The following is a 480849-nucleotide window of genomic DNA, read 5'->3' on the forward strand; positions in this document are numbered from 1 at the left end:
CTGATTAATTGTACAGAAAAATTAGGAAATTAAATTAAACTTGTTCTTGTGGAGTCCTCTCAACAGTGAGCTGAGGGAAGGAAATACTAACTAGCACTTCCATAGAAATTTCTAATGATGTAAAAAATGGGTGACTATGCAATAAATGAATAAATAAATTTTCTGATTTTCAGGAGAAAATAACACTGTAAAAAAAAAAAGAAATAACCCTGTATTTCTTATATATATTTTTTTTATATATGTACACAGTATCACTTGTTGGAACAGATTAATATTTTGTTTGTTTCGTGTTTTAAAGTCTATAAAGGAAATTGTTTTTCTTTGATTATTCTGACAAATGTATAGCATCCCATAATGCAATTAATGAAATAACTTCCTCCCATGAAGCCAAAGATATGCCATATGTCTTCTAATGCTGCATTCTCATGAATCTATTTCAACTTCTTCTCCTCTATTCCATTTGCTGTTCAGGTGGATATAAGTGAAGTACTCCCTTTTTTTTTTAAGCCCATTTTTTGCTGTTATCCTAACATGGCCTGTGCACATATCCTTCAAATTAAACTTTAGGGTTTGCAGTTACAACATGTGGTGATACAGGGGAAAGAATATACTCCTCACTAGCAAATACGGTTTTCTCAGCACTCAAAATTCAGCTGTGCACATGCTGTGAACTACCCAGGAAACATCATGCCCAGGACCTGGGAACATAACGAATAACACTCTTGCATCGCCTGCGTTATCAAGTAATAAAAGTCCCCTATGCATTATGAGTCTTTGGGCACAGTATGATGCTGAAGTCCTAGAAAATATAAGCCATTTTTCTTCTGTCACTGTCTAACCACCTGGGTATTATCTGAGTATTATGATGACCTAGCACATTCCAAGTCATAAAAATGGCTCTTGCCATACTGGCTATGTATCTGACAGAAGACTAGCAGCAGTTAAGAGAGAAAACAACCAAACAAACTAAAAGTACTAAATCCATGTCTCATTTTATAGACAAAGATGTTGAAAGATCAGTACAGTCTTTGAAAAATAGATCAGTGTGCACATGTGTTTTATGACCAAGCTTACAGCTAAACGCAATTTAGAAACTTATGAGTTCTAGTAATACTGATACGCGTCACTCAAAGGTGACTCTTTCAGGATGGAAAGGAAAACATTTAATTAGAATAATTAAAATCTCCTTGATTTATTTTTAAATTTCTAGGACAAAAGGAGGATTTGGTAGAAGGGCTCACATGTACTGTTTTAATTCTGCTCAAGGCTTTTCGTCAACATCAGAAGTATTACCATGTGTTCAGAGTAGAAGGCTTTATAATTGCGTCAAAACCTGGCTAGGTTCTAGTGCTGGTCGACTTAAAGTTATCGGTTAATTCTGTTCTAGTGTGGATTACGGTTATATGTTTATTTTTTCTTTTTTCTCTTATTTCTTTCCTCTTTCACATAAGAATACTTTCAAATTAAATGTTGAAAGTTCAAGCCAAAATAAGACAGAAATTAGTGTTTCCACTCTATGCGCCCTGTTTTAAATACTAAAAAGTTAGTGCTCAGAATTAAAAGATTCACAGGCCTTAAAAAACGGGCTGCTGAACAAGGCACTAGCAGGAGTGTATTGCTGGAATCTTGCCACTCGATGGCACTCTGTGTTCTACTGTTTGCTCGAGGCTCAGCGCTGCCGTCCACTCAGCTCCCGAAACTCCTCCAAGCCAGCAACAACGCGCAAGCCACTTTGAAGTGGTCAGCAAGATGTAAGGGCCGTGGGGAGAGGAGATGTGCTTGGGAGGGTAGGAAAGGGTTTCCTTTTCGCTCTTCCCCCCGCCCCCATGGGAAGAGTCAGGAGTTGTTACTGATTCATCCTGTGATATGGAACTACTCTGCCCCCACTCTGAGCCAAAGCAAAAGTATAAGTCTCCCTTCTTGAGATTCAATTTTTTTCTTTTGTTGTTGCTTGTGACTGATTGCTGCCAGCCAGAGAATGTGGGACTTGCACATGTTCTGCTGCCTCTTAGGTTTTACAGACTAGTTTAAGTGACTTTCCATCAGAGTACTACTAGAGCAAATGCTTAAGCATTAAAACAAACATGAAGACAGATCTCAAGCGTTTCTACTTCTGAAGGAATTTGAGCATCTATTTCCTAAATAAGAGTCCCTACAAACAAATATACACTTGGATTTGGCCTACTTCATTAACCCAGTCTCCTCTGGGTTGGGCAGGGAAACAGGAGGGGGAGGTGGGATGGAGGAGGATGGGGCACAATTGCACAGGATGGGACTAATAACTCCCAGGTGATATTTTTACTTTTTTTTTTTTTTACTTTTTTTTTCCATTTTATTAGCTTTCACACTGCAATCTCATATCCAGTAATTCAAGATAAGCCTTGAGCCCTTATTAAGGAATCATAACCTAGAGCTTTATAACTATTTTCTTTGGAACTGATACAATTTTTTTCCCTGGCTACCTCTGTTTTTCATGAATTACTATAAAGTTGTCAGTCAAGAAATATTGACTCTTCTGATGTTTTTCATTTTCCCAGGTCTTAGTTGAGTATACCATCAGATCAGAATATTGTGTGATATAAGTGGATGGGACTTGCCAGACGAAATATGTTTATGTTATTTTGCCTACAAAGCTTTTTAAGTTAGTGACCAAATTGCAGTTTTTCAGGCAAATTAGTTTTGTGGCCCTTCTCAATGGATCTCAGCTCTAAGTCCCATGAATGCTAATATGCAGGGCCATCTTGGAAGGATTTGTTTCCTCCTAATACAGTCAAGTTATGTGTTAGTAACTGCTGAAAGTGGTGCTCAAACACAAGTCATTAGATATAAGCTGTTTTATTGATCCTTTGGACAATATATATTTTTGTATCTAATTTATCAGCTGCATGGTTCTAGGCATTTATTTACGTGTGAAATTTCCTAAGAGTAAGATTTGTAGTAGACATGCAGACATTTTTTATTTGCAAAAACATGACTGGTAGATATTATAAAAATGATAAAAATTATAAATTTAAATAATCACTGTCATAAAGAACTCTGTTCTTTATGGCAGCTTGGATATGTTCATACGATCTTACAGGCGTGCACTAGCACAGCTTACTAAGTGTCTACCAGGACTATAATACTACTGAGGTATGGTAATTCACCCTGAATGCTCCTAAGACCACCCAACTTGCAAAATGTGACACATTAGCTCAATGTCCTGCTGCTGTATTTAACAGCAGGAGGTGACAAAGAGCACGTGTGCAATAGTTACTGGAGCTTAGAAGGTTAACTTGTCACTACCCCTGTGTCTGCAACTTGAACTGAAAGGCATTCAGTTGTGCACTTAGGTCTGAATCACAGAGAATTGTTTCATTCAATGGTTAAATGCAAGCCTTGAGACTCATGATAACTACACAAACTGGTTTATTTGGGCCAACAAAAGATTATGAAATCTGAAGTTAAACTTGAGGACAAGAGGGCAAGAAGAATGGTCATTTCTCATCTTGTCAGCATGCTAAGATGACAGTGATGACAGATGATTTCCAGACATCTTCTGTACCATGTTCTGGTACAACTTCACAAGAATACCTTTTCAATACTATCTCTTTTTAACTACAGCTGAGGGAATGTGTTCAAACATCACTTAAAATTCAGCTGAACCAGAGCTGTTCTGGAAAAACTTTGGTGTAGCACCATTCGTGCCTTGCCAGAGAAATGTAGTTCTAGAATTCTTCGTTGAAGAAACAATATCTGCATTTCATAGATCATTTAACAGCACTCACCTCTAACTTTTTAGATCCAATCTCAGAAGGATTTTAGAATTTAGAGTTTTAATAATCAGATAATACTGGGAGAAACAGTCATCTGAGAGCACTGTTGGTCTCAGATTATAAAACTCAGGAAACTAATCTTGGCACTGAGAGCAATGGAAGTTTCATATAGGCATGAAAGGAATAATTTCACTTTGGAAATTTAATTTCTGCTCAAAATGCTTTTCTTTTTCTTGATCTAGTGCACTTGATTTATAGCTTACTAGTTAGACAAAAAAAAAAAAAGTCTCATTGTGGTAGTTTTAAGTGTGTTTGGTTTTTTGTTGTTGTTTTTATTTTCTAATCCAGTACCTAACATGAATGGGAAAGTCTCAGGCTGTCACTGTGTAATGGATAATGTATAATAGGCATGTGCTCTGACACTTAAAGGGAGTAAGCCTGCAAAGATTTGAAAGATTATAGTTAGCCATTTAACAACAACAGATGACAGAAAACCCCCTTCAGTTTAGTTATAAATTTTATTTCCAGCTTGTCCCACTGAAAGACTAGGGGGAAATAAGCAATAAAAACTGTGTTTCTATCTTGCCCACCTAAGTAAGTACATGATGATCAAAGCTCTAGGAGGAGAGAAATGCAACTTCAGTTTAAAATTATTGTATCTTCAGTCATGAAGGTGTGTTGCCATAAGAGCCAACTTTCTTTTACATAGAGGAACTAATCTTTACCTGCTGATCCAGCAGAGATATTTGTCACCTGCATATTTTGAGATGATTCAATACATGATTAGAGTCTTGTGTCATGACAATATCAGGGCTAACCAAAATGCAAGTTAGTAATAATGTAGTTATGAGCTACACTGCATGTTACATAATGTCTTACTTTCAAAAAAAAAAAGTGTTCAGATTAACAGCAAAGTTATGGATTCAAGCAGTAAACAAACACGATTCTGTTACACCCTTTGGCAGCTGAGACAAAGTGATATCGTCAGCTCTGCCTTGCATGCCCCAAGTCACATGTTGTTTGTGACTCATTTAATTTCTACAACTGCCTCTATTGTTCTGCAGGGCACAACAGTATGAAGGGATGTCAACTGAGAAGCAAGAAACAACTATTGCATTGTTAGATGGAAAAAATAAATTTATAAGTTATTCATGCTTCTGTCTTTTATGATCTTTCTCTAAAGAGACTATGAGACTGTTCTTGGTAAGAAATACTTCTCTTTTTTCTCATGAAGATGGTAAATGAACCCTGTATTTTTTATTTTTGTTACAACTATTCCTATTTTAACTTGTTTTCAGTTAGTGGTTACTGCAGGTAAAGCAGTTCATAAGGAAAGAGAAAGGAAGTGCACGGTGATTGCATCTGAATAACAGCTTGTGTCTTCCCTTGAAAGCACTGCTAATACAATGCATTGCATTGCTAATGCAATGAAATAATCAATTGACTTTCATACGAAAGAGGAGTTTCTTGCCTAGTAGTTGTGGGACTGGAAAGGAAGAGTCTTATTACTGCTTTGCTTTCTACTAGGTGCTCTACAGTTTCGGCCAAAACCAAGAAGCTTGCAGAGGTGAGGCAGAAACTTGAGGAGAATTTGGTTCATAATTTAGAAAAGATATATTTTTCAAAATAATTTGCCAGAACAGTCTCAATTGCTTGCTTACTTGTTATTTATCATTTGCAGAAATACTGATTTTGGTTGAATGTAGATGGTTGTAGTTGACTGCCAAAACATGGTTAGGTTGTTGTTCAAACAAAAAATCTGCCTACTCAATATCTAAAGGAGAACAGTATCAGTATGTCAGTGTTAGCATATGAGAGATGCTTAGCTGTCATACCTTTTGCAATGGCGATTTTTTTTGCAATGGCTGTAGGTAAATGTTTTAAAAAGGGAAGTTGTAAAAATTGCCACTGAGTGATTAATAGTAATATTGCTCATAAAAGACTTACAGCAGACAGAATCTGCTTCTGGCAGCTGGTGTGTCAGGTATTGTCTAATATTTGCTCCATTTATCGTTATTTGTCAGGTGTCAGTAGGTGTCTTAGAAATGGTCTCTGTGTCCTGACACAGTGAGCAGTGACTGCAGAGTGTCATCTTTGCTTTCCATTACACACAGGACTGGAGGATGTAAGCTGTTCTATGGAAATACAGATAAGGAGCCACAGTAGCGCTGGGCATAAGGCTAAAGTCATCTTGGTTTAGTTCTTAAATCATGCTGTAACGTTTTAAGAGGGTATTTCAATACCTCAGCATACCTGTAGCCTGTCCCAGTAGGCTTGATTCTTTTTGTTAGTGCTTGTATAAATGATTTCTTTTCCTCCAATTTTCTTAAGTAATTTTCCAAGGTGTTTAATAACTTTAGATTAAAGTGGTTAATAGTTTTACTTCCACCTCATAACTTTCTGGTAGGTATGCATTTAAAGATGGAAAAAAATTGCTACCCAATTGGAACTTAGCAATTTTGAGTAAAACAACCATATCTTGCATGGCTGACACTTGAGAAGGGAGATGATTAAATGAAGGACGTACTAACATAAAGATGAAGTATAAAAATATTGTGTGTTGGAATATTCTGTTTTGCTAAGACCTGAAGATATCTGCACTACTAAATTGCACTCCAATATGCATGTTTGGCATATCCAATATAACTATTAATTTATATCCATGAATTGCTAATGAAAGTGATGTATGATAGATATTTGGCAGGATGTGTGTTATAAGGTTTACAACCAATAAAAAAACCAAGCAAATATCAACAGCTGAATCTTCTCAAAAATTATTGCTGAGCAGGCTTTTTGCATTGTTCTTCTGAAGAAGCTCCTTTCCTACTCCAGAGTTTCATTTTTGCTGTAGCTGTAAGGACACAGAATAGCTATCTTAAAATCTATTTGCCTTAAATCTTGCTGGCAAGGAAGCTGAACTCTAAGATTTTCATTAACTACTATTCTTCTAACTGTTTTTACTTTTTTAAAGATTTGAAAATATAGTGGTAGGTGGCAAGGTGTTAAATCTCAAAGGAAATGTCATATGTTTGATGATCTCTGTGGGATCACAGAGGTTATATCCTGATTAGACTGCAAGACCTTCTTGAGCAAGATCTTCGTGAGCAGACAGAATAGTGTCCTGTGATAAAACATGTATTCAAAGCAGTTTTTGAATACTGTGTTGTGACATTATATTTCTCTACTTCAGAATCCTGTCACGTAAACTCAGCTGTGTGGGATGATATGTTCCCACTTGGTTTCTGACATTTGAAAACAGTTGTGGAAAAACTACTGAAAATCAAGGCAGGACGTGGACATGTAAATACTATCTGGTAGGAACAACTCCCTTGGGAATGTGAAGAGCTGTAGAGAGTTATGTGAAAATAAATTTGGAATAAAAAGCAGGACAAGTACAATACAGCCAATAGATAAAGTCCAGATGTTCATTTGCAACACAACTCGCTGAGTAAGTTATAATTAGAATATGAAGGCAAAAAACATGATAAATAAATCTTATAATAGTCCTTGTCACTAAATAAAAAATATTTCCTTTCTAAACATCCACTTATGTTCTTCATCTTGCTTGTTTCATCTATTTTCTTGGACTTGCAAATTCTGAAGCTGCAAGATGTTATGTTACCATGGAGTCCACCATAGAGCACCTGAAGCTGTAGCTTTTAAAAGATAAATAGATAATAATTTTTTTGTGAACTTTTGTGACTCATTGAATTCTCAGGTCAATAAATGATAAAGAGGGTAGAGAGAGGTGAAGGGGGAGGTGGAGGAAGTTCCAGACCTAGCTCCCAGCCTGGTTTCTTCGAATATGAAAGCAATCTAAGCTTTCTTTCGGTTTTCTTTCTCTGGCTTTCTTTTTCTTTCACTAAGGATAGCTTAGTAAAAAACAGTTTGATGAAAAACAACAAGACAGCTTTTGAAAATATGATGGAATTTATGGATACAGCCTCCCTCATGTAGGGTGTGTACCTAGGAGCAATATGCAGTAGTACAGAACTGTATTTAGGTTGCAATTTGTAGCTAACAAACAGATGTTTGTTAATAAATCAAGTGGTAGATCTGGCTTTTTTCTTTTTTTTTTTTTTTAATCTTCTACAGTTGTATTAGCAATGTGATGGGGGCAGGGAGGGCACTGTGTGGAACATATCCCCTTCAATGAAACCCTAAGCATTCCATGTAGTATGGTTGTGAAGCAGTTCTGAAGGGCACAGGAATCTTGGAATCTTAGGAAAAGTTAGGGTGCAAGTAACTGCTGGATCTATCAGCTAAAGCTCCTTTTTAAAGAAAGACTAATTTTAAATGTAGATTTTTTTAACTTGTCTTGCAAGTCTTCAGATATGGAAAATCCAAACTGCTCTGGACCCTTACTTGGTGCTTAACTACTTTCATTATTTAGATAATTTTTTTTTATATATCCAATGTAATTGTTCTTGTTGTTACCACTGTCACTTTGATGTTTTGCTCTACTTGTCTGAGCATTGTTCAGTTTTCTCTATATCTCTCCTCACAGAGTACATCCAGTTTCTCATTAGCCACCTCTTCTCTAGCCTCAACAAGCTCCATTCCCTCAGCCACTGCTCACCAGTGCCAGGTGTAGGGGAATGACCCATTCCCTTTGTCCACTGCCAGTTCTCTCATTGCAGCCCACTGAGCACAGCAGAACCCTGTTCACTCGCTCTGTGGTGTCTGGGGGTGTTTTTTGACTGCCTGTTTACACGTCACCTCTTAAAGAAAGTCCACTCTGTATATTAAAAAGAAAAAAGAAAAAAAAAGGCAAAAAAGCTAAACCATTACAACCTCCAAACCAACCTAAAAGAACACCCAACAAAACATACCATCATCTGTTACACATTTTTCAGTCTTTGCATTGTCTGTATGTTGTGGGAATTTTTATATATTTTTTTTTTCTTATTGCTGCTTGAATTACAGTTAGAGTATGCTAGCAAATTATTTCTTCACTGTTTAAAATTAGTTTTAATGCATTAATTATACAGAATATAAAATCTTAAAGTCAGTTAGTCTTCTATAGCTTAATTCAGCTATTTCCCTCATTCCCTAAAATGACTGTGAAATGCATGTGTTTAAGTTTATATATATTTTAAAAATGCACTTGACCCAAAATTTATCACAATAAAAGCTAGAGGGATGACAACTTAAAGCAAATAAAGGTCATAACAGCTTGAAAATATTTGAAAAGCTTTATACAATGATGGTAAAACCTAGACTTCTAAACCAGGCAAAAAAGAGCATCAGTATATGAACAAAAGTAGGAAGATAATCCCAAAAAGAGAAGAGAAGAGAAGAGAAGAGAAGAGAAGAGAAGAGAAGAGAAGAGAAGAGAAGAGAAGAGAAGAGAAGAGAAGAGAAGAGAAGAGAAGAGAAGAGAAGAGAAGAGAAGAGAAGAGAAGAGAAGAGAAGAGAAGAGAAGAGAAGAGAAGAGAAGAGAAGAGAAGAGAAGAGAAGAGAAGAGAAGAGAAGAGAAGAGAAAAAAAAGAAAAGAAAAGAAAAGAAAAGAAAAGAAAAGAAAAGAAAAGAAAAGAAAAAGTAGGAAGAACGGTCTCTAAATATTGGTCTTAGTTCTGGTTTTGGCTACATTAATTTTCACAGAATCCAGGAGAGCAAAAAAATTTCCCCTTCTCAAAGGTCACTAAGAAAGATTTGAGACTGAATTCATGGGAAACAGGAAACTCAGGGAATGTTTCAATATTTTGATATCAGTCTATGAATACCAAAGTGAAAGTATTTATAATCTGTTTAGTTTTTCATGAGAAATGCAGAAGCTTCTGCAGTATCAAGAGTTATGAATATTTCCAGTGTTTTGAAGCAAGACAGCAAAGCTGTAGTCCATTCTTACCTCTGCCAGGTGGCCAAGGGTTTAGATTTATTCTATGAGATAATTATTAAATTTACCTGTGTCTCAGGGTTGTTTTGTTTGTTAGAGTTGTTTGGTTGGTTGTTTTTTGGGGGGGGTTCTTTTGTGACTGCAGGTGGATGGCTATTGCTCGTGGGGTTTGGTGGGAGTTTTTGGGTTTCTTTAAGAACAAGTACTCTGACACATAGCATGATGTCTGAAAACGTGGACCTGTTCAAATCAGTGATAGAGCCCTCACTATCACAGGGTCATGATTTTATCCAATAATTAGAGTTCTTCATCCTTACTTAAACTGCCTATAAGTTTATGAAAAACTGGAGCTTGATTTCTGGAGGATGGCCTCCCTTGAGTTTAATCTCAATCTGTCCATTTTTCCATAGAATTTCAGAACTCTCTTCTTCCTCCTGGCTGAGCTTTCACCTCAGCAGATGATTTGGACTACAATCTGTATTCTGCAGCATGATGTGTGGTTGAAAGCTTTGTCACTCTCCCCAGCTGCCTAGTGATGGTCAACAATCTGTATTGTGGTTGAATGCACTGCTTGAATTTGAGCATTTTGTTTAGCAGAGCCTTAAAGCTTCAAGGATGAGACTGCAGTGTCCTTGGAGAATTTGCTCCAGTGTTTCCTGAAGGAACAAGATGTTTTTACATTTCAGCTTGAACCTCCCAGACATCAATTTTTTGCTATGGCAGATCATTCTTACTGCTCTCAATTTCTCTTGCCTGTAAAAAATTCTTAATGCCTAACATTGATGAGGGAAAAATAAGAAGCTCAGATTCTCATACCTGTACAAACTAGATTTTTGTGAACTGGATTCTCCAATACTAAATGTTTTCATATCCAAACCCATAAACATTCTGACTTTTTTTTCCTTCTAATAATATTCTACTTTATGTAAAATGATTACATAATAATTTCATTTGTAGAAATTTTTTGTTCTTATCTGAGCCTGGCAGTTTTCAGTTGAGTTCTCATTCATATCTTAATGAATAAATGGCTTGAAAACGAACAAAAAAAAATGTCAATATGAAATTAGGAATTTCCCTATGTTTTTTCCTTTCTTACCTTATTTGTCAGCACATGCTCTTCAGTATAGGATAGTAAGGATGCTTTCCTGGATGTCACTTCAGCAGAGTTTTGAGAATGGTAATTGTCCTCCACAGTGCCATGAGAAGTGAAGCAGTTCTTGTCTTGAAATGTTAAGTTATATAATCCAAAGAAACTTTACCAGACAAACTGAGTGTTCTGAATATGTAAAGACATTTTCACTCTTCAGCGTTCTTTCTGATTCATTATTGCCCTGAGGTACTTTAGATATAGCAGTGCTTTCCTTATTTCTCTACCAGTCTGAAACCTAACAACCGTCCTCTGGCTTGGTAAGAAAGGAAAAATTCCAAGAAAAATGGTACCTAAAAGAACAAAACCTATCCTATTCATTTTAATAACTGTTGAACCATATTATATCTTTTAATTAAGTGTAAGGAAAGGTGGTCATAAGAAAGGAGGTTAAACTCTTTTAGAAAGGAATCTCATTAAAGTGTATTGGGTTGCTACCATTTCAGTGCCTGGTTTTCAGAAGAGATGAGATATAATTATTCTTGTTTACACTAAAACTAGGATACTAGCACAATTCCCTGGGTGCTTGTAAGAACTGATGCTGCCATTGAAATATCAGATATGATCCAAAGAGAGGAAGTGCTGCCCACGCACGGAGGGCAGGAGAGGTCAGATGTAACTATTCAGTCAATGAAAAAACAGGGGATCCTCACAAAAAGGGTATGAAAGTAACTTCATCCACAAGCTGTAAACAAACTTATCCTAGCAACAGAATGCATCAAGAGTTGTATTGACGTAAACACCATAATACTTGGGCTTAAGAGCTGTGTTCTTAGTAAAAGTTTAGAAAGCAGTTTGTTCAATGTGGTAAGCAGTACATTAGTGCAGTGAGGCATTTCCAGAAAAACTGCAGAAGGAAAAACATGTATTTTTATTGAACTTTCTAAGAAACTTATGGTAGCATTGACTAAACACCACACACCAAGTCAGTCATGAAGTCAACTGAAAAAATGCAGTTTTTGCTAGTCTTCTCTGAAGCAATTTATGAGACTTTTCCTCATTGCAGTCTTTTATTTCATATACAGCTGCAGAGAAGTATGGTTAAAAAAATAATTCTAAGCACTACAACCCCTTAATGGAGCAAATATGCACAGAGATATTATAACTATTTCTCAGTGCAATACTCTTTGATATATCCCAGTCTATTTGTAGCATTTTGGTCCATCTTGCATTTTTTTCATTATCTTCACTACAGTTATATGACTTTCTAAAATTATTATTTCGATGGGAAAAGTATATTTATGGTAAATATGTTGGCCTAGTCTCCCCAAATGTCATTACTAAGGCTGTATTTCAAAACCTCTGCAACCAAAATATTTTTTAAAGGTATTTATGTTATGGTACAGGATGGCATTTTTAAATGGACTGTCTCAAAAACACTTTTAGGTACACTTCTGCAATCTCTGAAGAGTTAGATAACTCTAAATTTAGATACACCAGGTGACTCTACAGAGGGCTGCCCCAGGTGCTCTTTTGAGAGCCCTTGTTGCAAGGAAATGTGAAGTATGCTCCTGCTGAATAATACCCTGAGAGGCAACAAGAGCTCTGCTGTTTTCATAATGATCAAAAGAACTGACTAGACACAGAAGCCTTTATATCACCAAAGTAAAAAGTGATAGACACTACACATTATCGATATCTTACTGAAATACAGAATCCATGTGAGCTCATGCCAGTTGTTCACATGATCTGCACTTTAGCATGGAAGAGTAAAGAAAAATTGTCTGAGATTTTGTGTACTAGAGATGCAGATTGAGCTTCTCTGACTGGAAGGGGTAAATGATAGAAAACACTTATGTGAGATGGTGTCTTCTTTGTGTTAAATGACATTGAGCCATGATTCTGCCCAGATTGGTTTCTGACAATCAATGTCTCTGTTTACAGCTTGCAGATGAAATTAAGTTTCCAACATCTAGAGTGCTTTGTGTCTTTCCCCAAAATATTAATGGGTTTTATGGTGTGCAGGTATTGCTAAACACTGGTCACAGCTCCACAACACAACATCGGTAAAGCCAACCACTGTTTGCAGAAAGACAGCATTTTATGGCATTTAATTTCCTTTATCAAAGGACACTTTCTACTTACAAAACTTTGCAGTTTAAGTGATTAAAGAGCAACTGTATAGAAGAATTTTATCCAATACTGAATATAACTATCAAATAGAAGAAGTGTAACTGCAAGTCTGACGAACTAACAGTAGCAAAGGGGGCTGCATGTAGTTTATTTATTTAAAAGACAATGTCTTGGCTGGCTGGCATCACTTTTCCATGAAGTAATCTGTAAAGTAGGTGAAAACAAGTAATTTAATACAAGCAAGCACAGGCCAGAAATTGAAACAGACATTCAACTGCATATTAGATCAATAAAAGAAGGTCTTAGTAAAGTCATCCTGTTAGGTCAGAATAATTAAGTTCTAAGGTCTACCAGGGTGCAATTAAATATAAAGAGCTGAATCACGGCATTTGGAGAAGTCTAGTACGTGACACATGGGTTTTGTTCTGTCAGTATGAAATGCAGTCTTACATGCTTCTAATTTTTTGCATCAAAATGAAAAAGGAAAACTTTTAAATAAATAGCTTGTATTCTTTTATGGGGTTTTTGGGTGAAGGTAAAAGCTTTCTAATTAATGTATCAAGCATATATTTAAAATTTAATTGAAGAGATCAATTAGTGTTACATTACTTTTAAATGTCTTATTATCAGGATGTTGTTCACACTTCTATTGACATAAATAATTCCTATCAAAATAATTATTTTGAATATTTTTACAAATTAAAAAAGTATACTTGTGCTTGGATAAAATCACTTCTGACAGCAACATGCCTCATTTCTGACTCCTGAATATTCTGAACTTGTACAGAAAAACTTGTGTAGATCACCTCTCAGCCAATGTACAATTAACCCTTCCCAGATTATTTATGATACTTTTTTTAACCTGTTCTTAAAGGCTTCCAAGAAATAAGAAGACTGAGAAGTCTCCCTGTTTACTGGTAGATCCAATGGTTAGGCATTGGAAAGCTTTTTCTCCTGCAATTTAAACTTCTTCCTTGTTATGGTGTCTTCTGTAAAGATGGGAAACATCTCTTGCTTTCGACATAGCTAAATATTATCATTCTTTTCCCTTGCTGCTTTTCCTTCACCTTCTGCCCTTTGAGTTGAGCAACTGTAAATTCTTTTCATTTCTCTGGAAACAAAATCTTCAGAATTCTACTTTAGATAAAGTTGTTATCTCCTATTCAGGTAATGCTGACATTTGAACATTCTAGAATGATGTTTATTCTTTTTGTTTGTCTTTTAAGTAACTCAGATTCTTGAGTGTGGCATCCCTGTTGGGACAGTTTCAAAAAAAGGTGTGGCAAGCACACAGACCACTTCATGTCTTATTGGTAAGGGCAGTTGCATGGAGTTGAGAAATGCACGTTGCTTTGGAAGGGAAAGGAGTTGAATTTTTCTTTCACACCCTGAATGGATGCTGGAATTTATTCAGAAGAAAGCTATGATTGTTTTCACCTCTTGTGAGTTAGCTAACAAGAAAGCTATAAAGTGACAGACAAGTGGAGTCACTGGAAGGATTGGCCAGCCTGATTGACTTTTACAATTAAACAGCTACCTGGACAGATGAGTGGAGGGCAGTGGGTACTATCTACCTCGACATCAACTCTCACATCATCCTCATAGGCAAACTCAGGAAGTGTGGGCTGGATGAGTGGACAGGGAAGTGGTTTGATAACTGGCTGAATAGCAGATCCCAGAGAGTCATTATCAGTGACACAAGATCTAGGAAGCCTGTCATGAGTAGTGTCCCCAAAGGTTCAATAGTGGGCCTAGTATTGTTTAACTTATTCATCAGTGACTTGCTCAGAAGGTACTCTACTCCTTCATCCAAGGTCACTGATGCATCAAAACTGGGAGGAGTGGCTGATACCCCAGGGTGCTATGCTTACCCTTCAGAAAGACCTTGACAGGTTGGAGAGGTGGACAGAGAGAACCTTCTGAAATTCAATAAAGGTGAATGAAGGGTTCTGCATCTGTGTATGTAATCCCAGACACCAGCACAGGCTGGGACTGACCTGCTGGAAAGCAGCTCTGCAGAGCTGGAAGTCCATGAGTCAGCTTTGTTTTGCTTTTTATCTGTAAATGAGAAAATAAGGGAAGTGCTGGATGATTTAATAAAGGCTGATAGGCTCACTTAGCCCAGGAATTGGGTCGTATGACCATTATTCTTACAGCTCCACTGAGGTGGTTGGTTGAATACTGGGACCCTTCACCCTTTCTCATATTCACTGCCATAACCTTGCCAGATATATCTCTCTTTCGTCCAAAGTATCAATTTGTGCTTATATTTATTATCTACTATATCAAGTGACCACACACACTCTCCAAGATTTTTTTTGCTCATACATCTTAATAATAATCACTATAAACATCACTGTTCTTTGTTGGAGAGCTCACAGGAAGCTATTTTTTGTGTTATTGGGTTAACATGCAGATCTTCTTCATTATGTCTGAGCTGCCACTCTACACGGGAAATTAGTGATAGCCAGTAGGTTGGGTGTGTATCTGCTTTTTATGTAACTCGTCATTCAGGATTATGATACTCTTACATTTTTATAATTTTTTTTAGGTAAGGTAATCATGCTTGACTTGGAGTTTCTCTTTCTCAGATTAAATGGTTAGAATCACTAATAAACCCAGACATGCTATTTTGCCACACATCTATAGACTAAATAATTAATTTCTTCATAAGGACCTCTAATGACTCTCCTTTTTGCATATATAAAGTGTATGCACACACACAAACACACATACATATTTATGTATACACTTTCCTTGTAAAGCATACTGCAGTTTTCATCCTCTCAAAGGTTTAGCATACAGGAAATATTTGAATCTGCATCACTCCATGTGTGTACTTGTACTTATTCCCTGTGTCTTAATTTAATCATCCAGAAGCTTGTGACAGTAAGTGTAGAGTGCTTTCCTTCTCTGCAGCAGCATTCTTTCAAAGGGAAGATTCCCTGGTGAATTCATTATTACACCGAAGTCCCACCCCCGTGAAACTGCTGTAGATACATAACAGGATTACTGCTCAAGAGTTTACTAGGATGCAAGTAAAATTGTTCCAGTCAGTCAGCAGCAAGCATCTTCGACTAAGGTAGGAGAATGCTTTTTTTTAAACACCTCATGAAAACATAAGGAAGTATTTATATTTATTTGCTGTACATGAAATTACTTTGCATTCTACATTATCAGTTCACTTCATATGAAAATGGTTTTTTTAACTTGTCGAATGTGACTCTATAAAAATAACTTGTAAGGTTAGTGCATTCACGGTCAGTCAAACAGTAGATGTGAAGATTGCTTTACTGTTAGGAGAGGATCTGTAGTTCAAATATATTTTAAAATACTAAAGGAGGGCTGCTGTACTTAATATATCATTAATGATTTTGACAGATGATATTTGGAGGATTTTTGTTGCTTAACATAATTTCCTTGTTTCTTGTAGTTCCACAGCCACAATGAAATGAAAATGCTAGTTTCAAAATATTAGCTGTTGTGTATTATATCTTTAAAAACAATACATATTTTGTCTCTGAACTGGAGTTTTGATAATAGTAGTTCTGATACTTACAGAAAGGATTCTATAGGAATCTTCTAACTTCATTAGCTAATGAATGTGTCAAATGCATTCATGTAATTTCTCAGGAAAGAAATTAGCTGGATCTAATAACCTAATGGCATAGAAGTACCTTCAAAATGCAGAGCTGCCTAATCGATGTGGTGACAAATGAAATGATCTGTGGTCTGCAAGGTTAGGAGTTAATTGAATGAAGAGACAGTATTGACAGTATTTTATTTTTTTTAACAGCTGCTCATATATTCCTAATGGAAAGCTTGGTTTTATTCTTCCTTAAAGTAATTGCACATTCATCCTTAATTGAAATTCCCGGGTTTTATCTAGCAAATTGCTTTTACACAGAGCAAGGGTCTTTGGCATTTATACTTTGGAGATTTAAGTTGTTGATGTGATATATAGAGCACCTACCTGTAACTATAAGTGGCTAAAAATCATTTTAACCTGCACTGAAAATTTTCCTCTACTCTCAGATTCTAAAAACTTGTGTGAGTGCTGGGAAATACCTCAATTTATGCAATATATTTCATGTTTTAGATACTGTTTGCTCTCCACGTTACTATATGAGGAAATATAACACATTTTTATTTTGTTGAAGAAGGTTTTCATTAATTCATTGATAGCTAGATTAAGAAGACTATTTAAGGAAACATAGATTCTTATTCTTATCCTTGTCCAAATTGTAGTAAGTCTCCTTAGTAAGATTCAGGCATCAGAAATGCCACAACAAGAAATGTTTAAATGTTTATCCAGGTCACAAAAAAAAAAAAAAAAAAAAAAAGGAAAGCCAGCTGCTTTTCCTGCTGCTTTTCCTGCACTTCCTATATATGCTCCATCTTCAGGGAACCCAGTGATCAGAACTAACTTCTTTTTTCTTACCACAAACTCTGCACACCTGCTTGTACTCAGTGAAAGCCTGTGTCTGCCTATTGTATCTGCCAATCTGGCAACGTGATGTATTTGAAGAAGTCCATGCTTTTTGCAGGAGGTTGGACTAGATGGCTTTTGGATGTTCTTTCCTACCCAAACTATTCTATGATTTTTATCCTTTCTTTGCTCATCCAGCAGCAGCTATCCTGAATGTCTCAGTTTTAACACCACCTAATACTGGGAAAAGGAGGGAAACAAAGATTGAGGAAAAAATGTGGTTTGGTTGTAGAAACATTAATGGAGTCATTAACTCATGTTTAAAATAAGACAGAATGAAATATAAAATTAAAACAAGCTGGATAGGAATTTGGTATGAGGTAACAACATCACACTATGCTTTACCAAAGGGGTGGTTGATGAACTGACAACACAGGCAATGTCATGATCAATAACACGTGCAAAGGTATGCCCAAACCCTGGGATATAACTTTTAATATGGAGATATCTGAAGATATCCAAGTTGTAGAAGCAGAGGATGTCTCAGTGATAACCATGTACCACAAAAATTACTGCCACTGAAGAACTTGGCAGCCCTGGTTTCACCCTTCAGACCTAGGACCTCTGGACTGACCTAAACTTTACATGCTGAGATTCACTGTGCAGGGGCACATGGACACCTGTCAAGTAGACTGCCAGGCAGATTGCTTTTGCTGCCTGTGGTTTGGGGAGTCAGTTATGCTAAGTCTAGAAAACAGCAGTTAATTCAGCATGTACTGAAAACTTGTTAAACTATAGATATGTGATCATTTTCTTCATCACTTAAAGTATTAAACAGGGAATGAAGTGTTGATAATGAACTAGAAACTGTTTCTCAAGTACCAAGTTCTTTTTAGGACATCTCTGTGGCACATGAATTTTCAGCATGTTCTGGTATTGCATGAACTTTAGACTTGATTCTACTATTGCAGGGTCCAACTCTTACCTCCAGGGCTCTTGAGTAGGGGCTTATTAAGTTTCAGCTATTTGGTTTCAGGGAGGTACTGTGCAATGCAGCAATATGAACACTATTCTCCACTGATACTAACCAGATACTACCAAAGCTATCCTGACCAAATAGTTCTTTTCTTTCTTGATTTATATGGAGTTTGGACATATTCAACACTAACAGGACTGTCTGCTAGCCTCAGTGGGCTTTAATCCATAATCATACTTTGGCTATTGCTGAAATATTTTTATTTTTACTACAGCATTTGGACCTCTGTTTCCCCCCACATATCTCACTTGTCCTCCAGTGCTTAACAAATGTGAACTGAGCAGGTCCCCTCCATTCCTTTAGCTTGGGAACAAAAACAGCTTAGAGAATGGTATCTCAGAACTGCAGAGTGAAATAAAGTCTGCATCCTTTGAAACTTGACAATGAACAACAATCTGTCCTTTTCTTCTCACATTTGAATGTCATCCCTGTTCAATATGTGAAAAGTTTCTATACTACTTGCTTTATCTTTTTCTTGTCTTGTTACCCACTGTCCCTCTCTGAAACAAAGCATAAAACATCCAGGCGCATGATTTGGACCTGGGATGGGTTTTCAGAGTAAGGAACAAAAAAGAGAAAGAAAATGGAGGAGGGGAAAAAAGTGTCTAAAACTTGCATCCACGAAGAGTTATTACATATAATTTATGTTAGAAAAGTACACAGAAAAGCAACTCGCTCTGGCCAAAGGGCAATCTGACTGTATGGTCAGAATACAAATTTCACATCTTAGAAACTTAGGAAATTACATATAGTTTATGTTAGAAAAGTACAAAGAAAAGCAACTCGCTCTGGCCAAAGGCAATCTGACTGTATGGTCAGAATACAAATTCCACATCTTAGAAACTTAGGAGGGATGCAAAACACAAACATATTTTGTGGGGAGAGAGGGAAGGAGAAATCCTGGAGAAGCCTGGCAAAGAAAGAACCTGCTTACTATTTTTCTTTACTGCAGAATGAACTGCTATCCTGTCCCTACTGCACAACTCTTACTGCACAAGTAGGATAAAATAACTTGACCAAAAATGCCTTCATGATGAAATCGCCTTCTGCAATCCCTTTTCTTGCATTTTCAATACTATGTAATAAGAATTAAAAACCAGAGGGCACTATGAAGTGAAGTTTGGAAGGGAGAAAAGAGAAGAATTTTTGGGACAGGGTTTTTTTTGGTTTGGGGTTTTGTTTGGCTTTTTGTTTTTTATGTGTAAGAGTTTTTGCTTTTTGGCTTTTTGTTTTTTGTTTAAATCCACAGTCCAGGAAAAAGCTGCTTCAGTCATGTTGTTAGAAGTTGAGAGTAATATTAATAGCAGAAACTTTAACACACTGTTACTAATGTTATGTTCCTAAGCACCTCAACCACTTTTTCTTTAGAGAAGCAGGTTTGAGCTCTTAAAATTCCTTCTTTCTGAAATAATTCCATGTTGACTGCGATAACATTGCCACAGAGGCAAGGCTTGGAGCATGATGGAGTGATATTTTTTTCTGCACTTCTCTCCCTACTGAGAGCTGGTGAAAAGAGGGAAACATATTTACAGGAATAGAGATTTTACTGATAACGTTGTGCAGACCCTTGAGGACAAACAGTAATCATAGAATATATTGACAGTATCTTCTTAATAACTCCCCTATATCTGCTCATACTGACCTGGCTAGTAGCTGGTAGCTAATAAGGCTGCTAATTTGCTGGGTCTGAGAAATGCACCTCTGAATGACAGGGGGAGTTCTCATGCTAATAGTTGGCTTTACAAATGCTTATTGCAGACCACTGGAATAAAATCCTTTTGTTGTACTGAATATTCTGATTTCAGTATATATTTACAAAATTACAGTATCATGCTTTCCCTTTCACTTTCCTAGGAGTCAATCATACAAAAATTAAGATACATAGTACAAAGAAGCCTTTTTGGAATGTCTCTTTGCTCTACCTTGTTTCTCCCATATTATTTCTCTTCTTCTCTTGATGTACCTTTAGGGAGAAAATAATACAATTGCAAATGTTAGAGACAAAATTACTTGTTAATATAGCAATTGATCTGGAAATATGATTCAGTATCTTATAGCAAGTGGATGTGCACAAGCTGCACCTAGTGATTTTGTCTCAGTCTGGGGTGATTTTCCCATGCCTAGTTGCCTCCTAAGCATTTGAAAGAGGTAGTCTTTGAAAGGCAATGGCTCTTCTCACCTCAGTGGAATCTGCCCTATAACCCCAAAAAGGCTAGTAGCTGTGTAGAAGAGCATGGAAGAGTAGCATAGCATATAGCCAAAGATCATTTTGGAGAATCCTCTTTTGAATTAGAAATTTGCAATAAAATAGAAGTGAGATGTTCCTGTGGTTGAACACTGCACATCAGGCCATAACAAGGAAGGAGGCAGCAGTAGAAAGAAAACAATTGAAACTTTACCAAGATTCCTCCTTCAGTAACTATTGTCTATATAGCAGGGACTTCTCCTCCCTCTGTTAATCTTTGTTCTGGCATAAGCTACCTTCATAGTGATTATTTAGAACCCACCACAATGAATATTTAGCTTTTAAGTAAATTTCTTTTGTGATAAAACCATTGATGTAATAAAAATACAGAACTATGAATTAAGAGTCTGTATGTGTTACTTGAGGTCTTGTAATTACAACCAAAAAAATTGTTCTTGGCTTGATATGGAAATATATTGTTTTCTATTGTGTATAGATTTATATCAACAAAAAATGAAATGAACAAGATTTCAATCCTGTGTTCTTAACAAAAACCTGTAAGGTAATACGGGACTTGCCACCTAAATTATTCATATGATTGTATATTATATAGATGTATAAAACAGGTGTCAAATGTAGAAAAAATGTGTGCTATTTAAAGCATATATAAAGATTTCTACTTTGTTTTGCAATATAAACATGAGCATAGAAAAGCATAAAGTTGTAAATTCAGATATGGATATATATACATAGTATATATATGTATGTATAAATATAAGTATATATACATAAATCTCCACTGATAGTTCTAGAATTAACTTCCGTGATTATATATATATATATATATATATGTATGTATGACAATTCTGTGTATTTATCAGAAATTGAGACTCATTCTTGAGTCTTTTGAAATGCAAAAATATCTTTGAAATGCAATGCTGTTCATGAACCACTTAAGAAAGGTGTACTTTTAAAATGATGGCTTGAGAGTGTATAACAATCTATATTGATCCATAAGAAGCAATGAGGTAGCTAGGTAATAATTCTTTTAATGTATTTGTAGTTTTACCATGGTTCTATTTACTTGAGATGGCTTGAGAGTGTATAACAGTCTATATTGATCCGTAAGAATCTAAGAATCCGTAAGAATGAGGTAGCTAGGTAATAATTCTTTTAATGTATTTGTAGTTTTACCATGGTTCTATTTACTTGACTTCCCTGTAGTAAAGTCCTGTCAAAAGGTTTCTAACTGGTTTAGCAATCAGTTTTACAAGTGGTCTGGATAATTCATCTACAGTATTAATTCAAGTTAGATTACATTTATGCTACTGAAAGTTATCTAGCTTTATTTGACCTTATGTTCACTTAGTTGAAAATGCTATTGAGACAGCAAAAATCACACAAGTGTAATTATGTATATCTTCCATGAAATTGGTGTAATGTAGGGCAATATTTTTTTACCCAGCTCTCTGATATTCAGAGTTTAAAAAGAGCCTTGTCTTTATATCAATAAAGTACTAAGACTATCCTGATCAGAAGGAACAAAAGTAATTTTTTTAGAGAGTTTCAGAGGCCATTTAGCATACAATAGATTAATAGAAGCCTAGATATAGGTCAGACAGGAATCTAGAATTTTATTATGCAGAGTTTTTCATAAATTAACACACTTGCCAGCACAGATTATTTGTTCATAAATTTAAATTAAGGTGACTTTGTGCCTGAAACTCACTTTCCTATTTTAATTTGAGCTTTTAAAAGGGAAGCCTTCACAAGTACCAATAATGCAAACATGGCATACACAATCTGCATTCTCTGTAACAGCTGTTCACAAGATCCTTGAATGTTATAGAGAATATAGCTATATATAAGAGTAAAATTTGGTTGTTTTATCCCTGTAATTTTCTGGATTTCATGTTGCTTTTCATATGGTTGCCAGTCATGTTGAGTTCTATCAAACACACATTTAATTGATTCAGTTTGATGGAGCTATAGCACAGCATGGGCTTACTCCTGGCAGTTCCCTACATTGACATGTCATTCTTCAAGTTTTCCCTCAAAGTTATTCTGCTGGCTCCCCTTGGTTCTTTGATCAAGCTGAGCAGGTGAGGCTTTGGACAGGTTGCTGTCAAAATGGTGAAGGCATTTCCACCTTTACCTAGGAAATGCTCTAAGTAGATTGTCAGCTCTTGTTGCTCCCATTTTTCCCCGGTATCTCTCACTTGCTGAGTGGGATTTGGTCACTCTACCCAGGCTACCAGTCACAGGCCAGAGACACATAAACTGTGATATGTAGTTGTAAACAGGGCTACTGATTAGCACTGATCTATGCCTCTGCAGTTCATTGGGCTGAGGAAGGACTATGGCTATCAATTTTTTTAAAATAAAGTCATAAAACCACAAGAATCCACAAATCATAGGTTGATTCCAGACTTTGTGAGTAGGACAACTGTATTATTTTAAACTAGGTCATCTAGACCATGTGCAAACATTGATCAAGATACTCTACTGATAAATAGTTATTTTATTAAATGCTATCTTATTCTAACAATCTGAGTCTTTGTCAAGGGTAGGAGAAGGATTGTGAGAAGAGTAATAAGAATTATTTTGATTCTTGAAATAAATGAGGAAGAAAACAATATACCGTTAAGATATTGCATCTCTTTGTTTGTTTGTTTGGTTGGTTGTTTTTTTCCTTGATGTCAAGACACAGATCTGTTATTTTGACACAAAAAAGAAGCATTTGCTTCCTTTCTTATCCAAGAGTTGTCAAATAAATCTCTGTCAGGTGAATCTAATGTTTGCAGAAAAGCAGTTCCTGTAAGAAGCATCCAATTAGCCTACTTATGTCACTTAGTACTCTGTGCTTTAGTGTTCTCTGACTATAGATTAGTTTCTGTGCTCTAATTTCTGCCATTAATATTCACCCACGATAATCTTGCTTTGCTATGCATTATTTATCAAGTTTTAAAAGTGTTATAGCAAGTTTAACTAGGTAACAGGCAAAAATTGTTGTCCAAAAAGTGTTTTTAACCTGAACAGTTCACACACTGAAGTGAAAAATGTTATTTAAAATGAGATAACTTTACAGATAGTGGAGATATGTTCTTTGTTCAGGGTTTTTCTGTCTGTACAACCATCTGTTTCTTCAAATGCTAAGAATGAAACTAAATTTCTATACAATTTATTTTTTTTAATATTTAAAAGCTGGAAATTTTAAAAAACCCTGTAAGTATACCAAAGGGAATGTCTCCTGCCAGAAGGGAATTCAAGCTACTAACTATAAAAGGGGCTCCTACAGCTACTTCCACAGTCTGTTGGGCAGAAGTGCTCTTGTAGATGCTTCTTTAAGAACTATTGTTTGCAGGGTAGAAAACTGGCTGCATGGCCATGGCCAGAGAGGGGAGGTGAAGGGTGCTAAGTCCATCTGGCAGCCAGTGACCAGTGGGGTTCTGGAAGGCTCAGTGTTGAGCCCAGCCCTGTTTAATAGCTTTGACAGGATTCTGGATGAGATGGTCAAGTGCACACGCAGTCAGATGACATCAATTTGGGTGAGAGTGTTGATCTGCTGGAGGGCAGGAAGGCTCTGCAGAGGGGTCTGGACAGGCTGGAGCTATGGGCCAAGGCCAGCTTTATGAGATTCAACAAGGCCAAGTGCTGGGTCCTGCCTATGGGTCACAACAAACCCATGCAGCACTATAGGCTGGAGGAAGAGTGGCTGGAAACCTGCCCAGCAGAAAAGGACCTGGGGATGCTGGTGACAGTGGCTGAACATGAGCCAGATGCGCCCAGGTGGCCAAGAAGGCCAATGGCATCCTGGCCTGTGTCAGCAACAGTGTGGCCAGCAGGACCAGGACCCTTCTACTCAGCACTGGGGAGGCTGCACTTCAAATCCTGTGTCCAGTTCTGGACCCCCTCATTTCAATAAATACATTGAGGTGCTGCAACATACCCAGAGGAGCTGGTGAAGGGTCTGGAACAGAAGTCCTGGGAGGAATGGCTAGGAAGCCATTTGCACTGGAGAAAAGGAGGCTCAGTGGTGATTTTATCTCTCTCTAAAATTACTTGAATGGAGGTTGTAGCAAGGTGTGGGTCAGTCCCTTCTCCCAGTTACCGGGCAATAGGACAAGAGGAAATGGCCTCATGTTGTATAAGGGGAGGTTTAGATTGGTTGCTGGGAAAAAATTCTTCACAGAAAGGGCTGTCCAGCATTGAAACAGGCTGCCCAAGGAACTGGTGGAGTCAGCAGCTCACAATATATTTAAAAGCCATGTAGAGATGATTTGGTGGTGGATTTGACAGGGTTGATGGTTGAACTCTATGATCTTAAGGAACTTTTACAAATCTATTAGTTACTCTATGGTATTTGCTAAATAGCATACACAGTTTTGATAAATGAAATTATTTTAATAACAAAATGAAATTTTAAAAGTTTGATTTTTAAGAAGGATATTTGGATTGGGTAGAAGAACAGAGTATGCAAAATGCCAAGGGGGATTACAAGGTTTTACAAGGGCATTGGATTAGGGAGACAATCCCTGAAAAGTGTGTTGAGAGTGTTTTGGTACGTTTAATCCGAGAGCTCAAGTAATAATAATCACGAAAAGGTAAGGAAATGACCATGGAACTTACACTGCTATCAATATAATGCAACTCTCCTGTGGAAACAGGGACAGCTGCCTTCTGAGAACAGGGCAGAAATCTGGGCCAGTCAGTTAAGTGAGAGTTTAAGATAAATACATTGCCGTTGTCAGGAATTTAAAATTTTTCATTAGTTCCTTCATGAATTTTTAAATTTTAAAAGTTACCTACTTGAGTATTCAACTAAAAGTAAACAAGATTACCACTGGAGCTGTTGCATCAGGTATCCATTATATATATCAAGTGAAGAGCAAGCTAGCTTTCTAAATATGTCAAAATTGTTATGTGGAAGAATAATTTGACTAAATACTTATTCGTATTTAAATGAGTGATATGGTTCTACATATGAATAAGTAGAGAAAAAATATGTAACCTGCATGTATTAAATACACATAAATATATATATATATATATATATAGAGAGAGAGAGAGAGAGAGAGAGAGAGAGAGAGAGGGAGAGGGAGAGGGAGAGACAGGAACTGTATAATTTTCTTTCTTAAAGAATAATCTAATCATTAGAACAGTAAAGTGGATACCTTTGGATACCTTTTCTGTTCTTTGTCTTATTTCAGGCAGAAGAATATTAAATATTTACAGCAGTTATAGCTGAAGTACCCATCAGTATCTATATTTTTTCATAAGTTACAGGGCTGGTGATTCCATTGATCAGGGACACTACTGAAGGTTTAACTTCAACACATATAATCTAAAAGTTCACATTTCCATCAAAAATGAAGGGGTCTGAGCTGATGGTACTGTGGGAAGCTGGACCCACAGTAGCACTCTTTTTATTGTATTTGCTTTGACTGGAAAAAAAATGTAGTTCAGAATATCTGACATTTGAGGAAAAATATGTGATTTGGAGAAAGTGAATAAAGTTTTCTGGTCATTAGTTAAACTTCAAACTCACATAGGAATATCTTGGAGCTGATGTAATGCATGAGTTGAGGGAAATTATAAATTGCTGGAGTATATTGTCATAGACTTATCCACATTTGTGGTTTAGGAATACATCTAATGTTGACTTTGTAAAGCCAGTTGGTTTCTCTGAGTCACTTTTAAGACACTTCATATTCATAGGACAGTGAATTTGATTTTTATTGATTCCTCTATTTTCTTCAGCAAATAAGTTATTTATTACAGATTATGTAATATGTTGCACCAAAACATCAGTTTAAAGTTATAAAATTAGAAACATTGAATTTTTATATATGTGGTAGTCAAGTACTCTCCAAATGAAGTAAAACATAAAGTTGTTATACAGTCACACCATGAAATCAGTTAAGGAATTAAAAGATTTGTGTTACTTCATTTATGAAGATGCAAATATATTTTGTGCAGTAACATTACTTATTCTTTTTCCTACTTCTCCAGTGAAACATCTGTTTTAATGTCATGTTTATGCTTCAGTTGATCAAAATTCAAAGTTTTAAAAGATTTAGGTATATAATCATGCATAAAAATAAAAACAAATCGGTGATGCCTGGAAATGAAAGGCTTTATGCTTCCTCAGTGACCTGCAGTGCATCCAGTGAACCATTAATTTTATAAGTATTAGCCTTAAATTATTTTTTAAAAAATATATCCTTTTAGTTCCTTTTTTATCTGTTTTGAACTAAAACATCAGAAAACACACTTTGTTTTCTCTGCAACGCAGCACATTAACTAATGTTAATACTAGAACTAAAATGGGAGGAGATTATCTGTGTCTGGACTAAATATATTTTACTTTTGAGGTATATCCATAATTCTTACCATAAACCCCAAGCCTGTACTAGTAGGTGACAGTGATGCATGTCTGGGATTATAAGGGACTAAACTGCTTTTTCTTGTCAGTTCCATAAGACTCATAGAGCAGGATGCTTCTGTCTCTGTTCATAACTGGTAACCTTGAAAACCTGAGATTTTAAGCTTTTTTTCATGGGACATCTAGATCACCCTGCAGTCCCAGTGATGAGAAGGTCTTATCTGGTTCAGCAATGGAGAGAATCCTTTGCTTCTCAAAGGATTGCATCTTCTTGTGCAATGTTCAGCAATGTTCTGGATGCAGAGGGGTAAGCAGCATAGGGAGATGGTAAGTGTTGCTTTCAATGCTGTTTCCAATTAGGTTTGATAAAGAATTGTATACAAAAGCAACAGTCAAAGGCAATGGGGAGCTGCTTTAGAAGAGAAGAACAGTTGCTGAAGTTAGGTTTATGTTCCAGGTGATTGGTATAATAAGCTTCAGGAAATAATCCAAGAGACAGCAGAGCATTTTAAACAATGTTCTCTGCATAATTTTTCTGTGTTTTTTTATGCGTGGGCTTCATCATTCTGTGGAACATCTGGCATGCTGCAATTCAGAATGTACCCATACCCATCCTAGGAGAGAAGCTGTGGCTGAACTAAGACATTTTTCACTAACACTTGATGTACACTGAAATAAGGAATGCACTTCTTACCCTATTAGTGCTTTTCTATTTGGATGGAACTTGGAAATAACTTGAAAATCCAAGGAAATATTTTTTAAAGATATTTTGCATCTTGTATTTTTAATTTCTCTCCTTCTAAATTCCCCTAAAAAAGCATGAAGCAAATTATACCAGAGTGATTTTATCTGTGTTTCCCAAAGCTTACAAGAACTACTGGTTGAGGACCTACATTCCCCTGCCTTGGTTTTGAAGATCTCTATTGTATACCCCTGGTGTACTGAAAGGTATTCCTGCCATGTACCTCTGCTGTGCTACAAACCATCAAATAGGACAGGACTAGAGGGATACAACAGGACAGTGGGGGTGATTTAATTAGCAATGAGCTGAAGGCATTTTATTGGACATTGTCTACTCAGTTAAGTCTTTTTGCTATGTTTTTTGATTGCATCCTCATGACATGTCCTCCAAATGAAGTGTTCGCAATCTGGTGTTTCTTTTTGCTGTTACAGGTCTAGGTCTCTGGTATTGCTGCACTTTGGGATACATCATAAGAGAACATGAACAGCCTCTGCAGTCACTGAAAATTTCAAGGTTCCTCTCACCATCCCATTAGTAATTTTTTCCATTAAAGCCCTCACACCACTCACACCATTTTCAATGGGGTAAAGAAATAATTTGAATTTAGAGACTGCAAATACACTGCTTGAGAAGATGTATTTGACAGCATACTACACTCTGGCATCAGCCCTCTGTACTAAAGCCCTGCTGGGGAATTTCCCATCAGTTTTGTCAGTATTTTGGGCAATTTATCTATCACTGGAGAAAAGACTGATGATATAAACCATTTCCTTTGGGAGGACTTTTTTTTTATGCTTTAGAGACCTTTTTCCTGAGCCCATAAGATAAACAGATGGGTAGACAGCTGCTGTGCCACATTGCTGGGTTAACCAGCAGCAAAAATTCAGGATAACAAAATGTTCTCTGGTGAAGGTCTGCACAGAGCTCACCTCAGAGCTGCAGAGCAATGTGAAATCTTCCCAAACAGTTTGGAAGCACACATTTCTCAGTGTATGAAAGATCACTCAATCTGATAGCAAAATAGCAAAACATTTGCCGACAGTGCAGTAGATATGTGGCTTAATTTCAAGTTGATAGTGCCGTCACACTACTTAGCAATACACAGTTCAGTTTTAGCAGAATGGACTACTTTTAACAGGGGAAAAAGAAGACATTAAAACTTCTGCAACATAAATAGTACTGTAAGTCCTTCTTGTTTAGGATAGCAGCAGGGAGTCTTCCAGGACAACACACTAAAGAAAAACAAGGAATTTATTAATTACTTCCCATCAGCAAGCAGAGGTTTAGCCAATTCCTGTAAAGCAGGGCTTCAGAAAATAGAACAGCTACTTTGAAAGACACATACCTTAACTATGTCCCTTCCCCCTTCTTTCCCTGAGTTTTTACTTTTGAGCATGATGTCATATGGTGTGGAATATCCCTTTGGCCAGTATGAGTCAGCTGTCTCCTCCCAGCATCTTGTAAGCCTCAGCTCTGCATGCTGAGGGAGGCAGAGTCAGGGGGGAAGGAAACCTCAGTGCTGTGTAAGCACTGTCCAGCCACTGCCAAAATATTGGTGTGTTGGTGTGTTTTTTATTCCCACTTTAGGAATCCAAGAAGTTGTGGCAACATGAAGTAATGCTGTTGATACAGCTTGGTGTCATGCTCAGGCTTTCTGGGGGTGCGCCCAATTCCACTGTCCACATCGCAGACAAAGATGTTAAACTGTGCCGGTTCCAACACCTACCCCTGAGGAACAGCACTTGTCACTGCTCTCTACCTGGACATCATGCTGCCAAATGCTGCTCTGAGTGCAACCATCCAGACAGTTCTTTTTCCACAGCATGGTCTGTCCATCAAATCCATAACTTTCCAGTTTACAGACAAGGATGTCGTGTGGAACAGTGTAAAATGCTTTGCACAAGTACAGGTAGATGTCAGTCACTCTTCCCCCATCCACTACTTCTATATCCATCATAGAAGGCCACCAAATTTTTCAGGCACAATTTTACTTTGGAGAAGCCATGTTTGCTATCACCCATCACATCTTTACTTTCTGTCTGCCTTTACAATAGTTACCTGGAGGATCTGATCCATGATCTTGGCAGGCATAGACATGAGACTGACTTGTAGTTCTCTGCTTGTGGATATCTTGCTGCTGAAATGTTGCAATTAAAACAAGCAGAGAAAATACAATTTAGAGAAGTTTTAGGACACACCTTCCATATATTATAAGAATTATTCCACAACCCCAGCTCATAAAATTTGTTTGCACTCTACCCAAAGAGCATACTGTTGTTTCAAGTTTGAATAGCTGAAACAAAAAGATGGTGTCAAGGAAGTGATCTGCTTGCTGATAAAGACAAAAGGCTGGGTAGGATGTACCATGTGGTAGGAAATTTTTACTATGAAGTGGGTCAGTTTGAGGAACTAGAAGAGCAGCAAAGTTTCTGTAGAAGGAAAAACAGTAAAGCAGATAAGGACAGATAAGAGCATTTTATGACTATTGCTTAGGTTCAGGCAAAGAACTTCTTAGAGCACAGAAAGAGAATGTGATTCTATATAAATCCTACAATCTAGCTGTTCTTTTTACCACTTTTATACCATGTGGAATCTTCTGTGGTATAATGTGGAAAAATAAATGAAAGGTATTAACTTAGCATAAGACCACTTACTTATAATAAAATCTATTGTATCAAAAGATAATAGCTAGCAGCTGACACATCTGGGCAAGTGAATAGTCATGTCCACTTTGAGCTCTATGGTACAGCTTCTTACATAGCAGGGAAGTCTTGGCTCTTAGTCAATATTTCTTTTTCAGAGTCAGCAGAAGCTATCTTCATATTTTCTTCCTTTGCCTAAATTGGTCATATCTGCCCAAACCTCAACCTGCAGTCTGTCTCACAGCAAAATCTTCTTAATGTGGGTGGACTGTGGGAATAATTTTATGGCTAGGTTCTTATTCTTGTTGAAATCAATGCTTTCGATTTGACAATAAATTATATCCTGGTTATGACCCCATCCTTTTAGCAGCTCTCTCAAGTCTATTTTGGTTCTGTTTCACTTCAGAATCTTACTGAGTCTGAATGTTGTTAGGCTCTGTGGAAATTTATCTGCAGTAAAAGTTACAAACTGCAGTGTCAGCATAATCCAAAGTCTAATATTTTCTTTTAGAGCAGGTATCCCTCATAGCCTAGTCTTGGCTGTAAATTAACATGTAATGAGGCAGGTGGCATCCAGTTACGACTTCCAAAGAGAAGAGACTACTCTTGTACATAGATCAATCCACTCTACAGGGATTGAAGAACTATTGGATGACAACTGGAGGCTGCACAAACATAAGAACCTACCAATTTCATCTGCTGTGGTCTTCCTGAACTTTCAAACACAGAATAAACCTATAAATTGATAATAGTGTGTGTGATATCTGAACAGAATAATCTGAGTTGCACATATCTGACTATTCGTGTCCTCATATAAATTTCAAGTAAATTAAATAAATTCACACTGGTTTTCCTGTGGGATGTAGTGGCAGAGCAGCACATGCAGAATCAGTTTAAATTTACCATTGATCTCAAGATAACTTCAAATGCCAACTGTGTCATTACAACACTGTTGAGTGAGACACATCATACAGGTGGGCAGGACCAGGTTCAACATGATTCTTTAGTATTTTGTTGTTTTTAAGTTTTTATTATATATTTTAGGTATCTTTCTATAGATTCCTGGATTCTGTCTTTCTTGAGATCCTCATCCTCCTTAATAAATTAGTGATGGCTTATTAATCATGGAATGGTTTGGGTTGGAAGGGACCTTAAAGACAATCTAGTTCCAAAGTTCTTGTCATGATCTTCCACTAGACCAGGTTACTCAATGCCCCATCCAACCTGGCTCTGAACTCTGTCAGGGATGGGATATCCACAACCCATCTGGACAACCTGTTCCATTGCCTCACCACCCTTACAGGTAACACCTTCCCTCCTTTTGCTGTTTTTATTTTAGAAGATTATTTTACCCTACAGTTTGATGGAAATAGAGATTTATTGTTTTTTTTCTCTAAATGCCCTTTTATTGAGGCTGCATTATAATTAAAACATTTTGCAACTGTCCCCTCATCTTATGCTTCCTTAGTTTTTGTAGATAATATTTTTAGAAAGCTACATTACTCATATATTTCTCAGATGGCAAAAATACGTACTTATCTCAACCCTTTTCTTGACATTTCCAGTCTCTTATGCAACTCCTGACTTTTTTCCTCTGAATTCTCTTAAATTTGCTAACAATCTTGTGACAACAATGCACCAAAGTAGTTTCCACTATTTTGGCTGTATGACTTTGAAGGGAAGGGTTATCAAGAATAAGCTATGCAGGAACCTGCTTAACATCCAGTGGGATGGGAGGTTTTTTTTTTTTATTGGTTTCCCCTTTTTCCATACTGACCACATGGGACTCTGACCAGTCAGACTGAAGTCTGTTTGAAGCATTTAGAAAATGCCTGTATCTTAGTCATACTGGCTGGCCACCCACAAGTCCTCAAAAAAAATTCTTTAAACTTCATCCACCGTTTTTATTGTCTTGAGTCCAACAAATGGAATGATCTGGATATTAGTCACAGATGTCTTGCTGCTTCATATTGAGTGTGGGCATTGTCCAGATGTTGTGTGTACATGAACCTTTTGGACTTCCACAGTCCAAAGAGGGAGGGGGACGAGACACACCGACACACATGTATATATAAAAGTTCACTTGTGAGTGAGCTCATCCTCCAGTATTTTTTGATGATGGGCTTTGGAATGATTTAGTGAGGCAGTTATATTTAGGTATATTTAACTTTTTGTGGGCATGCAGACAAATATTTGCTATAGCTCTATTTCACCTTTCACATACTATAGTATATTAAACCACAAAACCACACTGGCATAGTTAAAGGGTGGATATTTAACATTATGCTCTTCTTGGAACAGATATGTTTGAGGAGGGATTGGCAGGGGAGTTGGTTTTGTGTGTGTTTTTTTGGTTTACGTGTTTTGGGTTATTTCCTTGCGACTGTGCATGCCTGGTAGAAACTTTGTTTTAACATTGAAATCTTATCAATGGTGACACTGCAACTCAGGGGTTCAGTCACGCTGGAAAAATTACAAAGTATCATCCTAATATTATGGTGGCTCTGAAGATGGCAATGCATCAAGACATTTTCTCATTCAACATAGGCGCTTAATGCAAAAAAATATTAAAACATGCCATCTTATTTGCAAAAAGATTTGATGTGAATATTGTTCATATTGAATTTTTATGAACACTCAGTAAAAAAATCAAATTCTATAACAGTCACCTACATTACAGCTACAACTAATTAGTTAGTACTAATTGGTACCAATCTTAATATGTACCTGTAGTTGCCTCAGGTTTCTTCATTGAAAAAACAAGCATTGAACAAAGTATTTCCTCATTGGGTTGTTGTTGCATTAAAATTTGTGTCTGTGGCTCCTGTTTCTTGAGTTAAGTGTCATTGCCTAACAGGGAAATCCAAGAGAGAGGAAATGTTTATATTTAGTAAAAGAGACTTTATTAGCCTGCAATAAAGGCTGTAAAACTCTTGCATTCACCTCAGGAACAAGCACTGCTTGCAACAGCTCACTTTTTCTTTTGCATCGTTTAAAGCTTTCATTCTTGTGACACCTTCTTATGCCATTTCTGCTGCCGTCTTCTGGCACCCTCACTCTCCTCAAATAATTTCCTTGTCAGATTCTCAAGACCCTTAAAATACAGCATCATCTATTGATACCAACCAAGTGTTCTCTTAGAATCAGTCACAGACTCCTGCTGATCTCATCAAAACTTATTTTCTTTGCCAGGAAATTCATCAATCAATAAACTCAAATTCAGGAGGCAGAGATACAGAAATTTATTCCATACATTATGCTTATTTGCTATATATTGGTTTTGTGTAATAAAAAACCTAAGCCATGGAGGTAACTTTCTACTTACCTGGACTTACCTTAAATCTGGAATTAATTTGGCAGTGCATGCACTTTTATATTTCCACTAATAACTATTCTAAAACCCTTAGTGATTCAGGAACACAGTGCCTGCTGAAATTTCCAGTTAAATCATTAAAATATGTAAAACTTCTCTAAAATATCTTCAGTGTTGTAAAACTTAATGGGGAAAAGTTTCCTTTGAAATTACTTAGAAGTGAATCATTGCTAAAAGTATAGGAAGCTAAAGGTTTATTTTTCTTACCTCTCTAAAAGCTCCAATGATACAACAAGCTATGAAGCTAGACATGACACTGAATACTCTGCTATCACAGAGCTCTCTACATCTTATCTCCCAAACTTCTAATAGTACCTTACCCTCTAAACTGAATTGCATTCCTAACCTTGTATTTTGAACAATACTAAAGGCTTTGTGCAAATGTCTTGAAAGTACGTTTTAAGAGATGACACAAACAAATTATGTGTTAAAATGCATAATATGTATTTCACTTCCACTGTTCATTTGTATTTTTTTGAGTAAACTACTTTTTAAAAATCTGTAGCTTTGTTCTACTGAATGTTAACCAGTCACATCAACTGCATTATGTGAGAAACTGGCATATGATTACCATAAAAATTCATAATTTCATTGCCAATCTATGATTTATGTGACAGAATCATTCTACATTAAACATTATTTTGCCATGCACAAGAAATCTTATGAGAAGGATATTTATGAATTCAGAGTGTTAAAAAATGACTTTTTCTTCCAATAATAACAGGTAGTAGGGACGATGTATTCGTGTGTCATGTTTATGCTTCTGTTTGGAAATCTCCTGTTCCTCTATACAGTCCCTATTTCTATACTTTCTTTGGCATTAACAGTAATTTCTTCAGTAAAACAAAGCTGGCTGTGCTACACCAAACTAGGCCTTGACTCATAGCATGATTCATAGCAGAGGAATCTAAGTGTGTTATTGGGTATGCCCCAACACAGCTCAACATGCTCTATGGCATCTGTGGGGTTTGTTGGGTACTTACAGGACCCAGTCTTCAGGATGTGTGAGTTTTGCACGCTGTGTAGCCATATGCATTTTGGAGCTTAAAATAAATCCATAATTGAAAAGCATGGCTGGACTGGATGGGTGAAAATTATGATGAGGTGAAGTATGTCTGGTATGTCTTGCTGCTGATTATGATCTGACATGTTTAGACTTTGCTTGTCCTCTCTTTCTCCCACATAAGTTTGAAGAATAAAGTAACTGGTAGAAAATAGTGATTAGAAGAAACTAAAATCTCAAATTCATCTGATAGAGGATTGACCCTGTGCCCCATGCTCCACAATGTACTTCATAAATCTTTGGAGAGCCTACAAAAAGCAAATCTTGTCTCCTTACTCCCTCATCATTAATTAATCCTGAAAATTTGAGAAGTTTCCTTACTGTTCCCATAGCATCCCCTTGTTCCCTTGTTCTGTTTAGTCTTTGTACTGACTCAACTTCTGGCTTTTAGTCAGGCGGCAAAAGTCAAGTCACTGGAGGAGAATGAAGATCTCTGTCTATTCTGGATTCTCGTGGCCTGGGTGTGCACATTGCGCAGCAAGTAGATAACCCCCAGAGGATCCTTTAACAACCTCTCAGATAGGTAGGAGACCTTAAGGGTTTCTTTGAACTGGGTAAATGAAGCAAGTTGTGAAGTATTTAATTAACAAAGTTATTCCATGACAAAGTAGAGACTAAACCTGAATTACAAATACCGGTACCTGGGGAAAAAAAAAAAAAAAAAAAAAAAGGCGGGGGGAAAGAGCTCAAGGTGGGAAAGAAGCCTTTCAGGAATTGAAGATCTGCCCCAAAAATTATCATCTTTCAAAGGATGGTATTGGGACATCATTTAGTTATGTACATCAGGATTAATCTCCAAATCTTCCTGAAGTTTCTTATTATGAATAGGCTTTAAATGTGCTGATTGGAATTTGAACTATGCTGGAATGGGAAAATTTTATTGCAATGTGAGCAAAATCTCATGAACTGAGAAACTGGACCTGAACACTGAGCTTGTAACTCAGTTGTTCTCAAGATTTTTCATCTTGCAGACCAGCTCATTTTTCTAGTTCTCTCAAACCCCATGCGATATATGATTGCTTCCATCTGTTTATGAGGTTAAATTTCTGAACTGCAAGTGTGGAAGGAGAAATTCCAAGTTATGCATGCTGCTAGCTGGATAGGTCTGCTTAAAAGAGAAAAATCTTTTGGTAAAACTCTTTTTTTTAGTTGCATTCACAGTAAATCACTTACTATATTAATTTACTACTGTGACATAAATAAATTACAGTAAAAATCTACATTCCTCTTTCTATGTTTCAATATCTGTCAGGTCCTCAGAAATGCCAGTGGAATTGCACCTTTCTGAGCAGAGTTATCTAGGCATCACAGTCCTTTGTGACAGTTGTCATGAGGGTTTCTCTCTTAGTGAGAAATGTAACTTAAAGTCCTGATATTCACAAGTCTTAAAATTTGAGTTAATTGGGATGCTCACTTGTTAAAAGTATTAGTGTTACATATTTGGCAATTTTCTCTGAATTACCTAACCTAAAATATAACTCCCCCATTTATTACTATTATAGAAGAAGTTGAGATTTGGATTATAAAATTTGAATCAGCACAAATATAAATGTAAAGCATTATATATAAGTATTTAGCTATAAGACTGTTAATGAGGTGCTGAAATATTTCAAGTTGTACTTTGGTTGGAAATAATTTTTTTGCATCACTACAGCTCCTTTTCAGAAGGAACTTGTCTTCCTATGCATTCTTAAGTACTTTTTCTAGTTGATCTCCATTAAGAACCCTGCTTCAGTAACAGAACTCTGTGTCAGACTTGGCAATTTGCAGATCTTCCTTTTAGTCCTTTGGTATTAGGATTTTCTTACCTTGTTACCTGAAGTTCATCTAGGAAACATGTGAATGTGGGAAGTGTACCCAAGAAGGTAGTACTGACTGAAGTGAACAGGTCTTTATCTGCACCTTTTCAGGTTGATAAAATGCACAGTTTACTCTAACTGTTTTAATCATAAGGGCCACTATGTACCAGGAACACCTTCTCTCCAAAAAGAGAAGTTTTGTGAAAGGCTAGTTCTTTCTAACTGCAAGATGGGTAAAAAAATTTAAAATGGCTTTGATCTTTAGAAATCATATCTAATGGGATGTGTGGGTTACCCAGATATGCAGAACAGCATATTTCAGTGTTTCCATTTGTGCTCGGCTTTGAATCCTTAGATTGGTATAATACCTTTGTGCTAGCACCTGCTTTTAGGCGTCTTCTAGGTAATTATGACAGTCAGCATGGAGTCAGTACTTACTATCTTGAATTGTAAAGAAGAAAAAGAATTATCATGTCTCCTTAACACACAGAGGAAACCAAGTAACTGAGAATTTGCCGTAATATCTTCTTTAAAAGTAAGCTGGCACATAATAGAAAGGGTGAGTTCACTGAAAATAGTATGCCTATGAGCCTAGCCAAGAAAATTAAAGCATTGATCTTGGTCCGACAGACAAGAGTTCATGTCTACTATAAAAATAGTTTGTTTCTAATGCAAAATTTGATACAATAAAGACAGAAGAAATAACAAAAAAAAGCATTTTAGAAATCAGTGGATATGAAAGTGTTGGATATACCTTATCTTCATGTATATTTGTATGTCTATGTTACAAAACATACAAATAGAGGAAACAACTTGAAATGAAAACTCCATATAAAAGAGTACACATCCTTGACATATTTATCACTTTGAACACCTACAAGTTTTGTTTGAAAATTTTCTGTGATGTCTGGGAAGCATTCCAGATGCCTGCCTCTCTCAGAAAAGCTGGTTTTAGTCTCTCTTTTCCCCAGTATGCAAACTAATCTTACAATCTACTATGGCATAAAGGACGTGGAAGTTGGACTCATATTAAACACTGATAATTTTGTACTCTTCTTCTTTGAATTATCAGATGACAAAATAAGGTTATCCAAAATTCTTCTCTTGGTTGTGTATATCTCTTTTATCTTATGTTACGTTTCAATATCAGTTTTTCATGGGAGACAGAACAAAACAGCTCCTGTTTTTTACTTTGAATATGTCATCTGCTGAATCTCTTCAGGTCTGATTCTGACCAGTTTTAGGTGAGAAAAACTGCTGGAGTCCTCAGATCTTAACAGAGCATATATTCCTTTTTTTTTTTTTTTTACTTCCTTTCATTTTTACCTCACTTCTTTTTAAAGATAAATAGCTGGTATCTTTTTCCTTATATGTTACTACTCTTTGATATTCCCCACAAATGTTTGTTGTGTATAGTTTGCCACTCTTTGTCAGGTGTCTTTTCACTACCATCTTCGCTCAAGTGACTTGAAAAATATACTTTTTTCTTTTTTTACCCACTTTTATAACAGGATGCAGTTTCCCTGTTCCTTAGGCATTTATTAAAATCTAATTAATATATCAGGCAATGATATTTAAAAATTAGTTTTATAAGCAATGCTGAGTTGCACGGTATGCTGATGTTCATTTTGGATTGTTTTACCAGCATAATCTTTTGTTCCAAAACAAATTTCACAGTTATCTAATTAGTTCAGTGGGGAGGTTCCTTGAAACTTTAAAATTTGTTCATACAGAAACTCTAATTGGAGTTGCTTTTATAAAAGATGGAGTATTTCTCTTAAGTTTCCTTTACCCTCACTCTTATAATGAGAAAAAAAACTATACATAATGTTATTTACTCTGGTATGTTTTGCTTCTTTTGTCCTTTGCAATTTGAGATTGCTTCTCTCTGAGGAAAAAATCATTGTTACTCAAATATTGCACACACTCAAAGCCTACTGTTGCGCTTATCATGGTTTTGCTCAAGTTAAACATGTGGTCTTGAAAAAAGATGTGAAAACAGTCTTTATCATTGTCAGTTTTGCCACTTCTAGAAGGACTAGCAGCTGGGAAGCTTTGAACAATCATGGTAGTCAGACTAAGAAAAGTAGGGAATGTGAGAGAGAGGGAAAAAATGTCTTACTAAGCTAAATTTGGAGAAATGTTCTCTATTTTAGAATACCATGCAAGAACCAAATACTGCCAATGAAAATATCAAAAATGGAAAGAGGAAGAAAGCATAAACAAGGGATGAATAGAATATTTATTCTACAAAAAGGAAGTGGAAACCCTTCAAGATGAAAGCTGTATGTGATCTTGTTTTCTACTCAGAATCAGCAATGCAGTTTTAGTGAAAAAAATATAATTAGTTATAATTATAATGAATTCAATAAAATCTTTAATACTAATCTTTAAAGAAATATTAGCAAACCACTCTAATGTCTAATGAAGATCAAAAAGGCTAAGCTTCCACCTGCCCATGACAAAGCCAATAAAATCAACCAAAACCTTCCCTTGAGAAGGACTGTTGCATAACTCCCTTACTGAGGTGTACTGTTTTACCAGGTTACTAATATATCTACATTAGCAGGTTAACACAAATCCAAAGCATTTTTTGAGGCAAATCTCCTAGTCATTCCTATTTACTATGTTTTAATAGCAGGCTATAGGAGCATGTGGATGAAAGCAGACTGCATCACATGGAGCACACCTTATACATTCAGCCCAGGGCACCCTACTAGTTAAAGAAACACAGCCTCTGAAATGCATATAATGTAGATCTCACTTCCTCAGCTGTTTGTCTCTACAGGTTTGCTTTCATTGGACACTACTCGCCAGTGCAGACATAAGTACTATAGCCCAAGACCAGACTATATAGACCACAAGATCATGTGGACACTGGTACAGCAAGTGTTGCATGAAAGGCTCTGTGAATAACTGATAGTCTTGTCTTACAGGCAATTTTGGGAAAAAAAATGGAGGAAGTCTTGCCAGGACATAAAATTTTAAAGGAACAGAATCAAAGCATGTCTCTATAATTTTTTTCATGGTATTAGATTTTAAAAACAACTGATAAGGAAGCATTAGAAATGAAAACTATCAGAGTGAAACAAATTTCCATTCTAGAAAAGTGTGGATGAAAATTGTGGTCCTTGAGTTCTTTTTTCCTTTTTTTTTTTTCCTAATAGTCTCAATGCATTTTGGTGGCTTATTCTTTGTTTTTCAAAACCAAGTTGTTTAGGCCCAGCTCTTTCTTCAAACTCCTTTCTCTCTGAGCTCAGTTTCTCAGATTAGTGAGATATATTCAGAGTTGCATATATGTTGCCTTGTCTTTAAATTTTGGTTGGTTGCTGCCAGTTTAGGAATACTTGTCTTGGAGAGTAGAAGGAGAGTGAAAGATACTGGGAGTATTCTGTGTGAGCTCAAAGCCTTTTAGGCACTGGGAAACTAAGTGTAAGAGACAACACCATAAGAAATCTTCCTTAATTATTGCTGCAGTTCATGGAGAATGAAATATTGAACTAGCTAAATGGTGCACAGAAATATTAAACTTAACTCTTAGTCATCAGCAGTTGCACATCAGATATTTCATTTCATCTCATGGAGACATTACTTGCATTTTATTTTCCTTATATGTTCTGTGGTCAGATTAATGTAGAAACCACCAAATCCTCTGGTTTTAATTTAAATGTTGAAGGGTTTTAAGTTTTGTTGGGTTTTGTTGAGCTAAAAAGGAAAAAGCAAGAAATATATAGCTCAGCATAAGCTGAGATGTATAGAATGTGGTTGCACTAGTACATAACATATGGTTGTTATCTCTCAGTTCAATTGGTGCTTGTATTGCAGATATGTCTTTGCTCATATTTATAAAAGAAATGAGCACAGGCCCCTAATCCCTAACAAAATTATGTTACTGCACTTGCCCAATACAGTCCTATCCCATTCCTGGATGGAAACCACCTTTGAAAAACTTGCTGCAGCTTTGATGCCCTCCTTTTTCTCATCGCTGCATCCCTCTAATTACCATTGCAATTTTAACACTCACTGGAAATAGGGAAAAGAGAGGGAGAAGGAAGAAAAGCCAGATGGTTTTCTCCCAGCATTATCTAGCTCTCTGCTCTGTGGATCAGGTCTCTCCTATCATACAGGAGAAGAGACTGCAGGAAGTCTTCCCCTGGAAAGCATAATGAATTCCCTGGGGGGGGTGAACAATTTTACTTCCACTGCGGAAAGAGGCATGAGGAGTTACCTTCACTATGCATCTGCACAGAGTCAAGCCATCTCATTAGGGAGAGAGCAATAGGCAGACTTCTCAGTACCAGCCCAGATGTTGGAATGACCAAACATATTCCTGCCACTGCAACCTCATCCACAGCTCATTATACAGTGTGCAATTTGCCTAATGAAATAAAGAAGCTCATCTCCTCTCTGAGTTCCAGCAGACGCAAGATTTATTGTATTCTATTTTCTTAAAGATCAATTAGGAAAAAAAGTTTGTTCATAAAAATGTTAACTGTTTTTTATTTTTAATAAGTTAGGAAGCAGACAAAATAGATACTCCACTAAAGTGTTAAAATATTATCAATTTCAGCTTTTACTTCTGTCTCTCCAAGGTCAAAATAGAAACAGGCATAATATTGTTAGAAATGTTGGGTTTTCTTGAATTTGGATATTCTGTACCAAGCCAGTCATAAGAAAACATGACATAAGAATGATGATCAGGCCCAATATTCTGTGTCTTACAGTGGCAAAGAGCAAATTTTAGTAGTGGCAAGTCATGAAAGATTATAAAAACAAGACCACCACACCTGGAGGATTTCTCTGCTAGGTCTTGTCTTCAGTGCCCCAGTTTCCTCAAAAGTTTAGATGAGAAACTCAAGCCAGTGTTTGTATCTTTGATATGTCTATGTAGATTCAGGAAAGGTTGTCCTCACTGAGCTGTCTTAACCAATGAACCACAAACTCGGACCTTCCTTAATTCATCAGAATTCTAGATAAAATACAGTAAAATTCAAGACCAGCATGCAATCTCATATATGCTTTTTGTATAAACATTTAAGTTATGTTTAATTTGATATCTTTGCGACCTACAGACTTTTAACATCTGTGATATTATTAAAGTATTGATGACATTTTAGTATATTGGTAAAATAATCTAGTAAAATATTAGTTACATATTAAGTACTTATATTAAGATTATTAAATTTTTACTAATTTTACATCTGTAATATTCGTAAAGTGTTATGCTATGGAGTTTTGTCCCACAAAGTCTGATTTTTTATGGTTACTATCTACATCATTAGAATGTTTAAAGACAAACTTTCTTCTAATGATCATGCAAACTGCTTTAAGTCAGCATAGCTGAGGTTAATGATACTAAATTGAATGATACCAGGAAGGAATCTGTCTGAAATAAGCCATAATTCCCTATTGTTTGGCAAGTCTGAATTTATTTTGACTAACTCGTGGTTTCTAAAAGAAAACAGTGATAATTATATTTGTCTCCCAAGTATTTTCTCAAGAAACAGACAAACAGCCTTTCTTGTTTTGTTTTAAGAACAAACACATTACCACTATAAGTATTTTCTGATTGACTCTGAAGATGAAACAGGTTAGTAATGGAATGAAAAGTGATACAGAAAGGGTAAATTTTTAGGGTATTTTGCAAAAGAGAATAAAGGCAGAGTTTGTGCAAATGTTATAGATTCTGTAGAAATGTTAAACACAGTGTGCATGTCCAAACACAAAAAACAGAGCCCTGTGTTTCACCAACTACAAATTTATATGTTATTACAGCGAGAAAGAATGATACGCTCCTGAGAGTTATTGAATGCTCTTATGCATCCAGCCACACAAAGATTAGGAAGTGGATCAACAGCTTTTATATTCTTATATATTCTTTATTCTTTATATTATTTTATATTCTTATATTTTAGATAGGTGGAAAAATATAAAAGAATTGATAGTAAATATAAATACAGAGATACCACAAAGCAAGTATCAGTAGAGGGAGAGAGGAAACAGCCTCAAGTACCTCCTGGGGAGGTTTAGATTGAATATTAGGGAAAATTTCATATCTGAAAGGTACATCAACCATTGGAACTGGCCACTCAGGGAAGTGGTGGAATCACCATTCCTGGAGCAGTTCAAAAGGTACATGGATATGGCACTTGGGGATATGGTTTAGTGAGGAAACACCATTGTGCTGGATTAATGGTAGAAATTGATAATATTAAAGGACTTTTCCAGCCTAAAGATTCTAAGGTTCTAGGTCTGAAAATTCAGTTATGCTGAGCATAATATGGCCATTGAGAGACTGGCATTGCACAGGTCTGAAAGCAATTAGGAATGATGAATCCCAACAGCTCGCTCAAGTCTGAAACAACAGGACCAGATCCTCAATGACTTTAAATTGAAGTATCTCCCCTGAGTTTAGTGGAACTATTTTGATCCTATCACAAGAACATTAATAGCAATAAAATGTGACTTTTCGTGTAAATTTACTTCAACATCCTTCCAAGAATATTCATATATATGAGATTTAAGGAAAGAATTGTCTTCACTGAGAGATGAAGAATGTTGAAGAACCTGGCTGCTTATTATCTACTCATACCCAATATTTAATGGCACCATCCTTAATATTTACCATATGCAAGCAAGTATTCTGTTTTATCAGTGCTAGTCAATTCTATGGAAATAAAATGTACCACTTGCACCCATGAAACCATTTTAATTCATCTTGTAACCACAATACTTTTGTACAGTACTTGAAAACGGAGAGCAGTTAATGTATCTTCATATTTTTGCTTGAAATTTGTGCTTTTTAAAAGAAAACCTGTCTCCATAGGAGCTTGATTTAAAAACTAATAATTGCTTGAAAGATATCCCCAAAATAGAAGACACAGTCTTCACAACAGGAAATGTAAAATATAGTTAAGTAATACACAACTTTCTGAGGTTTTTGCCAAGTTGTGACAGATATACTGATCAATTACTGAGAGCTAGAAGCCATGCCAAAATCTGGATAGCATATTCCAGAGAGGCTAAAACTACTTATTCTTTGATGAGCTCTTGAAACTGTGCTTTATCTTTAGTTTATATCACTGTGTAACACTATCAAACAAATAGCTTTACAATGTCTTGCTGAACTTTAGTGTTAGTTGTCTGGAAACATGAAACTGTAGATTGTGACAGGTTTTATTTCCATGGGACCTGCAGTAATTGTAATTTTACAGGTTTTGTTATCAATTTGCCAATGTAAGAAAAGGTGTGTACATCAACCAGCATGTCCACTAACAGGTACACTTGAGACCTAATTTGAGGAAAGTTTGAACATTTAATTGCTTCTACCTTTGGTGTTTCTAAAATGTTTCGCTCTACTAAAAGAGAGTAGACTGAAACTATTTCATATGCATATTAGTGAAGAAAAGGTTTTTTAAATACTGACACAGAAATTTCTACCAATATTTGAAACTTGAGAATTTGTTTGGAGAAATGGCTAAAAATCCATGTTAGGGAAAATGTAACCAACCCTGAAAGACACACTTCAAATAGCCTACTATATTATAAACAAAATCCTTCTTTTGGTTATTCAAACCTGAATGTTAATGATCAAAAGTCCCAAAACAGGAAATGGAACGAACACTTCTAAATATAGGTAATCTGCCTGAGTGTTATCATCTACTAATTTGGGAAGTCACTGCATTCTTTTAATCCATGTTAATCTTCATTTGGCATATTATTTTGGTGCTTGGGCCTACTTTAGCAGCAACCTCAGATTTGAGAGTTTATTTTCTGTGGAAAAGTTAGAATCTTTGAATAAAAACCAAAAGGGCCTTAAGTTTCTTTTTACCTTTTAAGGGCTTAATAATTATTTTCATTAATACATCACTGAGAACAAGAAGGTCTATAAATACACACAAGACTAAGGGCTTCTTTTAAAAACTATTTTAATATTTTTGTCTAAATTAATAAGTCCTTGACAATTAGAATTGAATATTCCAAATTCCAGAAATGTAATTAGCAAATTCCAAATGAATAGTGTATTTACAAGGGGTATTTATTTTATTTGGTATGGTTTTTATTTTAAAAAAATCATTTCTCACAGTCATACACACAGATATTATTCCTTCTCCTAGTGATTTGGATGAGGATTTTTTCAAGCAGTTCCAGTTGTATCCTCTTCATAAAGTCTTGACAGTGAAGAATTGTGCATATATATATAGTTTTAATATATTCAAATTAATTTCATTTTGTGGAAATGGTCACTTGAAAATTTATTTCAACTGGGAAATGGCAAAGAACCTTCTTCAGACTTCCTTGTGCAGCACATTTATACTGCAATTCAATGCATTGGGATCTGTCAAAGATATAGGAAACATGGTCATGTCCCTGAGCAGGGCAGGTACATGAAATCTGTGTTCCTCCCATCCCTGATTCCCAGCCATTCTGTTCTACCAGTCTGTGTGCGCCTGCTGGATGCTTCTCTTTCCCTCCACTTGCTCCCTCTTGTGTTTTATAATGATTTCATCAAATCCAAAACATCTTCATAAAATGTCTTGGCAAGAACAAAATCGTATACTTGATACCTATGAAATGTGAAATATGGACTACCTTATGAAATCAGCTAATTCCACTGTGAAAGAAAAGCAAACATGGCAAGTTTCTAAATAGTTTTTAAAATGGAGCTGTTAGTCTCTGTTTTGAAGTACTTTTGGCAATTCCACATGTATTTAAACAAAATAGGGTTGGGGTTTTTTCCTATACTTCAGTTTTTAGGGGAATATATCATGTTTAAATATGCTCTTTAAGAAGAAAGAAAGATGTTAGTGAAAGCTTTCATGTTTTTCTGTAAGGCATATGGCAACCTCTAATTCTTAAGACAAATAAGAGAAAGATCGCAGGTGTTCTTTTTTTTTTTTCTTATTTAGCACATTACTTTCTCAGCAGGATTGCTTTTTAAGCACGAAAACAGATTAGGTCTGTCCACAAACCTTGATGATACTGTTTCACAGAAGTTACTTGAATTTTGCATTCAGGAATCCATAGCTATATTATGTTAATAATTTCTTAAAAACCAACTGCTAGATTTAGATAAATTCTCATTGTTTTACGTAAGGATTTGACTGAGTAAGAACTAAATTATGGAAGAGCCTACCACCATGTGTAGTTTGAGGTCTAGAAACGATCATCAGATCTTCAGACAAATAAAGAGTGTATGAAAATATCCACATCTGCATTATATTAATGTCTGTGTACTGCTACAACAGAAATTGCTTGACTACTTTGAATTCTTCTTAGTTTTTAATTGTTTTGGTAGTTCACTTTATATAGGATCATGGAAATAGCATATTATTAGTTTTTCTTTCCACAATATGTCAATTACGGAGTGTACTCAGCTTACACTAGTATGACAAAAATGTTTTATGTTTGTGAATAAATAATATTATATATGTGTGATTTTTTTCAACATTGCTCTTATTTATAAATAAAATGTAATCATAATAAGAGTAGAATGTTACAATTCTTCAACTAACATTAGCTAAAAAACAGTTGGAGTTATTTGAATACCTGATTTATATAGCCTAGCTTTGAGACATATGGTTTTCTGAGTTACAGCTGTGCTAAGAAAAAAGACCACCTTTGTGTTTGACTTAAGCTTAGAAATTGCAAAGAGATAAATTCTATCATTTTAGTATAGTCAGTCTGACCCCAATGGACATGCTATTAACTGGCCTTATTAGTGAATTTCCTTATTTCTCATAAGTACTCCATTCCTCTACTAATTTTTTCCATTCTGTTTATTGTTCAAGATCAAACAGAATTATCAAGATTTCCAACTTCAATGTTCTGTTTTCACGTTCTTTCTATTCTACCATTGTAAAGTTCTATTAAAGCAGCTTTTGAATAAGTATTAAAACTCTGGTTATTCCCCTGCTTTCTTCAGATGTGATAGCAGGAAAAGATATTTAGGAGACAGTCTGCCCTCAGTTTTCTTAGACAGGAAATGCACAGACAGTGTCTATTATGGTCTTTCCTATTTTTCAACTATTCATCAAGCACTAGAATAATTGAAATAAGTTTTCTTTTTGAAACTGTTTCACATAGCAGATCATGTTTATATAATCTCATATCTTTAAAATATGTCCCAACTTATAAGTTTTTCAATGTCTTATTCCTTGTGACTGGCTTCTGCAATAAAAGAGAGAACTCCTTATTTGATTGAAACCAAAGGTTTATAATGGAATATTAAGCGACGTTTAGCTAAAGAAAAATAATTCTTAAAAAAAATTAAAATTCTGTCTTGAAATATTTGTTTACCTTTTTGGTAAACAAATGTGTTTCAAATTTTCATAACTTTTTTTTGCGATTATAAAGTCAAATAGTTTTAGTAAATTTTAACTGCAAGGAAACTAAAGGCTTTTTGTTTTATTTTTATTCCCATAAACATAAATTTTAAAATTGTGCAATTTGTGCAATTGCATAATTGCAAATAAAATGTGCCCCTTCACAGCTTGTAACTTATTCACTAAATTCCAAACTGAAATCTTGCAGGGAAATAGTATAAATCACACTTCACAGTGGAGTAAAAGTTATGGATTCAGAACTAAGAGTAGCCAAATGTAGTTAAAAATAATCCTGAAAAGTTATTTACCTCTGGGGCCGTGCTTCTGGCTGTTCTGAGTTTACCAGCACATGTGCTGTTTCCTTTTATGGGCTTCAAAGACCTCCGCCTTTGAAGATGCAGAGGTTAGGCTGGGAAGTCATTCCACTTAAGGCTGTCTACCTCCACTATCCATGTACATGAAAGCTACTGGGAAAGATTTCAAACCCACTTCCATTTGGGCCTGCATAACTTTGCAACTAACTTTTAAAGCTAATACTGTAATTTTAAGGCTGAAAACTGCAGATATAAAATTACACGTGTGACAACGAAGACCACATTCGGCAAATTTAGCAGATTTTAGCACAAAGTTCCACATGCTCAGGAACTAAAGCTTGACAAATTAGCTCCAGATATGGCCATATTAGTGGGAGCTGGAGACAGCCCTACAGGGCTGGCTTTTCTTTGACTTAAGAAGTGCCCTTGGAAAGATTTAATTGAGCTAATGAAGGCATTATATAAACAGTTAAAAGCAGTTGTTGGAGACTGGTAGAAACTCATGTATCAGCAGTTAGTAATTTAGAAGGTCTTCTATCTCCTTTCAGAATAAATATCCTGTCCCAGTTGTGGCAGGCCTGCTGAATGCAGCCTTTCTGGTCAGTAAATGTCCAGACATTATTTTGTGTACAAAAACATCTGCAATGTGTTACCTCTGTAGCTCCCTCTCAATGCCAGACAAAGGCAAAGTTTTCAATTAATAGCCTGATCAATAACCATAAAATAGTTTACTCAGACCAATAATTAATAAAGAAAGTCTACACCAGCTGAAGGGGTCATCAGAGAGTAAGTGATGTATGACTGACCCACCTGGTAAGATGAATAAACTTAGCAACAGCACTACTTTCTGTCTTAAGTGTAAAAAAATTTAAAATTGTATATGTTGATTACTGTTATGAGTCATACTTACTTAAATAAAATAAATACTAAGTTATTTCACCTAAATATGAAACCAGTGGCCAAAGATGGGGGTTTGTATGTGTTTATTAGTAGAATTTGTTATGTGAAGAGCTAATATTTATTACTAATAAACATACTAATTAAAGCCATACTAGTAATTTCCATTAGCTTACCCTCAAACTTCCACAGAGCTGTCCGTCTGGTTTTAATCAAAACCAAATGGTAATCCAAGTTCTCAGGCTGGAACAGCTAAGAGGAAGTCGTTCAGAGAAGGCAGAAGAAAGCAGAAAAGATAAACAGACGATATTCACTAAATTTGTATAGAGCAAAGGATGTAGATGCTGTGGGTTACTCTGAAGACATGATTCAGGCACCCTGTCAAACTGGAACGAAGTAGTTACAAGTGGTTTATGTCAGCAAAATACTAATATGATCAAGATGGAGTCTGTCCTTTTGCTTTTGCAGAGCTGGATTTGTGTGACTCTGGAGGATTCTCAAAAGAGGTAAAGCAACATATTCCACTGCCTGCAACATGACTGGGTTTAAACGTAGCATTTGTTTTCTAGGATCCAGCTTACTCTCTTGAGTAGGAATGCAATTTTAGCATTATTCTTTATATGGAATCTGCCTAACTGTGTATATTTGTTTGACAGAATAGTACTAAACCTTTTTTCACTGTGATGTGTTAAGTTTACACCATGTTTCTCACTACCTGACGTCAAAGACCAGGTGTTTCAGAAATGTTCTCGTGTTGTTCTGGATAACTACCTTTGCATGAGCATTAGAGAAGCATGAAGCATTTTTTTAAAAGAAAATCCCAGGAAGGAGAGGTTTAAATACACTTTCACATTATGTAGCTGTAGTACAGATTTTTTCCTTTGGCAGAAATAGCCCAGCAGAGTATAAAGCTGACTGCCTTGAAACGCTCGGTCTTGACGTTTTCTTTTCCCTCCATTTCTACGCTCTCTCCCTGGCGCAGGCAGGCAGGCTCGCTGTCTCTCTCCCTCTCTCTCTCTCTCTCAAAGGCAGGAAATACTTTTCAGGCAATCTGGGCCTGGTTGTTGAGGCCCCCTTTCACAAAACATCAGTCTGAATTTAGTAGACAGAAGTCACTGGGAAAAGCTTGACAGGCTCGTGCTTAGCTAAGGCTCCCTCCAGCTGCAGAGGGTGTTTTTGTTAGAATCACACATTGAGCAAAACTGCTTAGAATAGAGCAATGATCTCAGTAGCGAAATCTGAACTTTTATGCTAGCAGGAGCTGGCTGGGACTGGGCTCTTTTGTTTGTTTGTTTGCTTCTTCGCTTTGTTGTTTGGGCTTTTTTTCTTCTTCTAATGGCCAAAGATTCTAGGGAGGTCATGTCTGAATTCCTGATTCTCTTCATCTAGGTAAGGCTGTCTTGGAATCTCTCTGTACTTTCAACTATCAATTTTTTTTATTTTTTTAAAAAAGAAAAAAGAAAAAATAAAAGGAAAAAAAATAAAAGAAGGTAAGAAAAACCTCAGGAAAGAAACAAACAGTATCAAGCACTGGAGTGTTCTGCGTTCAGGATCTCTGCGCTAGAAATAAAGGTAAAAAATTTATAATCTTTAAAAATGTACATTTAGTTGTAAACTGTGATAAATCTGTTTATCAAAATATGCCAGAACTATAAAAAAAATTTCTGTGTGTTTTTATTCGTTTTTAAAAATATGCTTAAAATCCTGAACTTTATTTGCATTCATATATAAATAGACCTGTATGGTATTACTTGTATATTTTTTAATGTACATTAAATAGGAAAGTTAGGTGTGAGTGATTTTTTTTGGGATTTTTCACCTCATTTAACAACCATTTAGGGCTATGGTTTTTTCTCTCTTCCCACCTTCCCTTCTCTCTACTCCAGCAGTAATGATGATGAGGAGTGTATTAGGTTGATATATCAGTTATGTCTCACTGGGCTAGGTCTCCAGCCTTTTCTCAGTCCTAGATGAAATTTGTAATAGAAGTGACAATACAGTCTTAAAGGAGTATACTCTAAATCTGAAATTCCAAGGTTTATTTGTTGGCTTTAACTAAATTAGGTTATTTTTAGTAATGCATTATTAGATACAGAAATTGCTGTGTACTGTGCTAACATTTAGAAGAGGTAAAGTAAGATTCAGTAAATGTCAGCTGACTATAATTTTTGGAAGGATGCATGTATTTACTCTTTTTTTTCTTAACCTAGTAAATATGTAACTAATAAAAATAATAAGAATCTGCTATTAAGGAGTTTAGGGAGTAAATCAGTATAGTATCCTTCACTGATATGTGAATCTATTTATATTTTATGTAAAGTTGTGATTTAATTATTAATTTTTTCTGGATATGAGAAGCATTTTTTATGTCAATCTATATAGTATTCTTTGTCTGCCTGAAAAGTACAAGTAATCTGAAAATTTCTTTCTTTCTTTCTTTCTTTCTTTCTTTCTTTCTCTCTTTCTCTCTTTCTCCCTTTCTTCCTTTCTTTCTTTCTCTCTTTCATGCTTCATTAAGTCTCCACGTAGTAATTGGCTAGATTGGTAACTAAAGAGAAGTCATCTGTTCATGTATTTCAAGAATCTTTTAACTTTGCTTTTACTATTCTTCAAAATTATTGTTCTGAAAGGACATGAAGGATATTCCAAAATGGGAAATATCTCCTCTGCAACAGACTGAGAATTGTACACTTTACTGCCATTTGTAGGAAGAATATTGCTCAGAGTGGTCAGAATTGGCTCTGAGTTGTGAAGGGAATGCATCTGAACTGGACAGGGAGCTACCAATAGGGAGTAAATTGTTCCTGAGTATATTCTGGGATGAATTTTAATACCATATTTGCTTATGGACAAGTCTTCTCCAGTGAGATGTTCTGGTCTGGGAGAGCTGCGATGTGTAAGTGGTGGGACTGGGAAGTTGAGAGGAATTTGACTGAATTTTTTTGTCATCCTTGTGAAATTTCTGTTGGAACATTAACGTCTCAAAGGATTTGGCTTTAGTGGCTTTTACTGCACTCTGTTCCCATGCTTGCTGCTGCAAGTATAAGTGCACGTATTTAGTATTAGTAAGTACTGCAGCTAAACAGAAGAAAAATTTCCCTATTAAGCAGTTATCTTCTGCAGCACCACTTCTGGGGCTTGAAGTATACAATGACCTCATCTGACCTCACTTGCAGATGAAAATACTTGACACCTGAGGCAGTTGAACTACAGGGGGGACAACAGAAGAGAATCCAGAAAGTATTTTCTCATTAAACTCTGTAGTTTCTTGTAGACCATAAGAAAATATAACACTGATAAATGCCTGTGTTTTCTATTTAGAAGGTTTAAATGAAAGTCCTGGAGACAAATCACTATTCAACTTCTGGTTCTACTTAGTCTAATTTTTCTGTTATGTTTACCTTGTTTTGGACTTTTAAGATACATTTGTTCAAGTAAAAGGATTACAGTCTAAAAACCTCAGAAAATTATTTTATAGATATATATAGCAATAATGAAAATGGAAAATGAGCATCTAGAGTTTTTGACCTTGCTGTGTTCCTTCAGAAATGTTGAAGTTCTTTATGTAAAACAAGAAAGTAGCCCAAGTAGTTGGATCAAATGACTCTCTTGAAGGAAGTAATGAATTTATGTCTGCAGCCTTGAGAAAAATTAACACAAATGGTTACATCCATGTAATAGGAATTATTCAAATAGCTTTCCTTCACATAAATTTATGTGCCTGAAAACTACGTTTCTTCTGAACTCGTACCTGTTGACCTTCATGTCAAATTCCATACTCAGAGCACTGGGAAAAAAAAGTTTGTAAATTTAGGCCTAATTCACGAAGACCTCTGTAACACAAAGCAATCCTTCCTAAAAGAAAATTAAAAGTAAAGACAACAGCTTGGTTATGCAGTTTTTACACAGGCAAGGTTTAGAGTAATTCTGTTAAAGTGCTGGGCTTAAAATCAATTAAAAATTTTTTTCTTAGGTGATGGAGCAGTCTAAGGATTTCACTTTTCGCTTTTTCATTAAATCTCAAAAGTTACTTAATTTTATTTTTCTTGATTGTCAGAAGTATTGAGCCACATTTTCTATAATACTTTTCTGTTATTCTTAACATGAATTTTGTTGCTGGAATGTATCTTCTTTGTTATAAACCTTCCCTGAGGACAGCAGTAACAGAAGGAGGAAGAGAATTTAAAAATGTTTTCCTCTTTTCTCAAAAAGAAGCTATATTTTTTGAGTATTCTCCTTTTTTATTTTATTCATCTGGTTCCATTTATTCTATTATTTTTTGTTTGGAGGAAAAAAACAGAGTATGGGGAGGTTGTTGGTCTTCTGTTCTTTTTACAAAATAAAAAACAAAAAGACAAAACCAGAGTAACATAAGGGCCAGAACAATTGAAATAGCATATCTAGAAATGTCAGATCTTGATTTCCTTCCTATTTGGAGAGAGCCTCTGGAGGTCTCTGATCCAACATGTTATTCAGTGGGCTCAACTAGAGCCAGTTGCTCAGGTTCTTGTCCACTAGGACTTTAAAAAGTGGGCTCAAAGAAGATGATCACTGTGAATTCTTAAGACTGGCTGGGCACACAGGTGTATTTTTAATAGATGTGTGTATGCATATGTATATATATATATGTATTCATATTCATACATGGATATATGCATAAATTATACCTCAACCCAAACTTATCTAGAATTTTTACATGTAAATGCTATGTATATCCTATGTGAACATTATTTCATTGTAATAACTACTGATATTGAACTTCACTATGTTTTATATTATATTTTTAGTATAGATATTTGTTGATGCTTTCAGGTATTAGTTACTTAAGAGCAGTCTGTTGGTGGATAATTTCAAATCCACAATTACCATAGATCCTTGTTTCCCTTTAATGAGAAAAATCACTTATGTTGAGATTGGTAATGCCCAGAGTTTTATCTTTGGTGTATTTTACATCAGCCACATCCCAAATACAAAGTTTTCTTAGGCTATGTGTATCATTAAAACCAATTTCACTCATACTATGTACTCTTTACTTCTAGCCTTCACTTTCATCTAGGCTCTTCTTTTTCTTACAGTGATTTCGGATACTTCCTGATGGTTATTTCATTGTACCCCATGTCAAAAACTATTAGCTTTAGATGAAATGCCCTTGAACTTTAAGAAATTTATAATCAATTTTCTTACCTCTGTATTTCGATTCCCAGCCTCTTGCTCACACTTTAGCAGTTGTAGAGTTTCTGGGTAGATAGGTTTTACTGGTGAGAGTTTCACAATAGGATTAAAACACTACAAATAGTCTTTAATGCTAGAACAAATAAATGTTCCAAGTTGAACATCGTGGTACTTGTGGAAAATTCACCTTGTGATAAAAAAAAAATGGGATAAGACAGAGCTGGTGGTGAGCTTGAAATAAACACCATTAGACTAAGAAGTGAGGAAAATCTGGGCTATGGTACTTGTGGAAAATTCACCTTGTGATTAAAAAAATTGGGATAAGCCAGAGCCGGTGGTGAGCTTGAAATAAACACCATTAGACTAAGAAGTGAGGAAAATCTGGGCTAGAATGGAGGATTGTTGCAACGTGTTGTTCTGCTAAAGAAGCTAAGAGAAGATGGAAGGGGCAAGAGGAACCAGTGGCAAATACTCCAGACCAAAGCAATGGGTGTTACATTATTAAAGCTGTTTAATTGCACCTTAATGAGGAGCTTTCATAACTGTAATATTTTATTACTAGCATCTTTGATAAGACTATCACAAAATATGAACCTTTTTTGACCTGCTCGTGAATTTTCACATAAATGACACAGACATGTAAAGGGCGGGGAGAACTTTGGAGTCACTTTTTCAGTCTGGAGCACTTAATAATCCAATTCTTAGCAGTCCTGAGATGCTCAACACACTAGAAGTTGTACTGTTAATCTTTACAGATTTTTTTTGTCTGCTAAATTGAGATATTCCTTTTCATTTTTCTTGAATTGTTTATTGTCAGTTAATTCTGTTTTATCAGAGAAAGTTGATAGCTTTCAATAATGACTAAAATGAGAAGCTTTTTCTGAAAGGATAGTTTCAAAGAGTTGAATCCTCCACAGCAAAACCTGGGCTTTGAGGATTACATACACAGAAACAGTTTTACACTCTAATACCATCAAATGCCTATATGCAGATGTCACTGACAGCTTCCAAATATTGAGTCACTGTCAGCTTAATTTGGTATACCATACTGGATATAAAGATTTTTTTAAAAACCTTTGGTATGTTGTGAGAGAATTGGTAGCTAGTAAAGGAAATGGATCTGAATTAGTTTTAAAATCAAGGGAAAATCTCCATGTGAGCTCACAAGTCATCTGTTTTATTTTTCCTGTAGTTATGTACTCAGAAACAGCAATTTCCAGGGCTGAGCATATCTTTCCAGGCAGGCTACAGATGCTGAGTAGAAGAATATCATAATAAAACCAGGAGACCAGCTGATGAGTTTGCAATTGAGGCACTATGGAAAATACTGTGGAGAATGTCTATTGACTGTAGCAGATATATTCACATTATGCCTATGAGAGTCAGAAAGGGGATATAGAGGTGAGATACGCATACTATGTAAAAGTCCTTTGACAGACAGATTTCCTGAATTCCAAAATGGGAATAATATAATGAAAAATAGTCAATTTCAGGGTTAGGTTTGAATGCAGACCTTTTTCCTCCCAGTTTCACCAACCTGGAGGATAAATTAAATTTTTACTTTCCCTTCCTTGGAGGAAGTGGATTTAATTAGGCCCTCCAGTGCATTTACAAAGCACTCAGTGTACATTATATGTTATTTCTCTCTCTAGTTTCAAAGAAATAGAGAAACAGCTGACATTTTGAATAATTTTTGCTTTTCACATCTTTAGCTACATTCCAGAAATTTTTGCTCAGTTTGGTCTCAGTACTTTTTCACAGGTGCAAAAAAAAGTGATTCTGAATGATTCTGCTAATGGTTCATTCCCACCAAAAAGCACAGTCACCTCAGAAGTCATTCTCCATAGAATCTACGTGATAAAATATTTGTCCTTCTCAATGGGAGAAAATAATTTTCAGCTCTTTATGTACAAAGTATAGGCAAAATAATGTCAAAAATATTTTTTAGTCATGTCTACACCAGGAATGAAAACAGGCACCCCTGCTATTCAGTAAGGAGGCTGGTTGCCAGAAGCCATTGTCTATAGTGCCTCATACTAGAGAGGTTTCATAGCTCATGGCTATAATGAACACCAGTAACTTTTTTTTTTTTTTTTTAAATAGAAACACCATATTAGAACCTTAAATCTAAAAGGCAACAGGAATACAATCTGGTTAATTTATATTGTTTTCAAAAAGACCTCCTGTAGCTAAAAGATTAGTTTTTCACTTGAGTGGGCTAGAAAATTAAATGTCTTCTGTTTGGGGGAAGGGGGGACATATTTGTGGAAAAACATTTCCTTAATTCAGACCAAAAATAATAGCCACAGTTTTCTGGGTTTCCATGTCCCATGGGATGACCTTTTCTCATTTAATGTCTTTTCAAGATGCTTCCAGTTCAACCAGGGAGTGAAAGGAGGTGTAAGAAATCTATAAATTATGTTATCTTTTCTATTTTCTGGGAATAGAGAGCCAAAATTATTTGGGGGGAGGATTGGAAGAGCAATGAATTTTCCACATAAACCTCCTATGTAAAAAGAAGACTTAAAACCCTTACACCTTAGATTACTTTTATTGTGAAGAAACAAGTAATTTATATTATTGAATCAGGACAGTGTCTGTAATAACCTTCACAGTACTAAGTTTTGAAGACCAGCAGACTCACAGATCCAAATTGATAGATGGGTCTAATTTTCTTCTTAAAAACCCTGTGCTAGAAACATTTTTTGGCTTAAAACCTTTTTACTTTTTAGTGGGCAGTTATAAATTTGATGGATGTTTTCACTTTGGAATGATACTGCTAAAAAGACTTTAATGCTGATTATTACTAAACTGCCATTAACAAAATTGCAGTGAAGTGATACCATTGTGCTATAAGTACTTGAGAAAATAATATTTCACTGTTTTATTGACTATTCAAAATAGGACAGAAACTTAAAGTTGGATATTTTAAATGCTGTGTCTAATTGGTTTTAATTTGATAATTAAATTGGGTGTAAACTATATAGATCTATAGTAAGCCTGGAAAACTGTGGATCAGTTTGGATCCAGTCATTTCCTCTTTCTCATCCTTGAGGAAGAGCTTTGACTAATCTGAGGCTCAGCACTGGAAATGAACCAAATACAAATACAACCAAGCCAAAACCCACTGTAATCACATGTTGGCTACAAGTAAAAGCTCTTCATTGTATGATGATGAGCACTGGTAATGCAGATGCTTTATGAGGAAGAGAAAATAAAATAACTCCATAATGGTTTATGTTTTAAAGCTATACATTAAGAAATACTGACAATGTTTGGGCTTGTATCTTAGGAGCCAATAATATTTTCACAAAACAAGCAAGACTTTTGAAGTCTCTGAATGAATAACTTGCCAACTTAACTTTACATTTTGGGGTGTCTAATGTATTGAGGTCTTATAACACTGCTGGACAGTATCAGTTTTTGTAACATGTTAAATATCATCCAAAGGAAGAATGTTTACAAACTTAAGTGTGTTAGACATTTCTAATGACAGTAAACTGTAATAAGCATATATGACATATGTCAGAATCTGTGAAGAAGAAAAGAAAATAGTTTGCTAAATGTATTATGAATTTGGTACCTGAAGGAAAGAGGAAATCCTTATCAAGTCATAAAAATTATTTCAGGTACATAGCTTGATTAATTTCTTGTGTTGTATTTCTTATATCAGAAATAACAAACAAAAAACAAACAGAAAAAACCCAAACATTTTGCAATATGATTTATATTTATTATATATTATACCTTCTATTTACTTACATAGAGAAGAAAAAATATTCTTTGGTCTATTTTAATATTTCTGCTTTCTATTTCTGCTTTGCATTTCTGCAAATTCCTGCTGTATGAGACACAATGAATAAATGTTCTCCTTTTTCATGATACCATTGGTTTTTATATGGCTCTAAATTCTTTCTTTCCCAGACAGGAAACATTCATGCATTTCATGGCTCTTCAGACAGAAGCTATACCATACTTTTAATCCTTTCTGTTGTTTTTTGCTGTATGTGTTCCTACTCTATTTCTGGTTTTGAGATGGAATTACCATTATTACATGCAGTTTTTAGTTCATTGCATAACAATAATTTAGAAAATATTTTTTATGATTCCACTGGATGCTCAGCCTCTCTTTTGCCTATTGTGCTGCATATCTTTTGATTTTAACTGAGTTTGAAATTCAGTTCCAGATTAACAGCTGCAGTGACTTAGTTTTGGGGTTTTTTTCCAGATAGGTAAATGATATAATAGAGACTTTTAATATTATTTTATAATTAGAAGTATTTTTTGATCACTGGATCCCATTTTATTTAGTACAAAGAGTTTCTTATGCAGTTTAGTCTCCTAATTCTCCATTTCAATTTGGTGAAATCAGCAAATTTTATCATTTTACTTCTTTTCTTGTTCTGAATAATCTAAAAACCACAGTTTTTAATACCTGACTTCACAAAACTATTAATAATCTCCCTCTGTATATAAAAATAAATAAATCAGTCATTTATGCTCACTTCTGGTTTTATATTTAGTTTCTGGTTTTTATTAATTTATGTTTTCATTATTAATTAGAATTTTAGCCAGTTAACTGCATATGGAAATCAGATTTGCAAGTATGCAGTTCACAACCAAGTAGTCTTTTTTTTAGTTTGATTTTAAACCAGCTTTTGTTTCATCCAGTCATTGCTCACAGCAACCTAAGGGTAAGTGTGCAGAGAGCTTCCCCATTTCTGCCACCTTCTCACTCTGTGGAGACACCACTCATGAGGGCTAGCAGGGAGAGGGGGATTTGAGGGCCAGAAATCCCTCAGCTTTGTCTTCCTCTTAATGATCAGAGAAAGGAAGATTAAAAAAATCTCTTATCCAAGAAAGGCTGTACTTCCCCTGTACCCCTACTCCAGTCCCTGCTCAGGATCCCTTCCTGCTCTGTGGCTCTCTCTCAAGTAAAGCTCATCTCTGACGCCGAAGGCATTTGTCATTAGCTTGGAAGGATGTCCCTTTTGCAGTTGCCCAGAGTTGCCCTCTCTACATGTGTCTCCCTTTAGTGCAAAGAGTTAACCTTTCAGAGTTACAAGTTCAGTAATATTTCATTTGAGTATTGTTATGCAATTCTAATATTTGGTTCCCAATCACTTTATGTTCTTGGAATCTCTCCTAACAGATGCTTCAATAGGAGTCAGTTCCTCAAACTTGTCAGGGAGGTGTCAGCAGTTGGGTGCTGTTTGATCCATAGCTGGGCAGCAATTTTAAAATCCTCTGTGGTAGGGTATGCTGGAAGGAATGTTTGTATGTTGGACTTAGTACTGTTTGCCTCTATTTCTGTCCACTGATTCATGGTTGGAAACCAACAGTAAGATCTCATCAAAGAAAAGGACGAGTATCCTGGGAAAGGACAATATTGGGATGTGCTTGCAACACCTATATTTAATAGTCTGTGTTCACATTTATAAGTACAACACATGCATAGCCATGCAAACCTGACCATTAAAAGTTATATAAAACATTTAAATTGTTTTATTATTTCATTCTGAAGACATACTTGTCTTATGAGTACTATGCTATTTCTGATTTTTAGAATAAAGTAGTAAATATTTTTAAATAATTATAAGTTCAAACCAGCTTTAGCATTTGATTTTACATATTAAAGAAACCAGAAAAAATTGCATCTGCTATTCACTAGATTAATACCCCACAAAAACCAATCCTTATACTTCTACTCTATGACAGCAGGGTTTAGCATGTTCTATAACCCTGCACTGCAAATGTTTCTTATATAGAAACTGCAGACAAGGTAAGTCTCCACTTCAGTGAAATCCAAAAGGTGGTCTATGTCCATGAAATAAGAAAATGAAGGATTGCATTTTAAAAGCAGGAAATCTTTTAAAATAAATAGCTGAGTGAGGACCTAGAGGCTTATGTTTTATCTCAAATTATTTGTAAACAACATTCTGTGTCAGAGATTGGTATGGAGTTACTGAAAGAGCTGTATGCAAGCCAGACCAGGAGATGTGAGATGAGTTTATAGGAAACAGACCCTATTCACTTAGACTTCCTTAAACAAAGTTTACTGACTGAGGTCACAGACCAATGAAGATAAAATAATGATAACAAAATAAATATTTCTGCTTGATCTCCATTGCTTACGTACTCCTGCTATGTAAAAAATGTAATGAAACAGTCTTTCATCTTTGTTTAAGTTCATAAGCTAATGCTTTGCCTGTTTTGTTTTTTGTTTGTTCTTTTTTTTTTTAATAAAAGATTTGCATCCCATGTAAAACATTAGAAAAATTAAATTACACTGGCATGATGGTGGGGTTGTACTGCCTCAGTTGCCCTCTCAGAAACTTTCCTGCCACAGACTCTGTAAGCTGTCCTGTGTTCTCTGTAACTTCCTTCCTTCCAAAGCTTTTCTATTTATGGCAAAGTGGCAGTCGAATACGGTGCAATGAATTGTCAGAATGGAGGAATCGGTGGAGACAACAGAGATGTCCCACCTGGGTCAGTGGCAGTGCTTGCTTTGGCCATACAGAGATGCCACCAAGTGTGCTGCACAGCAGTGCCTTACTTAGGCCTGCTTTTGCCATAATCCTTCCCTCCTAATGGCTTGGGGTTCACTGCCTCAGCTTGTGTGGTGGCTGCTGGTGCTGCATGGCCCCTTGTTTCTCTCCTTATGTCTTTCTTCCACTCTGGGAAAAACAGGGACTCTCTCCCATGTCCTGGAAGTCTAAGGGGCAAGATGTAGGACCAGAGAGCCTGGTTGTGTGCTTCTGCCCTTGCATTCTTGTAACTGAGATGTTTACGTGTCCTGTCCTAAGCCCCAGAAGGGAAGCTGCTCCAACAGGTCTGCACAACCACAGTTCCAGATATTCAAGTGTCCGTTCGTCCCTTTCCATTCTCCCTCTAGCTCCAAGACTCAGTTCTTCTCAATGCAGCTTTCACAGGTGTCAGTCCTAGTATTGGGTCTGTGTAAGGATAGTTCTTGTGAAGTGTCATTTTTCCTTGAGGAGGGAAGCAAGAGAAGGTAAAACATATCTTGAAAAATGTGTAGCACAGAGAAATCCTAAAGGAATTTCATGAGAAAAATGAAATTCTCTCTCTGTATTTTGAAAGCCTGCTGCAAGCATTTTAATATTCATTTTTATGAAAGAAAAAATCACAGGCATCTTAACTGAAGGAAAATGTCAGTCTAATTATAAGCGAGCCTACCAGTTCATCATAATTTTCTGCTTTATGAGATGTAAAGTCACTCAGTTCTGTGAGACTAGACACGAAGTTTCCAAAAAGTAAACCAATCTAAGGGTTTGTCCTACTTTTCATTAACACTATATTTTACAATGAGATAGGGAGTAAATTATTACAAAATCCATCTAAATTAACATCTAGTTTTGTAAACAATGTGAAGCATCAGAGGGTTCTTGAATGGGCTTCTGCTGCAGTATGATGACCCACTGCTCAGATTCACTTTCTATAAGTCAAGAATCACATAATAGGTCAATGTTTTAAATAATCCTTAATTTAAACTCGGGATCAAGAAATTTTGCCCAGAAGTTTTATCCTTTGTATTTTTGTTTCAAACTTTTGCTCTTCAGAAAGTTAATAGTACTAAGCAATACCAAACAGTGCTGTTGAAAAGTAAAGCAAAATATGTCTTGAATTATAGCAACAGGCAAGTGGACAGTCTCATATTGATAGATGTTTTGATCAGAAGAAAAGATTTTCACTCTGCAAAACATTTCAACAGACTGATAATGGTTCATCTGACAGTCTTAAAATTATGCAGAAATCAGATATAAAGGTTTCTAGGTGTGACATGGCAAGAATAGAAAGTGAGAAAGGGGGATGCTTCTTCCCTTGGGCAAAAGTAGAAATGGACTTGAGAGGGGCATTCTCAGATGGTAAAAGATGCTGCATGTCAAGTAACAGCAGAAAAGCGGTGATCAAGGCAAGAATGCTTTCTTCTGCAAAGTGGCAGTGCTCTTGGTTCTCTGGCAGAGAATCTCTTCCAGAGGTCTGGAGCAATGAACCCTCCAAGTCACAGCTTATGTGCTCACATGTGTGTGAAAGGAAATAAATTGTCCTGAACAAATAGGTAGAAAAAAAAGACATTTTCTTGTCAGCTCTTAAGTGTCGAGCAATTAGAGCAGGAAAATAATTTCTGAGCTGAATTGTTTAACACAGTCTTTGAGTGAAGAGGGAGCACAAGAAAAGTAAGCTGTCACCAAGCTCTGAGCTCCTTCATGAGCCATGGGAATGAGCAGATTTCAGGAAGTGCTGGTGAAGCTGCCTGGGGAGGTGACATATGTATTGTAGATTTTCATATTAAGTGCTAACACACACTTATTTGTTAGAGAACAATAAAAGTGCCCATGCCATATATTTATTTGTCATGCATTTCAAGCAAAGTGTTTTAGATTTCTCTGTTTAATATTTTCTTCTGCAGTCTATGAGGCAGGCAAATCTAGTGATAATGCAAGTAAAACAGAAAGGTTCCTAAAGTAAAATTTGGTTTTCATCCCCCATAAAATATAACTCACCACATCCAAAAAATGAAAAAAACAGTAACAGATCTGTTCTCCCACTTTTGTAAATCCATGTAGCAGCAGCAAGATTAACACACTCCCATTAACTCTTTGAGAGCCTGCCTTCTGTGCATTGATTAGGTAGGTGGATGCATGTATGCCATTAGGAAGTTGCATTTTTTAGTTTTGAACTCTTAACTTCTACTATTTCTACTGATTGTTGCCAGAAATCTCCCTATATGTCTGTAGCAACCATGTTTAATTTTCTCTAAAGTAGATGAGGGTAGTGTTCTAGTAGGGGAAGAAAGGGAAGCTGCAAATGCTTTCCCAAACTTTGCTCATGAAGGACAGTAGAAATCACTGACCACTTTCTAGTAAGCATGCCTCTTTTCAAAGATCAAAACAAAACACTGTGGTAGCTGTAAAATTATTTTAATTCAAGGCCTTTAGTGTCCGTCAGCAAAAGGTGCAGCAGAAGTTAAAAGCATTATCACTATTGATTGTTCACTCTGGTGATTTTGGACCACACACACTTAGAAATAAAGATGAAATCAGAATGAGAATGTGCTACAATTTACACAACAATTTGACTTTAGATTTTAATATTTAGGGTTCATCACATATTTTGTCAGGAAATAAGAGAGAATTATAAAATTGTGCTAACTTTTTACTACTAAAATTTGTCTCTGAAAGCAGATAATTTTTTTGGCCTGGTTCTGTGTGTTATTTTTCCATTTTGCTCAGCCTCCCACACACTAATGACATGTGCATGGAATTTCATATACTCTATGAATATATGTTCTTTTTAAGCAGAGTCTCCACAGAGGTGGAAAATGTGAATGTGAAATGAAGCTTGCCATTCCTAAAAGAAGGTTAAAAATCTAGGACTGTGTACAAGCCTATCCTGAAAGTCAGTTTGTCAAGGCATAATTTATGGAGGTTCAGTTGCCCAGGCATAATTCTGCATTTCTTTCAAGATAAATACTTTTATATTTTCAGGCATGTGATTTGTCAAGGCAGCTTTGTGGCCTGGTGGGCAATCAGAATTTGCCTTAGTGGACTGAAATGACCCAGAACAAACTCACTACTTAATCTTCTTTATTGCTGAAATCAATAACCAGATCCATGCTAAGTGCTGACAGTTCTTGTGTAGGGAGTGAAAAGCAAAAGTGTCTGCTCCTTGAACTTGTAACATTTATGAGCCAGAAGTTTTGTTTTCTTCTTTGACAATGAATTTGTTAATTTTGTTTTATAATTCATATATTGATATGAGATCTTTTCTTTGTGCTAATACACACATGCCATGACACAATATTAATGTATTATCTCAAATGCCATCATACAGAATTCCTAATGCACCAGTCAGTGAAAATTCCCACATAGAAACCCAAGCAGGGATAGTGGCCTCTGGCAGAGCCAGGCAGTCCAGGTGAGTAGCAAAGCTACAGCCAACCACACTGGCTCACAGTCTTCCCTTCTGGAGAGACCTGTTCCAAATAACAGTTTTCTCCATGCCTTACACTAGAATATCATGAATATATTCAGCAGGGGGTGTGGCAGGGTTCAGGTTTTATAATGTGTTTGAATAAAGAAGAACACCAAAAGCTTAAAGTGGTTTCCCAAGTGTTGTATTTTAGAGGGTAGGGCTACATGACCTTTAAAGCCCCCTTCAAACTCAAGTTTATCTTGATGATTCTATGATTTTATATTTTTTTATTACTACACAACAACTGATTTACTAAGTTTCATGTAACACTTGTACTTACAACTTGGACTGAAGAGAATTAATAGTAACAATAAAAATAAGAGCCACTGAATGGGCCAAAGATACTCAGAAGATAAGTAGTTTATACATTTGGTGAATTTGGAAAAACCCTCCATTTTTCTCTGCCTCTTTGGTAAACAGCCAGAATTCTACACTCCACAGGTATCTGTGGATGAGGAAGAAATAAAATTACAAAGCAACTATAAGTCATAATGTAATTTATACCCATTGAAATTATTATCTTATGAGAGACACAGTTAAGAGGAGCTTGTAAAATTTTGGCTCTGGAGCTACTTGCTTGTCCATGTGTCTGTTTATACCATTCGTGTTTACTTGATATTGGAAAGTAATCAGAAAAAAATGTTATACTGAATTATGAGTGCCGTCAAGTTTTGTATGAAAAGTATTAAAACTTTAAACAAAACAGTCTTTTAAATTCCTGTCCTTCTGGTCCCACAGTCTTATCTTGTTTTACACTTTTGTTTAAACTGTTCCTTCCCTTCTCCTTTTTTTTATTTGGAGTTGATTCAATAACACAGCCTTTTTTTATTTCTTGCAGATGTTAAAATGATGAAACCTTCCCTCCCTCAGGAGCAGTACACAGCAGCCATGGCATCTCCTCTGGTCCTCTGTGGAAGGTACATTGCAGCTTGCTGCTGAACTGTTATGACATGTCTCTAGCAATCAGAAAGAAAAGCTGGGAAGAGCATGTGACCCAGTGGATGGGATTGGCTTTGGAGCCTGTGGAATATAATACAGCATGTCGTCACGGACTTGTAGCTGATAACTTGCAGACAAGTATGGAAAAAGATGAGGTTATGAGCATGGACCGGAAAGAAAAATGTGCTTCATTTCCAGAGTGCTGCTATACTGGAGAGGTGACTGGCTTCCCTGAAAAGCAGCTGGGAAATGTTTCAAAAGAGGTGGATGAAAATGATAACCATGAGGATGAGGAACATTTTCTGGAGGCGAGCACAGAAACTCTAGTCCATGTGTCTGATGACAATGACGACTACTCTGCATTCAGCCTGGATAGTGTTAATTACCATATCACTGCTGTAGGAAGTGAACCCAAAGATGAAGGGCACAGCTTAAATGGAGCAGGCTCCTTGACACAGATGGTACCAATAATAGAGGGTAACAAGGCAGCTGAATCATCTGGAATCAGTGGAGATATAAGTGAGGAACCTGGCTGTGACACAGTTCCTAAAGAGGAGAAGAAAGAAGATGTTTGTGGCAGTACTGGCCAAAGCCTGGAGCTTTGTAATCATGAAGTCTTAAATGAAGTAGTAGATGTAGAGAAGGAAAATTGTATCAATTCTCCAAATGTGAAAGAAGTTATTATGTCTGGGAAGCAGCTGCTTCATACTGCTGTAATTGCACAACAGCACCGGAAATCTGATGCTTTCAAAGACGGGCTTGGAAAGTCTGAGTGCAATGTGGTAGAGAGTGGGATTTCTTCTGAATCATACACCAGCAGTGATGGGCAGCTCTGCTCAGCAGTGCAACCCAGCAATGGCCTTATGCAATCTCCTCCCTGCTCTTGCATCCCAACAGTGGAAAATGGTCTGGATAAAAGTGGTTTCACAGAACCTCAAGTGGCCCCTGAAAACAGATGCCTTTCAAATGTCAGTTCAGCAGAAGACATTCAGTGTTTACATGTAAGGAATCATTTGGCCACACACGAATATTCAGACAACCAAGTGAAACTGCGCAAAAGAAAGGTAGGATGCTTGTAGACTGTAGAGCGTTTTTCAAATATTTTCCCCCAGATTCTGATGATGGTGATACTGCACCTAATTAACTGGAGATAAAAAGTAATTGTTTCATTAATTTATCAGGCTCAAACAGTTTCAGGACAAATATGTCTATACAACAACTAAATTTTAGGAGCTTTTTTTAAGGTCTGAAAATGGCTGAGCTATGAATTTGGATGGTACCATATATTCACTTTACATATGTTATTTAATATATTTTTTATATGCTGTTCAAGGATAAATGAGTACATGTCTTCTTTTTTTTTTTTTCTGCTTCTATCATTATTTGATTCCTCTTAGGAAAACTTACTCTGTCCAGGGGTTTGGAAGCCTTATTGAAAAAGAAAGTACAAGGGAAAAGTGCAACATGATTTTAAAAGAGAGAAAGAGTGGAAATACTTTGCAGTAGTTCTTTGGTCTTTAACTCAGCCCCATGAGCATATGTTCTTGCAAAAACAAGTATTGCTGACTCTGAAACAATATTTTGTAATTTTGAAGCAACCAGAGGGTTTCACTGTCTTCACTGAGTAAGGAAGGCTATCATTACAAAATTTTAATGGAGAGATTCCTTGGAAATAAAACTCCCATTGGCTTTAATGGAAGGAGATGTGCTGATTGTAGCACTATGGAATTTATCTAAAAGTCTGGCTTCCCCAGTTATGCTGCTTATTCTAGCTAATAACCAATTTGTAATTGTTTACTTCTCTCTGCCTTTTTTTATTTGACATCATCCAGCTTCTTTTGTCTGGGTTTTTTTTTCTTTTACATCTGGTTTCTTTTAATTGTGTGGGTTTCATCTGTCAGCTGCAGTGCCTCAGTAGCTGTTTCACTGAAGCTCAAATTCACATATCTGAAGTACTTTATGCCCACACAGCATCCTGAGCTGCTGGCTGTTGCTTCCTTGTGTAGACTCTTTGGTAATAGTAACATTACGTTAACATGGTAAGAAGATGTAAGCAAGTTTTGCCAATGGTTTCAGAAGCCCTCAAAAACAGTATTTTCTCGATAGTTTATGCAATCACAGTTAATGCAGTAACTGCTCAAATATCTCACCATAAGAATATCTCAGAGTTGCAAACAAGAAACAAAAATATGACTACCAGTACCAGAAATGCTAATGAAAATGGTTCAAGTTTAAAAACCAGAAAATAACCAAATTGACATTGTAGTTGAGAACTAATTGACTATTATAATAATTTCTCAGCTGCTTTACTTTGGCATCAAATTTTCTTTTTAAGTATAGCTGTTGATATTGATGTGTACATTTCATATATCAGCAAGATGAAGCATGCTACAGTTTTTAATAGCTCTGATTTGATGCTAGTTTCCATGTATCTCCTTGGATCTTGTTTTAGGGTCACATACTCATCTTTTAAATGTGCACTCATGAGAATAATATTTAAGAATGTATGTATGATTTGTGTTTGTGCCATTAAATATTTTAAAAGACAAATTATAAAAATTCCACAGAGACAATAGTGAGAAAAACTAAGGAAGGAGATGAGCATAAAAAGGAGCAAACAAAGTGTTTTTTCAAGGAAGTTTGAGCTGCAACAACTGCAAAATTGTGTGTAATGTAAATGGGGGTGGAGTCTGTAAATCTCAAGGAGTCCCCATTCTAATTTGGTTGAAGAAATCTTTGCCAACCACTGTAACATGAATGGCAAAAGGGAAAAGATATGATCTGCTATTGTTTGTGGTGCTATTTATCTCTAAGTTCACAGGACACTTCTACAAGCAACATTCTGTCATAAGGGATTTTCTCACTTATATTTACCCATGCGCTATTTTACAAAAGCCTGTCTGTGTTGGTAATAGTGTGCAATGAAAAATGTGCCTATGTTTACAAACTTCCCCTGAAAGCCACTTTTGTAATTTTAAGAAAACATTAGAAAAACTGCAGACTTGAAACTGAATCCATCCATAAAAGACAAGTATTTGCTTTGCAGTGACAGGAAGACTTAAGGGATTGGGAATGGTATATAAAACCTTTTCTCTCAAGGTCAGTAGTTCAAGCAGTGCAGTTAAGGTCTAAAACACACCACTGTCTGATTAATGCTCAGTGTCAATTATAGTTGCACACAATCATGTGCCCATAAAGGTCAGAATATGGGAAAAGGCACATGGAAATGAATTGCTACAGGTATCTGGGCACCCAAATCTTCAGGCAGCACCTTGGGTGATCATAGAAAGGTCCTGATCTTCAGGCATTTTCATGACAGTTAAAACTTAGTACCTTTGAGTAGACTTCTGCTCTTGCTGGTACTAAAGGCTTTTTCAAATCTGTTCCTTGTTAACATATTTTAAACTGTTTTTAATTGTGGCAATAGAGCATGACCTTCCCTCTTATCTTTAGATCAGCTGTCTTCAAACCACAGCTGAGGTGAGAGACAGTGTGGATCTGACATGCTTGCTCTGCAGATGGATGCAGGTTCGAGGGCTTAAGGGCTTAAAGTTTAGCATCTTTGACCAGCACTAACTCCATTGCAGTAAATTGCTTTAGTCATGATGGATGTACTGACACTGAAGATGCTTTTTGCAAACATGTCCAGCTGTTGCAGCATTCTTTGCTCCCTCAAGTCAACAGAGTTCAAATGTTCAAAGCACAGCACCCTCTTTGCCTTCGCTTTCTCAGAAAGACTTCCTAAGGCTCGGAAATAGGAAGGACCTGAATTTAATTGTGAGAAGTTAATGATATTAGGTCTAATTGAAAGATACAAAATAATCAAGCTTTCCTGTTGTTCCTGATTTGATAATCAATTCAGTTCATCCACAACATGAAAATTATCCTTATTAATGATTCTGAGTAGCAGAAACATAAACAGATTAACTGTATGTGAATAAACCAGCTAGACCCTTCTGTGTGCTTTCCTGGGTTAAATAAATTTAGGTTTTAAAGTAGTTACTTCACAGAATTGTACATTAAGTAATATTTGGAACTAAAGAGCAAGCTGTAGTGCTTGGGGTATCAAAACAGCTCACACGTATGTTCATATGTATGCAAAACCAACAGAGCTTTTAGCAAACAGTTTTATACAAAACTAGAAGAACACCAACTATTAAGAGAATACCCACAAAAGGAGACTATTTAAATATTATGCACTGATTTGTAAATGTAAGAAAATGGCCATTATCTTATACAGAATCTGTCAAATTTTTGTGTGTGCTCCATTTTAAGTTTTGTCCAATTCCTCATCTCATCAAGCTTAGGCAAAGACAGGAAAATCCCTGCTGGGGCATATTGAGAAAGTTCACAAATGCAGCAGAGCTCTAAAAAAATAATTTCAGTTCTTTTTCAACACAAAAAAGAACTGCTTTATTTAGCACCAGCATAAAAAGGTGGGTTGAGACATATAGTTTCCCAGTAAGTTCTCCCCACTCACTTCCAAAGCACAATTACAGCTGTGCTGTTGCAGCCAGTGATAACATTTTGTAAATGCAATTTTTAAAATAAGGCTCAGACAGCTGTTTTAAATGATGGATCAGTAAAGGAGTAGAAAATCAACATTGTAAAGTCTGACTCTAAATAGTTTGAATAAAAATCCATGAAGTTTTAAAAAAAGTGAAATGTTAACAAACTCTACTTACAAAACAAATCTTGGCTTGTTCTGTATATTTCATTTTTCTTCCACCATCCCCTCTTAGATTTTGTTCCTAAAGATAATTCAACATAAATAGGAAGAAAACAGCTACAGAAACAACTGTATACTGTTCATTTCTCTCCTATAGGACAGTGTAGTTCCTCACGGGAGTCTTCTTAGAAGCTTTCCAGTTTCAAATAGGTTATGTAATCTTAAAGTCATTCTTGCAAGGCCAGAGAATAAAAGAGTCAGGGCTATTCCTAATGCTCATTATTATTGTTGCAACTTTAATCCAGATTTCTGGATCAAATTCTGTGTGATTTTCAAGGGATGCTTAAGGACACAGCCAATGTCAGCATAACAACAGCTGCAAGAGTCAATAAGACAAAAATTAATTAAAGAGTAAGATTAATAGGAGACTGGCAGAAAATATCAGAAGAGACCTGGGTAGAAGGTTATGGAATGATGCATATCTTTGAAACAGTGTCATTTCCCAACAGGAAAGCTGTGAGTTTTTAAAACATGGTTTTACATTTCCTGTACTGTTGCAATATATTTTATTTCTTTATTTCAACAATTATAATTATACTAATGTGAGAAAGCAAAAAAATTATTCACTTGAATTCAGACTTTTCCATCCATATTTGCCTCTTGATTATTATGCACGTCCCTGAGATGTGAAGGCTGACTCTCTTCCATTACAATAGAATTACGTTTTGTTTCACAATGTTAAGACTATGATTTTTGGGGCAAGTTAGGAAGTTAGGCTCTTCCAGGAGCTTCTATTTGCATCACCATAAACTAATTTCATAGGAAACTTATGGAGCTGTGCTTGCTAGCTCATACTGAGGTAGGCGGGAGATGTAGTAGGAAAGCTTCACTAAAAAGCCATAAGAGTTACCTGTTTTACTGACATTGTTTCTTTGCAACTCTCTGTGCCATCTATTCTCATTGCATGATCCTTTTCAACTGGGCACTTAAAAGCAATATGATTTTATTGTGAGTAATAATATAAAATATGAGGTAGGTATTTTTCTTATTTTATTGCTGCTTGTATTTCCAGCCCTATTACCAGTATGTCTCTCCAAAGTCTTAATCTCCCTTTCCCTCAATTCTGTCTCTTTTGAATTGTGATAATTTAATGACTTGGGTTTTTTTACTTTTTTTTTAAATTTAGTTTTAAAGATTCTTACACTGGTTTTGTTATTTCTGTTTTATAGAAGGTGGTTTCAGGGATCCAGCCTGTACTATTGCTACATAAGCAGTAGGATGTAGTCTTGTTAAGGTTGCACAGCAACAATAGTTCAGACAGATCAACAGAGGAAAAAAAACATAGAAGATATAAAGCAAGAATACAAACAACAGAAATGTGTAGGAAATATTAATTAAAAAAGGAAATATGCTTTTTGTTGTGTTCTGATTTTGCAACTGGGAATTAAATTTACCTTTTTCTGAGATGCGGTCTGCAAATGTGTCAGTCAGAGTTAGATGACAGCTTTAAGAGTTGGTGATTTTCCAAGTCAATTATCTTTAATTATTCCTGTGCAAAATATGATAAATAAATGCAGTCATTTCTCACAGTTTGTTTTCCCATTGAGTATTTTTAAAGATAGTCATCTCGCAAATACTTTAGTGGAGGAATCCAACAACCAGGGAAGAAAACTGTCCTTTAAAATCATAATGATCATTAGAGGTTCTGAAAGTGTAGACCGTCATGAAGGTTATTTGTATGGTTGTTAGAAGACTGAGGTTTCTGTGCTTCATTATGGTCATGGAAGACCAACTCCCAGCTGCTTAGATCTAGGTATTGAAAAAGAATTAGTGGATTTCAGGGGAACTACAGTGTTCTTAGAGTGTGCTTAACCACCTTGCTGAACTTGGGTGTTATAATACTTTGTAATTTTAGAGACAACAAAAGCTAGTTACTATAAAGCTAATATCATAGTAAAACTCCCTTCAAATCATGTGGTTCTCTAACTATATTTCTTGTACGATTCAGACCTGCACTTATCCCAGTGTAGTTTCATTTTCATATACAGAGATAGATAATATAATCCTGGCATCTAGGACATTTTTTTTCTTAGTTTTGTAAAGGACAATGGCAAGTGCAAATATTGGAAATGTGATTATCTCTTTTAAAATACGATCTTTCAGACATTGAAATCTATTTTATCAGGTGTGGAATTTAGATTTGGTTTTGTTCCACTTCTGAATCTTATATAATTTTCAAACTTTATATAGGTTTTTTAAAAGATTCTCAAACTTTCTAAAGGTTTTAGAGAAGACCATGAATCTGTTCATCCAAATTCATAATGTGAATGTGAGAACCATCAAAAATTGGTGAGAGATCTTAAGCCACAACAGTTTTTTGAAAGGTTGCCTCCCACCCACAACTCAGAGCTACAGTCTGTAGTATTAGTACAGTGGGCAATTATTACTGAAATACACAGTTGCTTCACCACAAGGAATTTGCTGCATTTGCACATTGCTATTAAATGGTCATGGTTTTGAAGGCATTGGGAAGAATCTGGCAAGAGATATAAGTGAAGCAAAACAAATAGTAAGATTTCTTTGAAAAAAAATGAAATATTCTTGGCTGTCATGAATATTTGTTTCTCTTTTCTACAGTGAAAACTTGCTTTCTAAATTTACCATTTAATAATGAAAATGTGGTTCAAAAATATAAATGGACTGAAACAGTTGGATTTACATTTTTTTTAATTGTATGTATTTTCTATGGTAATTAGTAGAAAGTGGTCATAAAGCACTCCTATTATTGTGGTAACCATGAATGACCATGAATTTTCTCTATTACTTTCACAAAAATATGTATCATAAATATTATCTCCATCTGGGAAGCTAAAGAATGCTTTCCGACAGACTTCCTTTATGTTTGGACTGAAGTATGATGTATTTCAAACAATGTGAAAAGTATTTAAAACAAGTTCAGAACAGGATGGGATGATTGCCAGGCCAATACAGTACAACCTTTATGCAAATTTTACTTTGGCACATTTTTGTGACAGTGTTCAGCAATAAATTTTCAAGGAAGTGTTGTCTAGACTGCAAACCAAGAGACTGTTGCACATCAAATTATGCTTGGAGCTGAGCTACCTAAAATGGTAATGAAAGTATTTGTATTTATAAGCAGTTTGTAGTCACACACTACTGCTTCACCAAAATCATTTACATGCTTGTAGGAACCAGTCTAGAGAGCTTTAGTTTCATGCAGTGTGTACTCAGAGATTTCTAGTTTTGACAAGTTCTGCAGTACTGATTGAAAGAAAACTTCTAAAACATTTTTTTGGTTTATTTTTTAAATGAATTTTTTAAAAGTCCTTACTGGCCAATTATTTACTGTCTGCACTCTATAAATAGTCAGTGGTAGGTCATGTTAAATCGGCCAATGACCAATTGCTAAAATGACTTCAGATTTTTAATTAACATCAAACTTTTGAGGGAAGCGGTTTTGGAAGGAATAAATAGTACATAAAACCTTTAACAAATGAGAAGTGAAGTTAAGACACTTGGACAAAACACCCTGGATTGAATGACATCACTGTCCACAACACACTTTTCTGTTGGTTCAATAAAAAAAAAAATTTAAAAAGGAATTTGCTTCCTAGAGCTCTTCCTCTCACACTTTCACATAATGCTCACTTTGAATTAACCTTCAAGTGAGAACAGAGAGATCTAAGAGGTACAGCTCAGACACAGCTTCCATCCAAAAACAGTACTTACAGCAGTAATTAGAAAAGACAGTACTAGAGCACTACTGCCTATATTAAAGAGCCTTTGATGCCATAGCAGTGGCAGAACAGCTTTTTTAAGCACAACTGTTTACTACCGACAAGACCTGTGCTAGAAGTAAAAGGTTTTTTGTGTTGCTGTGTCAAAAAAGGAGACAGGGAAGAACAGCTTATCCTGGCCAGCTCTGAGAGCTGAGGCTTTACAACAGTGTAGTCTTTGCCACTGCTATCAAGGAGTACTTGACCATGCAAATTTGGTGGTGGGTTAGTCCACAGGCATCTGACCAATTCCCATGCAATAGTTAAGAGCGAACAAAGAGAACCTCTCTTGTGAGCTGAACTGCAGCAAGGTGGAAGCTATCTGCAAAGCTTATTAGGGGATTTTTTTTCTTGGTGTTTTATTTTTGGTTGGGTTTTTTTGTTGGGGTTGTTTTGGATAGTTTGGATAGTTGTTTTGTTGTTTGTTTTTTCTTCATCACACCATAATGGTACCTATGATTAAAACACCTAAAATGTGTTGTCCACTCTTAATTCCTTTTACTGCTGTCTCTCAAAGGTGCCATAAGAGGTTTGTAAAGACAAGGAGGCTTATGCCACAGAAAATACACATGGGGTATTGAATATGGTTTTACAAAATGAAACAATACTACTTCTGCTGCCAAAAGCTATTCCAAGCTCCAGTGGATATAGCCAAAAATGGTTATGAATTCAAATTCAGAGGGATATTCTTCCTCCTTTGAAAAAAATCTAGGCAGCAATGTATGTGTGAGCATCTGTGTGCGCTGAGGTAAATGTATGGCAAATGTATACCAGATCCTCGCTGCTTTTCATAACTGTCACAGCTGATGTCTAAAGCTTTTACAACAATGGGGATAAGAACTTGGTTTATGCACACAACATTAATGAGGAATTGGCTCACTGTAACATGAAGATATCCTTCCATACTACAGCAATAACTGTCATGTCTGAAGTTTGGCACTGTCTTTGCACTCTCACCTTATCTAAGGCTTAGAAGAGCAAACACAATATGTATTTATGTTAAACAGAAGTCTGTTTATCCTTTTCTCTAAGTTGCCGCCTTCCTATTTTTTTCACACAGAACATCCAATTAAACAGAGGATTCTATTTGAATATCCTGAATATTTTGATAATGTATTATCTCATCTACCCAACAGAAAATATCTTTAAGGAGCTGATTATAATCTTGCACTATGTATTTTAATCTCTTGGATGTTATCCTCAACCTTCTTAAAAAAAAAAAGGTGGTTTGCATGCGCTACTAATCATTGATAAGTGATTCATGGCTGTTTGATATGAAAGCATGAAAAAATTCAGCAGTGTTAAAGCTCATGGCTTGTGTTGCATGTAATTTAGCTTCAAAATATTTTAAAAGCTGACACGTTCGTTACACTGAAAATGAAAAAGCAGAGCCAGAAGCCAAACTTTGGTAATCTAAATCAAACTACTTTCCTACACCCAGATTTCCTGAAAAACACTTTTCTTCTGATAAATGCCAAATTGTATTTATCTTACACAGAGTTAATAGTGATTCTGTGTGCATATTACACCTCAATACATTTGTTCCAGCATGTTAAACTCACCTCTTTACAAATGCTCTGCTGCTTGGTAGATGATGACAAGACCATCAAGTGGTAAATGAGCACTATACTGTTTTGGCTTTTTATAGGAAGCAAAAATGCCAGAGAGTAAATAAAAGAAGTGATTGTCTCTCAAGACCTGTCTTTTCCCACTATCTTAGAGGAGAGATAAGACTAGAAAATAAAGATATGAAAAACAATTGATTTCTTATGTAAAGTGAGAATTCAACTCTTAATTACACAAAGATTTCTCAGCTCATGAAAACAACTCCCAGAGAACCACTTTGTTCCCAGGTCTTTTTCAATATTTCTAGTATCAAAGATAATTTGGGAAGTTCTTCTATATTAATACCTTGTAGCACCTTGATTAATATTCTTGTGCATAAGTCTTCTTTAGCACTCATAATTTATCACATTTCACAAACATTTTATTAAGCTTTTAGAAATATTGTGTTTTCATTTTTACTGCAGCTTCTTTACTAAGATATGTTTTAAATTGATGGATTGTGCTTTTGCAGACGGAAGCCCATGAATAGTTATGACAACAGAGAAACCAGCTTTAATCACATTCAGAAGAAATACATATATTCCTGAAATTTCCTGTCTTGTGAAGCCTTAGATTAGAATGTCCATAATTTTTTTTTCTCTAGCTCATCCATACTCTCCATCAGATACAAAAAAAAAAATTCCTTTTTCATCCAGAGTCTTCTAGTCAGGCTGTTAAGAACATTGATTCTTCCCTCTGCTCTTGTCTTTTCACAAATGCTTTGTTGTTTGGGGTTTTTTTTTCCCCCACTTAATGTACAAACCTGAGTGAAATATTGAGAATTTTAACCATTTTGGAGCTTATGTGCATATAAAGGAAAGATTACTTGGTGACATGAAAATAATGTGTATTTTATTCCTTGCAAGTGTCATCATGTGACAGGGTTTGATTTCAAAGCCACAGCCAAGCAGAGCTCTGTAGTCACATGCAGGGGTTAGGAAGGAAATATGAAGTTGTTGGTGAAACAGGTGAGTGACTTCCATGACTCTGTTCCACTTTGGTATGAGGGGAGAGTGGTCCCAAACACTTTCAAATGCTAGTTCTGTATTAGTAGTAGTACTCCAGCATTCATTCAGTTGCCTAAAATGTGTACTCAACCCTAAATATTATGTGGTTTTTTCGCAGCTTCTTTAGTGGGTGGAGTCTGCAGTGACTTTGTCCCTAATTCTGGTCTCTCAGTCCTTTCCATTACACTTAGGAAGACAAACTCTCCTGTTCAACAGCATTGCCTCGTGAAGCATCATAATGACAGTTTAAATGTCACCACTGTTAGTCACTGATGATTGTCTTAGGGTTTAAATAGAAATTTCTTACTTTTTAGCCACTCTGTTCAGAGGGAATGTTTACTAGCAGCAACGTATAATTGTGGAGCTTTGATCTTTGCTTTGAAATGTCTTTTTGAGTGTAAAGAAAATACATCTATGCTGAGAACAACATTAAAAGCTATTTCTGGAGTTAGACCAGGATTCTGAAGGTGAAAGGACACTTCTCCAGCTCTCTCAACAAGTCCTTGGGAAAGTTAAAAATAAGTCTTGCTGAAAAAAAATTGGCACTTGTTATTTGAGAAAATTTCTTTATTCCAGGAACTGCCTCATGTAGCAGAAATTTATTTACCATCTGTGTAGACTTGAAAAATTTTCCATCTACCAGATACACAACTGAAATAGCAACAGATTTTCCGTCCCAATGGTTTCCACCGACCTCTGTTTTTAGGGAGTGTTGTAAAAACTTATGAAATTTTGGTGCTCTCAGAAGAGCAGTTAATAGACCATCTGTGAAACTCTGAGCTCTGATTGTGACCTCTAACAACGTCACCTTACTGTTGTTAAAGCTTGTCACTTGGGGGACATGACCTCATAGACTTAATAGCTGAAAATTTATTAGATTTTTAAATTATAGTTCCATTATTGATTAATATTACAGCACTGACTTTTTAAAAAATAGTCATTTGAGACATTTATTTACTTTGAGTACAGATGTACTTCCTTAATTTCACAGCTCTGCAACTGCAGGGGGAGAAAAGATAGTTAGAAAAGAATAAAATATGTCACCACCAAAAATATCCCCACTGATTCTTGAAGTAACTCTAGTTCTTTAAAATATGAAGCAACCTGTCTGTAAATCTGAATATTACTTCTGAGTATTCATATGAGTACACCGGCTGGAAACCAATGCAAACAATTCATGGGAGACAGAAAAAGAGAAAAGAGTTCAGGAACAGATGTCAGAGAACACAAGCTTAACTTCTGTTTGTTGCTTCTGCATTGATTTCTTTCTTTCATGTATTTAGTGGATACATTTTACTTTTGTTTTTAATGCATATCAAGAATCCTCAAGAACTATGGGGGCTAATTTTTAGTTGATGCTTAGATGGATTTTTTTATCCCATCTACCAAAATAATATTTGTGTGATTAGAAAGCTTGGTGTTCAAGGCAGTTGTCAAAAGTTTCCTCTCAATTCAAAGACCTGATTTGCTGAAAAAATGAAAAATCCCTATCTACCATTCTTATTACAATTGAAGGGCTCTTCTGCCTTATCTATTTTTACCTTTTTTACCTGCCACTCTGTTCAGGGTGTTTGACTGAAGATGCTTAATCTGAAACAGGCCTATCAAAGATGCTTTTTCTTTCATAATTCTGAGCCGCTGAACTAGCAACATTTTACAATATGTGACCTTTTTTCTTTTTTTTTTTTTTTTTTACCTTCTTACTAAATCCTTTAATCTGGTAATTCAAATCTGTATTTCCAACTTATTCTGTCTAATTCTATCTATTTTGGATGTCTGTATAACTTCTCTATTCGACTGCGTGTGGTAAGGTAAGATACTGTTGTTTCATCAAAAGTGTATAATTGTGAAAATGAACCGGTCTAAGTTTTAAGCCATTCTATATTCTTTCCTGCTGCTGCTAAACCACCTACAATCCGAAAAAGAGGAAATTACAACTTATATTATCAACATTCAACTGAATGTTGTTCAACAACCTGAACTTTAAACTGTGAGTTGCAGTTCTCAGGGAAACCAAGGTTTTAGTTAGGTTTGTGCCAGTGGGTTAAGGTACATATGCACTGTCATGTTTTAGTTTGAGCCAGGAGCGTTCTTTTGAAGGGACTTTGCTGAGTGACATGATATAAATCATGAGAGATGAGTGATATCAGATGGTGAGATTAAGTGCACGCTCTCTGATTTGAGAGCTGCAGGGCAGATTTTATACCTCTAATGTATTGACTCACAAAGAAAAAATGTGTCTTGGAATTATCAATAGTCAGTGATTTTTTTTCAGATATTAGGAAAACAAAAGTACCCGGAGTGTAGCAGATTCATATCTGCACAGTGCAAGAAGTATGAACTGAAAGACATAGTCATAGGATTTTATATTCCCATCACTTACATTGTGAAAATGTCAGACTCTGTCCTCCACACTGAACAAACTGGTTGCAAGATAACATAATTGTTATGACTTTAAGAACAATGAAAGAAAAAATCTTCTGAAAACAGATTTTTAAAATAGATCAGCTTCCTTTTAGGTGAATTTGATAAATATTCCCTGCTAGAAGAATATACAGTTCTATCTATAGAATAGAGATTTAGCCCCTAAACAAACTATGCAGTCTCTTGAGACTTTTATAGGTTTTGTTTTATCTTTCTGAAATATATCAGATGCAATGTAAAACTAGTAAGGAATATTTTCCTCTTGTATTTGTGCTTTCTAGTTCTCTCACTAATTCCCAGTGGTCTTGTGGTAATGTGTTCATTCTGTTGGCCAGCTGTTCAGCTCTCCATGAATGCATCCTCCTGATGTGCATTTCCCAGCATTTTACAAGAAAATGTCCTTTTTCACTTCAGTATAAAACTTTTTTGAAAGCAAAACTATGTACCATTGGGAATGTAGACAGGGAATCTAATATAAACATAAACTCAGTGAGGAGTGAAGAAATATATATTACACAGTATAAGCACTAAAGTGCTTTTAATGTGTGTTCGAAATAGAAGTAGCGAGAAGACTGTCTTTTGTACTAGGGTTTGCCTTGTGTGGTTTTTGTTGGGGTTTGTTAGGTAGGGTTTTTTTATTTGTTTTTCTGGTTTTGGTGGGGTTTTTTTGTCTCTGGCACAATTACCTTTATTTTGCTCATACTGCCTATAGTAGAAAGGAACTCTTTGGTTCCTTTCTCTAGGCCCTTGGTAGTAGGACCCAACAGTAAAGTAAATAATATCCCCACCATTGCCATTGATATTAACTTCAATCTTCGCTTAAGACAGGGTTGTGAGCATCAAAGGTAAAGTTTGTCTGTACAGGGGGAATAGAAAGTGTACAAGCATACTGAAACAGAATTAAGGGATTTCTTCCCTCTTGGAAAACATTAAAGACCAAGAGTTAAGAGGGAAAATAGGGATGGTTTTCTCCCTGGCACTGTTGCTAATTCTTCAAGACAAAAGAGACATTTATCAGCTAGTACTCTGGAAATCACTGTACTTTCTGTCATTCCAAGAAAGTTGGGGCTGGATTGTGTGGGGCTGTGCTAATCAAAAATGCAAAGGATATGTTTGTACACAATGTATTTGACGAATCTTTATTTGTTTACTGTGGGGAAGCCTAACATTTCATTCATTGGTATACAGCTCTTGGATTCAATTTGAAATTTAATTCTGTACAGACAAAGAAAAAACTGTTATGTGTAGGACTCTGTAATAGTATAGCGTAGCTTTAGTGGGTATTTTGAACTTTGGCCATTTGTCTAATTTGAATTACTCCTTCTTATTTTACATCAGCTGGGATTTACACCCAGGCCACAGTTTCAGCAGGCAAAGTGTGGAGTGTAACTTAACTTGGTAATGCATGAGGGGTCTCTGTGTCAGGAGGAATCTATGGCATCTACTTGATAACATTGTTGTTCATTCTCTGCTTGAGTGATTCCCATTACTCCATGGCAAATAGTAAAATTTGTCTTTCCTACCATGACCAAAGCATAAAACTTTGTCTTTCTCTGTGAGTCCCCATGTTATATGCACACATATTATGTGGTTTTTTGATGATTTTTGGCAGTGTGTGCAACAGTTGTTCTGTGATTTTATCACTTCACATGTTCTGTAGGGAACTAAGATAAGTGGTCATTTGTTCTAGTTTTTTCTATTCTGTATAAATGATATCCACTCTGTATTGTTTGTGTTTTAAAAGGCAGTATAAGAATTGCAATAAATAATCTTTTTAAAAGGTTTTTTTTAAAAAACAGTATATAATATTTATCACACAATCTCCAGTAAACACCCTGAAATTTTTTATTTGTTATTTAGTGAATAGAATGAAAATTTAGTAGTCTGGGAGAAGAGTTCCTGATAGCAATATCAGCACAAGCATGAATGAAACAAACCAGAGAAATTACATTTTCTCAGTCAAAGATAGAGCTGGTGTTAGGACTTGGCAGTTCCTTGAATAGGCTTTAAGAACATAGCATTCAGGCAAAATAATTATTTTATTATTATGCATATTTTAAGCAGTCAGTAGAATAATATTAAATATGTAACTTATAAAAGGAATATCTCAGTTGAAATAATGTAATGTACAGAAACTATCACAAAGACATTAGAAAGGTAGTTTGGATGTGTTCTGTAGTTTTTTTTTAGTTTCAGCCTATTGACTGGCCTTTTGTAGCCAGAAACTTTGGTCCTGAACCTTGGTCAAGGCAATCACAAGCACAAGTTTAGGCTGGCAGAGGATGGAATGAGACCAGCCCTGAGGAAAAGGACTTAGGAGTGCTGGTGGGTAAGAAGCCAGCAATGAGCCAGCAATGAGCACTTTCAGGCTAGAAAGCCAACTGTGTCCTGGGCTGCATCAAAAGAAGTGTGGCCATCAGGTCAAGGGAGGAGATTGTCGCCCTCTACTCCACTCCCATGAGATATCCACCTGGAGTGCTGCATCCAGTTCTGGATGCAACATAAGTACTCCCCAGCTTAAGATGGACATGGACCCACTGGAGCATGTCCAGAGGAAGCTAAGAAAATTCTCAGAGGTCTGAAACACCTGCTGTGAAGACAGGCTGAGAGGGCTGGGACTGTTCAGCCTGGAGAAGAGAAGGCACTGTGGAGACCCTGTAGCACCCTTCCAGTGCTTGAAGGGGATGTGCAGGGAAGATGGAGGGAGAGAACATGTAGTGATTGTGCAAGGGGAGTGGATTTAAATTGAAAGAGTGTAGGTTTAGATTGGACATTAGGAAGAAATTCTTTAATATAAGGGTGATGAGGTACTGGAGGAGGTTGCCCAGAGAGGCTGTGGACTCCCTATCCCTGGAGGTGTTCAAGGTCAGGTTGAATATGGCTTTGAGCAGCTTATTCTAGTGGAAGGTGTCCCTACCCATGGCAAGGGAGTTGGAACTAGATGATTCTCTAAGCTCCCTTCCAACCCAAAGTATTTGATGATGCTATGATATGATCTTTTAGGAGTGCTATGATTACTTCTACTTTTGCCAGATATTTAAAGAGAGTTGTCTTGGCAATTGCTGGAGCCTTCCACATTTCCTTTAAGAGAGAGTCAGAAAATATGACTCCTAGACAGTGATTAAGATATTTCAGATAGGTTGTATACCTAATGTCAAATGAATCACCTCACCCAGGACAGAGCATGGCTACTCGCCACAGCAGCACAAAAACTGTGTGCATTGGTGAGGAGGATATGGACAAAAAATTACAAATCTGAAATGATGCCCATTTGTTGTCTACTACTGCACCTTGACCATTCACATCAACATAAGTCATACAGAAGAATTCTATTCTTTGTCACTTGCTAGATTCATTGGGTATGACAATTGCTCTACAATCTGTTTATAAACAGTGAAAAAGTTTTGCGACTATGACAACATATATTGATAGAAGAACAGAGAAAAAATTATTAAGGAAAATATCTATAGCTTTAACAAGTAAAAGTTTCATGATTATGACAATATATATTGATAAAAGGACATAGAAAATTTACTAAGACTGATCTTAGCATTTTATTCAAATGAGCTGCCTCATGTAAGCCAGAGTTCCTACAATTAGGCATTCTTTGCTAATGGAATTTACTAACCAGATAGATAATGCTTGTTCCTTAAAAGAAAAACTCAAAAGATTTGATAATTAGCTCTCAGAGGACTCCACTGGTTATTTTACAGCTGTGGAAAAAACAGTAGAGACCTATTTATTGACCTAGCTATCTGATAAATCAGAAAGAGATCAGTGTCATGGAATCTTTTTGAACAGACCACCTCCTGACACTGGGAAAGATGCAGATGAGGTCAAAACCTTCAGCTTCCTGTCTCAGAAAGGAAAAGGAGAAAAAAAAATCTCATAAACATAGAGCTAAACAGAGTTGCTTTGGAAACCTCTAGAAATAAAGGGAGCAGGGGAAAACATGAAAAAAACAAACTTCTCTTGTTAAATGGACCAAGAAAATACATGTATTCAATAAATACAAAAAAATCCTTCTGATTTCTATCTTTTTTTTTCAATTTGATTACACTGTCAGAACTGAGCCTGAAACACAAAAAGCAGTAATGAAACATCCCCAGCAGTCAAAATCATAGCAAACACAGTCATTACCCCACTGAACAGAGCATTAAATGCACTTTCAAATGTTACCACTCCATGGGTAGATCAGAGAAACAGGGTTCAAAACAGAGCGGTAGTCTGCATTGTTACTTAGGTCAAGTTCTTCTTTAGCCTTGGGAAAATACTTATCTTGCCTGCCATTTTCATATCTTTAAAACAGAATTAATATATTCCCTTGACATGTGTAATATGAGTTCAGCTGTATAAAAGATGAAAAGAAATGTTGTAATAAGAACTTTGCAATCACCTGAGATACATACCTGAAAGTTCCCCAGGAGCCTTAACATCTTTTAGAGCTGCAATATAACTCCTGCTTGTTGCAATTCCTTCTATTCCGTATTAAACCTCATGGTTTGTTCCCCAAGAGTTCACATCTCCTGTTTTGACAGTATCTGTGCTTTAAAATCAGAGTAAATTTAGCAGTTCCATGTAAAATATCTTACAGGTGTGCCCTAACTTATTTACATGTGCTTTCTGTCTCTCTCAGGTCTTCATAGAGTAATTTGAGGAAACTGCATTTTCCAATGCCATTTTCTGTTATTCTGTGTATAAGCAGTTCCTTTCAGCTCTCTATATGTCTTTCTTCTTTTCAGGAATAATATAAATACTCAGCCTCTTTTGAGTTTGTATCAATATAACAATTCAATTTAATTGCACATTTAGAGATATTTATTTTCTTAAGCATAAGCATCTGCAGAGCAACTGTGCCCTGGACATGAGAAAAATAAAGTCATAGAATGAAAAGACTTCTCCGGTTTGCCCTGGATAGCAAACATAGCAGAAGGATTCAAAACAGATTGGTGGAATCCTAATTTTGTTGCTAGCAAAATGTGGGTTATTTCACAGGGTTATTTCATCATCTATTTCTAAAAAATAGATTTTTTCAACAGTCATCAAGTTGACTAAGCCTGATAATAAAATCTATTATCTCATATTTTAAACAAAGAGCCAAATGGTATTTTGCTCCTGTTAATAAACTCACTGACTTAGTGAAACAGCCATATTGTCATTTGTGTCTCATATTGTCATGAGTCAGAGGAAGCAGGATTTAACTAAAATGATGATGGAAATGCAGTTCAAATTTTACTGGAAATTCTGTAACAATTTTGCTTTTTTCTTTCTCCCCTATGCAGAAGGATGTGTTTGATAGTAGTGACATTCATTTAGACATTAACTTTCTGTCCAGGAAGAAATACTTTTAGATTACAATGTCCTCCTCTTCAAATTGACCAATCGCTATTCCAGCACCACTCACCATCAGACGCTTTGAATGCACTTGAAGTCCAAAGTGTTCTCAGTGCAGCTCTTCCTTGGGGAGGGCAGCTGGTGGTGGCCTAGAAATTCACTCCAGCTGGTCTCAGGGCTAGTTCTGGCCTGAGTCAGGTCCTTTCTCCAGACATCTATTTCTGCTATGTGCTTCTGACACTGTAGTTTCACTCTTTTGGCCTCACTAGTGAATCAGTAGCCAGAGTTTTCATGTGTTTCCTTCTTCCCCTGAGCTGATTTTGTCATGGTGTGTTAAGTCAGTAAAGGTTGGTTTATACCAAGATAAATATCAAGCCAAATAACCTGATATTAAATATATATATAACAGTGTAGGGTTGGTAATTCTTTCATTCCTCTGGGATAATGCAGTCATACCTCATGAGATAATGCTTGATTAAATTCAGAGAAAAAAAATACTGGAGAATACTTAAACACTCTCAAGCTGGTTATCTCAAGTTCTCTAATAGAAACATTTTGATTGTATGAGGACATATGCTAATCTGTGCCAGCTGTTCTGTAGTTAACTATTCTGAAAGTCTCGTTCTCCATTCTCAAGCAATTTTTTTTTTCTGCAGACATATTTCATGCAAAAGCTATGCTGACCTTTAAAGATGTTTTATGTTTTTGTCACAAAATATGGTGACAATACTTATTTCTTTTAACATTAAGAAACCTCACATATAAAATGGTTCTTTAAAAGTGTAGCAAATGTTTAGTTATTTCTAGCTTTGTGAAAGGTAAATAACCATAATGGCTCTGTTGTTATTTTATGTAGGAGAATATAAGGGAAGTATTAAGATAATAATGTTAGTGTTTCATCATCTAGAAAAGAAGTATTATTTTTAAAGAAGTTAGTGAAGCTTCAGTCAAGAATGTATCCATTTCTTTAATTCCTCACCGCATTTACTGGCGATGATGGCTATTGTTTACCTCATGGATATATGCAGAAATAATAGGTATAGAAAAAGTATTACTCTGCTGACTTAAGCAATTTTGAAAGATCCAACCAGTAGATATTCTTTTCACAAAAATGTACAGTGTTGCTTTTGACCTTTTAAATACAGAGTATGAGATATATGTATATATATATACATATATGTTTGAAAAAAACATCTTTTTAAGAAATATCTTATTAGCAAGGGTCAATATGTTGCACTGGGAGTCTTCTAATATTCATTTCTCTGAGGTGCAAATAGTAAGATCAGTCAGTTTTTAACCCAGAAAAGTAAGGGATTGATTCAAAAATTAAGAGGGGCATTTCAGCTTATTATCAACAAAACATTCTTTTATGACAAAGGAAAATAAAGCTAAAAAAGATATAACTATTTCCATTTAGGGCATATTTTAAACAAATGTGTATACTCCATTCTATGGTAGCTTTATAACTTGTGGTGAGACATGCTATTGTTACTGCATCATGTCTTTTCAGTACATGGAAGCAGACAGTGATATACCCTAGGCTGTCTATTGCATAGCTTCAAAAGGCTATGAGTCACCTGGAAAAACCCAGCTCAAATAAAACTGCAAACTTCATTTTTGTTTTGCTTTTAAAAAAAGTTTAATAATTAAAATGGCATGTGCTTGTGCATGTTAAGATACTGAAAAACAGAATGATCAGGATTTATTTAGTCAGGTGAGTTCATTGTAGTAGGAGATGTTAAAGATTTTTTTCTACTGGCCTGAAGCATGGATGAATTACACTATGAACCAGCTAGAATTTATGAAAATGCTTGAAAAAAAATGTATTTTTTTAATTTACTTGTCTTGAGTTGAACTGTTGATATGGCTTTCATACCTTTAAGACATGGCAATCACATCATGCTGAGTTTTCCATCAGATACAACCAAATCCAGAAGAATAAACTTCCCCTGCAACATATTCAACCTAACAATCTTATTGGATACCTACTCAAAACAGTAATGTTCACTATTTTTAAAATATGGCTCCCTATTTGATGTTCATATCTGAACATTTTAACACTTCATTAGTCACAGGAAATGTCAGGCAACTTGTGAATAATAACGGAAAGCCCAAAATTATGTATGTTATATTATTTTTTTTAATTTCCTGTCTTGAATGTTACTACCTATTAGGCCTTATAAAATTGTGTTTAAACTGTTTTGGAGAAGAGTTTGGAATTGAATCCAAGTTTGTTGAACATTAGTTAAAATATGTGATTTAATCCTGGCCCCAGATATGTTTGCCTTTTTTATTCTATCACCTCTTTGTGATAACTCTTGAACTCAAACCTCCTATTTACATGATAAAGACACACTCAGAAATAACATTGACTTCTGAATCTATTTTCCCATCTTTTATGTGTCCGTATAAGAAATGTTTGTTTATATGTGTGTGTATCTCCTGCAGCTCTGTGGGCATATTTACAATATAAATATGTTGGGTGTTAGTCAAAACTAGAACTTGCAAGCAACCTCACCTCCCATTCAAATGGGATGGCTCCCTAGCTCCTAATCACAGCCTGTTGCTTCCTCTGTGGACAGACACGCTGACACAGAGTGATTGACTGAACCCAGTTTGAGCAGCATGTCCTTCCTGAGCTGCAGGCACTTCTGCTGCTCTATTCCTGGGAGTCAGCAGCTGTGAAAGGAAGCTGTCAGTCATCAGCTCACCAAAACAGAGAGATGTGCAAGCATGTAGAGGTGCTGTAGGCTGAGCTGGGAGGCAAGAACTCACCCTCCAGCTGGGTCCAGAGCAGGGCACAAGGCTTTTCCTTCCTCCAGGCTGTCAGAGCTGAGCACTAATGCCATTACCTGCTGCAGCCTGGATAAAAATGTCAGAGATGAGAAGAAAAAGGAAAAGGCTGTGGTCAGGACCGAGTCTCAGCAGGACTAAAGTCCAGGTAGGGCATCGCTAGTTAACTTCTCCCTGGGGGTAAGGGCTCAGGTTTCAGCTCAGGCTGTCATTTACTGCAGTTACTCCTCATTTCTCCCTTGATTGACACTGTTAACACAGCCTATGTTTTTCAGATGAAGGTTAAGAGCTTATGTATGATACACAATAATTTGTCACATCAATATAATTTACGTGTTTTTTTTTCCTTTAATATCTTTTCCTCAACTCATTACATCCATGTAAGACATTTTGAGATTTTATAGTAAGAAAATCTGAGTTTTCCTTTAATACTGATGCATACAATTTGGAGTCATATGTTTTGGTTACTGCTGATAGAGAAAGTGAAAATAATCAAACAATCCTTGTATATGTCACATAATACTGATCATGTCTGTTGGGAAAAAATATAACAAGGTGATAACCCCATGGAATGCTCTTGGTGCTGAATTTTCACTTTAGTTGCAATAAATTATGGGTGCTTTTAAAAAGACTATAACATTCTATTTGGTTTTGAAGGTATTTTTCTTATCTTCCAAATAAGATTATTTGTCATATAATGTAGTACAATTAATTTGCTGGAAGGAATGACTCCAGGGTATGACTGGCAAGTCTACCCTCTGTGTGAAGGCCATAAGCAAAAGCAGAAATACCTATCCAACAGCAGTACAAGCACTAAGTGGAATAAAGAGGTAAATCACTGAGCAAAATGCTTAGCTGCATTCAGTTACAGTAGTTTCTACCCAATCTGATTTCACCAGTAATTTCTGTAGATAGTAATTAGCTTCTATCCAGCAATAGAAAAATTAATTGCAACCCTAGTATCTGGTTGTAAGGGTCCTCAGGAGGAGTCTACTGAAGCAGGAATAAATTTGAGATCAGACCAGGTTTCTCTGAACTTTATCCAGTTGGATCTTGAAAGCCTCCAAGGACGCAGCCTGCAGAACTTCTCTCCAAGGAAAGTTTGGCTATACCAGATTAAATCCTGGCAATCTATCATTCATCTCACCTGCTTGTTGCTACCTGCATGTCTCAGTCAGCTGCCAGCAGTTTTGACCTCACAAATGCTGTGAGGTGAAATGGCTTCAACTGCCATTTATTTGCTGTCACAACAGAAAAATGCCCTGAGAATAGTGTGCTTTTCCATTCCTAGAGATGTGCTTTTTACATTAGCTTCACCTGCAGTGAAGGCAGAGGGTTTTGCAAGTAGCTCTTTAGGAGGAGAGCCCAAGGAGGACTAAAGAATTTATGTGAGAATGGCCAGAGATGGAAGAATGTCCCTGCACTTGTATTGTGGAGAGAAAAGAATGCACCTGAATATGAAGATTGAAGGAAAACAATATCATTTCCATAGAGAAGAAATGTTTGTTCTGCATTTCCATGCAGAACAAAACTTGATAAAAACAAGAATTAATAAGTTCAAGCTATAGAAAGATTGTGATTCCATGTTAGAATTAAGTTTTTAGTACTAAGAAAGGTAACATTGGAATAAGACCTTTTTTACTTGGGGCAGTTTGGTGGTTTGTAAGTAAAGCTGGATAATTATACATCAAGTCTCAGTGACAAGACTATCGAGTATAAATTATACATCATTGAGAGACAGATGACATGACATTGCAAGATCACTTCCACTTGTATATTTTATGATTCTATGACTTTCTGTTGTTAGCTCCTGAAGAGAGTATATGTAATGTGTAATATTTTTTATTGTGTAATATTTCAAGCCATTAGTGTTGGTAATTTCAGATTAAAAGTCACTAGTCTTGAGAAGCTGAACTTAATGCTGAAAAACAGTGAATATTAAAAATTATGCTACAAAATGTATTGATTTAAACATCTATGAAAAGCTTAAGCAGCAATTATGTGGCGCAACTTTGAGCCTCCTAAGGATTTAGGATAGAAATGAAAATAAGTATTTACAGTGAATGACAGAAACATATAAGCCTCACACTTTTAGGGGAGAATGAATTCAAGGATTCAAAAAGGTAGTGGCAGATGAATGAGGCTTTCAGACTGACTTTGTCTTTTGGTTCTGTGTTACGTGGGTTCTGTCCTTTGATGTGAATGGAGAGTGAACCCTAAAGGCTCCTAAAGGCTGTAGTCTACAGGCCAGCATGTGTGTCTGTGTCTGAGCAAGCCCTCAATGCTGGGCACTGTGCACAGATCAGTCCCCTTAAGTAACATTTAATAGCTAGAATAATTCCAGTGTGCATAAATATATTTCAAAGGCATACATGAAATAGCTGAATATATTATAAAGAAAGGCGGAATTCTTTGTCTGAACCACAAACTTCTCCAAAATTCCAGTCAACCACTTACCACATGGTCAAACACTTAGCTTTGATGAATTTCAGAAACAATATACAGCAGACAGAGGGGTATCTGGGGTAAACAAGGGAGTTTTGGTATTTTTTTATTAAATTTGGGCCATTATCACCTCTTCAGAATCATCTCTGCAGAGATGGTGCAGTAATTGTTGCAGAATTTTAGAAAAGCTTGCGTGACAGCAGCACCTTGGTTATTTATTTCAGGAAACATCTTACTTGTAAGATATGGTGTGTGACATATAAAGGGTGATTCAGCTTCCTTTGATTCTGTATTTTTCTCAAAACCTCTAATTACCATTCATTACTATTTGCTAAGAATTCAAAGTGTGAGAGCAAATGTGCTTTTCAATGGTTTGGGGTTTTTGGTTTGTTTGTTTGTTTGGTTTTTTTTTGGAGCTATCTAGACTCTTATTAAATGTGGCTGAAAAGGAATAACAATTTCCTTGATCAACATTTCCACTCCCAACATGTTCGATCCCAATCCCAGTTTTTTGGGGGCTTGTTTTGCTTGTGACTAAGCTTCCATGTCGTTAAACTAAGAAGTCTGATATGAACATCTAATTTTGTAATCCTTTTGTTAAAACCCTTTTATTGAGGCAAGTTCTGAACATTCAAGTTTATTGGGCATTAACCCAAACCTGAACATCTTATTCACAAACAAAAATGTTACCCCTATTCAAGACTGAGTTTTGCTACCACTTTCTTCTGTAGCTAATTACAGCTCTCATAAATATCAGTGTGCAGTGAGTTGTGATACAAAAGTAACCTTAGTTTAAATCTCACCGTGCAGAAGTAATTTAGTAAGAAGGTAATTGTCACTGGGACAATCCAATTTTCACATGGGAAAACATGAGCTCTTTCCCAAGAAAACAAAGCACTGAAACTTCTTCCTCTGAAAATAAAAGATTAGCAAGGGTTTTTCTCATGCTATCATGTTCTCTTACAAGCTTCTGACATAAAAAAAATATTTCTGGAATTTCTTCAACTTCTTAGGCTGGCAAAGCTAAAGAATAAATGGGTGAATTAAGAGACAGAGGACAGCAATTTGCTGCTGCTTTTTCTCAATACACCTCTCTTTCAGACCCTCAGCAAGTTATTAACATACACACTTCGTAAGTCCTTTGTTTTCTTATATTGAAAAAAAACATTTGAGAAGATTACAAGTCCTTACAATATCTGTAAATTAGCTTAACCACTCCAGCAAAAAACAAGGTTACAGTTAAGTGATCACTTTGCATTTCACAATTTAATTACAAGCTTTTTGCAAGAAAAAATAAAATTCAGTACAGCTTTTTGTCCTGCCTTTTTTAGTCTTTCTTGGCCAGCACTGACATTTGTGGGGTTGCACAGAAGATCCTGATAGGCACTGTGCCTTTCCCAGGGACTGTGTTCAGCTGGACCTCCAATGGCTTTCTGGAACTTTCTGGAAACCACCACTGGTACAAGAAAAATGGAGTGATAGCCTGGGAAAATAGATGAGAGTACAGGAGTTTGCTAGAACTAGGAATCTGGGGAAAATTAAACTAACCATGCAACCATGACCTGTATCAGATAATGATTTAGATATCTATTTTTTAAAACTGAATTTGGAGTACAGCTATAAACAGAACAAAGCACAAAGTTGCTAAGGACTTGTTTTCTGATCATCTCTGATTTTTGACATAATAAACTGTTATTAATATCATGTAAGGTGAAAATATAATTTTAGTCATTGTCTACTGTAAGATTTTATAGAGGATTTACTATACAATAGCAAACATCCACTAGAGTTTGTCTGGCAACAAGAAAGTGGATTGATTTTCAGTGCCTTCATAGCAAGAATTTACAACTCTGTAATCTCATACACCTAGGGTGCTTATAACGTAAGAATATGAAACTCTGAATATTTTGATAAGAACGCAGAATAATATCTTGCTTACCTGAATGTTGCCTTTGCCTAATATTTGGTATCTCAGAGAATCAGCTGAATAGCCTGAAGTAGCTTATGGGATTCAAGAGACCTCACTCACTTCTGTATCTGAGGTTTGTGGGTTTGTGGTTTGTTTTCCCTGTTGTTTCCTCATTCATCTTAGTTCTAGTGATGCATTTACTTTATGGATAAAGAGGTTTTTTTTCTCAGATTCTTGCCTTTTCCTTCAATATCCTGTATGTATACTCAGGTTTGTGTCACCATCCCTGGAGATATTTAAAGGATGTGTAAATGTGGTACTTAAGGACATGCTTTAGCTGTGGATATGAAGGCGTTGGGTTTATAATTGGACTTAATAATCTTAATAATCTTTTCCAACCAAAATGATTCCCTGATTCTAACTAAACCAATTGTGTCATTCAAGTCATATGCAAGGGTAAGTAGTATTCTGACAATCTGTTAATGGTGGTTTTGTTGCAGAAAACATTCTGCCTCTGAAAGAAACAGTGCTATTTTGAAGTTCACTGTTTCTAAACAAATTCACTTATTAGAGAAGAGTTTAAATTCTCAGCGACTCTATTTGTTATGAAATGTCTGCACAAGAAAAACAGGACTGTGCTATAATTTCTGCAAGTTTGTAACAACCTTTATCATAAATTGCTACATTTGCCACAATAAGAAGTTCTTTAAACAATTCTCCCAGGTCTGTTGCATGAATTTATAAAAATCTTCAGTTAGTGCATTGTTTCTTGATGAAATTAACCAGATGTAGCACCAAAATATTTAAAAATATTTCCAAACAGCTCTGCATGGAAACGACTCTTTGTCTATGCAGGAGTGCAGGAAAGTTTTGCAGCACAACAAAGAACTAAACAAAGCAACCACCCCAAATTATGTTATACATTTTATCCACCTTGACAATGGCATCATAATCTCATCTGACATGTGTCAAAGACCCCGCATCTCGTCTCAAAGACTCACCTCTTTTAGCCTCCCTTCTTAATTTAACTCTTAATTTAATACATTTAGGCATTTTAACCATCTAAGACAATAATTTCTGCTTCTCACCTGGAAGAAGGGGGAGAGTGCTTTATAGGTTTTGATTTTTGTGGTGCTCTGATACTTTTCCCAATGAACAAAAGTAGGTCCCTTCTGCAGTAGAGCACATTAACTGGTGGCACATTTACAGTCAGTCTTATGCACCTGGTTTGATACTTTTTGTTCCTTGATCCTGTGTGTCCTTTCAGACACGAGATTGCTTCAGCTCCATGAGATTCAACCTGTCTATATCCTCTAGCTTTCCATACAAGAACTTATCCCCTCCTTATTCTTTTTACCACCAACTGTGCGGTGTCATTTTTTATTTTTTGCCTCTTTACAGAGGTGTTCATAATCTAGTCATGCTTCAGGGTACAGGGAATAAATGATTCCTTGTTGAATGCACTATATCTCAGCTTTCCTTGATTCCTTTTTCTTCTAATGGCCTCCTCCAGACATGAGATGTATTGGAAAATGTTTATGTCTACCACAGAAGCCTAGTGAATTTCTCATGTAAAATGCTGTACTGAGCAAGAATACCAAAACCAGAAGGATAAATGCAGACTTTTTTGCTTCTACTTAGATAACTAATTAACTTATATAAGCACTGGGTAGATTTCAGTACCTTGCAGGCTATGACAAAGTCTTCCTACATTTTGCCATTTAAGATATAAAAATTCTCAGTCAACTCCTAAGAATGAGCCAACCAATCTCTCTGGTTAAGTAACCAGCTTAACCTATTCCTCTTGTATGAAGAAATTTGTATGATTTCTATAAGACACAGAAAAGTGAATAAAGGTAATTTTCTGTAATGTGTTAACTGGACTTGAAACACTCAGTGGTGAATCTTCCTCTTCACCTCACCCTCACACATGAATAATATTGGATCCTATTGTTAAGGTATGATTAGCAGGGGCATTGTGTTATATATTTTAATAGGCTGTTTTTGCATTTATTTATGTCACAATCATATGAAAGGAAAGATATCTAAAAAGACTGAGTTGACAGTGTAACCTGTATTCTCAAAACTCTTCATTTACTAGGGTAGCATGAAAACCATTGAGGACAACAACTCCTATTTCTCACCTATTTAGAATGTGCAGAGATTTGTTTTAATTCTCATGTCTGTGTTAGGCCTGATTCAAAGTCCATTGCAATTGTGGGAAGAGCTGCAATCGTTTCAAGAGGCTGCTGAGTACTACTCTTGCTCTGTCTTCAGGTATTGCAGGGTAGAGTGTCAGTAATAGACTTTACATAGATACCAAGCATTTCCTGGATTCTATGTTTTCACTGGTGAACTGGAGGATAAAGGCTTTGTATTCGTTCTTCTTCCCCCGCTCCCTTTGCGCTGCATTTGGTGCAGTGCAAAACAGAAACTATTTGGTTTGTTTTCCATTTTTCAGCAATTACATTAAACAAATATTTAGTGTTTGAAATGCGCTAATTTACAAAGTCATATCAAGAGTAAATATGCAAAGCCATTCACTTATTGGTGTGTTTGTAACACCTGCCAACAAAGGTATCAAAGCTAAGTTTCATGTCACTGGTGCTGATTTAATTGCTGATTAATAGAATGGTCTCTGTTTTTTCTCTTTTCAGTACTTGATTTATAGTATGATAGAAAAGAAACAAGATCACTGAAGTATTTTCTTGCTCATTTTTGCACAAAATTTCTAGATCTGAGGTACTTTTTCAATAATAAAAAAATGTAACAGCAGTTATCTTTGATTCACATTCACATCACATTTCTATTTAATTACAGTATTTCTCCAGTCTAATAATTAGTGTTTAGATTAGTGTTAAAATATTCTCCACAAAGCAGCTCACAGTAAACAGAAATAGGGTCCAATAAAGGTAAAGATATGCTTTCTTGCTTACTTTGTAAGTCATAATCATTAAAGTATAGTCATAGAATAATTACAATGATAATTTAGAAAATATCAAGAACAAAGCTCAAAAGTAACTGAATTTGTTTATGCTGGAAAGAGCGTGATTAATTACATTATGCTTACTGATACTTTTTTCCACCCAGTGAACAGAAATTACATTCATATTTTGCTCTGGGTCTCTATGGAATTTGATTTTGGCAAATTTCTGTTGTTGTAATTCTGGTATGATGCTAAGTCAGGAATGCCTGCTGGGTGATGGATGTCATCAGACTGGCTACTGTAATCAAGTGTAACTCCAAAGACAGAGAGTGGGATCTCATACATCATTTATATTTTATTAAATTGAAGTGAAATTATAAGATAATTACCTTCTATATTGGACAAGATGTACCATTTTGTATTGGTTAACTTTACATTTGTTTTTGCTTCTCTTGGTTACTGGAGCTAATGCCACCACTTATTTACATTAATATTGTGGGAAAGTTGTCATAATTCTAGTGCAGTAATGGCAGTCTGAGAAGTCTGTGTTTCCCATTAATAGCTGCCTGTGGTAATAGAGCATCAGCTAGAAAGTGATCCTGATTGACTTAGTTTAATACAGAACTGCTCTGTTTCAAGAATAACCACTTCAGGAGTGACTGCTACACCATCCCTGCTGAGTTAACACAGCTGTGCAACAATGATTCCTCAGATTGTTTTGCACCAAGGTTTTTGAGTGATTTTCCATTTCATCAATAGTGAGTTGCTAAATTTCATTATTAAAACAACATCTCTGCTAGACAGTTTACTCAGCTGACATGAAACATGGAAAACTAGAATGCTAAAAGATCCCTAAAATTAGTAAATAGTCTATGGGTTGAGTATGTGTTTAGGCAAAAAAACAGCTGTGGAAAGGAAATTACTACAAAGGAAAGCTTTTGTTTGGATTAAATTGGCTTTGAATGTGAAAGATGTCAACTTTTTGCAATGGAAATCAGGTTAAGTTCAGGAGACAGTTTCTGTCAAGAGCAAATGAGTTTGAAAGACCTTAGAAAAAGCTAGACAAATTGAGATGCTGCACCTGACTTCTAGTGCTGAAATCTCTCTATAACTTACCAGTTAGGTATATTTGGATTTTTTGTTGTCTGTAATTTTTCAGCGCATTTTATTCTTTTTCCAAGTGTGTTCTACAGGAGGAGACATATTTTTTGCTTAGAAGTAGAAAAGGCATTAGTTTTGTTGAGACAACATATTATTCAGCAATTGGTAATATGGTTGTGTTTTTTACATTTTTCTGAGCATACAGTAGTGAAAATCAAGATTAGAGCCTTACATAGAATTCAAGGTCCTCTGAAAACTTCACTTCTACAAGCATAACTTATTTGTGTGTTTAACAGAAGTGAAAAAGCACGTGTATACTAGTGCTGTTGAAAACTTTATATTTGGAAAAAATGATCAGTGATCCAAAGTTCTTGTAAGGAAAATGAGAAGAGAAGCTTTTTGAGAAGAAAAGCTATTCTCTCAACAGCAAGTGTGAATGTGCAGATGAATAGCTGCAGGAATATACGAGTATGTCTCCTCCCCTGTGCCGTGTATACCAGTGTAGGCCTACATTATTGGTTCCATTCTCAGTCTGTTCTATCTATTAGTTCAAATATTTTTTATAATAGTAATCTTACTATGATTTTTCTGGTGTCTAGGCTTGTATCTCATGTCAAAAAGAAACAGAATGCTTTACCATGGGTTTTAATGTTTTCTGCCTGCAATCCCTCCATAATGAATAGAACTACAATCATAGAATCATAGAGTGGTTTGTGTTGGAAGGAATCTTTAAGATCCTCTAGTTCCAAATCCTCTGTCATGGGCAGATATATGTTACAGTATAGCATAAAATTGAGAGAAAGATAAAATTCTTAGGTATTTTTCGAAGTTTGTGAACTCTACAATCCAATGTAGAAGGATGAAAATTACAACTTATTTGCATATCTGCTAGTAAAAAATCTTCAGCTAATTTCAAAACTTCATATTTTTTGCATTCTTCATTTGTTTCTTCCCATGACAAAGTTTATAGTATTAAATCGGTGATATATAATAAAATTCTCTTTTTTCAAAAAGGACTTTTTTAGCAAGGAAAGACAAGAATGAGTAATTTAATGCCATCTGAAATATATAGCATTAATATAAGATTTTAACTCAGTCTAGCTGGCTGCAGATCAAGAATACCAGGCAAAACTCGGCCAACTCTTTCCATAAATGATCTCTTTCTTTTGTGGGTACTCCAGCTTGCCTTGTCAATTGTGTAAAAATCTTTCCTCCAAAACCCAAGTTTTCCTTTTCAAAGCAATTATGAACATCTTGACACAAGAGTGTCAGGAAGGAGGCGGTGCCCTGATGGCCCTAGCAGGGGAATGTTTAGAGTCTCTCCCCTCCTTAACCACAGAGGTCTGCACTGGCACTGGGAGGGTCTGCTCAGTCTGAAATCAGCAGATGCTTTCAAAGGGAGAGCCTCCAGGGGAGGGGGGAGTCATTCAGTCCCCCTGAGAGTAATAAGGGAGAGCATAAACTTACATTTTGTATACCAATTTTTTCTGTACAAAATTTTTGCTATGAAAATTAAAATAGGTTTTGCACTTAACTGTTTTCAAAAGGTGTCCTTTGCTTCAGTTCTAGTCAGCCAAAAGAGGTATGTGGGAAAAGGGACTGCAGTAGGGACTGTGTATGTGATGTAAAAAGGGGCTAGAGGGGAAAGGCAAAAACACACTTAGAGAAATACAGGGTTTAAAACAGCAAGGAAGTGAAATACATCCAGTTCCATTTTTCCATGCCTGGATAAAACAGAATGGATATATTAAATCCAAATTTAGGGTCATACCCTTTAATTGGCTTCTTCTGTTTGAGATGATTAAAGTAATTGTAATGTTTAGCTAGTACAGGGCTGAAATTTTTGAAACCATAAATAAAAAGGAGGGGGTAAGTTATTTTCTAGAGATACTCTGATTAATGCTGCCTTCATACAGGGTTTTTTGTTTATTGAGTGTTCAAAATAAAAATTATAACATAAGTAGAGAATGTTATATTCAGAAATTGCCAGGTCTTCTCATACATTGCACAAGGCAACTTGGTAGTAAAAAGACACACAAGCACTTGAAGACATGGGAGTACATAGTGGGAAAATGTAGTGTTATTCTTGTCAATAATGATATGTGCTCCAAATTCACAAAAACAACTAAAAAACTGGCTAAATCTCATTTGCAGGCATGTTCTCAAAAATGTTTTCATTCTATTAACATTGTTTGCTGATGATAGCAACAGGACTTGTAGACTGTTTTCCTTGTAAAAACATTTGGGGTTTTATAATTTAGGCAATAATTCAAATAATTCAAGCATCCTTCATTTTAAGAAGAGTTACAATGTTTTCTTTTCTAAACATATGGATATATTCAAATTTAATTAGTTTCTTTATCACACCAGTGAGGATACAGATTAAAAGAAATATTGTTTTTTCCAGTTCATGACCTAAACTATTTCCTCCTTGTGTGGAGACATCTTAAAAATAAAATCTCCAGACAAGTAACATATCAAGTTTGACCTACTATTTATATTTGTTTCGCATGCCTAAATTGCCCTGTGTAAATGCTTAAAGGCAGAAATTAAGGGCTATAAAGGCTTTCTTTGACCAGATACCTAATGCCCAAGTTTTGACTTCATGATGCTAAAGGTAGGATTTCTGTATAATTCTATAAATCTAATTTATATTTTTGCATTCTAATTTGGAAGGTACGTAGCTTCCAGTGGGAAATAATGTGAAAAAACTGGAAGCAAAGAAAATACTGTGTTTTCAAAAGAAAACAAATTAATTGCTAATACCTTGCTGGCTATAGATCGTATCATACACAATAATAAAATCTCAGAATATACACAAAAGGGAGATACAGAAAAGATAGGAAGGTTATAAAACTCTTGGAAATTCATTGGAGACTATCAAGGCTAAAACTGTCTAAACATAAATTAATCTTATAATAATATTTTTTCTAAGTATTGTGATGAATTTCCAAGTCAGGATTATCCTTTTTTATTTTATGTGTTAATTGTTTTGTATCATGCTTAGACTTGCATATGTACAAATTGATAGTGCCCAGCAAAAGAGGTGTTTAGTAAGTTGTAAAAGCAGAAACTATAGTAAAAATGTTAAATTTGTTGTGTTGATGTGAACATTAGCCAGAACCACAAATTAGGACTTCTAAACAGAATAGTTAAATTCCATTATGATATTATTGTTTTCTGAGAGCAGTGCTTGTGTTGATGTGAACATTAGCCAGAATCACAAAGTTAGGACTTCTAAACAGAATAGTAAAATTCCATTATGATATTATTGTTTTCTGAGAGCAGTGTTTCCCTGCAAAGCCAGCACATAATGTCAAGCCTGAGTATCACTTTGAGCAACATTTTGCCACCTCTTCATTTCAGCAGATTCTTCTCCAGCATTCCCAATCTGCTGGGGGAAAATTCCAGATTTTTTTTTTTTTTTGGTGGTCTTTGAGTGAAATACCTCATATGTCTCTAGCCTGAGAAAAAAACAAAACCAAAACCAATCACAAAACCAACAAACTTACAACTCCCACCCAGCCAGTCCTCACCACTTCCTTTGTTGTGGTGTGGCAATGAATTTCTGTTTTTTAAATCCAGTGTCAATATTAGGTTGAATAGCCTTTACAGTGGTGTATTTCCAAGCAAAAACAATAAAAACACAGTGAGGGGACTGTGTAGGAAGCTAGTTTAGTAACAGCACTGGCATCCTCTGGATGTGTAAACTCATGACGGTCTTGGAGAACATGGCCCCTGTCACAAGGGAGATCACATCTACTGTGTTAGCAGACACTGAGCTGCTCCACTGGGCTTTCTGTACACATGCAGATTAGATGAAATAACTGTTCTGACATTTGTAAACCTCAGGTATCAATTTAACATCAGTTAAAATGAAGATCCATGCAGTGACAATAAATAATTTGGGACACTGTTTTTTCAGTTTGGAAGAAAGTGAAACTTAACCCATTTTGGTGATTTCTAAGGTATTTTGAGGTGATATTCTCTCATCATCACTCTAAACTCAGTTCAAAGTCATCAGAGGATCCTGCAAATTCAGCAACTTTTTTAGAAGCCCTTCGCATTGTACATTGTAACTCTGCTATGAACTGACACATTTGTATTTCTGCTTTTCTAAGATTTGGTTTACTAACCATCACATCTGTCTTCACCTAAAGATCAGGTAGACTGTGGTTTATATGACTATTTTATCTATACATCTCCTTTAATTCTAGCAGGAATCATCTAATTCATGTTTTGCAGTGCCTTTGAAGCAGTCTATGAAAATCCTACTAATGGAATCCTACCAAGAGAAGTCTCTGTATAGCCTGAAAAACTATACTCTCTATACTTTAGTGATTATAAAATAAGAGGCTAATTTGGACACTTATATTGCCTACTTCTTGGCCACAATGATGCAATTGTAACATCTTTGCATCCATTTCTTGAGAAGGACTTTTTAAAAATATTATTTCAAGTGAGTTATTTTCTAAATTCAAATTATGAAAATCCATACAGGAGCTAGTAGAGGTTTTCACAGTCCTGAATTCTGAGGCAGGCTAGTTATCTAACTTCTGTGTTAAGTCTCTATATAAAAGGGAAAGGGAGGAACTTCTTGAGAGCATTATTTAGTCCGTCTGATTGAAGATCTTGCTTTGAGTTGCACTTTTGAGGATCTGCTCTGCCTCCTTTTTCTACAGAGTGTAGGAAATTTACCAACATAAACTAGGTGTTTGGGGCTGTGATGTGAGTACCCCCTCATCCATCTCTCTTTCCTGTCAGAGGATGTATGATGCTGTGTTCACTATTACCCTGCTGTACCTCATGTGTATCCAGAATTTCCAACCAAGAAAGAAATCTCTGCTACAAATCAACAGAACATAGTTACACTACTGAGCTTCACAAAGAAAAGAAGTTGGGCTTATCCTCAGCTGGAAAATGGCCTCTTCAAACTTGTCTCCTGTTCCCATCACAGATAAATCTTCATCATTTGTACTTGTACAATCAAGTTAATTAATTTGGGATGAATATTTTGAGGAGTGTTTAGAATCCGTAGCTGTTTGGAAAGTATGTGTATCCAGGTGATGATGCATTTATTCCAAAAAGTTGTGCTGTTAAAAAAATGAATTGCTATAATGGATTTATATTAAATATTAATATAAAATATTTTTCCAGCAGTATATCAATAAGGTGGTAAGCTGGTTACAAAAAGCAGTATTTTTTAAATTATTTCTGCTTATTATTTAGTGTGCTTTCCTGGTAAATTAAGAAACAAATCATTCATCATTTAAAATTATTCTTTCCCACTAGTACCATTTCAGATTTGTGTATTTTCTGTTCAATAGGAAATAACAGAAGACCGGGATCGTTCACGACTGGATTCAATGGTGCTGTTAATTATGAAACTGGACCAGCTTGACCAAGATATTGAAAATGCTCTCAGTGCAGGCTCCTCTCCATCCAGCACCCCAACATACAAACGGAGGCATATACCTGTAATCAGTTTTTATTACTATTATTCTAAAGAGAATCATTTTTGGTTCACCTTTTTGTTTCAGTCGTCACATTTTTCAGTTCCTTAGTTTAGAACTAAAGCTCTTTTTGTGAAGAATTTGACTTGGGTTTTTTTGTGTATGTACATGTTTTGAAGGCAATAATATTGCCACCTATTATTTCCTTTTGGCATCTTCTCATAAATGAGAGCTTCAGAAATCCCAGATAAAACAAAGATAGCTCAAGATTCAGAAAATGTCTGGTTGTCTAATTATCGCCTACTGTAAAATGGAGAGTCAGCACAGGCTCAGGGTTGCACCAGTCTCAGAACATGAGTATGTGTCATTTGACATTACATGGAACTGAAAGTAAGTCTGAGCTACAGGTCTTGAGGTCTTGTTTTCCTGCTAGGGGAAGGCAAAAAGTCCTTAGTCATTCAAAGTAAGATTCTGAGCACAACTTGAGTTATTTAATGTAGGGGTTTTTTTTTTCACTTAAAAGGATCATTCTTTGCTGAGAGTAATTCAAAAGGGGATGGATAGCTCAAAACATGACTGATACATTCCCTTTTTTTCTGTAAAATGTTTACACACGTAATTCTGATGAACTTGAAATGGCTGATCCACGGTATTTTTGTGCAGGCTTGTTGTTAATTTCACCCACATGTGCAGCAGCTGTTTTTCAATTCAAGAAACCTGAGAAACACTGCCCCAAGATCTCTAGACTAGCATTTGTATAATTTATTTTTTTTTTTTGGCAAGTGATATTTTCTTTTAAATAACGAGTTTTTCCTTTGAAAGCCAGGCTTCATTATTGCTAAGTGAGTGGTCTGTAGGTGAGAAAAGCTGTATTTCACTGTGTTTGATAACTGAAAATTACATAATGTGTCATTTTTTGAGGAAATCACATAATTTCACTTTCCATCATTAAACATTTTCCCACTGAATATCAATGTTCTCACACTATCTCCTTAAACATACTGATGACACAGGAAACCTGAAATACAGTGTTGACATCTGTTCTCTATCTCACCAACCCATGCCAGCACTTTAGCTAATTTCTTACAGCAATAAAGGTAGTGATGAGTATGAATATGTGTATGAGTAACCCTGCCTGATAATCAGAAGTGGTACCTGTTCCCATGCTGCAAAACAACTCTGCTGAAAGACAGCTTGCATCAAACATAGAACATATGCTATCTATGGAGAGTGATTTCCTAGGATTTTTTGAACCTTGGATTGTTGTGGACCAGAAGATCAAAAGTTCTGGTTTTCAAGATATATAGATATTGAGTTCAGTCTCATATTTATTTTATAGTAAGAAATCATTTGAATATGATGTAAAAAATTGAGTAATGCCACAGAGATCATTGTTCTGAACCGTGGAAGCATAGCTCTGCTAATAGAAACTTTTGAGAGCAGCTGTAGCCAAACTGAGTGCCACAGAGGCTACTCCATGGCTCTGCTGCATTTCCCAGTGCTTCACATTGCAGATGACTCACTGGCAGGAAATATCTGACTCAAATACATGGTCCTACCTAGAGTCCAGCTTTGTCCCTAGTTTCTAACCCTTTTCAGAAACCACACGCTCATGTACCTGGCATACAGGCACCTGTCTAAATGGCAGCTTTGGCTTGGCAGACCACAGACTTAACTGGAATTAACGAATCAAAGGATGTTGTATCTTTTCAGATCAGGAGCAGAACCCCTGAGAAGACTCTGCCCCGTATTTCACCTATTCTAGGAACCCGGCATAAGGAAACTGAGGCTTTGTCTGCATGGAGTTTTCCGAGATTAAGAGTTCAGGAGATTTTTTTTGTATCCTGTGTAGCTGTATTCATGGAGGCTGCACCTCATGTAATAATCCTGACAGTATATGGCTGGTTCTACACATAGCCAGTGTCACAATTTATCTGCAAACAGTATTATCTCTTGCTGGCATAAGGAAACCGAGGCTTTGTCTGCATGGAGTTTTCTGAGATTAAGAGTTCAGGAGATTTTTTTGTATCCTGTGTAGCTGTATTCATGGAGGCTGCACCTCATGTAATAATCCTGACAGTATATGGCTGGTTCTACACATAGCCAGTGTCACAATTTATCTGCAAACAGTATTATCTCTTGCCCTCACCCTATGCAGTAAATCAAGCATGTGCTAAATTTTTACTTCCTCAACAATAAAACATACTGTATATCTTTTTATTCTCAGAAAGAGGAATGTAATCAGTGTCATTAAAAGTAAGGGAATTTTAACCAGAAATGGTATTTGGCTGATGAGTGTCTGGTGATTCAAAAAAAACTGAGGAGCTGTACCTCTGAATTGTATAAACTGCTGGAGGGTGAAGTCATTTCATCTGCGTAATGGCTTACAGATGTTCACTAGCTTGCAGTGCTGCAGAGACAGAAGGTGGGAGCACACAGGAAATACTGAATATCAGAGAAAAATGTCAAACTTCCGCATCCCTTAACTGATTTTTCTTACCTTGCATTCTACCATTTAGCTTTGATGTTAGAAGTGATTTATAACAGAACAGCAGCTAATGCAAATCACCACATTGAAAAGACAGCAAGCATATGTATTTAAGTGAGCTTGCCTAAATATTTCCATTATTTAGCAGAAATATTATTTTATTTCACATGCACATTTACTAAAGAGACTTGCAAAATTTTTCTACAGGATGTTGAATCTGGTTCTGAAAGTGGAATGGATGTTGCTTCAGTAAATCACTCACAGACCAACTTGTCTTCTAATATCTGTGCTCCTGACCTAGCATCTCCCTCTTCAGTAGCCAGCTCTGGAGCTAAACCAAAGGCTGGGGTGAGTACAAAGGTTATATTTTTTTTAAACTTCTCTCATGATTCCAGATTGGAAGTGAAATAAAAAAAAAATTATACTATTCCTTACTTGGATTGTACAACAGAATGTGTCTGACACTGAGAAAAAAAATGAAAGTGGTCTTAAAGGGCCATTTTAGTGGCAAACAATACAAGTCTCACATTTAAAAGCACACTATTAACAGCTGAAGATTACAATAAGCTGTGGTTTTACATGAGAAAATAATTTAAGGGAGTTATGCTATTTAGGAAGGTAAGTTTTTCTGAAGTGGTATCACTCAGAACGCTTCCTAAATCTCATGAAGGATGCTGCCAGAGATTTATGCTATCCAAACCCAGTCATCCTGGTCCTCTTGAAGGTACCTACTACCCTACTGATCTTAGAGTGTCATTCTAAGGCAAAATTTGGCCAGTGCTTCCAGATGCTTCCTTAGGACCAGAGGGGAACCTCTGAGCCAGCAATTTGTCTGCCGTTCCCAGTGCTTGCTAGGTGGTGAGGAAAGGCTGGCCTGAGAGCTCAAATATGGCAAGGATCCTCCTTCTATATTCATTCATAGCTACACTGAACTATGAGAACCATGGCTCTTTCCTTTGCTGTTTTCTATCCTTTGAAGAATTCTTCTTCATCAGTGGGTGCAGAAATGCTCAGATGTCCTAGAAACTCCTGGTATACTGTTTCCACTGCCTCAAAAAGCACAGAAATCTAGACTTCTAAGTTTTGCCTATGCTGAAAAGTCTTAGCATAACTCCTACTCCATCTGTTCACTTATTGAAATGTTTCTGGTTACCAGACCAGCAGAAAATCTAGGATAAAATATTAAAATAAAAAGTGTAGTTAGCATAAATATATGTTTAGAACAAGTCTATAAAAAGTAAAATAGAAGCCACCTGCCACTTGCACTACAATAATAGCAAGTTAATTAATGCCTTTGATTGTGGCTTAACAGAAGTTCTAATAAACATTTACATTTGGGATTGTTCACTTGTACAAAAATAAATTCACTTGTAATTTATCATCAGTGCATAACTATAGCAAATAGAGAGCTCTGCACTCTGTCACTGCATACATAGCAGCACAAATTCTCAAATAAGTACATATGTTATTCTGGAAGGTGATATCCCATTTTACCAGACCCTGAGAAGCGCACAGAAACATTTTCACTTTTTAAGGTATTAAATGTCCCTTCTAAATTTTGGTTTCTCTGCTAGTATTTGAGGAACTCTAGACACCCGGCTTTGCAGAAGTGTAGGTCACTTCCTGGGAGTTAGATATTATGTGTTAATTCAGTTTCAGTAAGTATTTTTCTGACTTTTACTGTGATTAATATATCATGCTGAACATATATGCAAATATTATTTTATTACATAATTTTATAATTTTTTATAAGTGAAGATACATTTTCTCCGAACACAACTGTATTCTAAAGTTTTGCAGTCCCAACTCCTCCTACCCTGTAGCAATCCATGTAGTGATCTCTGAAGATCCACAATGTGATGCTCTGTCTATAAAGGAAACTGTAGTTTTTGGGGTTTGGGGAACTTTTTTGTTGTATTTTTGTTTTGCTAATTTTGATTTGGATTTTGTTTGGGGATTATCTTGTCAGACTAGCTATAGGAATAAAATGATTCTGCACTTGAAAATCAGTGAGCTACTTTTTAACAGTGGTAGTGGACTCTTCCAAAGATTTTACTCCCTTTTTGGAGTTTGTAACTGCTGATCTCCAAGGATTCCAGATGGTTAGTCTCCAAGGACAACGTCTTTTGTTGTGTTTATTAATAGTATGTAAACAGGAGTGCAAGGGTGATTAGTTATATTATGGAATGATTTGTGGTATTTTTAAACAAACTATAGCAAACAGTTGACTGCATCAAAGTCAGACTGTAAAGTTAAACACCACATCATATGCAGACCTGGGTAGTGGGAATACCAAGGCAGGGCAGGGAGACATGAATTTGGATCTAGTTCCTGATAAACCTGTAAAAGATATTAACTACACAGGATATAGCTCATAGATAGAAAATTTGTGTATAGAAAATTTGTATACAGACAAACCATGTTCATTCATGTTCATTCAGCATTCTACAGATTTAAACCAAGCAATTTCAAAAAATGTGACAATGTGTTGGGATATCCATAAGCATAATTTGGTTTGATAGTTCTAGTGGAAATTATTCACTCCTTGGTTTATGGAATGCAGGATATTTTAAATTTTCATGAGAATGTTTTATAAAATGTTAAACAAGAATTGCATTTAAAATACATAGAATATTCTATGCAAATAAATAATAAATATTATTTTAAATAAAATTAAGGTTATGTGTATGTATTTTCATGCACAAGTTGTTTAACATTTCACAATGGTTTACTTCTGGATAGTCAAACCTATTCTTGTCAGTGTGACTGCCTGTGTACAGTCCATATCCATAAGTGTAAGCACACACCTGCATGCTCACACACACAGAGAGCTCCTTACTGAATACAGGCATGAGAAGGAAAAACAGGATTCTCCACAGAGCCGTGTGGAAAGACTTCTCTATTATTCTGCAGGGTGCAACATGAAGGCCTTTGATATGCAGATGTACTTGGTATTTTGGGCTTATGAGAAGCATACAGCTGAATACTGAATAACCTCCATCCTAAATTTAGGATGCCACTGTTGTATCTCATGGTCAGGGTGAAATAGCATCAGGAGACCAATGGGGTGTTTGAGCCACAAATTGTACATGTTTGGAAAGCTGCTTATATGGACAATCCTTGTTAAAATAAGAATTCATGTGACTAATAGATACATTTCCTACATAATTTAGGATGGGATAGTAAGAAATGGTTCTGGCATCCTTATGTTACTTACGTTTACAGAGTAAAAAAATTCATGGTGCTAAAATTAGCACATCTTTATGTTCCATGGATTTATTAATCAATCTCCAAAACAAAGAAAGATTTTTTTTCTCTTAATATTGAGGATATACACTTAGCTAGCACTAATCACATGAGAGTTGAAATCAGGCTAAAAAAATAAGAAATCAACAGTCTTTTGCCCCAGTGGCCATGTGAAACACTGGAAAAAGAGAGTGTCTTGTCTGGATTTGGAGAGAAAGGAATGTAAATATTCTACATGCCATTGCCTTTTACAGACCAATGTTATACATTAGGACAATTAAAATATTCTTAACAATAAAGAAGAGAAATTATTTATTTTTAAATGTGGTTTTATTATTATAGAAACAATATGGGACTACAGTACTTAAAATATGTTTTAATGACTAAAGGCAAGTTACCATATCCTTCTCCAATGCCCAGTTAAAAGCTAATCAGTTAAGGAAAACTTGCAGCAATTATAATTGTCCTTTTTTTTTTTTTTTTTGCTTCCTCTGTACAAAAAATTGGCTAAACGACAACAGCAACTAAGGCCTGAAAGTTGTGAAGTTGTGGCCAAAATTTTGTCCTTGAACATCTGCTCTGCAAAGCCTGTTTATTTTCTGTTCAGGTGAAAAAAAACGAGCCGTGATTATTTTCTACTCCTTGTCTTGGCAGTCTTATCCCTCCTGCTTCAACAGTGTCCAAGTTAGCCTTAATCACACTGTACAAAGGTAATCAGGCATCTATTATCACCAGAATAGCTGGTACCTAGGAACAGATTGTTTTTCAGATTAGCTATAATGACTCATTTGAGATGCATTCAATTCTCAAAGTGATTTAAGACATCAGTTATGCCTGCAAGTATAAAATTACCTAGTCTGGCTGAGCACTGGAATGGGCTTCAGGCATAGCTGCTGGTATCCCTGAAGCCTTGGATGAGCTCAGCAGTCCACTTTCACAAATCTTGTTACTGGACTGGGACAAAAACTTGTATCATCTAGATGACAGATTTGCAAACTTTTAATTTATATATACTAAAATAATTTAACCAAATGTACTTTTGATTCATAATCATGTTTTTTAAAATTTGAGCCTTTTAAAGAAAACCAAATCACTTTATGAAAAATAATTTTGAGATTTGTAGATTAAGAAAGAGTTCAAGTTTCTTGCTACTTAACTACACTTATTTTTAATTATGAAAGAAGATAAAATTTATTGTAAGTACAAGGAAACCTTGATTTAAAATTAAATAGTAATGACACAGAATCATCAAATTATTCCAAGGGTTTGAAATGTTTACATTTCCTACTTCATTAGGTTGTATGGTAAATTCAGCAAACTATGAGGTATTCAAATATATACAGAATATGTCAGTGCATTTGTGCTGACAAATCTTTAGCAGTCAGTCAAGAAATTTGAAGTTGGTAGATTTTGATCGCTGAATGATACTTTTATGTTATATTTGCTTATTTATCAAAGCCCTCATATAATTTCTAAATTTTGCTGCCATTATAGCATTCCTTGAATTCTTATTTTACTCATTCAACTGAAAGTTAATCTGGTAAACATCAGGAAGAAAGATCCTTATTATGTAACATTAATTCAAATACTGTTTCTTTAAAACTTGATTATTTTTATGAACACAAGATGAGAAAATTCTTCTCAGGACCTGATGAGGTTGATTAATTTAGTATTGTCTTTTGTATCTATGTTTAAAATAAGGTGTTTTAGAAAACAAGGTAAGGGAATTACTTATGAAATTAACATTTTATACAATCACAATTTCATTTGAATTCTAACAACTTGTTATTTTACCCTACAAAAAGTAAAATACCATGAAGTTACGTTTGCCAATCATGTATAAGAAAACAGCAGGATTATACTGTATTTGTTATACAAACTTCTCAAAAATTTTCTTTGACTCAGTCTTGTTCCCCAAAGGAATCTGTATTCTGTTTTCTCTTCCTGTGTTAGTCCTAAGTGTACTTATTTTATCTCAAATCAAATGACAGGGTTTTTTGTGCTGTGGAGGCTTTCAAGTACTGTAAATCTTAAAGGTCAGCCCTTTTTTGGGGGGTGGGTTTTTTGTTGTTGTTGGTTGTTTGTTTGGGGTCTTTTTGGTTTTTTGCCATGACACAGCTACTCCTACAATTTGAAGCAAAATCACTGAATCCATTTATGACACCTTTGACAGGTGTCACTTTTGCTTTGGTCAGGGATAGTCTCTCTCTCTGTCTCTCCCACTTTTTCTCTCCCTCAATATTGAATCCTGAGCGGCCAGTGTAAATTCACAATGCAATGAGGGTTTGCAGTTTTATAGGTCCAGCATGACCTAGAAAATCCATGCATTAGGCTATCTGCTCCTGATTCCAAGTTCAATTCCAATAACATATTGGTTATATAAATAAATACCCAGCTTCTGAAGTGCTAAGCACGAAGACTTCTGAGACTTTCCAAGATGTCAAGTTGTACGTTTACATTCCTGTCTCTTCTTGCAACTTGTTTATAGCAACTATGCTTATATACTGGGGGTTTTTCTCATGTTTTCTGCCTTTTGTAGAGTTGCGGACACTGTCTTCAACACTGTCTCCATCTGGTTGTTTTTGATAATAATTTTTTTATAAACTGAAGAAAAAGTTTATGACTTCTTCAGCTGTAACATCACTAATTGTGCTGTTAGAAATGTAAAGTACATTTTTCCACTGTCTGCTGCCACCTGGTGTCTTGCTTTTTAGATGAGGTGCACTGCACAGGGGACAACAAACACTTGGACATAGGCAGATAAGTTTTTGCAGAATTAGGGCATTATGCCACAGTTAAAAGGTTTAATGATCAAAATTAACCGTAGTCTATTTTTAGTTTATACTTAGAAATTACATATTGCAACTTTGATAACAAAATGCTTTGACTGAAGAGAAAAACTCTAAGTGAAAATTTCTAGGTCACTTATTGACTTAGAAGTTGTTCCCAAAGCAATGTTTTTATTGGAAAAGTAAATAAATATGCAGACTTCAATTTGCAAGTTGGGAAAAATGACTTTTTTATCTACTACACATGGATAAAATAACCTGTTTAGTTATTTGCACCTCTTTCCAGCAAATAGATGCTTTTCATGATGACATACAGATAGCTCTCCTGGCAGCCTTGTCTCCTTCCAGTGCTTTGTGGATATGCCTAAACTGTCTCATCTAATGGAATCTTCCAGGTGAAAATTATGAGCAAACCACTTCTTCGAAAAGCTATTTCCAACCATTAGGTTAAAGGGTTAATTAAATATTAGAGTGATGGTAACAGTGGAACATTGATGTTCCCTTGGTTTAAGACAAAGAGCCTAAAGAACTTTCAAAGCACAGAAAACAGCAAATTTTAGTTGGGCCTGCATTAACACTATGTTGAATACTTTGTTTTATCACACACAGTCTAATTTTGCAGACCAGCATTGTTGTGGACAGGGATTCAGCCTCCTGTATTAGATATAAACCTGAGAAGGAAGAAAGCAAAACTATGTTGTATATAAACTTAGGGGAATTTGCACTTAAAAAAAATTGAAGATTATTCTTCATCAATAAACCTTCTCCTCTTGTGAAATCAACAGGAGAAGGTTCAGTTTCTCTAGACATGGTAGGTTTGATAGAATGTCAGGATGTAAACTTTTTTTTTAAACAGCTCTCATATGAAGCTGGTCAAGCCTAAATTTTAGAGAGTTTGCTGAGCTTTACTTTCCATGACAATACATTCTGAATACCAGACACTACATGAAATGTTCCCATTTGTTGTCCAATTTTAATGCCTGATAAGTTTAGTTCAAGTCTGTCTTCTGTGCTCTTCCATATGGATTGAGTTGAATCCCGACCAAGTTTCCCTTTTTTCCCTGAAGTTGCTTAAATGTGTTTAACTGTATGTCAGTATGAAATTTTAACTCTTTTTCAGCACCCGCCAAGAAAAGCATACATGACATTTATATCACCAGGATTTTTTTTTTAAATACTTTGTAAATTTTCGCTGTCGGTATGTAATCTATATAGTGCATTTATGCATTGAAGAATTTCAATTCTGAGATGGAGTATGTCATTCTTGTTGCATGCATGTGGAAAGATAGGCAAAATTCTTAAATAATTTTCAATTAGAAGGCTGTGAGTGCAAAATTGTTGCAATTTATGTAAATTGCTTCTTAATGTCAGTGGCATTAAGAATTTATTTCTCTGAAGAAAAAAAAAATCCACTAAGCACTGAAAAGTTTTATTAGTAATTTGTTGTTGCTGTTTAAATTGCTGTAATGCAGAGGTGTATACTTCTGTATGGAATTGCATTATTAATGATCACCACAGAAGATGGTGATTGGAAAAGTGAGGTACACAGCAAGTAATCACTACTTCTTAAAAACAAGGGACAATCTTTTTCAAGGATTAAATCTGTGAATATTACTGATATTTTGGAATTTAAAAGTAAATTAATCTCAAAACGTTCTTAGGCATTTTTCTGGAAAAAGGTTTATAACCCATCAAAACAACAGATGGTGCACATTATCAGCACAGGCTTCACATGACTGTCAGTCATGAGATGAAGTCCAAATGCAGGATTTGCATTTTACTCAAGAATCACAGTATGTCATTGGGATTTCCATGTTTTTGTACGCGCCCTCTAGTCTTTGCAGGTCTGGGGAGAGGAAAGTAGCCTGGATGGATCAACACAGCCACAGACATGCTCTGAATCACTGACAGCTGTACATGGAAGCCCTTACTGGGCTTTTTCTCTTACATGGAAGCTGTTTCTCTTGCACTGAGTTTTATCTCAACATAAGTTCTCCTAGTGACATATGCCTTCTCTCTTCCATGCCTGATAGAGCCTTTCACAGCAAGTAATAAATGCCAAACATTTCTGGGAAACTGTTGAAAAGAAGGAATCTGAAATTTCCTGTTAAAATTGTACAGAGTTATATTGCATCAGGTATTGCATGTGTACATCTCACTTTTTTTAGAATTCTACCTCTTTGAAAGGAAACAAGTGGAGGATATGATGGGGGATTAATTATAACATATACAGACTAGCATAAGGATTTTAATGATGTAATTCCTTAAATCAGCATTGAAGATCTATGGCAAAATGAGAAAAAAAAATGTTCTGTGTGAAAGCCTTTCATAAACACTGTAGAAAAAGAAGTATGCATACATTTGTGACTGTTTTCATCCTGCTCAGTGATAACTCAAGATACCTTAAAAATCACCTGGAGTAGGCTTTCAGAAAGGGTCAGTAGATACCTTTGCTGGACAGTATGAAGGGATGGAAAGCAAGAGAATGTGGAGACTTGTTGCAGAAAGCTAGGTTACAAATTTAGTGGGAACTGGGGATAAAGAGCTTTAAAGCTATGAAAAAATGAACTTTTTGCCAGTAGACCAGTGACAAAAACCTGCAACTTTATGCAACCCAACAGTGTTGCATAGGACCTTCAGCTGGGACAAACTTGCTAGAAGCTGAATTGTTTGTTACCTCATAATTTGCCAAGGACACCTTTACTTCTAATTTTGAGTTGCTCTATGAAGAAATCTATTGTATATCTATTAGACTCATTACATCTGTGAGTACTTATTACATCTCCAAGGACTCAGATCACTGGAGAGAAGTAGTCAAACTAAACAGCACAGATTTAAGACCGTCTTGTGACTGAGAGCCTTTACCTTATCCCTTGGCAATTCAGGAGAACAGAAAGATCAGGAGAACAGAAGATGTTTTGAAGATGGAAAAAACAGTGTCATTTCAAGAGTTCCTTTGTAAGGCAATGCTTAGGTTCAGTGGCGCAGTTGCTTTCTGTCTCCTCTGTTTGACTCGAGGAGGGGGTTCAAACCACCCAGCTGTCCCATGCAGTACTGCCATGTAAAGTAGCTTAGATACACAATGACAGCAGGCAATCATAGCTGAGCTGCCAAAAAATTACTGAGAAACCTACTGCTTTGAGTATCTGCTGTGCTAATCTCCAAAGTGATAACTTATTAGTGACCATTTAAACTAATATTAAAAAAGTTGTCTCGACAAGATAGGAATTGTTCTATTTATTATAAAGTACTGTTACTGTAAAAGTGTTTTTAAATAATCCTCTATTATTCATTTCCAAAAGTTTGGTGCTTGATGGGATTTTGGCCTATGTTGAGATGTTATGAAATTTAAATCCCTTTTGGCATAGTTGTATATATAAAAACAGGAAAGATCAGAATTATTTTAAAATTATTATTTACTTTAACTTAACTATGCTCCTGAATCATTAAAATGTCTTTTTTCCTGTTTCTTCTTTTGGTTTGTTTTTTTTTTTCTTTTTTTGGTTTCTTCTTTCTTCTTCTTTCTCCTTCTTTCTTCTTCTTTCTTCTTCCTTCTTTCTTCTTCCTTTATTCTCTGACTTCTATTATTTTTTATGTATTCCTTCTGTTTTCTTCACATTTTCCACCTTTATGATTTTTACTCTGGTTCTGCATCTTGCCTAAAGTCACTATAGCTACTTACACCAAATTGTATCCACCCTGCTCCAAAGTACAGTTTGCCTCCTGCATATTCCATGGCTGTCTTTCACCTGATCACTCCCAGTAAGATCTGGAATGGTTGTGCAGCCACAGTCTTGCTAATTTCTGTAAGCATCTGAATTTCTTCTCCTCTAATATACAGCTGGACAACAAGTCTACCTGTGAATTGAACAAGGTAGAATATTGACACTTAGAGCAAAGATGAGTATTTGATGTTTTCCCAGCCATGGACTGAATACCAGTGCCCCTGGGGGACAAGTACATCACTAATAATTGTTTACACTGTCAGTCTTGCTAGTATTGAATTCAGACTCCATAAATTCACGTCTCTGCTTGCAGTTGTGGTTATTTTAAGTGTGATTTGGGGGGAGGAGAGGGGGAGGGGAAAAATGTGTATTTAGCTGAAGAGAGAATATGCAAAACCTCAAGAAAGAAAAGCTGTATTAAAGGGGAAAGAAACAATGTAATATGTAAATATGTCTTTTGTGAGAATTTCCTGTGTTTTATCTAAGAAAGAATTTCAGGCTTCAGTCCAAGACAAATAAAGGAACACAGAATGAAGGAATGAAGACAGAATTTGAGTAAGAAAAACAGTGACAACAGTTTAATCTTTCTGCCAGTAGATGGAGAGCACAGAAAAGTAGAAGCACTCACATAAAGGAAGAAGGAAAAAACCTTGCATCAGCTTCTTTAAGGGAGTGATAGATGAAAGAAGAAAAAAGCAAGAAGCAGGGTGGGGAGAGGGAACAGACTGTAAATGAGAAGAAAACTGGGGGGAAAAAATGGATTCTGAAAAGTAAAGAGGAAATGACAATTCCTAAAGTGTCAGCTCAGCTTGGTCAAATCAGCTTGTTGGCAGCGAATAAATAATTAGCTTCTTTTATGCCTTGTACACAGTATTCTTTACTTCTGGAACATGGTTTGAAAACGTGGCATGAATAGTTTGCATTACTGAAATTGAATAAATCCAAGTCAGCCTTTTCAAGTACTTTTCCAGACACAGACATGCTGTGAGTGACATCATGGAAAACCTTTTCTTTTTGTCCTTTGCATATACCTCTCTTATAAGGAATTTTCTTCCTCCTGAGCTCTCCTTCTTCCTGTCTCTCATTCACTATCTTCCATGTATTACTTCTTGTTTGCTTGCTTTCTCTTTTTCTTTTCCTTTTCTTGTCTTTCCTTTTTTCTTTTTTCTTTTTTTTTTTTTTTTTTTTGGACTTCAAAGCTAGGGTGGAAGCAAGGAATTTGGTTAGCTCTCTGTTTAATAGTTGAAAGAGCTTGGTTTGGGGTTTTTTAATGCACAAAATTCCTCTCAGTGAGACATGCCACACATTCTGATCTCTCCCCTTCAGGCAGTTACACACTATTAAATATGGGGTTGGAAATGACACGTGTCTGGAAATACAGAAATTAAACAACCTTCCACTTTCTGCACTGCACTATACAATGAAGGTGTTGTAAATTGTTAATTGAATGGCATGGGCTTCTAGTTAGTGGGGCTTTCTATAAATAGAAACTGTACATTCCAGTGTGTTGCCACTTTTTTATTTTCTTCAAACTAACTGAAGAACCTTTCTATGTTACACAGAGATTAGTAAAGTTTTATTTTGTAAAATACATATTTTGTACTCTGAACCTCTTTACCTTCTCTTACCAAGATGTCTTTATGACATTTTTGTACTATTTTTATTTTAAGAGAAGTAAAATCCAGACAACCTATAATGGTACCTGATATTCCCTGTATCCTACCACCCAATAAAGGATGAAATATGATTACAGTATTTTAAATAATACTTCCCATATTACGTAGAAAATAACAGTAAAATATTGCCATGAAGAATACAGAAAGGAAAGCAGGGTACTGCTTGAGATGGAAAGATGGGACATCCTTTGACCACCCAAAGTTCTTCTGAAGTTTTGGATTCCCACGCTGAGAAGACACTATTGTCTGTATGTGAATGGCACTGGACTGGGAAGCTTATTCTCCCATAGCAGTTTAATAGGTGACAGAAAACTGCACATGGGAGACATCTAGTGAGAAATTATAAACCTTTGAGTCTAAAGACTGCAATGTGAGAGTGAAGTAGGGTTTAATTTCATAGAAGGGAGTGGAGTAGATGATGGAATTAATCACTCAGGAGTGCCTGAACCTGCACTTTCTTTACAAATGCACTTTCTTCACAAAGCCATCACTCTTAGTCCAGCAGCATAATTTTAAGCGCAGTGCTATAGCCCTAGGAGTGTGAGCACAGTTTACTGGTATCAATCAGAAAATGCAAGATTATGTGGGATTAAATATACTGTTCCTTTGAAATGTGATGTGTTTCAAAACACCTCAAAAGATTGACTGAGGTAGGTGTCCTTGGAAGACTGAACTTACATATAGCAAAAATTTAAATTTAAAATATTTAACATTTTTCTGCAATTAAATTCAACAATTCAGTATCTGATTGGAGAATCCACAGGGTGATAGATTTAAGGCAGATAGAAAAACACATCATAGAAAGTGATAGAGCCAATTTCATATCCAGCTTTCAAACCATTCAAACAGAACTGTGTTGGCTCATTGCAGAGATTTGTTACACAGTCACATGCAATTTGTCTAATTCTAGTTTTGCTGCTTTGCCAATAAAAAAGCAATTCAAGAAAGATCTAGTTTTGCTGTTGCCAGCACTGAGTGATGTTTCAACTTGCTTAGGGATTTCAGGGTTTTTTAAAACCTCTATTCTTAGGAAAGGGAAAAAAAAAAATCCTTAACAGGTTTCTCACATAGTTTAGCACATCCTGTGGATAATGTCTTGGAAATACAGAAATTACAGGGAAAAAAATCAGAGCATATAAATTCCATGTAAGGAAAGGACAGACCCTTTTTTTTATCTAATTCAAAGAACCTATCTACCTAGAAGCCATTCTGCACTTCAGGAAGACATGTGATTGTCAAACATTGTGAAAATATTGCCAAGAAATAAAGGAATTTGGGGATTTATATGTTCTCTTCCTTGCACTTTTAAAAGGAAGATTTTATAATTTCTTCCAAGAGGCTAAGTTCTGCCTTGAAAGCATAACAAAATTTTCAGAAGTCTAGTTAACTTTATGCTAAAAATTTCTCTTCTGTAAGCAACATAAATGTTTGAGAGTCAATGGGATTAGGCTTGTAAGTACTTTCAAAAGTATGTTGCTCTTTTGCTCTTTTTCTTTTTATGTCCCAAAGGTATTTGCACTTTTCTGAAGTAGTTGTTCCCTTCATCCATCTGAACATAACACACAGTACTGAATTCAAAACATCATTTTTTTAGTCATGGGCTGAATTTTGTGCATACATAGAATGCAGGTAGTTTTTCCAAAGTGCTATCACAGAGAATCTCAGATATTTTTCCCCAGTCCCCCATGATATTTATACCTTTATTTTATATATTTATGCAGAATATTCGGGGTTTTTTTTCCTTTTTTTACCTTTTTTTTCCTGATTGTTCCTTTGACACACCTATTGGAAAATGTTTAGCTGATAGATGAGATTATTTGCCAAAGGAATTTTGAAGACCAAGAACTTCTGAAGAGCAGGACCTTGAGTCACTGAGACAGAACCGATATGTCTTGTAACCTTATTCAGAATTTCACAATCCTTGCTAAACTGCAAGATAAGGGCCAAAGGCAACAAACCAGCAGGAGCCAACTCAGAATGTGCCAAAGTTCATAGAACAGTTGCTTCAGGCTAAAGTTTGTTGACCCTTAATCACTGGGGGTCATCAGTGGTTCTGCTGCAGGGCCCTGCAGAACGTGAGCCCCATCAGATCTCCGCTGCTCCTGCCCTGGCTGCCGGTGGGGCGGAGAGAAAGCCGGGACACGCGAATTCCACGGCAGCGCTTCCTCCGTGCCTGCCCCCAAGAATGCTTTTCTGGGTTACCATCCTTCCCTAACACACGTGTCTTCTAATTCTAAACTTCCTTAATCTCTTGCAAATGGTGTAGGTGGGGTTAATCACAACACAGGCTAAAGATTCCTTCCAGTTAGCATACCTTGTATGCTTTAGTACTGTGTTTTGTCATTGACTGATATTAATGTAAGCACATAGGTACACAGTTTAAGTTTTGAATCATTTTTTGTTCAGTCACAGTGATAACATTGTTGAGAAATGCCCTTTTCCTGTTAAGCCTCCTTTGACTTTTAGTATTACCTTCAATAACTGCATTACACCAAGTATGTTGCATTGCTGCATAATCCTGTGAAAGACTGTAGAGAAACAACCGGCATTTCACACTCCAGTGTTGCAACAAATTCAGCATGCAAGTATGCACTGACGAAAAACATGATTTGGTCTTGTGGTCTGTAATAAGATACCCAGTAGTAGCTACTAAAGAGTAAATGTAACAATGATGCTATTCATGATATAGTAAAATCTTTAATGCTTATTTTTATGAGCTGTACTATATATTTGGAGAGTTCACAATTTTTTTACAAATGTAATCTTTATGACAGTGATAGAGCTTTAGAAGATATCTCATTACTGAAAGATAAAGGCATTTCAATATGATCCATGAAGAACATAAATTGCATTAAAAAAGTTCTTCAAAAGCTCCAGAATTGTCAGTGATTCTCATAATCCTTTTATATATGACAGCAAAAAAAAGAGAAAGAGGCATAAGGGCATATTGACCCCTGGAGCAGCAGTGGGCTGAAGGGGCTGAATATTTTGGAAATGATGATCATCTTTAGAAGGAAAGTGGAAATGGGGAAATGAGAAGGATAACAGCAGTTCATGTTCCACTAAAAATTAAAAGATTAAACAGTTAATGAAGAAAAAATACCACAATATTCTAGATCAAAAAATATTCAATGTTTTGTAATGTTCAGGATTATGAGAGCCTAGATGCTTCAGAAAAATACTCATAGAGTAAGATTCACAATTGTGAGAAAACCCAAAACACAGGAAGCTGGAATCCTTCACACTTTTCCTCATGAGGGTCATGCCCACATATGTCAGCAAAGCTTTCTCATTGACTGTTCCAAATGCTTTCAGTACTGTACTCTTTCCTGGGATATCCAAAAATGTTTGATATCAGTCAAGATCCCAGTGTTCCCAGAATAATTGGAATGTTATTTATATGACACAAATTATCATTTTCCTTGTACTCCCACATCAGTGTGAATGAGGCTTGTTGCTTTATGCTGGTTACATTCCTCCTGGTGTATGGGTAGTTCTTCTGCCCTCTCTGTACAGGATCTTGCACAATGAGGTTGTGGTCCCAGTCTGTGGCTTTTGAGTGCTTCAGTAATACAAATAATGTTGTCACTACTTAAAATACATTTGTGAAGTGTAATCATGTCTGATCTCGATGAGAACTAAAGCAAAAATACAACAGGCTACCAATATCACCATTATTCTCATTTTTTCAATTGCTGCAAGTATGGTGTTTAATTTCAGTAACAGTCCTATTTCAAGAAGATTTCAGTCTAAAGACCAAGGTAAGGCAGCTCACACTAGGAGACAGACCAAAAAAATCACAGAATTGTTAATGAGTGCAACATTTTAAAAAACAGTCTCTCATTATCTTGTCTTCAAACAACAGTGGGCTAATGGCAGCATTTGACATGGGAAGGAACACTTATAAATATTCGGGGAAATAATTGCTGGATGCAATGAATGACTGTATTTGACAAAATAAGCCAGTGAACAAGGCATCTATGAGCATGTTTTTGATCCAGGAAAAAAGGCATACTGTGAGAAAGAAACAAATAAGCATGGTCACAGGCTTTGTCAGAGTTCAGATCAGAAGCAGGGAATAAAACAAAAGCAGTGAAGGTACAGATTGGACTGTGTTAGGTGAAATATGAAGGTGATATGAAGGTGATGATTGTTAATTTTCATCTGAAATTGCTGGGTGTTGACTATCTCTACAAATGAGAATCAGAACAGTTTTAGACAGCAGATACAATGAATAACTTATATTTAATGTTATGGAAATGGCATAAATATATATAAAAGCATCATTTGAGAAACACATGTAATATTAGCTATGATGGGAAAGTGTTTATGAAGAATTAGGTTAAAAGTTTAAATGCAAGTCTTTTTATTGATGGATTGAGGAATTTATTAAAAAAAGTCTGCACTTAATTTTTCCTAGTTTTAAGGGGTTTTTTTAAAGATTCCCTCTCCAGCAATTAAAGAGTGGATTTTTTTCCTTTATCTATATGAATAAATTATACCTTTATCTTATTCCATGTCACTGTCATCTTCTAGCAGACGGCCTTTAAGATTTACTTGGAAAAAACCACAAATTTGCATTTTGTGGTGTCTGGTGATCTTACAGTACTATTAGCAAATTATATCCCAAAAATGTTATCAATATCACCTTTCAAAATGAGAAATTGGCTCATTTCTTCCCACTGGTAAGTCACCTTCCTGTGTGAATCCACATGGAATATGCAACTTCCATAAAATGCATGGGAAATTCTTTCTTAATTCCTGTTGAAGTCTGTGTGGTTATCTGAAGTTCCCACAGAAGATGTATGAGCTACTAATACTAATCTCTCCTTAATGTTTTCACTGAATTCTAATAGCTAGAATCAAAGTGGTAATCACACAGTTACTGTGTTTTTGTCCCATGGGTTGTGTTATGTGCATGTACAAAATTCCCACTCTTGCAAGCATCGGTGCAGGTCAGCTATAATGTCCAGCACTGGGAGCTCTGGTGTTTACCAAGCCCTTCATTTCCACCTCTTCAACGAACATCTGCTCTGTCAGTTTCTAGATACTCTGGAATTGAGTATCTCATCTAAATAAGATTTTCCCAAGTAGTGCTGCTGTCCTTCCACTAAAAGGCAGTACCTGAGGAAAATTTTCCCAGTTCTGACTGTCACTCTCCCAAGTCTTGGCTTGGGAGAGTGACATCATCCATCAGCTGTTCATTAAAACCATACTGATCCCCGTGTGCTAGAGGGCTGTGTTCCTCACCTGCAGGAGGAATTATTCCAAATGAGGGAGACATTTCTTTGTAGGATTCCTGCTTCACTGCTTATTTCATTTTGGACTAAAGTTATTTTTAAAGATTTTGGTAATTTAATTTATAGGTAATAGACAAGTTGTTAGCACCGAAGTTTGTATAACACATAGAAAATAATTCCATGTAATAAGATCTTAAATTACTTTGAGAAAATTACTTTCAAGTAGAATAATAGAATCATTAGGGTTGATGATCTAAGATTCAACCATGAATCTAACACTGCAAGTTCCCCCACTAAACCATGTACCCAAACACTACATCTATATGTTTTTGAACACCTACAAGAGTGATAGCTCCACCATTTCCCTGAGCATCCTGTTCAAATGCTTGGCCACACTTTCAGTGTGGATTTTTTTTCCTTTTCTTCAATCTAAACCTTCCTTTGTGCAACTTGAGGCCATTTCTTCCCATCCCATTGTTTGTTATTTGGGAGAAGAGGCTGATCCCCACCTTGCTACAGTCTCCCTTCAGGTAGTTTTGGTATCACAAGCTGTACAATGTTACTAGGTATTTTAAAAATAGGTTCAAGATTTCTTTTAACCTGGTTCTTCTAACTAAGCACTACAAAGGCCAGTTGTTTTATTACTCCTTTCTATAACTGGCAGTAGGAAATGTACTTTGTCTTGTTGGATTTGTGACTTAGGTGACAGAAGTCTTTCTGAGAATGAGGTGGCTCAACACTGCTTCCTTCTCACATGAGGTACAACATGACACAGGCATGTCATGACCCTTCTTTGATGGGGTACATTCAGTTGGTTCCCAGGCACCAAAATTGGTTCTCAAACTTTATTTCAGTAGCTGGTTGTAAAACTGACAGGGCAAATAAAGCATCTGATGAAAGTGAGATTGAATTGACCAAAGAAACATCAATTTCTTTAGCATTTGAAGTCAGAAAATATATGGGAAGGTAGTCTTCAGTGATCTAGGAAAGGATTCAGTGCTTGCCAAAGTCAAGGAAGACTTCTCACTGATTTCTCTTAACTTTAATTAACAAAATTACTGTGGTAGATCTGTGTTCAGGGTTTTACATGGGATCATGATCAGTGATAACTCCTGGAAAAGTTCATTTATCCACCAGTAATTCAAATTAAATAAATACTCAGATATGGAATTTAGGTTAATTTTGTCACTTCAGAAGTAAATGCTTTTATAGTATATCATATCTTTCATTCCTGGCAAGCACTTGGGAATCAGCCCAAAGTATAGCAAGTGGTTTGATAACTGTGTGTAGGAATGTGGAAAAGATATCTAAGAGTGACTGGCTTTTAAGTCTTGCCAGCAAAGGCATAAGAAGATTGAGTCATTTGCTACAGAATGCAATTGAAAGTTCAACCTTGTATTACATTAATGGCAAAAGAACAGTTAATTGTTACACCATACACAAGAGAAAGTTGCAGATTGGAGTAATCTCAAGTCTTGAAAACAAATTAGGTTATTTCCTAGGGAACAAGATTGGATCCACCTTTCCATGTCTTTGGAAAGATGTGTCATGATTTCAGAAGTCTCTCTTGTTCCAACACTTCCCATCCACAGTACTTTCTTTCTTAGGTTATGAAAAGATTGAGATTTGTTAATGACTCAGTATGTCAGCAATTTCCTTGCTTTAGATTTTCAGGAAAATAAGAACTAAAATAAAAGCTCACACTTTATTTCGTGACCTCTAGACATTGGAACAGAATGAATATCCCCAGCTAGTCAGGGGTTTCCAAAGGACAAAAGGCAAGCTGTACCGTTGTCTGAAGTATTCATCATAAATAAAATAAGATACAGACCAGAGAAGCCCAGGGATGGTACGAAGACTCTTCTGTTTAGCATGCAATCACATTATTAAACAAATCTACAAGAGGACTCGCTAGATACAACCAGGTGAAATACTGATTTATTTTTCTTTCCCTTCATCATAATGTTCTACCAAAAACATTTCTACCTTTTTTCTATCTGGATTATTTAAATTAATTTAACAAATTAAATAAATTAACTTTTGACCTGCAACCTGAACCTCTCCTGAAGACTACTTCTTTAATGCATGGTAGACATTTTTCTATAAGACATAGAGATCAGAATAGCTGCTCTCTTCTACTTTGTTTCGTGCAATTTTTGTGAGAGGGAAAGAAAAAAAGAAGAAGAGAAGAGAAGAGAAGAGAAGAGAAGAGAAGAGAAGAGAAGAGAAGAGAAGAGAAGAGAAGAGAAGAGAAGAGAAGAGAAGAGAAGAGAAGAACAGCTAATTACAATGTTGAAATCCTCTAAATTTTACAATACATGGGTATGTTAACTTGAAAAAGAAATAGGAATAACAGGAAGTGATAATTCTCAGCACTTTCAATACTTTTTAATCAGTGATGGTCTGAACAGTATCTAACTGCTTTCAGAACTTTTTTATTTTGTAATGGAAGCCGGAAATCTGTAGCTGCAGCAGCTTTTCTATAGCTTCATATGAGAGAAGAGAGCTGTTGAAGACAGAGGCTATTCTGAAGAGCCCCTCTAGTAATGAAATACTAAATCAATCTTTTGTGACATATTTTCCTAAGTCTCAACTTCCTAATAACTTAACTATGGAATTTTCAGTATAGGAGAAGAAGAAATACCAGGAAACGTGCTGCAAGGTATTTATTTGCCAGCATTGTTTCTATGTATATAGGAACAAGTTTCTGGTTTCTCCAGAACTAGATGCTCCTAGTGCCAGGATTTCAGGACTGCTTTGTTAGGAATATTCAGGTTTCATAACACTCATACCAATCATGACAGCAAGTGTTAAAATACATGTATTTTGTGTGGTGTTTACTAAGCTGAAAGTTTGGATTGTTTAGTCCTGTTCAAATGTAGCTTTGAGGTTATGTACACTTGTAAATACTGTCACATTCTCACAAACATAAATTGACCAGACTGCTTAGAAACCCACGGAAATTTCTTATTACTGCTCATGGCAACATCATCTTCTTCTGCTGCCATTATTTGTTTTCTTGATGTCTGTGGAAAATACTGTGAGACAATTTGTCACATCTGCAACAACTGTAAGGGTATACTTTGAGCCACCCTCTTTTTCCTGCTTGGATTTCAGGCTTGAATTTATGCATTTCTTTGATGTCTTCACAAGAAATTCTTATACTTTGTAGGACTCAGTGCACATAGCAGGAGATATATCAGCTTCTAATAGCTCCCAGTCCTTTGCATTTTGGGGAACTCCCTGAAATATAATTTATTCCAGTTTTCATAGAATTTTATTTTTTCCTCAGGCTGAGTGCAGAACTGATTTTCTGTGTTCAGTGATATTTGGCATTATCTTCTCAGCCATTTTTTCCTGCATCTAAAAGGGTCATCCAGATTCCATTAGGAACTCAGAACAAATTTATTCTGCCACATTCTAAAAACTCTAAGAGGCAAGCAGTTTTGAACTAGATACCTTAGCTAAAGATGTCAGTTTTAACGGCTTGGCAATTTTAAATTATGTTAGTCCAAACTGCTTTCAACCCATTTCACTGTCTGTTCTTCCAGCTCATAATTCCAGCTTTCAAATGAGGCTATTTTGGGAGACACTGTAGAAAATCTTCTGAAAGTTAAGGTACATTATCTGCTCTCTTCTTGTCCATATTGCCAGTGATTACATCTTGAAAGATAAATCAGGTTGGTCAAGGATGATTTGTTCTTAGTAAATTGTTGATTGCTCCCAATTGCCTTCCTGCGACTCACGTCTTTGGTAACGGATTCCAAGGTCTGCTCCGTGCTCTTTCCCTGGTCTAAGATGGGCTTACAAGGTTAGAGTCATTGTTTCTTCGCCTCCTTTGAATAGAGGTGTAAGTTTTTCTCAGCCATCAGGAACACCCCAGAGCTGTCATGGTTTTCCACTGATGTAAGTTTTCCTGCAATCACATCAGCCATCTCTTTCAGTATGCCTGGGTAGATTTCCTTAAGTCTCACAGGTTAGAATACATTCAGTTTCTCTAAATAGTCCCTAACCTTTTGGGTTCTCACATCGGATGTTCCGCTCTTTTCCAAATCATGTCGAGGTTGTGAGTTTAGGGAGTAGAATTTGACAATGAAAAGTGATCAGAGTGGTGCAAATTTTGACTAAAATAGTCATTTGACAAAACAATGGAGAAATAGGCATTAAAAAGGCAGACTGAAAAATCTTGATCTAATTTATCTGTGGGTTAGCTTATCACAGCTACCACTACATTACTTAAAAAACAGGCAAATATAAATAAAACTTTCATTTTAGACTGCTGTTTTGTGGTGCAAATTTGGACTAAAATAGAAGTACAAAACAATGGAGAAATAGGCATTAAAAAGGCAGACTGAAAAATCTTGATCTAATTTATCTGTGGGTTAGCTTATCACAGCTACCACTACATTACTTAAAAAACAGGCAAATATAAATAAAACTTTCATTTTAGACTGCTGTTTTGAGAGACACAGCAAGTTTTGCAGCTTGCTGCATGCACAGCTCATTTCTTCATGTAGTGACTTCAGGTTGTTTAGTTTGAAGGTCTAAAGTACATGAGTGGCCAAGAGTATTGCATTCTCCCATTCTTCGCAATGAAAAACAAGGACTCGTGCAAGAATTGCTACAGTGTTGTTGTTTTGTTTGTTTGTTGGACAGTTTATTTTCACTGTCATGTTTCTACTTACTTTGCTGACAAGACACAAGAATAAAATTGGTTTTTTAAAGAGATACCTACCCTTCCTGCAGCCATCCGGTAATTTAAATTTATATTTTACAAACTAAGGATTAAGATGGGTGGATAAAAACTTTTGTATTTCTCTTACTCATATAAATCTTTCCACAAAATCTTGCTTATATGAAATACAGCTATTTTGTCATAAATCTGCTCCACCAGTCAGCAGCCTAAGTGCTTTTAAAAAAGCACCTTTTCTTTTTGTGTGATGAAATGGAATTTGTAGCCTTTTAGAGTTTTTTTTGCACTATTGTAGTGGTCAGGATTTTTAAATGTGTGTGAGAAATTGGTTCTAGAAGAGTTGAGTGTGAACATAAGGTTCAGTCAAGAGTGTATTGGCAGAAAATGCTTCATACTTGTAATAGTCCCTCTTAACTAAAATACAGAATAATTCAAACTCTCCTCAGGGAACTGGTATTGGTATGAACAGCAAAAGTATACTTGGACTCTTGTGCGCTGTTTCCCTCTGGAAAGTTTTGAAAGCTTAGAAACTGTGAACTACACTTTTGTAATATGCCACATAAAGTTTGGGAAAGTTGGAAAAACTTAGGAGGAAGCTGCACTAGTTAGGCATGATCCTGAGGAAACACAGGAAATGCTCAGCACTTCACAGAATTGGACCCTCTTAGTACTCTCAGGATCTGCAGTGCATCTGTCTGCACGCCTGAGTGAGATTTTCATGGGAATAGCGTGGGAACACAGACATTGATGAGATACTTCTTTGCTCAGAAACCAAAAATAAAATTCAGAACAAAATAAATAAAGCAATCTTGAAAGAAGAACAATTTTAGAACTTTTGGAAAAGAAAGGAGTTTAAAAGGCTCACTCCATATTAAATGCAGCAATTAGTAAGTTTTGATAGCAACCCTGCATTTTAAGAGTAGATTTTTGTTACCTTTTATGCCTGTCCATATGTGCCTACACAGAACTGTATCTTTAAAAAGGAAATCGACACAACTCAGACAGGAAGATTATGAGCCAGGCTGCCCAAACTTGAGGCTTCACTTACGAAAGCTCTGTATTGTGCTCTGTATCAATAACAATTTCTTTTTTCTCATGAATTAGAAATGTATCACGTATAAAAAACAAAAATGTTTGGAATTTATGTTAGATAAATGAAGACAGTATTGAAGCATCTCCAATTCCTAAGTATCTCATGAAAGAGTTTACAAAATAAGGATTTTTCAGAAAAAGCATACCTTCACCAGCTCTAGTTGGCCATTCTTTAAATACAATATTATTATACCTGTTAAATAAAATAAAAATTTCAATATCATTTTTATACATCACAATGGTATATTGAGCTGTGCCTACTCTAACTCTCACTGATTCTAAAAATCAAAGTCTTATAGACAGTTGAATTAAAATATGGAACTTCCTACATTTTAATATCAGAATGCAACCTACTGAAATACATAGCATGTTAGATCATTTAGAAGCTAAAAGCTTAGTAACTGTAAGAAAAAGGTGTATGTGTTCAAAATAAATTAACTTTTTTATGTGTTAATCTTGTAAAATACTACACTTTTATACATGAGGTATAGAAAAGTCTACCATGATAACCAGAATATTTGAAAGATTGTTTTTAGGCACTTCAAAGACCTCAAACATTTCTTTTAATGGCAAAGCATTATTTTTCACATTTTAAATATAAGAAAAATTAGATGTTTGTAAGATTTTTAAGAGGCAAAAATTATTATCAGACTACTATTGATGTATTAGGGACACACCACAACTATCTCCAGAAGTCTTGCTCTAAGAAAAGGAATAACTACTCTGCCATTTACCCATGCAGTAAGCTCATCCTGACTTTAACCTGCAGCACACATAGCTGATTATTAACATGTTGAATGGAACCCAGAATCCCCGGCAGAGAGTTGCAAAGCTCCTCCTTCCTCCCAGGTTTTTAAAATATGTCAGCAGCATGAGCAAAACTTCCCAGATGTATTTCTCTTGGTTTCTGTGTTTCTATGGCAGCTTAGCTGATGGTTCCTGAGAATAAAATGGAATTACTGCAGAGATGGAAGACATGTGGCTTGTGTGTTGTCTGTGCTGGTGTCTTTCCGTGTAGGTATGTACCAGGAGAGGTTAGTTCAGGCATTACTCAGTTAAACAAGGTGTTAAAAGTCCCTGAAGACCTGTAACAGGAGTTGATCATATCACAGACGTGGAGTACTGATCTTACAGTAGTACTTCCAGCTGAGGAAATTATATGGCAGATGAAACATATCTTTCCTGATTTATTAACTGTACCAGACGAACCAGGTATTGGGGAATTTGAGCAGAGGAAATTTGATACTCAGTTTTAACAGAGTTTTGATATAAAAATAGAAATGGATATAATTGGATTTTTTTTCCTAAAGAAAGGAAAGGGGATTAGGTTTTTAGCATACACCAGCTGTGCTGATGAATCTTTTGTCATCCAAAGATGATTTTCAAGGGCTTGGGGTATTTTTTAGAGGTTACATTTTTATATATGGATCAAAAAAACTATTTTTAATCCCTTCCACACGCTCTTTTTGAAGTCAAAGCACCCATTTCTTTTCAGGAAAAGAAAGCTTTCATGTTTACAGGAATTTGGGGGTTTTTATCTGTCTTTGGGTTCTTTTCATAAATTTCTACTTTACATCCAAAAACTGTGGTTTTGATTTACTGATTCTGTCCCCCACAACCTTGACAAATATTTAAATGTTAACAGACTAGGTATGCAAAGAGCAAAAGAACTCACATCATTTAATCTCATTTTCTCTTAAATGACCTAGAATTATACTGACTTGGTAAGATTACAGTATTGGTTTTTGGTTATTTTTTAAGTTCATGCTTGTTACATGTGCGTGTTGGAGCATGAACAAGCTGAGATTCCAAGAATATGGAGTATTACAGGTAGAATGTTGTAATTTTTGTTCCACTCCTTTTTACCTCCACCTCTTGCCCAAGATACAACCATTGTCGTCTTGTGTGCTTCTAGTTCTTGTCATTTTTCTTTTCACTGTAAAATAAAATAGGGTGGTTTATGTTAATCTATGTTTCTCTATCTTTTAGTAAACCAAAAAGAGACATGATATATATCACATTGATCAGGGTTGGTGATAACTTGCTGAAAAACATTAGTTTGACACTTACTCTCTTATGCTCAACCCTGCTACCTTGCAAAGTTAGATGTATTTTTTTCCCTCAATCAAACACTCCCTTGATGCTCCCAAACCCATCACTGTTTCTGTCAGCAGGCTCCTCCTCTCCTCTCTCCATCACCCCATGATTAGCATCACACCTTCAGCACATCTGAGCAAAGTACTGTGAGGCTCTGCAGAAAGTAAAAGTTTCATCATGGTAGAAGAAATGTAACTTTTGTAGTAATTTATTCTTTTATGCCTGAAATAAAGCTCAAGATTAAGAGCCTCCTGAAGAATCTGCTTTAGATCCTTTCCCAGCTGGTCTAACAAAAGTAATATCACAGTGACTGAATACTCATGAGAGTGTAAGCATCAAGATTCATTCCAAAACATACATACCATGTTTTAAAAACTAGCTTCTTGGGATGTGCTTTTTAAGTTTATTTATTTAGAGAATTCCAAGCAGTTGTAATAGTCTGCTGTAGCTAAAAATGGGAAGAGGCTCTGCAGCTGGGATTATCTGCAGAGATTCAAGAGCTCAAACTCACACAGGATGAATCTTAGTAAATCTCAATAGATGCTGCTCTCTCAGTAGGTGTCTGCTGCTACAATGCTCTACAACTGATTTTCTTTTGCAGAATTTCAAGCTGAACACAGTGAGGTCTCTACATTATGTATGAAGTACCAGTACTTCATACATAATGTTCCAGAAACTATTGCAGGATTATGGCCACTACCGTCAGTGATATCTAAATCCAGAAGAAAGATATTAGTGGAATACAAAAAATGTAGGTGGCAATCGACCACTGAATTTGGGCTGAGTGTCAGAAAGATTATTAGAATCAGAGTGCTCACTTACATAGCTGATGATTTCTACAGCTAAGCTTTTTTCAATTAGCTCATGAAGATGCAGCATCAGTGTTATGATATATTCTGGCACTGGCAGCCAAGGGGTCAATTTCCTCATTTTCATATCTGCACCCTTCAAAATTAGTAAAAGTGACTTGCTTTTCTCAGGATGAAGGGCAAAAGACTCCCTTGTTTCATTGACATGGTTAAGGAAAGACAGGAATTGCAGGATTTTAAATTCCATTTTATTCTGCAAGTAGGTGTTCACAGTTGATTTGTAACTTGGATTCATCATGTAACAGATTTTAACTTCTATCATCACGATACTATGAATATTTTGTTTACATGAAACATGTTCTGTGGTTGTAAGTATTATATATAGGGGGATGAGTAGAAACTGAAATCACATGGGATTCCCATCAGCCACATAGGAGCATTCCTCAGACTCCAGGGCTTTAAGACAAAATCACATTTGTAGACATTACATGATGTTGAAGCTAATGTGAAACATGAGACTCTAAATATCTTTTACTGTTGTCTTATAGAGCTGCATGCCTTCTGGTTCAGTTTTGCCAGTGTTGCAGGGTTTATTGATATGTTTGTTATTGTAAAAGGTTTTATAAGATAAATATTAGCCAAAAAGTTACTTGTAAGCTTGGGAAAAAGCTCTCTGTGTAAATGAATCTTAATAGAACAGCTGGTGATTGATGAAAAGCATGAACACTCTTGGGGCTGCTCCAGTTCTAGACATAGTGTGTCACATCTCAGCTTTGGTGTTAATGTTCAAGTTATGGGTTTTTTTAGGGAAGAGATACATATGCTTGGGGGAATGGAAGGAAGAGCAGATTTTTGTTATTACTGAAAGCTATATAACTGTTCCTTAACATTGAATTAAAATTTAACTAATCCCATTTTCAGGTATTATATGTCCATCCCAGAGAAATCGAATTCCTTATTTCATGAACTCCTGTGACGTTAAAACTTTGCTTTTATTTCAAGTTGAGTCCTTATATATAAAGAGGTTGAGGTCTAGCAATTGCTAATTTGAAAAAAAAAATGTTTCTTGCAAAATGTGTGGCAGTAACTCTTGGGCTATTCAGGAATCCCCAGATGCTGCTGTGAAATCTTTAATATCTCTATAAAGAAAGAAATTACTACTTTATTATGGCCAAAATCTACTTAATGGTCTGGACAGCTGCAGACAGGCTTTTGCCTTATCTGTCATATGAACCAGCTTCATGTGGTCCTGGCAGATTTCAGAGCATGGGGAGCTTACCCTGATCTATGGGAAGCCTGTGATAACACCAGACAGAGCACAAGGCAGCTATCCTGCATCCTGGTTCTGTGCTTCCATTCCAACTAGTCACACTCTGCCAGCTGAATGACACAGACAGGGGAAATTACCAGACCACCCTAAATGAAGGCTTTTGGCAATTGCCTCATGGAAGGAGAGCTGCCAACCACCCAGCACTAACTAGAAGAGGTCTCTGTGCATGACCTGAATGGCATAAAGAGGCTTGAGCAAACTGAAATATCCAGTCAGAAAACAAAGTATAGAGAGACTGGAGGACAGCACATGCAGGCAAGCATACAGCTTTGAACTTCCACTAAATGTAAATTCACAGTGTTGTCATAAATTTAGCAAGACACATTAATTTCTGTGACATTAATTTCTTTTTAAAAATGAGATTATTTATGCAGCTTTATTGCTGGGTGGACTTTAATTGCCTTCCGCTCTACTCTTCAGTAAAATTAAAGACCACAAAGAAAAAACTTGCTAAATTCCCCTTCTAAAGCTAGTCTGTCCTGAAAGTTGATGGTTTTATTTTTTCTCTTTCCTCATCCAGATGGGAAAAAAAAACCCTTAGACTTAAAAACTGCCAGTTTAATAAAATGTTTTGTAAATAAGCCTGAATGATAAACTAATCCTTACTGGTTTTTTTTTTCTTATATTACTGCTAATATTTTTTTTCAATGCAAATACCAAAATGTTATGCACTTTAAATTAATTAGAATTTTTGAAAGGTTTTCAATGTGTTTGCTCTCTTAATCTCATTCATTAGCATGAAAGGATTTCATTTCAAAATATCAGAATTTACCAGTAGAGATACTTACTCAAGTGTTTTAGTGTAATGGGAATATATTACTTAGAAAAATTCTGCTTATGGACTGCAGTATTTCCCAATTCCAAACCATCTGATGATCATGGACTTTTTTCTTTTGTGAAACAACCCAGTTAATTTTTAATTACTACTTATCAAAATTTTTAAAATTGGCACATACCTTCTAAATAAAATAAAATTAACAGTCTATTAGTCCAGATTATTCAGAACATACTCTGATTTATGATAAACAGAATAGTGCTTAAAATTTGTTTTCTGTCTGAACATTTTTGACATCAGTTTTAGAATACAAACTACATCTTGTTTACTGAAATAGAATTCTCTGTCTGGGGAATAGACAGATCAAGAGCAGTCCTGCCAAGAAGGACTTAGGGGTGTTGGTGGGTGAGAGGCTGGACATGACCCAGCCATGGGCACTCACAGCCCAGAGAGCCAAACGTGTCCTGGGCTGCATCCAGAGCAGCGTGGGCAGCAGGGCCAGGGAGGGGATTCTGTCCCTCTTCTCTGGTGAGACCCCACCTGCAGCAATTTGTCCAGCCCTGTGGTCCCCAACACATGGACATGGACCTGCTGGAGCCCAGATTAAGGCCATGATGATGGTGAGAGGGCTGGTTGAGGAAAGGCTGGGGTTGGTCAGCATGGAGAAGAGAAGGCCTCATTGTGGCTTTAAGTACCTAAATGGGGGCTTATAAGAACGATTAGGAAAGATAAGGAAACAAAGATACAGCTTATAAGGAAGAGGGCACAATTTTTGGCAGGGCAATGGTGTTGAAAAGAGGGTGGATTTAAATTAGATATAAGGAATAACTTTTTTAGAATGAGGATGGTGAAATACTGAAGGACGTTTCCCAGACAGGTGATAGATGCCCCATCCCTGGAAACATGCATGGTCAGGTTAGACTGTGTTCTGAGCAACCTGATCTAGTTCAAGATGTCCTTGCTCATTGCAGAGGGGTAACCTCTAAATGTCCCTGCTAGCTCAAACTATTCTATCATTCTACAGTCTTTAACATACACTTTACCGTCAGATTTGCACACACAGTATATTTTCAGTGACACAGTTGCAATACAGCAAGGATGCACACAGAAATTTCACATAACATTTCAAGTAAGATTTTCCTAATTTAAAAATCCCATCATCTAATTTGGAAGAAAAAGTTGAATATATTTCAGCAGTGGTCTAGTTTTTTCCTCTTTTTCTCTCCTTTTTTGTTTGCTTTTCTTTCTTGGTGTTGCTAAGAACACATATTATTAGAAACAAAGAAAGGAGTCTGAGTTTTGGAGATGTTTGTTGAAATCTTTGAAGGATATGTGTCTGGTTTTTTCTAAAACACATGTGATCTGATCATACAGAAATTGTTAGTCCAGCTCTTCGGTTCTGCAAGGAGAGTGAGAAATAATGTGAAGTTACAGTGAACCCATCTGGTCAAGCAGGAAAATCCGGTTTAATTGCTCTATTGCCAGAAATGTTAAATCACTTCCTGGGAATGCAATTCATTTGGAACATATGGAACTCATTGGAAGGTCTCCAGTGAATTCAAAACTGTACTGAAGATGAGAGCATTTCTCATAAGTAACAATCATGTTTTCCCACTGGGCAGCATGTAAGCAGCATGTGTAGCTGTATTAACAAAAAACTAAACAATAGGAGGACTGTCTGAGATCTTGTTCAGCAAGATTTACTCATTATTTACTTTATTTTAAATTTTCAAGAGATGCTATGTCCATTTTGGCTGCTTTCTTTCAGCATTTAAGCAGCAAAAGAATGTCCTGATTAAACTTTTAGCTCATTTTAGATCTTAATTCAGAAGCACTGCACTCTAGAAAACAGATATTTGAAAGCAATCTACCTCACTCTGCCTTTCAATTTTCTGGAACTTAAAGTGCTTCTTCATTCTACTAAACAGAAATAGAAATTTTGTGACTTCCACATCTGCCCTGAGGCTTGATTGTTTTATGTATTTCCTGCAATTAAACCCTAGCAATCTTTAAGACTGCCATTTAACAAATTCACTAAAATGTATATTTCATTGTACATCAACAGGTTTTAAAGATCATCAGTTATAAATACTGTATATTTCCAGGAAATAAATTGATGTGACCAATGGCATTATTAACAATATCTAAATCTGATATGCCAATATGAACAAAAATCTACAAGTTGATGTGAATGATGATGACAGCATTTTAGGAGAAATTCATTCAGTCTAAAGGCACTGCCAGTGACTCATGGTGCAATAGTAAACATGACCAAAGTCCATTCAAGTCTATCATAAAGCCAGCAGAAAATCATCTTCTCTATTTGTCATTATCATATCCCCATGGAGTCCTGAAACTGCTTCCTCTGAGCTGTTCCTCTTGGCTTTGCATTTCAGCCTCCCAGAGGCTGTCCACATCAAATTGTTATCTCTTTCCCATGACACTGCTTGTGATTTCAGTGCAGACACTCTTGGATGCCACATCTTCAGCCACTTCAGTGTTCTCTAAGCTCTTCTTAGAGGAAGCCATCATACCTTTTCTAGCTAACAAAACTCAACATTAAAGTGTGATGATAACCTGTTCCCATCTTTCCTTCTTTTATCCCAACCCTCCCATTTGATTCACACTAATGTTCTCTCTTTCTTTCTTGTGCCATTAAGGGGTCTTTTTTTCCTGTATGTTTCTTTCTCACCTTCTCCTTTTACAAAGTTCTGTCTTTACAAATGTCCTTCTTGGATTAGTGTGAATAGTGAATCTGAGCTTTTCTTTCTTATTTGCTTAATTATCTTAGCCAATGCAACCACTTAAGTGTGGGAAAGAGGATTTTTAAAATCATATCAACTTTTTATAAAAATTCATGTATTATACACTTTTTCTTTTTTTGAAACTAAGACCTTGATTCACTCTGTGATTTTATTGTTTCTTTGGCATGTTAATTTTTCTTAGTCTAGTTTCTTCAGGCTTTGTGGCATTACTGATCCTTCTTCTGAACAAATATGTTTGTAGAATGCAGGGAAAATGCTTTTCCAGCAAGAAACTATTTTTGGTTTGAATAATATTAGTCTGGTTGTGTAATATTTTTGAATGTCAAAATCAACCAACACACATTTAGCCAGACAGAGTACAGGTGAAACAGAAAGAATCACAAAAGGCATATATTAATGTATAACATCTAAGACATGTTCTAGTACAAATTTTGTTGAAATTTGGCCCAGAAAGTTCTATGAAGCACTATTGTATACAATAGGACAAATCAAATGAAATTAAAATTGCAAAGTCTGTTTTGAGAAATTCTGTAGTAAGACTGAAGCTGGTTGCTTTATTTCTGTCCATCTCTCTCCTTTTTCTTTTTCTTTGAATCTGCAGCAGGAATATCTGCTGAATAAAGGCTAGGCTAACATAAGTGAGAAGGAGGCAAAATTGATACCTTAACTCATGAGGCAGCTCTGCATACACTGTATTCCCAATCAATTTCTCATCCAGCCTTTCTTACCTGTATCCTATATGCACATTTTAAAATTCTTTTCCTATTTTTGACATATAAACTTCACTTTACTGTTCATTCAATCTATAACCTCATTTTTTTAGGGAAAATACACTCAGAAAGTTCTTCTATATTAGTCTGAAAGAAAAGTATAATATTAAACATTGCAAAAAAAAGAAGTTCATATAATTTTCCAAGTCCAGAAACAATTACAGCCAATATAAAAACAATTCTATATACTTGTCTCTGAAAATTTACACAAAAAGTAAGAAACTGGTATGTTATAGAACAGCACATATTTGAGCCTACATAAGAGAGATTTGGCATTTCTGTCTAATCTTCAGCCACACAGATTTCGTTTTCCTCCCTCAAATTTATGAAGTAATTTCCCAGTGGAATTTTGTGATTGTGTGTTCTTAGGATGATTACTTCAAAATGTAATCATAATATCTTATTAACTCCATCTCCTCCCTTCTCTCCTAGCTCTTTCTAGTGGTAATTACTTTCTCAATAGATTGTAAGACACTCAAATGGGAACTGTATGTTTCTCTCCAGAGTGCTTAACACGGTGAGACTGCAGTTTTTTCCAGATCTTGTAGACACTCACAAAATTTACCTCAAGATTTCATAATGTTCCCCTAATATTACTGGTATCCCCTAAATACTCCCTAATATTTTTTTTAATAGTGGTAATTTTTTTTTTCTTCCAGGCTATGCCAGTTATTTCAGAGAAGGAGAAGGCTGGTGAGTAAATATTTGCTCATTTTGTCATTTCCATGTTTGGAAATGTTGGTATTTGGAATACCCTGTTACTTAACTAAGTGATAAAAGACAGGCTTCAGCTGTGGGCTTTCAAACATATAGGATTCCAGATTTCACCAATGTCTATATAAAGGGAATCTGTTGTTCCCTGAATAGCATAATTTCTTTTTCTAAAATGCAGTCCAGTTTTCTGAGTTATATTAATAAGGATGTTTGAAACTGTCCTACAAAGTTGAATTACAGCTGCTCCTTACATATCAGTATTCCTGTAGTTACTAATTTGTTATTTGGTGTTAACATGTATTATGATTTATTAGATGTCTCAATTAACAAACATGGATGCAAGTGGGTTTTCTCAAGTCAGTTGAATTTTGACTTTTGATTTGGTGTAAGCTTTATTGTCTATCTTTATATATGGCAAGAAATTTCTGTTACCTGCAGTATTTCACTGGCGATCACAACATTTGTTTTGGCTAAGTACTTCTAGAATATTGAAAATTTGTTTTTCTGTTCTTTTCTGTTATATGTGTCCTCTGGACACTATATGTGCTTTGGTATTGCTATGTGAAATCTTTTACTGATTTCCTGCTAGACACTGTCAAATTCTTGTAATAAACACTAGGGAACTCAGCACTATCACTCTTGAGAATCACTGTTGGTTGCTTGTCTTTTATTTTAATTGATAATTTGCTACTGTACTTTGAATATAGCTTGAAAAATACCTCAAAATATCCAAATGCCACATGGCATTCAGATTTATGTCTGATTTTTATTGGTGATGTTTTCTTGCATGACATTGGTGATGTCTCCTTATCAGGGGAGAGGAACAGGTTAAAAAAATATTTCAGAAAATGCCCACAGTAACAGTCAGTACTGTAAAAGCTGTGGACCTGTCTGCTCAGGATGTTGCTGCTTTAGCTGTTGATGTTCAGAAATAATTCCCAAACTCTGACCCATATTTAATAAGATTTTTCTTTATAGATTTCATAGGCAGCGTTATTTGGTGTTTCTTTTCCTGAGGTTGTAAATTATGTCAAAACATGCAAACTGATTATAACTGGCCATAACATTTGTAACTATTTTCAAATAAAAGTCAAAGATCTATGCTTAATTTTTTGGTGTCAAAACTACCTATCATGTCAGTGTTGGTAATGATATAAAGTGAATGCATTTTGCCGTACACTTCATAACCTGTACATATGCGTGTAAGCCTCTCTCTCTTTTCCTTCTTTCCGGTCAGACTCCTGTACTGTGTTTTTCTGTGGACAGTATTATATTCAATATTACAAATATTAAGTGTAACTTCATGCCACATGATGCCAGTTTGCTGACATTTCCATGCACATGAGCACAAGCTAAACTGAGAAGGAATATATGGTTGCCTTTTAATCAGTTTTGGCTTTCATTAAACCCTACATCTCAGGAGATACTGAGGTTGTGATGGGTTATTTTGCAATATTGAGAATGCATGAGGAAGAGGATTATTAAGATCAGGCCTAATCACTTGGTTCTAGGGGCAGGAAGTGTTATTTTAGTTAAATGCAATTGGATCTTGATTCAGACAGTCAGATCCCATGTTTTGCAAGGGTAACTTGCCAGTATTTGATCATTGCTGCTTTCACTTCACCAGAATGCCATTACCTATAGTCATGAATGACAAAAATATACCTAAAGTGTGAAAGCCTTCAAAATAATATATTTTCTTGTCTGCTGTAAGAGAACAAAAGAAATACTAATTTTGATATTTATTTGGAAATAACAACAATCTAAAGCTGTCTAGTTTATATTATCATAAGCAAACTAAAACATATCACAAAACATTACAGAGCAAAAAGAATTTGTTTATTTTATTGCTGGCAAAGTTAATAACTGTGCTGGTAAAGAGACTGAATGGCATTGTATTACAACTGGATAGAAATGCACTCAAAATTTCTAGTGAAACATCTTTTCTCATTTTGAGAATTGGAACTAATATTCTCTTCTAAGTCCCTCTTTTCTAGTTGCTACTATTTGATTCCATCTGGGACTGGAATAAGAAATACAAGAAAGTAGAAAGGTTGTTATTACAATGTTTCTAGTTTAGAAATTTTATATGTACAGACATAAAACCCTGTCTTAACAAGACTTTATATTCTGTTGACTCCAGATACCTTGATATTTTCAAATGTTTTTCTTATAGGCAACCAAACATTTAGATCCTTAAATGGACTAAGCTGCCTAAGCAGCTTAGATTTCACACATTACTGTGTATGTTTATAGCATTTTTTAATCCTTTAAATGAAATATTTTTTTCAATTTTATATATTTTCCAACAAGCAGTAAATTTTGACATCAAACACAAACTCCATAAGATGGAGTATTTATCAAAAAACCCAAAACGCTCACATACCATTTTTAGATTTGGAGCAAAGCCAAATATCTGAAAACATTGTTGCTTTTGTCAATTAATAACTCAAGAGTTGCATAACAATTTTTTTTTATAGTGGAAAGCGCCATAAAACATGTAATTGCAAAGTGCCTTTGGCAAAAATCTATAAGTGATCAGCATATTGAGCAGAATATTGTTCATGCCTAAACACGTACCCGATTGCTTCCACTTGTGTGAATTAGGGCATTGCAAACGATGTACTGTGGCATCAGCTATTTCTGAGTAATGCATTTTTAAGAAGTCTCAATATTGTTGACATTTCTGGAAATGTTGCAAAAATAAATCTTTCAAAATAATATTTTGAGGTAGAAGTTAAGATCAAGCAGTATGCACAGTCAGAGAAAATGGTGGCTCAAGCCAAGAGATGACTCAGGACTAGTAATGTTGGCACCTACATTAAGAATGCAAGCCAGAAACAAGACTCAAAACACTATTTTTTCAGATTAATTTGTTTTTCTTTTGAGTAAATTACATCTTAGCATTCCTTTGCTCACCTTGCTGACTGTTGTGATTTATATTCTCCAATTCTGTACAAAAACTGTGAAGATATTAGAAGGATGGAGAATTTAGCACACCTGTCAATAATGTGCCTGGGTTTGTAGTGTTGACTCCCTTTAGGGTCTAAAAATAATCAGCATCTGAACCTTTGGTTCACATGGCTGCATATCAGAATCTGTTTTACTGATGTGATTCACATATGAGACTTCATGAATGGTATCAGTTAACTCTCCTCTATCTGTAGAGTCGAGACAGGTCCTGACACACATACCAAAATTCAGTACAATGAATCCACTGTGAGCTTCCTAATTCAGTGCTGACTTCTGTTTCTGGAGCAGTGTTCCCAAAACAAAGGTGAAATGACTTTAAGCCAATATTAGAATTATTGCCTAAGTCTCTTTGTGTACCTGCTTCATGCTTTCCCAATTTATCCTCAAATATTTGTAGGGAATAGTGAACTCTGTTTGTGGCTTAGAAACATTGCTACAACAGAGCCAGTGGGAGAGGCAGAGCAAATATGCACATCTGGTCACAGACTAGCACAGCTTATTTCTCTTGAGGTGATGGAACTGTGCTGTCAATAAACAGGGCAGAAGGTTTAGTCTAGCCCTAAACAAATTTTAAGTAAATATTAACACCTTTGGTCCATAATGTTCAGCATTATAATAAAGTTCTTTTAAGTGAGAATAGCAATTGAACAGGCTTTTGAGTTTTCATGACTCTATCAAAATATTCCCTTGTGCTTTGAAAATATACTGTGGAAAAAGTGCATAGCCTTTTTGGGTAAATCTCAGTATTCTCTCTGACTAGTAGGTTAGAGAAATCTACTTCAGCACAAATAAAAGTGTCAGACCGTAATACAAAGTACAACAGATTTGACAGTCCATTTCTTATCTGTGTTTTGGTGATCAGCAAAACAAGAGGATACAACATGAAGCACAGTAAAAAGCAGCAGCATCAGTGGATCTCTTGCCGGCATACAGTTCTTGAAAGTTCCCCAGTGTCAGTATTAAAATATTGGCCTAACAGTGAACAACTCTTTTTTTTCCTGCATATATTCTAGATTTCTGCCAGACACTATTTAATGAAGTACAGGTTCTATTCTCCTTTGGTGTTAATTTTCCTGATTGTCTTTGGATTCAGAAGGAAGACAAATACAGAGATTATTAAAGAGACCTTAATGGCAGGGTTTTTCCTCTCACAGGCTCTTATTGCCAGTGTCAGGCAGCAGAGGACACTTGGTGCTCAGCCCCATGGTGAGATGAGCTGCAGAACAGGAGGTGAGGGAGTGATGACAAGGTGGGTCAGCTGCCTGTGAGAATTCACAGCAGGAGGACCTGGAAAATCCAGCACGACGGGTTCACTGCCCTGTAACAAGGCGCATAAAAGACCAAATGCTTGGCTCATTAGGTAGAGGTCTTTTCATTCCATTTAATTTAACTTCAGCTCTAATCAAAAGGGAAAAAAAAATAAAATCTTCACTAGATTTTACAAACTTATTCTACATCCAGAGAAAGCAATTCTTTCTCTGAGCAGTATTCACTAGATGCTCTGTTTTCATAAAGTCATTAAGAGCTCATGCATATATAAACTGTTTTGAACCTAGAGCAAACATTACAAAATTCAATTTGGCTACAAGATATCAATTTCCACATAAACTGGAGAGAAATACAAGGTAATTGGCACAGTTACTAGTTTTCTGGCTGCCTTACAATAACTCTAGCCAGTATTGTAAAATAAACTAGGTAAAATGAATTATTAATTGTTCCATTTAGCAAGTGTTTTATCTGGTTTTAGAAGAACAGTCTTACTAGAGTTTTTGTGAGACCTTAGTATGAAGTACAAGCTTCTAGTTAGGTACTTCTTTTTTATTGTAAATGTTGCAACAGTTATAAAATTTGGTATTTGTTTCCTAAATAACAATGCCGGGGAGCACTCATACTTCAACCTGTCATACTGAAAAACAGTTATAGAAGCTCTGCTAGAAAATGCATGGATGGTTGCCAAACACTAATAGATGTTAATAGATATATTTTTATTCTATTGCTATTAATTTTATTACTAGAAAAAATGATTATGCCAATAGATACTGAAAGCTGACCTTTTCTGCTAAGATTCCTAATAATTTTTGGTTGTTTGGTTTTCTTTATTTTTTTCTAAATGCAGTAAAATAGCTGATGTCAGGATTTTTGGTATTTGATTTTTAGTGGCTTATTAACCACACACTAGTGTAGTTGTTCTTCTGAATAGATTACTTCACTTTTAAAAGTCATACCATATTCACTGGCATGTGGGCATAAACATACAAACTTTAAAATCCACACAGCAGTGTGTGAAGCCAAAGGTGCTGTTGCAATTTTCTTTAAGTTTTGGAGGAACCAGGAGGTCCTAGGACTGCAGCTTTTGTACAAAAACCCCTTTTAAACCATGCTAAATGCACTAGGAGCAGGATGATGCCTAAAATACCTCATGGTTGCTTCTGGTATATTACTTTTGCTAGTCTTAAAGAGTGCAGGCTAGGGCCGGGTAGTGTGAATGTGCTCTGAGGGGAGCCAGTGATAAGAAGGCTGTGCACCATTGGAGAAGGACACAAAAGTTCAGGTACCAGCCTAGACAGGAAAACAGATGCTTTATGGAAGGCAAAAACTATTTCCATTAAAAAGCTTTATAATGATTAAGTATCTGGGAACTAGCAGAACCTGTTGTGCACAGAATTCCTCAGTAACCTTCTATTTTCTTTCCCCACCTGCTTTGTGGAGAAAGTATGAGCCATTAGTATGGACCTGCTTTTACATTGTTTGGAAGAGCTTCTTAAATCAAAATATACTGTTGTTATCTTCAAAGGAGTTTAATTTTTTCATATCTTTAATATAATCTCATTTACTTATATCTTTAAATGCTTAGAGAAAGAAGCTTAACTGTATTATTTCAGGCTAGTAACAGGGCTAGGCCATTATTTTTACATTGTATTATACATACATATACTTTATCGGACACTTTTACTTATAATATCTTTCTAGGCTCCTCGATGATTTCATTAATTGTGAAAACAACTTTAAATATTTATTTGATAAATATTCAAATGTCCTTTTTCATTTTAGAGGAGAAAAGCTGTGCCCAAGTTCCTTGTATTCCTGTGGTGAGCAATCAAATATTGATTTCTCTGCCAGTTTAATGTCTTTTCTTAAGTAATGAAATTACCTTATTCAAATCAAGATAGTTCCCTGATAGGAATAAAACTTCATATAATACCAGCTGAGTGATTACTGCTCCCAGCCATCATGCTAAACCTTTCAATCCAATGTGTTTCTAAGGCAACATGTGCTTCCCTATTTAATACAAGTTGCTTTTATCACAGAAATTATGTGATTATAAAAACAACACAATAATTAGCATCGAATTATTTTAAAGATATTTGATATTAATAATATTTCATCACAGACTGATATATTGTAAGAACATATAAGAGACTTTATCACCTCTTAATGAAGTACAGTTAAAAAAAGAATAACTCTCTTTGGAGGTTCTTTCTCCAAATTTCTGTTCAAGCAGGCCAGCTCTGAGTTCAGACAAGATGGCTCAAGTCCAGTCCAGTTTTGAACACTTCCAAGAACAGAGCCTGTGCAATCTCTGTAGGCTACGTGCTCCACTGTTGTCTTGTCTCCACAGGGGAGACATTTTCCTGATGTCCAGCCTGGTCCTTTCTGGTTTCAGTTTATGCCTCTTGTTTCCTCTGCTGTCATCCTCACATGCACAATATGAAGAGCCCAGCTCCATCTGCTTGTTGCCTGCTGTGAAGTCCTGGGAAGCTGCTGGTAGGACCGCAAAGCCATCTCTGCAGGATGAACAGTCCTACAGCCTCGGCTCAGCCTTGGCCGAGTGATTCAGACCCTGTCCCACACGGTGCCTCTCCCCTGCACATCCCTTTTGTCAATGCCCTTCTTGTGCTGGGAGCATCCTGAAACTGGACTCACTGTCACAGGTGTGGTCTCACAAGCACTGCATAGAAAGAGATAATCCCTTCCCTCCATCTACAGGCCATGCTTTTATTGATCCATCCCAGGCTGCTGCTAGCTCATTTTACTGCCAGGGCACACTGCTGGCTCATGCACAGCTCACGGTCTGCCAACACCCCAGGGCCTTTTCCATAGAGCCGCTCTCCAGCCAGTTTTTATCATTTATTTATCCACCCTTTCAGACTGTAAAATACCAACCTACGAACAAAAATATTGTGGAAATTGTGCTCTTTGTTTTCAAAACAGAAAAGAGAGCAGGAAACCCAGGAATTTGTTTCTTTCAGTCAATTCAATTTTGTATTACATTATAAGTAATCATAATATGTCCAGATTATAGAACATCACCAAACAGACTGTGAACTGGTATTCAGTATATTCTGGTTACTGTCATATAATTAATTTTAATCAAGTAGCTTCTCAGTATAAAGTTAGGTATCAGTTACATAGTGACTGGGTAGCATTTATATTACCTAGGCCACATTGTAGTCTCCTTTTGAACTGGACATGAGAAACATTCTAAAAGAGGTAGTCCCTGACCAAAAATAGCTATTATATCAAACATAATCAAGTTGCTCTTTCCTCCCTTTTTTGGCTATAACAAGTATAACAGAGAATGGTGATAACCAATTAATCAAGTTATTTCTAGGCTAATTTTCTTCAGACTGAATTCATGGCAAAGACGTGTTGATTCAAATGAAATATAAACTAGTTCACTTGGTCCTAATTGATACTGACATGCAGTCATTAGGTCATGGTTTCTAAAGTAATGATGTGACTGTTGATTTGGAAATCAGGTGATGGTTTTTCTTTTTCAGCGTCCAGAAATAGAGGCAGCTTCTGAAAAGCTGAGGTGCCTACAGCTAAATTTTAAATTTAATTTTGACTAAATTTTAATAGTTATTTAGATACCTGAAGATGAAAAACAAGCTCTCTTTGACACCTGCTAATTTTGCACCAATTCTTTGTCAAGGTTACTTCTGGGCAGTAAAGTCTGCATGTGGCACAAAATTATGATGATACCTAGTCATCTCTGAAAAATGTAAGATGCTCTTCTTTGCTTCTTTGGGTTCCTAGACAACATCCAAAATATTTGGAATATATTATACTCCTGTGTTCATATTTGAAAATCGGGCTTGAACTGCTGAATTTTTTCAGAGTTGTTGAAGATGAACCAACAAAAAAGTTGAACAATTTTAAACCATGTTTAATATGAAGAGCTTAGAGACTTAAAATTAAGTGTAACAAGATAACCTCTTTTTGTGTCTGTAAAAACAGAAGGGTAAGAAATTGTTTCAGTTCCAAACCGCTGGAACAGGAGCTTGTTTTTTGTTGCTTATATGCTTGAGGTACTTACATGCTCACTTTATTAGAATAAGAAGTTGCTATTAAAAAATTCTTAGGGAAAAGAAAGAGATCTTAGATTTTTAATGAGAAGACATGATTATTTATCTGTGATTCTGTGACATGATTATTTACATTTCTCAAAGGACATGCTGAAAATGCAGGTTTTCAGAGAGAGACACCCAAAAGCACACTTTGGACAAGGCACACCTGGAGGTAAAGTGTCTTCCTGATGCAGAACTATCCTTGGCAGGACAATGATAGGTCTGGATGTAACTGCAGTGTCACAGGTGGCTTAGACCCTAGAAAAGAGGTTTCTTTTTAACTTGATGGAAATGTCAACCTGTGCTCTTGTCTTCTGATATAGCAAGTCATATTTGAGAGAATGTTGGCTTCTGCCCTTAGTGTGTTCAGCCTGAGCAGCTAGACCTTTTATTATCTATAAAATGAAAGATACCAACTACACTGACAAAAAGTGGTTTTCCTCATCCTGAAGATTTTAAATACCTTGTGATATCTAGTCATCAAGTTTAACCATTTTCTCAAAATCTTCTCTCCAAACACTCTTGTATAATTAGATTGCTTTTGCACATATCAGGAAATGGCAATTGAATCCAATGCTGATTCTGTAATATGTGATAGATGCCCATGGTCATTAAAATACACTCGTGTACTATTCTTATATGCAAAGTCACTCACTTGCCTCATGCTTTATTAACTCTGTCAATCTACTTCTATTTTAATTTTGACTGTTAGTGAATTTCCCCTTCATGACATTTTAGGAAAGAATCAGATAACTACTTGAAATGATTGCTTAATTTGTAAGTATTACAAATCAAGAAGTAATGGAAAAAAGTTTCTTGATAGACAAAACTGCCAAATGGTCTCTAAACTATAAATCTGCAAGGAGTTATTCCTGCAGATGATCATTCTAGTCACATGAGTTTGGACTAAGCTTGGAAGTACAGATTTGTAATATTCCAGTCTAAAATTATTTCTCTGAAAGTTTCTCTATGTGAATATTCTCTTTAATTAATTTGGTAGGTCATTAATTTCAATCCCAGTCTATTCTGGATTGAGTTGCACCTCCTGCTGTATGTTGGCCTAAAAGAAAGAAAATATTTGGTAACCAATTTCAGAGTTCTAGCCAGGTATATCATATCTGAATAGCTGTCTATGAGCAGAATTGAAAGGTAAAGAGAAAAGTAACCATGAATTTTAATACGTATCAAAACACAGGCTTGAAATTAGAGAAGAGTGGTTGAAATATCTGTTAAAAGGCAAAGAAAATCATTAAATAAACCATAACATCCTCTAGGCAGGTGTCTAATTTACAGTGTTATCCTGGGATGTGTTTTTATATTGCAAGGAAAAAAAAGAAAGACTGAGACTTCAGTCAAGAATTCATCTGTCATTTGGTTAACATAGAATACTGAATCCATCAATACACCAGAAATATTTTTCTCATGTAGTTACAATGGGAGGCTCTCAAAACAGGAATGAAACTACAGAATGCTCAGAGAATGCCAAGGCTTTGTTTTGGTGGTATAGCTCACACTAAGCCTTTGAATGAGATAACATTTTTTGTGTCAGCTCAAGTGTCCTTCAGCAAGTGTCTGCTCCACATTTGTAACCCATATACCTGGTCTGGTACAACTTTAGCATGTGTATCAGGTTAATTAATTTTATCAGGAATAAATTCATCATTGTCAGTGAATTTGTGACAGGAAAATGAAAGCTATATATTTTTCCTAAAGTTTCTTTCCCCATTTTAGAAGATCTCAGACTAGTGATTTTTTATACAGAATGTCCTTAGGACTTAAGTCTGGCCCTGTGTTTTGAACCATGGATCCAACCTAGCATTCATAGGAAAATGCCTTTTAGCAGACATTCAATGAGCTGTTGCAGTATCAGACAATAACAATAGATGATGTAGAAGACACTGCTCCTGGCAAGCTAATTAGAGTAGGATTTTCTTCTAGCTAGGAAGTAGTATTGGCTTTTTCAGTCACAGATTTAACATCTGCTGTTCCTTTCAACAGTTAGTTTTTGCACCTCATCTTTTTTTTGTCTCCCACTACCACAGCTGTCCAAGTTTTACAACTGTGTTTGGATAAACATTTGACTTTTATGTGCAATTCCTTTTCTATTCCTGTAAAAGAATGAGTGGACATCAAATAGAGGTGGCAGATTCAAAACAAACAGGGGGAGACAATCAGGAACTGAACTGTGGAGCTCCTCACCTCAGAAGACTAAAGATGCTAAAGTTATACACAGCTTTAGAAAAAAACTAAACAAACTAGTAACAGAGAAATTAATAAATATAACACTTTCTTCAATAAAATTAATAGAAGTTCTTACCAATGACTTTTGCAGGACTCATCCAAATCATAACCCTCTATACACCAAATCAAAACTTGCCTAAAATGCCAAATTGGAAAAGCAATACATTCTCTGAATATTGAATTTGATTTTAATGGATCAAAGCTGGTATTTTGTAGTAAAAGTCTACTGAATATTCAGTCCTAATATGTACACCAAATATATTTTATAGCATGGGTGTTGTTTTTGTTTTGTAAGAGGCATATTTTCCCCCCAGAAAATGGTACAAATTATCCATCATTAAATTAAGAATCCTATATCATTTATACAGCAACAGCAAAAGATGTCTAGATGTTAGGAAACTTTCTATCAAAACCTAGAGGGATCTTAAAATTTGCAGAAAACCAACTGATGATCAGAATAAAGTAAATCAATGCAATTCTTCAGCTTAGTAAATAGCAAAGAGAAAAATATGAGTGCATCTCATAAGACTATAAAAACACAAACATAACCAAAGAACACACTAAAAACTGTAAAGATATATATATATATATTACAGTTGTCATCAAAACTTGGCATCATTTTGTCTTTGATGAGGAAATGGACATTGGAAAACTAACCAAGAAAGTTTCCAGTCTAAGAAGTTGCTACATGTATTAACTTTTGCAACACATTTCAAAGGCATTTCCAGAGAGGCAATGTATGCCACATTAGACAAACTAAGACAAATAAGAAACAGATGTCATTTCATAAAGCAAATCTAGATAAAAATCTTCAGCAAAGAAAATTGTATTTATTTCTATTAAAAGAGAGAGATAAGAAATAAGCCATGTTTTGGGTTTTTTTCCTCAAAATAATCATTATAGCTTATGTAAGTTAAGCTAACTCTACTGATCATAGAAAAAATTCCACATCTGGAAAATCTTTGTTTCATCTGTGTTGGGGTTTCATGCTTTTTGGTGCTTTGTTCACCAGTTCCCATGACTCTAACTTAAACCTCTCCCTTAGGACCATTCCAATTCCAATGGAAGAGCATTCCAATTCACCTAAAGATATAATGATCATTTCATTTCCTGAGATATATTATTTAAGCTTCCTTACCTGTTTCTCTAAACAAAAATAAAGCAACTTGGAAAAAAAATAAAAGACAATGTATCTTTGTAGCATGCTGCAGTATGGACAATTATTTTAATAGATTGCAGTGATATCAAAAATTGTAATTGTCAAAGATAACAGAGAAGTACATTTTTTGTTATTGTAGAATTCTAGCTGATTTTAGCAAATAGAAGTAAGATTAGAAACACTCCAGCACCAAAATTCTCTATTTGCCATGAACCATTCACAAGCAGCACTGCTTAAAATCTGGATTAAGTATCGGCCAAATGCACACAGTGCAGACAACCAGAAAATAACTGCCTCCTGTATTCCCTTCTGGTTCTTTCCTATATAGTGCTATGCAATTGCTTATGAGTTCTCTTTGCTTCTCTACTTAGAAATCCAGGAGATAGATTTAGAAATATAATTATGACAGAAAAAAAGTAGCACAACCAAATACTTCCAAAATTGGGATTTTTTTCTCTCTTAAATGAGCTGTGGGCTGAGTCACAGATGTTTGTTTCATTGTCAGAAGAAGGTATGGGCTAAATAACAAAATAATTAGAAGGGCACACATCCAGTCACCAAGGTTTAAAGGGCACCTGTTTCATGAACACAGTCACAGAGCAGCATCTGAAAAAATAAACAAGAGAAGGACGCAAGTACATGAACAGAGTTGTTTCAGTTCTTTAGTTATTGTTCTTCCTGCTTGCGTTTTGGCTCATGTCACCCAGTAGTTTTCTAGAAAAGACATAATGCTTGGAAGATAAGAAGATTCAGGGAGTGTTTGAAACCAGCAATGGTAGGAGATTCACACTTACTCTCCTTGAGTGGTCTTGATTGAAAAGGTCAAAGAGGTTAATTCATTCTGACATCCTTTGTTTACCACAGACTTCTCCAGGTTTAGTCCTTTCTTAGAGGATTCAAATAAAAATGTATGAGCAAATCCTCCTCTCAGTGGAAAGGTCTTTACCTCTTGTAATGCATGGAAAATACACCTCAGTGACATTCTAGCATAAGAACTTGAACCACAGCTTTCACCTACCTCTTCTCTCCACTTTCCCTCCTGACAAACTGCCTTCAAGGTTTTTATGTTTGAACTTCTGCTGCAAAGGAGATTTAGGAAATTAAATTTCTTTTGTTTATAGACAACTGAATCTGATAACTGCACTTTTGCCTTTTAATTGTTTACCTATCATGCAACAGTTACTAGTTCAGGAGGGGAAAAAAGAAAAAACAGTGAAAATTAGCTATACTGCTGCTGCTCTGTTACAAGTACTTGGAAAATGGGGCACGAATTATTTTCAGCTGCTAGCCTAAATGTCAGGGCAAAATAATCCCAGGCATAACTGTAAAGAAAGGTGTGGCTGACAGTGAGCTGGTGGGCATTAGCAGCTGTCCCAGATTATGCTCTGTGTAGAGCAGCTTTTTGTACCACAGCTGGCTGCTCCAACACTCCCTCTCCTCTGGGACAAACCTGTGCAATGAGCAGAGTCATGCTCAGCTGTGCTTAGCCCTTGCTACTCATCTATCACTCCCAAACCATGCTGAGCTATTAGAAGGGGTAAGTGGAAGTCACTGTAGCCATAATTATACCTTGCATGCAAATTGTTGTCTGCATGAATGCTCACTCTATCAGCAACCTAACAACAAACTGGTGAAACTTGAGAAAGCCTTACATGTGTGTGACGGAGAATAAAGAAGCTGGGGTACAGGGCTCCACATTAATTCAGTAGAAAACCACCCCACTTTTAACATCCTGACCCTATCAGCACTGAGTAAGCACTGCCTTACCAATGTCCTCACACAGCAGGAGTCAGGATGGAATTGGCTTTTATTCCTAATGGGCCTTTGAACAGCAGATCTCACTGATAAGAAGCAGATTTCACTGATTCAGTGAAGTGACTGTCAAGTGAACTCAAAAGCATATTACTTTCCTGAGCCTACAGCAATTAGACGCTCACCCATTCACAGAACAGTCCTTAAAGAAACATGAAAAGTGTGCTGTGTTCTCTGGTTTATGCTATAAATAGTAAAAATTCTGGAGCAAGTTACCTTGATCAAGAAAAAGTTAATTCATACTCCCAGACATTAGAAATATCTCTATGTTAACACAGAGACCATCAGCTGACCCTATAAAACTGTAACTGAAGGATAAAATAACTTCAGAGGAGCACTTAACACAAAACTGACATTTAAAAGCTGCCAAAATTTAAATTAAGGTTTATTCCTGAAGAGCATCCAAGTAGATTATTGTAAGAAAATCAAAGAGGCATATTTCTGTTCTTCAATGACATTAGAAAATAGGTATACCATTATGACTAAACTGTCATAATTTCTGTAATATCTGATTATCTGATTTTGAAAATGCAATATGGTATTTTTTCCTTCCTAGTAGTGTGTGTCCTTTCAGGGTTAGATGTGAAAGGACACACACGAGTCTGTACCTTAGAGTGCTTCTTGTTGAGAGCAATATTAATTCATGAAGGAATGTGCTAAACCTTGTAGGTCACTAATTCATTTTTATTGAGACGTGGTTACATTTCCTATGCACCCTTCTAATTTATTCTGGACATTTTGGGACTTTCTGGATTTAATACCCAAATGAATTTCACAAAAACATAGGGACTTTGTTCCCACTTTCAACAATCAGGATTGAGCTGGGCTCCTGTCTACTGGCCCTTCGACTCTATGCTCCTCTCCAAGCCATTCTGTCTTCACTGCCTTACCCCAAACATCTCCTGGTGGATTTTCCCAAGGAAAGTCTGTGCTGTTTCCAACCTCCAGTTCCAAAGCTGACCCCAACAAGCTTGTCAGACCTCTGACTGTGAATTCACATCTTCATTCTAAGGGATAGTTAATTTTTCTAGGATAGCTAAAGTTTTTAAGTGAACAAACCAGTTTTTCACAGTGTGTCCAGTATTTTTTAATAATATTATTTTTAGTTAGCTTACACAGAAACAAGAATAACAAACCCAGCATTCTTTTTCTTGAATCACTTTCCTTATTTTGTGATATATACTCCTGGCTTAACTCCAGTCATTTTGAATAGCTTAGGATCTTACTGTAGGTCATGTTGTGTCACTTGAATAGGGGAGTCTTTCCAGCTCATTTTTCAAAGCATTTTCATATTCACAAGCACAATCATCAGAAAGAAATGACTCAGTCTATGATAAACTGTCAAACTAAGTCTGTCTCTACTATCTACTGCTAAAGTTTTCTTGACACCTATTCAAAAATTCATTTCATTCATATTTTCTCTTTGATAATTTTCCATTCCTTCAAGCCTTTTCCTCACAGCTAGGAAAGAAATCTAGCTCCCCTGGGGCTATTTGTCATACACTCTCCACCCAGCAAGAGCTGACCAGAAAGCATATTTAGAGTCTGAACCAGAGCCTGGGATGAAACTTCCTCATTCAGTAGCACCTACAAAGGCTCACAAGCAGATTCCTCTATTAGCATATATAGCAGCCAATAGAGTCTACTGATTCTCATAAAGTGGATGTCTTGTCTCCTTTGTCTACCTTTCCTGTAGGCATTTTTTCATTATTCTTTTAGAGTGTTCATTCAATATGCAACGAGGTGAGCACACTTAATTATCTCCTATTTCATGTAGAATAGCTCACCAGCTGGAGAACATGGAGCTCTTCAAGGGGAGTTGAATACTTTTCTTCACATTCTTGTAGTGTCTGTACTTCATTTTTCATCTCTTGGTGTTACAGCAATCAGCTGTAGTGTGTTCAGTCACCTCTAGGAAGTCTATCTACCTGAAATGTTGAGCTAGGCACATGAATCCCTAAAAGTTGTCTTAATTGTCTAGCTACATATCTGCATGTAGATTTGTGTTCAAATGCATGCTGTCAGTTTTTAAATGGAATTTATAGTCTGGCTTAGACTTCAAGCAGTAATTCCTGGGTTTCATTATGCATGAATCTGCTATGTTTGCAAAATATGTATATATTCCTCTTCATGTATTCAGTGGGCCAGACTGTGATTCACCTTAGCACAAATAGATTGAAAGTTGTAACTGCCTGAAAGAGAGCTTTGTTTTGAAGGTGAGTCACAGTGTTGCATCCCCAACTTTTATTCACTGCCTTCTAAGTTCAGGAATTCAACCATTTGCTGTAAACTGAATCATTGAAATTATTCATATTAGGTTTATTTTTTACCCTATGTTGTTTTAATAAGCTGATTTTCAGCAAGCTGTGCAAACATTTGCCCCAGTACCATATGAGAGGACAGTTTGGTGCAATAAGAGACACAGGCAAAAAGACTTGGAAGAATGAAATATTTCTTGTAGCAGCCTCTGCTGCCCTTATTTCTTGGGAAATAAGTGTCTTAAAGAGGCTGCACAAGACTTAGAGAATTTGGTGTAGAAAATGTGTTTAAATACTAAAATATGCAATTCTAACTGACCAAGAATTAGGACTATGTGGCTGCCTAGCCATTCAGATGATACTACAACAGCCTCTCTTATTTAATAGAAACTTTGGAGTTTCTTCAGAAATTTGAGGCTGTTAAAGACTGTCTTTTGCAGAATAAACATCTCCCCTTCTACCATCCCTTCTACAGTGCTTGCTGTGCTGGCCTCTATGCTGCACAGACATCCTCACCCGGACTCTGGGTACATGTGACTTGCCTCTGTTCCACTGCCTTTTGTGACTGTCCAACCTGTAATTGTGCCCATTGTATTGGTCCCCTAATCTGTTCCAGCTGAACTGATTTTTCTGTCAATCCTTTAGCATTTTGAAAGGTATATCACACATTCACAATCAAACTATGTCTTACATAGACTGTTGATATATTACCATGCTCTTGTCCTTCCTTTTCTTGCTAAGGGCTACCATTCCTAACAGAGGTCCCCACCATTAACATCTTTTATTACCTTTCAGGGACATAAAGATCATATAACCTTGGTGCAGAGAGTGCTCTGCTGGGAACTGTAAAAGCAGTGTGTGTTTACAGTAACACTAGACACTGAATTTCAGAATAAGTCAGCATTTTTTGCCCAACAGGAATCCAGCACATTGGTTCTCAGGCAAAGAGGAGCAGAGTGGACTGAGGTCAGCATGTGCTTGCTGTTAATGCACAGTTCACTTCTTTGTTTCCAATTTCAGCCCCACACTTGCATGGCATTTTTTGAGTTTCCTTGCTTGGTAGATGTTAGGAGCTGGTCTCCCCTTATTTTTCTGAGTGTTCCTTTCATGGGGCCATGATTGATAAAAATAATATAGTATTTGCAAAGGTTTGCATGACCTTTTTCTAGTTCCACAGATTCATTCATGTCTTTACAAACCATGCACAGCCATGTGATGAAGTCCATTTTTTCCATAAAAGGGTATGGAAACATCTAACTTTCAACAGATTATGAAGTTTTGCAACTAGCATGAAGTTAGATCTGACAAGTGAGCAAGGCATTTACAGAAGAAATTACAATGTTTTAAAAAATTGATACAATCTAAACTTCCTTGGTCAAATAGAAAAGATTTCTTTTGGATATATTTACATTTACATTGTAATGCCTCTTAGAGAGAAAAACTGTATCTACTCACGATCAAAATATGCAGTGGATTTTGGTGAGCTATACATGTTTAATACATCACAAGTAACTATGACACCTTGTTTTGGTTGATCATCAGTAGTACTTTACTGAAAGCATTGTACAAAATGCATGGGCACAGATGGACAATGTACATATGAAGGTCTTCTATTGAAATTAGAGTAAAAAAACTTTTTCTGCAGTCTTCTCATTCCAAGGTATGGCAAGCCTTAAAAATGGCATAATTCCTCTAGATGAAGACTAGTAAAAGGTGTTTAAACTTTGAAGGCCAAAATATAAAATCTAATTTATCTTTGATCTAAAATAATTTTTAATACCTGTTGATATTTTAAATACATCCTCATCTGTTGAGGATGTATTTAAAAATTTTCTTGAAATGTATTTTAAATGATATGTTATTATTAATCCTAGGTGCTAGAATTTATTGTTTAGTAATTTGGTTGTCCAGATGCTGAAATTTTACAGTTCTTACATAGAGGATGAGGTTTTTAGCAAATAACTAGGTTGATTAGGTTGAAATGAGGTTAATTAGTAGCTGAATCTAGTCCTATTAATTGAAATTCAGAGCCGTCATGACTTGATAGGAACAAAGCTTTTCAAAGTTTGGTATTGAAGGTCTTATATTAAAACCTGGGTCTTAGTTGCCCCTTTGGTTTTTCTTATGTATTTTGATATACAGTTTAGATTTAAGTCTTGAACTTTTGAAATATATTTGGTTTATTCCTGACTTTTATAGACAGTTATCCAAGCTCAAATTTTTTTATCAGTACACTGACAGCTGCTCCCTTCAAATTTCAAACAGTCTCTAATCAGTCTTTTATGAAAAGTACATCAAGAGTAGAAGGGCATACTTGTTTGTTGTACAGGAGTACATTTTCTCCCATAATTTGTTGTGGAAGTTTTTATTGAATGTAAAGAAATATTTAGTGCTTCCATACGCAATCTTTCCAGTATTTGACAAAAGGATACTAAGTTTGGATTGAAAAAATTTAGCAACATCTAAGTTTTGACATCTAAACATGCCATCATTTTGCTGCATCTTCTGAAGAACTTTAATGTTTCTCTTTATTTTGGTTCCTTATGCATAAAGTGTTGTAGAACACCAATAACATTAAAAAAAAATCTCCTGGGTATCTTTCAAACATCTCATAAAGACACACATATTCTATATGCCTTTGGAAAGTTACCAGCAAACAGGGCTATGTTTTAATTAAACCTTCAGTTATGAGTGAAGTTTTGCTATGACAAATTTTATGTTTGAATAGCTGGTCCTTTTTCACAGGGAAGGGGGAGAAGTTTTTCAGGGAACTACAGAACTTTCTGAGCAAAGCAAACCTACTTTCAGAAGATGTTCTTTCTAAAGAAGTTATGTACTGTGGTACTGATATAGGCTTTCCCTAACATTATATTCTGCTCATTTGTCATATTTAATTTTTTTTCATTTTGATCTTTCTAACTCCTATGTTTAATTATATACTACCTTGGACTTCCACCACAGCTGATACATTTGTCATTCTGTTTTACATTTGCACAGGGTTTTTTCCTCTGTGCACACTTTTTTTTTTGTCTGTACATAATCTCCACAGATTAATTAGCCTTAGTTTGGAGGAAAACCATACAGAGACGATACCTTCCCTAATACCAAGTCAGTGTTTTGAAACCTTGTGCCACTTTAAAACATGTCCACTCTTTCCTTGATTCTCTCATGCTTTAAATACTCGCTCGCTATCATTACTCTTCCCCTGCATTATTAGCTGTCATTTGGCTGAGCAGAATATGTTTTCATCTTTTCTTGTAAATCAAACTCTCCAGCCCCTTAATAATTTTTGTTGTTATCTGAATTAATTCAAATCTTGTTTATGTCTTTGTGGTATTTGAGAGATTAAAACTACATGCTGAGTTTGAGAAGCAATTAATTTGTGCCAAACAGAGTATGTCTGGTTGTTCTTTATGGAAATACTGAGAAAGTAAATAATAGTTATTTTTTATAATATAGATGCATTAAAAGATTATTCACCTACAACTTTTTTTAATAAATATGCCTTTAAAATACTAGCTTAACCTATCAATCTCAGGTATAAGCCTTGTTTTCTTGTCTGTTTTCCTCCTCAACTTCTTTGGAAGTGTTTTATTCCCTTCTTCCAAATACCACATTTTTTCAAGGAATTTCTACATCATCTACTCATAAATATGAAGTAACTTCTATATTTTACCAGGTCTTTCATTGCTTCCCTCCCCCTTTCTGCTATGAAGCACTTAAAGAAACACTTGTACTTACTTAATTCTAGTGCACATCAAGATTTGTAAGTAGTTTTTCCATGTATGTGTTGCAGCTGCTATTTTAAATCTATTTTTTCAAGGCCTGATTTGGATTCTTTCAGAGCCATTAATATCTTTCATTGAACCTCAGTAGAAGACTGATATTTCTTATTTTATTTAAGAACTTCATAAATTCATTATTATAATGATGTCTCTAAAAACTTTAAGTTTACAGAAGGTAAATAGAATTTTAGGTTCTCCTATGTAACTCACCTCATCAACTAGATATCTTTTTGACAAGAAATTACAAAAGTATGTTCAGATTGAAGAAGAGCAGAGCAGATAATTTTCATCATATGGGATGCCACCGTCTATGTCTATTTTCAAAATTACTTGACAATAGAAAAACATTAGGTCAGATATAGCAAAATACAGATCAGGCTGCCAGCCCTACAAACACAAGGTTCACATTTCACCTTGCTTTTGAGGCTGTGAAGTGTACAGTTTACTAAACATATACTAACAAAATTACCTACTAAAATAATTTAGGGGAATTTGCCAGCCAGTAACTAGTCTCAGGATATAAAAGACAGACTAAATACTGCTGTGTCCTGTCAACCTCCTTTTCTCCAAACCATCTATTTTTCCCCAAGCTCACTATTTTTCCACAGCCAGTCTTCAAATACAAGTGTCATAACCTGAATTCTAAGTGAAGAGTTTCCACATGCTGCAGTGGGACTCCAGAAGGCAGATATGTCATGGCTGAAAAGAGATGCCAGCAGGAACAGCAAATTTCATGCAGAAGCAATTTTCAATGATTAGTTGTGAAATAAATTAAGCAAAGATATGGAGGAATCCAGTTCCTAGAATAGCAAACCAGTGTCTTATTAAAACCTCATTTAATAGTGTTGCTGACTTCATGGAGTAAATATGAAATGTTAACATCTAATAACAACTTTAGCTAGAGTTTTAGATTTCCTTTGTAAGTTTTTACAGTATGCTGTGTACATTCAGTATTCACAGGACCTACAGAAAACAGAATGTATGTTTCAGTTGAGATGATGATTACTTTAATATTCCAGATAATTATATTTAACATAGTCCCTATAAAACTTCAACTTGCATCTGTGATATATTAAACTTAGAAAAGGTAAAGCAAAATATTCGATTCTTTATCTTTTAAAGGTTAGGCATTAGAACTTGTAGTCAGCAAGATTTCAGTTCAAATAACAAACCCCAGAAGAAAGATATCCTACAAAATTGCATGAAACACTTGGAAAAATCATGGATTTGCTTTTTGATTTATTTTTTTTTTTTAGAAAAAGACAAAGAAGTCATGCCACAAAGAACTCCAGGACAAAGAGTTAAAGCATGACAGATACCTCAAACAGAAAGCGAAAGTCTGAGGAAGTTAAGCACCTTCAAAAATAAATCCCCAATTTAACTACATAAATGAACATTTGCACGAAAAGCAACACAAGGAGAAGTTACCATTAACAAACTGTCCAGCAGTGCCTTAACTAGTGAAATGTTGAAATGTATTGAAGACTTTGTCCAATAACTATTCAAAAATAGGTATTGTTACTCCCTATTCACTTTAGATTCAGATCCTACTTTCTAGATCATTGTTCCCAATGAAAAATCCATTTTTTCTGCTGTTTTCTCTACCAATGAGGCCACAAACAAGCATTTCAGGGATGGTTATTACATCCTACTTGTCTTCACAGTAACAAACCTCCTGCAGAGATTGTGTTTCACAGTGCTGCAGTGGTAGCAGCAGGGATGAGAAGGCAGGAAGACAGCTCTGCCTTTTTGCATCACTTAATAAAACACACATTACACAGGGCAGAGATAATTGAAGATGACTTACATGAGACCCCTAAATCTTCTCAGGAATAAGCATTTTCCATCTGTCCCTGCAAGCACTGGGACTTTCTCTTTGATTTAAAATTTCTTGCCGCTCTTTGATCTCTCTGCTCAGAACGATTTCTGTACTCTGAATTATCTCCATGCTCACCCTCTGACTTCGATGAGTCCAGCTCACATAACACTCCTCACCCTCCCCTTCTGCTCCCTGTTCTGTACACAGACACCAGTCTGCCACCATTAGATCATATAGTACTCATTGAACCAAATCTGCTCTATTCACAATCACTGTTCATGTTGGTCACTGCAGACAAGCTTAAAGGCTTTATTTCTTCAATATCTTATTGTGCTATTTTGTATGAGATGTCTGAAGAGGAAGATTTGTAATTGAAGGAACTTACCATCTTAGTATGACCAGGAGGGATAGAGACAGTGGAAAAGAGAAAAAACAGAAGAGAGGGAAGGAAAATTTGCAATTATGAAAGAAGACGGTAGAGAAGATTTTGAATAGGAAGTAACAATAGTGAGATGGGGTTATTTTGGAAGTGATGGGCTGTTTGTTTTGCTTTGGGGTTTGGGGATTTTTTTTTTGTGGATTCTGCACTTTTCTATTACTGCAATTTCACATACAGCCTAATTTGCGTTTCTACTGGAAAGAAAGAAGTACCCTCTGCCATGCCTTTATTCTGTGAAATTGTACTCCTCCTGCTCTAATTCCAGTGATGGGACCAGTGAAGTTGTAATGTATTAATCAGTTATCAAAAAGCTATGTATGGGCATTTTGCCTGTCAGGTCACTCAAGGAAGGAGAAACAATGCTGTTTAATACTCTTCTGCTGTGGTGAAGCATAACACATTGCTAATGCTAAAAGCTAATCTCAGTTCACAGCTTACTGCCATCAACTATTTTATAACCAAGACAGTTCTGTTGCTCAAGTTTAGATATTTGGAAGTGTTTGGACAGTCCCACAGATTAATACTCCCATAAACTTCTCTAAGCAGGTGCCTCACATATGGCTAAACAGAATGAAGCTTTAACACTTCCTTTCTCATTTGAATTTTAAACTATGCCACCAGCACTAATGTGTCTTTTTTTTTCTTCAATATGCAGTATTTCAGAAAACATTTGGTTGCAGGGGCAGAACTTGTGGGTTGCTTTTTTTTTTAATAATGTAAGAATAGTTTATAATCAGTTACATTAAAATCAGGTTAAAATGGAAATGTGAAAATGAAACTGGAAGCACATATTTCTTTCATGTTATTCAGTTAATTATTATTTTGTATTTATGGCTGTGATTAGGAATGCTTTCTGCGTTCCTGTGTTGGTTTATTTATTATTCTTGGAGCACACAGTGATAGTGAGACAGCAGTTCAGAAACAGCCAGATAAGCTTGCACTTTGAAGTGCACAGAACTCTAATTAAGCTGTGGGGCTGTTTACAAAGCAGGGCCATAATCACACCATGAAGACTGTTAATATTTATTTGAGATCACATTTAATTTGAGACTCATGGATGTACATTAGAAGACTACAGTACTCAGTTTATATAAACCCATTAGTACTCACAACAAAAGTTAATTAAGGTAGATATTTTGACAAAAGCTACTCAGTCTTCCACCAGAAGAAAGTTTCAAGGTTAATACATCAAAAAGTTCATGAAAACAACAACAGCTGTAGTTTCCATCACGAAATGGTGCTGGGGTGAGTGGATTTTGAGCATTTTCTTTCTTAAAATTATACACCCTTGTTCAAAAATAGAGGTCTGGACCACGGCATGAGGTTAAAAAGCATGTACATCTTGCAAAAGCAGTGTCACCATTCCTGTCCATCCTAGTACCCAATGCATTTTGTCTGGTCTTTGGTATTATGTTTGCAGAGCAGAGTATGGATAGAACCACAAAAGAACAAAAAACAGATAGGTTTGGCAAGTGTAGGTCCTTCAGCTGGAAGTGCTGAGCAAGGGTAAGGTTATAGGGAATTAGCCTCTGCCTCCTGCCCTTGGCTGATTTGAGAATTATGTGTTCAAGAACGACAAGCAGCACTTTACAAGTAGATTCAGCCTTGAAAGGAAGATTGGAGAGGCACAGCTTTCCTTATGCTAACAACAGGTTTCTAAAAATATTTCCAAAACAAGAAGTGGGACAAGTCAGTGGTTGCAGTCCCAAGGCAGGCCAGACCTGGGGGACAGGAAAGGAACTGCCCTGGGAGAGTCAAGGGTGGAGCTGCTCTGAGCTGGTGGGAGGGCTGGCAGGGCAGGGAAGGTAGGGTCTGGTCCCTCTAAATATTTGCTTCTGGAAATAACACAAAGACTCTTCCTGAGCATGCATGCTGCTCCTCATGCATGAACCCCCCTAGCACCAGCTGCTGCAGTCCCCTCTTGTCAGCAACAGAGCCCTCTCCTTCAGATTCCCCTCATATTATTTTTGATTCAGCACCCATCTTTGTTGGCCAATCCCTTTTTCAAGAATTTACTTTTTTGGCTGGTTTTTTTTTTGTCTCATCCATTAAACAGAAAACGCTAAATAAAATGAAATTATTCTGGAAGACAGCTGGAATATTGACTGCACTATGACTGTGGTCAACACCAAAATTATTCAAATACAAAATTATTCAAATACAAAAACCTGTTTCTGATTGTGGTCATTCTTAAAGTTTCCAAGCACAGTGAAGCCAAAAGATAGAGCTGCATCATAAATTTTACCCAGACACTGGTTGGTGGTTTAGGACTTTGCTTATTTTTGTATGCATTTTGCTGTAACATCTGTATCCGGCTAATTGAATTGTAGATGTAAGACATGGAAGGGTGCCTTTTCCCAGTTACAGAAAGGGTATTTGTTTTCAGGAGATTTTCCAGTACAATGTCAAATACAGCAGCAAAACATTTTCCATTTTCTTTAAAAATACATTCCTTGCCAACCCGTAAATCTCAACATCAAAACCTTTTGCCCTTAATGTCATTTGCAGTGTTCCAGTTTGCTGTTTGGTTTAAGAACCAATTAATCTAGTACACTCATGTTGATCAACATCAGAGATTCACCTGGTGAGGTCTGTACCATGTGTACTTGGTACCAGTGGCCCCCTCTCTCCGTTCAGACTGTAAGCATCAGTTTACCAGAGAAATGGAGGAAGTTCTTCCACACAAACAATCTGCAAGTAACTGCAGGCCTGTGATTCAGGCAAATGTCTCCATGAAAACAGCTACACCTTCAAGGGGAGCAGGAACAAGCCTGAGCTGAAATGGAAAATATCTCCACATAAGCAGACATTGTTCGGGCAGTAGGAGCTGGGAATGTGGGAGGAGCTTGCCTGAGATTCAGAGCAGGGCTCTCAACAAGAATAATGGCATAGTGGTGGTGGCAGCTCGGCAGCTTTCCCCTGAGAACATGGGTGTTTTCCAGCACAGAACTCCTTGTCACTGTCCCCCTGGTCCTGCTGCCACCAGCTGCCTGTACACTGGGCTCGTGGATGCGTTTTCAGCATCATGTGGGTATTGAGCGGTGCAGAACAAAACTGAGTGTAAAGGAGCATTCTTTAAATGATGCAAGAATGGAGATTGAAGCACAGCTCTGCCCTGATACCATCTTTTAACATGATTTAAAAAGTCCTTTAAAATCATGTGCTTTCATATTGCATGGCAAATTCTTATCTCATTTTGTGAATGTATTGGATGTCATGAATCTCAGATTTCCTTTGCTGATCCATATGTGTTTGCTTTTAACTGTATTCCCCCTTATATCTCTGCCTATATTTTTCTAAAATTAATGTCCTTTATTTTCTATCCATATTTTTTGCCTATCTATATCTAATTATTTACCTGACCACGGCCCATTAAAAATTTTCTGACATTTAATTCTTTATACAATCTTACTTAGATTTCCTATTTATTTGTGTTGTAGCATCACACAAGCAAACACTTTTAGCAGTATTTCTCTGCTTCTTTACAGTTTATTCCTCCTTTGCCCTTTGCCATTTTCCAGACCATTTTGTTGAACAGGTTGTAAGAACCGTTTTAAATATTTTAAATATATTTATGTCAACATGTGTAATATAACTCACAGTAACTCTCAAAGAATCAAACCCTAATTAGAAATACATGTATGTTGCTGATTTTATTTTTAAATTCTTTAAAGTTGTTTTAGCTTCTAAAATTAATAATAGTCTGCATGTTTTTATTGACATTGTAGCGTGGACTAGGCACATGATTTTGAAAAGGTTCCCTCAACACCATTCGATGGTTCACATCTCCAAGCAGTCTTGGAGCATGTGAATTGGTAGGGTTTCAAATGAAACTAAGCCAAAAGATGCCTGGTAGTCTGCCAGTGATCTCCAACCCAGTCATGAAACCCCAAGGATTCATTCAGGTCACAAGATGCAGGCAGACATGGTTCAAAGTATCTCTATCTTGAGATGTGTCTAAACTTTGGTACCATTTATTTTGCTGTATAAATCCATTCTTTCTCAGCCAAGTTGCTGGTAACATAGACATGGCCAATGGTAGTTAAAACCATGTTGAGACTGTCTTCACCCTTGTTGCCTTCTAAAATAGAGAAATTCAGCTCCTGATTAAGTTATCGCTTACTGCATCTTCATTTAAAAATGAATATGCTCTTCTGAGCTGTTCACTAATAGCAACAACAGCAGATCTCATCTGAACAGAGTGTACGTGTTTCAAAACAGATACATTGGGCTCTGGTCATTGTGTCAGCATAGGTAAGCCTATGTCAGGATTGCCTGTGCAAGCATTGCACTTGCTCTACCAGGAATTTTTGTAAGAATAATAATTAAGAAAAAAACCAAAACACAAACAAACAAAACCAAAAAAAAAAAAAACAACCAAGAAAAAAAGGAACAAGAAACAAAAAACCACAACTATGCAAGAGTGTGTTATCATATTGAATTTCTCTGGAGAGTTGGCTGCTTCTTTCTCCATCCAGCCTCAGAAAGAAGGAGGCGTGTAATGAGGAAAGCAACTCCTTTAAAAAACTATAGAGATCACTCACTGCTGTTTTGTTCAAAGACACACACAGGACATTAGTGTTTGCAGATGCTCTATAAAGATAAAAGACTAAGGCCTAGATGGGAAGAAATTATGATCTGCATTAAATAGATGGTGAGCCAGTTATTCTCTCAGTTACACTATTGCAAATCCCGTAAATTTAATTTCATTGTCAAAATGAGATAATGATTTCTTTTAAAGGAAATGATGACTAGTGAAAATGAAGGGAACTGAGAAGACACCAGAAAAAAAATTACAACAAATAATAAAGCGTGAAATAAATTATGTAATGTTATGAAAAGGAAAACTATTTTGTTTTAGGAAGAAATTTAAAGGGAATGAAAATCCCTTTGTTAAGGGTTAAAACTCTCAATTCTGTAATTTGGTCCCTCTATGCCAACCTTGCAAGAAGTTAATCAATCAATCAATTCTAACAATAATACTTCTATAGAAAATAATGGTATCTGATATTAATAGCTGTAGTTGCTGTAAAAAAAAATAAATTAAGGACTACCTGTAGAATGAACATGAAGACAACTTTATTTGACAGGTTTTGCTTTCCCATATAATGGAGGGGATTAGGTTTTTAAACTGGTATCTCTCATCTCTTCACACATTACCATATAGTATTTAAAAGGGAAAGAGAGTCTCAGGCACTCGTTTATTCCTCCCTTTCTCCCTCAGGGAAGCCACAGGACACAGTAATCAATTAAAAAGGTCAAAATATGCAAGGTCAAATGGCTTCATTTACTGTGACTATTAATCTCAGTTACATTCATAAATATTTTTTCATATGGGAACTTATCTTTCCACTCAGCAAAGACATGGGGACTTACTTCCCACTCCTTTTTTATTATCTCCCCTCTTCCTCTCATTATTTATTTCCTTTCATTAGTGTATTGTCACGAAGTACTGAATATAGGAAACTCAGAATCAGGCCCAATTCTCTGTCTTAACTAGGGTAAAATGCAAAAAAAATATGGTAGCAAAATAAAATGCCTGATCTCTAGATATTTAAAATTACTTTATCTCCCTTCTCTTTCTTACCTTTTTCATGTCGAAACGTGAAAGATTACCTGAAATATCAGCTAAGCAGGGAAATATTATCGTAATAAATGAGCATGCAAGTATGTGCCTGGTAAGTTATTTGATTAAACAGGAAGCTAGAATCCTATAGATATCCACAAATAAAGCCCCAAATCTAAATGACTGTATCGTTAGCTCATTTGTAAACTGTTCCAGATGTAAGATTTTGGCAGCTTTCCAGTAGGCTGGCTGCAGTCTGAGCTTTCCTGCATCCGCAGTGAGAACTGCAATGCCTGACTCTTCAAGGAAAAGCTCCACAAGGCTGATGACAAATTATATAAAGTAACAACCTGCCTGCCTGGCAAAGAGAAATCCAAACAGATCCCCGGGCAGAGAATGCCCTTTTTCCTGGGGCTAAGCTACAGCCGTTTGACCTGGATGTGTGATCGATCTGCATTATGCATCACCCGGTGAAAGCCCCTCTGAGGAGATCATTTAGTGATCATATCAGGGACTCCACTGCTAGAGCTTTGGATGTTATCTGGAAAAACACGAGAGACAGACGACTGGCAGGTGAGAATGACATTACATAAATATATTTTAAAATTCATAAGGGATCAAAATCTATAGCAGTAATTAGTGGTATCATTTGCATATGTGTCAATGTAGCCTCTGAGTATCTCTCCAGCCTTTTGTTTGTGTGTCATGTTACATCTGTGCTGTGCTAGGGTGGAACTGTGTGTGCTCCTCTAACTAGATGAGACAAACTTCGGTTAAAAGCAGAACAGCAGTGAATTTTGGTTCGTTATTATGGCACAAATTCCTCAGACTAAAGTGTGCTAAAGCATTTTATTTTGCTTCAGGTCAGACCTTGTGCTTCACTGCTGTGATGTGCTTCAGTGAGTTGCGTTACGGAGCGTTTTGTAGCCAAGGAGTGTGTCAGTTGGAATATCTGGGCTGTGCACTAAGCAATTACTGGTATTTCCTCTGGCAGGGATTTCAGTGCTGTGAGCTCCAAGTGAGTATCAGGTATGCCAGAACTAAGCTTCTGAGATATAAATTACCAGCCATCTATGTAGTTTCAGCCCACATTTTTATTTTGACTTGCAAATATTCAAAAACTGGGTGCAGAACATAGTAGAGGGCTGGAGAAGAAGATAATTTAACTCACTTTTTTTTTCTCTTCTATTATTGTCTGTTACCTGAATGCTTCTCAATTACCCTGCTGGGGTTTTTACTTTTATTTTGCAGCATTTAGAGGTTTCAAAAAAGGCAGCAGAAATGTACAATGGGTGTGACTGCCAGAGGGATTGTTTTGGTTTGTTTGTATACTTACAGTGGGGGTGGTTTATTCCAGGGGGAAGGAAGGAGGGAGGAGAAATGTGAATAATGATAAGATCGGATGAGATGACCAAGAGGCAGACTTTATGGCTTACTTATGTAAACTGAACTTTTACATCACTCTCCTGCGTTTACGTTTTGGAGAAATAAGAGTAGCTAAGTGCATAACAGACATTTGGTTGAGTACTGATTCCAAAACTGATTACATTGGGTAATCAGGCAGTGAGTGGCCATTGCCTATAAAGAAACACGTGGACAAAATCTGCTCTGAATTAGACCTACTCATAAAAACCTTGCTCTGCCCACGTGTATAAGTGACTGGATTAATTCTGTGCCTATTCCCATAGACTGCAAAGGAGAGTGAGTTTCCTAGGCAGAGGAATCCAGCTTTGCACTGTTTTACAGTAAAAGCTCATGGTCACAGGAGATGGGGGCATCATACTTACTTTAGTGCTCTGTAGGTGGTCACAAATATGACAGTGTCATAAAAGCACCAGACATTAACCTCTCTTCACAGCAAACAGAACTGGGCAGACAGTCCACTTCATCTCTCAAAAGAGTGTTATAAAACGGGGATTCTTTGGTAGCCTTAACCACTGCAGGACATGGGGCAGCAGTCACAACACAGGTCCTGATGATCAGGACAATGCTGATACTCCACTGCAAGAAGCACTGAGAGGAAAGAAATTCTGAGTGAAAAGGCATGGATGTTACACAGATCTATAAAAGGGAAGCCAGTGGGGCCAAGTCAGCCTTTGTTTAAACGGCATGTTGCCTGGTCAGCTGGATACTTGTTTACCCTGAGATTCATTGCCATTTTACCTGCTGGAGATGTTTATATGAATGCTTTGAAGTAAGCTTTTTAATTTATCATTAAGTTCAGAATGGCATTTGCATCAACAGACTCCAAGAACCTCTGGCCTGTGTCCACATACAACAACTGCTACCAACTGTCTTCTATAAAACTGTTTCCCTCTCATCAGCTGACATAGGAAAGCATTTAATGATATGTAATTTATACCTTCAGAATGTGACCTACATATGAAAGTATGCAGATTTTATCAGGATACAAAGAGAACTTGATAAATGTATATATTTAACCTTGCATATGATTATCAAATATTTGGAGGCTAAACAACTGCTAATTATATTTCTGGAGACTCCATCACATTCCTAGAATCGGGGAGTGAATGTGAACCCTTTAGCCCCTTTAGCTGCACTGATAAGGGTCGGCATGTTTTTATTCCACTTGGCAGCTGGTTATGAGCCATCACAGTTTTTATCAATACAAGGCTTAGATGTTAGAGGACCCTTAAAAACTGTGACAGTTCCATTTTCCAGGCTGTGCTGGTGATGTAGACTTGTCAGACCACTAGTATATTTGGGCTGCTGTCAGTCAGAAAATCTAAAAAGTAGTTGGAGTACATATTAGGTTGTATTCCAGAAAAGACCTCATGATTAACAGAGATTCAGGGAGACAAACAAAACAGCAAGTTGTGTTGCTGTTCTGTTTGTTCTCTGGGATATCAGCAGTTTAAACTGCTGACTACCTGAAAACGGTCATGAAGGGTCATGACACTGAAAGAAGAAATCCTCCTAGATCAGCAATTTGTGTTATCAGGACACGCCTTTAGAAAAGCACATTCTTTGCAAAAGAAAGAAGAAAATCTGAAATATGCATTCTTCATGACATATTCAAGACAAAGTAAATGTTTTGCCTTCAAAAACGCCTTCTAGCCTGCACACAGAAATAGCATGTCATGAAATGTAATTTGATATAATCATCAAACAGGGAGTACTATCTACTTCCTAAGTAGAAAATATATCATGGAAAACGTTTTTTTTCCATTAGATAAGAATGTTTGGAGAAGAGAAGACTTTGAGAAGGCCTTGTAGCAGCCTTCCAGTATATAAAAGGGGCTTACAAGAAAGCTGGAGAGGAACTTTTCACAAGGGCATACTGGGAAAGGACAAGGGGTAACGGACTTAAACTGAAAGACAGTAGGTTTACACTAGATGTTAGGAAGAAATTCTGTACTATAAGGGTAGTGAGGCACTGGCACAGGTTGCTCCCTGTCCCTGGAGGTGCTTGAGACAGGGCTGGATGCAGCTTTGAGCAGCCTGGTCTAGTGGAAGTTGTCCCTGCCCATGGCAGGGTGTTGGAAGATCTTTAAGACCCTTTCCAACTTAAACCACTCTGTCATTCTAGGATTCTGTGATCATGTAGTCTTACTAAAAGAAAGTGAGCAATCGTCCTGTACAAAAGGTATCCGAAATGTTTGAGATGCTGTTAAAATTTCATGGAGTAAATTGACTATAGCTAAAAACACTTTGATTTTGAGTGGGTGCAGTAAAGGAATGCAAATGAATGCAGCCTACCTTCTCAGGTCACCTCTGTGTGCTCTCCTGTACTGGGCACTGTAGAGCAGCATCCTGATGCTGCTTTCAAACCCCGGCACCAGGCCTGAGTTACTGCCTGTGCTGTCTCATCACGTGGCAGAGCAGCCTGTGATTCAGCCTGCTGGGATGGAGCACACTCATGTTGCAAATATTATACCATGTTATGATACATTGTTACTGTTCTATAAATTTGGTATAGCATATAAATATGGTATATATTTATAAAATATCTATCCTGAGGAGCAGTGAGCTGCAGATTGTCACAGTCACATCATAGCAGCACAGATCATGGTTTTCCACTCTGTCTTTTCTCCTCTTTCTTGATTTACGTAGAAAAATGACATCTAGACACATGTATATAGTCATATCTGGTGATCTTAAAATGTGGAAAATTATTCACTAGGTAAATCATTAAATATTTTCAATTTCTGGGACATCTAAAATGCCCACTAGAGGTGAGAAGAAATTTGGGGTAACAGATAATAGGGTGAACAGCAAAAAATAAGGACTAAGGAGAGAAGAAGACTTAAGTTGACAGAGCTTCTAAATAGGCAATGGTAATGGTAACTTTTCTTTTTACTGCATTCACAAGAAATAGATTTGGAGTTTCCAGTTAATTCCCCTTACAAATGTCAGTCCACATCCTCAGCTGAGAAGGAAAGAACATTCTGGCTTCTTCAGTGGGCAGACCTCCCAAAGAGACCAGGATTTCATGCACAAGGGCAGCAGCACAGAATGAGCTTTCACAGAAGAGGAAGCATAATTCTCAGCTCTCAGATGCACACACCCTCAAAACATTTTAGACAGATTACTCCTAGTGTCTTCACTGTTTTCTGAATTTACATCACCCAATGTAGTATTTATCTGCATTGTACTAAGAGCCATTATGTGCACCATACAACGTAACTAAAGATCTGGTGTCTACATTTTCACCAGCATTTTTTAAAATGCATGAGTACAACTACTAATCTGCCTCTCTTTTAAATTAAGGATCTTTTTTATGGTGCAAGAGTTACATTGTTTTCTGAAATTCTGGTATTATAGCAAATAAAATAAAGTGTAGGTAGTCTGAGGTTGGTGAATTACCGATAGTTTTGCTGCAGTAGCTTAGCTATTGAAAGTCTGAGGTAAAAAATTTGTTACTTGGTATTTTAAAAAGAAACTTTCAGCCATTCTAGTTGAAATTATATTATTTATTTACCTACTTACCATTTCTTGTATTCAATTGTCTTTTTTATTCTAATTTAAAGTTCACTAAAATTTCTCAATATTGTATTTACCCCAGGAGTGTATTTAATTTATACCTTTTAGCCTACTTAAGTGGGCTTTTGCCACCATTGTTTTTCTTGGCTTTCTTTTCTGTTTATTGCCAAAGAAATGCAAAATTGCTCAATTTCCAAGATCTGTTACAGACCAATTCTCATTATGCCTATTTTTCTTGTACTTGAATCATCCAGAAAGATTCTGTATGTCCTTGTAAGCTATTGCTAAAGATATAACCAAAGAGAGAACTCTGGGGTTGGTGTAAAAGTAATTCCATCAAACAATTCATTTCCATTTAGATTACTTTTAGAAGACTATCAGTCAACTTTCATCTAGTTTTCATGGTTTCAGTACAGGCTGGGTTATTTTTGAGTCTCCTAATGAAAAGTTTTCTGCAAGACCCTTTGGGTAGACCTTTTATTCTTTACTTTATGATGGTTAGCTAAAATTATACCATTATTTAATTTTTCTTTCTACTGGCCATTATCAATTTGCAGGACTTGTCAAGGAACACTGTGTGCATTTGCTGCATACTCTCTGTTCTTGTTGATGCCTAATTTGTTCTCCATTATCAACATCCCTGTATTTCCAGTGGATTTATAATTGCTGTTTTCTCTTGTACTTTCCTCTTAGCTCTGATGCCTTAAAACATAGTCATGTACAGATTGTGAAGTCTGTGAGTATATATATCTAATAAGTCTTAAACATTTCCCAGATATTGCTTATACTTCAAAGCATGTCTGTAGCTGTCTATAGCAAGTAAAGGAAGGAAAGAAAGGAATTTTTATCCTTTGAAATTTTTTTAAGCCCCAAGTTAAGTGAAGAATTTTGCACTATATTTCAACTGTCCTCAAAATTTATGCTCATGAAGAAGAGAAATTACTTCTAGAAGTGTTTGCTTTGTTCTGAGTTTGGAGAAAGATTTACAGTGTGCGTAGGTGAAATAAGGTCTTAGAAAATGGATATGTTGCAGAACCCAAGACCACTTGATATACAGCTTCAGATATATCACTCTTTGTCTCTATCAGCATTTTTAGGAAATTACTGACCCCCAATCTGGAGACAATCTCCTACAGGTTTGGTACTTTACTCAGGCTATTATATAAATACTAAACATAGCCACCTACCAAGATGTACAGCATAATCAGTTATTGGTTTGATACACATTTGTAAATAGAGCATAATTTCTGGAAAAGAAGCAGGAAAGCAGTAAATAACAATTATCGGATAACTAAAGGAGCTGTATCTATAATAAAGCAAGTGTAGCACATCCAGTGCAAAACACATGAATAATTTATTTTGGTTGAATGGTTAAATATCATTACCATGTACAGTTCCCTCCCTTTGAGAGTGCTCATAAGCTTTGCTGTTATTGACATAATTACTAAAAAAGCTTATAGTGTAAGCGTGATTTTTGAGAAAGCATCAGTTTCATTCTTGTAGTTTATTATTCTTCACGTCTTTCAAATTCAGATATCAAATGCAACCAGAAGTAATACATTTCATTAATAGCACATGCTTGTCTAATTTTTGAAAATATTGCCACACTAAATTCCAACAAGATATCTGGAGTATTGTATGCCTTTTTTAGCACTAAAAACTGGTGTTTTTATCATTGAATGACCGCAATTCATTTAAGGCAAAGTCCTTCAGTCAAAATACTCTCTCAAAATGGCATTGGGAATTAAATGCATCATTAGGTTCTTATTCCATATTCTGTTTCTTAATTTCTTACTCTCTATATGAAAATGTAGAGAAGTGCCAAAAAGGTTGTAGGTGCCTGTAATGTGAAGCTGGTGTTTATTTTCAACTACTGGAATGTCTTTTTTCCAACCCTCTCACGCTTCTAATTTGAAGTCTAATATCAAAGATGTTTGAAGCTTTCAAAAAGAAGAGAACATGTGCATACTCTGTCACCTTGTCTATTTGTAATAGACATTTTCATACAACTGAGCTAAATTGCACTGTTGGGAGGCTGGACAATTGGAAAGTTTTACATATGACTTTCCCATTTTCCTCCATTAGTGAAATTTTAAACATTTATCTCATGGAGCTCCACCATTTCTGTAATCAGGCAACAACAATGGCACTGCTTAGTCCAAGTTTACAATAAGAAGAACACAGTATACTAGCATATTGTAAAAGTGGTTGCTACAAAATCCTCATGCATTCAGACTACAACAGCTGGAGAGGATTATGGAAATACACCCTTTTTTCAGTGTTCTGGTTTTTTCTGCAGTCATTGTAGCCAATTCTAGGACTGCAGCAAGCCCATGTCCTGTCCTGCCTGAGATTTTAGGGATGTGCAGAAGAATCCAGTCCCCAGACACTTCAGCAATTAGGAATTTTTAGAAATAACTTCACTGTTTTCCTGGGGACTCCAAAATTATTCTTTAGCATGGGTCAAGGCGGAAGGGGGCACACCCAGAGCTGTCCACAAATCATGTCCAAGAGGAACTGAGCAATTGTATAACTCTGCACATGGAGAATGAGCACCCAAATGAGAAAATGTCACTGTTCCATCAGGCAGCTCTGACAGGAGTGGAAGGAAAAATGCAATACACCTGGCAGCCACCTGTTAGGAAATCAGCCTCATCATTTATATTTTTCAGCATGCAGGCTTAAATGTGGTACACGTTGTCAAATGGGGATTAAAAATGAGTGAGAAAGATGAAAATTATGGTCTGCTCTCTCCAGGCCCAGTTTTGTAATTCATCATTGTGGAAATTGCTAAACTCTAGTCTTAAATACTGGATAGCACAGATAAGTAGCATTGTGTCTCTGCTAGAAGTCTGTGCTAATGACAGACAACTAGGAGGCCTCATCTTCTCCTGCTCTTTGAACACTCATCTGCACTTACCAAAAGCAGAGGCTCACAATCCCCAGACCCAGCTCCCCAGACTGTGTATTCTTTCAGCACTGAGCAGCCTTTTGCACATCTAAAAGACCACTATATATTTGAAACATTCCTAAAAACTGCTGAAAGTGCTGAACTGCTTTGTATCTGATTGTTTGGAAGGAGTCTTGCTCACAAAATATTTCAACTGCTACAGTTCTGCTAACATCTGGATATCTTCCTTACGTCAGAGGTGGATGATGAGATCCAGATGCTATGACTTACTGATGTTTTCATTAACTTCTTAGCAGTTTTGTCTTTGTTTTGTTTACCAACTGAAACTTCTTAACTCCAACTCACATATGTGAGTGTTGCTGGGGAGAGGGGGGGAAAGAGCTGGAAAGGAGGGGGCAGCCAGAGAAATTAAATTAATTTTTGGCCCAGATCCAAAAGAACTGATTTCTCTTGTTACAATACTCTGTTCCAGGATATGCAGTCTGTGGGAAGGTCAGCCCCAGATGATAAGAAGCATTTCACCAAGCTGCTATTTTCAGTAAAAATGAGCTATATGATTTTCTAATTATGTTCTAATTTAAAAGTAAACATGTTAAGCTATGAAGACAACAGGAAATGAGGATGTAAGATAATATTAATGGCAACCCTGTGAACTTTGCATTTACAGACATGCTTAAACCTAATTGCCATATAGAGAATATTTATTACTCTGAGGGAATGCCACTATTGGAGCAGACACAGGAGGGAGCCTACTTATATTGTAGGCTACACATTAGGAAATCACTGAATAATTCTTTGGCAACAAATGGAGTAAAAAAAAAAACAAACCAAAAACCCCCAAACATATCCAATGAGCTGTATAATATTTATGTGGCAACAAATGCCTTATATTTGCTAATTATACAAATTATTATCCTGTACATACTATAGAATTGCTTTTACAAGTATTTAAACCATTTCCAAATACTAGTTTCTTCAGCTTTTTATCACTGCAAATAGAGCTAGGGCTGGCAGAACAGCTTTCCATTCAATCTACATCCTATTAAGAGGTTGAAGGGAATTTTCAAAAACTGACTAAACTTGCATTTGCATTTTATGTAGCCATGCACTTAAATTTTTTGAAGGGGTTGAAACGGAGAGAAACATCACAGCACATTGATTGCCTGACTGATCAATACACTTATTAATGAATGTTGCAGCACTGTGAAAGAAATTGAGATCAAGAAAATCCTGTTTTGAAGAGATTATAATCTGTCACACAATCACTGTCAGTGCTCAATAGGAGGCAGTAACATCAGAATCTGTAGAAAGATGTATCATGTACCCAAAAAAAAAATGCAGCAGCCACTCAGACCAGCACAGGCAAAGAACTTATCAATCCACTGATCTTCCTCCTGCACTGCCATGTTCACCAGCTTGCAGGAATATGGAAAAACAAAAAATGGGCCAAATTGTCCCAGTGCAGGAAGCATCTCCCTGTACAGTTTGCTCAGTGATACCAGAATTTCCAAACTCTTAGAAAGTCAGTTATCAGTACAGTTTATTTTTGAGTTATGGTTGTGTTTGTCTGAGGGTGCACATATCTGTGTTAATCTTATACAAAGGCAGCTAATAAATATAATAGTTGAAAAATATTTAGATTCTACTTCCAAGTGGTAAATTAAAGGTATAAAAAAAAAAAAAGAATGAAAAAAAGAAATGTATAACAGCTAGCCAGTCAGTCGGTTAGTTGGGCAGCAGCAAAAAATACAATAGCAAAAGTAGGTAATAAGATCTGAGAAGCTATTTTCAAAGCAATATCTTAAAAAGTTGTGATCAGATGTGCAAAGATGTAGGATTTTTTTACTTTATCCTACTTGACACCCATGTCTCTTGTGATTTGACTTCAAATGCATCTTTAATTTCTCACTTTCTCTTATGTTCTTATGTGAAAATAGAATGGAGCCCATCCATTACTGTAGCTTTTGGATTATACTGTATTAGAAAGTAGAGTGGTTTATGTTTTGCAGTTTCTCACAAATAGGGATGAGAGTTTGGCACATTTTTCTGAACGACCTGAACTAATAGAAACTGATTGCTGGAATGGCATAAGAAAAAAGGAAAACTGTATTCTGCTTTTCTCTTCTTTAAATCTTGAGGTCTCTCTTGTGTACCAATACAATTTCATTTGGCAGAGAGAGAGATAAGACAGAACCAATACAAGGCTGTTCAGCTTTAGATAATCTTTTTGTTGATGCTCCAAAATGCTCTTAGTCTCTATCAGTATTCAGTTCAAATTTCACAGCATTCTTTCAGATACTTGATGATGAAGTTCTGTTTTGGCAGCCATCCTGCAGTAGCAAAGTATATGCCATGTGAGCTGAAGGAACAACTGGCCTGCCCTGATAAACCATGGGCAAGAAGAGTTTGGTTTGGTCACTGCCAGCCACTGCCAGCAGAAAATCTCAAGGCTTTAAGCTGATACTGGTCCATAAGACTGAGGAAAATAGTTATTTGTCTTGTCTCATGTAGAGTTCATATATTATTGAATGTTCAATATGGTCTTTTTTCTTTTACTCTGTTCATTAATCTGATAGTCTTCCAGGTCACTATCTGTGAAATATATAAAGGAAGGCATGAACTCAAAAGGCAAAGTAAGCAGTTAGTTCACTTCCATCCAAGAGTCTCATATAACATCTCGTGCTTTGCAATATCATTTGTCCATCTTTGCAGTCAGTATTCAGAGCTGAGGGACAGAGACATGACTGTGAAGTGTTCCCACAAGGCTGGTGCAAAAGAAGCCTGACCTCAATCTTGTATTTTCTCTCCATACCTGCTACTTGTCAAGACATCTCTATTTTTCCCTCAGTGAGGTACAGAGCTGCTTTGTGTGTTGTGCTTACCTTGATATACTAGCTCTTACCATGCCTACTTCTCTTCATCCCAAACACATCCATTTAAAGATGATAAATTAAACCTTCATGCATGTGGTATTCATCTGCCATGATGTTACTTCTGATCAGTAGTTAATCAAATATTCCTAGTTTTTGAACCCCACACAGAGAAAAAAAGCATAATAACATTTTTCAATGCAGATGAAAACAACATTACTGAGTAACCCGATTGAGAGAGGGTTTACTTTACCTCCAATTAGTTTGTTAAGAGTGCTTAATAATTTGGAGGAGATATAAATTTGAGTGATCTTGCTATAAGGTAGTTCAGATCAAACAGAAAGTTTGGTAGGTTTCAAAAAGCTAAGAAACCTTAGATAATAATTTTGAGGACAGTTGCTGAAGTCAAGAAGAGCACTGATTTTGTTTCCTTCTGCTTTTAATTGATGGCACAGTGAATGTGCACAATTTCATGTAATGGATCTGAAGAAAAAAACTCTCGTTTTTTTCCTAACATGAGAAGATGATGCCTAAAAATGTCTCATTGTGCAGAACCAAGGCAAACAGGATTGCAATCAGACATTTATGTTAATGAATTTGTTTGTTTTTCTACTGCAAGAATTTGCTGACATATCCACAATCCCAACTTCTAATACAGAAGTGCTGACCATATTCTTCTGTGCACCACACATTTTAGAAGCCTGAGAACCTAATGAGGATTACAGTATTGATAAAATCCTGACATTCAATATTTTAGCCAGAATTAGAGTGGGTTTGTTCACAGTTGCATCAACAACGAAAAGGAATATGATGTTTCCATATCATTTTTTCAATTCAATATTTGTACATACAGTGCACACCTGCACACACACACACACACACACACATATATATATATGCTTCTTGTGCTTCTTGCTATGTTGATTAGTCTTCTGGATTCCTACAATAAGTGAATCAGATAGGAAGAATGCTTAAGCAAAAAAAAAATCTCATATTCAGAATTTCTCTAAATTTCTCTAATAAAGTTCTCTAATAAGACTGTTCCTTGGCTTTAAATCTAATGCTGGAGTCAATCCAGAATTCCTGGCGAGATGTTTACTAGTTGACGCCAGTTCATCATTTTTTTTGTGTCTCAAATCATATGGAATAGCCACAGTTCCTTTTCTGAGGCAAAAAAGAATACTATGACCTGCAGCTCTAATCTTCTACCTCATACATACCACAAAATCTCACACAGTAACTTGCAAATTTGAGAATTCTATATGGTTCATTTTAATTTTTAAGTTCAGATATCTATTTTCTGAATTTTAATACTCTAGTAGTAACTTATATAATTTGATTTTGAGTCTTTTGTTCACTGGAAGATGAAATTATCCGTAGTCTGTTAGGACCCTCAAACAAGCATTCAGATACTTCCAAGCAGGAAAGAAAATTACTGCACAAATATTTATCACTGACATCAGCACAAGTATTGTGGAAACACAGATTCCTTGGCTTATTTCCCAGCCATGGCAGCTTTTAATATGACTTGGAGCCACTTTTCAGTTTGGGTCTGTCCTTTGAAATTACTTGATAAAATCTGTTCCATTTCTTATGGGCATATGTTGTCATCTATAGGCTTTAAGGGTTTGGCCTGCAACCTGACATAGTAAGATGTCAGATTACATATGTTCACTTCATATAATTTCAAAATAAACCTCCTTCTGTACCCCTTAGAAATGTGGTGGTGCAGTGAAGTATATGCACATCTATGTTCCATGGAATGCTAGCCTTACTGAAGCTGACTGGTGTATATCTGTGTTATAATCCTCTGGAGATTTTTTTCTTCAACTGAATATGCAGAACAGTTAAAACTCAGTGAAAGTGTAAAAAATGAGATATTAGGTTAGAGATTAAACATCTGAATTTGTTGATGAAATATTAGATATAAATGTAGATATTGCTAATGAATTTAACTTGGGAAATTTCTTATGTATTTTGTAATAGGCTATTGTGTGTGAAGCAATAAAATATGATGATCTCAAATTGGAATACTTTCTCATTACAGAAAATTTGAATAGTTTTTGACTTACTAGAGTAAGGAATTTTGCTGATGTGAAAGCAACAATAACTTCACTGAGGAAAGAATGTAGTCCAACAGAATATCCGTGTATTGAAGATAGGTATTTTGATGAGATTTCAAAGACCAATAAAAAGATAGTCCACATTTCTCAATCTTTCCAACTACCATGAGAAGCAGAAATTATTTAGCTAACCTAAGTAGAAACGCTTGTAACATGTACTCTTACACTTTACTGCCATTGCAACATTTATGGGTGACTATAAAACCTAGTTCCTTTCCCAGTATCCCACTATCTGAATTCCTATATTGTTCAATCATCCATCAGATCTTTGTGTTTAAGAACAGAAATAATGACAACCTCCTTTATTTTTTTTTTCCTCAGACTGCAGAAAACAAAAATGATTGCTAAGAAGCTTGTCTTACTCCTTTCACAAGTTCATCTTCTTCTTCCATGTTTTATTAGTACTATTTATAATACTTCTTTCGCTCATAAGACATCTTATATTGTAATGTCATTGGGGTTAGCATCCTCACACAGCCTGCTTGAAAGCTGAAACCAGTAGTTTCTGATCCCTGAGAGCCCACCACTGCTTTTAATAAGATCTACTGAAGCTGTTAGGAATTAAAGGTCATTACGGCTTTGTGTATATTTGGGCTATTTGGCAAAATTAGCTTGCCTTGGTGGCCTGATGGGTAATGATGAGCACATCTGGTTCCATTTCTTCAGAGCTACCACAGCAAGATGTAATTTCAAACATGAGGTTTCAGTATTTACCACCTGGGGAAATCCTCCCAGGGATTTAACTCTTCTCTGCCCACTTTAAGATCATTTACTCTGGTTCTTCCTTTGTCTTCAGTGCATTAAACCATTTCATTCCCTCCATTTCAGTTTTCTGCCGGGGGCCAGTTCACAATATGAAGTAGAAGATTGTTTGTGACAAGGACAGACAACACCATATGTTCATGCAATGCCTGGAACAGGTGCTGGGCCACTCTAACTTATACATCTCTCCATAGTGCTGTAGATGAAATTTTGCTTTAGCACAGAGGGTTCACAGCAATGAGTAAACCTGACTTTTTTTCTGAGAAGGCTCACATACTGTATAATGTGTTGCAAGAAAGAGATCAGAATTAGACCTCCAGGAAAATTTATCTTTAATAAGTAGGAGTATTTAAGAAATTATTTAATTAAAAACATTAAAAACTATGTATTTCAAAGGCAGTTCAGTTAAAATGTTAAGTTCAGTACCACAAAAGGCATAGCAAACCACCCCCCAGATGACTATAGTACAGTTTCTTTGAGCTAGAAATACATGCAATTATCTTTATTACAAAAATGGTATCATATTTGAAATATTACTAAAATCAACTGCTCTGTACATCTTATAACTTTTCTCTCTATCTTTTTTGTTTGTTTGTTTTTTGGTTGTTTGTTTTTTTGTTTGTTTGGGGGGTTTTGGGGGTTTTTTTGGGGGATTTTTTAAAAATTTATTTTGGTGGTCATAACTCATTAAATTGAAACCACATGAGTGGAAATGAGGAGCAGTACAGATGTTCAGCTACACACCGTTACTAAAATCAACTGCTCTGTACATCTTATAACTTTTCTCTCTATCTTTTTTGTTTGTTTGTTTTTTGGTTGTTTGTTTTTTTGTTTGTTTGGGGGGTTTTGGGGGTTTTTTTGGGGGATTTTTTAAAAATTTATTTTGGTGGTCATAACTCATTAAATTGAAAGCACATGAGTGGAAATGAGGAGCAGTACAGATGTTTAGCTACACACCGGAGTACACCAGAACTTCCATTGATATTTTCCTGTATTCTTAAAGTAGATGAGGTTAGATTACACACCTGCCTGTTTTACCATTAATGCTTGCTAGAAAGCATAAGAAATAATAATATATTATTCAGAAGTATAAGAGGAGTTTATAAAAACCAGGAATAGTTCAATGGGACCAAAATCAATTTATAGTTATAATTTATATTAATTTATAGTTGTTAATTTTAATTAATTTATGGTTGTTCATTAAAAGCAGACTGCATTTTATACCCAGCAAGTGTTGCCTTTTTATTTTGTTTCAATTATTTGCATCTTTCTAAATCATCATGAGAGCTGGAGAGTGGAAACCTCTTCTCCTGTATATCTAGCAACATAACTAAAGTCTCTACATGGATTTGTTCTCTGTTTCTTCCTATTTGCGTGAAAGCTGGAATACAATTAAATTAAGGCAAGACCAAAACAGGCACTTGATCTTGAAGCAGACAGCAAGTAGGGTCATCATCACTCTTATGGGTAAACCCATAAAACTGGACTTGACTTAATTGCCATCAGACATCTGGCTGCTCCTGGAATGTGGCAAAAACATGATGCTTTCAGCAGAAAGGTGCCCCAGCATAGCTTTTTGAAGAAAGCTAGAACAGAAGACTGATAACTCATTAAAAAGAAAAAGGAAATGGAAATAAAATTCTTGTACTGAGACTGAATCTTATCTGCCTAACTGAGACTTGCTCTCCCATTTGCTTAACAATTTTCAAAAAAATTCTCATGAAACATCTGTAACCTGTCCAAGAAACTAGTCTCAGAGGAATTTGTGTCATCATCCTCAAAACACTTCTTGTACTTATGACTAACACAAATAAATCAGTATACCAGAACTAATTTATAATGAGAAAAAAATCACGTCCCCTGATGTTTAATTTGTTTACTAGATGAAATCATTCTACTAAAAAGCCTAATACATTACATAAAAGTACTTATTTTATGGGTACAGAATAATTAGTACTTGGAACTGCTGAACGGGGGTAAGCAGGAAACAAACTTTGCCTTTTCCTTATCAAGACACCAATTTCAACAGTATTTGAATTTTCTTCACCGTTAAGGGATTTTTAATACACTCCACAGCTTAACTGAGGTTGGGAACATCATATTATCCAATAAGTTGTGCTGAATATTGGAGGGAAGTCCTACTCCAAAATATTTTTCCTTTTCCCACACACTCAATCTGAAGCATGCTATGTGCCATAATGTGGATGAATAGGTATTCTTGTCAAAGAGAGCATTGTTTATTTTAATAGAGTTACAACAAGTACTCAATAACAAAGTGATAGTAACACTAGAAGAGACCCAAAATACACGAGCAAGCCTTCCTTTTCTCCTGTCCAGAAGCAATACAGAAAGTCCCTTCATGTTGGAAGCCCCACATGTAGTTCCACTGCCATTCCAGTACTCCACATATGTACACAGAAAGAACACTTCCAACTTGAAACGCAATTTTCCAAGGAAAGGCAAAGAGGAAAAATCTGCATATTCAGCAGTTCTGACATTTTAAAGCTAATGTAAGCCCACCCTTTGCAGAAGAGTGTTCCTTGCAAATTCAATTCTGTTTAGCAGGACCTCCTTTCTTAATGCTCTCCCTACAACATGCATATGTAATGACATTACCCCATAAAAATTCCCCTGGCTCAGTCTGCTCCCAGTGTAGGTGTGCAGGATATGAGTACAGCCACGGCTCCAGAGAGCTCATCTTCTCACATGAGGGCAGAGGAAATTTTGTAGTGCATATCTATAGCTCTGTTCTTCAGTTACTGTCTGTTACACAAATTAATTCAAAAGCATTTTTGTGTACATAATGGTAAAAGGATTCAAACTTTATTCTCACTCACATTTGAGCTCTTGTAACAGTGCTTAATACCCCGCTTCTTTGAAGTCCCTTTAAACTCAACAGACTGATAGAAATAGCAGTGAAACTCCATGCAGTTTTAGAAACCATCCTTCTCTCTGCTCAAGGTGAGGGTGAGCAGTGCAGCAGTGGCTGGAACTACAGCTTTTTAGGCAGAGTAACTCCTTTTAAGAAGAGAATAAAACTGCTGAATCTTTACAGCCAGTCACAGACATGCCCAGCTGGTAGAGACTGTGCCTCAGCCTTATCTTATTCTTCCCCCTGTGGGGACAGACTAATGAAATTCTGATCTCTTGGCCTAGAAGCAGGCAAGCATGAAGGTGGGTTTTCTGCTTTTTTCCCCACAAACTCAGGGTGAGCTGATGGGTTTACCACTGAATTTCTTGCATGCAAATGAATGCATCCACACTTCACTGGGTATGAGAACTTAAAGATAGGAATAGCCTTGCATAAAAAAAATACAGTGGGGTTCAAAATCAAATTTTATTGTTAAAATATATAATTCCACTATGTAGCAACAAAATGGACTTCCAGGAGAATCAGTTTGCTATTTGTACCTTAATTTTAACTCAAAGCACATTGTAAATATTACTGTAGTGTTAAATAATTTGTAGTAAATTAGAATGTCACTACAGGTAAAAAAAAAAAAGAAAAAAAAAAAAAACCAAAAACATAAAAACCTCTGCTGAGACATACCTATTACGAAGTTTTATTAATTAAGGGTGAAAGGAGAAATTCAATAGCAAATCTCAAAATGACATGCATAACACAAGACACAAATGAAAATCATTCAGTATTGACATTCACTGGAGGAAAATGAAAGGAGCTTACTATTTAACTTACTACTTTCTGTAAAACCTTGTGAAACAGCAATAAAACCAAGAATCTAAATAACCCATCTATTTCAGGAACAGCTAGTAAACTAAACAAACAGCAACATGGATGAATCTTGTTTTATCTGTCTTTGGCATGACTCTTCACAGTTTCTTAGCAGCTGCTACATTAAAGAGCACTCCTGAGAGAATGACCTTTGAGGCTCTGCAAGTGTCTTTAAAATTCTGAACTTTAAAATTGGCAGACTGTCTTCAAAAAATATTTTGTATGTATGTCAGGACTGTCATGTATTTGTGACACTGTGTGTGGTCTTATAGGTCTCATTAAATCCTGTGACTAAGTAGCTAATTACATGCAATATACTATACTGATAAGTGTAATTAATAGGAGTAAATGGGACCCCCTTGACTTATGCAAATAAGGCATCATTAGTTTATTCAGCCATCTGTTCTGATTTGAGTAGGCATTTCCCAGTATGCCAGAAATTACATTCACTTTAGTTTTCCTCAAAAATTATTATTAATTATTCTGACTCATTCTGAAGAAAGATTTTTTTCTTCTCCCACCTAAGTTCATTCCTTACAGATAAGCAAAGATCAGCTCATCTGACAGGGAATTACCTCTGTCCTCACCATTCACACCCTTAAAATATCATCAAGAAATCACAGCAGCTGTTTGCAGAGATATCGCACTTAAGGCGGTAAGTGACACGAGTGCTTCATAGCTCTGTATTTACAAGATATCAAAGTGGTTTCTTAGAGAGTAGTGCAATTTCCCTTCTGCTCTGGTTGCATAAAATCAGTGAACCCAATAAACTAGAAAAGCCTCATTAATGGAATCAACTGTCCTTTGTAAGTGAGCAGCAGAAGCCAGCAGATCAAAGGTGCCCCACTTCCTCCAGTAGTGCCTGCACATCTGTTTTTGTTAGATCAAATATGTGGCTAAGCCTTCTGGTTGACAACAACAAAGCTTTTTGCTATTACTGTTTTTCCAATATATGCTGACTTCAGTTTTCAGCCCATCTTTTTCTATAAATACTTAAGTGTTTTAACATGAAGTTATGGGTCTGATTGATATAAGCTTTGTCTAAGTTTAGCTACAGAGTTAGAAGAGATGTGATGCCCCTCATCTGGCTCATGTAAATAAAAAGATTAGACTGCACTTTACTGGAGTTACGTTTTCTTCAAAATAACACCAAATGCATCTTATACATACTTTTTGCATCTATATCCAGCTACAAACAAGCTCAGGACTGGATCTGCTATTCTATCTGTAGGTGTGCTCTTGTTTTTGAAAAAGAGATAGAAATCATAAAGAATGGTATAACCTCTGTATAGTTTGAGAAAAAACAAAATAAAATTATCATTTTTTAATAACATATTTAGATGGGACCAAATTTGAAGAGTTGAGTATTAGTACATAAAAATCAAATTAGTTTCCTTTCCTGTTTAAATACTAAATTTCAAAATATAATTTTTTTAACAGCAATCTCTAAGAATTGTTTTCTTTTCTACTTTTTATCAAATAACAAAACCTTAACACTAGCAAATTAAAACACTGCCTACTCAACACCGTTCTGACTCTCTTTTGTATATTTTTCTACAAAAGATTTTGCAGTAGGTCATGTTTATTGAATACCACCTATATCCCATTAGCACAAACTACCCAGTTGTATTAGACAGGTAATTGGAAAATGTACTAGAAGCTACTTTGTGAACAAGTGTTTTCATTCTGAAAGTGATCATGGATATATATGTGGCTAGCAACCCACTGAAATTATAAAACCCTAATCTGATTGTGATGAACTGTAATTATAATGAACAGAGGGACAAAAAAAAAAAAGTGAGGGAAAGGCTAATCTATTAATGTCCTTGACAAAATTTTCTCTGAGAAGACAGTAAGAGGAGTCCTTTGAATTGTTCCCTCTCCTTCCATCTGGCATGCAGAGCTGAGGAAGTTGATCAAAGAAAACAAAAAATGCCCCATATTTTTGTTTGGTACTGCACATGTGTGATTAAAGGCAGTGCTCAGTGCCTCGTGCTGGTGTGACCCAATGCCCGTTGGAATGCAGCTGACTCCCTCCTGCTTTGGTAGATAGCTGAAACAGTATTTACAAGATGAAGAATACTGCAAACCCCTGAGTTAATCCAGCCTCCAGTCCAGCACTTCACAATCAGGGTGATTGCATTACAGAAAAAGAAAAAGAAAAAGAAAAAGAAAAAGAAAAAGAAAAAGAAAAAGAAAAAGAAAAAGAAAAAGAAAAAGAAAAAGAAAAAGAAAAAGAAATCCAAACTTTCCTGTTTATCTGTTTAGAATGCGGGAGTAATCTGAACAATTTGGAAAAAAAAAAAAAAAACAACAAATCTTGTCTAAAATATGTCAAGAAACCCTTCTCTCTCCTCAGGAAGGAAAACAGATAATTTTAATTCTAGTGTTTCTATTTGTAACCTAACATATTTCTTCAGCAAAAGGAGACAAGCAGTGACTTTAAATAGGTCTGCTTGTTTCCTCTTGTTCATATCACTCCCCCAAGTGCTCTCCACCCTATCCTTTTTTGAGTGATATCCTTATTCATTCTTATTTATGAAGGTTAGGTTATCCAATTCACTTACGAAGTCAACAAGGCAAGTTAACCAGGGCTTTGGACCAATAGCAAATGTTACATTTCATATACCCTAAGTAAAAACTAGAATAGAATAAACCTTTATAAAAGGCTTCAAGGAAAATGGATGTATGAAAAATGGTCTTTCGTATGCTTATTTTCTTTCCTTTATTTCCTTTTTATTTGTTTGCTTTATATATTTCCTTTGTTCACAGATGACTTGTATTTGTTTAAAATTACACAGTGGTTTGATTCTTACCAACTTTAGATAGCAGAGCAAATATGTTTATATAAAGCTGAATTATCCTTTCCAAAGATGGAAATTATAGCCAAAGATTATCCTAATGGAAAACTGACCTCTTACCAGATTTATTCTTCACACTATGAACCCAGTATGGAAGATAACAAGCATGCAATTCTAAATTTTCTAACTGCACATCATTTTGCATGCTAGTCTCATAGTGAGTCCAGCAGGGTCTGGGCTGTGTGAATCTGCATGTAGAATTTAGAGCAGAGTCATAGAAATATGTTGAATTGGAAGGGACTTATCAGGATCATTGAGTCCAACTCCTGGCCCTGCATAGGACATTCCAAGAATCATATTGTGTGTCTGAAAGTGTTTTCCAAACACTTCTTGAACTCTGCCAGTCTTGGTGCTGTGACCACTTCCCTGGGCAGCCTCTTCTAGTGCCCAAACACCCTCTGGTTGAAGAACTTTTTCTTGATATCTACCCTAAATCTCCCAGAACTCAGTTTCATGCTGTTCCCTCAAGTTCTGTCACTGTTCATGAGTGAAGAGACTGGTACCTGCCCCTCCACTTCTCCTCAAGAGGAAGTTGCAGACCTCAGTGAGGTCTCCCCTCAATCTCTTCTTCTCCAGGCTGAACAGACCAAGTTCTTCAGCTGCTCCTCATGCAGCTTCCCCTCAAGGCCTTTCACCATCCTTATGGCCCCCCTTTTACATTCTCTGAGAGCTTAATGCCTTTTTTATATTGTGACACCCAAAACTGCCCCCAGTACTCGAGGTAAGGCTGACCCAGCTCAAAGCAGAGCAGGAGAATCCCCTCCCTTGTCTGGCTGGTGATACTGTGCCTGATGCACCCCAGGACAGGTTCGCCCTTCTGGATCCCAGGGCACTGCTGACTTATATTTATTGTGCCAGGACTCCCAGGTCCCTTTCTGCAGCTCTCCTCTCCAGCTTCTCATTCTTCAGTCTATATTCAATCCAGGTTTGCCACAGTTGCAGAATCCAGTACTTGCCCCTGTTAAACTTCATATGGTTGGTGATTGTCCGTCTCTATGACTTGTCAAGATGTCTCTGCAGGGCCTCTCTGACCTCGAGGGAGTCAACAGAGCTGTTCCCACTTTAGTGTCATCAGCACAATTACATAATATTCTTAGTATTCCTTCAAGTTTTGTGTCCAAGTAATTTATGAAGATTTTGAAGAGCACAGGGCTAAGGATGGAGCCCTGCTGAACCCCACTAGTGACCAGATGCAGCCTGATTATCACTCCATTCCCTAAAACTCTTTGTGCCTGACAGCCTTGAGCCAGTTGCTCACCCATCACATGATATGTTTATTCAACTGAGTGCCAAACATTTTGTCCAAAAGGATCCTGTGAGAGACAGTATCAAAAGCCTTATTGAAGTCCAAAAAAGTTAAATCTGTCTTTTCTATGTCATCTAGGTGGGTTATCCTGTTGTAGAAGGAAGGTTCAACAAGCAGGACTTTCATCTTGTGAAGCTGTACTGGCTGTGACCAATGACTGTCTTGTCCTCCAGGGTTTTTTTAATACTTCCCAGAATAATCTTTTCCATGACTTTTCCAGGTACTGAGGTGAGAGTGACAGGTCTGTGGTTTTCCGAGTCCTTCTTCATGTTCTTATTTAAAATTGGGATGATATTTTTCATTTTTCAGTCTCCCAAGACGACTAAAAAACATCAAGAGAGGCTCTGGGACAACATCAGTGGACTCATTGAGCATTCTCAGATGAATCCCATAAGACCCCACAGATTTCTAGGGATCCAGCTGGAGAAGCAGATCCTACACAAGTTCAGGGTCTGGGATTTGATCATTCTTGCAGCAATGGTCTTCCAGCTCAGGGCACTGAGACCCCCTTGGTCCATCATCTGTGTTGAAGACGGAGGCAAAAAATGCATTAAACACTTCTGCCTTTCCTTGTCCCTGTTTAAGAGATGACCATCCTTATCCTGTAACCAAACAATGTTATTTCTACCTGGCTTTTGCCATTATTATATTTGAAAAAAACCTGTTTTTATTGTCACCCACACTTCTGGCTAGCTTCAACTCCAGTCAAGCTTTGGTCACATGAATTTTCTCCCTACAGCAGCAAGCAGCATCTCTTATTCTTCCCATGTCAGCTGACCCTGTTTTTGCTGGGCTTACACCTTTATTTTTCTTATTTCCAAGAGAACATCCCTACTGGGCCAAGCCGGCCTTCTGCCTTGTCTTCTTGACTTGAGAAATTTGGGAATTGCCTGCTCCTGTGCCTTGGGAGGAGTTTAAAAAGTAAAAAGCACTGAAGGTTGTGTCTTGCAAGCACAAAGCTTAACCTACAAAAATATTGAGCATGGTCTACATGTATCAAACTGCTCACAAACAATGGTTTTAATTTGTCAGCAGAATTAGACCAGAACCTAAAAGTATAAATCAGTAAACTAATTATCGATGTGTTGAAAGTACACATTTAACAATCTGAATTATCCAGTAAAGAGTATTTATTTTCAGCTGTATCATGAGTGTTAATTCAAATCCATAACATTTCTGTAATCCACTTTTTTATTTCAGAACTGACCATTCTTATTTATACCTAAGTGATGGTGCTAATGAATGGTTATCCTTATAGCAGACTAACAAATAGCAAGATATTGTTTTTATGAGGCTTTTTATGTAATTGTTTCCTACTCAGTTTAGGCTAATCCCCATAACAGATTAACAAACTGTCCTGGATAACAATGTAGTAACATTTGAGAAAGAAAACAAAGATTTTTGGTGTAGCATTAGGGTATTTCTAGAAAGTAGCTTGTGTTCCAGTAGTGGTTCTCAGGACACAACTCTCAGTTCTCTCTTAGAGATTTTCTTTTTTCTTAGGATCTTAAGAGAACAGACTCCCAGTCTTCAGTCTTCTCCAAGAAATATTATCCCAAAGTAGTCTAGTTCAAGATTTATTTTTTATCTGTCAGTGTGGTTTATCTGAAACCCATTCTCAGCAAGGGAATCCCCATATGTCATCTTCTACTTCCACAAATGTGCCAGTCTAGATATTGCCTGGCAGCACTGATTTTAGGTGCCAAAAATTTCCAGTCTTTCTCTAATGAAACATTTAATTTTAAACCCTGTTGCATTGAAGGAAGCGGGAGTTTTGCCAGGATTTCATCCTATCTGCTTTCTGAGGCTACACATGAAAATGTGCTACAACATGTGGCATTCCCAGCACAGCATCGGGTAGACTGTATCCTGCAGAACGACATCTTTTGTAAACAAGATTTAGAAATCTTGGAGGGAATTTCCTGCTGCTGGTCAGATTGTTTTGAACACCATTGACCTTGCTGCAGATTTCTATTCTAAGAGCAGCTATTCATCTGTGTCCCATCCAATTGCTTTGATGACAGTAACTGCTGGGGAGGTGGATAAGGAAATCTAGAGACACTCGTTCCAGTTGTGAGGCCTGCTGATAACCCGGCCAGACTGTGCTCTGGCTGGTCTGTACCAATTTAAACAGTTTGGAAGGAAATAACTTCACTGAGGAAGGAAGCGAGGGAATGCGGGAAGCAAACCAAAAAAATTCCAAGTACATTGCTAACCTACACCACATCATTTGCCATCATACTACCAACGTTCCGCATCAAAACACAGGGCAACCATGCTTCAGAGTGCACCAAAAGTATATTTCTAAAACGTACTGGCACTCAAGGCATTTTCAGATGCTCTTCAGATTGCTAAGCAGATAAATCTGCACCACTGTTCCTATTTTGCAAAGAAAGTTACACTCCTTAACAAGAAAAAAATATTTCATACTCTTCAAATTGTAATGACTCATTCATGGATTTTTTTTTCCGAACACAAGGATATCAAGGCGCAAAAGCCAAACCACAGGAAGAAAAACTGATTTACTTAGCTTCATATCTTCTAAGTCAAAAACTCTTCTAGCTTCTTTATCTCTCTTCTATAACAATGTACTTGTGTAAGAATCATGTTTTAGTGGACTTAATTTCTGGATAGTATTCTTTTCTTTGGTCTCTTTTGATGGTATGACTTCACAATCATAAATTAATTTTCATGTTTCAAATAATTCAGAGGTCTCACCAGCTGAAGCCTCTCCAAGAGCAGTACCTAATCAGATCACAGAAATTAAAAGTAAAAAAGAGACAGTCAAAAATTGTGTTGATCATACCGCATGAAGAGTATCTACTTAGCAGGGGTGGTTTCTCTAGACAGTCTCAATATTTAATGGGAAATCTTTCCATTTTCTCTCTGTTTTACTATATAATAAAGAGCAGATGTAGTCTGAAACAGCCTGAAATTATTAGAAACATTAAACAATTTCCATAGTCTACATAATGAGGATCAAAGATTTAGTAAATATTCAATATCATCATTTGATATTGAAACCAATATTGAATCAAGTGTTTTACGTAATTTTCAGTACTTTAGATTTTTATGGGAAAAATAAAATTGGTGACCTATTAATAGCTCTAAAAGAACAGAATGGAGACTCAAGGTATCAGTCTATGTAGTTATCTAGAAGTGGAGTTTCGATTCATATAAACTAAACTTCAATTTAATGTGTTTTATTTTATGTTTAGTGCATTCCTGAATGTAAATTAGTTCTTCAGGTTCTCGACTTCAACAAAATTGTGTGTCTTCAAATGGCTGTGGTTTTTACTGGTAAAACTTGCAATGTCTTCAGAAACCCTCCACCAGGAGTTATGTAATGACATCCCAGCTTTAATATCATATGTAAGATGTGGCTGAAAGACTCACTGAAATAACTGATCATATTTCCACTGACCTACAATTTAAGAGAGTGGCAAAATTATGTTCTAAGTTCGCACACTTATGCAACTTTGGCTGAAACAGAACAAGAAGTTTTACAGAACTGTTTATGATCCTAATTGATGCTCATTTCTGAAATAAAAAGTAAATAATACAAACAAAACAGCTTATATATAACTTGAAACTTATAGGGTACATAATGCAAAAGGTAGGTAAACAGAAATTATATTAGGTATTCATCCTGAAATTAAGTACAGAAGGATAAAGATAAAATATTACTTACAAGATGCAGGAGAATATTCCTTTATTCAAAAGAAGGTATGCAGAATTTATAATCTGGACTTCTTATTCTTCTCTCACATATAAGCATATTAGAGAAGTACAAAACAAATTCAAGATACAAACAAGAACGTGACTCAGAGGACAGCAAGGGTGATGGAGTGATAAAGAACAGCACAAAAGCAAACAGCCTGTTCCATTGTCATCTCAATATTTGAGGAAAGAGTCAAACATTGGGGATATATAATGTTTTCCAGTTTTCATTAGGAGAATAAGAACCAAGTTCAAACCTATATAACAGTTGTTCCAGTTGTTAAACTGGGACAGTTCTGAAGAGTTCCTTGTGGATGCAATACAGATTTCCCTCTTAGGTCTGCAGAATAACCAGTTTCTAGAGTGACTGAGATTTCTGTGGCCATGGACCACATGTTTTAAAAGTGCTTGACTTCTCCCTATACAAGTTAGTGGAGCCTAGACATGAGGGCATGATTTTGGTCTGCATTTTCTAGAAGGTTTAGCTACACAGTCAGTTTAAGATGTCTGACTAATAACTGGGTTTTGGCTTTCTTTCTCACAGACAGCTACACCATCCTATGGCAGACATAAGAGATGATTAGTGTATGATTTTTTCTAAAATTACTGTTTAGAGAATTTGATTTTCCACCAGTTTTCATGCATTTTTCTGAATGGAAGCTGAGCCTGATCTTGTCATTGTTGTGTGTTTAGCTGTCTTTGTATTGGCTGAGGTTAATTTAATCTAATATTAGAAGAAATAAGTAACAGTACACTCCTTGAATGTAACTGCATCAAGCAGGTCCCCACCACACTCTTCAGCATGCCTAATCCTCCCTGCATCATCGTGGGATTTACAAGATATAATTTCCCCCCCCCTCCATAAACCCTTATACTAAGAGCAAATAGCTTTCTAGACATCTTTTTTCAAGGAACCCTTTGTATATCCCCTATGGTAAGGCTACTGAAAGTTTAACCTGTTTTGAAATATCTTATACTGTTAGAATGCTGCACAATCAGGACAGAAAAAACCCCAAAAGACACTTTCCCCCACTCGGCACTTTCCTCTGTGATGTTTCCACCCCAATATAAAGCTCTCTGTTAGGCTTACACAACAATCAGCTATCACCTTGCCTTGTTTCTGTGTTTCATCACTCAGTGTCCCTCTGGTCTTGCTGACACTCCTGACACACCTTCCTTGCAGTCACTTGCATGTCAGTCAGCAGCTGCCTTCTCACACGTCCCAGCCCTGATGATCTGCTTGTGAAGTACTAGCAGATAGTGTTGTGGATGAAATTCAGTAATATAATCAATCAAAGGTTGATCATACATTGCCCTGCTGTAAATGTTAATGTTGTCAGGTGCTGAGCTGAAGTAGGAAGCCGAGTTAGCTCAAAATAAGGGTTATTGGGCCTGGGGTTGAGTTTTCTTCATTTGTTTGTTTGCTCTCAGGTTAGGGTTAGTTTTTAGCCATGGTAATTCCTGATCCGAGTCTTTGTGTGGTTTTGTGATCTTTTGTGGAGAAACAAAGGAAGGAATAGGAGTGCATAGGTGGGGATGGAAAGAAAGGAAGGAGGCAACATTTTAATTCTAGCTCTCTTTCATACCAGCTTTAAATTACTTTGAAACCACAACCAACTTCACAGAGATAAAAAAAAAGTCCAGGACACCAGCGCCACTGATGAAATGTTACAACATTTGTCAGAAGTGAAACTAAATAATCATTCCCATCCCTGGTCTCACCACTACCCAAAGATCACTATCGACATTTGTTACCAGGAGTCAGGATCACCTGTACCCCATGTTATCCTCTTCATTCTTCAGGTTATCCATATATATGCATTACTTAAAACAACAATTACACAGGATAAAATCTATGCTACAAGAAGATCCACAGTTACCCTGCCTTACAGCTACAATATTTAAAGTAGATGTTGGTAGTCCTGTTGCAAATATCTTTGATTTTGTGATGTAATGCAATGTATGTGACCTGCCATGAGCCCCTGCTATATGAGCCTAGGGTTGGGAGGTTTTTGTATGACTTTTCTTATAGCGCTCTAAATCAAATAAAAAAACCAAATAATTATTTTTCTTTTGAGATTATTCATAAGCTATTTTTAAGATAATTTTCCAGGCAAAAAAGGTAATAATATAAGTAGATAGAAAATAAGATATCCATCATTGCAATCCCCACCCCCAAAAGTGGTCATTAATCAGTTTTATGCTACACAAGCATGTTGTCCTTGCATTAGAGAAAACATTACCGAAGTTTCTCCAATGTGCACCAAAGAGTACAAGTCCCTTCAATTTTAATAAACATGCACAAATGCACTTGATATGCCAAGACAGGAGGCCTGGAGTATTTGAGACAAGGCGGCAGCACCACGCAACAATAGTGCAGTTTGTATTGCTGGCAGCACTGGCATACCACTGGCCAGAACTTCAAAAGTGTCCAAAAGACCAAAGAAACTGCTGCAAACAGAGAGCAACTTTAAATGCCGATGGCGTGCTTTGAAGTGATTATTAACAATGCATCCCATAGCCCGAGGCATGCACAATGTCTGTACACCAGGCTGCTGAATGGAACAGGATTTGTTTATCAGCCCCTCCACCAAGACCACAGAGGCTCCCTCTGAAACAATTTATTCTCCTCATCTCCTGCAGCTGAATGTACTCACAGGCATTTTCTCTGGGACAGATTCAGCTCAGAAGTGATTTGGTCAGTGGAAGTGGTAGTAAGTCCTACCCGGAAAAAGCCGTAAGCCATACTCCATACCAGAGAAAAAAAGGTGCAAAGACAATATAATGTGCTTGTGTTTGTGTTCCACTCCTGGCAACACTGATTTGACTTTTTGTGGCCAAATGGAACTTCTGTGCAACTGCTGGCTCCCTGGATGTGTTAGGTGGGCACAGAGGTATCAGGAGAAATCATCTGACCTGTCACAAAGGGAGTAGCAAGGGACTTCCACTAATTACTGTTAAGACTGATGCAAACCATTTTCTTTTTGTAGGCTTCTGGGTTTTTGCTAAACTTTGGCTGTTCTACTGCTGTCATGCAAGCTCAAATTGTGCCTCCATCATTTGTCTGTATGGGTTGTCTGTCTTTTCCTGGGACCCGGACAAAAGGCTTTCTGGGCATGAATGGCTGCTTTGTTTCCCTGCTATGAAGAGACCTTAGGCAAATGTAGTCAAACTCTGGCCAGGTTTGTAGCCATGGTTGAATACTTTGAAGTTAGGATAGAATTTTTCCTCATGTCTTCTGTTCTCTGTGAAGAAATTACTTCATAGCTACTCTTCACTGTGTGGCTAGGAAATAATAGTCAGGCATGAAATAAGAAAATGACTATAAAGAGGATGACTTAGGATCTCATTCAAAGTGAATATATCCTTTAAAGTTCAGTGAAGCAAATAATGAAACTAAGAAACATGATTTATTGCAGAAGCTGAAGTATAAGACTCATTAATGACAATGTCTGGGTTTTTATGTCTGTCAAATATGTATTCATAACCCTATTGCCCTATGCATAGGTACTGTATCAAGATATTTTTGGCTAAAAGACAAAGGCCACTATGAAGACACAGAGCTGCACTGCATATTTCAGGAAAAGAGGAATTGGTTGCATTTAGCTTCCAGTGTCCTTTATTCTTTAAGACTCTTTTAGCTGCCTAAAAGCAGAACCAAGATTTTTTTATTAGAAGACCAACTTTTGCCCATTTATTGAAACATATTTCCAAGACAGGTCAATAATGAATGTCTAAACTCCTTTTTATTTTCCTTTAATAGGAGAAGTTTAATTAAACAAATATCCTGTTTTAATATGTGCTGCTACATTGAGGTCTGAGCACCTGAAAAAGTTAGCTAAAATAAAATGTCAGCATTTGGTTTTGTTCACTGGTTACTAGCTAACAATCAGGAGTATAAATTGATTTCAGCTGCACGCTCTGGCTAGAAATGAAGCTCTGACTCAGAGGGCTAGAAAAGATATTACAATCCAAATTTCTCAACTAAATTTCTTCCAAGTAGGGGAATGTCAACAAGGGGGAATTCATCCTGTATCCATTGAAGTATTTTGTTCTACTCTCAAATAACTGCTAACTCTTTCTAAACAGTGGCATAGGCCATTGTGAAGCCTTACTCCCCACACCACTCTTCTCATGTCTTGCCTAAATTCATCCCCCACCATGTTTTTCAGGGTTTCCCACAATCTTGCAGACTACTATGGGTTTTAACCATCAAAGCAAAGCAGCAGGGGGATGGATTTTGAATAAAACAAAATAACAGTTTGGGGATAAATGTCTGGTTTGTGCTAAAACAGAAAGGCTTCCTTCACTTTGAATCAGAAAATTATTTGTGTGTACCATAGGCATTTCTAACCATGCTTGTGAAAGTTTCATATGAGGCATGAATCACAAGAACGAAACAGAAAAGAAGGCAGTGGTGACATTAATCCCAAGTGCTGTTAATCAGTCACCCAGCAATTATGGCATTTATCTAAGATAATTAGGACACATGTATGACTTCTTGCACTGTACTGTGTGGTTATAGCAGCAGCACAGCTCACACTTCTGCACCACTTCCCACCTGCTGCCCAACTTCACTGCACTCCTAACCTTCCAAGGCAAGCACAGATGGGTGTCGAGTTTCCAGAGCCAACAAGCTGCAAGTTTCATCCTCACATGAGCTATGCAGTCCCCAGTGGGATCACCCAAGCTCGCTGGTGTGGACTGAAAGGTGTGGGTCCCAGTCCTGTCAGGTGACAGAGAGTGAGCAAACTGACACAGTCAGGTCACATTCTTCTTAATGCAGAGCGGCATAGGTGGGCACTGCTCGGCTGAACTCCTACTACGCACCTCCATTAAAAAAAAAAAATTATCAAATATGTCTCCTGAGATGTGGAGGTCTGAAACACAGCTAGGTATTCTTTTTCTTATGACCTGTGACTGGGGGCTACAGGGAATCTGCAGCAGCTGCAGATATTGTATTTGATTTGTCTGGTTGGGACCATGTGTAAGGAGCATGTACTTCCTCTGCCCTCCAGTGCCCACAGCAGTGTGCTCTAGTATGGATGCAATCAATACCTGGCATGATAATATTAATACCACTCACTAACCAATAAAAATCCATGTGGGACTGACTTGACTTTCCTATTGTATGTTGAGGCTGACAATTTTTCCTTTGAAAATGAGTATCAGGCAAGTGGCAAGTAACAAACTCTAGATTCAATTTGCATCTTGAAAACAAAAAATGTACTATCTACTTCTGAGCTAAGCTTGATCATCTACTCACCCTTTTCAAAATCTGTTTAAAGAAAGTCTCATCCCAAATTTAGCGCCTAACAAAGACCCTGTTCCTTTGAGTGGCATACTTTTATTCATGGCTCAAGTGTGGCTCTAACTCTGCTAAATGATTAACCACCACAGGGCTTAACCATATGAACATAAGTGTGTGGAGCCCTTCAAAGGCCTTCCAAGTTGTCTTCATCCTCGGGACAAACCCTCAAGGGCCAAGTCACCAAAAGATGTTTTTGTCTTTCCTTCCCCACCCTTTGCCTTTTTTTCCAGTTCTAAGCAACCATAAAATATGTGCTACACACTTCTGTGATGCAGGGAGAATAATAAGTTGCCCTGGGCCAAGTCACGTACAGAAGCAATAGAAGAGTATTTTCACTGAGCAGGAAGCTATTTAAAATTACTTATGTTTAAGCACACTTTTAAGAATCTTTCTTTTGACCAAATCAAAACAAACCTCCAAACACAGATGTTCACTAAGTATCCAAACATGAATAAAAAATATTCAGAGAAAATTGTGGGAAAGAACTCAGAACCTAAATCTGAAAGTCCTTACACAGATTTTATTCAGTCAGAACTTGCTCTTAATTAATTGAAGCTAAACAATGAGTAAAGCTTTCAGAATTTAACCATCTCCTTACATAATTGCATTTTTTTCTTAATTAGGCTTTTTAATGTGATACTTCCATACAGCATTGCACCAGCAAACTCGCAGACTATAAACTGTCTCCTAAAAGCCATGAAATTGAAACCAAGAGCTTTTGACTAACTTGAAATTTGCTGCTGCAAGGGATAAACATGCCAGATCCTAGTATATGGGTCACTTGTTTTGCCAGACCATTCAGAGTATGAACAGATTTGTACTTCTTATCCTGAAGAGGGCAGAGAATAAGTATTTTCACCATTTTACAACTTTTCGTGTTTTACAAATAAATGCATGGTAATCAAAAACTGGAATATGGAATTAATTATATTTAGATCGTAACAGTGAATTTGGTCTTTCTTAACATCCGTGCTGTCATTTCCCATCCTAACACTTCAGTATGCACATTGCAACATCTACCTACTGCTAGAGCAGGCACGAGTTGGCAGAAGAGTATGGATCAGTAAATTGAATTACTGCCAAAGCACATCAAAACAGGGTAAAAGACTATTTGCGGGGCATTTTGAACAAACTTGCAGGGCATTTTGAACAAACTTGTATAGCCACTGCCTCTGCTTTTCTTCTCCTGTCAACAAATGGAGGAATTCAAATACCAAAGCTCTCAGTAAATTACACAACTGATTTAAAAAAATCTAATAACTATGGTTTTAACTCTTTGTGCATCACAATAACACACAGTTTTATCTTTGCAAAAGGAAATTTTCTTAGGATCATGAACCAACAATATCATTTCTTACTCATGTAATATGAAAGCATATCACATAACTACATGGTCTGGAAAGTATGAATCTGAATCAAATAATGACTAGTCTAAAATTCTCCATAGCCCAATTACAATAGCTAATTTTGTTTATTATTTCCCATTTTCCTTAACAATTGATTGTGTTGAGCATTAAGATTGCACTGTATAAAAGCCTTTTTCAGTCAGACCTTAAGAAAGCAAGATAGGAAAAGTTATGGAAGAATCTGGTTGATGTAATGAAAGAATATTTTGTGTAAAAAAAATTGATGAAATTTGAGTTTGTTAAGCATACTTTTGTAGAAGCTTGGTTTGTTTTGTTTTTTCGTTGGGGTTTGGTTGGGGGTTTTTTTTGTGCTTTGTTTGAGTGAATTAGTCCTTTATTGCCTATCATGCACAGGGCAGCTGTTCAGATTAATAGTTTTGAGGCTGGGTTATTCAGATATGCAGGGGTTTTGTTTTCAAGTGCAGTGTTTCTGCGCCTTAGTTTTTGAATGTGTAACATGTGATCTTTGTTAAAACCCTGCTGTGGAATGCTGACACACACACAGGATTATTTTCCCTGCCAGGGGTTCATATAGATTTATATGAAACCTGAAAAAAATGCAGACTCAACTTTTATTTTCCATTCTGAAAGAAATACAGCTGTCATGTTGGTGACAAATAGCTTTTAATTTTAAACTTTTGGATGAAAGGTATCTTTCCTGACCACACTGTGGCAGGATAAAACTCACTGCATCCTATGAGTTACAAACCACGTGAGGTATCTGTATGTAACTGAATATAACATTTTGCCAAAAGCTTCAGACAAGAGCTATTCTTAAGGTCAGCTTTCCTAAAACTAGCCCATGGGCACTGCTTCCTCCTGTAGTGGGGATCTTCTGCTCTTCCAAACCTATCTGACATTTCCATCTATGAGTACAAAGCAAAAAGGAATAAAAATGAAGGTTTACACAAAGACTGGGAGTAAGGCATAGCTGTCTTAGTCAGAAGTGAGTAAAAGCAAATGTTTTCTTCGCAAGAAAACTCCAGGCTAAGATCCTGTCAGTGGGAACATTTCACAGGATAAATATTCAAGAAAGGAATTACTTTCTCAAACCTTGGGTTGATTGCAGGGCCAGTCAGCAAGCCTTGCAGAAAATGGTCTCAGTGGCAGGGTCTGAACTAACTGACACGATTCCTGTAGTAATCCCCTAAAATCTTGCCCTTGCTGGAGGGTGTGCACCTGTAGAGTGCCAGATTTCCTTCTTTGTTTCTTCTTTTAAAACCCCCACCCATTCAATTTGCTGAGACAATGCAGTGGCAAGACAGCCACAATACAGCACTGGGTGGGGAAGAGAAAACCATGTGTGAGCCATCTGCAGGGCACTGGGCCCCCCAGCATCTGCTACCCACATCCCAAGGTTATATGGCCAGATCATCTCCTGAGTCCATGAACGAGATGGAAGGAGGAAGGGAGTGCAGCTGCTGCTGCTGCTGCTGCTGCTGCTGCTGCTGCTGCTGCTGCTGCTGCTGCTGCTGCTGGGCTTCCTCTAGCTGGGAGGCTGGATGAAATAATTCTACCCTTCTCACCACAGGGAAATATGGTTTCTGTAGCTTTTGTTGTTTTCTGTTTTGTGGTGTAAACCCTACTCTGATGTGGTGTTAGGGTAACCACACAGGCAGTGTCCCTGGCTGTGTGGTTCTCGGGGGCCCACAGCCAGAGGAGGCATCTGGGCATCAGCCCCGTGACTCTGCACAGAAGAATCCCTTGCTGGGGTCCTCTTACCCCCAGCAAATCTCTCAGTACTGCTATAAGGAATATTTTTTTATCTGCCTGTCTGTCTACCCTCACCTGTACTTAAGACTCTGTTGTCACTGAAGGAAATCAAAGAGATTTCCTGGCACAGAAAGTCAGTCATTATAAATAAAAGCGTTTTCTTTTATGATGCTGGCACTTTGCCGCTTCACAGCAGCTGAGATCTGTGCCTACTATTCAAGACAGATATAAATGTTTACACAGCCTATTCCCAAGCTAAAATTTTAAAATATAAAATACAAGTAAAATATAAAATTATTCTGAATATATTAATATATTATTCAGCCTGAGTCTGAGAAAAGAATTGGAGGGTATTTGTCTTGTGTTGACTGGAGATATTTCTCTGTAGCAGTTGTGAATACTATTTTTGCTATGTGGAGTTAGGGAATTTTCCTGCACAATAGATAACTTTAATTAATGAAAATGAAATTTAATTCCATTGCCACATCAGGGAGACCATCCAAGCACAAGACACAGTGAAATGAAAACAGTTTCTTTGGTATTTTTAGAAGTGCATTTGCCCCCATCCAATGCAATTTCTTGTTCAAAATCAAAGCTTAATTTCTACAATATAATGCAAATTAATACATTTCTATAAATCATCATAGTAGTTTCCCTACCTCAGAAAAAAACTACAGTGGGAAAATAATCTACCAAAAATTGTTCCAATCTTCTGTGAGACTAATAAATAAGTAAATCTGAATGACTGAATATGGTAAACAAAGCATATCTAATAGCCCTTTAAAAGCTTTCCAACTGTCTAAATGCCATCTGCCTGAAATTTTATTTTACTCATAAAGTATTCTGTCCATAATGTAATAGGAGCTTCAAATCATTATACTTTTTGAGTAATCCTTTTTTTTATTAGTTCTAGGAACTGAGTAGAATATCTTTAATGAGAGGAAAATATTGCTCTGAACTTAGTCCATCCCTGGCTATATATTTCTAGGTAAAATGTCAAAGGAAAGGAGTTTGAGCTTTAACCTATCTAAACTTATCTGCAAAATATACTCAGATGTAGTTTGAAAGACAGAGACAAATAGTGTGTTTAACCTTAGGAGGTGCTTGGGTTTTCCCTAATCTCGACCTGCCACATAGCTGAAAGTGGAAGCCTTTGAAATGTTTTTACAAAAATATTTACTTTTTTTAAAAAATTAGGAATGGAGAAGATTAACAAGGTTTTCCTCTCCCTTTCTTTTTAACCTTGCAAACAGTTTAGTCATGAACCTCCGCAGGCTAGCATGTTCTGTTGTGTTTATCTGATAGTGACAAAACAAACTTCAAATATCTCAAGGGCTCAGTTTAATCTGTTGAGCACAGAACAGCCTTTTATCTAAAGATGTCTAATTAATAGACCAGTCATTCAGCAATGAGCCCTGCATCATGTTAGCTTCGTTAGGAACTTCTTCATTACAATTGTGCATTAAAAAAAGAGAAGGGAAGTCTACAAAATGAGTCAAAACTGCAGAATTTGACATCCTGGAATTATGTACTGCTTAAAGTCTGAATGCTAAGTACACTGTGCATCTGCTTCCCTTGCTGATATATTGACTACCCCATGAGCTATTGGTGTTGAGTATTTGGGTTCCCATACTGGGAGAAGAAGCCAGCACCCCAACTCAGCAGTCTGAACCATACAAAACTCTCCTTGATCCCAGTGCTGCTTTTCAAGATACTCGGCCTAGATTTGTTGCCAAGTCAAGTGAGGACAAGAAGAATGAAACCCTCAGGCCTGAAAAGGGCAGTTACCTTGGTAAGGAATAAACTGGAGGGAGTATGCAGGAATTGTACAAATGGGCAAAGGAGGAGGAGTCCCAACACTGGGGCACAACCTAGTAAGGACTGTAGGACTGCTTTTTTATACAAGAAATATCTACAGCTTACTGATTCTTTGTTGTGAGCATTTTTCCAGCAAAAAGTCAGTTTGTATTTATTGTGTCCAATCATTAGTAAAATCTAAAAGTGCCTGAACTAAAAAATAAAAGAAAATGTGGACTGAGAAAAGAAGAAAAATATCTATTTTTCTTTAAAAGAAGAAAAATCTATTGACAGCAAAATAAAACAGAAATTTGGCACCACATTCAGTGCATCTTCATAGCAATAACCACACCACAAATTAAGGACACATTGAATATTTTTGGCTATTTCAGTTCTTTTTCATAGCCCCGTTGACATTTCCATAAGCCTCTTGGCAGCAGAGTCAATTTTTCTGCATTCCAGTTTGCCCCATTTTAAAAGTGCATTTTCCTTTTTCTAATCATCCATAATCTCCCATAACCCTCATCATTACATCAATCTCCCAGCCAGCATGAGGAGCTGATGACAAGGCACAATGCCTGACATCTCCATGCTATTCCTAGATGCAAAAAACATCTTGTGTCCCAGCCAAAACAACAAATACTAAAATGACTGATTGAGAAATAATTAAGCAAATAGAGGATTTGATACCTGAGTAGATGGTAGAGCTTCAAAAGTGTGGAGGAAAGCTTGAAATTTCTAAACAACCTCAGTTTATTTTATTTAACATTATTTTCTTTCTGTTTTAACTGCTATTGAGCCATGATGATACAGTTCTTTGTGAACCAAAGAAAATACTGTATTTGAGGCTTTCTTTCTCACAGAAAAACCTCATTTTCTGTTCAGTGATGAACACACAGGTGTCGTGTGAAACGATTCACTTGGAAGCACCATTAAGTTGGCCCACATTTCTCAAAGGACCCTTGACCTGAGGACTCCCTGCTCCAGCAGCTTGAGAGGAATGCATTTTCTAGTGCTGTTTCCTAGCATTCACTTTGTTGATGTGGCTGTTGAGCTATGTGGAGGACAACTTGAACTGCAAGTCAGCCACGAATACACTTGTCTTAAACATGTTAACCCATTCCCACAGTCATGACAAAAACCCAAGCCAGCTGCTAATACATATTAAGTGAAGACAGGTGGTTGAGTTTTATGTTCAATTTATTTACTAGTTTATTATGTGGCTTAAAAATCTGAGAATAAATATTTTAAGGTTTTGTATCAATTACATATATTTAATTACCAAATAACATCCCTTTCCAACAATAACAGTAATCATTAAATATTTTCAAGATTTTTCTACATTCTACTTTTACAAAATATACTTAAATGTAACTAGTTAATCTGGACAGATACAGAAATAAACATTATTGTCCAATAGGTGATATCAGTAACAGTAGCAGTAAGCTTTAATCAACATTATTTGGGCATTATTCACTTTTATTGAAATATTTCTTAGGAAGTAACACAGCCAATATTGCTCCTAAAGAAACCGTGAAGAAGCTGTTGTTTGTTTTTCTAAAAAATATAAACTAAAGCTGCATTTTTATTTTCAAAGGAGTAGCATTGAATTGTTTTGACTAAGTAGGGGCCTCCTCTCTGTACTTGTGATTTTAACTGCTCTGCTTTTTAATTCTGTTTTGCAACATTAGATAATAAGTAACATTCATGAAGAGCTCAAGATCCTCCACTGTCTTTAAAACATGGAGAGTTCCACCAGCATATTGCTCTCGTCCCCATTGTGACCAATTAAATGGGAGGATACAACAGTGGGAACATATAGAGGTTTACTTGAGTGGTTTCATCCATGCCTTGGGCAGAGCCCATTTGGCAGCACCTCCTCCTGCACCAGGAGAAAGTTGCAAAGCTTTATTGTCAACCACATGCCAATAAACAAAGAAAATTCTAGTGGCTGCTTCTATTCATGGCTGGCTGTGGAGGAACAGGTAGCTCAGCATTTTCAAACCACCCTGAAAATGAAGCTATCTGCTGGATCTGAGCTGTAGAATGGGTTGTGCTTGTGTGCACCACACACATAATGCTACCCACTGCTTCACACCCTAACAACAGGGTTTTCAGTGGGATTTATCTTCTGTGCTAACTTGGCTTGTCTTATTGTACCACAATTTGCCCCATTTCCATTCTGTAGAAACTGGAAGATAGTATTTTAAGGTCAGATAACCAAAATTATTTGATTCTTCTTTGTTGTGGAGTTAAAATAAATCCCTCAGTTAAAATTCTCTTTCTGCTATGTGTATATGAATTATGTCCAAAAATATGGGTCTAGCCCTGCAAGCCATTATTCACAAGTTAATTCCTTAACTTTATGGAATTACTCATGCTTCTTTTGCAGAATGCAGTCCTACTATCACTAAGAAAATATAGCAAATTAAATAAAAAATATTAAAAGACTGCTTTTTGCCAAAAACAAAGAGTTTGTATTTGTAAAAGTAACATTTATTATAGTTTTCACAAGAAACATTAAAATTTTAGCTAAAGCAAGCAGTGGTTTTACTTTCTTATTGAGTATCTTTTGGGAAAAAAATCTTGGGGTCCTGAAAAATTCCATTAGTGTCTTGTATTAAAAGTGTTAAAACCTGAATTAAAGAACATAATTCAGATGGAGTTCTGGTGACTGTGCCAAAGATTACATCGTTGGCTGCTGACTGCATCCAGATTTTTAGAGCAGGTGTGTTGACTCATTCTCTGAGAAGCTGAGGAGAAATGCTGGCTTTACTCCAACCCCTTAAAACAGAGCTAACCCAGCTCCATCGCTGCTTTGGGACAAACCATTGCTGTCAGACAGCACAATCTTCATGGAAATGCAAAATATGGTTTTAACATGATATTCCAGAGAGATTAGCAATTCTCTGTATGAAATCTGGAGGATGATTTACATCCCCAGTTTAGTCACTCCACTGCTAACAGCTCTTGTGTATTGGGAGGTTTATTGTTATTGCAAAAGCAGCAGCCCCTCAGATGGCCATTTTTCCTGAGAAAGTTGCTGAATGCTTGGCCTGTGACTCTTAGCTGGTTTTGAAAAACACATGCCTTTTCCAACACATTTTGAACATTGTTGCCATTTCTATTGGAGGTTGTCCGTGCTGACTTTGGTATTTAACATGGCCTCTGTTACCCGGTGTGTTGTCAAAATCACCACATTTGTCATCTTGCTGGCAGTTCCCTGCTTACCTTTTCTTACCCAAATAATCTGTGTTACAGGACACAGAGATAGTAAGGATTTTATTTTACAAGTTATTTTTGTTTAATAAAAAGATGTCTTTTAGCAATCTGAGGAGAATATTCGTATGCTGAAAAAAAGACTTCCGAGATAATATCTGCCTCCTGTCCCCTTCCCTCCTTCTTTGCAATGTTTAGAAGAGCCCGTAGACCTTACAAAAATAACTCAAAGCAAACAGTAATCAAGAAAAAGCTGTCTTTGCAGAAAGCTTTCCCTACATCTAGCTCCCATGCGATTAAATTCAACTGCTATTACTGTCACTGCCTTAATTATTTCTAAAATTAGCAGTTGTATCTACCCAAAGTGATAATGCTTGGGATATCCAGTGTCATTACAATTAAAGCCCCAAGAGCTCAACAAGTGCATCCAATTGCACAGAGAAGTATGGTGGAAATCAGAGAGCCATTCTCTGGATGAGCTGAAGTTCATGGTGTATCTTTCTACCCATTTAGGAAAAAAAAAACAGGTAATGACGTAACAAAACCCTATATTACAATGTTGCTCACATTTGTCTATAGGCAACAAAAGCATGCACTTGCAGAGTCTGTTGGCACATGGCAGAATAAAATTGGGCAAGTTATCAACAGCTCTCTCACCTTCACTGACAATCATAGCTGACACTTTTGTTGCCAGCACCACAACCTCCACGGGAGGCTGGCTTTGCTCTCTAGTTTCATTGCAAATATGGAGCACTTCTATGAAAGTCGGGAGAATGATGGCAGTCAGAAAACTAAATTTACTTCAAACATGAGAATTTGTTCTAGCAGCCTCATGGTAGCGACAGATTAGGACTAGGTTTTCTGGGCAGATTTACACAGCCTTCACAGATCTGACAGGTGAAGAAACAAGACTTTGTGCAGAATTTGCAAGCATTCATCTTTCACCCTTAATCTGATTATAAAAAATAAAAGCACCTGGAAGTACATCACTATTGTCCACAGTCATTCATTTTGAGAGTTTTGAATTGCATAGTGGAAACTGCCCTTTGAAATATATTTTTAACTGCTGAATATATATGTGAGTCTTTTATTCAAGGCATCAACTTGCTCAAGCAATGCTTTGCAACAATGTTTTGTATTTGTTGTGAAGACTAGTAATTTAAAAAAAAAAAAACAAAAACAAACAAAAAATGTTTAGTAGGCTGATTCTACATTAGGCTCACCTTATATGCTTGCTCTGAGTCTCCGCTCCTTTGCTCTCTTTTGCTTCCACAATTCATTTTCCAAACTCAACAGGGATATTTGAAATGGGAAATCAAGACATGAGAGAAGATGCCTGGTGTGGTTACTGCATGGCAACCCACATTCCAGCTCACAGCTAATTACAGGCAATGCTGACATCTGAGAGCTGGGGAAAACTGGGATGTTAAATCTGCTTCTTTGTACAGCAAAATCTTTTCCACAAAGTATTATTTTACTCCATGGAGCCAAGGGCAGTCTGCAACACCAATGCTAGCAGAAAGTTAACATTGTGTTAAAAGGGGATGGTAAAAGAGAACATAGCTTTAATAACTTAAAGCATAGAGATAGACCATGGACCAAAACATTAATCATAAGCATTCCTCTATTGACCTCCCGAAGGGCCAGACTCCTCTAGCTAGGCTTATTAATCCCCATGAGAATAATAATATCCCATTTCAACAGTGAGAACAGAACACTTGTCTTGGTTTTAGTTGACGGATGGCTTAACTATTTTTGCCTTTTTTTTTTTTTTTTCCTTTTTTTTTTTTTTAAGACAAATAACATCCCTCTCCTTTTTTGAGATCAGACAGCATAGTTACAGACAGAGTCTGAGAATATCTGGTGTATGGGATCATTGGTGATGTACTGAGTACTCCCTCTCATTGATATCAAGTTTTTTTTCACTGAGCAGTTTATTTTCTTGATGCTATTTCCAACATATGGAAAGCTCATTGTCTGGTACAACAGAGCCAATACTTCTCTCTCCTTGTGTTGTATCCAAAAGTGATCTAAACATGGTGAAATAATAACCCCACATTTAATAATATTGTAAGGCTATCAGCCAGCTGCAGCAGATTTTCCAGAGGGTATATTGACGTCTTGCATATGTGGTTGCAAATATACCATTTTCTCTAAATTACATGCATTCATGACCAAAGCTTGTCATAGAAAATACTCATAGCCTACTTATTTCTGCTACTATTTAAAAGGAGTGAGTTCCTGAGTTTTCTGGAAATGTGGGAGAATCAGATTCTGCTTCCTCTAAAGCACTTAACTGATATATCAGCAAGGAATGGACTGATACAACTCTTCAATAAGTCATTTTCTGTTCACTTTTTCCAGCTGTCTCTTTTATAAGATAAGAGAGCTGAGGAAAAAGGATACATGCTGAAGCATTTCCCATCTGAAATTTATATTTAAACAGTCTCCCTGTTGCTTTTCCAGGATCATTATTACCAAGAAATAATTTTGTTTGTTAATTCATCTATTCTTGTTAGAAAATCCTGTTTGCCCTTACAAAAACACAAGAACTGAGCATAAGCTACAGAATAATGTTAAGATCAAGCTTTCCTATTAGCAAGTGTATTCAGTTCATTGTTTATGAGATGTGACAAACAACATAAGTTAGATCCTCTCCCAAGCCAGTGGGACATAATAAGGAGTTGATAATATTCCTTATTTCTGGACGTTTTTAGGATTATTACAGTTATTAGTAAGCCCATATGCACTCTGCTGTAGCCTTCAGAAGCTCACATCCCTGTGATCCAGGAACAAAAAAAAGAGATTTCTTCTCTTTCCCTGACCTATTACCATTCAGTTTCTAACCTATGGCCATCTTTTGGTCTGTGGCAAGGGTTTAATGAATGTGTTCTTTATCTAAAAAATCTCACTTTTAATCTAAATTGTTTTAGATAGGCAATAGACAATTCAGGGGTTGAACCCAGCATGTTGCCCTGAATAGAAGAATAATACTGGCATGTATTTTATGTACTCTGCTTTCTCATACTTTTTTATGTATATGTCCTATCCTGTTACATCCAGTTGGAGAACAGATATATTTGCATCAGTTTTCAAGCATCAACTCTGCCCTATCCCCAATAGAGACTCTTCATTTTCTTTCTCCCCATGCAGAAGGCAGTATTTTAAAAAACATTTAGCTAGGTGCCATGAGATGACTTCATGGAAATCGCGTGGCTTCACTATAACCCTGAGCACATACACAGTGAGGGAGAAAGGCATTCCTCTTGCTATCCAAGCTTTGGGAGGGTGGAGAGTGGAGGCTGGAGGTACAAATCCAAGGTCCAGGATCAGTAAATCTGTCTGCTGTGCAGTATCCCTCCCTCCTTTCTACGCAAGCCTTCTGGCTGAAGTAGTGCCCAGAGCTCTCAGCCAGTTCTGTGGTGAGAGGACCCTGGGCAAAATATCAGGCTCCTGCAAGGGCTCTGGGGGAATTGCAGGCTGTCAACAAAGTTTCCTTGGAAAACAAAGCAGAGTATGAATAAGCCACTTCCCTTCTGACAACAGAGAGGTCCAGAAACAGAGAAGATTTTTCTAGCAATTAGGCTGGGAGAAGACTCTATGCAAGCTTGACAGCAAACATGGCTGGGAAGCAGTGCCTGGAGGGGGCCACTTGAGTCTGGAGCAAATCAAAAGCCAGGTTCTTCAGTCCGTGCTAGATCATGAGAGCAAAAGACCCAGAGCCTGTAGTTCCCTGCACAATTCAAAGTTATTATTAGTTCCTTTGTCTACTCAGTGCATGTGTCCATCCCCAGAAAATGCTGTGCATGCCATGCATGTGCCTGCTGCCATGGATGACCCTCACACAGTCTCTACAGGCAATGAATTGTGAAATGAATTGTGAAAGCCTTTTCCTCTGTTTGTGCTGCAGGAAATGCTTTCAGTCTGCTTCCTCATGTCCTTTAGGCTGTCATCTAAAATTCTCTCTGTTGTTTCCAGCATTTTGTTACCCTTTCTTGCACCCTACAGAGTTTCTGCAGTATTATTTTTACTCTGTTTTGGTGCTGCAGCAAACAGCTAATTTCATCTGTTACCACAGGGTGCTTGATGCTTTTTTGCACAAGCTCAGCTTTGATAAAAACCAATTATTTGCACTTTCATAAAAATTTTTGCAATACCTTTTGCAAGTCTTCACTCACTTATACACATAAGAACATCCCAACCAAATGCTGTAACATTAAATGAAGTAAAAGTGGAAATCTTGGAAGTCGTACAGAAAAGTCAAGTAATACACTGACTCCTTGAACAAAATAACAGCTGCAAAAAGGGAATGACACAGACTTTAAATGTTATCATTGCAAAACCATGAAGAAATTATAATTTAATTATGTTCAATTATCTTTCATTAGAAGAAAAAAAATGTGCTACACAGCATTTCAAATGTAACTGCCTCAGTAAGGCTTTCATTTTTTTTTGTGGAAGTGTCAAGATGTCAATTACACATTCATAGGACTACGATGAAGAACTGATTTATCTATGCTTAATCATTCAAGATAATATACTATACTGTGTGTGCAAAGGAGATAAAATCAGCCAAAACATATGAAATATTTTGCTGTCCTACTCTTGCAAAATGGAGCAATTCATGTTTTCCTAATACTTGATATCACTGAAGTTGTTACTAAAAAATCTACTTTTGCAGCCTGTGCTCTTCCCAGTTGACATGGGTGACTAGTGTATAACAGGAAGGTTTCCAACACTTTAAAGACTTCTTCACCCATGCCTCAAATGAAGTTCTTTCTGTTCAGTTGTCTTCCTGAGAAATATAATCAAGGTAAATTTGAACACCTCAGACAATCCTTATTTTATTTCAAATCCAGTCCTTGGCACCAGAGTCTGCATATAGGTATTTGAAAGAGATGCAGCTCATTATATAACTAGTTTGGTTTTGAGTTTGAGAAAACTTTGTTCTAGGAATCTGAGTTATGGATATTAAGTTTAAACTAAACGAACATACAAATCTTTTGGAGATTTAGCCATTGCTGAGTGCCAGAAAATATGAAAGTGATCTATCTTAGAGTACTTTGTGTTCCTAACAGGGAGTTCTGGGGACTCACTTTCTTATTGCATAATATTGAACACTAGTAACCAAACATCTGTTAGCAGAGAATGGAAGCTGCAGATAACTGTGGTTTTTAAAGACCAAGAAATAGATATCCTTGGATACTTAAAATTACTTTGGTAAGCTGGTACAGAATAACTACACTGGCAAGGTTCTGCCTTGCATCAAGGATTCCAAATAACACAGCATAAACACTAAGGTTATCCCTAGATAAGAAAACTATAAATGTTATTGATAAGGTAAAAAAACCCCAAACCAGGTGAGATGCACACTTGAATACATACCTTGCACCAGATACTAGTCCATACATCAAAATCGTTCTGTATTTTCTCCTTCTATAAAACAACACAGAACTTGAATTTTTCATGACATCCTATATAAAACCATTCTATTTAATGGCACCTTCATTACACTGACTTGCATTAGAAACTATGTGCAGTGGAAGTGTCAGAAGCAGACTGAGCACAAAAACTTCAAGCAATTTTGGGTCTAGAACTGGAACCAGTGGCATTTTCCTTCTTGCTACAGAGGTCCAAAAGTGAGGCACAAGCCAATTCTGGAGTGTATGGGACACTGTGAGTGGTACTTAAGAGTAAAGTTCAGAAAAGGGCAAAAGACTGGCAGACTTTGTTCACAATTTTCTCAGCCAGTTCAGAATGTAGCTGTGGAAAATGCCCATATATTCTTGTGTGCTTCAGTTTGTCTAACTATAGAGTGAAAAGTCCTGCATTAAAGTTATTTTGAGACTAAAACATTGCTTGCAGCGTGCTTTGTAAACCTCTGCTGAAAGTTTCACAGTAGTGCAAATGTGTGCTTTTTTCATTTAGTATTGTAGGCACCACCATGCAGGAATAGCACAGATAGACATGCATGTTTTCATCATCTTTTGCCTTTAAGTTCCTAATGTACAATCAAACACAGAACTCCCTTTTCTGAGCTAAAATTTTAACTGTAAACAAAAAAAAAAAAGTTTTTTTAAAATTTTCCCTAGGGCAGTTGTAAAATACTTAGGTAGGCAATAGCATTTAGGCTGCTAATGATCTCTAAGAAATTACTGTCATTAATTATAAATTAGTGTTTTTCTGTAACATATAATCAGCAATCAGAAACTGCTAGGAAAAACAGTGATGACGTGAAATCAGTCACCATAATGTGTTTTGACAAGTCTCCTAATTAAGAAAATAATTACCCAAACCACTAAATATGTAGGGAAAAATATATCTTGCAAGTCTGGCAAAAGATGAGCGTGTTCCTTCTAATTTTCATCATTTTTGTCTATGAAATGGAAGAATCTTCTGCAATATCTGGAACTGGAACTAAACCTCCAAAGGGAGGTTATCCAAGATTGTTATTTCTAGTGCCAAAAGAAAACAGATAGTTGGCAGTCAAAGCACACCCGCCTATAAAGTACATTTTGGTCAAAAGTAGGCAATTCCATTTTGACTCCAAGGCTCACATCCCATCCTTAGCTCATCACAGATGGGCGCCTCATCGGTCACAGCTGTCTGAAACACCCAGATAGCTCAGGCCCAACGGGGAGTGAGGAGATTGCATTGGTTTTCGGTCAGTATGAGCTTGCTGGGTTTTGATATCTCTTTTCTACCTTCATATAACACTGACCTGATTCCTAGCATTGTTCAGGATTTTCCCATTTTAAATCTCTAGTGGGAGATAATCCCTAACTTTCACTATGGAGTCAATCACCAGGCAAGGGAAACCAGGTAGATTAGGATTTTTGTGTCACTCTTTTACATCTTCCTTCTTCCTTTTCCCATGTGATTTTCTGTAGAAGTCATTCCTCACATTCTTCACATCTTGGCATAAAAAATAAAAATCAAAGTTGTATCAGATTTGGTTAATCCTGTCCTTGAATTTTCTGAGGGATCAGGAATCAGCACAATAGATGTCAGTGTCATCTAATAAAATAGAATTCAGTACTAACTTGGAGCTGCAGCTCTTCCAACTGCAGATGCTATCAGTCATCCATATCTACCTTTAGCATATTTCTGAAGATCTTTCACACGCACAGATGTGATATTTCATCAGGTCTGGCTCTTCTTGTTTCCTCCTGGCAGCACTCAGCCATAAATGCACACAGCAGCCCTCTCACGTGAAGTGTCTCTCTGATATCCCATTCTGAGCATCTTTATATGTTTGTAAGGAAAAAACACAGCCACAAAAACAAAATAGAAGAAAGTAACAAACCAGAAGGCAATAAAAACAAGTAGCATCAAACAAACAAAAAAGAAACCAACCTGGGGTCAAACCCTAATCAGGAAAAAATAAAGCCAGCTGTGGCAAGGTTCTCCCTAAGAGTACAAAAAGATTCCCATCCATCAGCTTGTCATTAAGCAGAACTCAATCCCGGAGGAGTTTAGAAATGGAAAATTATTGGGCAAAAAAAAGCTATTTCTAAGAAGATTAAATTTTTGTACCCAAATGTTAAGTAAAAACTTTCCACCTAAGGCAAGTATTGACAGTGGGTTGAACACATGCAAGACTCAGGAAATGGGATGCACGTTCCTCTGATATGGATGGCCTCTGGCAGTGCTGTGGATATCCTGCTTGTTTTTGTTGAGAGGGTCATAGCAGTACACACATATTTTTTACACATTTTCCTGCTGGTTTTATAGAGGGCAAGAAGACAGTTGTAATCACAGTTTGTCATTTGGCCGACTTACATTTTAGATATTTTCATATTGGCTATATATAGGTGTTGACAGGTTACAAATTTGCACAATTTAAAGATTGAGACTGCCTACTATATTGTCATTTCCATTCCACCTGAAATGCAGGACCATCACTTGTGCTCAATTCCCAGCAACTTACCTGGAATCTTGTTAAAAATACTGTTCATTCCACTTTCTTTGTGAGTTCACCCATAGTTGAGTGGCTAACATTGTCAGGAAATTAAAGTGAACACAAACTGGACCTAATGAAACCTCTTAGTGAGGCTCAAAATAGTTCTTTTGTTTTTCTTCAATATTCACGCATCTCTGACTTGCTGATTATCTCCCAAAAGCAGAAGTTCCAAATTTACTTCTGAGAAGACTTTTCCTGACCCACCTAAAGCAGAAGATACAGGAAATTATATAAGAAATGTCCATGTATCTGTCACCCTGTTTCCCAGGCTGGAAAATGAGAAGAAATTTTGAGAAAATTGAGTTGTTTCTCTGAAGAGTTTTTTCTCGGTCTCATGCATGAAAATGATACTCTAAATAGCTTTGTGTATGAGCTTTGCAGTTAATGTTACAAAGGAGTACTTTGACATTTTTATGGTCTGTTTTAATTAAATGAAGCAAAATCTGCTCTTCTGAGTGATTCATTTATCCTATCAACCTTTCTATTTTTGTAAGATTAAATCAGGAAGTTCGCATTAAGCTTCCTTTCCTGGAATTCCAGTTGAACGTTATTACCCTTTGTTTAGACTGTATCACTTACTCAGCTGATAAGAGTAGACTATTCCACTGGAGAGACAGAGATTCAGCAATTTACATCCCTTAAAGAGCATTCTGTATTTTACAGTAAATGACTATACTACATGTCTCAGGAAGCTACTGAAAATTACAGCATTTTTTAAATCTGCAGACATGAAACTGTATACTAATTCAATGATACGTCTCAGCAAAGCACACATAATATTTTTTGTCCCTGACATTAGGAGGGATGTTACAGCTTTGCATCGTTTAGTTCTCATTGCAATCCCTCAGTTTGATTATGAACTCCAGGACAATACAAAAGAACACTGGTGAAATACTAGATTCTAAGGGGATAAAAATTTGCATTGGGACACACATAAATTCTGAAGTAATTTTTCATGGTTTAAACTTTGAAGTTGCCATTTGAAATCTTAAAATCAAGGTGCCTTCCTAAAGGAGGCATTTTAAAATGCCAGAGATTCAACTTGAAGCAAGGAACCTAAGCAAGACTTGTGGTTCAGGTTGCTACAATAATCTTTAAAAATCTATGATCAGTGGTGTAAAAATATATACACACTTTAATTCTGGACTGTTTTATAATTTTAATACACATTGTTTTCTGAAATTATGCTGCCTACATTCTTTGACTATTATGTTTGTTTTACTCTGTAGTAACCTGAATTCTAATATTTATGTGAAAAGTGCCTAGATTTACAATGTGTTTAAGTATTCTTAGTTTTTTGTGGAGATGGTTTTTGGTTGGGTGGTTTTGGAGTTCATTGGTTTTGTTTGTTTGTTTGTGTTGCTTTGGGTTTGTACTGTTGGGGTTTTTTGCCTAGGACAAAGTCTAGCTTTGCAAACAAAGAAAAACACATTTGTTCTTAAACACCTGAATTTCTTGTTGCGTTTGCACCACAAGCAGATAACAATTCTAATGCAGTCTAGCTGAATCCCAAATTCTTATTTCCCAGTATTCCCTTTGGTGGCTGTATACAATTTGCCTTTCAGCATGAATTAAAGTCTGCATCTCTCCACAGCCTGACATATTTACTGACGCTCATAAATGAGAGCATTAATCTATACCCTTAATGCAGAGTGCAGATTTTCCAAAACATCTAAACTAGAGGCAAGCACAGTGTGATGAGCATTCCTAAATTGTTAGAAATTATATATATATATATATATATAAAACTATATACATATTTATACAATAGACACAGAAAGACAGAAAATAGATATTTATATATTTTTATGCATTTTATGTTCTTGCATTTATAAAATATGAAGTAAAATTAAATCTGAAGGAAAAAATATTTCTAATCTTCCCCAAATCTATCACTATCTAGTTCCCTTGCACATTAGGCAAAATCTCCAAAAATTAAAGCAAATAATAAAAACTTATAAAATGGGGTTGTTTGCTTAGGTCAAATAATTCATATTCATATTAACTAAGAGGGGGATAAACCTGAAAGGGTTCATAAAATAACTTAGTGTCTAACCCTAATTATTGCAAACAAAGATCAAAAGAAAAGCTTATCAGAAGTGGAGACAGTTTATTTCCATCTTGGAACAAAGGACAAAAGACACAGTGTCTTGTCCTTCCTTTGAGGTTTCTCTGTCAGCTCCTTTCCACTCCCTTTCCTGATAGGTTGAAATATCTTGATGGCTGTTCTGTTGATTAAAACACAATAATCAATTCTGGGGAACGTGTCAGCTACTTATTTTTATAACAGGAACAATGGAAATAGCATCACATTGTTAATAGAGGTAAAAGTGATTAAAAATACCCTTTTGAGTTTTCCTTTCTAGTTCCTATTGTCACAATGCACTGGAATTGATCCAGAACAAACTATGACTGTAGACACACACATTTTTACAGGAATCAGAGAACTTTGATTCATCTTTAGTCTATGAAGGAATGCTTGTTTTTTAAAGCTGCTGCTGTATAAACCAAGAATAACTAGTTTGCTTTTTTAATGTATATTTTTTTTTCTGATTATTATTTCAAATCAATAGCAAAGAAGAGGCATTTGTCTCTAAATTAGTCTTAGAGAGCATATTTATTTCTTTACAGTATATGTATACACAGTTGTAGCAGGTTGACCACTGTCACTTTTTCCTCCTCACCAAAAATTCAGTTAAGGAAAACTCAGAACAGTCTATGTCAAACTGCTACAAAGAAAAATGACTAAGAGCCTTTATTTGCCAAAACTGCAAATTGCAGAGCTGCATTCTGTGGCATCACATGGAGTTTGCATAGTACCTGGTACTCAAAATGATATTTAGTAATTAAGTAGAGAATGAAAAGGACATCATGCTCATCAATAACATCTTTAAAAGATATATTAAACTCATGCATAAACTTCATAATATTTGTCTGGCTTAAAAAGTTAGCATAAATTTCTCCAAAATTTTTAACAGGCACAGAAAATTTTGTTCCCTGTCCAACAGAGAAATGCTATTGAGTACACCAATATAAATATACCTACTCTGTTTTTATTTCCTTATTAAAAAAATGAATCCATGTGTTGAAATTGAGGATATCATATCCTGAATAATCTTCTTGATATAAAGATGGCTAAGAAAAAGATCATTCAAATAGGTGAACTCTATTTCAGAGTTACAAAGATCAGATAAGCAGTGCTTGATGCACTCTGTTGAGACAAACCACTCATTCAGTGCCAAGTATTATTAAAAATTCATTTTCTTAGCTGACACATGGACTTTTCATGCAGAGAGATCATTATGAAAAGCCTTGCTGTTCTGATAATCTGTACTTCGATTTCTGGCATTATCAGTCAGATCAGAAATAGTGGGTACAAGTGGCCAGAGGATAAAGCATCAGCTTTTCATTCTTGAGGAGATATGCTTAATGGAATGAGTTTAAGAGTTTCAGATGAAGTGTGGCTGAGAACACAGAAATAGAGTGTTAAAGATCCTGGAAATCCATCATCAAAAAACTAAGCACATGATTGTGCAAGCATTTATGCACTCCAATTTCAATATACCCTTCAAACAAAATAGAATTGCATATATGAATTTGTATAAATGATGTTTAAATTCCTTTCCATTCTGAAATAAACAAAGTCCTTTCTAACCTAGGAAGGAGATCTTGTAAGCAGACAAATACTATTGTATGTCAAACAGAGCATTACAACTGTCTGGACTTTCCATAATGCTCTGCAATACATTATGGAGAAGCTATAAAGTGTTAGGTAGCTCTCATGCTAGCTGTACTCAGTGTAGTCTGATGATGTTTGTCCTAACATAACTAATTACTTTATAGAGCAATTCTAGCACAAATTCATCAGGATACTTGAAGGCCATTCTCCTTCCTCCTTCATTTAGTACCTTTGTTCATATCCAAGGGTTCTGAGCACTGGATATCAACTGGCTCCATGGAAGCATTAAATCAATTGCTAGATTTGTGTTACTACTATTGCAGATATGGTTTACTTTGTCACAATTCACTCAGTCTAGCAGTGATCTCATCTCTCAGTCTTCCAATATTTACATTTTGAATTCTAGATTCTCACTTCCTTCTAGGGAATCTAGAAACTCACCTCTCAATTCCTCCTTTTGATCTGTATGTTTTTCCCTCATTGGGGATCAGTATCCAACAGCCGTAGATCTAATGTTCTGCCTGCTCATTACCTAGGTTGGCCAAAAGAAGAGAAGATAAGGAAAATATCTAAGGAAGGCACTTCTGCCCCTTGCAACTGCTGTTAGTAGAAGCTATCTATAAAGGGGGAAAAAAGACAATGGAAATGGAAAGGAAATGGAAAAAAGGAAATGGAAAAAAGGAAATGGAAAGGAATTTCCAAAAGGAAATGGGAAAAAAGAGGTAGAGAAGCTCTTAGGCAGTAGGTGAACTAAATATCCAGCATGTGTTCTACAGACATGAAGACGAAAAATTCTAAGGCAATGCAGGAAGTTACTTTGCCCTTTCTAAACAGATGGAGCACTCAAGAATCCTAGGTTAGCTAAAAGGTTACTTTGGTGGGCAGTAACTCACCACCTCAGAAGCAAATCTAAGGATGAACTGCCTCTGTTTTCATTCTGTATGCTAGCCAGAAAGTTTGTCTCATGGCTCAAATCTCATCATGAAATCGGCTAACTTTGTGAAGTGCAAGAGAAATAGCAAAAGAGATAAGCTACCTGTCTAACATAAAGGTGAACACCAGTTGGGGGATTTGGTTCATTTTTTGCCAGCAAAAGAGATAAGCTACTGAGCATTTCAGATACCTGTCTAACATAAAGGTGAACACCAGTTGGGGGATTTGGTTCATTTTTTGCAAATTTGAAATCACATAATCTTCTTGTCTTTGATATAAAACCACATTCAAAACAGTAAATTATTTTGGGACATTGGGCTCATATAAGGCTCATAATTTTTTGACAAGTGGGATTCTTGCACTCTCGGCCAGGTGACATGTGGCTTTTATTTCCAAATATTTTCCAAAGACTTCAGTTCATTGATCAGCTCAAAAATTCTATATTCTAACCTGTGTAGCATCTAAATTTTCAGGATATTTTAAAATTATTTTTCTTAGTGGTAACACTGGTTTACATTAAGGAGCTAAGAGGCAACCTTAGTTTCTTAGGTCTTAGGTTATTAAGTTTGTAAAGTCAACATGACATGAATGACAGATTGCAAAAATATACTGATAAATCAGATGGAAAGTTCTGCCTATACACCTTTTGAGTCATTGTTTATACTTCCTAACTAAAAATCAAAGGCCAGGAGCAGTGTTAATCTTGAGATCTGTGGTTAGAAAAATAAAGATTCCTCAGCAAAGAAAATTGAGACTATTTCTGTACTCCAGTGCTGCTCATGAGAAATATAATTCTACTGAGTGATGTAAAAGCTCTTGTTTCAAAGGAGGGAAAGTTCTGGTTTGAGCATGAAAGGTTCAGGATGTCCTATCACTCTTAATCACTTGCACCATTGATCCTAGCACAGCTATGTCCCTGGCTGCCTTGAACTCTCTGAAGCTGTGATCAAACAAAAAAGCAGGTTAGCTCAATGAATTTTTTCCCCCATTTTACTTTTCTCAAAATGGATCCTTATCATTTTCAAGTACTAGACCAGAAATTATCCAAACCCTTGTTACTGCATCCTATAAATAATGTTGTTCATAGTTTTAACTTCATTTTCCATGAAGAAATAATCAGGTTCTATATCTACTTCAGGCTTATTATTTTCTACCGCCCATCACATGTATTAATGAATCTTCAGTAAAATCAATGTAAACCCAAGACCCAGAAAATCCAATGGCAAAAACTTCTTTGAAACATCAGAGTATTTGTTCCATGTATATAAATTTTCAGATGCCCAGAGAGGGCATCATATTACTGGTGTGGCTGGCCACATGGTGGTCATGGAAAATGAAAGGGGTTCTTCAGAACACATTTGCTGCTATACTAAAGATGTCATACAGAAATGTGAAACATTTGATTTGGAATGGAGTAAGATAAGCTTTGCCTGCTATCAATTTCTTGTGTCTAACAGTAATTCAGTAATTCTGATAGATGCATAGCTCTTGCAAATTACTGAGCAGCCACAGGCTTTAAAAAAGATGAGCTACAAGAGGAAAGAATCTGTTTCATAGCATGTTTGCTTTAAAATAATAGAAAGCAAATACAGGGATTACTTTGTTTCTCTAGTGACAGAACTGTTGTAAAATTTAATATAACAGCATGGCAACCTCAGTTTATCAGGTGTACTGGGCAAAGAGATTTAAGTCAAAGCATTCTTCAATCACTGCTATCTGTATTTACATTTTGAAGTTGAATAAAAAAGAAAAAAAAAGACATTTCTGAATATGATAGAACCCTGATTTTTTTACTTTAACAAAAATAATGTTTTTTCATATATTCCCAGTCATAAGAAATAGGAGTTTGGGGGTTTTTAATTCAGAAAGTAGGTATTCAAAAACTGCTCTGGGCTAAGATTAGATGTAAGAGATTTACCTCTCTTAAGAATTAACTAATTTACCATATGTCTTTGTAAATTGATATGAAGACAAAGTAAAAGCTCAAAAACAAGGAGAGCAAAAAAGGTAGCTCTTCATAATGTGACAGTGTTGAAATATGAAAGCATACTAACCACTTTCCATGTTTCTTTTTCTTGTGGTCATGTAACAGAATATGAGACTTTGTTTTTAAAACACGAAAACTCCTATTAACGTGTCAGTCACTTCTATGCATTGTATCATGTTCACAAATAACATCATGCAATACTTTCACTCTCAAACCTACTGGCATAAAAAGAGAAATGTAGCAAAAGAAGGAGGAAGCATTTTTCAGCTAAACTGACCATCCATTTAGAATTCATAACCCGAAATTTTAAGGTGATGAATGAGCACCCCAACAACTCTGTTACTCCTCCTAATCCTCGTCAGGTCTTGAATCTGTTGACGAAGTCCAAACAGCCACTTCTTTCTGCCTGATCCCCTCCCCTTGCTATTGCTGGCACTCATTCAAGTCAGGATCACATTTATCTGAGCAATATACACCTAATAAATCTTCTCCAACTCAGTTTGTTCTTGCTGGCGAGACAGCTAGCTTCCCCCTCCACTTCTCTTGTCTTTCCTCAGACATCATTATGGGTGTTGACACTCTAGCAAGTTACTTAAGGTGCTCTTAAATAACTGTCTGCATGTACACATCTCCCAGTAAAAGGCAAGGTAATTGCTGCTATAAGCCAGGTCTCAGTTACAATAAACAAGAGCATGGGCATGGACAACAAAAGAAGCAGCCAAACTAGCAATCTGCAAGAGAACTTTTATTAGACATAAATAAAAAAAAATTCATCCAGTACTTTTCACAGTACTTCTCAAACACTTTGCAAAAAAGGCATGTACTATTCTCCCTAATTTATCTAAGGAAAAATGAAATCTGAGAAGGGGAACAGATAGACCAATGCTGCCTGATAAGTTAAAACAAGGCTGCAGATAGGTATTTTAGGTCTCAGTCTACTGTGCTGTCAAGAACAGGACCAAGGATTATGAATCTGTTATGACTTACACCAGACCTAACTTTGGCCACTGAGCTTACTAACATGTGTTTTCCTTCTTCCCTGTCTCTGTAGCTTCACATGATGTTAACAATAGCTACTCTCCATGCTGTAGTACCAAGCTTAGTACCTCCCCTGATGAATGCTGATGTGAAATCAGCCATCACAATGTATGTGTTCCAGTTGCCATAGTTATCATGCTTTACAGAGTCATGGGTTCAAAATTATTTCCTGAGTCCTGGAGATTTCCCCAAGGCTAAAACAGCAACAGTCTCTCACATAAGGGGTCAACTGGTCCAGGTGGGTGCATTTCCTCCAGAGGAAATAAGTTTAATGAATATAGAGTTCATTTAGGTAAAAAGCCTTGAATCTCACAAGATGGAAGATGGAAGTAAGAAAAAATTTGCTTTTGAAAAGAAATTTTTCATTGTTCATAATTTTTTTACTCAATATAATTTAAAATACCTGCAATTAACCCAAAACCCCCCCCAAAAAAAAAAAAATAAACAAAACCAAAAAAAACACCCCAAAACCTTTATTTCCTTTCCCTTTATCCTTTTAACTCCAGCTGGGTGCTGCATGGCTGACACAGTCCCAGTGTCTTATGCTGCAAAGTCTAGCATCTCATGTAAAATAATAACACAGCTGCTTCATAAACCAATTTTTGATCACTGTTTTGACATGTTCAAGACATCAGTCTTTCAATTTTCATCTACTTTAATGGGCAACTTACATCTTGTTTAATGAAAGGTTACTGTTGTCTCTTTGTAAAAGCTGACCTTTTTTCTCCATCTGACTGGAGGTCATGTGTGAACAGAGAATGAGGTTTACAGAAATGCATCTTAACATTAGAATGCCTTGGAAACAGGTGGTTTTAAAGGTGGAAGGTAAAAGCTATTTGCTTTAAAAGAGTGAAGAGCAGGTTGATTCAGTAATGCTATAGCTGCTGTCACAAGAACACAGTGAAAACGAGAGCATTGTTCTGAAAAAAAAAATTTGCCAAGCAACACAAAAATTACCTTTATTTCTTGCCACCATTTTAAACCATCATCAAGTGGCTCATCTTTTGATCATTTTGTAGTACATATTTTGAGTACAAACATCTTTTGTGCCATCTTCCTCTCACACTTAATTGCACACTGTCATTTGTAAGCACAGAGGAAGAGAACTGGGGTGAGACTTGGGCACCAATGTCGCCTTTTAAATGACCCACAAAGAAAGGAGAGGGCTCAGAGATGACTTCTGGTACCACTCTGCTGCCACACAGCCACCAAGGCAATTACCACCACTACACCTAGGGAAGGTGCCTTGGCCAAGACAAACCTTCATTACAGCTTTCTCTAATGCAGTGTAACAATCCGCCCCCCTCAACATGCATATCCATTAGGTCTCACTTACACAACCATTTTTACCACATACATGCAGAGGTTTTAATCCTGATAATTTCAGGTTAAGATTCCTTTTTGTGAAGCAGTGATCAATCATGGATGCTGTTTTCATCAGTAATAATACAGTTATTCTGAATTTTTTCTAAATACAAGGAAGAAGGACTTCTATGTGTCACAAGCCATACACTTACTCGGGATCATCTCTGAGCTCTCACCATAGATTGGAAATTCTAACTATGCTTCTCTAAACACTTCTTCTAGATAAGGTTCAGTTTACGTACTTTTCCTAATTTCTTGAACATTAAGTTCAGTTAGTTATTTTTGCAAAGGTGAATCATCTTTTTAAGGTAAAAATATAGCTTTTAATTGAAGGGAGGGTTGACCAATTAACAGCAGAAAATTCTGCAGTCTTTAAAAATAAACCTTCACCTGTGACAGCTTCTTAACCACCATATGGGAAGGATACCCTACATGTCCACCAATTTCTATAAACCAATGGTATTCCATGTAAGCTAAAGAGCTTATACTCTCTGCTTAAAATGGAATTAAAATACTCTCCTATTTTATTTTTCCATATTTATGTTTTCTCATATTGTATCTTTGTCAATTTAATTATATTTTTGTTGCTTATTCTTTTGTGCCTTTAGAGAATAGAGTCTTTCTTAAATACACTGTGAACTTAGTTATTTCACTTCCAGACTGAACTGTTGAACTCATAGTGTTTCGTGACATTCGAAACTAGGCAAAAGCACAGAGCTCTTACCTCTTGTTTTAAAGTAGCTGCTTATATGGACCATAAAGAATATGACAAGGTTCATTTTCTTTATTGCTTTTTTGCTGTTTTAAAAAGGGGGGGAAACGCCCAACTGAATTTTGCCTGGGATCAGCTACAAGGGTCTAATATATGAAACAACCTGATAACATTTCTAATAGTGTTCATCTTTTTAGGAAGATTTCTAGAGCAGAGATAAATTACACGCTGTAGAGCAGCATCTCTGTTTGTGCAATATAGTGAATTTACTATATATTTTGTGAAAAAAGTATTTTTGGTAGATGCTTTCTTTCATTTTGTGATCCTCAAGTAGTGAAACCATGTCTTTCCCTCTCTGGAAGCAAGGCACTGTTAGTGTCACTTATCTCTGCAAAGTGATAGTGCAAACACTCTTTGTCAAGAGGCCTGAACAATTACAGATTTCTTAAAGTAATTACTTTCAGTAAAGTCAAGTGCTGGAAAATTCAGACTTAATTATTTCACCGACAGTGGTTGGAACATGAAAGTGCTTTGGACTGTGGAAATGCTACATACAGATATACCCCAACTGAGAAGGAATCCAAGCTCAGAACCAGAGGCCTGGAAACTCAGTTTGAAACTGCTCCATAATCTATCATGCTGTTGCTAAGAGGATATTAATACTAGCATTTAGAATTGCAGTCATGTGTCTGACAATCCTGTGTTTGTACCAGCAGGTCAGTTGACTAATTGTGAATTGGAACTTCTCTGTGTACTGCACTATTTAGAAGAAAAAGGATGACAGGGGTACAGTTAACCATTAAGGCATTTGGGCCTGGGAGGGAAAGCAGAGGACAATCAAGTCCTTATTATTAGATGCCTTCCTGCAAATCACTCCCTTATGCAGTTACAACAGAAGGAGAATTCACCTTTTAAACTGAGTAATTGTGCCTGTCGGGCAGCCCTTTACAATTACTTTACCATCCAGCAAGAGCTCATTGATTGCATTAAGGATAACAGTACTCCACAGAAACAATCCTCTTAGGCAGGCTACTTCCAAAATCCCGTGTCTGTCAGGCAGCTGCCTGCTCTTTGAATAGCCAAAGAGATAAAGAAATAAAAATATTAAAGGCCAAAGCTCTCCTGATTTCACAATACTCTTTAAAGCCGGATGAGTGATTAGGGTGTTTGTAGCCTGTTAAACACCCATGCCTCAGGTGGAATGCTCCTCTGAGCACGTTTTACAGCAAATGTGAGACTGGTGCCTTACTTCAGCTCCAAAAATACGCCTGCTTAAGCAGCTCTATAGAATTCCAAGTTAAAATGCAAGCCCCAGTGACTGTGTGTCTTCAGCAGTTGATAACAAACTACAATCAAAGCCTTTCTCTTTTAGGTTACCAGCGAGGATCTAATCCAGGTCAGTGATAATCCTCCAGCATCTATTTAGCAATGATCCCCACAGACAGACTGCTCCATCACAGAAGTCACTGCTTCTGACATGGCTGCAGAGACTGAATGAGGATGGAGATTCTTCCTTTACTGTGGAAGCTAATTAGATTTGCACGTAGAACAGGAGTGCTGAACTAAAGCACAAGCATAGTGTTTCATTGTCAGCATCATCATTAAATAGCATTCATTTGCTATTTAACAGAGTGGTGGAGGGGAGAATGATAACCCTTGATTTAATTACTGAGAGTTTCCCATCTTCTGTGTCTGGGACACATTTATCAAGCATTCACTGATCCTGTCACTCACCCCTCTCAGAATGCTGAAATGAAACTGATTTCAAATTCTTGATTTGCAGCTATCACACAACCCTCCCAATTTGGATTTTACTTCACTACTGTACAGGTCTCCTCTCATTTTTAGATTTTTTTTTTAGTTCCTTTTCACAATGCCAAGTTGCCCCAACCTTTCCCATTTTTTCTGTGAAGTCCATTCTGTCCTCCTTCAAAAGCTTTCTGTGGGTCCTATACAAAAGCTTCCTATACAAAATGAAGGCTTGGTCCAGGAAGCAGCCTAGGCAGCCTGTGTTTACAGGAACAAACCCTGATTTTTACAGAGGGTATTAACTTGACACTTGGTGGTCTCCTGGTTCCAGCATTATTATTGTGATAGAAATGCATTTGGGCCAGCACGTTTCCCTACATGTTCTTGGTAAATATTTTTTTTTATTCCCCCTCCCCCAACCCCACCTTTTGAGGATATTTGTTGGAGAAATTTCTTCACTGGTTTTTTTTTTTTTTCTCTTTTTCCTAGAATTCAGACTGAGAATCACACACAATATGCAACCAGTATATTTCATCTCATCAGGACTACTCTGACACTTACTAATCTACCAACTGCATAAAATGAAAGACAATACATACAGAAAGCCAATTAGATTGGGATTACTTCGGCTGTTCAACAGCTGGGGCACAGCATATGTCTGTGTTCCCCATGGTAGAGTTAGGAATTAACATTTTACGTGCCTGACCTATCTAATAAACACATATCCTGACCTTACAAGAAACATTCAAAAATGAAGGTAAAAGTGGCTATGCCAAAAAATTGCATGAGCCAGGTTAGATATGAAGAGATAATTGATTAAGCAGGTAACATATGTAAAGTTAAACTCAAAGATATAGTGCATTTCCATCCTTTTCTGGGCTATTAAAGTAAATTAATGATCTAGAGCTGTGTAGGGGTTTCCAGAAACAACACTATAATGGCCAATTGGCCACAGTTTGCAGCCTCTAGAAGGGGGAGATGTTTATTCTTCAGGAAATTGCCAGCTCAAGCATCTCACTATGTATACTTTATATCTGTATGCATAGTGCAGAAATGACAACTGAACATTAGAATAACACCAGTGAGGACAAAATATGATGTTGGTTTGGAAAGAAAATTAATCATAATCTTTGACAGGATCCAGATATTTTCAAATTTCCACAATACTTTCTTCCATGCTCATAGTTTGGCAACTGCTCAAAAGTACCTGTTTTGTGCGTTTTACAGTCCTGAATGTGTCAACCAAGCAACAAGCATTCAAAAACTTTTGCAAATACAAAGGGGGAATAAGTGGAAGGCAGCAACACAGAGCTATGAAGCCAGGCTTACTTCACTACCTCCAAGATTTGCCTATCACTGTTCTGATAGGTCCCATACAAAGGGGGAATAAGAGGAAGGCAGCAACTGCCAGACACAGAGCTATGAAGCCAGGCTTACTTCACTACCTCCAAGATTTGCCTATCACTGTTCTGATAGGTCCCCACAGGAAAAATGCTTGTTTTCCATCCAGGTTCAGACTGAGACTTTGATGGTGCTCAAGAATTCTAAAATTTCACAGCACCCTTCAGCATGCTGCCTGGAGAGGGAGGGACTGGCGTGCCCTGGTCACCCTGCATGGCTTGCTTCTGGCTGAAGGCTGAGCATCCCCCATGCCTTGGGCTGCTCAGGCCATTCCAAACCTCTCCAGTCTGTAACACCAATGAGCCATGATGCCTTTTCAGTCAACTCTCTTCTCTGTGTTTCCTGGGAAAAGTACTGAGAGCTTTCCTGACTGCTTTTTATAAACCTGGCCACCGCAAGAGCTGACAGCCATTAAAAACCAAAGGAACAAAAGGCACAGAAGCCTTTATGTCGTCTTTGAGCGCATTACCTCTGGTTTGTGTCATTCCCCTGGACTCCCCAGACGTGCAGTGGAGGGACAGGGTAGAGAGGGGCGTGTGTGCGTGTGCGTGTGCAGGGCTGCGTGTGCAGGGGGGCAGGCAGGGACGCAGCCAGCCGGCCCCGCAGGCGGTCCCGCGGAGCCCCCGCGGCCGGCGGAGACCATGATCCTCACACGTAAGCTCGGGGGTCCCCTCCCGGCTCCTTTCGGGGGTGGCGGCTCTGTGGCGGGGGGCGCAGCTCGGAGCATCGCCGGGAAGTGCCGCGGGGCAGCGCGGGGGGCAGAGGGGGCCGGGATCCCGCTCGTGTTATCCGCAGCAGCCGGGGAGGCAGCGCTGGCGGGGCAGCGGCTGCCCCGTCCCGCGGCTCCTGGCCGCCCGCCCGGCCGTGTGCGCGGTGGGAAGCGTCGTCGGGGCGGCGGCAGCCCCAGGTGAGACGGGAGCGCTGCGGGAGCCCGGCATTGCTGCTGTGTCCGGGAGGCGCCCGCGGGGGCTGTGCTCGGAAGCGCGGCCGAAAGGGTTAACAGCGCAGGAGCTGAGGCGCGGGGGTACCGCGGGCGCGGAGCGCCGCTCGGGATGCGGCCGCTCCCTGGAGATCACCGTGGCGCATCTTTCTTTCTCGGTGGTTTGGTTTTGGTTGGGGGGCGTGTGTGCGTGTGCGTGTGCGTGTGCGTGTTCGTGTGCGTGTGCAGGGCTGCGTGTGCGGTGTGTCCCGGTGTGTCCCCGCTCCCTGGCGCTCCGGGGCAGTGACAGGCACGGCTGCCCGCTGCCGGGTGCCCGCGCTCGGGGGTCTCTCGGGGCCGGCGGGGCGGGGCGGGGCGGAGCGGGACCGTCATGCCAGCGCTGCCCGCCGGGATCCCGCTCGTGTTATCCGCAGCAGCCGGGGAGGCAGCGCTGGCGGGGCAGCGGCTGCCCCGTCCCGCGGCTCCTGGCCGCCCGCCCGGCCGTGTGCGCGGTGGGAAGCGTCGTCGGGGCGGCGGCAGCCCCAGGTGAGACGGGAGCGCTGCGGGAGCCCGGCATTGCTGCTGTGTCCGGGAGGCGCCCGCGGCGGCTGTGCTCGGAAGCGCGGCCGAAAGGGTTAACAGCGCAGGAGCTGAGGCGCGGGGGTACCGCGGGCGCGGAGCGCCGCTCGGGATGCGGCCGCTCCCTGGAGATCACCGTGGCGCATCTTTCTTTCTCGGTGGTTTGGTTTTGGTTGGGGGTTTTTTTTGTGGGTTTTTTTCCTTTTTTTTTTTTTTTTTTCCCCCCCCATAATTTTCGTCTCTTTCTGTTTTGGGTGGCTTTTTTTTTCTTTTCTTTTTTCGGGAGTCCTTGCGAGACGGGAACCGTCGAGTTCCTTTTGAAGTTTTCCGTAATTAGCCCGATGGCCTCCAGGAGCCCGGTGGCTCCCCCCGTGCGGCGGTGGCCGGCCCCTGATGTCACCCCCGGCCGCTTTGATCCCGGTGGAGGAGCAGCACCTCCTGCCAGACGGGTTCACCCCTACCCCCCTCTTCCTTTTTCCCTTCCCGAGGAAAACAGAAAGCCGATGCCGTTTTCCAGTCGGTCAGTTTTACGTTCCGTGTCACCCTCCCTTTCTTTGCAAGCCACAGCGATGACTTAGTTCCACCGAAACTGTGAAGTTGTTGAGCGGTGTGTTGCCATTAACCTAATGAGCTCTGTTGCCAGTCAACGCGCTTACTATTGGTACAGCAGGTTTCTTTCGGGTTTTTTGTGCCCTCATATTCTCTTTGGGAAACTTTGAAGAAATAATTACATTTAAACAATGTATTTAGCTAAGTCAGAAAGTTCTGCCTGATATGTCGTAGTACTTAACACACCTGATTTGAAAGACTGAGGAATGCAATTTTATCTTAGCCATCAATTATTTTCTTTTTTTAACAGGGGTAAGTGTGATCTGTTTGAATTGCCCTGCCCTGATCAAGAAATTCCTGACAGCAGTTCAGTAACAATTCTCTGAGTCAGGTTATGTTTTAAGCCTATTTGTAGTGAACTTAAGGAAGATAATAGGCAGATTTCTTATGAGCCTCTGAGTATGAATCTGTCAACAGCTCAGTGCCAGACTGATTCAGCATCTGTCTGGCAAGCAGGCCATTGCTGGCTGACAGCACATGGAGTTGGTATTAGGTGTGTCTGTTGATTCCACAGCTGTAGCCTGCTATCATATATCTATCAGGCATTATTACTGCTGTCTTCTAGGCATCCTGCTCTGCATCTCCAGTAGAAGCAACAAAAACAAAAAGGCTGAGATGGCCGGGAAGTGGGATGGATGTCCCTTAGATTAATGGGTTTGGGTTGCTACTTCAGTTTGCTGATGGGATCATAATTAGGACTGAGATTCTTTGATTATGGAATGCAGTATATGTAAAAGAATATGTAGATATTATTTTGACAAGATTCTTTTCACCTACAAGTTCATAGAAATCAGAGCATTAGGAGCTATGAGGCCTCTAGGACTTCTTGATCCCATCTTCTTTTAAAATGCTTGGGTTGTTAATTGATACTTTTTTGATCAAAAGGAAGTGCCATTACATTGTTTTAAACACCATAAGGCTTAAACTTCCTACATTGCATAAAATGTTATTTCTGAGTGGTGGTTAACAGCAACATATCTGGTGGTTTTATTTGGTTTTATTTCTCAGTAGTGTAGATTCAGTCTAGGATTTTTAATTCTTGAGTTTGGGTCTTCCCAGCCACTTGTGCAGCTGCCCTTGCTGGGCCAGAGAGGAAGACTGATGCTACTCATGGAAACTTACAAATGCCCGGTGTATTTTGCCTCTGGCGGGGTGTAGAAAAAAGGTACTGTAGTTGTACACATTCACTGATGTTGAATGTTTATATTGAGATTCCTAGAAAAAGGAGATGAGGTGGCTTGGTTTTACTTTTCTGGTTCTTCTGATTCATTACATTGTAGGCAGTGGTTTGTTTGAGGCATGTGAATTTATGAGTTCCACAAATATTTAGAGATGCAGTTTGCACTATAAAGTTGGTTTTTTTCCTAGGCAAAATACCACAGTATGTTATGTTTGGGCTTCTTGAGAGATTTAGACTTCTCCAATTCTCCTCTGATGGGAGTTTTGCTACTGGCTTGAGCATAAACACAATGCACCCTCGGCTGGTTAAAAGGAGACAGAGGAAGAGAACTCATGTGCTTAACAGGATGGTCCTGTACAGTAAACAAGCACTTTTCATGCTTAACTATCCTTCCTAGCAACAGGAAGAAGGAAATGAGGCTATGCAAAAGGACCCTGACACATTTCAGACAATGCCAGACCCACCCTAGTATTCATACAGTATAGCTACAAGACTTGGGGAAATAAAAATAACTTCAGATGTTTCCCCTTCCTTCCTGTGCATGTTATAGAAATACAGCAATCAAATGATACGCAGTTCACAGAAAATTTGCTGGTTTGATCTCCACTAAATAAGGAGATGATGCCCTGTATAATTTATATTCTTTGCATATCATATTGTTCTGCTTGCAGTTTGAATCTTGGTCTTTCGAGGTAAATTAATTACAAAATTCTGTATTCTCTACAATAATGTAGTAAGTGTAGATGTACAGTAATTTTGGAAATTTCAGCAATTTCAGGCATATTTCTTGCTTATAGCTAAGCAATCAGTAATTCTGCATGGTGTCAAGATTGTCTTGCATGTTTTTTGATTTCCAAAGTTTTTTGCAAAGTTTTTTTTTTTATTTTCTCATCTACTTTCTTCTGTTCAAAGGAAAAAAATTCTGCCTTCAATGGTGAGCAATTCTCATGAAAGGGGCACAGGACTTGGCTGTGACTGGAACTTTCTGGTTCTTTTTACTGGACACTTACTTGGCCAATCTTGCTGACAGTGCTACCCTATCCCACTCAGCACATCTTTGAAATCAGTAGATCTGCTGGTACAGTGTACCATTGGCAGAACTGGCAGAACCAAAAGAGAGTTGAGAATGACGTAGCCAGCTAGCTGTAATTCACTGAGATTCATATCTGACAGTTACAGGTAATAAATACTATGGACCATTCTGAACTACTTTAGTCTGACGAGCATTTTTATTCTTAGGATGAATATTCTTTCAAATATTGTTGCGTATTTGTTTCCCTTGGGAAGGACTGTGGTAGGTGAGACAGGATCAGGAAAAAAATTATCTGATCTCTCCTTATAAAGACAAAATAGAATGGCTCACTTGTTTCTTGTGGGGCATTTTTTTAAAGTCTAAAGGATGCAGAGTTCCACAGATCTGGGTTTAAATATATTTATTTTATAGTTGTCTAAATTTTTCTATTCAAATGCAGTAGTCTGTACTAAGAATGATTCCTGAGGAGATGCATGAAAGACATTTGCTGAAGCCAGTGGTGGACACAGTTTGACCTTCCCAGACCTGTTCTTACTGAAGTTTCAGGATTATCAACAATACATGCCTCTCCGCCCTCCTCCCCCATCACATTTTTGCATTTTGGGGATGTTTTCTCTGTGACCTTGTGGACCCATAGAATTGGATGTTCTGCTGGCCACCCTTCCCTCTGTTCACCATGAGTTGTAAAAACAGATTTCCTGTGCACATAAGATACAAGAAACTTTCCACTGTCAAGCTTCATTATCTACTTTAACTTTACTTCTTGCATCCATACAAAATGTGACCATTAGATCTTGTACTGAGAGAAACATTGTCAAGTATGCAGTATCACAGACAATACTGTAACTGTCTCTAATATCTAAAACCAGGACACTCATAGTAATATTTGCTTTGTCAAAATCCATGTTTACATCTTTAATTCTGCATCAGGGAAGAAGGATTTGTCTGTGATGCAATTAGCTTTCTGCTGGGCTGTTCACTGCCACTGGTATTTTGTATCTACTATTGTGTCATTCCCACAGGATGATACAGTATAGCTTGGGACTGGATCATCAATGAGGTTGCCTGTAAATGGTTATGATGTAAGGGTAGTCATTCTTCCCTGCAGTTCTTCCTACATGCATGGATAGTTTTGATGTTAAAGCTTAACAAGCTCAAAGAAGTAACTGTCTAGAAAATCTGTTTTCTTTTGTAGGAACCATTCAGCCAGTTCACATCAATTGTCATTGCTATTTCCTAGATATGAGCAGGTAGCCCACATTTTGTGCCTTTTTTAGATGAAGTACCAGTCATTCTGGGCCTGCTCACCTTTGCCTCCCTGTGGAGCTGAATGAGCCTTTGAGCTGAGCTTTGCACACCAGGCTTGCAGACAGGGAGGGGGCAATTGGTGCTTTAGTGCTGGGCTTGGGACTAGCAACAGTTAATGTTTGCCCTTCAGTATGCTCTCAAAGGTCATGCTGACCAAGTAATTTCTGAGAGAAGAGAAGGTTAAAGTCATCTTCTATTTCCCACTCTTTGGAGGAGGATTTGGTTCTCACTCTGGAATCTGTCAACATGACCTCCATCAGAGGATTTGACTAACTGCTTTCTCTGCCCCAAATAATCCTCCTCCAAGACCACCCTGTGTTAAGCAGGCCAGATAAATAACCCACGTGCCCAATTATTTCTTGAGGGCTTTTTAAGTCACTTGACATCTTGTTCCTCTTCAGCTGTGAACCTTCTTAAAAACAAGATGGGAGAAGACCATCTTTAACATGTAAAAAGAGTTGTTATATGACAGGAAAACTACCACATCAAGCTATAGTTATCTGATTAATCAAAGTTAGTTTTTATCTTCAGATCACATTGGTTTTTAAATTTCTTTCTGAATTCTCCTGTATATGCTCAAAATGCAAAAAAACCCCAAACCTCCAAAACATCAACAAAACAAAACCCTATTTAGGAATAACTTGATAACTTGCAGTGTAAACCAGGAGTTGTGATGATTCTTTTGTGTCCTAGAACAGATGTTGTCAACGTCTTCAACAAGTTAGGAAGCAATGCAGTTAACCTTGGGCAGCTAGAAGCATATGTAATGCTGTGAAAATAAGCAGTGATTGCAGTCTGTTAGAGTGTATAAGGAAAGGGCTTGGCAGACACATGGCGAATATCCTTTATTTCAGTAGCCTTTTCTTAGATCCTGAAATGATGTTGGTTTGGTGCTTCTCAAAGCTAATCAGTTGTGCTTGGTCCTCCTGACAGAGAGAAGCATCTCTTGCCAGCCAGGGCAGGCTCTGGAGGTGGTGGTTGTGCCCTCTCTGACCTCCTGCCATTCGGGCACTGTCTTTTCTTGTGCTCTGATGAAAACCTGGCTTTCTCCCCATGCTAAAAATAGTGAAACTGACCCCATTTATTCCTGCAAAGGTTTTGTTGGGTTTTAGAGACCCACGGATCCACACTGGGAAAATGCTAGTTAAGTCCTCTGAAATTTATGGAGGCTCCCATTGATTTTAACAAGTGTTGGCTCAATCAACAAATGTTTTTTCTCTTTTTATGTTTTGAGCTGAAAAAGTTCTGAAGTGATTTTGCTATGCTGAAGTCTATGAAAAAGAGGTTCAAATAAATAAATAATTAGATTTTGGTCCACAAAAGCAGTATTGTGCTTGCTGTGCTTGCTGTGCAAGAGTATTACTGAGCAATTAAAAGTACTATATTCTGTAATTTGGTATAGTTGGGAGGGAGGGAAAGTACATACAGCCAACATACACCTCTGTAGATATTTTGGAAAGCAGCCAGGTTTTTTTTAAATTTAATTTTTTTTTTTATTTAGATTTCATCAATAAGGAAATAAACAAACTTAAATCCTATCAGTGGAAGTAAGCCATTTGCTTTTTTCAAAAGTTCTGCTGACCAAAAAAAAGGGGGTGTTCAAACTTCCTGCTTTTTTTTTTCAGAGAAAACATCAATATATGATCTTAAACATCTGTTTCCTTACTTCTTCATCTGTTCCCACACAAATTCCAAACATACTCTGTTTCTTCTCCCAGTGTCCTGTGGTTTATACATAACATCAACTGCATAGTTACTGTCTTGCTTCAAGGCTCTGTAACTTGAAAAAGCCAGTCAGTCCCATGTTTAACCCAAAGCCAGCAGGAGACAACACAAAGAGAGTATTTTTTTAGTCGTCATCATATAGTTGTGGAATATCTGAGTAACATTTATCATGGTTTCTAGGGGTTTTATGACTAGGAAGCAGTATATGTGCTTGGTGTCATATATGGTTTGCCTTAAGTATTTGTGAGTCCCCCTCTCCCCATCCCTCTGAAAGTTTATAATAAGGGGTATTTTCTTAAAATTGCACATACATCCATACTGGCTCAGATTGATTGCTGAGGCAGGCAGCAGTAAGTGGAGGTCACAGCATGTATCCTTTGACTGTAGAAGGTAAATTGAAGCACAGTGAAATAGAGGAGCACATCAAAAAAGGCAGCTGCAAATGCAAAATGTAACTTGCACTTTAAAGGTGAAAGGAGAAAAGTTACTCTCTTGGGAAGGTTGTTAGCTTTCACTTCAAAACCAGCAAGCTCATAATCAGTTCAAAAGCTGTGCTTTATATTCTCTTGATCTCACTGGTTCTTCTAGAAATGCATCCTTCATGGACTGAATGTGTCAGACTGTTGTTATTCTACAACAGTTGTATATGATTAGATTGTTTTCCTAGAAGTAGAAGAAATTCCAAATGTGTTAGAAATTTGGCAAGAGCTTTTAATAATATTTTCAGAATGCTGTAAATTTTAGTGGTTGAACATTTATTGACAAACTTCCCAAGTTTGTGTTTGAGTGCATTATCCTTATAAAATGCTATTCTTCACTAATTGTATTTTTGCTTTCTTTAGCCCTTGCTATGTGCTGCTTTCTTGAAAGGTGTGGAGCACTAAGTTAATGATACTGCCTAAGGAATATTAAACTATATAAGTTTGAGAAAAAACAGACTTATGAGAAGGAATTTAATTATTTTCAAGCAACAGTCGCATATCTTCAAAGTGAAAACCATCTGAGGCCCTGGACACATAACAGGCTTACTCTTAGGAAGTCAGTCATACTGTCCCAACTTTAAAGGGCTGCAGGCATATGATATTACACAGAGCTGATTTATCATTTTCAGTGCCTGGACTGCTCATTTGTAGACAGCTGCCACAGTGCAGTTATTTCCCCGGTTTGTCTCAGATTTCACATCTGTGTTCATGTATCTATAGACTGAGTGGTTGGATAGTGTGATCAGGTCTAATGTTGGGACCACAATTCACATGTCAGGGATGCAATTCAAGCACTAGGAAAAATGATTGCGTGTACTTGGACAGTGGAATTCTATCCAAAGAAGAGTATTTCTCACATATAGCACAGCTGGTCTTAAAAAAAATGGTCCTGAATGATCTCAAATTTCTTAATAGCTCAGGACAGTGTTTTTGAGTTGAACAAAAATTTTGCAAAGCACCAGAAGTTTCAGAGGGACGTAATGTGTAGGGAGAGGTAATTTCTGATATAGACAGAAAAAGAGCATGCCAGCCATTTGCAGCCATTAAACTGGACCATCAGTCCTGGATGGGAAATAATTCTTTGTGCTTTCTGTGCTCCATGTGCTCCTCTGTGCCTTAGCAAACATGCAGACAGTTTATGGAGTTCTAGACATTAAAGTAAGGAGATAGTGTGTTCATCTCCAGCTTTCATGAAGATCTGGAATCATTCTCTGCACTGTATGGGTGAGCCTCTCCTGCAAGCTAATTCAGGATGATGGTTTTGTATTCAATTTCTACAAGTTGGTTTTGGTTTTTTTTTCCTCTTCTGAAAGAAAAGTTAACTAGAATTTCTTACTTACTTACAACTAGAATTACTTACTTAAAAATTAAGACCAAGATGCACTTAAGAAGCTCAAAAAAACCCCAGTTGTTATGTGTGACATTGAAGTGAACCTTCAGAAGTGAAGCCCATTTTTTTTCTTAAATTTGATTTTGACAGTGCTGTTTTTGCCAGTCTCACAACAGATTTTTACAAGCTGGTCTCTTAACAGAGCCAAAAGGTGAGATGAGTAGAACTGATGTGTGGAGGTGCTAATATGATTGTAAAGGTGCCTGAGTTGAGGCAAGAGGAAACCATCTGCTTGGAAAAACTGTTCATAAGATGTTTAGCACTTAGGTGAAAATTGAGTCAGTGCCTCACTGTGCAAAGATACATCTGCTTTGCACCTTGTCCTGAAGACCCTGAAAGAGCAAGTGTTTAAATTGCGTGTTATTTCATGGAAGCGAAAAAGAAGAATGAAAGTAAATGTCTTAACTGGACTGCTGTGATGGTTTTTTCTGAAAGAATGTTATTGCAGCATCACTGTGTGGTTTTTCTTTTCTATGGAAGAGAAGGTGTCATTAAACAAAAGACTATAGACATCTTACAGTTCTCCCTTCTGCAACTGCAGTTTCTAACAAAGTGTTAATTGAGATATTTTTACTCTGAAGCTCTAAACTTGCAAATTTACAAGGCCAGGAACCAAGATTAACCAAAGTTTAACAAAAAAGGAAGTTAGACTTTCCCATTTTCATTTACTACTCTGGGGAAGAATTGAGTTCTCCTAATCCCTCTGGAAGTGGGTAAATAAGGACTAATCATTCCTAGTCATACACAAAAGGAACTCCTACCCTTGATTTTAGCATGGAGGACTGCTTTGTAAAACAGACTAACAAATAAAGCTGTTTCCAATAAAAATTTCCTGTTTCCTCTTTAACACATTTGCCTGTTGTTTGCTTACACAACACCAAGAATAAAGACTTCATTGTACTTTTTGGGATTTTGGGCGATTTGGGTGGGGGTTTTTTTAATTTGTTTTGGTTTACTTTCTGAGAGGTTTTTTGGGGTTTTTTTAACTTTTTTTTTTTTTTTGGTATCAGGACATTTAGAAATAATAGCACAATGTCTTTCTTGCCAGCAGTTTTTCGTACAAGAACCTCCTGCTGCTGGGGGAGGGCACAGGATGCACGTCTGAAAAGCTGCACATACATTTCTTGCTTGGAATGTATACTGAATGGTAGTTTATTGTAAAGGTTTTAGCTGGCAAGGATGTTTGATTCAGAAAGGAAGTGGCACTGCAGGGATGGAGTGGGAAGGAGAGAGTGAGACCAGTCCTTTGCCTGCAGCAGCTTATCAGTTCAGCTGCCAGGTCTTCATCAGAAATTGCTTTGCAAATTGTGGCTGAAGTAGGACTTTCCTAAAATAGGTTGGAAAGCAGTGTAGAGTTCCTCTGCAAGTTTCCTCTCCTCCCTGTGGCTATTAGCTGGCCCCAGCCAAGCAAATGCTGTGCTTGACAGTGAGTTCCTAGCTCAGATAATTATCTCCAACCTGTGTCCCCTGGGATACTGAACAAAGGCTATTGAATGCTCTGTCCCTTCTAAATGTTTTTAGAAGTAACTGGAAAGTCTGATTTTGGAGACCTGTTCTTCTTTCTTGTGTCTCTTATTATCTTGATTGCCATTGATCAGTATGACAAGGACTTGCACATAAATATTCTCATGTCCACTTGGATATGAAACTGGCAGCTAGCAACCCAAGAGTTCCAGGGCTAATGCTGCTGAGCTGGACGCTGGAATTTGGAAACTGTGGGAATGAGCTTCTTCCTGTAGGGTAGTTTAAATGATTTGGCCAGAACCTCAGGTTTAATCAGTGTGTATTATTCTCAAACACAGATTCCAGTTAAGCTGTGGTAATGAACTTTTTACCTAGACAAGCTCTCAGCTGTTTAAATTTGTTTCTCTTATTGTGAGGAAGCTTGTTCAGTGTACTCAGCTTTCTGTGCAGCTTATTAAGTGTACCTTGGGCTAGATTCTCCCTCTCACTATATTTTGATCTGCCTGAATTTCACACACATACACAATTTGGTTCATACTCTGGCTCATCAGTAGCCAACAAGGCTGATATAGGAAAGCTGGGATAAAAAGTTGCCTTTCCCTTTGCCCGGTCACACCACATAGGAGTACAGTCTACTGTCTATTCTACAGGTAGAATCCTGGGTTTGGCCAACCTGAGTTGAACAAAAGGAGCTACTCTTGCAGGTCCCACCTCCACTCTGTCACCAGTACCCACCATGTCTCTCCCATACTGTGTGTGGGTGGAGATGAGATGGAGAGAGCCCTGCCCTCGGGGCACTCCCTGTCCCTTATTCAGGATGCTACTGCAAACCCTTCACCCTTCCAAGGGCTTGCAACAGGACTTGCAACCCTTTGCTCTTCCAGGACATGCAGCAAGACTTGGCAACTTGCCCTATGAAAATGGGGCAGCTATGGCTTGTAAACACTTAGCACTGTCTGGTACCCAACCCTAGGCATTTACATAGCCTAATCGATGGACAGGTGTTTTATTGTTCTCTGCAATTCTTGTGGACAGATAGGAAAAACTCAGGTGTTTCATTGCCTAAATGTCTTGGGGGATTCACAAAGGTATTTTGAAAGTATATATGCTCTGAAAATCCCAAAAGCATGTGACAACTGGGTGCCCATAAAATGTAACTTGGACATCCCTGACACATTTGCAGAAAAGATATGCAAAGCCTCTGTAGAGAATGGTGAAAAAAGTCCAGTGAATGCATATTCATAATTTTCTAGCTCTAGAAAGGTCATACACCTGGGGTGCTCAGCAAAGGACCTGTGAACAAATATTTAAACACATTGAAGAGTGCCTGTAGTAGTAAGGAATCTGACACTTTTTTCAACTGCACTGCAAGCATCTCCCTGCATTTTTTGCCAAATGCTTGTTATCTAGGATAATTCTTTTCTTGGATTTCAATCAAGCAAAATTCTCATTCAATCCAGACACTTCTGCAGAATGTGGCCTATAAGATACTGCATTTTATTTTAAGTAGTCTTAAAAATTAGTTGCAGATTTTTTGCTTTCCTACTTTAATTGCTTCTGAAATATTAATCTATCATCTTGTTTGTTCTTGATTTAGCCATAAAAGTTTCAAATATATGTTTTTTCTTCTTTATTGAATTTCCCACACATTTCCTTAGCATACTGAAATTGAAATACTACTTTAAGCAAAACTTTGTAATAGTTTGCAATTGGAATTGAAGAATGCCTTTCTTAATCAGTAGCTAAGTCAATATGTCTGTACGTGCTTGTTCTCATGTGGTGCCATAACCCAAAGGTGAAGCAAACACAAGTTGCACAAATGCCTGCTTGTCCTGACTTCAACAGGAGTGGATTTTTAGATGTTTATTTATCTGGAATGTTGTGTTCTGGCTCACCTTAACCCCTTGGTTTGGATATGTGTCTTAGCAAAGTAGTCTGGCAAAGCACAAATATTTTAACACTGTTGTAGCAATTTGGAACATGAGAGTAGGGTTGCCATCGTTTTGGAGACGATAAGACGCCTGCCATTTAATCCAATTTTGTGTACCTATATCTCACTGGGAATATTTCTTAGCGTGACGAAATCTTGTGATATTTTACTTGTGTTGTGTTTGGCTTTTCAGTGCCCTGTATGCAGTAACCTGTATTTGGAGCAATTCTGAGCAGGCCCCTTTGTGCATGGTTTCTGCAGCAGGTAGCCATAGTATCCTCTCCAAGTAGGTGGCAAAATTGTGTACTGAGTTGTGCATAATGAAGCCTTTGTTTCCTGGTCCATCAGGAACAGTGAATATAATGAAAGCCAGACAAACTTTAATGCTTTCTGATTTCTCTTTGTTTGTTTGACCAGTTCTAAGCAGGGAGCTAAATTCCCAGTAACACTTTATTGAATTTTTTGAAGAACATAATTAGCCCAATCCATTTCTTCAACACTTGGAGAATACCCTAGGTACCTTTTCTATTTTTTCTAGTTTGAGCTAATAGGATAACATATTCTTTCTCTCTACTTGTATTAAGTAGCAGATGAATTTATATGTGATTTATTCACAGACTAATACTCCTTTCTTTCTATGTAACATATATCTTGTGTGAATAATTTCATTCTGTGGCATGCTGTTTTGGGCAGTGTGAGGGAAACCTTCCTGTAATACACCAAGTAACTCACAAATACCTTGTAGACTTCCAGTGACACTAGGTTCTTGTTGGGTCGTAAATATGTGCTTGAATAAGCTGCAGTACAGTGTGTCAGTTGTTCTTGGACTTGAGTCTGTCGGTACTATCTACAAGGTGTTAAAGTGCACAGTAATGCGAGCTCTGCAAGGAATTTCTGTCAAGACAAAGTAGTTGTGCCAAGAGGACCATCAGATTTGCTGAACAAACACTGCTCATGTTGATTGCAGATTGTTTTTTCTAGTGTTAAATACTGTACAGGATAATCCATAACTGCTGCAGTTTGCATTAGTGCCTGTTTCTCTTACTGTTGAAATGATGAGCTGTTGATAGAGACCAGCTGAGCATTAGTGACTTTCCAGAATCTAAGATATGTTTGATAGTGAGAAGAAAAGCAAACTGGAATAAGCAAATGTGTCTCTCAGTTCAAAGTTTCCTGAAACTTTGTGCTTATTTTGCAGTGGGGATAGCAGAAGTGGTGAAGAGGAAGTTTTTTCTCTGCAGATCACTAATCAGGGGGTGATTTGTTTCTGTCCTCTTTCAGAAATCGAGGCCAAGGAAGCTTGTGACTGGCTGCGGGCTGCTGGGTTCCCACAGTATGCACAGCTTTATGAAGGTAGGCACCTGAACTCAATCCTCTTCCAGCAACTTTTGGACGATAAGATGTAATATTCACCAGGAAATGATATTCAGTGGCACCACTGAAGTTCCAGTCCTTAAGATGACTTCTAGGGACTGGGCTGCTCTCTGCCACCCACCACACACATAGATGTACCAAACCCAATGAGACTCTGAACCATGCAGGAGTTGTTTCAAGTTTCTGTTTTAGTCTGAATCTTCTAAACATCATCATAGAACAAATGTAAACGTTAGTGCTGCAGTGTGCTCCCTCTGGTTAAAACAGAAAGGAGCATAGTCAGCCACTGCTACAAGCCCAGTCTTGGAAAAATACAAAAAGCTGTGTGCAGCTCCACTGGCCAGCTCTCCTAATGGAACAGTAGTAGGAAATTCTGCATATGCATGGGTATGTCTGTATGTCTCATGATTCCCAAGTCCTGTGTGTTTATTTGCAATGGTTTGGGTTCAAATTAGACACAGGCTTACTATGAAGGGAAAGAGAACATAGAAGCTGTGGTTGTGCAGATGCTCCTCAGAGGAGTGGCTGCCTCCTGCAGTCACTTGTCCTTCTCTGGGGTGCATTTGTGTGTCTGCTTTTACAAGGTTTTGCTCAATGAGAACTGTTTTCTTCATTGCCTCTCCAGTCTACTAGAAACCTGCAGGTTTGCATACAGTTCTTTCACTCTGATGAAGAGTAGCATATAGAAGTTTGTTTTAAAGTGTGGCATGCTTTTTATATATCTATATTATTGTTCAGAATTTGCCCCCACACCACTTAAAATTACTTTCATTGCTGTGAAATTATTATGCACTCTTTACTGCCTTTTCATTTTTATGAAGCAAACTCCAGCTGCTGCTTGTAAGAACGAGCATAGAAAGTTCATTATTACAGTGAATAACTGCTGAAAATTACAGCAAATGCTGAGCTGACCTTCTTGAAAAATGATCTTGTTTAGCTTTGATTTGCAGCTGCATTTGCAATATGAGATGATAATAGCACTTTCAAAAGCTGCACTTGGCAAAACTTTTCTTTGCCTGTTCAGAAATTAAATTTCCTTTTATTTTTTTCTTTTTTCTTTCCTTTTTTTTTTCTGTGCTAAAGGAGATGCCAAGATTTTCTTGGGATATGGAGCTGGAAGTGTAGTTGAGTCTTTGTTACAACTGACACAAAACTCTCAGCTGAATATGTGGTCTTGTGGATTTCTTATAATACTGAGACATAAATCCCATAATAAATTACTTGCATTCAGAAAATGGGTCCCGTGTAGGACCATTGCCCTACCTAGAGATTCTAAACTTACATGAAATTTCTATTGCAACAGCATGTCCTGCCTAACATCAAAAGTACCACAGAGGTGAGAGAGAGGCAGTGGCAGCAAGGCCAGTCATACCCATTGAAAGAACAGCTGTCCTTACTGAAAAACAATATACCATTGTCCTTTGCAAGCCCCCCTGGCAGCAGCGACAACAAAGCCAGCAATAGCATAGATTAAGCATTAAAAAAAGGGTCTTATGCAGACTATCAGCTTCTTTCAAGTCACTTCTCTCACTTAAGTTCTCACACATTCTCTTGTGGACATCTTAAGATAGGACTTTCCGAGTGGAAAAACTTACATCAGCACTGCTGAAAAATGCGGGTTGGACGTGTTCACCCTCTTTACTTGCACTTTCTACTTAAAACAGTGAAGGGGAGGCCTGTGAATCAGTGGGCTATAGTACAAGAGTTCTGAGAAGTTGCCTATATGGAGTGTTCCCAGGCAGCATACATTTAATATGGGAGATTAATCAGTGAACCTTTGCCATATGCTTTGCTAAAACTGCATTTTTCTGTAGAAAATACAGAATTTCTAGCATTTTGCAGAATATGTCATAATTTGTATTCCTGAGGCAGTTGTGGAAGCTGTGGATACCCTGTCCCTGAAAGCGTTCAAGGCAAGGTTGGATGGATCTTAGAAAAACCTGATCTAGTGGAAGGTGTCCCTCTCCATAGCAGGGAGCTTGGAACTAGATGAACTTTAAGGTCCTTCCAATCCAAACCATTCTATGATGCTATGAAAATGAGGACATAGAATTAATTTCTGTTGTTATAGAAAATGAATTAATTTAATAAAATTCATAGAGTTCATTTTATGTTAGTATAGAAAATACCTTTCTATAAATTAATATCAGTCTTAATTCTTTTCCTCATTTCAGTTCATTCTTCCCAGTCTATAGAAATTTTAAAATTCATAGACAATTACTTGGATCAGGAAAATTGTGTCCAACTGCAGCAGTCTGCTCATAGAATGACCTTGTATTTCTGTGTGCCCTGAAGAACCAGCAGCTTTGGGTGGGAGTTTTAGCTGTGCAAGGAATGCCAGATCAGGACCTGTATGACAGTCAGGAATCTGTGGAGTACAGTAAATGATATATATGTGTTTGCTGCTTCAGAGCTGTAGTAAATTTTCAGCTCTCAGCCGAGATTGTTTCCTCCCCCTCACTCCCAGTTGTTTACCTAAATAATCTGCTAAGGAAAGGAGGCAGTTTGGTCTCCACGCAGCTTGGCTGGCTTTCATTTCAAGCCATATCTCATTAATGAAACAATGTCAAACTTAAATAGCTTGATTAACAGCTAAGGAGATTCAAGGCTTTTTTTTTTCCTTTTTTCACAGAGTTTTGGCATTTACTGGCCTTTTTTCTTTAATGCGAGGTATTAGTATTTTGATGGAGATTGCATATTTATTTTAAATAAAACTAGCGTGAATTAGTTTACACTTCTGATGTTTGATAGGGAAGCTTGAATTTGCCTTTTCCATCTCCCATTGTTCATCTCTGCTTTAATAATTTTTTCTCTGTTCTGTGTATGAACTCTCAGTTATCAAGGCTGCATGTCAAAAATTTGTAGATGAAAAGGAAGCACCTCTGGCATTTGAGGTGATAGCACGTGTTTACCTAAGCGCCAGTCACTGGCATCTTGATGAGCTCAGCTGCAGGTAGCTGGTTGTTTGAAATAATGCATCACTGGGAGTAAGTCTCACTTTGATTTTTGATCTGTTTCTTTTCCTGCAGATCTCCTTTTTCCAATTGACATTGCTCTAGTCAAGAGAGAGCATGACTTTCTGGACAGAGATGCTATTGAGGCGTTATGCAGGTAGGTGAATAAAAATCACACTGCATTTTGAAACAAATCCCTTCCTATGTAATAGAAAGTACCTGGAAAAAGCACCCAAAAAAAGCACACAAAAGTATTTGGTTTTCATTAAAATACTTTATTGGGTTAAGTAATGTTTGGGGATCTTATTTAAAAGAAAGTTGGGAGGAGAGTGGCAGGAATCTTTGTGAAGGGGATTTCAGAGGCATATTTTTTTCTTGTACCTCTTTGTTTGCTTTCTTTCCTAATTCCCAAGTTAGGCATGTGAAAGCAGAACTGTGCTGGCTATAGCCATCAGCACGTACAACTGCAGCACCAATTCCCACACAGGAACTGGGTTTTGGAAGCAGTATCAGCAAAGCAATGCTGGTGCACTCCATCACTCTCCTTTCTTACCTTGGTGGACAGCTGTGTATACAAACACAATGCTGGGTGTATAAACAAAGTGCTCTATATGCAAACCCTCATGCTGGCCTCAGTGCATTGCCCTGTAACCTGGGTATGGCTGGAAGGGATAATGTAGGGGAATCTATTAGTTTATCACTACTCCAAAGACGGGTCTGCCCTCAGCCACATGCTCACATTAACTCATCTTTGTTGTTTTGTGGGCTCCTTCCACAAACCAGTTCAACTGGACTGGCTCTCCCCACAGAAAGGTCTTGATAGTCCTTTTCCGGGTTAGTAAATTAAATCAATCAAAAACCATAATGAAGTTCACAGTTGATGTGAAGAATGGGACAGGACCCCACAGCCAGCTGTAGGAGGAGACGGGATAGGTAGAGAAAAAGAGGGAGCAAGACTTGCTGGCATGTGGCAGGGTGTTTTTTACAGAGCTACAACCTCAGCATCACCAGTTTGGTCATAAAAGCAGTCGCATGTCCCATCTGGCATCATCTAACATTAATCCATCCATCATTTACCTCCTCTAGTGCGAGTCCACAATCTTAAATGGCAAAAGAAAAAAGCTTTAACTTCTCATATCTCCTATTACCTATAAATAAGTGCAGCTTTATGGCTCTGCCCTTCCGTATGGCAGCTTTCCAAACTGCCTACAAAATGAATGCTTTTGGATACTACATGCACGGTGTGTGGAACTCTAAATGTCAGTAATTCTAATGAATTACAAAACCCTTTTAAGAACAGCTTTAAGTTTATAGTGTTCTCATGCCATCGCTGCCATACTTGGAAGGGAAAGAGAGGGACTGGAATTTAAAGTTCTTCAGAAATATTTACAGGATTTTCAAACCAAGAAAACAGATTTGTTGTCCAGTCATTAGGAGGGGAAGAATCTCATTAATGTTAAATTCATGCAAGATGTGCCTTACTCAAATGTGGAACACCTATTCCATCGGTATTTAAATATGATGCGTTGGTCTGCTTATTTGTGTGCTCTGGAACTTGTGAAGTCATTGAACAGAAAGTACAGCAATGCAAATAAATGCTGATTCTCTGAAGCATGGTCTTCCCTCGCCAGGAAAACAGAATACAGTCAGGCCAGCAGATTTTGCTTTTGGTGCTCTCCTCCAAGAATACTTTTTAACCTGGGATTAATTAATTGTGCAGGGGAAAAAACATATTGGATTGTTTCTCACTGATGAAAATAGTAACATGCACTTTGTATCGCTACGAGACAAAGATTTTAAAGGTTGAACTGTATCATTCTGAAGCCTGTGGCTTATGCATCAGATTTATCTTTTACAAAATAACTTTAAAACTGACACTGAAGTATATCCAGAATCATTCAGATCCCACCTCAAAATAAAATTGAAGTAATTCAGTTAGCCATCTCAGATGTCTCACTTTGGCCTTTTACCGTGTGTGTTAACCAAAAGCAGTACATTGTCACAACATTTCCACCTTTCAATTTTTTTTTCCACACCTCTGTGTTTAATTTTTCAAAGCTCATTAAAAACTGTGGAGAAGCAGAGAGTTTGGAATGCTGCCTTCCTGCCTGCAGTCTGAGTTTATTTTGACTCATGCCACAGTGTGTAAACAGTAAAGGGGTTTACTCAGTAAAGGCTTTGAGCAGTTTCACAACCCTAAGTCTATCGCTGTTTCTTGATTGAAAATCAGAATACTTTGGGAGTTATTTGCACTTTCAGCACAGAGCTAAGTGAACATTGTACACAGTGGATGGTAACAAAATAGTAAGAGGTCTGTGCTGAGAATCTGCTTTTCTGTGTAACAGCCAGTATTTCCCAGAAGTTCTAATTACCTTGTTGTGATAACTTATGTGAAAGAATTGTTTTAAAAAGACTGTAAAAATGGTGGGGCAGGGATTTCTTTTTTAAGTTTGAAGCATTTTAAATGATAGCTTACATCTGAACAGTATTGTTAACTATTATTTAATAATCTTGCTAATGTAAGCAGGAAAATTAAGTGAACTTTAACCCACCCCATTATGTTTTTAAAGGAAAATTTTCAAGTGAAAAGTGGGTTGAGACTTGAACTACAGAGATAGCATATGACACTCAGTAAGAGATGGTTAAGAATTGCCATTTAGTGATCTTACCATGAAATGTAGGATTAAAAATGTAAGAGTGATGACCGTATTTTAATTTTCTTGGATGCTTTCTTTAGTGACTGTGCAAACCAGTGCTGGCCTTGGTTTCATAAAACTTCATGATTAATGACTGTGAATTTATCTCCAGTGGATAACTGGATGCATCATGTGCTGATGAAACCAAGTACTGAAACATGCTTATCCTAGAGGTTGTTGCTAAGTACAAAATACATAGCAAGCAACGATGGAAATCCTTTTAAATCTCCTTATGCATGGCTAGGAATCTGTTTCACTATATATGCAAGAGGTTTATTAAATCCTTTATCATCAGGACTTCTCATCCAAGAAAGTGGTTGTAATGTATTCACTGTTTGTATCATTTGGTCTGTGGAGAGCTGGCCTCCACATGCAGACGAAGCCCAGGAGCCAGAGTAGAGGCAGTCCACTGTGACAAGAAGGCTCTTGTATGACAGTTAGTTACACGTATAATGGAACTGGACTTTGCTGTGTCAGTGGAATTATGAATTTAAGTCCATCAAGAGAATATTTTAAACTTTAAAGCTAGAACACACAGTTCCTCAAATTCAAAATTGTAATTTAAAATACTTAAATCCAATATTCTGCTTTGCTGATACTTTATTTGGGTGCATGGGGTGAGAACTTCTGTTAATGAGAACATAATTAATTACCTGGTGTTATACCAAACATAGAATGACTAGTACCTAGTTTAAAAAACACTTCACGTCATAAACCCACATAGTGAGTTTTTCATAGTGAGTGTCTTGTTCAGGCTGCCTCTCTTAAAAGAAGTTCAGGCTAAACTAGTTTGGCCATTTCTGAGAAGACTACTAAAAATGCTTCATTTGCTTATTTCTGGGAGAAGCTCCAGTGCCCCATGCTTTGGGTGCAGCAGGTTCAGGCTGCATAATGGCCACTCAGGGCTGATATGGGCTGACTTGGGGTCTGGGACGGAGAGGCAGGTCCTGCTGCCTTGATCACCCTCAAGAGGAAGGGATTTGCAGAGTTGGGGTGAAAGAGAATGAGAACCGAGGTAGGAGTCCATGAGAGTGAGGAAAAGTCATGTCTTGGAGACAGAATGCTCCATGGGAGTAAGATAACATCTGGATGTGAAGATGTATAGAGAGGGCTGACTCAAAGTCATTTCTCTAAATGATGGGAAAGAATATTATCTAGTCATCCAGACAGTCTTCTAGAGAGTGGCCAGGGTAGGAGACATAGTCAGAATGGAGCCTGAGCCAGCCAGGCTGTAACTGCTGTCTGCAGCAATCCTGCCCCGTCCCTCTGTCTCCCATCTGGTCTTCAGGAAGGTGTCACTGAGACAGGTTTGGGCAGAAAAAGACAGACCTAAAGAATGAGGAGGTCTGCTGACTGTCAGTAAGTAAACTTATACCTGGGAGTGGAGTTAACAAAGGGGAAGGTCCAGACCCAGAAGAGAAAACTGTGGTTTATTAACTGGCATCAATTTGATGAGATCTGTAGAAAATGGATATGTGCTTATAGACTTAAAAAGTATTGCAAAGCGTATGTGAAGGTTAATGACAGTTGTATAGGTAAATCTCATCCTGACAAACCAAACTGTCAGCTTAGATTTTAAGACACACTAATGTGTTTGGAAGGCAATTTTGCATATTGTACTGTATTTTCAGTGGTATGTAGTTCGAGGACCTTGGCACTCCTGAATTTGAGCAGAAGTTGAAGCAGGATGTGTGATGTATGTAATGGAAGTTGCAAACCTGATGCAATTGTTGCAGACCATTTAAATTTTAAAAGGGAAACTGGTTTTGAGATGCATCCATGTCAAATATGTAACAGAGACTTTATTTGCCTCACTGCTATTGAATTTAACCTCACTCATTGGGGGTTGCCTTATCTTGCCTTTATACTAATTTTTGTGAGCCAGGAATTTTTTTTAAATACCCTCTGTGAAAATAAAGGTCTTTGCTCTGCCCTTTTCCACCTATTTCAGGGGTTTTAGTTGAGTAGGAGAGAAGTCTGGGGATGTAATCTTTGTGAAATCAGAGATTGTCTTTATTAGTGGTCAGACAGGCTGGAGCTAGATAAAGCCTGATCCAGGGATTCAGTGGTAACTTCTCTCTGCATAAGTCAAAGGTTGCAACACTGTGAAATTTGTAAATTATTACACAATATAGAACTGAAACCAGTCTAATATTTCTTGGTCTTGAGGTCCAGGACTTTGAGAGGAGAATGTGTTTATAGAAGAGAGGGAGGCAGCTTTCTGATTCTTGTGTGGCCTCTTAAAAAAAAACCAAACAGTTTTGTGTCTAGCATGTAGATGGGACATTCACCCTTCACCCGCACCATAAATACAATTCTTCTGAAATCACTGGACTTGTGCATGTACCCACCAGCTGCAGCCTGCAGGACTGAGCCTTTTGCCTTCCAAATTCAGAGCAAAGATGAAATCTGGATAAAAAAGAGAGATCTGGATAACTTCTCTAACCTGCCACTGCCCTGCTATTTGACCCATGGCAATTCTTCCTGTTTCTCTTCTTCTCTGCTGTGTTGTGGCTGGGTCTAATTATAGATCAAACTGCCTTTTCTTTTTTGCTTCATGACCTGCAGCGAAAGCATCAGTAGCAGCTTTCCCATTTTCTTTGATGGCTTCAGGATCAAGCCCTGTGTAAATACCATCTGCAGCCAATCCTGTGCATAAAAGGCAAGGGAAAAGAGAAGAAACTTGTAATTCTCCCTCTGCACATATTTTCTACATCCAAGTACAAGTTTCATGAATCTGAGAAAATTCATTTGAAGCAATAGACATGTCAGCATTTCTTTTCTTTTTTAGTTTTTCAAAACTGCAGATACAGGCTCTTCTTTGCCTTTTGCTCAAATGAATTTGTATGTGAAAATTACACAACTTCCTTTGGAATGAATTAGGCTTTTTAAAGCTCAGCTTTGCTTCTGTTGAATTTGGGCTGTGGTCCAGTTTAATGAAAGGGGCAGCCCTACTCTTTTGCCTCCTCCCTGCACACACTACTCTTCATGCAGCTCAGGGTACTGACCCAGAGGAAATTCAACTCCAAGAAATATTGAAATATTGGTTTTCAGCTCAGTTAGTCTTCTCATCCTACCCACAGTACAGCCTCATGAGCAGAAGTATTGACACAGGACTAAACTATCACTTCCATGAAGCTGCTGCTTCAGTTTTTCTCCGTTCTGCATTGTGCCCAGCCTGTTTCTTCTCTTTGCCTTGCCATAGCACTGGCAGTTCTCTAACCACACTTTACCAGTACAGATTTTAGTTGAACCACATCCTTGGAACAGTTCTTGGGAAGGCAAGGATGTGGAGAAGAGCAGGAGACCATGGCAGCCTGCACTTAGCTGAGCCTAACCTGCCTTGGAGCTGTGTCACAAATAGCACCGGATTTTGATGTGTTTTAAGTTGCCTGTGCTCAGTCCTGCACTCTGAGTGACTGCGGAAGAGAGGAGAAGAAAGATAATTTTTTTGGTTGTTTTAGGGATACCTAGGAGATAACCACATTAGCTCACTGAGGAATAGAGGAATGCTCATATGTATTCATATAGTACTTCAAGATATGTGTTCAGACTGCTGTCACATTTTACAAAGAAGCTGCTGCAGCAATTTATTTTTGTTTAAATTTTAGTCCTTCCAAAAAATATTTTTATATATGAAAGAAACTTTCAGTTTAGGAAGCAAAAATTGGGTCTGTATTCTGGTTGAGTTTTTTTTTTTAAACTGACAAGTGGTCTTGTCTCAGGACTGTATTGAAAGTAATCATTGTTCAAAAGCAAAATAGACATCTAGTAAGTGGAAAATAAATTTTCATCTGGGAAGTTTCAGCTTATAAAGTACAATTTTAAAGCAGCCTGCTTTTTTAATATAGTCCCATGTTGACAGTGTCAAACTGGAAGACTTTTCTGTTATTTTTAGTCTGTCAAGGTTGAGTGTTTCAGATGTCTGCTATTTAGAACAAATGTAATGATTACAATTTGTAGGATGTGATGTACTTCTCAATTTAGTCCAAGTTTCCATTACCTTCTCTTTACTTTGGTTCAGGTAATTGTGGCAAATGATTGTCCTTCTGTCCCTCTGAAGTTAGAGTACAGCCAAATGTAATGAGTTAATAGTTAAGTAAATTAGGGCTCTAATTGAAACTCTGCTTGTGGCTATTTGTATGCAGAGCAGTTTGGGGACAGCCTTCACAAAAGCTTTGAACTGGAATAGCCTGTGTCAAAACACTGGAGTATTCTCTTAATATGGTTTTCTTTGCTCTTTGCAGGCGCTTAAATACTTTAAACAAATGTGCAGTGATGAAACTAGAAATTAGTCCCCACAGGAAAAGGGTAAGTTCATTTAATTCTTCTGTTACAGCACTATGTGTTAATAAAACTGAAAAAAAAAAAAAAAACCAGACCAAAATCGTATAGCAGATTGTTTAGCTTTGGTTTAGGATTACACCTGAGTAGAATCTAGTAAGGACACAAAAATGGAAATGGAAAAAAATGGAAATGGAAAGTAATTTTTTTCTAGTAATGGAAAAAAAAAAACAAAAACAAAAAAAACACCTACCAAAACTGCTTACGTCTCTTTTTATGTTCTCACTGAGTGAAGAGTGCAAGGCTTGGCAATGGGTAAAGGTTGTCTAGCAAACTTTTCCCTGGGATGCAGCTTCCAGTGTGAAAGGCACTGGACTTCTCTGCCAGTGAGGTTGTAGATGTTGATGCCTATTGCCTGCACTCAGGCAGGTATTTATAGAGTAGGCTTGATGGCCACAGTGAACTGACCTTTATGTTAGACCATCATCTTGGATGTCATCTTCAGTTTTGGTTCTCTGCCATCATTTTAGAGTTGTACTATTTTATTATGATGTAGACAGGATCAGACTGTGTAGACTGTGCTTGGCCTGCAAAGGAGAGGATTAGGCACATTGCTTCCTTTCCAATATATTTTCTGAATACACCAGCTACCTTTTCAGAAAGTTTACATGTTTCCAGGGAGCTCAGCAGGAATTAAGTGTTTCCTGAATCTTCAAGATTCCTGTGGAGAAGGGTGAGAAATAAGAGAGCATCTACTGTAATTTCAGTAAGGTAGTGCCGACTTGCTAATAAGGTACCACTCAGTAGCTGTCTTAAAACTATGTGTGTGTCCTAGGAGGGATCAGTAATTGATACCGTCCCCTGGGATATGACAACTGCAGATAAAGATGACTGAGTTAAGGCAATACAATGCTGCCCTACCCCTAACAAGAATGCATACAAATGCTCTGAGGTTGTTTACCAGGAATTAATCCCCTCTTTCCCTATCTGTTTGAGGTATGTTGGAAGGAGCATCCAAGCTCTCCAGAAGATAACACTCTGAGGCAGCATATGTAGGAACTCCTTAAAAGTAGGGGCAGACAGCTGGATTGCCATTTATGACCACCAGAAGATTTCTCATCCTTTTTCCTGAGCCCTGTTAACAGTGTTAGTGTTAGAGGTTAGACCAGACCTGATTTCAGCTCCAAACCTCAGATCTTCCAGAGTCTGGGTGTTAGCTTTTGTTTCAGTCCTTCCTGAGTTTCATTCACCACCCTTGTTCTGGCAGATGGACTTGGGGCCTTCCTTTCGTTATTGATGTCAATAAAATCAATACTCAGCTTTTAAAGCTTTTTAACACGAGGGAAGAATTGTGCTGACAGAAACACGTTTCTTTATATTTCCACTGACTTCTTTGCAAATTAAAATTACTTCTCCTTTTTTTCTTCCAATCAATCTCATTCACCCCCAAACCATCATTATTATCCACTGGCAGTTTCAGATCACTTTTTTCCTGCTGAAAACTTTAATAAGCAAGCCAGAATTCTTGCATTTTCATCTGAGTCGTGGACAAAAGTAGTTTGCAGTAGTTAGGAGGCAAAGAAAATTATGCTTGCTCTGTGTCTCATATGTATGTGGTCATAAGAAATAAATACAGTATTTCACTTATTTTCCTGAGCTGATGAAATGTCCTATAAAAAGAAAAAAGTAAAAGTAGGAGATAATCAGGATTTGAAGTATACATACATAAACTACTTGAAATATGAATAATTTACTTGTTTTTCAAAGAATGAATGTTTGTAGTCTTGGCACACAAATAGTTACAGTTTGGGGCATGCATATGTGTTTGTTTTTAAATTAAAGCAAGTTAAACAAATGAAGTGAAATTCATGGAGCTGGGTGGCAATTAGTGTTTCTTACTCTAAACACCAAAGATTATTTTGTGGTTTCATGGTGTCATATTAAAATATCTTCATTGGTTTTATTCCTCCAACATGAAACTTTCCATATATTTGGAAGACCAAATAGGTCAGGATCATTCCCTTTCAGTATTTAGATGAAAAGATTGTAGGCGTAATTGATGTATGTGTAATTGTACTCTAAGCATTACTCATACATCAAACATGTTATTTACAATTTACTTACGTGCTACACTGTCAGTGAGCTCTTGCTGCTCACTATCTACGAGTGTTAAAGTTTGCCTGAAGCTAGACTGAAGTAGAGAATTCACAGAACATTCTTAAAATGTTAGCTGCTAGCCTGTGGGAGGAAGAGTGGACCAGGTAGGAGCCTGGAGCCATCACACTCTAGCAGTGCAGGAGCTCTTTTGCTGTCTCATTAGTCACAATGAGGAGGCTGTTCAGAGTTCCCAAATGGGTAAGGAATTAAGCCACTAAAATTCAGAATGTATGAGAAACATCTCGTAATTGCAAAGAGGAGTATAAACATATAGCCACTATCAACAAAGTGTAGCTTTGGAGAGAGTCCAGAGGGACCCCAACCCCTGACTGACTCCAGTTTAAAATGTTATGCATGCCAGGAATTTCCATTGATGTGAGGGCTATCCACTGTGACCAATTAATTAAGTCTATGGATACAGGGTTTTTTAAAATAGAACAATTTGAAGTAGATTGTGTTGTTTGTTTCTTTTTATGAAGGATATATCTTTAGCATTTAAAAACAGTTTAAATATATTGCCTGTACCATGTTATCTTTTCCCATGACAGGCTTTATGGCCTAATCTTCCTCTCTCTCCTTGAAGTAAAAGACTGTTTTCACTTTAAATTCAGTGAGAACAAGGTCATGCTTAAAAGAGTTTAGTGGACATTGTATTAAAATGCAACCGCCTTTGCTGTTTGAGCAGTTTGCAAGCAATACTTTCAGCGTTCTTCTTTGCAGAGTGAAGATTCAGATGAAGATGAACCTTGTGCAATAAGTGGCAAATGGACTTTTCAGAGGGACAGCAAGAGGTGGTCGAGGCTTGAAGAGTTTGATGTCTTCCCTCCAAAACCGGACTTGAATATCCCGTCCCCAGAAGCTCCTCACCTGACGAACGCAGCAAGCCGGGAGAGTGTGCTCACAGACCTCAGTGAACGCCAGGAGGTGGCTTCTATTCTGAGCATCAGCAGCACCAGCAGCCACCAGCCAACCCTGCAGAGCGAGGCATCTACCACCAGGACAAACTCGGTAGTGAGCGTCTGTTCATCGAGCAATTTTGTAGCCAACGATGACTCATTCAGCAGCCTGCCCTCGCCCAGGGAACTGAATAGCTTCAGCTTCAACACAAAAGCCAACGAGAAGAATGCCAAGTCCAAAACAAAGAGCCTGCTGAAGAGAATGGAGAGTCTTAAAATCAAGAGTTCTCACCATGGCAAGAGCAAAGCTCCTTCAAAGCTTGGCCTAATTATTAGCGGGCCAATCCTGCAGGAGGGCATGGATGAAGATAAACTGAAACAACTTAACTGCGTGGAGATTTCCACCCTCAACGGCAATCACATCAACTTCCCTATGGTACGAAAGAGGAGCGTCTCCAATTCCACGCAGACCAGCAGCAGCAGTAGTCAGTCTGAGACGAGCAGTGCTGTCAGCACACCCAGTCCTGTCACACGAACACGCAGCCTCAGTGCCTACAACAAAAGGGTGGGCATGTACCTGGAAGGCTTTGACCCCTTCAATCAGTCAACGTTCAGCGATGTGATTGAGCAGAACTTCAAGAACCGGGGCAGTTTTGCAGAAGACACCGTGTTTTTTATTCCTGAGGATCATAAGCCTGGCACTTTTCCCAAAGCGCTCTCCAATGGCAACTTCTCCCCTACAGAAAGCAACACTTCTGTGAACTGGAGGACGGGGAGTTTCCATGGACATGGCCACCTCACCCTCCAGAGGGAGAACAGTGGCGACAGCTCCAAAGAGCTAGGCATGGGAAAAAGGCGCAACTCCTCCAGTTCAATGAGCAGCCGCCTGAGTATTTACGACAATGTGCCAGGTTCAATCCTGTATTCCAGTACAAGTGATCTGGCCGACCTCGAAAATGAAGACATATTCCCAGAACTAGACGACATCCTATACCACGTCAAAGGGATGCAGAGGATAGTGAACCAGTGGTCAGAGAAGTTCTCAGATGAAGGGGATTCTGACTCAGCACTCGACTCCATCTCCCCATGTCCTTCCTCGCCAAAGCAGATTCACCTTGATGTAGATAATGATCGAAGAACACCAAGTGACCTCGACAGCACAGGGAATTCACTGAATGAAACGGAAGACCCCACAGGGATCCAGGACAGGAGAGACTCTGGGGTTGGTGCATCACTGACACGTTCCAGCAGGTGAGATCACAAGCGTAAGGATTTGGGGTGCCATGGGGAGGTCCCCTTCAGCCCGAGCAGCTCTATAGTAGCTGCACCACACTTACTTAAGATTTAGTAGAAGCTGTGGCTGTTCAAGCACACATGTGCTGTTCCATTGTTTCCTAAAACCGTTATGGGCAAGAGAAATGTTTGGGCAAGACTTTGTGGTTCCTACAATTCATAGCTGTATGTTTGTAGGTTCAGCCTGAGTTGTCATTGAAAAAGCAATGTTAACACAGTTTTGGGGCATAATAATTCTTCAAACTAAAATGGTGCATAGGAGGGGAGGGCCATCAAGTAGGATTAAACACTTTTTAAGTTGGCTAGGAGAACCAAGAGTAAGTATGTTCTGGTTTGTGTCAGTGTGTAATAAAAGCCTTGACTTTTAGACTGTTTCAAAAAATTGCATTTTTCAGTAGCAGGCTGTTTCTAATAGCATACTAGGGCACTAAATCTGTGGGGAAAATGAGGCTTGATTACTTTCTTTTGATGACTGTAGCACAGTGGGGGACTGGGGGAGTTCCAGTGGCCTCCAGATTCTGCTGGGAGTTTTACCATGACTGTGTTTTGTATTGTGAGTAGTACAAGGATTTTAATTCTTTCTAGCTGTGTTTCCAGATTTCTTTTAAAAGTAATGCAAATCATTTACTCATCTACAGCTGCTTTTATAAATAATACCTATAGAAGCACAGAGTTCCTATTTGATATGTCTTAAAAATTCATGCCATTTTTTCTTAGTGGAGTTTTTTGATTCCCGCTGCCCTAATACTGAAAGGACTTTGGGAGAAGGGTGTTGGAGCCCTTGGAGAATATATGCTAGGGCAAGGTTGTGTAGCTAGCACTGAGCTGTGGGTCAGCTCAGAGTGCACATTCCCATGTGAAGCACCTGCCCATGCTGCATCACACCAGGAGAGGCAGAGACGCCGCTGGCTGATGCCTGTGAAATCTCAGAAGAATGCAGCCGCCAAGGGCAGGGATGTCAGCACTACATTTGCGTTAATTCCTGCACGTGTCTTGCGGAGACATTTCAGTAACCTGCCCATTCTCTGTCTCCCATCTTCTCCACAGACACAAGCTAAGGTGGCACAGCTTCCAGAGTTCCCACCGGCCCAGCCTCAGCTCGGCTTCACTGCAGATCAGCTGCCAGTCCGTGGCACAGATGAACCTGCTGCAGAAGTACTCTCTCCTGAAGCTGACTGCTCTCCTGGAGAAGTACACACCTTCCAACAAGCATGGTTTCAGCTGGTAAGGACACAGTGCTGTGTATAGATAGCCCGACTGTGCAAGCATGACAGTTGTGCCTGTCCCAGGCAACGTTTGGAAAGATGTAATGCATCCGTCCAATCCCTCTTTTTCCATATTTGAACTTCTTCCTCCAGCCTGTGCTGACAGTGATTTACGGCTTCCTAACATGGGGCTAAAATCACCAACCCTTTACGTAAGTGTAATTGTATTAGGCTTCAGAGATGTGTTTATGGGGACATGTGAGAGAACCAAAGCAATGAAGTACAGACCAGCTTTCAGAAGAGGAAGATGTTCAGTATCTATAGCAAAAGAAGGACCACTTCTTTATTGAGGCAGTTAGCAAGCAGTGGCACAAATTGCAACCAATATTAATAGGCTCACTTTTCTTCAGTTATTCTTAAATATTTGCATTATTTCCTTTACCTAATTATGTAATTAAACAATGTAAATTCCTCTTAATTCTAGTATCTAGTGGTAATAGCCAAAATTTTGTTTTCCCTTTTTAAGGCACTATAAATCAATTAGCAATGTAGAAAGGTTGGGAGAACCATGGAGTTTTTTGTAGGCAGCAATTTCTGGTGTGGCCAGGTGTTTGTAACCCAGTTGAATATTTTTTTTGTCAAAAAGAATGAAATAGAAAGCTCTTTTATTATTGTATCTGCAGTACAGCCTGTGTAACCTTCAGGATGCAAAGGACGCAAATAAAATTTTTCTTGTCCCTACCACAGGCCAGCCTCCTCCCTTCCCCAAGAGTCATAGAGAGTATTTAGCTTCAGCATCAAAGTACCTCCTGTTCAAAGGCTGTTATTATGTCAGTCTTTCTAAATACAGAAGTTGTTTGTTCTGAAAGACAGAAATAAGTATTGACCAGTTATCCCTGCATGCTTCAGATTCTCAGTGGAGATCGCAATGTGTTTTTTCACATTCCATTGGCATGTTTTTTGACAAAGCAAGTATTATTCATACATGTATCAATAATGCCCTAAACTTAACTATATGGCAATACAAATTGGTTCTGTTTTACTGTGTAACAGATTAGTCAGCTGTAAATCCAATGCACTGTTTTTATAGCTGTACTGCAAGTTGAAATGTTAAATGACTCCCTGTTTTCAGTGCTACTGTGTCGTATTAGTTGTTACACTGGACATTAGCTTTCTTCCCTGTTTAGGAAAATGACCTCAATATTTTCACATTTTAGTGCCCTTTTTTCCCCTTTATAAAACCAATACTCTGGGGAACACAGGGGTAAATCATTCCTTTGTGTTTAGCAACTTTTCCCTTGGAGTCATAAGCAGATGGAAAGGCCTCTCAATGAAACTGGAGTGGGAGGTGGGGGTAACAAAAGTCACTGGCTGACAAGGAGGGGGGTCCCTCAAAGGGGTTGTTTATAGAGCTGAAGTTTTTAGCTGACAAACTCAAATGTATTACATCAGTTTCCTGCTGTTCTGCACACTGGTGGGTGGTGGACCCAGTTTGAGGACTTTGCAGAACAAGTAGTTGACATACAAAAGCTCATTGTTCACATGCCCATCTTTCCTGAAACCTAAAGAAGCAGTGTTATAAGGGGTCACTGACCGCAAGATTTATTTTGACTCTTTTGCAATTCAATCTGGCCCCTGCAGTTTTACCCTGTAGCTTTCGTCCTCCTAATATTGATGGAGTAGCACCACATTAATACTTAGAGGCAGCATACTGCCCCAAATGTCAAGCCTTTCTCTTAGAGAAACTCTTGTTTTCTTTCCTCTCACCCTTTCCAGCCCTGAGTGGATTAACTAATTTATCCTGTCACTATTGTTCATGTTACAAAAGTGTTTCACTTATTTTCACTTAATTTCCAAATTACTGGAAATACAGAAGATAAATAATCAACAGAGGTTTAATTTAATGTGTCATTCCCTTTGCTTCTTAAATAGGGCAGTACCAAAGTTTATGAAAAGAATAAAGGTGCCAGACTACAAAGACCGAAATGTGTTTGGAGTACCACTGCAAGTGAATGTGCAGCGCACGGGGCAGCCTCTTCCCCAGAGCATCCAGCAAGCCATGCGGTACCTCCGCAACCACTGTCTGGATCAGGTGTGTTTGGTTATTCTCCTGTTTCACATGCATGCACCCCCCAAAGCCCAGCTTTCCACTAATTTCTATTGTTCCTGGGTCAGACTGAAAAAAGTAGACTCAACTCAGGACAAAATAGATAATGCGTGGAAAGCTTTCCACAAAATTAGAGCCCATATGTAAGAAGCTAAAGAGCATGCTTACATTTCAGATTTTCTAGATTCCTTATAAATGTGTTTACTTTTATACGTGTATTTAGGTTGGACTGTTTAGGAAATCTGGAGTGAAATCAAGAATTCAGGCTTTGCGTCAGATGAATGAGAGTTCCACAGACAGTGTCAACTACGAAGGCCAGTCTGCCTATGATGTAGCAGACATGTTAAAGCAGTTCTTCCGTGATCTCCCTGAGCCTCTTATGACCAACAAACTCTCTGAGACCTTCTTACAAATATACCAGTGTAAGTAGTGAGATTCTACAGCAGATAACAAGTGGTCATTTGTGTAGCAAGGGTGGAACTTTGTGACGCTGCTGTGCTGGGCCCTACACGTATTTCTTATGTTGGTCTTTGCCTTTCTCCAGTAACCATTCCAGTTCAGGCTGCCTCTAACGAATGGACTTTTTTGTATTGTAGTTTTATAACAATTTATAATACAAGTTCGTTTTAATTTCACCTTTCTAACTCAGGAACAAATATAAATCCTTCATCACTTGCTCTAAATTCTCTTCTTTTGTTTGAGCATACTTGGTATTATGGTTTGGAAATAAGCCACATCTAATGTGGCTAAGTAGACGAGCAGAGCAAACAGACTTTGGGGTTTTAAGGGGATTGGCACAGCTACCAAAAATTTTTATTTTCTTATAGTTCATTTTCTGCTATCCTTCACTCAGCTGTTTAAAAACAACCTCTAAGTGGTAAGCTTTTCTGTTACTGACTTGTAACTACTTTACAGATAAGTACTATAAAGTTTTCAGAGTAAATCACATAAAAAATTATTTTATCAATGCTTGTGAAAAGAAATAAATACAGAAAGGTTACAGGAATTTCCATCAGTGCTCCATAGGTGGAGATGATGTTTTAAAGTATCATACAGACCATTTTTTCAGTGCAAGCATTTTTGTGTGTGTGTTTGGATTCCCAAACAGGTTTAGGGAGAAAATTAATCAGACTCTCCACTTCCATGCATATTAAACAGCAGCTCTGTGGGTTTAGAGCCAAAAAAGTTTGACAGAGCATTGCAGAGTTTCTGTTCCTTTCCTTTTGCAGGTGGTAGGTCTGAGGAATTCCCAGAGGTGGTCGGGAAGTATTATCTTTGTGTAAAGCAAAGAGCCTTAAAACAGCTGTAAATTTGGCTTCCCTGCAAAGGGAAAAAATTTCCCTTTGCTTTGGTGCTATGCACCAGGCTGCACACTGGAATGCACGTGGCTTAAATGTGCTTTGAGCTGATTGAGAGGAGAGCATGGAAAACAGTAGATTTTTGCTTAAAGCTGCTTTCTAAACTCACCTGCTAGTCTTACAAAGTTGCTGAAGCCTAAAGCAAATGCCAATGAAGTATCTGGGTAGCACCATGTGTATTATGAGACATGCAGTGAGGGTCGTAGGCTGCTAATGATGATACAAATGCTCGAGGACTCAGACTCTGATGTTGTCTTCAGAGGTGGCTTATTGGAAATCCCTTTATAAGAAGCAGATCTGGTCTGGGTTATTTCATTTTTTGTTCCTTTCAAGTTTGGAGGAGAAAGCTTTATATAAAGACACATCAAACCTTTCCAATGGCTGTTTGTTGTTCGTAACCAAGGAGCTGTTTAATGGTATGGGGCTTCACAGCGTGGACTTTCTTTTTCCACCGCATGACTTTGAATGATCTGCTCAATAAAGTAACTCTCTCTGGTCGGTAAAGCACTTCCTGGATGTTTTATGACATCACTGTTGAAAAGGTTTGCTAGCTAATTTATTTAATTTACCTATTCTAAAATGCATTCATGTTTTAAATTTTTTTGCAAGCCAGAGAACTTCTAAATTGGCTGGACTATGTTTGTTCATTCCTTGCCTGAATCCAGGCTTCTGTCCTTTTAGTGCATCTGCGGGAGCATGTAGCTGCTGAAGCTAAATCTAAAATTAACTCTGGCCTAGGCACTGCTTCTTGCTTGCATTTCTTGTGAGGCAGGAAATAGCTGAGGGTAGTTAAACCAGTGGGTTAAAAAACATTCCTTCATGTTTCCTACAAATGGTATGCATCCTGAAGGAAATCACTTCAAACTCGAGTCAAATATTTGAAGCTGGAGTTTGCTTTGGGATGTATTCATGCTGTGTGTGTGGAAAATCAATGGGCTGATGAGAGAATTACTAATATTATGCAGATGTGCCAAAGGATCAGCGTCTCCAGGCTATCAAGGCTGCCATTATGCTTTTACCTGATGAGAACAGGGAGGTCCTCCAGATTCTTCTCTATTTCCTGAGTGATGTCACAGCTGCAGTAAAGGAAAACCAGATGACACCAACAAACCTGGCTGTCTGCTTAGCACCTTCCCTCTTCCACTTGAACACTCTCAAAAGAGAGAATTCTTCCCCAAGGTACGTTTTTGGGAGCAGGGCTCGCTGCTGCTGGTCCCATAGCACAGCTGGCAGTGATGTGCAGCAGGCACAGTCTGGGATTGATCCTGCCAGCTGTGAGCACCTCAGAGAGCACTGGCTGCAGAATGGTTATGGGATCTTACCTTTTGTTGGAGATTTGTTAAAATATAAACAAGCTCATAAGAAGGAAAAAATATGTGAGTGGGGGGTGGGGGGGGTGGTTTCCAAAGAAAAGGCCTAGAAGGAGTAGCAGAAGAAGTTGGCAACACCATGCCAATGTTTGGTACCGGGCAGCACTGCTCTAAATCACCAGCAGATGTGGGAATCGTTCTGTTTTCTTCCCAAACATGTCTCTTGCTCTGCAACAAATAACTGGATTTGTGTATGTGTGTGCTCTTTTCCCCGTGAAGGGTGATGCAGAGGAAACCAAGCCTGGGCAAACCCGATCAAAAGGACCTAAATGAAAATCTGGCTGCAACCCAAGGGCTAGCTCATATGATTGCTGAGTGCAAGAAACTCTTTCAGGTAAGACACCTGTTTACAAAGCTGATGGGTGGAATATTGATTGAGGTGTCTTAGACCTGCTGTATAATGAAAAGCTAAGAACGTCTCTTTATTTTAGTGACATTTAACAGATGACAAATAGCTTTTTAAAAACCTTTGCTTCCTGATCTCTGGGCATACATGAATTACAAGTGGTGCCAGAAGGGAAGAGAGTTCTTTTGTTGGCACTGGTGCTCTCAAGTCAGGAGGCAGTTGTGGGGTTTGGCACATTTTTGCTGCATCTAAGCTGCATTTGGAATACATTTTCAAATTTTTATTGTGCAGCCATGAGGGTCTGTGGACCTCAGCTCTAATTACAAAGCAAGAAGCTATTTCCAGGAATTTCAGTGCTCATTTTATACTTAAATTCCTGAGAGTTGGCAAGACAGGCCACAAAAGCATCCTGGAACGTAACACTGTCAAACCATAGGTTGAAGGATCTGTTGGAATTAAAGCATGCTCCCTCTAGGGCCTGTGATGGAGAACCAGACAAGTAGAGTCCTGGTTTTCCTCACTGTCATCAAATCTTTTCAGAGCCCTCAACTGAAGGCGTGCCTGTCTCTTTTCTTGCAGCTGACAATGTTCCCTTCTTCCTTCAGTTTACAGGATAAACTGTGCTGTGGGAATGTATCTGGTTGTGTAGTAAAGGGGGATACTCCACAGAATAAAATAAGACACCTCATAAAAGAGAGACTAATTTGAGTTAAATCAAAGTCACAAAATTAATTTTGGCATTTCTTCATACTGGGTGCTAGACATAGACAAAACTAACATACACACATCCCTGTGGCTATTGAGCTGCTAGACTAATGCAGTGATCTGGGGAGAGAGCTGCAAGAGGATGATTCCACCCTTGTAACCTGACACATACACATGCCATCATAGACAAAACTAACATACACACGTCCCTGTGGCTATTGAGCTGCTAGACTAATGCAGTGATCTGGGGAGAGAGCTGCAAGAGGATGATTCCACCCTTGTCACCCCTCAGATACCAGAAGAAATGAGCAGGGGTCGGAACTCGTACACGGAGCAGGACCTGCGTCCCCTCAGCCTGGAGGAGCTCCGGGGCAGCAGCAGCAACACTGAGCCCTCTGACTACCACTGCTACCTCCAGGACTGCGTGGATGACTTGCTCAAGGAGATGAAGGAGAAGTTTAAAGGCTGGGTCAGCTGCTCCACATCAGAACAAGCAGACCTGGCATACAAGAAGGTATCCACCCTGCCACTCACACCACAGCTCTGGGGTTTAGCTCACTTGTGACATTACAGAAGGCTCAGTACACATCTTTACTTTGCAGATAGATACTAGGGAAAAAGTCTTGATCTTGTGATGCAGTTGCACACCATATAGAAACACCATGTCTTTCAGCAGTAGTTTGCCAACATGCACTGATTTGTTTTCTTCTGTTTATCCAGCCCAGGAATGTTCACCGTATTGAATTTACACGCCTTCACTCACACAGGCAAAGCCTTAACAAGCTGAGTCACTATACAGAGAGTAGGAAAGAAATTTTTCATTCCTGATCTTGTACAGCTCAGAACTAACAGATGGAGAAGTGTTTCAATAAGATTCTTAAAAAAATAAACTTGAAAAAGAAAGTATAAGGGAGAGTAAAATTAAGGACTCTGCTACTTTTCCCCAGGTGTGTGAAGGTCCCCCACTCCGATTATGGAAAACTACCATTGAAATCTCAGCTACACCAGAGGATGTTTTAAATCGTTTACTTAAAGAGCAGCATCTTTGGGATGAAGATCTTATAGAGTCCAAAGTAATTGAGCCTTTGGATAGCCAGACAGATATATACCAGTATGTCCAGAACAGCATGGCACCTCAGCCAGCCAGGGACTTCGTAGTCTTAAGGTAAGACATTCATATGCAATGATGTTTATATCCTACACAAATGGCAACCTTGCTTATTTCTTTATCATATCAGCTATATTGGTAAAAATTTATTCGTGTCTCATTTAAATTCTTATTAAATGTTTGACTTACTGTTTGTCAAATAAAAGATTTTTTGTTTTCTGCTTTTTTCTTAGGACATGGAGAACAAACTTCCCCAAGGGAGCCTGTGTGCTTCTAGCAACCTCAGTGGACCACGAGCGGGCTCCTGTGGCAGGTGTTAGAGTCAATGTGCTCCTGTCGAGGTATCTGATTGAGCCCTGCGGGTCAGGAAAATCCAAACTTACCTACATGTGCAGAATTGATTTAAGGTAGGAAATTCCATTTTGTCCTTTGGACGTGGTAACTTCTCTTGTATAGCTTCAGTGTGGTCAGTGGAAAACTTGGATGGTTCAACAGATGTTAGCTTGGCCAGTAGTACACCCTTCCAAAGGCAAGCACACAGGTCTCTCAGATGTCACAGAAAGTCGGCTTCAGTGCACCTCTGGCAGCAGTAGTTTGTTGCATTAGAAGCCTGAAGGATGTGCTCCACCATCCCTATCAATATACAACCCCACCTTTCCTCTAATAGTCATATTGGATGCAAGGACATGTTAATTTTAATGCTAAGCTAGTAAAGAAGACCAGGTTGTCACAAAACTTTCCATCACTTTTCCTTACTGCGGCTAACTTGCAGTTGAGGAAATCTATATGCTAGTGGGGTTGAGCTGCCCAGTAAACAGTACTAAGGAGATTTCCTAGTCAGGGATTTAACCAGCTACATACAGATTTGATTGTGACTAAGAAAATACGTACAAAATCACTAGTACCTTCCTCATCATTACTTTTTCCTCCACACAACAGGGGCCACATGCCAGACTGGTACTGCAAGTCTTTCGGACACTTGTGTGCATCAGAAGTTGTTAAGATACGAGACTCTTTCAGTCAGCAGAGTCCTGAGAGCAAGGAACTAAAATCCAGGTGACTACTGAAGAGGAACAGCCATGCGCTCCCCACCTCAGCAACACAGACATTACCCAAAACTGAGACTTGCACGCTGCAGACCAGACCTGTGTTCCACCTGCAAGTCGTGTCATGGAGGGATGGCAGCGTGAGAACTTGACTGTGAGCATTACTATAGGACTGTGGCCATACCATACACTTTAAAGCTGCTTCCTGTCTGTGTAAGGTCTATAGTGTAGGCCTCGACTGGAATACATAGGAGAACTGTGCAAAAAATAAAAATCTTTTAAAAAAATATCCTATTAGATGGTAATTGCTTCTGAGAAGCAAATTTCTTTAAATGCAAAATATATTATGAAATATGGTGAAGGCTCATCATTCCCATGTGAAATACTTAGCTTTATGTACATACTCATGTCATTTTATTTGTAGTGCATTGAGGGACTGGTGTATCCACTGGAATAGTTGGTACTCTTCAATGTGTTCTCACTGAGATAAGCAGAGAAAGGTTTGCACAGAGATTAAAGTGTGAATGAGTGTGTTAATGGTTGAAAGGATAGAAGAAGTTGAATTTGAAATGTGTCTGGTACACTGATAGGCAACCAGAATGGATTTTAGTATGTTGGATACAGTTCAACCTAGAATGGGACTCCCCTGTGGACCAGGAGTAGCCATCCTTCGAATGTGCTAGTTCTGCCTTTTGCTCAGCTCTAAACTTGTTGAAAACCCTAAGCAGATGTTACAAGAGGCTTGCTTCAGCTACTGTCCACTCCTTATCCAGATGATCTTTTAGGAGTGATGAGCGATTCTATAGCAAATTTAAGTAAATACACTTTTGAGCAACGTAGCAGCTTAGAAATGAAATATCTGCAATGGTGAGGAGAGCCAATAACATCAGTTGTTATAAAACAAAAATGTCCATTAATTTTATTTCTACCTGCGTTATCTATAGGTGTTTTAATGAGCTTTTATATATTTTATTGTATTCTAATGGCTCAAGAGGAAAAAAGTCAACACTGGAGTTGTGGTGCCAGGAGGTGGCAGGACTCCTGCAGTAGCAGCTGGGGTGACTTGGCTAGGGAAAGTCACACAAACTCCTTCTCTTACTCACCCCCACCTTTGCCTGTTTTCCTGAAAGCTGCATGTTACCATGAACAGAACCTGCATGTGAGCAGTTTGGAGGTTACATTTGGAGGCAGAAAGGAGGGTGCAGTTTTGTCTTCAGTTTTGTTGTGTTTTAAACCCTTTGGGATATTCGCCCCTTCTTGAGAATCAACTTACATGAACTGTAGGAAGTCCTGAGGTCCTCTGGAAAGATGTCTTTCTGTAGGTTTTACTGTAAAGGTAAAGATTTGCTTCCAAGGTGCAGTATTAAGTGATAAATGTATTTTGTGGCTAGGGTATGAATGAGTTGCAAGATGGAATCTTGACTGAGACTTTTTTTACCATTGTCAGTATTATTTTAAGCTTTTTTGATGAAGATTTTTTTTATAAATGGCAAATAATGTAGTACTTCCTGTAACAATGTTCCTCGTGAGTAGGAAAACCTTGTATATTCTTCTACATCAAACACTTTTGAATTTGTAAAATTGTATGTTGTACATACCATTCTATTGTAAACATGTATACTTGCCCACAGTGTACTGTCAAACATAGATTAAGCATGATAAAGATTATTTAAAATATACCTGTATTTATACCTCAGATATTCTTTTTGGGTTTTTGTACCTCAAGTATGTTTTCTATTGTAAATGTGCTTTACATGAGTATGATCTACGCGAGAGAAAGGAAAATGTTTAACTTGCTATAGATGTCTGTACAGAATATACTCAATAAGTGCACTATTAAATGTTTAAAATTGGATATTCATAATGAGTTTTATTTTATTTTGCATTCTTCTTTCCACTCTCATACCAAGAGGAGGAGGTGTTTTTCTTACTTCTGGTTCTTTACCTACTACAGCCAACAGCTGAGCCACCCCTGCCCTCTCACAGGCTGATATTTATAGTGTTGTTAAAGGCAGGTACCAAAGTTTTCTTTCTTTCTTCAAAGTTTTTGGAAGACAGGACATCACAATGACAGATAGCTGGACAGAAACATTCCCTAGTCAATTGCTTCATACTTTTATAATGGTGAGAAGAAACCTGTGGTTTGCCGAGGTCTTGTAGAAAGGTGTGCTTGATTTTAACAGGATGGAAAGCAGCAGTATGCAATGCTGGAAAATAATTAATTGCTTTCCTATTCTCTAAAGAGAGAATGAGGGCAGGATGAGTTGTGGAGTCATAGGTTTGCTTCAAAAAATGCAAGTGTAAAAGTAATTGGAGAAAGTTAAAGCACATACAGCAATAAAATGAATCCAAAGAGGAGGCCAGGAAGATATACAAACAACTGACTAAGGTGAAAAACCAAGCCAAAGACAGCTGTTAATTCAAGCAACTTTTCAAAGTTTTTAAAGTCTTAGCCAACAGAAATATAACCTGAGAGTTTTGATTTGTGAGGCTTGTCTGATACAGCAGCTGTGGAAGGCCTGCTGCCTTTCAGTTACCAGCATCATCCTATTCTTTCTCTGCCTGAGCATCCCAAAGTCCTGATCGCTATCACTTCCCACTTCATTCCCCTGGGAGCACTGAGGGATGCTGCCAAAAGCAAACCTCTTGTTGCCATGGTATTATTTCTCACATACCAAAGAGTTTTAGAGAACCTTTCTGATAAAGGACTGTCAGTTTGGAGCCTTTTTCCCCCCAAAGTCAATACTTAAACAACTGAACATTAAAAAAACAAAAACAAAAAAAAAACCAAAAACAAAAACAAAACAAGAAAACCAGATTTGTTCACAGTTTTGGGCCCTTGGTACAAGCAGAGTTAGAACTAATTTCTTTTCTTGTTTGGCTCTTTAAGCACATTTAAGTCATGACACTCCTCTGGCAACTTAAAGATTTACACTGCATTTTGTGTAAAATGCATTAGTTTAAAATGCATTTAGTTTATTTCCAAATTAGCATTTTCCTAAACATTTCTACAATATGAGTTAATTTTTAATCTTCTAAGTAGTCTCAGCCTCCTGAATGTCTGTGTTCTTGGCACCTTCACTTGCAGGTGTCCCATGTTGTTGCAGAACAACAGAATTCAATCTTCCATGTCTGTGGTTTTTTTGTCAGCTGTCACTCAGGGCAGCACTGGCTCCTCTTGGGACATTTTCCTGCTTTAAGCAGTAGTTGCCACAGGAAGGGCAGGCTGGGCCCCTGTTCCATTCTGTGCAGGTGCTGCTGTGAATAACTGAGTACATCACATCCCTGGTGTAACACAGGTGCAGTCTGCCCTGTGCTTCGGTAATGCTGACTTTCAGTACTTCTTTCTGACAAATTCATACAGAAAAAGTCATGTCTCACTGTCGTTCCTCAAGTAATGCCCTCCACAATTAGATATTTCTGAAGCTGTAAATAAGCAGTGGCCTTCACCTTAAAGGCCAGAGATGTCACTAACACACATGCCCAGTCTGGGAAAGGGAGACTGAAATGAGGCAAAGCAGTACCTCTGCAGTCTGGTACAAGACCTTGAAAAGAGCAGGACCTGGTATCCACAGTAGGCTATGCCAGGAGAAAGTATGAAAACAATATCCATTACTTGGGCTACATTATAAAAGGTGGATATTTTTACTTAAGGTACATGAAAATTAACTGTTATACACAAATCTGCTAAGTGCTGGAAGCAGTGCCCTACAATCATAAGGAATGAAAACATGATACTGTTTTAACAATGCATTAAGAAATACTAATTCCTTCATCTCTGTTATACCATAACTTCTCTATACCACCCTTCACTGCATCTCTGAAATCTTTAATCTATTTCTCATCTGTCAAGCCAGAATGTTTTATATCTCTGGCAAGAAAGGTATCCAATTCTAAACCAATTATTTCATAATACCAGAGATTAGGGTGAAGATCTGATGCTAATGTGCAGTGCTTGCACCCATGTGCCTTTTGCATTGAGCACTTCCTAAGCTCTTGAGACTTGCTGAATTTCTTCTCTCCTGCACCATCCTACTGTATTTTCCTGTATATTCTGAGGTGTCCAGATTACTTGCAAGAAATGAACTTGCAAGCTGAATCCAGAGACAGTAAAATGGAGTGAAGTACAGGAAAGAATTCAAAGAAGAAAAAATTCCATCAAAAGAGATTAAGGCACTAAAGGGGCACATTTATAAAGAGAGATTCAAGACACAGTCTGGCCACTAGACAAGAGGGATGTAGTAAATGTCTACTAGCACTAGAAGGTCATAAAACCCAGAAGAAGCGTTCAAACTAGCTGAGTGGGTGTACAAGATGGTATAAAAATTTGTTAATGGAAAATGTGAGGCGGAAGGGAAGGAAAAGGCATTTTCCACACAGCAAGAGGTCTTTGAGACTCTGGGACAATCTCTCCCTGAGAAGCAGCAAGAGCATAAGTAATGTAAAACCGTGCATGCTCAAACCCTGGAATCATTGCTTCCTAGCTTCCACAAAGCATCACAAAGACATAACAAAGGTCCTGTCTTCATTATTTGACATGATTACAGGACTGACAGCCTACCAGTTTTGACCTTTAAGCACTGTCAGATAGCACTGCCTTGCTGAACAAGAAAAAATCTGGTGTCAAAAATAAAATACCTCAATTATTTTGGAAGTTGCTAGTAATGAAAAATAACTAATAATAGTTCTTTCTCTAAGAATTACATTTGAGATTGTGGAGTGCAATTTGCTTAGATTTTATTGAAGTGGACTTTCACTTAAATTAGAAGTTGCTATGCATCCCACCATGGGCCAAGAGCATGAAGATCAGCATGGGGAGGTTACCACACACCTGGGAGACCTCTTCGATTTTCTAAGTTTTACTCAAAGTCCAGAAAGATCCATAAGTGGTTAGCATGATTTCCTCAACATAGAGAGAATCAAATCCATTATTCCGTAGGCTTGGGGGATTTTCCTTACTACAGGAACAAAAAGACCTACAGCAGGTGTGTTGTGCATGTTTTTCCAGGTACCAGTGTTCTACTAGTCACTTCATTAGCTCAAGCAATAAAAGGGTGATGTGGTGGGTCTGAATATCACAGTTGCTCCCAACTCACACAGACATTTCTTAAGGCTTTATAACACTAAAAATGGAAAAGCCCCTTAGGAACAGAATTCTCAGTGAAGGAAAGAATGCTACTATTCAAAAATAAAATATTCAAAAGGTAAAGTGTTAAAAGGACTGGTACAGTTATGTATGCTTTCCAGGGAAGGAAATTAAACAGCTTTTTCCATTATATGATGACATAAGCATGTTATAAGCTGGTAGAGGGGGTGATAATAGCCAAGATGGCTCTGATTTGAGGGAGCTTATACCTTTGTTTATTGGAGACATAGAAAGATGGTTAGCAAATGAACAGGGAATTTCAAGAAAGGGTGGCATCAATTAGAACACTTGAGTGTCACTTGAGAGAACTGTCATTTTTTGAAATAAGCCAGCTAGCAGCAGAAGAAGATTGTATTCATAAAACAGCCCAGACTAAGATGGTGTGCAAGGTGTGCATAATAGAGGAATGGTTCTTCTGAAGTTTTGGCCTAACACTTCAACATGCTTAGTGACAGCAGCCTGACAGGTCTATTCAAAACAAGCAGGTCATCTGGTAAGTATTTGCCTTTTTTTTCAAAAACAACTAAAAGAAAATAAATTTCAGTCAAGGCACTGTTATGAGCTGGTTCAACATGTCATCTTCAGCTAGGCTATAATTCAAGTTCATAAAAAACACTGATAGTATGGTTAGTGAAGTTTTTAATAGGCTACTTTTAAACCCAAATCTCTAGGGAAAGTTGTACAATAGAGTGCATTCTAAGTAGCCCATTTAAACATATGAAAAGGAATGCAAAGATACTAAAATATTTGTTTTAACTCAATCATATAACCCCTAGCAGTCTGTACTCTTTTCATTTCTCTCTCTCAACAGAATGTCTGAAGAACACACATGGGCTTTTTTGCTTCTTATTGAAGTCTTTGTCACCCTCATAATTTATCAATGAGAGCTTCCAAAGCATAAAAGGAGTAATAAATCATACAATAATACAGGCAATAATCCATACTGAATTTGAATATCTCACCTCACTGGTACCTCACCTATAGCCTACGAAGCCAGAACAACATTAAAGTCGGTACTTAAGTAAAAGGAAGAAAAGGGTAAAACTTTGCTGCCTACCAACAATTTCATTCAACAGCTAACAATGAAAACTGATTCAAGATACATAGAAAAGAAGCTTTGAAAGCCTTCTAGACCTTTTTAAAAAGAGAAGGAAATTCATTAAGGCAATCTGTCTGGAGAATGGCACCTGCCCTCCCTCTACTTAGGTGCTTTTACTCCACTACCTAAGACTGGGAGAAGTACATACAAATTACTGAAACTGAAAAACTCTGGTGGTGCCTCCTGTCATTCTCAGCAGCGGTGAAGCACCAGCGTCCCAGTGAGGGGAAAAGCAGATGAGGATGATTCATGTCTTCCACGGTGAGAACTGATGGTAATTCTCTTCCCCTAAGGGCGTCCCTGTGCTACTCATTGATTCAAAGTATGCATAGAGCCACAGAATCCATTTGGGCAGAAAAGACCTCTATGACGTTTGAGTCCAACCATTAATTCAGCACTGCCAAGCCCTCCATTAAACAGTGTGCCCCAAGTGCCCCATCTACACATCTTTTAAGTAACTCTGGGCATCATGACTCCACCACTTCCCTGGCAGCCAGGGAAGCCAATGCTTGACAACCCTTTCCACAAAAACACTTTTCCTAATATCCAATCTAACTCTCCCCTGGAGCAACTTGAGCACATTTCCTCTCATTCTGTCACTTTTTCCCTAGAAGAAAAGACTGGCCCTCACCTCACTACAGCCTCCTTTCAGGCAGAGAGCAATAAGGTCCCTTCTGAGCTTCCTTTTGTCCAGGTTCACCACCACAACTCCCTCACCACTCCTCAGAAGACCTGTGCTACAGACCCTTCACCAGCTCTGTTGCCCTTCTCTGGACACACTCCAGCACCCCAATGACTTTCTTGCAGTGACAAGCCCAAAACTGAAAACAGGATTTGAGGTGCAGCTCCACCAGTGCCAAGTACAGGGGTGTGTAGCATAGAAACACATACTCCTCATAATGCAGGGCAAGTATTCAATAAAGTAGAAACATTTGCATGGTGTCACAACTGCTCATGAATTCCAGAACTGTAATGGTACCCACAGCAGCATTAACACTGCACAGTGCTTGGTCTGCAAGCTCCCTTATTTGGCTTTGGAGACCTCTGAAAACACACTGAATTGCATTTGAGGTCTTTTAAGAATGACCTTGAGCAAGTAGAAAATAAGATTTGCTAGCTAACACCTGAACCACAGTCCAAAAGAAATTATATTCACATTCCCTGTCTCCACTCGTTCAACCTAAATGATTATGTATCAAACTATCACATACCTTTCTAGGTAAAGCACTGGCTTTGTCACGTCAGTTGTGAACAAGATCAGGCAAAGTAGCTACTGAACTAGGTTCAATTAACAGACATAAGGGACTGAGGAAGGAGGGGAAGCTCTGTCCCAAGCATCCTACTGGCAAAATTGTTGACGGAATGAACGACACGTCAAGAGCAGTGATAGAGTTCTGAGGCCCTGCTGCTGAGGAGCACAGAGATTTAAGCAGGCTGGTCATGGCTAACACACTAACACACTTTAGGCATATATTTGATAAAAACCTATCTGCAATTAGCAGACCCTGGAAAGCTTTAAGTATCTAAAGTTTTAGTCTTGCATAGAATGATATACCCAGTTTACTGCTAGAAAAGAGGGTAGAGACACTGATTCAAAATCTCACCAAGTGGTCTGAGGAAAGAAGGCAAAACAAGCTGGTTTTTGGCACCATACACTCTATAATTAAAGTAATTCTTTTCATAATTTGGAATTTCATAATTTGAAAATCAACATTTGGAATTCACTATTAGATTTTTGCAGAGCTTTGAGAAAAATATAAGTATCAAATTTCCTGTTATTTTTAATTTCTGCACTAGGCACTTGGACTTACTTCTGGATGTATTTTTCACAAGAGCCTACAGGAGGTTTCTTGTGCTGGTGTGCAAACAGCCTTGCAATGGTCACTATCAAAGAGAGCATTTGTTTAAATTGATCAGCAGCACAATCTGGGACATAACATGATATTTACTATGCTTTTTTTATAATGCACCACGTAAAAAGTCAAGCTTATCATACTGTTTGATTTTAATTCCCTGAAAACCACCACAAATTTTTACTGTTTAAATGTTCCCTCTTACTGATGTAGAGATTTTCTCTGAAGCTTTATACAATTTTTTAAAGCTTCTTTCCTTTGCCTCCTCTTCCTATCCTGCTAAATGGCTAAAACAGTTTCCAGAGCCAGCCACTCCATGTAGTGGTTTGCTGGTTTGCGATGACAGAGTTGCTGCCAAATTTTATAAAGAATGTTCCCTGGGGCACAGAGGGGAGGGAGGTATTCTTCATGGCCTCTGTTTTCTTCCCATATTGTTTAACAAACAAGCAAAGTCGCTCTGACCCCTATTTAGACATATCCCTTTCAGGCAGCCACACAAATGAGCTAGGAAGGAAGTGCCGTCACAGCCCTTAGAAAAGATAGAGAGAAATAAAGGCAAACATTGTTTGCCTTTATTGTGTGTCTAAACAAACAAGCTTGCTCTGCTGCCCTTCTCCTGCCTAATTTTCTTGCAGAAACTAGTCCCTGAAGTAGTAGTTGGGGCATGAGCATTTTCCATATTGTGTAGGACTTGGTTACCCACCCACCATGTTCCACTGCCCTGCCAGATTTTGTCCCAGCCTCAGAGACGAATGAATAATCCAAAAAACCTTTGGTATAAATAGGAACTCAGCCCAGGCTCTTTGAATGACTTAAATCTGTCCCTCAGTCAGCTTTCCTACATGAACTTCATGTCCTCTGTGCCTTGCCTTCCCTAGTTAGACTTCCCCAGAACATCAAGAGGAAAAAAAAAATGTTTATTTTGCTTTAGTAATCATAAATTAAAAGTGCAAGTTTTGCAAAAAACTGAAACAAAAATATCTAAAGGCCAAACTGAGAACAAACCTTCCTTTGAGCTGCTTCTTGTCTATACACAACTCCAGAGGATTTCTAAATCAAATTACTTTTGGTAGACAAAAGATGAAACAGATGTGCTATCAACTACATTTTTAGATGGGGAGCTACAGTGTAAAGGATTTTGAACTAGAGATGCAAATAGAATATTTGAACCTTAATGTTGCATGCTAATGACAGGAACAAGTTTTGACATATCAGAGCTGATAAACCTAATTTAAAAAATGCTTAGATAAATTCAAGGGTAAAAGAAAAAAAGCAAATACTGTTATTTAAAAGATTACATGTATGATTTTTTAAGTATTTCCACATTTCCCTGGTAACATACCTTCATAGTAGTAACCTTAAGGTGGTTACAGAATCTGAAGCCAGCTCTGGATAACAAAGACAAGTCTTGCTGCAGGATCATGACACAGCACAAACATTGCATCACCCCCACACTCTCTGGACTGCTGCAGGTGATCTCTGCTCTGTAGAGCTCTTTTCAACACAGCAAACCTTGGGGCTGCTTTTGCCCAGACATCAGCTTTCACCAGACTGAAAGACAAGAAATCCATTTCCAAACAAAATGCTGGGCTGATAGCAAGATTGAAGTCTTATTTGCAGCCTACTGTCCTGCTAAAACAGACTCCTAGATTCTGTTTAAAATTTGCTGGAGAAGTTCATAGGGCAGCAAACCCCAACATTTGTGAAGGATTTGCCAAGAGTATTGCTTTGCCCTTGCTCCCAGCTCTTTGTCAATAGCACCACGCAGAGCAGACAGAAAACAGAGCTGTGTCTGCTCGACATCACGCGCGGACTGCGATCTGTGTGCATTTGTGCCTGAGGAGCTGCTTATCACTGTGATGAATGGCACTGCATTTAGCTAGCCCCTTAAAGAGATAAAATGCTGTAAGTTTTTTTTATCAGTTGTGCCCAGATTTGTACCATTAAACGAAAAATTGGATTAATATTTTTAAACAAATCCGATTAATGTTGTGTACCCATTATCATGCTCCAGGGGATCATAAACTGGGATAAGAATATATACATATAGTTTGCAGTTGTTTCAAGCCATGAAACAGAGAAAAGCCACGGAGATGCCCTTTGTAAGGATACATTTCCTAGGGAGCTGCTGAAAAACAGATTTCTTTCTCTACCTTGATTATTAATCAAGCATACTGTATGGGATTTAAGGATGCACATTTCACAAAAGCACCAACAACTCCCAAATGCTTCCAAATCACAGAGAAAATATTCTGGTTGCTCTCTGTTGAACACTGCAGAAGTCGAGGCTGAGAAACAACAGCTTCTGAGATCATTCACTGCTGTTGCAGTCCTCTTTTCTCTATAGACACTTTCTGTTCTGCAAACCTTCTGTTAAATCCTGCAAGCTCTCTTTTACCACCAGTTCTACACTGCTTGTGTGATTTGTCTGCCTGTGACATCCTCTCCATCCTTCCAGACCCAGCACTGCAGTCAGGTTAGGCTGAGATCCTGGTATCTCGTCTCCTTCTCCCTTTGATCTGATTCATCTGATCTGATTCTCTCCTGGTCTGATTCAAAACCTCTCACAGGCGTATGCACAGCTCAGACTAGGTGCTTAGACTGCACTGTGCTTAGCAATGCTCCAAGGGCCTGTCACTACCCTCTTGGGGAGCTCAAGTTCTGAACAACCTGCCTTTCTCCTAAACTGCATGCGTTTACATAAGAGGAGGGATTGTCTAGAAGCTTCCCTGGCTGGGATAAGAGGAGAACTTGATCAGACTTTGATCTGTTTTAAGATATTTGACTATTTTTGTCCAAGAGTAAGAAATCTTTAACTTCTCACGTGTCCTATACCATAACCTACCTGCTCATGGTGAACCAAGACACAGTCTGGCATTGAACTGGCTGAACATGCTCTTCTGCCAGCCTGGAAATGAAGCCATTAAAAATTGTGGCTAAAGCTGGTGTTTTCAGGGAAGACAGCTGCCTCACTCAGCATTGCTTCTGGTGGCAAGTAGTGCACCCAGTCACTTTTCATCAGGACAGAGACCAAACTGTGAGAGCACAGCCTCTCTCTGGAGCATTTGTCCAAGTGTTTGAGATTCATACACAGACACTTCCCAAGGAGGAACCAGCCACTATTCAACACAGTATTTCTAGGCCTAGTAAAACTTAATTTGGCTTTCATTCATCTCTTTTGTTGTCATATTTCCTGTGATGCATCTGTGATGGGTGGAAAAGTAACAACATTCTTTCTTGTTAAACATGAATAAGCCTGGGCCTACTGCTCCATGGATGGCACTCTCCATTGTGGCAACTCTTTCCAGTGTTTTGGGAGTCACCTATCCATTTCTTCAAGGTCATGCAGTGACCTCAGAAGAAAGGTGACCATACTGATCTCCTCATCAGGCTTTTTAAACAGGTACATGTAACATTCTTCTCCTACTGCCTTTAAAATGAGGGAAGAAACACGAGAGAGAACATTTCATGCCAGCAGCTTTCCTCTGGGCAAACACTCTCCAAGAGCCAACATCAAGTACATTTCAATTTTTCCTTCCAAAACCTCACTCACTGCAATATTTTTAACTTTCTTTATTCAGACTGATATCTACACATCCCAATTCCACAATTTGCTTCACTGCCCTGCTCCCTTCTGATGTGGGAAACTTACCTGCAGGTGGGGCAGATGCCTGGCTCCACCTAAAAGCACATCTACCACTACCAGGTCCTTCCTCCTGCTACCCAGCAGCACAGGCAGTGGGGGTGGCTATTGTGGGCAACTTTACTTAGATTTAACTTCTGAAAATATTTGTTATTTAGCACCAGACACATGCAATGACAAAGAAGCACAGCTCTTGTTTCATCTTCTGCTTTCCCTGCAGACAAACTCTGCCTCAAGACACCAATTGTCCCCTAGCTGTGTGCTCTGGGATTGCTGGGACATTCACATTTAGAATAGTGAGGGACAAAGCTTTTTCTTTAGAGGTATCTCAGACTTTCCCTTGGTCATTATCACCCATCACTGCTCTACAGAGTATAAGAAATATGCCGCCTCTGAGAGCCCAGTGCAATACCTATAAATTAGCCCCAGCCCAGATAAACCCACTGAGCCAGCTCAGGGATATTTATAGCTGATCATAGCTTCCTCAGGGAGTTACAGTCTCCAAGTCAGTGCAGTTGTTCAAAAAAAAAAAAAATCTGAGAAAAGCTGCTTCTTTCTTGGTCTCCTCAAGTATAGTAAGCTCCTTTCACTACAGAACTGTCAGTATAGAATTCACTCTCAAATGCCACCAACTGGCTGAAATAACTTCTGTGTGTGGTTACAATGCCATATCCAGAAACCCCGATCTTCACTAACTACACAGCCACTTTTTATCATTTACATGATAAAAATTTGGTGGTATTAACAACTTGTGTTGGCATGCCTTCCCAATTGTTGGGGCTTTACGTAAATATAGAATTTGGCCTAGAGATTTGTTTTAGAGCCTTTTTATATCTGATTATGGCTCCAGGCTGATCATTATCTGTACAGACACTGTAATTAAGGATCAGTAATTCTGTCCAGTGGCCAATAGTCCCCACAGTGAGAGGCACATGATGGGTTTTCAGCTGCTCAACATCTCAGAGCTTCACTGGAAGTCAGCTATTAGAAAGCTGTGCTGCACAAGGACAGAGCACCAGCCTCAAAGGAAAGCAGCCAGCAAGCGCTTCCATTCCAGCATCTCAGCAGGAGAAAGCACTGTCCTGAAGACCTCCATAGGAAACCGTTTAACTTGGGTATCTGCACAGCCACACATGGAAAGCCAGAGCTCCCACGTGTCTGACTGAGGGCAGGCACTGGGAGCCAGCACTTCCCTCACGCCTCCACCTCAAACAAACATGCAGCCACACTCGTTCCTTGGGAACGAGCTGGATACACACAGAAAAACAAAGGAGGGTTCTTACATTGCTGAAGTACGTGTCATAGAAATAGAAAATAAATAAAACATCACAAATAAAAACATTTTTCTGTAGTGATTCCACAGAGGTGAGAATTTCAACAGCAAAATAAAAATTGGCTGCAGCAGATCCCAAGTTTTATTCCCACACTTCACAGCCAAGGTTTCTGCCAACTGGGAGGAAAACACAGCTGAGCTAGAAATCATGGATGTTTGTGAATAGCAGGAAGAGAACACAGTGTAATAGCAGCACTGATTCCAGCACCAAAGACATCAGTCTTGAGCAGACATGCAATTTTAACAGAATCAGCTAATGTTGTTGGGTTTTGGTTCTTGTAGGTTTGTTAGGCAGATGGGAAGGAAGGAAGGAAGGAGACTTAAATTAGAAGTATGCAAGAGCTGAACAACTTAGTTAAATATCTGAAGGGTGGAGGGAATGGTAACACTAAGCTGTAGCCTCCAGCTCATCTGAAAGTGCATTTCCTAAGACACAGATGACATTCAGGTCCTAAACCACCCAATTTACCATGCCAGGGAAAAGTATGTCCTTTTGGCTTGCAGCCAAGCTATTCAGAGGCTCACAGCTTAGTGGAAGGATGGCAGAAGGCAAATCCAGTGACCTCCAAAGCATAGCTTATGTTGGACATATGACTTTAAAAATTGTTAGCATAGGTCTGCTATTAATAAGAGTACCTGACTATGTTTCTTGGCAAACACTGATACACACCTTCCAAATCACATGTTTCTAGAGAAAGTCTTTCCATGTCTGATCCAATGCAGAAACATACCCTTTACTTCAATACCGCAGGCAATATGAGAAAATGTAAACATTCTTTTTCAAGTCCCTGAAGTGACACTATGCTGCTGCTTGTGTTGGAGCTTGAAAGTACACTGTGAAGATATGAGCTGATTTTATTTTCATCCTCCAAGCAGGGAAACTGAGCTGAATGAGGATGCCTGAAGAGGGTTGCTGAAGGATAGCACAGAGACATTGGACAGCTGGTTCCCAGTTCATCCTGCAAAGCCTTGCTGCTGCTTCTTCCAGGTGGTGACCCAGGGACCTCCTGGTTCCCAGGCCATGCTGCTGCTGGCTGCTCTGCCTGCTCCAACACTGGCAGGAGGAACATGGACTGGTGTTGGTTTTCTTCTAACCACCTCAGGCACAATGGATTCACTCCATCTTTTGTTATGTAAAGTAAGATACAGCTCTGGGTATTTCAGAGGGAAAAAGAGTAAACCAGGAAGTCTGAAGGATTTTTGTAGCTGCCATTGAATGTGCCCATTCTGCGTGTCTTTTAAAATTGCACAAACAGACCCAAAAAAGATTCAGTTCTCTCTCTGTTGTACCATAACCAATACTTAAGCCACAAAGAAGAGCGATGCAGTAATAAACATAATAAACTAGTTGTTAGATTTTGGGGTGTAACTGTGTTAAAATACATCATAATTCCTCTGCCAGATTATTTCAGAAACATTCCCATGACATTAATGGCTTAATGGCTGGGTGAATGGAATAACTGCACTGCAGTGAAATGAGACAGTCCAGCACATGAGAGCAGTAACTTGTAAAATATCACACAGATGACAGGACACTTCTGTCAGCATAGAAAATGCAGGCTGAACAATAGAATTCCACACTGGGAGTTTCTGAACTCCCAGATCACACAACCCAGCAGCCACAGACCCAAAGCAAAACCAAGTGTCTCTCTGGGCAGCCTGGAGAGGCAGCCCTGCTCCCCTGCTGTCCCTGTGCACATTGCTTACCAATTCCTCCAGGGAGGGCTTCATCTTACATGAGCACAATTAGTCTTTAACTCTTTCCCTGGTGGACAAGGGCTGTAAATTGAATTGGTGTCAGAAAATTGCTGCTCTCTTTTAACAGATATTGTATTGGCCCCTCAGATCACTGTTTCCAAAGGTATCCTGCCAGTCTTTATGTGGCTGAGGTGCAGAAGGACCTTTGCAGCTCTCAGAGTAATGATTTTACAGAGGCTCAGGGATTAACAGTTCTGCTTTACACAACTACCTGGGACACAGCACACAGCCTCAGGAGCCACAGCCCATGTGAGTGCAGCCTGTTCAGAGCAGGTGTGTATGTGAAGCACTGAAAGCTGCAGCTGGGACACAGATACACACAAGAGACGGGCTCTTTGTTTTTATCAAGCTGGATTGAAGACTCTTGCCTTCTCTCTTGTACTTTAAGTGGCAGCATCTGGCTCACTTTGTCCACTTGGCAAATGTCTTGCTCTGCACCATCACTTTTCTGACCTTTCCTTTCTATGTTTTTTGGGTGCTGTCCTGCCACAGCCGCTCCAGTCTGGCCAGGCCTGGCAAAAGAAGAGGTTGGTAACCTTCAATTGCCATTAGGACCAGCAACGTGGGGCCAAGGCTACCATTAGCAGAGCTGTGTCTGGTTTCCCTTTTCAAATCCATATGGGCACACTCCTCTCAGTGTCTATCTTGTCTTCTCTTTTCCTGCACAGATGTTCCTGTACTCTTCCTGCACTCTGAAGACCTTTCCCAAGGGCCTTGTCATGCCTTACACTGGGAAAGGTGTCATCTCCTTTTAGTGCGATGGCAGTTCAAATGCTTGATGCTTTGGGGCTTTCTTGAAAGTTTTTGGATTCTGCTGTCTTGGGCATTCGCCTCTTGAAAGGTTAAAATCCTGCTACTGCTGGCTCAGGACCATCATGAAATAACCAAGCAGAGTCTCCATAGTCAAGGAGAATTCTCCTTCTCTTCCTTCCTTCTCCCCTGTTTCCTTGGAGCAGTGTCAGGGTTGGATTTTGTGGGAGCTTTCTTGACTGCTGTTAAATGGAAAATGTAAAGTAAATTTAAAAAATAGAGGCACAATTAAAATTAAAAAGCCATCCATTTGGTCTTATTCTTTCAAAATACCTCTATTTGGAATTCACAAAAAATGTGACTATTTTTATAGCAGCTTGGCATCAGCTTTTTGTTCTCAAATTTCTTCTGCAGAGTCTATTTAACCAAAGAAATAGATTGACTGACACCTAGTGGAAATGTGAAGATTTTCTTCATCTTATTTAGTTAAGTGAAACACTTCAGACAGTATTCAATTGACCTTGCACATATTACCATTGCTGTAGAAAACAATATTATTACTGGATCACCTGTATTCTATCTCTATTTCATTAGTGTATTCAAATATTCAAGAGAAGCACAGCCAGGACAATCAACAGGGATTTATTTAAAATATATTCACAATCTTTGGTTAATGAAAGAACCTGGCCAAGTACATCCCCTCCTAACATTGAGAATATCAGTAACACATAGCTCTGGAAGCCCATAAAGTACTAATAAATAAACATTAAATTTATTCTCAAAACTAACAGTGTTCTGGAGTTGTTGTTTGTACTAAAACAGAATCATTGATTCCTTTATTAATAATTTATATGTAAATATTTAGAAAGTGAAAAGTACATTTTTATTTCAGATGACCTTAGAAAAATTCACTACATGTTATCATTAATCTGACTAATAACAAAAATATGAAGACAATTTTGCTTTCTCATTAGGATTCATAGATGTTTTAGACTCTTGTCTCAGTGGTCACCGAATGGTCAGCATCTGTGATTTTGCAAGGCCAGACAAATGCTAAACCCACCTGAGCTGACTGCAGATCTCCACAGACCGAGGCAGGTACTGTCCCACACGTGCTGTGAGAGATGGCATTGGTGCAATGCTGTGCTTTGCCAGCCTTGCTGAGAAATCACAACGTCCAGCTGGTGAAGAATTAAACAGAAGGGGTTTTCTTACAGGCAAAAATCTCAAAATATAGTTTCCTGGTTGCAAGAGGCTTTTGCATTCACTTCCTTAAGACAGCACTTCTGTTCTCCCGTGCCTCTTTTTGTACTTTTCCAGTGTATGCTATCTAAACAGTCAGATCCATATTCCATGTTCTTCTGCCTTGCTCCTCTATCTCAAATGAGTGGCATGTAGGTCCTGAAAGATAATCTGACATTTTTGGGGTTTTTTTTAATATGAAGTTATATAATAAGTAGCTTTAAATAAAATTTGGTACTACCAGCAGTGCCATTCATGCCCAAATCCCACAGATCTGAATTTTAGGTTTGATAATGATTACACAACTTGATCTGAAGTGACCTTAATATACATCTAGGTCCTGAGAAGTTATTTATAAGCTGAATCTGTTTAAGGCACTGTTACCCAAAAGCTAATTTTCCTATATATATCCCAAACTAATTATCCCATAAAAGCTTCTGCAGCCCAACCATATGGTGATCAGGTCTTACTTTTAATTTTTTCTATTTCTCAATTAAAAAATATGTTAAGAAACTTCTTATGGTCCTTTGATTAGACTCTTGGCTGGTTTACATGAGAAAAACACTGCCTTATATTTCATGTTCACATTTCTTCTTCATTTCCTTTAGTAATTTTTTTAACTTCTTCATTTAACATTTCTTTCTTAACTGTGGTATTCTCCAGCACTGTTATGAATATTCCTACCTATTGGGGCTCTCTCTTTCCTCCATTTCTGAATCCTTCTGACTTATTTGTTCAAACATTTGCACTTGTTCTGAGGGTAAGCAGGCACAAAAATGCAGGAAACCACTATGACAGTGATAGCAATGATCAGAAAATGCATTTCACATTATTCTGCACACAACCAACCAATCCAGGAACAATCCAGCTTTGTCACACACAATCTGTAGGGATCAAACCAGCTGAAAGGTAGCCCCAGATCATGTCCTGGTATCTCCTTGATTACATTACTCCCCTTGTATTTAAGAAAGAGCACGAGTCTGTATGTATTAGAGGCCAAATGCAGGAGACCACTATGATACTGATAGCAATGATCTCGGCCTTGGCAGAAAATGCATTTCACATTATTCTGCACACAACCAACCAATCCAGGAACAATCCAGCTTTGGCACACACAAACTGTAGGGATCAAGCCAGCTGAAAGGTAGCCCCAGATCATGTCCTGGTATCTCCTTGATTACATTACTCCCCTTGTATTTAAGAAAGAGCACGAGTCTGTATGTATTAGAGGCTGCAGTGATGATTTTCACTGTCAGCTCGATGTAACCAAGACAGCCCTCAGTGAATTGACACCTCAGAGAAGCCACCCTGCCAAATATCCCCTGACAAAGATGCAGCTCAGATATGGACCACAATGGTGTATGAACATCACTGTCATTCCAAGTCCTCCTCAGGGTGGGAGGGACTGGAAGTGTCACCCAAGAGTGACATTTCCACAGTGATGTAAAGCGAGTGAAGTGTAGAATGTTGGGAATGTGCACTCATCTCTCCCTTCTCTTGATGCTCCTTCCATTCCATGGTTTCACATAGGTGTCTTATAGCCTGTTACACACTGGGAACAACCCTTCTGACCCATGTACATGAAAATATAATTTTTCCTTACTTTGGCTTCATTGCTAGTGTTCCATTTTCATGTCACCATTCCTGAAATCTCCATATTTATTATCACCAAATGGCTATCGCTGCACATGACTTTTTGTTTATTTGAAAGTTCAATTTCAGAATGCCAAAACTATTTATGCATTTGCTGCATTAAATCTGTTTCTTGTATTTATCCACTTGAGCAAGGGTATTTGATACTCTGCCTCCAGTTAGCTCTCCTTTAGGCTTCTCTGCTCTCAACAAGCCAGAGCCTAATATGTTACCACAGAGACACGATCCAGCGCAGATTGAGGGGCTGCTGTGTTAACCTGCTCGGAGACACCAATGGTTGGTTTATTTCATAGCTATGTCAATTACAAATTCGGTTCACAGTCAAAAGGCTGCTTTGCACACATCACTTACATCTCCTGTAAGGTCTTTGTGAGAACTGAAAGGCAAAGCTGCACCTGGGGACACACTGGAGTGCGTACAGCAGACATGCACTCTGGGTGGCAAAGCTCCCATTTGGGAGGTTGACCCAAACACCAGCACAATCAGTGCTTGTAACTCAGAGCAAATTCAGGTACAGAGTCACTGGTTTTTGACAGGTAAGTTTTAAAAGCTTCCTTTCTCTTCAGAATTTGGTCTCTCCAGATGAGAGATGAGAGATTTTTATTTCCATGGCAAATAAAAATAAGCATTCAAAGTTTTAGGGCTTTGAACACCCAGCCCAAGGAGCAGGTGAACATGTCTCCCCAGTCTGCCCTTCATGCACAGATTTTTAATTTTTTTTAACTTTTATTTCCTTGTGAATCTCAGGTAGAGGCAGCAGAGAGATAAAGTGTTGGGTGTGCCTGTGGCTCACTCTTCTAGGGACTATGGAAACACCCCTGTGAAACTGTGGCCAAACATTTGTTCCATTATTAAATGGACAGCTCTACTTTATATTTAAACATAAATTAAAACTCCCAGGGATCTTTGTTTCTCCTCTGACCCACAGAAAGGAAAATCCCAGTGTAAACAGGGATTTCTGAGAACAACCAAAGAAAGGACCGCGAAAGTCAATGGAATACTTTTAATCAGATTTTGAGGTAATTTTTTCCTAAATGAGGTCAGATTTCATAAGTTTGAGCAACTTTTTGTCATGCTCTTTAATGTGATTCTCCTAGCACCTTCCCTTTCTTTCCTACTACCTCCATCCAATCACACTCTGGCTGGCAGCTCAGTTGTACTCATGGCTTAGTCCTTTCTTCCTCACTGTCAAATTGTTTGCTTTCCTCCCTGAAAGTGCACCAAGAGCTACTTACCATTGTATTATAATGTAACTAAAGCATTTAACATATGCAGGGGGAAAAAAATGCATTAAAATAATTATATATATAATATGTGTATAAAGAGATACATTTGTATCTGCTCATTATTTAAACCTATGACTCAGGAGTTAGACAAGTATTTTTAATGGTCCAGTGGTCCATGTTAGAACGCCAGTCTTTGTGAAGTGGAGAGGTCCAGATCCCAAAAAGCAGTGAGCACTCTTGATGGTTATTGATGTTGATAGTTGCTGCTAGTGCTCAGTACAGGCAATGACCTTCATCAGGCTACATCATGGAATAAAACACGAATTTAAACCAGCCTGGAAATGCTGTGTGCAACTTGGTCTCTGTTAAATTTTTCATTGTCTCATCTCTTGCATTCTCTTGGACACGCTGGAATACAGCTTTGGCCAGTGAGCCATAAAACATTCTGCTTTCCCCTTTTTAAGTAGAGAGGTTTAACCCTGTCTGGAGTATCTGTCCTTTCTCTGCTCTACAGCATTTTGTCTGCCCAAATAGCCAATTCCTCCTTTCACAAGAAAGATGCAGAAGAGAGAAACAGAGAAGAACATGATGCTGCCTCACCAAAATGCCTCTCACAAATGACTTATTTTTATCCTGTGCAAGAAGAGCATCACCCTGCAATCTGATTGTGCACACACAGAGACTTCTTTGTTATCACATGTGTAAGAGGAGGTATCTTCAGCTATGTATTTTATCTATTTTACTATTTTATGAAACTGTCACAAGAAATACTTCATTCAGAAAAAAAGAATTTGAGATGCTGTACAAAAAGCAACAACAAAGTGAAAATTTTACACAAGTCAACATACTTTGTCACAACTGAAGAGGGCAACCTAATACCATCTCACTGTTCCTGTATCCAATGTCCCATCCATAAACCCCTCATCAAAGCAGAGCCAACAAGGCTAAAGGGATGGAGAATTTATATCCAGAAATCTTTTCAAAGCTAGGAGTGTCACACATAATATCTTACTTTTCTTTTTCCTTCTTCCACATTTTTATTTCCACTTAGATATGATCATAATTGCTGAATCACCCTTACTAGGGTTTTTTTTTAGTAGTGGTAGTGGTGGTTTTGGCAGGGGGTTGGTTGCTTGCTTTTTTAAAACACAGGTCAATTTGTATTCTTTTAAGACAACTTATCTCTGTTGAGCACTTGGAGAAGAACCAGGTGCAGGTACTGAATTGCCACAAAAGCAACAGAGCTGTCTGCTGTCCTCAAGCACCCCAAGCTCTAGGAATTTAAGTAGCTATGTAGAGATAGCTTAAATGGTTCAAAGGCAGAGATTCTCTGCTCCACAACAAACCACTGTGGATTCCTGTCCTGCATTGTGTCCATGTGTCTAACGTAATGAGAAAACAGCACTAACACAGTCTTCTCAAATTTAACATTCATTAAGAGCTTTCCAAGAACTGGTTTCCAGGTGCTATATATTTATTAGCTAATGTGAAGACACACATTCTGTAGAAAATTATATTTTAACCAAGTAGGATTTATTTCTGTTGAATACTAAGGAACAGATTCCATGTATGGACACAGAATCGGCTCCAGAGCAGTACCTAAGCATGGTTTTGACCAGCAGACTGGAAGATAAAATTATGGCTGCCAGAATTCATATACTCTAAGAATTAGAAATGCTGAACTCACAAAAGAGAGAAGCACTTGCATATATTTAACACTGACACACTTCATTTTCCTGAAGTACTGAAGCAGTCCCAAATCCTGTAAAAGTGCTGAGCAAGAAAATGGGTAGTGCAGCAGATTTAACACACTGTCCATACTAATACAGCCCAACAGTGCTATGGATGCAGCCTGATGGAGACATGACACCACAGAGGATGCAGGGTCACAGCTATTATTTCTACTCAGAACCTACCCAAGCAGTTCATTAGCAAGATTTTGCTGGTGGAACATACAGCTCTTCACTGAGCATTTTGAACTGTGCTCCTAAGTAACCTGTATAAAAACAAGTACCAGAAAAGTCTGCTGAAATATTTTCGGCTTTCATTTCTCAACTGTGATTTTAGAATTTCTACACAACGAGCTTGGAAGAAAGTAAATTAGTCACTGTTAGTACCAGAAAAATGACACATGTTTTTAATAGAAACATTTATCAATGATTACAACTGTATTAGTCCTGGAAAAAGAAATCTGTTCAATGTATTTTTTATTGCAGTTGTGGTGCCAAGCAATAGGATGAGAGGAATGGGCAGAAACGAATACACAGAAGTTTCACCTGAATTAATTTAGTAAGATACCAGGGCATCCTTCTCATGTCATCAAAACTTCTCCATGTGCCACTTAGTGCTACACAAGTACCTTAGAAGCAATCCAAGCCCACTAAACCCAGAAACAAGTTTTTTATCAGCAGAATTGAGACAAGATTATTGCCCAATTATCAGACAAGCAACGTAAAAACACATTTGCCTTCTACCTTTTAACAGTCAGATATTTCAGTCTTGACATTGCCAAAAGTTTAAGCATTCAAAGACAGCTAGGTTTTATTTATTATTCATTTATTTACTGCACTTTTTAATGGCAGATCCACTTTTCTGACCACATTAATTTTGTCTGTAAGCTACTAAAATCTGGGATCGCATGGATTCTGCTGGAAATTACCTTTTGCTTAACATGTGACTCCTCAAAACAGAAACCACTCAAGAGAGACCTTCACCATGCTCTGAGTGAGGTGATCTGGTTTATGAGATGATGAAGCTGTTACTGATCTGGGCAGGCTCCATCAATAGATGGGAGACTGCCTGCAAGAATAAAGGTTTGATGTGCAGACTTCACAGTCACAACCTCAGCTGACTGACCCCATTCCATAAAAATTATGTTACATGGTGATGATACAACTCAGAGGACAATATTTGGGGACGGGAAAAAAAAGCTGCTTACCAAACCTCCCCTCTCCTTCTCCCAGGAATTTATAAAAATACAATCCAAACCCAGCATAAACTCAAAACATGAGAAAATTCAATACAGAAATAAGCATTTGTGAAAAGCATCCCTGGGCAAGAACCTCAAACCAAATAATGCATGGAAAATCTATAAACACAAAAGTGGTTCAAAGTACTTCAGCAGCTTTGAGAGGACAACTGTTATTCAAACAGATAGAGAAGAAATAGTAACTGGAGCCTGACACAGATTCAGCCTCTGGCAAGGATGAAAAGTCTGTATTCTAAGAGAATGGACATCTTTCCTTTCTCAGGTTACCCCAAATTTCATCAGTCTACTTAACTACGCACTGAACATGCCACAGTCAAACTGTAGAAGTTCATATAACAAAATTGTGATGTTCTTTCTCCCAAATAACTAAACTCGTCTGTCAGTTAAGATTAATAATACTTGATAATTTTTTTAATATGTGTTTAATGAAGTTTCTCTATGCTGGCATTTAGGGATGAAGTTTCAGAATTGGATATAGCATGATAATAATCTACCTCTTTCTTAAATGCAGCCCAAATTCCAGGAGTGCTGGCATACTTTATCTGGAATCAATTCACTTCTTCTCCACAATTCTCAAGCTCATCCAGAAATTCCCAACAAAAGAGGCAGGCCTTCCCTGCCTGACACAACCACGTTGCAAATGAGGTGTGGAGCTCAGCACAATCCATGCTGGCTCTGCAATATGGGCACTTTGGCACTAAATCTGGAGCCTGAGGATGCAGCAGATGCAGCCAATATCCACTGGCATACTTTATCTGGAAGCAATTCACTTCTTCTCCACAATTCTCAAGCTCATCCAGAAATTCCCAACAAAAGAGGCAGGCCTCCCCTGCCTGACACAACCACGTTGCAAATGAGGTGTGGAGCTCAGCACAATCCATGCTGGCTCTGCAATATGGGCACTTTGGCACTAAATCTGGAGCCTGAGGATGCAGCAGATGCAGCCCCCTCAGCCAGAAGCAGCTGGACCCAGTGAGGCAGGCAATATGGCCCATTTTCTGAAGTGTGGCTCATTCACAGCAACTGAAAGCCACAGCCCCAGGCTGTATTGAAAGTAACATTTAAATTAGAATGGAATGGTATTTCAGAAGCCTGAAATGTATGGTTCTTTAGCCACACTTTTATTTCAAAGGCCTGGGGGGAGTGCAAGCAGTACAGACCCAGGAAGGATAAAGTGTAAGGATCTGAAGCAATGAGGAAGACAAAAATGATCACTTGAGGACATTGCTCCAGTAAATAAATCTGTAATACATGTGGCAATTAACAGCTGGGAAGCTACATCAAAAAATACTCAGCACCATCGAGGTTTTCTACTGAACAATCCCAAATCCACCTGCTCAGACAGCATAGATTGGAAAAGCTTGGCATTTTACTCCTATTGCCTTGTATTCAAAGCTACTTGCTCAATAATAGGGCAGACATCTTAATTATACAGCTCTTTAAAACTGCTGTAACAAAAGGGGTTTTGGGGGTTTCTTTGGGGGGGGAGAAGGGAATGGGGAAATCTGTCCAGCTCCATTAAAGGTCACAAAATCACACTAGCTGAAGATGTGCCCTGCACTGCAACCACTGACTATGAATTAAGCCCAGAAATTGAGTAACTCTGTGCTAATGAGGCAATTAGCCTCTTCTAGCCCTGCTTCTGTTGGCAGTTCCACTACTGATCTTCTGAAGCCTGGTGCTTTTTATTCCCAGCACTATAAACTGCTACAACCTACTACAGATGGATAGTGATGGTATGTCTTGGAGAGAACAGGAAAGTTGTGTAAACCATCATCACTTAGGTCTCAAAAGGTTCACGTAAATTTCACAAGACAAGAATTTGTAATTTATGTGCAAACTGGGCTTATCCCCTTCCTGTCTACATTATTTAACACTGTTAATATATATTCTCATGTCTGTGAACAAGAAAAGTAAATACAACAGCTGACCAGATATGCATTGCATTTTTATTAATCTTAGCTTCCCAGGCTTATCAAAAAGATATATGTATTTCAAGGATTTGATATTTTAGAACTTTACATAATACTCACACTCTCACAAATCCCTCTGATTTTTACATACACATAGCCAATGAAAAACTACAGCAAAGGAAATGAAGATAAAGTATTTGTGAGAGCTAACACATAAAACTCCACCTACACCTGAGAAACAAATAAAATTATTTTTAAAACAAAAGTAAAAAATACTGTCCTCAATCTGTGCTGTCATTTGCTGCCAAATACAAACATCAAATGACAGTATATGCAGAGCTAGTTTGGTACAGAGTTTTTTGCCCATTAATAACTCCACTCCCAGCTAAGGAGCACTGGAACCATGCTTGCTCCCAGTTCTGCAGCATGCACTCTACCAGTGTACGGTCAAGTACAATTTTAGACATAGTGTCTATGTCTCATTATAGGAGTTCAAGAACAGGGAGCAACGTGACAAACTTCTGGCATCTGAAGAACAAAGACTAGACTTTCTACTGAGAGGATATTTCTAATAAAAGATGCCCTGATCCTTGTTTTATAAAAAGGTTTATTTCTCAATAGAAAAGTATATTTTAAAACACAATTATTTGCTAAAAGCAATATAAAACTCTACAGTTTTAACTTCATAAAAGTTTAACAAAACATAAATATTGTCTACCACTTACATTCCTATATACAGACCTTGCATTAGCTAGTTAAATAGTTAAGAGATAATAACTCAAAAATGAATGAGCACACAACTACGAGATTCAAATTCCATGTCACACTGCACAATCACAGTAACACAAGGAAGAGCTTAAAATCCTCAGTCACTGGATTCTGCTTTGTTCCCTTTAGAGCTGTGTTCCTCTTCTCTCTGCAATAATGCACCAGTTTCCATGGTCATAGCAGGAAGAAAGTATCTGAAGCTCAGGCACATTCTCTTCTACCAGAGAACTCAGCTCTCCTTCCCGAAAAACATGGTAATAACGCATGAAGGCCTTTGTATCCAACATGGCATCAGTTTGGTCCCCAACAGACACTGCTGAATCCAAAGCTGAGTCAGTGGAGTCAGTTGTTGAAGTTCTTTTGAAAAACTTGCTGGCATCAGACTTACCAGCACCATCTTTACTACAATCACAGATGCAGTCCCTGTCTTCCACTGGGCCGTTTATAAATGAAGCTTTGTCCCCCTTGCTCTGAGCTACACTTTGGTGTCCTCCATTTAAACTTAAATCCTTCAGTGCATCTGTGGCTGGCGACCACTGTGGTTTTTTGAGAGACAGGCTTTCCACAAACACATCATCATCATCATCTAAACCCTGTTCGTTTAACAGTGCCCCATGGTGACCTAAATCCAAACTGCAGTGTCGTGAATGCTGAATGGGTACGGCGCTGTTGGCCCACACTCCTTCGTGTTTCAGGTGCTTCATTCTGTCACTTTGCTTTCTCAGGGCTGATTCATCAAGGGATCTGGAGAAAAACCATGAGCGGAAAGATCTTCCTAGAGCACTGTAAAATCTGTTTTCTTCCTCAGAAATTTTCATGCAGCAGGCTGTGGGTAAGCAATGGTCCATATTGTGGGGATGTTTAGAATCAGTTTCTGGCTGCAGATTGTTTTGGTAGCTGCACTCAGAGATGACAAGCTGTGCAGGATGTATGTCTTGGCCTTTTGCAGTATGGACAAACTCACCCTTATCTCCAGATTGATTTGATTCTGAAAAATGGCGTGAGCACAAGGCCTTGTTCCATGGAACAAATACATCTTGTTTCTCAAAGCGACGATTCTTTTGTTCCATAGCCCAAACATAAATCATTATTTGGCCTCCAGGTGTTAATATCCTTGCCATTTCCTTTATTGCTTTGATTCTCCTTTGTTTAGTTGAGAAATGATGTATCACTGTGAAAAAAGAAAGGTATTATGTACTGAATATTAGTAAAGACAAAGCATTTCCATCTTCAGCCTGTTTTACATGTTCAATCATTTCAGTTGCCTCATTCCAGATTATCACTTGCTGCAAGTCAGCAACAGTGCTGAATTTATAGGTACCACAATGGAGGTTCACTTCAGACTGCTCTCTTTTATGATTATGTTCAATAGATTAATAAAGGAAAATCTGGAAGAAGAAAACCAATCTCATCCCAAAAGAAGGATTCAAGAAAAGTCAGGCATATAAGCTGAAGGTTTCTGTTCCTCTGCCTAACCCATAACACATTATAACACGGCAATTTTCCCCTTAAATGCCTAGCCTTTAGGTAAGTTAGAGAGTATCAAGATGACTTTTCAAACTTATCTTATTGGAAGTAGAAAATCTTTTCACCATGTAACAAATATAGCAAAATGTAATATCAGTAAAAAGATAGTTTGAACTTTTACATCAGCATACTCGCAAAAGATCCAGTGAGAAAATTCAGACCAATATTCACCATTTCTTTAATTTTTGTCAAATTAATTTTTTTTTGTAAAAAATAATGTCTATATTGCATGTCTCAGCATTTTATATTTTTTTACATTACGTAATTTAAAATAAAATTTTGATCACAATATTTTGATTTTCTTTCCAGGACAATTTCCACATTTTCAAATTTCACTCCAATGGGAAGTGACACTACATTTCAAGATTTCTGCATTATTTCTATCTTCCTATTCACCTGGAGTATGAATGAGCCAATTTTACCAGTCAGAGAATAGCTAAGAGAACTGTTTTCTGTCTAAACTCTCAGAGACAATAACTTGTACTGAGCTTGGACACATTGGTCATGTTGTTCTGTATGTCATCAGTACTAGATGTGATTCAGTGATGTAAAGAGGACTGATTCCATGATTTGTTTTAAGTGGACTTGGAGCCAGCCACTTCTACATGAAAAACATTCAATCTACCCACGGAACAGCAGGTAATAGAGTATGCTCTTACCTGAAGACATTTTTCTATAAATTCAGAAAAATGTGATTATATGTGCTGCTAGACAGTAGCCAATTGTAGTTGTAGAAAGAGTGTTAGTTCAACACTGCAGTTATGAAAAGTCCATCCAACTATCCCTGTCTTCATTCGAAACAATGATTGAATTACCAAGGGAGAAAAAATGTAGCTTTATTATCACAAGCCAAGAAAAGCATTCTTGGCAGTTAATATTAACAAGACTCTCACAAGCTGCCGAGAATACAAAATAGACAACTCTGAGAAGAGTTTCCCATCTATGTAGTAGTGTTTGTTTCCAGTGTTTGTTTTGTACTCCTGACTCCAAGGAATCTTTTCTCAAACTTTGGGGAAAAAGAATTATTTTTTTTTGTCAGAGAATAGGGAGAAGGGAACTGATATTTTCCCATACTTGAGTTAGGCCATACATCACCACAGAACCTCCTGCAAAATTTTATCAAAACTGACAGAGACAGCATACACATACAAGCTTAATTTACCAGAAAGAAATTATGATCAACCAACAGAATCTGTGCAAATTCTTTAATGGGTTAAATATTCCTTCTAGTTAGAAGAACCACCATCACTCTGGTGGTTCTGCAGAAAAATCAATCCTGTAAACATGATTATACCAACAAATCCAAGAAGAGTGCTTGACTAAGTACATAAATACTTGTTTTTCTCTGTAATAGGATGAAAACCACTTTATTTAGAATTAGATGGACACAGGCATACCATTTCTCTATTCAAGAGAGATTAAAATCCATTATTGTTAAATGTACTGAAATAGCATGTGAACTTTTAAACTTGTCAGGCTTACAATTCATACAAACACTAGATAGGTATGCTATCCTTCCAAGTCAGCTGATCTGATAAGCACTGAAATGATGCCATGAGACCTAAAATGTGGGTAGGGCTCACTGGTTAACTAGCCAACATGAAAGCAAAGTAATATGATTACTGCTTCTGTATTAGTCACCCTTTACTTCCACTTGTTTATGTGAAAGATACATTTTAAAATAAATTTCTGTCACATTTCAAGTAGTTTGTTGATTGCTGTCAATAATAATTATCATGCTTTGTACTTCAGCTGATGAATTCAAAAACCCTGAAAGAAGCTCAATCAGGACTAGAGCTAAAGACCTAGACTGTAACTGGGTACTCTTTTTTTATCTACACTTTGCAAATTATATTTCTCAAATTACAAGTAGTGCTTTCTAGAAGAGAGGTCAGAAGAGTTAAGATGCAGAGATGCTCTGGTCATTTTAGACAACAAGCACTTGTATGAATCTGAGTTGTTATGACTAAGAGAAATGCGAATTCATAACACATAACAGTTAACGCGAGTTCCAAAGTCAGCTATAAAGTTTTCATTTCAATGCATTTGCTGATCAAAACAGATGCTGTGTAGAAACCAAGAGTTTGTCTTGAGCATCTCATCTCTTTAAGCTTTGAGCAGCCATGTTTAGATTAGTTTTCACTTGTTTACAATGAATGCTGGAAGGAAATCTTTTCCCTACCACATATAAACAAACAAGTGATATGCATATTTCCTTTGTCAACAATGCCTCTTGAGTAATGGGAGTTTTGTTTTTGCATGTTGACTAAATTAATTTAAGTTAAATCTCCTGTAATTCTAAGGAACTGTTTCAAAACAATTAACTGAAATGAAGCCACATGGAAAGAAAAGAACCCCCAGAAATTCTCATTTGCTGGGGCCAGAATGTAGGTATGTTGGCTTACCTCCAATTGAAATGACTGCATTGAAGCACTGATCCCTAAAGGGAAGGTTAAGGTTGTCACACACCAGAACTTCATCACCTTTCTTCTTTGCAATTTCTACCAGTCCTTCACAGTAATCACAGCCCAGATTATACACTTGACTGTTGACACTGAGATACTTTCCAGTTCCACAACCTAAAGAAAAGGATGCTAGGTCAGAAGTCATATATTCCAAACATTTGCTCTCCCTCCCAAAGCAGTGAAAATAATATCTGGGCTCTCCTAATACTAAATTTTCCTAGCAAACAAAAAGAGGCTTTGTGCCGACTCGCCTAACTGCTGCAGGGCTCATTTGGATTGTTGAAATTGTATATTCACACTATTAGGATTGTAACAGTACCAACATCACTAACAAAAATACTCATTACACAGCCCTGTATAATAGCAGGTTATCTGTATTTCTGTGGGGAACAAGGATAAGTGCAGGTGGGAGGAGGAAAGAATGGTCCTCTGTATTGTACATCTTGGAGAATAAAAACCCAACCACTCTGCTTCATACTGAGTCTTTTTATAGCCTGGTATCCTGTTACCAACAATGAGCATAAATGGGCACCCAGGAGAGGGTAAGAAAAGGATAAGCACTAAGGCCCCTTTCCCCAGTGCCATTCCAGCTGCCAACTGCTTTCTGTCCAGAGGATTTCCTGAAGCCAGTGTGTTGTGTCTTTTTGGTGATCTGTAACAGATCTCTTTCCTTTGCTTAACCCCATGCAGTACTTCTCCAGTGCATCCTATTTCTCTCCAAGAAGTCCTAAACCATCAGTGCCACTGACACAAATCAGAGTGGAAAATTTTGACTTTAGATACAGACTCGAAAATAACCATAAATCATAGAAGCTCTTTCCATATTGCAGGCACATCCTCTTTTTGACTTTGTGCCAATGCATTATAACCCATGTATAATGTAATGAACTGTTCCAGAATGTCTTCCACCCCGAAGTCTGTCTTCTCAAGGACTGTGCTGTAGAGAATTGAAATCTTTCAGAGGATCCCTCAAAGTCCTCTGTATTGTACATCTTGGGGAATAAAAACCCAACCACGCTGCTTCATACCGAGTCTTTTTATAGCCTGGTATCCTGTTACCAACAATGAGCATAAATGGGCACCCAGGAGAGGGCAAGAAAGGATAAGCACTAAGGCCCCTTTCCCCAGTGCCATTCCAGCTGCCAACTGCTTTCTGTCCAGAGGATTTCCTGAAGCCAGTGTGTTGTGTCTTTTTGGTGATCTGTAACAGATCTCTTTCCTTTGCTTAACCCCATGCAGTACTTCTCCAGTGCATCCTATTTCTCTCCAAGAAGTCCTAAACCATCAGTGCCACTGACACAAATCAGAGTGGAAAATTTTGACTTTAGATACAGACTCGAAAATAACCATAAATCATAGAAGCTCTTTCCATATTGCAGGCACATCCTCTTTTTGACTTTGTGCCAATGCATTATAACCCATGTATAATGTAATGAACTGTTCCAGAATGTCTTCCACCCCGAAGTCTGTCTTCTCAAGGACTGTGCTGTAGAGAATTGAAATCTTTCAGAGGATCCCTCAATGCCTTATGCATAACAAGCACTTTTCAAAATTATACTGGGAACCATTCACTGCAGCTCTGGGTCACTAGCAAGGAATAATTTCTGCAAGTTGACAGCCAAGCAACGGGGTAGCAGCTTGGCAAAGAGAATCATCTCAGTACTGGTAATTCAATTTAAAGGCCTGGAGTTATCTTTAGAAACATCACTGCTTCTTGTAGCACTGCTGCTCTTGGTGATGTTAATGTGCACCATTATCTAGAGAGACAGCACAGGAACTATTGCAGAACAGAACAACACTTCAGTGGTGAAAAAAAGCATATTTCTCAGCTAAAAGCAAGCACTATTCTTTCAAGTAACACTTGAAAAAAATGGAAAATACTAATATTGCTAATGCAGTTCAAGGAATATATCCAATACTACATTAAGCTCTGTATGTTAGAAAACTACAAATTTAAAGATTTGTATAAATTATTATTCAGTACTGTATTTGCAGAGGAACACATTTATCCAACCATCATGAATTTGGAAGACTCAGTTGCTTAACACACGGCTTTTGGTGAGGTCCTTTTTAATCACTCTGAGTCTTTGGAAGTATAAGGTCCTCTCTAGAATGAAGCTAAATAGCATCAGTAATCCCAGTATTCTAAAAATCTACATTTGTCAGAGATTCACTTTTAAATGAGCCATCAGGAAGATTAATCCCTTGAAGCTAACAATGGTCAAGCTATTTTCATGTGTTTTGAGCACTGAAAAATACTAAGGCAAATGGAGAAAATTATATTTTAATAAAAGGGAGTATTAAACTGAAAAGAAAATTGCCCATTAAGGATCTCATTTTGAAAATTTTAGTGCCACTAGACACTAGTGTCACTTTAGTGCAACTCCTCCTTGAATACGTGCCTAAAGTAAACACAACAGTCAGATTCCTGTACATCTTATTAAACATCATAGAAGAAGATAGCTTGTGTGCTTTAGTGGGAGTATTCTTATTGGCAGCTGTAAGGACTGATTTTCTCTCCAGATGAGAGTGCAACAGGGTGACCTTAAGCTTTCAGCAATCACTGCTGATAAAGCCTCAAAAAACTTCAGCTAAGATGCAAGTGACTTCTATTGAGTTGGCAATGATTTTGGCTGAAAAGTATCAATCTAGCTCTCAGCTGAGTGCCTGTAGGCCATTGGATATTTCCTGACATTGGTGACAATGGTGCAGACATATAAAAATAGCTACCTGCTCAAAATAAGATCAATCAAATATTTTTGGTGTAATGCTCAACAGCAGCAGGAGAACTACATATTATCTTCTGATTATGGCCTACAGCACATTCAAATAATGTTTTTGTCTTATAGGATAAAGCAGATGCACAATTTATTGTGGACATTTGTTAAACCTTTGTTAAACCTTGTGCACATTTGTTAAAATAAAAGTATTTTATTAGTTTAAACAGTATGGAAAACACAATGGTGCAAACGAGCATTTGTTTTGCAATGTGCTGTACAGGACTGAAGTCATAATGCAACCAAAGGAAACATGGAAGCCCCCAGAAAGTCTGCAGAAACAACAGAAAATCCAGGTATAAATACTACATGTAGGGAAGACAATGTCATAACAGGAAAACACCTAAATATGCTGTCCATATTCAGGATCACAGGAAGATTGTCAGATTTTTTTAATGTTTTTAACAGCAATCACATCAGAAGATTTCTCTTAATAAAAAGCCTTGCTAGGAGGAGTTTTAGAACAAATGAAAACCAATAAATTGCAGCCTGGTGTTACATAAACCAAGTGATCTAAAGAAATTGAAATATTAAATAATTGGGCTATTAACATAATTTTTTCAAAAGGGCTCCAGGGGAATGAAAGACCATTAAGCCAGTGGGGAAATGGATAGCTTAAGTATTAGCTCAACAAAAATAAGGGAAAACATTTATTTACTGTCCACATGATACACTGCCAAAGAATGAAAAGAAGTGGTATATGGTATCTAGCATTGGGACTTAAAAACAATTTTAAAACAGATTTAAATAATTTAAAAAACCAGTTGATCTGAAAGTTAAATATGATTAACAGGTAAACTAGCAAAGCTTATAAACAATCTTTTATGCCACCTCAGAGAATGGCTTACCTATATCAACAACGAGACTGCCAGGCTTTTGTTCCAGCAGAAAGTTCCGAACACGAGGCCATGCTTTGGTCTGCAGATCACTGAAGTAGGCAGCTGTATTTTCATACACACTGTGCACGTGCTGCTTTTCTAGCTGGGTAGCCTCATGTTCCATCCTGAAAACATAATGAAGATTATGTATAACAAAACACAAACTGATGCAGTATGGATTTTATATTTTATAGGCATGCATAATTCAGGACCTTGTATGCTTATATTCATAAATTACATCCATCTACCAGCCATACTTATAAAATAGTCTTTACTCAAAGGATCTGATTTTATTTCATGAAAGTTGAGAAAAAATGTGAATGTATCACCTCCCCTGTGAAGCATTATGTAACTGCACACGCCTATGCAAAAATAGGCACATTACCAATATAGTAAAAGCTTATCTGGTGCAAAAGAGAGCCTGTATTCAGTGGAAGTGCAGAATGGTTACAGAATCATAGAATCATTTAGCTTTGAAAGACCTTTACGATGATCAGTCCAACCAGTGGTGAACAGGATTTTAAGAACCAACTTTCTTGTTGTTGCTAATGTGAATATGCAAACTGCTAATATGTTACTTGAAATATAGCCTGGTCCCTGAAACCCAAGCCCCTAAATCATGCATAAGTGATTTGTGGTTTATCAGCCCTCTAGAAGTGATTAGTTTGCTAAAATTTTTCAGCAACAAAACCTCAATTTCCCTACTTGCACTCCACTATCTTCATGTTTTAGCAAAGTATTTTAGTTTAGTGATTCAAGAAATGGTATCTTAAAGTTTAAGTATTACCCCTGAGCTCATGAAGATACCAAGTGGATGCAGACACTGAATCCCTTCACAGAGAATCTTACATTGTCCTTAATGTATCCTCTCATCCAAGGACCAGCAAGGTGAGGTTTGAGTATCTGATGAAGGCTGATGAGATTGCATTCCGAAGTGTTAAGGTGTCCTTCAAACTAATTGAAACCGCCTGTTTACATAGGAAATATTTCTCTCCATTATTAAAACAAAACTTATTCAATTGTCAAAGACCTCCACAGAGATTAAAGCCTGCTTCCAAACATCAAACAGACTAAGCAATGTATTACCAAGATAAAATTATAAAAGTTACTCCTTTGACTGCATTTGAAAAGGTCAGAAGCAAAGACTTTAATTTACTTTCCTTGATTTTCAAATATACACCTAGGAACCATAATAAAAATTTATTCTTCCTGTCACTTTTAGTATTGAAATATATTAGTATAAGAGAAAATATGAGAATATGTGAGAAATTATGATATCTATGAGAAAAAACATTTTTATTATTTTTTAAATATATGTGTAATAAATAACGTGAGCTGGCACAGCAGCTGTTCTACAGACAGAACCTGTCCTACACCTGTCCTACAAATACAATCTTTTTAGTTAAAAAAAAATGGGAGTTAATCCCAGTGACAGAAAAAAACAACATACTTCAAGTGTGTGTGAATGTTTACAGAATAGTATGTAAGGCTTGATCCATTTCACTGGTACTGTGTAAAAGGTGGGGACAAATTGTTAGCACTTTTCACAGTCTATTCTGACTGTAGTATATATGAACATCTCTCTTCAAAACATTTATGTTCAATATTTTCACAATCCTTAATTTATCTTTTTTCTACAGTCCACAATTTTCTTTTATCCTGCATTAGCTCACCTTTTACTAGGTGAATACAGACATATACATAAAAAATTAAATTCAGAAACAGTATAGTACATTGCTACTAGGCACATTTTCAGTTTCATTAAAGAGTGAAAAGCTGTAACAGACTGAACAAAAGAGGCAACATAGACCTGAAATTATATTACATGTGCCAGAAGTTGCTCAATCAAACTTTTCTAATAATCCATTTCAAGTTATGTTGCCACGTAGAACGGGTTAGTGGCAGTAATTTCAAGTAAGTATTCCTTAGAGTCAAAAGCCCAAACCTTTGTTTTTATTTGACCCTTAAATAAAATAAATTAGGTGTTTCATGTCTCCAGCTGTCTTTTTTCTCTGCCTCAAAACATACTCTGTTTGGTTGCTCAACTGCCTAGGAGTGCTCTATTTATAACTAGTAATTCCAAAGACTAACAATAATTTCTCTTATTTTTCTGCCTGATAAGCTCCTTGCTTTAATTTATATTTCATGTTTAGTTACTATGTGGTTCAGTGTATCCAAGTGCTTTCTTTCATCTTTCCACTTGAAGCTCTTTGTTCAACCTTTGCAGTTCTTAAAAAGAACTGAAAAGGCAGAATGTTTCCAACCATTCATACTGAATTCCTAACGCTGTCTTTTTTTTCTCTATTTTCCTAAAATGTCTACACTGAATTTCAATGCAGACTGAGATCTGGCTTCGTTTGCTATTGAATCCAAGACCATTAAGTTCTTCCTTTAACTTTCTCATTCACTGGAACTGGTACTGAGTCTTCAACTACACAGGATGTGCTGGAGACTTCCATGTCTTACAACACACCATTAGAGGTTATTATTTTTAGATATTCTTAATAAACATTGTCAAGACAATAATTTGGTTATAACAGAATAATGGTAGTATACTAAAAGCCAAATTATTTCATGCACCATTTTGTAACAATTTCCATTCCTGCTGATTGTTTATATTTGGCAAGCAATCAAGGCACATGATGAAATCCAACTTGCCAATTTGACTTTCCCATCAAGATCCATAATACTATCAGGTTCTACTTTGCAGCACAGCAGGAAATGTCCCGACAATTAACCTCTTCATTTCAATGTTTACAAAACACAAGGAACCTGAGGAGTCTGTCCAGACCCGCAGCTGTACCACTTTCACACAAGTATACTGTCACCAAAAAGCCACAGAAACTTAGACCCATGTAACTTTACCAGCCAAACTCAATGCTCCTATTTCTCTTTCTAAACAAAAACAACCATTACAACTCCTTTGCTTTGAAAGTAACAGTCAGTGCCTCTGTTGGACGTGAATTGTAGAAAATGTTCATTTCAACTAACTTCTGGATATAACTTCCTGGATAATTGGAAAGTCTGTTTTGTAAAGTAGGTAACGAAAATCTGCCCAGAAATCCCACTGCTTCAGCATCTGCTCCAGCTCTCATTTAAGCTTCCCAGACTGATAAGACCAGTGAAGAGAAGCAGAAGGTGGTAATTATGGATACTTTTCCCATGCTTCATTCTTCTTCTCTGGTACTTATGCCCCTGCTAAAAGGCTCATGCAGGGGCTTGGAGCAGAGATGGGAGTGTGCAGTAAATTGGCACTGAGCTGTTCAGTCACTCTGAGCTGTTCAGTCACTGCAGCAAGTCTTGCCAAGTCCCCGAGATGTGAATGCAGCTCAACAAACATCCACCAACTGCAAACAAGCAGCGTGGATAAAAACTGAAGAGCAGGATTCTCTTCCCTTTCAGTGCTTCCTGGGCATCCTCCTGGTGATTTGTTCATGAGACTACAGGCCCTTGTTGCAGCTGGTCTATTAAATGAGGAAACTGGATGAAAACTACATCATACTGGATGATGTATTTTCGATTCTGCTGAATTTGCAGGGAAATGGATCACCAGTCCATCACATATAACTGCAGTACATTAACAAATTGTTCAGAAGTAAATAGGTTGTAGTCCATTGACTTTTTCTTACACTGCTCTTTTCCCTCTTTGTCAAAAAAACCCTAAAACCAACCAGCCGAACAAGCAAAAAACTCCCTAAAATATTACACCTTCCAAGAAGGTGCAAGGAATTGTACAAACACGAGATATATTTTCATAGCTATATATCTCACTAAGAGTCCTCTGACTCTAAGGTAATCTAATTTCTTCCCATTCCATTAACATTCTGCAACCTTTTAGATAATTAACTTTTCAAGGATACTGCTTTCATAAAAGTCATATTGCTTGGATATTTTTTATTGCTGCTGAAGTAAGAAATACATTTCAGCAGGTGACCTTGAAATGAAAACAACCAAAATCAACAACCCTATTTCCAACACTTTTAAAAAAAATAATGTTTGGGTTTTTTGGGGTTTTTTTGGGAGGGGGAGTGTGTTTGAATATTTGTTGTTGGTTTTGAAAGCATTTCATTTACAGTGTTGACTAATGGTATTAAATACCTCATCCTCAAGTGACAAAATATTTGCTGGCTCCCAGATGCCTGGGGTGTCCTGAAACTGAAGCACAGGAGGTAGTGTTCAGTCCAAAAACACTGCCTCTACCACAGTATACCAAAAGCTCTTCACAATTACCTACAGTTCTGAATGACTTGCAGACCTCCTCACCTACCTCAAGTTATCTCCTCCCAGTCACCTACAATTTTCATCTTCCACGTTCTTTTCATTTATTACAACTTCCTCCATCTCCTTTAGCATGTGCTATGTCAGCATGACTATTTAACTCGATACAATACTGTATAATACTGTGAAGTCTTGACCTGGCTCTAGTACAGCTCCTCCTTGCCTTTCTATCCAGGCCAAGCACAGTACCCAGCATAGGTCACAAAGCTTTTGTCAATGGCCTCTTGGAACCACGCTGTCATTTTCCTGCATTGCTCTGATTTGTCTTGAAATCAATTGCTCTTGATTAATTTGTGCCACAGGCCTTCCTCGTCTTCTCTCTTGCAACTGCCTATTTTCTCTAACCCTTTGATGAGCAGCATGGATTCACTCAATTCAGGGCAAGATTTCAGCCTATTAATGAGGGCCTCTCTCTCAGATACACTTGTTTTCACATGCTGACGGGAATTCGCAATATCATTTTGGGTAAGAAGAGCTGCTTCAAAGATCTAGGAAATTCAGCACAGTTGTGTCTCTCTTTGTTGCCACAGCAACATAAATCTTGATTACACATGCAATAACCCTATTAATCACTTAAATGGAACAGGGCTAGCCCACAAGGGCTACCTCTACATCCTCAATACCCTGCTCTCCAGCAATAACATATGCACTTGTAGCTGTTACTAACACCTAAGTAAAAGGTGGGGCAGTCCAATTTGTATCTCTCCCTTCACCTCCAGAACAGGGAGAATCACCTCTTCAGTGAGAAATGTTTCCAGTTTACTTCCAAAACTTATCAGTCTTTTCATTCAAATATCAGTCCTAGTGGACTATAAACCACAGTATTCTTCTCATGTAAAGACAAAAATCCAATTAATCTCCAACAGCAAAACACCATTGCAGCCCTTCTGAAAAACAAACCTTAGATTTCTTTATGAGAACTTTGCTCACCCTTGGATTGAATTTATAAATTCAATAGCAGCGACTTCCATTTTGACTGATGGTGATTTCTCATTTCAATAATGCAGACAACAAACTGGTCTATGCCAACATACCAAGTGGCTTCCAGATACCAATCATTAAGCAAAGCAGCTATATTAGTAAACAAAGATAATGGAACAAATAATAGGAATTCTGTCATGAACAGTTAAACTAGCTGCAACGAAAGTTTAGCAAGAGGATACAATAGAGCATCATTTGCTTACATAAGGCTAACAGCTCCAGTAATTAATTTCAACCACGCATGAACCATTATAATCCCATGAAAATGCACAGCCTGAAACCAGAGCAAGGGGAGCTCCATGCAGCATTACTAAAACCTTTTTGAGCTGAAATCCTGATTCAAAATCCTTCCTCCACTACAGTTTGGGAAATTCTGAAACAAAAAATAAAGAGCTGGGACACATTTGACAAGAACCACTATAAGCTGAAACACTAACTGTGAAATGAGCATTTTAAAGTAATTTCATTGATTGAAATGAAGTCACCATCATTGTATTTTTTCTTACTAAAATACATAGAACTTTGTCCCAGTAAAACATTAAAAGGACTGAGACTGCTCTTACAAGACAAAATAAGCTTATAATTGGACAAAATAAGCTTATAGTTCAAGCTCTAGCAACTCAAAATGACAGCCATTCACTGTCACACTCATTTTGTTAGCTTTGATTTCCATTTCAGACAAAACCTAGTACTATTCAACTACACATTCTTGGATCAGTTAATCATTTAATATTCCCCTTGCTGTTTCGCATTTAGGGTCATAGTCTATGTACCTGAAACATTGCACTGTAAACATATTTATTTTCACTAAGTACATAAACTGCATTCTGTAGATAGGTAACATTCTGCTAAATGAAAATGCACAAACATGGACCCTTGGCCATCAAAAAACCCTGAGAGGAGGAGCATACTCACGCAGAAGCTTCACAGCCCTTTACGTGTCTGTTCATCTTTACTCTCCCATCAAAACTCACAAATCACCTCCCAGTACAGAGTCCCTTCCTAGTGAAGTCCCACACTGTCAAAAACCCATGATGCTGGATGTGCACTGATGTGGGTATTCAGATCTTGCACAGAAACACTTTGTACAGGCATCAGAGAAGTGGGGACTAGGAAAAAATTGGCCTACTAAGCAGGAAGGAAAGTCTAATAAAGTAGTGCTGAGAAAAGCAAAGTATTTAGGTTTTTCTTCTTCACTATTCATATTAATTGCCACCAGGAGTCAATGCAACAGTGACAAAGGGATAAGAACTTAGGGAGAGAATAGGTTGGGGCTTTTAATTTCAGGGTTTTTTAAACTAGCCTAATAAACAGTACGTAGGGAACTGACTGCACTGGTCTCAGGTTAGACAGCCTCCAAGCCACAAGAAATTAGTTTTGAGAAACTGAGGGCAACATGTACAACCCCTGGTCTCATCATATTCTAGTAAAAAAAACCTAGGGACAGTTGTTTTAGTTTTTAGAAATTACAGTAGAATGGTATAGATTTTAGAAATTACAGTAGAATGGTACAGTCAATACCATTTTGAAAAAGATATTTAGAGTGTAGTTGTCAAAATTCATTATCATACTGGAAGAATACTCTGAACAAACCTGTCCAGAGTGCTATCATACAGAGTGCTTTGGACACTCCTCAACAATTTCTTTGTATGATATTTGCAGACAGACCAAATCATCAGGGTCCAAATGAACTGGATTATGGTATCAGAATTCAAATGTTTAAACAGATCAAAACAGACAAAAGCAAAGCATTACTTCTTGATAGGAATAACCAACTGCACAAAGATTGAAGGAGGCAGGATGGGATGACTGACAGCAGCTCTGCAGAAGTGGATCTGAGCCATATAACAGTTCACAGATTTAACATCATACATGCTATGTTGTTATGGTGGTTTTAGCAATATACTGTTACCAAAAAAATAAGAAAAGAAAAAAAAAACCAGGATCAGTGCACAGAAATAGGGCAAGTTACATAAAATTTTCCTTCTCCTACATTCAGCACTGCTGGCATATCAGGTTAAGCATTACATTCAACTTCAAGCAAGATTAAAATAGGAGAGAACAATTATGAGATACTGTATATATCTGGGAGATCAGAAATCATGTAAATCCTGGGAAAAGAAAATTGCTTCAAAGTGTTGGCCCACAATGAGAGAGGACCATCTCATAAAAGAAGGGCTGTTGCAAAGTAGAGGGAAATACCTGTTTACCAAAACTGAAGACAAAAGACAGTAGCTTAAGCTACAACAGGGAAGATGCGCATAGGGCACTTTAAACAAAAGAAGATGAACAGAAAAGCACTGGAAATGACTGTGGACTGGGTAGGACATGGAGCCTCCACCAATGGGATTTTAAAAATCTAAGTCAGTTAAGCATCTGTCTGGAAATACTCTGTACCCTGCATTACTATATCAAAGCCCCCGACCATGCCAATCTACCCATAAGCTTTAAATGCAGCTATTTTTTCTCCTTGGTCACTGTATGTCTCAAACATTTGTATACAATTATCATGTCTCCTCATCTTCCAGCAGTTAAGCAAGCATTAAATATTTAGTACTTTCCATCTTCCCTGATGAATCAATCAAGGTGGTCTTTTACAAGTACTGCTGTCATCCTAAGTATCCTCTCCATATGGCTTGATTCTTTAGGCCAAGGGATATTCACAGGAATGTTTTATTCCTGAATGTCATTCTACAGTTCTCGAAATACAGTTTTTTAAATCTCTTCTGTTTCCTCACACTCTGGGTTTGCATTTAGAGTACTATTTTCAGTTGGATTAGTTTTCATTTATGTAGTATAATTCTCCTATGTTTTCAGTCAGAGCTCATCACTGTTGGTGCTTACATGTTACTTGCTGTAATACACAAAACCTCCCCATTTAAAATTATTTACAAACTGACTTAAGACATTCAATTACTTGAAAACATATCTTTTGCTGAAATCTCAGAGACAGAAAGATAAGTAGCACATTATCAAGTAGGATCTAAAATGGAGGCAGCCAATGGTTATCTTTGATCTCGAGATAAAAAATGTTGTAGAATCAATTACAGTCATTACAGAACTATTAAGTGGTTTCTCTTGATACATTTTATAAACTACTCTTGATTATCATGTTTATTACAAGTGAACATATAATTTCCTATCTTAAAATATTAATATACAAATGCATTCAGTATATTTGCCAAATACAGTTTAAAAAGAAGAGATCTTGTGGTAGACAGTACAAGGTACTAAGTTACCTCAGTAGATGACCACTTGAATGAAATCAAAGCCACTATAACATATTTTTTATCCTACAAAACTAAAAAATCTGACTGATACTTTTTTTTTTTTTGTAAGTTTTAGTTATAGCCAGTCATGTATTTATATTTATTTCTCAAAAAGAAAAGGTGTCTCATATGTCTTTGAGGCTAGTGTTCCAAAGTGTCTTAAGTACTCTCTAATAGTAACTGGGTGTTTATGCAGCTGACAAAGGCTCCTGAAGATACATCAGTAATCCTATCAGGGCTCAGATTTAGACCCACACACAGAGAAACTTCATTACATTGTTACTGAAAGGTTGAGGCATAACCCTGTGTGAAATGTCTGTCCCTGACAGCTTCTTCCAGTGTAACTGCAGTAGACTGAGCAGTGTGAAGGCCTAGTGGTGCTGTAGTCAAAATCCCTAGAAAAGATCCTTTGTTTTCATAAGCTACCAGACCTTCACTCAAAGATTATTTCATTTTAAATGCATTAAAGTATGAGCGATACCTTTTTACGTAACTTGATATTTCTAAGCCCTCTATTTTAAAGACGAGAAAGGCCTTTGAGAAACACATTTTTCCCTCATCAGCATGGAAAGAAAAGGCTTCCTGGGGGAGCTGAAATTTCACATAAACACTACTGAAGCTCTCTATTTGGAAAATATTTTAATCCTGTGGCCTTTTTAGGTATATTTTTTTTTTCTTAAAATCAGGAAATTATTGTATGACAAGGGAAAGAAGTTGATACCTACAAACATCAATATTTGGAGCATCAAAAGAAATATTAGTTTAGAAGAAATTTATTTGAAATAATTTCTCTGAAATTATTACATATTGATATGAATGTAAAGCTTTCTTCAAAATGGAATACTTTTCAACAGCAAAATACAAACCAAGTTATTTAGTGCTTTTTGTTCAACTGTGTTCCACCTAAACTTTTCTGACAAAAAAGAAATCAGCCAGGATTCTGTGTCACATGAGTTCAAGTCAGTTACATAAAGCCTGGCTATGACACAAATATGTATCTTATTTTTCAACAGTTACACTGTTTTTCTCGCAGTCATTCACTTGATACTCCGATGTCCATTTATGAAGGTAAATACAAAAATTTTTAAGTACCGGTGTCTTCACTCTTCATTTTTTTTCATTTAAAAATTATTTCATAAGCATATAGCGGTCTGAAGTAGTTTGCCAATCTCTTCGATCTTCATAAATTTAAGAGACATGTGGCCCTCAAGCCATGGTTTTCTGTCACACAGGAGTATTCTGTTGCTATTACGACCTATGACCTGGCCGTGTAGATCCTGGTTCTGCAAACATGTGGGCATCTGCTTAACTTTATGCTTATAAAGCACCTTACCGACCTCAGGCAGCCCACTGATAATAACTAAAAGCAGGAATTTGCAAATCATATTTTTCAAGACCGAGCTTTACACTGTTTCTACTGTCCCATATTCCGATTCATCCATCCAGAATGGATGGCAGAATACCTGCAAATCTGGGAGTTTGCATGGGAACTGTTTATCCCTTGATGTAGGGCTGATTTCAAACTGTTCAAAGACATGGTCTATAAATAGCATATATTACTGAAATAAATATATTTATGTACTAGACTGAAAACAAATTACTAAAATTAAGCCAACCCTCTGGGGTCCATCAAGGGGCAGGAAAAACTCCTGAAAGGACCAGTTCTATTGCTCATGGAGAGGCTGCTGAGTGTTTTTCCTTATCTCTTTCTCGAGTTTCACGCACAAAATCATCAACTCCAGCAGCACGCTTCACCTGAGCAACTGTATCAGCAAGGAATGTTATCCTGTGCACTACGTCAACACAGCAGGGCTGCTGAATTCTGCCAGAAATTCTTTGCAAAAGAAAAGGCACGGGTGAGCTGACTCCATGAGCTCTGGCTGCTCCCACTGATGCTCAGCGGGAATGAAAATCCCTTTACAAACATTCATTAAGCAGCGAACACTCTGCAATGCTGAGAGCTCTATGTGGAGGCAATACCTCAGTATTTAGAATCCTCTAGGAAAAGAAGAAAATAATCATGAACTGTTATGGCTTAGGATTGCTCCAGGTCATTGCTTAGGACCGTCTGCCAACACACAGCGCGTACTTAATTTTTAACTAATCAGGCTACCACGGAGAAACTTACTATTGCGGCGGTAAATTCCCCCCATATGGTAAAAACTCCCCTCCCCAAGTGCTACACCAAATTCAGCTCCAGCATCCACGCTAGTTCCCAGCTCTGCAAACCGCGGCTCCGTTCCATTAAAATATCACACGGGGGGAGCGAGGACACCGCACGTGTGTAAAAAAAATTAGTTCAGTCCCCAAATCCTTCCCTCTCGGGCTGGGTCAGCGCCAGAGGGGCGACTCCCGGCTCTGCGGGCAGCGTTTTCAAGACGATCACCTCAATCTGCAGAAATGTACCGCGACGCTTTTTTTTTTTTTTTTTTTTTTCCTTCACGGCTGCTGCGAGGCTGGGGTGGGGTTTCTGCGCCCTCCCCAGCGCTGGGTTATCTCTCGGCCCCGGGGCCAGCCCGGGGCGGAGCGGGCTGCCCCGCATCCCCCGCGCCCCGCTCCCGCGCTCACCTGCTCCCGCGGCGCGGCGGCGGCTCCATGCCCGGCGGGGCGGGGAGCCCTCCCCGCACCTCTCCGCCGGGGCCACCCCCGCTCGGCGCCTCCTGATCCCTCACTTCCCCGCAAGCGGGAGGAGGCGGGGTAAGGCAAAAAGGGGGCCGGGTTATCAATTCCCTGTTAACTCTTCTCCTTGCGGTCTTGTCTCGTCCCTTGGGCGTCTTCCGCGAGGAGGGTGGTGCTGATGGAGACGACGGTGGCGGAGGGATGCTCCGTCAAGGAAGCGGGGTTTGCAGCAGGGTCCCCGAGCTCCTCTAAACCGAGGGTGATGGGAGCCGTGCTGTCTGCTGGAAGGAAGATTAGCCCTTGCTCATTTAAAGGTTAAGCGCAACGCTAACCTTTGTGACTAGGTCCTGTCTGCAAGTCTTCCCATCCCGTGGCTCTTGAGAGTGAATAATTTTCTTTCCCCTACTCCCGCACTGATTCCTATTAAAGCAGTCTAAAAATGGCAGATTGTTTCTATACTTTCATATACTTACAGGTGTTTATTGCACAAGTACAAAAAAACCCCAGCTACGCACCAATACAATTAGCACTATAAACATGTGCTAAAGAGATACGTCCCAAGAACTTATAAATTATGTATAAGAGATTACAGATAAAGAAGAATGCAATGAAACAATACTAGCCAGTATGACAGGCAGGGAACTCAGCACAACATTGCACAAAGTACTGAATGTATTGAACTATTTCCTGTTACAGGTAGTCTTGCTCAAATCAGTTTCAAGACCCGAAGACAGGATTATGAGGAACATGACTGTGTATTGATGGGATTTTCAGGACTGACAAAATTGCTCAAGAACATGCATTCCCTTTACTTTGACAATCCTACCTGAATGAAAAGATTCGGGGGAAGAATGTAAGAACAAGATGAGAATAAGCATACTGAAAACACATAAACCTAATATTTTATTAAATGTACCAAAATCATGGAGTAATGATGAAACTCTTGGTCTCCGTTATGAAGGAATTCAACTGCTAGATAATAACTAGCCTTTTTAAAGCCTTCAAAAAGCTTTGACTAATTAGTAAGACATGAATGTCCTTTGCAAACATTGTGTTGACTTTTCCTTGTTATGGCATACTTCATGTATGTTCTGCTAATTTAATTCCATAATGTAGTGTCGACTAAATTGGTGCAGACGAATCATGGTCTGCCATTCCCAGACTCTTTCAGATACCTGTTGTGGAAGATGATGCCATATATGCCTCATTCTTCCTTCAGGTAAAATTCCTCAAGTGTGAATACCACCTTATGTTATTTGTTAACATAAATATTTACTTATTTTAAAAGCTTTTCTGTTTGAAAGAACTGCTTCAAAGTCATCCTTCTAAGAAAACTATTCTGATGTAGACTTATAAAACTCTACTGTGGGGAATTCACACAGCATTTTCCCTTACCACCTAATCTTTCCTGGATGTTCCTTAAACAATTATGTATCAGTCCTATAGAGTCTCTCCAGACTTCCTGCTTCTGATGCATTTAAAATAGATATTAGTCATGTAGCTTAATACACTTCAGGGGAAAAAAACCCCTTATTTTTATTAAGGTTTCATTAAGGTTAACCCAACCCCCACATTTATTAAGGACTCATCATGGTCTCATCACACAAATTTAGGCAGAATGAAAATAGAATACCTTTTCCTTTGGAGTACCATGCACCTACAATTACATAATAAACTGCAGTCTGTAGCATGCCCTCCTCCCTAAACAATTAAAAGACCTCATTAAAACCTTTTTTTTTCTATATTAAAAAGGACTTAGGTCATTAAATTAAGTGACCAAACATTGGGAAAGCAAGAAGGCTTAATTCAGCATGAAACCGTAATTCAGACCTCTTGTGCTTGTGCGTTGCAGCCCTGTACTTAATTATGAGTTTGTCTGCAGAATACCAGGCTCCATTTGGAACATTTGAAATTATGTAGTGGCAAGCATGTAAGACTGGCTAATTATGTTGCCTCTTGTATTCCCATTCATTTATTCCTTTACTTTCTAGCATCTCTTTTGTGCTCATCCCTTATCATCTTTCATCTGGAGACTGTTCTCTCCCTGGTCTGTCTGAAACCTTTACCCTTAGATTACCTTTTGCAGTCAATCAGGTAAAGGTTTTTACCATAGGGTTACAGCAACTGTTAATTATTCCTTCAAAGGTTATGTGTGATTTTTCTCCAAATGTGTGGGGGAAAAAAAAGGAATAAAAACAAAGCAAGGGAAAAAAGAGAAGGAAACCCAAGGAAATAAAAGTTTCCAGGTTGAAGCAGTAGGGAAAGAAGGAATTGAGGTCAGTCCTCATGATATCACAGAGCTTCCTTATTACAAAGGACAGCTCTCAAAATACAAGCTTTACAGAGAGACAGTTGTACTTGAAAGCAAAAGGAGGCATTAAGTTGCCTGGTGCCTTGGAGGGGAAGGATCATGCTGTATTTATAAATAAGGCTGCAGTGTCTCAGTAGACATTCTGAAAACTGATGGGGTTTTTTTAACTTGTGACAAAAACTCTGTGTCTGCTTCTGTTGGAAGAAGGCCTCCTCAGTCTGACTTTGTTTCCTCTCTACAATAAATAGTACAAAGAATAAACACCTTTGAGAAGCTTATTTTCCATGCAGATGCTTAAGAGGTAGTCATGAAATAATGACTTCCACCCTTGGTTGGTGAATTTGGTCCTCACATAGAATTATAATGTTACTGTCAAACTGTAATGTTGTTTTAAAAAGTTTTCCACCAGAACTAACAGATGGAAGCAGTGCTGTTTGTGACAGTACTACAGTTAACTAAAAGCAGTAGCTCCACTTCATGGAATATTTTAGACCTGAAAAGGCTGAAGAAATAATATTCTTTAGCAGCAGCTATTTGATTTTTTTTTCCCTGGAACATGAAAATCCAAAGCAAATTTGAGCTAGAAAAAACATGTTATTTCTCAAATGAAATAGGGTCTCTAAAGGCTTAAGTTTCCCAGTGAAATTGAGTATAAGCATATTTTGTTTGCCTGGCAATCTCAGGATCATAAAAGTCAAATTTTCAAAAGAAGTTGCTAAAAATCATCGTTACTGTCCTGAGTGCTTCAGTCTTAGGAACTTTCTGACCCTTTCCCATACATGGTCTTTTCAATCACTGGCAATACAAACTTGATTTCTTAAATAAAATTCATATCCTCTGCTTCTCATTTGCTTCCAGGAGTTTCAATAATAAAAAAATTCTCAACATTTTGATTAATAGTGTGTGCTGAGCCATGCTGCAGGGTATAATGGATTTACTCTGAGTGGGATAAGAAAGCAAAACAAATTTACTCAGAAAGTAAGTCATTACAGTCCAGTAAAATTAAACACTCATGGCTTCAGGAACATAACTGTGGCTTCAGGAACATAACTGTGCAGATATTTTTTCCCATAGGTTTACTATGCAGTCAGGCTTGTATCATGGGAGATCTTTAATGTGTGACCTTCACAGCCTACCATGCAGAGCTGCTGTGGGGATTAACTAGTTAAGATTTGTAAAGTGCTTTGAAGATTATAAGGCATTAAGTTGCACAAGAGCTAAGCACTATTATTTAATACTTAAGTACAACCAAGCTTTACAGGACAACTCCTGTTCACCTCACTGGAAAGAGTCTTTGTTATTTCTTGGTGGTTTCAGTACAATTGGTGCAAGAGGTAAAGCAAAGAGAACTGAACACGAAAGAGGGAAATTCCTTTCTTTTTTCACTATCAGAGACTAAAGTGAGATACAACTGTAGCGGTATTGCATAAAAATTAGTTGAAAAATAATTATGAGGAAATGCAATTATAGAAATCCACATAAAATGCAGTGCTCCTTAATGTGCCAGTACTGTCCTTTTTACTACGTCCTATCTTGCCCAAGTAGATCCACAGACTATTCTCCAGGAAGTAGAACTCCAATTTCCAGACCAAATTTATCTAATTTATCTAATTTGGTCTAAAAATCTGAAAAAGCTGCCAAGTGACAGTAGGGATGGGTAAAATCTGCACATTTGTAAGTTGTATTTCATACATATTTTAGCTTATTTAAGTCAAAATTTTGGAAGAAATATGAACACAGACTGTTGTCTTTATTAATCACCTTGTTCTGATACAATTGCTTTGTTGGGTTTTATTTTGATATAAACCTTCCTCTTTCTTGTTTTGTAATGTCAGTTTTCAGCAGCAGGAAGTCAGTGGGGTTTTTGTGGTAGCAAAGGGACAAAGTATTTGCTAATAAAATTACAGTGTAAAACATGACAATGTGGCATAATTTGGCACTTAAGTAAGCTGGAGATAGAGGAGCACAAGTGTTTCAGGTTTGCTGACAGGCACAAACTATGGAGGTTAAGGCAGCATACTGTTGGACCCTGAGCTGCATCCCAGCATCCTGAAGTCATGAAGACCTTATTTGGCATGCAAAGTAGGAGGGTTGAGTTTATTTACCTTGCAAGGACTAATTATGATTCAATGGAAGTGTTTTTTCATGACAAAGCACTTAGAACTTGCCTTTCTTGCCTCTGCAAAAGTGCTGCAGACATTTCACAAGGACAGACTGTTCAAGTATATACATTTCCTCTCTGTGGCTAAAAATAAAGATCACTTTTCTATAGTGTTTTGACATTTTGATCTCAATTGAAGCATGTAATAAAAATTAAATTCACTGACTCTCTCCAGTATGACCTGAAATTCATCTTTAGAGATAAGTAAAGGTAAAAGAGGGAAAACAGAAAGTGAAGAGTGTACTTGCACAACAGAGATTCTTGTCCATTCCTGAGTCAAGGAAGCTACAGGCCCCTAATGTTTCTACTTCTCTTCAGAAATCATAGACTTTGCTTCCTCTATTAAGTTAATAACAATCACTGTGTCACAGAAAATCAAATTACTTATCCAAAAACACAAATGAAGACCATGAATAAGCCAGAGTTCATTTTAGCTTTCTAGACATTGACCCTGTCCCAGACTGCTTTAGCTATTCAATCTAGAAACAGCTTAAGACAGACTAGAAGAGTGTGGTGCACATTGTTCAGAGAAACAATTTGTGTGTGGTGCCAAATGTGACTTGCACACTCTGTCACCAGGCTTTTGACCAGGAGATGTGGGAAGCTGGAGGTAGTAGTCTTCCTTCAGATTCAGCTCTTTAAGCTCAAAAGTGTTCTTGCAGAGATTCTTTGTTCTCAACATGTTCTAGAGCTTTTCCAAGCCTGTATCTGAGGCTCTACTCACCTCCACAGTTGCTCTCCCACTAGTGTCACAGCAAAAGCAAAAAAAGCAACTCAGGTTTTCCTTTGTCTTTTCAGGAGCCCTTTTCTTTGATTTTCTTACTGCCTTCTCTTTTGTTTAAAGAATCTCAAATCATACAATGACAGCTACTTGTTATTCATTTTAGATTCATTATGGGTTACTTATGGTGTTGCTCACACCAACAATAAACTACTTCACCTGCATTAATATTCTTAGTGCTTATTTCGGCAGAAGTGAAATTGTGTTTCTGAAAGGGCAGACATTTACCAGGTGCATTACAAATCTAGTTAGAATTCGAAAAAAGTTGGCTCTTCTGATACCTGAGTTACTGAACTTGAAAGATACAACTGCTAGTAATTTCTCATACCGTGCAGATTGTCACACATAGTTTGGAAATGGGTGAATGTGATTCAGTTCTCATGTGATTTTGGTGTATTAAACAAGAAACACAAACACTGTAAAAACAGAACCATCAACAAATGTTTTCAAATATTGCTAAAGCAGTTATTCTATTGTACCAGATAAAAAGAAATACAAGGAGTGAGCATCCAATCAGTCCCTCCATGGAATGGTCACACCCCATTAACAGGCAGTGCCTGTGTGTCCTGCTGGCAGTGACCACATGGGCAGTACTGAAGGATGGCATGTCCACAGTCTCCTCATGTTGACAGCAGACCAAGATCCATCACAGCAAGACCATGTGCATCTTTCTTACCTTTTCCTTTCTTCAGCTGGAAGATGAGCTTAGAATAGGACTTGAAATATTGTCTTTTGCTGAACTAGGTACCTGAGCTACTGGGAATATGTCAGCTCTCTGGTACCCTAAGCTCCAAGCAGAAACTGTTTTTCTGGGGCTGTAGAGTCCTCTGACTTTTCTCCACAGTACCTGAAGCTCCTATTTTTCCTATGCATACCCAATCCTGTAACTCTCAGGACCAAATAGCTCAATAGCTCATCTTGACCCAAAGCACAGAGCTCTGGTTTCTTGTCCATCAGCCCATTTCATGGGGGGAGGAGGAGGTGGCAGGAAGATTAGTCTGATTTAATTCTTCTGATCACCAAGAAGCAGAAAACACATGTGATATGCTCCAGTAAGACCTTCTTGTCTAACCTGAACTATGAAAATTCTCACTTTAGCTGCATATGTGTAAGAGTGAGAATTTCTATCCTAAGTAGAGAAAAATACTTTGTCTTGGCAAGAAAAGCTGTTAACATCAAAGAGTCTGAATTTCAGTTCTCAGTGTTTCTAAACTTATTCCCATGGTATTCCTCTTGCATACTCAATCCAGTGAAATGCTGAAAACATTTCTTCTATTCTTTTGTATTTAAAAATAGATTGATGGAAAGGAATTATTTTGGAAGCACTTCTTAGAGATGGTTTATAGATCTATTATATTCCAGGACCTTTGACTTTGCCATTTTTATGCTACAGTAATAAAGTGAAGTGCCTTATGCCTCATTGCAAACTGATTTTCTCTCCCTTCTCTTTTAGTTTAATTCAGCTTTATTAAAAAGTATTTTGAAAAAAAACCAAAAACCCAAAAATGAAGAGAACATTACTAAAAATAAATCCAAGCAAAGAACATGTGTCAAAGAGTTGCAGAGACCTCTCAGTCCAGAAGAAGAGACTTCGTAAAAAAATTTTCCTTTTTTTTTAACACCATAAAAATTAACTCAATATTAAGTAGGAGCTTAAGATCTGGGAAGAACTCCTATTATAGTTATGGGTCTCCACACAGGGGAATGGGATGAGCAAATCTCTATCCATGTTTATCATAGTCTCACCAAAAACTTCTACCTCTGTCACTTCATTCCAGAATTTATATTTCTGCACCCTCCTATGAGCAAGAGGAAACTCAGATTCAGAAATGCAAGTGAAAGTGGGTGCTGGAGAACAATGATGTGACATTCTGGAGACCACACCTCAAAGATCTTTCTCAAAGGCCATCTCTAACTTCAGATAATAAGTTGTTCATAAAAGGAGGTCTCCAGCCAGTGCTGTGACAGATATCTGATCAAAAGATCAGCAAGTCTCCACAATTTGGCCTTGTGGGGATGAAGAAAAGACTGAATATGATGTACTACCCACAATCTATTCTCCTAAATCCATGTGCCCCCTCCCCAGGCTAGAGAATTGCAGGTGTGCAAGTGCTGTGAAAGCAACCCTAGGCTATGCTCTGGATAGAAATTAAGTCAATTATTAGGTCCTGTGAATCTTACTCTCTTTCCATATCTAAAATGTTTTAATAACTTTGCTTTTCCTTCTCCAGAAAGGAGAAAAATCTTGAGGAAAATCCTGATAAGGCTGCTGAACTGCTAGTCCAGTCTGTTGCAGTTCCAGGCAGAAAAGAACACTGCCCCACTTGGAAATTTCTCATCCTTGTTCCAGGCATTAGCTCCCTCAGCTTTACTTCCCAAGAAGACCCATGCTGAGGAGGGGGATTCACTGCACTCACAGGGGCAGTAAACACTGAGTTGCTATCCTGGTTGTTTATTATGGAACTATTTCCATTTTGAAGGGAGAATTTTGCCTGTAATTTCCAGTTAGGTCTTTAACAGAGGCTTTTACTCAATTGTAAAAAAGCTTTTTATCCCTTTTTATAACCAACTGTCTTTCTGAATTTCACTTTTCATCTTGAAAATATATCTTCTTCAGTTCACTAAAGCTGAAGAGTAGGTGAACTTTTCTTGTGCTTCTGAAGGATTCTAATACCAGCAAGAACACCCAAAATACACAACAGAACTTGAGCAGACTTTGACATGGTTATCCATTTTAGACTCACCCATAGAGCTTACTTTCCAAGAACATTCAGATTTCTCCTTTGGAAGCATAGTGTTGTCACCAGCAGGGAGAAATGAACATGTTCCTCTATTGATCTTACTTGGAGCACTTAGGTCTCAAGAGAACGACCAGTGGCAGGAAAAGCACCTGGCATAAGGAGTAAAAAGATGTGGTTGAAATGCAGTACTCCCAAAATCTTCAAATAGAAAAGCTGTGCAAAATGTTCTTGAGCACAAGTTGACTTTAGGCTGGCATCTCTGTATTTTGACAGGAATTGCAATGAAGACCTGAAGGGAAATGTCTGGTAAGGGCCAGGATGCTGAATGTTATTGCATTCAGAGGGACAGGGAGCAGGGAACTTCTTTACCTTCTCTGGATATGCTTGCACAGCAAGCTGTTTGGCTTCTACCAGTTTAGCCACTGCCAATCACACTTGTCACATAGTTGTGCACTAGTTCTGCATCCACAGTAAAGATTTTAGAGCTTGCTAACTACATATCTGCATTTGCACAACATATACAATTCCCACTAAATCAGACAAATGGATGCTGCTGAGCCATCTGTTTGAAAGTATGTTTAGTTATATAATCTAAGTTACAAGTACTTCCTCACAGATGAAGATATCTCAGTTTAGATGGCTACAGAGAGGGGACTGTGCATCTGAAATATCCCCATGAGACCAGAAAATACAATGTAAAACTGTAAAAAACCCAGTGCTTTTCTGCAGAAGTGTGGAAGCCTGGCAGGATTCCTTGGGTCATCACAAATGGCACTGAAATCTAGACTTAGACCACTGAACTGAACCTTACTGTCTTCATTTGAGTGAATATCTACATATTCCTTAGGTTAATATGAGACCTGTTTAGACTGGAGTTCAGAAATAGGTCAGATGGCAAAATATAGGGATGTTAGGATTTATGGGTCTTAACTTTAGAAAAAAGTGTTATTTTTGGTTGATTCAGAGTAAGAATCACAAGACCACACTCTGTTCCCAAATTTGCACTTGCTACAAATGTGAAGTGCCCCTTGAGATTCTTGTGCTGCTTTCATAAACACTTACAATCAGACCAACTAGAAATTTGACTGGTTTTCCTTGGTACTATATAGATATGAACTTGAAATATTTTTGGAAACATACAATTTGTTGGAGTTAAATACTATTTTGCAGTATTAGTAGTTGTTGTTCTACTTGCATTACTCCACAGTTTGGTTTATATTATATCTATTTGTAGATCATATTTTAATAATAGAAACAAACATTTATCAGAAATTTTCAATGCTCTTCTCCAAGAGTCATGATATTTTCCCTAGTTTCTGTTTGGTATTGTTACAAATGGGATGTTTTTGCTTTGTACATGTGTCACATTTGTTCACTTAACTGTATTTTTCTGTTCTACATAGACTCTCAACCCATACTCATCATCTAAGCATCTGAATCACTCCTCAAGCATATGAGTAGTACAAGAGGTCCAGATCAGTCAGTAATCCCAAGATTCTGCCTTGTCTCTTTAGCTCAGCTCTCACATTTCAACCTCTTATCTGAGCCTGGAGATCAGTTCAGTGGACACCCTAGCCCAAAAGGCCCACTACCCCAGGATGCAGGAGCTGAATTCTGCATTCTGGCAGAAAGCTAGGTTGTGTCACACCAGTTGAACATATCCTCACCACTCTGAAACCTTTCCACGAGTATTGATCACCTTATTCAGGAGCCTTGTGAGAAGGATGATGGAGGAAGATCTCGTGCTCTGATGGAGGAATATAAACAAACCCTTTCAGAGCCCGTGCTGGTGTGCATTCAGGACATACAGCTGTTAAGACCAAAGGATCACTTAAGGCTGATGCAAACTTTACGTTCTGTTCTGCACAGGCCTTACTCAAAAAGGACTGGCTGGCTGGTCCAAGTTCAGGCAGCAGGTATTTCTGAACTGATTGCACACAGGGAAAAGGAAACCTATTTCTGTGTTACACCTCAAGCCCCCACAAGTTTATTATTATTACTTTTACTGCTGAGAATTTACAGGGCTCTAAAGAAAAAAATATATATATTTCAGAAATGGTTATCTATTTGTCTGCTCTGAGGAGGAGAGGTGGCAAGTTTTGAAAGACTTTGCCTCAATCAGAGAAGAACTGTTGGTCTGAAACACAAACCACTTGCTGGTCAGCAGCAGACATATCCTTCACGTAACATTCTCCACTCTTAGTGACCATTATCATGATAGGAGTTCCCTGATCTCCAGAGAGCAGACTGTACATTCCTAGCCCAAGGCTGCCACTAGCACATTGAAAGATAAGGAGAGACAGGGGTAAGATTCTCACCTACAGTGAGGCCCTTCTAATGAACACTGTAGCCTATATGATGTCTTCATAAAGCAAGCCACATCTAGCAGGCTGATTCTTGCTGCCAGAAGGGTTACTCAGTGCATGCCAGTGTTCTGCTGCTTCACTGATTGCCCTTGTTTCCTCAAAGGAGATATAAGTGCACAGGCTCACAGCTGGTTGCCTTTCCTTTCAGAGATAACAAGACTCCATGGAGAAGGAGACAACATCAAAAATCACAAGATCATCAGCCAAGGGGATGAGAACTGCCAGTCCTGTGACAACCACAGTATCTTCTTTGAGAACTACGGTGCAGTACCTGATACCTCCATTTACCTGCAGCTTCCTCTTACACAAGCAGCCCCTTCTTAGCCTTCAATGACCTAGCCCCTTCAAGAGATGCCTTCAATGACCATCAAGGCAAGAACTATAAATATATATTACAGAACTGGGCACATTCCTTTCTACTTAGGTGCATACTTGTGGACATTGAAAGATAAGGAGAGACAGGGATTTTCACCTGCACTGAGGCCCTTCTAATGAACACTGTAGCCTATATGATGTCTTCATAAAGCAAGCCACATCTAGCAGGCTGATTCTTGCTGCCAGAAGGGTTACTCAGTGCATGCCAGTGTTCTGCTGCTTCACTGATTGCCCTTGTTTCCTCAAAGGAGATATAAGTGCACAGGCTCACAGCTGGTTGCCTTTCCTTTCAGAGATAACAAGACTCCATGGAGAAGGAGACAACATCAAAAATCACAAGATCATCAGCCAAGGGGATGAGAACTGCCAGTCCTGTGACAACCACAGTATCTTCTTTGAGAACTACGGTGCAGTACCTGATACCTCCATTTACCTGCAGCTTCCTCTTACACAAGCAGCCCCTTCTTAGCCTTCAATGACCTAGCCCCTTCAAGAGATGCCTTCAATGACCATCAAGGCAAGAACTATAAATATATATTACAGAACTGGGCACATTCCTTTCTACTTAGGTGCATACTTGTGATTATCATGACAACTTATAAAATAAGGAGCAATTCTTTACCATCTGGAATAAGATAAACAATTAGCTTAGATTTCTTTGAATATTTGATATTTTGTATGAAGTCTGGCAGAGAACATTTGAAATATAAATGTTTACATTACCCATATCAGCTACTGCTTCTCTCTTTTAAGCAAGAAAGATTTATTTGTAAATAGTTTAATTTTTCTTTATCTCAGGTCTTTCAAAGTTACAACACTTCTATATTAGAAAACTCTATTCCTAGGATTTCTAATTTAAGTATTATTAAGACAATATAAGACAGCAGCAGGCATATTCTTCATGTAACATTCTCCACTCTTAGTGACCATTATCATGATAGGAGTTCCCTGATCTCCAGAGAGCAGACAATTATTAAGTATTATTAAGACTCTTTGGGGTTTCCTCCAGTTTACAGAAATTCTCAAACCAAATGCTTAAAGAGATACTCTTTTTAGCAACACTGAAGCTTTTCAGTTTATTACTTCCTACTCCAGGAATCTCAGAGAAGTTATTTTAGCAAATTAAATCCCATAAGAACACATTAAAAAAAAAATTATTTGCCATCTTGGTTTAAGTTTTTAAAGACTACTGTATCTCTCTGTTACCTTCCATTGTCACTATTAAGAAAATACTAACAGAATCTTTCCTTAGCAGCTTCCTTGCCAATATTTTGCTATTGTACAAAAACAGAACTTCATAGGTCCCTGTTTGATTTCTCAAATTAAAAAAGAAAAAGAAAAAGAAAATGAAGGAAAAAAAATATATTTCTGATGGATTAATATCTGGTAACTTGGTACCTAAAACTCCCTGTCTGACCAGGTGTATTTACCTGCCTAACAGTCCATACTCCCACATGGGCAGCAGGGAGAGAGAGACAAGCAGCTGCACAAGGCAGTTTGTCACACTCTTAAAAAGATGGGACGATCTGCCTTCCAGTGGTCCCTCATACTGTCTGCCAAAAAGCCAATTCAGCAATTTAAATCGGAGCACATGTTTAGTGTGCTTCAATAATGTGCTCAGATGACTCTGGTCAAGTAACAAAGCTATGAGATTTGAATAAAAAAGACAATTAAGTGCAAGGTAACTGTTTTATATTTTTTCCAAAACCAGAAAGATAGCAAAGAGCAGATGCAGGGTCAGATTTCACTATCACCACTCACATTTAGTAGTGCTTCCTAGTTAAATAAGCTGTTACTGTCTACTAATCCAAATATGTCTAAAGAAATTTAGCAAAATCAGGCTAAGAGTAAACATAAATTATTGACATAGTCTGTATTTGGATGATTAAAGGGAGATACCAAATTATTCAAGTACCAAATTTAGACTCTTCATCAGTGAGAGTAGGCTACATAATACATCTGATGATCTGGACACAAGTCCCAAGTCTCCCCTGCTGTGTATAATGCTATATATCTGCCCAATTACAAGCCTGAAGAAGTGCTTCAGCTAGTTCAGATAATTAAAATTTAAATCTAATGTTCACATGAATTTTTAACATGCCATGAAAACCCAGGGTTCATAAATAATTTACAGTAACACATGAAGGCATTCTTGGCCATCTCCGACCAATTTGTCCCTCAGATCAACAAAGGTCTTTCAGAACTTTGATAAGCTAATAGAAGCTTTTTAAAAATATGTCTCTTTATAGATCCTGAAGAACTGGTTCTGCTCTATAAGAAACATTTGCATAGGCTTACCAGCAAAGAAAGGGGAAGTGCTACATATGTACTTATTAGAAAGGATCATCTCAAAAAAGAAAATATAACATCCATAAAGGCTAGACAGACATAGTTGTTTTCCTTGGCTATAAGAAGTATACTTCTGCCTGACCTAAAGAAGTGACTTTGATTATAGTTGATGTGGCAAGTTTGGTCTATTCTTTTATTGGAATATTCATTTGTATCACCTTTGGAAGAAGGGGCAGGCAGCTTGGAAGGACTTCAAGGATGTTGTGATGTTATGAAGGGAAAAAATAGAAGGGCCAAAGCTCAGCTAGAACTTTGCCTACTGCCAAAAAAGACAACAAAATTTTTTTCTGTGAATCAGAAACACAAGGAGGGCTAAGGAGACTCTTCAGCCTTTACTAGATGCAGAGGGAAACATAGTGACAAAGGATGAGAAAATGGCTGATGTACACAATGTCCTCTTTGCTTCAGTAGAACCAGATGCCCTCGGCGTACCCAGCCCCCAGAGCTAGAAACAGGGAAAGGAAGCACAATGAAGTCCCCACAATCCATAATCCAAAGGGATTATGACTCAACAACCTGCTACACCACTTAGATCCACACAAGCTCATGGGGACAGATGGGATCCACCCAAAGATACTGAGGGAGCTGGTGGAAGTACTCATCAGGACACCTTCCATAATTAACCAGCAGCCCTGGCTAACTGAGAGGCCCAATTTTCTGGAATTTAGCAAACGGGACACCCATCTACAAGATGGTTCAGAAGAAGCTTGGCACCAGGGAAGGCAATGAAACAGATCATATTGATTGGCTGAAAGCTGTCCAGAGGAAAAGGACCCCGGGGTTGACAGCAGCTGAACATGAGCCAGCGTGCCCAGGCGGCCAAGAAAGCCAAAGACAGCCTGGCCAGTGTCAGCAGTAGTGTGGCCAGCAGGACCAGGGCAGGGATTGTCCCCTGTGCTCAGCACTGGGGAGGGCAAACCCCGAGTGCTGGAAGGACACTGCAGGAAGGACAATGTCCTTCCTCACTGCAGGAAGGACATTGAGGGGCTGCAGCCTTCCAGAGAAGGGCAAGAGAGGTGGTGAAGGCTCTGGAGCATAAATCTTACTGTGAGTGGCTGAGGAAGCTGTGAGTATTCAGCCTAGAGAAAAGGAGGTTCAAGGGGAACCTTATCCCTCTCTACAAGCACTCGAGAGGAGGTTGTGGCAAGGTCAGGGCTGGTCCCTTGTCCCAGGTAACAAGTGAAAAGACAAGGCCTCAAGTTGCTCCAGCAGAGGTTAAGATTGAATATTACGAAAAATCTCCTCACTGAAAGAGTGGTCAAGCATTCAAACAGGCTGCCCAGGGAACTGAGGGAATCACCAGCCCTGGAAATGGCCAGAAGATGTGTGGATGTGACATTTGGGGATATGGTTTAATTGTAAACATAATAGTGTTGGGTTAATGGCTGGACCCAATCATGGAAGTCTTTACCAACCTTAGTGATTCTGTGGTTCTATAAAAGAAAAGAAGAACAGAAACATGTTGAAATACAACATTCTTTGGTCATTAGTGTTCAAAGGAGTTTAGCCAGAAAGATGACCCCTTACAAAGCAATCTACAGATATGTGAGTAATTTCACTGTAGACAGCTACATTCACTAAGCATGAAGCATCAGTGACAGAAAGAAACAAAAGATTGTGAGTTTTCTCATTGAGTTTAGTCAGAAAGATGACCCCTTACAAAGCAATCAGATATGTGAGTAATTTCACTGCAGACAGCTACGTTCACTAAGCATGAAGCATCAGTGACAGAAAGAAACAAAAGATTGTGAGTTTTCTCATCTTTCAGCAAAATTTTTGAACAGAGAAGCAACCTGTTGTAGATAAAAATAAAAATCCCTATTTTTAAGATCTGAGATAATAGTTCTCTTAATAGCTTTCTCTCCCTTTGGTGGGTTCATGGGGACAACCTCTTGTTCTACAGCCTCAGGCTGCTTTTTTCAACCTTGCTTTCTACCACAAATGTGTGAGGTTGCATTTTCAGAAATGGCCTTTTTTCTTGGGATCCAAGTCTGCCTGTTGCTGTTTTTAAGTCTGACATCAGTATCTAACCGTTCTGTTCACCATCTTGAGCAGAATTGCAATATAGAAGGCTTAATTTACTTATCAAGGAGACCAAACTTATAGGTAGCCCATATTCAGTATCTGAGCTACCTCACTTAAATTCCAGTCTAGGAAACTTTGCATTGAACCTCAGGGAGACTCTAGACCTAGGCTCAAGTTCTCTCTGTCAGAGAAGAGCATTGAAAGACAACTTTATTGAATCCCTGAATACAAGGCTAATAGCATTAATAGCTATTAGCTATTAATAGCTATTAATAATAATAGCATTAAGCTTTTCCAGATAATTCTCTGTAGATAAAGAGCCAAATACTTCAGATTTAGAAATCTAACTCCTAGGAAAAGGTAGAATTTTTTTTCCTAAAGCCACAAATCCCATTATTCACATTTTCCAGAAGCTAGCTGAGGACAAGAGCCATGTGCTGTCTTCCATGAATGCCATCCTTATGTGGTTAAATTTCACCACATGGATGAGCTTTGGCAGACACGGAACTGTTAGTGCCATGAGACAGACAAATGTCTGAAAGAGCAGAGCTTTCAGTGGTGAGCACTGTATCTGTCTCAAGGAAGAAACCCATCTGCATTCCAATGTTCCCTTGTAAGGGACATTTCTTTCCGTCTTCACACTTCCGTGCCAGAGTATTGGTCAATTTTTCTATCTTATCTCCTACTTAAACTGCTTCTTAAAGCTCACATTAGCATCTTAGTGAAAAATTAATCATTTTATAATTGATATCCACCAATTAGTGTTCTACACTTCAGTTTCATTTTATTATTTCTGTAAAGTTATCTGAAAGAGTTAACAAGGCTTAAATACTTTAAATAAAATCAGAGCCATTAATTATCTGCCTTTTTTATGATAGAAATTATGCATCCAATTTCAATGGAGAATTATCTGGAAGTGTATCTGAGTCACTCTCCACAATGTTATCAAAGTTAGTAACAGCCTTACGGGGACAGTCCAGGGAATAAGAAATACTAATTATATTGTCTGGTTCTGACTGGCTCCATAGTACTTTACAAAAATAAAAAGCTATTGTATGTAGCCTACTTAAATCTAACACAAGAGAGCCTCATGAAGAGAAATTTAGAAAAATTCTAATGTGGGCTTTGCCATTTGAAAGATCTTGGAGACTAATTCAAACAAGAACAATCTTTTAAGAATGCCTGTTTGATTGTTTTTTTTCAAGTTCTTATGATTGATATGGCATGCAGGAGAGTAATAGAATTGTAACAACTGTGATGAAGCTTTCTTAAATAGAAACTGACATTTCTGACAAATGGGTTTTTTCTCCTTCTTCATGTCCAATCGATTTGAACATAAAAATGTAATTCACTGCAGAACACATGAAAGTTCCTTAGACCTTTATCTGAGACTAGTCTGAAACTAATGGGCTATTGGGATTTTTTTTTTCTTAAACAAAAAAATAAATTATATCTTGTACGTCATCTGCTATTCAATCCAAAATTTTCTTAGCCCAGTCTCAATTAAAGCAGGCAAAATTCCTAATATGCCTAATTTTCCTTGCTAGCCTACCTGCTGCACACACAGCAGTTTCCACAGGAGAGAAGTTTTTCTTTTTCACAGGGAGGAAGCTTTTAATTGCAATATGCTATGGTTTGCATGTCAACAATGAGTGGGACAGCCCTTTTGTGATGCCCAAAAACTTCTCAGTAAGAATTGTGACAATTACTAATTAGTGAAGCAGCTGTTTCTGAATCTGAGGAAAGGGTCTCAACAGGTTATACTCAAAAAATCCTCTGGAATGGAGACAGAGTAAGGAGGTAAAAAAGGTTATAGAAATAGGAGATGATGAGGAAGCTGTAGCTAATTCATGGAAAAAATGAACTTTACAGGGAAATATGTCTCAATTTCTAAAATCATAGCTCAGGTATGAGGTAAATGTTTTTGTTTATGGGAGATAAGGATCTTCTGGAGTCCTGCTAGTGATGGAGACTACACAGCCATTTATAAACACACAATAAAGAACCAGATTTACATATTATATTCAATTATTATATGAAAATAGGAAATCTCAGTAGTCTGTATCATCTTGTTGTCTGTATCATTAAGTTCTTGATAATTCTCCAAATGTTTTTTACAATATTTCATCCAATCCTCTGTGCAGTATTTTAAGATATCCTAGGGTTCTTCCTCATTGGACATTGTCTAGGAATTTCTAATGGGTTCATATAGAAGTTTTTATAACATATACCCTAGGGATTTATTGAAAGTCCTGAAAAAGACTTTGGCAGTGCTCAAGCTAAGCAGCAAGGCAAATACATAATAGCCACATACCACAAAGCCTCGCTGCTCAGCTGGTACTTTCTCCAGAATACATAAGTAAATCAATGACAATTGTGTCTGAAGGTTATCTCATGCCATTAAATATCAGTGGGTAAATGAAATGGTCTCCCACACAACCTCTACACAGAAGCCAACTTGGCTTTCTCAGACAATATACTGTGCTTAAAAAGAACAAATATATTAATTCTAAAATATTTCAGCTACAAAAACCTCTACCTTCCATCCTCATCCACAACCAATATAACCAGAAAGCCTTTTCCCTCATTGCTGTAGAATTCTTGTCTCCTTAAGAGTCTTTTAACTTTTTAGCTACAGGGTAGCTTCAGGAGTTCAGGACACAGGACAGATGTGCATGAGTAACAGTCAAGCCCAGATACGTCACAGAGTCACATGGAGATCATGGGTTTTTATTTCCCAGAACACTGACTGGGGCCACAGTGCTGTCTCAAGCCCGTTCCAAACATTAAGACATCACTGTTAAGCTAAAAAGCAAAGTGCCCCAAAAAAATTGTCATCTCCTTTCCCTCAAGGAAACTTTCTTCTTGTCCCTCTCTGAGCTCCAGGTTTGTCACTAGTGAATGCTCTGTTGGGGGGTCTACAAGGGCTAGCCCTGAACTCCAGACAATACTCCTGGCTGAGCTTATTCAGACGTCTGTGTCCCTGTGCTGCACCTCCCAGTATGCCTGACTTTGAGAAGATGTTTGACCAGCAAGAAGCCAGCTAGCACCCAGCTGGGCTCACTGTTCAGGCTCTGCTCCAGCTCAGAGCATCTGTCTACCCCAGATGAGCTGTCTCTCAAAGAGAACAGCTGTACTCCCACGACTGCCATCTCGACTAAAGCACCTGCACAGACACACTGCAAGCCAAACTAGCAGTGAATAACAGTGACAACTGCAACACAGCATTTCATCTCAGATCCCTATTGTCACATGTTTCTGACATATACATCCCTAAAAAGAACTGGCCTGAGGCTACATTATGGGATTTAAGTCCCATTTCTGGTTGTGTCTGTACTCACTATACAGAAATAATAGAGTCTCATGGCTTTTCTCAAATATGTGTATGTCACAAAATGTCTGTTTCCTCCCACAGATCTAAGAGCAACTTCCCAGTCAAAGTGAAGGAATACATAAATAGAAATTAAATATTGTATTGGGCTGCAGAGCACCTTCACTGAATGAGTGGGCAGGAGGCAGCAGATTCTTTCCTATTGCTTCTCCAAGATGTCACACTACACTGCTGATTAATGTACTGCAGACCTGCAGTATGGGCACAAGGCCACATGTAATGACCAGAAGAAAATACTATTTCAACATCAAAATACATCAGGAAATATTTTGCTGATTTTTGTATTTGAAAGAATTAAGGATCTGTAGAATTAAGCTTTGAAAGCCTAGATTTATGCTTTGCTCCTCTTCAACCACCCTGAAGTCATAGCTATCAACGCCAGAGAAATAACTATCAACTTTATAGGACTGAAAGGTTTCAAAATAATGAACTTAGCTGTGTTGAAGTTAAGCTGCTTATGTGCATGAAGATTTTCATATGGGTACATTTTGCAGAATCCAATTTTTTGAGGCATCCTAGTGAATAAGCATGTCCTGATAAAATCCTTTTAAGCAGCTGTGTGAATGGATGCTAACATGATTGGAAGACAATTCCTCCGTGACTCATTTTCAGCCTTCTGCAAAACAGAAATGCTGTTACAAGAAGGTAGTGGAAAAGAGTAATTAGACCTTGAACTGCAGGTGATGTGAAACATTTGGATATCTTTCTAGAGGATGCATCATGATCACTGCTACCTTCCTGGGGGAAAGGTGATTCTCGCAAAATAATTATAACTACAACAATGTTAGAGTTAATGTTTCTTACATTGCTGTGATTCTCCCACATGAGTTTTGAAAATATCCAGTATTCAACTCAGTTACAGAAATTTCCCTTTGGATGGCAATCTATATGAGATTTCAAGAGAAGAGAGGGTTTTTGAAGTCTGTAATTACAGACATGAAACATATTTTGCCACACAGCCCTTCCTTAGCTGTGTTGCTTAATTTCAAGGCTCAATGCTGCTATTATCAACTAAATTGCATACTGTATCCGTAATAAAACCAAATAGATTCTTCTGGAATGGAGATACTTAAGCACATTAAAATTATCTAGAGTCTTTGCTCTCATTAAACCACAATGGCTCCCTTAGGTGCCCAAGTAATGAGAAGAAATAAGGCCTAATGTCTGATATTCCTGTGAGTTAATCCTGCTTATCCAGCACCTGTATCCCTACCTATCCCACTGTAAACCTGAGAGAACTGCACTGAGAAAAGTGGGACAGATATATGTGTGTGGTTTTTTTGAGACTGACAGGCATTTTACCTTTGTTATAATACCTAATAATGTAATGCACAATTTACAAATATGTTTTGTGCTGTAGACAAATAAGTGTTGCTGTTTCTGACCTGCTGCCCAGAGTTCCATGACAAAAAAAAATTTCAAAAGAGCTAGCCACTGCTCACTAGTTTTGATATACTGCAACTGACAGCACATTGTCTTCAGTTCCTCTAAACTTAGTCACTTTTTTTTGTTTATGTATGTAAGGAACTTCAATAATTATCATAACTCCTTGAAACCCTCATAGCTTCTCTATATTTATTTTTTAAACATTAAAATTTTGGTGATACCCCTAAATACAAAAATCAAGTAGAACCCAGAGTAAAGTACAATTTTTGCTTAAAGCTTAAAGAATTAGTTCATTTTCAATCGACTTCCAAGGAGACGTTAGAGAAATTTAATGAAAAAAATATTCCAAAATGCTGCAACAATTAGCAGAAAATTCCAATATAAATCAAGGGATTGCTCATTGCTATTGTAGCTCCTTGGCTGACATAAAAGTAATGGTTCTATAATCAGGCTGGAATTTGGGGATCAGGAATTTCCCTACACTTGCCAGGTTTACAAAACTTCTCTGTTTCAGCTTACATTTGGATCAAAGTAGTCTCAGGTTGTGCAAGTCTTACACTGGGGTCAGCAATATTTCTAAATGTGTCTTGAATAACAACACTGGAAATTGTATCAAATTTAAATAAGAACTGTATATTTTTGTTTGCTTGGAAGCTTGCCATTATCTGGCAAAAGCAAACTGCTTCTTCAGTGCACGTGTCCAGCACTGCATGAGGCAAAATAAACAGCTTTCTGTGGAAGCCAAAGACAAGCTGATTTATCTCTTAAATTTTCTACTTGCACTGTGAAAAGAATACATTCTTTTATTTGGACACATGATGATCAGTACAAGATTGAAGATCAGCAGGAGAGTCTTTAAATGCATTAATATGATAAAAAATTATTCATTACTTTTATTGCTACCTAAAACAATAGCCATCCTAATATACTAACAGGTATATATTATCTACCATCCTCTTGCTTAATATGCAATTTTTATGTTAGGCAGATGTAAAAAATAAGCCATGATAATTAATATTATTTCATTCTAGCTGAGGAAGCCTTGATTCACTGTTTAAAGCATTGTAGCTAATGATATTTATTTTCTTCTGAAAGACCAAGATCCAAGTAGCTCTTTATTAATTTAAATATATTGGATAATATATATAACTTTTGTATATATATATATAATTTTTGAACAAAATTATGTCAACTGGAAATTTAAATTCAGACATGTCAAAGAAGTGAAATTTAGCAGATCCTAATGAAATAATCCCTTCTACAAGGATTTGTTACTGTTCTAGTGACAACTTCATCTTATCAAAAATTACCATTCCCATTGCAAAACTACTCTCATACTCCACAGCATATGACTCAGGTACTACTAATAAACTTTCTTCAGATATTCAAGTTTCTATACATTTTCTGATTTTTATTAGCATTTTACACCTTTACAGGAAAAGACAATTTCTTCTCTTTTTTGTAAATTATAATTCTCTCCTCCACTCTAATTATCAATATTAGAGTGGAGGAGAGAATTTTCCTCTTATAGCTCCTAGCACCCACAACTTTTTTTAGATTCTGGGCTTGTTCTTCCACCTAATTGCCATGGCAGTATTTTAGTGGGTGCTACATTCCTAGGGAAATTCTGCCTTTTAAATATTTCATTTTCAGTTATTAATGAATTATATCCTGCCTCTATTGAAGTAAAATGTAAACTTCTTACAGTTTCAAAGGCAACAGATTTTAGCCCAACACAGAGGACAAGGTAAGTAATTCTCTCAAGTATAACTAGAGAACAGAAACATAATCTCCAATAATAACGAGAGACCACTTGGACTCGAAGTGAGTTTGGTCTTATTAATCTGCTTGTATTTTGAATACATAATTCAATGTATTCAAATTTATAATTTTGAATATTAAACCAAAATAAATTAGAGAGCACTTGGACTCGAAGTGAGTTTTGTCTTATTAATCTGCTTGTAAATATGAATTTATAATTTTGAATATTAAACCAAAATAAATAATAGTAGTTCTGAATGGTCAAACTTTTTTTTTTGGTTCTACAGTAGCCTGTAAGAAGTGAATGAGAAAAAGAGTGGGAAGAATCTAAAGATTACTATGAATATAACACCCAAAAGCAAAGGGAAGGCCAAATAAATCCAATATTTAGATGCTTGAAAGTGACTTCAAATGGAAGATGGAATTATGCCCTATTAGGTTTATTTAACATTAGGAAAATGTTCTAAAATGTACTAAAAAACTCAGGGAAAATTATCTTTGGTATTACACCTACAAACATGAACCATATGGTCCATAAGAACCGTAACATTTGCAAAAATAATGAAGATACAACATGGAAAGGACATGAAAAATGGAGTGGAGGAGGTTTAGTTAATATCTGTTTAAGACCAGAACATCATGAGTATTTTGTTACAGTACTACAGGTCCTGGGCTTTCGTTCAAGTGTGAGAGTTGATGATAGCTGAGCGAGCCAAGAGACTGCACTGGCAACCTGGGATTGGACTGTTTCTGAAAGAGCACATTTTGTAGCACCACTTACCATGTGATCTCCTTTTCTCAACTTAAAAGCCTCCCATCTAAATAAGGACAAGCTCAATTTCAAAAAAAATCCTTTGCAAGCTGCTCTGAAGTTCACCACTAACTGATGCTCTAATATAATAGTTTCATGTAAGCCGTTTCATGTAAGCTTAGCCATTTCTGTCACCTCTCTTCAGGTAGAACAAGGACAATAGGAGCTGATTTATCCCTAAGTTTCACAGTGGGAATACTCCACAAGTTGAAATTAAGGAAACTGGTTTTAGTTTGATAGGAAATGTAAAGGGTGTTAGACTCTTTATTAATCCTAAAAACCTTGTGGGCTTCCAACTCTCGTATAAGTGGTCACACAACATGTACATTCAAGAGCAAGACAGCATCCAAGCAATGCTTGTGAGCAGGCTCTGTAACATCTGACACAGCAACACTCAGGCTGGGTGCCTGAGGCAAAATAATTCATCTGTCTGGGCCCAAAAACAGTTATGCACACACCACAAAGAAATGCTGGAGAGCACTCACATTGCATTTCCTGTAGGCTGTAGTCCACCTACGTAACTGGATCTCACACACACATCCCCAGCCCCTGGGTCATACAGGAGGTCATTCAGGACAGTCCTATGGCCGGTTCATCCAGCAGACCAAAGAGCATCACTGCAGCACCTCTTCTACCTATCAAACTCCCTCTCTTCTATCAACTGTCAATTTAGCTGCTGTGGCAATCTTTGTCTGGAACTGGTAATTTCCAGGCTAAGAGCCTTATCTGGAATAAGGTATTGTAAGATATCTGGAATAAGGTATTGTAAGGTAACAAGAACCATAAATTAATTCTTCTTCATGTAGGAATAGCCACCATGATTACACTAGTTCAAAAATCAGAAGTTGAAAACTCACAAGTCTATTACAAATATAAATTGAATGCTTTCTTATTTATTTTAATGTGTTTGAAACACAAGATTTATTTTAATGTGTTTGAAACACCTTAGAACAGAAGCTTAAAAAACGACATTGCAATTAATATTGAAAATTGCCACATTATTTGTGAAAATTTCAACAATTGTAAGAATGAAAATGTAATTACTATATTCAGACTTCAAGACTTTGAAGTTAAAATAGGTATTTTAGACTATACATTAAATATAGATACAACTGTACTTTCCTATTTTTAATAAAAAATATTACACCTTACCGTGAATTTGGCTTTCTTTAATTTAGCGTTCTGTCAGATAGTTTTCAATCTTTCTGGATGTGTGGACCATTACAAGTTTTCAACTGAAGCTCAAAGACCTTTAAAAATATTTTATGGTACAGTGTTCGGAGACCACAAGTAATCTGATCACACCCCTTTGGACACCACAGGCTAAGCTGTTTTACCTACATCTCTAACAAGCCTTATTACTTCTCTAACAAGCCCTGTTATGTTTCACAAAATATCATACTTCATAAAGCACCCACTTCATTGCACAAGTTAATCACCCACACTGATAAAAATCTGATTCTACATCTGATTACAGGTTTGCTTGGTTTTTATTCCCAGATGCTGGGGTTTGTAGTGTAATTTTTTTAGATTGAAAGAGAATATTACTACCTGATGATATTTTCCTGGAACTTATGTACCATAGTCAAGTCACCTCTCAGTTATAATCTTTAATTATGCCATTATAAGACATTTTCTCTAATGTTCAAATAACTGTTGCAGTTCTTCTCTGAGGCCTCACTATTTTTTTCTCTGCAAATACTGTAATTCCACTGTCAGTTTAAAATCATTTTAGCAGTCAGGTAGATTTTACTGACTTAACTTACGTGAACTTTCTCAGGTACTGCATGAGTCACTGATTGCAAAACTCTCCTGAACTGTGTCAAAACTGTTCAATATCAGAGTTGACTATGTGCTGACCATTGCAATCCATTTGCCTATTTACCCATCCTCCCAAATCAGAAGATTTTCAGTTCAGACCAATCCCTACGATTATGAATCCCACCTCCACCCAGAAAAGCTCAAACTATTTCATGAGTGATTTCTGTCTCAAATATTCATTTTCCACGAGTTCTCCACAACTCTGAAACCTTGAGCTTGAATACATGAAGATTTAGTTTCACAGCTAGACTGAAGAGAAATGCTTCTGTAGTGCTACACTTGGCACCACCATCAGAGATACAGCTTCTTGTGTTTCTTACGTTGCTCTGCTGCTATTTCCACTCTGAGGTGTCAGTATGGTTTTGTGTATAGACTTTAACAGCATCAGTAAATGTTTAGTGTCCCAAAACCCTTTGGTTGCCATGTCTCATATGGTGAAATTAATGCCACATATTAATTGTGGACTTGTTTTGAATTTGTCCCTGTAACATTTCATTGGTCTCCCTTGTATTTTAAGATCATGAAAAACAGTTTTGGCAGTCTGTCATTTGACATATGTATCAGCATAGTTAGCAGATGGCTTAACCTAGATGAGCCTGCTGCAGCATTATTTTTATGCTGATTACCTAACAGCACCCTTAGACTTTACTGTTCAGGATTTTGTTCTGCCAGCAACAGACAATGCAGCAGCAGTTTGTTTATTATCAGTAATGCAGAGAGGTAAATCCTTTTAAAGGCAATCTTCTGGCTACGGAGCATTAGATTTTAGTCTGATCTAGAATGTTGGCATTACTTGCTTGGAGGGCATTACCTTCCAAAATTAACTTATTGTCTCCTGGCAACCAAAGTGCTCTTGTTAGAATGCCAAAAAGCATTCTGCAGTGACCCAGCAAAGGAGGTGATACTAATATTGTTTATTCCCATCTTGAACTAAGGCCAGTGGAAATACTGTAACTACTTCTGTATTTTTTTTTTCTTGCAAAGGAAATTGCTAAAAGTGTTACACAGTTTCTACTGTATTGTAACACAGAGGATTGTAACTTCCTCTGGCTCTGTGTCAAATGATATAATGTGTCTACTTGTATATATTCCTAACTGTACTAATCCTGCCAACACTTGCTACAACTCAGGATGAGCCTTGCTGTTACCCCACTTCCTTCAAACTGCCATTCAGTGTATGTCCAAGTTTCCTCATGTTGTCATCCCCCTACTGACCAGAACCTCCAATACATTGGTAACAGAGCACAATCAATCTCCAGGAGACCTACAAGGCCAGATAAAATTATGATGATGGCAGGCAGATGATCCCAGGAGACAAGGAGAAGGGCAGAAAGTGGAAATTATCCTCACTGATTCTCCTGACAACGTTTTGGAACGTGTCTCGATTTTTCGTTGGTCATTTTTGATAACTCTCTGTGTTGTGTTTTCTGAACCAGAAACAGCTGCAGTATTAAATGGGCAAATGCTGTTGAAGCCTTTCTGCTGCTCTATAAAGCCTTAGAGAACAAATCAAACTGATGAATATGTCAGTAGTGTTTACTTATAATTTCATTTCATTGCCAAGAATAAGACTTGCAGCTTTTTAATAATCTCATAGTCCTGCATCTTGAATATCTTTCTTCTGCTGTCTAAAAGAGGGGAATTGAAAAATTTTTTCTGCAACAAAAACTTAAAACATTGGTACACTTACACACATGCACAAAATGCACAAAACTGTAAGAAGTTAATAAATGGACAAAAGCCCGAACAAGCAGTTACCCAATTTTCTGAGATCAGCTTGTTGAGCTCATACCCTAAGGCTATGCCATAGATCACAAGGTGCTATGGATCAGAATAAAATTTTCAGTATCAATATTAAACTCCTCTCTGTTTATATCTCATGTATAAAAATAGCTGTAGCTTCCAGGGCTGACTTAATAGCTCTGTCAAAGGACCGTTCACACTTTCCAACAATCCTATTAATATAGAAGACATTAAGTTCTATTGCTAAGTAACTGGATGTACATCAGCTGAAAACATAATGCCTCGGTGCTAGAGAAGATAAACATCAAAATACATATCAGAGTGTGGTAGAACTAAGTACATGATTTAACAAGTATTTTTCATAGTGGAAAATTTACTAAAAGGCATAGAAGGATATTTGTATAATTTGACACGAGTTCACTATCAAAATCCAATCTCTATTGCTGAACTTCCTTTTCCTTTTCAGTAAACAAATGAATGGACAAAACATATGCACATCCTGAGGACCTCTGAAAGAAAAATTCTTTTTAGGGGGTCTACATACTGGCTATAAACTTTAGCATATCCAAAAATATTAGTTTGCAATGTAAGTAGGAAATTGTAGTCTTGCTAACCTTGATGAATTTCTTGGGAATCCAATTTGGAGCACTAACAACAGCATCAAGGATAATTTTCAAGGATCAGTTTGCACACAGAAAATTTGAAGCTTTAATATTATAGTTCCTTTAACAGAATTGACAAGAACAATCAAGGTACAGACTGTTACTTGGTTTGTATATCATATGAGGATTACCCAAATTCCAAGTAAGACACTCCCTCCATATTACACAAAGACATTATTCAGATCTGAGTGAGGCTGCACATCCACAGAAGCAGGGTCAGAAATATGCACAGGCTTATATTCTAATTGTGAGGTTATAAGCAGGAGCAGGAGGAAGCAGTCAGCTGTTAGGGTAGTGTGAGATGCCAAAATGGCCTTTTCCTATCGCTTCTGAGGGCTCACCAACCACACCATGCTGACTTAGAATAGTCCAAAAAAGATTATTGAGAGAGCCATTGCTGAGTCCAGTTTAAAATACGACTTACTTCTTGAGGCATTGTTCACATGACTATGCTGCAAGAGATATTTTCTGCTACACTGCTACCGGAGGTTGCTTTCCTCCACCAGGACCCTAGCCAGCATTCCAGGGAACATTGCCACCAGGCAGCATTGGGGATGCAGTGCAATACCTGAGCAGGCAGGCAGGACAGGATGTGTTCACAGGGGAGCCACCTCTGAGCCCACCCAGGCCAGGAGCTCAGCAGCCGTGCCTGTGTTCCAGTGACACAACACAAGGTGCACTCAGACACAGCCTGAGGACCTGCAAAATACAGCACAGAAACAGAATGTGATTTATTTCCATAACAGTCTTCCCACTAAGGCAGCACTAAGTTAGACAAGCTCATAAATAACTGCTTGTCTTTTCTACGTGTCAGGTTCCCCAAATCCAATTCTGTATGCAAAACCGCCATTCAGGAACAGATTAATCCAAATCTTTGGAAAGCCACATGAAGACTTTAAAAAGACAAGCTACTCTAATATTTTATTAGTAGTTCAAAGCGAATCTGGAGAGATGGACACTACAACCATCCCTTACCTGCAGTTGCCAAGGTAACAGCTGCTTTAGGATTAATGCTCAAAAGATAGTTTGTCTTTCATCACAAACACTACAAACACTACATGTATTCATCAGCTGGCTACTCACCAGCCTTTTCTTTACTGGTGCTCTTCCCAGGATATTTATTCTATTAGCTTTCCAAGAGCAATAGCCCCAAATCAGGAGGGATTTTTTAAATTGCATGTTTATACATTATTTATTTACTTTTCAGCAGGCATATGATTATTGCCAACTCACCTCTCAATTACTTCATCCACAGTGGTTCATTTGTCTTCCAAGACAAATAATATTATCTCTCTAATTTAATTCTGTGAAAATACATTGCTTATCTTTATCTTGAGAGACTGTAATGAACTACTCCTGTATTTCCAAAACATCTACCTCTTTCTTTTTTTTTTCCTATATCGTACAGACCTAAAGGAGAGCAATAGGTCTTCTCTTAAGCAGGAAAGATCTCCCTAAGAAAGAATTTCTCTCACTGAGAAATTTTACTTGCCCTTAGCATTTTTCAAACATCTCATAGGGCTATCCTAATCCTAAAGACTGAACAGAGATTTAGAGGAAATTGTAAACAATGTAAAATGTATACAATTTTTGTATAAATATTAAAAGGACACTTCTGGTTCACAGATTTGGTGTGCATAATAGAAAATCATTCCTCAGACACATTGGCAGTTAGTGTGAACTCTGCTGATAAAACAAAAGCAGCCTCTAGGAACTCCAGTTCATTTGTTACAGACATCCAAAAGCTTAGTATTTTTCTTCTCTTTATTTCTCTCCTGTAAGGATCCTCTGTTAATCTTGGACATCAATGTCATTTTGTGCCTTAAAAATTGACTGTGCTATTCAATGATGAAATCCAGCAGCCTTGTGACCTCGCTTCTTGTTACACTGCCTCAAAACAACTCATTAGAGCTGCTCTGTATACAATATCATCCACTATCAGTCCCAAAGTAAGGGAACACCATTTTTTTTCTAAGAATACAGAGAGGAGAAATAAATTACTTCTGTAAGCCAGAACAAAAGGTGATAAAGGAGTATTTTTGACAAGAAAATTCCAATCATGGTGAAATATCAGCTTAGGACATGTGGCATTTTTTTCCTCATCTAGGTGAGTTTCACAAAGTAATTGCTCCTTTCAACACCCAACTGAGAAAAGTAAATGTTCAGGAGATTCTAGCATTAAGTCTTCTTGTCACTGCACTTGGACCATCCTGTGTAAGCTGAAATCCTGTATTCGCCTGGCAGTTACTGGCTCTCTACTTCAGAGTTAAAAAAACATTTGACTAATGTCAGGGTTCCAGTTTAAAATCTTCCACTGAATGTTTGAAAATATCTCATGTAAACCCATTAAATAATCACAACAAAATACAGAGCACAAATCAGTGCTCTCAACATTTGGGTTTTTTTTTTCTGTTTTCCTTCTCTTTACTCAAGAAAACAAAAGCTGAACCTGGAAGAATACTTTTTTTTTTTAAATCTAATTGCTCAATGAGTTCTAATAGTTGAAGAGAACTCATTTCACTTTCCTCCTACTTGGGCTTCACAACTGACATGACTTCATGTAAAATAAGGCAACAGTTACAATGCCCCTAACATGCATAAAATTAATCTTTTATATTTTACCTTATTAATGTGATATTTGAAACATGAACTTGTAAGGATGATACTTATTTGTGAGAATACAAATGCCTTGTTTGTAAGACAACATTGAGTAAGCCTTAGTGACATACAGACACAATTTTGAAAATCATGTCAGATTCTTATGAATTATAGCTGAGGATATAACACCAATACCTCTAATCCTTATAGCTATTTGTCTAATTAATTATCTCCTCTTTTAATTTGATCTTAGAGAAAAAAAAAAGTGAGGAAGCTGGATGGATTTCAGACTATGAGACAAAAAGCAGAAAACATTTTATAAAGGTAAACCTGCTTGGGAAGCCAACTTTCACAGCCTAGTTCACCATTCTGTGGTAACTCTTGCATGTAGACTACCTTGGAGTACACAGACAAGAGGCTACCTCATGCAATGGCGTTTTTAATGACTTATTCTCTAGGCTAAGATTTCAGTTATTTACTCTCAGTGTTAATATTGCTCCAACAGGAACTCAGCCTGTGAATACATCTAAGCTAGCCTGCTGTGCTATGTGCAAGCTTCTATTTCTGGGTACTGATTTTAGCAAGAAACAAATAATTTATTACCTTGTAAATCATTATATGAGGACTTTCCATTTTCAAGACAACCTTCATTGTTAAACAGATATTCAGATACTGCAGTTATGAGTTTTGCATAAACCTCTAGCTAAATAATATTTCATTTCTTTTATGCTAGCTTATCATGAAGAAAAAATTCTTCTTCAATTCCTTTATTAGTAATAACATCCCTATGCTCCCAGCTGTTTTATCTGGAGCACTGAGGAGAAAAAAGGATCCAAATCCTCCTCATCAAATTGACATGACTTCTGAATATGCCTCTGGGTGACACATTAAACAAGACAAGGACAAGATATATGGTATCATTCTTCACAGGACATTCCTCATTAAGTAAGTTGAATACATCAAGTACCCAGATGAGCTACATTGCACAAGACAGTGCCCTTTAAAACTGGAAAATAGGTTCCTAGCCATAAATTCAGCCTTCACCGTATTAGCTGGCTGTCTCTGAATAGGGCTAAATCTGGAAGTTTATTCCTATCTGTTACTACTGCTCTAACTTGAACAAGCTGCAATTATCACAGAAAAGCAGTTATGATGACAGAGGGCATGGTCACAAATTACTGAGAGCAAAAAAGGGGGTAGAGGGGAGGAATTCATAGCTCCAAAATCACATATTGCCACATCACCTAGAAGCTGAGCTTTCTCATCAATCCCAGCCTGTCTGTAGTGCCAGATATTTACCTTGTGTCCTTCAAGTAATTACATATTCTCCTTACAGGGGAAAAAAAAAAATCAGGGGTGGGGTAAAAAAAATTATTGCTTTAAAAAACAACCATGATACTAGCTACCAAAAAAAGAGAGCTCAAAATGAGTTCTCCCAACAAGGTATGATTCCTGGGCAGGCGGTACGTCAAAGGGGACTTAAGAGATGTGAGTAAAGATTGGAAAGGAAGAAAGGACGAAAACCCTCCTAAGACTTAGAGAATTATAGCATATCAGGAGGTAAAAAACCCAAGATCATGAAAAAAAAGCAGAAAAAATAAGCCCACTAACTATGAAGAAATTCAGTCCTATGTGATTACCCTGATTAGAGTAGGGATGATGTGTCCATCACAGAGCATCTGAGTTCCAGGGTTTTCCCAGCCTGGCAACAGGTTCTTCAGTTTAAGTCCCTGCTCAATTGCAACCTCTCTGTGTCCACTCTATGGGGACATTAAGTGAGTAAAATCAACAACATGAGAGCTTACTTACCTACCTAGAAAAATGATAAAGAAGGCTGTTGGAAGATTTGCAATTTTTAGATAATGTGAGCATGCTTTAAGCTGAGCTAACAATGTGCTTGGTGTAGCCCAGCTGGAGACTTTTAAACAATACTGAGAGCATCTTCATGTAGAGTACTTACAGAAGGGACACAGCTACAGAATCAACAGCTTGTGACACTAAGGACACAAAATGGCATATTCAACAGTATTTGATTAACTGTTATTTACAGACAATGATTTTACCATTATTGCTTATTATTATCATTACCTTTGAATTAATTTATATTTGCTTCCTTTTTCTAATCTTTATGTACACTGTATTGTCCATCCTAAATTGAATTTCCCATCACAGTGCCTATGATTTTAGATATTTCCTGTAACTAAAGAAGAAACAGAGCACACAGGATGAACCTCTAACAACCCTACATTTGTCTGCTCCTTTTGCAGGAAGAACAACATTTTTGCCTTTGCCTAAATGACAGCTCCTAAACCACTAGATGCAGCCTTAAAGAGCAGAGAGTGATTCCATATATCAAGAATGATGTGAATCCCCTAAAGGATTCTGTGCTTGGAGTTTGCAGGTCACTGGTGATGGAAGGGATAAACAGAAGTGACATTAGACACCCACACATTTCTACCAAGTTACTATCCAATATATGATCAGAAGATTCAGACTGTAAAATAGTAATTTGATGTTATTAAAATCCTAGCCCACAAGAGCAAAGTGAATTTTATAAGCTTAATAATATCTTGCTACTGCCATTTTTAATTTCATAGTAATAGCAGCCTCTCATGTGATACATGAACATTAGCTGATATTAATGGCCTTTGAAATGTCCTTGCTGATACTGCTAACAGTCTTGTAGGCTATTGTTCCCCAATAGCTTAGATTACCAGAGAAGCCAAAGGCCCCAGTTAAGATCAAGAGCCCCTTTGTTCTAGACACTGAGCAAACATATCCTGTTCTGAAGAATGTAGAAGCTGAAAAATGAGAGATGCTCAATGAGGGTTGAAACAAGAAAGGTATAATACAATGTTTACAAATCATTGCTGATATGTTAAAAGGTTGCAAAATATTAATATCTGCTCCTTTAGCTGCCATCATTCAGTAAAGCAGAAACATTTGAAAACCAAACTTGTTTCTTGTCCTATGTAATACTGGTTCATTTGGTTTTCTTCAATTTGATTGAAAAATATAAACAGTTTAATGTCATTTTTGCTTTGGCATAATGCTATTCTGTCTAAAGCATGACAGCATAAAAAATATTTTCTTTAAGATATTTTTATCAAAAATAAAGAGTTCTCTGGAAAGATGTTTATATCCATAAAAGTGCAATGAACCTGTACTGACTACGTTTTGACAATGGTGAAAGGTAAGACATGTTTTGCTGAAAAAAAATTGCTGAATCAGGATCTTAATTGCATTATGCTAAGAAATTAACTAATTAATCCACAAATGCCAGCTAGTTCCATATACTTTTTTCTTTCCATTAGTGCAAACAAGGTGACCCCTCCAGATTGTCTAAATCATAGCAGACAGTTTTCTTGTGGGATGAGGTGACAAATCTGATCAATGAACTACTCCAGGTTTGAATACTTTAGGTTGTTTTATTTGTAGGGCTATTTTTTACTTTGGTCAGCTCACCTGTATTACATAAAATAAGTGTTATGATAAATTATATTCTTCAACAGATTTATGAATCTGTATTATATACAATATACTGATAGCAGTACATAAACACTTCCTCAGTAATGACTCCTAATGGCTTCAAGACTAAGAATTTACTTCCATAATAGATTTCCAGTTTCTGTATTATCACTTTCACATTTTTAGGTACTCAAAAGGTGAAATACAGCTTTTAATAATGCTTAATGAATAAGCAATTCCTCTAAGGAGGGTAGTGCAATTTCTAAACTATCTTTATTCACTGCAATAAGCTAGAAATTTCCAATTTCTTCTTGATTACTAAACCTGCAATTATTTTAAAATAATAAGATTTTTAAGGTTTCATAATTAAAATAATTAACATGTTGTGCATTTATTTATGTGTGTTGTAATAATAACTGGAAAATAATGTTTTAATTAATAATAATTAATTGCATATTATTAATTGATAAAATAACAAAATGCAGTGGTCTTACCACTATATTAATTTCCTCTGAGTGAAAACAATGAGGTTCCTTTACATGGTATGGTGGTGGTCTGACTGGAGGTGTTGAGCAGCTGCCCCAGCAGGGCTCTGGAGGACGCTCTGGCAGCTGGACTGTCGTGTCCATTATGGTCACTGCTGGCTCCAGCCTTGCATAGGCCAAGGCCACCCAGTCCCAAAGCCACGGCACAGTGGGTCAGATGTCACACCACCAGCAGTCAGAGCAGGGTTGGTGGAGGGCAAAGGAATTATTATCCACCAGCTGAAGAATAACCATTGCTGGGCCATTAATATCTGAATGCAAGGTCACTGCATGGTCCTGAGTGATGAGCTGGCAGTTGTTCTTGTGCCACAGGATACTCCTTTTTACATATCCATCTATTCCCAGAAATGGGCCAGTTGATGCCAAGAAACCTTGTTACACCTCTCAACTCAATCCATGGCACAAGCAGCTTTGTTCCAGTAAATTTGCTGCCAGAATCATCACAGTGGAGCTGGTTAAGCAGTTTACCATCAGGGTACACCCTGTGTGGGCTCTCAAACATCAGAGCCTTCTGGCTAAATCATATGCCTAAATGTACCAAGATCAAGACACATTTCCAACCCAGTGTTCCTGCAAGGGGGCTTCAGACAGGGTAGTGTTCCCATTTTTTCCCCTGCCCTCAGCAGTCATGGCAAGTGCATACAGAACAGGAGCTCCTTGTCCAAGTGCTTCCACAGCAATCTTCCCAGGACACAGGTGGGCACGTCCACAGCCCAGCACCCAACACAGGAGTGCTTCCTCAGCAGCCACAGCTCCTATGGTGAAGGTGGCATCCAACACCACAGCTGGGCTTTTCCAGAGCTCTCGTTACCATCCTGCACTGCAGCCCTGAGCTCTATCTCAGGCTGCTGCTCTTCCACCACAGAGCAGGGGGATGTCACTATGCCATTACATTAAAGAGACCCTTGACTCTTCCCTGCCATAAAGGCCAACTGGCCTCTCTTACTTAGGTCACACACCCTACAAAAATGTAGAAAATGGACAAAGAAGAAAAAAGCAAAGCAACAGAAAGAGAAAACAAGGACAGCAGTCAACATGCTGGAAGTTATGGCTGCTTTTGAGAGGGATCATGAGAGGCTGGAGAAGGGATCTGGCAGGACATCATGGAGCTCAACAAAGAGAAATGGAAAGTTCCTCACCTGCAGAGGAGTATCTCACAGAGTTGTAAACAACAAGTGAGCCTTGGGTACGCGCCAGAGAAGTTCCTCACCTGCAGAGTATCTCACAGAGTTGTAAACAACAAGTGAGCCTTGGGTACGCGCCAGAGAGCTGAGAATAACCAAGCTGAGCCAGGCCTCTCTGAGCCAAGAAAGGCTTGGATGTAACTTCACTAACCCTGCACAAACACTCTCTGAGCCAAGAAAGGCTTCAGCCTAAGGCTACGAATCAACACAGCAGGGAACAGGGCACTGCTAAGTCAAGACTGGCTTGGATGTAACTTCACTAACCCTGCACAAACATATTTGGCACTGTGGCCATGTAAGGACTAACCAAACAGCTGGTCACAAATGCAAGTATAGGTATAGGAAATGCTGAGCTAAAATAAATTTAACATTTCCAATTGAAGGCCATCAATAAAATTCAGGAAAACAGTGCAATAACAGTGCCATTAAGACCTCTGTGACATGAGCACAGAGAAATGGTTTCATGGAATTGTCACTGCTGGAAAACAGCTGCAGGGTGAGGACATGATGACCAACAATCAACCAGCTGCCTTACTAAAATAAATTTAACATTTCCAATTGAAATGTTAAATAAATTTAACATTTCCAATTGAAAATAAATTTAACATTTCCATCAATAAAATTCAGGAAAACAGTGCAATAACAGTGCCATTAAGACCTCTGTGACATGAGCACAGAGAAATGGTTTCATGGAATTGTCACTGCTGGAAAACAGCTGCAGGGTGAGGACATGATGACCAACAATCAACCAGCTGTCTTTAGGTTGAACTGACTCAACAGAAGCAGTTAATAATCTCTCTGAGAGATTACAGAAGTATACACTGAGAAGTACAGAAGGTCACAGCACCTTGAAGGTATAAAAAGACAAAAACCACCAAGGTAGGATCAACAGGAGAGGATCAGTGTTGAAAATCCCAGCACCTAATAATCAATGCTTACTCTGATAAGCAGCCACCTAGGGCCTCTCAACATACCAGGAGCCAGGACTGTGGCCCCAGAATGCCAAGGAGGGATATCGAGAACTTAATGGATTGGGACAATTCAGGAATTTGCTACCATAACACTGTGCTGCTCATGGATCAAAGACTAATGCTGCTAATGTCTACTATAGCCATGCACTGCCATTTTCATATTTATTCCATAAATAGTTACGCTTATTCAATGTCACCACCAAAGTTATCTCACAGTTCTCTCATTTGCTCTCCCTTAAGTACTGTATAGTTAAATATTGCTAAGACATAACCAGATCTTCTACTGCCATGCTTGAGTTCTCATGCTGACACATTACAGTCTACATAAGCTGTTAAAAATCACCACATGTATAGCACACAGTCACAGCAGTCTCTTTCCTTGCTGGGTGTCACTGCTGCATGTTCCTGCTCTTTCCCAGTATCAAAGGAGTATGCAGTGGGTGAAAGAGTCTGGGCATTGGTGCATGTAATGATGGTTTTGGCTCTGCTGTGCAGACCATAGATAGCTGCTAGAAGATTCAGCCATTCTAGATAGAGCCAATTATGAGGCAGATCATCAGTACCATGCATATATGGGCCCTGAAAGGCACATTAAGGACTAGGTACATTTGAAGGAACACCAGGTAAGTGCTCTCATAGAAAAACTAGAGATGTTCACATGACTAATACCTTTGGAGAGCTGGGAAACTGGACCTTAAAATGACTGAAAAGGCTATATCCTTATGGAACAGGGTAGCTGCACATCTCATTTACCAGAAATAAATTCTATTCCAATAAGTTTCCATCAAAGGAAATAGTCATGAAAATTATTTTGCTAAAAAGAAGTTCTATTTTCATCTTGTTACTATTTCATGAAGGCCAGTCATCCTTTGTTTTCATGGATCTCCTTGTCCAGCATTCCCATTTTAGTGTCAGTTAATTCCATTTATTATACTGCCAGTTATCTCAGACATCTGCATTTCCCCACAGTGTGCAGTGTGTGCCAATGCTGATGAAAAGGAAGCACATGTGTGGAGGAAGAAGCAAACGAATCATTAAATGTCTGGGACTGCTAATGAGACTAACAAAAAGCAGAGTTTATTTAGGCAGCTGAGTGGAGCACACTTCTCTAAAACCATTTGCTTTGGATCCAACCTTTGCTAGGAGCCATTAGAAGTAATTGTCACCCAATAGCTCAATTGTAATCCAGATACTGAAAGGCACAGAATTCAGGTGAGCTATTTCCAAAGTGCAGGGATCCCAATCATGCAAAATGCTGCCACACTGGTCTAACTGGCTCTGGTGGTTTGATCCTGGCTGGATGCCAGGTGCCCACCAAAACTGCTCTGTCTATTCCATCCTCAGCTGGAGGATGGAATAGTGGAGAGAAAATATAATCAAAAGCCTGTGCCTTGACATAAGGACAGGGAAAGATCACTCATCAGTTACCACCATGGATCAAAAACCCTCCACTTGGGGAAATTACTTGAATTTATTACCCATCAAAATCAGAGATGCACAATGAAAGGTAAAACAAAAGCTGAAAAAAAACCCCCTTCATCTGACCTCCCACTCCTTCCTGGAAACCCTCCACTTGGGGAAATTACTTGCATTTATTACCCATCAAAACCAGAGATGCACAATGAAAGGTAAAACAAAGGCTGAAAAAACCCCCCTTCATCTGACCTCCCACTCCTTCCTGGGCTTAACTTTACTCCTAATTCTCTACCTCCTCCCTCTCAGCTGCACAGGGAGATGGGGAATGGGATTATGGTCAGTTCATCACACATTTCTGCCACTGCTTCCTCCTCAGAGAGAGGAGTCCTCCCCCTGCTCCAGTGTGGGGTCCTTCCTGGGGGAGCAGTCCTCCATGAACTTCTCCAGTGTGAATCCTTCCCCTGGGCTTCACAAACTGCTCCAGCATGGGTCCCTTTTCACAGGGCACAATACTTTAAGAAGGTGTGGGGCTCCTCCATGGGCTGTGGGTGAATCTCTGCACCCCTGTGCCCTCCACAAGCCACAGGGGCACAGCTGCTTCACCACGGCCTTCACCACAGGCTGCAGGGGATCACAGCTCTGGCACCTGGAGCAGATCATTCTCCTTCTTCATTGATCTTGGTGTCTGCAGGACTTATCTCACATATTCTCATTCCTTGCTTCTCTGGCCAGAATTACTTCTCTGCAATAATTTTATTTCCCTTCTTAAGTATGTTATCGCAGGGGCATTACTGCCATCACTGGTGGGCTCAGCCTTGGCCAGTGGTGGATCCATCCTGGAGCCCACTGCCATTGGCTCTGCCACACATGGGGAAACTTCTAGCAGCTTCTCACAAAAGCCACCCCTGTAGCCCTGCCCTGCCAGCAAAACCTGGCCCTGCAAACCCAATACACTGGCCCTTTTGGATCATCCCTGAAAAGAAAGAGGATAAGCAGCAGAAATGTGTTTTAAGGTCTAAGCTGACTGATAGAAGAGAGTAAGACATGAAAAATGTGAAAATTTTAATGGGATTCTAGCTTGTGGATCTATCATTCCTTGGGTCCTTTCACTGGATTTTACATGAGCCTTAATGACCATTTTGTTATTTCATTTTTCATGTGAAATACAATTTTCTCTGAAAATGACTGGTACTTCTATTTGTACTGGGGTGACAGAAACTCTATATTCTGCACTGGAAAAGACTGCTCATTTCTGAGAAAGTCCTATTAAACTGATAGACACTAACAGTTGCCAACAGCTCACACCTCCAAGCTCTCATTGCCTTACTATTTCATGGAGTCTTGCTTGCTATTTCATAAATATGGAATAGCTGCTTGTTTCTAGATTTGATTTAAGAATTTTACATGGGTCTCAGGAGGATGGAATGTTAACATAAAACAACCAGGAATTTTTCTTGGGAAAAATTGTCCCATACCAGCATAAGTGACTTGTGTCATTTCAAAGAAATACTGCTTCAGAAATTAAAGGAATTATTCACATTTTCATTCTGAGTTACATTTTAAAACATTCTAGATTTATCTCACTTCACAATAGCAAAATTTTGCAATGTTTCTGTAACACATACATTTCCATTTTCCATAATAAAGAAAATTAAATTCTACCTAGCACCACAAACAAACTTCACTTAATTCTTTATCTCCTTTTTGTTTTTTTTTCTTTTTTAAACAGTCTTAGTGGACTACCAGTTACAGAAAGAGGGAATTGAGGATGAGATTTAATAACAAGCAGATTCTTTTAATCTTTTTCACTTGAATAACTCAAATATCTTGTAAGTCCTCATTTAGGGATAATTTCCAGACACAACTGTAGAATAAAAAAAAAATGGGCAGTACTGTAGTATCCAGGCAATAATATGGACTCAAGAAGCACAAATTAAGTTCCATTTCTGTGGCAGACTATATTGTGACTGTGTGAATGCTATTTGCATTTCTCAGTACCTAATGTAGTACAAACACTAGGACGAAGAAAATATATTACCCATGGTAAGAAACTGAGGAAAAATCCATACAGAAGCTGATAGCTGTGTGGCATATACCTATCACTAACACATTTAAAAGCTTCCTTTGCAAATGAAATTTATTATTTATTATTTATTGTGCTTTGAGCACAATCAAAATAATAAATCAAATTGTCAACAATTAATTAATTAAATTATAATTTATTAGATTTAATGTGCTACCCTAACAATTGTTACTAAACCTTACTATAGAAAGTAAATGTACTCATTATCTGCATACAGGCAGCAATAAACTATAGATCCACACAAGTCTGAATAATTAACATCATATAAAAACTAAGTTTGTGACATTTAAACTGTAGAATGATAAAAGACAAATTGCCAATGAAGTGACAAAGTTAGTTTCAATTAATCTAAAATTACCTAATATTAGTCTTTCTTTTCTGACAAAATTCATTTTTGTGAACTGACATGAACGGAACTGCACTGCTCCTGTAGCAATGGAACCTGACAAATTCAGCCCTACTTCCTCCTCCTGTTTATGCAATCCCTTGTTCACAGACTCCTTGAGCTCTGAAAAGGTGTGGATTGACTATAGTATCCTGTGTCTAAGGGAAAAACACATCCTCAGGCTCCAAACCCTGGGTGCATTTGGGTTCTGTCATAAAAGCTACTTCTCATTTCCACAAATTAGTATTCTGACACCAGAAATATATTACAAAAATACATACAAATTTAGAATAACTTTATTCAAGATAATGACACAGAAGTATGAAAGGGGGCTTCTGTCACTGAATGCAGACGACAACTAAGTACAAGTGATTGAAAAGGTGGTCTCTGGGTAAGTAGTTCTGTAGCTGTTTTAAGCCTGAGGAAACTGGTCTATCCTGCAGCTTGCAGGAACACCAGTGAACACCTAGCAATACAGGATTTTGGGTTCATTTAAACAGCATATATGAATAAATATGTGAAGGGAATGAGCGGAGCTGAAGAAAATAATGCATTATTCATGCAGCTAACAACACTTACTCATGCCTAGTATAAATTGAAACCTAAAAGTGCAAATCTAGGACACTGAGATTTTCAATCAGTGCTGAGTTATATTTAAATTCAATCTAAGCCAAAAATTCTGAGTTCATTTCATGTTTCAATTCAGCACAATAGCAGTTCACACTTTCTCTCACTGGCTACATTTTGGGAAACATAAATTATGAATGTAGCAGTTTTTGCAAGTGAATGGTAATAATTGCTAGGTGGATTTCAATTGAGATACAGTGGACATGAAATTAAGTTAAACGCATTGCACTGGTGATTAGTTTAATTCCATTTGACAGCTCCTGAAGAAAAATATTTAAATCACAAAAAAAATCCCTGAGAAATGAGCAAGTTTTGCAAGTGAGAAAAAAGAAGCTTGATTTTGCAATTCCATTTTCTTCAACGAAACACTCATATAACACCATTTCTTATATGTCCTGTTAACTCAAAACTGTGAACTCAAAACTGATTTTTAGAATATGATACCTGTTTGGTTTTTTTCAATTCATGTTGTTCTAATCTCTCAGCAATTCTTATTTTCAAAATATGGAAATCACGCTGAACTCCTACACTAAGCCACTGAAAAAGCTAATTGGCATTTGCCAAGTGGAGAAATCTTTTTTTCTATTTTGCAAAATCAGGCCTCTGTAATGACACTTTTCCCAAAGACACCTAAAAACTTTATCCCCTGACTTTGCTTAGTCTAAGTTACGTAAGGAGTATATGGCTGAGGGAAAAAAAAAAAAAAAAAAGAACAGCCATAGCTAATGTCCTGAAAGAAGAGTTTAATTCAATGGGAGAATCTTGATCCACAAATTAAGAAAAGTCATAGCAGCTTCACCTGACTAAGCCTACTTCCTTCTATCCCTGTTAGATTCCCTTATCTGAATGCTGAGACGTGAAGGCAGAGCCTCACAATGGCACAGCCCAGTTCTGGAGCCTGATGGCACAACTACAGATTAATTTGCACTGAAGGCGAGTTCAGCCACTTCCTCTCCTCTCACAAGCCTGTGAAACAACAGGACCATGCAAATAAGAAATCTGAAACAGCAATGCTTTTTCTTACTCTAAATGCAGCACTGTTTGCAGTCAACCTCACAGGCCTTTGCTTTCTAGCATTCCTGCCAGCGTATGAGTGCATAGCACAGCAAAGCACACACCCAGCAACTTCAAAAGCAGCATTTTAGCACAACATTGTACCTGGACTAACTGGTAGCTGTCACACAAACTGATGCTACTTCTGTAAAAAAAGGGAGAATATGAATCCACTGTGTGGGTTTTCCACATGGTTTGCTTTTTCCACTGAACAAGACAATTACGTTTCATATAACTGCCATTAGGAAAATTAACTTGATGATGAAAAATCTGCAGACACAAAGTAACTGTTATCAGACTGGAAATTCTTTTTCTTTTGAGGTTTTCCAGTCCTTAGAGAGGAAAGCAGCTGTAGCTGAGAAGTTACTTTAATTTACTTCTACACTGTCCTTCAGAGGACTGAACAAGAACTCTGAAAGAACGTAAATGAGACCAGTTCTGCTTGGGCTGGAAAGGATTAAAACCCTGCTCCAGAGGACTTTGCACAGTTTGTCTCCCAGGAACAGTGTTAGGCAAAAGGTCTTGGTCAGTTAATGTATTATGGTTTCAGAAGAGAGATCTGGCAAGAGCCAGATTTAAACACCTTATAATGGATTAGTCACTCACAGTGTGAGCGATGTAACAGGCAACTCTGGATTTCTGTTGTACAGAAAACAACTACACCACTGAGACCCATTTCTGAGCCTATTTCAGATCTGAAAGGATGTGGTGAAAATACCATGCCAGGTTTTGCTTTTTAAACAACAAATTCAGACTGGCCAAAGTCTATTTGCAAGAGCAAATAGAATACTAGCTGATCCAACGTTTAAGGCTTTACAGCTTCCTCGCCTCCAAAGAGAAGCACACGCTGTGGTAATATGATTACAGAATTTCCAGCAGCTAGCACAGCCTTCAGGCAGGCACATTATTGGCAGCAGCTGCTCAAACAAGTACTCACCTCACTGTGCTCACAATATCCCAGCAATTGAAGGAGTGAGAAAATATGTCAATGAAATCAGCCTCCTCTGAAAGCTTGCAGAGTGTGCTTCCATAGCAATCCAACCACTTGATGAACAATTACAGTTGCCAATTTGGCAAACTCTTTTCAAGGTTATTTAAATCTATCAAGGTTATTTCATCACTGGAAAGAAAGGTTTTAACAGTCTGGATATAACCAAGTTAGTGCCTAAGTCACTAACCTTCCCAAGTACTAGGCATTTCACCAAATTGCCATCCAACATAAAACAGGAGAAGATTACAACTGTAAAAGGCTAAGAGAAGGCTTTTGTAACAATTAATCTGACACAATTTCACTATGCATATATATGTAAGTCCACTGTACCTAGAGTCCAGTAAAACAGAAGAGAACAAAGACTACCAAAGCAGAGGCTCAGCAGCTTCTCTCAGGGATTTTTCTCAAAAGCCATTTTTCTTCCTGCCTTAGAAAACATTTCTACTTGGTGGCCAGCTGTCCTAGCATGTAAAAAATTACAAATGTAAAGCAGCTCATGATTATATAGATAATTTACACAATAAAACTTAAATGTACTTCAGTGGATAGAATTTCCAGTAGTAATATCAAAACTCATTTGAGAGAGCACCAACCAAAAAAAAAAAAAGTAGAGTTCATAAAAATGAATCAAATGAATCAAATTACCTGAAAGACCAGAGTCAAGTTATTAAGAAAACAAATGGATTGCCACAGATTTTCAAAACAAAATGAAAATGAAAAAACGCTATGAAAATACTCATTATGAATACACAGATTATTACACGTTAGTGAAATCTGGACACACAGCACATTCGGTTGCTATTTCATCAGCTAAGCCTCATTTAAAACACTTGACTTCTAGTCTGTGCTTAATACATCCCTGCACAAGAGGGAAAATATTAAATCAACATTTGTGCTTATTGTGGCATAGGTGTCTACGACAGCCATATGGTAGAAAACAAATACATGAAAACTCTCATATTCTTGTGTGTTTCCATATTCATACTTTGCAATCACAATGCATGTATAGTTATATAATTTCTTGATCTTGATTTCCTATTCCACCCATGTAAGTATAATGAGATATTCCAGTATTATCTGAAATCCTCATCTCAGTTTTGATCTAGATTCCTTACTAAAATGACTTTAGAGCAGAAAAAAGCTGTTTATCAGGGACTTTTAAATACCATTGTCCTCTGAGATCTACACAAGGTGCCAGTACAGTGCTGATACAGTTTCAAGTAAGTCATCATTGCTGTTCTTTAATATCATCTGAAGGTCTGGACCTTACATCAGTTGTCAAAGTCCAGTAGATGTAAACTCCTATTTCTTCATTGTTCATGGCTCTTACATGTGCCAGCTGCTGTGACTCCACTGGACCAGCACAAGAAGGTTTCATGCAGAACATTCACATAGGCCGTTCCTCGAGCAGCTCAGCCCTACACAGGTGCAAGAATAATGAGCACAGCAGAAGAAACTCAGTGATTTCCTTTAGAGTTTTGGTGGCCTGAAAGCTCCATAGATAGAGATGTCAGATCATTTGGAAAACTCAAGCCAGTCCTGAAGGTATTTTTGAAGCAAAAAATGAAATTTCAAACTATGACTGGATAAAAAAACTGAAAGGGGAAATAAATTGAGAAATCCTCCCTCTTTTCATCTTTTTCCAAGTGTCCCACATAGGCAATTGGATTTGTTCAGTCAAATTTTAAACTGAAAATTTTATCAGATCTTCTGAGTCTCCACCATTTCTAATTATAATTAAAACAAAAACATTGTTCAAAAAGCAATATTGTAAAGAAACTGAAAATTAAATAAGTCAAGAAAACAACTCAGCAAAACCATCCTTTTTCAGAAAAAGCCTTTGGTTCTTATGAATGAATATTATCTGATGATAAGGCATTTGCCACAGAATTCTATTTGATGGGAAACTTCTATAGCACTGTTTTGCCGTTTCAGATGAAAATCTGGAATGATGGGAGTGCAAAGAGAAAATCTTTTAAGATGCCATGTAAGATACCATGGGAATCCATTTATTATTTACTGCCAAGTGATGATATCCTAGGTGTTGATTTTACTTAGACATTTATATCTAAAGTTCTCTGTTTGTCTAGAAGAAGAACTAGCTGTCAGTGCTGTATGCTGGCTAGATATGCTGAGTGCATGATCCACAGTCTTCTGCTTCAGCAAATTACTGTATTAAATTTTCCTGGCGAGAGTTTACTCTGTATGAAAAATGGATGCATTTGATGCACTTCCAAATTGTTAAGTGACATGTTCTTTATGATTCTTTAAAAGATTTCAAAGGACAAAGATACAGTGTGGAACTTCAGGTCAAAAAACTAGTAGATTTTTCACTAGGATGTCTTTGTTGAATAAAACAATTTACCATAGGTTATTTCACAGCCTGAACACACAATTGTTTTGTCAGATAAAGACATAGGGTTGGCCTTTGTGGCCTGGAGGAAAGGAAAAGCTATGATTCCTCTGTTGGCAACATACAACAGTTAATGAATCCTCAGTACACTGGCATTTTTTCATTAAATACTGTGCAAGTATTTTCAAAGTAAAATCCCATTGGCTATATTTCACTCAGAGTCTCTTTGGGGGCTCTTGTTGCTCTTTCAGTGTAACAGCAATAAAAAGATCAGTGGAGACATGCTGATGGAAATAATGTAAAAATGCCCACAAGACATGCCTGTACTTCACTAGACTGAGGTGTGTTATTTTCTCATAATATAAGAAAAGATAAATTATAACTTGAAACACTAGTTGCAAGTTTTGATATTTACATTTAATTTAATCAGAATTTGAATGCATGTAAACATGAATATGCTAACTCATTCTGACATTGTCTATAATAAGGAAACTGCACAGTAGCAGCTTTAACAATCTTTGTCAATGTAATTGTTGAAGCTGAAGCTGAAAGGCCAACCTTGAAAATTGTATGCAGGCTAATCAGGTAAATAGGTCAGAACAAAACATTTTAGCAGCCTAATCTTCATTTACTCATACAATCATAGACTCATTTAGGATGGAAAAGACCCCTAAGATCATGGAGTTAATCATGTTTACTCATGAGTTAATCACGTTTACTCTTCTGTAGTACATGGACATGCAAAATAACTACAGCCTAATACTGGATTCTGAGCTCTTACAGAACATGTTTTCCCATAGTTTCTCCTGTATGGATGGTAGATGGATGAGCAATGATGAAAGCAGTGTTTGGAATATCTGTTATTGACAACTGGCAAAAAAAGGTTATTAACAAAGAGAAATTTCCAAATGCATACAGATGATTGAGCGATGATTAGATTGACTACAAAGCTGTACAAACTGCAACACACGTACAGAAAATAATTTTGGGAACTCAAAGTGACAGCTTTCTTCTTTGGATTTTTGAAAACAAGAACTAGCAATTAGTCTGACATCTAATCAGTTACAAAGTTCCTCTAGAAATAGAACTGATCAGCACTTTAAATTTCCACTTCATAGGAAACAAAGGCATTTCAAAATCTGACCTCATTTTAATTCAGAATAAATGCAAGTACTCTCAATATTTCCTTCAAAATAAAATTAAAATGCTGTGTTAAAACTGGTTTTTTATGCTTATAATTATTATTTTTATCTCATTCTATTATAGGTACATGCTGTATATATGTTATTGGATGTTGTCAATGCACAGCATTATTTATACTATCAATGGGTTTTGGGCCTCCCTGAAATAAAATTTACAATTTCCTGGAGATGGACAGGCTCAGCAGTAATTTGAGGAACAAGATGCTCAGCATAAGTGTATAAAAATTTTACAGACTTGAGAAATATTCATCCTTCAGTTCATACAGTTCACAGGCTAGCAGTTTAGTAATTTTGCTATAAACTAGATTGGTTTTTATTTGTGCTGCAATGAGACAGTGTGGTACTTTGATGCAAAATGTATTGTTTTCCTTTCACTCCCTAGTGGCATAATGAAGAAAACAAGCTTTTGATCTTTCTGAATATTCCCTAGACACATTTTGCTCTGAATATCCTTGTCTTCAAAAAAGTATTTGTTACTTTATTAAATGCTCTTTATTAATCAGTCCTTGCACTCACAGATTAAGAAAAGACTAGAGATACTTCTCACAGGTGAAATGCATGCATAATGGATAATCACAGGCAGAGGTGCACACAGACCTAATTTATGTTATCAAATGATGCAAGTTCTCAGTTCTTCCCAAGATTCATACTGCATGCATCTGAGTTCTGCTTATGCTCTCACTTGGAACAAAATGCCCAGTTCCCCTAAAACTGTTAAGGACTGTCTGACTATCCATGAGCCACTCTGGCAGTCTCACTTGGACAGAGGCCACTTCACACACCCCACACTCACAGAGTCAGACCAGGTTTCCGTAGCAGAGCTTTCAGTAATTTAATCATGGTGTAATAACAGAATAACAGCTGGAGCTGCTGCCTCTGGGAAGGGACCCCGAGCAAAGGAACCCCTGGGCTTTTGTACCCCCACAGTCAAAGTGCAGGGAAGTCTGGGGTCTTCCACTGAGTCCTGAGCTCCTGCCTTGTCCCTGAGTGTCCAGTCCCCTGGCTGACACCACAGGTCCCTGTGCCCTTTGCTGTGCAAAGGCTGGCTCCAGTTCACAGCCTCTTGTCTGGGGCTCTCATCACCACAGCTGAATTCAGAGCTGGCACTGCAGCTGCTCACAGAGATACCAGTACTGAGTATTCCTCAACAAAACAAAGCTTAGGTGAAGGCCAGAAGCAATTTTTTCTGAGAACTTCAACCTAAATTTCCTATGGACAAAGTATCACTAGGGCTGGTGCCTTCCTCCTTATCCATTCCCCCAGTGCCATTTCAATAGACCCACTCCCAGCCGAAGAGTACTCTCAAACATGTTTAGATCACCCTTGGTGGTGGCCCCTGGTTGTCAGGTGCCCACCAAAGCTGCTGTGTCTCTGCTATGACAACAAGCTTGAGTGTCAAGATAAGGGCAGAGAGAGATCACTCAGCAATTATTGTGACAGGCAAAATAGACTGAACTTGGGAAAATTACTTTAATTTATAACCAATCAAATCAGAGCAGGGTAATGAGAGGGAAAAAACAGGTCTTAAAATATCTTCTCCTCCACGCCTCTCTTCTTCCTTGGCTCAATTTGACTCCTGAATTCTCTACCTCCACCTCCAAGAAGCACAAGGAGAGGGGGAATGTGGACTGTGGCCAGTTCATCACACATTGTCTCTGCCACTCCTTCCCCGGCAGGAGCAGGATTCCCCACATTCTTCCCCTGCTCCAGTGTGGGATCCTTCCCACTGCAGACAGTGCTCTGTAAACTTCTCCAATGCAGTGGAGTTCTCCAGCACACTGTGTCCTTCCCACAGGCTGAAGGGAAATCTCTGCTCCAATGCCTGGGGCAGAGACCCTGGTGCTGCAGGGCTGTTTCTTCACATATTCTGACTCTTTTTTCTTTGGCTGCCATTACACAGGTGTTTTCCACCCTTTCTTAAAATGTCATTCCAGAGGTGCTACCACTGTCGCTGATGGGCTCAGCCTTGGCCAGCCTTGGCCAGCAGCTTGGAGCCTTGGTCCAGCAGCTTGGAGCCTTGGGTCCAGCTTGGAGCCTGCAGTCACTGCCTCTGTCAGACATGTGGGAAGCTTCTGGCAGCTTCTCACAGCAGCCACCCCTGCAGGCCCCCCACTACCACAACCTTGCCACCCAAACCCAATACACCCACATGAGCACATTCCATGTATGCAGTACATCATCCTGTGAGCATCTTACAGAAATGCCACTAGCAGCTCTGCGACAACCCTCACCTGACTGCAGACATTCTCAGCACAACTTGAAATTTCCATCCCCAGAGGGACCAGATGCATTCAGCGCATATTCAGTACATGTTCTACATAGATGCAGACAGTCCTGTCTCATGGAAATCACCATTAACAACATACTCCACAACTTGGAAGGCCATGGGGCTTCTTCCAGAGATATTAACCTTCACTCACCTGTCATCATGTTATTTATTCAAAACCTGAGTTTCCTCCTCTGATATGAACAGTTTGATTTTATGGGTGCAGTTGAAATGAGCAATGCTCTGATCTGGAATATCAAGAGTAAACAGTAGCTACTAGAAGGCTGCAGTCCCTGCTGGAAAATAGGGCATTGTTCACAATGGCAATTCTAACATCAACAGACAGAAGTGAGTCTTGTATAGAAAAATACAGGTAGGTTGTGTTAAACATCATAAAAATAATGGGGTTTTTACCCATTAAGAAGTAGACAGAAAAACATGAACAAAATTCTAGGAAGGTAACACCAAAATGCAGCTATTAAAGCATTAAGACACTAATTTCAAGCTAAGAGAAATCCTGCTTTGTTTCTGCTGCCCCCAGCTGCTCATTCCTGTCTGCATCTTTGTAATATACACTGGCTTTGTTATATAACCTGGCTTCAAAAACACAATTTGAGAGGGTGGGTAATTGTACACAAGTGCAAGAAGTTTTGAAAGTTTGATTTCCCACCAATCATCCTGGAATACTGTGATCTCACAGGATTACCACATGAAACTACTTTTATTTATTTTAAATTTTGACTGCGATTCTTGAAATCCTAAGAAATTAATTTATTTTCTTGTGATTAAAGAAATAACTGTGTTTTGGTTCTTTGGGGTATTTTTAATTATTTGTCAATAAATTGGGGAATCACCCTTAAGATACATTATTTCATGCTTTTTCTGACAGAGATAACCTACATGGACCTGAATTTTGCTTCAAAATATGATAAGAGCTGATACTGTTTCATGCATAAGCTTTTAATTTTCTTGCTTTTGCACACTGGCCCATAATATAGAATTTTGTCTCACAGCATAGTTTAATGAATTAGAGCCTATACCTAAATGAACTATAAGAATGCTCTAAGAGATGACTTTCAACATTTCATTAGTGCAAAAGTAGTTCTGCATCATCTTTAACAAATCGTTTGCTGATTACAATTTTCAGTATGTTCTGTAAAACAACTCACACAGGGCATAAACAGTAAAGCTATACATTAAAAAACACGAAATCTTTTATGGATAATTTCAAATAGAATATGAGGAGCAACTCTGTTTTTCTAGTTATGTCCAAATGTTATATATATATATATGCTCCTCAGCTGGTTCAGTTCTATATAAGTGTGCAAAAAATAGAAGGATAATGCAGACATTTGAACTGAAGCTATATTTGCAATACCAGAACTGGAAAAATTATATGACTCTGTTCCAATTACAACACAGCCATTATTCACAGCCATAGCACATTCATTCACTATAAATGAATATTCACTTGGCTGTGAGCAGCCAAGTGCCTAACCAGGCAAAAGTAAATGAAACTCAAAAGGTTTTTTTCTCTTATGGTGTCCCTTGGCACAGCTTTCAGAAAGGACTGCATAAATATAATTGTATATTTATTCCCAACAGTGCTAGCATTAATAGGCCTTTGTATAAATACCTTAGAAAAAAACTTCATGGAAATCAATAATGAGGTGTATCAGGCAATGTGTTCAGCAACAAAAGGAATGGCTCCTGTTATAATCAGAAATTGGTTTTAATTGAAACAGGAAATAATCATGCCCCAATAACATCAGTGTTCCTGTCACAAACATCTAGACTCTATTTTCATGGAAGACCAATACAATCTACAATAAACAAATGTTTTTGCTTTATCACATTCTATTTCCTGTTGGATATATTCAATTTGTTGTCTAGGTTAAACTCACTGTGATCTGATCCAACATGTAATTCCAAATAACCGTCAAGATAAAGAGCTATCTACTGCCAAATTAGTTTGAGGACAACACAAATAGTGGGTAAACAAATCAACATAATGAGTAATAAAATCTCATCTTTAATATGAAATGTGTTTGCAGAAAGACAGAGTTTCCTGGGAATGTTTTTGCAGTCGTCCTAAGCTAGCAAGGAAAACCTTTACTGAAAGACCTCATGACCATTCACATTAATTTTAATCAATGCTAAAAAGTTGCTATTGATGTTTCTTGTTTTTATGATTCTGAAGGAAAACGATCAGGACACTGCATATCCTTTGAATAGGCACATAAAGATGAGCCACCCACAGTAATTTTTGCATCCTAAAAATGGCCTGCAGCACTGAATTGTTTCAGACATTGAAGCTCTAAAATACTGGCTGGATCCCAAAGCAATTCAAGTGCCAAAAGACCAAGTGGAATTATTTTCAGTTCATTATTAAACTCACAAAGCATTTACAATATTTCTACCTTTTGACTGCTAACACAGAGCTTCAATCTGTGGAAGTCCTAATGTTATCTCACCATTTCTGAAAAACAGTATAAGTGCATGAGCAATGCAATGTGATTAGAAAGGCTTTCTCCTGTCTGCAGGCACAGAATTAATTCAAATACTTATCCCACAAGGTATCCCACGAGGCTTACAAGACATGACCAACACCACAGAGTGTCCCAAGCGGATGGCAGCTTCTGAAAGTGAACAAACGTTTCTGACAGGGAGCAAAATTCCTGTGAAGAGCTGCAAGGTTCCTTTGCCAAAATGTTCCTTTGCCTTTAACCTTGAACTAGAACATCATATTGTTAAAAACCAAAAAAATTCCCATGTAAGGAATATATAGGAAATACATAGGGTCATATACAGGGAAGAGAAATGTCCTTTTGCCTCCAGTTATTACATAATTAACCAGCTGCTAAAATTACCATTATCTCAGTTCTGCTGAATACTAGTATTTATTTCACACTCTCTTAAACAGAATTGTGATACTATCCTGAATGTAAAAACAGAAGAGCAGCATAAGGTACATACATAGGGTAAAATCCCAAATATAAAAGGGAAATTTTTATTACAAAACTTTAGCAGATAGAGCAATCAAGTAAACCACTATTATAGCAGAACAGATAGTCAAGGTGACAGTGCACAGCTGAGAGGGGGCCAGCGTCTGTACCTGGATCAGCCACTAGAAAAATAATTTGTAAAGCTACAGCCTCAGACTGACAAAGACTAAAAAGCAAACAAACAACAAAGATTGGTCACTGAAAGGAAGAAGAGAAAACAAAACCAGAAAAAACAGGATTATAAAGTGACAAAGCTATCAGAAAGACTCGAGTAAAAGTAACTCTTGTGAGTCTAGAATTACTGACTTACTGCCGATACTGACACTGTCAATACTACAAGACATTGAAAGACTATCACAGAACGGACACGGAACTGCTCTTTGTCTGAGGGAGGGGATGCCTCTGCTCCCGTGAAGCCTGTTCGAGGCTCTGAAGCCAGGACAGGGCAGTGCGGGCACTCTGGATTCTGCTCGCAGCCGCAGCTTCCTCCAGCACCGCGCCGCGGGAGAAAGGCAGCGCTGCTTGCCCGCGCTCCTGGCACTTGATTGCCTCTTCTTGCTTCCTCCTGAAGAGCTTCTTCCACAGCTTTTTCAACAACAACAACAAAGATTACATTTCTCCAAAATATATGGATTCAAAACATGCTCCTTAGCAATGCCTGCCTTCCATATAACCACAGCCTCTGTTATATGCACCATGTGAAAACTATGTAAGAAGTCTCACAGCTGTCAGAAGCACTCAGTATGAGTGCAAAAGATCAAATCTTTTATCCTCAGATCTAACAGGCTACCACATCAAGAATGTGATACACTTCCTTTGGAGTGCAATAAATCAACTCCCACCCCAATTCCACCTTGAACTCTCCTACTCATATGCTAAGAAAATTTTTAACTCCTCCTGTCTGTGTCACACTGAAAAGGATGCCAGAGAGAACATGTCAGCAGAAATAGAAAATGGTACTTCCATTAAACAAGAAATTCAATTATTTATCCAATATCCTTTACCTCTGCTTTAGTTAGCTTCCAGAAACAGCAGTAAAGAAGAGTAACCTCAGTCTTACAGTAAGCTCCTTCAAGAATATATATATTTATGTTGTATATATATAACAACTTGTATTACAAGAGAGTAATGGAGTCCTGGATGCTTGTAACATAAGGCATGTCTGGGATGGACAATACAATTGCGAGATTTGAGACAGACATTGAGACCAAGAAATTTGAGAAAGCTAAAACATTTAATGCAATAAAGGAGCAGATAGCCTAAGGTTGCTAATAAAAACCTGGCAGTTAATCATTATGGTATCTAATAACTCATATTTGTGTAATCTCTGTCCTAGCCCAACAAACCTTTACTTAAAAAAGCAGTACCTTAAATTGGGTTTGATAACAAGCATTAGAGTCACAAAGCTCACACATATACTGTGGTTAAATAAAAGTGCATCTTTGCATTAAACCACAGATGTCCTGAAAAACATTTTAAAGGGCAATTAAGGCCTAAAATGTTTATAAGTGACATTGTGCTGCAACGAGGACAGTGCCCAGCAAAATCAAACTCAATCTACAAATAATGGGAGATCCTGACAGAATGCTCGATAGTGATTTTGCAATACTTTCACCAGAAAGGTTCAAAGCATGTTGACCTTCAAAACATCCTTTCAATCTTCTGTGTTTGCTCTGGAGTTTAGAGAGATTGAGCCATCTCGGTAAATTGAAGGGGAGAGGTCTCTGTTACAGCTGAGATAACCCTCTAAGGTCTCACTGGTATTGTTTTGCTCTGAGCTGGATTTCTTGTTACTGTCTAAACAGGTACTCACTGGGAGTCTTGTTATACAGACAAATGCAATTTTATATTTAGACATCATTAAAAGGGACAGTTTCCAGTAAGGAACTTTTTGCAAATGAAATATCACTAGCCCTGATATATACTATTCTCACAATTACAGTCATGAGAACTGAAGATTCAGGAGATTCAGCATATTCATTAGCTATTATTTCTTAATTTAAAGCTACTAATTAAACACATAGCCTATCTCCTTTTGGTACAAATACATAAAACTCACAAAATTAAGCATTTTGCTGTTCAAATGAACAAAATCATTATAAAACTAAACAGAAAATATTAATAAAAAAAACTTATTAGATCTGTATTAATGTGGCAATTGTCAGACAAGACCATTGATGTTAAAAGAGTCTCAGTGTTTTTCGGACAAATTATACCTATTTCCTGGCCGACTCCATAAAACCTGGCTCTGAAGCACCTGGCTTCGCCCAGCGCGGAGCAGCACCGCGGGCAGCCCCAGCCCAGCGCCAGCGGGTGGCAGCAGCGACCCAGCGACCGCGGCAGACGCGCTCCTGCTGCTCATCACCGATCAGCACCTTCAACAAGGCTCACTCAAACCTTCCTCCTACCATTTGCTTTTGTTTCGTTTTGTTTTCGGGTCCCACGGGAAATGCATAATATGCATGAGAGTGCAGGTGGATTAACTGGAAGTTTTCGTAATTTTTTTCTTTGACTGAGAAAACTAACCTTGAAACAGTCAGGCACAACCATAAAGTGCCAGTACTTTGGGTGCCACTGAAAAGAACAGCTTTTCAATTACATGGCAACATCTTCTGAGACAAGGGACGCAGCTCCACAAAAAAGCTTTTAGGTCACTTCTTATTCTGCAAACAAAATACAGGAGCCAGGACTTCTCCACAGGATATGTGGTGGGAGGGCAAGCTTCATCTGAGAGGGAAGCTGGAGCCCGCCACATACAGATTTGTCAGGAGATTCAGCAGATTCATTAGCTATTCTTTCTTAAATTAAAGCCACCAATTAAATATATAGCCTATCTCCTTTTGGTACAGATACATAAAACTCATAAAATTAAGCATTTTGTTGTTCAAATTCCACTAAGTATCTATATACATATATATTTACTTTCAACTTAGACTAATTTTGAAACAGGAAATGTGTGTCATCTGTATACATTTCTAAATATTTGTAATCCTTTAATCACTATCAAACTAAACTACTTTACCAGAAACTTCTTTTGCACTGCGAACCTGTCTTGGCCCTTCTTATAAACACCTGAACTTCTGAATCTAAAACTGATTAATTTTTGATATATGATTAAAGCTATTTCCTTATGCACACATTTCAGACTAATTGCAACAAACTAAAAAAAAAAATTGTGTGATTATATAAAAAATTTAATTGTACTTATTTATTTGAATGTATGCTGAAACCACAGCCAAGACCCCTACTAACAAGCCTGGCAAAACAAAAAAAGCCCAAACACCAAGTTTCTTCACTCACAACTGGGTATATTTACTCCTCCTCCGTCTCAGCTATTGATCCTCCTCTCAAACACTCTTTTGACTCACTCCCTTAATTCTTAACCAAACCTTCCCAGTCAAAAGACGCTTCAGATACTCCAGAAAGGACCCCTCAAAACAGAAACGGGGCTCACTCACAAGTATAAAAGCCACAGCCCTCTACTATTCACTAGATTCAGGCTTTTGACTTTAAACATAGGTAAGGTCCTTAATTCCAGTGGTGAAACATGGTGGGACACAGGAGAACATAAAGATTAGATACTAGATTGTTACAAGACAGGGCAGGAATTCGAGACCTAGGTGAATGCAGTGAGACACAACATATGTAACAAGGATAGAATGTGGTCAGAATGTTCCTGGGCCTTATGGCACTCATCATTTGGAGGAACAGCCTGAGAAGAAAGAGAGGCTCACCTTGTTTGGCTATGATTTGGACACTGTGTGTTTGGAGACAAGTGAAGAAATACTCACCCATCCACCTGACTGCTGTGCATGTCCTGTTCACCAGGAGGCCATGCTGGAATTGCACTCTCTCCCCACAAATCCTGTCATCAGGGGTTGCAAAAAACCTAGAGATTTGTGGCATAAGGAAAGCTACTGCTGGCAAAGTGGGGTCTCCTGTGGGAGATCTGCCTCCCTCACCTTCTCAGCTACTAGTTCTGTAGAGATGTTAAATGAGCTTCAGTCTCTAAATCCGTCTGCAGGCCTCTCTTTGCCTCCTCCATCTCTACTCCACCGAGCTGTTGGAGTTACACTGTCCTTCTGTCCCGCTGCTTGGTGCTCATTGACGGCCAGCTTATCCTCCAACACCATGAACAACCTGAACAGAGATTGCTAAACAGAGATGATTTATTCTCTTCAAAGGAGTTAGTTTCCCACAGGGTTTCTTTCCATGATCATCTTTAGCTGAGTGAGGATGACTCACCATAACAATCATATTGTTGACTCTTGGTGCTGCTCAGCAGATGAATCAAATGCTTCCTGCTTGTAGAGGTGGTCAGCCCTTCTCTGCTGCCTGCAGTAAAGTTGTTTTGCTCAGCCCTAGTGGTAATGTTACCTGGCTGGTGGAAGTTCCTAGGGAGAAGGAGCTATTCCACTGCAGCACCAGCTATGAATGAAAACCCTTCAATTGCCCTCCTTTTCCTGAGCCCCAGGTAAAGCTCAGGCTCGTGCTCTTGCTGCTGAGCTGGCAAGGGCTGATTGCACAGGGAGCAATCAGAGGCAGCAGCTATGAGACACTGGAATCTCAGCTTGAGGCATCGAGCTCTCTCTCCTCCAGTGGGAGGATGCATTCAGGCTGACTTGGACTCTGGCCTGATTCTTATGACTTTGCTAAATAATCACATTAAGCTGGGAAACACAGAATGCCATGGGCAGTGGCTACAGAAGAACTGTCAGACACCAGACTGAGACTTGTGTTTTCTCAGTGATAAGGAAAGAAAAATAACAGTCACAGAAAAGTGAATGGAAGAAGTATTTTGTCCAAGAGTGAGACCAAAACTGTGATGAAGCACCAGAGGATTTCAAGTGCTCATGACCAGCAGACAGAGCTGTAGGTTCTTTCTCCTCCATGCCAACTCACTGAACCTGGAATTGCTGGTGGAGAACTCATCCACAAACTTCCAAGAGAACCTATGCAGAGATGGAGGGCATGCAATGAGAGGGAGACCCAGGTTGTACAGAACATTTCAGTGGATAAAAACTTCTCTAAAAGAGGAAACTGAAGCCATGATTATTAATGACAATAATCACTGACGCAGCTTTTCACTTTGAAAAGAAATAAAGGGCTGATAGTTTCATCAGGTTCACTAGAGCAATTAAATGAGAATTTTTTATTTTTGAAGATGGACTTTTATATTGTGTAGTGGAAAGTGTATACACATTTATATAACATTGTTATAATTATTAAAATAACTTTGAATTTGTAAATATTTAATTGTTAATTGCTATGAAAAGTATAATTAATTTCATGTTGTAACAGCTTAATCTGGCACTAATTAAATTATTTGTTTCCATTGTTTTTCAACCACATACACAACAAGGACCCATTCTCTGCAATTTCACAAATTTCACCAAATCTTTTGTAGACTATTTCTCCAAATCACAAGCTTGTTTAACATCCACTGTTAATCATGCTATGATTTCACATTCTAGTTATTTAATTGACATGAGACTGCCAAATGTTTCTGATATCACACATTAATGGTTCTGACTTGTGAACAGAGTACCACCACTGGAAACAAAACCTGAGATTCATTTGTCTATTATACTCTGAAAAGAAATTGTTCTATCTTCTCTGTTCTTGTTGCCATAGTTATAATCTGCTCACAATTCTACAGATTTTTTGTTAACTAAGATAAACCATAAATATGTGTTAAACTGGAAACAATTCAACTATTTACATTAGAAATGTAATCCACTTGATTTGATCCTTTAGCTGCAGTACCAAGTCTGCACAGGGACTTACAGGTCTACAAATATTAAACAGATAGGAAATGGATAAAAACACTAACAACTGAAAGAGGAGGGGGAAAAGAATCAGAAATTCATGACTGAGTTTCTCTAAATGTAGGTGTGATGAAAAGGATTTGGCTGAAAGTCAATCACATCTTTCACCCTCCAGTTTTTGATATGCAAAGAAACAAAAATGGAAATGCAATGAAATGGACACTGCTGGTCCAAATATTCTGATCTTAAGCCATCCAGAGGTGTTGGTGACCATAATTTCACTATTCCTCCACAAACACCTGAAAGGTGTGACAATAAATTCAAAACTAAAGTTTGAATTCATTGTAATCAAAAGAAGTAAAAATTGCTCCTGTTTGGGTGAAGTGCAGCCTTTTTTTTTTTCCCTCAGCAAAGCAGAGAACTGGTAAAAAGTATTTTTAAATACTACTTTCTAGTTCTTATAGTTCTGGCTTCTAAGGCTAAAAACATAACTTCAAAAATGTTAATCCACAAATCCCTGTACATGCTGGTACTGGCAGATGCATTATCTTCTCAAGAACAAACTATCAAGAATGTGGGAAAAAAGGACACAGCTGTATAATTATATGATATTTAAGGATACACAGAAAATCCCCACCTTGACCTTTCCTACCTCTCTTGTCACAAGTCTAGTAATGACAAGCCCTACAGCAAGTGGAGACTAGATTTTCAAACCCACATGAACTGGGCCACTGCTCATTTCCCATATTCATCCAGTCATTTTGTGCCATATTTCCTAGCATTTGCACATCATAAGATGGGGACAGGAGGATATAGAGGAGGTGAAAGAAAAGAGGTAAATAACTAATTATTAAGCTTCCTTTTTACTGGGGCGCAATTTCAATGACTGAGTGTCAAGCAAAGATTTACTGCATTTCTTTGCCTAGTTTGATGACAGCTTGTTATAGCTCCTGGGAAACCTTTCTTCAAAGAAAATAGTTTTAAAATATGTATATTTAAGAAGAAGAGCACCTCTTCATAAGATCTAACATTACTTAAATTTCTATTGCTTTTTATTTGTGGTGTGTAGGATTTTGCTTAAGTCAACAAAAAGCCTCAAGCAAACCTCTGTCATTAACAAGAAATATTCTTATTCCCACAACTAGCACTTCTGTCTTCTCTTTATAAAGGGCTTTCCTTCTCAGAGTCTCTAAAAAATTTCATGGATGCCAATACTTTTTTTCAGGGCACAGACACTAAACAAAGGAGAGCCCAGTCTCTTTATTTTGACTTCTGTCCAAACAAATGTCTGTAAATGACAAAGATATGGCAATCAAAAAGCAGAAAGTTTGTTATCCTTTCCTGTGCCACAAGAGAGCATCACAGAAGTCTCTTCATCATGAACTTGCACACTTATTTTGATTTTTTTTCTGATTATTTCTAATTATTTAAATAGATACCAAATATAATTTACTGTATTTTAACGAATTTTCTTGTTATAACTATATAATCCATTCTTGAAAGAATATCTGCTAAACTCTGATAAACAGATGATTATAACTATGACAATACGAGAGGATGTGGCACTTTCCTAAGAGGTTTGGCAGTCCAAAAAATTTTTTGTCAGTCTTGAGTGGTCCTCACAATGCCTGGCATAATACAGGCTCATAAAATCCATTTGACCTCTTCCCTATGACAAGCATCACAAAAGATGGATGGTTTGGGATCCATCTTGTTTGTAATACATTGTCCAGTAGTATCAGATAAAGCAATGTGTGACCTTAAAGCAAGAGTCATGTTTCACTTTTGCACTGCAGGAGAACATTTAACCTTTCAATACTATTGCATATAAATGACTGCATAATGGTGGGTCACTGCTAGCAAGCAGTGTTGCTAATATGTTAACCTCCAGATTCTAAAGACAGCATTGGACTGACAGTCCACAGAAAACTACATCTGTCTCTCAAATAACTTCTCCCAGGTCTATCAGAGAACTCAACTCCTGGGCACCAAGAGTTTATTTCTCTCCTAAGCATTCTGCCACGGTAACAGACATTCTCTGTCACATCCAGAAAGCAGCCTGAACCTTGAGCAGACTTAGGAACTGGGCATGGAATCAGTGCTGGAAACTGCTAGACAGCAATGAGGTTTGGAGACTGCACAGAAAGACATCCATCACTAGAAATGTTCTACTAAAGACACATTTATATCCCTCTGTAGGGGTTCTGGTGACCCTGGGCAGAGCTCTCCTGATGGTGCTGTGGGGATGCTCCACTGGTGCTGATTCCCCTTTCCCACACAAGTTTTATGCTGAGCCACAACTGTTGCCTCCCACACGAGCTGTGGGTTGTGCCTGTGCCTGGCCACCATGGACAGACCCTGACAGGCAGGCTGCCTCTCTGGCCTGCTCTCAGCCCTGCCTCATCTCTATGGGCTTGCCTGGTGATTGCAGGGCAGCCTGGGTGCCTGACCAGCCCTGCCACCATGCCCAGACACCACAGTCCTGCTCCCTGGCCATCCAGGCACTTCCCTCTGCTGGGCTGTGCTCCCCTCCCCTATGCTTACACACACCAGCCTGGTTGCTCCCATCTGAGGAACATCCACCCCAAGCCATGGGACAGGGGGTGAGCAACAGCAATAAAGCACAGTCAAAGCAGCACTGTTAAGGTTATCACCATTTTCAGTCACCATCTCATTCTGTGGAAAATAAAGTATCCCGCATTTTGAGATGGAATGGAAGCTCTCAGAGATTTGTTTTTGACCAGGTCAGTACCAGGAGACTCTTCAAGGATCATAGAAGGGCTTGGGACCTTAAAGATAATCTAGTCCCAACTCCTGCCCATGGGCAAGAATGCCATCCACTAAATCAGTCCAGCCTGGCCCTAAACACCTCCAGGGATGTGACATCCACAACTTCTCTGGGCAACCTGCTGCAGTGCCTCATCCCCCTCACCATAAAGAATTTTTTCCTAACATCTAATCTGAATATTTTACCTTCTAGTTTAAAACTGTTCTCCCTTGCCCTGTCACTGTGTCCATACAAAAAGTCACTCTCCCTTCTTTTAGGAAGTCCCTTTTAAGTAGCAGAAGGCTGCAATGAAGTCTCCCAGGAGCCCTCTCTTCTCCAAGGTGTCATTCTTTTTTCTCTGAGACCCCATGTGCCTGGGGAGAATCAACACATCCAGCTTCTTTGAGAAATGTTTTGAGGACTATAAGGGCTCAAAGAGGCTCAGAGGAGAAGGCAAACCATAAGATATTTTATTCTTATCAAGTAACAGTCAGAACCAGGTATCCAGCCTGAGAATGCCCAGAAGGTGCAGCTCTTTCAGAGAGTTACACTGGGAGTCTTGGAAATCAGTTACATAAATCGCCTGTGTGGAAGATACTGTCCAATGAACAGAGGAGGTTCACTGGCACAGAGCAAAGCTTTTGGCAGAATACAGTGTACCTGGTCATGCTGCAACAAGAACATGCATATTTTCTTTGATCAGGCCATTTTTTTGAAATAATACAACCTATTTTCTGAGCTATTCTCTTGAAGTTTAAAAGTAGCTAAAACCACAGGTGAAGTGAAACCATGGCCCTGATTTTCTACTTAAATCTTTTCAATTGCAACTTGATGTGATTTTTCAAATTTGAATTATTATTAAAGACTCAAAAGTTTTCAGGAAAATTACTTTCTCTTCTGCATGTAGCGAGGATCTGCTTAAACTCTAGTAGGAGAATTAAGCTTTCAGTTAATATTTACTCTTAGACTGATTCTTAAACTAAAAAGTGCATTATTAGCTATGTTAATATATAGAGATATCTAAACACGCATTAGTCATGAGATGAGCAAGCTAGAAGATGTACATTTGGAATAAAAATATCTATAAAACATCTCAGCATCTCAAAAGAAAATTACACAGTTTTAAGAAGAGCTTACTTTAGATAAAGCAGAACATGAAGTAGAAAAAGAAAATTACACAGTTTTAAGAAGAGCTTACTTTAGATAAAGCAGAACATGAAGTAGAAAAAGAAAATTACACAGTTTTAAGAAGAGCTTACTTTAGATAAAGCAGAACATGAAGTAGAAAAAGAAAATTACACAGTTTTAAGAAGAGCTTACTTTAGATAAAGCAGAACATGAAGTAGATGTTATCAACATCTTTACAAAACATTCAAGTTTTCCTTAGCATTGAAAGTTTGATACTTTGAAGCAAGAATTTCACAAATTTTATTCATGGTAAGACTCTGCATGGATGAGAAGCCAGACAAGAAGCTGAAATAACAAAATTTAAAGTGGAGCCATAGTCCTGGTTAAGTTTTGAAGAAATTCTTTGAAAGTCCACTAAATATACTATCATGAGATTATTATATCCTTCAGTTAAAAGCCCTAAAATACTATCTTCTATGCCAAAAAATAGGCTATAAGGCATAATTTTTCAAAGACCCTAAACTAACATTGGCATGGTGTCTCCAAACATGCTTTCTAATCTTTTTACCACTTTTGTTTTATAAAATGTACAACTTCCTATTAAAAACTTATAACAGGTAACAACTAAAGCCTATTTGTATCCTCTAAAAAATGAAAAAGAAAATACGTCAAAAGTTAAAATAATATATATAAAACAAATTAAGTTTGAGAGCTTGACAGCAACTGTGCATCTTGAAAACCAAACATTTTTTATGCATTAGGTGACTATGATCCCTTTTCTTGTCTATTAAGATTTATCTGTTGTCTCAAGCAACCACAAAGAACTGAAGGAGTAACAAATGGTGCTATTAATAAACAGTGGTCCATACAGATAGAGTGTATAGATCTTTCTGTATTTTTTCCCCTCTCTCACTTTATTCTCCAATTCTATTAGCAAGTCAACTTTTGCACTTGGTGTGTGGAAAAGATTATATGCATAAACCAATTAGAGGATTGGAAGCGCTTTGCTCCTATAAGCTAGAAAACTAGTTTACTCCTGGTGAATGAGCTAATTGAGTACTAGCAAGCTGGCAAGCTTTTTATATAGCACCACAGACAACTAGAACAGTCAGGCAGAGAATCTAATCTATTACATAAGCATTACACAAGGACATTAACTGGCTCTTTCCTGCAGCAATGCCAAATTTAATTCTGATATGCTCTGGGTTTCATTATATCACATCCCGTGTTTGCAGTTAATACACAAAATGTAACTGGCACAGGTTACGTTTAGGAGCTTATGCCAAAGGAAGCGTATTTCTGAAGAAACTGTCAAGGTACTAAAAGCTAACATTGTAGCTCCAGTGCACTTTGCTTGAGATCAAAAAAACTACTATGAATACAGGACTTCCTCCATTATATCTTTATCAGAACAATTATTTACCTGAACATTTCAAAAAGCAATAAATACTGTTCTAGAAATTGATGAGCCTCAAAAGATCAAGCAATCTAGTTCAGAATGGAGCTTACTGTCTGAGATCAGCTGATGTACCAAGCCCACACTTAGCTCCTGCCCGAAGTGAATCCTTCTGTGATACGTCACTAATATATTAACAAGTAGCTCTTGTACAGATGTACCCCCTTAACCTCTGCTAAATCCTGCTTATCCCTGGAGCATGTCCCTGCTGGCAAGATTGAGCAGCTGGACAAATTATGGCTCTCTCCATTTAAATGGAAAGGTTTTCAAAGAAATAATCAAACAGTAAGGCAAACTGCACTTAGTGGGGATGTTTTTTATGAAATCTATGGGATAAAATCTAAATCTATCAATGCCAAAGGCTCAGCTCCCTTGACAAAAAGCAATAGAAGTGGACATGGCAGATCAACAGATTCAAAGGTAGATTAAGAGGGGAGAGGAGAGGAAGCAGCCTCTGAAAGTGGGTATGATATCAATGGAACACATATATTTTCCATCGTCTTCACTTTCACTTTGCAAGGTCCTGGTTCCTTAGGAACTGTACATAAATTGTGTACTCATGCTTTAAGCATGACAAAAAATACAGCAGCAGGGCTCTGCATTTGCCTTTCTTCCTTTCTGTCATATATGTTTTTAATCCAAGTTTTTTACCGATCAGACTCCTAAAGAAAAATTGAATACATTAATTATGAAGAATGCATTGTCCAGGGTGAACATCGCAGATCATTAAAGTGAGGAAACAGTTCCTGTATTCATTCTAACTGAACCTCTAATCTTGAACGTCTGATCTTTCTTTGTCAGAAATCAGATTAGATAACGATCTAAGACACACAAGACATCCAAGCAAAAGGAAATGGGAGAAAAATCAGGCAAGCCAGAGCTCTAATCTAGCTAGAAGAGCCCTAGAATTTAAACAGCAATAGAAGCACAACAGTCTTAAAAGCATGAAAGATCAAAGAAAGAGCACTGCAGTGAGTCACAAGCAGTGAGCATAGACATACTGTCAAGGCCAGACTCAGCAATAGGCATCAGTCCAATTCCTTAAAGACTGACACCAATTTGGCCAAAGGCAGCAACAATGAAATGGCCACATGTTAGCTAACCTCTCTTTAGACAGATTATCATGCTGAATAAGCATATGTGATCCTAGGGATTACAACTAGTTTAGACCAACAAAAGACAAAGGAATCTCCTGATGTATTTAATGGGGCTGTGAATGACAGGACATCTACTCCACAAGTCTTACACCTGATTACATAAAATTATGCAATAAAATATAAGTTCTATGCCATACCACAGACTGGTTTTTGAGATTTCACACATCAAAATAAAGGTGCAAATAATTTTAAAACAGGCCTATACCGTCTAATCCTCCACCATGAATATGGGATATGAAAAAATATATTAACAGAAACAATACAACATATGGGGCTAAAACATAAGCAATTATTAGAAAAATCCCAGATAATCTAGTACATGAGGGATAGCTAGGACCATGGTTCTCAAAGTCCCTCCATCAAAAAATCTTGCAAGGATGCTCAGATGCAAGAGGAAAAGTATTGCAGAATGTCTAGAATCAGTATCTTCCCAAACCAGTACAAAAACAAAGGATCCAGAAAGGACACTGTAGCATGTAATAAAGAAAAGAAATAAAAGAATAAAAAACCCAACCCCAAGAGTATTACAGTGATAGGTAATGGTTCTGTCCACTGTACCAGAAACGTCTTCAAAAAACAGGGTACACTGCAGTCTGCTTACGTAAGCATCCCACATAAGCTACTTTTCAGAAAAATGTCTTAAAATGTACATTGAATTTTCTTTCAGCCATGAGGAGTGATCAGCAAGAACTAACTATGCCTCTTGGGAAAACACAAACTAGATGTCAGAGCAAAATTGATTGTAGAACTGTGAGATCAGAATCTTTCCATGGGAAAATAAAATCACCAAGACAAAGCAGATAATAAAACTGCCAACTCTATCTATTAAAGTTTGAAATTACAAATCTGGATGTTCTACAGCTACAACATGCTATCCCAAGAGATTCATATATACTGTTCTTTGCCTGAATGCTGAACATTCAAAATGCTAAGCACAATTACAAGGAGAGAACCAGTGGCGATAACTCTGAAAAGGAGCATATTTCCAAAATTCCTCTTAGGTTTGCAGAGGAAGAATTAAAGAAACACCTTTTGTCCTGTCATCACAAAACAATGATTCCCTCTTCTCTTCCTCTTTCCCTTTCTGGTAGAGTGAAAACAGAAATTAGCCACACAAAACAGATACACTAACTTTCCTAAGTGATAATTTAAATTAGGGATTTGCAAGCATGGTAGTAGTCACAACAACAAATTTTAAATTCAGGATGGTATTGAATCAAAGGTAGATAGCCTTTCAGAAACAAAAAGCAATGCTTGCACATTATGCCAGCTGAGAACTTATTAAAAAATAGTCCTCCAATGCAATTGCAGAATTTCAGCTGATTTTTTACAGTACAAACTTGTATTATAATCTCCTAGTGTGAGAGCATCCAGCAGCATTCCTAAACATCAGTCTTTGAAACACAGCAGCTCTGAGCACAAGGAGAAAAAGGAGCTAAACCTGCCTTGCACATGTTTTGGGCACTTCCTGGTAGGCACTGACTTTCATATAGGGATTGACCTTAAACTACCAGCTACTGTTCCATATTCAAAATATCTCACAACATGAGATAAAAAATTTTCTTAACAGATGAGCTTTCATCTCCCAGCAGTTTATTGTATCAAATAACTTCATCATGGTGATAAACTCCCCACTTCTGTGCCTGCAGTCACTTTGCAAAAGATGGAATTGAACTGTTCATGAAAACATGAAATATATTATTTTAGTACTTTAAGAAGAGCAGATGGAATACTGAGCGAAATTGTAAACTACTGCAAAAGAAAGAAGGACAAAGATAATAATCAGAATAGGAGGAAAAAAAATCTGAACCTGTTCTGAAAATACATGGGCCAATTCTAAACTTCAAGGAGGGACCTAAAAGCTAAAACCAGTAAGAAAAAATTTGGAGGCTTGGTGGTTTTTCTCTCATAAGAGCAAGCGAAATGAATTCTTTTTACCATTTTCACAAACAAGCTATAGCAATAATTAAAATCTCATTTTCTCTATCTGGCCAGCACAGCTAATTTTCATGATAATTTTTTAATTGCCTCGGTAATCAGGCCATTCAACACTGTTGACAATGTGGTGTTGACTTGAAACTCATTTTTTCTAGCCTTCAATCACAAGAGCAAAAAGCTTCTGACAGTTGTCTCCAATTTTTCTCTTAGAGCTTTGATTTTACATACACCACATCCAATCACACAACTTCTCTAAGTATATTTAAAACAGGATTATTTATAAAGCCTCATAATTTCATTCTGTTTGATTGCCTTTCCACCTAGATTCCTGTCTGATTGACCCACACCTAAAAAGAGAAGAAATAATTATGTTCAAGAGAAAGATTAAAAAAACCCCAAATGTTTGAGTAGCAGGAATAACTTTGTCCTCCTTGATTAGCAAGCAAATGAAAATTAGGTATCAGACTATGCATTGTTTTGAGGCATCTTCTGACAGATTTCTAACTTCTCTCCTTCTCTGCCATGGTTAGTTTGGTAGGTAATATCTCACTTGCCCACACAAACCCACTGGTATGTCCCACAGATCCACTTCTGGTAAGGTGATATCCAACTGAATGGAATAAGGGAGTCGGCCTCACACATTCCTGTTGGTCTATCCACAGTCTTGAAAAGCCAAAATGGAACTAAAATAATCTTGAAGGACGAAGTTTTAAGCAATATTGCCAAATCTTTGCAAGGCCACTGATTTTGCATCACTCTTCAGGGTTTCACTTATGAAATAAATACAGGCACTAACTGGGAATGTTAGACTTCTTTTTAATCAAGTCAATTGCAATGTAGCATTGCTGTAATACGAGACTATGAAAACAGGAAAAATATCTGGTTTTGAATTAATTACAAACACAATATTTTGTGTACACGCCTCCCAAACACCCCTCTTAGTCCCTGAAGCCTCACTGCCTGCAGTGCTCTAGAGGATTTCTACATGCTCCTTTTCCATGCCTCCTCCCATTCACTGGCCACAAGACAAATTCCAGTTTGATCTCCATAAGATAACTGAGAGACATTTTAGAAAATCCAGGATCTAGAGATTTCATCACTTAAGTGTCTCTAAAATAAAATGAATAGGACAGCTTTCCTATCAAATCTATAACCTGGGCTCTGCAATCACAGGCAAACAATATAGCAGCAATTTATACCCATGGAAAGATGATGGAGAAAATCATTCTGGGAACTATTTCCAAACATATGAAGGGAATAAAGGAGGTTGGGAGCAATCAGTATACATTTGTAGAAGAGAAATCATGCTTTAACCATCTGATAACCTTCTATAAGGCGAGCAGCCTGTTGGATGAGGGAGAGAGCAGCTAAAGCTGTTTACCTCAACTTGAGTTAAAGCAGACCCTATAACATCCTCAAAGACAAGCTGACAAATTAAATGCTAGATAACTACACAGCTTGAAAATTAACTGAATGGCCAGGCTTGGTGGGTGGTGATCAGCAGCACAAAGTCCAGTTGGAGGCAAGTCACAAGTGGTGTAATCCAGGGATCATTACTGGGGTTAATACTGTTTAACAGCTTCACTAATGACCTGCAATGATGTGACAGAGCGCACCTCAGCAAGTTCACAGATGATGCAAAACTGGGAAGAGCAGCTGAAACACCACATAGTTGTGGTACCCTGTGGGACCTTGACAAGCCGGAGAGCTGGTTCAAAAGGAACCTCATGAATTTTAATAAGGAGAATTGCAAAGTCCTGAAGAGAACTGTGGAGAATAAACACAGGCACCATATACACCAGGGACTAACCTGCTGGAAGGAAGCTCTACAGAGAAGGCCATTGGGGTCCTGGTGGACAAGCTGATCACAAACCAGCAGTGCACTTTCAAAGAAAAGAAGGCCAACATCATCCTGGGTAATATAAAGTGCAATGACCATAGGTCAAAGGAAGTGATCTTCCCCTTCCACTCAGCACTTGTGTGACCATAGTTTGGAGCACTGCTCGACCAGGACTGGACTGCCCAGTACAAGAGAGACATGGACTTAACGGAGTGAGCCTGGCACAGAGGTGATAAAGGGACTGAAGCATCTGTTGTATGAGGAGAGACTGAGAATCTTCAGCCTGGAGAAGAGAAAGCTCAGGCACATCAGTGGATGCCTGAAGGACTGGGGAAGTGTATAGCTCAGAGCTTCATCCATACTCATCACAGGGTGAGTTGGGCTACATGACCTTTAAAGGTCCCTTCTAAGCCAAATTACTTTATCATTCAATAAATACTTGATGCAAGGAAAGAATGAGTGAGACAGACCTTCCAGTAGTGCCCAGCAATAGCTCAGGTGGCAATGGGCACAATGGAAACACAGGCAAGTCCTTGTGAACACAAGACAACACTTCTTTACTGGTGAGCGTGCCAAACACCGGCAGAGGCTCTGGAATCTCCACTTGTGGAAGAATTAAAATTTGACAGCCGTGGTCGTGGGCACCTGGTTCTAGCTGACACTGCTTGAGCATGGGGGTTAGTCTAGATGATTCTGACCTTCCTATCTGACATACAGTTATGAATGAATAAGTGAAGCTGAAGAGTCAAGGATATCCTAAAAGCAGAATTTGTTCTTCAGATGTGTTCAGATAAACTCCAGGGTTATTGTCCCTGCTGATATTCAAAGGAGAGTGGTAAGGATGTGCTTTAAGAGTTCTATTACTGAGTGGATGATTATGTAAGTTGTATACTGTACTACTGCATTTTTAATAGGGAACATACTGTCAACACCATCTTTTCAGGCAGCAGACTATAATCCCCAGGCAAGATAAAATCTGCTGTTTCCACCAAGTTTCTGCAGGCACTGTGGAGCAAGCTGACTTGGAAACTGCTGCCTAGCGCCTAGAGGAAGATAATTCTTACAGCTTGCTTCACAGGTCTGGTAGAAGTCAGCTGAAACTTGGGAGGAGCCAGAAGCTGATGATTTGCTGATTGGTGTTACCATGTTTTTTTATGCTTAATGCCGTGTCAGCAAGGCAGCAGGTTTTAAAACTCATACCCAACTTCTCTTCCATTCCTTTGAGAACTATAGGTTTGATACTGTGGGTTCTGGCAAGATTGAAAAAAACCCCAGGAAAATGCTTGATATTTTAACTCCAAAATGTTATCTCTGCATAATCTAGAACATGAATTTTAAAAAAGGCCAGCTGTTGGATGTTATGCAACTCTTACCCAATAGTTCACTGAATATAAGGAATTTTGCACCTAGTAAGGGAATATAAACTGAGACTTACCCATAGAAGCAGGCTTCACAGCAGAGCAGCTGTGAATACCCTATATTATCATGTATAATTTAATCAAACAAATAATTGCTGCCAGAATGTTGAAATACTTGTTAGATCACTCATCATCTGCTGTTTTATCACCAATGGTATAAAAATTAGCCAACAACCATCATTACTTGTGGATGTTTAGGAGGAGGTTAATTTCAATCAATCAAGAGGGATTTAATAATAAAAATATTTAAAGATGTGAAGGAATCCTGATGCTTCAAAAATTCTAAAATGATGTGCATGGGAAAGGTAAGAGATTGTACATACAAATTATGAGGTACTATCTTTGCACATAAAAATTGAGCTGAAAAGCTAAAGATTATGTAAATTAATTAGGAAAGCTGTAGATTCCTCTCCCATTTGCTTTGTTTGCAGATTTTATAGTGCCTTGATGTTACAGCAATAAAGCAGGATGACTGTGCTTAGCCTTTTTACCTTTTCTTGCAAGGATAAATCTTTTTTAACCATCTCTGCACAAGGCAGAACGGCACAGCAAAGTATCAACATAAGAGCTGGATGATTTAATACAAACTGTGTCATCTGGCAGGAACTTCCAGTATCTGAAGCTGTACTTTTCACTTTTTGACATGGCAGAGAACATACTGCCCTGTTCTCAAAAACTCATTTAACTTCTTTATGGAATGCCAATATCAGAACAAGCTGCTAACCACAGTTTTAAAACCACATAATTTACAAAGTGATGTAACATGAATTCCACCTGACTTCAGATTCACAATATACAGGAAAACTTCTTATATTGTCTGCTTTTAAGGTAATAAAGTATTTTTAGGTTACAACAGTTCTCTACATACACAACACATCCTAGAAGAAACAGTATAAAACTTATATGCACCAAGTTCTGTGACATGCTACTCCATGCTCTGTAATACATTACCTACTAAAAAACAGGCTTTAGTGGCAAAATACCTGTTGTAAAATGGTGACAGAGAGAGGCTGACAAGAAACACAGAGTGAGAGACAGAATTGTTTCACAACTAATTTCACAGGAAAACATGCAAAGACATCAACAAAGTAACACTGATTGTAATTTCACTAATTCACTAATACCACAATGTATCACAGCATCACTAATTTGACATCACAATATCACTATTAGTTTTCCCAGAGAAGTTGTAGATGTCCCATCAAAGTGTTCAAGACCAGATTGGATGTGGCTCTGAGCAACCTGGTCTAGTGCGGAGTGTCCCTGCTCATGGCAGGGAGGTTGGAAATAGATAATATCTAAGGTCCCTTCCAGCTCAAACCATTCTATGATTCTGTGATTGTAATTCCCCCTTGATTTTTATTCCCAAGTTCATTCATGCTTTACCACCACAACTCAAAAGAGGTGGTAGTAAAAAAACATATGAGGAGGAAATCAACAGCTCCTAAAAACACATGGCTGGGTGCTAGGGAAGGGGCACAGTGGCATAAGCCAAGCAGTGGCAGCTCAACAAGTTTTAAAGTACTCTGTTTGGAAAAATCATGTGATGATTTTGGATTCTGATTTTTTTTTTATCCTTAACTTCGTTTCAAACTAATTTCTTTAGAGCATCATTAAGAAAGTTTGCTCAGTGGGTGATTTCACAATCATAAAACCTCTTGCCTTTCACACATAGGTAAGATAAGATGCTGTCATTGAGTAATCCTTCACCATATGTAACTGCCACTGCACTTACTGCTCTTTGAAATGTGCAAAGGAATGTTTATTACTTGAGTAAAAACAGTTCAGCAGAACTAGGCACCACTGAGAAGATGAGACATTTAATTATTATTGATGTTTTGGATAAAACATGAATTCACCTGCTGAGTGCTGTACCACTAACTAAAAGGTATGTCTACCACACAGGGAAGTGATAGGAGCTGAGAGCATTACAGCCCACGCAGCCACTGTACTTTACCTGTTCTGGGCTCAAAAAAGGTAAGTTACAACACCCAAAGGCCTCTCTATACGTACTAAAGGCTATTTTTGGCAGGGTCAATTAAACTTCACGAGCATCTTTGCTGTCAGAGCTGAAGCACTTCAGATCATGATCTGTTTTATTTCAAGATAATTTAACTTCTACATACTACATTGCCTTCTGGGATGTTATAAAGCAGATAATAATAACAGTCACACACCCTCAGCCTATGCACAGCACTTAGTGAAAATGCCAGCAGTTGGTTACTATAGATACACAAAGCAAACCATTTCAACATCTGAAAAGCCCTCAAGCCACAGCCCAGTGCAGTAAGGCTGTAACACGTGTTGTCTACAAGAGATACGATAGTGGCAGGAGTAAAATGGTGAAAATCACACTCTGCATTAGCACAGGATAATCCAACATAAACATGACCTCACTGCAGACACACTGCATTCCATTCCTTCAAAGTCTGATGGATGTTAGTGTTGCATGAACACTAATCACTTATCACAACTATACACATGCCCAACATTCCTTCCCTTTCCTCTGCTGGTGATTGAGTCAAACTAAGGCAAACTACTGGAACTGAATGTTACAGGATGACAGCACTACCTTGGGTTATTTCTTTGCAAGGGAGCTCTACATCCTTGGCTGCTATACAGTGGAGTGCTAGAACAGTGCCCTGTCAGGACTCTGTTACACAGTGTGGTTTTTACATCATGTCCACTTTGTATCACACAAGGAAGGATTTCACAGACATTATCACAAAGTACAAAGCTAATTTTACAGCTCTTAGATTTTCATACTCTATTTCTTTAAGCTATTCTTCTAATGAGGGAAGCATGCATCGTAGAAACTATGCCAAGAAAATTCTCCTTAGGAAGAGCTTGAAGTAATTTATGGTGTGTGCAAACTGTGCTGGATGTTTCTTATGCCCAGGCAAGATAGCTATATTTAAAGAATGTGATAACTGCTTAACTTTGCAAGTATCAGTGTAGACCAACCTTGACTGGAAGACAAAGACATTCCAGATTTGTAATATTTACCTACCTCTCTAAGTATGAGCCTAATCAGTAAACCCAGACTTGAACATTTTAAGTTTAAAAATGGGGGTGTGGGGCAAAATTTCACTGCTAAGTCAGCAGGTATCACATTTAAACAGGATATGCAAATAAAGGCTATTGGTATTCCTTACTAATTGTTACATTTCTAAATGACTTCAGGATTTTACTGTAAAATACATGAATAGTGAATTATCTCAGGTTGAAATGTAATATAAACAGGAGTATAACAGAGTATTTTCTAATTCAAAATTCCTAAACTACACAGTAACTCCTTATTTTTCTTTCATCCTTTTCTCTCTGGAGTTTTATAAAGCCTCTTCAGAAATAGTTTTGTGATTGTGTTTATTCTGTCTGTTGAAGAAACTGTCCATTCATTAACAGCTGGGTTTGTTGAGGTAACACCGACAACATGACATTTGAGACTAGAGAATAACTGCAAGTTTGAACCTCACTGTGAAAGAAATGTGGTTGCAGACACAGGAAGTATGAATAGGACAGACAAACGATTAATAATTAAGTAGGATAATAAAATTATCCTAAGTGACCCAGACCATTTAGGAGTCAGTAAAATGCATGGTATTTATGATACAGATATCACTCTCAATGAAATTAGCTGATCATTTTTGATTAACCAGACACAGCATCAATGAAATACTACAATAATGTACAGACAGTTCTTAGAATTTATATTAAAAAGTTTTGCCAGATAAAATATATAGGTGTTACACTACTAATCTGTAAATAATTCTTAAAATTGATATTAAAACGTTATGCCAGTGCTATGCCTGCCACAGTGTTCTAAGTGTCTTCTGTAATAAGCAAGGAAATTCATAGTTTAATTTAATAGTGTAGCATGCCCTGAGGAGAGAAAAAGTATTTTCAATAAAAGAAAACATCTGCAAAGACACTTATTTATAGAGGCATGTGATAAACAGACTCATGTGCTCATTAAGTTAAAAAAATCCGAACATTCTTTCCTGATGAATTAACAAAGCTACCATGTATCATAATAAACCTGTATTTCAAGATTTCTTATTTATGTATTTGCTTGGCCTGGCTTTCCTTTTATGTATCAACCTTCTCAGTGCTGTAACACAATTCACTATTCTGGCTCAAAAAGCAGTCAGACATGTTCTAAATTTGCAGCACAAGTAAACTAAACTTTGTTAACAAGTAAACTTTTCTTACATCTAGCACTTTTAAATCAAAGATTACAAAGGTTATTGTGAGGATAATCTAGGTTGTCAAAACATGGAGGATCAACAAATTGATTATATTTTTTGTTTGTTTGTTTTATTTTATTCTTGTTTTGCAAGTATCATGGCTGAGATCCAGTTCTCCTACTTTGAAAGCTATTCTGAGTCAACAATACAGTAGACATTTTAGAGAAGCTACAACAAACTAAAAATATGAATTCTTATTAATGCACTTCATACCTTATGGAAAGGTTCTGTTTCAAAATGTTTTTCACCAGAAGTTATTTCAGAAAATTACTTGCAAAACCAGAGTAACTAATGAAATATCCTTTTTCCTCTGGTTTTTTTGGACATTGGATATGCTGTCACAAGGCAACTGGCTAAGCAGCAACAATCAGGGTCATACATGTTTGCAGATATAGCATTATATAGAGTGATAGGCAGCAAAAAAAAATAGAAGTATTCAATAAAAATTAAGGTAGAAAATTCTTAGTCAAAATAAAAGGAAAAAATTTCTCATATGTTTGGATTTCTGCTAAGGGAGAGTTTCTCAAGGAACATGTCAGAACCCAGGACACCCCTTTGGGTGCCCTGGATGACATGTGCCCCTGGCAGGGGGCTGGGGAGTCCTGGCAGAAAGCCAAAGACACTTGGAATTTTGATCTTAACCTATGGAGAAATTATCAACCTTGTATGAAGAATCACAACTCACAAAAGTTTAAGTAGAGTGATAATGAAGGAGTCCTGACAGAAAGCCAAAGACACTTGGGATTTTGATCTTAACCTATGGAGCAAATTACCAACCTTGTATGAAGAATCACAACTCACAAAAGTTTAAGTAGAGTGATAATGAATTAATCACAGGGTGAAAAGTGGAATTTTGGGGATTTTACTATAGGGCTCTAGGAGGCAAGATGGAGGGATTTGGGCATTGTCCTGTCCTTCTTCCTTCTTCTTCCTAGCCTCCATCTTCTTGGTGATGGTAGCACATTTGGATTGGTTTAGAATAGAAGTAGACAGTCTAACATAGGTAATAGGTATTGGAAAATAATGATAAATAAACTACATGTAATTCATAGTATAAAATGTAGACACCAGCCCAGGGGCGGGCAGTGTGCCCTTGACAGACCTGCAAGACAGAACTCTGCAGGTCTGAAAACGAATGTTTTAGATAAGAGACAATAAACAACCTTGTGAACCACAGCCAAAGAATTCTGACTCTTTCTTCGGCCATCGGGCTGGGAAAAAAGGACTCTCGGGGTCATCCTGACAGCAGGAAACCCGAGAGGAACAGAATTGCAACTCTCATCCTAGGATGTTTACAGCTCAAAAGCCGTAACAAAGAGTACAGCCCTGTATGGCAGAGAGGGGAACTGCAGGGCCCAAAGACCCATTTTGTCTTCCATGACTGTACAGCACAGAGCTCCTGGGTGTGAGCTCCTGCTCATCTCCAGGTTTAACAAAGAACTGGAATCATGTGTTACAGAACCCCTAGGTCGCCAGACACATTCCTCCCTCAGCCCCACCAGATCCTTGGTGAATGCAGATCACTCAACAGGAAAGTAAGGCAAGCTTGGTGGGGCAAATATGATCTTCCACAAGACCACCTGACATAGCTGGTGGAGAAAAAAGGACAACTTTAGGGTACACCATTATTTGTTCCGGTCTGAAAGGATGAATAAAGATTTGAACAAATGGATCTCAGTTTATTTTACTTATTTTTAAAAACTGCACAATTTGAAAGAAAAATGTGATTCCCCTATGGCAAAGGAGAGCTAATGAGGTAATTAATGTGGCAAAGAATGACACAGAGAAACAGAGCTGCTACTGGTAATATTAGAGATTCTTGTGAAAGACAAACAAAGAAATTATGTGGAAATGATTAAAGATGTTAAAAAAAATAAACACTTTCAAACAACCATCATGGAATTCAAATGTCGTGAGACATAAAAAATTATTACTGTTTCCAAGAAAATATCAAGAGAAATAATTTCCTTGGTAATTCCATTCCAGATGAAAGAGTGATATATTAACACTGAAGAATTGTACAATAACTGAGCCCTGAAACCACTCAGTAAATCATTTAACAGAGTCTGGCAAATACTATCAGGAAATGCTTAAAAAAAGTCCCTCCTCTTCAAGATTCAAATCACTGCATATGAATCTGAGGTACTAAAAAATTCTTTGTGTTACCTTTATTTATTATAAAGGAGAGCTATTACAAATTTGAGTTAGTTTCAAGTTCCCAAAACTTTTTCAAGATCTATAATTTATATATCGTAATCTTCTTGTTTTCTTATTCATTTTTCCCAAAGTTAAACAGTTGATCACATAGCCAGCTTCAGGAGCTGGCATATAAATGTAAGGTGCAGCAGGAAGTGACATAAGTAGTTCATTAGGTAATCTCTGATCCTCTACTCTACCAGGGTCAGATATTTCTACTAGAATATCTCAGAAACCAGAATTCTTAAGGTGAGACTGAGATTCTTGTCCCAACAACTTCACTAAGTCTAATGAGTTCTTAGTAGAGATGTCCATTTCAATGTCAAGAATCTCATGTAAAGGTGCATTTTTTTGTCTCTCAAATCTTTGCACTGCATTATCAGCCAGGCATTGTGTTTTACTTCTTGTCCTAACAAGTCATGCTGCTGACATACAGCAGTTTGATCAGTCACAAAGGGCAGGGGGGGAACCTCAAGTACGTCATAAATTATTTAGTAAATATATCTTGCGGTGAAAGGTACATACAGAATGCAAGATAAATACACATCTTAAAGGAACAATAAAAATAAGTGTAACTTGTCAACAGTTTGCAATATGTACTGTTTACAAGTATAATCCAGCCCTAGCTGGATCTTCAAAGATTGAGGTCATTGTCACAAGTACAATTCCAGAAATTTCTTTTGCACTACTCCTGCAAGCTGTGTAATGGAAATATTCTTCATGGTAAATCTTACTGTTATTGCTCTGCAATGGCAGCATTCTTCAATGTTGCCCTTACCAGTGCTAACACCATTTGATATCCTCTAGTTTTGAAAACATTTAGTACTAAAGAGTGCTGTATGAGAAACACCAAATAGCACCACAACCAGAAAGGACAACTGTCAAACATGTCACGCTGTTGCTCTTATATACTCACCTTACAATGTGAATTCTGATTTATTTATATTCTGTCGTTGTAAATTAGTTTTCTCTAATCAATATGAAAAGTTTTCTTTTTCCACAGAGCTTTGCTCAGACAGCCATTGGTCCACTACTGACATTATTCCACTGAAAGCACATTATCGTTGAATAAACATGAGCTGCCAGAAATCATGGATTTGCACAGAGGCTTTGGGAAATCTGTGAACAGGCTTTATTGTATGTAAGACAGACTGCACAAAGAAACGCCACTCAACGAGCCAAAACTTAGGATCTTAAAAGTCTCTACATTAAGCTAGCAAATGCTTTTTGAGAATCTAGATATCTAGGCTTTCTTAATATGAAAACCTTATTTGAGGAATAGTTTGGCTATGATAACTATTTCATTCGGTGAAAAAAATGTTTGTTTTTTAAAGGTTAGGTAATGATTAAAAAGAGTTCTTTCTACAAGCACAGAATACATCTTCATATTATTTAAACAGACAGTAAACCAAAAATGTTACTTTCCTTTCTGAAACCAGGTGAGATGTCCTGGAAGGTTCCTGTGAAACACTAGAGAATACCACAACATCTTCATTTGTCTTTTTATTCTCTTCTAGTTCACTGAAATGCTCCTGCATACAAATCTCCAATTTGCCACTATGCTTTTCTTTCATATACATTTTCAGCTTGTACATCTCTCTGCAACTAAGTCAGCTGGTTGTAAGTACATTAGTAAGTAATGTGACAGCAATGGACTCAGTTGCATTTTATAAGCCCCTGGAAAGCTGTGGAGTTTTCATGACCTAACACTCATCACAAACCCACACTTCTTTTGGCATTACTTTTCTAACCAAAACTTGTTGGATAGGAGTCCAACTGGCAGAGTGAATTCAAATTGCAAACATCACCCTGAAATTTGTGCTGGTAGTTTGCATGTAATATGTGCTGGAATAGACAGTATTTGTGTGGTGAAAACAGTTTACTCATTTGGCACAAAACGATGTGATAATGCCATTCATCAGGAAAACATACAGATGGCAATTGGATTGTTCATATTCTATATTCTCTCTCTCAAGTAAAGTTGTCTTGTTTGGTTTTTGTGATGATTCATCTGATGCTGCCTGGTGGGCAATCTAGTGCTAAAAGCCCTGGGGGACAGAGAACACAGACTGGCAGGCATTACAGGAGTTCTCAGATGTCCAAATTCACACTTCCAGTAAAAGCTAATACATTTCTAAATGCATTCTTGTCTATTCTAACTTCCTTTTCTGAGATCTCTCTGACATCTTTCATCCTGTTGTCATATGGAAACATTTTCTGCTTCTGCTGGAACATCAGTTCATAAATCTCTTTCAAAAGAAGCATAATTCTGAAGACATTTCTTGAATTCACTGCATCTACTCTCTTGCTTTGTGTATGTTCAGTATGTGATCAAGAAAATCTGTAAGACTGACTGACAGACTGACAAATTCTACCTAATTAGTACTCACCAGATTTAGCCAGTCATCTTCAGCCCTTCAAGCAATGCTCTGCCAGTATAAAGTCTTCCTTTCCTCCTTTTAAATACCTGAAGATTTGCCTGCATCTGAGAGAATCATTCATTATTATGTCTCCCAACAAATCTAAACATAAATCAAACCTGAAGTGGAAAACTGATACAATATAAACGGCACAAAAACTAATAATGATATAAAAAAAAGAGGGTATGTGCAAGCAAAATAAGATTATGGGAAATAATTTGCATTCTGAATGCTATCTTGAGGGAAAAAGGACTTTTGAGGATTATTTTTTCGTGAAACAAAAACAGTAACAAAATTATTTTAATACACTGCCATACAACTAGATAATACACCTACCAGCCACACCCACCAACACACACTACATTTTTTCAATGTCATATACATAAATACTTTTGCTATGGTTATGCCAGAAAACAAGCTACAAAAATGGCTCGCCCATTACAGAACAGGGGATCTACAAGAATAAAATTCAATTCCTGGAAGTCCCTGTTTCAACCACACCATCCCCTTTATCAAGCTACAAAAATGGCTCACCCATTACAGAACAGGGGATCTACAAGAAAGGCAGCAATAAAATTCAATTCCTGGAAGTCCCTGTTTCAACCACACCATCCCCTTTAAGAATTCCCTGTAGTAAAAAAAGATAATACATGTTTTTATTCTCTTTTTTAAAAGAAGCTCTAATATAGGACCAAACACTGCTGAGTTTTGAAGTGCTTTCAGATTTATGCTTGCCCAAATGTGAACAGAAGTTACCCTATAAGTTTTAGAAATACTTGGCTAGACACCAGCCACTGTACTTACATAAGGCCATATAATCACCTGACACTTGTAGCTGCCTCACTGATTTTCCAAGAATTTTAATCCTCTTTTCCTGAAACTATCCCTTTAGTGAAAAAATATGTTTATTCTATTTCTTATATGCTTGCTTTGCAGACAAACCTTTTCATTTATCAAATAGGACAACAATATTTTCCACTTTCAAACATGACAAATCAAGAGATTTCTTTGTACAGCAAAGTACAAAGTGTGTCTTGTCATATACAAGGGCCCATTCCTCAACTGTACACTCCCAAGCTGCTTCTACACATTTAAAAACCTTCCTACAGAATAATGCAACTTCCCAGCTCTTCCCTCGTGCCAAGCAGCCAGACCATGGTGCCAGCAAGCAACACACACACAGTGGGCATGCAGCAGTTAGGGCACTGTGCAAAGAGCAGACCAGAGATAGCTGCTTGATGCTTGCAGGCAGATGTAGCCTGAACTTCCTATTACCAGAGGTTTTGGTTTTACAGACTATTTAAACATATAACTAACCTATTCATTTTGCTTCAGTGTCTATTTTCTGTTCGATATAAAATGTGATGAATAAAGTTCCTCATCCCATTAAGCCAACAGAAGTTGTAACTGCAGACTTCAAAGAAACAAAGATCTGACTCTCTATTGTTTAAAATGTTTCTGACTAGTGACTATAAAACTGGAGCTATTCATTAACAATGATTTTGATGGTGTCTGGATTTTTTGAATGTGTAATTTATTTTTACATCCTGTGTAATAATTAAAGGTTCTAAAGTGACAACAGAATATACTAAGAAGTGTGTGAACCACAAAATGCAGGAAGTCAGAACAATACTTCAGGGACTTACCTTCACTTTAAAAAGCATTATTGCACGCTTTTCTTACAACAGAATAACAGACAGATTGAGATTTGACTGCTGGAGGTCTTTGGTCCACCTTCTGATCGAAGGAGACTGAACTAGAGCAAGTTCTTCAGGCTTAATCTACTCAGGATTTTAGTATTTCCAAGGATAAAGACTTCACAAGCTCTCTGGGCAACGTGTTCCAAAGCTTGACCACCACCATGGTTAAAAATATTATTCCTATTTTTCATTTCAGTTTGTGCTCATTGCCTCTTGTTCCGTTAATCCTTGGCAGTGGCGTCATCTTGTATGTATACTGGTGGAATATTTGGAAATGTCCACCATTGCAAAACCACCAGCACAACTCCACTTCTGCTGTACAAAAGGTCACTCAAAACATCATTCACTGTCAACAACTAGTTTGTCAAGGCAAATTTAAATTCCCACCAAACTCCCACACAAGCACTTCCTACTATTACTCTTGGAAGCGCTTTTTTCCCTAAAAACATCCCTCATAACACTTCTATACTGTCTGAGGTTCCAGAAACCAGAAAGGGCTTGTCATACAAAAGGGGTAGAGGGTGGATAATGAAATAAGCTGTGCCTAGAAAGTCAGAGAAAATTCTCAGAGAACAGTATTACTTCTGTGGCTGCATGATACATAAAGTAGGAGGAAAAGGAGGAGAGCATGAAATCAGTGGCTAGAAAGAGCCATTCTGTGATTTCCAACACTTTCCTCCCTCAGCATCAGCGAAGCAGCAAAAAGAAGGTACTGCAGGCTACACAATGCTGCAGCTCTGGCACAGAGAGAACAGAAAGTGACTGCTCCAAGCAGCCACTGGCATCTGCTTCTCTTGTCCACACCTAAAGACAGATCTCTGTGGAAATTTTTCTAGCACAAAATGAACTGGTAGTTTGTGGCCATGCCAGGCATTTACTTCCCTAGCACTTGTGCAGATACACTGGTTACGGCAAAAGGAAAAGGCAGAAAACCGTGCACATGGACTTTAGTGCACTTTGTCCTGTTCTGCTCTGACCCAACACAACTGGAGGCCACCAGAGGATGTGTTAAGGAAACTTTCCTGTCTGACCATGCAGAAGCCACTCCTTCAGTTACTCTCACACCACCTAAGCTGGCACTGAGGTCCCTTTGCAGCCACACATGCCACTCTCACACAGTCACACCAGGTTTCCCTATTGGTTCATTGGTTCAACTCCAGGTTTTCCATAGCAGTCTCAGACGTCTGGATCCCTCAATAATTTTACTCATGGTGCAACAACAGAACAACAGCTCGAGCTGTTGTTGCCGAGAAGGGGCTCCAAACAAAGAACAACCTGGGATTTTATACTCTCACAGGAAGACCTGGAGGTCCTGAGCTCCTGCCATGTCTCTGAGTGTCCAGTCCCCTGGCTGGCACCACAGGTCCCTGTGCCCTTTGCTGTGCAAAGGTTGGTTCCAGTTCATGGCCTCTTCTCTGGGGCTCTCACCACCAGAGCTGAACCCAGAGCTGGCACTGCAGCTGCTCACGGAGCTACCAGCACTGAGTGAATTCCATTTCTCAAGAGCCAGAACATGTCAGCCAGGAGTCAGTAGCCTAAAAGCATGTACAAGGGCAGGAATACTTCTCTGTGGGAACATAAGTGAGTCCACATTCCTTCCCAACACCTAAAACATCCACCATCTCTAATATGATCAAAGCTTTGGTGGCCCAGAACTCAGATGCCTCCTGGGAGGATTATGCAGATAAAGATTGGGAACTGTCCTGTGGGACTCATGAAATTCAAAATCTAATGACAAACCAAAATAAAGTAAATATAAAGGTGCAGTTATTTAGTAAAATTCCTACCTAACTGAAACAGTTATGCATAATAGAATGAAAACAGTTTAAAAAATAATCTGTTGCTCCCTGTTTCTAAAAAATTCTTTATTCTTTTGGCTGTGTTCAATAACTGAAAACTTCAATGCAAAATGCAGTTCTTAAAGCTTTACGGCCAAATTTTTCATGCTAAATAATTACTTGAAAGGTTGGCAGAAATATCTATTTTTGCCTTTTATTTTCACTTTCCTAAAAGTGCAGTTGTTTTGCATTCAAGTGTATGATGCTTCTAGGATGTATTATGTATGACAGAAATTATTAAAAATTGTTTATAATGTTAGACCATTACTTTTGTGCAAATAGAGCTGACTAGTTTCTTGCTTGAAAGATTTTTTGACAAATAATGAAGTTGTTAACTGCCAATTTTCTAGTGGGAAAACTAAACATCATTTCAAAGTAGTTTTTTTTTTCCCTCTATCTCATCTGAAACATTGTTCCCAACTAGTTTATTAAACACTGAATAAATATATCTCCCACTCAGCACATTTACGAAGTCAAGCAGGAATTTAAAATTCCTTTCTTCTAAGGGCCAAGCCTGCAGGAAAACATCTGCCTGGGGATAATGTGAATCTTCTTCATCATGAGAAACACGTTCTGGCCAGAGATTTGAGCTTGTAAAGCACAACAGGCACAGCAAACCCTTCTAAAATTCCCGGATGGTACCATTCTACAACACTGAGAGTTGAATTTACATGAAATAAAGCATATTAAGTCCATTGTTCCTAAAGAAATAAAAGTAATTCCAAATTTTTAATAATCTAAAATGTGTATTTGTTTGTCTGCGTCTTGACTGAGTGGGCAAAAATTAAAAAAATACCTTTTGTTTTATCTGAAATGAAAGAAAAACAGAAATTTGATGCTACCTTAGAATAATCTCATTCAGCACTAACACCTTTCATGATAACAGTGGAACTTTTAATAATCATAATGATTTTGCTTCCCAATTTTTAATCACCTTTGAGCATCTTCACAGACTTTTTTTGCTAAGGCCTGATCCTAACTAACTGCAGGAGCCAAGCAGTGGAACTACAAGATGGTATCTCCTCTACAGGAGAAATAGCAGTGGAGTTGTGGAGCATTTAAAGCAGGAACACAGGCGAGCACAGTAATGGTACTAACCATTACATACCATATACATTTACTAATCTAATGGTATTAACACTGGTTGCTTTGGAGGGAAGCTTATGTACTTCACAAAAGTTCGGAAGATCCTCATGACCTTCTTTCCTTTTCTATAACCTCTCAGATGCAGTGGTGATCCTGCCCAGAAGACCACTGTGCACCCAGGAGCAGTGACCCCCACGGCAGGGAAGCAGAGCAGCTGCCCCAGCCCCGTGCTGCATGTCCAGCCTGGCCCTCAAGCCCGCGGTGGGCAGCACGTGCCCTTGGCTGCAGGACAAACCAACCAGCAGCTCCCACTTGGTACCAGTGACTCCACCTGCACAGCCTCCCCTGATCTAAAAGTGCAGCACGCAGTTTTTAGTTGAACAACCCTTCTGCTACACAATACAAATTATTAATCAATCAATCAAGCTGTTGACTCACAGGAAATTTCTGGAATGCAGAAAAGCACACTGCACCACTTTTACAACAGAAGTCCAAACAGGGGTAAAAGTAGTATTTTTTTTTTTTTTAGATTTAAAGCACTTATTACTCTCTTCATTTAAAATTTCTCTTTTTTTTCCAGATAATGCTTACAGAAGCTAATGAAAATGCAGTTTTAAAAATATATATTTAGATATGTAATATGTAAATATTTTGTTCACAGGTACATATATATTTTTTCATTTATATATTTTATTTTAATAGACTAATAATACAAGAATTGTAGGAATAAGATATGCAGTAGAAGCAATAGTGGAAGAGAAGGTACAATCCAGTATTCTGAAAATTAAAATTAAAAGAAAAATCAAGTAACTCAAACTTCTAAGACAACAACCTTGTACAAGTCCTTACTTCAAAACAACAATCAATTTAATTATAGGTATTGTTATTTCTTATGTAAATCACCTTAAAATTCTAATTTCAAAGTGAGAGTTCTTAATATAGTCATTCCATGGAAAAACTGCTATTTGCAGTAGGAATTGATAAAGGCATTACATCTTTCTATGGAGATCTACAGAAAGGAGGTCATCACTGCAAAATAAAGCAGTACCAAGTCTGAAGACTTGTTTCAAATTTACTGATGAACATTATCACTCACATGCTTCTGTCTGGGCCAGGAAAGGAAGGATCAGAGGTTGCTTACAGTTAACACTGTGCTCCCAAAAAGGCTGTGGACACAGGGAAATCTGAGCTATGGTACAATCTGAACACAACCTATATTTTTCTTTAAGTGATGCCAGAAAGTAGGAAAGCAGCAACATCCATGACTTGTCAACTTTACACCACTGGCAAAGAGGTGATTTCAAGGAAAAGAAGGACATCTCAGTCCCATTAGTATAAACACACTCAGTCCCATTATGTAAATATTCATGTAGGATGTCTTACAAAAATATACCTTCAGTTTTGCTTCTTCCTTCCCAACAATTACTTATTCTACCCAAACTTCCCTCTACAAATACCTGGTATTTTTCTTAAAATGTAAATCTTTTACAATGAGAAAGACTTCTGGATAAAAAAGGCTATAGGCTGACGCCTTCTTTGCTTCTCATTCTTGACAGACAAGCCCTGCTATGATGCAATTTATCAGCAAGTGGCTTATTCAGAAGCCTTTCGTTCTGATGTATTACTGTTTACTTTACCAGAACAGTTCACCTAGCTACTATGTCTAAGATATGACTCAGCCCTACAATCATTATAACATACTTTTAAGCCTGAAATCAATTACTGACCTAACTATTAATTTTGTTAATGGTGCTGCAGAACTAAAAAATTCTGAGAGACTGTTACCCCCCAGGAATTAGTCCTGTAAACACCAGTTTTCTGCTAACCATTTTTATTAAGGTGATCCAGGTACCAAGAAAAAGAACCTCTGAGAATACTTTTTTAATGAATCACAGAATCATGCAAGTTGGAAAAGATCCCTGAGATCATCAAGCCAAATCTCTCTGACTGATCACCACCTTGTCAACTATATCACGGCACTAAGTGTCCCATCCAGTCATTTGTTGAACACTTCCACAGATGGTGATTTCACTGCCTTCCTCAGCAGTCCATTCCAATGTTTAAAAACAATAAAGAAAAACACGTTGCAGCTTCTATTTCTACAATTAATAGTAAGTATTTACATCTAGTCTACATAGTTAAATTTTGGCTTAATTTTATGTCCAGGAATCGAGGTGTTAAATCAGTACCAGCAGGAGGATGAAATATTACAGGAACCATGAAAATTGACAGAGTGAGCCATTCATCAAATCTCCACAGTTGAGAGCCCCAGGACACAAACCAAGTACTTTCTAACAAGAAGGCTCTACAGTATGTCACAAAGAAAAATGATGGCAACAGCTTGTCAGGCTTGCAGCTCTCCAGTGAAGGGCAAGCATGAACTGGGAGAAGGCAGGGCTCTCAGGTGATCTACCAACACTAGCACAGCCAAACACAAAAGTCAAACAGGTCCAGCACATCAGCAAACCCATGAAAAACAGTAGGATAAGCTGTTCACCAAAAAAAGAATGTAATTTTTTTTGACTAGAGGTAGAAATATGAAGATAAATAAAATAAATTATGTGATTTTAAAAATACTTTCATAGGCATGGGTTTATCACAGTCTTTCAGCCCTTGTGAAACCTTTTCTGGGCAATCAGAAATTGAGGGATGCAAATCATTAAAAAGATGCCTAAAATGCAATGGTTATATATAGTATGACAAAGACAGAACACATCACATAAAATCCTTTTGGGATGGGCTACTTACTACAGAACCTCCTGTGAATAACTGTGGTCAGCCTAGACTCAGTATGACTGAAACTTGTTACAACTGCATGGACAAATTATGTTCAACATACATTTGAGTTTAAAAAAAGTTGCACTGCATTTTCAGGAATGGAAAAAAATTAAATTAAGTCTTCTTCTGTCTCTAGATAGAGTATTTGTGGACAACAGCCAAAGACCAGATACTCAATTATTTTCTTCTATAAACATGGTGAAAGAGACATATAGATGGGAAAAAGACTGAAACACAATCATCACATTGTGTTTCAGTCTTTTTCCCATCTATATGTCAAATCACATTCTTTACATAAGTGGGAAAAAGACTGAGAGACATATAGGTGGGAAAAAGACTGAAAAATCACATTCTTTACATAATCATGCTGAAATGAAGAATCTGAGTGCTCACTTCTCTCCTGTATGATCCCATGCTCCACTGAAAAACATTGGTCTAGTGGAGAGTAATGGTCTCCCAGCTGAACCCTGTTATTTGGTGCCTCTGGCAGAATCAAAATAAAGGTGTACATTTCCTGTAGCACCTTTGTAGGAGAGGTTGAAAAGATGTGGCTGTGATATCCCAGCCTACAGCACACAACAGGCTGCTGAGTGATGCTACTAATGTTCAAGAAGCAAACAGGACATGGGTTACAGCAGTAGGTACAAGCCAAAGTAGAAAAAGAATACTGAAAAGTCAGAATAAACTGTAACATATATTTGCTACTAAAAGCTAAACTATTGCCAATAAGGTGATTTAATTAGATGTCTTCTGCCACTGTGATTAAAGTAAATGCTTTTTGTTCAGCTCATGTTCTTTACAGAACATTATTTTTAGTAAAGAGTACTAGTCACAGAGTTTTGAAGAAAAATCATGCATTTCCTGTTCTCTTTGATACAAAATATTTGCCCAGTGCTCTAAAACCTCTGAAGGAAGGCACCAATCAGACAAGGAAATGGTGGATATACATGCAAAACTCCATGGAACTCTATGAATGAGAAGTATCTACAACATAAGGAGCAGTTGCTCCTCTGATCCCGAAGAGCTAACCTAAGATGAATAAGTAAACATGAATTTTGTAACTTTAACAACTCCTTCCGAATTTTAAAAGATTGCTAACTATTTTATCATTACCTAGATTTATTTAGACTCAGCAATTTATCTAATACTAGCAGCAGTCCAATCCAGTAATAACAAATGAAGGGCTTTTCCCTCCAGGTACCACTGTAAGTAGGCTGCCAAGTATTTTCTGATTTCTACATGCCTTTCTTAAAATGCATTTTAATTGACTGAATCTCTGAATTTAATTGTGCATTTATTACTGACCACCCAAAAATGAAAGGTTTTTTCCAAGAGGCTAGATATCAAGCATAATAAGCTTTTTTCCTTCCTTCTACTTTGGATGAAGATTTGATTTTACAATACAGGCATACTTTTAATACAAATATAATGCAATAACTGTAATTGACTGTAACTGTAACTTTTTTACTTGTATAAGAATAAAGAGCAATAATTATTAAAAATTCAAAGAGACTGCTCCTATTTGGCAAACTATATTCAACACCACATGTATCTCAATATTATTTATCTCAGAGGTTGATCATACAGAGATGCAAAACATTCAACTTTATATTAGAGAATATATATATATTATCAGGGAATAGATTAGAAAATATTAGAGAATATATAAACAGATACCAACATAAATTGTTCTTTAAATACCAAGTTAGAATATAGAACACATGTCCAAAATCATTAGCTTTTCTTTTGCTATAGATTATTTTTAAAACAATCAGCCTGTACTTTTTCTGTAGAGTGAATACATAAAAACTCAGAAAAAATGGTGAGATATTCAACATGACTGTTAGCCAACAACTTTCAGCTCAAGGAAAACATACTGATAAACATTAAAAATGCTGACTTATTTGCTTTTTGCACACTTCATTAATAAGCAAGTTTAATTTAAAAAAAGCCTTCTTTAATTGAAGCCTTTTCAGTACTTCCTTTGCTATTATATTGGTTTCTGTTCATCATTCAGTTACAATTCTGCACTAAGAGCTTCTGCACTTTATCTCTTTAAATTTAGTACTTCACACTGTAAGTGCATTGCTCTTTGAACAATTACAATTTATATTAATAGGAGCACATTTTCCAGTGAATATTTACCTATTTTATAAATCTGTAGATTACATGCATCTCTTCTACCAAGCAACATGGCTGAAGAAAAGAGTCTGATCAGTCCAAGGTTTCTCTTCCTGAAGGAAAGACAAATATGATTCATGTCATATGTGGAGCTAAGTTACTTTTTAAACCTGGAATAATTTAAAATAAGACCTTCTTGATCACATTTTTAAGTTTGTTGCCTTGCACATGTAGAAGTATTCAGCTGTACTTTAGAATCCACAACCACATATTATCACATATGGAAAAAGAAAAACTACAATGAACATGAAAACAGGGAAATGAGAGACTCCACTTATTAGTGTTCCCAGGATAGTAAATTCCACTGTTTCAAAGTATAATTACCAGACTTACCAAACCCCAGAAATGCAGCAGCATTATTGCAGTTCCTTAGAAACTTAAGTCAGGCCACAACACAGATAACACAGTGTGCTTAAATTTCACAGCTTAAGAGTTCTCCTAACTGTAGGATCCAAATACCATTCTGTTAAAAAAAAAAAAAAAAAAGGGAATGAGGAGCAGGGCTTGCAGTATTCTGTTAAATCACAGCCAGGATAACAGAAGGAAATGAGAAAACAAGCGTCTCCTATACAGCAATGCATTGTTTGGGTTTCCCCATTAAACACAAAAGATGCAAATCAACACAGGGCAGAAATGTGATCCTACCCAGCAAGAGACAGGGCTATTGAAAACAAAGATAATCCTGCCCTGTTCCTGTTAAAAGTCATGCCACAATGAAGCAAAGAATTACGTTGTCTGTAGGAACAGAAATGATGTGCAAGAATTATCCTTGTATCAATAATCTAACAGAGAGATTGTTAAATAAAAGGTTATTCCACCTCTCTGCCTTTCATGTTCAAAGCAAGGAACTACAACAAACTAAGAATTTCAGGATGTGAATCTGTGCCTGGCGTGGCCTGCACACACTGACACAATATCATCCTTGAACTTTTCAGCCAAGGACTGCAAATGGCTGAATGTGAAGTAAGTGCCTAAACTGCTCTAGTGGCTGCACACTGACTGTGCACAACAGTAAAACCCGAGACACTCTAAGGATACAGATTACAATCAAGGAAGAGCCTTGTGAATTTAGGCACTCCTGGGTTAGCAGCAGCTGCGTGAGCTGCAATCTCATTTTTTGACTTAGGAACCTGAATTCTCCATAAACCTTGCCTTAGGTATTTAAGTCCCTTATTGGATCAAGCCGATAAACTCTCTCTCTGTCTTTACCTAAGTATTTCAGATCCTATTATGTTTTGCCTCCCTTTTTATTTTTAATGACATCTTTATCTTTCTAACATGTAGTTAACTATTCATCTTATGTGCGGTCACTTTTTCTCATAGTAGTGCATACATAATTACCCTATAACTAAATAACACTATTGGGCTGGTTTCTTTCAAAAGTACTGAGAACTGATAGCTCAAATTTTCTCAAAGGGAATTAAGATCCCTTGGAAAATTCACACTGCAGAGCTGTACAGTAATGCTAGAGACCGTGGTAGCAGTCTTGCTTTGTTCAGCTCAAATTAACTTTTGAGACCAAGCTGCAAATGCAGCTTTGTGGTCACTCATAACTAAAAATTATTCAGAGCCAACTTTTGCCTACCACTGTGTTGCACAAACAAGAGTTAGTGTTTGTTTAACTGCAGTGATGCTGAGCATTTTTCCATTTAAAAAACTCTCTGCTGGAACTATCTCACTAAAGCCCCAAAAGTCTACTAAGCAACACAGAACAAACTGAAACAAAACAAAACCAAGTTGGTTTTGAGCATCATTTCTTAGCCAGGGCTGAAGTGACTCAAACATCAAGCATCAATTTTAATGACTTTTAACTACTTTAGGAAAAAATAAATACCATAAAGCTGAGGCAAAATATTTTTATTCATGGATGAAAAAGTAAAAAAGCTTTTCTAAACAGATCTGATTTTAGAAGTTGGAAATTACTGCAGATTCTCAAGAAAAACTTGATTTTCTCTAATATGTATATATCATTACTAATTTTGCATTTCGTGTTTTTATGTGAGGAAGGCTGGAAGCCAGAACTGCAAGGTCCTGGTTGCTGATTCAGTAGGAATTTGGAAGTTTTTTAACTGCAGCTACAGACACATGGCAGAAGGCTATTGCTATGGAGCCAGGAGCTGACCTTTGACAAGAAATGGATTTCCCAAAATCAGTTTCCTCTGTTCCATAACAGGGATTTTACCAGATCAGAGGCATGTGGGGACTAGTCCCGCGGTAGAGCTATTCTGGAAACATACAGAAACTACCAGTGCTACCTTCATGCATATTTGGAAAATGTTTCTCATAAAAACTTACCCATATTTTGTCAAATTATCTGAATAAATAATCTTCTACAAAGCACTGCCTTCCTGATTGATGGGTAAGGGTAACTTTTTTTTTTCCTTTTAATTTGAGAAAATGTTTCACTGGAAAATTTCAACTAACAGTAACAGAAACTGCAAATTAATTTCACATATGCTACATTGGTCACCAACTGGCATGGTAAATAAGTAACAATTTATAATGTGAAGCAATCTGAAGCTGTTCCCCAGCAGTTAACACATGGAAGGCACGACCATGTATGAACATATGAACCATCAGCAGGTTGTCATGTTGCACACTTTTCTTCTGAAACAATTACAAAAAATATTATTAGAGAGATGTCAAATGTCTCAGAGAAGTATTTGGCATGGCCATTTTCACAGGACTGTTTATAATGGGGTTTTGCCGGTTTATTGTGTATGGATTTTTAAAAAATATTCAAATGGTATTCAACAAAAATTTTACCAGTAGTAATAAGCTTATTTCCCATCAGAGGATTCAACTTCAGCTCAACTGGTCTTTTCCCACTTAGAGCAATCACCAAAGGTATAAACATGGCCTGTTCTGTCCTTCACTGGATCCACCTGAAGTGGAACATGCCCAGTTCAGCTAAACCAGTGAGAATGGCAGAACAGCCATTTAGGAGTGAAAATCAAAAGGCAATGGTTTAAATAATCACAGTCTCTGGGAAGTCCCCAGTGCCATGTATGGTTTGCAGAGGCAGGGCAGCAGCCACGAGCACTTCCCCTCTGGAGCGCTACTAGAGGAAGCTCAAGGTGGCTAAACTTGGATTTTGCTGCTTTCTCTCCCTACCCAATTTTGGCAGCCATGGAGGTAGTGGCTAACGTGCCTCTCTATGGCTCCACAAGGTGGGTATGGATATTTTGCTGCACTGACAGCAGCTACTTTCTCTGTCAGTCCTGCCAATGTGTTGGGTATTCTAACCTGAGCATAGGGTTAGGATGTTTCATTCCTGCTGTCTTTCAAAGGAAGTTGTTCCCTCTCCTTCTCACACTTCTCCAAAGTCTTCTTCCCTAAGTGAGTTTGCATTTTTTCCAAGGACATGGGGGATATTTCAACTGTGGTCCTCGTGACTTTGCAACCGTTTCTTCTGAGATGAGAGACACTGAAACATTCACTGTGTAACAATGACTGAGCCTAAGGGGTGGACTCCATAGCTGAAAAGTTTAGGTTGCAGTTTGTCAATTATTCTTCTGTTTACTAACTTGTTTCCTACTGATTAACTGTTTTCTGTTCTTCAGACTGAATCCAGTCCCTTGCTATAACAGCTTAGCATGCCAGGTAATCCCTGTCCTGACATAAACAAGTACTGTTTGACAGTGAGTAAATCCTCCCACTCTTTCTCAGAAACCATCCCATAATGTCACTTCAGATTCTCAGAAGTATTCTCCTAAACTAAATTTCTTTTAGCCATTTACTTCATAATTTTTCTCATGTGTCACTTGCTCTCTGTTCTCATAAATCACTTACATAGGGCAATCATGTCCCCTCTCTAGCATCATTTTGGCAAGACAGTGGGGGAGCAAGCATTTCTCCAATTCTTGTTGTATGGTAAATCTGTTCCAAATTATCCTTTCCTTCCTTCAGTTAGTTATACTTCCTCTTTTTTTTACAAATAGCCTGACCAGACCTGTCTGTTGTGTGACTCTGTTCACCAGAGTCACGTATAGCACAATGAGTAATTCCTTATCTTAACAGGGAAAAAAAAAAGTCTAGGCTTATATCCTTTTTTTTTTTAATAACTTCCTGTTCTTTCTCATCTTCTATCACTTCCCACTAATAAACTCTCAGGATCTAGCAACATTTTTTCTTAATAGATGTACATGGTTTGACACTTGCATGACTACAATTCTTCCATTTCTACTACCCCAGCAGTCACGCAGGTCAGTTTCTTTCTGTCTGACATTTTTCTCCTCAGTTTATTGAAATCACTTTCTTACTTGCTGCCAAACCAAAAGATCAATTTCCTGTCTTTTTGTGCCAGGGTCACTGATGAAAATATCAAGTAAAATTAGTACTAAGGCTGATCCTCAGAAAATGCATATGAAGTGTGTTTCCAGTCAGGAAGCTCTTCCTATTTCATGATCCATTTAAACAGGCTTTTAACAGGATCTTTCAGACCTGACAACTTTTTTAGCAATTCCATCTTACTCTGTTTTAGTCAAAATTCTCCATGTGGCTCATTATATCACCTGCTTTACTCGAGTCCAAAGAGATGAGAGCCTGAACACTGTGTCTCCATTACAAGAACAAAAGCAGAGTTAGGTTGACTTTCATCTATGTTCGGTAACTTCAAGGGTTATGAATGATGGTATTCATGTTACTTTCACCTCTCTCATTAGTTTTTCACTCGAAAATGTGTTCTACATCCCTAATGTACTATTGAGGTACCTTAATTGTCTGTACTCGGTGAATGCCTTTTTCTTCCTTCTTGTAAGCAATACTGTGCTTGCTGATCTACAGCCAGTGTCCCAGATTTTTGTCCCAGATCATCTGACGGTCATGGCTGTCAGTTCTGTCACATTTGGAAACTTAGTCAGCTCAGCCTCCCCTAGCTGAAATTTTATCCCTTTAGATAAAATCTGCTCTAAACTTTCATTCCTTTTATACCCTCTACCTTTAAGCCCTGAGGTCAACCTTTGTCATTTGCATTTTAAAGACAAGTATTGCTGCCATCATCATCATCATCATCATCAAAGTGAGAGACATCTCATACAGACAAATCTTAGAAGTGTCACTGGATCTACTGAAAACAAGTAGTCTCTGGTTAACACTCAAACAGTTGTTTTTGGAGATGAGAAGAGACTTCTTAGCACCACAGACAAACTAGCATTCTGGTAACTGGGAAAGAGGAATGGGGACCAGCATCTCCTGGGTTCTGGGTGTCACTGCCCCAAATCCAAAATCACCCAGCAGGAGCGAGCTCCTCAGGGCTCTCTTGACAAAGTGGGCAGACATCTCCAAAACTGTAACTGAACTGAAAATGAGGACATAGAACCAGAGAATCATTTTGGTTGGAAAAGACTTTTGAGATCAAGTCCAACTGTTAACCCAGCACTGCCAAGGCTACCACTAAACCACATCCCTAACTGGCACATCTACCTGTGGTTTAGACCCCTCCATAGATGGTGAGTCCACCACTGCTCAGTTCCAATGCTTGACCACCTTTTCCTTAAGGAAAGTTTTCCCTTTGTCCAATTTATACCTCCCTTTGGGCCACTTGAGGCCATTTTCTCATTCTATTGCTTGTTTCTTGGAGAAGAGATCGACCCCTAACCCCAGAGCATTGATCAAAATATGAAACCAAACCTGTCCCAGCACTAAGCCCTGGGGAACACCACTAGGGACTGGCTGCCAAGTGGATGTCACTCCGTTCACCCCATCCTCTGGGCCTGGCCATGCAGACAGCTTTTCAGCCAGGAACAGTGCACCTGTCCAAGCCATGAGCAGCCAGCTCTCCAGGAGAAGGCTGTGGGAAACAGTGTCAAAGGCTTCACTAAAGTCTAGGCAGACCACATCCACAGTCTTTCCCTTATCCACCAGCAACTGCCATACTATTACGCTATGAAGAAAAATTCAGATTTCATGCTGAACTGAAGGGAAATCCCAATGAGCACTTGACTGTTCGTTAATTAGCAGTTTATTTAGACAGCTAAAAACTGGTTTCGTGCAGCAGAAGCCACTGCATTTAACACATTTCATAAAAATGCTAGAATTCTTGCCTTTGCCAAAAGAAAGAATCTAAAATAAATCTTGTTCATTTTAAATTCTTACCTTTTTGACAAGATTAGTCTCTGGGATGAACTCTAGTACCCTCAGCTGCTCCTTGTAGGACTTATGCTCCAGACCCTTCACCAGCTCTGCTGCCCTGCTCTGGACTTGTGCCAGCCCCTCAATGTCCTTCTTGCAGTGAGGGGCCCAGAACTGGACACAGCACTCCAGGTGTGGCCTCACCAGTGCTGAGCACAGGCGGACAATCACTGTCCTGGTCCTGCTGGCCACACTACTGCTGACAGTCTAGCCCTGTTCAGCTCACCATAACTAACTTTTGAAACCAAGCTGCAAATGCACCTTTGTAGCCACTCATTAACTAAAAAAAAATATTCAAAACCAACTTTTTTCCACTACTGCATTGCACAAACAAGGACTAGTGTCTGTTTTACCGCAGCAATGCTGAGGATTTTTCCATTTAAAAATCTCTCTGCCAGAACTACCTCACTAGAGCCCCAAAATTCTACTTAACAGCAATAAAAACCTGAAACACAACAAATCATAGTTGGTTCTGAGCATTATTTCTTAACCAGGGCTGAAAGAACTCAAACATTATCAGCTAAGGTTTTCAAAAGCCATTCAAGAATTTCAAATACGGCTTGATATTTCCTTTGTTGGTTTTTTTCCCCTAGAAGAAATTATATTTAAGTGTTTCTTGGGAGAACAAAGAGTTTTCAGGAATGAAATTATGATTTTCTTAAGTATGACTCTTATTTGCCTAATCCAATCTTTCTCCGATTAATTTTATTTTGCCTTTGCTACACATATCTTTGCAAAAAGTTACAATAGCTGGGCAACTAGCATCTAGCAGGTCCACTGCCTGTCCCCTAATCTGGGTTGGTCTTGCTTTACTTTGTTTATACTGCTGTTGATTTCTGAAGACCTTGAATCAGAACCATTGTGCTTAATTTACCTAAAGTGGGGTCAAATACGACTTAAACCACTGTTTTATTGTCATCTCATATCTAATTGGGTTGCACACACTACTCATACAAGGAATTGCTTGGAAAAACATCCAACCAATACCTTAAAAAGCATAAGAAGGGAATTACTTCAACCTCACTGTACTGGAGGCACAGTGCTTTGCAGGTACCCTTCTGAATGAGAACCACCAATTTCCACAACCAGCAGAACAATACTGCTCTACAGCAGGAAGGGAAAGGACAGCCCCTGAAGGCTTTTTAGAATGGCCCACATGAACTGCACAATGGCAAGGCTTTGTTGTTTTAAAATATCATTTATCTGACCCTACAAGTGGAGGGGGGGGAAGGATTTTTGAGTGTGCTATTTTAACGGAGTGGTGGTGGAGCTGTGTGTTATCTAATCTTGAAAATGTCATTTTTTCCTCTCTTACATAACTATCACATCCTGATGGTAACACAGTAAAAAACTTGAAATTTGACCTTTTTTTTTCTTGTTTAGTTAAATATGCTAAAGGTGGAATAATACACCAAAACCAAAGCTTAAAGAATCAACTGTAGTTCAAAGATATAAGACTGTCAACACTGGGTAATATCACAGTCTAACTGGGCCCAGCATCATTTCCAAAAGGGATAAAAAATAAAATCTAGAGAATAAGGACAAGGTGAATATATAGCTTTCTTGTAAATAGTCTCCCAGATACCAGACATTTCTACAACTGGTGAGAGCAATTAAAAATGTCAGGCTGCCTACCCATCTATTCATCCATCCTACTTCAAATCCCTTGCTTCACTGTTTCAGTTTTGAAGAGAAAGTTCGATAGGAAAAAACCTCAATTCTTCTGCTCCAAGAGACTAATGCTGGTAAAGACATGAGTATTTTGTGCCTGTACACGGGAAATTATGTAAAATAGCTGATTGCATTGATTGCAGTCATGATTGCTTGAATCACTAATGTATGAACTTTTATAGGAATCACTGGAAGTGGAAATGGTGGAAACATGTTTTCATGTTTTTCTACTGTTTTAAATCGCTCCATCAGAGGACAGCCTTACTATCCTAATTCCAATCCCACAAGCCCTTGGGGTTTGTCCTCTTTTATTTTTCTTCCATATTTCCATGTGTAATCTAATCTGAAATACAAAATAAACTACTGTTTAACAGTACTTCTTTCAGAGTTTTACTTTTGTCCAAATTGGCCAAGTGAAGTACTTTGTGAGAAGTCAACTCATGCTTGACATGACCACACCAGAATCCGTAACCCATTAAAACCACTCACACTAATTCAAAGCAATTCACAACTTCCCACCACAACTCAAGTTCACACTACAGATATCTATCTTACTTTGATCCTTAGACTGTAATTTCCTTACTCAATTTTTTAATTAATTACTGTAAGAGACCATCTTTCTTATCAATGTTTAAAATACACCCATGGCTCCCTCATGCTTCAATTACCATAACATCTTTTTTCTTTGACTTTAGGAACTGGAAAGCCACTGTAGAGGCAAAGGATGAAGCTTAGAATAGTTGAGGTCAGACAAAACACCTGGATGTAAATCCAGATGTGTCTGCTTATTTCCAATCATGCCATCTTAGCCTACAGCTCTCTTAATAACTTTTAGCATCACCTTCCAGCTTGCCATACGTGGAATATAGCTGGAGATAAATATAGTTTGCTCCCTTCCTAAGGCCATATTAATTTTCCTGATGTGCAAGCTTTGCTTGGAAGGTTTTAAAGGTACTGCTATATTTATCTGAAACGTCTGGATTTATGACAGCCTTCTAACGTTAAAAAAAAAAAGGCACTGCAACAATTATAAATACTTATGCAATAGGCTTCCAGCTTCCACCGGAGGCTGGCATGCACCTGGACAGCCTAAGCGTTTCCCCCTGTGAGCGCTTTCGGCGGTGCGGGTCAGGCGCTGCCCGCCTCGGCTGCCCGCGGGCGGGGAGCGCGGCTCGCTGCCGCCGGGCTGTGCCGGCACGGCGGGCGCGTCCCCCGTCCTGCGAGGCTGGGAGCGCTCGGCGAGAGCGGGGGGGAAACCAGCCCTGAGGACAAAGAGCTTTTCCTTAACCTTGTAACTTTTATCTTATCGTGTCCTCCATTAAAACACTAACAAAGAAGGAAGAGGGGCCAGCCCAAGCAGCCCAAGACGAGCGCGAGTAAGCAGGCGCAGGGAGGGCGGCGGGCACCCACCGGGTGATGCCTCCGGGACCACAGACCCCGTTCCCCGCTGCAGAACCCTCTCCCCGCCCCGGCGGCTCTGTCCCTCTATCCCTGCCTCCCCCGCAGCCCTGCTAACGCCCGACCCTCACCACGGCAGCCGCTCCCAGGAGTCACCCCGCAGGGCTGTCCCTCTTGCCCTGCCAGCCACCCCCGGCCCGGCCGGGGCGCTCCCCCCTCCCCGCGGCCGGGCGGGCTCAGGGGGTTCCGGGGCGCCGCCGCCCCTGGGCACGGGCGTTCCCGGACGGGCCCGCCCCGTCCCCCCCACGTGACCCCGCGCCGTTGGCGGCGCGCGCGTGGAGCGGTGTTTTGTAACCTCCCCCCGCCTCCTCCCGCCCCCCGCCCGCGCCGAGCCCGGAGCCCGTCCCGGCGTCCGGAGCGGGAGCGCCACACCCCCTTCGCCGCAGCCGCGCAGCCGATGGCAGCGTCCTCTCCCGCCGCCACCGTGGGCTCGGAGCTGCCGCCGGAGCCGGGCGGCAGCGGGGGCCCTGGCGAGGGGGCGGACGAAGAGCGGGAGCTGCTGCTGGCGCGGCTGGTGCCCGCGAGCCGCCTGAAGGAAGCGGTGGGCGCGTCCCTGGCGTCGCTGTGCCTCGGCCCCTTCGGCGGAGCCCAGCGCCTCGGGACCCTCGTGGACTGCCTGGTGCTGAACTACCGCCTGCGGCAGGGCCCGGGCCGGGAGCGCGGGGCCGAGGGGCCGCTGCGCTGCTGCGGCTGCGGGAGGTTCCTGGGCGAGCCGGTGACCGTCCCGTGCGGGCACACCTATTGCCGCCGCTGCCTCCGCAGGGAGCTGCGGGCCCGCTGCCGCCGCTGCCGGGACTGGCTGCTGCCGGCGGGGGGCACCAGCACGGCCGCGGCCCCGCTGCGCACCAGCGTTGTCCTCAACCGGCTGGCGGAGAAGTGGTTCCCGGGCGAGTGCGAGAGGGCGAGGGCCGGGACTCGGCTGGAGGAGCTGCTGGCCCAGGGCCGCTTCCGAGAGGCGCTGGGCGCCGCCAACCAGGCTCTGCGAGCAGGTAAGGCTGAGGGGAGCGCTCCCTTCCTCCGCCCGTGCCGCCCGCCACAGCCGCGCGGTCTCCGCCGCTGCCGCCCGTGTCCCGGCGGGAGCGGGACGGGCTGGCAGCCCGGGGCGGCAGGCTCGGGGGGCTGGGGGTGTGGTGGAGTGGGTGGACGTGCTCTTTTCCCCGAGTGCGGGGCCGTCAGCGATCGACGCGGGCCGGTGAAGAGCGTCCGAAGTTTTCTCGAGTTTGAAGGGATTTGCGGAACCTCTCCATTGGGAGGGCGGAGTGGAGGGGACGTGCGGCTGCCCGGCCCTGGGCTGAGCGCCCAGCCTGCTGGTGGGGTACACCTGCTCCGCTCACTCCAGAGGTGCGGGGGAGCGTCCCGCGTGGGCTCCGTCGTGTCTCCCCCCGCACGCTTCTGCTGGACTTGTTTACAGAGGAGTCCGTGGGCTCTGCTTCGTTTTGTGTTGGGTAATCGCTGTGCGCGGGCAAAGAGAAATTCCGCTGGTGTATTTAACCTTGTTTCCTGAGAGAGAGACCTATTTTCAGTCTTAAGTGTCACCAAGACAATTCCCAGCAGGCCGGGCTGAGTTGCATAAGCAGACAGGCACGGAGGGGGACAGGTTGTGTAATGGCAGTGACATCATAGGTGGGTGTGGTTGGAGTTTTATATAGTGTTGAAGAGGGTCCAAAGAGGGGAGGTAGAGGCACGCTTTTGGGCTGTCCGATAGCCAGTGTCTGGCTGGTACCACGGACTCTTAAGATACGCTCAAATTTTCAAAGTTTACTCTTTGTAGAGAGAGAGTCACATTTTTGTGATCGATACACCTAGAAGGATCCAGTGAGAGATTCCTTCATTGTTTTAATATGACAATGGATTTTAACACCTGGTGACCTGGGAGGTTCTGTTAAGAATTTTACCAGGATTTTTATTCTGTTCAGTAATTTAGAAATTAATATTTTAAAGTGTATTACGTTTATACAGTTGTCTGCAGTGGAGGAAAAAAACCAAAAGCTTGCATAAGTCTAATCCTTCCAATCTGTTCTGGGGAGATACATTGGGTCTAGTTCCAGAATAAACTGTTCTCAGTGTAGGTGGGATTAAGTCGGAGATCTGTTTTATATGCTTTTCGGCAACCTAATTTTAAGGGGTTCAGTTTTGGCTATCGATTCTACTTCATTTGCCAGGGTCTTTCCAAAGTGTAGGATACAGGATGGATTTTAAATCTTGAAACTGTAAGATGCAGACTTCTCCCTGAAGTGCAGCTTTGACTCATACAGGTCACAAAGAAATCTCAGTAGTTTTCAGGGTAAAATTGAATCCAGTACCAATCACATATGTAAACAGGGCTCCTGTTTCATGTTTTAAGACTGTTTTGAAAGAATAAAAGAGTAAAATAATTACACAGTTTTTGTTAATGTTTCTTTTATGGATTTAGGAATATTGTTTAGATTTTTTGTGGGGAAAGAATTTAGATTATTCTTTATGTGAATCTAAATTTTCCATTTTGGTTTCGAAATGTGTTTAAAATTTGAGTATGTTACCAGCTATGATGCTTATTCAAAATTTTATTATTCAGTATATGTGCTAGAATTAAGTGCTAGAAGCTCAGTTTAAGGTCCATTGTGCAGTTATTTCCTGTGTCTCCAATCCTGAGAATTATCAATATTCTGGAAAAGATACTGAAGAACTTTGGGAGTCAGAGTGCAGACGTACATTAAATGTGAATTTAGAACTGCAGATTCACAACTACAAATTGAAGATGATTCCAGGCCAGTAGATTAATAGCTGCTGGTATACTTACCATCTTCCTTCAGACCATGAATTTTGAGGACACTTAGAGATGGAAAAGATGTAGCATAGGAAATGTGTTAATGTTTAAAATCATTCATGTTCCGTTTCAGCATTTCCTTACTGCTGCTTCGTCTCTTTCTTTTTAATGCACATAGTTAAAGAGTTGTGATAAACATAAATCTGATGTCCTGTATAAGGCATTGATGCTAAACCTCTACTCAGATGGCATCTTTTCATAACATTCTTCTGTTTCTGAAACATCTGAAAGAGTCGTATTTGCCATTGTGCAAAAGTGACTTAAAAAAACCATAAGGAATGTTAACATTCATATAGTTAGGATATTCCTTGCAGGAGTTGAAATGAAATAGCTTAGTTAAAGGAGATCTCTTGAATTAAAATACAAGTGCAGCTTGCCTTTGATCAAGTGTCCTGAAACACACCACTAATGGGTTGAAATTGGTCTGACTCTCATTCTTCCTTCTGGAGTGGACATCAGGAGATCTGTTGAGCAATCAGTCTCCTGTTTAAGCAGAACAAATAGTGTGATCAGAGCAATTTGCTTAGGGTTTTGTACAGCTGGATCATGAAAACCTACAGGCTGACAATTCCACAGCCTCTCTGGTGACCTGCTCAAAGGTTAATTATCCTCATAGTGAAAAATCTTTTCCTTATTTCAATTCTTAACTGCCATTGTTTTTGGTTTATAACCATTGTCTCTTTGGTTTTTTTCACTGCATACTTCAGTAGAGTCTTCCAGGTAACTCACTTTTGGATTCTGAAAAGCTGTTGTGCTCTCCCAATTCTTTCAGGAATTACTCTCTGCTAAATAAGCCCAGTTCTTTTGGATCTTTCTTAAGGGTTGTGTGTTTCAGCTCTGATTATTAGGGTGGCCCTGTAGTACTGTGTTAATAAATACTGTGTCCTAAAGTAGTGTTTTTGATGTGCATGTATTTTATTTTGAAGAATTTGGCATATTAAGAACCATATAGAAAGCATGTAAAATCAGATCAAAGGTGGTCCATTTATTGGTATGTTTATACTTAGAGTAAGAGCAGATGCTTTGGAAGTTATGTCAAACTCAGGAATGCATATAGAATGTGTTGTGTGTGTGCACCTTTGTATACGTTCCTATTAATGTAATAATAACGATTGATACATACAGCTCTATGCTGCAAATACTTGGTGTATTTTTTTGTTAAAATCATTTGTCTTTGGGATGCCAGAAGTGAGAGATTTATGTATTTGCAATATATTTGGTCACTGAAATTGAACATTCAAGAAATAGTTATGTTTCTGCTATCTTTGAGCCAGAGTCATAATTAGCTTGCATTCTCTCTTTAGCTGAAAAACATTAAAATGTATGCTGAAACATTGCACAATTGTTTTTTCATGGTAACAAAGCCTAGAAATTAAATTGTGGTTTAAAAATTTGAAATATAAATTTAGATAAAAACAGAGAATTGTTTAGGTTGGAAAAAACCTCTCAGATTATTAAGTCCAACCTCTAGTCCAGCCCTGCTGAGTCTATCACTAGACCATGTCCCTAGGTGCCATATCTACATATCTTTTAAGTCCCACCAGGGATGGCGTCTCCACCACTGCTGTGGGGAGTCTGTTCCCATGCTTGACAACCCTTTCAGTGAAAAAATATTCCCTGATATCCATACCAAATCTCCCTTCACACCATTTCCTCTCATTGTGTTGCATTTTACCTGGGAGAAGAGACAGCCAACCCCCCCAAAACTGTCTACAGCCTCCTTTCAGGTAGTTGTGAAGAGTGATAAGGTCCCACCTGAGACTTCTTTTCTCCAGGCTAAACTCAACCTTTTTTCATCAGCTTGTGCTCCAGACCCTTTACCAGCTCTGTTGCCCTTCCCTGGACTTGGTCCAGCACCTCAATGTCCTTCTTGTAGTGCGGGGCCCAGAACTGGACACAGGATTGAAGGTGTGTCCTCACCAGTGCTGATACAAGGGGACAATCACTGTCCTGATCCTGCTGGCCACACTAACCCTTATACAGGCCAGGCTGTCTTTGGCTTTCTTTGCCACCTGGGCACACACTGGCTTGTATTCAGCTGCTGTCAAACAGCATTCCTGAAGAATCGTGTTTCCTGGGCTGTTGGGGTCTGCTCTGGCTAGCTATAGACCCTTGCCCACATGATACTTCATAGACAAAGGTAAAAGATTGAGAAGCAATCTCCTCCACGTGGGAAACGTTGTCCTTTATTCCAAGACACACATCATGGGACAAACCCATGGGAGAAAAGAGGGCATTCTGTGGCAGCAGGGAGCTTTTATACCCCCCGGATGGGGACAGAGGGAGAGCTCCACAGCCAGTGGGACACCAGTGGGGAGTGGCGAGGGGAGGGGTAACCCAGGGGAGAGACCACCACAGGGTGCCGGGATAGGTGAGGGAAAGACCATGTGATGGGAGAAAGGGGTAACAAACCACACGATGTAACATAAGCTATTCAGTGCAATATAAAACTATTCTGTGCAAATTCCCAATCACCCAGTGCAAGAGAACAACTAAACTGGTGCACCACAACACATTCCCAGGTCTTTTGCCACTGAGCAGCTTTTCAGCCACTTTTAGCCCAGCCTGTGGCACTGCCAGGGGTTGTTGTGACCAAAGTGCAGGACCCTGCACTTGGCCTTGCTGAACCTCATACCAATAGCCTTGGCCCATTGATTGAGTCTGTCCAGATCCCCCTGCAGAGGCTTTCTGCCCTCCAGCAGGTCAACACTCCCTCCCACCCATCTTGTGTCATTTGTGAACTTCAGTTCACTTGATCCCCTTGTCTAAATGAAGATACTGAAAGGACTGGCCCCAATTCTACGCCTTGAGGAACGCTACTAGTGAATTCATCTTGTGAATATTCAGACCCAGTTTGTCATATTTATTGATCATTCAATGACTGTTTGTATGTTCATCAGTAGAGTTGGGATCTCGGCTAAACTTTGTTTTGTACTAGTTCGGTTGGAATCATGCTTTTCTCTTGGGGAAAAAAAAAAAGTGGGTAAAATGCCCACCTACTGCAGACTTGAACTCACATTTTAATTTTTGAACTAGCCCTCATTTTCCCCCTAGGAAAAAAGGCTCGGAGTTCCTCAGGTCATGTTCTGCACTTGAAAGTGTGAAATAGATGAGTTTCCTCTGATTCTGTGCAAATAGGCAGCTTATCAGAGAACAAAGACCTGCACTTACTGCTGCCTCTGAACAAAGGAGTTTGATTTGCTGCTAGCTCTGTTGGACACCAAAGAGTCAAATACAACACAAAAAACTATCTAAAGAGTTTAATCTGGTCTCTCACCTTGCTAGGCTATAGCAGTCACAAAACACAGCCACAGGAAACCAGGCTTCAGAATTGTTCTGCTTGCAGAATTAGTGTTTTACTCACACAAAGAGAGTTTCCCAGACTTCAGTTAAAACAACCACTTTATTATGTGGAATGAGAAAATGAAACCAGCTTTGGCAATATTTATGTTTGAGGGGGAACCATCAGCTCAAAAGAAACACAAATTAGGAAGACACTCTAGTTTCAGCTAAATGCATTCTTCTCTGATTTTCTTAACCCTTTCTTTTACTACATACAAAGCAGTGTGTTGCAATCTATGGGAACATTGGCCAGTATACCTTCTAACTGTAGAACAGGATAATGTTGGAAATTTGAGAGAAGTTATACTGGACATCTAGAACAAACTAAGAATATTAAATTGAAATTATAGCCTCCAAGAAAGCCTTTTTTGAAACAAAGAACTATTTTACTGTTGTTTACAGTAGACCAGCCTTTGCCTAGTTTATCTCATTGAATGAAAACCAGGTCTATTTTAAAAAACAATTAAGATCAAAACAGCATTCTGGCATTTTTTCCAAGCAGCAACTGCAATTAGTTGTTACAAAACCGTAATTTTAGTGGCAAGGAGATGGGTGTCCTCCCCATTTAGAGGTTGCTGTACTGAAAGTGCAAAATCCTATTTGTTGGACGTGGGAAACTTGTCCTTACTTGACACATTCTGCTTTTTTCCCTGCTCTAGAAGTTCCACTACTACAGCTCCTTACAACAGGGCTGCCAGCTGGTGCTAAAGGCTTTCTGGAACTGGCTATCTGTTTTTATCACATAGTGATAAGGCCTGGTTGTGGTACCTCCCAGATGGATGCCACTGTGCAAGTGGCATCTCCAACCACAGTCAGAAGGGCTCGGGCACTACAAAACATATTGCAGTCTGCAGAAAAACTTGGGTATTTGAAAGCAAACTTTGTAATACTTAGGCTTATAATACAAGTGTGGTGAATTCCCAGGTTTCTGTGGTTTTGATTGGATATACTGTAAAGATAAAGTTTACTTAGTCCTCAACTTTTGTTGTCCCAGCAGTACTGAGCAGTGTTTTATGAGCCTCTGTGTTCAATATTTGAAAATAAATTTTCTTGGTGCTGCAAGTTACATCAGGATCCAAAATGTCTTCCTTAGCTTACAAGACATGAACTGGGAATCACTACCACTTTTGTTTGCCAAACACTAGGGAGTGAGGGAGAAGGTACTCTACTAATTTTGGAAGTATTGTACAAAAACTGTAATTATGACCTATCACTATGAAAGCAAATTTAATTGAAATTTACAAAATTCTGATTTTTAAAAGATTTTACCTAATTTCTGTCTCCAGATTCCAGTGACTTGATGCTAAGAATTTACAGAGCTGAATCATATGTTGGCCTCCAAGAATATAAAACAGCCATAGAAGATCTAAATTTTGTTATTTCCAAAATGCCAAATTGGCCAGAGGTAAGTTGGTATAAACTCATCATTTTTCAATCTTGTGCTTGTAAAATTAATAACTTCCAAATGATAATTGCATCCATTTAAAAACCTAAGACAGCTACTTTAAATGTTGTCTCTTAAGACATGCAAAATGCTAAAAGTCATCTTTAAAATAGTTAACTTCTATGAGACAGGCTCCTGATGAGTATGGCAGGTTAGGGCTGGTTGAGAAATACACTGAGAGTTGGAAGAGTTCATGGTGATGTAACCTGTAACAGCTGGGGTTTGGGGCTTGTTTTGTTTAGTTGTTAATTTTTGTTAACTGAGAGACACTTTGCTGATTTAGCTTGAAAAGTTTATCTTTAAAAAGCCTAAATAAATTCAGTGGGAACTGAGCTTTGCAAGTAATACGGGCAGCTGGGGAGTCTGTGGTCTTCAGAATGCATGTTGCTGCACTGTCTAAACTCTGAACTCAGCAGGAGCAGCAAGATCTTGCCACACAAGGGGAGATAACTGCAGTTGTCTTGGTTTCTCCTGTGTTCAGCAGTTCTGTGGCTACTGCAAATTCATAAAGCCTCCTGCTTTTCACCTCTCAGTGTTGACAGTACTGTCTACTTTTTTCTCTATGTTTGGAAAGAAGCATCACTTCACTTAAGTGAGCTTGGTTTGGTGGATGGATTCCTGTAACAATCCTTACCTCTGTAGGAAAATAAACGATCTCTAAGAGGACTAGCAAACTTCCTTTCTTCAGAATTCATTGTAAAGGAAGCTGCCCAAATCCATCAAAGAGGATGTGTGTCCTCATCTGGCAGTCTTGTTGAACAGATGCTGCTGTTCATACTGGCAGTCATTCTGTAGAAACTTTATTCAGGGCTTTGGTAGAGTAGTTTTTCGTTGTTTTGTTTTGTTGGGGGTTTGTTTGGTTTGGTTTTGTTGGTTTGTTTATTTCTTAAGTTTAGTTTCTGGCCCATTATCCAAATTCTTATATGCCAAGAGATTATTTTAACTTTTTTTTTTTGATACCTGTTGGTTTTATCTAACTTTTTCTATTACTGTCAGTGCAACTTTTAAGAGTTAAGTTCTTAGTTCCAATGTCATCTACTTTTGAGTATGCTCAGCAAAATCCAGGAGTCTTTCCTCCCTCTTTTTTTTTTCTTTCAAGGAAAACAATACACAGATTTTTTTTCCTACCTGGTGTCCAGTGTTCAAGCATAAAATTTAGTTGGACAGTCTTTCCTCCCTCTTTTTTTTTTTTCTTACAAGGAAAACAATACACAGTTTTTTTTTTCCTACCTGGTGTCCAGTGTTCAAGCATAAAATTTAGTTGGAAGAAGCAATTAATTCTGAGTGTGCATTGTTTGTTTTAAGAATATAGGTTGAGATGTATGTAAGGGGTGAACAATTGTGTGGATTGTTTTATTTGTATTCACCGTTCTGAAGGCTGGAACCATAAGGCTTTTAATGAAAGAGAGGGCAAAAAAATATCCTGTGAGCTGTTGTGTGAGGTTATGTAATAATTTGCATTTGCTGTCCCTCTTCTTCCTCTCCAAAGGCTCACAGAAGGGGGAAATTTAGAGCTTTGAATATAGCACTAGTGCGGTTTTTAACCCTTTATAAGACAAAACAAGTTAACTGGAAGAAGACTCACACCAGCCTATCCCATGACTCTTTTCAAACACTGTAATGGATGTGAGTTTGACAAGGGTTATGGATCACACACACTGTGCACAGTTCAGTTTTGTTAAAGCTGCATGCTTTCTGTCATGGCAGGTTCTAATTTTAACATTGTTGCAATGCCTGTAAGATCAATACTGCAGTTCTCCCTATTCTCTACAAATGTCTTAGTGGTGTCTGTTTCTCAGGTATACTTTCAGAAAGGAAAAGTTCTGCAAGACTCTGGCTTTGTAGGAGATGCCTTACAACTGTTTCTACAGTGTTTAGCCCTTGATGAGGACTTTCTTCCAGCCAAGCTAGAAGTAGAAAAGGTAATTTTATTTATGATACTGGATTCCCATCTCTGACTAGTCTCCTTTATGAAACTCCCATTATGATAGTCATTGGCCATCTAAAATCTTCATTACATACAGAACACATTGAGGTGGCAGATTCCTTTTAAGATATTTCTTAAATCCTGCTATGTAGAAGGGTTAGTCCCAATGTACACATTTTACATACATCTTGAAAAGTACATGTGCATTTGAATTTACTAAGTGAATATGTAGAAAACTGGAAAGCGGGCAACAAGTGAAATTTTCCAAATTGAAACCCTCTGTGTCCAGAGCACAACAGATTTTTTCCTGTGATAATAAAAATTTACATTGAAAGGCTGCATAATACTGAATTGATAACATCTAACTCTGTTTGACTTGTAGTAGAAAAGATTTCTAGATAAATTTGGTTTTAAGCAGTGTAGGTATGTAGATTTCTGTTTGTTTTCAACTCTGCCTTCACAGTTACTGCTTGAGAAAAGATCTGTTAATGAGAATAACTTCATGTAGATTACCTTCTTTAGTTTTTGATATGTAAATTTATAACAAAGGTATGTCTGGATTCTTTTTCATTATTATTAACATTGAGCTGTTTTTCCTAGATATTATGTGATGTTTTGTCACCAGAGAAGTTAGGTGAAAGTCTGAAGGAATCTGCTTGGAATTCACCCCATATTAGAAATAAACCTTTTATACTTGGTTCTGAGGTGACTGCATCTTACTGCAACTTACAGCTTTGTCCTCCACAGGTAATAAAAACTCTACAGTAATTTCTGTCTTTGACTAATGTGTATACATCAGATGTACTGATACCCTGATTTGTCACACTTTCCAGCATGAATACTGATTTTATGTAATTGGCTAAATTGAAGGAAAAGAAGCGTGGTTTGGGAGTAATTTATTTTCATTTGTAGTGTTAAAACTCCACATTCTACTTCACTAGAATGAGTAATAAATACAGTATTAGAAGTTTGGTATTAGGGACGCCAAAAAATAAATAAATACAATTTTTCTATTTTTTTAAGCAGATGAAATACAATTTTTGTTTTGTTTGAAGTGGGTGAAGATTTCTGAATTGTTAATGCTAAGCAAATTTGAGTACTGTGTTGACTTAGAAATTTTTTGTAGTTAACTGATAGGTCCCACTAACTGTATCAGTTTGGCTTACATATCTTTGCAGTCATGTCTCACATACTTAGATTTGTGTTAGTCTTAGAATACAGTTTGGTTCATCTTATTGTTACAGAGTTTAGGAGGATCAGATGTCCTGGAGCCTGTGAGTGGAGGCTTAAATCGTGCACAGTCTGCCCATGCTCTTAACTCAACAAAAGACCTTGCCAAGGAAGATGGCTTAAAGAGAGTGTCTTCTGAACCCCTTCTCTCTGGCCAAGGAAAAGGTGCTTTGTTAAAAAGAAAGCTTTCCTTTTCAGAACAGGATACAGTAGTATGTGAAGATGGAAGAAACAAACACAAAAAGCAAGGAGGTAAATAGTCACTTACTGTGAAATTTAAAGTATTTACTGCCTTGTACCTTACTTTGTTTGAAGATCTTGTCTTGTTTTTCCATAGAAAGTACAAAAAGGGACATGACAATGGCTTTTGGAACAATCCCAGGGGATTTGATTGATGTATCAGATTTTGAGTGCTCTCTATGTATGAGGTAAGATTTTCTCCTTGATTCAATATTAGTTACAGATGCTTGGCTGCATATCTGTTGCATGTACAAACTGAGGTACTTGTAAGTTGTTATGAGTTCTGATACCAGTATCTGAGTATGCAGCTTTTCACTATCCCTGTACTTAAATGTAGATTTAAATTTCACTTACTACAATGCTATATAGTGTACGACTATTTTAATCAAACTGCCCTTTTAGTTAAACTTGGCAGTGTTAACTGGTCACCATCAAAGGACAGGATCTTTGGTGGTTAAATGTTAGGGGTTCTTCAGTCAGTAAAACTTAATTTAGGAAGGTTAGTGTTTAGAAGCATAGCCTTGTATTGTGAACTATTTGTCTGGGAGACATAGATGCTTCAGAATGTTAGTCTACTGAAATGTAGCTGATGTTGTATTTGAAAACTCTTATTGAATAACCTTGATTTTCAGAATAAATACCATAAAACTTGCTGTGCATACGAAACTATTCATAGTTATGTCATTAATATGTAATACTGCTATTAAAGCAACCCAGTTTCTCAAAGAATCACGTTCTGAATCTCTGTGTTGGGAGATCAAAATCTTTGTATATTGGGCTAAATATTAAGTTACCTAGAGTTATGGAATGTGTCCAACTTCATCAGAAAACAAAACAGTGAGTGTTGCAGTAAATGGAAACAAACTGCACTATAGAGGAAAAAGTAGAATAACGAGAACTTGGGACCAATTGTTTCTTTACTTTGTTATAGTATAACTAGTCTAAAAATTCAAGAGATTAATCACGTTTTTAGAAAAACACACACTGGCCATGACATCTAACTTCTGATAATTTTGTTTCAGGCTATTCTTTGAGCCAGTAACAACCCCTTGTGGACATACTTTTTGCAAAGGTTGTTTGGAACGGTGTTTAGATCATGCTCCACAGTGTCCACTCTGTAAGGAGAGCTTGAAAGAGGTATTGTTTCTAGTAAAGCTCACTGTACAAATACTGTATAATTTTAAAGGCTGTTTCACTTGAACCCAACAACCTGGATTTGCTTGGGCTATGGATTACTGGTAGAATGGAAAAGGGTCTCAGGGTCTTAGAGGTTTTATGTTTCTGTGACCATTTACTTCAGTTGTGTTATTCAATCCTACATATTTGTAAACTTTGGTATCTATTCAGTTAAACTTCTCTGTGATTTCTATACACTTTTTTATTGGTATTGCTATATATCCTGGGAAATTAGTTCTGTCTCTGGTAAGCATAGAGATACAAACTGAGTTAGACATTCAAATTGTCAGACACTAAGAACTTACACAGAGAATGTAATTTTCAAATACTAGAGTATAATTAGGTTTTAATTAATGAAGTATAAAAACTTCTGAGTGTAAGTTTCATTGGTTTTGTCACATTTCATAGATGATATTTTTATTTTTAAAAGCTGCATTTTCTCAGTCCTTTTGTTAAGATACATGAAAAGATTTTTTTAAAATTGTTTACAGTACCTTGCAAGCAGAAAATACAGTATCACAGAACTGCTGGAAGAATTAATAATGAAATACTTGTCTGATGAATTATTTGAGAGAAAAAGAATTCATGCTGAAGAAACTGCAGAACACTCCAAGTAAGCTTCTTGTCTTGAAAAACTTGAGAAATTAGTATGGAAATATTTTTTTTAAATGTTTTATTATTTTATAGTCATTAATTGTGGTATATTATGGGTGCAAGGAGTATGAAGTTTGTCCAGATCCCTCTGGATATCATCCCATCATTCAGTTGTCAACCACGGCACCCAGCTTGGAGTCATCAGCAGATTTGCTGAGCGTGCAGTGGATTCCTCTCTCTGTGTCATTAGTGAAGACATTAAACAGTGCTGGTCCCAGTGTGGACCCCTGAGGGACACTGCTGGTCACTGGGACTCTGGCCCATGGACCTCTGCCCTTTGGGTGCAACCATCCAACCCTTCATTATCCATTTGACAGCCCACCCATCAAATTCATCTCTCTCCAATTTGGAGGGGACACTGAGAGGGGAGCTCTTTACAGAATTCCAGATAAAATGACATCTGTAGCCCTTCCCTTGTAACTCCATCATAGAAGGTCACTAAATTGGTCAGGCCAGGTTGAATGAGGCTCTGAGTAACCTGATCTAATGGAAGGTGTGCCTGCCCATGGCAGAGAGGTTGGAACTAGATGATCTTTTTCTAGGTTTCTTCCAACCTAGGCTGTTCTATGATTCCATGAAACGTTTCCCCTTCCATTCCTCTTTCTGCGTGTGCCATCAGGGAGCTTTGGTCTTAGCTTTGCTGCTGTTAATGAAATTGTCTTCAATCGACTGCAGAGTCTCAAAGACTTTAATTCCTTGAAAAGCAGTTCATGATAGACATTTATCTTACACAGATAGACATAATAAAAAAATGTTGTGATTTTTTGCGAACATGTTTATCTCACAGAGAGTTGTTCAAATACATGGAGCATGATGTATTGTAAATGTGAATGTTGGAAAACTGTTTAACACTACAGCTCATGCAACTTATTCAACAGAATCCATCCAGTAGCATTACGTTTTATAGTCTGAAAGGCATTAAAATTAAATACCCAGTAATGTTTTCATGATAACTCGATTGTATCTACTATCAGCTATGCATACTTGATAAAATAGGAATAAAAAATACTGTGTTTTTCAGTTGTGCCTGCTGAGGCATATTGCAAGGTGCAAATTATACACTGGGTTGCATCTTGTGATCTGAAAATAAACTAAATGGTGACCTAGCTGCTATGTAGTTACTAGCACATCTTTTTACTTATAGGAAAACTGTGTCTCTGAGTGCTGAATTGCTTTTATAGCTCAAACTAAAGTAAAAATTAAAAAGTAGCTGACACCCCCACCCCAAAACAGAGCCCTTCATTCTCTGACTAGGTACTCACTACCTAGATAACAGTGAGTCTTACTGTCCAGTGTGTATGCAAATAATTACATAGGTATTCAGCCGCTGTTACTGATGTGTGATTTTATCATTCATGAAAGTTTCTACAACATATTTTGACTTCGAAAAGAGTGCTTTATGACCTCAAACATAGCAGACATACTGAAAAAAATGTATTGTCTTGGCATAGCTCAATGTTCGGATTTTGAAGGCGTATATTTCTTTTTATGTTCTCTTAAAGTTTGACCAAGAATGTTCCAATGTTCGTTTGCACTATGGCATATCCTACTGTGCCTTGTCCTCTACATGTATTTGAGCCAAGATACCGACTCATGATTCGCAGGAGTATGGAAACTGGAACGAAACAGTTTGGGATGTGCATAAGTGATTCTCAGAATGGGTAGGTTTATGTCCTAATTCTAAGCTTCCATCTCTTTTGCCATTTTAATTACAAAAAACATCTTTTCAGAAGTGTGTAATTGCATTACTGACAAGGTCTCTTTTTAGTTTTGCAGATTATGGTTGCATGCTGCAGATTAGGAACGTTCATTTTCTGCCTGATGGACGGTCTGTTGTTGATACAATTGGCGGAAAGAGATTTAGAGTTTTACGGAGAGGGATGAAAGATGGTTACTGCACTGCAGACATTGAATATTTGGAAGATGTTAAGGTATCCAGAATGATGTCTAAATACTTACTGTTATTAATAGACCAAGATTTTTGCTTGATTTGTTCTTGAAAGCTCTCTTTCAAATATTTAGATCCCTAGAAACTAGCTTCATTTTTTTATTACTATAAAAGAAATAAGATAACCATAATTTTTGTTTCAATAATAGTTTAAAGCTGTAACTTTAAAAATATCACAATACTTCTTTACCATTCAGTCAATATCAGTCAAGGTTACAAAGAACACCAGAAATGCATCTAGACAGATTTGAAATTGAGGGTTTTTTGATTTTAGCTTAAACCCCTTAATTGTTTCTTTATCACTAATCATATTTTCATAACTTTCCTCCTGCAGGTTGCTGATGAAGAGCTAAAGAAATTGAGAGAGCTTCATAATTTCGTTTACAATCAGGCCTGCAGTTGGTTCCAAAACTTGAGAAACAAGTTTCGCACTCAAATTCTTCAGCACTTCGGACCAATGCCTGACAGGGAGGAAAATATACAGGTGAGACATCATTTAATATTCATCATTAGATGCTTATTTCTAAAAATAAAAGCCCTATAACCAACTGCTAAGGATTAAAAAAAACAAAACTCCCACTTTTTTCTCAAGCTTCAAAGACAATAAGGCTTAGACCTTGTTTTTCTTAAAATGAGCAATAAAAAGCAATTCTGTCACTGGTCAGCAGTTTCTCCAGGAAAGGATGATATGCTGATGTGGAAATAAAACCAGTAAACTGAAAACTTTTAAGTTCTGGGACCATTTAAACTTTTAGTTTGTGTAAAGCTGTTAGAATTCAAAGTAAAAAAGCTCTCTATTTTCTCCCTGTGAAAGTAAAGAAACTGAATCTGCCATGTGCAGGCAGTTAACTTTGTTAAAGAGACAACCACAAATTACACTTTCCTCCTTTCTGGGCTAGTGCTGCAGCAGCTGGCGTTTGACACGTTTCTTAAGAAACTAGCTGCAGCAATCTATCTTGATTGTTATTATAAACAATTAATGAAGGTGAGATCCAGAGGGAGTGGAGGCTGTAGAAAAGTAACATTTAAAAATAAGTACGATTTGCTTTTCAGAGCAGAGAGTTTTATGTGAATTGGGATCTTGGGGGAGCTTATCCCTCACCCGTCTGCTACATACTACTATGAAACTGTATTTACCTGTTGTGGTTAGGGGACAAAGAGAGACAACACCACGTGGAAGTTGGTGGCTAATTATTTATAACTTACAACTTGAATGTGACAAACTACTTAAAAACTATCAGAGGTAGCATTTCCTTTTGGTAGTAATGTCCTTAAAGTGTCCGACTCTTGAGGTCCTGGTGAAGTCACAGGTGACTTGTCATTCCAAAGGTTTTAGGTTTTTATCTAGCTGGTGCAGAGGGTTGTTTTGGTTGCTGTTCTGCGGGGTCTGCTGTGGGGCCATCAGGGAGGTGCTGTTGGTTGCAGTCCCGAGCAGAGTGCAGAGCAGGTCACACACACTGAGCAGGTCACACACACTGAGCAGGTACCCATCCAGTTCTGGCATCTGTGGAAGTGCTTGTCACTTGGAGGCACAGGTGCACAAGGTTTTAAGGGCTTTCTCCTTTGTTAGTAATGAGGTCCCATACCAACACCTTAGGTTTAGATAACTTGGACATCATTAAAGGACTGTAGTGATAAGAAATTATTTCACATGACAGGGTTTTGGGAGTTTTGCACTATTGTTAGATGGTTTAAAGTGTACAGAGCTTTGGCCACCCTATTCTATGGGGTCTTACCACATTAACCTATGTGGGGGGGACTGTAGATGCTGTAGAGGCCAGTGCATGATGTCAGAAGGGATTTCTAGAACAATTTAATAAAAATAGATTTAAAACAGCATACTAGGAAAGAGGAATATGTGTTCAAAACCAGAATAATTAGCAGGGTAGCAATACTATGGATATGTACCTGAGATTTATAGTAGGACAAAAATGTGTCAGTTGTGTGGTAGTGGCTGCAGATGAGGAAATGTTATCCTGGAGTGTACCACTACCAGTAACAATTTTGCAAATCATATGAGGTGCTTAATATTCTCTGCAGTGGTAGGACCTCTACTGAGTATTAAGTCCAGTTCAAGGCCTGACATCTAATGGTTGTTGTTGGTAATTAAAGTACAGGAAAAAGTTACAGAGTTTTAACTGCTTAGAAGAAACCAAATAAGTAGTCCTGCTCTGTCTAGAAGGTAATGAGAAATGGAGTGGAATGGGAAGGTGACAGAGAAGTCTGTCAAATAAAGGTAATTATAATGAAAACATTAGGCTTCAAGAATATTCCATCCTTAAGAACAGCAAGGCAAGTATTAGATTTAATTTTTTAGAGGTTTGTCATTGCCTGGCTGTCCTGTACTTAGCCATCTTTTCCCAAGGAATCTATGAGCTTCCTATGTTGTCTTAAAAATAATTGTTTCATAAAGCTTAGTTTAAGTGTACTTTGCTTGATTTCTCAGTTAAAGAGAAGAGATCCTTTCAGCACTCTTCTGATCTCATAGATCTGGAATTCTCTAGTTAGTATCCAACTTTAAAGTAGTCTTGGTCATTGATGACTTTGTCTTTTGATATCTTCATGGTAGTCAACTATGCGACATTGGTTATTGGTAACCAGCTTATGTTTTATTTCTAGGCAATGCCCAATGGTCCTGCTTGGTGTTGGTGGCTTCTAGCTGTTCTCCCAGTAGACCCCAGATACCAGCTCTCAGTTCTCTCCATGATGTCTTTAAAAGACCGACTGATAAAAATCCAACATATACTCACCTATTTTTCTAGAGACCAGTCCAAGTGACTAACCGCCTGGGTCTTCCTGAAAAGTTACTCTGTTCTGGTTGTAGTAGCAGCTGGAATTTTTGCTGCCTTTGCACATCTAGCACTGGTTTGAGAAGTGTAATGGAACTGTTTTTTCTCTCCACCCTCCTGGCTTCCTGAACCCCTGGTTCATTGGATGCACACTTTCTTCAACTATGAGAGAAGACCACTGACTATTGCACAAAGTCAATCCAGCTAGATACATTTTTCACATTATCTACATTAAAATTTGCACTATGTAGAAAATAACCTTTTTGAGACTTGATTATTTTAGGAATTGACTTTTCTAAGCTGTGGAAGTGCAGGACTTAAGGCTGACAGTCCAAGTTTACAACATTGAGGAGGTAATAAAAGTTTTGCAAATGTTTGCCTCAAACAACTATTTTTTTGCTGTTTGCACAAATATTTGAAATATAGTATTGAATGTCACAGTTGGATATTACTACTCTTGTTAACTAACTTGACCATGAATATGGCACAGATTTTTTTAAGTTATCTTGTAAATGTGTGCATCACAAAACAGGTGACATGAACTGTATGCTGAACTGAGAGCCAACTTTAAGGAACAAATGCAGAAAAAAAGGTACTTCTGTCTAAAAATACTTAAACTGTGAATATGGTTTACATACCTAGGCCTGTATATTTTAAAGAGGAAACTGAAATCTAAATGCTAGTACCAGTTACATTTTTACTGGGCTTTTCAGGCTGTTCTTCCAGAGCACACACTTAGTTTGTAGAGCTTAGAAGAAGAAATGTTAAGTGTGCGCGTGCGTGTGTCTATCGGGGATTGTGCATCCAGGATTCAAAAGCTTAAAGTTTTATTTGAACTTTTTAAGTTGGTGCAAATGTGAGTTCTATGCCTTATTCATATAAATAGTAGAGCACACTGCAGTGGCAAGGTTAGCATCATGCTGCCAATAGGTACTTTTTGTAATTAAAGGTTTGCATATTTGTGAATATGTCTGATACTGGCTTTCTTGTATGTAAATCATTTGTAAAATATTTCTTAAATCTTGCTTTTGCTAATATATTTAATTTTCAATAAAAGCTAAAAATTTTTAATATTTTTAACTTTGTCAGAAACTTAAAATCACTTTCCTTTTCCATATGCTTCTATTCTGGGATCTTAAGTAAATCCAGAAACTGCTGTTTAACCTATGTTAGGGTCGTGAGCACTTCATGACATAAACTGGTATGTTCATAACCTGTCTCAGACTGATTATTGGTCAGACAAGTTTTTCCTCGCGTCCTGCTTTTATTTCTACTTTATTTAAATCAGGTATGAAGTTTGCATTTTGCAAAACTTAAAAGTTGTAGGAAACTGTCCTTGCAAAGCAGTGAGGTATTTCACCAGTTTGCTAGTCAGATACTCTAGCCTTGTTCTCTTCTGGAGTTCAATGCTGGAGATATTACAGGCAGTCTGAAATCTGCTGGGTCATCTTCCAATATCAGTTTCTATTGAGGATAAATTTCCCCTTTATGGTATGACTAAAGTCCTGGGTGAATATTTGGAAAGCTTTATTTGCATAATAAAAAAAAAAGAATCCACTGTTTTTTCCATTTCTGTATGCTATACCCTTGGAAATGTAATCTTTGTGTCAACACGATCTTCTTAAGAATGCAGGTGGCAGGATTTTTTTTTTTCCTTGGCAGTGAAAAGTCCCTGCAGCGAGGCTTGAAATACCCAAATAAACTACAGGTAATTTTTTTTTTCATTCTTGCCAAGAGCTTGAGATTGAAATTGAAATAGTCTGCCGAAAGATGTGGCTTTTAAATGTCTTTATAAGCTCCCATGACTTCTTAATATAGTAAAAATTCAGGTGTCAATTGTGTTGCACTGCCCTGTGCATAGTTTATTCTGGAATTGTATAAACTATGTAAGGCAAAAACTTACTGAAGAAAAACAGCAACGATATAAAAAGCAAATTTCCTGTGTTTAACAAATGCTGCATTAAAGTAGCACTCTTCAGTAACCATTCCACAGATGTGATTATTATAGGTGCTTTTGGGATTGATAGAAAACTGAGATTGGAGATGAAAGATTTTTAAGAGGTTTCTCAAATAGGAACTTTTAACTGGATATTTTGTGTATAATATTGTGTCATTTTGTGCAGTTAGTGGGGCAGAACAACAAACTCAACTGAATGTTTGCAAAGCCCCTTCTGTAAATAGGTTGGAGAGAGTACCATGCTGCACTTTGTGCATTGTATTTTGAATGTGGGGAGTACTTTCTTACAGGTATTTTTAAAATTTTCTTCCCCTCCCCTTCCCCATCACACAGCATGGGTTCTTTAGCTATCAAACAATAAAACAACAAAGTTTGATCACCTTATATTGTTATAGTAAGGTTCAAAATCAATGTAATTAAGCCTGAATAGAATGCAGGTGATCTAGACTTGGGGAAAAAGGGAAAGCTCACTTCCTGTGTAGGCAAGGTACAACACCATTAATGATGAGTCTTACCTGATGATGAGAAATAGTCAACAAAAGAGTCAGCCTCTCAAGAGCCAACCTCAAGGCTTAAGGGAGTCTCCTTTGCTGGGCAACACTCCTGGACCAGCCAACAGAAGCTGCCCTAAATTACTGTTGGAGCACCTTATTTATGAGATTGTGCCTTCTTTGTTCAGTCATAAGATTGACAAGTTGATGTAGAAATGTTCTTTGTGTAAGCATAAGAACAAAATTCAGTATGTCTTCAAAGATTGGCGATCCATAAATAGCTATACATGTATGTTAATAGGAGAGAGCTCATAAACTCCAGTGTGATGAGGTGAAGTCACCATACTCAGAAATACCTGCCAGGAAGTGATGTGTATTTTGGCAAGGACTTCTTCACAATTTTTTTTAATTATGGTCAGAGGTCTCACTGAAATTCCTAATTTATGATTAATATTTACCTCCAGCATTTTACCAAATGTTGTTTCTTGTAGCAGCTTGCTGCCTTGGATGAGTACTGATGAACATTCAGGTTAGAAACTTCCATTTCTTGGTATGAAATAGCAACTTCATATTTCTCCATCTAACTTAATTTTTATTTTGGCGATTGGCAAGCATTTGTCACATTAATTAGAAGAAGTTATTCCTTTGTGGGCCTTTTACTGGCCCTAAGTTTCTTTAATGACAATGTGCAAAGATGACTGTAAGATGTTGATGGGAGTGAAACTTGAAGGGATGTTAGAACATTTTTAGAAAGATGTTTGCTCTGAACCCCATGAAAGATGACGTCAGTTTCAAACATTGCTATATGCAATGGTTTTTTAGCTCCATTCCTTAGAGCTCTGCATCAGTACATGTGGGGTGGGGTAAATATCTGATAGATACTGAAATTGTGCTTTAGACTCACTTGCATTAATTATAAATGAGACAGTGTAGTAGGGTAGGATTACCTGCACAGCTGAGTCCTGGGGAGCAGCAGGAGGGAGCCCCACAGTACCAGGCTCTGCTCAGCTGACACTGGGGCAGGGACAGTTCCCAGAGAGAATGGTTGCCTTTGAGCACTGTCAGGAGCAGCAGCCAAACCACATCTGCCTGGTCTGCACCTCACCAAGGCTGTGATGTTTTTTCAATACCTATCTACAACTGGATTTATAATAGGAAGGGTTTCCACTTAGTAGATGAAATACCTGTTTAAGGAAGATAATATCCATGGTATGATGCTGCAATACATCCATTATCCTTTCATTTATGCACTTTTCTACAATTAAAAAAACCAAAAAACCTAAAGCTGCACAATGTTTAATCATAGGATTTAAGATATTCTAAGGCCTTTAACAAAACAAAACAAAATAGAGTCCATTGACCCTTGTTTTTTGTGGAGTTATGCTTTCCTGTCTGCTCATGACTGCCACTGCTTTTACGAGCAAACACAAGTAGCAGGATTTCACCACGGATTTAAAAAAAATCCACTCTTGATTATAGAATTGATGTAGTTAAATTTGAGTCAGAAATCAGAAATGCCTATGAGCATATGACAGGCTCTAGGACAAAATGTTTTGGGTGTTAGAGAGGTAGTTGGTAGGGAAGTCTTCACAATTCCAGTTGAGGGGTTTGGTTTTGTTTGGTAAGTTGGAAGGATGTCCTATATTGGAAATAACTTTTCAAGCATACTGATTGCAAACCTGTACTAGCTATGAAACTGACCATTTAGTTGATGTTTAGTGTTAGGAAAGGGAAATTATGGTAATGGGAAACCAAAGGCTGTGCCATACTAAGATAAATACAGTCACTTTCCAATCCAAACAAGTTCCCTAGAGCTTGGTATTTTAATTATACTGTCTATTAGAGTGAGTGTTGGTTCCTTGTACTCAAGAGCTTTCTGGTCTGTCAGAATATTTTTATCAGCATAAAGAGCTATAGGAGGGGCCTTAATTATACTGTCTATTAGTGAGTGTTGGTTCCTTGTGCTCAAGAACTTTCTGGTCTGTCAGAATATTTTTATCAGCATAAAGAGCTATAGGAGGGGCAAAGTGGTCTACTAGCTTCTCCCTGACAGTGCTGTGAGGGGAGGGGCAATGTTTCTTTTTTTAATTTTGTTGTTGTTGTTTTCTTCCCTTTTTTGTTCCCCGCTTGCATCAGCCCTCAGTTGATTCTGACTGAGGGTTCCTTGAGCCCATCCTCTTTCCTCTGCCAGCATATCAGACCTGTTCACCAGATGCTTCAGCTGCCTGATGGATGAAATCCTGGGGTCTGGAAAGCACCAAGTGAACGACAGCCCATTCTTTTCTGTGAAAAGCTCTGTCATTGAACAAGACTTGAACTTAATGCTTGATATTCACAAGCATCTGTTGAGCTTCTGGCAGCTTGTTTGCTGTACTACTTTTCTGTGAAGATATCCTCCTACTGGTGATGACATCTGTCATCAGGAGGGGGGAGAGAGAGAAAAGCTGTTACAGTTCAGTCTTTTACCAACTTCTGTGCAAATGCATCTTGATTCCTTCCTAAAGAAGTTTTGAATTTTACCTCCCACAGGGAACAACAAGTCTGTCTGAGATCACCTTTGCACTCAGGGAACACCCTTCAAGAAGTAAATCCTGTCAGATCCCTTTCTGCTGGGGAGCAGAAAGCTGAACTGACATTTCATAGTCATCATACAGAAGGATAACAGGACCTGCCTGAGGCCTGCTAAGAGACTCCCAAGGCAGAAACCCAAAGCTCTAGAGGCAAGCTCACTTAAGGAAACAAACTGAGATAGTGTGGGGGAAAAGGGGAGGTGGTCATCTTCCCTTCCCACGGATCTCTGCATGCCTGTGGTGGTTAAAGCACTTCTAAGAATTGAGGCTGAGGTTATGTTTTGTTCTTTCCCCCAATAGCAAGGAGATCAAATTGCTTACAATCAGGGTGGCTGTTCTAACATGTAGAGTGCATGTTAGGTTTTGTGTGGATAGATGTGCTTTGAAGTCCCAAATGGAACACTAACTTTGTGTATCCTGATAAGGATGATTGCTAAGAGGCTGGTTTGCCCTGCTAAGACCTAAAATGCTTCTACAAAAGTGCACAAGGAGATGCTTAAGTGGCTTTAGGTCTCTGTCACCCAGGTAGCCAGTGAGCAGCAAGAGTGAGGAGCTTTGAGTGCACACATTTAGATCACAAGTGGAACAGGGATCTGGGAACTGTGAATGCAGCACAATTCTAGAGGTATTTCAACTCTGCAGGAAATTCTGAGTTTGTATTTGGTTTGTGGGGGTTTTTTTGTTTGTTTGGGGGTTTTTTTGTTGTTGTTTTTGTTGTTTTTTAATTAACCCCTGATGAAACTTTTATAACTTTCTCCTCTAGTACGTACTTTGAAAAAAGTCTTGAGTGTTCCAACATTTACACTTTATTTTTACATAAGCCCAAAAAGCAAACGTGAGCTTTTGGGAGTTTTGAACAGGAAGTGTCATCTGAAAATACACAGATGAAAATGCCAACTGCAACACAATCCAATTACAGTACAACTGGCACCTCTGATTTTATTTTAAAACATGGCTCAGAATTTCCACCCCTATTTCACAATTAAGTTGCAGGTCTAAAAAAATCACTGAGGCTGCAAGAAAAGGTCCAAATGTGCACTCCAGTGGAGGAACAATAATTATTTTTCTTTGGGTGTGAATTGCTTGAAAACAGGGACTGCCTTAATGCCATCCCCAATAAGTATAAAGCACATTCTCTCCTATGCCCTCAATTCACTTTTACAGCTCCCCACAGCAGCAGATGTTAAAAACATACCTTCAGTGTTCTGGATAGAAGCTTTAACCTTTGAGCTGTGGATGGAGAACAAACCTGTGGGAGCCATGACTGATTTTTTCCTCAGTTTTTCAAAATGGGGATTCTTTGGGTATGGCTTTTTTTGTGGAAATGAAATTGTTAGCAAGGCTGAGCATCAGCTGCCACTCACCTGTATCTTTTAGCAATGTGGGATGTAAAAGAAGTTCTGCCATCAGCCCTTCCCTCTGCTAAGTCCAAACAGTTCTTTGCTGATATCTTTAAAGAATATTTACTGTTAAGCAGGTAACTGCTAACTAGCACATGATCTAATTCAGGGTCCTAATTCCACAGCAGGTGCTTAAAAGACCTTCATTACAGGTATTTCAACTCAATTTGCCAAATACAAATAAACTTCATTAAGTGCTCTACATAATAATTCTGTGAAGATAAAAGCACTTTTTTATTCAATAATTTGTTAGGATTGTTTTTAAAATTGGACCAAAAAAGCAAAAGTGCTACAAGAGCAATTTCTGACTGCAGCAATTTTCAGTTTATTGCATCAATGTAATAGTTAGAATGCCAAATCAAAGGGAAGTATTTTTGTATTTTCATTCCACAGCAAAAGCTTTGTGAAGAAGTTTCAGCTAAACTAAACAGCTGACCTTTAGGGCAGCAATAGAAAATCCTTGCAGATACGACAGACTTTGCAAGTTTTGTCTGCTGATCACAGCAGCACACTGTTAATGTCAGGTGCTGTGTCCTGGTGCAAGGCAACTGCTCAAGCAGGGATTTGTAACTAGAAGTTCAATACAGACTGCACAAAAACCCCCCAAACAACCCACCCCATCCAAAAGCTGAAGAATGACCATCGCTATGGCAACTAAAGCACTTAGCATGCTCAAGCCTCACGTAAATTGGCACTCTTCTACAAATCAAGTTAGTATAATCCGGGTTAAAGTAATGTGAGTAAAGTATCTAGAGATCAAACTGAGTATTTCAGGTGCTAGAACTCATATAATTATTCGTTACTAATTGTTATTGCATAGGGGAAGACTACAGACAGCACAGCACTATGGGCTGAAGAGACACCAGTGGCTGGCTGTAGTTGTGTATCCCAGCATGGTGCTAGGGTAGTCAGGTGGCTGGTAAGCTTGTGAGGTTGATTGTCCATCAGAGCCAACACCCAGTGTAGTGCTGGGTAGGGCAGAATAGGAAATTACACCTTCGCCTGTTGTGTAACTTCACCCTCAGGTTGTGTATTGTTATGCAGCTGAGTGAGCAGACTGCTGCCTCCAGGAGGAAGAAATGCTGCAATCTCTTACCTTGTTGGCTCTGGTGCTTGTCTGATTACAAGATAAGATGATCCAATTCACTCACCCAAGCCAACAAAAGAGCATGGACTCTTCACCCATTAATTCTCCTGCTAGTTGAAGCTAGCATCAGTGTCTTGTTAGAAGAGCTGTTGGCGTGCTTTCAGATGTGCCTCAGCAAGTATGCAGGCAAGTACTAACTTGGTAGTTTACTTGCTAAAAACAACTCACAGTCCTGAGGATCTTTACTTGGAAGTCAATGCTTCCACAAATACAGCATAGAATCATAGAGTCAGCTAGGTTGGAAGAGACCCTTAAGATCATCCACCCAGTCCAACCATCCACCCAGCACAATCACTGCAACCCCTAAACCATCAGACCTTATCACCCAGTACCACATCCAGACACCTTTTGACCACCTCCAGGGATGGTGACTCCAACACCCCCCCCACCCAGTAACCTATTCCAGTGCCTGACAACACTAACAGTGAAAAATAAATCCCAGTATCTAATCTGAATCTCCCCTGTCTGAGCCTTAGGCCATCTCCTCTCGTCCCCTCACTGCAGGCGCAGCAGGAGAGACTCGAGCCGCCTTTCAGGGAGCTGCAGAGGGGGGTGAGGTCCCTCCTGAGCCCTCTCCAGGCTCAACAAACCCAGCTCCCTCAGCTGTTCCTCACAGGACGTGTTTCCTGGAGCACTCATGAGCCTTGTTGCCCCTGCCTGACACATGCCAGTACCTCTATGTCCTTTTTAAAGTGAGGGCCCAGAACTGGACACAGCAGTCAAGCTGCAGCCACATCAGTGCAGGAGGATCATCACTTCCCAAGTCTTATTGGTTGCATGAGTGCTGAAACAGGCCAGGATGCCACTGGCCTTGGCCACCTGGGCACACACTGGCTCATGTTCAGACACTGTCACCAGCACCCCCAGCTCCTTTTCTGACAACTTTCCAGCCACTCTACCCCCAGCCTGTAGTCCTGCATCAGGTTAGTGAGGCCAAAGTAAAGGACCCAGCACTTGGTCCTTCTGAACCTCACACCACTGGCCCTAGCCCATCAATCCAGCCCCCTCTGCAGAGCCCTCCTACCCTCCAGCAGATCAACATGCCAACCCAGCTTGATGTTATTTGCAAATAATAGACTAAATGCCCACATCTAGATCATGCCACAAAGGAATTTTAGCCTCTTTGTTCTTCACTAATCCTTACTATTACTGATACTTCATTTAGAGATTCATTAGAAAAGCAACTGCCCTAATGCTTAAGAAAAGAGTTCTTTTAGTTTAGGATAAGCTTTGACCAATTTTAAACCCTTGCATTCAAGGGAACACTGCTTAGAGCTCTTCTATACAGATACACATGATATGTGGTCAGTGCCAGTGAAGAAGGCCAGCAGCAACATTTAATCCAGTTACTCACACTACAGGGCAAATCTGACCTACCACACCATCACAGAGGAGAACTTCACAAACAAAGCAACACTCCTGAGACAATCAAATAGCAGAAGAGTATCTTTCAGAAGGCTGTCAGCTAATAGTGTTCCATGCAGGTTTTAGTGCATAAGCTTCTTACAAGATTATTACCTAATTTGCAGTCCTGAAGTTACATACCACAGCTGATAGCTACTTTTGAGTATACTTATTCAATAAATCTCCATGGAGCAGATTTGCATTCAACAGTTTATTTATAATTGTAAAAGCATAGGTGTTACATACTTTGAGTAATTGCATATTTGTTAGAATCTTACCTACTCAGAAGACTGGTGTGTGCAAAGACAAGAAAGTCATGCTTAGATTTCCCCCCAGAAGTTTGTTGCTTTAGTATTTGTTCCCCTGTTCAGTAAAACTTCCACAGAAACAGAGTGAGGAAATATAGACACAGAATAGCTATAGTTATTGGAAGTGTATGAAGACAGTCCAACATCATCACATAGCCCCTATAGAACTACTGAAGGTAGATCTGCCTAGTATTTAAAAGGACAAAGCCTGGTCTAGGCAAGGGTTAGAACAAACAGGCAACAAGCCAAGTTACAGGTCACTCAAGCCATTTGTATTTATGGCTTGTTATGAACAAGCAAATTGGTGTCAACTTCATCACATCATTCCAAAAGATATTACAATGGGGTAAATATACACACACTTTTTTAAAATATACATGTATGTATATACATTTTTAAAATAAGGCATGTATTTATTTCAGGCTCTTAAAACATTTTTCCACACTCTTTTCCTATTAATACAGCATATGTTGCCATTTTATTGCTAAAGAAAGCATACCATCATTGCAAGCACAACAGCATCAACACTGGCTTTTGTCAGCAGTCCAGTTCGGCTAATAAGGTTCAAGACATACATTAATACTGTGGAAGAATGTTACTGTTACAGAAAAATGCAGAAGACTAGCTGAATTCTATTTAGACTGCACCATATCATTCTCTTGACAGTCTGTAGTTAACAGTATACACTAAAAAGCAGAACAGCAGCATTCTGGAGCAACAGAAAGAGCACCTAAGAGTACCTAAAATACTACTTCCCCATCTCTACTTACTTGTTATATTAAAAAAATACACAAGGGAAGGATGATGACACAACAAACTTCCTATTCTGCTCTAACAATGCTTTCTTCTGCAAGAAATGATGCAGGACCTTTGAGCTCATCCAGGGGTAAATCCTAATATGAATGAATATGCACACGCCATTATCATTGTGTAACTAGTAACAGTTACTTGTCAGTGTGACTTACAAGGAGCACTCTCTAAGTTTTTTGTCAGCCTGCTTCAGGGAGATCCAGGTGTTTAACATGTTTGATCGCAGTTTGGCCCACACTAAATGGTTGTTTAACCCAAATATCTGGGCAGCAAACTGGGCAGCTCCTTCAGGTGACAGAGTAGTAGGACAGCTAAGACCTGCAGAGAAGAGAATGCCACTTAGAAAAGCATAATTTATAATCAAACAAAACATTTTCACTGAAGAACAATTTAAGACAAGGCTTGTTTCAGCCTCCAGGAGCCACATGATTCAGTTTTAAAGCCAGTGAAGTGTCACGTGTTCCATTACTTTTAATATGACTGCTTTGTGGCACTTCACACCAAAAGCCATCATGCAAATTACTCCCTTATACAGAGGTAAAAGATTTATGGGCCACCACTCAAGTCACTAACAAAGTTAAAAATAATGCAGGTAAAAATGCACTGAATTAGTAGTTAAGTGTTGAGGTTTACCTACACTTATTTATCTTTGATCGTAAGGAAAATGCATCAAAATTCAATTACTTAAATTCCCATTAGTATTATTTTCCATTTCAAAATAAAATGTTTAGCAAGGATAAGCCAAGGTTTACTTTTTATAAGGATTATTCCTATGTAATCTTTGCTGTGTCTCTTGGGCTTTTTGCCATTAAGAAGTCAAAGCCTGAATGTGACATATTTCCACAGACTTTGCTTGGTACTGGACCAGCTGCTTTTCTAATGCTTTGCCCCTTGTGTGCACAGTAGAACAACAGCAACAGAAAAATAGAGCTAGATCAGATCAAGAGCATAAATTGAAGATCATCTTACCACTGGGTAGTCTGAGAGAAGACCACACATCCTGAGTACCCCAGTCAGCTGAGAGTGGAGGGCAGTTGACAACTGGGTAAGCAGTGTTACCAGACATTACTGGCCCCAAACCATTGCTTCTGCCAGCTACTGCAACAAACACTGTTGGGATTCCATCTCCTGTGGGGAGGAAGACATTCACAGATAAGCAATCCACCTTGTTCTCTACCACTTGCTTTCATGGGTTCACAACTGTGTTTGCAGGGATCTTTTCAATTCCATTACATGGCACTAATATTTTGTGTCCAAAACTTCCTCCTTTACAGAAATATCTTCTTAGAAATCTTACATCCTTAAATCCCAGCTATGTTTACCACACACAGCTGAAATTAGCATTTCTTATTCTGCCTCTGAGGGGAAGTCTCTTATCAGAGGAAGAGGTGCTGCTTAGCTTTATAGAGAACACAGTCATTAAACCTCTTGGATCTGGAAGTATTCCTCTCCTTAAATCTGAAAGAGTTCACCTCAAAGTAAGTGTTTTAACTATGGTTACCACAATTGTAGTTTCACCAAGTAGAATGGTATGCATAGAATGTGTATACTCCCACAGAAATAATGCCTGTATCTCCTCTGCTAGGTCATAAACACTTTTGAAGAGATGTGAAATCGTCTTAGCAAAGAGAGTAATTTAAAGCAAGCATCTTTTTCTCATGGCATCTAAATAAGCAAGAATGTTTTAATCAAACAGAAAAAACATGGTGGGAGCAACATCTGCCTAATATGACACATGAGAATATTCAGTCAGCTAGAGAAAAATGTTGCCCTCCCTGGTTTCAGAAACGCTGGCATTGCCAGCAAGGTGCTACAATAAATCTATTAATGTGATCAGGGCTTGGGCAAAGCATTTCTGACACTGGGATAAAAACAGAGGTTAGACTTTGAGTAATGGAAGGTGTGGCAGCACAGTAGGACAATACATTGCTCCAAAATTACTTAAAGCACTCATGCTACTAGCAAGTGTGAAACACAATTGTAACACAGCTTGGTGTTCTGTTTAACAAAAAATGGAAAAACCCCACATGAATCTTTTAAGTTGCCAGGTCATTCTGAAACATGATGCTGTGTCAAGCCAAACCAGTATTTCTTGGCATTTACCTTCATACTCTGCTTTGATTCGCAGGGTTTCATCTGGCCCTTTGTGAGCAGAAGTCACTCTTAATTCACAAGGAATTCCAAAAGTTGCACATGCCTTTTTTATTTTTTCACAGTGACTGAGGTCAGAAGAAGATCCCATCAACACCACAACTCTACCTTGGCTCTTTGTTTTTAGAAGCAACTAGAGAAGAGTGGAGAGGGAGGGGAGTAATAAAAGCAGTTAAAAGGATTGAAGGCACACAGTTATCAAAGTCTAGATGTGTTGTTCATAAAAACAGGTACCTCCACTCTTTCTGAAACCCATTCAAAGTTTCTCTTAACCATTTGCAGTGCTTCAGGAGTCACTTCTTTCAGGTCCCGATAGGACTGGAAAAAGGAAAATAAAACATTGAAGTGTTGTGGTTTAACCCCAGCCAGCAGCCAAGCCCCACACAGCCTCTCACTCACTCCCCCACCAGAGATCAGGGAGAGAATCTGAAAGATAGAATTGAGAAAACTCATGGGTTGCAATAAAGACATTTTAACAGGCAAAGCAAAAGCTGTACACACAAAACAAAAGAAGGAATTAATTCCCTGCTTCCCATGGGCAGGCAGGTGTCCAGCCATCTCCAGGAGAGCAGGGTCTGCAATATCCCTTGGGTCAGCTGGGGTCACCTGTCCCAGCTGTGTCTCCTCCCAGCCTGCCATGCACCCCCAGCTTCCTCAGCAGTGTGGCAGTACCAAAAGCAGAAAAGGCCTTGGGGTCTGTGTAAGCACTGCTCAGCAGCAACAAAACTTCTTGATATTACCAACCTAGTGTTCAGCACAAATCCAAAACACAGCCCCATATTAGCCACTGTCAGGAAAAATAACCCTACTCCAGCCAAAACCAGCGGACAAAGTTAATGTGATTTGGGTACACAAAAGACTTATTTTGCTACCATAATTGGTAAGAATTATTATTATACCCCAAATGAAATATTTGCACAGTTTCTAGCAATTCCAGGCATAAACAGCCTTCTACATTGCAATTTATGCCCATTTACAACACAAAAAGACTTTCAGCCACAGGAGTATTAAGGTTTTGGAAGCTTTCCACAGGGAAAATTTAAGGAAAAACACACAACTTCTTTAAAATTGGATTTGTAATGATAGGATTGCTTGCAGTAGTACTGTACCAACCTAGATTCTACATTATATTATCATGAACCTTATTTTAGGGGACTGTCAGAGCAATTAACTCAAGCATGCTACTACATAATTCAGGTCAAGTAAACAACAGAGCAGTTTTTCTTCCCAATTTAAAATTAATACCCTTCCTCCCAGGTACACTTTGACATCTTCCCCTGTGACCTGCAACACTTTCACAGGGCCTCTGTCAGTACTCTCAACAACCATGGCAAACTCCTGACAACAGCATTCCCAAACTAGTTCCTTCATAACTAGTCATCTGGTAACTCAGAGATATTTGTGAAGTATAAATGCTGTAAGTTTAAATATAGGACAAGTTCTGTTTCAAACTTGTTTGCAGGCCTCATGTGTGGGCACAGTCTATTAGTAACACTTTTGGAAGCATTATTGAATTCATGGTTAACCAAAGTAAATAACAGAGAAAAGCATCCTCACTGCAATTCCCTCTTAAGTATCACCAGATCTCTACTAGTAGAGGATAATAATAATTAATCTCTGAATAAACTGAGAAACTTGGAGGCAGACCTGGGAACCAAAACTTCTATTCTTTCCACCAATCTGTAATCAACTATTTTATTATCTGTGCAAGTCAGAAATCCTTATTATTCCTGGAAACTCCACACTTCATTATGACAGCTCCAGTCAACAGTGCTGTTGGGTATTCCAGCTGAAGATATACAGACAGAGGATTTTTTTCCTACCATAAACCAGATAAACAGGCTTGGACACAAGGGACCCTACGAAGTACTTTGTAACAAGGTAAGACCACCTAGAAAAAGCCACTCTGAAAGCAGATGGTGAACTGTAGGCTTTACTTTCTTCATTCTTCTCTCCTGCTCACTTAGAAAGTAAAGATTAAAGCACCACCTGTTTGTCCTTTTGCTGGCTTCTGTCTCCTGCTGGCCACAGTCTCCAAGAATCGTTGTCAATAACATCAGCAAGAACAATTTCTTTTGTCAGCACATTAACACCAAATTCAATCTAAAAAGACAGTAAGAATCCTATTTCAGTAACTATACAGTGATATTTATTTAATGAGAACAGGCTTGGACACAAGGCACCCTACAAAAGTACTTTGCAACAAGGTAAGACCACCTAGAAAAAGCCACTCTGAAAGCAGATGGTGAACTGTAGGCTTTACTTTCTTCATTCTTCTCTCCTGCTCACTTAGAAAGTAAAGATTAAAGCACCACCTGTTTGTCCTTTTGCTGGCTTCTGTCTCCTGCTGGCCACAGCCTCCAAGAATCGTTGTCAATAACATCAGCAAGAACAATTTCTTTTGTCAGCACATTAACACCAAATTCAATCTAAAAAGACAGTAAGAATCCTATTTCAGTAACTATACAGTGATATTTTTCCTGTCAAAACCAGGATCATGAGAAATTAGATTCTTATACCTTCAGATCTACAAGAGTGCAGTTTTGTGGCTGCCACGCTTTTTCCAGGATCTCAAAAATGGCTTGAGTAGAACGAGACATAATATCCACTTCAGTCTGGCCAATAGTAAGTCCAGCAAAACAGAATTTTGCTTCAATTATTTGCTCTTCAGACCACTGTGGATCATTATTAGCATCATCCTGTTAAGAAAACCAGAACAAATACATGATGTAATTTAAGCTTGCTATAAGAGGAAAACTAATCATTAAAAACAAAACCATGGTTTTGTGTGGCTTTTTTTTTTTCCAAAAAACAAATACAGGCTTCAAACTAGTATTTTATGATTAGCATTTAAAAAATAACAGTAACATTGAAAACACTTGCTGTAACACCTGACCATCTTTAAGAGTAACAGGGTACACACCACAAACACTTTAGATTACAGTTCACCAGATACATCTTTCAGCACACATTCCCAAAGGAGTTCAGAATCCTAAATGACTAGCTAGCTACTTACCCTCACCATGCAACCACTGTTTATTTTAATTTCTTCAAATATGTCAACACATCTGTTTCAACTGATGCATTAAGCTTATACCTAAACAGCCCTTATACCTATATTTTTCTAGTTTAAAGTATTGGCTTGTTATTCTTTGACTGCACTGTAAGCCACTACTGTATGGACTTGGAACAAAACAGCTTTGGACAAGAATGCAAGAAAACATTAGAATGGCAAAACTACAGAGAGTGAGAGGATTGGTCAGCCACTAGCACTAACTGCTTTATCTGTCAGCATTTTAAAGGAGATAATACAGAATTCTAGCTCTGCTTAAGTTTGATTAACATCATGGGAAAGGAAACTTACCTTGTAAAACATCTCAATTTTGGGTGGGTAAAACTTATATCCTTCTTTGACACCAGGGTTTCTCTTGAGGAAGGAGCCAGTAGCAATTCTTCTGCACACCCATTCAATTGGGATCATTTCACAGTGAGCTGCTATGAATGCTGTGTCACTCTGTTTCCTGACAAAAGCTGTTTTGATTCCTAAATAAAAAGATGGCAGCTTAGTTCCATTAGTAAGCACACTCCACAGTTAAAACAGTAGTCACAAATACCTTTAAGTACATCTGAATCTTGTTCTTCCATGGACTTAAAGGACACACAATCTTTTCAGAGTATTTTAAGCCCAGCCTTGCCAAGTATCTTCCACAAGCCATTAGTTTTGCCGATTTTATCATACAAAAATAACTCTTAACTCAGAAATCCTACTTTTGTAATTTTGTTCACAGACTCTTAAAAAATTAAATCTATCCCTCACAATGCTTTTGTTTGTTTAAAAAAAATAATTAGCAGCAACCAAGTACCCAACCATGTTCTCTGGTGAAAGATTCACTATAGATCGAACAGTAATTGGAGCCTTTCAAAGGAGTAACACAGCACAGCACAGCAGTCTTTACTACTTTGCTTAATAAAAGCAGATGGGACAAAGAGAATGGCTTTGTCCTCGCTTTCATCACAAACTAAGTTATTTAGGACACTAGATCTTGATGATTTATTAGGCAAAAGACAGATACAGAAGCATGTGCACTCGAACCTGCTGCAACAAGTCAACCTTCTTACATAATTGTAAGATGATGGTCCCCACATTGAACAGGGACAGCCAACATGCAGATCAGCACCCTAAGTGCAAAATGGCTCTTTTTTCAATTTCACTCTGGAGGAGAGTCCCACCTTTCTCCCTGACTGTTGCAGATAAGTAACACCTTACAAAAGGAAGGCCTTGTAAAATCATGGCTCAGGCCTGTTACTTTGGCTAAGTAGAAAAGGACTATGGGAATGTGACTCAGCTGACTTAGAGGTAGAAAAACAAGTCATATAACCATCGGTGTTCACATCGTGGGCTATGGTGGTTGGCTGAATTATGTTTGTTATGATTTAAAACTATGTAGCTGATAATGGGCTAACTGGTTAAGGCCTGGTTTTGGCAATAAAGCAGCTCTCCCTGCACCTGCCTGGGCACTCTGTGTCGCATACCTGACCAGGGCAAGACAACTGCCAAGGCCAGCCAGCATCTGCCAGAAACAGAAGGCAGAGGAGCCACACTCAGTCAAACCAAGCAGTTCTATTCCATTCCACTTCCAGAACCATAAGGGAAGAAATAAAAAGTCTTAAAATATGAACACTGACTCTTCCAAGTTTGGTGCATTTCCTTCAAAGGCAGAATAATTTGAGTACATCAAATGCACATTAAGGCCCCTGTCTGGTTCACTACTACATTTTTCACCAGTGCAGATGTGTGCTTTTGCTAGGCTGACATTAGCTCTATTCTAAAAGGGAGAGAAACTTTAACAGAACTTCGTAAATCATCACCTCTGAAAGAGCAGGTAAAGAAGAGTTGTGCAAGGCGAACAAACAAAACGCCCTCTACAACAAGGCATTCCCACTATCTGCATTTACACCACTGAAATAAGGAAACTGGAGAAGAACCCTCAAAAGTTCTTTTGTTGTTTTAAAATGCAGCTGCAGCTAACTCTGCATGTTTTTCCATGGCACCTGTGAGAGTTATGAGTACAAGCCACTCATGGATTTTTGAGAGGTCAACAGAATGGCTTCTTCATGTTAAAAGTGCACATCTGTAGGATATTAAGTATTTTGACTGTTATCTTAACGATTGCCATTCAAGAATTAGGCAAAACATCTCACTAACTGCTCCAAAACGAATGTTAGAAGTTTTAATCAACTGCAAAAGTGATCAAAGCCTAGGAGGCTTCTTAGTAGTGTATGCACAACAGGCTTGTGAATTACTTGGTATATATTTCTGTGTAAGCAGCTCTTAAAATATGCGCTGAGACAAAGATATAACTCTAGAGAAACCATCTTTCTCTTCCCCATACAAAACATGCTAGGACTTCACCATTAGCTATCACCACACCTTGTAAACAAATACTACAAATTCTAGAGTAACTCAGCTGGTTCCCTTGTTCAAAAGTTTCAAAGCACATGGAGCACACAGTTATAAGCAATCTCGGCTAAGCTTACTAGTGCCTGTATTCTAGTACTGTTATCAGACACCTCTAATTCCTCCTTGCAGCTTGCCAACTACTCAAAGACACTGTAAAATGCTTTCTCAAAGCAAAGCTACTGGCTCCATTTTTGGAAGTGTGGTGCTAAACTTACTTGAGTGACTTAAGTTGTGTACTCCATGAAACTCACTGCTAGCATCAGAAACAGTCTGAATCTTTTAAAGTAAAGATTAAGCTTGTGATACATTCAATACAGACTGATAAACGCATTTTGCAATGTGGTCCTCACAAGTGTTTATCTGCAAAGCTTACAGGAAGTTTATGCTGCTGTAAGACACAACTGAGGGGGGGAAAAGACACTCTAGTTTTATGTTTCAGCTTACATACACAGATTTCACAGTGCCTAGACAGTGTGGTCGTACCACCAGCTAGAAGTGTGTTCTGTGCATGCAGATGTAGTAAAGCAAGGCAGATGCATCCAGCCCAGTTACAGGTAAGGAGTTGTAGGGTATGGAAGAACTGACAAAAGCAGAGGGGAGAGGATTAGAGGCATGTCCAAACAAGCAGGAGAAACTATTGCAGTTATCTGCAACACCAGATTACTGCAGATACTCTGCTGTTCCAAATGAACAAGTCACTCACTCAGCACTAAAGTAACAGAGAGAAAAGTATAATTAAAAGCTAATAAAAAAGAGACTAAGAAAACCACAAGAGCCTCAAGGCAGGTTAAACTCTTTTATAAAACAAAACTATTTCATAACATCTGTAGCATACAAGCATACACAGTCTGCCTTTAAAATACTGACCAGCTTCCTGAAGCAGCTGAAACACACAGCTTGTCGTTGTGTTGGAAATGGCAGCCTTCCCTTCCATTCGGTCTTTCCTGGCTGCATTTCCCGCCGTTATTTGGTCTTTTGACTGCATGAGAACACATCCCGGGATATCTGGCAGCTCGTACACTTCTTTCGTTTTGCCTTCATTAACTTTTTTGCCAAGCTTCAGGTCTAGAGGAACAAAAAAACAAAACACAAAAAAAAAAAAAAAAAAAAGAAAGAAAAGAAAAAGTCATTTTTGCATCGCAAAGACTTGTTTACTTCCGCACGCACAGCCACCACCTTCGAGTCCACGGGGATCCAGCAGGGCCCCGCGCTGCGGTCCCCGACCACGAGGAGCCTCCCGAGTCCCGACCCACGGAGCTCAGGCCACGTTCCCCAGCAGCGAGGCCGAGAGCAGGCTCAAGGCTTCTGCCAGCCGCCCCACCGCCCCACGCAGCCGGGAGCGGCCGCCTGAGCGCGGCGGCCGAGAGCTCCGCTGCTTTTTGTTTCTTCAAACTTTGGGGAAATCCCGGAGCTCCGAGCGGCGCGGGGCGGCTGCCGCCCCCAGCATCCCGCACCTGGAGCTGCCCCCGCCATCTCTCCTGCAGCCGTGCCCACCCTCCGTACGAGCCACTACCCACGGAAAAACAAAAAATTAAAAAAACCCAAAAGATTTCAAATCACTCCGGGAAAAAAAGTTGGTTCTCAAGCACCTACACCCCAAGCCGCTGAGCGGGCACCGGCGCCCCGAGAGCGGCACCTCCGACCGACCGACCCACCCCCGACGGCGCCCGGTTACCTGATGCTGCGGGGGCCATGGCTGCGGCGGGAGCGGGCGCGGGCACCTAGGGCACAGGAGAGAGCCTGAGCGCACGCCGCAGGGCTCGGCCGCCGGGGTAAGAAGGGGCCGGCGGAAGGGGCGGGCAGCCCGGGCAGCGGGCCGCGACGCTCGCCGCCAATCGCCGCCCTACGCCGCGGGGCGGCCCCGCCGAGCCCCCCGAGCGAACCCCGGACGGCAGCATCGCCCCCCGCCCCGTCCCGTGCAAACACAGCCCCGGCCCTCTGCCCGGCCAATGCCGACGCCACGCCGCGCTCGGGCCCCGGCCGCCCGCCCCCTCACCCCGCGGGCAAACATCCCCTCGGCCTGGCGCGCCCCGCGGAGTGGCGGGCCGAGTGGATTCTAGGAGAGGCGGGGCCGGCGAGGCGGTGGAGCGGGCCGGGGTGCGGTGTCGCCCCCCCGTATGTAAATGAGGGCGGGAGCCGCCCGGCGGGCCACCGGGATCCCCAGGCGGAGCGGCGCTGTGGGCTGAGCGCGCCGGGGCAGCAGCGCGCGGGAGCCGCTGGAGCGGGAGCGGCACCGGGACCGGGAGCGGGAGCTGGAGCGGGGCCGCCGCGCCACCACGTGCTGCCCGCGCCATGGAGCTGGAGGAGCTGGGCATCCGGGAGGAGTGCGGCGTGTTCGGCTGCATCGCCTCCGGCGCGTGGCCCACGGAGCTGGACGTGCCCCACGTAATCACGCTGGGGCTGGTGGGGCTGCAGCACAGGTAAGAGGGGCGCGGGGGCGAGGCGTGCGCGGACGGGGCCGCCCGGACGCGGCTCGGTGTCGGAGCGGGCCGCGCCGGCTGCTCGCGGCCGTGCGGCGGCACGTGCAGCCTGAGGGCCTCGGGTCTGCGGCGGCGGGAGGGGAGGGGAGCGCCCCGACCGGTCCCGTCCGCTCCGCCCCGGCGGAGAGCCCCGGCAGCATCCCGGAGGCGAAGTGCATGGAACACCCCTCCGCCTCCTGCCTCCCGAGCCGGTCCCGCCAAAGGAGAGCTGTCGAACGCCTTTGGACCTCGGCTGCATCGCGCCGGAGTCGCATCCGCTCTGGCTGCCGGGCCCGCGCCACCGGCCCGGGCGTTCGCAAGGGGACCCGCGGCGTGGCCGCGTCCCGGGCGGCGGGGACGAGCCCCGGGCGGCGGGGATGAGCCCCGGGTGCCGGGCATGAGCCCCGAGTGCCGGGCATGAGCCGCGGGTGCCGGGCATGAGCCCCGGGCGGGGGGGATGAGCCCCGAGTGCCGGGCATGAGCCCCGGGCGGCGGGCATGAGCCCCGGGCGGGGGGGATGAGCCCCAGGTGCCGGGGATGAGCCGCGGGTGCCGGGCATGAGCCCCGGGCGGCGGGGACGAGCCCCGGGTGCCGGGCATGAGCCCCGGGTGCCAGGCATGAGCCCCGGGCGGCGGGATGCGGCGGGATGCGCCGGCGGCCCCGTCCCAGCCACGCCGAGCGGTGACCTCCTGCCTCCTGCCGGCGTCGCGGCGAGGCCCGGCCGTCATTCTCGAGATGCTCACCTTAGAATATAAGTCACACAATCCGAGGCTACGGAAACTGAGCAGTTCTTAAGCGTTTTTGAACTCCTACTAGCGGTAGTGGTTTAGATTCATCATCATGATACAATAAAACTTCTACCTGTCGTGTCTACAGCCGTGTACAACAGACCGGATTCATCCGTGTGGATGCAGAGCTACAGAATTAAGTTTGGGTTCTACTTCCATTTGGTTGGTATTCAAAATAATAACGTTATGGACTGACATATACCAGTCATTTTTTCAGTAATGCCAGAAAGGTATATCGTCCTGGTGGGAACACATGCACAGGCAGGCAAGCACAAGATCGTTTAGTAGTACATGCTGAGCCTGTCTGCTGTGCTCGATTTCACAGCTGGAAAAAGTGTGCTAAGTACACACACTCCTGACAGTCTGGGTAGGTGGGCTACCTGGGTAACCTAGGCATGGGTAAGTACACATGCACTGAATAGATAAAATACATTCTTTGTATTTCTGAGGTCACAGACATGCAAATGTTGCTCTGAAATTGGTTTTGGACCAACAATAGGAAATCGTTTACGTGGAGATTTTCTGTTTATTACAGTAGAGTTTCATATACTTTTCCTGGTAAAATGCTGCATTCCTACTGACTCTCATATGCTAATAATTCTCTTTCAAATGCTGGTATATATATTTTGCCAGTGTCCACCAAAACTGTTTTTACTGGGAGTGATACAGCCAAAGTCCCAGGAACAAAGCCATGGTTTTCATGTAAAATGAAACAACAGTCTCATTTAGGTTGCATTGATTTTCTCTGAAGAGGTTGGAAATAATGTCACCTTATTTGTGCTTACAGTTACACTGGTAGACCTGGAGTATTTTAGCTGGAAATAAAATGATGGATGTATTTTCATTATTTTGCATCGTATTATCTCAATTTTCATTGCAACCTTAGTTCAACTTTTCAATATGCTTTGGGTTTTTTTTTTAATTTCTTTGATGGGCACTTTACAAATGTATTTAATTTGCTTGACCTTTTTAATATCACATATCCCCTGTGGAAGACACAACTGTACACTCCAACATTCATACCATGATTGAAATTCATCATTCATTCATAAATTCTACAGGAAGCTACACACCTAGAGGCATATATGCACTACCTCTGACTCTGATCTAATTCAGTAATGGTCAAAATTTTTAAGGGATGCTTTCCTAAAGGCATAAACATTACACCTGTAAAAGTGAAACAGTCTGTTCCATTAGGTATATATTTGCAAGCACTCAATAAAATTCTGTTCAGTAGCGGAGATGTTAATGTTCCTATTTTCTTTGCTAATCTTTCTCTCTTTCAATTTTTCTTATTATGATGGGTAGAAGAGCTGGCATCCTGATCAGGAAGTAACAGGATAACAGCTATTTTTCTTTTTACTTTTTGGAATGTCTCTTGAAAACCAGAGTTAAAGTTTAGCATTAATTGAATCAGTAAACTGCATTAGTCCCATGGTTTTAAATTTAAAAAAGACATGTCTCTTAACCATAGGCCTTTAAAAATAAATAAATGCGAAAGAAGATTATAGTAAATATTAATGAGCTATCCAATCCATTAATATGTTAGTCCATTAATGGGCTATCCAAGTCCATTAATATGTTAGTCACTATCCTGAGTGACTAACAGAAATTTGAGTGGCTACTAGAAAATACAGTCCTTAGACATCACCTTCAAATTAGTAAGGATATTTATGTAATGATTACTGCCCTTTGATACAAGCATGTTCTTCTACATTCAAATTAGTCCTGTGCAATAAATCAAATTACAGAATTTGGCCCTTAATTTGTCTTAGATTTTAAAATTCAGAATATTAAAGTATGGCATTGTATCAAGCTGCATTTCTGAGATGCCTGGGCCACAAAGAGGAGAGCATGTTATAATTTCTAATCTTTGAAATCTTACCTGTATGTGTAAAAATCCAGAGTATTCTTAGATGCCACAAAAACATGCAGCATAAATTCTTTGTGCTTTGTGTTCTGATACAGCTGGTTGCAGCAAAGTGAAGGACTTGGCTGTTTCTGATAAATGGCCAAGAATGAGTTGATCATTTTTATTACTGTGGCATTGAAGAGATTTTTTTCAGTGTGGGTGTTTGCAGCTGAAAACTTGAAACTCTGTATGCTGCATCAAGCAACCAAAATATTTAAGCATGTGTTCAGTGATGTGTATGAGCAGTGCTTGCTGCCTCACTCACTGAAACTGTTATGCATGAAAAATTGATGTGTATATGTAAACAAAGTTTGAGAGCCCACAAGCAGACTCATAATCAAAGACAGAAGATAAACTTGTAGTTTCAGTATTGTGATATTAGCAGAAACAACTTTAAAAGTTGTTTGGGGTTGCATTTTTTAATAATTAAAAAGCAGCTGCTAGTTGTGGAGGCTTAAATTCTCACTCCTTTCTAGCAGAAGTTAGAACACAGCATTTTATTGGTTTTAACTTTATAATGTTGAACTGTGAATTAAAAAAACAAAACAGTATATCCTTACTCACAGTCTAATCTAGGCCTTCAACACACTTAGAACATTTTATCAATTTAACTTGACACCATAGTAACATTTTACAGCTATGTTAGCAGTCCATGCTCATTAACTTAATTCTGCTCAAGCAAATCATGTTACTCTGGCATCAACATTAACAAGGCTTAAAAGTGGATTGTCTAAATCTTCTCTGAATTTTGTAAGCCAGGGAACAGAGTCACTGCAAAATCCACTGATAGCATGCCACAATAAAATCAGAGGATGTTGGTAAGGAGAGGATTTTCTTGGGGGTGGTGAGGGAGGGAGGAGGAGTTACTCTGAATTACAAATCTATTAGACGTCATTTGAGTCCTTGACCAGGACAAATTTGCGAAGTTAATCTTCGAGGAAGTGTGATTTCTGTTAACTTTTTGCAAAATTCTCTGGAAAATATTTTTGGCAGTAATACTGTGTACTGAAACCTGAGTGTACCAGCTTTGTACTCATTTTTAGAAGAAGTCTTTAAAAGCTGTCCTCTGTGAAGGTGGAAGTCCCATTAAGTCAGGAAATATTCCTTGTCTCTTCTGGGCCTGTGTATGGAACTTGTTACCAGTGGAGGCTTGGCTAGTGCGTTTTTTGGTGCCTTTCCTGTTACTGTCCATTATTAAAACTCATATAAAAGAACCCAGATAATCACAAATGTAAGTTAAGACACTTCTATTTCAATCTAGTAAATTCACTGGTTGCTTCCCATTAGCCATCCTTCCAAATACCGACATTCAATATAGCATAATCAGTGTTCATCCATATTTTATATACAACATTTTGGCTACAAGATGGGGTTTTTTTAAAGTCTATTTAGCAAGCCATTGGTATTGTAACTTACACTGTGAATCTTTCAATCAAAAAGCTTAAAATTGCAATGGTATTTGGATGGGAATTTTCGGAGAAACTCAGATATACTGCAGGCAATGATCCTGATAATTTGGTATGTAAGGTATTTATCTTTTCATTTCATCTCAAGAACACATTATGACTTCAACATATCCCTTATTCCCAGGTGCAAGAAATGCAGTGTCAAATGTCCTAACTATCTAAATACCACATTTTGTAATTAATCTTTGTAAATCCCCTATGGGATATAAGGGTCCAAGGTTTGCCTAGCTAGTTATTGAACCTATATGCTACTTTACGATAACATTAATGCTCTATGTGCTGGTAAACCTTTCCTGAGTACATTCAGACACAGAATGTAGATGTAAAACCCCTTCTTTCAGTTCTATCTTGGTTCACATTTTAGGCCATTCTGTGCTGCAAGTGATGACAGCCTGGCTTAATTACATTCTGCAAAGCTTGCTCCTGCAAGAGAGGAGGAGAAAGGCATTTTTGCTATGTGAGCTCTTCCATCTGCTGGGTTGTTTTAGATAACATCCTGCAGGGCTCAGGTTCCTGCACACTCATTTTTGGGAAAGTGAAGAGAAGCCAGATTTCATTCTAACCAAGTTGAAGTCTCTTCAATGTACATGTCACAAAATGTAGTTCAGTCTAAGCTTTTATCTCTGAATGTGGAGTAAGCAGCTGGAACGAGATAATTTTATAAGGAGTGGAGAAAACAGGAGGGAAATGGTGCAAAACATGAGCTACAAGAGGACATTTCTGAGGCAGCCATTAGGTTTATTGTGGCCAACAGACTTCCCATTACATTAACCTAGCTAGAGGGCTGGGGTGAGACTGTTCACTCTCCTGTACTTTGACTGTAAATAAGTCATCCACATAGGCATTATACATCTCTCCAGTAATTTTTACAGGATTGCTTGGTTGCTTTGTCTGCCCATACCTTAAATTTGAGCCTCATGCATGGAGGGAAGGTTGTATGCAGCAGCCTCTCCTGTCAGTGGTTAGTTCAGTTCATATGAACTCTCCTGGCTTCACTATCTGCCATGTCTTAAATTACCATTCCCATTTAAAAAAAAAGGGCAGAAGTTTTTGTAGGGGCTTTTTATTAGGTTAGTTTTAATTTAAATCAGTTCTTTCAGTTGGGTAGAAACATGAGCTACAAGAGGACATTTCTGAGGCAGCCATTAGGTTTATTGTGGCCAACAGACTTCCCATTACATTAACCTAGCTAGAGGGCTGGGGTGAGACTGTTCACTCTCCTGTACTTTGTAGATAAGTCATCCACCTAGGCATTATACAACTCTCCAGTAATTTTTACAGGATTGATTGGTTGCTTTGTCTGCCCATACCTTAAATTTGAGCCTCATGCATGGAGGGAAGGTTGTATGCAGCAGCCTCTCCTGTCAGTGGTTAGTTCAGTTCATATGAACTCTCCTGGCTTCACTATCTGCCATGTCTTAAATTACCATTCCCATTTAAAAAAAAAGGGCAGAAGTTTTTGTAGGGGCTTTTTATTAGGTTAGTTTTAATTTAAATCAGTTCTTTCAGTTGGACCATGTCTTAAATTACCATTCCCATTAAAAAAAAAAAGGGCAGAAGTTTTTGCAGGGGCTTTTTATTAGGTTAGTTTTAATTTAAATCTGTTCTTTCAGTTGGGTAGCCACTTGGCCACGTGGATGCTTGTGCCAAAGGAGACCTAGCTGTGTAAGAAACAGAGGATGACTGAAGGCAGAGTCTTTAAAGCCAATGATGCAGATAGTGATTGTGGATTCACCATCAGTGCGAGCATTTCTGCTTCCTGAAGCTCATTCCCAGAACCTTTGGCCCAAACAGTTTCTCAAATAATGTAAAAGGGCATGCAGAGGACTTTCCAACAGTCTATCAAACATGTATAAAGTGACCCATTCATCTTAGTGAATGAGTGTGTTTTAGAGAAGAATGAAGCTTTTTAATGTAAGTCAGAGTGGTAATAGTTCCATTTATCTGCTACAACTGAAAAATCTCAGTACTGCCATTTGCAAACTGGGGAGGAGACAGATTTGTCCTCACCTTAATCTTAATGGCTCTCTGACAGTAATGCAGATAGTTGAGGAGGGAGAAGACCAAAAGTTTCTGTTATATATAGGATTGATGCTCTTGCCATCGTTACTTGGTTTTTATTATTAAGCTGGAACATTTTCATAATGTAATTTATATTAAGATTCCCAGGATCAGTTACATGGACATGTTGACTTGATCTGGCCTTTCTGTTGAGGATCTATGTCTAAGAAAGGCTCTCCTCCCAAACCACTGCAGCCCTGTGGTAGTTCCCTACACATAACCATTTAGCATGTGTCAGATGGTGCCCCACGTTCCATGTCCCTGGTCCGTAAGCGTGTCTTGTGTGACTGTAATAAAGGTAATGCTGTGATCACAGACAGAAGAGCCACAGTGAAAACTTAAGTGGTATAAAAATACACTGCAAGGATGAGTTGGATTAACTATCTCTGAAGGGACTGTTTTGAGTAATCCTTTGTCCTAGCAACATTCTTTTTAGCCCATTGTCACTACCTCTGGGGATGCTATCCAAAGGAGACTGATTTTTGTCTAGACTGCTCTAGACAACCAGAATTCTAAACATCAACATTCCTGGTAATTTTGTCTCTAAGCAAAAAGTTATGTGAAATTGTAACTACAACCACAGTGAAGATAGGTTGTCTTGATATCACTTTATCTGTCTCAAGTAAATTAATTGCTATTATTGTATAAATGGGAGTAGGGCACAAATATCAGATGATGCCAAATGCCCCATCTTGCATCTGATCTTACCATCTTAGGTCAAAAATAAATGAACAGCAGGACAGAAGACAGCTTTCTGACAAAACATTTACAAAAAGCAAGCTATGCTTTGCAGTCACAAAGCAAAATAGAAGAGGAATCCCACACAAAGGGAAGTCTAGCTTCTTCTGTTTGTTTGTCAGATAAATCCTGCTCTCTGAAAAGTTTTCTGAGGGAAAAAACCCTTTACTTGGAAAGTAAACACACTTGTGTTGTTTTTCTTTTCTCTCAGTTCTTGCTTCATGTCTACCACCTAGTGTTGACATGAACCATTTCCAAGTAGACTGCAAGTGTGCTCTGCAATTCTCTGCTCTGACCTGCTAAGAATTCAGCAAGTCGTTTGCCTCAGTGCTCCTGTGTTGTTCTCACCTGAATATCAGCATTTAAAAACAGACACATATCCTCGAAAGGTCTGCTGATTTTAATGAATTAAAAGTCTTTATTTTTTACTTTCTGGAAGGAAATAAAGGAATTTTTTTTGGGCCGTTGTACTGAATGACAGCAAGATTTGGAAAGATTTGTATCCTTGTGCATCATGCAGAATTTAAAGTGAAGTTTGTCATCTCTGCAGTGCTAACTGCTTTCCTCAAGTTAGTATTTCTTCTAAAAGGAGAGGCACACTGCAACAAAAATTACTTTTCAGCTGTTCAGAGTTAGTCCTGGCACATCTGAGAACTTGCTGAGTTCCTTCAACTCACACAGAAAACACATTTTGGGTTTTTTCTTACTAGATGGACTAGTCTTGTGTTAGTGAGATGAACTGGTTTTTATAGGGCATCCAGCAAGAACTGGATTACTCAGAGTAGCATGGGGAAAAGGGGAATCTTCCTGTTGGAAGATGTTGAGTTATCAAGTCAATTTCAGCCTTGCATTCATGAAACAGAGAAGGTAGAGCAAAACATGTAAGTTACCCATATTATTTTCAGTACAGTTACTACAAAAAATTTAAATCATAATTAAACTAAACTTTTAAATGTACTGGTGTGAATTAGAGTTGGGTCACATGATTTTCTGCTTCACATGTGGAAGAAGAAACCTGTGGTTTTAGTAGTGTGGAAATGATGAGGTCTTCAGCTGACTCAGCATGTTCTGTAGGGATACCTGACTGCTGTGATAGCAGGGGCAAACCTTGTACTCCTTCCAAAGACAGCACTCCTGAATGCAAGTAAGACAATGCAAGTTCAAGGATGTACCTTTGAACCAATCCATTGTAAAGAGAGAGAGAAGAAAGATTTTTAAACCAGTGGTGATACTAGTATTGTTGGAAATGATAGTTTCAGTGCCAGTATTACAAACCAAAGAGGGTTTATACTGAGAAGTCAGTGTAAAATGTGAAAAGTGGTAGATAAGCATACACTGGGAAAATTGTATATCCATATATATCACTGTATAAATTAACATGATCAAAAACCTATTATTTTCTAGGGATCTCTCTCCAAACTTCTCAGAATTGTTTTAAAAATCTGTCAAATGGCAGATTAAATCCACCTTGGTGGAAAGTATTCACTTTCATAATGTCTCTCATGAAAGAACTGACTAGGAAATAACTAGGCATAGAGCAGGAAATAATGCATTATATACAGTAATTTTTAATGTAAAGTTTTATGAAGAGGGACTTAGATGGAATTTAGGCCTCTGTGTGTAAATAAGCTGGTGGCTGTTGCTGCTGCAATAAGGACTTGACTGTTTGACAACACAGAAAGTTGTTTTACTGGAATACACTGAAAGAAAAACCCTGTAAATGTAATACAGACTTTAAAGTACTTATATAACCACAAAATGAAGTAGTGGCTAGTAGGATTTTGCAGAATAAGTTATGGTATGGCATTTGTCTCTTAGCATGTCATGCATGTCATTGTTCCCTGCACTGTTTCTGTGTTTTCTGTGGGTTACTGGACATAACAGACCCCTTGCTGAGTAAATTGCCCAGTACTTTGACCCAGGGTAAATGCTGGTTAAGGAGTTAAGAGTTGTATTTTTCCCACCAGCCCTGTCTAACTAAAAAGTTCTCCTATGGCTTCAACTGTTTGGTAATTGCAGAGGACTAACTTGTTAGGAAGACCATGGAGATGGTAACTGGAAATGATGGGATGAAATTTGAACTGTACATGTTTTCTTCGATGAGTTAAAGTATTATTTTCTTCCAATTAAGGCTGTTAATTGTGAAATGTAGGTGACTGAGGTAGAGGTCATATATTGACTAACTGACATCACTGCTAAAGGCTCATAGTAAAGGATTATGATGGAAACTCACACCTCATTTTAGTGTAAATCACTGAAGGTGATTATATTAAAGGGAAGCAAGCATGTACTCGTGGGTAACCTGTACTCTTAAGTATTTCATTTCATGCTACCTGACAGAATCTATTTGCATGTTAATTTCACAGAAAGTTCATGAAACCAACCTGTTGTATGGCTGATGGATCAGTATACAGCTGTGTTCTGTCGAGGTCTTGCATTTCTTCCTGCTTACAAAGCCTTTCAAACAGTAACTTTTTGCCTTCTGTTACTGTGTGCACTCTCTGTGTTAACAGTTTTTGGAAATGGAGTATGGTATTTTCAGAAGCACTTTTCTTAAGTGGAACAGGTGACACCTCTGTGGACAAAAGTAAAGTATGTGGTTAGAGTGCACAAGTCAATGAATTGCTGACACTGAAGTTTAGCACATGCTGGATTTTCCTAAAGCTGTTCTTCTGATCTGCTCTTTTGGCAGGCATTGCCTGCTGTTGTATAAGGGATCATTGTATAATGGAGAGTATGAATGCAGCAGACCCTGTAAAAATCACTTATATCTCAGACTTTCAGTTTTGCCTAGCTAGAGCCCTCTCCAAGAGGTACTTACATAACAGGCAATAAATGAAAGTCTATTTAATCACACAGAGGGATTAAATACAAAGTTACTACAGTTTGTGATGGTGAACTAAATGGGTTGAATTAAAAAATGTAATGTTCAGATCACTTCTCTTCCTCTGTCTGTAGATATCATTTTAGTATTAAAAATAGGGTGAGCTCCTTAAAACTAAGTTTATTGTTCCTCATTGTTTGATTTTATTTAGGGCCTGTCAGTTTTGCAGGAAGAGAAATAAGCTGCTGACCTTCCCCATATCAGATCACATGCCACATATTCCTATCCTCATCATTTTTCTCTCTCCATGGTTCTCTATTCTATCTTGTCTTTGACACACCTGTCTTAACCTGTTTTCTTGTGTACAACATATTAGACGTGTTTACAGTGTAGTGTAATATGAGGAAATCACATCCATGACTGTCTGTTCCTACTTTACCTGAAGCAACACAACTGAGACATTGTTTTTTAAATACTATGTTTTCTTTGCATATGATTCTTATAAATCAAGTAAGTTTTTCCTGATGTTTATCTCATTTATACCAGGGATGCAGACTGAAATAAATAAATTGCAATTTTCCTTAGGCCTACAATTTTATCAGAACTCTTCTTTTGCTGTTGTTGGTGAGAGGAGAATGTTAGTTTGGAGCTTGGTGTTAAGTTCTAGGGTTATGTCTTTTTAACTGTTTGAATACTGGATATAAGAATCTGGCATCCAATTCAACAGCAGTGTATAGATGCTTTTAAAAGTCAGGGGCTCTTACCATCATTCCATGTTTTTCTCTTGGTACTCAAAGATCCTGTGTTTGCTGTAGCATCTCCCACTGAAACTTAGAAGAGAAGAACAACGTGACTAAGGCTTTTGTCGAGATTCTCATGGCACAGTCAGTCACACACCAAAAGGTTTTATACTGCAAAAGCAAATACCCTAGGACAAGACACGTTTATTTGGCAGATGCCTCAAACAGATTAATAGCTGAAGCTTCTTTTCTGAAAGGTTATTGTTTTACTGGCCACTGCATCAGCATTCACAGATTACACAGTCCTTTTCCAGCATGCTAAAATGTAAAACAGCCAGGTTGGTTGTTGGTGTTGACAGCATTCTTGGTGTTGACATATCCTACTCATGGAGAGTAGAAACAAGCAGTAATATATTCAGTTTCTGTATTTGGAAGAAAATACATGTCTTGAGAATGTGATTGAGCACAAGACTGAGGCAGGGGAGAACTGTCATCCCACAGCTCTATGACTGTCATTCCAGCTGCAAATAATGCACTACTGGTTGGTGCCCTTGGACACCACATTAGGGCTCTGATTCTTGACTGAGGACAGCTGGCTTAAGGCTGGTTCCAGCAGTTTCTGCTCAAGCCGTCCACCTGGCCTTTGCTGCAGAAATGGTGCAAGTCCTCCACTAACATTTGTGCTGTTGCAAACTATTTAACATATTGAGAACAATCGCAACTAGTTCTGCTTTACCTTAAGTCACTGAACCTTAAATTGCAGAGGTTCAGTTACTTCTATGAGTGCACTTAATCTGCCTGGAGTAGATTAAGGAGGGGCAGATGACCCTGAGGTCTGAAGCAGTTGGCCAGTCACAAGAACAGCAGACACAAGATTAGCTTTGTGGTTCCTAGATCAAAGGGTTTTGGATACAAAGATAGAAGCAAACTTTATTTTGAAAACCGAATCTGCTTTAGCAAAATTAGTAAAATTATTACAAGTGTTCAAATAGCCATCACTGTCCTGGATTTCTCTCTCTCGACTGCAGTGTGTATTGAAATAACATACTTTGGGGTTTTTAGAGTCCAGGCACTTGGCTTGATTGCTACTGATTTCTACAGTTCCAAACAGCATGAGCTTGCAGCTCTCTGTGCATCAGACTTTACATGCCTGCTGTATGACCTCTAAAACCTGCCATGTGTTCTAGCAAGATTTCAATGTAGGTCACTTAGGCTTTCAAAATCAGATTCTCCAGTAACACTGAACGCTTCAGTGCTTTCACTTTTTGCTAATATTCTCACTTCTACATGTCTCCTTAGACCCCTTGAGTTTCCTGAATTTTCCCTATATGACCATGCAAATACAGCTTCCCCAGTTATTTTCCCTCCCCATTCCTGGCCACACATTTCACACCTACAGCATGGCTCAAACACGTGACTTTAGAAAATTCACTTGAAGCATTTTTTCTCATCACTGAAGTTTTTAGTACCTGATAGGAGACTTGAGCTTTCACATCCCCAGCCTGAGGTTCCCAGAGGCTGTCTTCTTAAGATACAGTCAACTTCATCATAAAATCTCATTTTTCTCCTGGGATTTCCAAGATGCTCATTTTCTTTCTGCAGTGCACGGTATTCATATTTTAGGTTCTTGTACTTTGTGCGACATTGTTTCCAGTCTCTGTCTATACCACGTTTCATTAATCTTCTGGCAATTTCCTCAAATATTTCTTTATTTCTTGTGGCCCCTTCAAGCATTTGTTGTATCTTTTCATCTGACCATATGTTTATCAGAGCCCTAACTTCATTATCACTCCAGTGTTTTCCTGCTCCAGTATCATTAACTGTAATAACTTTAAAGTGATTTTGTGCTTCTTCTAAGGGAATGTGATTGTCTGAAATACAAATAAAAAAACAACTAACTGTAAATGCTATAAATGCATGCTAAAGATACATATATGAAAGCATAATTGCAACTGATAATTAATCAGTTAATGATTAATGTTTTATGTATTTTAATATTTTATGTCTTGTATATATTTATATTGTAAAATATTTTCTAATTTTAGTATCCATACACAATTGTTTTCTCTTAAGTATGCAAAATATGTAGCAAGTGGAATCTCTTGTTTCTCCAATGTGTCTAAAATTCAACATTTTGTCATTATAATTGTGCCACTGTTGTTGTGAAATTAAAGACAGATGTATCCGAGTGTTACATGTAGAAAAGCAGTAATCATTAAGCTTTAAAGATCTCAGCATTGGTGAGAAGCGTGGTTTCAAATTAAAATGGCAATGTGCCAATGAAAAGGCTACTTGGGATTCAACAGAAGAAAATAACTTCAGACTCGAAAATTGTCAGAAGTAGGCAGATGTTGCTCATTAGATTATGTGTAGAAGGCAAAGTTGAATTACAGTATTAATACAGGTTTTGCTCATGAAAGGAAAAGAGCTATGAAACTAATTTTTAAGTTTACTAATAAAGCTAGAATGGAATCAGGAGCAGAAAAGTAGAGCTGTGTTTACAGTAGAGATCTGATTGCTCCAGCTTTGGTACTGAAAAGAAAATGTGATTTATTTAATAATAAATGCATGGAAATTCATACTCACCTGTCCCAACCATCTGTTTTGCTACTGGTGTACAAGATCTGTCTTCTGAGGTAGTGCTTATAGAATCATCATCTATAGAAACACACAGTTTTAAATAGATTTGGATTTAGACAACTAAATTGCTAGTACTGTTGTCATCCTCTGTAGGAAACACCTATTTCCACCTTAAAGCGTCCTAAGCCCTCAGTCTAACCCATTAGTTATAGACTTGAAGAATCACAGAATCATGGAATCATTTAGGATGGAAGCACTAATCATTTAGGATGGACTTAACATTGCCAAGTCCACCAGTAAACCACGTCCCTAAGTGCCACATCTACGTGTCATTTAAATCCCTCCGGGGACAGTGACTCCACCACTGCTCAAGTCCAAGGTGACAGTTGTGCTGAGCTCCCTCCTTACTTCACCAGGAACTGAAAACACTGCCATTTTGTGACTGCAGTTGCCAAGAGGCTCCGGCCACCCCCAGTCCTTCGCTGTACACAAACACCAGGTCCAGTGGGTACCTTCCCTAGGTGGCTCCTTCACCAGCCATGTCAGGCAGTTGTCAGCCACACACTCCAAGAACCTTCCTGGGCTGTGTTCTTTGCTGTGTTGTATTTCCAGCAGACATCTGGTCAGCTGAAGTCCCCCCCAAGAGCCAGCAACTGTGAGACTTGTCCCAGCTGCCTATGAAATATTTCAGCTGCCTCTTTGCCCGGGTTGGGTGGGCAAACACAGACTCCCACCAGGACACCTGCCTTGTTGCCTTCTCCTGATCCTTACCCATACGTCCTCAACACTATTGTCACCATCGTGAGCTCTAGACAATGAAAACAGTCTCTAACATACAGAGTACCCCACAGTCTCTCCTTCCTGACTGTCCCTTCTGCAAAGTTTATAGCCGTCCCACTCCATCCCACAGCACTCCAGCTGTGCAAGTCATCCCTCTGTGTCTTCAAGTTGGAAACTGATACAGTTTTCCTGCTACACAATGGCTTCCAGCTTGTCCTGTTTTTGCCCGTGCTGTCTGCACGGGTGTAGATGCACCACAGCTGGGCTTTTGGCCCCACCACCTTTTGGGGGTGAAAAGCTCTAATTTCTACATGGTCATTCTCAGGTGCTTCTGTGGTTTCTAACACATCAATAACCCCTGTATGTCTTTCCTGATCTCCATTCTCTGACTACTAAGACAGAAGATTGAAGGACCTCTCTAGAACACCACCCCTCAAACACTGGCATGTTGCCCCCAGGCTCTCTAGTAAGTCTGGTTTTATCTCTTCCCACCTGCAAATTTAGTTTAAAGCTCTTTCAATGAGTTCTACTAACTTCTGTGCTAAGACCCTTTTCCTCCCTTTGAGATAGGTGCCAACAAGTCTGGTGTCATGGAACCATGATTAAAAAATCCAGTATTTTCCCAGTGTCACCAGGCTTGGAGCCAGATAGCGATCTGCTGGCTCTTCCTGGTCTTTTCCCACATCATTCTTTGCAACTGGAGAAGAGATGACTACTTGTGCTCTTGATCCTTTAACCAGTTGTTCCAATGCCCTGAAGTATCTTTTTATTTGCAACTTCATTGTTGCCTACTGAGAAATTACTGAAATTGTCTATGAACATCAAAACCCAGCTTTGCTGATTCTGTGTTCATTTGCTCATGCTTGGAGCTACTGTGCAGCTGAAAGTTCACTTTTGTGTGGACTTACTTTTGGGGTTGGGAGGAAGAGAAAGATTAGTTCTCGTTGTTTTGGTAGGGGATGTCATAGACTAATTATGTTCAGTACTGGTTTTGGTAAAAGGTAGAAATAAATACTCCTTTTATATTCTGAAAATCTGAGTGCTTACTTAGGCTCTGTCAGAAATAAAGATTTTTTGTAAATAAGCATGTTCATTTGATGTGCTTTCTATAATGGTACTTGCCAATACATATATTGGTACAAACTAGTGCTTGGAAGTCATATTTGTTCTATAACTTGTTTTCTCTTCAGTCATTTGGCAAACACTTGTTTTTCATAAGCTGTGTGCAAGAATATATTTTGTACCTTAGAAAACTTAGAAATCATACTCTCATCAGCATGTGTATGTGATTTACTTGGGATACTAGGAAAAAAGTGGGTTTTCTCATAAACAGGCACCCTATAACTCTTGAGAAAATTCTTGCATTTTCCTTAACATTAGCAGCTGTTGGAAATGGGCCAAAACAGAGCTGTAGGTCTACTCCTAGGTTCTTGAGAGATTCCTTTCTTTTTCAAACCATTAACCAACCTCCCCATGGCTTCCATTTCTGTGCTCATTCTCTCAACCATACTGGCTCTCTGATCTCTTCCTGTCTTTGGCAGTGGCACTTGTGTAGTGCTGACTTGCATGATTACTGTGTTCAGTTGGATATTACATGATAGGGACTTTGTGTGTGTGAGGCAGTCAGCTGAGCTGCGTAACATTTTATTCTTCACTTTGCATTGCTGTGTCTCAACTTTCAGGGTCACAGATTTACCTTATCCTTAGTGTCACTTGTGCTCCTGTGTGTCACTGTTATGATGGCATTGCTCTGATGTCCTCAGTGTCACAGTCACTACAGTTGTCTTTCACGATCAAGATCAGCCAATGCAAACAGTTGTGAAGGGTGTCTAGCATAGGATGTCTCAACATCCAAACTACAGATAACATAATTGCTGCAAAGGAACCTCTTGCCTTGAATATGCCTGATGCATACAATAGAAATATTCTTATGGTGGAAACTTTCAAAGGCCAAAGAATTGCTGTTCAGGCAATCACTGAATTTTTTTTTGTCTATTAACTTCTGCATACAAACAGTATTACTGTAATGAATATTCTGATCCAGGGTGTCAGGTCACTATATTTCAATGGCATCATTATTTTCTCTGATGTCTTTTTTTCATGATCATCTATGGTTTTATGCTCATTTATTCCAGAATATTAATATCCCTACTGTATTCCAATGTTAAATGTTAACATTTTAAACAAAACAAATCTTCTCCTGATCAGTTATCATCAAATATATGATATCTGCATATTGCTGAGGTGCTGATTTCAGTTTTATATTTAAAACAGAATACATATATGGAAATTGCTTGATAGTAAATAATCTGATGCTTAATGCAGTGCAGTCATGAATTTGAAAATACAGATGATGTATAAAATGTTCTGAGTTTCTGAGACAGCTTTTACCTTTCCATTTTATCCTCTCTAACAACTGTGTAAGAAAAACCATATTTGTGTCACAATCAATTGCAGACTAACCATACTCATCAGAAAAAGGAGCATGTTGTTTGGGAAAATAAGATTTTTTATAATTATGGGAAGGAGAAATAAGTGCTCATACATTTCTGCACTGTGAAATCAAACAAAACCCATAATTTATCATAACCTAGAAGTAGAACAGGTATACTTTGCTGCAATAACACATGAACCTTTGGAATCTGCAATGCCCAGTAAAGTAGAATGTCCTGTTAAAACTATCATGACAAAGTCCTAACCTACCTATATGAATTGTCTCCTTCTTTATTTGTGTAGCTTCCAGAGCTGCTGGGGTGGAGTTGGCCAAGTCCCCCTCATCTTCAAGGATTTCTGTAAAAAATAATAATTTACAGAGTTCTTATTAACTATACAAGTCTCGAGTAATGTCTTGAGAATCACCTACTCAGAATGTTGCTGATAACTACAGAGATTTCCTCTCTTAATACATTAAAGCTGCCATTTATCTGCAGTAATAGGCTTAAGAACAGAGTGTACATGCTTAGTAGTAAATCCAGAACATCACATAACAGCTGCAGTATATAAGTTTATGGGTTACATGTGCAAACTCTTAAGTTATTTTAACCTGGATCAGAATTTGTAGAATGGTTCACTGATGGTGGGTGTAAGGTATCTAGTTACTGACAAATGTTCATGCAGCAGAACAGGCAAGACAGTGACTTGCATCAAGGGTGTAATATATACTGAAATTACTGAAAGACTCCCAAGTGACTGATGCCAAGAATGTTTGAATTAGCCCCATAAAGGAGCAAGGGACCCTGACATATCAGGGTGCTGTGCTTAGACAATTGATCTGTAAGGCTGCTTGCCTAATGGAGACAATGTACTAAAGTCTGTCCCGAGAGCATCTCTGCTGCTGCAGCTTGCAGGGGTTTACATCACACAGCTGGGTGACAGAGGTGTCCCTGGGCTCCCTTCCATGGGGAGGAGATCTCCACTCCTCTGCCATTGGCCCGCTGGTGTTAAGGGAAAATTCCACCCCTCTGCCCTAGGACAGAGGTATGGGCAGGTGGATGATGCAAGTGGTCTGGCTGATCCTTGCTTCCCGGTGAGGACACTGCTCTACGGAGATTAAATGGTGAAGGCCACATCCTGGATCAATGACAGCAGTTTTCTGGCTCCCAGCCTGTTCTCAGTCCATTCAAGAATATTGCCCCCAAACATTGAGCAATAAAGTTTAATCTAGAGCCATTTTATTAAAAATTACCCCCAGATCAATACAGCTTTGTTTGCATCAGATGTTCTTTATGATGTGACTAGCATCACGGGACCCCCTTCCTTTTTTTTTTTTTTTTTTTTTTTTTTGTGACCCAGGAGTGTGGGTAGTGGCCCTGGCTTTTTTTCTAAGGCACCTTTCAGAGTTTTGGAGGGAGGGCACAAGAAGAGTAAGACTGAGCCAAACAGAACAAGCCATCAACAGTTTCTGGCATGGATAAAACACAGTGACTCCAGCTGAATTGTTAGTGAAGCTATAGACAGTTGCCAGCAAATATGCTTAATCTCTATTTTGTGTTTGAAGCACTGCTCACAAGGCCACCCGAGCAATGCTGTCACAGTCTTTCCTTTCACCCACTCAGACTGATACAAGCTCTGTTCTCTTTTGGCACTCTGTCAGCATCCTAATTATCTTGTTTTCTGGCTCACAAGGCAAGATTAGTAATTTGTCTCCTAATCCTTACTCTCATGTGTGTCTTGAATAGTATAAAAGGGAATTGGGATATGTTAAAACTAGGGAAAATATTAGTGTGTGGCTTATGTTTACACTCCCAACAATTTGCAAAGTTGCTGCTCTGTCATACAGATCTATGAGAGTGGATACAGAAAACTGTGGGTGCTCAGTTAAGACTTCATGTCTGCAGCCCAAATATGCCTAGGCTAAGGCAGTGAATAATCAAGAACTTTGGGGTTTGCACTTCTCTGAAACACTGCTTAACACTAGCCTGGGGCATATGTATGTAAACATCTTCTGACTTTATACCTATACATTTTAAAATTCTTTGCACACAGCAGCAAGTGTTCAAGCCAGTGTTAAGTGCCTGAGTATGTACCTACTTAAGATCTTAACTTTAAACAACAGGTTTTTAAAAAGCCCTTGCTTAGGAATGTATCTCGGAAGTGTCACTATTTACTCCAAATTTGTTCTGAGAGGGACATATAGTAAATTGTATGGAGTATCAAGATTCCTAAGAAAATAAAGACAATGAATTTGTTTTACATAAAATACTTGCTGTAGGTATTTTTAAGAACATCAGGCTATTGGTATTTCTTAGAAACCTGTTTTCATCTCCACTGTTTTTCCCTAGCACTTCAAATTTAATTCAACACTTATACATACACTTTGTGGTCGTACTGCTAATTCTGATGCATGTGGAATGTACATGGAGTTTGGACTGACAGACTGCATAGACTGAAGAAATTGGCTCTTCTGAACAGATTTGTTACTTTTAGTAACAACTAAAAGTAATCCCACGAAAATGAAAACATCAGTGAAAATGACTAAATAAGGTTTTATTTGCAGATCGATTCAATGTGGGGTATGTTTTGCCAAAAGAGAGAGCAACCCGGAGTGTCCCCAGCCTATCACAGGATGCTTTAGCTGAAAACCCACGGGCTGTTGTGGTCCTTCTGCTCCCCCAGCTGGGCAGTGCTGACAGCAACATGTCAGGAACTAGGACAGGCTGTGCAAGGAGCTGTGAGGGTTTATTTACTTTTGTCTTCTCCTTCTCAGGTGGGCATTTGCTGCTCTTTGAATAGCAAATTCATAAGGGCAGAGGAGAAAAACAATACCATGGCACATCAAATAACTAGCTGTTGTTCTGAAACTGGTGTATTTGTCTTTTGACTAACACCACCTTAGTATTTTTCTTAATAGGTTATGGCAAACCCAAATGGGCTGTTTATAAAGACTGGCAGTGGTGAGTGTTACTGTGGCTCCTAACTCAGACTCATGTGTAAGATCATGAGAAGCACATGCACTCTGAAGCAGCTTGTGCATCTTCTGTGCATTTACACAACTGCAGCTGCTAGAAGGCAATGCCTGCCCAGCTAACTCACATATATGTGTATGTATATGAGCAAGTGCATATACAGCTCTGGCTGCAGAGTAGATTAACTGCATATACTGATAAGGAAGATACCCAGATATGAGTTTAACAGAATTTCTAAATTCTCATTTATGCTAAACTGGGGTTTTCTACAGATTTTTTTTTCAAGGCACACAAATACCTATAAATTTAATAATTCCATGCCTGTTGAGAAATACTTTTCTAAAAAAGTTCTGTTGAATATGCAGGAGCTTTTAAAATAAGTTACATCCTCAATGCCAATGATTGTGAGACATTACTCATATCAAACAACCAATGTAATGTATCAGTGCCTTTTCACTATTTATCAGCGTATATATTTATGAGTACAGAGCTACATACAATCTCTTTATGTACCAGTTTCTCACTTCAGAATTACTTGGACTGTCTAGGAAAGGCATGTACCACAATTAGAGAACAAAGGGTGTCTACAATACTGTAACATAAAAAGTCTGCATCTTTTCTCTGCTTTATGCAATACTTAGTTATGTCACTATTAGTAAAATGAAACACTAGGTGTATTTTACCACCTGTAAAAAAATAATTTGAGTGTGTATTGTTTGTTTAGGAATGAGAGAAAGAATTTTGCAAACTGAACTTGTTTGTAGGTTTTGCCTTGGAGTGTGGTTTTGATTTTTTCCCCACAGACATTTGTAAAATAGTCTTAAGAGTGGAGAGGCTGAGCCACAGACACTTTTGAACCACTCGCTATTTTAATTTTTCCCCACAAATCATACTGCATTTAAAATTACCCAGAAACAAAGAAACTATGAAATTAAAATACACATATTTGAAAAGGGAGATGGTAACCAAGGTAAACTACAGATATATTTACACCTACACTCATCTTAAATGACACAAATTTGTACTCAGAACTTCACTAGAAATATTCATTTAACTTAATTTTAAATACCTTGTTTGGAAGGGTGCAGTCCAAGAAGTTACAATATTATGTAGCACCAGGTGGTTGAAGACTGCCAGATGACAGTTGAGGAGCACTGCTGAATCATTGCATTACTACAGTGTCTTACTACTGTCCATGTATATGTAGTAATTTTACTTGTCAATGGGAAGAAATTGAATTAAATGCATTTTTAAGCAGTCTTAACTGGATTCCACAAAATGCTGTTTATTTCTTTCATATTTGTCTCTCTGAAAATGAGGTCTCTATAGGCAATGCACTTTTCATGACAACCTGTTTTTCTCCATGGAATGTGTCAAGTGCCCATGGTGAGCTGGTAAAAGATCGCTTTTCTTTTTTATTTGTTAGAAAATTTTAATTTAATAATGTAATTGCTATTGAATATAAAAAACAAATTTAATTTAATTTGATATTAAAATCTTTCAAGTTCACATTAGACCATTTTAAATTCTGTAAGACTACTCCTTAATGCTTAATTTAGACCATGTTCTGCCTCATACTACTGAAAGAAAACATGAGGTGCTCTGTTGTGGACAATAAAACCTGTCAGCCTGAGAGACTTTTATGTGTCTCCATCTGAATGTTAAACTTCTGCTTCCCCTGAAATTTGTTTTCAGATGTAAACCATAACATTTCTTTGTAAAGAGCAGAGCATATGACCTTCATATTCAGTGAGACTCCTTAATGAAGTTTTCATCCCCTGACATGAGCATTTACACAATTATATCCTGATCACGTAGTGTGAAAAAGAGATGCTCTACTAGTTCATGCCCAGGAGACTGAACAATCCTAATCCTTGGGAATAACATAGTTTAAGTAAATGTACATGCAGTAGGACATTGTACTCAACTTGCTTAAACCAGTCGTTTCTTCTCTACATTCTGCGTCACAAGTCTTTGAAATGATTACTTACTGGACTGATTTTATCTAATTTAGCAGGACATTGTAAATGTGTACGTAAGTAGGTGATTGTTATCTCTATGACATTATCTCTTGCTTTTAGGTTTTTTAGGTCTCTGAATTTTCTATTTGTAATTACAGTTTGGGGTTATTTTAGAAATTAATTTTAATTTACTAAATTTAGGTATTTATATAAAATAGAAGACTTCTCAGATTACCTGAATCAGAAACTTTCTTTATATCTGCAACCTGTAGGTCTTCTGATGTATTACTAACAGAGTCCTCTTCACCTGTGTCTCCAGGCATTTCTGTGTAAACAATGTTAAATTAATTATGGCACTGAATTTCTGTACTTTGTAGAACAGCTGTGGTGTATCAAATTAAAAAGTCCATCCAGCCACAGATATTCTTTACCTCAGCAGACAAAGTAAATGCATTAGCAAAATGTCTAGAAATGGCAACTGAAGAGTGAATCGTCCCCCAAAATGTTCTCACAGTTTTCAGCCAGACTGTCTTGTGTAATTTTTTTTTTTTTACTTCTCCTATTACTTTACTAACTTCTAGTCTTATATTTGGCTAACACAGTATCATCCCCTCACCTCAACAAAAAGTTTAATGTTTAATTCTGTTCTTAAACAACAAGCATGTTTCTGGTTGTACATACCAATAAAAATGTTTTAACTCTTGGGTAGGGTAGGCTCATCAGTCTACTCTAATTCTGCATTGATCACCCATTACCACTGTCAATAACCACCCACAACCAAAGGCAGGCTCTGCCACATTCTTAGTGCTGTTCCTTTTGTAATTTTCACCTTTCCTTTTGCTATTGTCTTACTAGTTTGGGAGTCTTGCTCCAAAGGCAAATCAAACTGAACTATTTGGGACCATAAGAGAAAGACAATTTTTTTTTAACCAATATCTGTTATTACAGATTTCTTTTGCTTAATGTCTTAATTTTTCCAGTAATGTAGCCTATATCTAGTCCATTTCTGTTATCTAAACTGGAAACAGTCTCTTCTGACATGATTCTGACTGGAATTGTCTCTCTGTATCATTTTATCCTATGTCTTCATCTTTTTTTTCTCTTTTTGCTTCTCAGTTCTATTAAAAAAGTACAAGGAAATCACTCAATCTGAAACCTTATAACCTGAACTTTATAACAAAATACAAAACTACTGGACAGAACAGTAAATTTCTATTCAGTGTATTTCCAAACCAGACAATCAGTTAATCTCTCTGTTTGTGATTTTTGAGGTTTTTTTAAGGTCTCTCTAGTGCTGGAAAACTAAAAATTTTAAGTGATATATGGGTAGTTGAAGTACTTACCTACGGAATCCTTTTCTGATTTTGCTTCTGTCCATTCTGGAGGCCTCTCACTTTCATCATTATCTGATTTACTTGCTTGTTCCATTGTGCAGTGCCCCAGAATAGCATCCAGTTCATTAAAAAATTTCATACTTTTAGTTGTACTCCCTGAGTCTTGGGCACTTTTTACACTCTTGTATTCATGTTTCAGATTTTTATATTTTGTCCTGCACTGCTTCCAGTCCCTATCAATTCCAAACTTTTGCAGTCTAGCAGCAACCTGTTCAAATATTCTTTTATTTCTCACTGTCCCCTCCAGTTGTTGCTGGATATTTTTGTCTGACCATATGCGTATCAAAGCTCTGACTTCATTAACAGTCCAGTGTTTTCCTCCTTCATTTGCTACTGTAGGAATGAAAGCCGGTGGTTTGGAAGCCTCTACTGCTGATGCTGGATTACCTGCATTGTGTGGGGGAGGGGAGAGACACAGATATTTGTTACCTGCATGGGGTGGTTGGGGTGGGGAAAGGACAGAGAGAATGGGAATGAAGGACACTGTTAGAAGACGGAGAAGGGTGACATTAAAATCAAGTGATTCATTATTAATTTGTCCACATTTTTGTTAATTCTGATATAATTTTTGCTTTCACTTGAAGACATATACTAAGATAGCACATGTACATTTAATTAATCTAAGAGGAGCATTCCTGTCTTCTGTCCTAATACACTGAATTTTTACCTGTAAGACCTTTGGGTACAACTGATGAGCTGCTTTGTCCTTCAGACATTAGAGAGGAGAAGAGAACTGTTGGAAAGGTGGGATGTGCTGCATGAGCACAATGATAAATTGACCCCAAGTCACTGACACTAGCATCAAGACCTAACTTTCTGCATTCATGCCATACTTTCGTTTTTACACACATGGAGAGATTTAACCTGGGTAAAGATCTAAAGAATTTGATCCTTTTTTCTTAATGAAGCACCCCACCTGTGGAGAGCAGAGGAATGGAGACTTTTGTTTAAGTAAAACATTTGTGTGCTAGAACCCAGTTGTCATGGCACAGAACCTGCACCTTTCTGAGAGCAGGTCAATCAGAAATATTTGGGGTTTTTTAGTGAAAATCAGTGTGAGTTGTCTTACTGTGCAAAACTAAGATACTTTTCCATTTTCTCTGGTCTACAACTTTATTTTTTAACATTATGAGGTAAAAGTTGCCCCCCACGCAATAACTTAAAACACTGAAATATTATATATTTTAGTTTTTAATGTTTCCTTCTTTCTCTTTATGAATTTGCTTTAAGACTTTGTTTTGGTTATAAGATTCGTTTGGAAAGGAATTTCTCATGCATTTTCTAAAGCTTTGCAAAAATAACTATACTCAAATAAACAAACCCATAATCAGTTCCAGGGCATGACCAAATAAAGCAGCATGAAAATGCATAGTAACTAACCGGTTTTTACAGTCATATTACAGTGATAAATGCCTTTGTTAGTGTCTTTTTCTGGAAGAGCAAACCAGATTATGGGGGTTTGATCCTTAATAGCCACTGAGATATGTGTGATGGCCACAGTATCACCCTTGATTGTGCACAGAGCTTCAGTGGAGCATGTTTATAACAACCTGTCTGGGGACAAACTTGTCCTAGATAAAGCCATTCTTTTCTAGTCTCCATAATTCATTCTAGTTGTCAATAAGTTGCTCTAACAGATAGCATTTTTTTTCCTTATAGTCCTGGGTTAACCAGGCCTGCAGCAGCCAGCTCATAGGCCGCGTAGTTGAGAATGGTAATTTTCAGGTGGCACATCAATTATGCTTCCTCCATTTCTTCCTGAGGGAGTGAAAGAAAATGCTGATTTACTGGTGAATCAAACCGTAGGAACTGTCACAGATGATTACTGCCAATATCAGATAGGCCAGAGAGGAAAGGCCTAGGAAGATGGCAAGAAGACATGATGAAGAATGCAGGGAGGTGCTCCCTACACTCCCCAGTCAAAGCCATAGAGCATGGGGACATCTGGGAGAAATAAAGTTTCTTTACTCTTTGCATAAACCAGTATTTCTCACTAGTCAGTTCATTTCCAACTGAGCTCACTTTTGGTTGTAGATATTACTTCAAATGAGTTCTGGTGACTTGGTATATTGCTCGCTTATTCGGCTGTGTGTAGAGTGGGAAATGGTGGGTTTGTTTGTTTCTCATTCCATTTAAAAAACATGCTGATTCAAAATATCCTGCCTGCAAGTACTGCTTTGAAACAAAGTTGTTATGGTCAGTGCAAAAATTTTCCTAATATCTTAAAAGCATTTTAGTCCTAATTTGTTTTTTAAAAAATGTTTAAACAGGATATACATTATTTTTTTAATCTGAAAGATGTATTTATGCTGTATTTAATCTTTTTCTAAACTTCCTCAAACCTGAGAAATCTGCTGAAATAAAAACAAAATATTAGGCATTATAGATACAAAGGGGTCAACATTTTTCTTTCAGTGGTTTCTGAGATAGGTAGGGAAGTGCTCTGACACCCATGCTGCTTCTCTAGTTTTTGATCTCTCTGTACCATCATACTATACCTAGTTGAACTGGTCTGGCATGAGATATAAAAAGTAGTGGATCTCCTGGAGCATCCTCATCATCTTCTAAAGAAACTGGTATTTCACCTGGGAAAGAAAGAGTTTTTAGATGAAAAATAGATATGGACTAAATTAGCAGTTTAAATGTCCATACACCATGAAAAGATCTTTAACTTGGAAATCTTGACACTTAATTTGTAGTTAAATTAAATTTTAAATTAATTTAGCTGTCCCTATAAGGGGAACATGAGTTATAGGAGGCAAATCATTTTATGTCTTGTATATGAAGCCTGTTTGAAATGCTTTTAAAAATTCTGGTTGAAACTGACTTGATTCTAGTGATTTGTATGCTCTTATGACTCAGTATTCAGTGTAAATAATGATGTAAAGTAAGAGACATACAAATAAAGGCAAACTTTTCACACAGATCCACAAAATCACAAATCCATTTACGTAAGAAAAATAAATTCCTAGAAGAGTATGAAGAAAATCAGGATGTTCTGTAAAGAGCTCTGGAAATCAATGGAATTCATTAATAGTATGGGGAGGGAACCTATATTCATTGTCACTTGACAACAGGCATATTTGTAGCTGACAGGATTAAATCTAGCTTTTTCCAACACAGCCTTTCTACATTTGTGTAAAAGGGAACATTATAGCAATTGCTATGTAAGTATAAAAAGCAGCATATGTACGTCAGGTTCAGAACCAGCTAGATTTTCACAGAGTACAGACTTGTAAGCTGTCCTGTGGTAGTGTGCTGTTTTCTACATACCATGTTGACAGGAGGTTTGAAATGTTGCTTCCTGGTATGGGAGCTGAGCTTCTGTGAGCTCCAGCCAGGCAGGGCACCCAGATCAAAGCTCACAGCTCTGCGGTAGTTCGTCACGGGGAGCAGTAATGAGGTGCAGTTAGGATGCAATCTCCTACCCCTGACGTCTGAAAACTGCGTTTGAAACCATTATCTTCAATCCTCCTGGCTTTCAGCAAGGCTCACTGTGACTCATAGATGCAGTGGCCTGATCTCTGACTGCCTGGCTTCCCTGGCAGGAGATGCTGCTCATGCTTTCACCTCTAGCGACAGGACTGGCATATCAGCTGCTTAAGAGCAGCAAAGCAAACCAGGGAGAGGAGAATAAATTATCTGCTGGAAGGCTTCTGAAGTGAAGGCACTAGCATGTGCAAGGTTAATTACACTGTTATATTAAAAGAGAAACTTCTTTTATTTTTAGTAAGAACAGTTGCCACAAAAATATATTACTATACCAGAAAACCTACTCAATAAAATTATTGTACACTTGTTTAAAAGAACCCAATATAAAATACCGTCAATGACACGTTGAAAAGTGCAGACATGGAAAACCATGTGTAACCACTTTATTGTCAGCATTCCTTAAAGATCTTCCTGCATTTTAGTAGCTGAGTTTTCTGCCAGTCATTGCTGATGCATTTCTGCTCAGCAATAATCTTTCTGCATTTGCTGAGGTAAAGTGAAGGTCAAGCAAGGTGACCACTGTCTTAATATTTAAACATAAAGAAATATAAAAACTGTAAACAACTTAAATTACTACACAAGTATGTTTTAAATAATGTATTCAGTTTATTAATCTTTGATTTAACTTTATTAACAAAATGGGAAGGTCATTCATTTGAACTGTAATGAAAGATACCATTTTTCATAGTGCACCATCACTTCACGTAGATATTTTTGGTTGTTGATTAGTGCAATAATACACAAACTATACTTGAAGAGAAGTGAATGTTTTGACTTGTATCTTTTTTAATGATTATTTAAGTTACAACTCTGCCTCTGAAATGTGTTTTGGGAGGGCAGAATGAATGTCTCTGCTTACATTTCTGCATGTTCTTATGCTTTTCATGAACAAGCTGGGAACTGGTATGTGCTGCTACCAGGTTTGTCTTGAGACACCCCTCTCAGATTTGATCAAAGGGTAGAATGAACGTCTCTGCTTACATTTCTGCATGTGCTCCCTTTTCATGAACAAGCTGGGAACTGGTATGTGCTGCTACCAGGTTTGTCTTGAGACACCCCTCTCAGATTTGATTAAGATTTTCAGTAAGAATTTCTTTAAGTACACTTTCAAAAGAAAACTGATTCTACCATGTATGAAAAATCCTCAGGGGAACACTTGAAATACCATTCAGTCCTGTAAAAAAAACTAGTCTCTTCCCTTCCTGTTGCTCCCCCTTCCCAGCAATCTCCCAGTAGCTGAGATAATGTAAAGACATGCTTTGCATCTTTACATTAAGCAGGCATAAGAATATTGAGACTGAGGCTAAGCAGAATGGTAAATACATGGTGAATTATTTCAGAACATGCCCTGTTATGCTTTTTAAAAAGACAAATCAGTATAGCAACCAATTTTTTAAAATAAAATGAGATGTTCATGGTGGGCATGTATTATTAGTCACATTTTTGTGCTGATTTTTGTTCTTGCTACCCAAGCCATAAGCCTAGACACCCTTGATTCTTCCAGCCCCCTCAAAATTAGATGTGTGCCTCTTTTGAAAGAAGTGAGAGGGACCATTTTTCTCTCCTCTCCTGTAACACACTGTGGTTGAAAGGGAGAAGCCCTTAAGGGGTCCTGCAGTCACTGCTGGGGCAGGAATGGTGGGGCTGCCTTGGCCTATGCCAGGAATTGCCTTTCCCTCTGTGGCTCTGTCCCTGCAGAGGGACTTGAGAGCATCAGCTGCAGAGCCACTGATGCCAGTTTTGCCTTACAAGCGCTCTTCAAAGTACTGGCCTGGGCAGGCATTGGACTCTGACTGCAGGTGGAATAGGACTAGGCCTGTAGTACAGTGTTAATTGCTTGACTTGCATTCTTAAATAAGAAAGTTGATGATCTCACAGCTGTTCCCTCAGCCCCTTGTGGTGGATGCATGCATGCATTCTGCATAGCTGCAGGACACATTTCTATCTTAGTGTGCTTTGGTTGTGGCTCGGTTGTGGTTGTTGCAAAAATCTTCGCATTTGAATTTTTGCATTAATGTTGCATTATTACAGTTAGCTGCATTTTATTTTTGTTTATCCGTAAAACTTGTTTGCTTTTATTTTTCTGGAGATAGTAACAGAAGTGCTTGTGTAATCAAGAGAGATATTTAATTATGCCAGCTTTAAAACCTGACTGTCCTAGTGCTTCAAAACAAGGCATGTCTCACCCAGGGGTAATTATTTTTATAGATATTGTAGTTTAGGATTCAAAGTTGAAATTAACTTTTGCTGATGTCAATTTTCTAGAGGTCTAAAGCACATGAGAATTAGGTGCAAACTACATCAAAACACAGAGGATAATCTAATGGCAGATCCTCAGATGTAGGACACTATCCTGATTTCATGTAGTCTTCAAAGTGTATCAGCTTGTATTAGCCTCAGTTCTCTAAGTTTAAATTTAAAAATGAATTGCAATTCACAGTGCACAGAACACATTACAGTATTATAAAATTGCCATTTTAATTTGAAGTGATTTTGACAGAGTGGAGGCTTTCTGATAGTGATGACAAATTAAGGTCAAGCTTTTTGTTAAGGTAAACAGTGACAGTGAAAAATGGCAATTTCTTTTCCTCAGATCTGTAAAACAGCATTGTAGAGGGAGATGTTGAATGGTACAAGGACAAACTCAATGTCCAGCTCTTTTTTATGCGTTTGACAATGACTCCTGGCAATAATGTTGAGTTTCTTGTTTTCTTAAAAAATATTCACAAAATTAATATAAATTGCTATGTACCATGGGAACAAATTAAGCTTTTAATTTCTCTTTTTAGTCCTCTTATTTTGGTACTTATAACTATCACTAGGGCTTGTGCTTCAGTGACATTTCGGATGTGACAAGGAGATTTGAGTGATGTCAAACAGCAGATTGACCCTAATGAAATGTTAATCAGAGCTTAAATGCATATGCAGAGAAGGTTGAATAAAACAAGAGATGCAAATAATTTAGTAAAACCCACTTCAAAATAAAGGCAGCTGTATTCACTTGGTCTGCCGCAAAACAGTCTGATAAATACAATAATTTTTACTTTCACTGCTAAACTAGTTTTAATGAGAGATTATTACGCATGTGCTTTTTCAATGTTAAACTGCTTAGACCTTAAGTCATCACACCTAAATATCAAGCTGATATGTATACGAGAAATTAGAACAAAAATCCTAAATTTCACTTGTATCACAACAAATAACGATTTTTACAACACCCTGACAGTTTCAACCTTTTATTTTCTTTTTCACTACGTTTACATCTGAATTGGAGCGCTGCAAATCTTCCAAAGTACTATGAATGACAGGCAAAGAGAAAGAAAGCAGCTTATTTTAGTTCAGCATTTCCACCCCGTGCAGGAGCCTGGACACTAGCAAGTACTCAGCGAGGCTGCAATAGAGGCAGTTAGTGTAATTTTGCTGGAATTACGCTGTATTTACAGACTTCGACACTGGTGGGTGCTAACATTTTATTCCCCTGCGCGAGGCGTGCATCCAGTCACTTCTAACAGCGCTGAGCGCTGCCGGGGCTGAGCAGCCTCCGCTCCAGCGCCAGCAAAGTCAGGCTTCGGTTCTGTTCCCTTTGGGTTTTAAGCAACGAGAGAAAAATAGAAGCAAAAATATTTTTTTTTACCTTGCGTGCTGTCTGTTGTGGGGCTTGTGTTCAGCTGCGTCTCAGTCGCAGAACACCTGCCGCTTTCTTCTGCTGCTAATTGTGTGACAGGCTCATATCGCAATATGGCATCCAGATCATGGAAAAACTTCATGGTTTTAGTGACATCCCCAGAGTTGTGGGCATATTTAACCGTTCTGTATTCGTACTTCAGGTTTTTGTACTTTGCACGGCACTGTTTCCAGTCCCTGCACACTCCCAACTCCTGTAACCTTTTAGCAATGTAGATAAATATTCCTTTATTCCTCAGGGTGCCGTGCAGTTGCTTTCTGATATTTTTTTCTGACCAGACGCTTAACAAGGCTTTAACCTCCTCCTCAGTCCAATGCTTCCCTGCTCCACTCTCCATGTTGAAAGTGACCTGGAAATGATTCACTATTTCTAGCCAAGATTTTGTTTCCTAGGAAACCAGACGGCTGGTTGTCAGTAAGCTCCGCCGAGATGAAAGGATCTAGTTTTACTGGCTCAAGCTGCCTGAGGGGAGTAACTTGAGACGCTGCCAAATAAGCAGGCTCGGCGCTGGAGCCGCGCGAGGGAAGCGGCTCCGCCGGCGGGGAGGGGAGGTCTCGGCCGGGCCGGGGCTGGGCCGAGCCGGGGTTGACCGCTGTGACTCTCCTTCGGGAGTCAGTGGGGGCATCAGGGTGTGAGAAGAGAGGCAAAAAGAGTATGTTTCGTTCCTTTAAAAAAAAAAAAAAATCCCAAACCCAGCAAAACAAAGCAACGTCACACACACCCCCCTTGTGGCCTGGGCTCTGCCGGGAGGCCCGGGCAGCCGCTGCTCCCGAGGGGCCGCGGGACCGAGCCTTCCCCACAAGGGTCGCGTTTAGGGTCGTGCTGCCCTGCATCTTCACATCTCCGTGCGTTCTTTGCCTCTGAACTGCGGGCCGTAGAGACACGTTTAATATATTGGCGATGTTTTAATAAAAGCTGGCATACTTCAAGTCTGGCTTCGCTGGTAACGTGGTGCAAGCATTGTGGTAGTGACACTGAGACCCCATGCCTTTTGTCAGTGCTAAGTGAAAGATGTAATCCAATGCCTTGACCAGGGCCTTCCTTGGGGTGTCTGCTTCTCTCTTCCTAGTGGTTGAGTTACTATTTAAAGAGACCATGACAGTATTAAAATGGAAACTTCCTGTAATATTAACATTGCAAGTATAAGTTGCTGAATGCAGTGCATCAACCCTTAAATCTTACTACCAGTCTTTCTCTTTATAGACAGTAAATAGCTTTAAGAGCATCCTCATCTCAGATTATTTTCTTTGAAGAACTGTGTCACTAACAGGGTACATTTGTTCAGATAGGTGGGAAGTTTGGTTTGTTTTGCTTTCGGTAAGCAAGCGTTCTTCAAAATTTTTGCTTTACATCCAACTGGGACTAGTAATAAATAAAGGGATTTTATGAACTGAAGAAAATTGGTATCTAGCATGTCAGTTGTAGATTAGCATCCATTCTATTGATTTTTGTGCCCAATTCTATTGTTGCTTGTAATAAATAATTCCAGTGACTTCAACTGAGTTAAACCAGTCCAGTGCACAAATAGGATGTTAATCGTCTTTCCCTTTTTAAGAAAAATATCTTTCCCATTCAGACATTATTATGTATGAGAGTGAGCAAGAGCTCACCCATCCACCAATCCTGATGAGTATTACAGGCACAGGCAGGCACATAGCAGCAGTTTTGTTGTATGCCACAGTGCCTTATTTCAGGAAGTCTTTTAAAGGGAGATGGAGCAGCCTGCATTGTTATTCACAAAAAAAAATAAAAATCCAGTCTACAAAGCAGACCTTTTCAATGGATAAGGACTGGATTACAAACTGTGGACAAGTGTACAGTGTTCTGCCTGCCTTGGGCAGAGCAGCATCAGGGCATCTGGGGTACACTCAGGGGACCCAGCAGGGGAAGGGCAGGACAGGGAAAACACATGCATTTCAGCTGAATCACCTCTTCTGCTCAACAAAGCACTACTGCCAGCCCGAGGCTTGTGTACTTAAGAGAAGTACTTCCATTTGCAGTGACACTTGGACTTGTTTTGCCTGAGTTCAGAAGCTGAGATGCCCAGCATTAAGTTTATGTACTCAGATGCTTTCATTGGCGGGTCTGTGTAGCTTTTAGAGGTGTAAATGCTAGCTTGTCTGTGTAAGTGGAAAAATGCAAAAGCATAGGTGGTCAGTGGAAAAGACAATCCATTCCCCTAAGTAACACCATCAGTTTTTAATAACATCTGATAATCTAAAGCAGAAATAGAATGGCATTATAGGACCTAGTACTATCGCTTAGACCATTATGCCTCTAAAAATGGCTTTTCTGATTAAGCAGCTGTTTTTACTTTGTGCCTGTACTGAAATTGAAGTCCATTAAAAGTCTGAGCCAGTACTTATTAGTGGGAAGATTTCCACTGAATTTAGTGGACTTAGGCACAGACCTTATGACTGTCTTGAAATAAAGCATAACACATGCAAGAAATCTGCAATTAACGCAGCAATTACAAGTCTGTAAAATAAAACAACAAATTAAAATTCCATTAAAAATGCATATCCATTGCATTTTTGAAATGTTAAAGTGTTTCGTAATCATGTCAGTGCTTTATGTTAATTTTATTTTGTCCACAGGGGCCAGGAGAGTGCTGGAATTGTGACAAGTGATGGCGAGTCATCCCAGGCATTCAAAGTGCACAAGGTAAAATGCAAATAATACGATGTTTTTGTATTCTTAATTTAGAGCAAAAGTAACATGCTTGATGGGCTGTTTTGATTTTGTCAGTTATCTGTCTTGAGTGTATGCTTAAAACAAACTTGCCAGCTGTTGTCCTGATAGGTGTTTCTGTGCATACAGTGGCAGATACACAGAAGTTACCCAGAGCATGCTAACGATGTCACAAAAACTTTTTACCAAAGTCACCCTGCACCTCAGGTGTTAACTCTGCAGATTTGGAAGAGCATTCATGCTCTTGATCTTAAAAGGGAAAAAAATACTGTTACAGACTATGCACAAGGAGATGGATGAGTAAATCTTACACTAGTGAGACTTGAGGAAGTGGCAATTACTTTACCCAGAGGTAGCAATAAATAGAATCTAAGAGAGAATGGAGGCCCGAGAAGGTCACACACACTTTCTGGGGCTGAGAGAATCACAGGGGTTGTTACAAGGCACATAATGACCACAAAAGTATCTATTTTTAGTCAGGGAATAGATCGTTCCATGAAAATCCTCAGCACAAAAATGTAGATTGCTTTATTTAAAAACAGGACTAAAGGGATGTGATACAGCACTGTGACCTACTCAGCTTCTTTCTTTCCCATATCTTTCAGATTATTTGCCTTTTTCTTAAAGTTCCATTAATACTACTGTATCAGCATTAAGCAGAAGAAGAACTTACAAAGTCACCAGGAAAATAAAACCAACAGAACATTTTTTTTCTTTTTTTTTTCCTCCCAAAGGGAATGGGTCTTATAAACCATGTCTTCAGTGCAGACAGCCTGAAGAAGCTGTACCCTTCAAACCTTGGTATTGGGCACACAAGGTACTCCACCTCAGGAATTTCTGAGCTTCAGAACTGCCAGCCTTTTGTTGTAGAGACTCTTCATGGGAAGATCGCTGTGGCACACAATGGGGAGCTAACAAATGCTGCACGACTCAGAAGGAAGGTTAGTACCTCCTTTGTGGGCTCTGGCATTGTTTCTTTCTGAGTGTGAGGCAGAAGTGAGCAATATGGCTGCTGTGACTTTTGCTTAGTACCAGATTGTTTTGGGTTATGAAAGTGCTCCCTAATCAAAATAAATCGTTTTGGGGGCGAAAAATCCTGTGAAGTGGATTCTGCCTTGACATCTCTTTCTAGATCTGTTATAGGCAATTTCATATTTCTCTTTATATTTTAACTCCCTTCCTAGAGCATGCACAAAGCTAATTAAATCACCCAAACATGAATTTATGCCCTGAATATTGGTGGCATTACTTTTGGTTGCATGTGGAGCAAAGGAATGAGATGAAAAAGGAAAAATGTGGTGTTACTGTAGAAGATTGTCTGACCTCATTTTACATAGTTGGTTTGTTGGAAGAAACTTGGCATTATTATGCTGTGATCACCTGAAGCACTGTAAAACATTTGTTCTTTGCACCAAGGTGCTAAGTTCAAATCTGAGCAGTGTGACGTGAGATATATATTTTTTTTTAATGCTGGTAACACTTTTGGCTTGTGTCTTAAAAGCTTATGCGGCACGGCGTGGGACTGTCAACCAGTTCTGACAGTGAACTGATCACCCAGCTGCTGGCTTTCACACCTCCGCTGGAAAACGACGACACGGCCGACTGGGTGGCAAGGTGAGGAGCACGGGCTTCACACGCAACCCCAGCCACTGCACCTCAATGTGCAGCTGTAAATGCACAGCTGTTCTTGTGGCTCACAGTTATGTTCACCTATGTCTCATTCCAGAATAAAAAACCTAATGAAGGAAACTCCAACGTCATATTCATTGCTAATTATGCATAAAGACATAATCTATGCAGTACGTGATCCGTATGGGAATCGCCCGCTCTGCATTGGTCGCCTTATTCCAGTAGGGGACATGAATGGAAAAGGTAAACTATATATACATATATGTATGAATCTCCATATGCATAGTGTGTGCTTGAAATCACTGATGTAAGTAATTAAAGGTACACTTCCTGAGGTGTAAGTAGGAATATGTGATGCAAAAATCAGTTTTGAAAAATAAAAAAGTTGGTAAGAAAAAAAACCATCTCTAGGAAGTGTGCAAAATTCCATTCCCAGATACAGGGAATCTTAGTGGCCTAATGATAGGCACAATTCAGCATCCAAACTGTAATACAATTCAAATAAATGTCATTGTTTAAACAAGAAAGCAGTGATGAATAGAATCACAAAGAGATTGAGGTTGGAAGGGAGCTCTGAAGGCCGTGGGTCCAAATCCCTGCTCAAGCCAGGCCACTTAAAACCAGTTGCTCAGGACAATGTCTAGAAACAAGTCTGGTTTCTTCCTTTTTTTCTCCTATAGTAAGGTGGGCAAAAAGTGCTGGATCATTTGCAATGTATCTCTCCAAGCAGTTCATTTGCAATGAACTCCAAGCAGCCCAGTCACATGTGGTGACTGGACCATTACACAAGCAGTTTATGGGAAAAATTCCTTGTGTTCCTGTTCAGCCTGCAAATCAACTATTTTCTTCACTTGTTGCAAACTAAAATAATTCAAAGGCAAATCAATAAATTCTTCCATATATTTAGAAAATGTATTAATTTTAACCACAATAAAAATTGCCAAGATTTTTTAAAGAATATAGACATTCCTACCCTGATGATATGTGATACAATTATATCTTTCCTATGGTTGATTCTCAAAACTCTCATTGGAATTCAGTCCAGCATCCATTGTAATCAAAAGCATCTCTGTATCAACCTATTTAGCATAGGACTAAGTAAGGATTTTCTTGTGTTAACAAAAGTAATTATGTCTAGCTAAAGTCACTGAACTAGAATTTGAAAAGTTTGAAATAGTGCAGGGATAACAAAGATAGTTACCTGAAGTGTTTCTCTTCATGAGCTGTGAATACAATGCTGTTACTCCACTTCTGCCTAGAACAGGTTTATGATGTTTATTTTGTGGATGTGGTTGGGATTTTTTTAAATAATGGAAAGGTGGAAACAGTGGAATGCTATACATTTTAATTAGAAATTACTGTAGTCTTAAATTGCACACTTGGAAACCATAGCAAGCCAGATACTGCAGCAAAAATGTGATTTGGGGGGTCATGGTAGCAAAAACGGGGGACTCTAACTGAGATCTTTTACTTCAGGAAAAGATAACACTGAAACAGAAGGATGGGTTGTTTCTTCTGAATCCTGCAGCTTTTTATCTATTGGTGCTGAGTAAGTGGCCTGATTCTTACTTTATCTGAAAACTCTTAGACAGTGATTAAACATTAAATCCCAAGTTGCCAAATATCATAATTATAACAACATGAAGACACAACAGTTATAACAACATGAAGGTTTAGTGTGCTGTGGAGGATGTTTTTGCCAGTCCTGGTTTTTGCCAGTTTATTTTCTCAAACAGATGATTGTAAAAAAAGAATTATGTGTGCAGACAGTAACAGTAAAGACAACTACTATCACAAAGCAAATGCATCTTACTTGTTGCATTATACCTGATTACCCATATAATTTATTCATTTTGCCCTCATTTTCAGCAGCATAGTTGCATTACAAAATAATTCTTCACCTATGGAAAAGTTGTACTGGTAGTTTACAGGCTAGAATAACCTGAGTTGTAGCATATGCTGTTTGATAGCTGGCCTCCTTGTTAGAAAAAAAGTAACTGGTTTCTGAAACTTTGTAATTTCTGTTAAGAAAAGCTCACTATGTAGGACAATCAGCTGAATCCTGTGTGTTTTCAGTAAAGCAATTTTGTCTAAACTTATTGAGTAGCTAGTACTGCTTGCTACTGCTAGTTTCTGACCAGTGAATAAACACAGATTTGCTCACCTCAGATTTGTATCTCCAGAATATTTCAGTATTTTGGGATAGATTTAGATGTTAGAATGGCCACCTGAGGACTAACTAAAGAATACAGAAAAATATTTGATATGGTTAAACACTTAAACATAATATACTTAAACTATTCCATACTTAAATAATTATTCCATACTTCTGCAGATTTAAGAAATAGAAGGTACACTTCTAGTCAGCTTTATGTCATTTGGGGTAGCTATATGTCATCTGTATATGAATACTTCTCTAGATTTGGTTTATGAGGCAGTATTATTTTGGATACCACCTCTGTTCTTGATTATATTTCTTATATTGCACTGTAAGGTTTGTTAGCTTTCATAGAAAAGTTCTCTAGTATTGATGCAGGACTATATTTAAAAAATATATTCAATCTCAATTAAGCCTGTACACTATGTCTCACACATAGGACAAGTACCATAATTCCCTGGTACCAAGTTTAGCATTTTTACTTAGTTTATTGTTTTTGGATATTAATTCAGACTTTAGTTTTAGTAAGGGTCAGTTGTCTTAGCATGTTAATCTTAAAATGCGTCAGGTTAAATCCTAAGATAGAAGCAAGTTGTCATGTTAGGATGTTCAGAAACATTTCTCCCCATCAGTTGACTCTTGTTTGTAATTCAGAATTACCATTCAGCTTGAGGACATTTCTAACTTCTCTGTGTTTCTTCTTCAAGGTACTATCGGGAGGTCCTTCCTGGGGAGATTGTGAAAATATCCAGACATGATGTCCAGACACTGGATGTTGTACGAAGATCTGAAGGAGATCCCTCAGCATTCTGCATCTTTGAATACGTTTATTTTGCAAGACCAGACAGTATTTTTGAAGGTACAAAAATGTTACATACAGAGCTCTTCCCTAAATAGTGTAAGATGTTATCCTGGAGCACAGTGACTCGTGATCGTAGTAGAAAACCACTGAATATAAGCTTACAGAGCACAGCTGGGACAGAATGGGCTAGCAAAGGTTTTGAGATAAAACTCATCAGGAGGAGCATGTAACATTACCCTCCTGTTTCTGGATGTGGGTACAGCCTGATAGGCTGCCTGCATACTTCTGTGGGAGGGGTGAAAAGGACCACAAACATGATTAAGGTAGATGAAATATCTTTTAAAAGTGAAATACTGAAGAAAGGAACTTTATTGGTTCTTAGGAAACATTTTAAAAATTAGACTGGTGAAATAGGATTTAGAAAATAATTTTATTTTGATATTTTTCTTTGCAATAAGTGTCGTTTCAGGAAGATGCTTGTAATTTAACTTGTAAATCTATGCATTATCTAAGTACTTGGCATTGTCATGCTTTTATTATTATTTCAATAAAAGCTCTCAAAATACTAGCCATGATTCTCATATCTGGCAAACAACCTCTTCATTGCTTTCTAGGGACAAGCTATCCATTGATCCAGTACAATTCCCACCCTTATAAAGCCAGCTTCACCCCAAATTCCTTTTCTTTCACAATCACCTTACCCTTCAGTATCCTTACTTCTCATATTCCTTGGTACTGCTACTGTAGCTTTTGCTATGCCTCATCTCATCACAATACTTCCAATTCCTTCCCACGTTGCAAGTTTCTTAGGACCTTAAAAACTTTTGAGTCCCCTTATGTCCTTACTAAATTCAGGGTGGATTTTGCCAACTGATTCAAAGTCAGTAAGTGGACAGAAGCAGGCAGAAGGATTACATAAATTTTGTCTGTTGGAAAAAGCAGTCTAAAAATAGAATGTGTATGTTATGAACAGGCAGGCATAATTTCTGTTTCTTCCTGCAGATAGATTTTGTAACATCCACAGGACGTTTACTTAGTTACCCAATTAGGGCAAATTGGATTTTAGTTCTCCATATAGTGATACAAATGTGAATGTTAGAATGTGACCTTATGCAAGTGATTGCTTATTAGTTCTGCAACTTTTCTGACTGACTTCTATGCCTTCAACTTGACACAGAAATTCATACAGAAAACTGAGAGGAAGTGTGAATCATGCATACCAAGAAAAACACTTCTTTCTATTCTTAGGTCAGATGGTATATTCAGTCCGCAAAAGATGTGGGCAGCAGCTTGCTATTGAAGCACCTGTGGAAGCAGACCTGGTCAGCACTGTTCCAGAGTCTGCAACCCCAGCAGCTCTTGGTTATGCTCAAAAGGTAAATGTTACTTTGTTCTTTTTTTCCCTCCAAGCATTTTTATACACATCTCTTTTTGTAATGGACTATAATGATGTTGGCTGTTAAGAGTTGCATATTGATAAAGATCTATATCTTCAGTATGTAGGCTACTCCTGTTGAGTCCCCTGCCTTATTTTTTCTGTCATTATTCCTCTATATTAAGGTATAAAAACATTTTTTGGTTACTGTGAAGTCATACTAAGTTCTATGGTCACTTTAAAAAACAGTACCTGAGACTAACAAGTCCTTCTATATTAATTCTGTTTAATTGTCTCCTGTTTGCAGTGTGGGCTACCATATGTGGAAGTACTCTGTAAAAATCGATACGTAGGGAGAACATTTATCCAGCCAAATATGAGGTTACGGCAGCTTGGTGTTGCAAAGAAGTTTGGTGTTCTGTCTGATAATTTTAAAGGCAAACGAGTTGTTATCATTGATGATTCAATTGTGAGAGGCAATACCATTTCACCCATAATAAAACTACTGAGAGAATCAGGAGCCAAAGAGGTAAGTTAATTTTAAGTCAGTACAATATAGATGTAAATGGAAGTTGATGGGAGGTTAAAGCACAGGGGTTGACTTCATTTTACTGTGCATTGTTTCTTCATTTAAAAGGGCAAATGTGGAAAAAAACAATGGCTAGTGTGTGTTTAGTGTGAAGATAGGTCAAGAAGGTTCTTTTCTATGAGTGCGACTTTTGGGTGATTGGGGTGACAGGAATAGGTCTCTGCTTACAAAGCACTATCTGGCAAATAAAAAAAGAATTTAATACAAATCAGTTAAGATCAGAAAGTCAAGAGTACAACCATATACTGCTGTAAATATCACATATCTTAAGTCACCGGAGCACCATTTTTTAAATTGATAAAGATATCAAAAAACAGTGTGCAAGTCAGTCACTGGAGCAAAAATGTCCTGTAAAATGTTTGATTTTGTAAGCTGAAACTTGTTTATCAAGAAGTGAACACCACAGAAGAGGAGTAAAATCAGGACGGAACCTTCTAAGAACATTAGGAAATACTGTAAAAAAAAAAGTTCTAAAACTGTCTTACCTTCTCCTGCTGTGTTGGCATCTGATAAAAACGTTATCTTACTTTTAACCCTTCAATTATTTCTGTGCCATGCTCTGTTTTGTTCATTATCACTGTGCAGAATTGAGACTTTGCTATTATCTGCTGACCATCAACTTATATCAGCCTGTTTTGAAACTATTCTTATTCAGGTGCACATCCGTGTAGCTTCACCTCCTATAAAATTTCCTTGTTACATGGGAATAAACATTCCAACTAAAGAAGAACTCATTGCCAACAGACCTGAATTTCGTGATCTTGCAAACTATATAGGTAAATGCTACTTTCTTTTTTTTTCCCTCTTGTAAGAGTTGTCAACTGTGTTGTATAATGTATTTCAAAATAAAGCAGAACATACCAAGGCACCAGACAAAACTAACCAAAGAATAGTAAGGTTGGTAAGCTAGGTTTCTGCAGTGTGAATACTCTATGGATCAAACCAATTCAGCTACATACTTTTTTTTTAACATAGTTAGGGATCTGTATTGGTCAAAACAATAGAAACTATTAGAATAATAGCATTAGCTTAAGTTGCAAATAAAGTATGACAACAAAGCTTTCCAATAATTAAAGCTCCTTCTGAGAAACTTGACAAAAAGAAGCTATTGCAGTCAAAATACCAGGAAGAAAATAAGCAGTGAAAATCTGTCCTATAATGAAAAGTGGATGTAGTTTCACTTGCATGAGATATTCATAAAAATACATTTAGAATTTGTAAACACCCACTGAATTTTCTACAAATTGACATTTATGTAAATAATTTTAACTGCATTATATATTTCACTTTGAAAGAAATTACTTTGAAACCAATCAAAGAATGTTAAAAACCTTCTGAAATTTTGAGTTGTGTTTGCAGCAGAACAAAAGAAAGATTGACAGTTTATGTTCCACTGTAAACTCTGATTTCCTGTGTTAAATACTTACTTTCAGTGTCTAATGCTGTGATGGAATCTTTTTCCCCAAATTATTGTGAAGGTGTATGGAAATATTTCAAGTTTGTACTTGTTTTTAAGTATTATTCACCACATGAGTGTAAAGGATAGAAAACTAATATGAAAAGGCAATCAAACATTCCTACTGCTAGAAAATTTGCATTAATTGCATAATAATTCTTTTTAACATGATGGTCTTCCCCTCCTCCAGGTCCCAGAGAGGCTTGGTAGTCCTTGGTGCTCAGATTTGGGAAGCACTAGCCACACACACATCTATTTCCAGACCTGAACTAAGGTTAACTCTGGGAGACCACAGGGAGCTCAGGGACTCTCAGTACACACTCTGGACTTTGGTTCTGTGTTAGCAGTTATGTGTCACGTACTTGTTCCCAACAGAACCTTCTGTCTAGATATCAGTGAGTCTGCTCCTTGCACAAAGCATTTCAGAAGGGCAAGACATATGACAATCTTAAAATTTTTCAGTCATTCTCTTTCATAGACTATATGATAATATGACTGCATTTCCAAAGAGCATTGCATTTGGTACAATATTGCAGCTTTAACTGATGATCCTTTATTTCCTCTAGGAGCAGACAGTGTTGTCTATCTTTCTGTGGAAGGGTTGGTATCATCTGTGCAAGAAAGCATCAAAGCAAGACAAGACAACAACCCCAAAACCCACAAGTCATTTATTGGAAAGATTGGTCATTGCACAGCGTGTCTCACTGGAGACTATCCTGTTGAGCTAGAATGGTGAACTTTTAGTGGATGGACATCATTCATATGTTGTTGAATGTACCTTTTTCAATGATGCCTTCTTGCTAAATAGCCTTCTTGCATTTAGGGCAAACAGAAGCCTTATGACAGTTAACTAATTACTGTTACTAAAACACATCTTTAAGTAAAGACGTACAGAAAGTCCAATATGCTGATGAAAACAATGTAAGTAGATTAAAATATAAAATCATATAGTTTTGATGCACATTTGTGCCTTCTATTTTCTCACAAAATGCTATAAAAGCCAAAGGTTTTTTAATTATGTAGAAGTCCCAAAGTTTGTTGTTTGGTCTTTCCCTAAAAGCTCCCCCATTAGACTTGTTCACAAAGCACAAATTGTGTGATGATGTAATTTCAAATTATCAAAGTCTTAGTGCAAAATCTGAAGTTTGCTTTTCTCCTTAAGAAAAATACCAGATTCTGAAGACTGAAATTGCTTCCTCAGCAGTTGTTGCTTAGGCTTTTTAAGAATAGAAGTATGGAACGTCTGCATAAAGCCTTTTTTAGTTGAGGCCTTTGTAACAGATCCTATGCATATGATGTCTAACATGATTTTTTAAAATGAAGACTCAGGGAAATGCTCAGCCAAAAAGCTCTCTAGTTTTGTAACTTTAAAATTCTGTTTCAAAGTCATGTAATTACATTATCTTTGTGTGCTTCTCTCAATTGCCAATATAGTGTGGAAGAACTAAAAATACTTGGCATTGCCATTCTTTTTTTCTCTTTTAAGCCTTGTTTTCTCTGGGATAAGCCTGACAATTTCTGAAGTGTACTTTTCATTTGTCAATATCTAAAGTAAGCTAAAAAAATCCAAACTTTCCATACTTAACAGCAAAAGTGATGTATCAAATGAAGATCCTGAGTTATTTTGGTTATAGTCTTATTTTACTACATTACTGCTGTTAGAATAAATGTAATGTTTAAAAAAATGCAAGTGTTCTGAAGAACCATTAGCTGTTGAATGCGTTGTGTTCAGCTGGCCACAATTACAGTTACTGGTATACAGGAAGATCACTTGGACAATGAACCACTAGCTGGAAATGGAAAAGCACCTTTTCATAACTATTGTAAATTTCCGCACAATTTTAAAAATAGTTTGTATACCTCAGTCTTTCTCACCGAATACCAGCTACTTAATTTTAGATTTTCTATTGAATATTGTGTATTTTGGCCTTATAATTGTTTGTGACACTGTTAAAAAATAAATAGAAAAGTTTAAAAGCTTCTTCCTTCCCCATCATTTTCCATATAGTGGAGAATTACAAGATTGCTGATTTAATTCAAAGGGGAGTTCAATGTGGGATTTGTAGAAATTGTGCCTCATTGACAATCACAACACAAAAGTCCTAGTTTGAAAAAGCGTGTAAATACACATGCTTTAATGAAGTCAGGACTGTGACTTGTGCAGTGGAATCAGAACCCACTTGCAGCCAAACCTGTGGGAGAACCTCCATGTGATGAGCATGGGGCTTTATCAGCGCCCAGATCTGCATATTGGGGGATGTATGTGGATCTCTTCTAATTAGCAAGTCTGGTTTGTTAAAAGAACCGTAACAGTCCATCTGGACAGTAAATTGAACAAAACCAGAGCAGGGTGGACAGTGACCACCCCCTTTTCCAGGGGGAAGTATGAAAAAAAACCAGAAAAAAACTGTTGTGAACATTTTTCACTGTTCTTCTTTCCCACAATTGAAAGAAAATAACTTCCAGGTTAACCAGGAAGAAGTATGAAAAAAACCCAGAAAAAAATGTTGTGAACATTTTTCACTGTTCTTCTTTCCCACAATTGAAAGAAAATAATTTTTAGAAGGGCTAAGTTAAGCTCTTAGATTACGAAAACATCAAATACAAATAAAAAAGGAGCCCTTTATATGTGAGATAAATATTTAGATGCACAGTGTAACCAGTCTGTCTGAAATAGTCCAGAGGACTGGAAATGAAACTTGTGCAAATTCTCTTTTAATGTGCTTTCAACAAAATGCTATTTTTGAAGTCTCCTGCTAATTGCTTTGTCACTTTATGTGATAAAGCAATTGTGAATGAAATTGCTTTCACTGTGATTATCACATACATCCAACACACACACCAGTGAGTGTGCTGAAGAAGGAAACTCTGGCTTTAGGTGTCGCTATTTGCATTAATATTTTACTGTGAAACCGTTTCTGCTGTATTACCAACGTGCAACTGTGCCAAACTATCACTTAGGGGATGTGACAAACAGCAGAAAGCTGATGTCTGACTTCTCCCATGCAAACATTAAAATGGCTGGGAACTTGTCTTCTCGTTCTCTCCCTGAGGCATCACCGGCACCAGGCGCAGAGGCTTATTTAATAAGGACACCTTGGATGCGCCTCGGAGCCGAAGCAAATCCTTTGCTGTGAGGGCGGTGAGGCGCTGGCACAGGCTGCCCAAAGGCGTGGATGCTCCGTCCCTGGGAAGGGCTCAGAGCCAGGCTGGATGGGCCACTGAGCACCCTGGGCTAGTGAAAGGTGTCCCTGCTCACAGCAGGGTGTTGGAATTAGAGGATTTTTAAGGTCCCTTCCAGTCCTTACTATTCCACGGTTCTGTGACTTTGTGTCATTAAGTCACGCAGGCGGTCCTCAGGCAGTACCGGTGCCCCCTTCCCCGAGCGCGGCTCCCGCTACCCTCACCCTCACTGCCCGCTGGCGGCCTGAGCCGCACCCGGGGCGGAGCCCGGCCCCGCCGGGAGCAGGGCACGGGCTGGCTGCAGGGCCCGCTCCAGAGCACAGGCCAGGGCTCCCAGGGTCCCCCCGCTCCAGCAGCGGGAAGGGCGGAGCTCCCGCCCCGCAGCCCGGACGTGACACCCCCGCCCGGCCGGGCCCGTACCACCTTCTGGGCCGGAGGGGGACGGGCACACGGGGACCGAGACGGGTGAACTGTGAGCGTGAGCGGGGAATCCTGCCCTTCGCCCGAGCCATCTGCATTCGTTTTTAGCCCCTTTCCCCTGTCTGCCGGGGACAGCGGGGAAGGCTTTGGCGCACTCGCTGTTCCTCTCCCTCTCTCCCTCCCTCCCTCAGGAAGCAATGGCGCATGGCTCTGGCGGAGCAGGCAGTGCTTGTGGGTACCCAGACGGCGCGGCGGCCGCTGGCCAATGAGAGCGCGGCATTACCGAGCCCCGCCAATCGGAGACGCCGCCGCTGGGGGGCTGGGGCGGGGCCAGGAGGGCACCGGGAAGTGCCGCGCGCGGGGATCCCCAGGAGCGCCGGGAGGTGCACGTCCGTCCGCCCGCGTCCCGTGTCCGTCTGTCCCGTGTGGAAATGGGGTAACCCGAAAGAGGAGAGCGGGGGCCGTAGTCTGGATTCGTTCGGTCATCGGTCCGGCTTTGGCGGGAGGGCTGGCGGGGCAGAAACGGGCACAAGCACGAGCAGAGCCTCAGAAGTTCACGTGTTGGGGGTTTCTGCTTGTGAAGGAAGGATTCGTATTTCACAATTCCATTGAAAGAGTTACT

At 38.1% G+C, this 480849-nt stretch overlaps 5 protein-coding genes across 19 annotated transcripts; 3 read left to right on the forward strand and 2 right to left on the reverse strand.

Annotated features, from left to right (window-relative positions):
* The first annotated feature begins 15815 nt into the window (after window positions 1-15815).
* On the forward strand, window positions 15816-260068 carry DLC1 (DLC1 Rho GTPase activating protein). 7 transcript variants are annotated; one of them, XM_039698935.1, is made up of 18 exons: window positions 15816-15896; window positions 64011-65175; window positions 99449-99598; window positions 102270-102410; window positions 133729-133762; window positions 234590-234661; window positions 237712-237793; window positions 244580-244643; window positions 247494-248920; window positions 250010-250186; window positions 252100-252259; window positions 252498-252696; window positions 254598-254811; window positions 255222-255336; window positions 256346-256567; window positions 257001-257218; window positions 257395-257568; window positions 258101-260068. In XM_039698935.1, exons 2-18 carry the CDS (start codon window positions 64123-64125, stop codon window positions 258219-258221), a joined length of 4623 nt encoding a protein of 1540 aa, XP_039554869.1. In that variant the 5' UTR covers window positions 15816-15896; window positions 64011-64122; the 3' UTR covers window positions 258222-260068. The 7 variants fall into 7 exon arrangements, with proteins under 7 accessions (XP_039554869.1, XP_039554871.1, XP_039554868.1 ...); XM_039698937.1 differs by lacking the exon at window positions 15816-15896 and adding an exon at window positions 48400-48510; XM_039698934.1 differs by lacking the exon at window positions 15816-15896 and adding an exon at window positions 49141-49576.
* A 22758-nt stretch (window positions 260069-282826) lies between these two features.
* On the reverse strand, window positions 282827-398598 carry TRMT9B (tRNA methyltransferase 9B (putative)). 7 transcript variants are annotated; one of them, XM_039698778.1, is made up of 7 exons: window positions 392370-398598; window positions 389457-389586; window positions 389088-389176; window positions 310372-310517; window positions 291198-291352; window positions 287513-287686; window positions 282827-284751 (listed from the first exon to the last, which is right to left on the reverse strand). In XM_039698778.1, exons 4-7 carry the CDS (start codon window positions 310395-310397, stop codon window positions 283706-283708), a joined length of 1401 nt encoding a protein of 466 aa, XP_039554712.1. In that variant the 5' UTR covers window positions 310398-310517; window positions 389088-389176; window positions 389457-389586; window positions 392370-398598; the 3' UTR covers window positions 282827-283705. The 7 variants fall into 7 exon arrangements, with proteins under 7 accessions (XP_039554712.1, XP_039554714.1, XP_039554711.1 ...); XM_039698780.1 differs by having other exon boundaries at window positions 310385-310517; window positions 398456-398591; XM_039698777.1 differs by having other exon boundaries at window positions 398456-398591.
* A 91-nt stretch (window positions 398599-398689) lies between these two features.
* Window positions 398690-417011, forward strand: LONRF1 (LON peptidase N-terminal domain and ring finger 1). Its single transcript, XM_039698775.1, has 12 exons — window positions 398690-399373; window positions 405819-405937; window positions 407776-407898; window positions 408504-408650; window positions 409148-409385; window positions 409471-409561; window positions 410396-410510; window positions 411041-411162; window positions 412706-412864; window positions 412972-413134; window positions 413486-413635; window positions 415771-417011. Exons 1-12 carry the CDS (start codon window positions 398782-398784, stop codon window positions 415927-415929), a joined length of 2178 nt encoding a protein of 725 aa, XP_039554709.1. The 5' UTR covers window positions 398690-398781; the 3' UTR covers window positions 415930-417011.
* An 8090-nt stretch (window positions 417012-425101) lies between these two features.
* LOC120497414 lies at window positions 425102-466276 on the reverse strand. Of its 3 annotated transcripts, none has more exons than XM_039698892.1 (18): window positions 465874-466276; window positions 461246-461332; window positions 458697-459134; window positions 457589-457678; window positions 452691-452777; window positions 449214-449285; window positions 448097-448498; window positions 446652-446717; window positions 445448-445638; window positions 435315-435360; window positions 434507-434704; window positions 431543-431721; window positions 430698-430877; window positions 430168-430281; window positions 428413-428496; window positions 428131-428311; window positions 426997-427155; window positions 425102-426345 (listed from the first exon to the last, which is right to left on the reverse strand). In XM_039698892.1, the coding sequence occupies exons 1-18, from the start codon at window positions 466259-466261 to the stop codon at window positions 426179-426181; spliced, it is 3129 nt and encodes a 1042-aa protein (XP_039554826.1). In that variant the 5' UTR covers window positions 466262-466276; the 3' UTR covers window positions 425102-426178. The 3 variants fall into 3 exon arrangements, with proteins under 3 accessions (XP_039554826.1, XP_039554827.1, XP_039554828.1); XM_039698893.1 differs by lacking the exon at window positions 430168-430281 and adding an exon at window positions 430494-430607; XM_039698894.1 differs by lacking the exon at window positions 452691-452777.
* PPAT (phosphoribosyl pyrophosphate amidotransferase) lies at window positions 435704-478605 on the forward strand. The gene is made up of 11 exons (XM_039698895.1): window positions 435704-436059; window positions 468522-468588; window positions 469350-469556; window positions 470117-470229; window positions 470342-470487; window positions 471721-471793; window positions 473110-473261; window positions 474453-474580; window positions 474887-475108; window positions 475824-475944; window positions 477191-478605. Exons 1-11 carry the CDS (start codon window positions 435932-435934, stop codon window positions 477358-477360), a joined length of 1527 nt encoding a protein of 508 aa, XP_039554829.1. The 5' UTR covers window positions 435704-435931; the 3' UTR covers window positions 477361-478605.
* The last annotated feature ends 2244 nt before the right edge of the window (window positions 478606-480849 follow it).

This window comes from Passer montanus, unplaced genomic scaffold (genome assembly GCF_014805655.1).
Source record: "Passer montanus isolate IOZ18808 unplaced genomic scaffold, ASM1480565v1 scaffold13, whole genome shotgun sequence".
Lineage (NCBI taxonomy): Eukaryota > Metazoa > Chordata > Aves > Passeriformes > Passeridae > Passer > Passer montanus.

Bases quoted from the DNA above. Each gene is read 5' to 3' on its own strand.
- PPAT (XM_039698895.1), top strand. From the start codon at position 435,932: ATGGAGCTGGAGGAGCTGGGCATCCGGGAGGAGTGCGGCGTGTTCGGC. The intron at 469,557-470,116 runs GTTAGTACCTCC...GTGTCTTAAAAG, and splicing joins CTGCACGACTCAGAAGGAAG to CTTATGCGGCACGGCGTGGG. The intron at 475,945-477,190 runs GTAAATGCTACT...TATTTCCTCTAG, and splicing joins TGATCTTGCAAACTATATAG to GAGCAGACAGTGTTGTCTAT.
- DLC1 (XM_039698935.1), top strand. From the start codon at position 64,123: ATGTCTCTAGCAATCAGAAAGAAAAGCTGGGAAGAGCATGTGACCCAG. The intron at 65,176-99,448 runs GTAGGATGCTTG...TCTGTTCAATAG, and splicing joins TGAAACTGCGCAAAAGAAAG to GAAATAACAGAAGACCGGGA. The intron at 254,812-255,221 runs GTACGTTTTTGG...TTCCCCGTGAAG, and splicing joins AGAGAGAATTCTTCCCCAAG to GGTGATGCAGAGGAAACCAA.
- LONRF1 (XM_039698775.1), top strand. From the start codon at position 398,782: ATGGCAGCGTCCTCTCCCGCCGCCACCGTGGGCTCGGAGCTGCCGCCG. The intron at 405,938-407,775 runs GTAAGTTGGTAT...TCTGTTTCTCAG, and splicing joins AAATGCCAAATTGGCCAGAG to GTATACTTTCAGAAAGGAAA. The intron at 409,562-410,395 runs GTAAGATTTTCT...ATTTTGTTTCAG, and splicing joins GAGTGCTCTCTATGTATGAG to GCTATTCTTTGAGCCAGTAA.
- LOC120497414 (XM_039698892.1), bottom strand. From the start codon at position 466,261: ATGGAGAGTGGAGCAGGGAAGCATTGGACTGAGGAGGAGGTTAAAGCC. The intron at 448,499-449,213 runs GTGAGTATGAAT...TTTGTATTTCAG, and splicing joins AAAACAGATGGTTGGGACAG to ACAATCACATTCCCTTAGAA. The intron at 431,722-434,506 runs GTCAGTATTTTA...CTTTTTATTTAG, and splicing joins TCAGCTGCTTCAGGAAGCTG to GAATCAAAACAGCTTTTGTC.
- TRMT9B (XM_039698776.1), bottom strand. From the start codon at position 302,352: ATGGAGCCGCCGCCGCGCCGCGGGAGCAG. The intron at 291,353-302,323 runs GTGAGCGCGGGA...TTATGTTTTCAG, and splicing joins CCGCCGCGCCGCGGGAGCAG to GATGGAACATGAGGCTACCC. The intron at 284,752-287,512 runs GTAAGCCAACAT...CTTTTTTCACAG, and splicing joins TGCAGTCATTTCAATTGGAG to TGATACATCATTTCTCAACT.